We start from the raw sequence: 576,716 nt of genomic DNA, 5'->3' as shown, positions 1-576,716 counted from the left end.
GTGCTCAGCTATGCAGAAAATTAACTCCAGCGGCTACAGCACATCCACACAGGCCAATCTAAACACAACCTCCATCCCTTACTCTCTCTTTCTCTCCTGGTCACAATCAAGAAAACTTTCCCTTTTCACCCTGTCCCCATCGAACATCCATCTACATCTCCAGACCAGCAGCAGTCAATCACCTGAGCACTATTTAATTTGCAGGCATGCATTAACCCCTTTGCACCTCTTTACCTATCTATTCTCTCAAGTCTATTCACCTGGTCTGGTGGCTAAAAGACATATATTTGTATTGTCAGTCAAGGTTGAAAGAAGAATGAATGTAATCTGATTCAACTTGGAAAAATGTCATTTGGGCACAGCCCCTGTATCCACTCCACTGCTAAAAATCATCTCTCAAACATTTTGCCTCAGTGGTGAGAGCAATGCCAGGCAGGTCCTCACTGATAGAGTGGGAATACACACACACACACACACACACTCACGCACGCACACACACGCAGGTTTTCATTCCGTTGTCAGCTGCCTCTGCCACTGTGAGCTCCTTTCCTCCTCCTCCTCCTCCTCCTCCTGAACACACACTCGTGGCAGTGGCAGGTCTAAAAAGACGTGGGAGGACAGGGGATGTAGAAACAGATGGGTGCTGGCACCAGCTAAAAACCCAGAGTCTGACACTAATGGGCCTGAAGAGAGACAGAGAGGGACGGCCCCATCTGGGCCCGATACCGTTCAACCAGCCAGCAGCAAAAACACAGATTTAGAAACAGACAATAAAATGTCCTGTCGCTGAAACAAAGTCAGGCTGCTGAAACCACTTCACACCTCCAAGCTGATTTACAGAAAAGTCTTGGCCTCAGATTTGATTCATAGTGTGTGAGTTTATAAATCTGGAGCTTGTTGAGAGAAAGTTTCCATCTCTGATGTAGCCAGGCACATTCCGTTTGGGTGGCTGCATTAAAGGACCCTTTAATAAATTCCTGTATACATTACATCTGACAAATTTCCGAAGAGGGATGTTTTTGTTGCATGTGCTTTCCAGGCAGCCACTGGTTGCAATTCTTTCAGTACAGTGTTAAAATTTACTTATTCAATAATTGTATTGAAATTAATACGTTTTAACCTTTTTAAAGCAACAGACGTTATGAGGTTTAAGAACAAAGCTCAAAAAACAGAAAAGTTGAGTCATGGCCTTGGACAAGTTACACACACACACACACACACACACACACACACGATACTGCAGTCTTACCTGCAGTATCCATTAATTATCATGAGAAAACACATGGCGCCAATACCTACTAAGAACCCAATAAAGGGCCCAAGGTGTTGACCAGGCCTCCAAATTCCCTAGATCCCAATCTGATCAAGCATCTGTAAGATGTGCTGGAGCAGGTCTGATCCATGGAAGCCCCATGTTTTCAATGCATAAAAATATGTTTTCCAGCAAATAGCAACAATAACATTACATTTGCATTTCTTGTTGGCTTCCACTGTGATCACTATAAAAGAAAGACAACAAAAGGCTGTGATGCTGAAAAAGTATCGGCACATTAAATTCAAGCAAAAAACTTTTTGACACAAAAACTAGAAAATATACTTGGCAAATATTAAATTAGTTGTCATCACATATCTAAACAAATATGAGGAGCAACCTTGCAATTGCTTCATTAGCTCAAAGCATGCAATCCAGCCCAGTGAAGAGACCTAATTAACCAACACACAATTAAAAGCACTGTTGAAGCACATTATTGCATAGATTGCTTTGCCAAAAGCTTTTTTCCTCACAAGTTGCATGTGTGTGCAAGTGCAAGAGAAAGATAGAGAGAGAAACAGAGAGGGGCTGTGTATACCCTGATATGAAATGTAATTAAAATGTCATTTCGGTTGTGTCTCAGTGGGTAGAGCGGGTCGACTAGTGATCGGAAGGTCACTGATTTGAATCCCGGCTCCCCCTAGCTGCATGTCGAAGTGTCCTTGAGCAAGATACTGAACCCCAAATTGCTCCTGATGAGCAGTTGGCACCTTGCATGGCGGCCTCCGCCATCAGTGTATGAATGTTTGTGTGAATGGGTGAATGTGGAATGTATTGTAAAGCGCTTTGAGCTGTCGTTAGACTGTAAAAGCGCTATAAAAATGCAAGTCCATTTACCATTTACCATATAAAGGCATAGATCTCTTGATAACTTTTCCTCATTAACAGACAAAGAAAAGTGCTGCTCTCCAGAGTTTACTATGATTAAACAGGATAATGTGAACGCCACGCTCTCAGGGGTTTGATCATAATAAGTCTGACTGTGGTTCATAATTAAGACACTTCTGATTTTTGTAATATCCATCATCACCGCGACCCCACACTGTGGGAGAGAGTTTGTTAGCTGAGAGTAAATTGGGCCAATCGTTTGTATCTTCACAACCTTACACAACATGAATCATGTGATCAATGATTTAGAAATCATTAATCTCCTTTCAAATTCTGCTCCATCACGAAGCAGAGCAGATGAGGTAAGTGATGAGAGAGTCGGTCAGACACTTGCATTTCCACTATGTCAGATGATTTCATCATGGTAAAGATATCATCACTCTATCAAAAATATTAAGAGCGTTATTCTTAACAGTTTCATGTATAAGGTCTTAGTTAAACCTCTGTTTGACTTTTAACAATATAAAAGGTGAAGATTTATTTCCAAACAATCAGAAACTCCATTTTTAGGCCAGTCGCCACCAGCTCAGCTCAGTTCAAGCGTAGTTCATTTAAATAATACAGCAGGGTACTACAAAACAGTTACACTGTGGTTGAGCTCATTGTTTTCACACAAGACATTAAGAAATGGCACAGGAGGAAAATCACAAGCGTTAACAATAAAACTAATGATGGTTGAATTCTATTCCGTTGCTTCAGTGTCAGGGTTCTGGTCTTGTTCACGCTGGTTCACTGTCACACCATCATTACTTCCTGAGACACTCCAATAGATCGAAGTCATTGTTAATGTTATTAGTAAGACCTATGCTGTTCCTACTATGACCTAACTACTAGGTCTAACCCTACTAACCCTAGGTCAGAATGTCTGCTGGGTAAAAGGATATAACGCTAGCAGGTTATGTTCCTGCTAACCACAGTTACATTCAAAGTTGACATTTGTACCGAATGTGGAAACAAGTATTTCAAGCCAAACCATGATGTTTTCCTGACATTAATCACGTGGTGTTTTTGCCTAAACCTAAACAGAGCATAAGCAAAGTATTGTGTCGAAAAACAGATGGAAAATCCAACCTAAATAAATGCAAAGTTGCAACATAAAGAACATTTAGTCTGAAATAATCAGCCCTTTTGGAGAAACTGAATTAGCTAACATTCATTCTAGTGGCTGGTTTGCACTTAGACATACAGTATATCGAAACTGTTTGACTTGACCCTTATGGCCATGTGGAGTATGTTAAATGAGTCATTAGAATAGAAGTTTTATGCTGTCCTGTCTCAGAAGATATCATTTTTCATATAGTAATCATTTTATGTTTTTCATATCATTTTAACAATATGTAGAGTATGAGCAACAGTCAGTCATATGACAAGTAAAACAAGTCAAGTCTGATGATGTAATGTGGAGGTGATGTCTTCAGCTATAAATCAGACTTAATCAAAAATATGAACAGACTGGTCCTATAAACAAACCTTAATCAAAATAATGCCCTTCTCTGATTATCGGCCATAATTACACCAATACATACTTGCACACGTAGCCCTGCAAACTGCTTGCTGTAGAATCAATAAAGGTCTTCGGCCTTTGAAACGTACAGTGTATTTATAATCTCAGTGAAATCTGCTCTGCACAGGTTTTGAAGGTTTAGAGAGAGAAAGCATAGTTTTTTTATACAATTTGGGAGGCAGCTCAGCAGGGCCACCAGAGACACTATAACTGTATCATCATAAGTGTGCAATCGTCAGTGGTGGCCTTTTGAAATCAGGTTATAGTCAGGTTAGAGTACAGAGATGTGACTCAGCAGTACAGGACACATGTCATCCAGTGTGACTCACTGCAAGATGACAACAGCCAATCGAGTAACGCACAGCTATCTCGGCCAAACCTAATCAGCTAAAAATAAATCCCAGTACGTTCACTTGTCATGCTGCATGCTGAAAACACACATGGGACAACTTTATGTCACTACGACAAAGTAACAAGCAGATATACAACAAGTCATCATACCTCAACAACAAAACCAGGCTTTCCAAACAAGAATGATTAACATAAGCATTTTCTGCCACATATAGTTCATGCACACACTGAGTGAAATGATGGCACTTGTATGGCCATATGTCAGCCAAGAGCCAACCGAATAAATCAGAACTGGCCCAAGTATGGGCAACAACCCACATGTCAAATCTTAAGGCCCCCACACACCGCCCAGACGTCCAACTGCCTTATCCGACCACTCTCCGACCACTCCGTTGCCTCTTGTCTGACCTGTTCGGCAGAAAAGTTGCATTGAACACACCGCTTCGACGTGCTGCCTACTCCACAGTAGCGTGTATGTTCTGCGCTTGCGCGAGATGCAATAAGCGGGTGGCGCTTGTGTTGTGAGTTGTAAACGAGAACCTTATGCACGCAACTCTCTTTACTTTCGATCAAAACGAAACTTAACTATTTCCGATAAAAACAGCTGCATACTAAACATGCAGCGAGGCATTACCAGACGAACAAGAATTAATTCGTCCTGAACGGACAGAACAACTAGTCTGTGCCAGTACTGCAAAACATGAAAACGGGGAATGACGGAACGGAGTGCATAGAAAAACAAAGCGCACACAGTATTCCGTCCCTCCCACACACCGCGCTGATTCGCTAGCACAACGCCAATCAGAACGGCTATTCAGCTGGCAAACAACCAATCAGAGAATCCAATGGCTCAGACGTCCGACGGCCCTCCTCCTCAGACTTCGCATGCTCAGTCGGATCCGACAACGTCCGCGCGGCTCCGAAAGCTTCCGACGCAGCTGAACACACCAAACATATTTGCTCCCGACCTCGTCCGAGCCTCTCCAAACGCTTCAGACGTCCAACGGTTGGGCCGGTGTGTTCCTGCCTTTAAGGTTAATTTACATACGTTGTATTGCAGATGGTGACATCTATCACCACACATTTAATATTTTCATTTGATTGATCAAATAGTTTCCATTTTAATCTATCACTGGAAAAAAGTCAGAGGTGGGCTACAGTTGTTCCGATCTGCAGTGAATCCATGGAAACTGTGATGTTTCCTACAAAGCAAGAAAATGATTTTATATTGAAAAATAAAAGGTCATTTAAACTGCTCAAAACATCAAATGTCTTTAAAATAATTTGTCTGACAGCAGAATCTTCAATAAAAACAACAACCTATTAAAAATTAAGTATAAATACAGAACATAAAAAAGACAAATTCAGTTCAAAGCTGCTTTTTAAGCCCTGTGGGAGTCCGGAATGTCTCTTTCAGACATTTCAATTTAATTCATGACATCTCCTGAAATGCTTTTTCCAGCATTAGATTACTGGAGGGAGAAAAATGGGCATTCTCACGCCTGCAAAGCACTGTGATGTTGTGGAAAATCAATGTGTGAATATGTCACTTTGATTTCCAGTTATGAGAATATTAGATCGTGCACTGTGAACATTTGAAATAATTGGCCCAAAGATCTCCTGACAGTGTTTTTAATGAGACCTGTGCAAGTCTTCCTTTAAAGGCAAATAAGAGCCACACTGCTTCACTTTACAGCTAACTAGGCGATGCAGAATCCTGTGTGCGAGTCCAGAACAAATCGGTTTTATTTGAAACGTTGCCTGAAATTGGCCACGGATACGCCTGCCTGCTTGCCTCAAACTGCCTTAATGTTTAATTATTTTATTCTCGGCCTTCTGACTTGCAACATATTTGAAAAGCCAGCAGAAGGATTTGTATGAGCATACAGTCAGTCAAATCAAGTGGGTTTACACTGAAATAAGGCTGAGCAGTATGGTGAATGTGTCCTTGCAGTTCAAAGTTTCCTCATCTAAAGTAACTGTCATTAACGCAGACATATGACAAAAAACTTTAAATAATAAACTAAAGAAGCACCGACAGCAGAAAAGCCAATAAAACAAACTTTAACCTCATAGCCAATGAAGCTGTGAGGTCCAAATCAATAAACATCAAGGGCATTCATTGGTAACATGGTTCTATATTATTTATTTTACAAATGGGGTCATGTTGTTGCCTGACTTGAGCCCAACAGGTTTTGTACACAACTATGACCTTCTGACCCACCACTGCCTTACATCACCAGTCTGCCAGTTGCTCTCAAAGCTGCAGGACATCACCCACCTCATTTCCCTCAGATGCAGCAGGTGAAAGTCTGTGCATTTTATTCTATACTGATCTGAAAAGCACAAATTCCTTTTGATTGATCTAATGATTCGCACAATGCTTGCGATAGATTATTTTCTTGATTACTGATCGGTTGTTACTATCAATAAAACACTTGTACGACTTGTACTTGTACTGTATGTATTTTTAATATCTAGCACAAATAACCTGTGTGTGTGCCCAGCCGACTTATCGTTACTTTGTGATTTAAGGATCCATCCATGAAGGTGTTAACTTGTAGGTGTATGTTCATGTATATGCAGGTATAGATACTCTGTGTGTATGTGTATAAGCATATCACCATACTAATGTCACTTTCCACATTTAACTTTTTTTTGTTTTGTTTTTACGCCTTTTTTCTTCACTTTAAAGCTAAAAAAGAAACGTATGAATGTTATAAATATGGACATCATATGCCATTTACAGTAAATATTAGCAAGTATTAAGTATAATACAGTCTAATTAAAAGAATATTTCTCTATTTTTGTTCAATTCTTTACCAATACCAAGTATATTTTAAAACCTTTTTTCATGTTTTGTCAATATGTATGTCTATTTAAATCTTTTTATATTTTATTTATTAACATAGTCTGATGTCATTACCACTTCTATCATTATTTTTATTACTTTCTATTTGATTTTTGATTCTGTGCTGAATTCTCACTTTTAAGTGAGATTTGAAATTTCAATGTGAAATTGCCTGACTAATCAAAATGTGCTGCACTCTGTAATGTAGGAACAACATGAAATGACTGTAGGCTGTGAGTTTAACTGCTTGAAGATTTGAATTGGATCTGATTAAAACGGCTGATTGAAAAACCAGTGAACGTTTGAGTCAGAGACCAAGCAAGAGTGCCTGCAAGCAGTCAGTCGCTATCAGCCATTACATAACTTTAGAAAGAACCCTTCCTGTTTTAACAACTATGATTAATGTGACACCATTTGGGAAATGCTCTTTCCATTGCCTTCTTTCACAGGGAGATCAGAGTGCGAGAACAACCAGAACAGTACTCCTGAAGGACACTTCAGCTGCTTTACCTTTAGACACCTTCTGTACTGACATAGAGGCTTGGAATAAGGTTTGCTAATTCTGTGGCCTGGACCCCCGAAAGGAAAGAAAAATTCAGATTAATGGGTTACAAGGAAATAAATATTTCTCCAACACTTAATTATATTTTTCTGCCTTTTCCAGGCCAAATAAAACTGTACCCTGGTCTCTGAAGTGTGTGTGCGTGTGTGTGTGTGTGTGTGTGCGTGCGTGTGTGCGTGTGTGTGTGTGTTGTTAACAGGCACCAACACCTGAACAGGACACATCATCTGACACTATCAATCAGAAAGAAAGGAACCATCAGACACTCTGTTTGTGTCCTCTGCATCATTATGTTGAAACAACTCCCATGAATGCTGCAGATCATTTATCCCACCAGGAAACTGTTGGTCAGCTACACTAACGTCTGTCACGCTGTGTGATAAATGTCTTGATGTGCTGCTGTTGTTGCAGATTCTGTGTGTGCATGTTTGTGTGTGTGTTTTGAAATCTGTGTGTATGTTGGTTAACACGTCCGTTCTGTCTATTTGAAAGGCGGGTAATTAAGATTACATATTACATAAGAGAGTAGAGTTACGACAAAAACACACACACACTTCAGAGGGCTGTCTGATAACCCACTGGGAATGTCAAGATGTTTCCTGCCTTTCAGCAGTTTGATGTGGAGAGGAAATAAAATGTCTCATTTTACATTCAAGCCAATATAAAAATGAGATAAGCTGCATCTTGACTGGCAGCATATTCACCTACACCTCTTGTCCTCACCGTCTTTAATATTCAAAAATGCTGGGATTGTGAAGTCTGTGGTTGTGTAAAGTCCAAGATGAAATAAACTGTCATCGTTTTTTAAAAAGGCACAAAAATGTACATTTAACAGCATTTCAAAAGTAAAAATTTGAAATAATAATATAGCAATTAATCAGTAAGATTATAGAAGCTGGATCAGTGTGTGGATCGGTGATATTTGATATCAGGTAAATGAATTGTGTCAGTATTGGCACCTTATACAATATTGGATGGGATTGCCCTAGTTCTATATCAAATATGATTTCAGGAGCACACAAGAGACAAAGAGAAGCAAACTTCACCCCCAGAGTCTTTTTATATTTTCTCTGCTGGGCTGTTGTATCTTGTATACCAGCATTACAGAAGAGTAAACAAGGTAAAGCCCTTTCATCCTCTTCAGTCAAAAATATATTCTGAAGATATTTCCCTTAAGAAATGTTTTTCCTTTGGTTGTTTCAGCACACTGACGTTGTCTTTTGTGCTGTTTGATATACATGCTGAGTGATATCAGTTAATATTTTTTCTGATGTGTAAATTTGAGGTACACGCTTTGTTGAATTGAAGGATAAAAAGTATGACTGCCGTAGTTCTGAGTTGCAGATCAAAAATGCTGCCATGCGGTTCGGAGTGATTCTGAGCCTCTGTAGCTGAGTGTCACACTTTTTTCTGCAGGCAGATGGGAACAGGTACAGAATAATGGAACAGCGGAGACGAAGCCTGTGGTGTACAACAAACCAAATTATCATTGTCACATTCATACAGAGCTGATTCATACGGAATACCTTTTGTATTTCGTATGAATCAGTCTGTTTTTCATTCTTGTATCAAGCTGCTGAACCAGGTGTGAATGCTAACATGGGTATGTTTTTGATAGAAATGTAACAAAGCAAATGTATTCATGTTCTCAATTGTATTGAAACACAAACATTTCTGTAAATGCATTTGATGACAAATTTCAGTTGATATTTTTAGGAGTAAATAACTACAGAACGAAAATGAAAACATTCAGGCTGATTGTGAGTGAAATGCAACACATGGATGACTGGTTATTATTACACTCTGGATCATTTTTCAAATGCTGCTCTCCAACTATCAATACTTGAAAGTTTTCAGTGACTGCGACAAGCATATTTCAGTCGTTTCTCAGAAAGTTTTGACATTTGATGTCACCCCGCAAGGGTGATTTGATTTGCTGTTTGAGACTGTAATAATTTGGGCCTATGCCATGCATCCTCTTACACATTAAATAAAACATCACTGATCAGCATAAAGAAGAGGCTGATCAGCCAGATGGCTACTCATAGTAAACACGTAGTGAGTTATTATAAAGGGCATTAGGATTTTTTTGCACTTTGGCCCATACACTCTGTAAAGTAGCTGTAGCTATTATATGGAAAATGCAAGTGGACTTTCTAATGCTTACTGTGCAATCATTAAATCGCTGCAACAGCCGTTTTCTGAAGCCGCATGTCTACAGAGAACCGTCCATGTCTATGCTTGCATTATGCTTGTCATGCTTGCATTATTTTGAAACAGCACTAGGGACCATAAAATGTACTGTACATGCCAGCGCTGAGCAATATATTGATATTGTATAATTATGATGATATGTTACTATTTATCGTCGATTTTGGATATTATTATATTACAATGAGGTATAAGTGTATAAGATGTTTCCTGGTTTTAAAGGTTGCATTACAAAAAAGTGATGTCATTTTGTGAACTTACTAGACCTTACTCCTTTAACCACTTCACCCTCTTGGTCATCATATCCACATTACTGACGAAGATTTATACTTAGTTTCATTGTGATTAATATTTTGTGAAAGTACCACAAGTCATCCCTACAATATTGTCCTGATATGGATATGGTGTTACCTACACATAGACTTATCTTGGGTAGATCGCCCAGGTATATCAACGGCCACCCAAGTATATTTGGCATTCATTTTTATATGTCTGAGAGAATACCTTGGCGATCTGCACTCGCGCTACACCTTGTGTGTACTGACAATCACACGTGCCCTGCAGATAAACAGATAGACACTCTCCGGTGTTACATCTCTCCTATAAATGCACTTTATGATGCAACGTCTCATCCTTTCTGTCGGCTTAATCATGCCTTTTTTCAATGAAGCTTATATGTTTTCCTGGTTGTTGCGATGCCAGTGCCATGCTGGTTTGGATAGTTTTGATGGCTTCATAATTATGAACAAGCTTCCCCCTCACATGGCTCACCTGCCGGGTGAAAATGGGATCAAAAGGTGAAAAATTCCAAAATTGGAGGTGTATTTTTTCATCGACTTTATAGAAGAATTGCTGATGAAGAAAGTCAACCGAGCAGATACACCATAAGGGAGAGAAACAGAAAGGCGGGCAAGACAGGTTGTGTTTTAAGGTGGACTATTAAACCAACACTGTATGGGAACTTTGAAAGCAATTCTAAAAAAAAGTTTTTTGAGTCTCGGCTGTCAAAGACTAATACCAATAGCAATTTCTCTCATCCTTCGTATCTGGTAGTAAATAATGATGCTGATCTGTTTGACAAACACTGCAGGGCACTTCAGTAAAAGAAACTAACATTAGCAATTATAATGGCTGTAATTACAATAAAAAAAAGAAAGACAGGTCAGTGTTTTATCACTTTGCCAGGTGAACAATTTAAGAGTCCACCTCTCATTGTTGCTAAGTGATTGACACATTGATTTTTTCAGTTAAAATGGAGGAATGTTTCCTGACATCCGAGCTTGGCCCTTCTCCTGCCACGCAGGAAAATGTGGAGTGTGATCAAGAGGGGAAAGGCAGAACTAGTCCAGCAGACTGAGAGAAAAAAGTGTGAAACAACAACAGAAAAAACCTCCTAAACTGCTTTCCTACAACACACCTGTGGCCAGATTTTACAATGGGAACATCTCTGTCTGGTAATTATCAAGACAGAGAGAAAACAATTGAGACACTGAATGAGAAATCCAAGTTTTCAGAGAAGTATCTTATCATACTCGAGTCAAGTACTGACACTCTTGCAATGATGGACTGTCACTTCAAATCCAAATGAAAACATTTACAAGAGTGAGAGTGAAATCTCAAGGAACACGATTCTATTTACTCATGCATAAATCATGTAAATTTCAGTGCTTGCAGCCTTTTATTGATTCACAGAACAAATTATCCTCCAAGATTTAGTGGAAAATGGTTATTTTATATTTTTTGTCCATCATAGACGTATGTTATCAAGCTGAAATGAGAAATGATTAACTGATCAACAGAATATTAACATTTATTGACAGCAATTTTAAGTCCTTTTATTAAACAATAACACTAAACAATCTCTGCTTACAACTTCTCAAATGTGAGGATTTGGACAGTTTGGACATAAAAAGGAAATTTGAATACATCACTTGGGTAGTGGGAATGTATTCAATCAAATAAATAATGATATTATTCATACTTTAAAAAAAATCAGTTGTTGAAGCCCTACATAAAACATATGTAACCAACATTGCCTGACAATGTCCCACAGATCTGATCTGATAAAAGTGGACCATTGATCTTTCACTGTGTTTGGTAACATTGATTATTTAAAGCTAATTAGGCTTTGACCATACTCCAATGACTGACACTCCATATTTTGTTCCTCCCCTACACAAAATTAGAAAGCTTCAGACGGAGCAATTTATGGACTGTGAGAGAGTATAATGCATGTGAGTTTATGTATGCGGATGTGCCCTTTCGGTGCTGTGTGCGCATGTGAGTGTTTTTTCTGTATTGACAAGCGGCTCCTGCTGCGGTGAGGTGAGGATGATTTTATGGCCCACATTGCCGCAGCCTAATCCATTTCTCACCGTGCTGGTGGATCCTAATGGCCCGACACAGACTAGTTGGTGCAGAGGGGATGTTCTGCCCTGGCACAGATATCGACTTTATCGACAAACAGTGGCCTGAGAGCCTGGCCTACTTCTCCTGGGTGCATTTAGAGAGACGCCACACAACTCAGAGGGCAAGCCGATAAAAAAGTATCAAAGCATGTGGCTGATTCTGCTAACTGAGCGGGCTTGTGACTTATCCATACACAAATGCGTGCATCTGCACATGGATTTGTAATTTGCATGACGAGGTCGAGTGTACACAGACATCTTTTCTGCCTGTGTATTCAGTAGAGAATATTTTTCTCTGCACATGTAAGCAAGAGGAAGACAGAAAGTATTTTATTTTCTATTCTAGTCTACTCAACATTATATTCAAGGTCACTGATTTTTTGTTTTCCGTCTTTCACAGAAAATAAGTTCTTTAAATGAGCTGAGCACCCAGACGTTAAACTATTTCAGCTGTTTTCAGATCATTCTAAAACAAAGGAATGTAATATTTAGATTGAGATACTTTAAAAAGCTCCACTTCCTGTTTGCCACTATATATTACCCCTATATTCATGACAATGCTTTAATTTTGCAATAGAGACTCACCGAGTCACTGCTTGGAACCCCCGATGAAAGTCAGTGGGAAAGTTCATCAGTAAAAAGAGGACAGATGCAACAAAATTGCAGCTACTACAGCTGTCAAGTTCCTGTGTTCAGCTCCTTGTGAGGACACTGTACAAGATACAGTGGACGACTATTATGCAAAAGACATATCATTCAATGCCAACACAGTTCACATATCTACTATTTACACGACTGTTACCAGGAGGAACACTCATATGATGGACTTTTCTCCAAACCTTACATTTTGTGTGTGTTTCCTATGAGCTGAACTGAATTGAATGCCAAATTCTACATTTAAATTGTCTGATTAGGGAACGATTGTGGGTGTAAAAGAAAAAAAGAAAAAAAGTTAATAGGATGCGGCTTCAGTCCATCACGTGAAAGTTGCCCATCCAAGACTACAACCTTCACTACTTCATTTTCTATGTCACAACTCACCACTTTACACACGTGTACTGAATGTTGTAAATGGACATTACACCGGGCCAGTAGAATATTAAGAATGTAGTTCTCAGAAGACTCGACTGATTTTCAATAAGAAAATACCATGATTTGTATCTAAACTCATAATACCTCAAACTTGTTAAAAAAAACATTTGTTGGTCACGTGGTTGCAGCAGACAGAAAGTGTCAAAACATAACCTACACTGATGTTGATATGGCAAACTTGTTGGCTCACTGTCCTTTTGAAACATTTTCAACTTTTTTTGGAGACGTATTCCTGGCAACCTGATGAATCTAATTAGGGAAGTCCATTATTCACTCTACTTTTAAGTCTAGGGGAATATCGGTGCTTTAGCTGCTAAATGCTCCACCATTTTCACCAGCTACTGTTGCTGCTGGGCAGGTAGCATACAGTGGGTTTAAAACGTTTCTGCTATAAAACATCAGTCTGCTGAGTCAGATAATTAGGTTGATGAGGGAATATTTTCACCCACGAGGCCAAACAATGAGGTGGAAATTAGTAGAAAGTAGGGCTGGGCGATATGGCCTCAAAATTGAATCTCCGATTTGTTCACACCAACTTGATTTACAATTTTAATCGATCTTTTTTTCTTTCTCAAAAACAAACTTCAAATGACAAAGAAATTATTAAAACGCATTGCATTTATTCTAATGCTTTTATTTTAAATACATTTGCCCTTGCCATTGTAAACAGTGCACCTTCGATCTCACTTGAAAAAAATAACTAAAAGTGCATTCTTTTGAAAAGAATGTGTCCCTTTTTGATAAAATGTTTTTGTAAACATAAATAAACATAAAATGTCAGATTGCTTGCCATTATAAAAACAGATCAGTTTCCCCATTGGTATCGATGTGCCTTTTGTTTACAAAAAGTATTTTGTATCCCTGAAGATATGTACATTAAATTAAACATCTGCATGCACTGCATCGTAAACATCACATGCTGGTAGATGTAAAGGACATGAGGTGTGTGCTTGCTGTTTTTTTTTACACGATTTTGGCCAGGAAGATGAGCCTGTCTCCTACCTCTGGCTTGAGGCATGCCCTGTGGCTTCGAGTGGCACAAACCTAGGGTCGACCATTTTCAGCATGTGGATGAATACCCGGCTTTTCCACTGTATATACGGGCACCATGTCTTTAGTAATATGCAACGTGTCTGCATCCGTAAAAGCTGTCCAACGGGACTCTTTCTTCTCATACGGAACACGATCATAAAATGATTCCGCTAATGTTGGCTGCTTTATAGCTGGTGTTTGTCGGCTGTTGCGCTCCTGTGCATCTCGTAGTGAACAACAAGTGTCCCACTGTGATACTGTGTCGATCCGCTGCCTTTAGATGCAACAGCCTTTGAACAAACTTTGCAGCGGACCGTGGTTTGTTCGAGGTCTGACGCTACAGAGCCAAGTTACTAACGAGACAGTGCCTTTTTAGGAACAAACTCTTGGCTTGCTGCCATGTTGTTGTGTTTGTTTCTCTGTGGAAAGTCAATGCGGGGGGGAGGGCGGAGCCCACTATGAATTACGCAAGCCCATGGGGAACAGCGGTGGAGTAAGTTAAAGAGAAAACCACAAACTCAAATGAATCAATTTTAACGATTTATCGCCCAGCCCTATTAGAAAGCTTTGTGGAGCTGGAGCTTCAGAGTTGGCTTTTAATTATCTGTCAACTTCTTTCCTTTAACTTATCATTCTGACATAATTAGTGATTTCTAATTAAAATGACACCATCCACGTATAGATTGGTCCCAACATAATTCAAGCCTTCGCTATGCTATTTGGTCTGCCACCGTGCTCAATTTTTTCCCAAATAAAAGCCTGGAAGGGTTTTCAATGGAACTGGTCACTTTCCCAAGGTAACAGTGGAACAACTGCAATAACTGTGCTAACTCTATACTGCACAAGAAAAAGAACCTCCCTGATGGAGGAGATGGAGAAGGTGAAGAGTGGGAGAGACAGAAAGCGAAGTCTTTGCGACAGCAGCTCCAACAGTCATTCCACAGAGAAATGCTAGGGGGGAGAAGAATCACCTGAAAAACTTTCAGAAGTGGATGTTTCTTGCACTACCATAATATTTATTACTCATGTGAAATAGCTGCATATGCATTATTTGTAGAAATACATGTGTAAATGGCCCATTAAATTTTACCGTTACTTTTTGAATTTGGTGCAATTCCTGAACAAGAGGCACAGTGAGGAGTCATCACAAACCTTACACCAACAATAATACGACCATTTGATTTGAAACAAGTGACAGATTGACAGGACTTCAATTTATCAAATTGTTTTACTGGTCTTACTTTTATGTCTTGTGCAGAATTTCATCAGCATTAAAGATGTACCATTTCCCTAGAAGTGGCAGCTATCCAGGAATTCTTTTCATTAGATCTTAAAAATGTGTGTGAGCCAATACATGTGTTTGTAGCAGGAAGGGTTTAAAACTCATCTTCTTAATCCCTCTCTCCATATGCTTACATACAGCAGTAATACCAAAACTATCAGCCTAAAGAAAAGGAACTATAAAATATAGTGCCACGATGCCAACGTCAGACTTGTAATTCTTAAAAGAGGAAAGAAATCATTGTAAGAGGAAATCTCTATTATCAACCGCTGATATCACTCTGCATCACCATGAACTGTTCCAGACAAAGCTCCTTCTAGCCAGTTTTTCAAGAGTTAAGCTGATTAGCTGCCGACTGTTACTGATGTATGTCTGTGTGTATTGTCTGTGTGTGTGTTTGTGTGTGAGTGGATGTTAAAGGTGATTAGTATCCCCTCATGAAGTTCTGAAAAGCCATTATCATCAACACTGAAGACTCTACCTCAAACCACACAGTCAAAATTTGGTGCACTTTGTTATAATGAGATATAATTACAGATTTCAAATCAAAAAGAGAAAAGAGATGAAGAAACTAATCTGGAGGAGGAACAGCGCCCTTTAAAAGTAAGGATTTATCAGGATCCAGCAGCTTGAGGAACTGCGACGTACTGTGTTATAAAATGTAGACGAAGTAGACAGAGCAAATTAGATGTGAGGTAGGTGCGTGACTGACAGAAAAGGTAGGAATAGAGAAAAATAGCAGCAGCCAGTTCCCTGGTTTGTTCCTAATCCTGTTTAATTAACCCAAAATCCTCCAACATTTCATCACAGCCGACAGATGTGTGGGCTGTCATTTCCAGAAACACTCCATTCCTCTCTTCTTCTTCCCAACAACAACATGTACATCTCTTCACCGCTGACAGTCATACATCCCTATTCTCTATGTCTGCCTTTCAGAGACAGCATGCCAGGACAGCACCAGTGTGTGTGTGTGTGTGTGTGTGTGTGTGTGTGTGTGTAGTGTGTGTGTGAGAGAGAGAGAGAGAGAGAGAGAGAGAGAGAGAGAGAGAGAGAGAGAGAGAGAGAGAGAGCAGGTCAGAGACAGGCAGGTCTTGATCAGACCTGACCAGGTCCTTCATACTGCAGCACTTAACTTTGAGTGGCTCTTAAACCACAAGCTGAAAGCACACACACACACACACACACACACTGAAATCACATGAGCTAGCCTTACTCAGCTGGACTGTATATAGAGCCCTTGTGCAACATTGTCATCATTAAAGCATGCATTTCATCCTACTTGTTCCAGTTTAACAACTTCACTTTTTACTGAAAGTGATGTATGGGAACGAGTGTTTGCCTTTGCTGCAACAACTGTTGAGGTATTAATGCAACAATATAAGATCAATGCCGTCGGTGACTATTATATAACAAGTATGTCTGTTCTACCTAATACTATACTGTATGTATCCCATAGAATGGGTAGATCTATGTAAAAAACCCACTCATCTGTTTGTGGTCTAATTTTGAAGTGAAACTCTTGCCAAAAAGCAACCACGGCTTTATTTGTGATTGAATATGAGTCAAACCTTCGTGTTAAAGCATAATTACGATGAAAGAGGCACTTTTAAGATTTACCGTAGTTTCGTTTTCAGGCAAGCAACTCATGTTAGCAGCTGTATCTCCAGCGCGCCGCCATCATGGCAGACATAAAGTGTCGATCCCCAAGTGCGACCTAACAGGAAGGCTTGAGGAGCGGCCCACCATTACTCTCCTGCCTGTTAGTTCGCACTCTGGGATCGACACCTTTTGTCTTCCATGACAGCGGCGATGATAGAGGCCCTTGTGATACTACGAGCAAAATTTCATGTTGTGTCGAGCTTTTTTAGTGTTATATAATATATAATGTTATATAATAGCGATTTTGACGCTAGTGAAAAGTGCCCCAGCACTCCATTGAAAATTAGCTTGCCCGAAAACGAAACTACGGTAAATCTTAAAAGTGCCACTTTCGTCGTAATTATGCTTTTACACAAAGGTCAGAATATCCATGTCTGCCCTGAAAAACAAAAAACCTAACGATCTCTTAATTTTGGGAGCGAGAGATGACCATATCTGAAAAAAATAAATGTTGCTGTATTAATGGAGATTGAGTTAATTAAATCAAGTGATCAGTAGGGCTGTTTTCTTATAAGCTCACACACAATCTTCTACTTTAGCAAGTGGAGTCATCCCCTGCTGGTCATTGGAAAGAATGCAGGTTCAAGGCACAGTAGTCAGCAAGGGCATCAGTTTGTATTGAAAAGTGGTGGGGACATATGGGTGCAGCTGAAAAAAACAAACATTTTAAAAACAGTCTTCAACATACCATTTTAGGCAGTGTAATTAAGGATTATACAAGGTCAGTGTAGATAATTACGGTGGGGAAAGAAATTACATAATGGCAAGTTAAAATTCATCAATTCAAAGTTATTATGTTTTTAAAACGTCTCCAACGTAAATGACACCTATGGTAGTCAGCTATTGTCCTCAGGTGAGGTATTCAGCAGCACTCAAGCTCTTACCTTAAAATTCCTCACTTTCTTCCATGACAGAGATACACCCACAACTTCCAGTCTCATGACTCACATGAGCACTGAGTGAAAGCTAAAATGGCAATGCTGTACATGATAGCACAAAAAAAGACTGACACTGTGAGTCACAATTGGGAGTGGGTGACGATGGTGCAGAGTGCCAACAAGGAGCTTTTATGATATAATAAACCTGACGACTGCATCACTTTGCATTCATTATACGCCTCACAGGTACATACTAGCATCTGTGCAGTACTGCAGATCTGTGCAGAGTTTATGATTTCACAGGAATGTCTGCATTCAAAATGCCATAACACTTAACAGCCTCCATATCTTTTGTCAAAACTTTTCCTTCAAATTGGAACATAAAACTGCTTTAATTCATTGTTTTTTTCTTCTGCATTCAGACTGTGAGAAACTAATGCAGGAGTGACTGTCTAAATTGCCTCTCACGGGTCAACAGTCTGCTTTTTGTACTCCTGCCTCTCTTTGCCAGTCCACTGTAAGCATTGATTTGTTGACTTGCAGGTCAGAAGATGTCTAGACGCGCCAGTAAAGTGGGCTACATTTGGCGGAAATGTTAAATTTTAGATGTCCAGTTTAACTGTTGAAACTTTTTTTCTAGAGCATTTGAATGACTATATTTCAACAAGTAGCTGCAACCGAAAATGCTGTTGAAACAAAGATAATATCTTACCTTGGTGCCTATTATTATAACAAGTGTTATAACAATAAAGTCTACAAGTGAAAAGAACCTAGTCTGGAAGTGTTTTTCCAGTAACATAACGCAGTGCTGTCATGATAAGTGTGTACTGTTACCTACATATGGGATATTCACAGTTGAGAAATTTTGAATCAAGGCATGTTGGTGCAAGATGTGAATGAGAGAAGAGACGTGAGATAGTCTGCTAATGTTGGCAGTAGAGCTCTGAAGTAAAATAAAAAATACATGAAGTCTACGTAACCTTACAATTTAGAGAGCAATGATGCGAATAAAATTTGGGAGCGCAAAACTTTCTTCCAATCTATCTCTCAATCTTTTATTTCATTCATCCTGTCTTTTTCCTTCTACTCCTCTCTGTCTATCTCTCTCCCTCCGAAGCCCTTATCTGTTAAGCAGTTGACAGTTGTTCCCTTGTGCCTGTCTTACAATGTTAGGTGTGTGCGTGTGTTGTGTGTATGGGAAGGGTGTGTGTGTGTGTGTGTGTGTGAGACTGTGTGTGTGTGTGCGTGAGACTGTGTGTGTGTGTGTGAGTGTGTGAGAGAGTGAGAGAGAGAGAGAGAGAGAGAGAGAGAGAGAGTGAGAAAGAAAGGGGGGGGAGAGAGAGAGAGAGGGAGAGAGAGAAAGAAAGAGAGAGAGAGAGAGTCCGTAATCAGGGTCAGACAACAGGTATAAGTCAAAGAAAGCCACCCAGAGCTACTAGAGAGAAACTAAACGCTTCCTCATCTCTCCCAGAGGTGTTCTCTACAAATGCCTCGCAGCAGCTGTTGCGAGCCTTGTGTGTGTGTGTGTGTGTGAGTGTGTGTTTGCTGACTGCCAGCAACATCCCATGGATATACACAAACAGAGAAGTTCGCAGCCGTCTCCTCTCCCTCAGGTCCTCTGTGACGGAGGCAGCCAGCCAAAAAGAAAGCCCACAACGACAGTGCAAAAGGTTACCTGCATCCATCCAAGCTACACATTAATCCACAGCCTGTAGTACAGCAGTATAAACACCAATCAGCCACAACATGAAAAAATCATCTCGTTACAATGCAAAGTTCTGCAGGGAAACCTTCAGTTCCCTTGACACAAACCCCCAACCAAAAGACCGACTCTGACCTATGGTAAAAGGCACAAAAAGACTTTGAGAAAACAACCCTGCGTAAAGAGCAGGAGGGATGCATACTGTTGCCGTACTGCACACACACTGAAGGAGTAAAGTATATAAACAAAGCATCACACCATTTGACATTTATCAACTAATGGCGCAACAGCACACACTGGATGAACCATATAGACAGAGGAAGCAGTCAAGATACAAAAACACCAATCTGGAGAACCTATGAGATTAAAAGACCAATGCCTTTCTAGAGAGTTGACACACAGTGACACCGGGCACAAAGCAGCTGCAATGCCTCTGTCAGGCTAGAGTACACTAGCAAATGCCTTCAATCACCAAAATAAAGACTGTGCTGACCACAAGTCAGTAGGTTAGAAACAACTCTGCAGTTATTAACTTTACAAAGCATCACTCTCAGCATCGGTTTAAACCCAACTGATTTGTTGATGTTGGACAATGTTCAACCTTTTTTTTTTAATAAATAATGCAGGAGAGACATTGATTTACGTCTTTATTAATTTTCTTTAAATTGTCACTGAACTCTTTTTCACCTGCACGATTGTGTCACTGATGACTTTTTCCACTTTACTTTTAATGTTGACATTCCCTGTAATGCACTTTGTAGCTTGACTTTTTAAAGGAGGTCCACAATTATTACATAATTTATAACCACTATCATCATTACCATTATTAATAGTAGTAGCAGTAATAGTAGATGTACAGAGACAGCAACACAACTTCTATCTGTATCTTTATTTCTGTCAGAACATGTCTCTAAGTCCCTCCTCTGTAGCAAAGATTATGCAGACCAATTAGTAAGTACGAGTATTGATAAGCAGCATCAAATTGATAATGTCATAGATAAAATCCCAGTAGTACCAATTCTATGTTTGACTCTCATCTAATCATGCACATTAGTGATTGGGAATAGAAAATCAGATTTGGCTGTTCGATATGAAGATACAGCTATTTTTTTTTTTTTTTTTTTTTTTTTTTTTCGTAAAGCCCCCAAAGAAAAATCAGTGACAATTTTAACCACATCAACAGAGTAATGGGAGCATATTTTTAAGTGTTTAAAAATCCAGACAGCTGCACATGATGCCAGATTTGAATTGTGACCTATTTAAAATTGCAGAGATACAGTGTGATGTCAGCCTACAATATGCATTTTTCAGAGTGAAACATGTGGTACATATGTATTTCTGTTTGAACTCAGCTGTTATAGCGCATTTTTACCATTAAAACCTTTAAATAATGTTAATGAATAAAGAAACTAACAGCTAAATCAGCCTACATGAGTGTCAATTTTCTTTATCATCTATGAAAAGTTCAAATTTCTACACTGTCAGAGAAAGTCACAGCCATAGTTCAGATATTTCTATAATAATTTTACACCATCATTTGCTGACAGAGCCCAGGATGAGGAGAGGCGGACTCTGAGTCAACGTCATTGATGGTTGGTGCTTGGTGCTCAAATGCAGGCAAAGTTGATGGACAGTATTTACCTGACACAATTATCATCACCATCTCGCTGCCACTGTTCACTCAGATGCAAATCTAAAAAAATGCACAACAGAATATTTTCCTGGGTGTATTTATGTTCATGACTTTATATGTTCTATGTTTGTGTAGCATGAAGTAGTTAGAAACTTTGATTCCCTCATGTAACTCTGTGTTGCATAATGAAAAGTACATTTTCTTAAACCTGAAACTCCCAGCTCACCAAGGAGAGTCTCTCCTGCCGAGCTGCTGTCAGCTAAAGAGTCAGTCACAGTGGACAGCAGTAGAGAAGGTTGTATAACACTGTCTGGTTTGCAAGTGGTTTAGCCGACTTCACAGACAGTCATCACTGGAGAAGAGAGTGTCAGAGTTCCCAACAGGCTAGAGTCGCGTCCCCCCCGCTTCACCCTTTCTCACAGTTAGCTTTGTGGATTGTGGCCTGCCATGCTGTTGCTCCAACATTGCTGTGTGTAGCGACGCAGATAAAAAAACCAGTGAAAGTAGACTTGGCGTCCTCTCAAGTCATGACGTGAAATTTTGATGTGTGAGGGGAAGGAACTTGAGGATACTGTTTTTTGGCTAATCTTAATGTGATTGAATGAGCTTTGTCTTAGTATTTATGTTAGCGGAAATCTGCGTGGGAGCCCACATGTATGGTCATGCCTGCAGTTTATACGGGGCCAGGAAAGAAAGGGTGTAATTGGCAGCCAATGGTGTAATTGCTCCACTGGGGGAGCTGATGATCGGAGGTCCACTGCGCTATTATCAGAGCTTCGGCTAGAGCAATTGCTCACATGAAACCTCCACTCCTGCTCATACAGAGAACGAGAGCTGACAGAGGGCCCTGGCCTCTCACAGTGTGATGGGCTCTCCAGACAAGCAGGCATTAATGGCAGACACCGGAGGTCAAAGCAGAATATCAAGCGCTGATGTATTAAATACGCAGGCGAAGGAGACATCAAGCTGCTTTCAGAATGTTCCGGCTGAGCGCGTGAGCTGCAAATGACAAAAAACATCCCGCAGAGACGACACAAGCAGAATGACCAGTTATGGAGATTTTTGTGGGCTTTCTGCAGAGGTGTGGTGTTTTACATCACTGTGTATGCATATGGTGAGAATGTCGTATGTCAAATGTTGTAAGTGTAGTGACTTTTATGTGTGTGTCTATGCATGTGTGTGTGTGTGTGGGGGGGGGGGGGGGGGGGGGCTGATGGCCTTGGGCTTGCAGAGTGAAGGTAATAAAGCATGAGAGTACTCAGGCGCGTCTGACAGAGGCACCACAGAGACGGTTACATCTCCCCAACACCTGACCTGTCCTGGACCTGAACTTGACTCACGCACACGTATGTGCACGGGCACACACACACTCTTACAGTACAAAATCTGTGCACAGTTACAGGACTAAAGGTAGAGTCCCACTTGCTGACTAAACTTAAAAGCAGACTCTCACTCACTCACACACACACACACACACACACACTCTCTCTCAGTTGGGGTTAATGGGGTGATGAGCTGAGGGCGAGGCCTGCATTATAACCTGGGCTCCCAGCCATGTTAGCCTGGCACACACGCACCCACACACACACACCTTCTTTTAATTCTGTATGAAAGGACAAAAGGCAGAGACAGTCGGTGCTTCCTCCAAAATAGAAGCTCTGCCAGCCAAGGATTGTGTACAAGAACAAAGTGTGATATTTATACATTTGCTCAACCTGGTGGGAACAATGAGAGCTGCATCTTAATATTCACTGTTTTGCAAAACAATAGGTGGATCTTGAGGTTGTTCCCTTTTTTTTGTTATATATGCAGTAAAATAGGTCTTCCTCTCGTTTTAGAATATGAGAAATTTGGGAGACAAGGCAAAGGGAACTAAACTGTTGGTGGTCTGCCAAAACACTGCAGTTAAAAAAATAGCCAGCTGGCCAACACAGGCATATTTGCAAAAATGTGGATTAATGTGCATTTGCCCTGAAAAGCCTGGAAATTAAATTCATTTGCAAATTCTTTCCCATATTTTATAAGTCGTTAAAATAGAAAACTGATTAATTCTCATAAATCATATCCAATTCTGAAAATTAGCTGTTACACACACTAATCTAACTGAACCATTCATTCTGCCTGATGACATCAGTTCAGCATCAGTTTTGTTTGTTTCTTTCATTTGATGAAATGAGCAGTGCAGCAGCATTCTCATGGACTAAAAAAGGAAATAACGATTAATGTTACTTAGATTCAAGGCTCCAAGACTTCAACTAATCTTAGAGGATCTTGCTTCTCTTTTTGCAGTCGTCACATTGATTGACCATTGGTGTGTTAGAAAACAACTGTCTGCAAAATTACCGGATTTTCAAAAGTTTTAAGCAATATCACATTTTGAGATATCAGCAGTCTTACTGTGCTTCAGTAAAATATCAGCTGATAAACAGACACTTCAGCTGTCTCAATCCTACATGCTCATTATCTGCTGCACTTTAGAATACATTTTTTGTGCCAAACATGTTTTTCATAAAAGCATGTTTAAGACGATCAACAGGTAACTATGGTCAGGGCTTGGACAAATAATATAGCAGAACATGTGTCAGTTGATAAAATGACATGTACTCAAAGGTTGATTGAATTTTGTGAAAAGCTGGGGGCCTCTCCCGAAAACATGGTGACTTGAGGAATGATCTGATACAAGGAGACCAACTGGATGGTTTATGAAGAGTATTAAGTCTGTGAAATACCTTTATGGCACTTTCTGCCCACTTTATTATATATATGTGTTTATTGTTGAAGTATGTGTAGTTTAGCTTTTTGCATAATTTTGGGATTTAACTTTTCTTCTTTTCTGGTACGATCATAACAAACTGTTAGCGGTTATACAAAGGAAAACTTTATGGAATTAATTAATAATTTCCCCCTGTTCTTCCTTTCCCTTAATTCTCTCCTCTTCAGAAATCGCATGGATCACATCATTAGCAGAGGACATACAGAGGACTGAACAGGACACTGGTGATAATTGTGTATTGAATTCTGACAAAAACACACTAGCTGTGTACGAATGAAGCGGTCCAGCTCAATCTCCTGCTGTCTCCCCTCTCTCCCAGCCTTTTCTCCCCTCCTCTTCATCTCTCTGGTTTTTCCACTTGTCTGCTCAATCCATTATCACAGACACATCAAACAATCCGGAGACGGAATAATCATCCCCCCTAAATGTGAAGTCAGTTATCCCAGGCTGGTTTTAAGTCTTTAAACATGCCACCTTGTCAGGATTGGTAATATGTGCCCATGACCATAGCAGCTTAGTTTGACCCTGGGAATATCAGAGGAGGATTAATGCTCTTCATATTCCTGCAGCCACCGTGAACCAATCGGGACAGAGCTTTGATGTTTGATAGTCTGATAGGGGAGATGTAAGAGATATTAGATGAGGCTTCACCCCAGATGGTGTTACAGCATAAGGGCGAATTATGTGCAGCCACCTGTATTGCCCTTCAGTCTTCAATCTTCCTAAGACCTGCAGTCATCCTCTTCTCTTCTCAGGGTAATTACCTCTGTATAAAAGAGATTAGCCTTGACTACCATGCTTTAAAAGGGAGGAAAATATCTGGATTTTGGATGAAAAACTGAATTAAAAGTTGACCACACTTTTAACTCACTTTAATTTATTCAAAAATCCAATTAAATAAAAGGTGGGTTGCAGGAATGGTATCAATCTGTGAAAAATCTGTGTGTTTGTGGTAATAAATAATAATAATAATAATAATAATAATAATAATAAACAAGGAGGCTCAGGTGTCTATTCAGAAATTCTGTTTCTATTAACCTTCATTTTAAATGTGTCCTCTTTATCAATATGCCAGATATTCCACCTGAGGCAAGCAAAGAAAATGTTCTGAAACATTCAGGTGTTTTAATGAATTTCTGGCATTTCCATTTTTATGCTCATAAACGAGCATGTTCTCCTACGTCTAGGTTGGGTTTCTCTATAGCACTGCAATGCTTCATTTATAATGGTCTGTTGTGACATGTTTTACCTTTATCAAAAAATTGCATCTCCAACAATTTGGATATTGTACTTGGCCATATTGCAGTTTTGATTATATTTTGATTTATTGTTCAGTAACACAAGGCTTTGTGTTGGAGCAGGGAAACATCTAAAACAACAATGGTGTACTGTATTGTGTTTCATGGTTGTGCAATTTTATGGACCTTTGTGGTTTTTCAGGCACACTAGCAAGCATTTTATAGTCACAGGGCTACCCATGGCCATGGACAACAGGACTGCCAAATGCTTGACCGCAGCTGGCGTCTGCGTTGCAGCATTTGTACACACGACAGCACTGGCTACTTTTAAGTGGAGCTGGGGAGCTTTCCAGCTGTGTTCGTGGTGACCAAAACTGGATATTTTTCACAGGGCATCAGGCTTTCCAGTTTGTGACGACAGAAGTGGGTGTTTTGAAATATACTTTGGGACATTTCCAGCGATGTTTATAATAGAAACCAATAATGCAGTAAAAATTTTGTATACACACTTTTTGTTGTGACGATCTGTAAAATGTTGTTATAGAAAGACATGACATTAATGACATTTAAAAATGCACTGAAACAGTAAACTTCACTGGTTGTTGAATAATTATAAACAAAACAACACATCCTTTTTTACCCATTATTATCTCTAAAAAACATAAATATAGGCCAATACTGATATATCGGTGATACGCCAATATCTTAATGGCAACTGATCAGGCTCTACTATATAAATATTTGGCGTTGAACCAGTCTACATACAACAAGACTGAGGTCTGCATCCTCACTGCTACAACATCCAAACGCGTTTGAAATAGCTTCTCTCAGCAGAAAAGATTTTTACTGCATCGCGTTGTCAAGTGCAGATTTATGGTTTAGATCGAGACCCATCGCACTCAGACAAAATGAGTTGCTGTTACTGGTGGACACATTTGAGATGGTTCATGTCACAAACAATCGATCCAACCACATAGCCCTCATACCTTCAGGAACAGATTTTGTTCAGGCTGCATCTGGAACACTTAGCCGTAACTCAGCTCCAGCTGTGCTGATATCCACAATACAGCTGCAGTTGGTGCAAAAACATCTTTACCAGCCATCAACCCACACACTAATGGATCTCAACTAGGGTATATTACAATACATGAGCTCTTAACACATCACAAGTCTGCAAATTCAGTTCAGTGTGTACAGAGTTGTTTGATATGCACACACTGCATGCTTTATGTCAGTGTGCATCAGAGTGTGTATGTGCATCTTTCATTGATGTACGTCTGTGTGCGAGACAGTGGAACATGCAGTATCCCTCTGTTTGTATTCTGTAGGTTTACATGTTTAGATCACTGGCAGTGACTGACAGAGAGAGAGACAGACAGACAGAAAATGAGCAAACAGAACTGAAGCCAGAGAGGGAAAAAGAGAGCAGTTTGTTAAATGGCTGCAGAATATGGATTGAGAATGAGAAGTGGAAACAATGAAAGAAAGTGCAGTCAGCGTAGAAAAGAACCTGCCTTTCTTTCTCTTCTTTCCTTCAAACATTGTGTACAACTCTAGAGTTAATAGATTTCTGCCCTCTGAAGCTTTAAGGTTTGACAATGTAATAAAAGAAAAAAAAAAACATTTCAGGAGTAGTGTCACAATGTCTGACACACTTGGTATCACCACTGTAAAATCCCATCATTTGAACAGTTCTTGAAATAAAAGGGATTTTTCAGAGTATAGCTATTATGCTCATAAATCTACTGCTCTTTAAAAGAAACCAGTTACAGGTGTGTAACAAACGCAGGGCTGTAGCGAACAAACCCTCAGCTGTTGCAATTTCAAACAAAACACTGCACCATACCATGTTACCTGAAATTTAAACTTCAAGATGTTTGATTAGATTTCTAGTAAGCATTATGTTTAGATTTAGCTCAATGCAGTGCAGCTCAAACATGATTTTTAAACTTTTTGACAGTGGTTATTAAAAAATACTCCCTTACTAAAGAATTTCCTAAATTAGGAATCATTAATTAGAAGGGCATAGACCATGTCCTGAATTCAAAATAACTGCTAAAAATGGCTTCACCAATGCATGATATACATGGTCGTGGTCTGGTAGAATTCAATGCCAGTTAATATTACTCAAGAGAATACTAAAGATTATTATTATTATTATTATTTCTTTATTTAAACAGGGACAGCGCACAATAAAACATTAACCCTGTATAAACAAGGAGAGATGTATTGCACCGGGTTCTAGCAAGTTGCTATTTTCCACCCGTAGTCCCTGGGCAGGTAGATAAGATAATGATTAGAAAATGTAGTTGATTTATTTAGTAAACATTTGTGAAACCATGATTAAATGCTGTATGTGTGAAAATTACACTGAGGGGGTTAATATGAGTGTGAATCTAGGAGTAGATATTACCCTTGGAAGTGAATGTGAAATGTATTTCAGTACTTTTAGGATATAACAAAATAATTTCCCAGTCTGGGATCATTAAAGTAATTCTATCTATCTATCTATCTATCTATATGTTGTTCCCGGGATCAAATATGTGAACACACAAGATTGTAATAATCTAAGGTGGCTAATCACACAGACAGTTACATGATAAAGGATTATTATATTTCTCTATGAATCATCATATTCCTGTTTTTTGAATGTAAAGTTTGTTATAAATTAGTGAGAAATTTGGGCGATTTGTGATTTTTTGTTTATTAAATGGATAATGTTGTTTATCTACCATATGTACTTGGATTTGATAAGATCAGCTGTTTTATTTGTTGAGTTTATGCAGCTGTTGTATGAATGACTGTATATGGAGTTGACCGAAAGAAGAATAGACAATGCTGATGCTGATGCTGTTGCTCATGAAGATCTAAATAAAAATAAAGTAAAGAAACGTTAGGTCTAGAGAACAAGATAAACACTGAAATATTCTGATTGAAAGGCTCCTGAAACCGTAACTGCTGGAGAAGGTGACACCGATGTAAGCCTCTTGGAGAAGCTTACACTGTTAGCTTTAAAATTTCCTGACCGTGTATTTATGAGTACAGACATATATCCTTGAATGCATTGTCATGATAAATGCCCCTGACTCATATCTGTCATGAGGGCCCAGACTTTAACTTCTATAGCCTCACACCCTCAAAAAAGCCAAACCACTGCTTTACAACTCTACTAGAAGGCCAACCATGTGAGGCTCTTTTTATAACTGCTGCATTGAGTGATACACAATTCAAGGCTTTGGAGTGAAAACTGAACCAATAAAACCGACATCTATCGACTGTACACACAACAAGGTGCGCTCTCTCCTCTTAAATTATTCAAACTCAGGAAACCTTGTCGGGCTCTGCTGCCGATCACGTACTTGTGGCATATAAAACTACATGTTAAATGTCCATTAAGTGCTTCGCTTGTGCTTGGAATCAACACCTTGTCAAACAATTACATGCATCGCTTAAAATGTGCAACCCACCGCGACAGAGCTTTAGCTGACTCTTACCATTTTCTTCACAACTCTTCTCACATTCTCAGCTCCTTTTTTCCTATTACTCCTCAGGTTGATGCATGTCTTTCAGGGTGTAGAAAGAGTGGCAGACAGCAGATGGTATGGTGGAAGGAGGCGTGTGTGTGTGTGTGTGTGTGTGTGTGTGTGTGTGTGTGTCTGTAGGAGATAGGTAAGGCAGCTCCACAGTATCAGATGACCGACAGGGCTCCTCTCCCGTTGTCCCAAACATAAAAGAGACATCTGGGCTGGCTAACAGATTGCCGTCATCGGCCCTCGTTGTGTGTGTTGTGACGGACATAATATAATCTGACAGACAGACAAAAGAGGATTTAGTTTACCGTTGGCGGGTGCTACCTCAATATGTTAGTGATTAAAACTAGGCAATTATATGGACCTTTACTACACGATTTGATTTACACAAGCCACTAACTCTACCCTGATGAGTCCCAGCTCCTCCTGCTGATCATCCACACAGCGGAGGACTTCACAACCTCCCAGGAAGTCCTTTTCTCGTGAGGAGATTATTTAAATCGCCCCCTCTTGTGCTTACGTAACTCTATTAAATCCCTCTTCTCTCTCCTCCTCCAGGAGAGCAATCATTGAATGGCTGCTTGCATCACCCAGTGAAGGGGAATTTGCTTGAATATGTGTGTAATTCTGAGTGTGTACGTCTTTACTACAGTAGCAGGACTTACAAACCGCAAAGGAAACCACAGAGCTGCAATCACAGCGAAAACTTTCCAGCAGGTCCTACAATAACAAAGCCTGTTGACATAATAAATAACCATGATATAAAAATGCTGGATGGAAGCAGATTTCGTCACGCCATTCACCCATTAGGATGATTTTGTTTCATTTTTTTCAAATAATCTACAATAACAAAATTAGGATCACTGCTAGACTCATTTTAAAAGGTCGCGACAAATTTAAATAGTGATCATAAAAGCGACTGCATCAGAAAAATGATCCCATTAATATCAAATCTCAAATTAAGGGAATATGAGAATATCACAGTGCAATGGCTGTATATTAAACCTGTAATGAGTCTGTCATTCACTCTGTCATTTAGTCACTAAACTGATAATGAGATGAGACGTGTCAGAATCTGTTTGAATCAGCTCAGGAGGTGACAATGATTGATCATCACATATCTAAGGGGGAAAAAAAAGCAGAGGATACAGCTGAATCACTCACAATCAGGTGCCAGAACATTCATTTCAAAAACAAAAGTAAAAACTGATACCAAATAATTTTCTTCCTTCGACTTGCTTTAGCAGACTTTTGTATTTTTGCGTAATAACTGAAGAATTATTTTAGAATACACCTGACCTACAATTATGAGAAATAAATGATACACAGTCTACATTCACAGTATATTCTAGCACACCTGCAGAGTTCACTTGCCAAAATATCGAAATCCAAAAAATGGATTGATCATCATAAAGAAGAATGCAAGAACAAGCACAAGTACAAGAACAATAAGTAGGAGGAGAAGAGAAAGGGGAAAAGAAAGTCATTGAGCTGACTTTACTGACTAACAGAACTGAGAGCGTCCGAGCAAACAGAAAAGACTCTCCATTTTCATCACTCTTCTCTATTTCCATTACACTTAGATTTGTAGCAAGGTCACTTTGAGGCAATACTATGTTTATAAAAGTATATAGCCTTCAGTGCTGTTATCATGTGTTTCTCTATGTAAAATTATTCAGCAAAAGAAAGCCAATGTCAAGTGCAGTTTGACTGATAAATTGTTGCTTGAACTGGGGACTTCTCAACAATTCTTACAATCAGAAGTTCAAGGGGCAGCCACTTTCTGAAGTGTGAGAAACTCAACAGCACTGAGGTGAAGAAAATGAATATAACTGTGTATCACTGTAAATACCAGTTTTCTTTAGGTGCTACTGCCAGCTTAACACCAGTCATTTATCCTCTGCAATTTCAGAATGCAGGTGTTTAAATGTGCAGTAAGTGAGGTGCGTCAGGTTTTCTTCCTCTTCAATGAGTACATCCTAATGAAAGCAGCAGCAAAGAAGCAGTTGAGGTTAGGGTCGATTCCATCATCCATGGCTGATGGATGACAGCCATCAACTACTAATCCCTGTCCATCGTAACATTGTGATTTAAAAAGGCTCCCCATCAGAGAGCACCGCTAAGTGGTGTGTCCCCTCAGAGCTGCCATAGGGCAACAGTTGTTGTTGTTTGTGATATGTGGGGAGAATAAATAAGCAGTATGTATGTATGTTGCTGCTCAGTGTACTAACATTACATGTCTTGTTTATTAATTTCTTATTAAACCGGCTCAGTTAGGAGAGCCTACAAATTTAACCTAAGACACTAAATTTGTGGCAGCAGTGTTTCTTTCCTGCAGGTCGCTGTTTCTCTCAGTCACACTGAGAGCTTAGCTTCCGTGGTTAGTTGGCCAACGTTGTTTTATGCATATGAGGCGGAACAAAGATAAGTTACAGACATGTGGTGGGGACACAAGGACGATTTTAAACCTGGCATAGGGATGTGTGTTGGTGGTAACAGGAATTAGTTTAATCTGCAGGGTGAGACAGTTGGAGGTTCATGTCAGAGCTACGTTTGGAAACAACGGTGGCTACATTGACGAGCTAAAACGCAACTGTCACCTTATGACAACACTGAGCTGACACGCTGCCTCAAATTCATAAACAACGATGTCATCATCCATCACGATGTTTCACAGTAAACGTCATCATATGCCAATTTGGCAGGTATCGCCCAATGCTAGTGAAGACAACAGGGTTGCAGTGGACTATTTAATTGTCTTCATCTGTTTGATCACTTGATAATAAAGAAGTCACTTCCTTTAACATCTGGGACTCCAGAAGGCTCTCTGTATCTCTCAAACAAGTCCTCCCTTTCACCACTGAGCCAGTGTTGTTTTCGTCAACGATGGCGAAATTATTTCGTCGGCGCCCCTTTTTTTCATGACGATAACGAGACGGTGACGAGATAAACATGGCTCTTTGATGACTAAAACATGAAGAGACGTGTGTGAGTTTTCGTTGACGAGACGTGAATGGACGTAAATGTTAGTGTGTGGTCTGTCAGGCGTTGAAAATGCATGACATCTCTGCTGTCTTCGTTGTCTGCTTGTTGTTGTAGCGGCAAGCTAGGAACAGTCGCTACTTTCAAATTAAAAGCCCCCCGCCAAGAACCCAGTTCTAAACTCCAATGGGGTGCAATGTGAAGCTCTTTTTCGAAGACAAATTCGTTTTCACTGTTCATTGCCCAACTTCGAGCTTCATGTCACGTGACACGTTGCCTACCCCCAGACATATGGATGTATTTTAAATTTAATCCATGAGTCTTGGAGAGTGCTGTTGGACAGAAACCTTTTATCTCCATATTTCAACTTTTCAACGTTTTTTTCATGAATTGATGCCCTACTTCATCATACAAGAGTGTCACACATAAGTTGGGAAGTTCAAAACATTGCAACACATTGTGAGCTTGTAGATCTTATGTACTTATTGACCTAAATTAATTTTTTAAAAGACTATACTTCTTCTTTTGTTTTTTTAACTAAAACTGACTAAAACTAGACTAAAACCTGTTTGAGTTTTCGTTGACTAAAACTGGACTAAAACTATTACATATAGAAATGACTAAAATTTGACTAAAACTAAAAAGCATTTTAGTCCAAAAGACTAAGACTAAGACTAAGACTAAATCTAAAATGGCTGCCAAAAACAACACTGCACTGAGCACCATAACAATCACCACTGAGTTTGTGTGTTTGTGTATGTGGTAGTTACATACAATTCCCGGATCATAATTATACTTGCCAAGGAACAACAAACAAAACCAAAGTAACAATGGACCTTCTGAATCTTCATTGATATCTAAAGCAGACCTCCTGTAGTCTCATGACTTCCACAGTGTGGGAGAAAAATATCCGCCAAAGTTAGCGGCCTACACTGTAATTCTTTTCTTTTATAGAGAAAAAGAGAGAGAGAGAGAGTGACTGGAGGGCAACACTGAGATGCTTCCATCAATCATCACCCTCTGACATAACTCCATTTAAAGACTATACAATGCCTCAGTCTCAACAATGCCATTTTTTGATTGTCTTAATATAAAAGAAATGTTAATTGTTCATTCTGTATTGCAAATACATATTCAAACATTTGTCTCATGTCAAGTTTATTACCATCTCGAAGGTTTATAAGATACCTGCATGTATAACATGGGAAATGTTCCAGCTAACCACTACACAATATAAAAAAAATTCTACAAGGACTGTGGACTCAGGGCTATTGTTAGACTGTAATAGTTTAGCTAGGAACACTAATAACTTAAAACTGAGTATATATCCATGGGCAAGTCAGTATTCCTAATACTGCACATTTAAACAACTGTATTTTCACACAAGGTGTGAAATGGTGTGTTTCACCACAAGCCTCAAATAATAAAATCTAATCTCTGTAAAACTCAGAGCAGCCCAGGGACTAATAGAATAAGTCATTTCCTGCCTGTAGACAGAAGTGACCAGAAATGGAGGGATTCAGCTCATTGACCGGATATTAATGGCTGCTTCCGGTGATTTAGTGCTGTAGGGACCAGGTGATGGATTGGGGACACCTTCACTGTGAACTGAGGCATTTGGCGGCTCCATTGTAAAGCAATTAGACCGTTACATAGAGTCACTTTGGCGACAAACCTGTCTAAGAGACCCCCGGTGGGTCGACCAGAGGAGAATAAAAAAGCTGCCTTAAGATAGATGTAATGATGAGATATTTGACACCAAAGAAGGAAAAATAGGAGAGATAATCCTGATTGAGTGCTAGGAATGGCTCACATGGATAGAACTGTATGATTGTTTGTATGTGCACATGAGTGAGCTTGCAAGAATATAAGTAGCATGTATAAAGATGGGGGCATGGCTGATCAAAAATTGAGTGAGAGGTACAAGCTTCATCATCTTCTGTCTGGACAACTGAAGGTCAGTGGGTGGGTCCTTAGATGATAGGTATTCTAGAGGCATAAAGGAGGCTGATAGAGAACTGCTTAATAAAATATCAACAAGTTTAAAAGGTTTCAGCTTCAAAAATACTGCAAAGGACACCATCTACTTCCCTGACTACATATAAACCACCATAACAGGCTGGCCACACTGGATGCTTGTGTTCACATTGGCATTGTTGCTACAACAGCATGGCTTCTACCTGTTCTTTCTGTTTACATGGAGTTTGACTTAAATAATCATCAACAAATTATGATGATGCGAAACTCCTTTACCCCTGTTGAAAGAGCGAGAAAGCAGGAGGGAGAAGAGAAGGAGGGAGGGAGATCAAGAAAGAAAAAAAAGATCAAACAAAGGAAAAGGTAAGGAAAAACGGCTGTTGTGTGTATTCTCTACATGTCTGTGACATATTCTATGGATACAGACATTAAAACTGTAGTGAAAGGCTGGTATGATGTCGATACGACTGTCAACAGGTCTTTTTCAGATCTATTTTGCAGAGAACCGTGCACATGTCGCTGTAAAGCCGAGACTCCCAATCTCTAGATGAAGCACTGCTGCAGCCTCGCTTGACAGGCACATGACAAGCACAACTCAGCAGCCGATGTGGCTGCTCTTACCCATTAACATGGATTCCAAAATGAATTGCAAGAGGTAACACCAGGCACCCGTGCTGCTCTCGCATCGAAAGTGGCCAGCCTGTAAGAATTCCTGTCAGTGTGTTTCTGTCATCTCTTACTCTGTCTTCACATCAACCCTCCAAAGCCAATAAACACTTCAATATGACACAACACAAAGACAGTCATAATCGGTCCCCGCCCATTTAATTAAGCAATTTATAAATTGTTATTATAGAGAGGAAAATACAACACAACGCAAGGTGCTACACCTACAGGTGCTAGGTTATGAGGTACTGTGTTTGGGTTGGACAATATTGTTGAAATCAATTATAACATAAATAATATTTCTTAAATGTCATTATTCATCACAATATGGGCCAATACCTTTAAAATTTATATTTTGGGCAATATCACGATACATGATATATATCTCGATATTTTGAAATCTCCTAAAAAGCACTTGGTAAATGTTCGGGCAGGGGAACAAAATCAAATATCAATATATCCTGGACCAGGACATGGACCCTTTAAAACCAGAAAAAACACTTACTGAATGCCATATCACTATATAACAATATCCAAAATCTTAGACAACACACTCTCATATCACGATATTGATATGATATCAATATATTGCCAACCCCCACTATCTACCGTTAAGCATTATACATTAAAGACAAAACATTATTAAACCATCTATCCTCTCCCCGCTTCCACTCCCTCCATTTCGTTTTCCCTCTGCCAACTCTTTACACAGCGGCCAAAGCATCTAACAGGCACTCAATCACTTCTACCCTCCCTCCTGATTAAAAGCTTGAGAGACTTGCATTCCTCCACTCCTCACTAATTACCTCAACTAAACAAAACACTTCACTTTTATTATTTTTGGTGAGAGAAAAAAAAATTATGGTTTCTAATGTAGAAAGAAGGGCAGACAGAATACATATTTATGTCCAGGTTTTGGTTAAAAAAAAAGTGACCTATGGGTCAGGGAGTTAAACTCTGTATTAGTATTCAAACATGTATCTCTGTGGGTTGAATACTGAAGGAAAGCTTGTAGCTGAGTAGTGTGAATGTAGTAGTTCTGAGATGGTTCAACTTGCTATTTTGAACTAAAGGGAGAAAAACAGGGTAAAGGGAAATTTTAAGTTTTCTTTCTGAAAACTTTTGAGAGCTGCTGAAGTTCAGTGTCACACACCACAAGATTGGTTCAGTGCCGCTGATGGAAATTTTATTCTGTCCTTGAGGCAAAAAATGTAAGCTGGCGAAAACTTTAAAAGAATAAGTGCTGAACCTTCAAACTTCTGCCATGACTTGCTTCATACTAATATAGCCACACACAGTCACAACTGGAAGCCAGCCAGTATAAGCCTGTGGCCAAATAAGTGTTGGCCAGTGGAGTAGAAAGGTGCTAAGTGTCTTGCTCCAAGGGCACTGCAAGGGTAGCTTTTCAAGTAGCACCAGTTCACTTAGTTTAATCAGAGTTCTTCAGCTGGTCCAACAATTCCATCTGCTCTGCACCCTTATAGGCTGTTGTTGTTCAAATAAGATAATCAGCTTTTTAACAGTCCCTTCTAACAATTCACTAAGATGCAGGGTTTGATTTTGTTATGGGGCAAATCAGCACTAGTCCATAACAGAGGTTAACAGAGAGGAGATGTTTGGTGGGATTTAATAATCAAACCAAAATTCAACTATTGTAAGACCTTTAAAAAAAAAACTTAATGTTACAGTCACTTACTTCAGCCATATAAACCATACAGAACAAGCAAATATTCAAATATGCTGAAAAATATCATGCAATATATTCAAAATATATTCTTTACAGGGAAGAACATATATATTTGAGGTGCATGCCAATATATCTTTTTTTTCTGCTTAAAGAATATATTACAAAATATAAGTGATAATCATTTTGTACATCAGCAATATGTACAGCTTTTGCACACCTGAGAATTGACAGGTTCGTAGGCGAAGACGGGCCGACAAAATCATGATAACAGGTTATCCAACTTGATGAAGGTCTGAGTACTGAAACGTTGTCGTCATTAAAACTTATGTGCAAGTGACAGTGACATTACTATTACGAGATTATATTCATGGGGGCAGCTTTGGCTCAGGAGTAGAGCCAGCGTCTTCTTATTGTTAGTTCGATTCCCTGTCAAAGTGTCCTTGGGCATGATACTGAACCCCAAACTGCTCCTGATGTGCTGATCGGCACCTTGCATGGCAGCCACCGCTATCAGTGAATGAATATATGTATGAATTACTGTAAGTCGCTTTGGACAAAAGTGTCTGCTAAATGCCCTAAAATATATATAAAGACTTTGTCATGATAACGTATATTCAACAGGGCTCCAGATTATTTTTTCACAGTGGTTGCACTGATGTGCCCTACTTCTTCTTTTAGAGGCACTAGCCCATAATTTAGGTGCACATAATAAATTTTTTTAATGTTTGTAAACTAGGGATGTCACGATTACTCGATTTCACAATTAATTGCGGTATTAAGCGCTACGATTAATTGATCGTAACGTTTCCTGAATACCGTCAGAAAATATTATGCCGGAACCATAGTTAAGGGCAACTCAAACGGAACAAAAACAAAGTTACGCAACACCGAAGTGTTGCCGCCAGTTGCCGCGCCCACGTGTGTTGCTTTGTTTTGGTCCCTGCAAGTTGCAGAAGAGAAGCGTACCTGTGGGGAAAATGGCAGAAGAGTTATTCCCCCCGACCAAACGTGTTAAATCAGCCGTGTGGGAATATTTTGGATACAGGAAGAACGATCAGGGTGTCGTTTAAGAGGATGGCTTGCCAGCATGTAAATCATTGCAGTCACAGGAGGAAACACATCTAATATGTTTCACCACCTGCGGGACAACCACCCGACTTTGTATGCCAAAATAAAGGTAAATACACAGTAACATTAAAATACGTCAATGTTTTCCTAACGTTGCATTGAATAAGTAGGAAATTAAATGTTAACGTGTCGTTTGCAATTAATTGTGTACGAGTGCAACACGGGTTCGCCTTTCAGTGCAGCGATCGCTCTTTTTTTTTTTTCCGGCGGACAGTCTCACTGTCAGTGTGCAGTGACGTGTAGAAGAAAACGCCATGTAGTCAAGGTCCTCACTCAGTCAGTGAACATTTAGCTTACCTCCTTTTGCTTTCTCCCATCTGTGCATAAACGTTGGGCTTGTGCTTCCAGCTCGATTCAGTGATTGTACACTTGTGCTTCCAGTCCGTTTCATGTTTTACTAATTTGTTTATGTCATTGTAATTTAAACATAAAATAAATTAACATAAATAATAGATACGTTTCATATGTGGCCACATAAAATTCGACAAATGATTAAAACAATTAAAAATAAACGTAAACATCTGGTATAGATGACAATTGATGACTTTAATAATTTAAACAATTCTCCTGGGGGATTAATGATTGGTCCTATATAAATAGATACTTAAATATACAAATACAAATATTGGTTACTTGACTTTGTTGCTATATATTTGGTGATCCTGCTCTAATAGCATTTATATTCAGAGAAAGTATATATTAAAAGAGCTAGAAAAAAAAGTTCATGAAAAATAAATGATATGGGATCGAATTAACAGTTGAAGCTACTCCAACTGACTATTTACCTCACAAAAACTAAATTAACTTAACAGATGAATACAATGCAAAGTCCTTAAATTATCCAGCAAAATATATTGACTAGTTCACATGGAAACTGAAAACCTGTTGTTGCTGTAGTAGTTATTCTAAAAAATGACAAATTGTTTGTGAGATTAACAAAAAAAAGGTTAGTTACATAACTCCACAAATCGTTTCAACAAGAAACACTTGAGAGCCAAAGGTCCCTTCAATCCATCATGAATGCAGACTGTTCCCGCTGCTTATACACTTCAATAAAATGTACTTCGCTTAGCCAATTACAGCAATTTCATATTAATCATAACAAAGCAAGCAAACCATGACATGTATACATATAAATGATTTCTATGAGTGTGCATATTCACCAATAAACCAATGGGCTTTCAGAGATAAATAAAGAAATAAATAAATAAGTGGAATAAATAAAGCCATGGCACAAAGAGGCAAAAAAAACAAGTTATCAACTTTTTCAGTCCGTTTAGAAAGCTTTTTTTCCCCAGAGTTCGTTAAGTAACATTCTTCACATTTGGGGACATTACAGCAGGAAAGTGGACAAGAGACAGCAAATCCGCCACTTCTCAAGGACTAAGTGTTGTGCTTGTGTGCTCGAGGGCATGTCAGCCGTGGTTTACAGAGTTGGGAATAAGAGGAAGAGAAATAATTCACCTTAGTTGTAAATTCACCGGCATGACATTTGTGCTGCTTGCTTTACGCAGAGTTGTCGAACCTCCAGGGTGGCTTTAGGCAACGATCAGCCCCAGGTTTACACAGAGCTGCACTCCGAACCTCTTTGGTGACTTGGAAGACGAATCTGCTGCTCAGTATTATTATACAAACACAAGTATGTAAACACAAGCCCAGAGGCCAGGCCTAAAGGCAATGAACCTCATTTATTCAAGGGTGCTCTCCACAATGCTTAATCAGCTAACCAGTAAGTGTGTCTTCACACCACCAAGACACTCCACATGCTGAGGCAACCACACAGCAAGTGGTCTGAGAAGTAGCCACTGCTGAGCTGACAGAAGCAGAGCCAGTTCAACAATATACCATTTACATTTTTTATTTTATTTATGTGTCATTTTTCACTGGACTACCATACTGGCCCAAATATAAGACAACAATGAATTTAAAACTTTTTAATGAGCAATTGATTATATTGATATTTTAAATATGCATGCAAATCCATCTTCTTTGAAAACGTTACATTCAGTGTGCCATGCTGCACTGTGATTTGTCATCCTTTTAGGTGTTCGCACACATCAGTTCAGCTTGTATGAGAAAGATAATTTGTCTTCCTTTTACAAGTGCAGAATGGAACACTGATACATTTTTCTTTATGAGGCCATTTTGCACAAACTGCCTCCTGATTTGTGTTCCCTGCTGACTCCTAAACCTGTGAGCATCTGCATGTGGACAAATGATGTACTTCATTCCTGGAACCCATACTGTCTTTGGTGAAAGTGCTTTGCAACTTGTGCGTGAGACACAGTGACACCTATATTTGATTATTTGATAAGAGTGGAGGATTATAAAAATAGAAGGACTTTTTGTCTACTGAATGCATCTGTCCTGTTACTGAACACTGGTAAAATCACTGTCTGATGTAATTTGCTGTTTGTTCTTTTTTTAAGCGAAACTTTGTTAAATGCTGATGTTTTGGCCTGGAGGCCCATGTAAATGAGATTTTGAATGTCAATGGGAATATACATGGTAAAAATAAGGTTAAACAAAGTAAAATAAAAATATGTGCTTTTGCAAAAAGACTCTTTGGACCAGTTTCAAACTAGTCCAACTGGGAAAATTTCCAAAAGATAATAAAAGAGAGTCCTCATCCTTTAAGTCTTTTCTCTTGTCAAAGTGAAACATGAAATACTTCCATTAAGGCAAGATTTAAAACCCACTTTTATTTATGCGCTTATCTGGCACATACAGTACTCAGGCTCTCTCCTGTCAGGCTCTGGAATGATTTTCTCTGACTGTTTGCATTTTTCAGCATCATGACATTCTGTGAGATGAGGAATTCTTGGCAGCTTGACAGATGACTCAGTCCCCACTCCGTCTGGAGACGCTCTTTTTCACTCATCTGGAATATATTTCCTCGGTGGTAGCCATGTTACATGAACCGTCACAGGCTCCCACAGGTTAAACTGAACTACCTCTAACGCTTTCTCGAAACAATATGACCCAGGCTTTTTCAAACTGAATATTCTCTGAACTCAAAGTAACTCAAAGTTGGCATCACACAGGGGTAGAATATACATTGTTACTCATTAAAGGGATAGTCCAGGCTTTTGAAGCAGGGTCAGATGAGGTAAACAGCTGATCTGCAGTACACAGCATGCATAAGAATACAGAAAGTGTATCATTCCGAAAATAGAGTGCCAGGAAAAGGCTTTCTGACGGTCAAATAAAGTGCTGAAACTATTCAAACACAGCGCTGATATTGACTGTTTTATGTGGGCCTTCTTTTAGGAGGCTGAAATGTTGGTGCAAACCTCATCTACAGCAGTACATTTCTTTGCTTCCATGCCAGGACTGCCCTCTGCTTCTCCAAACTGGGGGCATGCTGACCATCATCTACTGGAGATAATATAACCCCACTCCAAAAAAATCTATCCCTTTAACTTATTAGAACCATAAACCGTGAATCTGAAGTGGTGTCCTCTTCATCCAACCTCAAACAACCTCTGGTTCTGTGAATAACAACTCTCCCTGAAGCAATGGCAGAAGTCTCAAGACCTTGTCATAGTGCCACAAGACCTTTAGAGAGGAGTTGGAGTGGGTTATTATACTGAATTTAACACCAAAGATGGCTGTTACCAAGAGCAGCTCATCCTTTGCGGCCCTACCATCAAAATCAAATGAACTCTTTATCTGATCATCTATTGGTTTACAGCTGAGAATGATTGAGCTGTGTGTTCTGTTTCAAAAGGAATCACATCATATTAAGTAAGGGTCCCATTGCATAGAGAACTATACTTCAAATTGTTTTTTTCTCACGACTGATAACAATAAGACAACTGATTTTTTATCTTTCTATTTTTTTTTTTTTTTTTTCAAAAGAAATTCCTAACCTGTGTTTTATGCACACCTGAAGGAGAGAAAATCTAATGTAGTTACCAAAGATGGATGATTTAATATCCCATAGTGCTAATAAGATTTATTGTGTTAAAACTTTTTCCCTCCTCTCTGAAACGGAAAGTGTACTACTGCTCCAACCCTACTGCAAACTCTCAACAGCAAACTCTCCGGTGCTGGTCTGAGTGTTGACATCATTGAGCAAGAAGAACTTGTGTCACAGGCACAGAATCAGCTCCAAGCTATGAATCAATTAATAGCGTCCTCAGGTTTAACAAGATTTCTATCTGCCTCCTACCATCGAATCAACACACCAACCATTAGCAGTCTGCAGTGCTGCTCCAGGCCTCTCAGCTCCCATTTCTCTGACTTGTGGCCAAGTCTTTGCATGTCAATGTGCCTGGCAGTGGCCCAAGTGTCGACCCAGTGAATTTAGACCGCCTTAGTCTTTTTCTTTTTTATGATCTCTCTCTGATGCCTTTGCAGGCCAGTCATAGCATAAACTAAACCAAGGTATTTCTTGGAATTACTGTAGACAGGGCTCAAAACAAAATAAGACAGTAAAACATGTCAACCCACAAGGTCGGCCCCAGATATCTTGTTTTATGCCCTTCTCTTTTTTCTCTAGGTGTCTGCCTTTGTTTCTCCTCACAACCTCCTCAGACCTGAGACCAATCAGAGTGAAAAGTCAGAGAGGCAGCCTGTCTGTGGCTGACAGTGCTACAAGACTGCTTGTCTTAAAGTTGTTGTGGCTCTGGCTCCAAAACAAAACGATTTATGTCTCTAATCCTACACTGTCCCTTCTCCAGACTGTCCAACACACCACAGAGAAGATGATAAAGAAAAGTCTAAATGCTGACTGGGGAACTAACCTTGGCAGTGACTCCAGGGACTGGGGCCAAGGCAGGCTCTTAGGATGAGGAGAGAGTCAGAGACAGAAAGAAATACAGCTGTAAGCCCTTGACGCGTCCCTTGGGCCAAACAACAATCTACTGCTTTCAGAGACCATCCCTGAACTCATCAGGCAACACAGGTTTGCTAAAGTGGAGCGGATTAAGCCTAAGTAGAGGTATACAGCCAGGAGAAAACAGTGTGAATGAGTAATGTGCTGGAAACAAAATAAGCTGCAAAGACTTATTTAAAGTCAACCTTGTTGTTTGTGTGGAATTACTGATTTGTTATTTGTAAAAGTAACATTGTGGCTGAGCAAGCAATACTGGAACTGACAAAAATGATCGGTGGGTTTTATAGTTTGCTCTTTCAAAGCTGCATTAATCTTTTCGTAATAAAGTCCAAAAATAGCTGAAGACACACAGCTCTGATAAATTATGAACATATGAAGATTTTATAGCTGGCTTATTTGCTAAAAAAAAAAAAATTGCCTATTTACACATCCAGCTGTGACGGATAAAGATTATAAATTATTTGGAGTCACGTTGCTGTCCATGATTCCATCCAGATGTTCCATTTTCTTCCAAATCTAGTCTCTAACTTTGTCTGTCATTTGGCACTCTGCAGGTACAGTACAATGGGTTTTATCAGAGCCTGTTTGCTGAAAACAGCTGCCTGCTGCTGCTGGAAACTCAGTGAGACTGATCCAATCAAAGCAGCAGAGTCGGGTGATCTCTATTTGGGTTCATCACTACGACCACATTCACGTTACACACAGTCATTCACTCAACGTTTATGTAAAATACTGATGATTGGAGCCTCAGATTTAGATACACTGTGGAGCAGAGTTCAGCTTGGGGTGAGGAGGCTGGATCAGATGTGATTGCTGTCACATGTGGATTCATCAAGAGCGTCCAGACAGCAGCTTATTCAAAGGTGACATTTCATCCATCAAATGTTCCAGAGGCTGAAATGCACTGAGCTGTTTTCAGACTTGGCTGGTAGCTTATGATAGGGGTCGGCCGACAGTGGGTTTTTAAAGGCCAATGTAATAAGGAAGGTTTGGAGCAGGAAAAAGCCAAAAGCTGGTTAATCAGCTGAGATCACTTGATCAGACTGCTGAACTGGCAAAACAGAGTAAGAACTACCTAAGTAAATAAAAAAACAAATCACCAAACATCAAACTCAATGTAATTCAATCAAACGATGCTTGCTAGTTAAAACAGACACCGTTACTACCATGTAGCTAATACCTAATAGCTAGCGAAAGCTGTGTTTGTCTCCAACACAGTCTTCAAACTGTTGGACACTGTTCGCATAGTCTCTGTCTCCAGTCTGCACATGTTTCCAGACTTTTTACTGTGACAACCAAGCTCCCTCGTAATATTAGTAACATTAAACTCGCTTCAAACGCCATTGCAAAGCGGACCGAAGCAGAGCTAACTTCACCATATTGGTAGGCAAATGTAAATACTATCAAAACCTGGCAACACTTACCTGTGGCTCGGGTGCAGTTGCTGGGTCCCATATGGTTAGGACTGATCCTTTTACGAGGGTCAGTGTCGAGGCAAAGCCAGCTTTGTACTGACCCTCGTTACTGAAGCAGTCCGACGTGAAGTGGTTAGCACACGCATACAAACTAACAGGAAGCGTAGCCAGCACGTTGTCGTTAAAAATGAAAAACAACCACTGTCTCTTCTGTTGTTCTGTTGCTGGGACAGAATATAGGCACTTATGTTGATTTATACAACCAACAACAGAGCAATTTGCGTGTCTAACTCTGAGCGACGACATTGCGAAAAACTGCTATCTTACCGCTGGACACACCCAACTTCACCTCGGGGATGGATGCCCTCTCTCTTGGATATCTCCTAACATCGCGCCGAGGAGGCCGGCCTATGAAAATCTCGCCTTTCGTTACGTAACAATAGGAGCTGAATCTGAACAGCCTGTAGGAGCGCTGTTTTACCAGTGGGTGGGCTGCAGAGACCATGCAGGACTTGTTTGCTTTCCTCATTCTGGGAGTTGGTAGGCTCAGGGAGGACTAGTTTATATATGTAGAGACCAGAGAAAACGTGTTTTTCATAATATGGGATCTTTAAGGGATCATTGCAAAAAGACTTTCGTTAAATTTAGTATTTTATACCCCAATATCCACATTGGCCTAAAAAATACAATATCGTTTGGGCTCTAGTACTTCCCTGTGTGACTGCTGGAGAGTGCACAGCCATTGGCCACAATTAGAGCTAAATTCTGCCTAAACTGATAGTTTGTGAAACTTTGCATCTGCTAACACAGATCATGCGATGATAATAATAATATATGATATGGCTGTGGTTGTGAATAAAGACATGTTGAAATATGGTAGGAGGATTTTACTAATAATGAATAAAGTAACTGAAGAAATTAAACACACTTACAATTTACATGGTCATCATTTAACCATTAAAGAAGTATATGTTTTTTCACTGTGTTGTTATTTGTTGTCTAAGGACTGGGTAATAGTGGGTCAGACATTGATTAAATTCAGAATTTAGGCCATTCAAACAAGGAGTGAGTGCTTTTAGAATCTACCAGCAGCTCAATAGTCTATCTAAAATTCCCTTAAGGGAAAAGGGTTGCATAACGCCGTGGAAATCGAATATCTGTAAACCTCTTCCTTAAATGTAGCAAAACTTCTCACACTATAGACATTATGACATATTCTGTTTTTTCTGAGGGTATATGATGCTAAGATTGATTACTGAACACTCAAGAAAAAGATACAGTGATGTCATATGGTATCTTCACCACAATATCAAACACAATCTTTAAGGTTTGTACAATGTTTGGTTGCTCAACAAGAGCCTGTAATGATGAAGTCACTAGTTAGAGGAGTTTAAAAGGTTAAAATGATTACAGTTCTAAAAGCCTGTAGTAACATTTAGACTAAACTGAGAAGGCATAAAAATAACTGAACTCAAGCATTAATGACCTCCAGGGGGATTTTATCTGAGACAAGTCTTCTCTCGAGTTGGCTGGGTGCCTGCCCTGTCAGCCTAATAACAGCCAAGCAGCAAAGGCAGCAGTACAACTAGTAGTCATAGTACCATACCATAGTCATTATGGATGGCTTCGTAGTACAATGAGTAGCAGAACTGTCATGACAAAAGGATTCGCTGACAATGACAAAAATAGAGAAATACTAACAACAGATTCACATGCTTGGATTCATTGCCTCTTAATCTCAAAACAGACACAACTACTCCCACAAGAAATGGCCTGTGCTCTCTAAGAAGGAACCTCGATAGCAAAACTCTCAAACAGTTCATTAACAGTAACAACGATCAATAGTGTTCCCTCTGCAGATGAGAGACATCTTAAAATGTGGAGAGAATTGATTGGAAAAACATGGATAGTTAATGCTGTCATTAGTATTCTATCCACCACAGTGTAGGAACACAAGCCGTTGTCTCTGCATCTTAAAGTGGTCTCATTTTGGCCATGATTACCTTTAACCCAAATCAACTCCTTTTTCCAGCATTTGGGACTGAAAGCCCCCATATCCTGGCCTGGCAAATTCCTCTCCTCTCCAAAGAGTGGGAAGATGTTGTTTTTCTTGCAATAAACAGATCACCAGAGATCTTCTTTGTAATTTACAACGACTAAAGCACATCTGGTCTGTTCCTCTTCCTCCAAAGAAGATGAACCCCTGTTCCTCAGGTCAAACAAGGTCAAGCCTGATAGAGTTTTCTTTGGTCACACCAAAAGGAAGAAGGACTGGTTTCTAACATAGATGTGGTGATTTAAGATGTTTTTCAAATCTACGTTTCTCTTCCTCTGGAACATTCTCCAGTGGGGGAAGGCTTAATGGGGAACCTTATCTGTGTGTTCTTCTCCTCACATGTCCAACTGTTATTTACGATCGTTGTTGTTCCTGGGTCTGACATACCATTCGCCCTTTTGCAGTCTTCTGTTCTCACCCTAATTCAAATAAGTCTTAAATAACAAATAAACTACATCTCAATTTCTTAATTTAACGGATCCCGAAATAGAGTTAAGAAGGTCATTCAACAAGATCTTTCTTATGTTATTGTGAAGCCCAAATGAAGTTTATTACTCAATAAGTTTGAGGTCAACAGAAACCCCCTCCCCTTTGTCGATGGAGGAGAGATTTGAAGATCACCATTCCTTGTGTAATACTTGTATTATTTACCAGTTAAATGTCTGATATGTTTTGTTAAAGATAGAACTACAAGGAATATGTATAAGTCCTTGGTTCTACTGTGTATTGTATACTTTATTGTCATATGTTGTATACTTAAGTGCTTCATGTTTTAATCAGGTTATAATTCTTTTGAATGACAAATGATCATTATCATGTTGCATCTTTTCACAAGGCAAACATTCGACTTTTAAGATGGTGAAGTTTTGGGAAGGTTAACACATGATTTCAAAACATTAAATACAATAGTATAGTTAGATTAAGTTTTTGGGAGCCTCAACTCAGATCACAGGAGGTGTGACACTGTCAGCCAGCCCCTGCTACAGGTCATAAAAAGAGACGCTCTCTCTCTCTTCCTACTTCTTCCTCTCTTCTTCTCCGGACACGCTCTCCCCCTGTCCTCTTCTCCCCCTGCTTCTTCTCCCTCTTCTTCTTTCTTCTCTTCTTTGTTTTTTCATTTTTATTTTATTTTTATTTTTAAAGTAATCTTTACTTTTATTTTTGCAACAAGCTAAGACACGCGAATTGAATCCCTACTTTAAGTATTCACTTTTATTCAAGTTTTAATAGGACAAATTCTTTTCTTTTTGATTTTATACTGTTAAAGTATCACCGCCTGATCCAGAAGAAGTTGAATTAGTTTCAGAATCAGAACTTGACTACCACTATTTGAAACCACCAACAAAAGTCTTTTTCAAGACTGTAATCATCTGATGAAGAACGCTGCAGTCCATCGTCTGCCTCAGAAGCCGTGCAAGGAGTCTCCGTAAATAGAGCCTTTGTGTGCTCCCAGCCGAGATCAACTCTGCCCCCAGCGCTCCCAAGGCGGAAACCCGCTGGGCCTTCGGACCAAGAGTCCCTCAACAGAGTACCGGCCTTCCCTCTGGCTACTGGACCGACGCGCCGTGCCGTGGTCCAACCCAGAACTCTCAAAGAGACCAAGCTTCAGTGCCTCCTGACGCCCAGACAAAACAGGCTGAACGTCTTCATACAGCTGGATCCACACACGTGAGAATGAGTGGTGTCTAAAGTTCTGACTTCTGTCTAAAGTTCTGACTTCTGTCAAAGTTCTAAATTCTATCTTATGAACTTAAAAGAATTAAGATTAGGGTCTCGTTAGTATTAAAAGATTACTCCCGTAATATTTAATATATAAAAACCCGACCCTTTAACTTTACCATCTACCGACGGTCACACGACTTTATTACTTTCCTAATTGCAGTCTTTACATTTTCTGTTATCTGTTGTTCGTCTAAAATTGTCATGTCTTTTATTTTACCCAAATTATTTAGTCAATAAACATATAATCGTTTGTCTTTGTCTGGAACTTAATTTTAATATGGAGAACCGATGGATACGTGCAAAGAATTCACTACTTCAGAATATTGAGACTGAATATTGATTGATATTGAATAAATTGATTTTGAATGGACTCTAACTGTCCAAGCCAACTGGTACAGTTAGGTGTTTGGAATAATGTCCTCCGGATTATTCCAATAACTAAACACGGAGGTGGTGCCCCCTTTAACGAGTGTAATATTAATTGCTAGTGATTAATAATCATATATATATCAAAGTAGTGTGTGAGCAGTGTCTTCTACATCATATATTTATGGTGCTGCCCATGTCAGGACCGCATACCATAGTATCCTACATTATTATTATGGTGCCGCCGTGTGAGGCCACCTCAAAACCACGGTTCTCTGCATTAAATTAACTACAGACAAACATCGGTTGTAATAATCAAAACCCAAGCTGTTTTAATATCGTCTGACTGTCCACCGAGTCATTAGTGTGATACTTAGCTTTATATTATATTCCTAACTGCACACACCTTGAATTGTGCATGAACCTAAAATTTCGCTGAGCTTTAAAAGTTGCTTAAGATAAAATCAATGTGTATGAATGTTGCATTGTAACCAGATCTGTGAGCGATAAGAAAGCCTTCCAACATCGCTTATGTTGGAATGAGTGTGCCCAGGTCCTGCGTGTCACCAGGCCTGTGAGTTAAAGGCTGTTTAGAGCCACCGCGCGTTATTGTTGGGTCCTGATGCTGCGTTGTACCAGATCGGTGATCAAATTGCATGCATAAGTGTCACTGTACACTTTTTAATAATCGATTTGGATAAAGTCATTTCTGCTGCGCGACGACAGGGATTTGATTTTATTCCTAAGTTAAATTGCAATCGGCTGCGAGACTCCAGCGATATGTTTAATTTGCTTAGACCCTCGCGTGTCCTAAATTAGCGTAGCTAACTAAGGAGGGCCACAGCTGTTTTAACAGTGAGAGGTTGTTCGTTAAGGTATCACTCTGTGTAGTGTAATACCAAGATCGGTTGCCGTGGCAACAATCCTGTCAAGAAGACAGTGTATTTTGATTGTGTAAAGGCGACGAAATCCCTTTCTCAAGTCCATATTGCGAAAATACCAGTAAAGAAAAGCAATGCTCGTAGCTGGTTAAAAGAAAAAGTTTAGACCGTGAAAAAGGGGCGAAGAAATCCTCCTACCGGTTTAAATTGTGAAATCCAGAGTAAATGGATGAAATGCTTGCTGCGAATTAAAAGAAAAAGTTTAGACCGTGAAAAAGGAGCGAAGAAATCCTCCTACCGGTTTAAATTGTGAAATCCAAAGTAAATGGATGAAATGCTTGCTGCGAATTAAAAGAAAAAGTTTAGACTGTGTAAAAGAGACGACGAGATCGCTCTGTCAGTTTAAATTATGAAAATACCAGTGAATGAATGAAATACTGGTTGCCGTTTGAAGGTTTTCTGAAGTGCTGGAAAACTGTTCGTGTAAAAGAGATGAAGAGATCGCTCTATCAGTTTAAATTGTGAAAATACCAGTAAAATGAATGAAATACTGGTTGTCGTTTGAAAGGTTTTCTAAAGTACTGGAAAACTGTCTGTGAAAAAGAGATCACTTCTGGCCTCCATCGCCCAGAAGTTGCTGTTGAGTGAAAAGTGAACTCAACTGCTGTGAATTCCACAGCTTAGAAGTTACCCCCTCAGTGGTCAAACCACCACTGAGCCAAATCCAGCTAAACAAGTGGGGGTATATCAGTGGGTGGAGCTAAAAAAGTCCTGCCTCTTGACTTCTTGATCTGCTGCTCAAACTGCAGTAAGACATCCCAAATTTGTGATAAGCACCCATCTGTGCTTGACTCTATTAAATTAAATTTGTTAAATTACTCCTAAGTGGCTGATTGTGTTAACAACAAATACCTTTAAAATAACCTGCTTTGAGGATTGACTTGGTAAATGGAATTGTGATCTTTTCAGCTTTAAACACGCTGAAATTCCAAACAGTGAGTTGATCAATTGTTAAAAATAAAACTTGTAATACTGCAAAACTTAACATAGTAATTTGATGTGTCTCATTACACAGGTAAATCAAATAATTAAATTGTAGAATCACACATTTGATAATTTAATCCAAATTTAATTAGAAATAAAATTTTCTTTCAATATTATTTGAAATTTTGATTTTGATATATGCTACGCGTTGCAAGTCAAACAATTAAACTGTTAACTAGTATCAAAGTAGCTTTAAAATTAGATTAAATACTTAGCTTTTGTGTTAAAACACTAGCTCTCAGACCCTTTAAAACTTAGATGACTGTGGGTTAAATCAAACCTCAAGTGAATTAACCAAACAAACTCCCCTTTTAATTCAAATAAAAAAAAATCATATTAGATAAATAAAATAAGCAAAGTACTGATGAAATAATTTAAAAGTACACGCTAAAGACAGGTCTAACTACCGATTTAACTGTCAAACAGGGAAGACAAAAATCCCTTAAGAGTCCTACAAGAGGCCTCATAAAGCCTACTTTGGACCAAGAATGAAACAAAAATAAAGGAAGAATACGGTGTAAACTTGATAAATGCACAAATGTATTATCTGAAATAATCTGAAGGTCGTGACTCCAATGAGTCTTACAGCTAGTCATGATAGTCACTAACACTATAAGACTAGTACTTCTTACTGACCCTCAGAAGAAGTTAGGGTTATCAATATTGTTTCCTCCTCCCTTTTCCTTTGCTATATGATTAGACCTTAGCATATGATAGAGACAGACACCAACTCTGATCTTGAAGTGTGCCACGAAGATGCCTCGACGACGGACAGTGTGACTTCATCGATCCAAAGTTCCTGCTACCACGGACATTGGATCGAAGTGGGGGAATATGTAGGAACACAAGCCGTTGTCTCTGCATCTTAAAGTGGTCTCATTTTGGCCATGATTACCTTTAACCCAAATCAACTCCTTTTTCCAGCATTTGGGACTGAAAGCCCCCATATCCTGGCCTGGCAAATTCCTCTCCTCTCCAAAGAGTGGGAAGATGTTGTTTTTCTTGCAATAAACAGATCACCAGAGATCTTCTTTGTAATTTACAACGACTAAAGCACATCTGGTCTGTTCCTCTTCCTCCAAAGAAGATGAACCCCTGTTCCTCAGGTCAAACAAGGTCAAGCCTGATAGAGTTTTCTTTGGTCACACCAAAAGGAAGAAGGACTGGTTTCTAACATAGATGTGGTGATTTAAGATGTTTTTCAAATCTACGTTTCTCTTCCTCTGGAACATTCTCCAGTGGGGGAAGGCTTAATGGGGAACCTTATCTGTGTGTTCTTCTCCTCACATGTCCAACTGTTATTTACGATCGTTGTTGTTCCTGGGTCTGACATACCATTCGCCCTTTTGCAGTCTTCTGTTCTCACCCTAATTCAAATAAGTCTTAAATAACAAATAAACTACATCTCAATTTCTTAAATTTAACGGATCCCGAAATAGAGTTAAGAAGGTCATTCAACAAGATCTTTCTTATGTTATTGTGAAGCCCAAATGAAGTTTATTACTCAATAAGTTTGAGGTCAACAGAAACCCCCTCCCCTTTGTCGATGGAGGAGAGATTTGAAGATCACCATTCCTTGTGTAATACTTGTATTATTTACCAGTTAAATGTCTGATATGTTTTGTTAAAGATAGAACTACAAGGAATATGTATAAGTCCTTGGTTCTACTGTGTATTGTATACTTTATTGTCATATGTTGTATACTTAAGTGCTTCATGTTTTAATCAGGTTATAATTCTTTTGAATGACAAATGATCATTATCATGTTGCATCTTTTCACAAAGGCAAACATTCGACTTTTAAGATGGTGAAGTTTTGGGAAGGTTAACACATGATTTCAAAACATTAAATACAATAGTATAGTTAGATTAAGTTTTTGGGAGCCTCAACTCAGATCACAGGAGGTGTGACACTGTCAGCCAGCCCCTGCTACAGGTCATAAAAAGAGACGCTCTCTCTCTCTTCCTACTTCTTCCTCTCTTCTTCTCCGGACACGCTCTCCCCCTGTCCTCTTCTCCCCCTGCTTCTTCTCCCTCTTCTTCTTTCTTCTCTTCTTTGTTTTTTCATTTTTATTTTATTTTTATTTTTAAAGTAATCTTTACTTTTATTTTTGCAACAAGCTAAGACACGCGAATTGAATCCCTACTTTAAGTATTCACTTTTATTCAAGTTTTAATAGGACAAATTCTTTCTTTTTGATTTTATACTGTTAAAGTATCACCGCCTGATCCAGAAGAAGTTGAATTAGTTTCAGAATCAGAACTTGACTACCACTATTTGAAACCACCAACAAAAGTCTTTTTCAAGACTGTAATCATCTGATGAAGAACGCTGCAGTCCATCGTCTGCCTCAGAAGCCGTGCAAGGAGTCTCCGTAAATAGAGCCTTTGTGTGCTCCCAGCCGAGATCAACTCTGCCCCCAGCGCTCCCAAGGCGGAAACCCGCTGGGCCTTCGGACCAAGAGTCCCTCAACAGAGTACCGGCCTTCCCTCTGGCTACTGGACCGACGCGCCGTGCCGTGGTCCAACCCAGAACTCTCAAAGAGACCAAGCTTCAGTGCCTCCTGACGCCCAGACAAAACAGGCTGAACGTCTTCATACAGCTGGATCCACACACGTGAGAATGAGTGGTGTCTAAAGTTCTGACTTCTGTCTAAAGTTCTGACTTCTGTCAAAGTTCTAAATTCTATCTTATGAACTTAAAAGAATTAAGATTAGGGTCTCGTTAGTATTAAAAGATTACTCCCGTAATATTTAATATATAAAAACCCGACCCTTTAACTTTACCATCTACCGACGGTCACACGACTTTATTACTTTCCTAATTGCAGTCTTTACATTTTCTGTTATCTGTTGTTCGTCTAAAATTGTCATGTCTTTTATTTTACCCAAATTATTTAGTCAATAAACATATAATCGTTTGTCTTTGTCTGGAACTTAATTTTAATATGGAGAACCGATGGATACGTGCAAAGAATTCACTACTTCAGAATATTGAGACTGAATATTGATTGATATTGAATAAATTGATTTTGAATGGACTCTAACTGTCCAAGCCAACTGGTACAGTTAGGTGTTTGGAATAATGTCCTCCGGATTATTCCAATAACTAAACACGGAGGTGGTGCCCCCTTTAACGAGTGTAATATTAATTGCTAGTGATTAATAATCATATATATATCAAAGTAGTGTGTGAGCAGTGTCTTCTACATCATATATTTATGGTGCTGCCCATGTCAGGACCGCATACCATAGTATCCTACAACAGTTTGAGATCATGTTCAGTATGAGCTGAAGAAACATCCTGCTGCAGCCTTTTGTAACAACAATGCCTTTATTAACACAACAATTAGGCCAATGGTTTCATTATTCTAACATGCAGGGCTGCAACAATTAATCCATTCATCAATTAGCTGTCGACCATTTTCTTAATCTGATACTATTCTAATAGCCTAGTTGATTAATCTCTATTTTCAAGTTTCTTAAATGTGAGTATTTGCTGGTTTCCTCACACTACAACAGTAAACTGAATATCTCTAGGTTGTGACCAAACAAGAGGGTGTCATCTTAAGTCTTAGGATAGAGTGATTGACTTTTTTCACTATTTTCTGCCATTCTAAAGAGTAAACAGCTAATCAATTAATCGAAAAAATTAATCTGGAGTTATGTCACTTCCTCTAAGACACTTTTGATATAATTGTCTTTGAACCCACAAAATACAACAGAATAAAGTGAGAAAATAACTATAAAATTATGGTAATGCATTTATCTAAAAGATTAAGTCAACTTTGGGTCCATAACCATAAAGGTAAACCAGAGGATCTCTGTTACAGGATAGGAAATCATATGTATCTTACCTACCTATAAATGTACCAGGGACTTCAAATGTAGTCCAAAACATACAGGCAAAATCAAGAAGAACATTTTCTCATATTTTGGCATTATTTAAAAGCCTGTAGGTGCAGCATTTTGGATTAACTGAACGTTGGGGGCTCGCCTTATGGCTGAGCCCTGCATAAAGTGAATTACTAAAGTCCACAGGAGAGGAGATAAAAAGCTCGGATGACTTTTTCTAGATCAGTGAAGGTTAGAAAGGACTTAATTCAAGCTTTAATCCATGGCTGTCATGTTGGAGGGAACAAACTGGTGACCTTTCAAACTACAGACATACAATCACTATTTTAAAAAAGCAGCTTATAGATATCTGCTCCTTTCTTTAAGGTTATTTATCTTACAGGCAGTATTGCCTGGCAATATTCCCTTGTTTTTTTACTGATAACACTTCTTTCTGTTCAAGTGTTAGATAGTCCTGCCTGTAGATGGACATCAAAGAAGTAAACACTCTTTTTCCTTTTTTTGTCAAAGTGAAAGTCTCATTGAGATTAAAATCAGATGTTCAAGAGAGACCTGGCAAGAAGGTATCCTGAGAATACTGCTAGAAGAATAAATACGCTAATATAATAATATCCAATCAAGATGTTTTAATACATGAGTTTCTAAAACAGCTTAAATAAATCTAAATTAATAAATAAAGAGCAAAACCATCAACCATGTTTTTTTTCAGATGCTTTAAAACTGATTTGAACCATGTTAAAGAGCTATGAATCACTGTTATCAGTAAACAGCGTGGGTAAATAGGTGTGAATGAGTGCAATCACAAAATCAATCAGAAAAGCGAGGCGTTAAAAAGAGACAGAAACTGTTCAGCAAAAGTGAGGGAAACACTACGTGAATTTTCAGCACCATGGACAGCTCACTGGGCTCATAAAACCAAGGACCTCACATCTCATCCTCCTAAATCAATCCTCCTTGAACACAAATCAGACATGCTCTTTTATCACCTCATTTGCTAATACGCTTACTTTACCCTTGGTGGCATTAACAATGATGCACAGGGCTAAAGTAGGCCCAGTCTGTATTGTCAGTTTATAGCTTCAGAGCACAGGGGCCCACCTCCAGCTTCTTCCACACAGACACACACACACCAGGCTATGGTTACCAGCTGCTGTGAGGGTGTCTTGTTACACACATGCTTCCTAGAAGTAGTAGACACTGTTTCAGTGTACATTACACTGCTGCTACAACACGTTGCTTGAACATTCCTATCAATAAATGGGGCTTGTTCGCTTCAAGAGGTCAAATGTTGGACACAGAGGCCAAAGACATAATTCACATGAGGCAGGAGCTTATCATACACGGGGGATGCAGGTTTAGAGGACGAGGCCAAGCCAGAGCTATTAGTTCCCATGACTGTGACATCCAAGTCCACTGAACTCCTAATTCATAGCCTCAAAGTGTGCATGTGCACTCTGTAAAAGTGCAGGTGTGTAGGTTTGGCGTAGTAGATAAAAAAAGACAAACGTACCTTCACTGCTTCAGCATGAGTGACTTTGTCGAACACTTTGTCGTTCACTTTCATGATCTGGTCACCGATCCGGAGACCCTGTTTCTCGGCCAGACTCCCCGGCTCCACCAGGGACACGTAGATGCCGACCCCGTGCTCCGAGCCTCCGCGGATGCTGAAGCCCAGGCCCTCGTTGCTCTTGTGTCTCTTCATGGTGACCTGCCGCATCTCGCCTGGAGGCTCGTGGACGAAGTTCGCCCCGAGCAGCGGCACGAGGGAAGCTGTCCCGTCGCTGCTGGTGCTGAAGCTGTCCGGCGAGCCCCGCAAAGCCACCTGGAAGTCGGGCGGGTTGTCGGACGAGAAGTGCCCGGCGGGGGTCGGGCTGGCGCTGGGGGGTTCTGCGTTGCCGTTACTTGCAACTAAATCCGACTTTAAGTAGAGGCCCTCCGAGGTGTACTGCTCGAAGAGCAGCTGGTCAGAGCGCGGGATCACCAGTCTCAGCATGGGCAGAAGTTGGCGCTTGCTGGGCGCGTTGAGGATGACGTTGAGGGTCTGCACCAGGTCGTACACGTTGCGTTTGGAGTGGTACACGTTGAGGCAGTGGATGAACTGCTCCCTCTCGAAGTCGTTGAGCAGGAGGTTGAGCGCGTTGTGCAGCTTCCTCACGTTAGCCGACAGCGTCCGCGCGCTGGAGGCCACCGAGTTGGCCGATGAGCTGAGCGACATGCGCTCCAGGTCGGTGCTGCTCATCCTGGCGGTGTGACCGGGACACGGCGCCACACTGGTGCGGGTTAGAGAGCTGGCATGACAGGCTGGTGGCACGGGAAGAGACCGGCGCGCGGCATCATGACCGCTGGAGGACGTGCACCACGGTTATATCCATGCTGTCTATCTGACAGATGATCCACTTATTGCTCACAGTTTGCCGGATAGAACGATGAAAGGGGCAACTTCAACAGGCAATTAAGCCCAACTAATTCAATTTCACAGCTGACACAAATTAATTAGCACTTACCATAATTTCAATATCAGTAATTGGATTCTGCAAACTTCATGTGCGAAACGGTGCGTCAGGACTGGACGTGCGACAGCCTCGCGGAGAGCTCGTCCCGCTCCGCCAGAGAGCTTATTAGTAATGAGCCACGTAAGGACCTCAGCCTGCGTGTCATTAGCTGCGGTCTTATTTTCCAGGAGGTCAGGTGGCTGCCGAGCCTCCGCTTCTCTGGTGTCCGCCTCACCGCCAAAAGAGCTCCACAGGGTGGAATGAAGCAACACAGGAACTTGAAGCGACTTAGTCCAGTGTTGAGCACGCACCTCAGAAATAAACGCTATTTCCTCGACGACGAAAAAGACAATAAAAAGTTGTTTTCGTGCTCCCGCTCGGCGTCCCGCTGAGTTCACTCTATCCCGCTCCGGGGCTCGGTTTTACTTCCAAACGACGTCAAGTTCAAAGAATAAATATCCAGCAGTGTAACACGGACCGAGCGACCTGCAGTCCTGCCGTGTGTTTGTTCGTGTTTTCCTCCTCAGTCCGGTTTCAGTGTTGAGGTGACCCGCTGCTCGGTGTCTCCGCTTTCCAGACGTTACTACAGCGACAGAGTGGAGGCTGGCGGCTCACTCGCCTCCTCCCGTCCTCCGTCAGGATATGACGTAGCGGCGGGCAGCCAATACGCTGCTTCTGACCAACTGCACGCGCTCTTTTCCCCCAGAGCCCGTGGTTTCCCCGAGCTCAGGACACTTCCGCCACCAGGACTTCAATTAGAGTAGCTGTCACCTGCTGCTGCCCATACATGTTCCGTAAAAGCAAATGATGACAAATGTTTTATCTTTTGCTTGCCATAAAAAGACCTCGTTCAATCATGTTTTATGATTTTCCACTACTGCCACTCAGTGTTAACAAATGTTTTGAAAATGTTTTGTTTTGTGACACAGAAAATATCTCCAGGGGGTTTTCTCCAATTTGGCTGCTAAAGTGCACACTTTTATTCTTTGGAATAGAGGAGTGCACTCTATCAGAGAAAATGTAACCAGAATCGCCGGCCATTGACCTCTGTGGCAGCAGACATTTTTGATTTATCATAGCATGAAAAGCACAGCTGTTAAAAATTACGTCAACAGTGGCTCAGGTGTCCCTGTAGGTCATGACCTCAATACCAGAACCCTGAGGCTGAAAAGAAAAAGAAAGGAATTTACCCATCATCATTTTTACACCCTATGACTTTATTTCTGTGACATGTCAAAACAACTTCGACAAATAAAAAGCGTGTTTTCCCCCGTAAGACCAAAATGTTTAGATTTAATACAATAAACCCTTTTCACAGTTGACATTTGACTTGTCAAAGCTCAGAAAAGCACAGGTGTGCCTAACGAAATTCACAGCGTCTCTATTCTATTAAGTTTCCCAGTAAGTCATGTCAGTGAGTGAGCACACAATACTAGAGCCTTGAACGAGATCCCCTTGATAGAATGCAGCCATCATTAATGTTATAAATCCATCATGTGCTTTTTCCTGCTTTGACAAGTCATAATGTCTGCCATGAAATGGTTTACCACCTTCATAGATGTATACATAGACCCTTGTATATCTATGAAGATGCTAAACATCCATCAGATATGTCACTAAGTTAAAGAAAATCAACCAGTTGTTTATCAGATTTGTTTTACTTCATTATGCATACATGTTAATTACAAATAAAGGACCAGTACTTCTAGTTCTGACAACTATGCCTACTGCAATAAAAAACAAACTTAAATTGGAAAATGTGTTTCTCAACAGGCAGCAGCTCATTGGATGTATTTCTGCCTTTTAAAGTTACCTGAAAAGTGAATATATACAGGCAACAGAACCTCCAGTGTGTCAAATAAAACAGATAATTCTCCTCAGACCAACTTTAAAAGCTTATCCGTTTGTGATGAGAAGTTTGGTAAATGTGTTGAAAAGTGAATGTACGTCATTTTGAAAATGAAACAGAAGATTAAAATTTGGATCAGAGATTGTGATTGTGACTCACTGGGACGACTTCTCAACAGTCAACCACACAAGTGGCAATGCTGAGTTACGGTACTATATGTTACAAACCATTTTATTATGATAAAAGGACATTCCAGTTAACCTCTTAAAGTAGAAAAAATAATGTATGCATTGTACATTTGTGCAAACCATGGATTTGTTGCAACATTAAGTTTCTTTGGAATTACATTTTCAGTTGCTGTCACAACGCCGTGCTTATGGTCTGGTTAGGTTTTGAAACTGGTAGGAATAGGAAAAGATCATGTTCTTCCTCAATATGTGGTCCCTGCAAACATGGCGGGGAAATATCCTGATGTCTCTTTAAAAATACTTTGGTTTGTTGCAGCCTGATGCTGAATGTCTTGGTTTTGTGGATTGAAACAGGAAACAGTTGGTCAAAGTGGGCCTCGAAAAGTGGTCTCACTTTTGGCAGCCATCTTGCCTCCATCATCCTATTCTTCTCCTGACAAGAAATTCAGCTCATATACATGAATCTGAAGGTAACATGACACAATAATACGATTATAACGACAAAAAATTATTCATGGCTGTTCCTGCGATCTTAAATCCCACAAAAGTAGAAGTGTGGCATTAAACACCATATTCAAATAAGTAGATCTGTGCCTGATGTTATATATTACTCTGATAATTCTCTTCTTTCTATACCAGATATCAATCTCTGTCTGCTGGAATCCCTGATCCATGAGTCGCTGAGCTGTAACTAAAAGGAGCAAAGTGGAGTTGAACTCAGTTGTCGAACACATGTGCAAAATGGTAACAGTACCAACTGCAAATGAAGCCCTGTGTTGACCAATGGCACTGTGCAGTTTTGGCCGAGTTTCCTTGCAGAGCCTTCTTTAAAATCTGCAGCTGCTGAGAGCTCAATATTACTTCTGCTTTATTAACCACTAACTGAAGCGTTCGAAACGCTGACCTGGGCAAACTGAGGTCTGTCCCTGCTCTGGGAAAAGGAATCATTGTGCCATTTCAATTTGAAATTGTGACCAAGTGTGTGCTGGCTGATAGAATTACTAACATTAAAAGTAATTAGCGAGGTTGAAAATGGGCCGATTGACTTGGAAAATTAAAATGGTTGTTGAAAATGACTCAATAAGACGAAAAATGCACTGAATATTAGAGGAGCAAATGAGGTTGAAGCAGAGCTGACTGAAATCACAGATAAAGTCAGCACTATGCTCCCTGAGAGTGACACAGCAGAACTGACAGCAAAGCGGCGACCCCGGCTACCAAGATAAAAGCAAGAGCATCTGATAGTGTATGCATGGTTTCACAGGACGAGGTTTATCAGTTAATTATTTCCTTCAGCAAGTCTTTATTTTTCCATCTTCATCCTCTAAACCAGTCCTGCGATTTCAGTTTATGGGGAAAAGTTTGCAGCAGCAGCTACTCATTGGATGGATCACCTTGGCTGTAAAATATCATTAAAATTTTGGAGAAATGCACAGAAGTTATCATAGCCAAATTGCTTGTCTTGTCCAACCAATAGTTCAATCTAATATTCATTTTAAGATGATATGAATCGAAGAAAAGCAGCAAATGCTCAAATTTGAGAGGCTAGGACTGATAAGCAATTCTGGATTTGTTGATTGATGTTTTTGGGACACTTGACTATTAACAAATGGTAATGAGACCAACTAATATACACGCCGTGATTTCTTTCAGGTTCCAATAGGACCCCGAAATCCCCCAAAAGTTCTCCCCACCAACAGTCAGTGTGTTAATCTCTACTGTGAACTGTGCTTCCGACTTTGTGTCAACAGTTTGTGTTTGTCCCTTTCCAGCTTCAACATAACCGTATTTCAGTGCACAAAGCCAGGTCTATAAAGTAATGGACTTGACTGGCCTGCCCAGAATATTGACCAATATACAAGGTTGGCAAGAAAATGACAAAGAGTTTTTCTTTACTGAATAAGGATTAAGATGAAGAAGATCAATTAGCAACAACAATAGCAAAGAGTGCTCTGAGTGGTGGTTGTGGGAGCAGCTGCAATTTATGGGCACTGAATGCCCCATGATTACCATAATTGTGTCCAGGGGAGTCCAAAGAGCAAATCCTAACAAATACAGTTTAATGACATCAAATTTGCCGTCTCACAAAACACAGCTTTGTTCAACTTGATAACTATATAATAATCAATATTGTGAAACCACGCGCAAAGCATGAAAACCTGGGTTCATGTAATCTATAAGAAGGTGGAAAAAAAAATAGTTTTCAGTCTCAGTGTTAGAAAAATAAATGCCTTGTCTGATACCGCAAACCAGAACAAATCTGTGACAGGGGTTGGCGGTGGAGGACCAGCGGGGTCAGCCAGGCTGAAATTACCTGCCTTGCTGAAAAGTGTTTTTGGCCAATAATACTGTCTTGTTGAAATGACATGAGGTGGCCAATAATGACATGTTTTGAATTACAATTTTCTAGTGTGACAAACAGTAAAAGGTGAATATGACGCTGGTTTTCACAGCGCAATTAAGATGACACTGAACATTTGGAAAACTTTAGGGTGTGTGACAAAAATTACATCAGTTTGTCTGCATCCACTTGAGTCGTGATTGGTTCCAATGGCTCTTTTATGGCTGTTAGTATCCACGGTCTATGGGTGGTGCGATTAAAAGCCCATCAGAGTTAATGACACGTTATGGCATTTAACACTGTATTTAAAGGACTGGTGTGTAGGATTTAGTGGCGTCTCGCAGTGAGACGAAGTGCAAAGTGCAACCACCTGAATGCCCGTCTCTTTCCAAGCCTGACAGATAAACTACATTTACTTTCAGGAAACTTAAAAACATGAAAGGCCCTCTCCAGAGTCAGGGTTTGGTTTGTCTATTCTGGGCTACCGTAGAAATATGGCGGTACAACATGGCATACTGGTTGAGATACAATTGTCTGATGATTAAGGTGTTGCTAGTGACCTTCACTATAAAAAGGCATGTGTGAAAGGAAAGGAGGAAATGCAGAAGAAGAAGAAGAAGAAGAAGAAGAAGAAGAAGAGGAAGTTATCTTTATTGAGTACTGAGGTTGTGTTCAGCTCCACCAGTGAATGAAAATGTTGATAAAGCAAACATTTTTTTTTTCCCAGTGTGACTGAGTTGGGTCAAAAAGAGACTGTGTGTATGAGTGTGCATTTGTGTGAGTGTGTGCGTGTGTGTGTGAGTGTTTGTGTGTTTGAAGTTGATCAATGACAGTAATTAGAGGGGTTCACCAGTGGGAAACATTGAGAAGCCAAACAGGATTATCGTGGACAGAGACGCTGCACAACAAGCGTGTTGTCAGGGCAGCGCAGAAGAGAAAGTCACTGTGTGAAAAAGAAAGTGAGGAGAAAAAAGGGAGGCAATGAACACATTGACTTCTTCAAGAACACCCGCAGAGCAAATGATTTTGGCTATTATCATGGTTTTCAATTTGAACTGAAAAAGGCTCTTAGCTGAACAGCCAGAGCCACAATCCCGATGCCAGGATCTCTCATGGTGGTGGAACAATTGATGTGTTAATGAAGAGATGACCGCTGTGAGAAGAACTACTGCAGCATGATAACAGCTCTGTGTGCAACTGTGTGTATGTAGGACAGACTGAAATGCAGCTGTGCAGTAAGCCTATGACTCCTCTTGTTAGCTGAGTACGACCAGGGCACTTTACCCCAGGAGAAGATTTCCCAAATAAAAAGGCTACCTACTCACAATGAAATTACCACATTTCATGGTTAATGGTAATCAGTTTGAGGGCTTAACAAGGCTTAAATACTTCACTTAATGGGATTAACTGCGTATGACTAAAAGCTTAACAGAATCATCTGTTTTCATCAAATGGAAGATAAATGTAATTGGAGCAAGTGGCTATTTAACATAAGAAAAACTGTGCTCTAAGTTGCATTGATCTAGATTTTTACATGAACAATAATTCAAATGACTGTGTAATATGGATCCACGATGAATTATTAACCAACTCCGCCGTTCCTCCTTTTTAGCATCTTTCAGCTCATGGTTTTGGTTTTACTTTGCTTATTGGGTTCAGTCTCACCCAGTGACATACAGTATATAAAGATGGAAGACATGTGTACAGTTCATCCTACTTTAAAAAAGTGTAGCAAGAATATGCCAGATACAGACGCTGCCATTTTGAGCTGCTGACATCGTAATGGAGTCAATGTCAGTGCAGTAGGGATCAGGTGGTGGAGCTGAAGTATGCTGCCCATACACACAGCCGTTCATACACAAGTGGGGCTAAGCTGTCACTCATGGCACTATGTTGTGGCGCTATAATTTATAGCATCAAATACCTAAAGAAAAACAAATTTATCAGAAAAATCTAAATTCAAACATACACCAGCGACACTGTATTGACAGAAATCAGCAAAGCGGCAATCAAAATGTTTTTAGCTTCACTTTTGTGGAGCTGTCATGTCGTCCGTCCTTGGTCTACAGTCAGTGGTCTCACCACTGTCATCAAGCTCATTTCAGGATTTGGTATAGACATTTCTCATAAGAAAACAGCACTCTTTTGCGACAGGAGGTGGGTGTGAGCCACAGTTTTGCAACCAAAAATACACCCTTACCTGTATGTCTAACTTGTGTTGCTAGGTCGCAGCTCAGGTCCAAGTTCAATTCCTGCCAGGGGCTGACATAACAAACACCCGTAGCATTACAAATGATTATTTTTGAATTTTTGAATCCTCCAAATGCAACAGCTGGAAACAAACCACCTATATATTTCTTCACAATCAGCACACTTCTCAGCTTGTTTAATCTCACCTAAATGTGTGAGAGGATCTGAGGTCAGCCGAGGAGTTTATGCGAGCAGACAGCCTGCAAGGAAGTGGAACTGAGTGTCTGAAAACATTAACACTCAGACTGCACTCGCACCTTAATGAGTCATGCAACATTAAGCTTTACCATGATTAACTTTAAAATACAACCCTGACCGTTCAGCTGGAAGCAAGGCTCTTTTATGTGGTCTTAAGTAAGCGCTCCAGTGTGACATTTAACTGATGAGGACATGAGCAGAACTCCTATCACAAAGATGTTTAAATTTGCATGAAATGATGCATCGTCTGATGTTTTGAAGGATACTGTGTTGAAAACTGGTTCAAATCCTCTAAAAGCTGTTGGAAAGATAGCTCAGTCCTTACACCGCTTCCCAGTAGTTTCTGTGTAAAAAAACAACTAATGATGAAACTTTTGATATTGGTGCGGATCAAATTTATAGTACAGGCCTTCATAAACCACTTCTTAAAAAGTCTACAAGAACTACACTAGTATTAAGTAAGAAAGATAATGGTACTGACTGTGGTGACCAAGTAAGATTGTACCACTCACAGTGGAGCTTTGAGCTCAATGGGTAACACTACATTAAACAAGTCTGGAAATTTCATGATAAAAAGGCAGTAATAAGCAATTAACATATGTGAAATTTATTTTAAATTATGCCCTGTTACCACAATAATTACCTCAAAGTGGATTACCCCAGTATGATTACATTTCCAGTAAACATCCAGTCAGTTTCTGCTGAACTTCTGCAGATCATTTCTTTTTAATTGTCAACTTATTTCCAACTTCCCTTCAGCAGGCCACTAAATTGAATTGTTGCAGCTTGATTTACAACTAATGTTACGGTAATTTTAAAGACATTTTAAATACTCTCCACATACTTACTGCAATATTTCAGGACCTGTAAAACACGGTGTGACATGCTCACAGTGACAATGCTAACATGCTAATATTTAGCAGGTTAATTGTTCACAAGGTTCACCATCTTAGTTTCACATGTTAGCATGTTCACATCTCCGGTGTTTTCTGTCTGCAGAGGTCCACCACCAACTCTTTGGTCCTGTCAGTGTTAGCTGCAGGTGGATCCCCCCATACTGATGGGGGAGTCGGCCGTGTTCGTGCACTCAGCCTCCTTCCCCTCACTGATACAGCCCACAAGTGAAGAGTCATCCGAGAACCACTGCAGGTAGCAGGACCTGAAGTTCTGCCTGAATCTGAAGTGTAGAGAGTGAACAGATGGAGGACTGGTGCCTGTGATGCCCCCATGGTGTGCATCACAGAGTGAGACATGTAGCTTTGCAAACTGAAGGGGGTCCAGTGACGCTTTAAACAGGTGCCATAGAGAGCCAGCCTCTCCAGGTAGTTGATCAGCTGGCAACACCACCTGTTTGTGGCTGTTGGATATGCCAGGGCATGCCTTGTTTGGTACAGGAACCAGACAGCCCTCGGCATACAGCAGGTCCAGTGTCCTAAATTCCCTGCTTGAATGTTGGTAGAGCTGTAATGACATGGTTGAAATCCCCAGATACAGCAGTGAGGCGTTTGGGTGCTGCGTCTGCAGTCTTAAACACTGCATAAAATCGAGAAAGGCAGTTCTTTGTTGCGGGGCTGCTGTATTGATTGCATTGGACTGTTACTTTCATTATGTCTACCTCATTTAACAGTAGAGAAAAGTGTGGCATCGATATGAAGGCGCCCACCCCCGACTGCTAATTCCATATGCCAGTTTTGTCTTTTGGGGTCTTCTCCCTCTCTTCATTCCTTTGTCTTTTCTGTGACTGTACATGTATTCTTTTTTTTTTTCACCCAGCCTTTTAAAAGGTCCGCTTGATTAGTCGATCAGGAACTTTCTACAAGAACTTTTTTTCCCCCACTGTACTGCCTACCATTTATAAAAGAGTGGAGTACAATCTTGCTGTGCCATTGATAAGCTGACGTGAATGGGACATATTGCAAACAAAAATCCATTTGAAACTCAGAGATGAAGAAAGAGAGAGGTTGTGTCTCTCTGACCTGAATCAATAATGACTGATTTAAAAAGCACCGTAGCTCCAACAAAACCTGGTTTAAATTTCGATGATCAGATCCGACAGTTACAAAGTGCAGCACAAACTGCTTATGAGTCGAACCGATTTCTGACGTGAGTAACCCCCCCCCCCCCGTGGAGGAGCTTTCATGGAGTTTAAGAAAGAGCCTTGACGGGCTGAGTGGAGGGCAGCCAGAGACCATGACCGTGCGTTAAAAATCGGGTTCTCTATGCAGCCTTTTATTTTTCAACATAGTGGGTCACGGAAACTGATCTGTACCACACCTACAAAGGAAGTATTTCAACACTCAGAAAATCGCAGCCCACAGAGGAGAAGTAAGGAGAACAGGTTTATCAATCTGCTATTTAAACTGCTATTTCTAATCCTTTTTACATGTCAGTCCTCTCCTCCTGATCTCTCCCGCTTCACATCGCCACATTCATTCCACATCTAAAAATAGCCCCACTGTGTTTGTTCGTGATCGATTATTCGATCTGACGCGGGGTCGCAGTTAGCCGAGCCGCTGCACTAATGGCAGCTGTGGATGGACGTGTGACACAGTTCCAGATGATTTGCACAAACAGACAGAAGCACACACACGCAGAGGACAGAGGCAGTGTACAGGCCTATCATTAAGCTTCCTGAAAGTGACTAGTTGAATAATCTGCAGGGATAAGCCCGACATCAATCATGAATCGCAGCAGCGTTGAGTAAAGTCTGCGCGCTCAGATCACTGCATGTAGTCCAGATAGAGCCAATCTGCCTGATCTGGCTTTGTAAACAGAAACCAGGCACACAGACCTCCGCAGAACCAAAAAACCAAGACCAAGGATACCTGCAGTCTTCATTTCAAAGCCAGAGTCGCGGGATCAGTTGTTATCAGAGACGCTGGTTTAAGCTTGACATGTTGTTGTTCTCTCTTATCAGTAGGTAATATAAATAGGCAACAGAACAGATCAGAGAGAAAAGGTGCATCTTGGTGGTGGTGAGGGTAATTGAGTGAGTTCAGTACACAGAAAAAGTCCTGGACTGGTGTACCTCAGGGGAAAGATTCCCCTCAGTGATCTACAAGGTATTTTTCATGCACATTTTGTACACATTCAGAAACTAAGGGCTGGTGGTTTAATGAGCAGCTTGCTTACATCTCAGCCATCCTATCCCCATAACAGTTTTAGAGAAAAACATTTTCTGAACAAATATTTGCACTTTTGGAAGTTGCTTTTTCTCCTCCTTTGGTGGAAGTTGTTACTGCTCCCAGCATTTGTGCACGCGAACATGAAAATGAAAGTTATATTGTATATTTCAACAATAAGTGAGCACATTTCCCAAAGGCATCCCTTTAAACGTTTAAATGTCAGTGCCTTGAAGTACTAAACACAATGTGATGAACAGTAAAAGAAGCTGTCACATTAATGCGTTGAGCTCATGTACTTATATACTGCTTAGCTGGATGAAAAGTGTGTGGGTGGAGAAGAAATGATAATCTGACCTTTTCTATACATTTGCAGAGCCACGCGTGAGTTTGCCATGAAAGCAATTCACGGGGGAGCTGTCGGTGATACAAAGCCAGCTCAACACATCTTGGAGAGAGTTAAAAGTGATCTAGATGAAATCCCTCTTTAACAGTAACCATTGCATTTCTTGTGATGTACATAAAAAACAAGAAGGACAGCCCAACAGGAAGCAACAGGAAAAGGAGCCCAGCAACTACGAGAAAGGGAAAGTGGCAGCAGAATGGAAGTGGAACTTAACTGTCACTGACGTCGGATTCTAGGGAATGAGACAAAAGCAGATCAGTGAGGCGGTGACAGAGCAGCCGGCAGCTCAGCCTCACAGCATACTTATATTACTTACACACCCACCTACAAAGTTCAGTGTACAGTATGTACAGAGAGTGCATTTTCTATCGAGGCCATGTTTGTACCTCGAGCGCTGTAATTGTGTGTGAGGTTCAATCCGTTCCCGAGTTCCCTCCTTCGTGCGCCCGAAGTGTTTATTTATAGACGGCCAGCGCAACACGATGCCTGTATCCTTTTCCATATAGAATTCTTGTCTAATTGAGGCCTGAACTCATCATCTACCACATTCGGTTCCCCGCGTTGCTATTTTCCAAGCTACTGTAAATGTCTGTAAATACGCCCCACAAGGCTTTCATCATATGGAGGCGGGCATGGCTTCATCAAAGGTAGCTTGGAATAAAGATAGAGGCACCCCATTGTGCCTCCTCGCTGTATATAGTCTAATCTTTTTTCAATGATCTTTCGTTTCGTGATTATTTCATTCGACGGGACAGGCAGGGAGTGACAGAAAACGGGGGAGAGAGGGAGAGAGAGAGAGAGAGAGAGAGAGAGAGAGAGGGGATGACGTGCAGCAAAGGGCCACATGTAAGAGTGGAATCCTGAGCCACTGCAGCCAGGACACGGCCTCTGTACACCGAGCACCAGCTGAGCTACTGGGGCGCCCCATGTGCTCCAATCTAATCGAAACACGGGAATGATTTGTATCTCGTGTACACAAAACAGCATTACAAGTGCTCAGTGTAGTAAAATGGGGCCTCAATATATCTGTATTTCTCTCTTCATGGCCACCCAGGTACGGAAGCCCTGAGACGCAGGTGGGAGCAATCGTTCAGGTGATCCATTGTCTACGTCTGATCTTGTTTTTTTTTTTCTCTCTCTCTTCATGATCCAAGAACAGGTAAGGGTATTCTTTAAGATTCTCTAAGATCCTTACATTTTAGTTAATCTGTGAAACAGGCAGAACAATGCCACTTACGTTTTTCTAAGTTGCTGTTTATAATACAGCAAATAAGACAGAGGAAAGACAGTTCACGTAAGTCGACTCTGTGCATTGAGACTGATAACGTTTTGTTGTTTTTCATCGTGCTTGAAGAGTGCAATATTTACAAAGGCAGCTCATAGTTGTGGACTAAAGAAACGATGTTGTTGATGTAAAAATGATGTAAAGTTTACGTGTAAGACTGACAAAATTGGGAGCGAGCTCTGAAGTCTTAACCGCGTTAAAGTGAAATCAAGATCAACGAGAGAGGCAATTCGCACTTTATCAAACCAGCCCTGATTACAGCTGATATAAATGTATTAATATTCGCTGGATAAGTGAGGAGTCCTCAAATGCATCTTTAATGAACTTTCACCATACTTACCTTCAGAGGAGATTATGTTGAACCTCAGGAAAGAACCATTATTTTTTTGAAAATACACTGGAAAGGCTTTGTAACCTTTTTGCAAAATAGATCTTCTTATAAGTGTTCAGGGTCAGACTTGTGAGGAGCTGTGCTGCAGAGCTCCGCACGGCTCCTGGGGCTCTATACATAAAAAAAATCCAAAAAGCCTAATGAAAACTCGACCTTTGTACACAAGACTACAGTGACAATCCTCTGCTAGGTCTCATGCAAGTTCCTGAGGTAATCTTTGTGTAACAGATATTCATGTCGCTAACAAAGATGCTTTTCGGCAAAAAGTGACTGGGCCTTCTCTTATCTCTGCCTCCTCCCTCCCTCCTTTCCCCGTGCCTTTCTTATAATTTCTCATCTGAGAGACTAACAGAGCTGCGGCTGACATTTTGCTGATAGATAACAGCTCACAGCGCAGCCCGGTGCCAAGGTCTCCGGCTGCTCGGATGAATTCAGCTGTCCGTGATCAGAGGAGTCGCGCTGCTCTGCGAGTCTGCACCACCCATGGATCATCCCGCGCAGAGGAGAGACCTGAAGAGAGGGCGACGGAGGGGGGAGACGATCAACTTCAGCTTTTCAGGCAGCCCACAGAGTGAAGAGAGTCGTGTCTCACCTGCCTATAAAAGAAACCCCGCTGTAGGTTTCTGTCTTTTAATCATCTGAAGATCTGAATCTGAACTTATTTTGGTAGCTTACTGGGTTTGTGTTTTTTGTGTCATTCCCAACCTCTTTTTTGGTTTATGATCCTTTATAGTCAGACAATACCTTCTCCTGATAATCTAGAAGCGCTTGAAGATTTTTCACCTCTCAACTCAAAAGCTGCTTCAGTTTTGATAGTTTTAGAAATGAACTTAAAGGTGCTCTATGGAGTTTTCTTGTTCTTACATACAGTGTTTCTCATCGAAACACTTGACGTGTTGACCTCTAACAAACACACTGAACGCATTTTTTAATCTTATTTAAAAGAAGCTTACATTCATGTTTGTTCTCGTTTTGCTTGCTTTTCCTCTATTGCCCTTGTAGCTGCATTGCTGAGCTTCTTGGTGCATAACTGGCACAGACTGTCAGGGGAATGGCATGAAACTGGCAGCAGGAATGTGAAGTGCATCATGGACAGGATACAAGCAAGCACGTAGTGCTCAGTAACACTTCAAAATTCCAAAGGGTACCTTTAACACCAGGCTAAAGAAGTGTGTGACTGCACTCTCTGGTTGAAAACAGCCTTTTCTGAGATCATGTAAATGCAGCCCCAGAAGATATTTTGGGAAATGCCATTTTGAATTGTGCCGTGATGTACCAAGGTAACATCAGGGAGGCCAATTGAAGACTATTATTGCCTATTGAAAAAAAGCAAGAAAAAGAAAGTGGAGACCTAAAAAAAAAAGAAATGGGTTGGTTCAGATATTAATTATTAAAATAAAAATTCAACTGGAAAAAAAAATCACCTACCTGTGAAGAGTTAAGAGGAAACGTTTTCGACGTTCAACTTATTCTTAAGTTAAAACTGATTGCACAGTGTAATGGCTGCAGAAAAGGGACATCATCCACCTGTAGATTTGTTCGCAGGTCCCGGGCTGGACATTGAGCAACCAACGCAGGAAGGGGCATTGTTTTCCCTGGTCACTATCCCTAGGTGAGAGTAAATAACTGAAATAACTGTGGAAACACAACACTGCAAAAGAAAAAGAACCTCCCTGATGGAGGAGGCAGAGAATGTAAAAAGGGAGAGTGTTAGAAACTGAGGTGAAAACAAGAGTGAACTGACTCAATGGAGAGCGCTGATGTTGTGTCAAAGTCTGTTCCCCCCATGACAGAGGTTCCCCCTTACCGGTGGGACTTGGGAAGGTTCAAAACATGCATTCTTTCAACTAGATCAGGAAGTAATAAAACCTGCCCGCTTATCACTACAACCCGGTGTCATGCTGTGCCTCTTTGTACGAAGCTGAGATCTGGATTTCTAGGTCAAAGCGGGCTCTCACGGCTGTTTGTTGCTCTGGACAGTAGCCAGGCTGTTGTAGCCACGCTGCTAACACTGTCTTTGCGGAAGCGGCACAACAGTAATACAACAGGGAAGCACTTGTTGGCTTGCGTTTTGTTTTTTTTCTTTTGGTTAGTTGATTTCATGTTTTACATTGAAAGCATATCCTCATGTGTCATGTTTTTTCATGTCTCTGTCTGTTTTCCCGCCCTTTTTTCCTGCTCACCTGTGTTCCCAGTGTACCGTTTCCCTCGTGTGTTCTTGTGTTCTTGTGTTCCTGTGTTCCTCTGCTCGTCCCCCAGCCTGATTTTCCTTCTTCACTTATCTCACATCAGCTCTTTGTTACGTCTTCCTCTGTGTCTGTATTCTGGTTCTAGGAAGGGGGGGAAAGTTGAAATGTGTATATTTAAGCTTTTACTGATCAAAATTTAAATAACATAAACTTTCATTACCTCTATAAATCATTTTATACATTTTTCATCTAGGCTCATCTTTAACATTCAATTTTATTCTAATTTAACCGAAGTTAATCTTTTTTTGATTGCCTAATGTTTTGAAAGTCATTATAAAGCATGCCTTCGCCAATTAAAGCACTTTGAATTGCCTCTGTTCGAATGTGCCGTTCAGATAAAGCTGCCTTCCTGCGATAAAAACTGAGCGCAGTCTCATTTCTTGTTTTTCTCTCCGCAACAATTAGACAAACTACTCACAAAACAGAGCGATGCATTAGTCAATGTGAAGAATAAACAGCCAACAGAACACCAGCTTTTATAGACCCGCGACAATAAGACTAACAATCCGAACAAAGCCTCCGGCACTCGTCAAGAGCGTGTGTGTAGTTGCAGAATGTAAATGCCTCTTCATAGCATTACCCCCAAGGAGTTTTTGCCTTAGTTAAGATCATAAGAGTATGAAGCGTGAGAGGGTGAAGGATTGCAGCAACAGTCCCACAGGATCTTACATCCTCTAGGACAACAGGACATGCCCCAGTCCTGAGGTTACTTACAGCCTCAGTTAATGACCTACGTAATAACACAGAATGCAGATGGTAATGTCAAAAGATTGTGCCTTGATCATCGCAAATAGGTCAGTAAATGTGACTGCTTTACACTTTTTGGGAGGTCCTTTGACCTAAAAAGCCCCCGGCTTTAAATCCAACCTTAGTTCAGACACATCCCCTACAGACAGGAGGATATATGAATATACTGCAGACGATATACGATATGCAAAGTGTCAAATTGTTAACTCCGCACTCACCATGACAGTTTCAATGCATTGCACAGAAAGCGAAGCATTCACGAGAGTTTTTGGAACCAATTTGTGGGCAAAAGGCTTACTGGCAGCTGGTGAGTTCTGGGTGCAAATCCCTCTGAATTCCTCCTCAGGCTACAATTAGTTCACGAAAACGTATTCTTCATATTCTTTCGGGAGAGAGAGAGAGAGAGAGAGAGAGAGAGAGAGAGAGAGAGAGAGAGAGAGAGAGAGAGAGAGATGCAGCTTCAAGCCTCGGCCTCGACTCTCAGAGCCAAAGCACAGACTACTACAGTACGCACCGGCTCCCTCAGGTCATACATACAACATCAACCTGAGAAACAACCAGATTGAATTATGCAAAGAAGATTTAAAGAATGTTGGATTATTTTTGAAACTGAACCATCTGGCTGTAGCAGTGAATCCCACACTGGAAACAGCTAAGGACTTTAATGGGATCAATGCATAACGATTTCTGTGTGGGCATGCATGCGGGTTATATCAACAACTACCTCGGCTGGTTGGCGTTCATTTTGATCAAAGCCATGTATTTCACTGAAGACATCATTTCTCATGCTAACAATATTACATATCAACAGTTATTGGAAGACCTTATTGGACAGGTTTTAAAAAGGAAAAAAAAAAAACGGAAATATATTTTTATGTAATTCACCCATTCTTCTTCCTTGTCAAAGTCTGACACCCACCTAAACCACAGTGCCACGACTGAACCACTAATGGTTTGTTTGGAGATTCGAGTGCCTCAAGCAGAGGTGACGAGTGGCTCAGTTCAATTCTTTCTGATTTTAAACTTTCAGACATCTGAGGGAACATATTTGATTTTGTGAGGCTCCCTCTTTTTACAGGCTTTATAGGACATTTTCACATATGCTTAAGAGCTCCTCATTACAGTACCTGTCAAAAGACTTGGGAGAATGAAGAAAAACGTTGGAGTGACCCCTTTAATCCCTCCTGCTAAGCTGCGATTGGTTCGATTGGTTCTCCAAATGGGGAAACAGCCGTTAATGGACACAACATCAGACCTATGTGAATTGTTCAACAGGCTTTTGACCATCAAAGACACAACATGTAACATTTCTGCATTAAATATCTAAAAACAACGATGCCTTTGTCACGTACGTTGTTGAGTCGTGTACCTACATTACCTCCAACACTTCTAACAATACTCAACCACAGATAAATCTGTCATTTGACTCAAGGTAACACTGCGTTTCAGTCTGTCGGGCGCCTGTCGCTATAACTTCTGGGGAAACGCGAGACGTCAGAGAGTGAGGAAGGAAGCCGGAGAATCTGACTAAACATAATGTGAATACAATAACCTTGTCTGTAAACGTTTGTGCCATCGGAGTCATGTCGAACAGATCTGCATCAGCAGCGGCGGTTGTTCCGAAGTTAAGACATCGTCTATCGTGATCTCACGCTATCAAACTACGTCTTTTGTTTTCATTGCTTTGATTGAAGGACCCCTAGTGGCAGGAAATCACATGCTGTGTGTTTAAGAGGAAAAAAATGGACAGTAAATATAACTGTGAGATGAAATGGAAAGAATAAAATGGAAGTCCTGGCTACAGCTCTGTGAAAATCAGATTTAATGGATCAGGTCATAAATTATTTATTCATAACTAAATGGAGTAAAATAAAGCCTTTCAGAGTATTATTTCTATAAAGTGGTCTGGTTGTCTTGTTTGATAGTTAATCTTTATAAAGTTTAAAATACATTTCACTCTGTCTGCATTACAGTGTCCCTGCACAAAGCCTTCTGACATTTAATATGTGATTCGAAACATTCACCCAGGTCACATTTCGCACGGCATCGGATGCCGACATGTAAAGATGAAAAGACAAACCAGAGACGACTTGTGCAATATCAACGATCATACCTCTGCCTCCCTTTTACTTAATAATTTTAAAAAATGCCCAACACGCTGCAGCAACCGTCCTGAGAGAGAGAGAGTGCAATACGTGTCAGCAGGCTGGAAATCACCAATATTTGTATTTCTTCAGACTGCACAGTGGACTGCAACAGAGTGCAACACTGGCAATCAGCTCACCACCAACCTCAGCTCTCATTCTCATGTTTTTCTGTGGACTTCTGTGTCAGTTTTCATTTATATTCGAGGACAGCCGCAGCGACTTCATTGCAAACCCAGACCGAGTGACACACACGGGGAGTGTGTGCCAAGCTGCTGGCCATTGGAGCAGAAGTCGATGCTGAAGAGAAACGACAAATGTCAACAGTTTCCTGTGGAAATACAATTGTCATATTACACAAGTATGGCTGCATGTTGGACACCACTGCAGACCTAATGTGTGTCAGCCAGACGGGCAAATAGAGTAAGTTGGAGCCAGAGATGAGGACTCAAGTTGATTCGAGTCCCAGTTTTGATGATTTGTGTTAACTAAGGACTTGACCTGACATTACCAAGAGAAAATGACTTCGGACTCGTTTGTGAGATGGACCAAATGATCTGCGACACATTTCTGCATGGTGCAAGTGGCTGATACACCACGAAGGAAGTGCTGCAGGAAGAAAAAGAAAAAAGAAATGGAAATAAAATGTAAAAAGTTGGGGTTTTGTTGTCATTCTAAGAGAGGACTGCACTGTGTTGCACCATCTGCATATGCATGGAGTCTTCTCTTTCAAATATCCATCACCGTCTGCCTGTACCTGCTCCAGACCCCAAAAGACTCTGTGTGACTTGAATATTTAAAGAAGAAAAACATTTCCTGGTAGCGCTGCTTGGTGCGTTCGTCGAACCGTAAGCTGTGGCATTCATTAGGTTCATTAAGAGGTGCTTCTAGTGTGGACGGTGACGGATGGTTTATGCTGCCCCCTGCTGTTGGAGTACTAACTACATAGTATTTAGATTTAGCATTCAAAGGCAACGGGATCCAATGTTTTAGAATGTGGTTGACAGTTGTCATCTGTCAAACGTCATCTGCTACTGGAACTGCTTTCCACCAGATGTTGAAGACGAACTGCTGAGATAGGCTCCCATTAAAATAAAGTGAGGTCCATCACTGTTGGTGGATGTAAGACCCGGCTCACGGTTGGCGCTCCAGTTCATCCTAACAGGGTGGGGATGGGGTTTGGGGCAGGGCTGCGGAGGGAGTAAATCATGTCTTTGTGGGCCTGGGTCAGCACACATGGAAATGTTATGGTCATATTTGGAACGGGAGAAGGGCAAGTACAAACTGAAAAATTATGTTATCATTTTAAATATCATTGTACGTTGATGGCAGACCCATAAAAAACTAATCTAAGAGTTCCCACGACAGTACGCCACACCTGAGTTTATGTGACCCTGATGACTCAGTGACAGTTTGAAGGCCTCAGTGTTGACCCGGGCTTCAACCCTCATCCAACAATTATCGTAGCTTTCAAAAACAGACAATTGGCCAATTGTGGGGTAGTGTGAAAGCAGGCAAGTTTTAAACCTCTTCTGAAAGCTCCTTTTCATTTCCCACACAACTGCTGTCGTCAGTCTGCCTTTGTGCAGAGAAGTGCAACACAGCGAACGCCTGTAGAATCCGTCAGAGATCGTGCTCCTACCTGCATTGTGTCAAGACTACAAAGACGTACACAGAGTTCTCCTTCAGAGTTCTTGGAGAGAGACCTGGAAGGCAGAGGGGACGCAGCTAAAATAAAAAAGGAGGCTGTGACACGGTTTTCGTTTGAAAGCAAAAGGACGCTTTGGGTTTTCTCCAGGCTTTTCTAAAAGCACAATAAAAGAAAGGTTACATTCAGAACAAGACAAATTCCAGCACCTTCGTTGAAAAGCTTTATTGAAAAACTTTGTTGGCAGGGAAGAAAGTATAGATTTGGTGAACATTGCAATAAGCCACAACTTCAGTTACAAAGTGCTCCATCAGTCGTCTGTACAGTGGACGTGGGTTTGATAAATGACACATGAAACAATCTTTTGCGAACAAAGCGCCATAAAAAGGAGAAACAAAAAGGAGGAAGTGTCAGCTCTGAGAAAACTGAACTCACTCGTTTATATAAAAAGGTTGAAAATGAATAATCATTTAAATAAACACCTCGCACGTCAGCACGTCTTCAAATATGCAGATGAGTTATCGACTTGCCGCTCGATTCGCCAAGCTGTGTTTTTTGTAGTGTTTTTTTTTTTCAATTAATCGATTGACCAAGCAAAAAAACAATATTGATCCATGTCTTTGGCCCCTGACACAGGGTCACAGTCACCGGAGCAGGAACCTCTGCTGATGGGAAACACTGACGTGCTGTCACCCGCATCCATGTAAGATTGTAGAGTTGTCATTTTGCTATGGCTTGGATTCGATAATAAATAATCACATTAATGACCACCGTTACAAGTGGAAGATTCAGCCGGTCAGCTAATGAAAGACAGAGGACAGAACGCTTTGTCAAAACCAGTACTGTACATCAAAACCCCACAACCTCTGCCTGTTTCAAAAAAAGCTTCAATTTTTCCAGACAGGATATTGTAATAAAAAGTGAGGAATCAATTTTCCTACTTTTTACAATTTTCACATTAAAAAAAGGGAACCGGCTGCCCAATTTCCGTTTCAATCTGCCGTGAAAAAGAATTAGAAAGTGCAAAGGCAAAGCGCAGTGAATTTAAATAGCTTGTGTGGGAGCTCACACAGCTAAATGAGTCATTTCTGGTCTTTTATCTTTTCTGTTTCCATCAGTTTCTTAACACAAAACAGTGATCAAGACTAGCTGATATAAAGCCTGAGTTCTGGTAAAGATAAGAGAGGCAATTACACAGAGAGAGCAGAGTATTTATCAGTGTGAGGAACCTGACATTCACTGGATTTTTGTCCATAGCAGACACAGATGTAGTCTGATTTTTTTGTGTTCCGACTTGAAAGATTTCATATTTTTCCTCTCCTCTTTGGTTTATGATCCTGTTTCAGTAACAATAAATAAAATACATTAGAATACAGGTCGAGCTACAAATAAAACTGCTCTTATGTCATAAAATGCGGCTTTTGAGGACACTAAACCTGTAACTTCTGTGTTGTTAGACACCAACATCACCAATTATATCAGTTTTTTCTTGTCAATAAGTCATATTACAGTATTGTGTGTATCCACAGACTGATATATGTGTCATAGAGCTCAAGTACTGTCCTAAAACACTGGAAAACAATCTGTTTAATCCTAAAAACAAATAGTACAACATAGTTACACAACTGCCGTTTCCTTCTGTTTAAGTAATATATGTTGAAAAACTACAGTGCCGAGTGGTTTAAGGAAATTAGTTACTTTGCGTTTTTGTAAATATAATTATATATCTGTGAGCCATTTTGGAAGATGTACATCTTCAGTGAGAACCAGTGGCTTCAAACAGGCAAGAAAGTCCCAGTAATGAGCGAGACTAATGCAAAATAAAGAATAATGCCAGCCTCATCCTTTAAAGGTTGCTGTTTTTTTTTTTTTTTAAATAAAGCAGGTCTAAGTGATATATAAATACTGAGAAAGTGTAAAAGCGCTCAGTCCAAAGGGAAATAAACACAGCCCATTTTCAGAAGCTGGGCCTTCAAAAAGGCCGTCAGGACTTCTGTAAGGTTGTGATGTCACAACGATACAGTCAACGCCCTGAGCCACGCCCCCTGCACTGCCATGGTTGCAAAAACACCGTCAGCACTGATATAGACACAAGGTGGGCGGTGCCTGCTCAGGCCTGTGAGAGCTGACCAGTCAGAGCAGACAGAGCTCTTATTCCTTTGGGAGAGGGTCTTCAAGAGACAGGCACTACATGCAGTGTTTAGAGGGCGAATGGAGCTGATTCATCACAGGACAGCATGAGAAATTATATACATATATATATAATTTTTTAACATTAAAGGATGTAAACATTTTCTAGCATGAACCTGAAAATTATCATCACATGGGATCTTTAGAGGGTTGGAGGTTTCAGATTTGTTTATGTATAATTAGACTGAGGTAACGGTCTTAGCATAGTAACTGTTTCTTCACAGGTTGGGTCTACTCTAATCGTGGTCACATCTACACTCAAGGTTAATTGAGAAACTTATCAAATGTACGTCTTGTTCCACCTTCCCATGACAGGACTGTAATGAATCTCTCATTTAATCATGTATTCCTGCGCACCAGGAATTAAAATGGGTTTAATAAACCATGAAACAGCGAAAGAACCAATTTCGAGTGGTAGTACAGATGTTCAGCTCATATCAATTTTAGCCGTTTTTCCCCCCCGATGTATTTTTAATTAGGACATTTAATTTGTTTCTCTTGCAATCTGGAGCAAAGAATTATCAGACATCAGTCTCCATGAATGCCTGACTGCCATTTATGCCAGCTGCTTTAAAGATTGAACTCCAACTAAACGGTTTAGATAAAAATTAAACAGGAATCAAAATGCTTTGTCTTGTCAGTTTTATCCTTGCTTACGGTCCGATTAGGTTTAGGCACAACCACTTGGTAAGGGTTAAGAAAAAGATCGTGTTTTAGCTTAAAACGCCTGGTTTTGTTGCCACAAACACAGCTAGAAAATGTTCCTGTCAAAAATATCCAGTGTTTCCTAGGGGTGGTTAATCGGCCCAATTTCCCGATTCGATTCCGATTATTGAAGTCTCGATTCGATTACAAATCGATTTTCGATTATTAACGATTATCGATTCGATTTTCAATTATTAACGGGTTAGCCAGGGCGTGTTTCTCTGTTCCCCACTCGTCTGCCATTGTTTTGAGAAAGTCACACATATTTGCGCTTGTGTGGCTATCATCCATAGCTCTCGTCTGAAGTACGTAGGACATTAGCTTCCATCAACTGCTGACATAATGAGCTGTAACGGTCACATATGAGACTGTAGCTCTGGATGTCCAGGCATCGCAGGTTATTGCTACCCTGTGAGCAGAGTTGAGGGACACTTGCACGGAAAGCTTTGTCTCCTTGTAAAGATTTGGAATCGATTTAAGTGTGAAAAAGCTCCGGGATGGAATAACATATCTTGGCTCCAGACTGTGGACCATGTAGCGGAAGCCAACAAGAGGAGGACTCCAGTTTGTATTACAATTTAAAAAAAAATAAAAAAAAATAAAAAAAATAAAATCGATTTTTGGAAATTTAATAATCGAATCATAATCGTCAATATTATAATCACGATTAATCAATAATCGATTTTTCTCACCACCCCTAGTGTTTCCATGCTCATAAATGTTGAAACGCAGTTTAGAGGACTTAATATTTCAATCGATCAAATCTTTAATTTACTGCCATTACATTTTGTTCGTTGTCCTCAAGAGGATGGATCCTAATGACTTTTGTTCTCAAACAGGTTCAGATTATGATGGACTGCCACCAAATTTGCCATGAAAAACACAGACAAAAAGACAGTGAACCTGACCTGCCTGAAACAGAAAATCTTTGACATGATGCCGCAGAACTTTAAGACCAGAAAGGGCTCAATAATAATCATCAGGAACACAGGTTGGATTCAGTAGACAAGTTAGAAACCGCACAGAATATTTACACCCATATTTTTTTTTTTTTTACAAGCCATACATCTATCTTCCCCTCATAGCACTTCACAAATAAACACCACTGATACAGCAGCAATTAAAAAACAGAACCACACATCTAGAGCACAATATATATATCAATAGGCACAGCAGAGCATTGGCAAATGTAGTGCACATTCAATGACGTGGGTCAGTATATGGCTCTCTGTTGGACAGAAGTTCATTAACAATGACCGTTAAGACTTCAACATGGCGGTCGGTTTTAAAACGATCCAAAATTCGGATCCTTCTGGACTGAAGAGTTGAACGTGATAGTGGAATAACAGCGCTTGGGTTCAGTCATCTTCACAGCAGCACCTCCAGTACAATGGAAATGTCCTTCAAATTCGCTTGTCAACGCTACTGTATGGAAAACAAGCGCTCCCACACTGCTCTACATCACATTTGACAGGGGAGTCAGGCTTTGCTAAACAGCAATGAATCAAACGCCTTCAAGTATGAAGAATACAACTCAACAAAACTTCATTCTTTGAGCAAGTCGCCTGTGGAAAACAGGACAAATGTGTACTGTCCCTGGCAAAGGAAATGATAATGTACCCAGTTGGTTTCTTTTGAACGGACTTCACAGCAACTGCAGATTTAAAGACTGCATGGCAGCCTTAATCAGTCCCCCTCTGTAGTGTAAAACAAGTGTGACTAGAATATCAGGATGAAAAGCCGGGGGGAATTAGAGTGCACGTGGATGCACTTGCTGACAAGCGCTGTGACAAAATGTTACATAAAAAAAATAAATCACAGAACAAATGCTTACATTCATCAATAAAACAAGATGTCTTTGTGTGTTTAGCCCAGACTGATTCATTCAGTCGACCTTTCACACACATTCATAGAGATGACTCAAACCCATCACTACTCACCACGTCACTAAATGAAAAAGCTCAGTAAACAACAACCAGATTTCCCATTAAAAACACAGGAGGTGTGAATGTGCAGTAAGCTTTAACACATTTAACCTTTCATTTCTTGAGTGTCGAAGATAATTAATGCTACATATATACATGTAAGCAACCGCAAAGTGCCTTCTGGGGCTTAAAAATTTCTGTAACTGTCCCTTTTTGTTGACGATAACCGTTACAGCCAACCGAAAACAACCATCATAAGAACATGTAAATATATTTGTCTGGAAAACATGTACACAAACAAAAAACAGGCTTCTCCAAGACGGTTTTAAATAATTGCATTTGTGTAGCTCTTGGGTTATTCCCTATACTTTAATGTAATATCAGGGGCAGGAGAACTGGACAATAAATCATATCACAATCCATTTAATCACAATTCGAGATCTAAATCGCGACCTTTTTTCGCAATTGCGGCCTATTAAATTTCCCCACTTGCAACATTAAAACACAATGTCGCATCAAAGATAGTTCTTTTTTGGCACAAGCTCCTCGTCCGCCATGCTGCTATAACTCACAATGCTTTATTTACAGTGTCTCACCAAAAGAAGTGCCAAGTGAAGTAAATTGCCCGATCAGCATAGCCTCCTCGTTCACACACCGCAGACCCCTTTACTCAGTGAGGGTAATATGAAGTTATAAAACGGAGGTAAGAGAAAATTAAATACCATGATCTCGACGATTCGCCTGAAATAGTTAACTGTGGGCGCCTTCGAGATTGATCACGATCTGCAGTCATCAGATCACCCACCCCTACATAATGGAAATATGATAAGGAGAAGAAAGGTCACTGAATGTTGTCAAAGCAATACATTTACAATATAATATGGGATTCCTCAACCAGAGCAGATTACTTCTAATCTACTGAAAATGCCCTACAGATTTCCATTATTGCTTACTGCACCTTCACACTTCTGTAGATTCACCGAATGAATCGGTCTGTGCAGAGCTCGGTGGAGACCTCACATGGAAAAGACAAACTCAGGGAAGACTTGATTGTTGTTACCACACATACACACACGTTACCAGTCATCCAATTACAGTAATAAATCCTCCACACTTCTTCTGTCTTGTCTCCTTTCAGTGCCAGCTCGTCACGACTGATTTGAAAAAAGTGTTGTTGGTTTTTTTTTCACGTTAGAGACCAGCTCTAACACAAACATTTTCCTTAGGAAAAATAAAGAAAAAAGGGAAAAACCAAACCAAACAAAATAAACTCCTCCACATGGAAACGTATCAAAGAACAGGCGGACGGCACTGATGTGCTTCGCTGCTTCACACTGCAGTCCAGCATGGACGGTTGTTTGAGGGACGCGCCTGACCGAGCAGCAATAACAGTCTTGGACTCGTACAGGACTCTGTGGACCTAATCGTTGCAGAACCTCTCCTGTGTGGTGACATCACTTGGGTGGAGAGGGCCATATGGGGAGGGGGTGGGCCTCTGTGTTGAAGATGTACTTGTCTAGACTGAGCAGCTCCATGTCGTCAGAGAAGAGCAGATACAAGTACTTCAGCGTCTCACCCAGGAAGAAGCTCTCCATCTTGTCCCGGGGCCCGGGGTTAACGGGGTCACGGACGTTGTTAATGGACGTGTAGCCACCGTCAGACACCTGCAGGAGTGGAGGCGTATGATCAAGATACCAAACTCTAGAAAAGTAGTCTGGTAAAATGCAGTGACACTAATGAGTCTGTTAGATGGGTCTGTAGCTGACCCTGAGCCAAGATTAGTCCCGCAGCTTTATAGTCTAATAAGACTTAATCACATATTTTAATTAAATTGCTTTGATAATGAAAAGGTGTGATAAAAAAAAAGTCTAAAATGAACTAACCTTAGTGTAGTTATTGAAGCTCTGCAGTATGTCCCATCCCCAGTCTCTGTACTTGGTGTCCTTGGTGAATCGGTACATGTAGAACAGACTCTCCACTGTTTCTGGTCTCAGTAGGTTGTGTCTGTCGGCAGGCTGGGGGATTCAGGAGGACGTGTCAATCAATATTAAAAATCATCAAAAAGGGAACAGAATTAAGATTTCTCTGGAAGCTTTTATCAACCAGTCAGTCTCCCAGAAAATGAAAATCTTTTTATCAAAAGGGCAGAAACGGCGAGCTTCGCTAAAGTTAAGATTAAGTACAAGTTAAGAGCAGACGGAATCAGAAATCAAAAGTATGACTGCACAACAGACAGTGGCACACATACGACTCTACTTCCTTCATAGAAAGATAAAAAGGAAAGACATAAATCAAGAGCATTTTGGTGGGATGTGACTCCAAAGTATAGTTTGGGTTTTAAAGTTAGCAAAGTTCCTTCCTAAACTTTACTGTACTTTTTATTAATTCTCTTATTTTGTTTTACGTTACCTTGACAATCAACCCCGAACTCACATTAATCCGTGTATTAAAAACCAAACATCTGAGGATGTTGGTGCTGAATAAATGTATGAATAAAATAAATGTTTCCCCATTGCCAACAGCCGTAAATTCTAAATTAGTCAAAAGAAACACGTTATTAAAGGCTTTTTAATCTGCGTTAAACACCTTCGTTTTTAATCCTGGAATAAGAATGGGCTCCTAAAAATGTTTGAGATGCTTCACACTCACATTCGAGGTTAATGAAGGCAGCAGTGGAAACAAAAAAATGGTTGAAATATATTGGATGCTTGATAAACCTAAGGGAGTTAATGAAAAATTAAATGAGCGCTGAGAAAGGTTAGGAAGGTCATGGTCGCACGTTGCTGTTGCACATTTATTAAAACCGTATTCGGCATGCTCAAGAATCAGTAATGGGCTCTCAGTCTCTTTGGCTACTTTAGTTTGAAAGTGAATTATAATTTATATCCGGCACTAAAAAGAAAGCATCGATACAAGACACTAAAAAGACGACAGTGCTTTCTAAAACAAATAGATATATTGACACACAGCATAGGCATAACACCAGGGCTAGCATTCGTTCCTGCATAGTACCTAAAGTGAAAAATGCAGGTAAACATTCTTTCTTCTATACTGGGATCATGGTATGGAATGGCTTACCTACTGCTACTCAACTAGCATCATCTAGCGGAATTTTTAAAAGACAGGTTCAGCAGATTTTATGGAATAAGATATTTTAGATAGTTTTTAACTCTATTTTGCGTTTCTTATTTCTTTGTTTTCTGTGTTGTCTGCCTCTTGTTTTAGTTGTTTTATGTGTAACACCAAGGACCATGCTGGAAATAAGTTGTATACTTTTGCATGTCATCCTTTTGGATTACCGTTTTTTTTGTTTTTCGATCCATAAATCAATCAATCAATCAATCAATCAATCAATCAATCAATCAATCAATCAATCAATCAATCAATCAATCAATCAATCAATCAATCAATCAACCTGCTCCAAAAAAATCCTTAAGGATTACATAAAGCAAAAAAGGGAAAAATGACGACAATGAAATGTCGATGACAAAAACGCGATCTCATACCAGCCATCTGCCGTCAGCCTCACCTTGACAATAACGTCTCGGCCGTCACTGGCCTGCAGGCTGAAGTGTACGATCTCCGGGCTCAACCCAGTCTCCATCTGTTTGTACATCTGGTGACACGTCTCCATCAGCTCCACAGCCAGGTCCATGTGGTCGCGCGGGAGGCCGTTGTGGACCCCCAATGCCAATGTTCCCGGCAGGAAGCACACGAGGTGGTCCTGCAGAGTGACGAGACAAAGAGAGGCGCAATCAGGGGGACGGCGTGATGAAAGATAATGATGAGGACCGGAATTGACTGGACAGGCTGACGGAGATAAAGACTGACTTTACAGTCACTCATCCAACAAAAGCACAAAGGCCAATTGATTTCACAAGGCCTGCGGTTGTGGCTTCATTGAGTTTTGGCAGTGTGTGTAATACCTTATGACAATCAAAGGCTCTTGTGCTGTGCGTGGTACTTCCACTCACACAGTGGCCCACGGAATACAATATGTATTTTACAACAATCCATAGGTCCGAGGATAATTAAGGGGCCTGTGATTACGACACTGCCTGTATTTTGCACATCGATTTATGGTGAGAATCTGTACCATTTTGGGATTGAAGCGGTTATGAGACAACTCTCCAACAAAGGTCAGTCTGCCGGGCCCCGTCTGTCTCACAAGGTGTTTCCTTACTCCCTCTATAGCCTGAAGGTAGTCCTCCAACAGTCTGGACAAAACAGAAACGGCAGGTGTTACGGATATAAATATCGGTCAGAATTATTCTACAAATAAATCCAAGGTACTCAGAACTTTCAAACTTTAATCTATACACCCAAAATATCTCTGCATTAATGTTTTGTACTTCAGTGATTTGTCTTCTCATCCCAATGACGTTAGAAAGTTGGGTGAAGTTTTGCAGTCAACAAAACATTCCTGGAGTTTCACAGCAGAGGAACATTGCAACAATCGCCGAAACAACCGAAGTAGATAGAAATTTTTAGAACGGAGAAAAACCCTGAAAATAAACTGGCTCCACACAGCTCCTCAAGTGTAACCCAAGTCTCTGAAAGCACCGAGACACCGAATTGATTGAAAAGCCGTTATTTTTTCACCCTCAACACTCAGTTGAGCGGAAGCAAACACTTTCAGGCGGGATCTGTGCTAACGCTTTAAGCTTGGGAGCTACAGTGAAGATTTCGGCTCAAAAAAAGGGAGTCATTTGCTTTTATATCAATCGGGGATCTCACAGCTTTCAGAGACTTGGATAATGCCGGACAGGCTGGAGCTGTTTTATATTCATTTTCAATTTTCAAGATTCAAATCAAGTTGCAGTTTACCTCAGTTGTTTAGGAGAATGCCGCAGAGCTGTTTTGCTGTGAAGCCCCACAAATGTTTCGCAGGCCATGAGCATCAGCATGGGGGGTGAACAGGTACTGACTGAATTTCCATTGAAGGGTGAACTATTCCTTTAAGTGATGGACATCAAGTTTGCTTTACTATGACTCTGTTACTCCAACTTGAATCCAATGTTTTCACTCACAATCACTGAACACAGACTTAAAAATGTAAAGTTATAATTACTCGTCTTCTGTTTTGCCTCCCTGGATCCACTGCTTGAGCAGGTATTCATAGTAGCTGTCTGCCCTGGCACCAAGTGTGAAGGTTCCTTTGTGTGTGAACTGTCCACTGTTGGTGTTGATGAACATGGGCACCAGGCCGTCTTGTTTGCCTGGCAGCTTGTGGACGAGCTTCATTATCTCATTCACAACCTCCTGAAAAGATTGAAAAAAAAAAAAAAAGAGCAACCATTAATGTCTAGACATGAGATAATGAACCCCAAAAACCTCCGCTGATGTGTGGGCTAATATGTTTGAAAAATACCTTCTTATACCATTTATCATTGGGAAATTATTAGCAATTTCACACTTTGATGAATCTGGGCTCATCAAAAGCTATGACTCACAGGGCTGGCTCTGGCTACGATAGAAATTCGAGTCAGTCTGGGCAGAAAATCTGCGGGCGAGAGCTCCGGTTTCTGGAATCATTCGCTCATAAAGTGACAACATGACGGATTCAAAGCAAATCCGCGCTCAAGCTTGTCACTTCAATCACACAAGTGTTTGCGAGCGGCACTTAATGTCTGATATTAACTGAACTGAAACCATCTGAACCCGGGAAATATAATATAAACTGCCTCCAGTGCTCTTTCACTCCACCTCAGAGAACTGGAAGTAATGCCAAATCAAAATTATTTGCGACACACTATAGCACATTTTATTTTTCAAGGAGGCCCTCCTGGTGCCCTGACCTGGTACTGTGGCTCCTGGGTGAGGCGGCTCAGCTCTCTGAACTCCAGCTGAATGCTCGTGACCTCGGCCAGGGTGCTGTCTGCTGTCCATCGAGGCGGGTGGGCCGTTCCCTTCCCGATGTTGACATCCGAGAACGGGATCTTCGAGGGGGTTTTGAAGGCAGGCATCAACCTGGACCCGAGATCTTTCTTGAAGCAGAGGGAAGAAACTGAATTACAGGCGGTCATGGCTTCCTCTGTCTGCTCTATTCAGACTGTCTGCTGTGCAACAGTAAGAAAGCCTCTTATGGACTGACTCACAGCTTTCTCTAAGAAGAGTTGGTCTCCTGTTAGATGGTAAGTGCTCAGCAGGCCTCCGAGGACACGGATGGTTGTCTCAAAAAGATTCACGTCCACGTTCTTGCTGAAGGTGAGCTGTTTCTCTACCCAGTTCCTTGCATCTGCAAACTCTGTGTGGAGTGAGGCAGAGCGCAAGAGTGGGAGGGGAAAGACAGAAAAAAGGATTACATTTGAATACATTTTTCTGACATCGTGGATAAAGGATGTTTATGTTTTGCCTTAGGTGGCATGATAAAGTGGTCTTGTAACCATCTCCCGAGACAGCCTCTGACCAAGGCTTTGTCACAATCCAAAACGAATATAATACAATGAATACAATGTGATTTGACAACTGCGCACATCACACCTTGCACACTTAAGTTCTTGGCCTGTAAAGCTTTACACGCCGTTTAATCGTATTACACAATTAAATAAGTGCAAAAGCATTGGGGGACAGGGAAGCAGTGGTAGTTTGTGAGGATGGGGAGGACCAGGGGGCAGGGTGGAGGCGGAGGGTTGATTTATTTAGTATTTAGTATACGCGCACATTCATCATTCCTTCATCAAACTTCATGAATGTTTTCTGTGACAAAGTAGTATGTGTTCCTCTCGTTTCATCACAGAAAAATGAGAGGTGTGGAAATCACTGGAACTCGAGACTGCCATGACATACAGGTGCTTTACAAGTGTATGTAAACTATTGACCGCTGCTGTAATTGTGTACAACTGGTGTATTCCCCTTCTTTTGTTTCTAGACCAAATGCAAAGCTAAACTTGGAGTGACAATTATAGATACACTTGTACATAGCGTGCAAAATGGAAAGATGCGAGTGGATGCAAACGGATGCAAATTATGGTAAAGAAGCATCTGTGCAAGGAGAAAAGGCTTTAACTTAAATTCTGTGCCAAAACTCTTTGTCATAAATGTATGTTGGAGTTGTATTTGGCAGCAGTATTGAAAACATTTCAAAGGACACCCAGCCCTTAGAGAGAGAGAGGGGGTATAAGTGACATCCGATACCTTCTTTGAGGCCCATAATCCACATGGTGTCCAGAGCATCAATGAGAGTCAATCCCAGTCCGAACCATTCTCCAAAAGACTTAGAGATGGGCTTGAGCTCGTCGTGACCCCAGGCGTAGTCCTTGTATCCTTTCCACGCATGTCTGAAGGCATCACGTACCGCCTCCAGTCTGTCCACAGCTCCAGCTGAAACTACAAACAAAAGGCCCAGGAAAGGAATGAATAAGAAATGAAAAGTGTCATCTCAAAAGTTGGTGCCTCCTCCAAGGATGTGCTCTCAGCAGGGCAGGAATATTCAGTGCCATGTGTCTATACTGCTGCCGCTTTGAGCTTTATCCTGTTAAAGTTAGAAATTTTCAAAATTTAAGTAAAAAAAAAAAAGGGTTGGGCTTTAAACAGCATAGACCAGTAGAAATGGACAATGAGTTAAATAATCTGCTTGAAGGGAAAGGTTTTTCAGTGGAAGTTTTTAACTTTTTTATATCCGTGAAAGAGCAGAAAAGAGACTGAAAACAATCAGGAGGGACTGAAACTTAAGGTTTCTTTATTTTACATCATCCTTAAATTAAAATCTTTGGGTTTTGTTTGTCACTGTGATGACATGTTAAGACATGACCCTTGACTGCGGGAACTTGTCATGGACATTCTTTGTTTCAGTTTATGATATTTTACAGAACATTCAAAGATGTATGATGGATTTCAGTACTGACCTTCCAGTGGGATAGTGTTAGCGGGATTGGCTGGGGCTTGGGCAGCCGCAGCATCCTTCTCATTGGCTGAGGGTGGAGGCTCTGTGGCCTGGTCGGCTTCGATCATCGCTCCTCTCCAGCTGCATGAGTAAAAACATGTCTTATGCCTCAATTATTGATACAAGTACTACAACAAAGTCTATATGGTCCAGCTGGAAACTATTTTTTTTTTCTGACTGTCTGAGTCATATCATTTTTAACATGTCACCCACTTTTCTCCACAGTTAGAAAACTCCAACTTCCATACGGTTTTCTTATCCGTAAAAAAAAATAGCAAACAACAAACAGTTCACCTGACAAGCTTCTTTTCTTTGTCCTCCTCCTCTCCTTCTCCATCTTGAACCACCTCTTGGTGGTTTTCCCCACCGACTGTGTCAGAAATATTTCCTTCTTTCTGCAGGCTCGGCGGACCCCTCTTGTTTGGGAATGTCTTTTTCTGAGGATAAACAAATGGAGAGAGCTAGAAATAGGAGGGGTAACTTGAACACTTCATGGTAAAGGGATATCAGGCATCCAAATATATAGTCCACAAAGTGTTTTGGTGTTAAGAGTGGCAAACCTGGAATTGCACAAAAACAGATCACTCCATCAACAATAATATGGAGTCATCCACGTGAACCTATTTCATTATTATTTAAGTGCCAAATCATAAACATTTCTTTATGTAACTATAGTTGTGTTGATGTAGGTGTAACGTTCTTGAGTGTTATTGGAATGTGTAATAAAATTAATGTCGCATTTCTCCAAATCTACAATTCAATCCGACCTTGAAATTTAAAGGAGAACTTCGGTCGATTTAAACATGCACTAGTCAATCTGTCGAGCGTGCACTTACTCCCTCACTGGCGGAGACGGAAACGTAATCCAGCATTTTCGTGTTTCTGTTCATAATGTACATGTCCATGTTACAGCCTGTCATGAGCCATGAACCTTACAATAGCCTGTTAAGCCTGTTAAGTGCACACTCGATGGATATGCTAGTTTGGTCTAGCTACCGGAACACACGGATGTCAACAAACAGGTAAGTAGCTGCTTGCACAAACACACTGTTTTAACTACTTTTTTATTCATTTGAGTCATACACGCTACAGTGCTGTGTTGTAAGATGTCTGCTGATGTTGCATAACATTCGGTGTGAGATGTGGAGCATGTTAAGACGCTTAAAACACAGTGTAAAGTTCTGACCCCATGCTGTTAGCTGTCAATGCTAAGTCTCAGTTCACGGAGCTCTGCAATGGTTGGACCAAATGTGTTCGCGTCTTCGGTACTGGCAAGTCAAGGGTAGCTTGAGCAATGAAGCTGCATGTTTAAATCGACTGAAGTTCTCCTTTAAGGTCACAATGTTTTCACGATGTAAATGTTTCTAATCATTACAGGCATCACAGGAGTATCACATATGAATCCGATCAAAGATCAAAGGATGCCCTGACAACTGTTATACAATTTTAAATTCTTCTTTGAAAAGTAGAAAATAGAAAAGGGGTATTTTGCAACATCTAGACTTGATCCTGGCGGGTTTCAGGTTAGTTCAAAGTGTATTCTCCAAAACGACTTTCAACAGAAAATAAGCAACAAAAGAAGAAGAAGAAAAGAAGTTCAGTGTGTTGTAAAGGAGTAAACCCCCTTCTTAAACAAATCAATAAAGGAGATCTGAATAAGATAGTAGACCTAACAGCTCTGATGCTGTCAGAGCTAACTCCAGTACCAGTCAGTTGAACGGTTTTGTTCACTCAGAATACAAGTGTCTGAAAGCGTAGCTGCAGGCTACAGTTGAGCTAGCTGTGTTCTAGGCAGCAGGCAGAGGAACTTTTCAATAAGGAATTGTAATTGCAACACTCCCAGTTAACATCAGAATCTGAATCAGAATCTTTTTGTCCTTTTTTTGTTTTTTCACTTATTGATTGATGTTGACAGATGACCCTGAAATTAAAAAGATTGGACACAAGTCTAACCTTAGTGGGAGGTTTAGCCAGCATGGGGATGTTTGGTCCTCTGGGCTCTGCCACTGCACCTGGACCCGCACCAGGACCTGCGCCGGGACCTGCACCGGGACCTGCACCGGGACCTGCACCGGGACCTGCACCGGGACCGGCACCAGCACCTTGACCCACATCTGGCCCAAGATTAGGCCCTGCCACAGGACCAGGAGCTTTGTCTCCAGGTTGACCCAACGGGGACTTCACTTCAGGAAAAATGGTCTTCAACTCTCTGTCGTTGAGCTCCAGCCAGTCCTCTCTGTCAGACAACCCTGTACACACACACACACACACACACACACACACACACACACACACACACACACACACACACACACACACACACACACACACACACACACACACAAAGTCCATGTTATGCAAGCTAACTATGTTGTACACTCATCACTATAAAGAAGCCTGACTAAATACACTACCTAACTTTAAAAACAGAATCTTCGTGGAGATGTCCACAGGAAGTCTTCCTCCCACCTTTCTGACTCTGGGCAGGCATACAGTATATCAGCCTTTACCGAAACTCAGTCCACACTAAAATCCAAAGAGTTTTCAGATTTATCTACTCTGGAGGGAGATTTTCCGGGGAACTCAGGGTGTGAAAACGCGCTAGCTCTGTGTGGATGGAAAGCCAAAAGAGATAGAAAATAGAAGCATTTTCAGATTTATCCAGTGTGGAAGTGATCTGAAAATCAAATGCACTACATGCAGAGGTAAACAAGAGTTCAACTGAGCAGGTGTGCGCAACACATGAGCAGAAAACTAAACAAAGACAGAAGCCATCACAGCGTCTCATGAGGTGTTTTAGTCATTCACTGCAATTTATCATCACTGCCAAACACAACACACGGGCTATCCAACTCATCAGTTCAACACACCACGCTGCAATACCATTAAAATTAATGACAGACTCTGTCTCTATCTCTGCCTGTGTGTGTGTGTGTGTGTGTGTGTGAGAGAGTGTGTGTGTGTGAGAGTGAGAGAGAGAGTTTTGGGCACTGTTTACCTCTCCACTGCTCTGACAGGCTGGGATACGAGAGCAGTCCAAATATGAGCAGCAGCGCCAGCAGGAAGAGGATGAGGCTTCGCTGGAGCCGAGACAGCTGCTTCCATTTCTGTGGGCGGATGAACAAAAAGCAGAGCTTACTACACTGAAACACGTCAAACAGCTCCGAATTCAAATCACACGTGTGTCAGCAGATTCAAACGTCATCCCCGTCCTAAAATATTACACAAACTGTTCATTCAAAAATAGCAGGGTGAAAAAAGGAAAAGCTTTCCCCCGTCTTACTTACTCTGTCTAAACTCAACATTCTCTCCACCTGATGCGTTAAGCCCAGCGGCCGCTCACGGGCAAACAATCGAAAAGCTCAACCAGCAGTGCAGAGGGAGGGACAGATCCGGGTCTCTCAGGAGAGAAGGCTAGCAGGCGGCGGTGGCACTCTGTTACCTGCTCTAATTAACACCTGTGCAACACCGTGAAACTGTTGAGCCATCGTCTGCGAGCTGAGACGGAACACACAGCAGACTTTATCTCGGGGGATTGTACTGTTGTGCTGTACTTCCATCAACATAACAGCAGCAACATGTTCTGTTCGGCCCAACATCTTTACACCTTTTGTAAAGATTTCTTTATGTTCCTTACACTGGGTTCGGAAATACCAGAAGAACCCCGACTCAATGTGATGTGTTTTTTTGACAGGGTGTGATCGGAATAGCAGTGAGATGATTAAAGGTGATTCATTCATTTTTGTTGGTCTGTCCCTGAAAAGAACCATCAACATCCATTTCATCTAGGAAGCTTTCACAGTTGTCATCTTACTTTGATCTTACAGTAAAATGGAATGGACAACAAAACAGACTGAAGAGCACAGCCACAGATATCAATGGACCACAAATCTTCTGGATCTGAATTTAAAATTCACTTAAAATGAAAAGGGATTTGGAACAAATTGACCTAAAATCTTTGATATTTATCTGACTTGCATTGTTTTCTTGATATGACACTATATAACATTTCACATTTTTATATCGTGCTATCACATAAGTGTACTCTTTTGGCAGGCTTCATTTAGTCATTATTTCCACATAACTGATGAATGCTGTCAAAATCCCATGTGTTATATTTTGCACTACTAGGTGCTTTTGAGGGGATTGCAAATAATTGACATTTTTATCATGAATAACAATATGGCCTAAAATTTGGGCCATTCATTAGCTTTTTTTCCTCCCGAAGAGCTTTTGACTGTATCTCACAGCCTTTTTCAGCCAGTGGATTGTGTTGATGTACCTGAAGGTGCACCACAGCCAGCAGGTACACTTTCAGCTGCCAAATAGAGATTCTAAATTAACAAGAGGCAAAGTCTAGAGGCTAAAACTTTGGGAGGCACCATCCAAAATCCCTCGAAAAGGCCATGTCGGCAAGAGGAAGCTTTGGCCACCTCCACCACTCTACTGCATCCATTTGACAGATGTTATTCACTCAAGGTTGAGGACAAAGGGTTTGGACACACCATATTTGATGGGGTGGAGCTTAAGCAGAGGTGCTGAAGCAGTTAAAGAAAACACTGGCCAAGGCCTGCGATGAGGTAGATGCTTCCCCACTGCAGGCTATGATTTGCACCTCTGAGCTTTCAGCAGCTTTTAATCAGAAAAACAGAGCAGAACACAAACCAAGACAGATCATGAAGATTTAGCCGACCTGTCCAGTCAAGTGAAGAAAACACCAGTCAAAGACCGTAAAGGGCACGAGGCGTCCCCTGATTAGGCTTCAATTAATGTCCCTGAGCTCAACTTCAGCAGCCCAGGACAGATTATGAGACTTTAACAGAGATGTTGAAGCAATTACAGCAAACACCAGCAAAGACCTTTGATAAGGTAAATGCTTCCCCTCAGGCAGGCTATGATTTACATCTCTGAGCTTGACTTTCAGATCAGACCACCAAGCTAATGATGGAAAATGAGGCTTTAGCAGCTGAGATAAATCCAGCCCCTCAACGAAATCCACCGCCTCCGCAGAAGGCGGGCAGAGCTGTGGAGACAAGATGGGAGGGAGACTTTGAAAAGCAGATGAGAGGGGGATGGCGAAAAACCCCCTATGAGAAGAATCCTCCAGTCATCCTCCAAGCAGACACCCCGCCCAGCTTCCTGCATCTGTTACTGCTCTTCGAGAGCTTGGGTTGGATTGGACATTCCTCTACAACTCGAGCAATAATACACTGCCGCAACAATACACTGCCACGCTATTTACAATTACAATGTTCATATTGTACAATATTATGTACCTACGAGTCTATTCCATTTCTTACCTTTTTTTTTTATATTGTTTATTCCTTACCATTATCATTGTTTATTGTAATATTACTGTTCATTGGCTGCTACGACACTGAAATATCCTTGTTTGCGGGACAAACGTATTTAACAATGTTTTTCCATCTCTTGGTTTGGTTGTATATTTTAAATATTGTTAGAAATACTTCTAAGATATAGCAAGAATTTAAGTTTAAAACATTCCCTGTATATAAAAACAAAAAAACATAAAAAAAAAAAAAAAAAAAAATCTACATCTTTCTTGTAGAAAGGTGCAGAATTGAAGTACACCTTTTCCTTTCAAACATTATGACTGTGAATTTAATGTCTGGTCCAAAATGATTGTTTTGTTTATCTCTGTGGAAGAATTCAGTTGGATCCAGCTACGAAAAAAAGAAAGGTTTGTCAACCCAGTAAAACACGTAGAGAATCCTTTTCTCTGTGCAGGGAGCAAACGCTGAGCGAACAAGCTACTCAGAGGAAGATGATTTGCAGAGAATGGTTTTCTCAGAAGCAATAAAGCGTCACTAAATTTGAAGACCCGCAGGTACGGGGGGTGCTGAGCCAGATCGACACTGCTGCTATAAAAGTGGTTTTATAGTATAAATGTCTGTTGATATACCGCTGGAATAAAGTGTTACAGAACAGTCAATGAGAGCGCGGGCTTGCCTTTTCAATTCAGTGAACGGAATGAATTACTTCTTTGAGAGCTGACTCTGCCATTTTGCCTTTTTTGAAAAAGGAAGTGCCAGATGTAATCAGGTCGAAATGATGATTGAATAAGCATACTTTCTTACGATCAGGATCTGAAGTTGTTAAGGAAACCGACTCAAAATGATCTATTTAACACTACATAGTGATTTATACAAATATTCAATTAAAAATGGATGAATAAATGTGTTCAAAACTTGTAGGGGGAATAATAAGAGTGGGCACATATTTGACAAGCAAGTCTAAATCGAATAGTTCAAAGCTTCATCCGGAACATTGACATTCAAATGATAAATCGATCGAACGCTGCGCAACTTTTCTTCTCATTCTTTTCACGTCTGTTCATTCTGTCTGAACCAGTATTTCTGCACAGTTACAGATAATGATAAGGCTACATCAATATTATTAGAACTGCATTATTTGTAGAATTAGATTCCAGTAGGGGCTGCGTATGATTGTTTCCAATTAATGTGATTCAAGTCCAAATCATTTCCCAAAATGCACTCAATGTTTGTGCCTTAAAAAATACAGTACGGACTGCTTCAATCCATATTTGCTGCCATTAAGCCTTTCCTGAATAACATTTTCACTACAGGTTAAAAAAAAGAAAACGCTTGCTCTCTCACTCTCACGACATACAAAAGGAGGCTCGCGCCTATATTGAAGCTGGAGCAAGTGATTCTGAAGAAAGATAGCCCATTGTTGAGTCTTGATCTCAGGTCATCAAATACCTTGGAACGAGCCACGACCTGGGAATGAGACCATCTTTCTCTAGAATCACTCCTTAACAGGACAGTCTAACAGCGATCTAACAGCACCATAAATATCATTTATACAACCCCAATAAACACAAACAAATCTATTTCGACTCTAAGGCTATTATAGTAAAAAGATTAAGTGGTAACAAAAAAAAAAAAGCTCATATTATGTACAGTGCATACATTTGCTTGGCGCTCGGTTTAATCCCATCAATCACTGTAAAGTGTTCACATCAGAAAACATGACGCCAGACGTACATCCTAAACCCTCAAGAGGCTTTGAATGGAAAGAAATGACTTTCTACACAAATGAAGAAGATTTCTTGGGAAAGGCATACGTTGAAGTACATTTCATAAAACTAAATGTAACACACACCGGCAGTGTATGAGACACATCATACCGCCCGCACCATTGTTTTCTGTGTGAGCCCACATACAGCACCTGCAGCGTCTTGATGTGTGTAATTGTGGGTTGGTACACCGCTGACCTATCCTCTGCAATGACGCATTTAAGCTCTCCAGAAAAAAAAAACAAAAACATTTCATCACATTTGAAGAACTACACAGCCCGACTTTCCGTTCCCTGACTATTACCTCTGCTCGTAGGGTGCTCCCAGTGTGTGCTGATGCGGATGGAACGTAGGACGGAAAATGCCGCGGCTGGTTATGTTGCACTTAACGGTGTGAACACACAGAACAAACAAATCTCTCACATCTACGTGAACAAAAATTATCTCGCACAAGGCACAATGAACGTTCTCTCTTTCGAGCCAGGCTGCAAGACCTGTTGTACAAGGCAGTAAGAGGAAACCTGTGAACAAAGCAGCTAACCGCCCTGAGCAAGAGACAGAAAACAAAAGTATCTGATGTGAAATGACACCAAAATGTACTGTAAAAGCTTTATATCAAAAGAAACAAAAGGAGATGTGTGTGTGTGTGTGTGTGGGGGGATCATGGTGAGAGGGCACAGGGGGAGTGAGAAGAGTGAGATATTTGAAAGTAAAGAAAACAAGATTAAAGAATAATGTGCAAGGAGACAGAAGAGGAGACGGTGAGACGAGCAGAGTTTGTTTTATCTCACTGCGGTGATCAGACACATAATGTGCTCGGGGGATGCTTTTATCCGAGGAGAGTTTGAAAGTTCAGGCTGCTCCACAACAAAGGATGCGAGAGGAACGCAGGCTGATACCCAAGGAATCGATTTGTCACAACAAAAGATGCATTTCATAAGGACAGATGTTCCATCAGAGTGGAGTGATCGGAAACACGACCGAGCAGTTAGACTCTTACAGCGGAGGCCTTTTTTGCATTTTCCACAGTCACTCAGAACTGAACAACACAACACAACACCTAGGGCAGGGCGATGCGACAATATGAATGGTCGACATCCAGAAATCGTTCCATACCGTACTTAATACCAAGTGCAACCCCTTTTTTATATTTCCGGTTTCATTAAATCAGACCATTATGGATAATGCTGCAAATCAATGAGCAGGACTGATTTATGGCCAGTGTCATTAACAGGACTGCCACATAAATAACCCCTAAACTGGCTTTTGAGAAAATGTACTGCATCACAATATAACGTCAGTTGACAGATGAATGGAGAAAGCAACACAAAGTTTCAGTCAGCCTCCACAACAGCCTCTTTCATCCTTTCTTTTCTATTCATTATTTAATTGTTCTATTATCATAGTGGTGGGGAGCTCTGTCAATGTGGCTTTAAAATCTTCAATAGGTGCTCAGCTAGCCTGCGATACGATGACTGTGAACGCCATAGCAAATTATTCAGACTTATTATACCATGAAGTGACCTAATCTCGGAGCATCAGTGTTTGTTGTGTTCTTCCACCCATTTATTCAGGTTTGTCCTTTAATTTGTCACCCATCTTCTATAGGGGTGTGCCAAAATATCGATACTACGATATATCGCGATATTTCGTCTTGAGGTACATTATCGATACACTGGTGCCAAATACCAATATTTAAAAATGTAAAAAAAAATAATAAATACATTTTTTTTTTTTTTTTTTTTGGCCCACCACCCCTTTTCGGAGGACAGCTTTATCTTTATTCAAACATAGGTATACAACCAAATAAAATTTTAAAAAATGGTTTAAGTAGCTCTGAAACCCACACATATAGATATTTAATGATAGTTGTAGTCAGTGTGTGTGTTAAGAACAGTCACTGTGCAATATACTCTTTGTTTACTTGGCTGTCATTCATGTGAAATTGATTGACAATATTTTGTAATTCCTGTGAAATGGATTCAGTGCAGTCAATAAATTCTGAGTTTCTTCAGTGACACAGATATCGTGATGTATCGTGGATGAAATTCCTTGCAATATATCGATTATCGCAGAATCGCTGTATCGTGATATTATCGTTATCGTGGGCAAAATATCGTGATAGTATCGTATCGCGAGGTACCTGGTGATACCCAGCCCTACTCTTCTAATTGGGTCCTGACATAAAAGTACATGCACCGTGAACCTAGAGCGACAGATCACAACCTTGTCTGGTGTGAATTTGCAAAAAAAAAAAACTCGAGCCGGACTCAAGCTCTTCATCTTGCATCACACCCAGTTTCAGAGTAGTAGAAATCCAGCCTGTCTGGATTATACTGCAGACTGCACTACAGGAGCACTCACCCGCCAGCAGGACTGTCTCCGGTGTTTGCCGTTGTTGTAGGCATGACTGTGCGGATCACTGAGTGTCAGAGAGATGAAGTCCTTTCTTGAAGGCGGATACATCTTCTGATCGGGGCGGACAGTCGTAGGTCATAGAAGCTGCACTCAGAGGGTGAAAAAGAAAAAAATAATAAAAAATCACAGTCAGTTGGAATGTGACTATTTCCTAAAATAAGAGCATGCGAAAGGAAAAATGTGAAAGTAGGGCGCATCCCATCGCTGTGCTGAAACGTAACTGATGACTATCTGTATGATCTCTATCATCATGTTAGGTATTTACATTGTAAAACACACACACACACACACCCACACACACACACGAGTAAAAAGTCGTAGTTTATGAAATGTCTTTTTGAACCAGATTATGCTAATTTTACCAGCATTTAACTAAAACAGATTTACATGCTTAACTTTTTTACAAAAAGGGAGAGTACACATTTAAATAAACCTGCATCAAGGACCAAACAAAGAATGAAATAGAATTGATTGATTGATTTCCACCAAAGCAGCCACAACTCTTGAATCCTTTGATTGATTTGCATATACCAAGACATTAGGTGCAGCATCCAGCAAGCCATGATCACTGAGATAACTTGTGTGTCAGTCAGTTTTCCTTACTGCATATTCTCATTTTTACCCTCACATGTGTATGTATGCTGGTTTCTCCCTTCACAGGCCTGTGCTGCTGTGCTTTTACTTTGCAGACTAAAGAGTTGTATAATTTGAGGTTTGATGTGAGCTGTAAGGGCCACTAGCAGCAGCAGCAACATTGATCAACAACCTAACCTTATTTAACTTCCTTCTAAGATGATGCTTCATCTTAAATATAGAAAATGCATTCTTTGCAAATGGTGCATCCCAATAAACATACTTGAACATCAAAACATCATCCTCTTCAGTACCACGGACAGCTGACGACAAAGAAGCTCTTGTACGTGAACATGCACTTGCTCTTGAGAAACGGATGTAAAAACCCAGGAGAGCTCTCAGAACACACCGAGAAATCTGATCAAATACAGTGATGTTCCCTGAGATGGTCACGTAGTCTTTGTGAGATAGCTTTCTCACAGACTACGAGTAAAATGAACGTCAAGGCTTCAAAAGCTAGTGGAGTACAATTCTGACAATGACATGCTGCTCTGGAAGTCTTGCAGCTCATTTTTTTTTTTTTTTACCAAAGTCTTCTTAAATAGATGAGAGCAGAGTTCGCTATTTTTAAAAATGCAGGTGATTTCAGTTACCGTGCACAAAACGTACTAAATGTATTCAATTTGTGTCGTGGTCAAATAACGTTCCAGAACCAAGCTCTTAAAAGCTAAGTGGGCTAATGTATTACTTAGCTACCTCCGTGCCACCCAAACGTTACTGACATGCACTTAAAAAAAACTAAATCATTCAAATATTGGTCCCACGTCCATGTGCCTCCCCCTCACCTTAGTGACTGGTTGGCTGCCTCACAGCGACGTTATTCTCCTGAAAGCTGAACAGCTGTTAGCCAGTTAGCAACGAGGGGCTAGCTAGCTTCCTATCTACTTCCTGAATGGGAAGTGACACGTCTGCGCTGTCACAAGGGCCAACATGTGACACAGAGGATCGCCCGTATGTTACATAAGACGACCTGCTGCTGCATGAAGTGTCAAACTAATTAAACTGGGGGAAACATGGCTAAAGTTAGCGAACGAACAACCACAGTAGAGATGCGGAGAAGTAAGAGCTGACGGGAGTTTACGCTGTGCGTCGTGTGACGTGTGCACGTGATCTGACGTATTGAGAGTTAACCCATTAATGTTCCCAGCTATAATGATAGATAGATAGATAGATAGATAGATAGATAGATAGATAGATAACTTTATTAATCCCCTAGGGGAAATTAGGTCATCATAGCAGGGGGTACGTTCAAGTACTTGTTACTACATGTTACACTGGATATTACACTTCTACACTGCCTCACTATAAAGTGGGCACTTGCCTGTAGATAGTTTTGCATGTTGTGCAGATTAAAGCTGTAATTAACTGCAATTGACTGAAGGTGTATCCGTTGAACAGCCCTTTTCTTCATGTCACTCATTTAAATGTTTGATGTTGGCTAATATTAGCAAATGTGACCAAATAACATCATCTTTGGAAGTACCTTCCAAATAATCTACAGTTACATGTGAGTTCCTTAGAAAATTATGGGCATGTATGGGACCAAATAACAAGGAAAACAAAACAAAACCAAAAAACGAAGACACAGCGATTTTAAAGTCAACAAATGTGATAATTCAAGTTGATTTTAAGACTAAATTATGAAGAATCCTGAGTAACATGTATTTGCCTGTTGTGTTTGTCTCTCGGCAGGCGGCTAAGGCACAGCTGATAGGGCACCAGATACCTCTGATAACCTGTTTTTGGTCTTAGCCTGGCTGGCTGTGCTCTGTTGTAGGTGATTCACATTCTGAATGCCAGCTGATTGATGGGCAGCAGCAGGGTGCACTTGGAACAGCAAAAGAAAGGCAGCCACCCAGCAGCATAGGAAGAGTCAGTCGAATCCTGTAAAAGACCAATGCAATCTAATGTCTGTCTACCATGTCAGTCCAAACTGAAAATGTGGTGAACTGGATGGATGGAAATGACATTAATACAGACATTCGTGGTCTCCAGAGGATGATGGGACAGAATCCTGCTGACTGGAGATCGCCAGATTGTCCTCAAGTGCCACCATGAGAATTGAATCCATCAATTTTTGTGATTAATAATAATTTCAAATCACTTTGCAACACATTGGTTCCCTCAGTAAGAGTAACTTGATCTTGAATTTGATGATCTTATGACTTTTCATCTAGCGCCACAATTTAAAACACTAATGACAAAACACACAGAGTCATCACATATCAGTTATGTATTTATTTTGATTCAGCTGACACAATTCTTTGAATGAGCTGATGGAGGGATCACACAAGACGGATGTCCAGCATGTCGTTTCTTATTTCTAAAAATGATAATTTGTACAAAACAAATAAAGTAATAATGATCTGTCTCAGCCAGCTAAGCCAATCATATGGAATTATGATATGACAAATCTAAATACATAAAGAAAACTGACTATTAAACACCAGGCCAGAATTACAAACCCAAGGCAAAGATGCTTAAACCTTAATCCAATTTGTCTGGTTGAGATGACATTAAGTACATTTCTTCCCCATTACATAGCTGTAGCACTACTCCACCTCATGTACAACTTGCAGGGCCTAAGATAAAAAATTTGGTACAAAGCATGAAAATGAAGTTTAGGTGTTTTCCAGCTGCAGAGCTGCTGTTTTGGCTGAGCTCATAGGCTCTGCTCTCACCACAAACTCCCTGAGATCTCACTCAAATGAACCCCTACTCCAGGCAGACTGTACAGCACGCTACTCATCAGTCACTGCTGACTGCCTCTGGGTTCACAAACACCAAATCCTGATTCTGCCGAGAAGCTACAAGGTTTGCTTCTTTTCTCTGGAGCCAAGCACTTATCAAATTGAATGAAGCAGAAATTCCATTTGACAGCAATTACTCAATGTTAAGTGGATGGTAATAGGCACTTATTTTTCATCAGGGGGCCAAAGACACTCTGCAGGTCCTGGGTACTGCACTTTGTCTAAAGCCAAACTTAAGCAAAAGCCTTTACAGTACAGTGAAATAAATTAATCAGTGAGGAAACAGGGGGATCTGTAAACTTCAGTCTTTGGTTTACAAGAAAATAACAGTATCGCTTTTTGAATATAAATTTAACATTACTATTGTTAGAACAGTAAATAATTAACCTAATGGACAGCGTTTCTGAGTGTCTTGCCTCTCTTCCCCTCTGCTGTGTACCAACACTGTGCAACACTGGGAAACATCATCTTAGAAATGGAGTCTGCTGAAGTCAAACACATGAACAGCACCCACCACATCACAGAGTCTTTGTGGCAAAAAAAAGTCCAAAGTCAAAGCCAACATTACTCCAAAACTTGTGAAATATGTTGTGCTATTGTGGTTTTAGCTGGCTAATGTTAGCTCATATTAGCTTTCTTGCTGATACAGACACATTTCTAGATACAGTAGCGAGCAGAGTGGATTATGTCAGCTAATTCATTCGGACTCCTAGGACTGACCTGGTAATAAATTGGCTAGTTTGTCATTTGCTAATTACTTTATCTGTTAATGTTAATTGCTAACCAAGGCCAGACCAATGCAACATAGCTCATTATTGCTAACGAATGGTGATCATGACTGAAACTTTTTGTTCGGTAACTGTTCACGAGTTCAGCACTTTAAAGGATAAGGTTGGCATTTCCTTATCGCCATAAAATTGTCAACAAACTCATTGGTCTCTTCTGAAAATGCAAACCAAACAACACAGGAGTAATCGGTGCATTTGTTGGGGACTATTTGCAACAGCAGATGAATGCAAATGTGTTGCTCTAGCAAGTATTTCCAGCAGGATGCTGTATGTGGGATTGAGTCCAAATAAACTACAGTCTACTATGTGTTCATAGTAATTAAGCAGCAGGTCACCCAGTGTAACTATGTGTGTGGGTCACTGATGTATTTTTAAAAGTGTTTGGACATGATGGGGCTCAATGGCACAGAGGAAGAAGACATGACAGGCTCTGGATGGACACACATTACTAATTAGTAAGACCAATTCAGTGTTGGTATTGGTTATTTCATGGATTGATCCTTTAACATTTCTACTCTTAACATTCCCTAAGCCTTGTTTTAATATTTAAACTATAAAACTGACTAACATGCTGCAGTAACAGCAGCTTCAGTGCCCATGTGTATATTAATGTATCATACCTGAGAAAAAAAAACATACAATTATAAGAAACTGAAATCTATAGACAAAGTGTTGTATTGCAGTTGACAACAGACAGCATCAAGTATGCAGAAAACAAAGAGACTGTCCTCTTTTGTTTTTGAGATTAAATAAAGGTTGGTCTTTCAACTTGATTAGCACCTGGAGAAAAGTGACTCATGAGTTCACTCACAGTATCAAAGTAGTGGAATCTCCGTGTGAGTTTACTGGCCTGGTCACATACAGCCTATGGGACAACAGTAGCAGTGTCTCCAGCACAGAACACATTGTTAAGAGGTCATTTAAGACAGTCTGACCTTTTATATACAAAATGGGCAGACTATGACGGAGCCCCGAAGTACATAACAAAAATCAAACAGAAAATAACCCCATTGTATAATAAAGGATACAAAACATACATTTTTAAATTATTCAATACAAGATAAACGTCTCTGTAAACAAAATTGACTTCTCTGTGAAAAAAAGCCTGGGGACGTTTGTGTCCTCTCGAATTCATGAAAATAGAGTCACTTAATTTGAGAGATAAAATCCGCCAAAACAAAAAGGAAAAGGACGTGACATCTTCAGAAACTGAAAGAGCTGTTTCAGCTGCCTCATTAGGGTCCATGATTTTAACAGAGGTTTTTGTCCTTGAGTCTTCTGAGATGACACATCTTCCAGGTCTCCTCTAGCTGAAACACACAGGTCCGACACTGAAGCCAAACTGGTGGGTGAAGTTTTCACCTCCCATCACTGCGACGTCTCTCAGAGGAAGCAGCTGGAGGTCCTCAAACTCAAACACGGACTCCCGAGGTCCAGGAATGGTCTCCTCTCCAGGCTTAAACATAGGGAACAGAATACATATATTTTACATCTAATCATCACGAATAATCACTTTTATCACTATTCACTATTAAGTGATAGTAATACTTCAGCTGATTCTGTTTTATGTTTTGATGGTTACTGTATATATCGTTCCTTTCTCCTTCTTTTTCCATGATGCCAGATCTCTTCTTAGATACATCCAAGACAAAGGAAGTTTGGAAAACTTTTTACATACCACACAATCTTTAAGTGCTCCGAGGTAACTTTGCTTCCTAGAGTCAGTGAGGAATTTGACATCTCTGTCTGTCTGGCCCAGTACGTGTCCTGGATGGCAGGCGTAAGTCATCTTCTGGATGGCAGTGCTACTGTGCAACCTCAGAAAACGCATCTGCACCACATTAGCACCTGGATAGTAAAACTGATGAGAAACGAACAGAACATAATGCAATATTAGTGTCAACTGGTGAAGCTTTGAGCCGCTTTTAGCTTGTTGTTTTGGTATTGCGGCACATTTACGGCCTTGATATGTTAGAATCTGTGTTTTTCAGGTTGTTCTTCTGCCAATAACCCTTCCACCAATGCAGTTTTGATGGATATAGAAATCTGTAATTTGAGGTAACATCCCAGTTAGAGTAAATGCTTTGTTATGGTTGCTCCCCTCAGAGGAGTTCACTCACCTGAAACCCCTGCTCCAGCCTGCTGAGCCAATGAAAAGATTGTTCTTCAGAAAATTCATCCATCCAGGCTTTTGTGGCCAACTGCAGGCAGAAAAACAGAGGGCACACATTTGCAAATCTAAATGCAAGTCCTGCTTTATTATAAGAGACTTGTGAAGGTCAGGGATGTTCTGACAGCAGCTGAAAAACACTGGATTAGCATGCAGCTCAAGCATGAACTGGAAATAAATTGGCTACCTTAGCCTGAGATGCATCCACTTCACACTACCCGAGACCACTTTACATTATTCTTTGGCTGAGTGAACACATTTGTTATGTAGTATTGGCTGTATTAGGGTGGAGAAGGTGAGAGGTGAGAGGGGTTTGTTTCTATACTGGCTTCACTACAGAATAATGAGAATAATACTGTCTGTGATTGTTGTGTTGTTATTTGGATCAATGTTGTGTCTCACTGAGTCACACACACACCTGCTCTGCAACATGAAGGCATTTTATCCAAATGCCTTAATTTTAGGGGTGTAAAGATTCACCGATACAAATCGGTAACCGTTTTTAACGTTAAAGATGCGACTACATCGATATGCGGATCCCTGTATCAATATAAATTTCACATTAACGGTCGATAAAGTTATGTATCGGTTGACGGAAGCTTTGCTGCTGATTCTGCAGAGCGTCTCTCAACTCTTGTAAAAGGTTAAAGGTCAACGAGAGATTCTCGCGAGAGTAACGTTAGCTTATCTGAGGGAAAAAACACCAGAACAACCACAACAACATGTTCGACAACTCAGACACTGTTTACAATGCACCAGCCAATCAAAAATCTAAAGTTTGGAAAAGATTTGGATTTTTTAAGAAGGAGGGACATTTGGACAAAAGTCTGGTCATATGTAAGGTCTGTAGAGGAGCTATTAAGTACAGTGGTAGCACGACAAATCTGAAAACCCACTTGGTCAGATGGCATGAAGAAAGTTACGAGGGCGACGAGGAGTCTGTGGATGCTAATGTTAGTAACGTTACAGCCAGCACAAGCAAGAACACGCAAGACAACAACCTGGCTATTAAAGACTTTTACCAGCCCCAACTACGCCCCAACTCGGCGAGGTCCAGGGTAATCACGGCATCTATAGTGCGTTACATTGTGAAGGACTTATAACCTTACAGTGTGGTTGAGAGTGATGGCTTTCAGACATGGTAAGGTAAGCGATGCCACTTTTATAGAATTGCTTATTTTAATTGATAATGGAAAATGAATGTCTACATTAAACAAATGTTAAGAACTGTATCAGATTGCATCGTATCATATTGAATCGCATCGAATCGTTCCATATTTAAAATATATCGTCCCTAAATCTTATTGTAGCCCATGTACCTACATGCGTATCGAATCGTCTCATGAGGGAGAGATGCACACCCCTACTTAATTTGATGAATCCCTCTCTTTAAAGCTCTCTCTTTAAATGAGTGATATCCTTTTAATCATTATTTTTGAGTAGAGCTCGACAGATACCTGACTTTGGGGGCCAATGCTAATGTAAAATTCTCAATGTATTTTTAAAAGGTTAGGTGAACAGCAAAGGTCAAGATTTTGATCTCTTTGTTTTCGTGAACTATATATGCTGACCATTATACCTTTATTCTACTTTATTATAGCATTACATGGCTTATTTCAAAGGATGGTCTCTTGGGATCAATATCTCTCTTACCAGAGAGTCTACTAAAAAGTGCAGTTATATTAGACTATATAACTGATTCTGAACAGTCATAAGATAATAACTAAAAGCTTAATTAGGCACATTTAGCAATCATAAGCAACCAGTCATATCAGACCAAGACAGCCTGTAGCAGCAAAACTCATGAAGCTAAAACTTGAACAAGGGTGTGTTTTGGATGCTCATGAATTTTACTTTTTTTTTTAAGGGGAAGAATGCGTTACTCTGTTTCTACATTTTCTTACACTACACAACTCACAGAGCCTAAATCCACTTAGGGTGAAGGCAATCATTGGACTGAATCACATTATAAATAGAAAAAGAGCGGGAAAATACCGCTACACTTTTATCAGTATAAAATTATTGTTAAACTTGTATGGCAGATATTTGGTTGATATTAAGTTTGAAATTGATATGTTGTATTTTATGACACAATGCTGTTACATGTTTCTTATGACCCATTTGCAAATAACTCACTTGGAGGTACTGTTAGGGAACGTCTTTTTTCGGATTTGGTAAATAGTAAACAGACTTGCATTTATATTTTATATAGCACTTCAACAGTTTACTGACCACTCATATGGCTTTACAGAGGCTGCCATGCTGATCTGCTCATCAGGAGCAATATAGGGTTCAGCATCTTGCCTAAGGATACTTTCACTTGCAACTGGTTGATCTGGGGATCAAACCACCGATTAGTGGACCAACTGCTGATCCGCAGCCTCCCTGGTGATTTGTAATCACCATTACTGAAATTGTGTTTTATCTTATCTAGGAATGTTAGCAGCAAAGCAATAAAGTCAATGAATTAGCCTTTAAGGTGACTGTTTCAGTTCAATCTCAGGTCATAACTGCAGAAGTCTCAGTCATCACTACAAAAGTGTGAGCTTACTGACAATTCATCAAAGTAAGATTCAGGTCATACCACTACATGAAGTTAGTGGGCACTCCAATGAACCTGAGTTGCAATTTCCTCTGGCCTTTCCCTAGTGATATCTTTATACCTGAGAGTCTTGAGGATGAAGGCAGGTCTGTTTTGATGTAGAAGAGAAGCTGCAGTAGGCCAACAGAGCGTCACCTGGGCTGCCCTGGTTGGGGTCAATGTAATACATTCCTGCAGAGAAAGGTTAGTCAGAGCTCAATGACATCCGCTGGGATGAAAGTGTTTGAAGCACTTAGAACCCACTTGAAAATATATTGTATGGGTATTTCTACTTTTGCTTTTGTTAAAGACAGATAGACTGGACACGTAGTACTAGCTTTTTAGAAAAAGTTTACAAGAAAACCTCTATATCAAATGCACTTCACAGAAAAAAATGAAGGCTCAGGAAATAAAGGCTCAGTTACAGGCATAGGAAAATCAAGGCAGCACTGTCAGTGGGTAATAAATGCCTCAAAATAAAACTACATCAATACTGATAGAAAATAGAGAAGGCTAGACTTCATGAGTAGACTCAGGGTTCGTGCAAATTTTTCAAGGTCAAATTCAAGCACTTTTCAAGCACTTTTAAGGGTCATTTACAAAATTTTCCAGCACCTTATCGCTGAGGTAAAATACATATCTACAGGAATATATATACTCATGATTATGATTTTCACTTTTTATCACAATTATGTATATAGTATTATGCTGTAAACTTCTAAAATGATGTTTCATAATAGCAAAAACTTTAGAAATTAAAGGAGAACACAACGTTTATCCAAAAAAGGGAAGCCACTTTGCGTTCTTCAGGTACACTTGTACTGAGACAAAGAGAGACCTGAGATTGCCCTGTAATTTTCTTTTGTGACATAAATTTTTATAAGCTGTTTGCTTATTCATCAAAGTTTATTAATATTGAACGTGTCATCAGTCCAAATTGCATCAAATTCACCTTCTCCTCAGCCATCCTTCTCTATTGCTACCAGGCTGCATGTGTGATGATACACACACACACTGGTTTTATTTCTCCTTGTAATAAGCAAACTATCCAATCTGATCCCAACGTTGCCAAAACACAGAGTTATAATGTCAAGCACTTTCAAGCACTTAAACTAAAATCCAAGCACTTTTCAGACCTTGAAAACACAACATTGAAATTCAAGTACTTTCAAGGATTTCAAGCACCCGTAAGAACCCTGTAGACTTCATGAGTACTTCCTAGTACCAGCTGATATTGACAGACTTAAAAGGAAAAAAACATGTTTAAGGGGTTTTAATGGCAAACTTACAAATTTGCCAAATAAATTGATTAAAGCGATATTCCTGTGTAAATTTAATCCATGGTCTAACACACCGTGAAACTGTGTTCGACTCCCTCTCGAGAGATCAAGTTAGCAGACCGCTAATTTACAGAGTTTTATCAACCTCAGAAACGACCGCACGACAACAATACACTGCAGTAAATGGATCCAAATATAAACCGCCACCAAAAAGTCACAAATAGTGCTCAGAACAGCACCAAACTTCAGCAACAGTACAAATAGTGTCTCAGCACATAGTCCGGGGCATCTAACCTCCGCTAGCTTAGCTAAGGAAGCTATTGGGAGGCTAAAAACAGAGTTAAACTCTCCTCCATCAGCTTCCGGGTCGGGGAAGTCCTGACGCGATGATTACCGAGTGCGATTAGAAATGCTCAGTTCCGTTCTTTCCCCTGTCTGCTCCCGATAATAACTGTTATAAACTGGCAGGTAAGACACATATGAACTTTGATTGCTTTTCCATGGAGTCATAATCATACATTTTCATCCATGAACCACAAAACTCTACTGCACTCGGTAATCGACTCGTCGGGACTTCCCGTCAACAGGAGGCTGCTGCAGAAGAGTGGTAAATTTTGTCAGCTTTTCAGTAGAAATCCAGCTAAGCTAGCGGAGGTTAGATGCCCCGGACTATGTGCTGAGACCCTATTTGTACTGTTGCTGAAGTTTGGTGCTGTTCTGAGCATTATTTGTGGCTTTTTGGTGGTGGTTTATATTTGGATCCGTTTACTGCAGTGTACTGTTGTCCTGCGGTCGTTTCTGAGGTTGATAAAACTCTGTTAAATCAGCGGTCTGCTAACTGGATCTCTCGAGAGGGAGTCTAACACAGTTTCACAGTGTTTTAGACCATGGATTAAACATACACCGGAATATTCCTTTAAGTTGGAGTTTAGAAAAGCTCAGTGGTTCCCAAAATTAAAACTGCCATTTCATTGTTTTTGGAACTGACCACTGCTGTATTCAGGGTGACAGAGCCAGAGCTCCAGACAGGTGGTGGCAGGATGCTCCTTGCTGCCGTCAGGAGGATCCACCAGCAGCTGAAGGTCCTGCTGCAGAGAATCTAGCAGAGTCTGCATCAGATGATAGTTGGGCTTGTCAGACACATACATCAGGTCCTGTGCGTGGAAACACAATTAAAGAAAACATAAACAGTCAGTTGCTTTTAGATTATTTGATACTTAGAGGAAAACTATGTGTGTGCTTCATTTCATGCCTGTTTATAAAGACATATTTTGAAATGCTCTTGTGATAACTGCTTTTGTGATTGCAATTGTGTTCAACAAAAGACTTTAAGTGGACAATGAATGTACATGAATGACTTGCCTTCAGTTGAGTCAACGTCATGTTCAGTGACTTTCCTGGGGGTCCAGGAACCCCAGGTGGACCCTAAAATAGGAAGAAGATGCACAAATTGGGTATACGCTACTAATAGCTCGAGATTTTGTAAAATTGTCTCACTGAGTGATAGAATTTTGTAGTAAAAGAAAATGTGTGACTTGACAAAAAACACACTATACTCTGACAAATATACAAATCTTCGATTCATAGAACAACCAAATGATGAGGAAATGAAATAAAAAAGATTTATATCTTACACAGTTTACATTTTGTCTCAAATCTAGTACGGTGGTGTTTAACTGGTAGAACAATAAGTCAAGAGACAGCAGAAGAACTCTAAAATGTGGGCCCATTTTCCATTACTGTTAGGGGAATGTTAGCTCAAAGCCAGTCAATTTATAAACTAAGCAGACTGTCAGGCAAATGGTAAGTATGCACACTATGCTAGTCTTATATTTTGCCACAAACATCTTTGTATGAATCTATTTTGGATGTACGGTATCAAGTGTATCATAATGGTTCAGTTTGTAGTATTTAGTGGCCATATAGCTGTCTGGCTGCAGGTTGCAGAAAACACCCCTTGCCTCAGCCTCACCTTCCCCTGTGGTAGCTGCTGTAAAGCCAGTGTCTGTTCTGGGTTATGTAGAAACATAGTGGACTGTGAGAGAGGACCTCTCTACCTCTAGAGATATAAAAGGCTCATTCCAAGGTAAATGAAAACACAAATGAATGAAAATATAATTATCAATATTCTTTTCCATCTGTGCCCCTGAAACTCCAACACACTTGACCTTTAAATGCTTTATATCAATACCATAAGCAGATTTTTTAACCACTCAAATTTTAATAAAGAGTTTATTTCATCCTCTGTTCTTCAACTCTGTTAAATACTTACTGGGAGTCCTCTTCTTCCAGGCAGACCAGGCAAACCTTGGTAGCCTTTCAAACCCTGCAGGGAGAATAAAATATGATGAGTACAACACACAATTAAATTTTTTTCTGCACAGCAATACCACACCATTGACTACAAACTGCACAATGCCATTACATTCTATCGCCAACTCTAAAGTGTGACAGCTTCATGATTATATGTGCCATCAACATAAACCAGAGCGATGCTGACGAAAGAATCCTCCGGGGCGTTCGCTTGAGATAACAGTGAGTAAGAGGTGAGTTTGATCTGTCGGGACAAGAGAGCTTGAGTTGATGATATCATACCTTTAATCCAAACAAACCCTGTATCACAGGAGAGAACAGGAGAAGGAAAGAGCATTAGTATGATTCTCCAGTGTGAAGTGGATTTATCAACAAAGAGCTTCAGAGTGCTTTTATCTGCTGCATTAAGGACCCATAAGCCTCGGCTTTGCAGATTTTCTAACCTAAGTCAATGGATTTTTTCCCTTAAGACACAGTGGGTTGAACACAATCATTGTGTGTTGCTGAAGTGTGAATGATTCAACAGACTGGCAGCTGAAGAAAAGATTAGTTGGCTGACAGATAATAGTCTGCACTTTACAGGAATGACTGGAGTTATTATAAAACAATAACATTTCCATCACACGTTCCACCTCAGGGCTGTCTCCATTTTTCAGACACAATCTGGAGGAAAGTATCGTATCAAAAGTAAAGTAAAAAATGCATAGCCTGAATAAACTTTGCATATCAAAAGAGAATTTCAAACGCAGTTAATGTTCTTCCAAACGTAAGCAACAACATTAACAACATAAAAGTCAAACTGAAAAACAAATACCAGTCATAAACCTAGTTAAAGATGGATATAACAGCTAGTAGTACTAGGACAATAAACAACAACTGTTAAATAAGCTACTGTATTCTAACATGAAACTTACAGGCAATCCTGGCATTCCTGGTGTACCCCTCGGACCTGGTAGACCAATATTCCCCTAACAAAGGGAGACATACACATTTGTCACATTTGGACATCATAAAAACATATTCAAATGTACTAGAAACTCAAGAATGACAATAAGACAACAAACTACGATCGTAATTTTGTGCACCTGCTCTCCTTTTAGGCCAAGTGGACCTGGCAACCCAACAGGACCACGGATACCCTGAAAAAAAAGGAAAGACTTACAGTAATGTTTCCAGTCACATACTCACAAAGAGAACACAATAAAAATCTATAGGACCCACATAAATCCCACTGACAAAAGCTTGAATTATGGTAAAACACGTCCCCTCAGTTTCAAGCAATCAACAAATAAAATAACAGATCATGATTAATGCAAAAAGACATCCCTCTATTCAAGACGACATCACCTTTTCACAAGAAAATCAAATGTATGAAAACATTTAGTGTTATATTAAACACAAACTAACAAAATTAGAATATTTGCAGCATACTGGACGGAAAATAAAAAGGACTACCTGAGCAAGCACTCCTCTGTCAGAGAAACTTGCATTTTTAAATATGGCTGTCCATATCCTCAACTGACCCCTTTCAAAACTGTTATCTAAATCCTCTTTTGGAACCCGTCTCTGTGGGAGAAGGCATTTTGGTGGTGGTGCACAAAGTTATTTCCTCTGGTCTTTGCCTGTTATCAATTTAGAAGCTTCAAAAGCCTTTGGTTTAGCAGCTGAACGTGTACCCACTTTCTGTTGTGCACCTTCAGGTGTAGCAGCATTCTGTGGAGCTTCCCTTGGTTGCCTTTTGACTATATGCCATGTTGGCATTGTCTGTGTTTGCATCTAGTTTTGGTCTCCTTTCTCTTTCTACTGGCATTTTTCTTTTCATCCATATTTTGTTAAAAAGTTCTGATATTATCTTCACTAGTAGTAGTCTCTTCACTCTGATTACATACCATATCAATGTTCAAAGGGTGACAAGAATAGTGTATATCTGTCCTCATTTTATTTATTAAAAAGAAAAGGTCTGATAGAAACTGACCCTAAACTACACAGAAGTGAAGAAGTTCATGGCATGCTTCAAAAGCATGGTTTTTACTTGTTACAAGGATATATTAATTTAGCAGTCAAATTTAAACACAAGGATGAACACTGACATGCCATGTATGCCCCTTCTGAAACTGTTAAGGAAGAGGAAATGCAAGGTCATGACTAAAAAAAACCACTTAAAATTAAACTCAATGGAGCTCCGGAAAAAAAAAGAATTCTGAGGGAAATCTCAATAAATAGTGACGCTAAGAAGTCCGATTTGAGAAATGTCCAGATCGCCAATGTCTCAAGCACAAGAATTCACTTTGCAGATTTTATTATTCATTTGCACAATTTCAAATAGTTAGATGTCTTTTACAATGGGACACTCATTTTACAACTTCTAAAATATATACGATAGGAAAAAGTCCTTTACATTGCCAGGATTAGAGAATCACAATCTATAAGCAGCCTTTATCAAACTTCAAAAGTCAAAAGACTTATCACAATTCAGCACTGCTATCTACAGATGATGACTAAAATGGAGATTTAAACACTGTATGGAGAGCAGAAAAGATGATAGATGCTCTGTGGCTGACAAATCTGCTCCTTACAAAGCTACAGAGGTTTTTGTTATTTGTTTTAGCTGTACACCAAATTCTGGTACTGTAACATCACCACATAAAAGCATGCCTTTCTTGGCAACATCGTGATTTAATAACATCTCAATCAGTTTAATAATACCAATGATTCTAGAGTATATATATGTTGGCAGTAAGCAGCTTAAAGGTTGATATAAGGATTGAAATGTGCTTAATATCTCATAGCAGTTATCGCTGTTTGCGTAGGTGACAGATAACATAAGCATACAGTATGTAGCTAGCTGTTTTACTGAAACTTTAATTAACAAAAATAGGTGAGAATCTGATTGGGCATTTCTTTAAGAACTGATTGATAAACAATATATTTGGTAATATTCTTAACTTCTTTACTATGAACATTTGTACAGTTATGGAATGCTGACAGCTCCTACCTTCATGCCATCAGCTCCAGGTGGTCCAGCCAGTCCCATGTCTCCTTTCCCACCCTGAGGTCATAAACAATGTGAACAAAGAGCCTACGCACAACAGGACAATATAAACACTATCTTTCATTTCTCATTCTTAACCTTATTGATCCCTATTAGGGAGGCACATGTATACGCCAAGTTAGTTGTGTGCATATCATGAAGGTGGGGAAGAGAAATAAACACATAACAATATGTATATTAGAGATTAGGGCTGTCACTTTTGAATCAAATTTTGAAAATTCATTCGAAAGTGGACGGGAAAAGTTCATATTCGAATGTCATGACTTGTTTGAAATCAAAATGTACGGACTATTAGCGTAACAACTGTTTGAAGTAGATTGCCTTGTGATCCAGCAGAGGGTGCTCTAAAACTCCACTATTAGCTTGACCTACTGCACGCCCTATTGACTATTGAATTCAGCGAATAATTTTATGTTGTTTGCTACAAAAATAAACAACCCTATACATATATATATATATATTCCTCCCATTAATCTCTTATAAACCACCCTAATTGTAGTTTAATTAAGAACGGAATACAACAAGATCCAATTGGGTTAGGCATCACTCACTCTGTGTCAGTTTTATAAAATCTTGTTTACCTCTTTCCCCTTTTCACCTTCATCCCCTGGCTCTCCACGTAAGCCTGGGATTCCCTTGGTGACAAAAATGAAAATATATCAAGTGGATATTGATTTACTGACTGATTAAACACACTTCAACTGTGAAATCAATACTTTGTTGATCTCTTCTCTCTAAATCATTGAATGGCACAGATTGCTAAAAAGATTATTTTAGAGTTAATATGCAGATATGTTCAGCTATGGCATAAAAAATGGATATATGGATGTTAAGTGGCAAAATACATTGACTTACGATGAGCCCTGGCCACCCGGGGAGGCCAAGTTGTCCTGTGTCTCCCTTTTCGCCCTGAACGACAAAACACAATCTACTGTTTGCTCGTACATCATAATTAAACCTGATTCACCGAGCCTGTGGCATTGTTTCCATATATCCCACCTTTGGTCCTCTGTGCCCTCTGGTGCCTCTGGACCCGGCCTTCCCCCGTTTCCCCTGTGGACAAGTTTGCTATGTTTTTCAATGAGGCAACAGAAAGCAAAAGGAGGACACACACGAAACAACCTAATGTTTTATGTATGAATCTTTACAGTGGCTGTCAAAATGGCTATTTTTTATGTTTTCAACATAAAACAAACCCACTTTCATCACTCAGTCTTAAAGAAGTGATAGCATTAGTATTACAAACAGGGAAAACAACTACTGACTGTCTTAGATTCATCACAATTGTGGATTTTTCTTTGCTAAATTTTTACATAATTTAGAAATGCATTTCACTTGAAAAACTTTCACAAGATCGAAATAGAAACATCATACCCTCCTTCCAACGTGACCCGTCTTGCCTGGTGATCCATTCTTGCCATTCTCTCCCTTTAAGTGTAGAACACAAACTGATTAGTGAGAAAGCTAATTGGGATAATTTTGCACAACTCCCAAATGGAAAGAGAGACATTTAGCAGCTCCAGCTATACTGTTGTTCTATTTCAATTTCTACAAAGATCAAACTTTATTAAAATTTAAAATGCTACAGAAGGCGGGGACAGGTGTTAAGGTTCGAGTTTCAAGATTGCAAAGCTGAACTGAGTTTGAATCCTTTTATAGTGCATCACAGAAAGACAAAAACAAAAACGTTTTAAGTGTTAAAGATGACAGCAGTCTCACAGCAGTCTGAACAGACAGTGGCTGAGGCTGCTGTTGTCTTTTAGTATCCTATGAAGGACGTATCATTTAAGGAAAAGTTTGATATTTCCAACTTTAGCTGTTTTGGAAAGCTAGAATGTTTGCAAGGTGTTTGTTACATGCTCCCCCCCCTGCTGGAGGTGAGATGTATGACCAGAGTCTAATGCCCTTTGTTTTGTGCTTCCTCCCACGTGGCCCTAATTTGATTCAGAGGAGGACCTATAAAGAGGGAGAGGAAGGCGGCGGACTCCCTCTCTCACTTCTCCTGCTGCTAGCCTGAGCTGCAACTTGAGTTTCGGCTGTCTGATCTAAAATGTGTCCGTTTTGTGTCCTCAGCTTACTGATGTTTTGGTGAGCCTGGCAGCCCTGTTTTCACGGCTTTGTTTCTTTAGTGGTAGTTTGGGTGACCCTAGGTTAGAGGGGAGTGCCCAGGTCCTACGACCCTTTGTGGGTTGGTCTGGGTGGCTCCCCTTCCTTTTGGTTTTTTTCTTTTAGCCGGCTCACCAACCTCGGGTTACTAAAAGTGTTTGTGCTCAATAAATGGACTGATTATCGTAACTGTATTGTCTACTCGGTTATGTTGGGCCCTCTGGGGGACGAGCTACATTAGGGGGTCGTAACAGTGTTTAACAATATATTTTAAAAAGACAATGAATCGCATTGGAACACGAGAATTCTACCTTCTCCCCTTTTGTGCCTGGTTTCCCCTCAGGTCCTGGTCTTCCTTGTACTCCCTGCAAAGTAACAATAGTTTTGTTTTTTTTTTTTACCGTTTTGCTCTTTTGATCACTGGCTTTCAGAGTGACAAAATACATACATACACATACATACACACACATGCAAACAAACACTGATTTAATGTTTACTTTTCTCTCAATAATTATTCACTATCAAACAAACAGTAGAATTAGACCAATGGTTCAAGGTTAATTATGTTTTCCTTATCCATAGTGCTCCTGTGTTGTACACTTACAGGAGCGCCTGTGGGGCCAGGAGAACCCTGGGGTCCCATCTCTCCAGGAGGCCCCTGAAAAAGAGAGGGACGAGGCACAAATACGGTGAGAGTTGTTGAAGGGAAAATAATCATTTTCAGCAGTGGTAATTAACATCAGAGAATGTGTTGATGCATATAGTTGACTCTATAGTGGTTTCTTTATTTTACCTCTAACCCTGGCAGAGCTGGAGGACCTTGGATTCCTTGCAGACCATCCTCGCCCTGTACAGGTAATGCATATTATTCAGGTATTAAGGTAAGTTTTTTTTCATCAATGAGGCGTAACACTATGCAGACATCCACGGTTCATGTGAGGTGGATTTGTCCATGTTATGTGCGTGATACCAATAACGTGAAAACTTCACTAACCTGTTCCCCTTGTGGACCTGGAGTTCCTGGCTCTCCCTTCAGTCCCTGTGGCCCTGGTTCCCCTTTAGGCCCCTCGTCTCCCTGAGGTCCAACTTGTCCTACTGGACCCTGCCATGCAAGCATCCGCAAAAGGAACACAATTACCTTAACAAGTTGTGCTTTTCTAATGGGGCTTAAAATCAGATTTTACTGTTAACTGGCAATAGTCTAGCACAAGTTTGTGCTTTGATTTATTATTATTAGGTATGTTGGCTGCACAATATAATGGCTATAGAATAATGACACCATCTGCATTTAGATTACTTTTCACTATTCAATTCTGTCTTCCACTGTCGCGTTAAACAAAATGAAGGCATGTTTGCAGTACAACCATATCTGCTTTCACATTATAAACTCCATTATACACTTTTGCTTAAGACTTCACAGCTTTCCTGTGTTGTTGCTGGGCTCAGATGAAAAACAGAAAAACTATTTGGTTGTCTTTGTGACAGAGGCAACACTTGATAATGTCATGGGAGGGAAATGTCTGTTACCCCTTTGAGTAAGTGAAATCAAAATTAGCTTCCAGAGTGAAATGCTTGGGGAACTGATTGAACTGCAACTAAACTTTTTTCAGTTTAAAGTACAAAATTAGTGCATACATTAATAATGTACCACTTTAAAACTTGTGCCATTTATCTAAAGACGATATCTGGAAATGACTTGCAGTTCAGCCGTTGGATATCCGTTTACAGGTTATTAAACATAAAGTACAGCTGAGGCTGTTTGCAATGTCATTGGTTTGGCATGTACTTTTTACAGTATTTTGTTATTGGACAAAAATGGACCCGCTGGTGGTGTTAGATGAAAAGTATATTCCACAGCAGAATGGAGAGCAAGCAGATACAGGAAGAATATCTGATAGATGAAAAGACCAGCCAATGCGGACTGAACTCAGTGTGTCCTTTTTATTCATTTAGCAACAGTGCACCACAGTCACCATTAAAACATATATACCACTGTAATTTGTTAGATTTCTCTCGAAGTAAGTAATAAGTAGAAAGTGTTTTTCCCACATGAACACTTAATTTGATTAGATTTTGTTTGCTGTAATAGAACAAAGGGGAATGCATGTGTTCTAAAATGTTGCTTACAATAGCAATACTTCCAATGGAGGAAAATCTGCACAAGCAAACAAACTAAATACAGTGAACACATTTCTGTTACTGAGGACACTCACAGGTGGTCCCAGGTTCCCTGTGTCTCCTCTGACACCACGTGCACCAGTTATTCCCTATGTACAAGGGAGAAAAATGGATGGCTTTCATGATATTCTATAGGGTTACTGTGCACCCTTGGCAAAATATCAAATGACATCACAATTTACCTGAGGGCCTCCTGACCCTGGAGGTCCAGTAATACCTTCAGGCCCAGACTCCCCCTGAAGAGATGGATGAACAGATTTTAAAGCCACTCCCTTTACCTTTTTTCTCATTTAAGTGATTTGATTCAAGCACAGCACTGCGGCTGATGAACTTAAAAAACTAAAGGTGTAGTAGAAGGGGAGTATGATGGCTAGAATGGGCAGGGATCCTGTAAACCAGGTGATTGTTAACTGATGATTAGTACTGATTAGTCCCTCTTACTCTCTGTCATCAGCGTTGGGACTGTTTGATCATGAGTTATCAGAAGCCCACACTCATCATGACCTTGGGCAGAGACTTACTTTTCTGGGGGAGAATGATTTACATGAAAAATGAACACATTAACATCAAAGTAATTCTATGATGCTTTCTATGATGCTTTCTTTTTTCACTTTACACAAGATCTAAATATGCACCGATGCCAAATCGGCTGTTGATTTTGCTGTTGGCAGCGGTCTGAATTCATTATGAAATGTACCTGTAATCATGCTTCCTGAATTTTCTTTTAGGAAATATTATTACCTTTTGTCCCTGAGGTCCATCTAGTCCCAGGGGGCCCCGAGGGCCTGCGGATCCCTAAATAAGCACAAAAAAGGAAAACTGTATATCTTGGCATCTGCTTTAACATGTTCAGGGGCAGGAAAAGTGTTTAAAACTAAGTGTGTCTGTCAGATGGATCAATAAATGTCAATCCAAGCTGTGATCAGTCCAAATAAAGGTTACTTAAAGGCCACTCAGAGCAGCATCAATAATTCCTGGCAACAAACTCACCTGTAACCCCGGCAGACCTGCAGGTCCCACCTCACCCATTAACCCCGGTTCACCCTGTATGAGAGGATGATGACATGACATCAGAAACAGTTTTGACTCATCAATGACTGGGGTCACATTATAGAAAACGGCTCAGTAAGTTTAGGAAAGCTAGGCAATGTATGTAATTAGAAATAAAAAGTCAAACAGGAAAAATTGGTGAATTTGCTTGGGGCTATTTTAGTTGCAGATTAATACACATTTGGTGCTTAAATACTGTAAGTATTTGCAGCAGCTGGGCAGTGTATGCAAGATTGAGTCAAAATAACCAACAGAGTGTGTGTTAGTAGTACTGAAGAAGCATGACACCCAGTCCAACAGAGTGAGTCCTCAAATCCAGATATTTTTGGGGTTTAGAGTGTGCTGTGTGAATGCGACAAAATACCAAACACGCAAAAACTGTGCTCACCATCAATCCAATGTGGCCCTTATCCCCCTTTGGGCCCCTCGCACCATTTTTCCCGAGATCTCCCCAAGGACCTTCACGACCAGACAAACCCAAAGGTCCCACCACCCCCTGCATACAAAAACCACAATCTGATCAGAAAACTACACACATTGAACCAACAGAATCATCCTCCTTATCAGAAAGCTTGTCCATAATATACTGACCTTCTCCCCTTTGGGTCCAGGATCTCCAGTTTCACCAGGATGCCCAACATCACCCTGCAGAGGAAGAGTGAACATGAGTCTGGAGTTGAGCAAATGTCTTGTGCACATGGGATCAACAGTTTGTGGTGAATATACTTATTTATTTGTCAGTGAGAGTTAGATGACAAGATTGAAAATGAAGCTGCATTTGATCTATTCTATTTCTGTTCCGTGTCTCTTTTTGGTAGACTGCTTCATATTACTTTTGTTCTGCTTGTTTTTTAAATCAAAGGTTTAACCCTGAGGTCTGCACGGATGAGAAACTATCACCACATTTGATAGTCTTCAAGACAGCTATTTACATTCATTGACAAACTGAAAAATTGCATTCAAAAATGCCAATAAGAACTTTAAAAAGCAATTACCCACTCTATTAGCACTCTGCTGGACTCCATAAATGATTTTTTTCAATGATGCTTGAAGTTCGATTTTCAGGTTGTGGAACAAACATTTGAGCGAGCTGCAAGTAGACACTGAGCTAAAGGTGTCTCAGAAATAACAGGCCGTGTCAGCTCATTGCTCAGCCTGTTATATAATCAACATTTAAAAACCCTCACAGCAATCTGAGTTAACACACATACCACATCATGAGGAACATTTTCTTTAACAGTTTATGTAACATCAACGGTAGTTTAATGCTTTTCAAACACCTTTTAATCGTATTTTATAGAGCACCTGAAATGCTTTCCCGCTGACGATGATCTGCAGTACTAACACAAAATAAGATAAACATAAGAAGCACATCTGTTTATGAGAACACTGTGTGTAAACAGTGTGGAGGTAACAGGGATATGATGAAATCCTTAAATTATTTATGCAATCGGAAAATCACCTCTGGTGGAGCTCCTCTGTCATTTATGAGATTGCAGCTTGACAGGTGTGAGAAAGTCTGCAATCGTTTAAAGTGAATATCTTCTTAACTGCACCTACCTCTTTACCCGCTGGTCCAGGTGGTCCCTGTGAGCCTTTTGGGCCCTCAAGTCCTCTCTCTCCTAGAGGCCCTGAAGGACCAGTGTTCCCACAAGACCCTATATCCCCCTGTCAAACATGAAAACAAGAGAAGACAGGAAATCATATACAGTTATTGATCGTAGGCTTTTTTTATTGCAATACACAGCTGGCTGTCAAATATTTTTATTCACTCACATCTGAGGCTGCAGACTGCTCCTCAACATTAAACAAAACCCTTGGACTTATGTTGCACAAAACAAACAGATTTTAAATGTTTTCTTAAGTTATTAGTTGTTGTACCAACAAACCCTGATGTAAAGACTCAGAAATGATGCTGCTGTTATTACTGACCTGGTCTCCTTTGCGTCCAGTTGGGCCTTCAGTTCCTGTTTGTCCAGGGGGGCCCTGATGAGTCAAAGGACAAGACCATCATCAGTCGATAACAAATGTCCTATGCTGTTGTGGAACACACTGCTGAAGTTTGATCCAAATATAATCATGCTCCAAACTTGTCAGTTTCCTTTGTATCTATGTTAAGGTACTATAGACCTTAACATGATATTAATTGCTCCCTTTTCTGTGTTTCAATAACTATTCTTTAAATGTGCACTGAGGAGTATCAGCACAGTCTCCTACACAATATTTGTTTCAGAATGCTCTTTCTCAAAAAGATGTAACTAGTCATTCCCGACTCATGCCTGAGTGGCACTTCGCTGCTTCCCACACTTTCAAATCACATACAGGCCACATTATAGCCTACACTCCCCACAGGTAAATGTTCCAAACCTCAGGCTAAAAATGGACATGAACAAAATAAAACCAAAATTTATATCTAGTTTATATATGTTTTTAGTCTTAAAGGAGAACTTCGGTCGATTTAAACATGCAGCTTCATTGCTCAAGCTACCCTTGACATGCCAGTACTGAAGACACGAACACATTTAGTCCAGCCATTACAGAGCTCCGTGAACGAGGCTTAGCATTGAACGCTAACAGCATGGGGTCAGAACTTTACACTGTGTTTTAAGCGTCTTAACATGCTCCACATCTCACACCAAAAGTTATGCAACATCAGCAGACACCTTACAACACAGCACTGTAGCGTGTATGACTCAAACTGAATAAATAAGTAGTTAAAACAGTGTGTTTGTGCAAGCAGCTACTTACCTGTTTGTTGACATCCGCGTCTTCTGGTAGCTAGACCAAACTAGCATATCCATCGAGTGTGCACTTAACAGGCTTAACAGGCTATTGTAAGGCTCATGGCTCATGACATGCTGTAACATGGACATGTACATTATGAACATAAACACGAAAATGCTGGATTACGTTTCCGTCTCCACCAGTGAGGGAGTAAGTGCACGCTCGACGTATTGACTAGTTTGGTCTAGCTACCGGAAGACACGGATGTCAACAAACAGGTAAGTAGCTCCTTGCACAAACACACTGTTTTAACTACTTTTTTATTCAGTTTGAGTCATACACGCTACAGTGCTGCGTGCTAAGGTGTCTGCTGATGTTGCATAACTTTTGGTGTGAGATGTGGAGCATGTTAAGACGCTTAAAACACAGTGTAAAGTTCTGACCCCATGCTGTTAGCGTTCAATGCTAAGTCTCCGTTCACGGATCTCTGTAATGGTTGGACCAAATTTGTTCGCGTCTTCGGTACTGGCAAGTCAAGGGTAGCTTGAGCAATGAAGCTGCATGTTTAAATCGACCGAAGTTCTCCTTTAAGATGATTAGAGATTTTAAAGTGTTTTCTATATTTTGTAAGGCACTTGCAACTTTACAGGGCTCAACAATAAGGATTTCCCCTCGCAAGTGAAATGTCACATCGGGTAGGTAAATCTAGCAGTTTGCTCTGCTCGATCAGCCAGGCTCTAATGAAATTAAATACAATGCTTGTTCCGGAGTTGATGATGGAAGTAGCTAAGAAGTAAGCCATCTTGCTTCCTTCTTATCTCTATTTAAAATACCAATTGTGCACTCACAAAAATGGTGGTCATAAACATGAGGTGACATAACAGCTAACTACAGTCCGTGTTGTTAATTGATTAACCACTAATTAAATAATTTGTATTGGGGCAAGTAAAAAAAAAAAAAAATGACTTAAGGCAAGTAGATTTTTGACACACTTGCCTGACCAGGCACATGAGAAGAAAACATTATGTTAAACCCCACTTTATTTTCATTCTATTAGTAGATGACTATTAATTTCACATGTTCAAAAATAAAGGTAGTGATAGAAAAGGTAGAACAGGCGAGGAAAAAAATGCCTTTGAAATTGGATATATTAAAAAATATCAAATATACATATATATATCAGGGTTCGTACACATTTTTCAAGGTCAAATTCAAGCACTTTTCAAGCACTTTAAAGGGTCATTTTTAAGATTTTAAAATACGTATCTAAAGGAATATATATACTTGTGATTTTTTTCTTCACTTTTTATCACAATTATGTACATTGTATTATGCTGTAAACATCTAAAATCATATTCTATAATAGTAAAAACTTCAGAAATTAATTATCCAGTCTGATCCCAATTTTGTAAAAGACACAGAGTTATAATGTCAAGCACTTTCAAGCACTTAAACTAAAATCCAAGCACTTTTCAGACCTTGAAAACACAACATTGAAATTCAAGCACTTTCAAGGATTTCAAGCACCCGTACGAACCCTGATATATATATATTAAAAAATTGCCTTCTTTGCTTCACTATAATACCAAACAAACCTGTTGTCCACCTTGTCCTGTCGGGCCAGTATCACCAGGCAAGCCAGGTAAACCCTGGAGGTTACAATGCAGTCAGTTTAGTAGCTCAACATAACAGAGGATTACAGAACCGTAACTAATATACATGATAAAACATTTAACATGATTCTTAAGTACACTTTAGTTTACCTTGTGTCCTCTTTCTCCTGCTGTTCCTAATAATCCAGCAGCACCCTGTGCGCCCTAAGGACATCAAACAACATACAGTGAAACGTTGCTTTCATGTGCCTGGTTTTTATGTTATATAATATATTTTATGTTATGTGACATTGGGTCAACTATTTGTTCAGCTACGTCTATTCAAATGAACACACAGATGGATTTTCATAATTTAAGACTCAGAGAAGTCTGGAAAAGTAAAAGCAGCTGTTGATGGCAGGTACCCACTCACTGGGATTCCTGATGGCCCATGTGGACCCTGAGATCCTGGGGGCCCTGGACTTCCCCTTGGTCCAGGTTTTCCAATTGTTCCATCGACACCTTGGACACCTGGAGGGCCCTAAAAGTCACACAAGACAGATGTGCAGACTGAAGCTAAGAATAGGGATTAACCTTAAAAGGCTGTCGTGTCAGTGTCTAAACAATATAATCTAAACCGATATAATCTTAATGTTCTGAGGGAGATTATATTAAGGTTACATAAAAATTATATTGGCAAGACATTCTGCACAGCAGTCCGTTGCTGGCTTGATGTCTTTGCTTTGTACAGTTTTTTGATAACATTCAGTCAAGTTGGACTCATTTCAGTTGAATCATTCCATTTAAATTTGAAGAGGCAATTGAAAGATAGATTGGAGCTGCAAATTAGCACACAAAGACAAAAACACACACATACATAACACACATGCACACAGAGGTAAATTTGTTTTTGTGAATCAGCGGCCTGCATCAAGTTGTGGGCTCCAGTCTGAAAATGACAGCTGACATTTTCCTAATTAACTGATGATTCATAATAATAACACATTATCAGCAGGTGCAATGGGGACATCAGTGATAAAATAACCAATTAATTACATCACCTTTTATTCATTCAATTTAGGAGCAGTGTGTTTCGATTATTTCGTGTATGAAATGAATTCTCCCTCAGTTAAATGGATGGACTTGTTGAGAACTAATCATATTGTACTGATACTGTATTGCGGCCTTCTCTCACTGTGTGTGCAGTGATGTTGATTAAAATGACCTTCAAGCATATAAAAAGTATGACTGGTTGAAAGAATTTACAGAACCTTGGATTTAATATTGTAAAATGTAGTCCTACGTATAAACTCCAAATGCTAATGATCAATATCACTGCAACCTAAAACTTACTGGTGGGCCCAGAATCCCTTTGGGTCCATCATCTCCAGGCCGACCCTGTGAGAATAAACAAAAGTTGCATTTATATATATATACTATCTTTTTTTAGTTGATAGTACAATTTCTGTCATGCCATGCAGTCCAAATTGCAGAAAAAGTAAATTCCCACAGAGCAGTTTCCAAAGCCCTGAACTTTCACCTCCTTCCTTCCAACTGTTAAGGCTATACAAAATGTTATGAGCATGAATCTTTTTTTAATTTTTTTTTTATTTAGGGAACAAACTCTCCAATTAAAGGTTTTTCTCACCTGAGGTCCTCGGGGTCCCTTCTCTCCCGAGGGGCCCGGCAGACCCTGATAAACAGACAAGTCAGAACATGCTAATCAAACTCATAGCTCACACCTCTGTCTGGGCGCTATGTGACAAAATAAGATTAACAATTTAAACTTTCAAACATTTTCACCCCTTAACTGAAGCAGAAAATGTAAGCTACATGTAGGGAAAATAAACAAAACAATGACATATAATTTCAAGTGATCCATATAAAAATGGCAGACGGTATAATTGTGATGTTACTTAACTGGAAGTGCTTATTTTTCAGTGTGAACAGGTTTGTTTTCTGCTCAATGTATTGTGCATCTTTGTAAAGTGTACTTTTACATTTGAGGCTATTCAGATACATTTTAATACTCTGTTCTTACTTTACATTTAACTGTATACCTTGTAACAAATACCTGCTAAATTCAGTTATGTCCGTTTGCTGCAATTTCACAATGTAATAATTGAAGAGGGACAGGGTAGAGTGCGCATCCCTGTCTGTGCAGTGTGACACCTTTTAAAGTTATTAGCATTAGAGCAACATTATGTAACTTCTTTTTTTTTAATCTTGAAGTTAAGTTAAAGTTATTCAAAATCATTTTGATGGTTCAGTGTCTTGTAATATTGTGAATGGTGTTTTCTGTCCGTCTGTTACATTTGCTTTGATTACCTCTGAGAAAAATGTATGGACGTGATATTTTCAGCAAAATGTAGAACCTCACTGACAGGATTATTATTATTATTATTCTACTATGATGAGTGGGGCTGTTAATGCATTTAATGACATGCAGAAAAAAGTTCAGTTGACCTCTGTATTTAGTGTTTAGTTCTGCAGCAGATGAATGCACACTCTCAGCGCGGTCTAACTTTTACTCTGTGACAGATTGATGGATTTCACCACAGCAGTGGGCAACCATGTGAGTGAATAAAGAGTGTGTCCAATGACACTGCAGGGACGACTGTGGACAGGGAGTCAACTGCAGAAGAAAGTCCCACTTCCATTACTGAAAGTGACTATTGCCATGCAACAGGGACTTTCTTCTTAAAAAAAGTTTGACCTTTCAGTTCATATTGAAAAGTTCGTTTCTGGATTGGTTGCTTTTTGTGATTGAATTTTGTCTTTATTTTCATGTTTTTTCCCACACTTGCATGGTTTCTTTGCTGTTGAAGTAAAATACCAGTGATGGGCTCCCTGCAGGGACGACTGTGGACAGGGAGTCAACTGCAGAAGAAAGTCCCACTTCCATTACTGAAAGTGACTATTGCCATGCAACAGGGACTTTCTTCTTAAAAAAAGTTTGACCTTTCAGTTCATATTGAAAAGTTCGTTTCTGGATTGGTTGCTTTTTGTGATTGAATTTTGTCTTTATTTCCATGTTTTTTCCCACACTTGCATGGTTTCTTTGCTGTTGAAGTAAAATACCAGTGATGGGCTCCCTGCAGGGAGTGAATCACTCTGGCAAAAGAGGGAGGACAGAGGACAGGGTTAATGACTGATATTGACTGATGTCTGTGTTCTTCATTCTACCAAATTTCACCATTTAGATGTCAGGCCAATATTTTAATTGTCTGACATTTCCGATGCTTCTCCACTCAGAAATGTTCCTTTTTTCTTAATTTTTACATTTAACGTAAAGAGCAGCTTTGCTGTTCTAAACATTACTGTTGGTGCCTCAGAAACAACATCTAGTACTATTCAAAAGGTAAATCAATTCTAATTTATAAGAGTACTAGTGCTGATTAAATCCTAATGATACGAATCACTAGCTAATGTAGAAAAAAACTGCTTTGTCTTTGAAGATGTCATCTGGCACTGTGGACTGCAGAGGACAGGCCCGAGGGCAATGATTGGAGCAATTTATTTGTCCTCTATCAGGTGGACTTGCCATCTCTGCCATTAGATTTCCCACCAGTGGCCCCAACAAAATCAATCACTGTGACCTGATCTCCTCCATAAACAGGCAGTCCCTGCACTCAAGCTGCACACTTCACTGGTTTACTTCTATTTTCCAAATCCTCCTTGGTGTGACCCACACACTGTTGCTGTCTTAATCAAATCCTCTGAACAATACTCACTCCTGCTCTCATATATCCTGTAATAGTTCCCAGGGGTCCAAAGAAAGGAAAAAGCAAAATAAACTACACACACTTACTGCAGGTCCTGGCTTCCCAACAGGCCCGGGTAAACCTCGTAAACCTGGCTCACCCTGGTACAGGAGAGAAAGATGAGTTTATTATTGTTGCTGTTCATTACAACTTTTTTTTTTGCTTACAAAGAGATTTTAACAGTACAGTACATTTCCAGTCTGGTCTACATCGTCAAAAATGTCAGTGAAAATGTCTGAATATCCATTTTCTTCTTCTGATTAACAGATCATGCCTTGACTGTTTTCACGTACAACATATTCGAGGCTCCCTGGGCGTCCCTTTCTTCAATCAATAAATATCAGCTTTATAAGGCTTTAAAATTCAAGACGGGAGGAGATTTAAGATTACTTTACCCTTTGTCCTGTGAACCCTGGAAGCCCGCGCATGCCCACGTTCCCCTGCATACCCTGATCATAGAAGGAAAAACAGATCAAAGATTAAGATTAATCACTATGTATTGTCACAAAGTAGTAAGTAGTGTACTAAGTAACTAGTGTGTGTATTAGAAGATTAGAAAATCTGAATTGTATAGGAGTAGTTTGATTTCCGAGCAACATTTTCACAGCATGATTACATGCATAGCCACAGCAATTAATTAATTCATCTCTTCAAATTATGTGAATATGTGGCATTTGTATTATTATTGTAATTATCAACATCAGTGAAAAATTTGCTGTTGTCACAAAGCGTTGCATAGTGTTGTGTGTGGGGAGAGGACTGGGCGGAGCTGGGGGGAAAAGCTGCTGCTTAGCTGGAGTAGAGAGCCGGGTACAGAGCTGGACCTACTGTAGGAATAAATACCAGAAGTCATATTGTATTCTGCTCTGATCTGTAGCTGTTTACTAGCAGTTGGAAAGCTTGGAGACAACTTTTGAGATTAAAATGTATCCTCACTCACAATGATTTCAGTGAGAGGTTGACCTGAATCAAAACACATATACACACACATCCTTGATGTGTGTGCTGTTGCTCTTTAGTTAACAGCTAATGTACATGACAGTTATCTGGCTGCAAAAAAATCCATACACAGGTAACACTAATCGACACAAATTACTGGCTGTCAAACTCACACAAGTAACCAAAAGGGAAAATGTGCTTTTCTTTCTGTGTAATCACACCATAATACTGGGCAGGATCCCTCTTTGCCTCCAGACCAGCCTGGATAATTCACGACATGGATTCAACAGGGATTATAGGAAATACTTCACTCTGAACTCAATAAATAATCCCACAGGAAAAACAACAAATTGTGTAATTACATACAAAAAAAAAACATAATTTACAAGCTAAATACTTGCTTTTCTGAACGCTCACTTCTATCTAAACCTATTCTGACATGTTAATTCTGAAAAACAAACCTCTTATTCCAAAGATATTAAATTGATGTCTAACCAAACAGACAGACAACAAGTGAGATATTTTGCTAAAACAGCCCTACTGCATCAGTTTCTTGTTAAAAGCTTCTGGATTAGTTACATTAACATCATCACAATCTAAATATATGTCAACTGTACATGAAACAGATAAGAAGCTGTGCAATCTTAACGGTGTCCTAATGTGTAATGATGCAGTATACTGTTCACTTTATATACTGCATACATGATGTGTATATGCTGTGAAAAAGGTAGTACAGGTGCCCTGCTAAAGATCACTTACATACATGCCAACTGGGCCCTGAGGTCCCTCCATGCCTTGCTTCCCCGTGAATCCCTGAGAAAACACATACACAAACACATCTACGCGACACATAATGACAGAATACACACATACAACCGATATCTGTGTGCTGATGTAATGGAGGTCATTACAGCTCTGTGCCTGTGGACTCACCTGGTCTCCTGGGGGTCCTGGTATTCCTGACGGTCCTGGTGTCCCTGGTGGCCCCTGTTGGATTAAAATACCAAAGGTCATAAATACCAATTAATATCAGTCATTGACCTTTGTACTACTGCATTAACATTACATCATTTAGATCCTCATGACCCTATTGGCAAAATAGACAATGAAAACAAGGAAGTTGCTGATCAAGGATACTTGAAAAAAAAAAAAAATCTGCTATTTTTATTTGAAATTCTCAATGGATGTTAAATCTATAACTCTACAACTTTAGCTCAATTGAGTTTGTCAGCTTTGGACAAAACCCACTTTGAAACAAAACAGATTTGCAACCAAACTAGCAGCTTTTTCTCAAGCTATCTGTTTCAAAGGATAAGTTCATCTCAAACAAACTTCCTGCCTGGCTGCCTTGTCTCTTATAGTTTCTGTCTTCCAGATGAAAGAACTACAGAACGAAAACAAAAGCATACCGGAGAACCTGGAGGGCCATCTGCTCCTCTGTCTCCAGTAATTCCTTGAAAACCCTGGAAAAGTAGCAAAAGTAAGATAAGAAACAAGAAAATGCCACAAGAAGTCAAACAGGACAGGATGAGAGAGTTGCTGACCAAAAATATAAAAATGCAAATGTGATAAAAAAAAAAACTTCCCTTCATTCCTATTTTTTATCAGATCTTTTATAGACATTCAATAATTGGTTTAAATGTGTTGATTCAGTATTTTACTGAGAGTAGCTTAATCTGCCATTTCATTGTTGCTTGGCTATTTCATCTATGTTTTTTATTGGTGATTAAGAGTTTTAAGACTCTTTAACATAATACATGTGTCTTTGTTAACTTGAGCAGTTAATATTGTGCTGGCTGTTAATGTGTTCAAATTAAAAATATAAAACGTGTTACTCAGCAGCATGTGAAGTTATAAACACTTTTCTCAAGGTGTTAATAATTTTGATGACATAGCAGATAAAGTGTTGGCACAATATCTGGTCTGGGGCTGGATGTTTGGACCACTTTTATTAAAGGTACATTGTAATACAACAGCATACAATGTAATTTTAGTCAATAGCATTTTTTCCAACTTTGTAGCAACAGTTTGCAGAAGGTCCTTCCTGTTTAAACATTAATACTGCCATGCAAAAAGCCAGGTCCATAAAAATATGGTCTTCCCAGCTTGGTGAACTGGCCTGCATTGAGCTCTGACCTCAACCCCATCCAACAAATTTGTGATGAACTGGAACACAAATTGTGAGACATCAGGTTTTGACCTCAGTAATGCTCTGTAGTCTGAATTAGAGTGCAGACATTGCAGCCAGGTGCCAAAATCTGGCAATAAGTCTTTCCAAAAAGGGAACGAAGGCTGTATAGCAGCAGATTAATGCCCATGGTTTTAGAATGGCACTGTCAACAACCACATAGTTCTAAAATGTTAAAGGTACATTTCCCCCGAAATCAACATATTTTCTCCTTTTTTGGAGATATCAGGCAGAGACTTGCCCGCCCTTGACTGCAATGCGCTTGTGGCACTAAAATATGACAAAAAATCCACAGACCTTGTAGGTTTTATTTAAGAACAATATTTTTTTTCATCCAACTGCACCCTATCATCAAACAGAAGGAAGTGTGCATGCTGTGGGATGTAAAAACCAATCGTGTCCTCCTCGGCTGAGGTGTAATATTAACAAGCTTAGTCAGTTAGCCTCTTGCCCGCCCTTGACTGCAATGCGCTTGTGGCACTAAAATATGACAAAAAATCCACAGACCTTGTAGGTTTTATTTAAGAACAATATTTTTTTTCATCCAACTGCACCCTATCATCAAACAGAAGGAAGTGTGCATGCTGTGGGATGTAAAAACCAATCGTGTCCTCCTCGGCTGAGGTGTAATATTAACAAGCTTAGTCAGTTAGCCTCTTGTCCGGGACTAGATGTTTACTTCCTTCTGCACGGTCATACGGAAAGAAAAAAGTTCCTCCACAGAACAGCTCACAACAAGGTCTGTGGATTATCTTGAGTAACCGGGTCATGATTGGTGGAAAGAGTATTTGATGAGGCAGACATCTCTACAGCCAGTATCAACAAAACTATGCAAATCACACCAAAACAATCAATATGGATAACAGTAAGAGGAAAAATATATGATTTTGACTTTGGGGTAAACTTTCTCTTTGTGTCCATGAATAGTTAAAGTGCCTCTGTCTAAAATGTGTAAGTGTGTGATACCTACACACATGTGCTTACATAAACTCTGATCAGCCCCAACCACTTTCAGTGAGAACACCTGATATTTTTAACTGGCTGGTAGCAGGTTCTGTTCAATGCTGTTACAGTAAAACTGTTGGCAGTGACTGTATTGTTTACTTGCTCATGAATCAATACCACACATTTAATCCAGGGCTCTTGTAAAACTGTAATAATGTGTTTCTACTATGCTGAACCCTGCAGCTGTGGCAAAGAGCCAAAAAAGCCTAGCTGGAGTGATGATGTCACACGCTGAGCATTGAGGTCGTTCTGAGGCTAACGGTCTTACCGTCAGCCCTTTACTGCCAGCACAGCCAGCTGCACCTGAGGGACCCTGAAACACAGAGAGAGACAGAAAAAACAGACAATGCAATTTCTCTTAACAGCAGAGGTCATTTAGAGTGCAAATAGTAAATATCATCATGTTAATGACTTTCATTTTAAACTTATAAGATGAATCTTCAATTTATCAAGTAATCTAATCTTAGAGTTGTAGTTTGACATTTTGGGAAATATGCTATTTTGTTTTCTTTCCAGCATTCAGAAGACAACGTTGCCCACTAAATATTAAACCGTAGCCACAACAACAAATGTTGTCATAATAAATACAATATTATTATAATCATTGCAATATGATAACATTATATAACATATAATATACGAGTTAAGGCAATGACAGCCACTTAGCTCAGCCACTATTCTTATAATGCTAATCTCCAGTCCGAGGTGATACCACCACACCACTGGCTGTACTATGCTGTTGTTCTGCTGCTGTCTTCTCAATGACACTTTGCTGTATTCATACCGTCAGGTACAAAGAGCTGTGCAGCAGTAAAGTAACAAGAAGGAGTAAATGAGCACTGTGGCAAATATACTGGATGCAAGAGGGAAACAGACTCTGTCAGAAGCTTAAAATCTGTAGGGGATTCATGTGCCGGACTATTTCTTGATGTGGTGACCTGGGGGTGAATACAAGACTCCAGCGGAAACATGGATTTAACACACCTAAGTATATCAATCAGTGAGCCTAAGATGCCGGAAGGAGGATTCGTTACCTCTGGCCAGAGCCAGGCAAGCTGCTTCCCGCTGTGCCCGGTTATTATGTTAAGATAACTGTCCTCTGGCTATAGCTTAACATTTACCTGACAGAGAGTGGTTTTAATCACCTCAACTAAGACAGCCATCAAGGATATTTCCCAGAATGTGAAATCACTTTTTATGACTTTTGTTTTCTATTTGTTTCAACACAATTTCTTAAAATCAAGACACCGTCTAGATACAAGTGAAGCTGTAGTGTCGACTGAAAACCAAGTAACCCCAATTTCCAAATCACATATACATTATCAATTAATTGTTGATTATCTATATAATTAAATGATTAACTACAGGAAATTGCCCAATTACTAATGCCTTGAGGCACAGGAGATATCTTCAAAACAAGTGTTTTTTCCAACCAAAGCAATATGAAACAAAGAATAGTAGCATGTTGTCACTTTATGAAAAGACAGAACCAGCAAATATCAGCATTTTTCCTTGTAAATGTCTTATATTATCAACAGATTATCTGTATCACTACAATTAATTTCCTGTTTAATCAGAAAATACATTAATTGACTAATTTTTTAGATGAAGATGGCAACTTTGTACAATGTATCCATTGATTAGAATCAAACAAATCCTATAATCATTTTTGTCTGTTTAAATATTGTATTATAAAACAGTGATGAATACATGAAACAGGGATCCAGCATGAAGTCTGTTCCACTTACAGCTCTGAACAGTGCTACTATACTGCACAAAGACTGCCTCCTGCTGTCTGAACCACCAATCTGTACATATTGTATGAGTAACCTTATATTCTTGTATTCAGAGAAGCATTTTAAAGGGAAGCAAGTGAGGTGTCTCACCCCCAGTTTTACTCAAAATTGGGGCTAAAAACAAGATGGTAATGACGTGTGTGAAATAAGTTCTTAAAGTTACAAAAGAAAATTCACAGACTCATTAAGACAGGGTGCAGATGACACAAAGACAAAAACAGAGCATGTACAGGTGATGGAATTAAAATATGATAGAGAATGGGAACCTGTGTACCAGGCTTTCCTTCTGCTCCCTCTGGTCCAGGAGGCCCCAGCAAACCCTGTGAGGGATCAACCAAAAACACACAAATGCAAACTGTTCATCCTGCAAAACTCTTCCTTAGTGTAAAAATGTGAACATTACTTTTGTGTTTTCTCTCAGCCAGTCAATATGACTCATGAGTATATATAGCATTTAAAATATATGAAATTTGTAGCTAGTACTATCCAAAAGAATCTAGTACAATAAAATATAACATAGTGTAAGTATTCAAATGTTAAAATAAGTCAAACATTCAAATTGCATACCAATTTAGCTACTTAACGTTTGAAGACCTGCATTTTGAAGCAGAGCTAAAAAGAATTCATGCTTGACTACATTTTGAATCATGTCTAACAGGCTTTAATTTTACCGATGGGCCCGGCTGGCCAGTGTGTCCCCTCTCTCCAGTCCGACCCTGGAGCAAAGTCAAGAAGAAGATGACATCAGTACCAAGAAGCTAATAGCTGACTACAAAGCAATGACCACAACATTTAACCCGGAGTCAAACTATTTGTCAGGAAAATGAAAATTGATAGATGATAACCAATACAAATTATCACGCTAATTCTGTAACATTTTCAATTTTGTTTAAATTCATCTGTTTTTAGTACGAATACCTTGTTCCCTCTGGGTCCTGGTTTGCCGTTTCGTCCATCTGGTCCCCTGTTCCCCTTCAAGGAAGTTCAAATGTTAGTGTCTGGGGCTGAGCATTGATATTCAATGCAGAAATTACGTGTGACTAAATTGTGTGATGAATCTACATATTTCACTGTGACTGCATGTCAAAAGTATTATTTATCTGTACCAAACATTTGTCATCATCATTATAGTCACCATTGCCAAAAACATATTTCACCCACATTATGCTGCCTTACCAGTAGGTGTCTCTGTAAGACTCAGTAAAAAGAGTACATAGTGCAGTGGGGCTGCAATAAGGATTTAAGTAGGAAAGTAGAAAACAGTGGAGACTCTGGGTGCTTTCCATTACGCTTCCCTTCCCTCCTCCTTGCGCCCCCGCTTCTCTCAGCAAGGATGTGTGAGAGAGATATAATGTAGTTAGCTGAGGACAATTCAGTCGACGTCAGGTTGAGAACAAATGTTCAAAAGAGCGTTGTGTTTGCTCTCCTGTCAGATCAGATGACCAACCAAAAAATACATATGAACAAAGGGGCTTTTTAATGTTTTTCATACTCTAAGCTCCTCCAACAGCCGCCTTGTCTCCAGAGGTATGTTTAAGAGATGGAAAGATGCACAATTATTGCAGAGGGGTAACCATTTCCTGGTCATGGAAGGAGAGGGGACGCCAAGAATCGTTATTTAGTGTAATGGAAAGTACCCCTGGACAGTCCGGTATGATGAGCCATGTATGCTATCCAATTTAGCTGCTCTTGATGGTTTAGTAAAATTAGTCTCGAGTTGATTTGTCTCCTGTACTTTTAATAACACAATTTTATTTTCATTTTATACCCCTGTTCACTTCATATGAAATAAATATGACAGGGATTAATTTAATCATTTAATGTCCCTCGTAGTTGACCTTGAGTCTGAAAGACAGACCAAAGATATATTCTTTAACAACTGATCAAAGCTTTAGTAGAGGGCTGAAAGTTACTGCAGCCTGTGATGATTTACTCCAATTAAAACATGGGGCTTTATTACATTTTGCTTTTCTGATTTAAAACTTAAAATGCTCTAGTGGAATGACTGAGGGCACACAGTTAGGCGTTTGTTAAATTCATGTTATTGCAGTCTTTCACAATATCTGATTGTTAAACGTACATGCACGAGGCCACTGGAAGCTCTAATGTTTCACAGTTAAATGTGATCATGTGGATCAACATATGAAGTCATCTGACATTACTCTGCGTTAAGGCACACAAATCATCACTGACCTTCAACCCACGGCCACCCTTTTTTCCCTGAGGGCCAGTTTCTCCATTTGTGCCCTGAACGAAGAAACATAAAATCAGTCAAGCTAATCTCCTTTTTCACCTTCACCAGGCAGCTTCAGTCGCCCGGTTAAAAGAGTATGTGATACAATAATATGCTGCAAATACTATACTACAGTGTAGGTTAGTTATCTTGAAAGGAAGTTTGTTTTGCTTGTTGCCTATGTAAATTAACTTGTCAAAAAATTCTAACAAGATGCATATTATCTTGAAACAAGTCATAGCCACACTGTTTAAATATTGGGTTAAAATTAGTATATTCAAAATATAAACTGTTGCTCCTATCAGAACAATAAAAAATAATATATTCTTGGAAGAGATTACTATTTATGACAATTTTTTAAACTTTTATTTTTAAGATCGACCCTCTTGCTGTTTACTGTAAAACAAATAATTGACCAAGAGTGTCCAAGTTCATAGTTCATTCAAGTTCATAACTTGGAAACAGGTTTATTTGTTTCCACTGTACACAGCTACCATAGTAGAACAGTGTTACAAAAAGACAATAGTTTAATGTACACTTTACCTCTGGGCCTGTGGGGCCCGGCTGGCCCTTAGTGCCTGGGAAACCTGGGAAGCCGAGGGGGCCTCTTTCTCCCTGAGGACCCCTAATACCTGCTGCCCCTTCAATACCCTGAAAGAAAAAATAGAAGAAAACATTTACTCTGTAAAAAAAGGCACAGAGACCTTTCTGAAACGTAGAGTACATGAGATGTTAATGGGATATTTTTGCATTTTGGAGTTTATGCCTATTTGCTCTTTGAGTCCTACTGTCACTGTAAGGCAAAAACCACACTACCTCATTCAAGAACCACTTCTGATGATCAGCTCATTTTCCTTTCTCTTAAAAAGTCAGAATTATTGTCCCATACACAATCTTACACAGTTAAAGGTAGAGTGAAATTGAATGAATGAATGAATGGTTTTAAATTTATTAATATAAAATACTTAAATTATGTGCAATCAACTGACAAAATATTACCATACATGCTTCCACTAAACACTTTCTCACATCAAAATTTTAAACAAACTCTGTAACCGATTCACTGCATCTAACTAGGATTGCAAAATAAGGGGGACAAACTCTATGATGGCTCTAAGCCACCACTTTGTTCAGGGTCACTGACAGGAGAATTAACCTAACATGTAAAGTTTTTGGTCAAAGATACAGTGCATGTTGTATGAGTAGTCTCCATTTGTGGTATGAGTTATAAACAGCTTTCTCCACAGGGCAAAACACTAATTTGACCTTAAATCATGACACCTTGATCTGAATGAACGTTGAGCTGAGGATTTTGAACAAATGAGTTTGAATATGATATTGATATAACGACACTACATCCAAACTAAATACACAATTATCCCGTTCTCTGGTCCTGGCTACTAATTTAATGATTTTTTTTGGTCATATTTCAGCAGCATTTCAGCAGCTGTCTCAAAGTCTGTATGCAGGTCTTTGTCCAGTCTTATTCCTTTGCACCAGTTTAACATAAACTTCTGTTGGTTATATTATCACCATTTAAGATCTATTTAATGAGAGGTCAAGAATAAGAACAACAAAAAACTTGAGCGAGACCTACTGCGTGATTTACACTTCAGTTTTACATTAAACGACAAAATAACACATTAGTCAGTGAGATTTAGATACGGTATTAGGCACACCTTGTTAGCTTTGGAAAGAACCCAGCTAGCTGTTTCTTTGTCCTATGCTAAACAGCTGTTGGCTTTACCTTCTCACAGTAATTCCCATACAAACATAGACTAGTGTTAACTTCTCGACCAACTTAGCAAGCAAATTAGTTTATCAAAATGTTTAATTATTTCTTTAAAAATAGCTCTATGACATATAACATTCTGATTGTATAGTGTTATGAAACAGAAACAAGCTGTTTCTTACTCTGTCGCCTTTAGGTCCTGGATCTCCCTTGTCTCCATATGATCCCCTGTTACCCTGTGAAGAATCAAATAGTCAATTGGAGGCTCAGCCAATAATGCTGCACTGTAAACATGTTTGTAAATGCATCATGAGCACATACCGTTCCCCCGGGAAAACCCATAGGACCCCGTTCCCCTGCTCCGCCCTATAAATAATTTCAAGAAGGATGATGTTGAATGAAGGACCAATAAGCACTTAGGCAAATTATCATTAATTATAGACAAGGGAAATCTCATGCCGTATTAGAATAATTTAAAAGATAAATAGAAGATTTAAAGGTTAGAAAACATGTTATTTGTAGGACTTCTAAGGTAATAAAGCCTACATTTGTGAAACAAGTCACACAGAGAAGCGTACAAAGCGTACACAAGAATGACTGATATCACAGCATTATGTCCTCATCCACAGACACACTACGACCAGTAGATGGCACTGTGAGTCTGCAGTATGCCTACAGAGTGCTTGTCAGGATCAATCATCCAATATTTACTGTCTGTCTGTATGAACACAAAGGTATATACTGCAAAAGTCATAGTATCATTCACAAACCATGCAGAAAACTGCTCTTACACTCGTCTGTATATACAATGTGTTAGCCTACATGTTTTAATGTGTATCCAATGATGTAATACCCCTGAGATAATGTTTAAGTGCAACTCACCATGGGCCCCTCAAAGCCGGGATCCCCCCGGGCACCCATTGGCCCCACAGGCCCCTGACATTAAAGCAGAAGAAACAACACATAAAGAAAACAACGATAAGACATTGTGATATCTGTTCTCTTAGACATACACTATCAGCTGCCTCTATATTAATATAATATAATATAATATAATATAATATAATATAATATAACCCCATTAACCTTATTGACAGAAGGAACAACTGATAAAGTGTTTCTGTTTCAGAGGCAGAAAGAAATTTCTCCATCTTTATTGTTATCAATTTTTTACAACTTTGGGGAATTAGCAATGAATGAGCCACAATGAAAATTAGATATTAGTATGAGTAAAACAACTTATTCATGGTGAGAGGTAAAGTTTGTCTTCACAGCATAAAAGAAACAAGGCTCTCTTAATGATATTGACCTTGTAGCTAGAGTGGCTTAGCGGGTTACTTCACCTGTGAAAAATCGAACTTTTTTGTGGTTGTTAGAAAATCTTTTGCTAATCCCGGCAGTTACTCCCATAAATGCACATTTTGTTTGCAAATTGTCTCCATATGACATTCATTTCTCCCTCAGTAATGCATGGGGCTGTGCCTCAAATGTAAAGCACCAATATTCTGATTTTCATTACAGCTACTTACATCTTGTATAAACTGGCAAAAAATGGCAAAGAAGGACACTTGGAGCACAAGTTTGGATTCCTAAATCTGACTAATCCCGTGAGTAAAATCTGTTTGACACTGACATTTTATTGTATGACTCGTTGGCTGTACTCTATCATTCTAAACCATTCCTGTAAATCTTCAAAATATCAGTATTATTGCAATTAAATCTAAAATGATGCGATCTCCAGTGCACGTTTTTGAGGTTCAGAAAACAAAAGAAAAAAGTGGAAGAAGATGAACTTGCTGAGAATTAACTTACAGGATCCCCTTTAGGTCCAGGAACACCCATCAGTCCTGGATGTCCCTGTGAAGATGTACAAGTTGACTTTAACCTTCTGCTCTTTGCTGGCTGCTAAGTATATGAGGGAACACTCCAACAAGCCAAAGCCTCCATTAACAGTCTTGTCTTGAACTCTACTCACTTGAGGTCCTCTGAGTCCTGGAGGTCCCATCTGTCCGTCTAAACCTGGAGGCCCCTGTTCGAAAAAAGAAGGAACCAAACACAGTGTCTAAACATTTCCAGCAAGTTGAAAAACCACAGCATACATAACCTAATAAAATATATACCTGTGGGCCTATGGGACCGACACTGCCAGCAGGTCCCATGTCTCCCTGAAAGAAACAATAAACAATCAATAAACAGAGGAAGTAACCTGCTAAATGAGTCTGACCTCTTTGAAAGTTTCCAACCATGAAGAATACATTCAGTTTAAGAGATTACAGGTGCTTCATTCTTTATTTTACACAATATATTTACTACTCTACTGACAATTTCTATCCAGGGTTTCTGCAGGTTTGAACAAGTCAAATTTAAGACATTTTAAGACCTTTTTAAGACCATTTTGAACTAAATTTAAGACCTACACGAAGTATTAAAAAGTAAGGAAAAGTGCAGTCCCAGAATTAATAAAAAAAATAACCAATTTATTACATCCAAATCTGTTGCCAAACTGTTAAGCAACGGTGTTCAAAATCCAAAGCACCTCCGCTTTCAACGTCAGAGTTGAGCCGAAGATGGTTTGAATGTCGCTTGAATGTGAGACGGCAGAGGCAGCACAGAGTTCGGGTCGAGAAGAACTGGATGAACTTAGACCGGGAACTGGTGACAAAGGCGCACAGAAGCGTGTAGTAGTGTGACTTTTAAAAGCTAACTGGTGTTTTTCCAATTTTGTGTGTGACATGTGCTTTCACACGAAGTGTGGCCAAGTTGAGGGTCCTCCCGCAGAGCGTACACTGCGCTTCAGATTCATTATTAGGTATGACTTTTAACCAACTGAATGTTGGTTGTTCAAGCCAACACTTGTTAATTTTACACTTTCCCATAGTAGTAGCAGATTCCGCTATAGAAGTCTTTCTGGAACTGGTGAAGTGTGCAGTGATAAATTCTGACCAGGCTGTTGGCAAAATGCCAGTAAACTGACTATCTTTGGGGTTTTGAACTGTTGCTTTGACGAAATAAGCCATTTAAGGATGTTTGTCACTATTTTTCATTTAACAGTGTAATAAATAATCAATTAACTGAACAATTAAAGAAATGCCTAGTTGCAGCCCTTGAGCAAACCACCTTAAACTTCCATATTACTGAATTATAATAAATACTTGTAGTGGCAATCTTACCCTTGAGCCATTAGCTCCCTGAGCACCAACTTGTCCAGTAAAACCTGGTGCACCCTGTGACACACACATAAAAAGAAGTATGATACATGTATTTATTACACAGACAACAATTTTGTCATGTTTTGTCTGCTTACCATCGGCCCTGATAGACCTGAAGGGCCATCCAGTCCACTGTCCCCCTGAAAACAAGGTTCATTACAGCATTAATGATACACTGTCCTCCACATTGTCCATTAGTTCAGAGTCCCTCACAGTGAATACAAGTATATGATAACTTGAAAGAGAATATTCACCAAAATGAAAAAAAAACAACATTTATCACTCACTCCTAATTTAGACATCATGAGGGCGCTTGATAAAGACATGGTGTCAAACATTTATTTTGCTTCCTATGTTCTTCTTTAAACTGGACCTCAAAACAAAATGAAGACGCTTCAACAAAAAATGCAAACATGATGTGCAATTTTTGAAGCTAAAACACAAGAAAAAGGTCACAATAGTAGGATAGTTAGAAACGTGGCCAATATATCAATACAGGAGCAGATTTTTTTGTGGCGTGGTTTTCGTAAAAAACAGTACTTGTTTAACTTGCTATGGGATGATTATTTCATGAGTGATTTTTTTTTTTTGGTCTTTTTTAGATCACTTTTTGCCTTTTTGTGGGCAGTGACAGTGAATAGGGACATAGGAAACGGTGGAGAGAGAGAGGGGAATGACATGCAACAAAGGTCACTCGCCGAAAACCATCCTAACACCTTTTGCAACAAGCTTGCATTGTGAACATTCAGACATATGGCACTTCTCATGACTGAATTAAAAGGTTTGGTTAAAAATAATCAAATAACAATATAATGAAGTAGTAAAGCAGTACAAAACAGTAACATGATAAAAAGACAGAACTCCTCAACAAGCTTGAGAGCAATGGCACATCACTTACATCAGCCCCACAGGGCCCCTCTGGCCCAGGGCCACCTCGGATCCCCTGAGGCCCCTGCAAACAAGATTTAGGTATTCAATGTCAACTCAATAACAATACATCACTAAAATACACAGAAAACATTGTATTCAAAGGAAGGATTAATCAAACAGATTACTTCCTACTGGTCAGAGTGCCTGTGCTAATACCATGAGACAGAGATTCTGATTTCGAGCCAAGTGGAATCAAAGTAAACCCGAGAATAGAGCAAAGAGAAAGTGGGAGTCAGTGCCTCGCTACTTGGAACTCAAAGTTCAAAGAGGGACTGGATTAGGGATTAAAAAGGATTCAGAAGTGCATGTCTTTCTTTTACAAAAGCTGATTGTTTTTTTCCTCTCATTTTACACCAGTTGGATGTGTAAAAAACGTGTTACATGAGGACAGCTGTTAATTACTGTTATAAACTGATACCATTGTGTGCTGGCATCTTGTCCAACCACACATGTACATGTATGTGAAATGTTGTATATGATAATCTATCAACAGTTTAATGTCCCAGATAAGGGATAAATGCTTCTGTTTTATGAACCTCCTACTTTCTTTCCAAAGGCTATGAATGAAATTTAAATCATTACGGGAATTCTTGTTTTGTTGCATGTATAAACAGAAACCAAACAGGGAGGGTACAAGACACTTACTGGTGGTCCCACAGGTCCAGGTGGTCCTGGTACACCAGTTGAGCCCTAAACAAGGAAAAATCATAGTTCATATAGATCATTACTCTTTCATGAATTTTTCAAAAGAAGATGCCATAAGAGCTAAGGACAGTGTGGTCTGTCTGTTTTAAAGCAGTCCATGTTGTACATCATGTTGTGTAAGACTGTGTGTCAAGCATGCAAAAGAATTAGTAATTTAACTGCATGAATAAGTACCTTCTCACCAGGTTCGCCAATTTCCCCTCTTGGACCGTTGAGGCCAATGAGACCCTGGTGATGCAGAGAGGAAAGAAACATTTTCTACAGTGTAAAAGTAAATTCTTTTTCGTATTAGTCTGAATACATGAGTGTCAGATATGGACCTTAAATACCGTAACAGTTAATAACATTTCATAAACGGAAATAAAAAAAGTTAGCAACTAGCTAACTAGTACATTTAGTTGCATTTTAACAGGCAGACTTTTCCCTCCACAACTTGGTGGTGAACAAAAACAGAGTACACAGCGGAGGGAATGTAGAGGAGGGACTTTGCGTTAAAGTCATCAGGTGGCCAGAAACAGAACTCCAATTGCTTAAGTGGCTCTTTATCTGCTGTGTAATGTGTAAATAAGCAACTGTTTGATCACAAGCCTACCACATCAACAACCATATCAAAAACAGGTTACTGCATGATATACCATGAGATATATAACCTTTCTTTTAAAGGTAAATCTGCTCTGCCATGACAAACGAGATCGTAATGTGATGGAAATCAAACGTCAATAAAATTTTGGTGCTGACCAAAGTACTTTTCCTTTTTCTTTAATCAGATCCTGATTAACATCAAACAATCTGACAATTACACTATTTTATTTAGGCAGTGTACTGCTAGCTGCTTTTCTTTTGACCATATTTGACATTTGAGTATGGAAACCAAGTGTCATTTTGGAATCTGTACTAATACTCAAGAGTTGTAATCGCACCAAAAATACTTAAATAGGACAGTTGGTTGAAACTGCTTTGAATAACTGATTATGTGAAACTTATTTTCAAAAACAATGAATAAATGGTAGTCTAAGAAATTAATTGTTAAAATACCCCAGAAAGATGGTGTTCATGAGCTGTGGTTCGAACTACATGTAGTTACCATGCCTTCTTTGTCATGATTTAGTGTCTTCTTTTTCTCATGTTTTCTGCCCTCATGTTTCACGTCTTGCTTTTAAGTTCCTCTTGTGTGTTTTTCCCTCCTCACTCCACCGTTTCTTGATCCCCTTGTTAGCGTGTCTGTGTATATAGTCTTTGTTCTCCCTCAAGTCTTTGTTAGTTCATTCTGTCTTCCTCCATGTTACTCCGTCATCCTCCGTGTCCGTCTGCCTTCCCCCGTGATGCCACCGTGCTTCTCCAGTTTTTCCTTCAGTGTCTCCCTTTTAGTGTGTTTCTGGTTTGGTTTCTGTCCTTTGTACTTTGCTTCGGTTGCACTTTGTTTCAACCTTTTTGTTGCTGCCTGTGTTTTGTCCCCAGTACTCGTTTTGGTTTGTCTGTATTCCTCATTTTATGGATCATTCAGCTTTATTTAATTAAAGCCCGCCTCTTGTCTTCCCCAGTCCTGCCTCACATGTGTTGTTTGCATTTGGGTCCTCACCTCATTTGACAAAGCGTAACATTCTTGGTTCCAATTTCACAAACAGTAAAATGTAAATTGGACTGACTGATTTTCCAGACAAAAGCAGCTGTGCAGTTTCATTCCTTACCTCATCACCTTTTTCCCCTTTGGACCCTCGTTGTCCCCTGTATCCCCAAAGGCCCTGAAGTCAATCATGGACAAGATGGAAACATTTCATGATAAAAAGCTGTGTAAAATCATTTACCTTATACAAAAATAGTATGTGTAATATCTGTGTGTCTTTTGTGCCCACCTGTGATCCAGGGGCACCAGGTGATCCGGGCTGACCATCTTCTCCATTTTCCCCATCTCTCCCTGGTGGCCCTTCTCGTCCTGGAGGGCCCCTGTGACCCCGCTCACCCTATCAGACAACATGAATCATCACCGCTATAGATTCTGACTGCTTCTTTATTAATCTTTCAGTGAAAATGTATGACATCTTCACAAGATACTTACAAACGAAAAAGAAAACAAAAACTGAATCAAAAGTCAAACTTGCAAAAACCACATTATAAATCACAGGTTTATAATGTGAATACACTGACCCTCTCCACTACTCAACAGAGTCATTCATCACACTGAAGGCATCGACTGAATAACAACGCACTGTCTATGTGATTATGGACTGCAATAAATCTTACTGAAGACCGGTGGAAAACATGTTTATATATATTATCAGTGAATGACTAAAACACCTGTGTAGGCAGAGGGACCATGTTATGTTATGTAAGCTGGAGAGAAGGACAGATACAGATTTACACATGCAGAGAGTGGCACAACGATTGAGTTATGATTTTTAACCTTTATGCAATTAGGATGGTTTCGCTTGGAGCAAATAACTCTTTTACAGGAAAACCCTGCATCATGCTCACATATTTACACACAAACAATGATCACTTTTTATTATAATTGTTGGATTCATCATAAAAGGGCTCAAGGCTTTAGAGTACTAGTTGTATCCCACCAGCAGTCCTAAAATATTCAGATGGAGGGAATAGAAATAAATAGTTTGGACCTTTTTGTACATTGGTTGATCAAAATGCAATTGCAATTGATTGACTAGTTCTTCACTAATCACACCTGGAATCTGCCCGTACAAATACAATATAATCTTTTGGCCACTGAGCAGCTTCACTGGAGCACCTGGGGCTTCAGGGTCTAACTCCAGAGCACCTCTGTGTAAGTAATAAGGGACAAGCAATTGCCTTCACTATCTCACTTCCCTCTACCAGACTCATCCTGCTGGTATGGCCATCAAATTGGTGATTTCATAATTCAGTGGAGCATTGTCTTGACCAGTGGATTTCAACCCTCTCAATATGTGACCCCTTACAACAAAGCATCGACGATTTGCAGCCACTCATGACAGGTCATATAAATCTTCCAGTGTAGAACAGCTTGCCAAAGAATCACTTTTATCCCTGAGGTAGCAATGCTTGAGGGCATCCAGAGCCTCAGATTGGACACCACTTAGTCTGATTCTGGCAAATTATAACATGCATACATTCATATGGCATGCATACATCAGTGCCAAGAGACAATAAGGTGGCATCACTGGCAAGACCGCCTCCATCTGACTCTTCACGGACAAAAATGTGCTTTCATTCAAGAAGACTACACAATGACTACACAAGACTACACAAACGTACACAAACAGAACAGTAGATCTATATTCACTGCTGCACAGGATCTAAACACAGCAGACACCAAAGACTGTTGCACGGGCGCATGTTTCTAACTATCCCAAACCATAGTGTTTTGTTGTAAGCACTGACTCACTTTCCAGCTGAGACCTCACAGGGCAAACGACAACAGGCTCACAATTTCCATATGGTTACAGCGGATTTTCAGGACGCATGTTTATGTATTCTGAGATGGTTTCTGAAATGAATGTAACATGGTATTATTTACCTTTACAAGCTATTCACCCAAACAAATTCAGTCAAGAGGTTTTTATACAACTCTGCACTAAATGACATGGGAGAGAACGTGAAATTAAATAATGCCAGATATTTTGAGAAAAATGGCTCAACTGCAGCTCAGTATAATCAAATTCAGAATAAAATATGGAACTTTTTAAACGAGCAATAAAAATACTTTTATTGCTTATTCTCTCAATATGAGAATGATTACATCATAGGGAGTTTCTTGTGCAGAGGGTTTCCAAACACCCACTCCCTTTAACCACACTGACTCTGCTCCACCAACAATGTTATGCTTGATTTAACTTGACATTAAACTTTAAGACTCTGCTGGATCAAGTGGTGTGTCTATTTTTACAAACTTGTACAGTATGGAGAGCATTGTTCAATAAATGTGTAACTTTGATCAACATCCCAAAGTTTCCAATGAAGACATATATTTATTCCATATATTCCTTTCATTAAGGAGAAACGAACAAAACATTTTGAAAATATATCTTCAATGCTTTCATTTAATGTGTTGCTTTTATTCTGACTTAATGTACTTAACTTTATGCACCGTTTAGTTGTGTTACAATTTAAACAAACTCAAAAAGGGGAGAGTGTCTATGTAGCTTTATTCTGGCAGGAAAGTGCTGGCATGTTGCTTGGGAGTGCTGGGACGAAGCCCAGTGAAAACGATTATTTATTTCCATGACAATAATAGCATCACTTTTTGCTGTTAACTATTTGAATGTATTTGTTTGACATTGCTTTTTCACCAAGAACACAAACCTGAAAATGTTTGCCTTCAGACTTTGTATGGGTGGGCCTAATAATAGTGATGTCCCTGCTGCCACTGCCATATCCAACAGCTGTAGAGGATCTGTAGAGGACCTGGGTGTATGTTACCTATCATTGCCCAGTTAGGGCTGCACCTAATTTGCTTCATCGATTAATCTATTGATCATTTTTCAGATTAATCAATACATCTATCGATTATTTTTTTGATTAATCAAACTATTGTTTTTTTAATTACACAATCAAAATCACAACAAATTGACCCAAAATAACATTTTAAAACTTCCCAGTCTTCTGTGTAATCCTAATGTATATTATGTTTGGGTGGAGACAAAAAGAAACTAGTGTAGCAGTGACTACTAACCAGCATGCCTAACCTACTGTTGCAGAGGCATGACCAGTGATCATAAGCAGAGCAGGATGGGTCAGTAGAAGGACATGTTATTTAGTATTGATAAATACCACAGATAGAACACAACAGACATTTCTCTGTGTCGCATTAGGTCTCACTTTCACGTCTGTTTGGTCTTGTCCCCAGGTTTAAAACACAGCAATGATCTGCCTCATCCTGATTGTTTACTGATATCTTTAATCAGATGATAAAGACAACCAGTCACTAGTAAAACCAGCATGCCTGTAGCATAAAAACTTAGTAGCTTCGTCTTTCAGCAAATGGATCAATGCTTGTTCCCAAAACACCACACGAGGACAATGGAGTGACAGTCCCACACTGCCGCACTAACCTGCGTCGTTTTGACACACAGCCAGATCCAATTTGAAACCAGCTGCCAGGGATGCTTCCTCTTCAAGTACTCAAGCATGACGGTAGTACTGCTAACATCAGACACGTCAACACATATTACATAAATCGATATATTTATGTAATCCATGATATTGACACGTCGCACCAGCCCTAATCCCACTACCAGGCCTTTTTTTAGGCTAACCAAGGGGCAATTTGATCTACTGCTCCAGAAGGTTGGGGGTACTATCTCCAGAGAGCAACAGTGCATCTGTCCATGGTGACTTGCGTGACTTACTATTCAGCCATGATTGTTTGCCTGAAAAGGAGGGACAGTGAAAACACCAAACCTGGAGATTGCCCACCAAGGCTTCTTGGTGTAGCTGCACAAATAAGTCAGAACACTCAAAAAACATGAGTACAATGTTTTGTGAGTGATGGTTTTGGTGCTTACCATCTCCCCTGGCATGCCCGGTCGTCCCCGCTCCCCAGGTTCACCAGGTGGTCCCTGAGATAGGAGATCAAGGAAATATTTAACACCTTCACCACTTCAAAATGATTAAACTTAGAGAGATTGCTCTGTATGTTACATATTCTGGATCATCATACTTTAATTGTGAAGGGAGCCATTTCTAACCTGCATGCCGGGCCTGCCCATCTCTCCAGGCGGTCCTGCAGAGCCTTCTTTACTCTGCAAGCTCACAAAGAAGAAACCAGCCACAGGTCAACAGGAACTTATAAAACAACTAAATCACAACAAAGAAAGGATATTAATTGTCACAGCATACTTACAGGCCAACCGGCACGAAGTAACTGGTAGAAATTGGTTTGCTACAGGAAGAACAGAAACACACAAGTTAAAGATTCAAAACTATATAAATGGAAATACAAGGAGGAGATGAGTGATTCCAATCCTCATTGATGAACATGTAACTTAAAGTGAAATCCATCTGCTCCCAAACTCCACGGTCTCTGTAGTAAAAATCTATCTTTGCCTTATCACTGACCCTAATTCAGAATGAACGGTAGTAACTGAATGACCTCTACAGGTTGCCGATAGAGTTCAAAGTGCATACAGTAACAAATCGCCTTCACAAACTACTAACAGACTTCCATTTCTGCAGTCTTTTTTCAATTCCGAACTTGCAGTTCTCCATCATGCTGACATACTGATTGGTGTATTCTACAACATACAGCTGTGGCCACTGCAGAGAGACTAAACAGATGAGGATACAACATCAGCTTGCACGCACCATAACTACAGGGTCAAAGGTTTTACAGATAGTCTGTGGAGCTTATGGGTCTTTTACGACTTGTGGTAACTTATAATGAATTACTTAAGGGCTTAAGGAGAGACGAGGGATGAAAAATCATCTTGTCAACTGGAAAGATAATTAAAGGAATGCTAGGAAAAGTTCTTACCAAGATTATGATGAAAATAAACATAACCATTTCATCTTTATTTATTCAGAATTGAGATCAGTACAGAATGCTGCTGTGGGCAGGTGGGAACAGTTAGCTTTATTTAGCAGAGGGATAAACATCTTCTAAGAACTCGAAAAATGTCACTTCAGAATGTTGTATCTTGTCAATTGTGCATCTCACAGCCCACTTGTCTTTGGTCAGTATTCCAATGGTTATACTAACAGCTTCCTCAATATTAAAATCTGTTTATGTGTTAAGTGTGCAAGAGACACAATGTGAATGCAACAGTTTGGAGGTTGACTACACAAAGGGAAAGTCAGGTTTCTAAAGACCTGTTGTATTTTCTCTCATGTAAAAAAACTAAACAAAACAAAAGTGAGGGATTTCTATTACTCACTGAGAATGGTGAACTATTTTCAAGAAATTTACATAAAGGACTTACTGGAAGGGTCTTCATTGGAGTTTAACATAAAGCACAACCTATATATTTACAACAAGTCTAGCTTAATGTTTGTGAATTATCCAATGATAACTCAGCACATAAATTAAGCTTTACTTCAAACACAGAAATGAAAAGAAAATAAGTAGTAAGTAAGCAGTAAAAGCAACAGCTAAGTCGGAGTAACCAAAAAGAAGAGTATGAAAGACCTAAGTTGACATGCCTAAAAATATGTGAGTCCAAAGCCCACGGCATGAGCAGAGTTGCTAAAAGCACTTTAAATGTTATCATGCTAGACGGCTCACCAAAACTGCTCTACTGCTAATGTCCAGCGTGGATATTACCATTTTTTTTTACCATGTTTATCATCCTTTTTTAGCATGTTAGCTTGACAAAATTTGCTTTCATGTATTTATTTATTATTGGACTACTTTCATTTTTGTCCTTGCACTAGATGAAAACCTGGGATGACCACAGAGATTACAATTCATCCTAAGGGATTCATTCTGCAAATGCATGATTCCACTGCAGTTTGTCAGATACCAACCAACTGACAGGCCAGGCAACCTCCTCACAGGCTGGGATGGCAACCGCTAGAGCCATACCAACAGTGTGTTTCATTTAATAATCCAATCTGGCTTCTTATTCTTTCTTTTTCTTTTCAAATGAGCAACTTTTATGACCAGTATTTATGGGTATACATGTTCATATAATATCTGTACTGTTAAAATGTAATCAAGGATAGAGAAAATAAGATAAGGGAGATAAGAGAGAATCTGTTGCAGAACTTGCTGTAAACATTTCATTTAATAACCATTTGAGTTTGAGTAAAGTGTGTTTATCATCTCACCTGAAAGGCAGCCCATTCCTCTGCTGTGTTCTTCCACAGGTAGAAGGTAGGTAAACCTGCCGGCCCAGGAGGTCCTCGCTCCCCCTTTTTTCCTGAACTCCCTTCAGGGCCTGTCTTACCCTGAGAGAGAATAAAAGGAAGTGGTACATTATTGCAAGACCAATCAATTTATGTGAAATAATTGGTATCGTTGCCCAAATTGTTTGTCTAAAATTACATCATAGAAATTATTTGATTCAGCACTCGACACATGGACTTAATGGAGACAGGGACAGGAGTTTATAGCAGTAGGTATAAAAATGTTGACGGTGAAACTGAGCTTTATAATAAGATATAGCCTTGAATACCATCTCAGAGGTACACAGAACACTCAGACCCTGAAGTCGATCAATGTAACACATCATCTAAGGCTATTATGTCATAAACAAGCTTCTCTTACCTGATCACCTTTAAATCCAGTCAGGCCAGGCTCACCAGGACAGCCCTGTGAACACAGTAACAACCCTCAATAAAACAGCTCAAAAGACAAAAACACACAAAGAAAAAAGCACCCTTTATGATATAGAACTGTATATAGCAGTTACTTTAAAAAACACATGAGTAAACTATTGCTCAAATAATAAAACTGGTGTGTCAGTATTGATTATCTCAGTCATTTTAAACCTATGACTTAACTACTTCTCTTAAGGAGCAAAAAACTGACATGAGAAACAAGCAAAGTACTTGATCCCTGTAAAACCTCCTAGTTTGCTGCCTACTTAACTGCCACTTGAAAAGCAAAGGTGTCAATTTAGGGTCTTGTTCCTTACACTCTGGATGCCAATAAAACTTTGCAAATAAATGCAAATAAAATTGTATGGCTTAAAGCTTTGGGATGTATAGGAATTGTATTGTTAAGCTTATTGTGTTCTTTCAAGTGAAATTTTGGCAGATTTTACAATGGCATTTTGTTGCGTCCAATTCTTTATGGGATTTTATGTGATTCTAAGCTGTTTGTTTCAGCTAAAAGTTCATGTAGTTGTGCTGATGTTAGAGCACAACACAATTTCTTAGGTAAATGAGTAATACTACAAGACAAGATGCTCCGATAAACAAATATAGCAGACAAGGCACAGGCAAAGAAAACCCCCACACATCTGCTGATTCCATTATTTTCAACAGCAGGTCACCTGAAACTGTAATACTGCACTTGAGCAATGGTTGGTAGGAAAGCAAGGAAGCCGGCACTGAAGTTGTCATCCATTCATAAAGATTCTTTGTTGTCAGTTTAACTAATGGTCATGTACAGTTGATGAAGCAGATGCACTGATGCTTTTGCTACACAAAATGAAATAAACCTATAACAAAGATCTAGAACATAAACTCCTTGCTTGAGGCTTCTTGTAAAATAATACAAACATGTCAGGAAACAATATTTTTGGAGAGAAATACCATAGTAAAATTTGTACAAATGTACAAGTTATTTTAACACCTTAAACACGTTCTTTTTACTGGAAATTAAAAAAAGCTTTTTTTTCTGGGCCTATACTGGTTGTGATTATTAGTATCAAGGACACTGATAACTGAAATTTGGAACAGATATACATTTGCAGTAAAGATAAAAATCTTAAATCTTTAGAAAAATCAGTGACAGAATGTATTTATGAAGTTACATTTACTCTAGTACTTTACGAGAAATACAGTTTGTGGAATTTTCCTTTTTTTTGTATTTCCATTTCCTACTATTTTATACTTCTACTCATCTACATTAAAAAAAACAACATTTATTTGATAGGACAGACTAGAAAGTGAAACAAAATGGGGGAGAGAGTGGGTGGAGGCACGCAGCAAAGGGTCACAGGCCATCACCTGGGCCGCTGCTGAGGAGTGTGCCACAGGGAATGGGCCATCTGCTATACCAGGTGAACTATCAGGGTGTCTGTCCATTTGTTTTATAACTTAAATTATTAGTTACTTTGCAGATTCAGATTATTCAGTTTTGATAGGTTATTACTTGAGACATGTAACCAATCAGATAATGTTGTGGAGGGGACATGAGTGAGAACACAGACTGGAGACTACAGAGAGAGTATGCTGCCAAAAAAATGCCTTTTTAAATCAAATAACTTAATTAGCAAATACCAACACTGATAATGGGAAAAACTCTGATTATCAGCCCCCTTCATTTTCCTATATTGGACAAAATACTTAGATGCTAATGCTACAGGCGAACAAATACTACAAAAGGCTAAGCAAGCAAGACCTGAAATGCGGCACATGAGAGGAGAGGACAGTATTCCATGCCAACAGGACGTTTTCCTTTATGTTCCCTACAGCCGTCTACAATTACGGTAATCGTGCTGAGTGATCCTGTGGATTTTATGGCCGCATGACTCCAGAGATTGGCCCAGACATGACCATATGGACAGTCTGGTTCTGGTTCAGTCTGCCCTGCAGTCCTTGTGACAACCCACCTCTTTCACCAGGTAAACCTTACGATTGGATAGTACGAAATGGCTTTACTCCTTGGCACCAGTCAGATAACTTGGCAGCCACAGGTCAAGATTGTCACGTTGAGTAATGCTATGACAAACTGTTGAGCCTCCTGAGCCACATAGTTCCCTTAGAGCTCAGATTGCAGCATCAAAGACATGTAGATCAACATGTGTTTGAGCAGTGTAACCTTCCCTGATCATATTCAGATGGCAGCTGATTGAAAACAGCTCTAGTAAGTTGGAAAGCATTAGCAGATGTCACACACTTTCTACATTCATAAGGCTTGTCCTAACAATTTTAAATCTGCCCACAACAGATAGGTCTGATATGATACAGTAAAAATACTGTTAAATCAGTGGGAAACAAGCCTTGGCTTTAATTATCAATTAAAACACACACACACACACACACACACACACACACACACACGCACACACAAAGGCAATAATATAAACTAGATAGATATAGTACATAGTAAATAGTTTCTCCTAGAGAAACATACCGGGCAGACAATAATAAAGAGTACTTTGCTTTCTTTGCTGCTGAAAAAAATGCATTGATTACACTTGGATACATCCAAGTGTAATCAATGCATTGAGTATTTTATTTTTAAAGCATTGAGTATTTTTAAAGCAACAAGAAGACCATAAGCCCACTCACTTCCTGCCCTGGGGGACCCATTCGGCCAGGTGGTCCTCTCTGGAGCCGGTATGTTTTGCCATCTGAGCCCAGGACCAGGTGTCTGTCTCTGGACACAATGGTCACAACGCCAGGGCGCTCCTTCTCTGGTAGTTTACCATTGTGCTTGGCTCTATGATCAGTGGTTGCAGGTGGTGTTCCCTTTGCAGATGGACCAGAGATGATGACAACAGGTGTGGGTGAGACAGACCTGGACCATTCATCAGTTTCCTCCCATAATTTGTTGGCGTCTATGTCTATTCTGGGATCTGTAGGGATCTTTGGAATTACAGGAAGTACCACTACTGGCTTCTTGGTGGCACTTTCGATGTCCAGGTCAAGGATGTCATCAGATGGTTTTCTGGGGAACAGCGATGAAGTCCTCCCACCAGAGTCAGTATTTTTGTCTGTGGTAATGTTCTCCTCCAATAGTTTAGATGACAGTTCAGGCTTCCCCTTCTGGTTTCCCTTAAATCCATTTCTGGAGGGTTTCCACTGAGGGTTGACTTGTCTGCCATTTTGGAAGATTGGATCCAACAAGTCAGTGTCCTCGTCCACCACAAAGACATCCCCACGACCTACTGAACCTTTGGACCGACTGGATCCTGAAGGCAGTGTCCCGTCACCTCGAGAACTCCCTTGTCGCAGAAACATATTCTGTTGAGAGACAAAACAAGAGTTTGGGCTCATTCAAGAACAGCCTGTAATATATTTCAGATATTTCACATTTTTGGGAGGTTCCAATATCAAAACCACAACTGGAACTGCCTATGATACTACGGAAAATGCTGAAATCTAATGGTGAGTACACACGACTAATTCACATGTGAATATAAAAACCTTTTATCACAAAGAATAAAAAGTCATTATGCTAACAAGAAAATGTTATGTTATGACGCTAGGAAAACATCTAAACTTGGTCCATACAACCCTAAAAAGATATACACTGCTGTTGAAAACAGTCATTAACTTTTTCCAGACATCTTACATGATTTCGTCTGCCTTCAAGTTGATTACTTTCTCATCTTTTTCAGGATAGTTAGCCTTGACCCATCTACCATCCAAAACTCCTATCATTGCTGATTTTTGTCTAACTTATTTACAAAGCACTTGAATGTGCTCTAATATTACCTGATACCTGTTGGAGCCAAACCACTGTAAATATGTTTACAGTCAACAGCTACATTTTCTTCATTGCTGGAGCCTCTATAAGGTCTTTGATCTTCATTATTGTAGGTAGGTATAAAGTATCATATCCATATTTGTAACTGTGTTAGAGTCAGAGTCTCTGTCAGATAAATACAAATGACTTATTATGAAAACTATTTTATAATTGTTCTGACTGTAAATCAGTTTGGTAATGAAAATTAGCTGTCAAAATGTGAACTTCATGACCCATCAAGTCTCAGTCACCTACACAAACATAACAGAAATTTAAAGTTATGTGGTATCCAGTGGCGACAGCACAAACACTACAAAATGTGACAGCACAAACACTAACAGAATCAACATGTAAAACACCAAGCCTCGACATTTTTCCTTTGCTTGTCATACTGCATTACACACATACACACGCACACACACTCACACATGCGCGCGCATGCGCGCGCGCACACACACACACACACACAACCAACAAAACACATGAAAATGTTGGGCCTCAGGGAACTGTGCCACAGGGGGAGAGGCCTTTCAGGAAAATGGACAAAAGGGCTGTAAATTTTGTTTGATGACCCTAATGGGTTGAAATGGAGGGTACTAAAATGGAGCTGAGAGGCATATGGAGAGCAGGAAGACTGGAAGAAGCGAGTGAAGCAGGAGTGTACACACTCCCAATTGTTTTTTCAGAGTAGGGCAGAGTTGTACCTTTTGGATATATACAGGTGAAATTTTGGTTACATGTATGCTATGCAGCGTCAGAATAGCTAAAGTCATAACATAACAATTAGACAGTAATTGTTAACCTATTACCATACCTACTGCTTTCGAGAATACTTTGCCAAACTACCTTTAGATCAAGGAAATGAGAGGCCACATGCTAGTTAGCAAATCTTAGCATGATAACATTCTGAACTAAGATAGTTAACATGGCAAGCATTATGCCACTAGCATGTTTGCATCATCTTTCATGGCACACAAGACCCTCTCACAGCTGAAGAAGCAGGAAAGCACTGCTAGAGTCATGTTCTTTGACTTATCCATGGAGGTGCTATCAACACCATAAAGCACTGCCTTGTGGAGAAAAGTTTCTGTACCTCAACACTGTGTCCTAGACTACAGACTGCCTGTCCAGACGCGGCATCTCAGAGTAGATTGCAGTGTCTCTGAGGCTGTGATAAGCAACTCCATTGCATCTTAAGGAACTGTACTGGTGCCACTCCTCATCACTCTCTACACCTCAGACCTCAGCATTAACCATGGCTCTAGGAACCTTCTAGGAGTTTTCTGATGACTCCTTTATTGTATAATAAAGAAAAGTGTAAAGACCAAAGATTACCGATAGAGAGCTTTGTCATTGGTGCAACAACAATCACCTGAAGCTCAATAGCAGAAGGCAGATGCAATAGTTCATGCATTAACCTTCAAATGTTTATCATACCACTAATCATTAAGAGCTAAACAAAAGTTGCCATTGGAAGAGAGCCGGAGGTAGTTTAGGGTATGAAACATGAATACTAAAGTGATACTGCAAACATTTTATGATTTACAATTCTTTATTATTACTTGCTTTTGCTACAACAGCACTAAAATGAGCATGCTGTGATTGCATTATCAGAAATAATGACATGCCCAGACGTTGTCCATAAATTATCATTGGAACTTGAAATTCATCTGTCAAAACTGAAACATTAGAACAATAGTCAGTCTTGTCTGTATCTTTGGTGAAACACTACCCTTGGTGGAAGGTAGGCCTAGTATGACGAGGGCCAATGAAGGGCTCACATAGGCAAGAGACCAAACATGGTGCCCCTAGTGAGAACAAAGGCCCTTTCTATCTCTCTTATCCCAGGCCGCAAGCAGGCAGGCAGGCAGCCCTGGTTGATAAGCTGACACTAGATCTCCTCTGGTCAACACTGTTCCCTCAGCTTATCTACCTACCAGTCCGTCTGTGAGATTTCCCTATGTACACCAGCCCAGAGCATACTTAGTTGGAATACTATGATGCGTTGGCCAGTCAGTCAGGAGCCAAGAGCTTTCAGACACTCCTCAGCTAAGAAAGACATTAAATATACCAGTATTATATAATACTTTAGAGAAATCCTCTTCTGGTTCATTCTGGTACTTGTTTCAGGGTATACACATTTAAAAGTGAGCTGACAGCACTGGCCAGTTTAAGAAACTAACTATAGTTCAATGTCTTCTGTGGGTCTGGAGGAGCTTTTCAAACTGTGCAAAAAAGGGTAACTGGACTGCACGCATTTTAAGTTGACAAAATGCTTTACAATTTGCCTTTCATTTAACCCCATCATGCACCGATGGTGGCAGAGCGGCCATCTGGGGTGCTGGCTTGCCCATTGCAAGGAATTTTCAGTTCAGTGCTGAAGTGGACAGGAGAAGCCAGGGATCAAACTATCAACCCTGCGACCGATAATAACCCTGATGATGTCAATAGGGTTATTTTAGTTTGGCTTGAGACTTCAAAATGAAATGCAGGTTTTCTGTCAAATATCCGGAGCACAGTGTTTTAAAGATGAAGGCATTTAAAAGGTATGGAAGGTCTAAAGAAAGTCACTAATCAGATCAACAGGCCACATGACCGTGTAGGAAAGCGCTACCAGATGATACACTCAACCGCCTGCCAAGTCAGTCGAGAGAAGAAAATCCTTCAGTGCTGTTCTTCACGCTTCCTTCAATGAAATATACTCTCCAGTTCTGATATAACAGATACTATGATATGGGGCTGCAGCTATAAAATATTTTTAGATTTGAGTATTCTACCGATTATCCCATCGATTAATCTAATAAAAAACTGACAGGTCTGTTAAAAAGACCAAGCTACTGGCTTTTATTCCTGAAAAAAAACCATACAGGCATACAGGTATTTATTCCAACTATTCCTAACACTGCGAGTAAAGGTGTGCGTTTGTTTATGTGTGCACCTGTGCGTGAGGGAGAGAGACAGGCTATCACTCTCTTGCAATTGAAAACAAATTACTTTCCACATCTTAACATGATATCCAGTCATACCGACATCAGGCTACAGCCTCTACAAATACCATACGCACTAATTAGTGATGGAGAGCTACGTTAAATTAGCTAACATCAATGTTTGCGTAAGATTGTGTCGGTGACGCTTGGTGAGCTGGTGTTAACAACTGGATGCTTTCGGTTCAGATGTTGAATGATTGTTGATGCACTGTTGTGGTACGCCAGTTCTGCTTTGCAGTAGACACGTTACACGTTGTTATCTTCTTTTTAAGTGGGAAATGATCTCAAACTTTGGATATTCTCTGACTTTTACGGACGGCTCCTCGGCTCTCCGCCATCGCGCCAACTCAATTCTGAATGTGGTGGTGTGTGTCCGCAATAACTGTCCGTGTGGAAAAATGATCCTGACATTACGCAGGTGATAGGAATTAAATGAAGCCTCGAGGCAGAGGTTTTGCTTCGACCATTTTTTGTAATCGAATTATTCGAGTTACTGGAGTAATCGTTGCAGCTCTACTATGAAACCACTTGAACAAACTTACAGCATGTTTGTCAACCTCTTGAGGAGCTTCCATTTGATAATAACTGCAGTGATTAATCAGCTTATTTCAAAAGCACGTCAACATGGTGTCTTGAGTGATATTCATTTGATTTCGAGGGTCAAGAATGTGACCTCATATCGATCGATATCCGACTTACAACAGCGATTGTGACACCCCTAGAATAGACATTACTCTTTTTCAGAGTCAAGTTATCGACCTGCATCAAGCAAAGGAAATAACTACGCAAATTCCTGAAACAACTAAAATTGTGTTAAGAACTGTCCAATGCATTGTTAAACCTTGAAGGACAGTGATGAAACATAAACTTTGAGGAAGAAATGTATGATCCTGATTGGGGATCGGTATAATCTACCGCAGAAGATAGAGCTATGTTTAATTGTGAAAGTAAGAGCATTTCCACATGAAGAATGCAAAGACAACTCAAGGGATTGGGACTTTACAACTGCGCAGCCTTAACAAAACCACTTATCAGAGATGCTAATTAGAAAAAAAAGGCTTCAATTTGCTAGGGAGCATAAAGTTTGGACGCTGGACCAATGGAAAAAGGTCATGTGGTCTGATGAGTCCAAATGTAGTCTGTTCCAGAGTGATGGACGCATCAGGGTAAGAGGAGAGGCAGAAAAAGTGATCCAACATCATGCCTAGTGTCTGCCTTACAAGCCTTTGGGGGCAGTGTTATGATCTGGGTTTGCTTAAGTTGGTCAGATCAAAGTGACCTGAATAAACGGAATGATTAGGTTTGTTCATCAATGGATTTTTTTTTTATTCTCTGATGGCATGGGCATATTTCAAAAAGACAATGCCACCATTCATCTGGCTCAATCTATTAAAGAGTGATTCAGGGAGCATGAGGCATCCTTTTCAAACATGGATTGCCCACCACAGAGTCCAGACCTTAATCCCACTGAGAATCTTTGGGATGTGCTGGAGAAGACTTTATACAGCGGCCTGACTCCCCATCCTCAATACAAGATCTTGGCAAAAAAACAATACAAATCTCGATGGAAATAAATGTTGTGAGGTTGCATAAGCTCAAATCAAAATGATGCCACAGCGAATGTGTGCCGCAATCAAAGCTAAAGGCAGTCTAACCAAATATTACTGTGACTTTGTTTTGGGCCGGGCAGTGTATCTGATAAATCATTCAGTATCCTTATCATGATGTTAGTGTATGACTACATGATACCTGTGACATCCTGTAAATGGGGTCTGAAAGATTTTAAATGGGGGGGAAATGGGGGCCACTCCATGAGCTGTCATCAGCATGAAAAACTGTGTCAAGAATCAATATTTTTGTAACAGTGGCATCAAACTGAACAATTGAAAGCTCCATAAGGTTAAAATAAATGAAAAAATACATTCAACAACTTTCAAGATACTCTGGATCCCTGTAGACTCTGGATAGCATGTATGTGAGTAGTTATCCTGTCAAACAATTGTCTATTAATTTGAGAAATAATTTCTTTCAACCTTTGTATTATGTGCCAAGACAACAGTTACACTCTGTACACTCGGCTCTGTAGTAGCAGGCCGAAACATGCAAGGACGCTGTGCATATTTAATGTGTTTGTTCAGACCTTTGTATCCTAACAACACACAGTCTGAACAGAAGCACAGCATAAGTGTGGCCCACCCAAATCTATAGGTGAACAAATGACAGTCATGGTATCAAGTGGCTCAGTCTGTGCCAGTACAAAGTGCCTCAAGCTGTTAAACAGATAATTTTACAGGCTCAATAATGCCTCTCTTTTGCTTTGCTTTATTTCTTAAACTGAAAGTTGTCATTGTCGCACTTGTCAGTTTTCAAGCCATCTGGCTACTGAGACCCAATTTATAATGTAATGTATTATGTACATTGTCCTCCTAATTCATACGGCCAACATAGTGCAGACATATAAATTTGCAAACATTTTTCTTGGGTTGCTATTCATGGTTCCTTGGTTCCAAAGAAAATCTTATTGCTACATCATAATGATGATGACAACAATGTGCTTTAAACAGTGTGTGGCAGCAGTTTGTCATCTCTTTTTCATCATGACAATGCCCCTGTGCACAAAGTCATGTCCACAAAAAAGCAGCATTCCCAGTTTGACCCTCACCTCAACCCCATCCATCATCTTTGGGATATAGTGGAACACGAGTTAGGTCTTATCACCCACCATCAGTGCCGGACCTCACTAATGCCCTAAAAGGAGCAAATCTCTGCAGTCAGATTCCATAATCAGGTGGGAAATCTTCCAGGAAAGACTTGGTGCATGTTTGGCAATCACATGTCCTATAGGTATTATATTAGGTAGACCATGTAGTTTAGTACAGTTCTTATACGCGTTGTATGGAAATAGGTGCAATTAATCTGGTCAAAATATATAACAATTTGGCATGAGGTTGCAATAGATGAAAAGAACAGAAGAAACAATTGCCATTACTGCTAAACTGGTTAGTGAGTTAGTCGATTTGGACAGTTTGGTACTTGAAGTTCTTTATTGAGCCAATATGCCAAATATTTGCATTTAAAATTTCAAGATTATTTTCTGACCTTTTAAATATGTATAATTCATAACATTTTATAACATTTATAATAGGAAATAAAAAAAAGTCATAATTAATCATAATTACTATTTACCAGAAGTGGGGGACTCGAGTCACATGACTTGACTCGAGTCGGACTCAATCGCAAATTTGAGGACTTGAGACTTACTTGATCAACACCGATGAAAAACTCGACTTGACTTTGACTTGGCAATAACAACTTGAGACTTGACTTAGACTTGACTTAGACTTGACAAAGATGACTCGAAAGTCTTGGCTTTTCTTTCTTTCTTTTTTTTGGCGCATATTGAGACGTTAGTTTTGTTTTTGATACTTTGCCCTCTGCCACTGTATGACGCGCTGCGTGCCCGAGTGGCACTGTGGCCGACAGGATCAGGGAGGAGAGGCAGCATGAAGGGAGCTCCGAAAATCATCACATTTGGATTCAAAGATTTTTTCATGCCTGGGTGATTTTGGCCGCTGTCTTGGTTTAAGCGTGTGTGTGTTTCAGATATAGCGTCTTCAGTGCGCACAGACATTATTTTAAATGTAGGCGCGCATTTACGTGCTCACAGACACCGTACCGGCACACATTCAGTTTGACACACTTGTTTTTTTTGTGCACGTCCGCGACGGACCTGCTTCTCCCTCCGCCTCCAAGGTGTATAATGTCTTTTATAGAAGAGAAACACACAACACACATTTCAGGACAGAACAGACATGTCCTGTGATTTTCATCCTCCTTTTATAGAGGGGGAGGGGAACAATACCTGAGAGTAATATTCTCAGCTGTCAGGATGTGCAGTATGCTGCAGTCCCAGGGTTGATATTAATCTAATCTTATTCTTGTATTTATGGGTTTGAAAAACAATTCTAAAATTGATCAACTATGCACATACATCATATTATTGACTAACCACCCTCTTCTGTTTACTGTGTCTACAGATATGAAGAACACATTCATACGAACTTCTTGTGACTTGTTTGACCTTAGCAATGACTCGACTTGACTTGCTTGATTTTCATCAATAGTAACTTTGGGCTTGCTTGAGACTTGAAGGTTAAGACTTGTGACTTGCTTATGACTTGCATGTATGTGACTTACTCCCACCTCTGCTATTTACTGATTATAAATAATTAGTAAATAGTAATTATGATTATTCTGGAAGCCTACCCCTCCATTGGGCCCACGACCTGGTGTCAAAAATATAACATAATCCAGCAAGCAAAACAATTTTTCATTTAATAATTTTTCTTATACACTAATTTAAACTTTAACTTCATATGCAAGTGAAATAATAACAATTCCATTTGAAACAATGCAAGTTGACTTTTATTCTAAAGTAGACTCATCACAGGAAATGCTATGTCTTCAGTTGGCACCACAAAAAGGTGTCTACAGGGCAAAACAGTGGTCAAAGTTATCAGGTCACCTGTTATCAATTGAAATCCAACATATTGCCAAACAAAGCGCATTTGATTTTTGATTTAATAACAGATACTCCGCCACTGTTTTGTCAGTCAGCTCTGTTACTGGCCCCGCTGCTGTCCAGAGAAGATACCTCTGGTCCTTGAGTCAGTCGTTGGACTGTTCACTTATTTATCAACCAACTACCATGGTGAGCCTAGTGCAAGGTTTAATCTAAAAAAGATTATTAAAAAGATTTGCACTGTAAAAAACTAGTGTGCATACAGATGTTTACCTCTGTTTGTGTTTTCCTCGTTAAATATGAAGAACATATGAGCAGAAGGGCTGCCAGCTGTCTGGTAAGAAATAAAGTACAAATGTATTTCATTTGCTATTTCAGTTCCATGTTTCAACAAGTTTTGTAAGAGTATGAAAAAAAGATTTGCACTAACTGTTAAAAGCTAATCATATACAAATGTATACAAACTGCTGTTTGCAATTTTGGATTATTATGTCAACAATGGAAATGAAAAAAAAAACATTTTCAGAAGTATTGCAACTTGTTGTAGTACCTGACGGCTGTATTGGCCCTCCTATTAGATGACAATACCAGCAATTGCCGCAAGCCAATTTGAGTTCTAGACCCCTGCACTAGATGTATCAAAGTCATACAATTGTTTCTATCTTTTCCTTTTTCAGTGAGCTTTTCCAACCTTCAAGGCCCTGGTCCAATTCACAGGGACTGGAAACTCTCTAATCCATCATACTGTCAGATGACCTTGGTTAATTACTGTCTTCGTCATTATGATTGCAAATGGAGCTGAAAGTAATTTAAAAGTCTGCTGGTATAGTGCGCTTGGGACAATATTTGAATAACATTCATTAACTCCCTTTTTAAAAATATCTATGTGAAGAGCTGGTCAGTTTAGACTGCAATTCATGCAAAGATATTTTAATATACCTGCATAATGAGGTTACCCTTCATCAGATGTAAATGATAATTTGCAGTACAATCACATCAGTTCCATTAAAAAAAATAGTAATGAGAAATGCCTACCAGTGCTGACAGAACATGAAAGTCATGACATGACTTTTCTGCAACACATAACAGACATTTGTGGGAAAACAGTTCATCAGAATAAGGGTAGATGTTGATGGGGCACACCTGGACTCAATTAATGCTTACAGCAAACTGTACTGTCTTGCCATCATCACAAGTCTCCTCAGGAGTCTGTCTGCATGTGTAGCTGACAGATCCTCTGTTATGAGCAATAAGAAATATAAGGAGGCCTCACAGCCTGACACAAGTGCTGCAGGCTAGAGCGCTATCATCATCACACACAAGCACACACACACACACACAGACAATGAATACTTGGTTCTACAAAGGGCTAATCAAATAGCAAGGTCCATAAATCTAACCAAGACACAGGTATGCAGACACTCTCAGACTGGCTGGGTCTTGCAAGTAGAAGTAAGCAAGTTGGCCTGAAAAAAATGCTTGATGACAGTGGTCTGAGGTTTTGGGATGGAAACACTGCACCTGGAAGAGTATAATAAAAAAAAAACCCTGAACAATGTGAGGTAATACATTTGCAAATGAAAATAGAACAAATGTTTCCAGGGAATCTGAAACAAACTCATAGAAAATAGCAACAGTAGCACTGTCTTAGGTGATGTGGATAAGACACAATCTCAATGCCCTAAATCACTACTTGAATGCATGTTAGTACCTGCATGTACTTGTAAATGACTGTCCGTATGTGTTAATCAGAACTGTCATGTGCACACAGCTGAGCGTGTGACTTTCTATTGTGACTAAGTGTGGGTTCAGCAGCTCAGCAGGTCGAGTGCAGCATTAAGACCGTCATCATCGGGGATTTTATTCCTAACAGGACCACCCATGTTAGGGATCAAAGTGTCCACCAAAACGCTAGTGGTGGTCCTGGGACATAAGATCATTAAGCATGTTGGAAGGACAAAGACTTTGACTTTTTTAAACAATGAATTTGCTTGACAACCTATTGCTTCCAATGAGACAAGTGCCCATAATGCCACTTCAGGCTTCTCATGTTCGCACTGGATATCCACAGAAACCAAAAAAGTAATTTGGAGAGCCTCCATTCATAAAGTTTTATCGTTCTATTTTCTCCGCTAAGTGTGCTCTGATCCTGCAGAGAGACTATGTGAGTAAGTAGGAACAAAAGAATCCCACTAAAGAAAGCATGCATTTATTCAAACAACATCTGGGCTATATACTACTATAAAGATTCCACAGTGAGCAGGATTATCTGGATGATTAGTTTTAACTTTTATGTGCAAGAACTTTGTTGATGTTATGTACTGTAATTAGTGATAAAAAATTGCCAAATTTGCTAAAATCAACTGTGGTGATTAAAAAACCCTTCTATGCCATTTAAAGTCTTCAATGTGATTTGTTATGCATACAAAACAGACACTGACTATGACTTTGCATTTTCACAAACCATTAGGAATTTACCAATATATATTTTTAAGGGCAAATACCAATAGCACCATTAGTAATCAAGGAGACCGAGAACTGATATTTGGAACTGATACTGGTTGCAGTAAAAAATATAAAATGCATTTCTGAAAATTTTAGAATAACCAGTGATTGAAAACTAACAACATTTTCTCAAGCCCTGTACAAGTACAATTTAGAGGTACTTTACTTCTGTTTTTCCATCTTATAATTCAACTCCACTACATTTTTTTGACAGCTTTAGTAACTAGTTGCTTTGCCTATTCAGATTATTCAGTGTTGATTGGCTATTACTTGTGACGGTGTTACCAATCAGACAGTGTTATGGGTGGGACATTGAGTAAGACTACATACTGGTGACTACAGATGGAGAAAGGATGCTGCCTAAGAACCAAAGTACCGCATTTTCAAATGTGTATATTTTATCGACAAATGGATATAAACAACACTGATACAGATCATGGGGGGAAAAGCTGAATATTGGCCCTTGTAAATGGCAAGGCCCATGATTGGTCAAACCTACAAATGATAACTTGAGAAATAGCCTACTACAGATCTTATGTAGGTCTATTGCTGGGTTTCTTTTAACTACATTAAACATAGATGCACACATTATTTCGTTAATCTCAAGTGTCGTCATCATTATCCTGTGAAAATCACATATCGTCAAAATGTCTTCAGAGCTACATTTTTCAATAGACATTGTAACAATGCATTTTCTAATTTAAATCGCTTGGCTTTTACATTTCCAAGAGCTTCAAATCGGAAGTGTGTTAATCTTAAAAAAATCTGTCCTGGAAGAAGAAAAACATCCTCATTCCAGTAAAATCAATAAAAGTATTGCTACATTGTGTGCAGAGCATTCAAATGGTCTGCAGCACATTACAGAACCTGCTTTACATCAGTGCAGACTAAAATAAAAGAGAGAAATTACATATGCAACATCTGTACCAGATTACACCAGGCAGTACCTTTCCTCTCCGTGGCCTTTGACCTTGCACATGCAATCCATCTGAATCCAGACACAGGCATCCCAGCAGCAAATACCATCCAACATTATAGAGCATGACTGCAGGAAAACACTGCAGGTCTGTCTGCACTTCAACTCCGTTCAAATTGTGCCCACAGGCCGACCTCTGTACAGGAGGCTGATCCAGCTCCCAGCAGCCACACCCACACACCTACTGGGTACACACCCTTCCACTAGTGCCGACTACAAATCTTGGATAAACAATACCTCTAATCTGGAATTCGTAGGACACTGTAGCCCAGCCCATTAGCCCTTAGGGTGGCCTCTGTACACGCAGAGACAGAGGCAAAGTGAGACAAGAGAAAATGTACATGGGAAAAGAGAGCAACAACAACCCAATGTTTTTTTTTTTAAATAAATGAAACGTTTTATCACTTTAACCCACATAAAGTCAGAGCTAGCATCGGATGTTGTAGCACATTAAAGCCTCAACGTCCAAACTGTTTGGCAGCATTCAGCTGACCAAACTAGATTGAGTGAGAGAGACTGAACATCTGATCGCGGCGAGCTATTTGCACAACATGCTAACCGCAACATCGGGGCGACTAAAACTCTGCAAGAGAATAAGTGTTTATTCTATCTGAAGGAGGCAGGATGAAGGAAAACAGCGATGATGTGAGGGAAGCCCCACTGCTTTCACACATGGATGGATTCTAGTCAGAACGAGGCAGCACACAACAAGACCTAAAAGAGAAAAGAGTCTCTAGAGGGAAAAGCCGCAGTACCCAGATTAAGCGAAACGACCACAGTAGAGAGGACGTTTAATGCGAGATATTCACAAAGGATTGTCTGAGGTTCATTTGATTTACATGACCGGGTCGACGCTCAGAGGAGACTTCTGCATGAATAGCGAGAGCAGCGGGGCGGATCTCTGTCGCGGGAAGCATTACTTAATGTCGATTAGGAACAAACGGAGAGGTGGTTTTGCAAAAACAGCAATAAAGAGACATGAGAGCAGAGGGAGGTTGATTCGAGGTGAACAGGACCTCTTTGGGTACTTTACAACTGCAGGGCAGATGTGCAGGAGAAAATCAATGATCTCTTTTTAATTCTAAACAACTTCCCAGCACATCCTCGCCACATAATGGTTTCCAGAGATCGTAGCTGTCTGTACTGAAAGCGTAAGCCTTGTTGCATTTTAAAAGCGGGCTCTGTGGTGCAGGGGTGTCGGGACTCTTGCACAGGGTGAGCACTGGAGTATACAGTAGTATAAAGTAGAGTGAACAGAAGTTGCTGATGGAGCACTTTTGTGACAACGTCCCACCACCTAGCATTTAAACACAGTTGATTTATCTTCACAGCATGGATACCCCCATACTAAATTACAGTTTTGGAAATATAAATTATTAGCTTGAGCATGTTGAGGCTTTTCACGTTGGGAAAATTGCTCATGCCTTTTCGTGACAAAAAAGACAGAAACAACTAGGACAAGAACTCTGTTTCCATCTTCTTCTTTCTAAATCCTTGTTCCCCTCCCTCTCTTTTATCTGAGCAACAACCCACTTCCTCTTCTACATGAATTGAGGTCCTCGTAGCTTGTCTGTAATTACTTTATTTTATAATGAAAACAGTTACAAACCAAACCACGGCAATGAAAATGAAATGAAAAGTTCCTGTTCAATCTATAGCAGTGTGCACATAAAAGAAAAGCTTGACAGTGTAGAGTGATGTCCTGTTGATTTGAAGCAAATCATTACTTTTTTTTTTTCTAACAGCAAATTCAAAGCATGTTTCCTTGTTTTTTAATTTGGTTAATATTTGCTCAAAATGTTGTGTGCCATTTATAAAGTCTTTGATGCACCATCAAACTTTTAGCTCCAGAATCCATTTCACCAGATTGTTTGTGGGGATATTTTTTAATACTAGTCTTTTCTTCATTATCCTCTCATGAGAAACAAGACCTATGTATCCCACTGTCTCCCATCTGTTTCCGCTCTGACTTTTTGGTGTTGCAGCACGTTATCCTCCTGCAATACCAACAGTTTTGTTGAAGAGCTCCAAGCGTGAACTGACCTCAAAGTGTTTCATGAGACATTTAATGATTGTTTTCATCTTGAAGAAATAGCTCACTTTAATACTAACAGAGCTGAAAAAACATTAGTGGGGCTACAATTTCAGGGTATATACGGCTCTTTTTCGTGGAATATACATATTTTATTGCTATGAAATACATAATAATGTAATTTATTTACACATCGTTCTTTCAAGATTGTGGTCTATTTGGAAATGTTTACGTGCTTTAATGTTGAAAAACACATGGGTTGTGTCTCCTCCTGACAGGCCCAGTCTGCTCTGATTCGTCAGATCCCACAGCCACCATCCAGAGCATTTGAGTAAGGAGAGTCATGACAACAGATGTTCAAGATGTCAATCATCACATGATTGACAGAGACTGCAGATAGTTCCATTAAGTTCTAAGCAGGCAGTCCTAATTTCTGATGATCGGTAGTTCCTAATTTACATTTATTGATTTACAGTACCAGTCTACTAGTATTTGCAGCTAAATTCCAGGAACTATTGAGAAGCTCCACAATCTGCCATTGCTTAAAAAAAAGATCCATTGGACTAAATGGAGATGACTCTCTCTAATGAAGGACTATGGCACGGCCATGGTGGAGACTCTACATTAAGGAAGTCTTGACGGCTCATTTAAAGGCACAGGTTATGAATATGGGCTGTGTTCATGTCTTTTTAATGTTTGATACTTTTCTAGTATTTATATATCACCTGTCCTGCTTTATGATCAAATAAGACCTGTTATCTCAGTTTTCTACAATAGTGGACCTTTAAAGCAGAGGGTTTCAAACGGTTCCAGAGAGTAAAAGGAGGTGTAAAGGAACAGACATCCATATATGTATTTTCATAAATAGGTAAAAAAAAGTCTTGCCTTATAACTCCAGGATTATCACAATAATAATGATCTTTTATTATGAAAGTGACCCGATGTGTAAGACTTCAAAACCCTTAGTTAAAGGGATATTCCTGTGTAAATTTGGGCGACCATGGCTCAGGTGGTAGAGCGGGTCGGCCTATGTTCGGAGGGGCGGCGGTTCGATCCCCGCTCGGCCAACTGCAACATGGTCGTTGTGTCCTTGGGCAAGACACTTCACCCACCTTGCCTCGTGTGAATGTGTATGACTGCTGTATGTTTGAGGTGGTGGTCGGAGGGGCCGTAGGCGCTGAATGGCAGCCACGCTTCCGCCAGGGCAGCTGTGGCTACTATTGTAGTTTACCACCACCAGTATGACTGTGTGTGAATGAGCGACTTTGGGTCATTGAAAAGCGCTATATAAATAAAATGAAATAATAAATAATAAAAATAAAATAAATTTAATCCATGGTGTAACACACCGTGGGTTAGACTCCCTCTCGAGAGATAAAGTTTGCAGACCGCTAGCTAACGTAGTTTAAGCATCCTCAGAAACAACCGCACGACAACATTACATTGCGGTAAATGGGTCTAAATATAAAACCCCCATCAAAAAGCCACAAATAATGCTCAGAACAGCACCAAACTTCAGCAACATTAGAAACAGGGTCCCAGCACATATTTCGAGGCAACAAACATTTGATATCATCGCCGGATTTGTCGGAATAGATAAACAAATCTCACCACCTGAGAAGCCTTCCTCGTTGTGGGGATATGAGAGTGAATTGGGAGTGTGACTGCATTTCTCCCACAGTACCTCACTATCTTTCAGCACTATAATAAAAGGAATGTTACATCATATCACAATATCATCAACCCTCCTTGAGTGGTTTACTTTCCACTGTCTCTGATATGATCATAAAGCATAAAACTCACAAATCACAGTACTGCAGGAGAGCTCTGAGAGAACTGTAACTATCCCTTTTCCAGAGCCATTAGTTGGAGGCAACGGAAACAGGATTTACATTTTAAACACTGGCAGAACACTGAAGGAAATCTGTATTGAGAACCAACAACCTGATGTGGCTCACTCATCCATGCTGGGCATTACTGGAGCTCCTTGGCTGCCTACATCAGATATTTCTAAATAAAATCTTGAGACTACAAGTTGAGGAGATCTGTCAGCACATCCACCAGCTTACATCCCTCATTGTTGCTAAGAAACCTGTCAAATACATCTTTGCTGAGCAACCTTGTTCTCTAAAAGAGCAACATTAAGAGAGAAAGAGCAGTTTAACTGAACAGTATTGAGATTATTTTTGAAGGACTGTGATGTTTGCTGGCATTACAATATGTTCTTTTTGACCAACTATGTGAGCATCTTGACAAGAATGTAATATACAGAATGACTGATTCTAGCTTTGACTGTTATGGAGTGATATCAGCTTTTTCGTCCACCCACCAGTGCACAATTTGTACTGATTCAGCTATCCTGACAAGCAGATGATACAGTATCCAGAGTACAGCGATGACAGCTATAATGAGTCTTGTAGCAGCAGCTCATGTCACCCTACATTTTTGGACGACAGGGATGGGATAATCTGTCTGATTCTCTTTACAACTCGGCTGGTTGACTTCGACCTGGCCCCTGGCGTCTTACCCCGCTTCAGTCAGCTGCTGCCTCTGGCCTATAATACCGCTTTTCCATCAAAATTAGCAGGTCTACACATGCTATTTTAAACGCGGCTCAACCCGCAAAAGAAGCATCTGTAAAATGACGGACAAATTCTTCTGAACTTCACAACTCACAACTATTTTGAGCCATTAGTTCCAATAAAATTGGAAAGAGGAGCCACAGCATTAAATTATTTAATTTCCATTCAAGTTAGCCGGGTGCTTAACCGAAACCCGACTCGGTCGGTGATCCAGGTATTTTCATAGCCGGGAAGTCAAGCTTCATTTGCTTCAAAGCACCGCTAAGCATCTTTCACAGGAATGAAAGGGGCTCCATCTCCAACACTGTGTCCAGTAATAAAATGTAATTAATAGACCACATCCCAAATACCTTCCTTATTTACATGCCACCATTGGAGGTTGATCACACATCGTTACTACGCACTTGGAATTTAGGGTGTTCAACCTGGGTCTTATGTTTAGATAAGAGCTGAGACGAGCTGAGTTTATAGATTCCCGTTGCACAAAAAAACCTGATCTTGGCGGGTTTTAGTGGTGATTTTTGACCTGTGGAAAAGGGGTATAAGTGTCAAAAAGGGAAAGTAAAGAAGTAAGAAAAAAAGAGAGTCAGAGATGGAGGAAAAAGGGAGTAAGAGGAAAGAGACAACTGCTACAAGCATATCCAAACGACTATTATGATAATAATGGTTAATGATCGCAATGAGCTAACAATCTAAAGAGGCACATTTTTTCTCATGAATTGCTGGCAGCTTATGAAAAATATAATTCTTTATTTATGTTTTGTTGTTCGTGGATCGAAACAGAACTAGAAAACATCAAACTTGCCTGCAAATAAAGCTGAATGATGTGTAAATAACCCAACTGTTAATAAAGGTGGGAGATGAACATCCGGACTGTCGTCTGTTTAGTGTAAGGAAACACCTTCCTCGTAAAAATGACACTAGACTTCAAATCAAAAAGGTTATTTGTAAGCAGCTGTAAAAACAGTTACAATATCTAACATTTATTAACACCTAAACTTTGCTTGGACATGAAAATTCCACAAAAGGTGACATCATTTAACAAGCAACTCCTGCCAGACTTTATATTAAATATTACACAGATCCTAGAAGACTGACAGAGTCATGGAAAAGTGTCAAATGACGGATAATTTTTTTCCACATTTTTGTTTCTGTTTCGGCTTGCCAGTAAAAAGCCATTGTTTGACAAGTTTTATGAAATAGGCCTCCTCAGAGACCTGAGTGAAAACATTTCACTTTACGATATTACGAGTAGAGACACATGTCTTGTTGTTTTCTCTTTCGCTCTCTCTCTATCTGACAGATGCAGCTTTGGGGATCAAGTGTAAGCAGTGTTATAACTACTTAAAACTGAAAGCAGTCAGCGAAACTGGATTTACTCTTGTGATGACATTCACGATGGAGAATCAAACACAAGCTCTCTCATGCTCCATCACGATTTCTCTTCCTGACACACGCATACTGTATATTAAGTAAATCAACATACGCACCTACACACACACACCATTTAACAAACGAAAAACCTTCTGATCAAGAGTGAACGTGCTGAATAGTCTGCATGTTGATTATGAGGGTTCAAAGTCATCAACATATGTTCGAGTTCATAGCACTGGCTGAGTAATTACATGTTTAGCTAAGGTCCCTGACCTCCAGGTGTGTTTAACATCTTATTGCACATTGGAGGTGCTGTAGATTAACTGGGCGAGTGCCATGTCTCTAAAGAGAGCACCTGTCAAGGGAGCCGCCAGCCCCAGACAGGGCATGCATCAAAGTCAGGAAACCCCAACAACGTGGCCCCAAAGTCAGAAATGTTCCGCTTCACAGACGACAGCAGCAGACCTTAGCGAAAGAGAAATAGACCTTGTTAATGTAGTGGTGTTGTTTTATTCTTTGAATGGGCAGATTATGAGGAGAGCCAGAAACTGGACGACTGTACCTCCACATGGTCTGATCTGTATGGAGTTAATGAGAAACAGGCTGCAAGGAAACAACGAACGTGTCCGAAATCACTACCGCATTCACAATGTGATTTTCTCCACAATATTTCAGAAAATGCCCATCAAAAATAGACCAAAACCTGCAGATATTCAATTGACTGCGATATAAAACATTTTCATCTGAGAGGGTAAAAAACAGTGAATGTTTTACATTTTGGGAATGCATGTATTCACTGTCTTGCAGTTAACAGTGACAAAAATATGACTACTGTAGCATGTTTGTTCAGGGAAATATGTAACTCGACACATATATTACATCTAATTTTTTTTACTCAGTACAAAAAACAAATTGTTAAAATGACAAGGGGGTATGTGCCTGACTTTAAACTTATAGTTGTAGTTGTTGTTTTTAGAGCAACCCTGTCACCGGAATTAAAAGTTGGTATTTTCGGATTCTCCCACTGCGGATATAATCAACTTTGTATGTCATACATATCATATTTAAATTTCCAGATACGTTTCATACCACATTCAAGTTAAAAGTATATAAACGTACCCATGTCAGGATTTAGAATGGATGGGGTTGGCCAAACAGCTAGGTGAGACTGAAGTGAGAGATGACTGCCAAGTCACAGACCACTGTTCAACACAGTGTCTCAACATTTGTAAGCTTGAAATCACTGGATACCTTTGACAAAACACTGGGAAATCTTCCAGTTGTGTTTGAGGCAACAACGCCAAGTAAGGCAAAACACAATATTTCTCTACCCTAACCTAAAGGTTTCTGTGCCTAAACTTAATCATACAATAAGCACAATGTGGTACATAAAGAAACCTTTCAACAAGGAAATGTAAATTTCCAACATTTAGAACAGTGGTTCTTTGCTCAGGTCATCATACCTCTCTCATCCCATTTCCTGTCATCTCTCTAAGTTTTGCTTTCTAATCAAGCAATGAAAAAGTAAAAAAAAAAAAAAAAGGATCGTTGGAGAGTGAGACCATCAGTTGAACAGACAAAGACAAAACAAACAGATACATGCAGACATGGACATGTAAAGAGAGGGACACAGACATGGAATCAGAGACACATTTAGACACAATAAAAAACAGAAAAACTGAAACAGATGAAGGATTCGTGATGAGAAAGAGATGCAGCCCACTTAAGATATTTAAGTAACTATTAAGAAAGATTTGGTGCAGCTTGTTCCTGCAAACATTCTCTCCAACACAAAACAGCAGGAGACGTCTTTGTCATCAGCATCATCACAAAGGCATCCCAATGCCATCCTGATGGAGAAATTGTGTGCCTGATGGGGCTGGCACGGCATGATATGGTCTGCTGTGTTTTACTCCTCGTTCTTTCTGGCTGTACACTACTGTACACTTTAAAGAGAACCAGATCCTCACTGATTTTTTACATGAAAATGTAAATTCAAACCAGCTTTGCTTTTCCTTCATTGCCAAGTGCACGGCCCTTGCTTTGTTTCCATTTCAAATGCAGACTCCAGAAACACGGTTTATTCTGCAACTGCCAGAGTAAACACCTGTATGTATTTCAGGGGCTGTAATTTCTTCAGCTGGATTGATTGAATTGCAGTGTGTATAGTCATAACAAAACAGATTCTTGAATGAACAAACTAGTTCATGTGGATTCAGATGTACTGATCCGTAAAAAATATTCACATCATCAACAAAAGTTCTAACTGATGAATTAAATTGTATCACTGCTTTCTTGAGTGTGACAAATTTCTTTTCAAACAGCCATTTGGTCAGAATACTGTTTAACATTGAGGGATCAATCTCAAAGGGAAAGCTGTGGCCAAGTAAGTTTGGAGAAGGCAGATTGATTTGATAGTACAGGCAGAAAGTTGGGAAAAAAATGTGCTGACTTCAATCAACCATGAAGACATTGTATAATTACTAAATGTATGCTTGTATGGATTGACCTACTGTTGAAAAAGATGGGTCTTTACTCTGAATGTAAACATTCAACCCTTGATTGGTTTTATCCATTGACAATTCCAATAAAGTTTTTTTTTTTTCAAACAAGAAGGCCTTATCCTCACAAACATTGACAGAGAATAAAAAAGTGGCGTTAGCCAGAAGAAAGGCAGAAGATGAGTACTGTCTGTTGTGCAGTGTCGGCCACTTAAAGTTCTATCATGGCACAGTCGCAGACAAAACAAAAGTGAGCCACAGTGTGTGAAATACTTCCTCAGCCCTACTTGGAGCTCTCTTTTCAACACCACAAGTGCACCTTCACCACACTTTTAACTTTTGTGCACTCTGGACTTTACATCCACAGAGTGTCTGGTCAGCTTTCCTTGGACTTGTTGATTGCATTCATTACTGCAATATCTGGTAATTGCTGAAGCTGTTCTAGTTCAAGTGCTCATTTTATCAGATCTTTGAACACAGAACACAAAGCACTGACAGTCCCCACACTTAGCTGCCTCTGGGTAGATCAATTGGCATGCTGCTTCCATTGCTGTTGCTGGTTTCACAAGTAAAGTAATGTAGTAGTGCAACAGTTGTGTCTGAAAAGATATTCCTGACTGTTAAATTGAATACAGATTAAGTGCTGCAACAATCAATTATCTTAATTATTAGTCAATCTGAAGATGATGTTATCTATTAGTTGATGTATCATTTTGTCTATTATATGTCAAAAAGTGGGGAAAAAAGTAAATCGCAAGTTTTGCCCCACCCTGCAAAAAGTTCAAAAGTGAACAAACAAAAAATACAGTGATGATCACCACAGACTACAGGAGGTTTTGTGTGGGGACAAAAACAGCCTGCTCATTATACACCCAGTAAATAACAAAACCAAAATATTACAGAGTTGTTGTGTTGCAAAAGTTTAAATCCATTCTTGGATTTTTAGATCAGATTTTTTACCCATTCATTTCATGTTTAAAATACAATAACAATAAATTATATGATTGTTTTCAAATAAAAACCATAAGACATAAGGCCCAACTATAATTCATCAAAACAGACATTTAGCTTCAGCACCAAGATGAACCCTTTAAAAGCCACACAACAAAGACCAGTGAGCAGACACAGACAGGTCAAGCACTCAGGCGTCTTAGAGAACACACACACATACGCAGAATCACATAAACACAAAGGGTCATGCAAAGTGGACTAGTCAGTCAAGGACGAGGTGGGACGGCTGGTCGGTGCCTCTGACGCCTGAGGCTCTGCACCGCAGTGCTAATTAATGACAGACGCTGGACTGGTGGTTTTACAGACAAAGCCAGAAAAAAATTAATCCAGTGAAACAAGACCAATGGTTGGTATATACGACTGTAGCTGCCTGCCTGTCCACAGCTGTTTAGTGTGTAATCACCATGACAACTTGTCAGTGGCTCACACTCTCTCTAGGATGCAGCTGTTTTTAGGTGTTTGTTTTCAATACTTAATGAGAATCGCAATGGTTCTCAGCAGTCTATATCCTACTTACATTTCTGCCAAAGCTCAAAAATGACTTGTCCTTAGGATTCCCCAGCAGGTCCTCCAGGTCATTTGAGGACAGAAGTACATTCTGTGTGGAAACAGAGGGGACAACTTCTAAATTTAAAAACCACACTGCACAGTTCAGGGCAAAACCGATGAACAACCAAACACTCAAGGTTATTAAATTCACCAGACTGGATCAAAACCACAGGAGTCAGTGTAGTTTTTGCTCTAAATCCTCGGATGATCTTTTATCATGCTTCCTAGTATATAACAGGTTCTGCTGTTAAAGTATTAACTGCAGGAGTCAGAGTGTCTGCCCTTCAAAAGACATGTGGCCTCACATTAAACACTTCAGTGACATGTCAAAGCCTTGCTGTTTACATTAGTCAAGGGAACAGTATGAAGAAATTAGATGAATTTTCCTGATTGCATGTGTGTGCGTAAAACACACATTATACAACCAGAACTTTTTGTTTTCAAACTATCTTTTCTCACCTCCAAGGCATTGCTGACGCGTGGGGAGCGGGGAGGCTTAGGGGCGGCCTCACCACAGTGGGGAGGGTGATGGCTGCAGTGCTGCTGGGCAGCATCTGGGTCACCCATCAGGAAGGTCAGCTGTCGAAGATGACCCTGCAGGGACGGAAACATTATATACAATGAGAGCGGTCAAATTATGTATAATCTAGCAATCATTTGCGGTATATGGAAAGATAATGTTGCAGAGATGTTTAATGTTTTCTGCAGAAAAACTAAATCTGGTTCTTTTCAAGTGGCAACCCCTGGAAAAATTTCCATGACTTTTAGGTAACTAAATACTGTGAGCAACACAACATAAACTCAACTCAACTAAAAGTCCAACAAAGCAAGAACATATGGCATTCAATTTGACATTAATGAGGGAATTTGTTATTGAATACTAAAACTTCAATAATTAACTGCAGAACTCACATAGTTGAAAACTGTTCATGTAATTAAAGTTTTTTTTAAGTTTCACTTTCATAGCAAGCTTATGATTATCACTTGCACTTCTACTGGGAACCCCCACTAAGCACATTCAATGTTAATATCTTATGTTCAACAATGCAGAAACAGTGGAAACATTGTGAAGCACAATTTAGAACAAAATCAAACCAATAATAATGCAGAAACACACACAAAATGAGACCAATTTCCATTAATATGTAGCATGTATCAAGTCAAACGTCTTCCAGCCATCCTGCAGTCGAGTGGAAGACTAAAGAGATACAAATGCTACATAGGCAAGACACATAAAAGCAAAGTACAGTATTGTAAGTTTTAGCGCTGCCTAACACAGAAAAATGCTCAGACAAGACTGTCACCACCTCTGAGTGAGGAAGTACACTGTCCTTGGGGCTGAGTAAAAACCTGTCATCAGGAAAAACAAGGCGATGGAGAATCCATTTTATCTGGTGCTAAGAACAAATCCAGATGCTGCTTCTATAACTGTCCTCCTCACCCCCATTGTGATAGAGCTTGCTCTGATCCGCAGGCTACATGAGCACTCATTATAACTGGGACAGCATGTCCTTAATTCAAAACCAGGTGCATTATGGGTCTTCAAAATCAGCCTTTAATGGAAGAGTTTCACATTTTGCCCTTCAGAAAAAAGACTATACAGCACCATAGAAGGAAACTTACTTTTCAAATTAATCTGCACTTAAATGTACCCTGTAGAGTTTCAAATCACTAGTAGTGCAATGTTTTTACAAGTGGGTCCCCAGCTTGTCTGTACTGGTCACGCGTATGACAACAGACACACATGACTGTGTCAAGATACACAGTCATGCTGCTGTTGTCATGCATGCTGATGTTGGCAGTAACATCTGACAGGTGAGCAATATATCAATCAGGTAGTAGGACTGCTAACTAGTAAAACGGTATGGACATGAATCACTTTCATGACCCCAAGAATGCACATGTAGTTTGATTTTGGTTAGAAACTGCATCCACATTTAGCAATAATATAATGATGATGAGAATTAATGCAAATTTTGTGTTTTTTTTGTGACTGATTACACAACTCAGGTAGGGTTAAAGAGCTTACAAATAGATTTCCATACTAAACAGAAATGATTGAAAACAGGTCCCTGGAATGGGCTAAGATGATCTAAAACTGAACTGTACATATTTGAAAATTGTGACTAAAAAGGAAAAGTTTAAAAGATTTGTATTAAGGGGCTTAAATTATCTCCTTGTGGGTTTCTCCTACATTCTGAATACATCCAGGTTTAGTAAATAATAACGTCAACTGGAAGTGAGATGTCTTCATGTTGCGTTGGTTTATAGAATAGTGAACTCATGCTTTGTACAAACACTTATCAGTGTTTCCTCTGTAATTTTATGTAACACTGGTGCTTGGGAGGTAATTGAGGTTGAGGTTAGAGCAGGTTGCAGGGATTTCAATGCACACTTTATAAAAACAAACAGAGGGTTTCTAAGCATTACGGGCAACGCGTCTTTCGGTCTGTGATGAAAGGGAATGTGGTCGGATGGAACCACGGGGCTAGAATATCTACTTGTGTGTTCTTTCCTGTGTGTTTGTGTGTGTGTGTGTGTGGTGTGTGTGTGTGTGTCTGTCTGTCTATCTGACCATCTATGCGCCACGAGGATAAGCAATCATGTCTTTTCTGTCTTTTTGGACTGAACTGGACTATACACATGTGGCTTTCAACCAAGAAAGAGTTGTTTTAAATATATCAGCTGGTAATATAATTTGTTGGTACACACATACGCAACAAAGAACAACATGAACAGATTCTAAAAGTAGCAATTTTAAAATCCAACGAGGGCCATTCAGAAATTGTAAAGTCAGCTCAGAGTCTGACCTGAGGTTAGTAGAAAAGAGGTAGATGAATTCAGCTTCTGGGCATCTTGAAAAAGAAGGAAATGGGAAAACTCACTCAATGGGGATAGGGTGTGGGTTTGATGATTATATATTATATATGGTCTAAAAGGCAGGGTGGCTTTTATGTGTCTTAATATCCAATCATTCTTTTAATGATCAGAGGGAGAATAACATGATGAAAGGGAAAAAGAAGGTTGCAGAGTCTCTTACCTCAAACGGAGTCTCAAAACCCTCAATGATTCCTCCGACCATGAGCAGTCCATCAGTTCTGATCCCAATGCCGTGGTACACCCACTCCACGCTCTCCAGCAAAGAGCAGTCAACATACAGTGCCAGCCGCTTGGCGGAGACACTGATGGCCACATGGTGCCATTTTCCATCAGACAAGCTGCTGACTGGGAACCTGACAGAGAGACACATGGGTCACAATGTAATCATGTATCTTTGAGTGATTTTATACAAAGGAATTTCATCTTCAATGTTACGAGTTGGCTGCACCAATTTAGCTTTAGCTTTATAGTATTGTAACACTACAGTTTATAAAGAAACTATCAAAAATAAATGCAGCAAACCAGAGATAATGTCTTTTGTGCCTATATTACCCACAGTGCAACAGTTTGGTCCGAGATTTAGCCTCGAGTCGCTAGCCTCAAGAAAAGATGAGGAGCAACCCCACACCCTGAGACCTGTTTCATTTTCAAATGTGTGTTTTTTAGATCCAAACAACACCAAATCAAGTGACATCACTTCAGTTCAGTTGTGTCTTAATAAGTTATATCTTAAAATATTTCAGACTTCATGCAGCTCCCAATAAAGCAGTTAAAGGCTTTATATGCCTACATATGCAGTACTGCTACCCAACATCTGCAAATAGAAAGATTTTGCATGGGTCAAATCAGTGGAGTTTGTCCTTTGATATAACATTTTACACAGTGGACTAAATGATTGATGATTGATGATTAGCTCAGGGATCATTTTTCCACACGGACTGTTATTGCAAAAACACCACAGAATCGAGTTGGTGAGATGGCAGAGAGCCAAGAAACCACCCGAGAATGGACCGAGAATGTCCAAAGTTTGGGATCATTTCACACTTAAAAAAGAAGATAACAAAGTGCAACGTGTCTACTGCAAAGCAGAACTCGTGTACCACAACAGCACGTCAACTATGATTCAAAATCTGAACCAAAAGCATCCAGCTGTTAACACCAGCTCACCAAGCGTCGCTGACACAAGCTAACGTAAACACTGATGTTAGCGAATTTATCTTCATCGCTAGTTAGAACATATGGTATTTGTAGAGGCTGTAGCCTGATGTCGGTACAACTAGATATCATGTTAAGATGTGGACACTAATTTCTTTTAAAAACCAAGAGAGTAATAGCCTACACCAAATAACTCCTTTCCACACACACATACGCTCATCTCGTCTCTCTCATTCTCCCTCACGCACACGTGCACACACAAACAAATACACACCCTTACTCCAGTTGTTAGGTTTCCACCACACCATATAGGCCTACTCCAGACATCATTAATAATAATAATAATAAATCATTTTAACAAAGAGACTGCCAGACACAATTTAAAAAAATACACATGCTGCAAACAAATACACTGCCGCAGCACTTTCTTTCGTCTTCCAGTCTGATTTGCATAAGATTTATGCCAAGAAGCAGGAATGGGCATGAATGGTTCTCAATTACCTGAGATGGATGTTGTAATCACCTTTTGACATGTAGATTTTTTGGATGATGAGTAATGCGTAAAAGATTTTATTTTTACCTTGTTTTTGCTTTAAAGCAGCATGTCTGTCAAGAAAGTTTATTGGTAGCCTCTAGGGCTTGTACTTAGTCATCCCATTGGTAGATTTTGAGAAAAGTTTAGCCGGTAAAACATGAATAAAAGCTCCTTAAAATAACTTATCCTACTCCAAATTTTGATTTTGAAGTATGCAAAAAAAAAAATGAAGAAGTGGGCTCACTCGTAGTGCCGTTGCTGTGTTCCTATAAAGATGACAGCACTAGCACTGATCCGCAGCTGCAGCATTACGTGGCCGTCAGGGCTGAGCATGGTGAAGACACTGCGTTCGTCTCTCTGTGGACTCCGCAGCTGTACCAGCAAACTGAACTCATCTGCAAACCTAAACAAAAACAGAGACACACAAATAGACATTAGGCATTTTGTGGGCAGGAAATGAGCATGTGCAGCTGACTGACTGTACAGCACTTTTTCAAATGACCAGTGACAAAAGTAAAGTGTACCAACAACTTTAACTTTAAATATAGTGATGATGGAGTATAATAAAGAGGTTAAAAGATATAGATGAAACTGTACCCATCAGTGAGGAGCTGTTGAAGAGGGAGAGCCAAGGTGGAATACTGTCCCACCTGTAGGACCGGACACCTGCTGTCATCCATAGTCATAGAGGCGTTACTGTTGTTCGAAAGCTGAAATGAGATATCCTCTAGAATGTTCACCTCATCTGTATTGAGAGAGTTAGTAAGAGAAAAAAAATTTAAAAATCATCGCCATTATTGTTGTTTTACTAAAATGTAGTATATTTCATTATGAAGACCACTTTTCCCCAAAATGTTAAGAGTGATTTTGGTACACCTTAATATGAGGAAAGCAGATTTGAGGAGGGCCCAGTGATTCAATGGAAATTTCATTTCAAACAGAGACAGAGAGACAGTGAGAACTTCATCTTTCATCTATCTAATTAATGTTAGCAGCAGCCTCACACGAGGGTTAGAGAGTTATAATCATGGTTTCATAAAGCCCTAGGATAGGACTTAATAAAGGGAAATTTCAATACCACAGCATGTAATCATTTTAGATAACAGTGTGTTTCCAGCTTTGCTGAAGCAGTTTTGGGAATAACTATGGGAGGAGCTGAAGCCCCAATTGTTTGCCACACCGTATTGCTGTATTTAATGTCCACATATTTGTATTTGGAAACATTGACCAGTAGATCCATACTATGTGAACAAACCAAGATGATGATTCAGCCAACAAGATAGCTCCTCCTTGGTTGATGTGTTGAAAACAATGCCACATGAATCATAATTAGCAGTATGGCTGATGAGGCGCTTGTAAAAAAAAAAGTATTTTTGATGCAACAAAAACTACTCAATATCAGTTAGGGATATTGTGATACACATCGATGTGCATGGAAACCTATACAATTAAAGTCAAATGAAATGTGTTGCAATATTTTTGGGGACTAAAAAATATTCACAAAGCACAAAATAAAATTGTTGTTCAATTATGTCACAGAATAAACAATCAAGTGAAACACTAATATATCCCAATATTCCTAACTCATTTTGAGTAATGTATGTTTTAGTGGTGCAAATTGAGCAATTCAGAGGCTCCTTCAAGTCTGGTTTTAGTCTACAGGGCATTTCAAAACTGAGAGAAAATCTCACAATCTAGAGCCTGGATTTTGATTCCGATTAAATAGACTGCGTCATTATTTATTGCCCGGACTGCCCACCCTGAGTATAGGGTGTAATGTTTGGGTGTCTACAAACATTTGGCCACTCAGTGTGGGTTCAGCATTGTTTCAGGATTAGGGGACCAAGGCAGTAAACATCTGCAGCACTGCTGGCACTTAGGAAAAACCTTAACATGCTGTGAACAGACCACTGACGAAACTATTGTAAAGCGGAAACCACTTATGGGGCCACTACTTTCCAAATCGGCAGAGGGGATAGGGTGTGTAGTGCCCTACAGTGAAAAACATTGTTGTACCACTCAGTCAATGGCTTTACTGCATCATCAGAGTAAGTATTAGGAGACTCCTTTACTTTTACTCCATGTGTGCAGGTAAAGTGCCATTCGTCATCTCCTGTCCACAGGTGGGCTTTGTTGACTAATCCTGCGCTTTAACAACTCCTTTTGAGGATAACAAATAAAGCTTTTTAATGTATTTGGAGAAATTGAGTCACCACTCAAAGATTGGTATTGTTGTGCACCCTGTAACCTGGGAACAAACTGAGATCATTCCTAACTTAAATGTCAAAGTCAGCAAGTAAGAGGCAGGACTGACATTGATTAAATCAACAAAGAAGGTGCATTTAAACAACATGCAAGAGAAAAAAATAATAACAAAAGCATCCAATTCAAAGTAATGTACATGAGCAAGCTGCTAATAATTCCTAATCTAATAGTTCATAATAACTGCTATGAACACCTCTCAGATGGCCTCAGGACTTTTTCCAAAGATATGGGATTGCCAAAGCAGATTAAACCCTACCTATCTCAAGCACTTAAAATAAATGAATCTTCGTTTATCAGCCCTTCAGAGATGATTTTGCTCTTTACACTCATCCTGACAGCAGTGCCAGACAAATCACTGGTCTACAGGGAGATGTGTGGTCACAGTCAGCTGCCCCGGGAGGGAGCATATCTGGTGTCGCACTAAAAATTCCAACATACCAACCTTCCAGGAGTCCTCAAAGATATATAGAGGAGAACCACTTAGTGAGAAGAAATGATTTGAATAATGGTTTGCTTTGCACTTTTAACCTTGAGTTAACAGTCTTGAGGGATGTGAGGTCAAATAGTTCACTAAGTAGCTAAACAAGATGGTAGTATTTAAGTTTTAAAAAAAGGATCAGACAGGATAGTAGGGGTGCAACGGATCAAAAAACTCACGATCGAATAATTTTTCGGATCAGCAAAAAAAAAAAGTTACATAAATAATATGTTTAATTAAAAAAATAAAATGAAAATCGAGGTTTGTATCAAACGGTGGGTCAAAAATCGTGATACAAACCGAATTGTGAGTTTGGTGTATCGTTACAGCCCTACTTCATATGTATGACAGACATGACAAACATTATTGTAATATGCAGTGAGCTTCCATAAGACACCTGAAGGAGCATAATGGATATTTTGGCTGAAAATAATCCACATCAGCTGTTATTTAGACCCACAATTACACAAGTGTCAAACAATCTACAAATTGTAGTGAACCATAATAATCACATCAACATCACTCACACTATCCGCAAACCTCATTGTCATTCTGAGAAGTGTGGGACTGCTGATGCTACAATATCTAAATAAGCTGTAATTATAGCTCCAGAACTGGAAAATGTTCTCACACACTTACTGCTGCTGATGCTTTGATGGTCTTTATTAAGCCTCACTTGTGCGGGAGTATTCATGAAAGAACATTTCATGTGTGAACACTGTGCCCTCAAGGAAAACTTAGGAACATACTCATGCGCTTTTCCCCCAACACTATAATCAAAGGATAGAGCGATTACAATGGGGGAGGGGGTAAAGAGAAGCTGGCAGTCATGCCTGTTCTGTTTCCGGCAAAAGTAAAACAGATGTTGAGTCTTGGATCAGAGGAAATGTGTTACTTCTTGGATAATTTTGTCATTGGTCATATTTACCCAGAGTAAACTTTTTTTGTCTTCGTGTGCAGTCTGAAGATATTTCCATTGTAACTTTAACACTAAACATAAGTGAACAGGTTGTCCTTAAAGTGGACATTCAGTAAACTATGCTATAGTTTCTTCTGCTTGTTTGATAGAATGAAATCACTGAAAAATTTGGCCATCTAACTTGGAGTACAAAGTTAAGATTCTACAGCCATTCACAATGCCAATAATGAAAATGACATGAATGTGTGTACCAAATTTTTATCCACCAAATGACTGTTTTGATATTTCAGTTGGGACCCCCAAAATAAACAAACAAAAACAGAGGAAGCAAACAAACCCACAAATGCCATATACTGTAATGTATATACTGTTGCTTGGACTGTCATCTACAAACTAAATTGATCACAAGACATGATACAACCCAGTAATAATTTGTATTAGTCAGTCTAGGATTAAACCTGCAGCAACTATTTTTTAGGCCACTTTGGAGTAAAAACAGGTTGTCAAAACAATATTTATCTACACCACCAATTGATACTGAACTTCCAGCTACAGTTGCTTATTAACACATCAAGCAGGTATAGAGCAAAATTCTCATTCATTTTATTAATCAAACCACCTTATAATTGTTAAGTCCAGTATCCACTCTCTTTTAGCTCCTTTTTTAGTCTTTACAAACTCTCAAGGGAAATAATATCTACTGTGTTTTTTTTTTCTTTGAAAGTGTGTAGAGGCTGACAGGAAATGGAGCACAACATGCCACAAAGGCATGCACCAAGCCAGCAACAGTTGTTGTGTGTAATGTGCGTGCTGTAACCACTAAGCTACCAAGGTGCTCTATACAGTGGATATTAGATATTTTCTCTCTGAAAACAGCTGCCTACCTGCCTGGATTGGCTGTGAATTTCAACATACATCTCATAAGTTACTAAGGGCACATGCAAGATCGTGCATGAGCCTCCTGCATGTTAACATCCTCCAAGCTCATTCTCATCAGGTGAAAAGAAACAACTATGTGTCACAGAGGTAGAATAAAGAAGTTTACTCTGGGTGTCATCACCAGTACTCCCTCTATTGAACACATCACTCTTGCTCTGCAGCAAACCCACTTTCAAGATCCTTCAGAACCTGGCAACATCGTATCTTTGCCACATTTACACACGTTCCCGCACCCTCCGATCCTCTTCTGTCATCCAGCTCTTTGCCCCATCTGCCAATTTAACTACCATGGGATCAAGAGCTTTCAGCCAATCTGCATCCCGCCCTTTGGAACTCTCTCCCACCAGACCTTTGCACTTCTGACACTGCTTCTAACTTTAATCCTGCCTGAAAACGCACTTATTCCGAGTGGCATACTCTGTCTCACACAAACTACATAATCACATGATTCTTGTCAAAATTTGCAAAATTGCAAAACTTCCACATCAATATTACCTGATTTATATTGTTTGATTTACTGTTGTTGTGTTATATTTGTCATGTAAAGTGTCCTTGTGTGCTTTGAAAGGCGCCTTTAAATAAAATGCATTATTATTATCATTATTTTTACTTTTATCAATCATCAGTACGTCCAATTAGGATTGTACCTGCAGAGTAAACAGTGATACAAATGTTTCTCCTTTCAGAAGACACCACTGCAGTTGCGATAAAGGTGCCAACAACCACCATGTGTCACATGTGAGAAGTCCAGACTACAGTGAACACATAAGGGCCCTCAGTTTCTCTCTACTCTCTCTGGAACCGGGCCTTATCTACGGAGCCCCTCTAGGGTCACATGATAGAAAAACTGGATGTGGAAATCTTTGCGAGCAGATTTGTTAACCATGATCTCGGATTCACAATCCTTGCACACGTTTTCTATAAATCCATGCTCAAAGATTCACAGTGTTTGCATACGAATTTTGCCCTCTTCTCAATGATCAGCTGGAGGCACCATGGATACAAGCAACCCAGCACAGCTGATGATGACAGTCCTATCTTTCTACATGGGGTTTGCCTTTGATAGTGATCAATAGACAATAAAGATGATGACAACAACTCTGTTTGACTGTATATGAACAAAATGCTGTTTAACTGCAGTAGGAGCGCTGTGTTGCATCTATGTGTCATGTGGTGCAAAGATCTCAGTCCTCTGAATGGACCCGACAGGTCCTAAAAAATATCAATTCCAATTAATATGGGGATGGATGAAATAATTCATCTTTCTTATGATGTTAACTGTTTCAAGATTTAATGAATGTCCTTTATTGATCAAAATAGAATAAGAAAGATATAATACACAAGAAAGGCTTAAACCAAGAACTGTTTGTTTTCCAGCCCCGACAGGGTACATTTTCACACTTAGAGCAAGAGCCTTGCATACTCAGAATATAAGGGATCTTATCTGTATTTACGATGTAGCCTGAATCTGCCCCCTACAGTATTCACATTATGTTATGTTTACCGTTGCTATGGCAAGAAGTGGCAACAGCCGTTAACTAGGGGTGGGGGAAAAAATCGATTCACATAAGAATCGTGATTCTAATCATCCACAATTCTGAATCGATTCATAAACTTAAAAAAATCGATTTTTTTATTAACATTCCCCCGTCTCTCTGTGCACCCCCACGGGCTTCCGTACACAGCGTTGCAGCAAGCTTGGGGAAAGCAAGACAACAAATTTGTCTTCAAAATAAGAGCTTTACATTGCACCCCATTGGAGTTTAAAACTGGGTTTTTTTGCGGGGGGCTTTTAATTTTAAAGTAGCAACCGTTCCTAGCTTACCGCTACAACAACAAGCTAACAGCGAAGACAGCTTCAGAGACCGAGGAGACGCTAGCATCTCCTGGATCTCAGCAGCTGTCCAGTTGCTCATCTTGACGTCCGCTAGAGTTCTCAACGGGTCGGCCCAGCCCGAGCCTGTGGGTCTGGTAGGGTTTATTGGGCCGGGCCTCGGGCTTCCTATTTTATAAAACACATTTCATAAAACACATTTCTTGCAGGTTGTAAATTATAAAGGCCTATTGTTTGTTGTGAATCGCTGTTCACGTGTGGTGTAGAGTAAGTCTGGCTGCCTGCTTCATGGGGAGGGGCAGACGCAGACCTGACGCTGCTGCGTAAAGTTACGATAACAAGTGTATGAGGAAAACAATGCAGGCGCACAGGGGGTCGGGTTCGGGCTTAAAAACCCGCGGGCCGGGTCGGGTCAGGTCGTAATTTTCAGGCCCGTTGATAACTCGCGGATGAAGTGATGGACTGACTGCTGTGATGAGCTGTTTCCTGGTTTTAAAACTCCCCGGCTGTGGGGCACAAAACACTGCAGGTCATCCACACCTCCGCCCATCTCACACAATTTCCGGCATAACGATTTAGATCAGAATGGAGTTGGATAAAAGTGTACCCTCTGAGGTGGCAAATTGGCGGACCAGGACAGACCCCCAATTTACTGGCTTCTGTCTAAATCTGCGGGCTGAGCCACAAAAAGGATGGTCAAATTGGTGGCTTGCTGCCCAGTATATAAGTGACTATTAACTATGCAAATAAGGGCAGCCATGCATTGTAGGCACAATGTCAAACAGAAGTGCGCAAAAAGACGGTGCACGGAGACAGCAACTTTTCAAAACCCATATTCATCTAGTCAAAACACACTCTTTAAGGGCTTGCTTTTTTCATTCTGCAGCAGATTGCGCTATTAAAGTTGTGCTGTTGCGCATTTCATGAGAGAAGTTCTCATTTGTGTGACAATAATGTGACCATAGATAGATGTTACCTTTTGTCTTAAGTTTGCCTTTGTGTAATTACAACATTGGAATCAGTTTATTTAAAAATCACATTATCTTACACAAACTGTATTGTTTTGATGCCATAATTTGCCTCAACACATTATGCATTGTATCAATTTTTTAATCAAGAATCAATTGAATCGAGAATCGGTTGAATCGAGAATTGGTTAAATCGAGAATCGATTGAATCAAGAATCGATTTTGAATCGAATTGTGACCCTAATAATCGGAATCGAATCGTGAGACACCCAAAGATTCACATCCCTACCGTTAAAACGTAATATCTAGTTAGCCCAATCATCTGAAGAACAATAACCCAAAAAATTACATTTTGGCAGATTTGAACAAAATCAACAACAGCTCCAAACAACAACAGTCCTTACAACCTTAACTAATGTGTTGTCACGGGTTAGATTGTTGAAATTAGAAACATCTTAAATCCCTGAGAAGCTACATTAGCATACATGACGGTTGCGTTCACAATAGGGTTGCCACCCGTCCCGTTTTTCCCAGAATTGTTCTCTTTTTTCATCAGCTGTCCCGGGAAAACATAAATCTCTCCCGGGACACAATTTGTCCCGTTTTTGTTCTGTAGTCTAGAAAGGTTCCCATCAAAGACACATGGATTAAAGTTCTCCGTCGCTACGACGGATTTCCGTCATTTAAACTTCACAGAGACGACTTTTGAGATCGATGTAGATCGGAGGAGAACAAGTGTTGGCTGATCTTTATTGACAGATTGTCACACTCTACAGCCAATGGTATCGTTAACGGCGTGTACTGTCTGACCAATGACAGTGTAGTGACCCACACAGGGCGGGACCTAAACACGGAGCGGCACTAACGTTTAGCTGCTTAGCTAGCAAGGACTCGTCGCCCTGTTACTTTATCAATTAGTTTCTAAGTTTAGTCAACACGTGAGAACTCGTCTGACACGGAGAGTCTCCTGTTGTGTGCTACATGTGTGAAATAACAACTATAGTCTGGACTTTGTCTGCAGTGTATCTGTGTAAATGGCCTCAGCGTCCCTCCCCTCTGGCACCGTCAGTTACCATGGTTACAGGAACGCCCTGAAACATCATAATGATGATCAATAATAACTTTTTCAGACAGAAGTTTTTGGTTAGTTTGACTGTACAAAATCATGAATGTAGCCTGCTTGTAGCTCAATGCTGAAATCTTGTATCATAACATATAGAACAAATGTAAAGCCTCAGAGCTTCTTTGATTACTAACAGCATGTTAGTGATGACAGAAAGGTGATAACTCGCCATCAGACTGACATGGCTGCAAAAGTTGCTGTTTGTATGATGTATTTTTCTGTTAAACGATAAGAGGCTCACTTTAAACAATATTATTAACAATAATAATAATTAATGATAATGATGATGAGAAGAAGAAGTAGAAAAATAGTGTACTGAAAAGTTCTGTAGATGGTTGATTATTTGAAAGAGTAAAACTTGAGAGAAGCTTGGCAAAAAAAAGGCACAGTTTGATTTCATAGATTGAAAATTACATTGAAAAGACAAAAAACATTCATAGTAAGTCAGATCAGATTGCAAAACATACATTTTTCCAGTTGTGTTAATACAACAAATTGGTTGTTATTGTCTTTATGAATAAATGTATTAACAAATGATTAAATTACTGTGTGTCTGTCTGTCCCCCCCCCCGCTGCAACATTTGGTCAAGTGTCCCTTTTTTCCACAAATCCAAGGTGGCAACCCTAGTTCACAAGTATGCAGTTCCATGTAGTTCCCTCAAATACTGTAAATAGGATGTATATCAGAGGGGATTTAGAAGTGGGAATATGCAATGCCAACTGAAAAATAAGTTGTTATATCCATATACCTGCACCACTGGTTAATGTTAACCACATTGTGTTACCACCGGTACGTCACCGCAGTAACGTGTCATATGAAAGAAGAAACATCTCAGGATCTCAGGGTTCTCCCCAGAAATTTTTAGTGTACCGGCTGTCCGGGGGGGGGGGGGAGGACACGGACAGATGGTCATCAACTCCGTCAGCCGGGGGACGGACGGACGCTCATCGCCGTCAGCCGGGAGCTCCTAGCCGTCAACCGGAGGACAGGCGGACAAACGCTCGTCACCGTCACGCGCGGGGTATAGCGGCGCTGACCTAGCGGTATAGCGGGGAGAACCCTGCTTAGGCGGGAGGCAAAAATGCTTGGGCGCCGCGCCTTAGCCATATAATGGCAGGGAAAACCCTGCATCTGTAGGGATTGCAAAAGAAGCTGGACATTATAAAAAAAAACTGTAATGAAACAGGTTAGGTTTAAATTTGGGACTCCTATTGAACACTGATTGCCTGGGTAATAATACAACAGCAATATGTATCAGTGACAGACATGTTGCCAATAGCAAATATAAAATAGTTTTATAAAATATAATCCAGCTTAAAACCACATAGCGAATACGCCCTGGCTTATAAACAGCCATAATTTCTTTGGATAAGTTACACGTGAACAGCCAATCATTTATGAGGTGTTTAGATCGGGTTGCACCATCACCATGTCACTCACAAAAACAGGAGAGCGTGTCATAGGAGTTACTATGAACTGCAGTTCTCACAAGACCAGCCATGCTCCACCTGTTAAACTATTAACTCACACCATAGTAATGTCTTCTTTTCTTGCGTTCTGATACAGCAAGGTCTTCTGCTGCTGCCCTCGGTGTGACTCATACATCGGAGCCACTCTTCACTGCCGGAGTGTCTCTGTGCTCATGTCTACTCAGGTGGACACCTGGCCTGTTTTCTCTGCCTATGAGCCCAGAGTCTTTGCTGCTGCGACGGCCAGGGTGGTAGGCATGACCACCAGGGCAACTGCGACTAACAATCTGCATTTCTGTAGAAATTGTTCTCTCCTTTTCTTTTTTTTTCTTTTTTTTTTTACATACCTTTACACTGGATTCAGTGACTGAATGCATTCACATATGGCAGTACTTTTGCAGCAATGTAAAAGCCTGTGATAATAACAATATCAACATATGTTACATGGGCAACTGTTTCTACGTGGTAAAAGAACAAGCACCAGCCATAGACATTAACAAGGAGAGATGAGCACAAGGGAAAGGACACTGAAAATGACAAACATTAAGAACAGCTGTGCATGATCACTAGGAAGCATTTTGTCTTTTGTGTTATCCTGACATGTAAATCCTATCCATAATACTCCTCAGTCCCTTTTTTTATTAGCAAGACTGTCCATCTGTGTAACAAATGAAGGCCATTTAATCATGATCCACCATTGTACAGTAACATATGCAGCCAAATCGTAAAATGCCACAAAAATAGTAGTTCCTATACTTCGATGGCAACTACAAGTATTATTTGCCAGAACTACTTTGATTTACATAAATGTAAAACACTTTCACATGGTTCAATGTGTGATTACAATAGATGTCTAACAAGGGATTAAAGTCAGTTTTAGATAACAGTGATTAAACAACTTTCTCATCTTTGATGATCATCTAGAACTGTACATGTCTGCACTTCAAACACAATGCAGAGTTAACAATCTGGGAAAAAACTCTCCGACAGGATTAGGTAACTCAAACATATGATCTTTTCAAAACTGGTTTTGATTATGACACACATATGGTTCTCATGCATTCTGCATTGCACTATGAAGCTACATGAATTCCATCAATCACCATGATTTCTACATGTTAGAGAGCCAGCAACACTTGGTCACTGACTCTGAATGTACATAAGCAAACAAGCACAGATGTCTTTGTTCTTGTCTAACTCTAAGATTCCACTCTATGCACATCCATTGTGTTCTGGCTACAGTACAGTTTTGCTCTGTCATCCGTCGTCCGGCAACAGACTGCCGGAGCTGCAACAGGCAGATACACAATGCAGCGGAGCCAGTGGAAGTAAACATACAGACTACAGTGAAATCTGTACGGGCAGCAGAGACATATCCGGTGGAATCTAGCCGTAAATACAAAGATTTTCGATATACAAAGATAGGAAGTGGGCAGACCAAATTAGTGGATCATTTATCCTTGCTCTGCATTTTCACTCCTCCTTTCTTTTAACAGACCAAATGATGAATTGATTAATCTAGAAAGTATCCAACATAATACTGGACAATGAAACTCATGGTTCACAGGAATAACAGGAAAATTCAACAGGAATTGTCATGAATTATTTGTCTGTTTACTTGTTCTGCTTGACATGCAAGGCCAAACTTCAGCCAGGCTCTGCAAGCAATGCAGTTATGATTACTAGGTTCGGGTAAAAAAAAAAAAAATCAATTCTTAGAGGTACTGCTAATCATTTAACAATCAGATCTTAGCCCTCAGACTTTCCCCTCCAGGCAGGTCTGCATAGCTGTGAGGCGTTCAGGTACTCTGCCTGAACAGCTTTGTCCTGGAGTTCTACATACACACTGATGGTAGACTAACCAAAATAAGACCAATAACCACAGAGCAAAAATAATCTAAAAAAACAAACAAAAAACCCCTACATTATCCACAGTATAGCTGCTGGCTATACACGGCATCTATATAATCACATCTCAGTAACTGCAGCATATAAATCATCTATAGACTGTTCCCAAGTATTAGCCTCAAGAAAAGAATACGGCCTTACAATGCAGTCATATATTTTTAATAAAAACTGCTTTGACAGCGATGAAAAATGATTCACTTAAACATTCAAAGGATAGAACATTCTAAAAACACAATTTTAAAAAGTGTTGACTGAATGACTGAAACAAAGAAAACTTTGAGTATGTGCTGTATTTAAATATTCTCATCCCAGAGGGATGATGCTTCAGTGTGAACATTGCACATTGGATTTTCTCTGGAAATGACTTTTGAGTTGAGGAGCAGAGTGAGGCTAAAAAGGGAGAGCTGTACTCTCAACTAGAGGCCACATTCAGGACCCCCAAAGTATTGAGCTTGGACACACTTCTCTTGATTGTACTAATTTCTTTTGGCTCAGACATCAGTGAAGCATGAAAGGAGCTTACAGACTTTATGTCAGACTGTTACAGTAGGTACCGAGCTCAAGTCCACCATGAGCCAACAATAGAGAATGGTATGAGGCCAGAATAAAGCCAGTCTATACTTCCTCTATTTTAGTGACTCTCTTGAGATTCAGCAATTAATCATTGGGCTTGGCTGACACTCAGCTCTAACTCAGTCCACCCAAGGCAATTTGAAAACAGGTAAAACTAGCCTGCAAGATTAAGGAGAAGCCAGGTTCTGTATTCAGCAATTAGTTGTAACTGGCCAAAAGACAATGTAAACAGGTCATTGTTTAGACTGCTAAATTATATGTTAGTTTGTGATCCATTATGTATCATCTTTATATGTCATTTGGGCTGTGGCCAACTATATAGTTTTGTATCTAATGATATAAGATGAAGAATATACCCATCTGCTCATTTACATAACCTTTTTACAGTTAGGTATAGAGCAGGCAGTGATTAATAATCCTTTACATTTTTCATCATATTTAACCAGGAAAAAGACTCCCGCACACTGTCCACTTCAATTGCGATTAAGTTTATTGATAACAACAGGTCAGGTTATCTTAGAAGACAATGGGGACAGCTGTCTCAAGTAGAGTTGTGAACTCACGTGGCCCAATCAGGACACACCGCAGATAGACGTCCCTCAAAAAGCAATCAAACATATCTGGACTAACAGATCTAGGGCACTGAACGAAAATAGTTAGTTTTTTTTTAAACCACCATAACATATAACAGTCAATGCGCGTATATAAACAATAAATGTAGGTAGTAGGTAAACAATAAAAGTAGGTTAGAGCTTGAAAGAAATGTACTGTGGGAACTGACTAGAAAAAGAGGTATATCTCCAAGATTACGGGACATGCCAGCTCATGATATCACATTACACAGTAAGTCATCCAGACCACTAGAAAGCTGGAAACCTGCTAACAAATTAGCCCCAACAGATCAGTAATATTTAAAATACATAAATAAATGTAAGTAACTGCGTAGTAGTAGTTGAGTTGTACCCTTTTTCAGATGTTGTGTACCTCACTATAAAATTAAACTTGTTTGCAAGAAGGCATGTCAGTATGTGGAGAACCAGTGTGTTTTGGTGGCTGGTTACCGCAGCAATAACCGCAGGGACATGATAAGACATCCTCCCTCCAATCTAAATCAAACTCTTCCCGCCCACCACTGCCTCCTGGTCTGGCCAGCCACCAGCACCCGTAATCAGGGGAAGCAGGGATGGCTGCCACGCTGTCCTGTGGTGGGATCACATTACTCTAATAGTCTGAGACGGACCAGCAGATAGCTCAATTATTGTGCTGCTACAATTACTGGGCTCTGTTGTGGTAGAGGGGGCAGCCTAAATAGGCAGAAGATTAAAGACTTCCACCTGCCCTGCTGGAAAAGGAGGGGGGAATCACCAGCCCAGATAAGTAGGAAATGAGAGATGGAAAGTTGGAGTGAACACAGGAAACATAAGAAACCGTGTTCCTAAACATTTCAATCAGTCAGTCATCAACAAAGCTTTGAGTGATGTGCACACCTAGTGCCACACTAAGCTTTAAGTGAACAGCAGATTTGAAATGTTCACAGATGCAGCACGCTAATGTAATTACCTTCTGTCAGTACTTTCTCAGACCGCTGACTTTAAGAGGCTATCAGAGACCAAGAGATCCGATGTTGGGATATAATTTCAAGAGGTGTCCATTACAGAGGATATAGTGAGCTTATGTTAAATCTGTGTTTGTGTGAGGACAGGCTTGTTAACTGGGCCTATAGCCCAAAGCAGGAACAGAGGGAATTAAGTGGACTGAATGGATATAACAGCTATGCTGTTAGCCTGTATGTAACAGGGCCCATCGACTGGTGCAGGACACAGGACACAGTAGATACGGGCCCTTGTCTCTTAAACCTACAACATTTCCTCATCTGGAAAAGCAGGAAATATGTGGTCACTGAAGGGGGAATTACAGTGACTATGTGTAAGAGGAATGATGTTAGAAAGGCAAATCGCTATAGGAGCAAAAGAAACCTGGACAGAGATTGAAACCAGAGTTGTAGCAGTAGGAAGCTGAAGACAATATGTACAATATAATGTGAACTTCAGGAAACAGAATATCTTATCCTGCCTGTTTTTGGTCCAGTCTACTCCTATTGGTAATTGTACGTTTTGTAGACTAAATAAATCCTACAGCACATTTGTCCCTTATAGTGGCATATGTTACTCAAAAAGTTTTCCTGAGGATCTGAAAAGCAGTTGAAAGTGTCCAGATATTTTAATCTATTCTTGAGACCCACCTCTTTAGCCCGGCTTTTGAGTAGAATGATACATGGTTTTATTTTATTTTAAAAATATATTTTGTGGCATTCACATATTAAAGAAGAAAAGGAGGAAGGGGAAGACATACAGCGACAGGCTGCAGCCCCTGTTAAGAGATGCCAGTGGCTACTTTGCCACCTTGGAAAAATACCATTAATTACTGTGAGATTTAAGTTGCGTCCCAACACATGAAGTGATGTGTGGTGTGTTGTGGAAAACTGCTGATGGCTGATGGCTTACTCAGTGTCTTCTTCATCGAAACTGTCTGGTTTTGTTTTTCCCTGTTCCCTGTTTTCCCTGTTTTCTAAAACACCATATCCTGGAGGACTGTTTGCTTTTGCGTTCAGCAACCAAGGGTTTTCCAAATCAACCTAGAATGGTATAGTAGGGATACATATTTCTAGTAAGTTTACTTCATAAAACAACACCAAAACCCCATAACAAGGGAAAAAAACATTGTTTTGTATTTGAAGAGGCCTATAATAAGATCTAAGAAAACAAGAAAGAAAAGAACTTCATATCAAGAATAATACACTTTATTTTCTATGACTATGCTGAGCCCCCTCGAACTTTTTCTCATTTCCTCTCTTGGGATGAATAATGTTTAAGTATGACCCAGGGGTCCAGCTAATCAAAATATTTTTTGTTAATCTCTGAATTGCATTTTACAACACAATGGATCCATGATGAAAAACGACCATGCTTACTGACTTGCTAAAGCTTTCAACTCAACAACAGCTTCCCCGGGACAATACCAGAGTTTCCTCAGGACAATGTTCCTTGAGGGGAAGAAACATAGAGCGGCACCAGTCAACACTTGTCCTGGTCTGCTTCTAAACTGCTTGTTGAAAAATTCATCAGAGCACTCTAAAGGAAGTGGAGGGGCAATGAACAGGCCCTCAGGTCAAATTCCCTGCTGTTTTTGAAGGAGTGAATAGCACTAATGATATGGTTATGGCCCTGCAGAACTTGGAAGGTATTTCTGCACATCAATATTATGCAGACTGTGGATGTCACCAATGTCATATATTCATTATATTTTTTTTTCTTTCTTTAATGCACTGACAGGTGTTGAACTTGAGATATTAGACAGCCAAATAAGAACAATCATGCGGACAGTGTCACATTAACTTCTCGTGTTTAGTGGATGACATGAGGGCAGTGTGGGGAATGCAGGCCATCCATCAGGTTTGTTCAATTGTTTGACACAGTCCTCCCAAAGCACAATGACCCTCAGGTCTCTGAGGTTAAGGTCAGTGTTGGTGTGACTAAATGCAGACCAAAGTGGATTTAAGTTTGACTGGAAAAAATTAAGCTTTTTAAACGAGGTCTGATTCAATGTTTATTAATAGTGTATAATGTATAGTAAGTTATGAGGAGCATTTTTGCAGTGTGCAGTTTGTTTCATGCCTTATATGTGGCTTCTTGTTGTGACTAGGGATACCCCAATATTTGTCAATATTCAGTATTGTGTCAGTCCAATATTGGCCAAAATAACTGGATCAGATATCTGGGAGGGAAAAATGTATAATCTGATCCGATGCATTAGCCTAAACTCTACCAACTATGCATGACATGCCTTATAGAGAGCCGCATGTGTCACGTGAACTTGAGTGAGACTCTCATTGCGTCACCTGCATGGATTACTTTAAGCTAACGAAAGAGAAAAGCAAAACAGCTGAGTGCAATTTATGCAAGTGTTTCGAGGGGTGGCAGCACCGTTGGAAACTTCAACACCACGAGTTTGATAAAACAATTGCAGAAACACCATGGGGAGGAGAATGCCAAATTTTTCAGGGGTGTCAATAAGAAAAGTGCACCACAACCACCAATGCTGTTTTCCCACTAACATGTTTGGGAAAGCCAAGCATCTTGTTTGCTTACAGCTGTTTCAGGATTCATGTTTAGTTACTGCTGGGTAACACTGTTTCCTGTGAGGCTGCTTCATAATAAAAGCTTTTAAATGACTAAATAAGAGGGCACTTTTAGTGAAATTAGCAGAGCCACTTTGGATAACTAATAATCAAAAACTGATTCATGACGTTGTCTATGTATTTCTTCCTTTAGAGAAGTAGACTTGAATTGTTCTACAGTTTAAGCATTTTTTTTTTATGACTTAGTTAAACAAAGTGCTTCCATTCAGATGTTTTATCTATAGCTTTGGGGGTTTTTTTTGACAGGGGGGAAAGGATGTATCGGATTGATATCGGTATCGGCAGATACTAAAGATTTTCTCATCATATTACATTATTATGAGGTTATTATTGCACATTATTACAGTTTATTACAGTAACTAAATCGCTTTTACACCCCAAACTAGCAACTTTTAACCTAGATATATGTTTTACCATCACTTGCTTGCTCACTACTGTGTACTGTTGAAACAATTAATTCATAAATTAGTTAGTTTACAAAATGAAACATGCATAGCATGAGGCTCTGATAAGGGATTTGGTTATGTTACTTTAAGCTTTTTAAAAAATAATAGTATTATATAACATTCATTGCATTATTTTATGGTATCTTATTTTATTCTTATTTTTTTATAAATAGTTTACGAATTATATGAAATGGATGGATCAATAATGATCTGTCAAGCTGCAGTTCTAGTCAAACTGCATAACTACTGAATCAGACCTACATGTTAAGAGCCAAAGTCCCTGTCGATTAAGAGTTTTCAACAAAACCAAATAAGCTGCATGTTTTCACAGATGTGAGCCTGGCAGTTTGCTTTGCATGAGAGACTTTTCATTTCTCACTGACAAAGGCACAATGCACATCCAGCTCTTGGGACAAGATCCATCCCTGGACCCAACCTTTGGAGGCTGTAGAACAGATGAAAGAGGTGAAAAGGCCTTAGCATACAAACTCCAAGTACATCTGGAGAAGTCATCTTTGCAAACACCAGTCCCCAAAGCTGGACTCTGACCAGGCACATTAAAAGCACCTGTAGTAATCCACTGGCCTGGGTCCTACAAGCATTGTTAGAAGTTCTTTTAACCAGGTTAAGCCAGTTATTAAGTGAGATTTAAAGGCCTAAGCTTCAGAACCACTAAAATGTAGAAATATGAGGCAATTATTCATGATTACATGCTCATTAACACTATCTAAATGCTTGTTCCTTCCTTGCCATGTCCTGACCGCTTTATTGCAATTCCTAGAACCAGGCAGCCAGATGAGGAATGTATCGGTTCAACATGCAAACAGATGGAAGGATACGGCCTTTGTGCTACATGTGTGTTACATGCCAGTTAGAAAAATAAAGCTGCACCGGGTGGGGAGAGCAGAGCAGTCTGAAAATTAGTATTTTACATGAGATGAGAAAAGCAGAAAGGGGCTTTTTGATGGCCGAGGGAGTTGGTGAGTCAGGTAATGAGCCTGCTGGAACACTGACAGCTAAATACTTCTCAACTGGGGTGGAAATATGGGAAGTAAAACAAGGTGTGTTGGACAGAAGACAAACCACCAGTACCCACTATGAGATAATCAGGGGATGAGGAAAAAAAAATCTAACTAAAAGAGGCCACTTAATTTCCAGAGAAAACATTCATATCAACGTCAAACACTCTCTCAACATAATTTTTTATGTTTTTATGAAGTTTACTGATTTGTTTTCAACCTCAGTAGGATAACAGATCAGAGTTTCCAAATTACACAACTGATAATGTATCTACTCTATACTTCATGTTACATTTCTATGTAGGTAACCTGATTTAAGGCCTTCTACGCAAGCTGGAGCATGAAAGTTTTCAGACTGACAAACTGAATATGATCAGTGTATGGGTCCCACCTCTGTCCACCTGTCACCTCTGTACAAACAGTAAGACATCTGTGTTGCAAAGCATTTGTCTTCATGTTGCAACACTCCAGTATTACGTCAAACATTGACCTTATCTGGGTCAAATTAAGCTATAATACTGCTGTCAGGTGAAAACCTATCAACAACATGTGCAGTTGTTATTAAAGGTTATAAGAGGTGCTTTTGAACAACAACAGTCATGTTAAAAAAGGTTAAATCAGCCTAAACTCTTAAGGACTTTCTCACTATAATACTGATGATTTAATCCACACTAGTGACATTAATCAATCCACTTTTCTGGTCCACACACACTAATTTTTTATATTTCCAGTGAATTATCTCAACATCTGCAGGATGGATTGGTACCAAATTGTGTACAGATATTCGTGGTTAACAGATAATTAATCTTACCGGTATGCAATGTCCTTCTAACAATGTCTTTGATTTATGACCAAATGCCTTAAAAACTCATGACATTAACATTAGCCTGTGTATTTAATGCTAATTCACAATTAGTGGAACACTAACACACTGAAATAAGATTGAAAAAACATCAACGCACCTGTTAAACATGAGAATGTCACATTCATTGTCTGACGATGGAAGCATTTAGCTTAGAGCACCAGTGTACAGGCTCACAAAGGTGCTGCTTGTAATTCAATCTCATCGGGGTTTACTTGGTGAATTCATGTTGAATAAATACGAGAAAGAGTAAATGATTCCAGACATATGGGCCAGACATAAGCCTACTGACATCTCATGACTTCATAAGCCTTCAGTGCCCTCATAACCACTGCCCTGTCTTGTTGAGGTCATCGTTGTTTAGCTGACCACAGTGGAAGGGTTAAGAAAACACCATAGTTATATAGACAAAGTCATTAAAGTGTGTGTGAAAAACTCTTGTAAAAAAACTTTACAAGACTCATTCATCTCTTTTAAATAGCTCTTTGCTGTATGGATCCTGACCCCTCAGTTGAGTTGGTTACTCCAGGTCTCCAGTAAAACAAAGACTGGCTGAGAGGTCGTATCAGTGTGGGTGAGAGCCTTAATGGTGATGATAAATCATAACATCACACTGACTACATTTACATGCACAACATTTTCTAGTTTTTTTCCCATATTCTGATGACATTCTACTACTATTGCCCCTTTGTGTCAAAATAAGTTTTTGGGAATAAGAATTCTCAGCGAGAGCATTCTAATTCCACTGTGCAAACCACAGCCTTTCTCTTTTGTTCCTTCAACTACCTTCTTCAAAAGGTTGGAGTTGCGCATTTCCAAAAACCTGTTGATACAATGCTTAAGAGAAGGTTTGTTTTACCTTCCCACCACAATTATGTTCATTCATTCATCTGTCCCTTAGCAAACTGTTCGCTCAGAAAATGCTACATTTGGAATAAGGCCTAACTCAGAATATCCAAATGGAACATACTGTACTGTTTACATGACTTGTATCAAATTCAGAATACTGTTATATTCTTCTATTGTCATGAAAACCAAAAAACTGTAAATGTTCAACCTGCAATGTAGGCAGAGGGTCAGATCTATGTTTGTTCTGCAACACTCTAACCTAGCTGTGAAAGCTACTCTTTTTGGTCAGTTTCATGTTATTCTTCATTGCTGTCAATGTTGTTAAACTGTCCACGTGCTGAAAATGCTTATTTGCTTGTTTTTCAGGGTGATAGATTGAACTCTTTAAAGGGCTGTCATTCTGACAGAGACTCGTGAATGGTGGAAAATTAGCTTTCACGTACAGCATGTCCTCAGACTGACCTGCATTGACTAATGGAAACCGTATCTACAAAAAGTCTTAGCCCTGCAACACTGTAGTGACAGCCACACTCAGACATCCTGACCGGCATATGCCTGTTTGTTAGGGCGCCAGCAGCACAGATGCCGGTTGTTTTCTCCTCATGTCTGTCAGCAGCACCGACCACAGCAGATTACATCACTCTCACCTAATCAGCAAAGATGAGAACAGAGCTGGGTCACGAGAACCAGGTTATCCTCAATTCACTTAAGAAGGAAAAACACAGAGACAAGAACGTGATGATGAAGATGGATCGGAATTTATCTTACATCGAGGCAGTTATCAAAGTAGGCATCTGTCCAAGAAGCACCCATTATTTTAGTTAAAAAACTGGAAAGATAGTTGGCCGAAATAATTCAATGAGCAATGACACAATAGAAATGTGTCAACGTGAAAGACGAATTTCTATAGTGCAGCTTCCACTGAGGTAGTTAACACCAATATCTCTGGTGGTGTTAGGGGCCGATCACACAGAGACTTGTCGCTACAGGTACAGCAGCTTCAAAAACACCTTGGAAAAGTTCATTGGGCAAAACAGTATGCATTTTACAGAGTACCTGCAGGCTTCATCAAGTTAAACTTTGGACTTTTTAAACCTCTTTAATGCCACTTTTGAACGGAGGTTAAAGTGAAACTCTCAACAAAATGTAACCAAGGGTCTTTTTGTGAATGTACCCGAGTCAAATAATTGTTTAAAAGCATAATTATGACGAAAGCGCCACTTTTAAGATTGACCTTATTTTCATTATTTATTTTTTTTTTCAAAATCACTTTCAATGGAGTGCTGGGGGAAAACACTATGTCAGCATCAAAATCAAAGCTTTCAAATAGTTTGCAAAAACTTTTTTTAAAACAATAAGAAGGCTAAACACAACATGAAACACATGAACTCAAGCATTGAGAACATTGTTTGTATACACAGTTTTACTGAAAAGAACATTTTTGAACAACTCACGTTAACAGTTGTGTTTTCTGAGAAGTGTCGCTCTTCGAATGCGACGTAACATTGAGGAGAGTTAAGGTGGAGCGCTCTTAAAGCTTAGTTCCATATAAATGCTCGGATAATTTGTTGTTTTGTCGAAGCAGAAAAATGAGCCTCATATAAGAAACAATACTAAAATCAAAAGCCGGTACTCTGTGTACACAAACAATGTTCTTAATGCTCGAGTTCATGTTTAGAGACCCTGGTGATAATACGAGCAAAGTTTCATGTTGTGTCGAGTCTTAGTGTTTTAAAAATAGTGATTTTAAGACAATTTAAATGAATTTAAGACTTTTAAAGGCCTTTAATTTAGATCGATAAATGTAATACTTTTTAAGGATCTGCGGGGACCCTGATTTGAGTAGCAAAATACATGCGCAACCAAGCAAATAATTGTGATTAATGGAAAAAAACAGTGCACCATGCCTTGTGCTGAAAATTAAGAAAACATCAACTTTTTATGTGTCACTCTGTTAAGTGCAAGTCAGCCACATTGCACCAAAGGAAAACAATGGTTCTGCTAGCGCCACATCTCTAGCAACGCATCTCAGTATGATTGGTCACTTACACAATCATATGTTGGAAGTTTCTGGGAATGTTTAGTGTTGGGCACACAGTTGACATACTAGAATCCGATTGAACTGTTACTTTATCATGTTGTTGACTGGCTATAATAGCTAATTGCCAATAATGAATTATTTTGGTGTATGTAATCTGTTTTTATGCATTTCACTCACCTAAGTCTGAATAGCTCATTAAATATTTTACAACATATTGTAGAGAACTGGCGAGCCACAGTCCTTCACAATGTGAGTGAAAATGAGCACTGTGCATCAAAGTACAACTGCATTTGACCTTTCTTAACTTCTCCATGTTGGTTTAATTCAAAACTGACAGGCATCCTGTCCTTTCTTCAGTCTGCTAATATGTGTGTGACAAGGGTTAATATGTATGTAAATTAAGCTTGTAAAAAGTGTGACAGGAATGCAGCCGACAGAGCCTTTATCTGTAACATGTCAGTCTTCAGATGTACACTCTCATGTCTCTAGAGAATGCACTGCAGACAGAGAGGCTGAAAGAAGTACAATCAGTTGCATTGTGTGCATCCAAAATGTCTTTCCATTGTTCATTGTTCAACAGCCTATTTTGTCATCATGTGCATGTCTACATTTACTGTACATTTAAAGACAGTGTCATTATATGAGGTCATTGCAGAGATGAAAGACAAAAAATCTGATTTCTAGTTACACAAATAGGATAATAGCTACAACTAATATTAGATGCTAATAGAAGTGACCATGATGACATGGAGGTTGTTTCTTTGAATCTGTTGTCTGGCAACTACTGCAGTACGTGGTTGTTACTGTGATGTGGCATTGTGAATGAAAGATTCAAACCTCGCTCCTGCAAAAAAAACATTTTTTTAAATAAATGATCAAATCTGGCACAACACTCATTTTGTTTCCAATGTAACCCAACTTGTTTTAAGTATGTTTGATTTTTTTTTTTTAAGTTTTTCAATTGCTCTTACATATTTCATCACTTTTAAGACAAATTTCTTAACTAGTTTGAATCAATAACGTAGATTGTGTTGCTGTGTAGTTCAACTGTTTTTATGACTGTGACACTGGTCAAGCTGTGGCACTGATAATTACCTTCATACCATGCTGGCCACATGTTTAGCATACTCTTTCAGCACAAAGATTGTTCATGTGCCTTTTTGACGGGAACTGTTTTGATCAGAGTGGCACAGTAAGATAAGAAATAACAAATCCTCTAGGGCTGATTAATCTTGAGAGGTCTGGACTAAAACGCAAGTAGCAAAGGTGACACACTAAGGTGAGCCCAGACTTCAAAACAAATCAATCACATTAAAGTAAACAAATGCTATACAGGTCGAATTGGTCCTGACAAATAGTGGCTGATAAGAATTCAAAATCGACAACATGGTTTACCCACAGAAATGTCTAGAAAAAGAAAACTAGTGTGAAGTCTTTCCCTCTGGCGGTGCCATGTAAGATCTACTTGAGTGCTGTTAGTCAGAACAAAAGCCAAGTTCAACCAAACCACTAAAGATAAGAATCTGCACATGTTTATCGTCATCGAGGACGTTTACGAACATGTCGAGGGCCATTAATTTCAACCAATCTCACTGTTCATTTAACCTACCAACCCATTTATTTCATCAAGCAGGTTTAACAGTTCATTTCTTTAGGAGGCCATGTTGGATGAGGTAGGCTTCCTAACAGTAAATGTAAAAAAAATATCATTATTCAACTTCCATGACCAAAAGGTTGTGCCATTTAGTTTATTACATTTATCAGGGACTAGGCCTGTCACAATAACACATTTTTCTGGACGATAAATTGTCCCAGAAATTATTGCAATTAATGATAATATTGTCGTTTTGAGACCATTTTTCAACTAATACAATGATCCTGGCATAATAATGCAAATACACCCTTTCAAAGATCAATAAACTTTTATTTCTAAAGAATATTTAACATTGGAATTGGAATGTGAAGAAGATATTTTAAATATCCAAAACAAATAAACAAAACAACCACAAACAATGAATAAAAAGGATTCTCAGTCTCTGTTAGCAAAATTGCACTTGAATTACACACAACCAAAAACAATATCCCTAACCATTTAGTATGTCGTCTTTCACGCTGTACAGTTGTAGAATTGCAGTTTGTGACATGTATGTTCTCCCAGGCAGTTTGTACTGCCTGTCAAATGTTTGCAGCATTTGTCGAAACTGCATCCGATGATTATGCTTTAGTTGCAGATTGTTGTTGTATTGCCACTTTTAGTTGCTACTGTTTTACAACAAATGCGATATACCGGCTCGTCCAGGTTAAGTTGTCAAGACTTTTGTCACTTCAATTATTTTATTATCATTTGTGGGTCTAAATAATTTCTTCAAGTGTTTCTGTACCTGTTCATTTTTATTTTGAAAAGGTCCATTTTATTTTGAAAAGCTGTTTGTAAGTCCGTGTTACGACTGGTTTTGGTTGATCATGGCAGCAGCTTACATCAAGACCGTAGATCGGAGCACACAGACCATTGGTTTATGACCTGTGGTCATTAAAATAAAAAGAAGACAAAGGACAATGGCTCACCAAGGTCATTCGGTTTGAATCCAAAGTGCTCCCACACTGCAGCTGTCACGTTCGGCTTTGAAACCAATTCTCTCTATGTTTTTATTCCGTCAAATCTCAACTACGATACCTCTGGCTTGCTACTCCTCACGGGGCTCTCATGCTCTCCCCAAACAGAGACAAAGAGTGACTGACAAGAGAGTTCACGTGAGAGACACGAGGAATACAAACAAGCATGCTAATGGAAATGATCAAGGCCCAAAAATTCATCGAGCTCATTTTTATTTATCATACAATTAATTTATTTATTGATTATCGTGACAGGCCTAGCAAGGACCTTGTACAAAGGCTTTCATTCACAAAGGAGATGAAATGAAGGTGAGTTGAAGAAATCCCAAGTTCAGCATGTTTTTTCCTTACTTACTGTGACATTTTTATACTTTTCTGGTAAACATTAAAGTACAACACTGAAGGCTAAAACCACAGATACTATATTTTGTTGAGTCATTATGGTTGGGAACCAAAACTCGGTTCCAAATTAGAACCGGGTACTTAATGCCAAGTACTGGGTACCAATGTATAAAAAAACAAGAAGAAAAATGTTTGTTCCGCTTATCGGTTCCTAAACAGATCATCAAAATGAATTAGTGCAAACAAAGGCTACATATCTGCAAGGCCATGGCATGTCTGGCTACGTTCCAGGACCTTTTTCATCTGCCAGGAGTCAGGACCTGTTACATCACACATCAACACAACAGCGAGCTGGAGAGCTAGCTTGCATGGCTAGGGCAAGGTGGCCTGCCAGGCTTAAATTTCCCACCGCCAGGCTAAGCATTGTTTATTTATGTAAATGGCGACATCTTATATAGATAGATAGATCGATAGATAGATCGATAGATAGATAGAATTACTTTAATGATCCCAGACTGGGAAATTATGGTCAACACATGAACACATGGCGGGTCTGAGGTCAGGTGTCTTTTCATCACCTTATGCCCCACAATCCACTGCTACTGTCACTACACACTAACTAAGCTACTTGTGATTGAATATAACGGGATGTCACAAAGAAAAAGTCAACAACGCTGGACTTTTTCTTCCAAAGTCTGTCAAACAAAGGCAGAGACGTTGAACCCACTGGTTCACCTGTTGACCAGGTGCGCAGCAGCGCGACATTGGCTGAGCCACGGGTCGCTGAGGCAGCTAGCATGGATGTAGCATGGATGTAAGCTCGCCATCCGCTGCAGTGGTAGAGCAGCCTTCTCCGTGCCGTGATGGGAAACATAGAACCAGCAGATTTAATCAAAATTAGTTTGTACAGTGGATGGCTGTACCTGACCAATTATGGTAAGTTTTGTCGATTGTCGATCTGTCGACACCCAATACCGATCCGATACCGTTGTTGAATTAATAATAAACTGTATACCGTCCACCTTATACCATGCGATGTGGTATAAGGTGATGAAGACTGGGGTGAAGTGACACAGAGGTCCAGGTGCTCCTGTGCTGAACACCTGAAGACCCAGCCAGCAACGGCGGAGTAGTGACCATCAAACATCGCTGCGAGCCGGGGAGACCACAGCAGCAGAGGAGAGCAACAAAGCAGCCCGGCGGTGAATAACCCTGAGGTTGTGGTGGAGGGATGACCAACGGAGCGGAGTACGTCGGGTTGAAAGTTAGCGTTGCTAGGCTAACAGCTGATCGGTGAGGCTAACAACTGATGGCGGGGCTAACAGCTAATCAGCGGAGAAATGTGACGTGAGTAAGTGCAACGTCCTGCAAACAGGAATACAAAATAAAACATAGCAGCTGAACCTGAGAATAAACTAATAAAAAGTTGGTCAAACAACAACTAGTGCTCTTCCAGCATGCGACACACTGACGCTGACGAATAACGTAGGATGTGCTGGGACGGCGAAAACAAAAACTGGATCGGCCGTGGATCTGTTCATTTTTCCGATCCCCGATCCAGCTGTTTTGTCAATATCAGGGCCGATATCCGATCTTAATATCAGATCGGTGCACCCCTGCACCACTCTAAACTCTACTATGTCATGAATCTGTTATCTATAGGACACTGCCATCAGTCAGTTGCTGGCATATGTCAGGCCCCTGTCACAACAACAACATGCTTCGCCGCCGGTGGGCCGCCCTTCCAACCTACCACCGGGCTTAGCAAGTTTTCTAGGGGAAACCCTGTAGTGTGTCACAGCAGCAGTCACAGTGCGAAAATTATTCCACTCTGATCAAAACTATCTTAGATGTAACTTCATTTCACACATAAAAAATTAAAATGCAAGTTCAATATATTTTCTCCATTTAACCAGTTGTTCACCTTTGAAGGTGACTAAAGAGGTGCATGACTGGCATGTTATACATTATTGGGAAAGCCAGAGTACTGCACTGTTTATTTTACCATGCAGTGCACCCTGTTGATGTCACACACAGGTCAATGAAAAAGCAGATGGTCAACAGAACAGTTTGTGTGTTTCTCGGCATGTGAGAGCCCAGGTTTGCAATTAGTCTTTGACAATTAACTGAACTTTTTTTAAAAATGTGCTTAATTTTTATGTGGCAGGTAAAAGTTCCTGTACTATGAGGTAAAACACTAGAGTTTGTGGCAAAGACGGGTATTAAATGTGTGTGTGTGCACTGTGTGTCTCTCGCACTGGTATGAAACAACATTGCATCACCTGGCATATATTTTGTGGAACACAAGCGTATTAAGGCAGTTACACATGTCACAGCTGCAGCAGTTAAAACTGGCCTCCTGGCTCCACCAGGAAACTTTTTTTTAATGATGAATTACAATAATATGATAGTTTAAATGTGTCCCACTGGGCAAATGGCTGCCAAATAAAGTCAAGCTCTGCTATTAGACACCAATGTGCACCAGATTTAGGTCTGCACGCATGCCAAGATTGAAGACACTCAGCCAGACTCATGCCAATTTCTGTTACTGAGTCCTCTGCTCATAACCATTGTATGAAGGCAGCAACAAATGTTTTCTACTCAAACCAAAGAAGGAATACATGACAAAGTAACATCCCAAATGTGTGATAAACCAAAATGAGAACACAACTAGAAAAACACAATGCCCTTAAACAAAACTGTATCTTTACCATTAACATAAAATATTAAAAACTGTGTGAAATGTATTAGCACCATTATTGAAAATACCATGCTACTGTGGTAAATCGAGCCTTACATTAATGGGATCCATATCTTTAAACTAACAATATACCAAATAACATTATGTAGGCATTATACTGAACACAAATTTCCCAAGGGCTTCCTATGTATAAATAAGGAACCCTGTCTATCGCTACATGTATATAAATCACTATCTGCCCTCCATCTTTGGGTCATTGAAAAGCGCTATATAAATAAAATGAAATAATAATAATACAATAATAATCTGTAGTTTGCACTACAGCAACAGAATGATATGACGTCATATGCAAACAAGCTATAAAAACGAAACATTACTACTTGCAGGTTAAGCAGGAACTATCCCAAGACAGCAGACGCAGACAAACAGCACAAGGCAGGTGTTTATCGTCTGCAAGCTACAAAAAATGTACAAGTGCTACACATAGAAATGACAAAACTGTGTGTGTCAACACTTTAGTTGAAGCTGAACCACAAACAACATAGCTTAGGACAGAATACCAGATCATTAAATTGCACTTTTCCACATAAATCTTTGTCTGTGTGTCTGCAGGCTCTTTGTGGTGACTGAATGATGGGCGACATACTGAGAAACAACACTACAAAGTGGTCACTGAGGTAACGTTGTAAATGTAAAAAAAAAAAACAATCATAAAAAGCCCTTTCTTGAATTCATCTTTAACACCAAACATCTGAGGAGCTTCGTCTAAACACTATCAACCCACTCGATCTACCATCTGGTTCCAGTTGGCTTGAGAAGAGATTACAGACGAGGAAGGAGGTTCTGGTCCAACATGTGGTTTGCACCTAGCCCTCTCCACCCGCTTTTGTTCACACAAAGCTAACCACAAGCTGTAACCCACTCCACACCCAGAACCAGACCGATGACCCTTTGTATATTCGAGGGAATTTTACACCACGCACGCCACAGCATGTGGGCCTCTGCCTGGTTAAAGCTGGCTAATGGGCTCCAGATCAGGGCTCACCAAGCACTCAGGACCAAGATCACGTTTCATTGGATGCAGACGCCTGCTTATAGATCTGGCATTATATTGGCAATGACATCATGAGCTCAGTCTGATGGAAGAGCATTAGTGTGTCAGTGACATGGTCGGCCAGTGCTATGCTTTGATCTGGCTTGACTCGAATGCTTTGTGATGTGACGTAAGTGTTGCAAAGAGCACCGGAATGAACTGAATGAAGACAGTTCTCTATGCAGAGAGAGTAAGAGAAAAACAGTCGTGTGGCTGCCAGACTTTTTGAAAACTCTAACATAGTGTTACATCCTAATCTGATTATCACATTTGTAGATAAGGAAACACCTTCTTGATAAAGAGATTAAAATTCAGCTTGAGGTCCAATTACTGAATGCATCCAGGATGCAAAAAAGAAAAAGACATGACTGAACATCTAATCTTTAAACTTCAAAAGCTGCAATTTCTATTCCATTCAATTCAAAAGTGTTGGATTACAAAAACAAAAACTGCTCATTAGAGTGAAGCTAACATTAATAAGGTGTATGTTATCACTATCCGTTATCAGTGGTGTGCATGAACGCGTTCAATGAACGATCGTTCATGAACTCGTTCATATTTTGGGCAAACGTGAACTGAACGTACTGTATTTCTGCCTGATGAACGTTATTGTGAACAAGTTCATTCTGGCGTTTGTGAACGGCGCATTCTTACAGTTTAACTTCGTTCAAGACAGTGCCAGATTTCCATCGAGCCTTCCAGGTGAAAACCGGCTAAAACACACAGTAAACAGGCCTTAATATGTAGCGGAAAAACACCCAGTCTGGCTTTTGTGTATAAAAAAGGATGCTGGACAAGAGGTTTGTGCAACTCGCTTTACTTTCGATCAAAACGATGCATACCAAACATGCAGTTAGGCATTACCAAACGAACACAGATTAAATCGTCCTGAACAGACATAACACTGGCAACACCAGCCACCACAGAGTCGCACCACAGCATACGTCATCAACATGTGAAGCATGGAGGCAAAAACAAATATAGGCAGCAGCACTACCTCAGACTCTGCCGCCACCATTAATACGGCATCTTTGTTTGATTACTTAAAACAATTTAATGAGACGGTCAGTAATGATCCAGGTGGGAAAAATCTGACCCTTTTGTGTAAACTTTGCCCACTGGGCAAGAAGCAACTCCATGCATCAACAACGTCAACAGCAAGCCTGAAACGGCACATTGAACTAAAGCACAAGGCCAGCCTTTCAAGGTATGTGCGAGTAAATAAAAAATCAAAACACAAGGCAGCCAAAACAGATCCTCTACCACCCAAATCGCATTAACGGCGTACAGTAGCGGCTCCGCTGTCTTTATCTCCCAGCCGCAGCTAGACAACCTGGTTTTGCAGTATATTGTCGGAGACCTGCAGTTTCAGTGTTAAAACTGATAAATAGCTGTCTGTGGTTCTATATGGGCTGTGGCAATAATTTAGAAAAATAATAGCTCGCAGCAACATATATATAAAAAAAAGAACTATGAACTAGTTCATTTTTGGAACTGTGAACTTAGTTCAAAATGTTTAATTATAAACTATGAACTGAACTAACTCGTTTTAAAATGTGTGAACTGAACTTTGAACTAGTTCATGTAGAAAGTGAACTTTCCCAACACTGTCCGTTATGATTATTCTCACGATTAATCGATACACTGTTTAATCCATACAGTGTCAGAAATTGTGATTAGTCTACACAATTTCTCAGAACCAAAATGACATCTTAAAATTGCTTTTAGTGTCAAACCAACAAAACCAAAACACTCTTCATTTATAATGAAATAATTTTCTTTTGATCAAGTAATTGATTAATCAACTAACTGTTGATTAGCAGCTATAGCAATGTTGACCCTAGAGGAAAAGTCTAAGCATCACTAGAAAATGTTAGGATTCATCCTCTTGAGACCATGAATGCAAGTGATGACTGGTGGAGTTAAGTTCAGGTTTAGGGCTACAACTAACAATTCATTGTGTTATTGATTAGTCTTCCATTTATATTTTGCATTACTTGATTGTATCCAGTCCTCCCATAAAAATTCTTAATCAGTGACTGAGTCATCGAACAAGAGCTTTCCTTTGACAAAAAAATGCCATTTTAAAAACAAAACTGCTGCTGATAATTTTCTGTCAATCACCTTTTCAACTAAGTTGTATAACAGTTTAGTCGAGATCCCAAATGAATTCACTCAGAAATAATCATCTTGTGTTCCACTCAAAGGTCATGGCAATCCATCTGATAGTTTCAGAGGTATACAGACTGTTTAGAATCCACTGATGGGAAGGCATACATTTTATTAAGTGGGACAATCTAAAGCACATTTGTGTCATCCACTGTTTATTTGATTGACTGCAAAAAATAAAGGTTTAAAGCTACCTATATGTGAAATGATGCCTTCCCAAATTCCCAAGTGCATGAGAAACATGAAAAGAATCCACTGAGCCACTCAGACAGAAGGTCAAGAGGTTTGTCAGCAATTTCCACTTCTGAGGAGAGTTCCTTAGTGCTGAGGCAGCAGATTGGTTAGTGTATGGGTGATACTGAGAGGGATGGAGACAATCAGACACAGGCAAACCACTTTCAAACATCACAAGACTCTTCTCAACAGCTGTTCTGCATACTGTGCTCTAGCGATACTCATCTCATTGGGTCACAGGTTACAGCAAGCTATCACTGACATATGGGGGTCACATATCACAGCTAGATATGTCTGACTTGAAGGATGGATGGATAAAAGGATGGATTGAAAATGACAGAAACACCTGAAGCTAAAGTTAAAATAGCACAGAGCTACAGACAGGCAAATGCACCCAAAATCATTCATTGCAGATGGATTGTAAAGGAGTTTTCTTTTCAGTTCCAGGCGGAATGGTGCATACTGCACTCAATATTCAGGAGCGAATTCACAAAAATACTGTGCAGCTTTTGCAGCCACTAAAACTTCCCAAATAAAAATCCAAAAGGTGTAAATTGTCAAAGCACCCACAAAAGGGTGAAAAGCCTCCCTAACTGTTTGAATGTCAGTTCAGAGTGTGGTTATATATGGTCACTTGGGAAAATGATGAAAAACAAGGGCAAATTGCACTTGGCTGCAAAGCTTTGTGTGTTTATGCTGTAATATCATTAGAAGTAGAAGGGAAAGACAAAGAAGAAGATGATGACTGTGATGAAGATACCCCCCTATTGTTCCCCAGAGGGTTTACACGGGTGCAATATCTTTTGTGAATCAGACCTTCTTGAGACAGTGCAGATGATGTGCAATTCATTCTTTATGAATTTGCTTCTCAGACTTCAAAGTCAAATAAGAGCTGGTTTGACAGAAAATAATGACAGCAGAAAGGAAAAATTACCTGCAGAGGAATTTTAGGTCAAATGTCACAGTGTAAATTAATGCACTTCATCAAACCTGAGTGAAAAGGAATGCTTCATGTACTGTATTGTGATTCATTGCAGTCACAGATGGTCCAAATATGAAGGTGAGAGACTGTTGGGCAACAAAGGAGGATAGTAGTTGGATCTCCTTGTCGCACATATTTATATATATATATATATATATGTGTGTGTGTGTGTGTGTATGAATGCATATAGTTATCTTAAACCTGTTCCATACAACTATTGAAAAGATGCTTTCAGCTATTGTTTTTCAAACTATTACTGTGATAGACCTGGATAATACATATAATTTAGGTATTTTCCAGTTTACTTCCTAAGTTTGGCACTGACAGAAAACTACATTTACAGAATGCATTACAGTCCCATGATGTTAATCTTGGAGCCAAAACTGGTTGGTCTTACCAACTTGAGAACTATTTCCTAAACTTTAAATATGAAGTAGACAGCTAATCGCACGGCTCTATGAACCAATTGGAGGGGTCAAAAATCTCAAGAATACATTCTACAGACCTTTGTATCACGCAATTTGATTGTTTCGATGTCATGTCAGGATTAAAGCTGCAATAATTCAGAATACATACAAATACATGAATTTTGAAATGTGAAATTATGACTATTTCAAACTGAATGTTTTTCTAAATACATTATTTACTATAGGGTTTCCAGTACATGACTTGAAAATAATAATTGAAAATAGGATCTTGCATCATCACTAGGCCAAAACAACAAACACAACAACAACAAATTAAAGAGATAAGTTAAATAACTAAACTAATCTATACTGAATACCTCAACCTCCTTCTCTGCCTCTCCTCTTTTCTCTCCTCCACTCACCTCCTGCACTACTTCTACCTGTGCTCTTATCTAATATAATATTGGGAAGTGTTAAATTTGTTCACATCACCAATACCACACAGGTAATGTTAGGAATATTTAACTATTACACTTATCATGGTACACATCATTATCATTTCTATTGACTTGAGGGAATAACATCACGACAATAAGTCAAGAACATTGAGCCTCTCCTTTATGTAAGGTTACCTGACTCTCTTCCTCTGGAACCTTTCTCTTCTTTTGAAAATAGTTTAATATACTCATCTGAAAATGTAACCAGAAAAGAGTCATGGCAGAAAATTACCTGGGCATTACCTAAGCTAACGTTATGTCGTGCTGTTCAAAACGTGTATCTGAAACGTAACAGGTTTCCTCTATCAATAGAAAATTACGTTTTACGGCTAAAAATGTATCTACAACAAAATAATATCTCTCTCTACTGTATAAACAAAGACTCGACATGCTTTATTAGGCCTAAAGTAATCTTTCATTAACAAGTGTCAACGGTACAAAAATAAAATAAAAATAAGAATCTGAAATAATGATAGAAATAATGCGTATCCTGTTTTAACCAATCAATAACACATTTATCAGGATTTTTTTCTGTAGCCTAATCCATCTATACATTAGGGTCGTTTTCACTGGTTTGAACAAAACTGTATATATATAGAAATATATAACCTAGCTCAGGTACCTTTCTTTCACCCTTTTCTCTCCCTCCACGTCGGACTTTTGTCTCTACTCTCTTCGTCTTTCGCGCGCCGCAGCTAGACAGGCAGGTGGTGACTCCGGTGTTGGTTTTTCAAAATAAGGGTAGGCTATTTGCAGCGTAGCGTCACATTTCACGAAAAACACCATGTTTTGTGCCAAAATCACATTTCATACAATAATACAATAATATAAACATAAAACAACATAAAAACAAGGTTAAAAAAAACAACAACATTATTCTGACGGTGTGGCGGCTTTTATTTTGCCGTGACGGTGCGCCACAATCAATTACATGTAGAGGAAACCTTGTAATTACTCGACTTATCAAACAGAAGATCGAAAGAAAATACATTTCCAACTATTCTCATAATCAGTTAATCGTTTCAGTAATCTTCAGGCAAACATGTCAAAAAGCTGCTAGTTCCTGCTTCTGTTATGTAAGGATTTGCTGCTTTTCCTTGACACTTTCTTGGTAACGGGATTATTTGGGTTTTGGGCAGTTGGTTGGGCAAAAGTAGCAGTTTGAGGATGTCACTTTGGGCTCTGGGAAATTGCGATGAGTTTTTGTCACAATCCTCTGACATTTTACAAGCCACGTTTTAAAGGCAATCTGGAATAGTAGCTACACCATGAAATTGCAACATCAAATGATGCACAGTGGCCCAAAGATGCTTTTTACCATACATTGTTAAAGAAACTATTGTAAAACCTTTCAATACCAGAATTTGATCCATTCAGTATGATAACATTTGGAAAGTCATAAAGAACAGCTCCATTAAATATTTTTAGCCCCATTCATATGAGATAAGGGCTAAACTGGAAGTAAGCAAGCTCAGCTGATGAAAGTCTTTGGTGTGTCAGCTCTATGGGCCCCGCAATGCTGAAGTTATGAGGAACATCTATATAGTTTTCATTCAAAGGTGCAGGGGACTGCCTCTGATGCTCTATCCAGTTTTTATTACATCCACAGCATTTTATAGACTAAATGAAACAACAAATTCATTAAACGTGAAAAAAATGGCAGATTAGTCGATAATTTAAGTGATAATTGCAGCCCTCGTCAGGACATTTGCTACAATGAGAACGTTTACATGACCACAATAATCAGATAACTGGGATAATGTTTATCTTTTAGTCAAATTGGTGCCAATAAACGTTGTTGTTGTGGTTGTTGTGTTTGTATTTACCTTTTGATGATTTTATACAAAACACAAAAAATCCAACAACTGTATATAGATTAACCCTGAATATTCCCCAAACCTGAGCAATGCAGCACCACATTGCTTTCCACAATATAAAGTTGGCCTGGGATAAACACAATCACAATCACTTGTGGCGCTGTCTCACGCACCAGTGTTAATTCGTTGTTTCTGCAGAAATCACAATTCCCAAATGAGCTCAGCCATGCCGAACTAGGCCAGATTTAACTAAGGAAACCTAACAACAACGACAACAACTGTAAACGGAATCGGATTATGACAGCGGTATTACATAACCATTGGTTCATTCAGTGATAACCAGTAAAAGTTAACACAAGGCTTTAAAGCTCTACTGTCTAAACGCTACTCAGACACAATGAAAACATTGAACAAGCTGAGTTCAGTCAATGTGTTGAAGGATTCGTCTGTCACCTCACCAGTCTAATCCAAACTCTCTCCTGATCCTCTGCTCTCTGACGTCTTTGTTTGGGTCTGCTGTGTGGTTCGATCTCGGGCCGATTTCAACAAGTTATGGTTGGTTTAAACAACTCCAGTACAGCTCAGAAACGTAAAGACAGCATGTGTACAGACAGCATGTGCACTGTTGTCACTGCCTCAACAGTCCTGATAAATCAAAGGAGATCCAGACGCTGACAACACTGGTGAGACAACAGTGCTGGTTATGGACAAACATGTTGTGATTAAAAAAGTCTGCCTGGCAAAATAAAAGCATTCCATGTGATTAAATAATGGAAGATGACTTTTGGCTTCAGTTCTCACACTTGTTAATGCAAATTTTACATTTTGTAAACATGGTGTATCCAGCAAGACCAAACATCTCTTTTGGGGCATGTGAGTGAAATCTTATCGATCAAAGTGTGTGTGGTCCTCTGTAGACGTCAGAACCTTTGGCCTAGATTTTAATTTACTACTAGAGATTACAAAGATCTTGGCTCAAACTTAATGGATTTGGCAGCCCTGACAATGGCAGTCCTTAAGTAATATATTCTGAGGAAAGACAGCAACAATAATATACATTATGGCTTTCAATCACTGCAAATTCAGTGAGTCATATAACAGCGTGAACAGTACATTAATGTTAAAACCTGAGATTTTAGTTTTAAGGGCTTCAAATTTATAAGGAGACTTCTTGATGCTGAATTAACATCAGCAGGCTGTAAATTTGAGTGACAAATGTGCTCTAAAAACAGTTCTTAATTAGTATGTTTTTCTCTTTGAGAAGCTGTTAAAGTAATTGAAGAAAATACCATCAAAAGCAATTGGCCTGTAGGGAAAACAGTCTTATTGTGTCAGTGTGGTTTGAATTTAGTCTTCACAGTTTGCCAAACAAACTTATCCACTCAGTCTACAAGTGTGTTGTGTTCACGTTCATAGCAGGCGGCGTGATGAGGGGAAAATATTAAGAGGTCCAAAGCTGGATTGAGGCTGCTGAAGGACGGCTGATGAGAGGTGGAGTTTGGAGTTCGTTCTGGACACTAATGGCACTGAACAAACGATGTAATGAGCCCCAGCTGATCAAATCTGACTTTAATATATTGTGACCTAGGGCCAGGCAAATGGCCTTAAAATAATGTTGTGATATTTTTGGGCTATATCATGATACACAATATTTATTTTAATATTTTGTAATCTCCTCAAAAGAACTTCATAAATGCTGGGACTGGGGGACAAAATGATGTATCAGTTTACCACATTCCCCGATATCTATACTGCGACAATATTACCGGGCCAACTCCTGGTACTTCCAAAAGACATTACCACAATAGGATTTTTACAAGACAAACTAAATCTAACAAAAATAATAACATTGATAACAACATATCACGATAACGATACAATATGGTTATGTTGTGTAGACTGACTAAATTACATTGCAGTACATTTTCCTGGATATTTCTTTGTTTAAGCTTGCAAGAGATATTAGTACTCTTTATTATAAACCACAGAATCTGGTTTACATAGCAACAGACCCCAAAAAACCGAATAAAGTGTTGGCCATGGACTTATAGATGTTGGCTAACACAGCTAACAACTTCAGACGTTGGCGAGCTAATGGGGATTACAAAAGCTAGAACTTATTTGGTGTGCCAGTCATTTTACTTCAAAGCAAAGTCGGTGGGCCAGTTTAAGTCTGTTGGTGTTAAAATGTTTGTGATAAATGTTCACTCAAATGAATTCAATAACAAACTTCAACTTACAAAGCTTTAGAGTGAATTGACATTAGCAAGACAGAAAACGCTTTCTAATGTGACGCACTTTTAAAAAAAAAAAACTCAGTCCTGAAAGGCAGCAGCACATTTATTCTGAACTGATGATTGACCTCAGGTTTCACAGGTGTTACACCAGTCTTACCTGTGTACAGCATCCCGGAGCCGGACTCGCCTCCAAAATCCGCTGTAGCATCGTCAGGTGAGGTGGAGCTCGTCGTTACGAGCCCGAGGAGGCAAAGTGTCCATTTTAACAACCGGCGGAACATCTTCCCGGGTTAATCACTTTTCTAATTAATGTTGAAAGACAAACAATACAGCCACCGTGTGTCCCCAATGAAACCAGAAGTCTAGTGTGGTTCTCATTAGTTCAAAGTCAAAGTGAGGATCATAGTTGAACGGCACTTCTTCTTGAACTTTGACTGAGATAAAGTCTAACTGCTCATCCTCTTCACCTCTCCTCCCCCTCCTCCTCCACAGACTGCCGCAGCCTCTCTCCTCCTGGGGCTGCATCACATCACTGAGGCGCCAGCCCAGCCAACAGAGACCCCGCCCCTTTCTTCTAATGTGGACCAATTAAAACCCTTCACGACCTCCGCCCATTTTGTTTGAACGTCTGTCTGCAGCTTACAAGCAAATTCTTGAGTTTCATTAGAAAGACTGATCCGTTTTCTTGATCTCTAGAGGATATTCGGACCTTTCATCACTCCAGTCTGATTGTTCTGCAGCATGAGAAAACATGCCGGAGCTTAATGACCAGTGTGGAGTCACACAATCTTAATTGTTCTGCTGATTGGTTCCACATGAACCAAAATTCCTCATGAAGCCTCAAATTCACAACACAAGTTAAATATTAACATCAACCTTAGTGCATACTGGTCATGTTTGCACAGATTACATGACTACAGTCTCAGATTACGGTTTTAATACACTTAGATGAAGTGTCAACAAGCTGTGAACACAACACTGATCACATGATATGGTGGTCTTGTTAGCAATCAGCTGCCTATGTATGCATTCATCAGACACAGAGCAATATGTCGAAGTAGTTGTTTCATATAAGTCATTTATTTAGAGTTGTGTTTGTGTGTCCAAGAGGCTAAATGTAAGTCCAATATTCACCCTCTGACTCTTTAGCTGATAAATACTCCACTATGTTCATCAGTTCATCATTCATTTTCGTGTAATGTACAGCTGGCTTTGGAGCTTTTTCTCTTAAAACTACTCCATTCATTCATTCATTCATTCATTCACTCAGACAGCGAAATAATTCCTACAAAAAAGCTTTGTAAATCTAGGGGGAGCTGGGAGTCGGATAATGATTCTGTGGATTTTTCATCATGGGTGGGCCCTATTTTCATGAAGGTAAGCATATAACCCATTTGTTTTTAATATACAAAATACTGATTATAGCCTCTTTAATTGTCAGACAGGACGTCGGGGACAGAGGATCACCCAGGAGACAGTCGTTTGTTTCCAGCGTGAAAGCGGAAGTCAATGGTGAGTTATTTTAACTTACTAACATAGTTACATCATCCACGCTACGTAACTAAAGTTATGTATGTCACATATGAGTCACATTAGTTATGTGCTTGTTTTTAAGCCAAACCAGAATGTTTTCCTCAACCTGACGTAGTTATTTTGTTGCCTTAATCTAACGTGAGTGTACAAACACTCACCGTCACTAGTAAGCTGCAACGGTCATGTTGTTGAATTCAATCAGGAGAGACTTGTATTTTTTGAGTGAACATGAAGATTTATTGCCATGTGTTGTACAAAAAGAATGAGAAAGTTTGGCGGTTAGACTCCATCGTGATGAGGTAATATTTTGGGGAGGGGATGAAGCTGTGCGTAGAATCGGAAACCCCCGATGGAGTCTAGACACTGGTGATGGTGATGGAGGAAGAAAGATCCTGGAGATCTGACGACATGGGAGTTGATTCTGGTGAGTAGAACTGGATGTGAAGAGCAGGAGGAGGATGAGTTGGAGGAGGATCGCACATATGCCTGAAATGTCAGCTGACAGCAGAGAGTAGAATGGTGGATAGTGTTCATGGCAGAATCTGGTGAGTGAAATGGAGAGGGAGTTTGCCCATGGTCGGATGAATAGTGGGAGCAGGGAGAGAAGTAAATGAAAATAAAATCTTCCTGACTGAACTTCATTTGTGTCGTTTTGGGAGTCACTGGCAATCTATCTATTCAGCTGTTAAGGTATGAGGATGTGTTGTTATCAGTTACTTAAAGGTTTGCTCTGTTCCTACTAGCATTAATTGAATGATTACAGACCAAATTTCATGAAGATTCAAGTCTAATGAGTCTCTTATTGAATCTTTTACCACCTTTTTGTTTGGTAAAGGGCAATGTAAAAAAAACACATGTGTAGTCATATGACTTAAGATTTACTGAGATTTTCTAAGATGTATTACTCATATTCCCAAACTTCAAATGAGTCATCATCACAACTTTACAGTCATTACCGCCGGCACAGCGGTAGTTGCAAAAAAAATATGGGTTGTGCCTGCTCAGGCCTGTGAGAGCTGACAAATCAGAGCGGACTGTGTTTTTTTGGGAGGAGGGCCTTAAAGAAACAGGGACTAAAAGGGATCGATCAGACAGAGGGTGGATAAGAGTGCTGCAGCAATAGCTGCATAAGAGAAATAATGTCCTTTCTGAACATTAAATAATGTAAACATTTCTAGTAGACAAAATATACATAACATGGCATAATATGGGAAGTTATTTATAACCATTGTTACTTAAAACTAGCAGACAGCAACCCCTAACAGAGGGAACATGAAGTACTTGTTTTGATACCGGATTCAGATTTTAAAAAACTACTATCAGAAGCCAAACCTGATTACAAGACATTTCAACGCATTCCTCAGGGATCTACATCGTTCAATTTCATAATCATACCTCTTTATTCAAGGACTTATATTCATACAAAATCTATAGGTACAGTCGAAATGACTGTGGGAGAGACAGTCAAGTAACAGATCAGGCAGCAAAGGATTCAGCCACTCTACAACCTCTTTATCTGAGAAAGAGCCTTGTTTCCACTTTGGTGGTTCTGTGATAAAATGTTATTCAAGCTCCTTTATTTTCTTCTTTTCTTTACCTGAAACAGATACATTGTGTGTTTAGATAATCAGAAAATACAACCAGGAAACAAATTGTACAAATCATGGACTGAATGAAGTCAAACAATGCCTCTTTTTATGCACATGCACATTTTCATTTTAGAACATGCAAACAGGACATGTCCAGAGGGGGCAGCCATTGTAAAACTGTGAGCGGAAAACTTGGTATCCTGTTCATGTTGGAGGTCTGAAAATATAGGATATTTTTCAAATCTACCATAGAGATGCACATAACGCTCTGCTCCAATATGGGACCTTACAGAAAAGTTTCAAGACCAGAAGACAACAAGCAATCTAACATGTTACCTTCACAAAGAACAGAGCCATGCCTGCGGTTAGACCTTAATGTCTAATTTCTCATTTTAGATGATCCATTGAATAGATTGCACAAATGTGAGACAACAGGAAGTAAAATTAAAACACAAGGAAATCATCAGACTTGGATCAAATACATACATTTGCAAATAATTTACATGTTCATAGACTTGCTTGGAGTCAAGCCAGAGCATGTGAAGAACACCAAGGAATCTATAAGTCTGTTATTTTGATTTAATTTGTATTTTGATTCAGTATGCACCAAGCGATAGATATATCCATACGATCCCTTTACGTGTGCAACATTTGTTTTATTCATCTGGGTCCATCAGCCCAATGTCCAAAAACCTCTTTTAGAAAAACCTTTAAAAGAAAAAATCCCGGATCTGCAGCAAAATATATTAATTTGTTCTTTTGCCAAGTACCGAATTTGATTTAAATCTGAAGGCTTTCTGGCAATCAACTGTATCACGTGTTTTCATAAAGGGTTGGTTTGTTGATATTTTTCTAATTTTCAACAATTCCCCTGAAAAAAACAAAACCAACATTGAATCGATCCTTCAAACAAGTGTTGTCTTTGTATCCAAATCCTGATATAAAGTAGCTTATTCCTCTGTGCAATAGAGCTCGATTGTTCCAAAATCTGTTATAAACACATCAATGAGCCACACTGTTGACCTGTGTGACATGTTCTTTCATGTGAACACACACACACACAGTGCAGCTTATTTTGACTCAACGCCACATACACCCTCCTGTTTGCCAACAAAGAATAATTGGAAGTTTAAACTCCATTGCTGAAAATATGTCCTAGTAATTTAGCCGTATTTTCTCCAGTAAATTACACTGTTTGACAAACATTTGCTAAAAACTGCAGTGCCCATCTGTTTTAGAATATTTTTGTGTATGTTTTAAAAATTAAAACATATATTTGTTACCATATTTGTAAACACAGTATTCACTGATCTTTGAGCAGAGTGCCACAGACAGACTAGAGAAATTATCCTTCCTCAACATAATCTAGTTTATTGTACACATGTAGTTTTTCTTCAGTCACCAAAACTATATATTTGTGACCTATTTTGAATGATTTACATTTCCGGTAGCAACTGGTACTGCCACTATAGGGAACTTAGAAAATATTAAAAGACAGACCAAGACATTGTTGATTTTGGTCCTTTTGGGGATTTGTTGAAAGAAACAAAGCTAAAGAATTTTACCAGCATGATCTTTTAAGAGGATATGTCATGCCCAGTGGGAAGACGGAAAGAGTGATTTGTAGCCAGTGTATTGCATTAGCCTGGTGGGCTAAATGGATAAACTTATAGTAAAATATAGTCTCAGGTCTGGGGTCTCAATCTGGTAGCAGATGTTCATCCAGGGAAGCTATTAAGCACGAGGGTACAGGCTTGTTACCTGTATTTAAAGTTTGTGTATAGCTCTAGAAATGTCAGAAAAATGTTAGTTCAGCCTTCTGTTATTGTCAGAATACTTCACACTAAAACCACTTTATTAATCCTATTAATCTTGTTTTCCAAGCAAGTTTATAAACCACTACAAATTCTTTGAAATAACAACTTGACCCAAGTGTGGAAAGAACCGTTTTATATTTTGGGTATTTCTATCTGGTTAGGCATCATGCAGACAACTTGCCAACCTCAAAAATGCCCTGTGATTCACATATATAGGCTTTAATATAATGTATGCCTCAGTGTGTGTTGTCAGGTAACTGTACATCATATAATACAATTTACAACTCTTCATACATAAATGTTTGGTAAAATTTGGTCGCAGTCACACTAAAGCCTGAACCTGGAGATTCCAGAGGGTAAAGCTACAGGGCAGATGAAGTGTCGTCTTGTTGCATAGCCCTACTTTAAGTCAACAGTCAGCAGCAACAACACAACTCTTTATTGTACCTGCAAATACACAGACAGGTAACCTCGCCTACAAACCCTCACACAATACTGCTCTTAGAGGAACGAGATAAGAAGACGGAAAACCCATGAAAGCTGGGCATATATGGCAGAGATGAGATATATACTGTATGCTTGAGGAGTGTTCAGAACATGAGAATTTTTTGTTGATTACAAATAAAAAACAAAATGGCACTTTTCTCCATTCCGAGACGTTTCTACCAACTGACTGGCAGTATATTTGAAAGAGAAAGGCAAATGCTTACCACACACCCTGAAGCAAAAGTACAGACGCTATTTTTTGACAACTTCAAGACCCTGGCATGCACTACATTGCTGACTTTGGATCTGTAATTCTGACATACCTACCACAAGATCAGTACAAAAAAGTGTTCTCTTTTTTTGCATTCGGTCCATTATAACAGATTCAAACTTTGTTCTCTACACTTCTTCTCAGCTGTGTACATACTTACATCCTATACTGTATTTTCAAGTCCATCTGACCAGGCTGCATCTTAATACATCTTGGAAAACGAGGCACTTAGTATTCAGCCACATAACGTCAAAAAAAGAGATATCTAGTTCCTCACGTGCACTCAAAACATTTACATCTGGTACAATTTACAAAAACGTGATCTGAAAAGTCAACTCTAGACCCATTCTAACCCATCCAGTTGTTTAATTTTTGTCACATTAGTCACTGTGTCCATTAGGTGTCATGGCAGAAGTTTAAGACCTAAGAAGCAATTTGTTTTCTTAAGATCTGTTCCGGTCAGAATTCGGCGGTAACCCCGAATTTAATGAAGAAAAACTCAAAAGAGGAAAATAATTTGGTGGTAGCATCAATATGATCAAGTTGAAACTCTTCTCTTACCCACATGGCAAACATAAAGAAAATGAAACATACAAAAATAAAAACAGTGTTGTCAGCAGCCATATAAATACCAGGAATGAGGCATTCAGATCTGTCTGAAACAGTTAATAGATTTTGGCTTTTGTCTTCTGCTCCAACACTGATTTTACTGGCCAAGGCAAAATACTTAAGGGTCTTCACATGTGCTATAATTTCAGTGCAAGTAAAGGGGCTAGAAAAAGTAATCGGTGTCTTTTGTCCTTTTAGAGTTTGTCATATAAAAAAGGGGAGTAACAAGACAAAGCTGGAATGATTTCTGAACCCCTTTTACAGCACTTTCCACTGGCTTTTTCCTCAGTAGCTTCCATTCTGCATTATTTCTCTGGCTTCCTATCAGCTTGTTGGACCCGACATGAGTGTTGTACAACACTGATAAGCTGCCTCATCCTCAGCCAACAGTTTCCTGCCCTGTTAGCACCAGTCCTCTTCCTCCCTCTCCCTGAGACTTCCTGTTCCTCGGCTCCCGGGCCCAGATGCAGAGTTGACCCCGAGTGTGAAGTGGTACCCATTAGGCACCACACCTGCCCGGCCCTGCGTGGTGGGCGTTGTGACGGGCGTGGCAGCAGTTCCGTGAGAAGCTGAGGCTGTGGTGGAGGCAGTGGCTCTGGCAGAACGCCCCCCACCGTGGCTGCTCACAGTGTCCTGGAAGTACTCTGTTTCTTCAAAGAGGGCCTGTTGAGGAGCGGCCTGCTGCTGCCGGTGTAAATTAGGGTCTGAACCGATGCGGGTGATCGGCATCGGGGACTCGTCCAGGCCCCCGTATAAGCGATCATGCTCTGAAAGGCCACGGCTAAAACGAGTCTGGGGCCCTGCCGTAGCAGTGCTGGCACTGGACGGGAGAGGCGAGGAGTTGGCGGTCTTGTAGGTCACAGCAGGACGAGGTGTCAGGGGCGTCTGCGGGAGCTGCCTGCGACCACGACCGGGAGTACTTGAACCAGAGGGGAGGGTCACAGGACCAGCTTTACCTACACTGCTACCATGCTGAGGAAACAGATTATAAAAGATATAAGGCAGATCAATTGGAAGAAATGTAATTCATAAAGAACAGAAAAATGTGACAAAACTCAAACAGGGCTGTGCGATAAGGTCTTATATTCCGATACAGGCCATTTCACACCCAGATAGCGTTACATTTCACGGTGTAGCACATTTTCGGCAACTTCAATTTTAAAGTAGTTGTAGTAGTAGTTGCAGTAATAGTATAGTAGGAGACGCTTTTTTCTTATAACATTTTGAATAATATACTGCAAAGTGCAATTTTCTTGTCCATTCCAGATTTTTCATACACAGACCATGCAACAGAAGTAGCCCCTCTTTTAGATATAAGATTGTTTTGTTTTGGCTGGTCAGGATCCATCTCTTGTTTGGAAGTACCCTGTTCTGTGTCACGTTCTCTAACCTCCTTGTGTCATCTAACTGATGAAAAATAAAGCCTTAAAAAGTGTGGTTTGCGTCATAGTGCACAGCCCTAATCTTGAATGTTCCTTATTTGTGGAAAAAAAGTTAAGTTAAAATGCTTTAACAAAATTATCCAAAATCACATCCATTATTTTATTTTTTAGAGCACTTTCTTCAGATTATTCTTCAGTGCAAAGGTATTTCTTCACATACAGGTATGTTGCTACGTTGAGGAGAATGACATTTTTTGTTGGTGCTGAACTCTAACACACTGAAGCTTAAAGAGCAACTTAACACCACCTCAAAGTCTTGTTTCTGCTGACCTCCACCTTGCTGCAGTTGCGCAGAAGTCTGTTCACACGCATCATCCATCATCATCAATGATATTTCAAACGTCAAACAGGCTGGTGTTAAGTTAGTATTTTAAGTTCCAAACTGTGGCTTTAATTTAAAAATCTGGTGTCATAATTGCTGTTGGTTTTATGCTGCTATTAAAAACAATATAGCTATACTGTACCTGCAAAAATACATACGAAAGCAAGTGGAAAAACACTTTATGTAGAGAAACAGAAAACACAATCAAATTGTTTCGTACATCCTGACACTGATAAGGACCGTCAAAAACTGACTACTACATTGGCTTCCTGTCTTCTGTTTGGAATCATTGTTGTGCTCCATTGTCTGAAAATAAGGGGGCACACAACGACCTACAATTAAGCTGAAAGTCAGAACTTAAATCTCATTGCCACTGTTTTCATTTCAAATCAAAGGTCCACATATGTATGGACTACAGGGTGTGGTAGACACATTACCTGTTAACCACTAACCTACATGGCAGAGAAACTCACCTGTCTGAGCAGACCAGCATCCTGACCCTCTCCGGGAGACGTGGATCGACTGGGACCGGCTGACTTGGCGTAACACTGCTCCCTGCTGCCGTAGCGCTCACAGGAGTAGTAGCGCTGCTTCTCTCCTGCTGAGGAGTGGTGCCTCCTCTCATGAGGCCGGCTGCGGTCCCGCTCCCTCGCCCGTTCTCTGGACAAACCTTCAGCTGATGGGTCAGTGAATGAATCTGATGGCGCCATCAAATTGAATGAGAAAGAGAAGTACACGGTTCAGCTATCACGTGTATCCTGTCTCTCATATTAATGTAAGAGAAAAGTTCAAATTTCTCAGTGCGGAAACCTGTAACCCTAACATGTTGCCTGACCTCACAGGGATGAACGAAGATTTGGGATGATTAAAATAATGAGGACTAAAAACTCCTATGATCAAAGTGAATCATTATATCTTTATAGTGTAAAGTTTTGTTCCACGACATTTCTATTACACTTCTATAATTAAAGGCCAATGGCCGATCTATATCTGTCTGTTTGTCTGTGTGTGTGTGTGTGTGTGTGTGTTTCTCTTCAGTCTTGGGGTGTGTGGCATAAAGCAAAGCACTGTTGTGAAATTACTTTCTTTAGCGCTGGAATAATTCCAGTTTTCAGATTAAAACTGCGATGACAGGAACACAGAAGCCTATTCATCATCCTGATGTTTCAGCATCTTGAGAATGACATGCTTTGAGGAGTGAAACTCTCCTTCACTCACATGTAGAGAGGGCTGCTGGATGTTCTTCTATCTGACCAAGAGGTACCCATAAATCCCTGGACTGGACCTGTCCACTGTGGCCTTTTATCTCAGCAATAAAGTCCAGCTGCTGTTCTCCAGCGTTAACACAAAAACACCCCGCCACCAGCTCTCAGGCTCTAATTGCTCTAGCAGACCATCCCTTAAGGCAAACAAACACTGTCACTATGACCCTCTATACTGAGCAAGTTTTATGTTGCGTTAATAAGCCTCAAAATGTTGCTAATTTTCCACACATGAACTGGACTAAAATAGGTAATCCATCAGACGTCTTGCTTTGCCTTTTGTAAAAATGTATGTTACTCCCAAATAACAATTTTAAAATCAATTTTGGTGGTGCATTTATAACTACTGTGACATCTAAGAGTCAGTGTAAGAGACATTTTATCCAAAGTAAAACAATAATGGGTGAAATGAATGATGTGAATCCAGTCATTTCTTGAAATAAACAGTTTGTTATTGCTGCTCAGCTAACTTTTAAAGAGAGACTAAACATCTTTGAACGATACAACATGGATACTGGGTTCAGATGTTTTTAATCAGAACTGGTTTCGTGCATATTTATTTGATAACTCACAGGCAATCTGAACCAACTGTCTCAAAACAACCTCCTTAGGGATAAATAGGGAGAAACACAAGGGTATGCACAAGGTCCTTTAGTATTTACGTATGCACTTGTTTCTTCTCATCCCAAGCTACACCAAGACAACCATCTGTCTTTAATGTTCTTCAGACATCTCTGCATAATCTCAAGCTTGTACTAAATGTTGATAAGACAAAATGGCATTTATTCTCAAGAACCCTAATACCAGTTAGCATCTCCCTGTCATACATACACCACATGGTGGTGAAACTGAAATAGTTTAATCTTAAGAACACCTGTCAATGTGCCCAGATGGCATCCTTGCCTTTAAACAATATGTGGAGCAACTGGCACAGAAAGATATAAAGATATAAAAATGTGTTTTTCATATGAAAATTGAAGCATATGTGTGACTTGAGGACAGGAAATTGATTGTACAGTCAACCATCCTCTCTGTCGCTTGACTATGGAGATATTCTTCATTTCATGCCACTTGTTCACCTTAAAGCAGCTTGAGGCAGGCACGTTTCTGTTAATAAAGGTTTCCACAAAAGTTGCCTCAGTAATTTAATTCTTTTTTTACATTTAACACCACTGCTCACAAGACCAAACTTTAGGTCTAGTTTCACCTCAGCTAAATACTGAATGGGAAGACTACCTTTCACTACTTTGCATCACATGAATGGATGATAAATGTATTACTGAAGATTTTCAGACTTGGTCTCATACCACTGGTTGATCTAAAAGTTTTAACTTTGAATCTGTTTAGTGAGGTTTGTGATGTCTATCTGTATGTGATGGTGTTATGTCTGGCAGTTATATAGCTCAGTTGACATTTTATAAATGAAACTGTTCAGCTCAGAGGGAACAAAGGGGGGGGAGAGAAAAAAAATCCCCAGCAAAGCAGATTTTCCTCTGAGAGCTCACAACTCTCGCTGCTAATCAGATGGAAAGCTTGACATGTAAAATCCCTGGTTGAAGCGCAGCAGAAACCCCTTCACCTTCATAACCCGATCATGGAACTTTAATCCTATAAAGAATTTCTGCCGCTACGTTAAGACATCCAAGTGATCTCTAGGAAAGCCCAGCCCGCTATCTCTGTCTCTGCATTAGAGTGGTGCCAAGTTTGCATATTTTCCTTGCTGTATTATACCAATCAATAATGCTGTGTTAAATGAATTAATCCCTCAACAACGTAATATATCCTCCCTTTGAGGACTTTTCTCAAATCTTTGTTAATTAATTCTAAGTTCTATGTGATGACATATTTATGGTCAACTTCCACATCTTATTAGTGTTGCAGGGTGAGTCCTGGAGGATTTAACAAAGCAAGTGAAGTGACACCATGTAACTCTTGCTGAAGAGTGGCCACTGTGGAAACAGATGGTAATTACAAGATAAGGCACCTAGAATTTCCCTTCACTTTGTAGGAGTCTATTGGGCAGCAATTCAGATATTTATCAGCAAGAGGAAGATTGTATCTTTCTTCTTCATTATTTATAGTCTACCTACATGTAGTTGTAGTTGTGTAACATTACATGGAGTAATCTGACTGCCTTGTTATACACACAATAAGAGGGTTGTAGGGGCTTCAATATCATATTACCTGTTTGTATCTCAGAGTTTTCTTAGAATATTTTATGAGGTCTGTTCTGCTTCTCTCTCTGGCCAATAAGATTACCAATCATTTCTAGCTTTACAGGTGCATACAACCATGTTCTGTTTCAGACTGTGTAGATCAGGGGTACTCAAATACAAATCTTAATAATGTCCTTTTCATTCTAAACAACAAAATACGAACAAAAATAAAATGTAATTTCCATTTTAACATAAATCAAAATACATAGTTGAATATTTCCTCTTTTTGTTTGCCTTCAGACATTGTGTCCATCACTTCATCATGCATTATTTCATTTCATTGTGACATAGATGTGACAAGAATCCTGCTTGCAGCTTGATATGACGATTTCAGTGCATTTATTTGTGTTGTGCTTATCTCTGAATTTTGAGGAAATGTCTCTTCAAAAGTCCTATGCTTCGTCTCATAATGCAGTTTCAAACTGGAAATCTTCATCACAGCTTCTCCTGGCATATTGTAACGCCCCTTGTGGACTGTGGCGCAATGACTCTTGGGTATTCTGTTGATGTTGGTGTAATTATGATTCGTGAAAGTGTTTGTGAATAAGATGATATGTAAGATGGTTGTGGGTTAATTCACGTCATTTGTTCTTTGATTAAATGATGTTGAGTTTTAACAAGGATGATACAAATTTTGGCACCGTGAGTGAAAGGGTGTTTGCCGGGAGGAACTCCCCGTCCGTTACGCTACAGGTGATAAAGTATGATGAGACTTGCTAAAACATGTTAAGCATCATAAGTGTGTGTCACTGCTGCACTGTCAGATCCGTGAGTTCTGTCCTGGTTTGAGGGAGAATGAATAGAAGTTTTAAGTTCTTACTTTTATAAGTTGCCGATTCTCACTGTCCACTTTATTATAGCAGTTTACTTGGAACACGCCATTTCAATCTCTTGCCACCGGCAAAATGTGAATACGCGAACTGCTCCGAAAACGAAAGTGAAAGTTAAAAGTTGCGATCGCAGCGGTGAGTGACCCAGTTGTCTTTGTATCGTCGGCATGGATACAAGTCCCGGTGTACACGTGCTGACCCAAACAAAACACATGGTGAAGGAATAACAGTACGGGGGCCACAAACAGGAGGCCGGCGGGCCGGATGCGGCCCGGGGGCCGCCTATTGAGGACATGTTCTCTGTCATGTTCAGTTACCTACAGTATGATGAATGAAGCCGTTCCAGAATCGACTGCATCAATTCAGTCTGTACCTATCTCAGTATACTGATATACTCACCAACCGTACTGGACGGTTGCACCGATGCAGCTCTATCCAGTGACTTCTGCTTCTTGTCTTTGTCCTTGTCCCTGCGTCGATGGCAGCGGTGGTGGTGATGATGGTGGTGGGCTCTGTCTTGACCCTGGACTTGCCCATGCCCTGTTGATGACTGCGCCAAGCTGGGCCGTTCCAGGTCATACTCATTCAGCCCAAGCTCCTGGCGGTACTGCTGCGTTAGCGAAGATGCTGAGCGTCTTATAGGACTGAGGTCCACAATCGGCTGAGAGGGAAAGAGATTAGGGGGTGGCGTGAGGAATAAGTAGTAGAGAGGGGCAACTGCACTGGTTCTACCCAAAACTGGATACTGGATCACGACACACAAATGACACAACCAGTGGATGGGAACCTTTTGTCTTAAGATCAAAGCTCAACCCGTTCTTCTTCAGGCACAGACGGAAACAGAAGTTTGAAAGATTGAGAAGAATGAAGACAAATCTGTGACAGAAATTGAATACTTACCGTTACAAAACTTACATAATTTGTAAGCTAGCAGGCATTTCTGCTGGTAAACAAAGAAGAGGTGGGGTGTTGACTTTGGCCTTTTTTGGCATTTTCACTTTTTTAACATGCCACTTCTAACTTTGGAAACAAGTGTAATCTTTCTTTAAATAACTAACACTTGGTAATACATGTTTGTTAAAGAAAATAATTCAGTGAAAACAGATCTTTGAAGAATCAAACAACGCACTCCATTGGCTTTAAAGATGGGTCTCAAAAGTTTTACCACATATCATTGCACATATCTTTAGGCTTGCTTTTTACAGAGGGATTGTGAACATTTCAGCTGCTCAGCCATCATAAAAATAATAATGGGAATTTTATGTATAGTAATACAAACTCACTGGATAGATTGAGGTTATGTAAATGAGACTACCAGTTTAATTTAGAAGAATTACAGTTTCAAACCACCAGAGACAGCACAGAGCCTACTGCTGGTCAGGAGCAGTCCAATTGGCCATGTTTGATTTTGGATGGTTTGTATATACTTAAAAGGAGGTACTGCCTTTTCTGTTAGACTCAGTCATGTATTTTCGCGTACAATCCACTTGCCATTGTTTTTCTGATATTCTTTATGTCATTATCCCGCCTGTTTTTTCAGCGAAAGGAGACGTAAATGGCTGTTTGTACTCGAAACATTCCTGCTGTAATCACCATTTTTTTTTTTTTACTTGGGGGCAGCAGAATTACAGTTATGATTGCAACATTGACATATCATCACCTTTTAGTTGATATGGTGAGCTTGTTGGCGAACAGTTGCTTATTTACACATCTAAATCAGAGCAACATTATCATTAATTTGGGAGCTTCTGGCCACAAGTTCATTATAATACAATATAATATTCACTCTCTTTTAACTTTATTTTGGTTTCTACAAACTCCTCAGGGAAATGTCTGCCTCTTTAGCTGCTCCACTATGCTCATCAGCTAGTTGGTAACTGCTGTCGGTGTCTAAGCAGATATTTTGCAGTGGGTTAATTATTATTTATACTATGCTTTTTCACAAAAAAAAGAGTTGCCTGCTGCATCCTAAAACCAGATTGTGAGGCTTGTGAGAATGTTATCAAAAGAACTACAGAGTGAGGTGAAATTCTCAGTCAATATGACTGAACCATTTGACACTGTCAGATTGTTTCTTACATACATTGCTATAGGCTTTTTGCTAGGGTTTTAAGTACACAGTGGGGAATTCCTTAAAAACTAAATTATCTTAATTGATTAATACTCACTAATGCTTTGAAGACACTGACACTCACCCCACCTAATTCTTTTCTTGCTGACCAGTACAGCTATCAGGTTACAAGCTGATGTGATAGGGAACTGGAACAGCAGCTAAGTTACCACCCCACCTGCTGGTTACTGTATAGCAGTGTGTAGTTTGTAAAGATTTCATTTTGCAAATGTACCAATATGTATCTAGATTATACAGCATCTAGTGCTAAAAATGTATTAAGTCATTTCATTGAACATAACATTAAATACCCACTAAATGACAAATGATCTGTTGATGAACTACTGTCATTAATTAATGTTTCACAGACAGATTCTGGGTGGTTGTGCTGTTCCTCCTGTTCCTACCCCACAGCCTGGCCTGTAGCTACAGTCAGTGACAAAAATATCACAACACTGCAGAAAATATTCATATTACAAAGTCATTTTGTCCAGTTTGCAGTCGTAAAATCTTACTTTTCAGATAAATACTGTCATATGCTTTTAATTAGAAAGAAGATTCCACTGATATTTTCAGACTACTTAACGTGATTTAAAGGGTCAGTAAAAGAGAGTAAAATATTAGAGATGAATCAGACTTGCTCAGTTTGCTTTTGATTTGATTTTTTTGTGTATGAATAGTAAGATTTCAAGACTAAAAGTAACATCAAATGACAGATACGGTCGGATGGGTTTTCGTAGTGTAGTTGAAAGAAAAGAGTTATTTCTAAGCAATAAAGCAGCAGTACCATCCCTGCCTTGTTTCACAATCACACACAACAAAAACTACACACTACTACGTTACTACATAACGACACTCACGTACACAACCACATTTTACCAAAGTGTAGTACTGTACAGCTGTAGTAAATGGCTGAAAAGCAGGACAGAGTGCTTGACATACCCCAGATAAACTGGACTACTACACTGGAGTCCAGGGATGGGTGTGTTTGGTGGATAATGTAAATTTATGTGCTACATGTAATGTGACTATCTGGGATTTCATGGAATGACCAGTGTATACTGTATATGTAGGAGGGTCACTTTGTCCATGATGGTGGAAGGGTGTGACCTCTGCACTGAGATGAGAGGAATACATGGAGGCAAACACAGACATGAGAGAAGAAGAGGAAGAAGAAGAAAATAAGGGAGAGGACGAGAGGAGGAGAAAAGCAGAAAAGAAAGAGAGAGGTGGCACAACAGGTGGTACATACTGCCAGGTGGGTCCCAGGGGCGTGGCGAGGGTGGCTCCGCTATCAGACAGCACACACAAGAGGGAGGTGGGCAAAACATTAGCAGTGGGCATTGAAATCGGGAGAAAGGGAAAACAGAAGAGGAGAGGAGAGACCAAGAAGGATGAGGCTGGTGACATTCTTTATTTTCTTATTGTCAAATACATCATACGAAAAGACCGAAAACGTGCTACTCACAAGAGTTTTCTGTATTCCATGATAATAGTCTGATATATCGTATTCCTCCCTGACATAAAGCACCGCTGTCAGCTATTTTGGCATTAGCTAGTTTGCTCAGTTACCTGTGCACTTAGTGATCATATTAGCTGACTTGCTCTTACGCTGTGGAGAGAGCGCAGGACAACAGCAGGGCTAGGAGAGGTAGACTTCATTGATGCTAGACACTCACATGCAGTCAAAGTGGATGGACAGTGTTTTCCTGATGTTGAATCTTTAGTATGAAGATGCCACCCATATTATCATCACTGTCTTTCTGTTTACGTTAACACCAATGCAAATCAAAAAAACTTGTTTTTGTATATATGTATGAAAAAAGCTACCTGTTTTCTGTGTTTGATTAGCATTAAAGACTGTCAAAACTGTCATTTTGTTATGTAACTCTGTGTTGCATAATGACAAATCACCTTGAAAACTGGCAAACGCCAGGTAGAAAGGTACAAAGTGGTATTAAGAAACAGGACGGGCCGGAGATGTACTCAAATTTTCAATGTTTTGGTCTTTTCATTGGATTTGTTGACATTAACAATAATATAGAATAAGACCAACCATATCCATTAAAGAGAAAGATAGAGTGACATATCAAAATGCAACAAAAACAAGGAAAGCACATGTTAAGTTTTGTGGGTTGACAGAGAAAGACTGACAAAGACACAGAGACAGGCAAACGGTGAGGGTAAACACACGAGATCAGACAGGTGAAACAACTCAAGAAACAGAGAAATGACTGACAGAAAAATCATCTTGACATGACGTCCATATGTAGAGGACAAGAGCAGCAACTGTAATTTATAATATGACAATAAAAAAGTAGATAATTTAAACATGGATGAAAAGAAGTGACATTCATGAAGATAAAAGGATTACTACAAACACGCTCAACTGTTAAATTAGATCCCATGGCAAGTGAGTGTGAATATTGAAAGAAATAAAAGATAAATGATAACATCAAGTTGTATAATAATTGTGTCTGTGAGGTAAATCAAATAGAATTATCAGAGTAGAAATGTTCTAGAATACAGACACATTATATTACAATAAAATACAGCATCTAGTTTCTATTCTAATGAAAAACACAATATGACTTAAAGAATAATACCAAATAAACTGTCTTAGCAGATTTAAAGGGAAACTGCTAGTCTTGCTTTATCCAAAGTTTAGCCTCTATAGTCACTAATTAGCACGTTATATGTAATTTTTTAAATCTCTACACGAAAAAAATTGAAAATGTATAAACATTTCTGATTCCATGAGAACGTACGTGCTCTGTAAGCTCCCGACTACTATCACTAACCTCCTTCCACTTGGGTTTGCACCAGCCTTTTTCAGCCCTTTTTCAAGGTCTCCAATCCGTGCCACCTGTTATTTAGCTGTTTTACCTATTTAATTTATTTTTTTTTTTTTTTCACTGCGGAAGCCATTGTTTGATTATTTAATCAACAGGTATCCACAGAGTCTAAGTGTTCCTAACCTGATATTGTCACAAGAATCAAACAAAAAACTTTGAGTGTGCCAAAGATTACTTCTGTTTCGGTATTAAAACAGCAGGCATGGCACCATTAGCACTGAAGAGCTTACGTAGTACTCAGCATTGAGTCGGGGCAGAGAAGCTGCTCTGCAGTGGCCCTCCAGGCTTGGATATGCTTCTGTGTCTGAAATGTTCTCCACCTGCTTCAGTTCAACCAATTCCTGAAAGGAAAATAAGAGGAAGTAGTATGTATGAAGGCATCACAGATGACATAGAGATTCTGCAGTTTTCATGGTGTTAGTGTACCTGAGGTCGGGTGGAATATGGCACATCTTCTGACTGGCCTCTATGTAGTTTCCTTCGGCCTTTGGGCCTCTGTGCTGCCTGAGAAAAGTCTCCGGACTGGGAATGTTTGATGGCAGTCCTCTGGTTTAGTCTGTATACACACACACACACACACACACAAGAGCTCTGACTATAACACTGCTACTTAATCAATTTTAGGATTTTTTTCCCTATTGAACCATGTGACTGTTTTTCAGAGTTGAAATGATTACCATTATTAATTGTTCAGTCCTTTGAAAACAAATACAATCTTTGTAATGAACAAATAGTCCTTTAAGTAATTTTTCAAGCAAACATACCAAACATTTCATTTTATAGTTCCAAGCTCCCAAATTTGACTTTTTCCAGCTGTTCTTGGTATAGCAAAGTGTATATTGTTTGGACAGGTGTAAAACTGAAGAAAATAGATTTAAAGTATCAAGTATGTGTTGGGTACTGTAAATACTGTGCTACTAGATGACAAAAACACCACAAAGTACCTTTAACTAGAAATGGATTTGAAAAGTCTTAACTATGTTCCTTCCCACCAACAATGATAAAGCCACTGTAAGTGTTGCTTTAGCAAACTTCTTGTCCGTTTTGCAGTCAGCCTTCCCCTCCCTCCTCTCTACATCACCACATGAATGCACAGTGGTAATTGCCAGACATAGCAGCAAACATAACTGCTCTCTGCGTATTCACAAGCAGACAGGACTGCCTCTTTAAGGAGTTCTCTGTCCTGATTGGATAAAGTGAGCAGGGCTACCAGAAAATGTGTTTTCTCTTTAACTGCATGTACAAGGGGAAGGAGACACTTACTTTAATTTGCAAAAATATTTGCTTATAATATTCACTAATTTTCGCTTTCTTTTTCAGATACAACACATCAGAGCTGTTCTTGTAAAGCACTTTCTGCTTAGATAAATGTGATCCTTTAATCCAGATTGTAAATTGTTGTTTTCACATCATTGCTCTTCTACCACTCTTTTGTTGATGACACCCAAATATTCTCATTATACTCCACACTAAGTTGGAGGCATATATAACTGCTTACATAGCAGTTGTCTCACAGGGGATGTCAAGGCACCGACTAAGTCTATCCTGGACAGGCCTGAGTTTGCGTTCCTTCAGGGGAAAGGATCCATGACTATGATAATACTGTAGTGACACCAACCCAATGAGTCAATGACAGACAGATAATGCACAGACAAAGAACTGTTGCTTTCAGCAATTCTGGCAGTAGCAGCCTGCTCCTGCAAGATTCTTCCTGGACAACATTAGGAGGATTCACCCCGTCCTCACAGGGGAGGCTGTCCAGGTTCTCATCCAGGTGCTTGTCGTCTACCTCTTGGACTACTGTAGCTCATACCTCTGTCATTAGACCAGTTCAACTAGTCCAGAATGCTGCTGCTGACCTCTTATAAACAGGCCAATATTTTCCTACAACACTCATCCTCTCTGAAATAGAGAAACAAAGAAACTGCTCCTTCCCAGTAAATACCTACATTCCTTCCCCCTCACTTTGAGGACCCTGTGGCTATCCTCAACAATGTTAAATTGAACTCACCACTGAAGAAATGACAGCAGATGTCATATTAATAATTTTTTTTTTACACCCAGACATCCCAACCTGGAATGTGTACTTAAACTGTAGCTGTAGAACTGAACCCACCTGTAGTTGTTTGTTTGTAAAGGAAGCACTGACAGTGTTCATGTCATCAATAGCACATTTAGCTCTTGTTCCTATCAACATTTGAATCCACTTATTATAATTCCTGACAGATCATGTGGTAAATGTCAAGTATGTAAGCAATTTATAAATGTAAAAGAAAAAATCCAATATAATGTAAACAATGTCTGAGACAGAAGAGCCCAACTGGACTGAGTGGAAGAAACTTTTCTTCAGTATTAATCAAGAAGATCGCTCCCTCATTTCTAGGGCTATTGGTCTTAAGAAACATACAATTTTAAGAAGTTAGCTAGAAGTAGATTTAAAAAAATGTTGCTAAGGATGCAAAGAGGTTATCAGTGAAACAAAAGCACCCATGCTGTGGACATATTATGTTTCTACTGTGTATGGCAGTCACTCACATTGTGTCCCTATTAACCGAGGTGGCAATGGTGGTGGCAGCGGTGGCGATGGCGGTGGAGGGCAGTGTTGCTGGCTTTGCCACTGGCTCAGGCTGCGATGGGAGGGGCTGTTTTAGGCTGGGGAATGGTGGCTCGACTTCCAGTATGTGAGTAAGAGGCAGCACAGGGCGGAACAATGCCCCTAGTTTACTCTGCAGGACAGACCAATGGGATATATCATAAACAAAGTGTATATACACTGAAAGACCAGATATGTTAATTAATAAAAATGAATGTAAAAAAAGAAATATTAGTCTAATATTCAGCCTGCACAAAATAGTTTGCTTAGAACAGTTAAATAAGTCATCCAGAGTAGCGCACATTTCTACAGCTGTATCAGTGATTTCACTCCATTGGCAGATTAGCTTTTTCCTGTATTGTGAGATTCATTAATTATGCTTGAATTTTACAAAAGGAATAAAACATGATTTAACGATGCTATAAACAAGATTATTTGTCTTTTGAGGAGGTAATGCCTTGAGACAACTTTTTTCAGTCGTCTTAAGAAATTTCCAATTGAGCTGTATTAAAATACACATATTTTTGTTTTAAGCATCATTAATCCAAATGTCTTCAATCAAACTGTATCTTAGAAGTAGTAAAAAAAATTATTTAATAGACAAAATAAGCCACAATGCATCTTAATCCAAATATATCATTATTGTACTCACTAAGATAAGACATTTCTTTCTGCCTAAACCCCCTCTTAGTTCATTACAAGGGGAATTCTTTTTATTTAGAACATGCTTTTACCGGAGGTCCCCCTGTAGATTGCTGCTGCTGGAGTCTCTTGGCACGATTCTGCTTATAGTAGTCAAAGATCATGAGAGCTGCATAGACTTTCCCCACAGTGAGCTCGTTGTCTGGAGGAGAGAACAGAGTCAGAGAAAGTTGCTCTATGTGGGCAGTAGATGGCGCCATATGAGCAACTTTGAATAAAAAACTTTCAATAATTTGTGCATTATTTATCATTTCTTGTCTTTATGTGTGTCTGTATGTTAAAAGAATATAGTATAATGCATATCAATGAAACACAAAAAACCAGACACTTAACTAGAGTCTTCTCTAGAATCTATAAAAAATAGTGAAATGTGTTTATTTGTATTAGAAACACAGTTCCATTTTCTCATCAAGCAGACAGAATTGTTGTCTTTTTCTTTGAGAACTACAACCTTAAAGTCTCAATTACAGTCAATAATGAGATAAACATCCATCTTGCCAAATTTTCATCTATTACTGCATCCTAAAATACTAAAACTACATTTTCTTTTAAAGCCAGATTTTGTTCTCTAATCATTTCAGCTATTTTCCAAGACAAATGTGGGAAGACATACCCATAAATGACTGTCAGTATCTTAAAATAAAAAATGCATCTAGAAAATAGTTGAAACGTGGGTGAAAATGATCTCTGCACATTCTACATTTAGGAATCAAGTGATGAGTTCAGAGTGAGATTTTTTGAAGTGTGCAGTCCTATAAAAAAGAACAACATTTTTATAAGATGAAGTAGAAAAAGCAGGAAGAAGTCAAGTGTGATGAAAACAACTGGGTTTCAGTAGAACCCACACAGAACTGTGGCTCACATTTATGAGGCGTCACCAGCAGGTCGACAGTCTTCTGCGACAGGTTGGGCCAGACTCGGTTTAGCTCCCTCTTTAGGTCCAAGTCGCTCAAGTGCTGCGCCAGGACCCCTGTGGACATGCCCACAAACACGTCACATCAAATCTGCACCACAGCCATCACCGCTATTCACATTAACATCAGAGCCGTCGGTCCGGTTGCTAGGGTTTCTTGATTTTGTGGTTTCAGTCTCTCACCAGATGCCAGCTTGATCTCCAGGGCTGTGCGAATCAGGGCCATCAGCGTGGAGGTGAAGTGCACAGTGTTGTCTTCCGCAATGGGCATGTTCATCTTTACTAATCGCTGAGAGGCATGGAAGCAGAGAGGAGGGGCCATGAACCAGGAGAAAATGATCAACATCTCACTGAAAAGAGGCTGGATTAGGGATATGACTACAAGCCAAATTAAAGGGTTTCAATATTAGGCTCTGTACAAGTCATACGTAGTTCTACATCAGGTGAACCAACCTTGTAGATTATCCACCACGAGCTTTCCAAAACCCAAAGATATTTAACACCGCAAAAAGTTCTGTGCCTGCCAAGATTTAAAGTCCAAATTTTAGAAACATGGGATTAATTATCTTGTCTTTCTTTACTTAAACTTCTGTACTAGTTTCTAGCTTTGAATTCAGGGTATATTTTTTAATTGATCATGAACAGGTCTTTTATGCCCCAATTAGTAAGGAAATCTTAAAATTAAGTAATTTAGAGGTAAAACAAGGTGCACCATTCTCTTTTACTAAAATAAGTAACAGCATAATCTCATTAATGTTTCCACTTCATCCTTCATTTTCAATTTTTTTATTGCTTGGCCTTAATTTTTTCAGTCTGCTAAAATTAAGAATTAAAAGAAGTTGAAATTAGAATGAATTGTTAATATTCATGATATTTTGCTTATTAATGTGCTATAGAAAGTTTGATCTCAAGTAAAGAACAGCATTTTCCCCTCATTTCAAACCTTTGAATAATTCTCAGCACCACTTTTATCTGGACAGAAGCAATGCATTTCAAAATGTATTTACATCTTTCTCTGTGGACAGATTACTTAAAGGAGAACTTCGGTCGATTTAAACATGCAGCTTCATTGCTCAAGCTACCCTTGACTTGCCAGTACCGAAGACGCGAACAAATTTGGTCAAGCCATTACAGAGCTCCGTGAACGGAGATGTAGCATTGAACGCTAACAGCATGGGGTCAGAACTTTACACTGTGTTTTAAGCGTCTTAACATGCTCCACATCTCACACCAAAAGTTATGCAACATCAGCAGACACCTTAGCACACAGCACTGTAGCGTGTATGACTCAAAATGAATAAAAAAGTAGATAAAATAGTGTGTTTGTGCAAGCAGCTACTTACCTGTTTGTTGACATCCGTGTGTTCCGGTAGCTAGACCAAACTAGCATATCCATCGAGTGTGCACTTAACAGGCTTAACAGGCTATTGTAAGGCTCATGGCTCATGACAGGCTGTAACATGGACATGTACATTATGAACAGAAACACAAAAAATGCTGGATTACGTTTCCGTCTCCGCCAGTGAGGGAGTAAGTGCACGCTCGACGGATTGACTAGTTTGGTCTAGCTACCGGAAGACGCCGATGTCAACAAACAGGTAAGTAGCTCCTTGCACAAACACACTGTTTTAACTACTTTTTTATTCAGTTTGAGTCATACACGCTACAGTGCTGTGTGCTAAGGTGTCTGCTGATGTTGCATAACTTTTGATGTGAGATGTGGAGCATGTTAAGACGCTTAAAACACAATGTAAAGTTCTGACCCCATGCTGTTAGCTGTCAATGCTAAGTCTCAGTTCACGGAGCTCTGTAATGGCTGGACCAAATTTGTTCGCGTCTTCGGTACTGGCAAGTCAAGGGTAGCTTGAGCAATGAAGCTGCATGTTTAAATCGACCGAAGTTCTCCTTTAACTAGTATGAAGAGATTTTCGCCTCAAAATCAGTGTTTATGTCTTTATTTTAGCTTTTTCAATTGTGATTTACAATGATTTGCATCTGAGAAAAGCATCCAATTCTCACATTTGAGAAGCTGGAACAAGCCAGCGTTTGGCATTTCTGTTTATTAAATGTCAATTAATGTCAAACTACTACTCAATTAGCCAAAAAATAATTTCAAACCAAACATAGGCCTCAGTGTGTGAGCCCAACCCACACACCTTTTTTTAAACTAACAGCACTGAACAGATGAATGCAGAGAACACCGCTGTTTCTGGCTGCTGCTGCTGTTGCTATGAGACTATTGAAAATCCACAGGAAGCGTAGCACGCTTCTGCTTAAAGCTGAAATATGATTAACTTGTGATGCTGAGGACGTGAGCTCTGTGAACATGCAAAGCTCTCGCTGCTGATGGAAACATGCAGCAGCACGTCTGCGTTCAAGGAGTAATGACTTAGAGGCCTGAGGAGCAGAGAGAAGTGGCTGACAACCCAATCTGGCAGCACAAATAAAACATTCCAAAGACCTTTTTCCCAACAACCATTTCCAGTCGCTTTGCTTCAGTAGTTTTCTGGAAAGAGTTAGGGGTTTGACAAGTCTCTGACTTGAAAAAACAAAGAATAAGCCACTGCAATAGACTAAAGATAATCAGCTTTTAGAACATAAAGGTTTATTCATTAATGGGTCAAATGAATACCAGAGAACAATTTTGATGAAGATCAATAAAATGGTAAATGATAAATGGACTTGGATTTATATACATACATACATACATACATACATATATATATATATATGTGTGTGTATGTATGTATGTATGTATGTATGTATGTATGTATGTGTGTATGTATGTATGTATGTATATGTATGTATGTATGTATATTTATGTATGTATGTATATAAATCCAAGTCCATTTATCATTTACCATTTTATTGATCTTCATCAAAATTGTTCTACATATATATATATATATATATATATATATATATATATATATATATATATATATATATTAATATATACATAGTTAATCTTAAAAATATCAGACATTTACAGGTTCTGGCTTCTCCACTGTGAGGATTTGCTGCTCTCTTTCTGTTATACACCATTATACACTGAATATCTTTGGGTTTTGGACAAAATAATAATTCCCTATTTCATAGACTAAATTATACATCAACACTACACTGCAGTGTACTGTAGAACTAAATCTAATAACTATAAGGAATAATCACGAAGCTCCACACAGGCTCAATTATTATCAGTATTTCTCCAATAACTTATGGAACTAAAACTTTGTCAGGCATCAATTGAAATAAGTCCAAACTAATCTGTATAAATCCACATCATGCACGGCTGCTGGATCAATGGATCATTCTGGAATGAAGGATTCACACACACACATGCATGTTTGCATTAGTACACAACATGCACAGTGAGGCTGCAGGGGTGGTAGAGGCATCGACTGGATATAAAACTTCTAATCAAAAGAAAAAAATCAAGAACTGAGAGATGAATGCAAAAAAACACTTGCAACATTGGAAACATTTGTGAGAAGCATGGGAGCATTACAATACAGACGCAGAGATGATATGCAAGGACAGAAGAAGAAGGATGAGATGAACCAAGTGCCTCAACTGGAAAGTGTTGCATCTTTTTTCCCAGAAACAGAGAGCAGAAGAATGCCTGCTACAGACATGAGCATCAGACAAAAAAAGAAACACATATGTGGAAGAGACATGCTTGCAGACAAAGACTTAATATGCACGCAAGGAGATACACCAGGATGAAATCCCAGGAGAGGGTGAAAGAAAGATCATCGAAAAGAGAGCATAAAGCCTGAAGACACAACATAAAACTGGAAACAGGAGGGTAACAGGGACAGCTGTCACTGTGAGGGGAAGATGTGTTCATTCGGAAGGAAGGTTAACTAGCAGCACCATCAGCGGCAAAGTAGTGGGAGGGGAAAATAGAAAAATAGAGGTGAGGGGAAAAAAAGCTAGCCTTGCTCTCAAGTGCACTGCCCCTCTCTCTGTGTCTTTGTTCATGTCTTTCTCTGTTGATTCAGAAAAACACGAGTTCTATTTGCAGGAGCGACCACGTCAGACCCAGACATTTTCAAACTGGGGCAAGGGCAGGGCTTCTTTAAATGTGATTCACTTAGACAGCTGTGCATGCACTGCAACCACTCACATTAAGTCTGCATGCTAAAAGGTGGCCAGTAGCTGCCATAGGGACTACCTGAGGATTGTTGAGCTGTGTAACTGACTCCCATTTCACTAGTACACAAGTCTCACATATAATCATGGAATAAATGTGCCAGGTAACAAAGCCACTTTAATTTGGACAGTTTCAAGTCCATATTATAAATCTGTCCAATGTTCACTCTAATCGCAAAGGAGGAAGTCAGGTGAAGAAGTAAAAAGAGCAATAGGGAGGTGAACGAGGGGATGGTTGGGGGAAGCAAACAGGTCTTTTGTGGAGAACGTCATTTGTGTCTCATTTCAAGGGTCAGTGGTGATGTTTGTGACAAAGGTAACTTAAATAAGTAATATACTGTAAATCAGGTTTTTATTTTGATTCCAAAACCCAGTGTTTCCTAAACCTAACTAAGTAGTTGTAGAGCATAAACCCAACCAAACAGCGACACAACAGAGGTCCGCTGCAGCAGTCATGTTGTTTCAGGAACAGTGATATATGCCCTTTTGGTCATTGGCAATTGACCTGCTTGGTTGTTAAGGTATGAGGAAGCATTGAAGCTAACAGTGGCAGTTACAATATTGTATCAAACGTAATGGACAAAGTAAAATCTTGAACTGATGAAGGTGCTATGAAAAATTAAGGGATCGCGAAAGTTAATAGTATTCATCCTTAGGGGAACATGAATGTCTGAACCAAATGTCATGGCAATCCATTAAATAGCTGTTGAGACATTGAAATCTGAACCAAATATGTCAAACTGATGGTGGCATCAGAGGAAAAATACGGGGATTACTATCATCGGAGGTATTCATCCTCTGGATGCCATGAATGTTGGTACCTGGCAGTAAATTGAAATGCTATCTTTTACCAGTCATCCAGCAGGCCTGGAATATTAAAATAATTATTCCGGGTTATTTGCTGGATGTTTGTAAAGTCCACTGTATGAGTTGGTGGCAGGCCAGAGCAGTGTCTGGTACAGTCTGCACGAACACTGGTTTGGCCCTGGGCAAATACTTTATCATTTCATGTCAACTGTAAACATCTGTAAGATGATGGATGCAACTTGGTGCTGGATAGTAGGTAAAAAAAATAAAGAGATTTACATCTTTGGTTTGCATTGGGAACACTTGGTGTAACATTAACTTTTACCAAAGTTGTAAATGGGGTTTTACCAATCTTTAGCAGCAAGATATTCAACTTTCTTCACCAACTAGTCAGTCTGGAGTTTGGTGCTTGGCAGGTAGCCCACAGTGGGTTTATCAGAGCTTGTTACTGAAAACAGGTTAGTGAGAGAACTGAAGCTTCCGTAAAGTCAAAACTAGGAGCTAAAAGAGTCTAAAAAGCTCAGTAGAGAGTTACTTTTCTGTTAGACCCTTTACATTATAAATGCCGATTTGATTTGTTTCAATATTAATAAAAAGAACATCACTGCAGCTACCAAACAAATGTGGAATATGAACCAAAAACATGACCTCCTTGGGTGAAATAATAAATAAGCTGTAATTTCTTTTCTATAAATTTCAAACAGCAGCTGGTGCTTTTATTTTGATATTTGTATTTTCTCCCTAAGATGATTTAGAGGAGCTTAGTCAAACAATGTTTTCCTCAGCTCTCTGATCTATTTTTATCTGTCAGTGTTAGATGGCCTTCCAGTAAACAATCTGAGTGTACAACAAACCTTCCCAGTGCAGGACAAGAACACAGAGCTTCACAGACAAACAGAAAGAACAACACAACAGCAGGCCAGAAGATACCGACTGTGACACACTGACAGAGGCCAGAGAATGTTTGACAGGTGGGAGAAGGGAACCAGCAGTGACTGCAAAAGGGAATAGGACGGAGGAGGAGGGAGTAATTCTACCTTATAGGCGACTCGGGGGGGACATTTCTTTCCCAAACCTAGTGGAGGGGACATGTCGCGAAGCATCTCGTACATATCACGGTAAGTCATGCGGCCGCTTCCCAGGGGAAAGATGGTAGGAGGCCATGAAGGAGGAATGAAGATTTCCCAGGTGAGGTGGTGTTGGGATGAAAAGGGGTAGGGGGAGTTACACCATACAGAAAGTGGTAGAATCCAAAAAGAGAGAATGGGAGGGGAAAAGAGAGGAAAACACAGAAATCCTTGTTAATAAGATTTCCAGGATATCATGAATCTGGAATGCCATCCTCGCTGGATTTAAAGATTCAGGAATGGATCCCAGAGGAGGAAAGAGGGGAAGATGCTCCCGAGGATTCCCTGTGCAGAGATGCTGGATGGAGGGATCCTGGTGGAAGATGGAAGTGCAGCATTTTATGTTAAAGGATTATTCCCCTGAAAATGTTGCTTTTGACTTTTAAGAATTCACCACAGGTAGGCTTGAAAGGTGGCTCCAATGGCAACCCAGTCTCACAGCACAAAAAAGTATTTAAACACTGAATAGAAACTTCTAAGACCACTCATGTGAAATTCTCCAACTCTTGCCAATGCCAATGCCCTCTAGAAGTGGATTATTCAGCAGGAGAGGTTTGAGAATTGTTCTATGAATGTCTCGATGCTTTTGTCCTTCTGCTTTGCTATGACATTGTCCTTCCTAAAGCAGCAGCTACAAACTTCTCAGAGCCACCTTGCAAGGGAGGTTATTACTTCAGGGTCAAAAGGCCGATTTTTAGTGGAATATCCCTTTAAGATACCCTCTGTTTCAGCATGCTAAAAGGCATTAGCAGTAACCAAAGTGGAAACAAAGCACACAATGCTCACTCTGCACTACCCACTCTTCTTTCACTCCTGCGTTTAGAAGCAGGGAAAATATCTTAGACATCTCATGTGATGCCTTTTGTTTGAGTCTGACTTGTGGCATTGTTTCCCGCACTCGCCATGGTTACCTGCCAGCTGGTTAGTGGAGGATCGATGTGTGTTTGTATGCATGTGTGGTCGGGTCATTCTCTGCCACCGCAGGGAATATAAACAGACATGTACAGTTCGAAAACCACCACAGTCCCTTTGAAAACAAAAGGGCTGTGTGGGAGTGCAAACCTTATAAGCCACCCTGCTAGGGCACTTCTTCCCCAGGCCCAGGGGAGGCGAGATAAAACGTAACAATTTGTACATATCCTGATAGCATATCCTCCCGCTGAAAAAGATAACACATGTTCGAGAGGTTAGGTCACAGCTTATAACATTACATCTATCTGCAGTAATCTGGTATCAGTGAGCGGGCATTAACAGTTAGATAAATATTCAACAAGTCGCAGCATAAAGTGCACAATATACTTTTTTTTTTACTTCTCTGACTAAGTCTGTGAAGTTAAGTTGGTGTTTATTGAGACTATTATATCTAAATATTTCATCTCTTTTTTTTGTACTTAGATAGAGACAGAGAGTTTGAACATGGACTCTGGCCCATGAGTATTTACTCTGCATTTTCTGCTTTCTTTTTGCTCATCACATCAATCACAACTATTACAGCTACTTTGCATCAGATATCTCAGGTATATATCGTGTTCATTCATAATAATACATATTACATGGACTGTACTGTATCATAATATGTATACACATTTTTATTACTGAGTATCTTGTGAAATTATCCTACTCAATCATCAATCTTGATCATATATGTGTATTTGAATGGTGAATAGAGTGACCTGCTGTAATAAGTGATATTACAGCAAGTTTGACTATTTGTCAAGTTTGGTGCTGTTCTGAGCATTATTTGTGGCTATGAGTGGCTTTTTGATGGCAGTTTCTTGGTGGAGGCATAGACTGCAGTGTATTGTTATCGTGCGGTCTTTTCTGAGGTTGCTAAAACTACATAAGCTAGTGGTCGGAAAACTTGAACTCTCAAGGGGGGGGGGGGGGTTTACTCGGTGTAACGGTGTGTTAGACCATGGATTAAATTTACGCTGGAATATCCCTTTAATCACCCCAAATCCTATACAGTGGACCTTCAATTTAAATCAAAATAGTCTGCTCCTAAATGAAAACTATGAGCTTTGGATATACTCCTTGCTGCAACAAGACATAAAGATGAGTTAACGCAGTGAAAATATAACGGAGGTTGCTGAAGGTACTTCTCCGAGAGCAGCTAATACATATTCAGAGGAATAAATAATATTTCCTCCCCCGCAATGACTGTCAGGAGATGGCAATTTCATATTTCCCATCTCACACCTCTCTCCAAGTCCTGACTCACTGACAAGGCTCAGATGAAGCCTTCTTTAAAACTTAATGAGCCTTACGTAATCTGAAACAGATTACGCCTCAAACTGTCTCACTCAGAACTTGCATTGTGCCGTAGTGAAATTTAACAGTGCTGTTGTGAGGGGCAAAAAGGGCGCTGACTTAAACCTGTATTCTCCTATTGGATGAATGGAAATAGTTTGTCTTCGCACCAAAGTGACAGACTGACGAGCTTTGGAGCCTGCCAGCTTACAGCAGCAAAGAGGGCTAAGTGGACACCAAGCGTAACGCTGGATTTACATGTATCATTCCAGCCGACAGGGGGCTCGTCACCAGCCTCAGCCAGCTATGGGCTCAAGCTTGTCATTCACTGCCACTGTTAAGATGGGATTTTTCCAGTTCCACATTGTAGTCCTGCTGGAACTCCTGATTCCTAGCCTACCTTTCTTTACAAAACAAACACGCCCTCCTTTAAAACTTTAGCTGTACAGGTCAGAGATCAGATGAAGCACTTACCAGGCAGCGGGGTCATACTCTGCCCACACCCTGATGAATTCATCAAGGTGATGAGGCCCCAGGATGGAGGCGTCCCTTGTCAGATACTCAAAGTTGTCCATGATGACAGCGACAAATAGGTTCAACATCTAGTAAAGGGAAACATGAGTGTTTAAAAGAAAAATCAACATAGATTCATACATTTATCAGTTACTATTTGATTGTGTAAAAAATGTACATTCATAAAAATATGTCACTTGACTGATAACTGTTGGAAAGGAGTTTTCTTACATAACCAGGAGCCAATTAGCATTTTCTTCCCATTGTTCTCTTTGTTCTCTCTAACTGTCAGCATTTTCTGAGCTGTGTTCGATACAAGAAGGCCTTGTTTACTTTAAACTACAAACAAGGTCTTCTCACAGCAGGAAACATGAATACTACTTTTTGATTCATGTGCGCAGAAAATCTGGGTGAAAATAAGTTTAAACCAATCTGCTCTTTTCTAAAGGCTGGGTATTTTTCTATCACTAAAACAAAAATGATAAGCATTAGTTAAAATGAACTAAGTTTGATGCAGTTCGACAAGTTCGAACTAGTAGTACTGACCAGAAAGGAGCAGAGGAAGATGAAGGACACAAAGTAAAAGTAGGCAAAGTCACTTCCACACTCCTTCCCAGCATTTCCTGAGAGCTTCTCACACGGCCGGTTACTGAGACACGCTAACATGATCTCATGCCAAGCCTCGCCTGTCGCACTCCTGAAAGCACACACAGTGAAGGTACACACATGTACACAAAGTGAATGGAAACGCTTCTCATCAGTGGAAGAAGCAGCAGTAGGTATTTTTAGAACACAGAAGCAGGATTACCTGAAGAGAAGTGTCAAGGCCTGGAAGAAGGTCTGGAAGTTGTTGTGGTGATTTATTGCAGACTCCTCCATCAGCTCGATGTTTCCAAACACCTGAGGCAGCAGGAGAGCAGCTGGTTGAATGTTTGTTTGTGATTGCATTCTGTTTGTGTTACAGGTAACAGTGTCCAGACTTTTTTTATTTTTTAATAGGACAATGTTTACACATTCTAAACTTAGCACTGTGCAGCCAGCTTTGCTAACAGTCTGCTGGCTACACAAAAATTGAGCCAGCTAGTGAGCAAAGCTTGTAAGCCAAGTCAAGTAGCAAGTCATAATAAGCGGTAGGTAGGCTAACTCTGTCTAAAGGTAAAATGTACCTCCTACCTACAAATCTAAAGCTCTGGTTGCCTGGCAACCACAGGTTGACGATAAGACTCCAAGGTGTCAGAGCTCCTGGCCAAGAATAAATCCCACGCATAACCTACTGTAAAACCACAAATCAGAAGTTTCAGCTTTTTCTTCACATGTCAAACATGACAATGAGCTCAGGTGCTGGTTACCCTAAGACAACGCCAGGCTAGCTGTTTCCCACTGCTTCCAGTCTTAATGCTAAGCTAAGCTAATTGGTTCCTTGTTGAGGCTTTTAGGTACAGGCATGGTAATCTGAGCACTGTTCATCACAGTTTACATTATGGCTACAGAAAAGCTGTTTCTCATTGTCTGTTGAAACACTTACGTATATCAGTTAAATTACCTCTTATAAATCAGGGCTAAGCCTACATAAAAGCATTTGGGGGATAAACTAAATGATACTTTAACTTCACATTACCACACTACCCCATTATTGTCTGGTTTCGGGACATTTTATAATGCATTTCCCTTCTATAAAATGAATTGTGTTTGTAATTCTGCCTGATTTGACCACGGATCAGGTCACCAGACTCCATCTGCTACTACTTTACTTTACTTTAAGGTTTAGTGAGACAGAGCAGGTCGCACCACCCGCAGAGAGCTGCAGCACTGGTGTGCAAGGATTTTGACTTCACAAGACATCCTCCCATTCTCGGGGGCATCTATCACTGAATCATTAAATCCTGACTTCGTCTGAGTCCAGCTGGTAGTGTCACGACTCACCTGCATTCCAATGATGGCATAGATGAAAAACAGCATGGCAATGAGCAGGCACACATATGGCAGGGCCTGAAAACAAACATAAACACAGGTTAAAGTCACTCAGAGCACAAACAGAGCACAGTGCAACAGATTCACACACAAATATTCCTCAATGCCATACATCCTTGTAAACACACAGCCTCTCTTTTGACCTCTCCCTTATTCTCTGCAAACACACTAACAAATCTGATCCTCTACAGAGGACTATTACCCGTTTAAGATTTTACAGTCTTATTTAAAGACTCGAGCAGTCAACCTGACCTGCAGGGTCAATTCTTCTAAGCAGCTATTTATATCGCTGCAAGGAGGAGGCGAACATTTGTTGTAATTAAATAGCCACCTTTTAACACTCTGCAGATACTGTCCATTTTCATTGGGCTTAAAAGCTCTCACCACTGACATTAAACCAGCTATAAATTCCCCTGGCTGCAGCCCTGCGCTCCACATTTAACTCAACTTGTCCCATGGGAATTATATAGAAAACCGACAATGTGTGAGAATTCAAACCACTGTCTGCTGAGTGCTTCGGCCTAAAGAATAAATCTGCATCCTCAATCCTTTATTTTTATTCACGTTTGTCTCGATTTCTTTTGTCCTTTTTTTGAAAAACATTTTTTATGTTTTGAAACGTGCTCCATAAATCAAGTTTGCTTTAACAATTCTTATGCACATGTCCTAAGAGAACATGCTACTAGTCTGTGTGTTTAGTTCACTGTGTGTGTCAACTCACCTTGAAGGACTGAACAAAGGTCCACAGCAGGATGCGGATGGTGTAGCCCTGCCGCAGCAACTTAATGAGACGAGCCGCTCTGAACAGCCTCAGGAAACTCAGGTTGATCACCTTGTCCTGAGAGAGAAAGCAGAGACTCTGTAAGGGATTGTAACATAGCCAGGATTTAAAGAGTCACTATGTGAATTTTCTTTAACAGAGTAATTATCTTTAACAGAGTTGATTTCATTATTTTATATACATTATTTATTAGGTTTGTGCATAATATTCTTTATTATGTTATGTGTATATGTGTATTTGTTGTTTTTTGTACTTTGTGTGCTCCTATTGCTGTGAAACAAATTGCCCCATTGGGGACAAATAAAGGTATTGATTGATTGACTGATTGATTGATCTTCACAGAAAAGGACAAATTCTTCATTCTGCAAATAAAAAAGTTAAAGTCATTAGCAATACAATATTAGTAGTACACCTGGGGCTTTTGCTGCTATAGCCTAACTTGATCTGGTATGAGAATTAACTTATGGTGGTTAATGCTAGCTATCTTTGTGTAGATATTGCTGTGGAAGTCACCTGAGAAAGTTAATCGACTCTTTATAACTTTTCTTTGCCTGTGCTCCTGTTGATTACACCTGATGCCACTGCTCAGCTAAAATTACACAGCCTCCTGTTAAATGAATATCATATCATGTTCTGCATCACAAATCAAAGTGGAGGGGACAGAGATATGCATTTAGAAGATGATGAAATTTACAGGCAAAAGTTGACCACAAAACAAGAGACTCTGATTTTTCCATCTGACTGTCCTTTGTTCCCTAAATCCGAGCAGCAAGGATAACAAGGGCTATATAACTTCTATGAAAACCTCAGGTTTAAAGCAGACACCCAAAGTCAATAATATAAACACTTTGGGTGTCTGCTTTAATCATCAAAAAACATGTTTTTCTCATACTGTTGCAGCACCTCTATTCACCTTCTGTCTGAACGCACCATTGAAGTACCTCTCTCTTAAGGACTCCCTCTTAAAAAGCCCAGTCTGACTCTGTTCTGATAGGTCAGCTTCTTACAAGCCTGAGCTTTACCACCCACCGTGTTTCTGCATCAGCTATGCCAGTGTTTTTGCAACCACGGCCAAGCAGGGAGTGTGGCTGAGAAGAAGACTGTATAGTCGTGACATCAAGTCCTGATGGCTCATTTGATGGCAGAATGTATTAATGCAGGCTGTGAGCATTTGTCTGTAGATTGAGCATTTTTTTATACTTTCGCAGTATTTAAATAGCACCTAGAACCTGTTTTATATCAAAAAGGATGGATGGGAATCTTATTTTCTACAATATATGACCTTCAAATTTAAAGGATTACGTTTTTGCCCTTGTTCTGCAAAAAAATTTCAGTCCGACAAAATTATTATTCTTCATGTCTTACAAATATAACTGGTACAAAACATGCCAGTGTGGTGGGATCATTGTTATGGTGAACATTTTTTTGCAGTGTACATTATCGCGTCAGATCTTTTCCAACTGAAAGTGCTGTATCGTTGTTAAAACACATGTTCGATATGCCTTTTTATTTTCCATCATGTCACAAGTATTCAGTACTGTAGGTAGCAAACAACACACACTGACTGGGGAACTGACAAAATCAGCAGCCAACAAGAAAAGCCACTTACCGTCTAGAGGTGTCAGATGTGACAGAGGGGGCAGAGTGAGGGCACAGGCGCCAGGAGAGACACAGCAGAAGATGGAAACAGCAAATAAGAAAAAAAAGACAGAGAAGGAAAGCAAGAGAGAAGAGACAGAACAGAAGACTAATGATCACATGAAAAGAAAGTCACAGACAGAGAAGAGACCGACTTTGCCACAAAGAAAGCAGCATTACTCTGCCTCAGCCCTCCATCTCCACTATCAGACAGTGTTATCCATTTTTCATCAGTTCTAATTCAACAAAGTGTAGCTGCAGCACTGATCCTCCTGCTGGCCTGCAGCTACCTTTGTTTTATGGATTGATTTTCATGATTTCATTTATTTCCTTTCGATTCGAGGACTGAGACAGTGAGAGCAGAGCAAAGCATGATTTCTACATTCATAGTTTTTTTAAGCTGAAGCACTTTGTTCAGATTGGTAATGTTTAAGAGACCCATCTTTAATCAACCAAATCAAATAAAAATGATGTCTGAAACAATAAATCATTTAATTGTTTAGTCACTAAACTGGTATTGCAACTATTCCTATAATCAGTTGTGATGACTTGCTGTATTTTATTAATCATATTTATGATTTGAACATTTTAGAGTTTTAAACTGCTGTTCAAAACAACATCAGCTTTGGCTCTGACAATTGTGATGGGCATTTTTACTTTTTACTAACGTTTAATAGACTAAAAGAATTCATGAATTGCTAAAAAAAAAAAAAATGTAAGGAAAATCCTTATTGTCAACCGTAAGTACAGTAAATTATAACTAACTTTTGCATATGGACTACTTATAAACTTCTACTTTCCCTTGGGTTCCCACACTTTCTTTTATATAAAATTCCAGGATTCAAGGACTTTCAAGGCCATAATAGTGAAGTTTAAGACACAGGCCAAGGTTAATTACAGTCACATCACTGAGATTTTTTTTTATAAATGAGCTCTAGTATTCTTTACAGACTGGACTATCGACATCTAAACAGACAGAGAGGGGCTTGAATCTGTGATAACTTGTCAACTGTGTGTAGTGTTACAGTGAAGGCAGAAAAAATTACAGGAGACACATGCAGACAGTAGAAGACATATCAAAATAACATCTGTTTCTATTCTTGCACAAAATATATACATTCAAGCACTTCAATGACCCATGTCTACTTATGTCTATTCTCAAAAACTTTCAAAGCCCAAATTCACAAACTGTTTTTCCATCATCACAGTTCCCCTGACTGGACTAAACTTCCTGTGTCACAGCATGCTGCTTCTCCACAGTGCAACCTCAGCAGCTGCAAGCATACAGTGAACCCTGATAGTAACGTACATAGTGACATACAAGAGACAGTTGTAATGGCACTCAGAGGGGCCCATGATTGCTGCAGCTCTAACCTTAAGCTCTGTGACCAAGATGTCTGTGATGCTTCCGAGCACAGTCACAAAGTCAAACACATTCCAGGCTGCCTTCAGGTAGTTCTGAAAGACAAACGATGCATAGAGAGGTCAGGCAATTCATTTAAACTGTAAAATGTTCAGCTTCTTTGGTGCAATTGCTTACAATGTTTACAATGAAACATAATGGGATAATGTTCAAACTCAGTTTTTTATGTAGATTACTTTCTCGGTTAATTAATATATATATATATATATATATATATATATATATATATATATACATATATAGATGTATATATAGATATAAATTGACAACGGAATGAAGGAATGAACGAGCATTTGTTGCAGATGTAGTTCAATCCCTGTATTTCAGATTTAGGTTCAGTTTAAAAAATCCTTGCTGACATATTTCTGTAACTTTCAATAGATCAAACACAAAGAAACTAAGAAAGAAAGAAAGAAAAAAACATACAAGAAAGAAATACAAGCACAACAAAACACAAAATGTAGACATCCCACAAATCTATATGTAAAAAAACCACAAATGCTGACACAGCCTCCTGTATAAACTAAGTGCTTAGCTGCTGCCTGCAGCCTACATCCTCTCCGACTGGTCAATCATCCAGTTCCGGAGGCCAGAAGGTGCTGCCAGGCCGTGCAGCTGCAGTCTGAAGAGATGCAGCAGCCGAGTGTTTATACCAGCAGATGCGAGCCCATCCATCTGGTCCTAACAGCTAAACAGGTGGAGGCAAGTGGTGTGTGAGAAAAGCTATTTAATAAATGGGCCTCGTAAATGGAACGGAGCCAGAGATGAAATGCCTCGCTGCAGGCTAGACGGCCCCATGTTGGGGAAAATTTATTCTTCCTAAGCACTCTTCCGTGCATCCCTTCTTTTGTCAGTAGTTCACCCTCCTCATTCCTGGATTTGGGACTTTACACCTTTTACTTTTACTGCTTAATGACATGTCATACATCGTCTACTAAAACATTTATGCTCTTTTGTGTACCATAACATCACAATCCTTTAAAACATCCTTCCACTAAGGGCACACCCAGATTATAATCTACACCATGCCCAAGCACGTTGGACCCACAAAGTCCAGTTTGTTTGACTAGTGTGAGCATTCCGTACTGTGCTCAAGAACGGTACACGTCCTTGGTGCTGGCACAGTTGGAAGGTGTGCTTTGGCATAGTATGGTTGGTCATGCACGAGCAGAAGCACGGGTGCACAACGTAGACATGTATAATCATGTGTATTATGCTGCATGATCAAAAAATCCAGCAATGTGAGAGGGCCATCTACAACCAAAATGAAACAAAGTAAGCCACAAATAAGTGAGTAAAGTTAGTTATGTTCCCTGTGTTGTGCCTTTCCATTGTTTTTTTGACCGCGTTTTGATGTGATGGCGTATGTAAAAGAGGTTACTCTGCTCAGACCCGATTGCAGCCGGAGCAATGTGAGTGCAGGACAGCGGCGGACCGGGGAAGAGCGACTATCGTGGTTAAGCATGGTACGGAGCAACTGGGCCAAGTGTGAGTGCACCCTAAGTGTGAATTTGTGGCAGATTCTTCTTTAGAAATGACCTCTAAATGCTGACATTAATGACCACAGATCTCACAATTGTAAATTGTTGTTTTAACATTTATAAGGACAGCACTGTCAACAATTACTGAGCAATATTAGCAACGTTGAATGCAGAAGTCACCCTCAGTCTGATATTTTCTGGCTGATTTGCATATCCAAAGGGAGATTTTTCCCTCATGTGTGTAAACAGAAAAACAATATAACAATGAATAATTGTCTAGCGTTTGCAGAGTACAGCGCAGCATATGATCCCGACAGCTCACCAGTGGACCGAAAGCAATAATCTTGAGGATGCACTCCAGTGTGAAGAGGGCCGTGAAAACGATGTTTAAGTATTTCAGCATGGACTCGTACAGATATGGAGCTCCGTAGAACTGAGGACAGAATGAAAAATATACAATGAATATATTTGGTGAAAAAACTGAGAGAGGAACCACAGTAAATACATGAAAGCTGCATCATAGATTTATGATACTGAAATCTACAAGTGTAAATGCAAACGAGAACCACTGCAATTATATTTGATTGCTCTGACGCACTCGAGGAAGATGTTTAAAAGATGTACATGTATTTGTCAATCCCAGCTGCAAATATACATTTTAATCATCTCAAGTACCAATAGGCACGAACTGTGTCTTGCCTTTGTGATAATGACAGGTGACTGTGAAATTATCTGTGCCTGTGTGGGGTTTTTTTTTTGGTCATTGTTCACGCAACCACCAGGAGTGCTTTAATAACTTCACAGTCCTGAAAGTCTGTCAGAGGCTAACCCAACATTTCAGTCATATTTCGAGAAAGTTGAATGTATGATACAAAAAAAAAACATCATTGCAATTTCTTTGCAATAGAACTACAGTATACAATACCGGGGTTAAAACTTAACGCACTGATAGAGGAGCACACACGTTGGCAAGCAAGAAAGAAACTGGCGAAGTCCTTGCTTAAATATGGCTTATATTGCCTTTAATTGAAATCTACTGTTTTCCATCTGAGTAAATTATGTTTCTTTTCGGTACTTAATGATTGTCTGACCTCAACCCCGGTTTTCTTCTGATAGCCATCCATCACAATCCTGGTATAAAGGCTAGTTAGTTGGGAGCTAGCTATCTATCCATGCTGTAATGGCACTCCTGATCCTGAACGTCATGAGTAATAAGAGGTAACAACCTATTGTTTCCTCACAATAAGGGGTTGATTATCTTTGGATGGCTATCAGTAATGGCTTCTGAATGTATTGGATTCTTTATAGGCCGCTGTGTTTCCATTAGTAACGCAAATGTGTGTGTGCAAGTGTATGTGAAAATGTGTAACCTGGATTTATGTTTTCACTCAATATGAGTCACCAAAGCCACCTCACACATTTAAAATCACACTAACGCAGTATATCTGAACAACCTTTGAAACATTTTTTTCACATAAGTTGTTAGATATTATGGTCAGAATCTGACAACGGTACATTAGAAATATTGTTAGATTATGTAAATGAAACCAGAGCCAGCGGGCGAACAGAGCTCTTTTCTGGCACCGGTCTGCATTATTCAAACTGGCTGCTTCATTCCCTCAGAGATTTTCTCTTCTGACTACGGGAACTGCCAAGACACGAGCACTTAACTCTGATAGCAGCAAGCACTGTTTGTTAGAAGTGTCGCAGGGGTGTGTTGGTGGTGGTGTTTGATTTTTACTTGTTGACCATGTCTGAAGGCCAGACAACTGTTGTTGCTGTATTATCTTCTCCGCCTTATGAACTAGGATGAAATGGTTCAGATTTATGGAATCAGCTTCTGTAGTCCAATTTAATATTAAAATAGTGTGCCGTATCATACTGGGAACTGCACTAGTATCACTGAGCCAATAGACTTCTTCTTTCTGGCTGAGAGGTATCTGAGAGGGATAGGCGTTTTGCATCATAAGCAGGAAGAATCACTGACCTTCATCATCAGCACGACTGTGTTGAGGGCGATTAAAGTCATGATGGCGTACTCAAACAGAGGCGACACCACAAATTTCCACATCTTGTACTGGAAGGACTCTTTGTTCTCTGGCATGTATCTCGTCAGTGGCTTGGCGTTGATGGCAAAGTCAATACAAGCCCTCTGTTTGATGAAGAGACAACATAAAAACAGACTATGAAGCCTGCATAATACAAGAACTTCACACCTTTCATCACAGAAGAGAAAAGTGCTGGGAAATCAAATTCGAAAACATGAAAGACAGCTGGCACGCCACCACAGGATTTTCTAAGCCACTCGTGATATTGTAAGATGAGACCACAAACTAAAGCTCTCTAATAAGTAGCCAATACTTTATAGAAGAAAAAAAACAGTGTGATTTTAACAAAGTCCCTGTGAAGTGGAGATGAAGAGAGCGGAGAAGATTCATTCCACTGTTTCCGTTGTTAGTGCTTTGTTCTGTTTGTAAGTCATGTTAGTTCTAATTTGCCTGGAAGTGATGTTTAGAAGTGCGATCAGCATTTGCTCTGATTTCTAATGAAGAAAACATTTGTGATGCAAGAGACATTTTGGGAAACTAGTGCCTTTGCAGAAATAATCAGCGTGTTCTTGTTTGCATGTAGCGGAGGGGGTTGTTGTTCTCCAGGAGAAAAATAAAGGAAGTGCATCACTCTTCACCACTCTCACACCTCATTTTTCTCCAGGCTACACTCGGACATGGCTTTGTCGCCCTGCTCCTGAAAGGTGATGATGATCAAAGCCACGAATATGTTGACGAAGAAGAAGGGGAACACCACAAAGTAGACCACATAGAAGATGGACGTCTCCATGCGGAAGCCTGGGGTTGGGCCCTTGTCCTCATAGGTAGCGTCCACAGAGTGCTTCAGAACCCTGAAAAGAAGGCAAAGAAGAACTCAGGTGAGATATGAACAACCACTGAGAGTGATGCTTATAATATCTGTAGAGATTCAGTGGAGGTCATCAACCTTTGTCTGGCCTTGACAGACTAATTCAACAAATGTCCACACATTTTCCTCAAATGGTTGCCGCTAATTTTTAAAGCCCTTACTTCCCAAATTTCCCAAGTCAATCTCCATTAACCTAACATTTGGAGGAGATATGCAACAATCATTTTAACGATCAAATCTAAAATAATCTGTCAATTATTTTCTGGATTAATCGATTAATTGATGATCCACAAAACAACAGACAACAAGGACATGCGGATCTCAATATCCTACATCAGATGGTTACATCTTTAAATATTGATTTGTCTAACAAACAATCCAAAACCTTGAAATATTCAATTAACCATGATCTCACATCTGAGACCCCTCACTGAGGAGATCAATTGATTATTAAAATAGTAATGTTCTTTCGGTCAACTAAATGATTAATCATTGCAGATATATAATATATTAGAGTGATGCAAGCTCTTCTAATCATCCTCCCTTCCAACCTTTCCCCCACTTTACAATGTAATTAATCCTGGAAGTGGAAACAACAAGTCTTGATGTAATTACAGTGAAAGCAATCTGTCTTAAAATACCTATCCTGCAAATACTCAATCAAACCAACAGCAGAGCTTTCTGACAATCTTCACACAGGATTTCTTAATGAATGAATGACTGTTTTTTCTCCCCATTTTCAACTGCAAGTCAACTTTGTCCTTGACCATGATTTTACCCTTATCTTAACAATATGTTTATTATAATAACAAGGATGACAAAGGTCATTTAAACCCTAAACCGTTTTCCTAAGTTAAACAAGGTACTTATTTTAACCCATCATCTCTCCCTAACCCTAGCCAAATTCTTACTATAGCATTGTCATCAACTGATTTTTTTTTTTTAGTATTTGTTTGGCCTTTTATGGCTTTATTGATAATACAGCTGAAGATATGACAGGTAACAGGGAGAATGAGAGGGGGAGTGACACGCAGCAAAGGGACCCAGGCCGGGTGTCGAACCTGGGTCCGCTGCAGAGCCTCAGCACATGGGATGCGCGCTCTACCCGCTGAGCTATTTTAACAGTAATTTGTAGTAGTTTCAGGAGCACAGAAAAATGATGTCTTCCTGCTGATAGGGGCATCAGATCAGAATATGCTTCTACAGTTTGTGTTGTTCCAGAGGGCATGAACAAACTACATATTTTGTCCTTAATTGTGGAGGACTTGTTAGATGATTACGATAATGGCAAGGATTACTGGCACAAAAATAAGGCTCAAATGAAAATGCAAATATAAAAATAACTACGAAAATAATATTTTAAATTAAACAAACAGTAAAATGAACTGCCGTGGTTGCTTTTATTTGTTCACACACAATGCTGTCGGACCCTCTTATAAATGTCATTCAGATCACCATTCAAGTCTTAAAACTAGGAAACTAAGTATTCTGAATGCTTGAAAGATGGACAGTTTGAAAAAAGAAAGGATTTTAATCGATCAGACAGAACATTGAACATTCCACACAGTATTCTTACTTGTCAAAACCTGGAGCTGACATTTACTAAAATGCAACGCATCCACTGACTGGCTGTGCTATGTCAGTAGCTGCTACTGTAGCCTCGAGGCACTTCCAGGTAATCCAATCCAATTGAATTTTGGACGTCAGCCTTGGTATGCTCATTGCCAGGCACACGCTTGAGAAGGAATCTGTAATCACCCATTCTCAGTGGGAGTGTTGGGGTCTGTTTTCAGTCTCATCATCCCCTCAAACAGCTCATTTTACTCTTGTTGCATGCATATCTAAGTATATATACAGTTTTTGGTTTTAAGTTTTGATTAAACTACTATATTTTATTAGAGTCACTAACAGGTAAACAAAATCATAAATACAGGAAATACTGTGTATTAAATGGACAACTCATTTGTGAGTTGCATTTTGTTGTGATGTTTATGCTGTCACACCTTTTTAGGAGTGGGAGTTCAGACTACCTTGACAGGCACAGACACTTTAACAGCTTACTTCTCATCTACAGGTAAGTGCACTGAATGAAATGAGCTAACAACCATCAACAGTCCTTCATGGAGACAACAATGATGGTGATGATGATGATGATGGTGATGATGATGGTGATGATGATGATGATGATGATAAATGCTACTTTAGCTCAGGCACAGAATGGCAGACGGAGGCCGTCTATGCAATGAGCCCTGATTGCATCTTTGTAGAAGGCATAGTAATTAAGCCTGGGAGAAATCAGTTTGGTTTAATCTGCGCTGTACTAGCTGCCTCCAGGTGTGCGGAGTGAATTTCGAGACACTGAAGGGAATTCTTACATGCAAAAGAACAAATAATTTAACATTACTTTAAATACTCAATATACTACATATCAAATTCATTCCATATCATCATAGGATTTTTCAGTTTCATATTCAGCTTGTAAACCACTGTCTTAACAGCTGACTTTAAATTACATTTTATGTATGATAGGTGTTAAACAAATGAAGTGACATGGAGGATGTTTCTGACTTACAACGGCCAGCCCTCTCCGGTGGAGACGGTGAAGAGTGTGAGGAAGGCCCAGAGAACATTGTCGTAATGAAACTCGTACTTCTTCCACTCTCTGGGCTGAGATTTCACTCCATCCTTGTCATAGTCCAGAAAATGACCCCTGAGACAGAGACATAAAGAGTAGAAGACTAAGGTGAAAAAAGCTGATATCATAAGGAGATAATAATCAGACAAAGCTAGGGGATATAATGCAACAAGGATTTTTTAATCAAATTGCAATTTATTTTGAAAATTTAGATTCATTCAGAAGACAGTCACGGTAAGTTTGGATGGCGTACCTGCAGTCTTTCTCCAGACCCTTGGACTCATCGGTGCAGTAGAAGAATTTGCCCTTAAAGAGCTGCACAGCGATAACAGCGAAGATGAACATGAAGAGGATGTAGACGATGAGGATGTTAAGAACGTTCTTCAGAGAGTTTACAACACAGTCGAACACCGCCTGAAATATTTGCACAGACACACACAGATCAGCAAACATAACTTATTTATGTATACATATCTACACATCTACATTTTTAGGAGGCTACAATGATGTACATCAAATCCATTCCCAGGAAACTTAACCATGACAGGTCCATTATTATTTGTTTTATTTTTCATGGATCAATTGTAAATCATCATATATTTTAAATTATAACTGTCACTTTTTATCAAATGTCAAACTTTTGATTGTATATGTATATGAACTGCAATAACCTGTTTGATATCTTGCTGTCTCTAAGTGCAACAAATCCTTTTTAAGTCAGACTGCCTAGCTGTGACTATAGAAGTAGCTTGACACCACACAGTTCAATATAAAGACAAAAAGAAGGGAAAGACATTCAGAACACTGAAGGAAGGAGACCGCTTATCACACAAGCTTATGTGACAGTTACAGCTCACTGTATCTCATCAGTCATGTACTGCGCTGTTTTGGTTACATTCGAAGTAACTGCTTGAAATAAGTGTTTGAAAGTTATTTGAACCCTACTTTTTGAAAAAGTGTCACACCTATAGCATGATGTTGTCAAAGCTCCACAAAACCTCTCACTGTGGAGACTGGAATGGGTCATTGAATGACCAAAGTGTCTGACTCTGAGACAAGTAATCTCCCACCAACATTCATTATTAGTCTCTTTTTACAACGATAATGATCTTTCCCTAACTTACCCAAGTAGTTCAAGTTACATAAACTTCACCAAACCTTTACCATAGAGGTGGCAGATCAGAAAACACACATCTGCTCTTGGAACATAAAAAACTGAGTACATGAACACACCTGTGCATGAAGTCAGCCTTTCCGTCTCCCTGCCTGTCATTCTCTCCATCCAGCTGTTTTCTCCTGTCAGCCTATGCTGTGATCTCCCTATGAGATGAAGCGCTTTGTCTATCTATCCTGACATGTATGCAATCCACCCAATGAATATGCTTCTGCATGAATGATCGCCATCTAGACTTCTCTATCCAGAGCGAGGATGGAACATATTTCTCCCCTCCTCTACCAGCCTGTCTGTCCAAGTTTTGAAAAGGAGTTTTGGATGAGCGTCCGTCTGCCAGCTCTGATTTGTCTCAATCATCACACTTCCATTACTCCAATCACATCTTTCATCTTTTGTCAGATCCATTACTTTTGCATGATCGGCTGCCTTCATGCACCAGAGGGAAGCTGTCATTTCTGCGTCAAAGGACACAGTTGAGGGTCACGATTCATAAATACAGATTTTTTAATCTATGTACTTTATACATTGGTTACATTTTTTTTTTAATAAAGCAGCTACTTAAAATTTCAAAATCTCCAAATTTGGAGACCCTCAAATTATTCTGGAAATATTTTTCGTTATATTTGTAGAAAATGCTCAAGTTCCAACAGTAATCAGTAAATCAAATGTTCTGAAAAATTAAAATTAAAATCCGGTATATGTGTCTGGCACAGGCATCAAACAAGTATTTTTGTTTGTCTACCTATGTACCTGCACGCACTCTGCCAATGTACCCATTGGGCATGTCTTGCTTTCCACAAGTCTAGACAGATGTATTGCTAAAGCTTTTTGCAAACAAGTTGGGAGAGAAAGACAGAAAGTGCAGCCAAAATACAATGTGTAGTATTTTGGCTGCACGTGTAATTCACGTGTTTCGCAGGAATGGCCTTAGATGGGGATATTTTGGATATGTTCGAAATGTTGCTTAATCATGCAGATTTCTCCAATCTTACCAACCTCAGCATAAACCAAAAATAATTTCTCTATAATGATTTATAATAATCTCAAATAATATTTTGATCTCTGTCCATGTAGATAACTGTACTAGATGCTAGACTATTTAGAAGAAAAATGTACTTTGATTTTAATCTATTTTGATCTTAAGTAATTTGAAACATGGACATAAATTGATCGTCCCTCTTTTAAAGCACATGTGAAAAGGCTAAGACATAATAAATGGAAACACCCGGCAGAAATTGACTTTACCTCTAACTTCACTTAAACACATTTACCAAACACTGCAACAAAGATGAGTCATATTTAATTATATACCAATTTGTCAACATTAAAGGAGGAACAGCAGTCGGCACAGTGTGATGTGACAACTGAGGTCTCAATAGGCCAAATGTTGAGAAAAGTCCATGTGCAGCTATCAGTCCAGTTAAATGCAGGTTCACAAAAAAACCCTCCAAAATACTTAATATATGTTGTGAAATTGTTTAATGTTGTTAAAAGCAAATTGTAATGGAGTTTGATACTGTGTCCTGTGTTAACAGGAAGTGACCCCTTTAAAAGAGCTTTTATTTTGAAGTGACAGGAAGTAATTATTATTATTTTTTTAATGTAATGTAGGTCTAAGAAGAGAATATGTCCGCATTTCCTTTTGTCAACTGCAGTATGTTTATCAGTTCAGTTTCAATGTCCTCTGTCAGGGTGGTTTATGAAGCTTCCACGACATAACAATATACCAAGGAAAATCCTGAAAGTCACAAAAACAGCTGCCAAACAAAGACAAACAGCAGTGACCAAAAGGAACAGCGTTCACAAGCTCAAACAGCCGTCTGTATAAATAGAGTTCACTGCTAAATGGCCGAAAGCCACCTTTATAACAGTGTTCAAAATAGAGTTAACAAAGACTCACACCACCATTTTTGGGCATCAAACACTTAAGGCTTAAAAGATGGCTCTTAGAAGTTACTACTTTACAGAGCTGTTGCTCTTTGAAGTAACTGCTTGGACTAGTTAAAATGAATTCAAACTGTGACCCAGTTTAAAAAAGGGATATCTGAATGTTAGGAATAGAAAGAAACTTGTCAAATCAACTCTGCAGTATCATAATGCTCTGGCTTTATGATGGTGTTTGTCGTCCATGACCATTATTAGCAAACTATTAGTAAACTGCTAGCTTGTTGCTAGAATGTATTCTGGCAGATGTTTTTACTCACTAAACATACAGGATGTTGTTTTCAGACATTCTAAAGTTCCATTCCATTCCATTGAAATTCATTGCAACTGCCCTGAATCAATGCTAACTACAACAGTTGTTCCCAACAAAGGAGCAGCTACAAACTTTTCAGAGTCACCTTCCAAACCTACACGGTGTAAGTGTTTGATGCTCCAAAACACAGTCTCTCAAAAATGTTATCAAACACTGAAGTAATGTATGTTCTGGGAAATACAGTCTCCTTGCACAGAACTATTTCAGTAAAGGAAGCAATTTCAACCATATCCATCCACAACCCAGAACACCCCAAAAGTCAAACAGCGCAAGTCTTTTGTCTAGAGTTCAAGATAAAAGAAGATGTATAATTCAAAACAAGACAGTTTTGAATCAAATACATCAATTCATTTTTGACATAATGTAAGTGAATTTGACTTGTGAAAGTGAGTCCGACTAACGCCAGCTGTGGCCCCAGCTTCCCCTCAGAATGGACTGGGGTTGGTGACAAATTGGAATACAAACCTTCAACTTGGGCAGCCGTTTAATGGTCTTGAGTGGCCGCAGGACTCGCAAGACCCTCAGGGACTTGATGGTGTTGATGTCCTTGCCTTTGGTCCCTCTGTGCAGATATAAAATATAGTTAGTCTGGATGATGTCGTGTAACTGATAGTCATAGTAAACCCTTTTATTCCATCGTCCAGTCAGAGGAGCTGGTACCTGTTTTATTCTGTTAGTAGAGTACATGCATGTGAATCACGTTATTCTACAGAAGCATGCAACTGTGGAGGAAGATTAATTTGTTTACAGTAACTTAAGTACTGTAAATAAATACACATATCAGATGTTTTTGCTGATTTACGTGACCATTTTCATTTTGCAAGATTGCCTACTTTTCCTCCACTCCCAAATATTATACTTTTTACTGCACTCACATATCTGAAGACTGTGGTCACATTACATTGTATCCTTTTCTTTCTTTCTTTCCTTTTTATGGCTCCTTTCATGACTTTCATTTCTCTTTTCTCTCACCCTTTCCTTCCTTCTCTTTTTCTCTTTTACCTTCCCTCCCAAATCACATTTCTTCATTTCATCCCTTTTCCTTTCCTTCATTCCTGTCCTCTCTTTCTTTCTGTCCTTCTCTTCAACGTATCTAACAACTACATACATTTAGGATATAAGTTGTTTACACACTTGTAAAACTAAACTAAACCCTTCTCACATTTTCCTCCTCATACTGTTTTTTTTAAATGAACAACTTTTCTTGCAGTTTCTATTTTTCAATTTGGTGTCATTTCTGTTATTTAAATAACAATCTAATAGACTACTTGCCTTGTTAGTGTGAACCTCAACATGTAGCTTGCAGGCTCTAAATATGCAGCCACACAAAGCTTACATGCTAACATGTTTCTGTAGAAGGCATGCAAACATGTGTTATTGTTTGAGTAAATGCACAAAGAATGAGCCCCCTGGTGAAGGAAGCAGCTTCTTTGCAGGAACCACTGCTGTCAATCATTGCAGACACTGCAGGTTTTGTTAACTGGTTGCAGAGTGGGAGGTGGGTGTAGGGGTTTAAAAACTAGCTGTTATGCTAATAACATGCAGCTGAGCCATCATTCACTCAGAGACTAACATTGGCCAAGGGCAGTGTTTAATTAATCAGTCACACACACACACAATGTGGCTGTCACTCTTGATGAAACCGTTTCTTCTTGACTTAAAAAAATTCCAAATAGAAAGCAAGTGAAGTGCTGAAGTGTGTGCAGAGTGACAATTGTATGCGTGAAAGATGTGGACAGCAATCACAAGCATTCAAGACAGCGGCAGTAGCTCAGTACATAGGGACCAGACTGGAGGGTGGCTGGTTCTAGTCCTGCATAGACTAGTCGGTATGGCGGTAGACTGGGAGCTGGAAAGTTCGAGTTCGCTTCCGGAGCATTGCCAAGATACCTTTTGGCAAAGCACCTATCAACCCCTAACTACTTGGGGCACTGTACTACAGCAGACCCATCCCTCTGACATCTCTCCAGTTGCTGGTATATAGATTATCTGTGTGTAAAATTAATAACATAGTAACGGACAGTGACAAATGTAGTTTAATTAGTATTAGTATTCATATTAAATAAAACTGTTTTGAAGCCCTGATAGTAGCCCCTTTAGGCCCTGCTTCCTACTCCACCATGAGGCAGGTTTACCAACCAACCAATGTTGTCATCCCCGGGGGACAAAAAAACTACCACTGTAAAAAACTAACAATTGTAAAATTTAAAATGTACCCACAGGGCATGAAATAAAGATTCTAAGAACACATGCAGCTTTTATCCAATGCGTACTTGTCACAGCACTTTCGTTGTCTTTTTGTTACAGTTCCCTGGTGGGGGACACAAGCCCAAATGCATGACACAAGTCACAAGCCCAAAAGTGGATGGATTAAACTGTTTTTATCTGCTCTAATGAAATCTGAAAACATTAGCATGCTAATTACCATCAGTAGTTGAGTACATTTCTGTGAATCTACGCAAAACAAAATAATTTTTCCAGTAAGACTTCTACGGTTTCTTCCAGAAAATACCCTGAAGCTTAAACTCCACCCAGCTGTGACGCTCTATTTTCTATCAAACGCATTCTGGTCATTTCCCAGCTCTGTCTTGAACATCAAAAACAAATGAGTCAGAGTAACTGACCAACTTGCCCATTTCTCTGTGATTGACACCAAATTAGAAAGATATTTCTTGGAAAATAAGGTATATATGAGCTCCTTTCTATGAAGGGGACCTGTGAAATAGGGCATTAAGATATTATCAGTCACCTATTAACACCTTGTTCCTTTGTATTAAATGTCCCCAATCACACAGAGACACAGTCACACAGGCTCAGATCAGTCTGTCAGTGTTGTTGAGACTCATTTTAAAAAACATCTTGTTGGCCAGCATAGAGTCTTTTAGGGAGTGAGGAACCCTTGGAAGCTGTTTTACTTTACTGGGAGAAAAAATGATTACAGTATTAAAATTTATGTAATGTAAAGTCTAGAAAATGTGGTACGGACAGAGCTCAAACGGGAGAGAAGCATGGTTCCATACATTTTAGGCTCGAGGGCCTTTTCCTTTCTCAATGGGAAACTCTGAGTCTACCAAAATGGCATGCAGCTCTCATGCTTGGATGACTTGTTTACCCTGGCATGCAATCTGTAAAGTCAATGCCAGTCCTCGCTATTCAAGGACCTCAACACATTGAGACGGCAAGAACAGTCTCCCAATAGCTTTCAGAAGCGCCGTAGGCTAGGAAGATGTAATCTGTGTGTGAGAAAGTGTGTGTGTGTGTGTAGAAGGTTGTGTATTCACATCAGTGCAGTGCAGATCAACGGTGATTGCTTAACGTGCTCAGCAGCCAGACATGTGAGGTCATCCTCAGTCATGACTCTAGTCCTTTCAGCCCTCCTGAGAGCAGGGAGCATTTCCTGTCTGTTTGTTTATTTGTTTGTTTGTTTGTTTGTAGGGATTCGTAATCTGACATGCAATCAGAAGCCCTTTACTGCCTCACCAGAACAGGATGCACAAGGCTCCTTGTATTCAGTAGGTTTCATGTTAATTACATAGCGAATTTTAAATAATATATGCGCAAATATATTGGATCTCAGTGAAAACCAACAATTTAGGCTCATGGCTTTAATTTCATAGTACATTGTACTTTGAGTTTATTTTGATTATTAAAACAATGTACAAATCTGGGTTAAAAGATTATTTTGTTTGTCTTTTCAAAAGCATCTGGTGCATAATCAGCAGCTCATTTGCATTTTTCTCCATTTAGTGGGGTGTTGCAAGAGGACCTTATTTACTTTAAAGAATGTCAGCATTTTCTTCCAGCTGTTAAGAAAAAATAAACGATAACTTCAAGAGAATTAAAAAAATAACATTTTCAATCTTGATGTTTAATCAGAGAGAAGTCCTTTTCATAACAAAATCTCGAATTTAGCAAAAGCCTAAAAAGTGAGCCTTATGTAAAGTATGTTCTGATGGTACAAAACGGGTGTCTGGTATCAATTTCCTTACATACACTGACTGCATGGGCTTTAATCCTGCTTCTTAATCAATAGTGAGTCAAGGTGGATTCAGGTGAGAAGCTATAATCTCTTATTGATCTTCGTCTAAATCCACTGCACAAAAAAGGAGAGATAGGTCAAGGGCAGCCTGCAGCCTTTAATCTCTTAGAGATTTGACCAATTAAACCCTCTTTAGTCCAGATTAAATTTGATTTACATGAAGGTGAAACCATAGATAAAGGCTTTTGAGCTTTGATACAACCAGGTTTACAAGTGTAAAGATATTGAGTGCAGACTCATGGTGGTGCATTACAGCAGCTATATGTTCATCTTCTGAAAGCTATGAAGTGGAGTTCGCAATATTGTCGTTATGTCTGGATGTCCCAATATTGGAACAAGAGGTTTTTCTAAAAGGGAAAAGAGAAAGGAGGGAGGGAAATCATGGTCATATCCCAAGCATGTTGGGATGGAGGGCGACAAGGTTTATTAAGTAAGGTTGACAAGGGGAGCGTTCTGTGTTTCATATGTGGGGAAAGGGACAGGCGGATCAATAAGCAAAAGTTAGATAGGGATAGTTCCCACCTGGCCACGCTTTGTTGCGATCTGATGAGAAAAAGCAATGATAAGCATACGCACACACGTACACACACACACAGCACACAAACACCACCCATATAAAAACAGCACACAAGCATATAAAGAAAGACAGAGCAAAATAAACATTTCAAGCTGATACCACACAGGCATGAAGATACAGTGACATTATTTACTGACAACATCAAAACACACTGAAAAGAAAACAAAGATGATAGACAAATAGAAGCACTTAAACGAATTACCCTGTGAAAGACAAGGCTGATTGAAAGATGAGAAAGAAGTGAATGTATCAATTTTATAGCAAGAGGGTGGTCATGATGCCATGGACAGTTTGAAAGAAGCAAAGATGAGAGAAACAATGAACTGTATGACTACGTTCACAGTGCTGCTATGAAAATAAATCTAAATTTACCTCATCTGTAGGATAACTTGCCATTTAAAGCTTGGAGATTGCTAGCTTAGAGGTTGTCGTTTCCCCTAAGGATTGGGATTTTGAAAACTGAAAACGTAAACATGCAGATAATGAAAGGAGGGGGGTATGCCAGCTGAAATAGGCAACCAATTGCCGGTTACACCCAGTAAGTTGGACTACATCCAAATCAGACCCAGTTTGTAAGAAAGCAGAGTAAACCTGTAAGCCTTGCAATGTGAATGTAGTGTCTTACACATGTACAGGCCATGACTGTGATCATAGGGAAAATGCTGTAAAGGAGGTGAACATGAGAGGGAGGGATGAAGGGGAGCTGGTTGAATCTGATAACCTTGGATGAGTGAATGTCACTCTTCTTCTTATATCAGGACCGGGCACAGCATACTGGACTAAGGCTGCTGAACAGAGTGATGCATTATCCCCTTAAAGTACGTGTTTAAAAATGAGCAGTGCATTAACAGTTAGAACTGGATTTTACATCTTCCTGTATCATTATTATAGTTTGAGCCTTTGTGTCTAGAAATGAAAAAGCCTTATATCTACCATCCCCTCTGTTTAATAGTTTTTAATTAGCATATTTTTTTTCTATGTGCCTTTTTATGGACAGCAACACTCAAATCGTCTGTGTTCATGAATATCTGGAACACCTCTCACTCTACTGAAAGCTTGAACCTTTGAAACAGTACAGTATGTTTTATATTCACAGTGCTGCCCCGCTGTGCATTTTGCATATTGCAATTCCAACTAACACAAATAAAGCACGTTTGATAAAACTGGTAATTGCACTTATCTAACCTGATACAGATGTAACACAAACACAGTTACATAACACAAACAGACTAAATGCCAGCATCTGTTATTGTGATGGTGGCAGGGTTGATAAGAAAAGCAAAATAAGGAAATATGACATTTGTTCAAAACATTTAGCTGAGAGCTGAGGAGGGCTGCCGCTTCAATAAACTCTGTAAATGACACTGGCTGTGATAGATAGAAGACACAAACATGAAGACAAGCACATGGATAGATAGACAGGCAGAGAGAGCTGACATTACCCCATAAGGCTCCTGAAAGCAATCCAAGCAAGAAAACAAAGGAGGAAGGAAAAAAAGTGAAAAAGACCGAGACAGTCAGCAACAGATAAAAGACAGAGAGAAGCATCAATCTACAGCTGGCAAAAGAGAAGAAATCAGCACGACAGAGAGAGCTGCACAAGGAAAAATACAACTGACAAACTGTGGATAAACTTTGAGGACAGAGTCGATATGTGAAACAGTGGCGGACAAGAAAATAATTGACAAGTTGAAACAGAATGTGTAATCAACTTCTCACTCCAGAGACTCAGAATGCAGGTCTGTAACCGTCAAGGGGCTCATTAACTCCTTTAATACTCTGGCTATGGATAACATTTACTTCTGATTGGAAGGAGGGTCTGATCAGATCTGGCACTGGATCTTTTGTGTCTAAATGCACGAGGTACAACTGCAAAACTACTACCTCCTCTGTCACTAGTTAACTCTCAGTGATAAAATGAACCTAACCACTGCTTGAATTGGGCCAGTTCTCACCTAATAGTAGTACTGGGATGTTAGATTTCTGTCACACTGATTACCTGTTACTTACTCATTACACAGCACGGGGATTTTGAAATGTAGGTTCTAAATCAATATGTAATTAATGTGGTTTCTTGCAATGGTTAAGGAACCACAAATGTGCAGCTGTGTAAGGTATTACCACGGACTGCATATAAAGACAGATGATTGACAGCTCCCCAAAAATGAAGCCAAAACATCTTGATTACCCCAGCGACTAGCTGCAGTAAAGCTCATATACTGTACCTCTCCCCCTGCATGTGGGCCAAAGTAGAAACTCGACTGAAATAAATATTTCACAAAGATGATTTCCATAGCTGTTACATACTGAAATATGTTCAAGTGCACATTTTTTGATTACATTAGTTTTAATTTGTTATGTGATGCCACGGGATGTCAAGAATGAGTGGTGATCCACTGCCCAATCACTATTGAACAGACTCCCAATGGTGTTCACAGCAAAAGATGGCAGTGTTTGTATTTGTGATATTTTTGTATTTGGTTTTCACTTTTGTCCAGTGAGTGAAGTTTAGACATCTGCCTTTATATCAATGGTACATTATGTGATGTTCAGTCTTTTTTTCCTCTTTTTCCGAACACCATAACTGGGCATAGTTTCAGCATGGTAATACTTTCCCAGTTGTCCCAGTATACGAAATAATGACCTTGGCAGAGGTAATTCACCTCCAAGTTGCCCCTTACTTTCAAATACCAAGATAGACATAGATTACAGAAAAGGCAGATCCTGTACAAACACAGCTTTTTAACAAAACCAATTACAACTTCAAGACTTAAAGAACAACCAAATAGCAATCTGTTAAACTGCAGTCATAAAAAATATTTCCACCGTGTTTAGAGCTGCAGGAGTTGCAATTATGTACAAGCTTGGAAACTAGCATCATCTCTTTTCCTCTGCTCTTTCCGTCCCTTCCTTAACATTAATCGGCAAAGCTGGGCATGGGCCATTAGCCGACTAGCAGGGAGGGGCTGTGGAGACTTTATGTAACAATGACAGATGAGTTTGACATAGTCATGTCAGCGAACTAACCCCAGGGAGCACAAAAGTCTCAGAGTTCCCAAGGAATAATTGGATGAACAAATTAGATTTGTTTGTTAAAGAAAAACATAGGAGCAGGAGCATGTACCCACACTCCAGTGATGGAGCAAACTGTAGCAAAAGACAACAGTTGTTTCAGCATGTTGTTGTGGTTGTGTCCATCCTTGATATACATCATATTCATAGACCATGCAGCTGTGATAGAAAGTAAGTGCAACACTGCAGAAATAAAAGAAAAGATGACTTACGAGCAGGCAAAGGCCACCAGAGCTCCACTGACCACGATGAAGTCCAGAATGTTCCACAGGTCACGAAAGTAAGAGCCAGGGTGGAGGAGCAGCCCCAAGTCAATCATCTTGAGTCACAGAAAGTCACAGAACAGGGATATCTTTACAATCATACAAGCTAACACAGACACTTTATTTGTTTCAAGGCCTCTTTAAGAAACTATTCCTTCTTTTAAGCTATAAAAATCCTCTCATCAAAAGCATTCACCATCTAATGAATTTGGAAATAGTGCAGAATGTTGTCAAGGATAAGAAATATTAAACCACAAACCCAATTAGCAATTCCAGTGACATGACAACATTGTCTGCTGTGCGCTACTGTGGCCATCCCAGGAAAGAGGGATTTGGTGATTTGCAGGTCAAAAAATGGCTAGATATACCAAGCTCAGTTTGATTGAAAAGGACATATCTTAAAATGAAGCATGTCCCAGTAAGATGAACAACATGGTTGAATAATGTAATAATAATAATGTTAAAACAACTCCTATATGCAACCTTAACATCTAAAAAAGCTTCAGTGTTCAAACACATTTAGTCCAAACTAGGATCTTGTGTGTACTATACTATACCTCCACTTGAAAAGCCTTCTCACCTTAATCACCATCTCAAATGTGAAGACTCCAGTGAAGACATAATCCAGATACTTCAGAACCTAAAAAACAGGGTGTAAGAAAATAGCCTGTGAGATGACTTATCTACAGATCAAGTGACAGGTGTTTTCAATCTAGGACACACTGGGAGTGTGTGTGTGTGTGTGTGTGTGTGTGTGTGAGTGAATGGACCAGATAGGCACAACATGTTCCTCTGCCCCGTCAAAGGTTTCAAGCTCCGTCAGCTTTGCACTCCCCTGCATTAACACGCATTGCCTGAGCACCCACACAAGCAGGCAAACACAAATAAACAGCGCACAAACGCACCTGCACAACTTCACCTCAGATTCCCTCTGCGCCCCTGATGAGAATATGAATTAGATGTGCTTGTCTGTCAAGATGCAAAAACTCAAGTCATGTTTCTGTTTGCTTGTACTTACACCCAACACAGTCTATAAAGCATTTAAAGAGTACAGAAACATGTTACTAAACTGGATTTGTGCCACTTTTGCAGTGTTATTAAACACTTCCTCAAGTGAGAGCTACAGTATTTGACAAAGATTACTCAAAGAGGCTTATTTCTGTCTTTCCTACAGTTTATTACTTGGTATGGCAAACTGTCCAGCCCTGCCTTCAAAATGAAAGGTGTTCCTCATGCGCTTGTGTGAGAATCTACATGTTCTTCTAATACAGATCTGTTAGACTGTCCACCTGACAACCAGTGTGTTTGTTCCTTCCAGATGTTTATTAATGAAGTCTTGATGTCAGTCTGACTCACGTTGTTGCGTGGTGCGTTAGCCTGCACTGGGTCCTCAGCTGCCAGAGCGATGCTGCTCATGGTAATGACCATCAAGATGCACATTTCAAAGTAGCGTAGGTTCACCACGTAGTGACACAGCCTCCGTAGCCTGCAACACCATACACACATTTACCACAGTAGAGGTACAACATTACTGTGGGTCATCTGAGTTGTCAGTGTCTGTTTATAGAATCATTATGTAACAGATTAGAAAACGAGCTGCCTCTGCATGAAAACTGAACTGAGACTACTAAAACTAAAACTAAACTAACTAAGCTAACACAATAACCAGGTATAAAATCATGAGTAATGTGAATGTAATCAGTATGGTCAGAATCAGACAGAGTATGCCAGTTTGAAAGGTGTGTTTTTTTAGACAAGGTTTGAAAGTCGTTAGAGAGAGTCCTTATTGCAAATGACTTGTGGGAGAGAATTCCAAAGGTGTGGGACTAGGCAGCTGAAAGCTCTAAACCCCTGCATCACCGCACATATGTACTTCTGCTTACTCAAAAATTATCCTGAGCTATTCCCTTAGGGCACCAACCGATTATATTCCATCATAGTTCTATGGCCTTCAGATTTGATGTGCTCATACATTTCCGAACTGCTTTACACTGAGCTGCAAACAGCCCAATGTGTGCTGGATGACACAGTGTAATGAAGCCAACAGAGCTACATCATCAGCATAAAGAAAAAACCTGTGAACACTCTGGGGATGGAGACATAAGCAATACATTTATTGTATAATGTATGGCTTTTAGTTTAACAATTACCTCAACAAGGTAGATGAATTAAATAACAATAGCAAAAAACAAGACTAATCTTTTTTTAATTTTCCATGTGTTGTTAGTTTTTTCTGTACACTATACTAAACTAATAATGAGTAGAATTTAAGAGCTTTTTTGTTATTCTCACATCACTCTTCTCAGTCCCCTTTCAGTTATGACTTACGGGTTTGTTTGCCCAAAGATGAACATAGAGCTGTAGGGAAGGATCTGCCGAGGCCCATTAGCTTCCTCTTCTTCCTCCAGATCTTTCTTTTCCTCACCGAGCTGGAAGTTGTCGCAGTCGATGTTGTTAACTGGTGTGGAAAAATAAACACACAATTCTGGCTCAAAGAAGCACAAACATAAGTAAATATGTTTATCTTTGTATTTACTCATTGCATGATCCTTTAAGTGACTTACTATACATATCTCATAAGATCTGTATTGTATTTGCAATGACAAGACCAAGCATGACAGACATGAACTTTCTTCACTGATCATATAGAAAACCAATAAACATGCATACTTAATCTGAAAAGAAGTCACTTTTACATAGTCACAAAAAGCTGTGGCAATCCATGAGTGTGAAGCATTCTGTATTATTATTTTGATGACTATAAGTCATGTTAGTGTCATGCCTCGATGGATGGCATTGACAGTCGATCACCATGGTTCACACTGAAATAATTAAACAACTACTGTATGCATTGCCTTGATATCTGGTAGAGATATCCACATGCACATGCATACTGACTTTAATTTATCCCCTTTTGAACTAACACCACCTCAAGGTTGACTGTTATATTTTTTTTTGTGAAATACTGTATCTCAAGAACAATTGGATCAATTACAATGAAATTTGGTTAACACATTCATGTTCAAATGTAAACACTTTGGTAATCATTTTACGTTTCACCTTCAAGAATCATCAGTTTGAATTTTTAATTTGTCTGGTATTTCAAGGCTCAAGCGTTCAAGCGTCCAATCCCACTGGTGTAAACATCAACACTTCCCTTGGGCTCTGAGCTCCCTGCCCAGGCCGTGAGCTGCACAGCTAGGGTTGGCAGCAGTTTGTGGTTACTCTGGTGATATTTTAACCCCCATTTATTGTGAGCATGAATTCCCAAGTTGCCAAATCTTACATATTGCTCCTTTAAAGAGACAGGCACTAAAACAGAGCATTTAGAGAGAGAGAGTAAATAAAATGTGTTTTTTGAACCTTAAAAGGCAGTAAACATTTTTCAATATAAGTATGGTACCTTTATCTGAAGACATTGCTGTGAAATACAACCTGCTAACCTAACCTAACCTGTTGGCTTGGCTGTAGACTCTTCATCATGTTAAACGGTCCACAGGGTTATTTTTGTTTTACTGTTTTTATTTTCTTATTTTGGCACATTTATATATGATTCCTGTTGTACCTGATAAAATTCACAAATAATCTTCTTGACAGAAATCTGAGGTAATGGTTATTTTCTAAATGAGCTTTAATTACCTTTAATGACACAGCTGTAAAGTTGAGACTAGTGGAAATGTTATGATAATATGTTTTAATTTTATAACCAATACAAATAAATAGCTACATTTTTAACGTCCTACAATCTTTGAGATCCTTCCCTACTGTGACAGTGATATGCAGTACTCACTGGGTATGATGGTGGTTTCTCCAGGTGGGGCAGTGATGGTGACAGGGATGTGGATGGCGTTGCTGTTGAGGCCAGCCTGGCTGGCCCTGGTCGAGTTCTTCTGGTTGTCAGCATCCTCTTGCTTTTCTCCAAGACTCAGGGTACTCCGCATTGCCTGCAGAGGACTGGAAGCGTCATCCTCAGCATCTGGATGCCTCTCCCTGAGGAAAGAAGTGTATCTTATCACAGGCATAATTATACTCTGCTCACAGGATCCTTCAATCTTTTTCTGCCAAATGAGATCCATTTGAGAAAGCTTCTCTGTCCTCTTGGGAAACAGACCCCAACTTATATGGCAACAAAATAAAGTAGACGTTTACTGTTACCCAAACACAGTTACATTTTTATATAATGGCAAACTGATGCAAAAGCAGATTGATACCAAAACTTTACTGTAAAAAAATAAACACAAACTTTAAAATCTGCTAAAGTAGTACTTCAATTTGTAGTCTGGTAGTGTAATGCAAATGCAATGAAACACACAACACATGGTAACTTAGCAATTTCAAAACAGTGCATCAGTTCTTCTATTGGATTGGCATGCCTATTTCACACAACTGTAGTCACACAAAGATGACTTATGACCTGCATATCTGCAAGACCCGGCTTGCACCAAAACAAGTCATGCATCCTTCAGCTGGTCCATTGTTTGAGTTTTATTAGTTGTGAATGAGAAGCAGAGTGAATATTTGCAGGTTTTTAATAAGATAACATTATACATCCACCCTGCAATGAGTGTTTTTTTGGCAACTTTCGGACAGCTAAAGAAGTTGTGAAAACAATTGGTTTTGGTTAAAGGACTTTAACAGCCACTGGAAGCAATTTGGGGTTCAGTATCTCTGCACAAGGATACAATAATGCACAACCCACCAACCTCCTGAGGCACAGCTGCCCCAAAAATGATGACATTGACTTACAATTACTTTATTGTAATGTAAGTTGTTTTCCCTCCTTGTTATCAGACAGTTGTTAATTGACATCCAGCAGTTATGGAAACACAATGTTTCGTTTCCCTGTACAACTGATATAAAGAAGTCCAATATTCAACTCTTGTATCTGCATTTTTGAGTTTTGCCAACCTCTGAATGTGAACCTAACCAGTAAAGTTGTGGGCTAAACTATTTATTAAAAAAACTTGCAGCTTCATAAAACAAAGGAGAGCTTCAGATTAAGGAGATAACTCTCTGTGGCTTCATCACTACAAGTGACCCTTTTCACACTATCACATTTTCATTTGATTTATTATTATCATAATTATAAATCATATTTCAATTATAAATATTACATACATTTTTCTCATAGCAGCTTTAAAGAGAGAGCTGGCAATTACACCACAATGACAGAAGTGAAACTATAACCAGGTATTAAGTGGCTACATGATAGTACCAATGACACAGTCCAGTATGATTAAGGCACAGCACACAGTCTAATACTTCAGAATGTGGCTGCCAAAAGCACAGCTCTGTATGTTACATATTTAACTCCATATGTAAGATTAAGATGATAGCAATTCAGTGCTTAGCTGTTTTCTCATTCTGATGACCTATCACTAATTCATAGCTACACCAGTTCCTGAGCAAGACTGGAAAGTACATAATTAATACCACCATTAACTTTGAATGTACTATGAATTTTACAACCTGGGTCATGTTTCCATAGTTTCTACCCATGTTTGCACCAATTTTGATAACATTCAACTCAACAATTTTGTGGCTGAGATCTAGGCAACTAATAACAATGTCTTACCTGTAACACAGATATAATGCTGTTGTTTAAAATGTCAAGAGTAGAAAAGAAGACACAGCTTGTATAAAAAACAGGTCTTTCCTTTGAAAAGGCATTATTGTGCATCTAAATTAACTTTTTAATGTTTAAAATGTAGGCACAGTCTCGCTATGGCTATGTAGAATCAATAATGAAAAAAAAACAGGTAATATCATCATGTTATATATAATATAATGTTTGCAGTCTTACCAGTGACCTTTGGTTCCATTCTTGCTTCTCTTGCAGTCATCTCCATCGAGCGTAGGCTGAGCTCTGACCATACGGGAGCTGCGTCCCTTCCTCTCTCCATTACTGTCCCCTCCTCCCCCTTTCCCCTTGCGCTCTCCCTGTGCGCCATTTGCTATCATTCCATTTCCTTCTTTTGGTGGACGATGGGAGTGATGGTGGCGATGCCCCCTTTCTTCTCCTCCCCCTTGCACATGATTGGCCTCCTCATCAGGGGAGCCAGCCTGGTGGTGGTGCCTGTGTCCCAGTCCTCTGTCACGGCTGTGGCTCCTCTCCCCTCTCCTCTCTTTTGTCTCAGTGTTTGTCTCTCTGCTCCTACTGTGATGGGTGTGGTGCCTCCCTCCCCGGCCATCGCCTCCATCCCTGCTCTCCCCGTTCTTGTCATGGTGCCGGTGATGTTTCTTGGGGTTGGCGTGGTGGTTGTCTCCCAACCCATCCTCCCATTCTCCTTCAGGAGGCCTGCTGGGTTTGTCGCTGTCCCTGGCCTCCACCACAAGTGGACGGTCCAAGTGAGTCATCATGTCAGGATGCAGGTGGAGAGCAGAGGACATTTGGCGGCGCTCTTCAGGGTCAAGTTCGTTGAACAAGGCCTCACTGCTTGCCCTTATGTTATGTCTCCTCAGCTGGTTGGTCCTTTGCTCCCACACGGACATGGACTTTGCTGACCGCTGCTGTTCCTTACTGTACAAAGGAATCAAGCCGAAAGAAAAAGATCATGTGACTATTAGGAAACTATGAAAAATGTCATGTTCCTTTATGTATGGGGTTTGGCTGAAAATCACCATCCACAGTGTCATCCATAGCTTTTCATTGATTCCATCTTTTTTTTTAATTTAATTCTAGTCATAGAGCTCATAAAAAGGTACAATAAGTGATAAAGAACCAGACACAAGGTGGTCTATGGATGCATCAGCACAAATGTTCACCATGGTAAAGCTTTCACTTACCATGCTTGAGTGTTAAATGGAGAAGTGGCTAAAATGTCCACTGCACATTAGATGATATTTAATTTCCCAGCACCTAAAGGTGGTAAAGTTTGTCTAATGCTGAGGATTCTGTTGCTATTATATGGTCAGATAGTGGGAAGCCAAAGCCTTATTTTGAGTTTTCTAACCTGAAGTCTTATGACATGGCTTTAATAGAGGCAAAAAAAATCATTCAGTTACACCTCTAAGGTAAACATTTCACCAATCAATACCATGTATAAAGAGATATTAGGGTTAACGTGATTAACATAATTTAAAAAAATTTAATCTGCGCCTACCAGATGCATGGTATTTATTTTTTCAAGAAACTGTGGATGAAGAAAGGGCAGAGGATAAACAGTCTTCTGCAGTGTTTCTTTCCATATTTGATTCAGAATAAAATGTTGGCATTTTATGTTTCTGCAATCTACTGTACAGCTTGGCCAGAAGTCTGTAGTCAGGAATCACTGGTCAAGAAATTATTCCAACATTTGTGATTGAAGCCAGTGGATATTTTAACAAGATCAGGACAATTTCCAGCCGTGGCTGTGGCGACAGAACCTGGTAGGACAAAACACATTTCTTTTTCTTAGCCTAACAACTTGTTTTGTGCCTAAACCAACCCAGACCATAAGCACAGCGTTGACACAACATACAATTTTAAATTGAACCTAAAGTAATATGGGAACATGAAGAAATGTTAATTTTCAGCATATCCATGGTTTATGGAGACGTACATCAACAACTTTTGTCAAGTCAACGAATACTATAGATTACTGTAAATGTCATCACTATTTCACGAACTGCTGTGAATGCGCATTGGAAAATACATTCTGAAGTTGAAGTTAATATGAGCCTTCAACAAATAAAATACAAATGATGTAAATATGATCTTAATATTATTGAAAGATGTGTTGTTTTGAAACTGAAGACCAGTCCTAAATATTAATAAACAACAAGCAATCCACTGTGCACAAAGATCATATAATAGGGCGGTGGAAAGCAGAGTAAGGCACAGATAAATTCACTCAGTCACCATATGGATTCAGCTCTGTCTAAAGAACACATAGCAGGCAGTTCTGTTTATTTTGATGTGTGTTTAACTACCAATATAAAACTATTTTGTGTCTTTGCAACTTATTTAAAAATTATTATTTTAGCCTAATAGTGGCAGTCAAAAGTTAGAATTATCTGACATGTCACGTGGCAAACCTCACTGATCAGTCATGCAGGTAAACTTAAACAGAAATCATTTTTCAAACCCTGTTTGACTCAGGTCATGTGTGAATGGAGCAGGCAGGAAAAATGTGCTCTTTGTGATGGCCATTCCTGACATGTATCTTCTTTAAGGACAACAACAAGCTGCTTCCTGAGGTGAGAAGTATAATGGTAGGGGTTCACACTAACGAGTGAAATGAGTTTTTTCAACATGGGGTGCTCTACGAGTGAAAATAATCAAACACACAAACGAAAATCCTTTGATGTGTCCATATTTCCATCTAGCATGTTTGAAGGCATTGCATATGGTTTCTGTTTTTGCACAGTATGATTTATTTACATGGGCCTTTATGGGTTAGTTAAGTTTGTTCCATCGGGTCACCTGTACCTCAAGATTCGTCGGGCGGGGGAGGAGTAGACAGAATAACTCCTAAAAGACAGACAGAACACACAGACAGACAGAGGACACAGAGGACACAGGATAGGTTTCCACAGACAGGTGAGCAACAGACATACAAGTAGTGTTTATATGTTAACAGAAAGGAAAATGAGAGATGTAACACGGAGGAGAGTTATTTTGAGATATATTAACTATGCACAAACATACACTGAGAAAGACAAGAAGAGGGCAGAAAAATTACAGCCAGTTTTAGTTTTGTTATCTCAAAGAGGGGAGATGTTAAATAAGCGTCTCTGCTCTTTAAACGATGGAGACAACAAATTGTTGGGCAGGGGAGCAAACTTACAGCTGGCCATTGCGTTTAATTTGGGCTCATATTGTCTTTTAAAGTGATGTCCTGGGGTCTACGATAACAAACAGAATGGAAATGTCAAACCGCCTGTGGTGATAGCAACGATCAGAGAAATTAAACATTTATATACAAATTATTCACATCAGAGCGCACAAAGCACAAGATGAATTACTCTAGGCACCAACACTGAGGAGCTGCAGCCATAAACCAAGTACACAATGGGTTGTTAAGGCCAAAGGGGGTCATAACTGTGTTTATGTATCAGCAATTTACACTCAAAATTACACTTGCACGGCCTCATTGCTTCAAATGTGTTCTGGGTTTGTGCTATTTACATCTGATTGCATTTTTCTGCTCTGCAAGGCACTTTGTGATTACTTGTTTTGTTTTTTCCTTAAGAACCATAAATACATTTCACTTTACCGGCAATGAAGACATTAGAAACTGCAATTTAGTTTTTATGGAAGTCCAGAGGAAAGAAGAGAGGAAAAAAGAGAGGAGGGGAGATGAGAGAGGACTAGAGAGGAAACAAGGAGACTAAAGGAGACCAGAAGAGGAGAGTAGAGGAGAGGAGAGGTCCGCATGTACGGAAGATGAAAGGAGGACAAGAGAAAAGGGGGAGAAGAAACAAGAAAGGAAAGGACTAAAGGAAAGAGGAGAGGCGAAAAGGAAAGGAAAATTGAGAGAAGAATAGATAATAACCAGAAAGGAGATGAGACGAGCACAGGAACACAAGAGGAAGAGAAGGAGAGGAGAGGAGAGGAGAGGAGAGGAGAGGAGAGGAGACAAGGAGGAGAATATTGTAACAGAGAGTGATAACTCACGGTGACTGAATGCTGTTGATGGACGACCTGCGAGAGAGTGCATCTCGATTTTGCTTTACAAAACTGTACATGCAGAACAAAAACAAAAGAAAAAATGAGACACAAAACTGGAGGGGACAGGTGGACAGACAGTCCACCTGTCCCCTCCTCTGTCTTACAGTAAAAAACTAATCTGTGCAACCACTCCAATAACACAACGGCAACAAAAATGTGAGTTTCATTCCAAAACAGGAAAAGGTACTTCAAATCTAATTAACTTTTAATAAAGATTTTAAATAGCTATAGATTGTAAAATGATTCCTGATTGGGATTTTGAAAACGTTTTTTTACTGTATAAGGCTATAATAATTTTGTAATGAAACCCTGTGATGCTCTTGAAGAGCACATGTAATGCACAAAAAACAGTTCATTTAAAATAAAAGCATTTTTGACCACACTGTCCAATGTACAACTTAAAATTCTGACGACAGTGAAAGTACCGCAACGGATCACATAATAACAGTAATGACAGAGGAAAGATTAGAAAGTTAGCAAACCAGTGATTTACACAGGGGTCTCCTTTATAAAGCTCACATATGCATAAAATGGGGCCTGAAAGAGGCATACGCCACTTCCCATGCAAATGTTATTTATAGAACCATGTTATCATAAACATTAAAACCAGCAGTCATTTCTACTTGCACATGTAGTGAAGTATAACTACTCCTTGAACACCTTTTAAATGTGGAAGATATCAGCCAACTCAAATCTGAAATCATACTTCCTAAGTGCTGTCTCACCATCAGATTCCCCTGGAGCGCAGCAGAGGGGGCCGGACTGTTGATGATGAAATTATCATCATCAGTTCATCATCAGAAATCCAAGATCACAGATATAATCAAAAAATGAAAACCGTACACATTAGCAAATACGATTTTAATTTGCCTAGTTGTGTGGTTATGTGTAAAATCACTGCAGTGAACACCATCGACTGTGCTGTCAGGTGAAACAGTCAGCCTGATCGCTGTATACATGTAAATGCTGTGGTGCCACTCAGTGCGTAGTGCTGCATGGACTGTCACTGTCCTCACACTACTGAGGACAATGTGAATGAACTTATACAATTTGATCTATAAACTCCACCTCACTAACAATCACTTGTTCTCTGTACCAGAAAAATGCATTTTCTTCATCTTTCTCTCATTGTGGCCATGATGCAGTACATAGAGGGATCCATGTCCGCTCATTTCCAGGTTGTTGCAGGAGTTTATAAAATGAAATTGTGCATTGTTGGGCATATAGCTGGTTTTATAAATTTGAATATTTTCGCTTGCAAGCCATTTCCAGCTTTTGGGCGCATGTTCATTTTTGGTATGTTATATAATGTTATATAAATGAGACCCCTGATGATTTCCTCCTGTCTAATTGACCTATTTCATAGACGAGATGTAAATTAAGGGGCGAGTGTTAATCAAAGATAATCACTTTGTCGATTAAGTAGAGGGCAGTCGAACAAAGAGCTTCACAAAATGATTCAACACAACATTAAATCCAGACAATTTGCATTATTGTTTTGTTTCTCACATTAACAGAACAGATGGGTATCAAAGAAAGACACATTTTAACCTCCAACGTTACATATTGCAGCTATTAATCAGTGATGAGGATGAAAACGCTCCAGTTTTCACACCAGCTCTCTCCTGACAGGCTCTCATAATTTCAGTGCTCGTCCAGGCTCTAAAAATAGGCTGAATTTGGAGGCGCAATTAGTTTCTACGTTGACACTAGACCCCATACCTGTCAATCACAGGCTGGCAGTGGAGAGGGGGTGTGTCAAAAGTTTTAGCGTGACAGGAACTATCTGCGTATATAAAGACATCCCTGTCATTATCATATTAGAGGAGATGGGAACTTCTGACAGTGGAGATTAAAGTTGTATTCTACCTCGTTCAGAGGACTCATGTTGCCTCTCCTGTTTCCATGTTCATCTGTTTTCTCTTTCTTTCAAAATAAGTCTGGAGAATTTAAAAAAATTTCTATAATGACATTCTTAATTAAAAACGGTGCCTAAGTAGAAGCATAGATTAATCTTTTAATGAGTTTGGTATAAAGCCTTACAGTTAATTCCATAATCAAAATGACATATCTTTCCTCTCACCTGTAGTGCCATTTATTCATCTAGATTGTATTGGTGTGAGGAGTCAAGTTTTGGAGTTGTCAGCTGTAGAGATGTCTGCCTGCGCTAAAAAATGCCTTTGAGAAACTCTCTTTCCAGAAATCAGGACCCGGTTTCTCTAGATAATCCACAGATCTTGTTGTAAAACTTTTCATTAAGGAACTTTTTCTTTCCATATCAACAAGCAGAAGAAAGCTTGGATCGACAAATGGACGAAAGGCGAACTAACAAAGCTTACTAAGCGAGCTAACATTAGAGCTCAGCTTCTGTTTGGATGTGTGGCACCCATTTTAAAAATAAAATGCCATTCTGGCAGCATGTACTGAGTTTTAAGAGGTTGAACACTGAACATCACATTTCAAACATGAACCAAATCTAAAATTGTGTAATTCAGGTGTTACAAAACATGTGCATTTTTAACGTTACACACATTCAATTTTGCCATTATTGAGTTCAAAACGTGTAGATTCTGGTTGTAACACGGAAATGGGCTCGTGTCTGTGACACAAAAACAGGAAAGAATGAAAGAAAGAAAGTTCAAACCGCTGTTGAAAACCAACATGTATTGCTGATTAAGCTTCCTTAAACTACTTCTACTACTAAAGAAGGGGGCAACGGTGTGTAATAGACCAGACAACACCACAGAAGCACTCTCATAGTGGGAGTAGATGAGAAGTCCAGAACATATATCAGACACAGTATGTACACACAGACATTTCAGACTGACACAACAGAACACATTCACACACTGAATGACACCCGGACATTTATCTCCAGTGAGGTTGAACAAGGCTGCTGTTCAGGGAAATGGGCGCTCACAAACTTACGCAGCAATGGAGATGTTGGCTGCTGACATTGGACTGACTTCCTTCACCTCCAGAGCCTTCTGCAGGGCAAGCTTCTTATTGGCTGCCTCCTCCTGCTCCTCTTCATCCTTAAGCCAGTAAAAACATAGACATAAAACTGAGCTAAATAAAAAATAAAGGCAGGGCTTTTCAGGCGCTGATGTGATGTACAACATTGCCTTCTGTTACTAATGTGTTTTCAAATACAACCTTCTGAGCCAGCCTACCTTAGTCAGCTCTTGTGCATTTGCGAGGTTATCAACAGCGATAGCCAAGAAGACATTCAGGAGGGTGTCTGAATAACAACAGGACTCAGGAGAAAATATAGATGTGCAGTATATATCCTGTGATGAAACATGCAATACTTTTTTTTCTCAACCAAACTAAGAGTAGGGCCTCAAAATAATGATTTGGACGAACTGTCAGTATGCTTGTCAGGTGTAGTTCAAGGTTTGTATTGATCAAGTGTGTCAGAGAAATAATTGGCCAAAGAAATTGACTTCTTAGGACTTTGAGTAAGGCAGAGTTTTATGAACCATCTCCGCCATTCTTTAGAAAAGCTCCAGAGGAGTCCTAACCAGTAAGGAGATGCCATTCAGGCAGTAAAATGCAGAAGCATTATTTGTGAGGAGTTTGTCGATAACACAACCTTTGACGGTTATCTCAATTTAAAAAAGGGTACAAGCTCTCAGCACAAAACTGAAGTCCAATCTTAAAGCAGCTAGGAAAACACAGCTTGGCATCTGTGCATTATTTTGGTCTGTCAAAACCAACAGTGTCTGCAGTAATAAATCCAACTTTGATTGCTCATACACCTCAGTACATTATTTCCCCTTCCACTTAGCGTAAAAATACAGAATATGGATAAACATGCCAACCTTTGGTTTATCCATTATATTTGTTTTAAATGAGAGATTATTGCTGATGATCTTGTTTATGCTGACTCATTTTAGAATTCAATATAGTTTATTATATTATACTATTGCTATAATTCTACTACTGCTACCTGATGGGCAAAATATCAACCTTGCATTTAGATGCTGTATCTCAGAATCTCAAAAGAAGCTGGCAATGGGCATGTTATACTCCCAAGAAGAAAAATGCTTCTTAGTTTGAACGATTCCTTGACCTTTCCTCGTATGCCTTATGCAAGGTTTTCAGCTCCTCAGCTAAGGAACAAAACTGTCAGTTTGTTCTTTGTTCTTTTTTAAATGAGGTGGAATCATCACTGTGGTATCTTGTTGGGCTGAATTAATGGTTAAAGGTAGAAGTTTCAAAATGAAGTGCATTCAAGAATGGAAATGTGCTTGATTTTTATTGTGTGTGTTGATAGACACTATTATCCCTCAATACAAAGCAATAAAGGCAGTGAGGAGCTGATCACACCTGGACAAAACAATGTTCTACCTGAAACCTTATTCTACATTTCGATCTTGCTCCTCTTAACTAAGATGTCAAAGAGGATACAGTTTCCAAAGAGCGTGAGGACAATGAAGTAGACAGAGGAGAACATGCCGCGGCGAACACCTCCTTGAGACTCAATCCCGTGGTACATGACAGCGTTCCAATCCTCGCCAGTCAGAATCTGAGAAAGACAAAAGAGTCAGAGTGACGCCGCAGACATGGGGCTGGTTGCAAAGCACTGTGCAAATCTCACCAAGTGTAGAGTTAAATTACTTTACAGAGGGAAGGGTTATGAGCACAGGGTAATTGAAGGATTATCAGCAAGCTCATTAAGGGACAGAAGGTAGAAAAAACAGACATTCCTGTTAATTAAAATGATTGATAACAATCTTTCTTGCTCCAAAAAGTCAATATTCTCTCATTCATTCGGACGAGTGAAGTGCACTGTGTTAGTGTGCTGGTATGTGCCTTACCTGGAACACAGTGAGGATGGCTGCTGGGAATGTATCAAAGTTTGTTGTTGGTGTCTCATTTTCAAAGTTAAACCTGGAAGAATCAGAATCCGAATATCATCATTATGAAAAGTTCAAATAATAAAAACACAGTACCATTCAGATCTAAGTGACATCTGGCTGTAGTTCAGGAGAAAATACAGTGAACCTTACCCTTAAGTATTTTTTAAATTATGATTAAAATCTATAAATATCAGGAAACCACTTGGATAAATAATGTCAGGGACCTACTGCTGGGCTGTTTATTTTTCTTCTTTTTTTACCGAAACAACCACTTCTTTTTAAGAAAATTAGTACATTTCTCAGAGGTGAAATATAACACATTAAATGCTAGATATTGCACTACAGAACCAGCATCTCAGGCGAATACAAATGCACGCCTTGTTTACTCAATAAACATGGGTAAAAAAGTGGCCTCAGAAAACATGCTGCTGCTGAAACTCAAGATTAGTTACTGCTTAGTCTACATCTCAGAAACATTCTTTAAGTATACTGTTTAGATGAAATACGAGAACGTTTCTTACAAGCAGCCATGTTGAAAACAGACATGGCTAAGACAGGGACGGACTCACATGCACTACAGTACACACTCATGATAAAGTCATGATAAACTGCGAGAAGGGAACTAAAGAAGGTGTTAAATCAGCAGCAGCAGAGAAGAGGTGACCCAAAATCAAATGTTTTCTTATTTTTAGGTTGTGGTTTGCTGGTTAATTCTTGTAAAGCTGCACTGATGACCGTGGTGTTTATTCAAAAGTGATAATGAGTTAAACCCAAACATTGCAAAGTGACTTTCATAGAAAAGGAATTAATAACTGGTTTGGACATAGGACCTCAGTGGCTATGTTGTTTTGCTAGTGTATGTTGACCTTTAAATGTAATTTATTTTGTTGCCTAAAGCGGTTCTTTCTTATAATAGGTCTATCACAGATAGAACGCCCTTCTCGACTAAAATGTAACACTGTAACGTTTTCTCTGAGTACGCTTTTATTGACCTACTCTTTACTCTTACCTGAGAACATTTTTACACAAATCATTATATTTTACGGGAGCTCAGTTTCAGTGGTTTACTACCGGCCCTTTCTTAGTCATCGTGTTTCCAATCTCAGCAATAAACCCTTTGAATGCAATGTTATCAAAACCGATGATGGCATGAGTTATTATGTGATCTGAATCTAAACCAAATAGTAAGCTTTACCCTAACACCAAGCCTGACTAAAACTCACACAACTGCAAAAGTAAAGGAGTACATTTTTCAGATTCCTTCACAGCTTCAGATAGAGACTAGCTTATATATTCAAAGATGAAGGGGGTTGTTTTGTATTGATAATGGATGAGACAGACGGAGAGAGAGAGAGAGAAACATGCAGCAGCAGGACACACTAGTCACCAGGGAGCCACGGCTCCAACTTTCAAGTCCAAAACACACTGCCTCTGCAGCTCAGGGCTGAATCGTGTGACAGGAGTCATATACACTAAAAGGAGGCTTCACAACGCAGCACACAAACAAATCCACAGGGAATATTAACCGTCTTATATCGAGCAAATAAAGTTAATCTGGTGTGATGCCTAGATTTACTAATTTTCTCTTCTTTCAACTCGATCCCTCACCTGAAAAACTGACTCACCAGGAAAGATCCTTTACAGAAAATAGCCTTACAATACTGAGAGTGTTGGTTCTGGATCTGGATGTTTAAGTTTGTCCTTGTCTGAAGTGACAGCTGCAACACCAAAGAAAAAGACAAGCTATCAGCTGACAAGTGACGATATCAAGGTAGCCTGGATATGCCAGGCAGAGAAGAGAAGATTTTCTGGGGTGTCAATACACTCGCACCTCACGACTAAAGCTGTGTGGAAGAACACAGTACAGTATAGACAACCATCTTGAAACACACCCTATGGTGCCAGTACATTTTGGACCTGACACAATAACATAAAAAATATCCACAGTAAAGTTGACATTGCACAATAAAAGAACAATGATTCTCTCTTCCCCAGATAGATAGACAAATACTGATGCAGTGGTTTGGCATCTGACCTGAGCAGCTAACCCAATGTGTCAATATTTAACAATCTGGGGTTGAGACACAACTATCAACTATCTTTCTCCGGGCAGCTTCATTAGTTGCATTAATAAGTTGAATCAAATGATTGTTGTTTTTTTGGTTTCAAACAGGATACGGACACTGATCTCTGATGAAAGTCCTGAGTTTGTCTGACGAATCTATCAACAACAACCTAAATAGCGCTTTTCGGGTCTTCCAAGCTCTTACAGCCCTTTACAACACAATATGTTTATGCTCAGCCATTCTCACATCCACTCACCCAATGAAACAACCACTGGGCATTTTGGACTTCAGTATCTTGCCAAAGGTCACCCTGACATGCAGCCTAAGACAAGGAATGAACTAATGACTACCCATCAGATGATGACTAGCGCTTCCTCCTCAATCTCATCTGCCAAAAGTGACTAAGCTGCAAATGTCCATGTCCACATATATATTTTTTCTGAGCACCAGCATCTTTTTTCAATTGTTCCCAAGGAGGAGTGAGCGTCTGAGGCGGCCAGCATCTCTTTACCAACTGCTCCGCCTTTTTGTGTGGCCTCTTCTGAGCACACAGCTAGTGCTTTTCTGCCCCTTCTAGCCATTTGATAAATCACTAGAAAACCCATATCACTCAATAATATCAACCAACAAGCATCTGTCTGATTCTGATATGTACCATACATGCATGAGGAAGGTGGGGAGGGAGGGGGTGGGGGAACAGAGAGAGAGAGGAGAGAGAGGAGAGGGGGAGGGGAAACTAATTCAATAAGTCCCTTCTCCAATGCTATGTGATCATACTCTCTCTCCTTCTACCTTCTTCGCTGTGTCATTACTGCATTCTCCATGGCCTAACCCTCTCTACACCCATTACTCATCCCTCCATCCCTTTCTCAATGTTGCTTCTTCTATCACCATTCTTTAGTTTCTTTCCTGCCTGCTCTCCACCATCTCCTCCTCTCTCCCATTCTTCTCCCTCCATCCTATCCTCCTTTCTTGAGGATTAATGGACCCAGTGCAGGGAGCGGCAGTGGAGTTTCGTGTGCACAGACCTCTGTTTACTCTGATAATAGGGATTGGGCGCGTGCTGTTTGGCTTCCAAGCGACATCCACAGGGACTTCATTAAATCAATCCTGAAAACAAGAGTCACGTGAGGCCCAACTCCCCACAAGCTCGTGCCCTAACACTCCCTATATCTAATCCTTCAGACAATGGCAGCAGGTTTGCATTGTGCAAGTAAATGCAACACACATCTGTAAGAACAGGCAGGGATGTACACGTGGATTGGAGATAACAGCTGCATGATACTGAATAAAAAAAACTGAGCAGAGCCCTGGGACTGTGACATGAACCAGAACACACAAGGCATCCTGCAGTCTTATGAGGAGGCAGGTAATGAAGAAGGCTTTTTACTATATGAGGAAGGGGCCAAATACAAAAAGGGCAGCCCACTGAGAATACCAGAACTGCAATTCCACATCTCTCTTGGACCTCATTATTAAAATAGCAGAAACCATGGCACCTTTTCCAAATATCGTGCTAAGATTTTTGAACATTCATGTCAACATTTTGCAATAAATTGTGGTGGTAATTAAAAATGTAAAGTGAAAGAAGATCAAGTTTCATATAGTGTGCAAATGAATGTAGTATTTCAGGCGTGTCTGTTGAAATTGACAGTGTCAGTTTACAAAGTTACCACGGGCCTTCCAATCATGCCATGTAGTGCTGTCTATAAGCTCCATAAACAAAATGGTTGTTTTAATTAGCTGTGGTATTTGTTTGCTTATAATGATAATAATTTAATTAATGACTTCACAATTGTCAGAGCTTTATAAAACCTGCCTGAGAAGACTAATTCTGGAAAAGGAGAGGCCCCTCACTCTCTAACTTGTAATTATAATTTGCTTCTTGACATTTTTTAAGTTTGGCAAATTATGATGGAATAAATGTGACAATTTGAAGCAACTGCAAAAGTCATGAACATTACTTGCAGACTGAGTATACTGAGTATAGACCGAAGGGTCATACTCATATTTGGTATGAAATAAAATAGTACTTATATTTTCAAAAAACACTACTTTTCTCATATGGTGCATTGCTGTAGCATCCCTTTTCACGTTGTGTATTGCCACTGAACAAGCTGTTGCATTTGATGAGTTAGGAATGATGACTAGTTGGCATCCAGAGCAAAAGAAATGTCATATGAGGAGATTGAAGAATTAGTGAGCCTGCACAATGAGAAAGGCCTCAGCTGGAAATATGAAATGCCTTCACTCCTTCTTCCAAAATCAGAGTTTGTCAACAAATGCAGTCTTTACCTTTAAAACCAAAAGCTACAAAGCAGCAAGCAGGAAAGAAAAAAAAAAATGTTATTCTATTACAGTAAATCCTGCACGTTTCCTTTGAGTTTATCACATATTTTTTTCCCCATGTGATGTCCTCTGAGTCTCAGCAGGGAGATGGTCCTCTGCCTCAAGCTGTTTATCTTTCAATTCACACAATTTTACCAGGAGATTACTTTTGCAGGAACACAATCTCTGAGCCAAAAATAAAGCATCTCTTCTTCTTAACGAACCATTTAATCTATTTAAGGTTGAAAGCCTATTTTTCATTAAACAATTGAAATCATCTGCCTGAGGGATGGTTGTGTTTCTTTCTACATTTTGTGAAACAATGCATGGCATCATCTACAAGCATAAGATAAGCCTATTCTTAACATACACATGGTTCTTGGCTCAAGAAAATTGAAAATCTGAAATTATTTGACATCTAGGATTAATTTTTTAGATTTTTAGCCCTAAAACAAGCATGAATGGTCGTATGGACATTATTTGCAGAGAACAGTGTGCTGTGCTGGCTGGAAGCACCGTGTGGACGTCAGACTCATCTCACGCTTGTCCATCACCAGACACTATTGCGATGCTAATGATGGCGCCGACTTTTGTAAGGCTCGGCGCCATGGCAACAGCCTGCTGCTTCAAAGACATCCTGTTGTGGCGTGGTGGTGTTTGTGAAGGCTGTCAGTCCAAGGAGGTGAAACTTCATGTCAAAGAGGCATTTCACTTGAGAGTGTAGGCTACCTGACAGAGCAGTGACAGCATGTAACTACACACACCGGTGACTGTACACTGACACCATCTGAGGTCAGATCTCTGCAGTCTGTTGGGATACCAGCTGAAAGACAATCAGACAGGTTGTAAACAAACCAACAGATTGTGAAGCCCACTGAGGCAATGTGAATGTGATTTTGGACTATATAAATTAAATTCATTTAATTTGATTTGATTTACAGGCACAAGTGCTTCTCTAAGATCCTTTAACTTATATCCTTCAGGTGACACTAACTTAGAATACAGGAAAAGCTTGGAGTTTGATAGAAGATAGAGAGGGGATGACATGACGGCAAAGGGCCACAGGATGGAATCAAACCCTGATGCTGCTGAGGACTCAGTTTTCATACATGGGGTGTGTGCTCTGCCAGGTAAGCCACCGAACTTTATCTAAAAAATCCATATGAAACACAAATTCTAAACCAAAGTTGAGTACTTTATATATATCTTAAATCATGCCGTGTGTTTGTGTTTTATGAGTGTAGCCAGACGGGGCTAGATGCCAGGCCTTTGATTAACTGCAGCCAGCACAGAATCATGAGGTGTTCCTGTCATTAGAAGACATGGAGCTCCTGCTGAGAGTGATATCAAAGGGCTGCAGACAGTGCTGCTGCTCTGCCAGCTACCTGCTGCGTCAACACGTCTGTCAGCACCGCCACGCCGGGGATCACACACAAGGAGGAGGGTCAGATGGAGAGATGGATAGAGGAGACGAGGGAAGGATGTGTGTGCACGTGTGTGTGGTGAAAAAGGGAGAAAAGAGCAGCTGAGGCGCTGAACAGATAGACAGATTACTCACTGTCCTCCAAAGAGCTGCATGCCCAGCAGAGCGAAGACCACGATGAATAGGAAGAGGAGGAAGAGCAAGCTGATGATGGACTTCATGGAATTGAGAAGAGAGACCACAAGGTTCCTCAACGAGTTCCAATATCTGAGAAAAGACGGCAAACACAAAGGGAGGCAGAGAAATAACTTTTGTTTTTCATTAAATGTTACTCAACATCTATGACAAACAGGCAGTGAAAAAACAAACAGATTCAGACAAACAATGCTTGAAAATAGACAAAGACAGAAACACCCCAAACAGAGGAGGAACAAGAGGAACAAATGGCAATATGAGCTGTAGGTGGCATAAAACAAATCAATGCGTAAGTGTCTACAGCTGCCAGTTGCAGTGAATCACAGGATTACAGCTAATCTAATGAAATAATAGCACTGCCATCAAACTCTAAAAGGATTGTCAGTTCAGGGAGAAAAGAATTAAGAGAAAGTGCAGTTCCTTACATCTCCAAATTGTGGTATTTTAAAATAATTCACTCAGATTTTGAGTTTCTGATGAAATGTGTTTGTTAGTCCATTTCTACGGGACAGTGTCTTTTTGTTCATATGATACCTGTCTGAAAATTTTAGACACGGAAATCAGCAACATATGAGTAAATTAATTACTGGTGGAACATACAGTAAGAACCATGCTGTTGGGACATTCTAAGCCTCAGATCTGTCAAAACATGGAAGCTGCCCTCCACTGACTGTAAAAACAGGCTGAGATGTACCTATGTCTACTATGCTCTACAGGAGCTTTCTAGAAAATAACCGTAATGATATAATCATGTCAGGTCTGTGTGACTGCAAGTAAACATGCATTTTAATTACCTCTAGAGCCTTTACTCTATGTATTTCTGTACAATGGTGCGGTTGAATAGTATCTCTGGCCTACATTAGTATCTCTCACCTACATTTCAAATTGATTATAAACTGAGGGTAATTAAATCAGGGAAGTCCTGTGACGCCTGCACCCCAAGACCCGGACTCTCTGGAGGTATGCAGAAAGTCCATCTAAAAGACCTTATGGACTGAACTAATTAAAGGTTCGGACAGCCCTCAGCCATTGCAAGCTTACAAGGAAATGTCCAGACTTCACTGCTCTTGCATGCTTCCAGAGAGTCTTCTTGGGGTGCACACTTCATTGAACTCTACTGGTTTAATTACCCACAATTCATTGTAATAGGGTGGACATTTGGATTCAGCCTAAAAGTCACAAAAGTTTTGGCGCTACAGAAGTGTAATGTTTCCATGCAGTCAGTGTGTTAGCTGCTAGGATGAACATCTTAAAAGTTGACAGCTGTGGAGGTGCAACAAATAAAACAGAGCTTTTTTATTGTGATGGAAGTCTACTGTACTAAGTTTCCATAGTTTCATGTGTGTGTTTAGGACTGAACTCACTTGGTGACTTTGAATATCCTGAGGAGTCGCAGGGCTCTCAGCACACTGATACCAAATGATGATCCTGGTTTAACCATGTCCCAGATCACCTCAATAATACTTCCCACAATCACCTAGAGAGGAAGGATAGAAGTTATCACCTAAATAACAAACAAGACTGGTTGACCATTCAAACAAAACTAGCACTGCTGGTTAGAGTTAACGTGTGAGTCACAGCTGACAATAACTTACCCCAAAGTCAAAGCAGTTAAAGGAGGAGTGGAAATAATTCCTCACTCCGAGGCCGTACATCTTCAAGGTCATCTCAGTCAGAAACAAACCCAGGAACACAAACTCTGCTGTGACTGTTTTCCAAATGAGCAGGGTAATAAAACCAAGAGAAACAAATGTTACAGGCCATCAACAACAATAATCATGTGGGAGAGTAAGTGTGTATTTGTATGTGTGACTTACAGAGAGCTGTAGTAAGCCAAGGGGGTTGGTCATAGTGGACGATGGCTACACACAGAGTATTGAGGCCAACCAGACACAGAACGATCCAGTAGAAGCTCTGAGCTTTCACCATGCGGCGGATGAAGAAGCGGATTCTCTTCTCCTTTCGCCGGAAGTAGGAGGAGCTGTCCATCTTACCACTGCTTTTCACACTGGCTCGACCGAACGGAGAGCCCGGAGGAGCTAAAAGTGATGATGAAGAGAGGTGAGATAGGAAATGACTGTGCAGCAGTTAAATGTTTGTCATTGTTTCACAGTATTTCACAGTGAATCACTGTTGGTGTTTGCCACGTATTCTTCCTGCTACTTTGATTAGCTGCATCTCCATCATCACCCAATTCATCAAGATCATGATTATAATATACATTATGATGGTTATACATATGTATCGGTGAACAGGTGGTGGTACTTGCTTTGGAGTGAAATTACACTTGCTTTCATTGCAACAACAGGTACAAAAATGGATGTTAGTTGGTTTACACATATTAGAGCTGTCACGATTAGTAAAGTAATCGATTAGCTGATCGAACGAAAATTAGTTGCCAACTATTCTGACATTAATTTAAGTAATTTCAATAAAAATGTCAAACATTTGAAAGTAGAGGCTTCCTAAATTTAAGGATTTGCTGTTTTTCTTTGACATTAATGATAGTAAATGAGTCTTTGAGTTCTAAACTGTTGATTGGTCGATATAACTATAAGGCCATATCGCCTAACCCTACCTTCTAACGATGATGTATCCATGCTGCTCTAGACTCTCTCTCTTTCCCAAGCTTTGCCAGGATTGCACTTGTGCCTCTGGTTGCCAAAAACGAGTTTGGGCTACAGTTGTGCTACTTACCAAGTACCGGGAACTTAAATCTCAAGAACCTCAAGGTTTGTATGAGAGAAATGTAACAGTTTGGTGGGATACATAGGGATCCATTCTGCTTCACATTTGCTAACAAGCACTGAAGGTCTGATAAAAGTAACAATACCCACCCAAGGGACAGCATTAACAGCATAACATCACTTCAGCAGTCCTTGAATTCTCCTTGCAGCTGCTCATTAAAAACTATTCACCTAATACACCACAGAACTGCAGGCATCATGTGTGAAACAAGTGAGATGAGAGACGAAAATTTGACTTTACAGTGCATCTATTCCCTTAGCACTTAATTTTACGGAAACAGTTGAGATGAGATAGAATAAAAGTAGTGAAGGCAACAAAATGGTTTCAATTACCATGCTTATGCACATTACCAACTCACAGACAAGCAATTCCATGTTGTCTTTGTGTGGGACCATGAAGCCCATTAATATTAAAAAGTCTATTTTAATGTGCTGCGGGTGATTTCCTTGCTTTTTAAATGTAACAGTCTAATTAGAAAAGTTAATTATACTTCTTTTCCCTGAGGTTGTTTTGCTTCTACAGCCAGGAGAAAGAGCTTTAGGTGTCGAGATCCACACACTGCTGAATCTGCGTCTGTGATGTACATCGTCACGCTTGTTTGTGTCTCACATGATGTTTTATTGTGTTGAGGTGACATGACATACTAATCTGATAAATGGAGACCAGAAAGTCGGACAACAGGGTTATATTCATTGAAGAAGATGGGCTTTTATGTTGGCTTTTATTGTAAAGGTCGACTTTGTGAACAGGCGGCCTGTAAAGGTCAAAGGTGATATGCTGGTCACCATGCATAAAACGATGGAAGACTTACCAACAGAGGAGATGTCTGCGAAAGGATCCTCCCCCTCCTCTGCACTGATCAGGTCATTTTTACCTTTCTTGACTTTGCCTCGTTTCAGGACTGTGAAGAGAAGCACAGACAGGAAGGGAAAATAATCATATCTGAGTCTAAAATATAATATAGCAATTGCTGTTCTATATTGCAAAATGTGTAAAAGAGAAGAAGTCAATTACAGCAAGAAAGACATTTCAAATTGTACTGTATTTCAATTGAACATATCTCATACATCACATAATTGAGCTTGTGTGTGTGCATGTGCATCGAGGGGTGAGCTAATTGGAAACTATGAATAGCAGGCATCAATCATGTTTTTCATTCGGTGATTTTCTGCCTTCTTACTTGAAGCCAACCTTGGAATGAAAAACTGCCAGCACCATATGAATGCGATTGTCACATGACCAGCTCAGTGTCACTGGGGCGGTAGGCTCATTCCCGAGATCTACAACCCTATATACCTGCTCTAAAAGGCTGCTGGGTGGCAGAGCAGGCAGCGAAACAAATGAGGTTCTGACATCTAAACAATCTCTTCTCAAATCCCTTTTTTCTGTAATTGAATGGTCAGGAAGCTCTTTTTTACTGCAGTAACTGCAGCATGATAATATAAACGTTTTTCCAACTGAAAGGAAATTTCCACATGTGAGGGTGTGTCTTGAAACAAAACACAATAAAGCAGACAGATGCCCTCAAATTGAAATGTTGTCCGAGGATTGTACCCAGGTTATTAAAAATCACTCAAATGTTTTTCACTGATAAAAAAACAAACTTGCTAAACAAAAAATTGACTTGATAAGAAAGATATTTTAACAGAGAACCCTGAGAAAAATCAACTTCAATACTTGGAGTGAAGCTACAGATGCAGAAATGTTCTAATAGGTTTTCTTCTAAAACACATTACAAGTATGTTGAAAAAACATAGAGACTACCTTAAGTTAACTCATCTTTTATGTTTAGATGAAATATCCAGCCTAAAGAGTAAGCTCTTATCTCCACAGACAAGGTAAGCATGGAATAATTGTTTCCAAACCTCTACTGACTTAGTCAGTTATGATTGGCACTTTCTCCTCTACTCATACCTGTCATTCATGCGATGAAGGACAACTCCATGTTTTCTGCTCTAACAACATCAGAGTATTATTATTTTTTTTTTTTCATGGCTGTAGACTCTGACGTCTTAATCCTCTGATACGTAACTAATTGAGGAAATGAGGCAGCTGTCACTTTGCTGGAGTCATCAGCATCGGTGTGTTTCCAATGTATGTCCATTTAATAGGAAATGCATTTTCGAGTGTGTGGGTGTATGTGTGACGGAGAGTGTGACTCATTGAATTTACTTTAACAAATCCTATCAGACTAAAGCTATAAATCCCACTAATTAACCCTTGCCTTCACACCAGGCCTAATGGACTGACATCATGGCTGAAAGAGAGACAGAGAGGGAGACAGAGGGAGAGACAGAGAGAGAGAGAGAACTGATCCATTTGAAATATAGCAAAAAGACTACAGAGTGGATATCACGATCCACTCAAATGACTTTATCATAAGTGCTGATTGTATGCTTGCTCTTCTGTATGATTAGCTGGAAGAGCTACCAGCAACACATTTTGAGGGGTTAATGTTAAGCTGAAAAGCCACCTCACTTATACTACACTTTATATGTTATACTGTAAGGTGAAGATCAAATTTAAGTTGTATATGTTTTTATATACAGAGAAGCCAAGCACATGTAGTTGCACATGAGAGCTGGTAATCTTTATTTGGGTCTTAGAGGTTAAAAGATTCCAAAATAAGGGTGACAATTTTCCATGAAATGGGTCAACAAAACCCTGAAATATTTTGATGTAAAGATAAACAAAAAATGTTATGGTACAACAGTTCTGATATTTTTAAGTTTTGCTATCTTTTTCTCAAAAGCAAAAAGAAGGCAAGTTTTTGATTAGATTAGTTTTAACCTGTCCCTTGTTATGTAGCATGTTTGCTCTCCTAACTCATCGGCAGTTCATCCTACCTTGTGTCTCTAGCATTTCCGCCTTTTATGAGTGTTCATTCTCAGGGATTTTGGATCCTTAATTAGTAGCCCTTTTTAGATAGAAAAGGCAACCCTTTTGCTCCATGGTAAGGGCGGCAATGTGCCGCTTTGTCTTTCTAAATCGGAGGCGTAATATTCCTCCTTTTCCAAAAGCCGCCACTGGGGTAGGCGTAAACATGTGATGTGACGTGAAGCACGAAGTTGGGCTGTGAACAGTGACAACGAATTTGTCTTCAAAATAAGAGCTTTACATCGCACCCCTTTGGAGTTTAGAACTTGGTTCTTAGCGGGGGCTTTTAATTTGAAAGTAGCGACTGTTAGTAGCTTGCTGCTACAACAAGCGGACACAACCAAACGGCTACAGAGACGAGGAGACGCTAGCATCTCAAGGATCTCAGCGGCTGTCCAGTTGCTCATCTTGATGTGGTGATGGACTGACTGCTGTGATCAGCTGTTTCCTGGTTTTAAAACTCCCCGGCTGTGGGTCATACAACAGTGCAGGTTGCAGTGCATGCAGTTGCCGGCACATTGACACCTTGTTTTTAGATAGCAATGGAGGCGAAAATAAGTGTACCCTCCGAGGCGGCAAATTGGCAGCCCAAAACAGACCCCTAATTTGCCGCCCTCTGTCTAAAACCGCGGACCGACCCGCAAAAAAGACGGCCAAATTGGCAGCTTACTGCCTTGTATAACAACAGCTAGTTTCCCTGGACTTTCAATTTTTGCCTACTGACAGTTTAATGCATTTGCCTGTTTCAGCTGCCTTTTCTGGTCTTGACCACCCATCTTGTAAGACTTTTGTAAATTTTATTAAGCAATAAAACAGCCTGTCCAAAGGTTAAGCCGCCTCAAAAACTCACATAGCATGCTATATCTGGTTTGTTTAATCTGTATGTTTTAGAGTTTTCCCTGATTTAAATAAATCATTTGAATCAGGTTTGTCAGAGCAGGAAAACATCTACACTCTAGCTAGCTAGGCTTCGACATGAGGATATACTGCGCTAACAACTGTTCCAGATTCATTTTAAAACAGTTCAAATAAAATACTGTTTTTTTTTTTTTTTTTAGCAAATCATTTATAGTAACAAACTATCAGGCTAATATTTTGAATTCTAAAGAGTTGAGAAACACAAAAAACAAAACCTTTAAATATAGAGCTCAATTTTCTAACTACAGTATGTAATGTCTGTCTACAAAAACTGGGCCTTTTAGGGTCACCTTCATCAATCTGGATGATAATCATGTCAGTACAGAATGTCAGGTTCAATTAAACCTACACTCCAATCCTCAGGTTGAAGAGATCACATTCATGACAGGTGATTTTGGAATGATTTATGCCCGGACCAGTGATGCTGTAAAAAATCAGTTATTAGATGGCAATGATGAATTTTAATCCCTGTGCCTGGTTTACCATTGTCCTCCTGTGGTGATGGAACATTGTAAATCAGACAACACATACTCAGCAATGTTTTCACCTGGAAGGTTTTGTTTCCTCTTGTACCACGCACCATCCATCGGGGACTTCTCCTCTGCAATTTCATCCTCCTCCTCCAGCAACACCTCCTCTGCAGCGGGAGATAGAAAGGAGAGAGGGACTTTCTATCAATTTGTTTTTCTAACACAACAAACACACACATGCCAGCTCTCACGCTGTTTCTTAGATGAGTCTAACCTGCTTTGCAGATCCATTCCAAATATCCGGTGAGCTCTCTCTCAATCTGCTGCTGCCTGCGAAGCTTCAGGAACTCCTGCCTCTTCTCCACACGCTCTCTCTCTTTGGCAAATTCTCTGTTCAAACATATACAGAGAGAGATTTTAATAACAAATAAATTAACATAACTTGTTAAGTGGCAACATGGATTGAGAGCTAAATTCTTGTTGTTGTTTTTCTCTTCTGTGTCAGACATCTGCTTATAGGGAACCTGCACATGAACATTCATAGAAACCAACAGGATTATGTGAAGTACAATTATTTGCTAGATGGGATGAAATGGAAGTTCTCACATCTATTTAACTTTCATGATTAACTGTGGAGTGACAGCAGGACAGCTGTTGTGGACAAAAGAGAGTTAAAGAAGCTGTGGATGAAGCTGGAGCTGTGTTAAAGGGGACCACTGAAACAGTGGACTATGATGTCTGTAAGTGATGTATGAGGTGTAGGACTGATGACAGCATATTTTATGTAATTTTAATCGACGTAGCAATATATTATACTGTTTAGTATATATAGGACTCTGAAACAGTCAATTTTAAAACAGATAAAATAAACACATAATAATAATAATAATTACATTGTACTTAAGGAATTGTTTAACAATTCTTGGAAATCCGCTTTTAGGCTGCTTTTAAGAGTTAAATGAGAAGATTGATACCACTGTCATATACATATGTCTGTAAGGTTAAAACATGTCTACCAGAAGCTCTAAATCTCACTCATTAATATGTTTTATTTTGGGCTCTTTAGTGTGGAATACAATATTGTAAAAGTGACAGTTTCTGGTTTTATTAGGAATGTACTTGACTATGTCTTTGCTGGAAGCAGAGACTTCCCAGAGTCTCCACTAGTTGCCTGGCAACCTCACAGTGACAAAAAGAGAAGAAGAGATTGCGTAAATGATAGTAGCAATGTTGCAGTATTGTTCAGTGATTTGAAACATAGCCTTCGAACACTGTATGTGCAATTTTGGGCTGTCCAAGATGAAAGGTCACAGTTGTGAGAGATATGTAGCGGCCTTCAGTCCAGAATTTTGGTCCTATATCACAGTGTGAGTTTCAGTATTTCGGACCAAATTAACAAAGTTTGTTTTGGTTTTGCTGTATTTTGAAATCATCACATGCTAGCTGATGTTGTTCCCACTTTCGGTGTTTCATTATCACACAATCTGACATCAAAACTGATGTTTGAACAGTCTGACACATTGAGACAGAGATGAAACTGCAGGAATGCGTTATTGCACAGGGTTCAGAGGCCTTATTACAGATATGTTAAAGGGCAGCTTCTGTACCACTTAAGTTGAGAAAACTTAGTCTGCTTGCCTATATGGTCACACTAATTATCGTAATATCATGCTACCCTTGAAGAACCACATATGAAAGTGACCCACCAGTGATAATATAAGATAATATATTTCTTTCATTGTTCAGACAAAATATGATTTGTGTGTCATGAGTAAAAGAAAAATCCTATAATCTTGATTACATTTGTTGTTGCAATCACAGACACAATGAATAAGACGGACAGACATCAGACATTTTTTCTACAAAAAAAAAATACCAGTGTTTTCATAAGGAGAAGCTCTTTTTTCCATGTTCCCATTTACCCAAAACCTGTTTACAGTGCATTTTACTGTAAAAGGCCCTCTTGCAACAAGCTCAGCTCAGAAAATATTTCCAGTTACAGGAAGTGAAAAGATAAGTGGCATTAAAATTCAAATAAGTTGCTGATTATAAACCATTTAAGAATGTGAAAAACAGAACAAATGTTCAACTCCAGATTGTTTGGGATGCAGATAGTGTTTTATAGTCCAATTTCTATGCACATTTTCCATTATTGATTTTTTTTTTCCAGTCCAACTGTTAATTAAACTTTCTTAATGTACAAACTGAACTCAAACAGATTACAGGATTTCCTTTTTTTTTTAAAAAATACAATAAATACCCCTCCATAATAACCATTCCTTAAATGCAATGTGACCCCAGCTTAGAGTGGAACTGGAGTTTGTGTATCTACATCGTGAAATGACTTACCCTGATAGGACACCCAGAACCAGGTTGAGCATGAAGAAGGAGCCGATGATGATGAGAGGGATGAAGTAGAGCCAGTTCCAGGTATTTCCTGCTACATCATTGGTCTGGACACACAAACAACACAGTAGAAGGTAAGAAGATAGTTTCTGCTTCTCTAAGAACTTAAAAGCTGTCACTGATATACACATTACACCTACCTGTATGTAGATTTTTTCTAATCGTCTACATATCATCAGCAATGTGTAAGCATAGTTTGGCCCTTCTCACTCAATGTTCAGTTTCTAGCCTCTGCTTTGGTGACTAAAATAAAAACACAAACTAATACCAAAAAAATAAACTCCTGGATTGTCGGGTAGTTTTTTTCTGGAATCACCATTTTAAATAACTTATGTAATGTTTCATTGCAATATAATTTGTATGCATAAATTGCAGTACGAGTCAAAGAGTCATTTTAGTAAGAAATGGTCAATGTCCCAAACAGTTGAGTTGTTGACAGTGTATGAATGTGTGTCTTATCCACAGCTGTGAATAAGAATGTATTTTCATTTTTTTTTTTAACTTGGCACACTGAACAAAAACTTTTGCCAACTTGGCTCATTAGAAAAATACTGACAACTTTTCAATTTGAAAAAAACAATTAAAAAAGTCTCTTTGTCATCTCTGTGAGATTCCTACCAAACAAACCCAGCAACATATGTCCCACTAACAAAGAGCCAAGTCTCCTATCACCGCAAAACAACTGTTTAATTTAACCCCAGTTATGGCTCAGAAACATTCACTTCGAATTTTCCACCGACAAATAGGTGTAGCAATTCAGTCTTCCAGTATGAGCCGTCATGGCTGGGGTTCGGTTAAATTACTTTCACTTACACAACAGTGTGAACACACACACATGTAGACCTCCTCATGACTGACCCATGTTATTTGATTTGTGCTGATTGACTGACTATGAGCGACTACACTCTACAAAATGTATTCACACAAACAAAGTATGTGGACACCCATCATATAAACCATGGGGGGTTCACATGTGTCTTCAGCTTGTAACTGCAATATGCAGCTTCCATTCTTCAGGACAGACTTTTCAACAATATGTTGGGACCCAGCTGCAGGAATCTGCTCAAATTCAGCCTCAGACAAGGTGGCATCAGCAAGTTTGGAAAAGTGTAAAATCACCATGTGGCTGCCCAATGATTGCTGACTATCATTTTAAACCGTCAAGTTAGGTGTTGCCAGAACTGTCCATATTTGGACGAGAGGTGGTAACCGGGGAAGATATTTCCACAGGACACACTGCCTTAGTGAAAAGGTAGCCATGCCCTAAAGTATGCACTCCTTTTCTTTCTATTTTTACCCTAAATGGGACCATAATTAACAAAATAGACATCATGCTGTGTTGAAGAAGACGTGAAACTAGCAATTTAGACATTAAACTCATTCAGAAACGGTTTACTGAGGTAATCAATCAAGTAAGAAGTAGGGTCATTTTTTTCATAAACTTACATACAATCAGACTTCTGTATAAAAAACCAGTGGAGATGCCCCCTGCTGGTCATTAGAAAGAATGCAGATTTAACACACTTCTGCTTTGGTTTCACTTTGTAGTAAAGGAAGTTCCGCTAATAGTTTTTACAGTCAGTGGGTCAGACAGTGATGTTTGGTGATATGGTATTAGTGTCCACATACATTTGGTTTTCTGGTGTATTTAACCCATTTTTATTTATTTATGGAAATTATAATCAAAATGGAAATATGAAAACCCTTAAGGGTTAAAACATGCTTATTGTTAATATTGTTAATCATATCAGGTACGAAAGTTTGTTTTTTAAACCAAATGTTCCTGTACATCTGAAAAGTGGACAAAATCAAAAGCTTTGGAAAAGGCTTTAATTAAAAGAGACATGTTAATTACAGTTAATAAAAGTTGCAATAAACAATAATAATAACAAACAAATTACTAAGGTAATGTAAAATGGAGCTATGGTTGTCGCCAGTGTTCCACGGTCACAGCACGTTAGTGTAACTAAAGATCTCCATGTGACAGGTTCAACACAGTAGCTGCGTATTTCCTTTTCCTCTGACATTGGCTTCAGAGAAATCAATGTATCAGTCAAAATAGGTTAACTCTGCATAGGAAGCCAACCATCTATCCTAGTCTCATCCCTTAATTGTCTTTTGCTTGCTGGTAATTATATAATTACGCGTTACCTGTCAGGTGATATGGGTAGCTCACAGTGACATACCGACAGAGAATTATCACCCAACATCTGCAGTTCCCCTCAGCTGCGCAGAGCATATCCATGTTCACAGTTGGGCTTTACGGCCCACAACTTTACTGGTTACTGTGTTTCAGTCTCATAGCTCTCATTACAACATGCCAATGAAGCGTTTACAGTTTGTCCCTCTTGACCAAGGGGCCTTCTACAGACCAAGCAGGGCAACTGCTCTGGCTCGTTTCCCCAACAGGGTTGTGGGAGTCAGCACCCTCTATGTTTGAGATCACTCCCACATAGCGGCCTGTTAGCAGGTACAAGCCTGCAGACTGATGGGCTGTGTGAAGCACGGTGACATTTTGCAGACGCCAGTGTCGGAGCGCTGCCACACGCTGGCTGTAATTGTGATGGGAGGTTCAGGGCGGCTGAATCAGCAGGCTGGAGATCTATATTATGCACCCCAGTATGTGAGATGAACACACACACACAGTAGCACACCCTCTGTCTCAGCTGTCAGAGAAGCAGCAGCCCACACACCAGGATAGATGGCAGGCAGAAGCTTTACTGTGTTGCTTTGCATCATTTATTTTTCTACATGTCCATCATCTCATCACTGTTTCATCATCTCATCACTCAATCTTCAAATCTTTCACTGGGTCACTCTCTTAAACTCTCTTGTATGAACATTACATGAACAGCTGCTCATTGAGTTCAATTCCATTAAGAACATTTTACATGTTAATGTTAAGAACATCAACATTTTGGGGAACTTGCTTATGTGCATTCTTTTCAAGAGCAAGATGGAAAGATCTATATCAATCTCATGCCCCTGCATCAAGTATGCCCAATGTTAAAAAATAATTAATTAAAACTCACTAATGCACAATTTGTGTCTTGTTTATTTAACCTGTTTACAGGTTAAGTTACATGCCAGAACTATTTGTTGGCTAGCTTGGTTAAGCTTACAGCTGCGTTCTATCACTCTCATCAGCGCAATTTCTAGCCGTTTTCAGTGAAAAAGCTCTGATTAAAACATGGAATACTACCAATCCACTACCAGACGAGAGGCAGACAAAATTAGAAAACAGTTAGCCAATTATTAACACCAAAAACAGTGGATATCAGACTTTTATTCACCAGGAGGATTGAAACGTAACAATTTCAATGTTACTCCATGTCTGTTTAAACAGGCAACAAAGACACTTGTTAGACAAATTTTATAAGTGAACGTATTATTAAAAAACTCAGTAAATGCAGGTTGAAAGTTCTCCTAATTTTGTGTCTGTGCTCAGAATTAGGTAACATGCAGCTCTCTTGCAGTAATAACAGAAATCTTACTTCTTCTCCCTCTGGGGAACCCGTGATGCCTGGTGTGGAAAAGAAAATGAAGTGGAAATGCACTCTGTTGCATCAGCTTTCAGTGCCAGCTGGTGAGAAGGGAAGACTTTTCACTCCTGTTGACACGGCCTTAATTCTTCAGCTGACTGCTCAGTCAGACGAGCTGAGTTCAGTTGAGCTTATGCAAATGCTTTTCAGATTCTGAAACACAGCAAGGTCTCTGCGGTGAAGGAGTAGCTGGTTTCTCCGATTTAAGAGGTTGAACAAGCTAATCGCAGCCAAGCGAGCAAACACAATCTGATTTTGTATTACTCGTGAGCATATTTAAGAGGCCTAACTGTCTTTTCAGAAAGAAAAAACTAAGAAAAACTAAACTGAAGAAAACCTTTTAAAAACATTACCACTACTGCAGCTTTTTAAAAAATGTTTGTTGGATTTTTTTTTTTTTTTTTTCACAGAGCTTGTTGCAAAGAAGTCCTTGCTTACTGTTACTGCAGTACAGATGCTGAAAAGGACAAAGCATAAACTGAGAACAAAAACGACAGTGTATGGTAGTGTAACTATCATGAATGCTGTTGACATTTCATCAAAACTCTGAGCACAAATCGCATCATTTATAACACTTTGTTCACCTAGAAAACACTGGACTTCAAAATATGCCACTCTAGCATTTGGTTTCACTCACTTCTCACCTGTTCAAACGCAATTGCCAAAACACCTCAATCACCTGTCAGAGCATAAAAGAGGCCTCAGGGGACCTCTACTGAGTTGGGGTAAAACATTCATTACAATAAACGTGTCAATGTAATATTCATATGATATATTCACAGTAATGTATTTGTAATTTGTAAAGTATATACCATTTTGACTTTTGATAAACTGATGTACAGTTTCAGGAAATGTGATTGAATATAATCTAATAATAAAAAATGTTATGTGTGAATCAGGACACTATAGACACCATGGCTATTAACATCCTGAACATGTCTGTCTGACCCCTTCTGGACAATCATACTAATAAGTTGTGGTGTGCAGTGTAATCAAGCAATTAGAGAAGAGAAGAGAAGAGAAGAGAAGAGAAGAGAAGAGAAGAGAAGAGAAGAGAAGAGAAGAGAAGAGAAGAGAAGAGAAGAAAAAAAAAAAAAGACCTGTATGAAGACCCCTGGGCAGCTTGGAAGGACATCCATCACTTCAATTTATCATATGTCACTTCTGAATGGAGGTGTGATCCAGTATTCTATATTACAAACAGCCTCTAGCCCCGCCTGGCAAACACATCTGTGGTTCCATCTACATTTAATTCATATATTAAGGCTAAGATGTGCGTGTGTGTGTGTGTGTGTGTGTGTGTGTGTGTGCGTCTGTGCAGACACCCTTGCAGATTTTAAACACTTTTTATTGTCTCATTTTCTTATACATTCGTATCTTACAATCTGCTACTCTATAAAATGTTGATAAAATGTTTTTGGGCACTACTGATACAACAATTGTCTGTTTTTATTTTTACATTCCAATATATGTCTCTTGCTGCATTTACAAAACGTTCAAATCTTAAAGTTTTCAAAATTACGATACCCACAGCAATTTTTTGGTCATGAAAATTTCTCAATATATGGACATATCATATACAAGATGTATGTGTCATTTAAATGCAAGGGCTGATTAGTTAACCCACCTTTAAGTGCACTGGGTACAGAGTCATGCAATGAGATCAACCCACATTGCATGCACAGCAGAACAGCAAATACAGTGCATATGGCAATCAAGGCCACTGGCTATACTAATTTAGTTCATTACAAAACTGCTGATGCATTACATTGCCTTTAGCAAGGTACTTCTAATAACCCCATATGTTTTAAAATATAATGTGATGACTACAATGTAGATATGAGTATAACGAGCAAAATATCTATTTTTATAATAACAAGAAATGGTTAAAGGCAATCCTGCAGAAATATCACTAATTAAAGATAATCGTGGTATTTTATAAAAATACATACCACCGCAAACGCCACATATTTAAATTTGTAATTCTAGCAATAGTTCATGAAAAGGTTTATGTCTGCCTTTAGTATGATGATTATAAGATCTTTATAGAGCTCTTATATCCTGTCTGGGAAGATCACAAATCTGAATTGTAGGGAGTTTCAAGTGAGTTGTGACCGGTGCTAATGTACTTCCCGCTGAAAGCAGACAAGTCTTTGACCAAAAAACATAAACATCAAAATAACAAATAACAACAAAATAATTCAGAAGTCAGACTCTGGGGAAACACCATCACTGCATAGAGGATTTTCATTTAATTCAGCTGTTGCTGTTACTAATTTCACTTGTTACACGTGGTAATCGATAGTAATATCGGTCTGTATGTGATTATAATACAATTCCAGCAGTATGGCCAATTATAGTGAAATTGGTTACAATGGGGATGGGTTTTATATGAAATTTGTGGTGGAAAAGATAACAAAGGAAATCAGATCAAATTAGTGGAAAATCTATTCCAATGGAGATGGGAGTGGTCCATACTGTTGAAATCTGCTTTAGATCTGCTGCTTTAGATAATCTGCTGAAAACCTTCAGTTTAGAACCCGAAATCAGAACTTCTCTGCTGAGGTAAAAGTTGCCTCTTTCATTTTGTTGGTGCCTGAAAACAAACTTTAGGTGATGACTTATATCCACTGAGCTTGATGTTTTTTATATGAGTTCACTTGATCTTGTTATTCCACCTCTGTTACTCCCATGAGTCATAGCTGGGTGACTACTCTGAATGATCAGTGAGGAAAAAGCAAAAGCTGCCACATAATTTGGAGTCATGCATCATGCAGTTGCGCTGTGACAGTGTACTCCCACTCTCAGTTAACAGTGCTGCTGCCGCCACACAGACACACACACACACATGTTCTGTATACACACACTTTCTCTGATGCCAAGGAAAACCTGCTGAGATGAAGACAGCCACTTTGAATCAATTCTGCAGCTCCTTACCGTCCTGAATCATTCACAATAAGCAGCGGTGAATGTGCTCAACAGCTCTGGTGGCACAGAGAGCAAAAGGTCCTTAAAGAGCTACTTGAAGAAGGAGAACGAATCATAACAACGCTTTGAGGATCTTATCATCTCTCTCAGACTATTTTTCTCCTCTCCTGACGGTGAACTAATCTGCTCCTGGCTCATTTTAGTTATATTTAATCAGGCAGTTTGACTTCAAAAAGCTGACCAGTGTTGAAACAAAGTTTTTTCACATCAAAGTTCCAAAACAGCCTCATAGCAAATGTTATGGTGTTTTACTTTACACTTACTTCATAAGTAACAGCTTTACATCCTTAGTAGCACTTTGACAGAAAAAGCCAGTCCTCACTACAACCACTAAAAGTCTAATCACTTACTGCTGCTTTATTACTGTACATGTGTTTGTATCAGATTTGTAATACATAATACTTCCATATCTAAGTGTTATTAACGAAAATTAAAAACGACAAATTAAAACTTCCTTAACTTTTAGTCTTTTATATAGATACTGGATCAAATTATATGTAAATGGGGCCCACTGATGGTAAGTCTTGTTTAGCTGAAGGTTTGGTTCCATGACACATTTACTGTATGATTTAGTCTCATTGATTTTCCTGCAGGCAGGTGTATTTAGAAAACAAGCTTTCATAAACCTGCTGAAGGATACTCTACTTTCCCAGCAATAAATGGCAAACAGGTAAAGTTAGCGACTAGCTAACATTCAGCAGAATATCAGATGATATATATCCATCTACTATTCTACATAAACATGACTTCAGATAATGTCACTCGGTCAGCTAGATGTGTAAATCGGGAACAGTTTGCTCATGGATTCTACATAACATCTGTATATAGCATTAAAGCATGACAGCAATGGAGCCGTTAGCATTTTTGTTTTGTTCTCCATGCCCCCTTGTGGTAAAACAACCCTTTGATATAAAAAACAAGACATAAAACTGTTTTATATATGTTTTCTTCAATCTCTAAATCCCAGTCTCTAAACACCTCATGCTACCTCACAAATATCTACAGTAAACATCGAGGGATGTCATTATAGGTGGACACAAGCATATGCTTGTCCACACTGAACTGGAGGTGACAACTTCAGAACATCTTCCATGCCCGCTGGCCTCCTGTTTGTGGCCCCCGAACTGTTATTCCTTCACCATGTGTTTTGGTTGGGTCAGCACGTGTACACCGGGACTTGTCTCCATGCCAACGACACATAGACAGCTGGGTCACTCACCGCTGCGACCGCAACTTTTAAATTTCACTTTCGTTTTCGAAGCAGTTCACGTATTCACATTTTGCCGCTGGTAAGAGATTGAAAATGGCGTGTTTCCAAGTAAACTATTATAACAAAGTGGACAGTGAAATCGGCAACTCAGAGAAATAGGAACTTTAAATTTGCGTTCTTTCTCCTTCCAATCACGACTAGGCCCACATATCTGACAGTGTAGCAGTAACATATACTTGGCCTAATGTACTTAAACAAGTTCTGCCTAGTCTTCGTATGTATTTTCAAACACAGAAAAGGTGTAACGGACGGCGAGTTATTCCCGGCAAACACCCTTTCACTCAAGGTGCCAACATTTTTATCATCCTTGTTAAAACTCAACACCATTTCATCACAGAACAAATGACGTGATTTAACCCACAACCATCTTACATATCATCTTATTTACAAACGCATTCACGAACCATAATTACACCAACAGAATTCCCAAGAGTCATTGCGCCACAGTCCACAAGGGGCGTAACAATATGCCAGGAGAAGCTGTGATGAAGATTTACAATTTGAAACGGCATTATGAGACGAAGCATAGGTATTTTGAAGAGACATTTCCTCAAAATGCAGCGATAAGCACAACACAAATAAATGCACTGAAATCGTCATATCAAGCAGCAAGCAGGATTCTCTGAAGTGATGGACACAATGTTTGAAGTCAAACAAAAAGAGGAAATATTCAACTATGTATTTTAATTTATGTTAAAATGGAAATTACATTTTGTTTTAGTTCGTATTTTGTTGTTTCGAATGAAAAGGACACTTTTTTTTGAATATTACAGTATTATTACATGTGGCCTGACCGACCTCAATACATGGACCTTTGAGTTATTGAAAAAAATCTTTGTGGCCCTTTAAGATTTGTATTTGAGTACCCCTGTTCTATGATATCAAATGGCAAGATATTACAGAACCTTTAGACAGTATCTAACCACCCCCCTGTGCTGCTCTATTTTAACAAAGATTTGACAAGCAACAGAACTGCCATGACAGCACAAGAAGTCACCTGACAAAGTCAAGGTGCACCTATCTCTGTCACTCACACAGCTCTAATGAAGGTGCCTGTGACCCCAAGCACCTCACACACACTTTAAAATACGCAATAGATCACAGACAGAAAAGGGATGCCACAATGCAAGATCTTAATCAACGTAGTGTATGGTGTAGACGACAGATAGTCACTGTTTTATGTTACTTGTTTTGCTTAAATGTAATTCATTACAAAAATGTTGTAATATTTCACAGCATGAGCAAGGTTTTTAAATTCTGAGTGGTGCAAAGAAAAATGTGACATTACCTTTTTGGAAATTAGAGCTAAAAAATATTAAGTGACGTGTAAATTACTTGCATGACACAGCAGAGGTAATTAGGGCTGCTTCTAATTTGACAAAGGAAATGTGATAAAACCACGGGGCATGAAACGAAGATTGCCACATTATCAACACTAAGAAACCACCCACACATCTCACTGCTGCTACAACAGTGTCACTTCCCTGCTGACTGGCTGAGAGCTGAAGCAGCATTCAGAGAGAATCAATGCATGCCTTTTGCTGTCTTTTGTAGATCACTGTCATCTGGAGACAGATGGGATAGTGGGATTATGTCAAGATGGTACCTGAATCATGTTAAAACTGGAAAAGTCTGATTCGATGTTTGTCAGAGTCTCTCAAGAGACACTGCATGGTGATTTTTGCCTTTCAATTCAAAAAAGTTTAGTGTCCTCACAAGAGAAACAACAGCATTTGTCATGAGTCAGAAGCTTAAAAAGTCATAGATTGTTATTGTCATGTTCAGGCTGGACAATTGGGTAAAAAAAAGTACATCTTTGACAAGGTAACCCACTGTTAATTTCATGTTTCTTACCACAATGATCATGATTGACTCCATAACTTTTTTCGAAACCCCAATATTTTACCTGGCCTGGTATAGTAAGAGGTTACAAGAACTTGTAGGGTACAGAGAGAATCTGAACAATGTCAGACTTCACATGTCAGATCCAATCTAGTTGCTGCTGGATGTAGATAACATGGCAACTATATCTAAAATGGGATCTGGAGGTGAAAATGAAGGTTACCATGTTTTGCCCTGGAGAGAGATAAACAGTATGGCATGATCTGCTAAGCCCTGAAGCAATTTAGATCACTTACTGTGTTCAAATGTTGAAAAACAAAACCATAAAAGTATATTCAGATCCAGTTTTCGCTTGAAACACTTTTAGTCTAATAGGACACATGAATTGGATGTAATGAGAGAGGAAAAATGAAGGAAATCCACCACATGACGGAATAATTTAGAAGGATAATGCTTATTATTTGACCGTGCACCAGTAGTTTGAACTTGTAGATGTGTATTCCACTACAATCTGGCCTTGCTCCATTGTTTCCTCTCTGTAACATCCACCATGTGGTTTAGTTGCTAAAGAAGACAGTGGAGGATACTTTGCTCATGTCAAAAGCGCAGTTCTGCAGCAGCTGGCAACATTATGATCATTAGCATAAGCTGAAATCTCTCTCCATTTGCAAGCCTTCCCTTTTTCCTCGGCTCTGTTCATGATTAAAACATCAAGATGGAGTGTTGACTCAGTTTTGTGACATCCTTACACTCTCTCACTGAGTGTAAGGATGTAACATGTTACAAACCTTTTTCCAAAAAGGTTGTTTTGCTGTGTAAAACACACATAAAAGAGGATGTGATCATTTGCTGATCTATTTTGACATATACTGAATTGACACTAGTGTGAATACAATCTATATAATGTTTTACCTCATCAACTTAACTGAGTTTTGCAAATTCATATTTATTGTGAATTTCATGCCAGCAACACATTCCAAACAAGCTGGGGAAGGGGCATCAACAGACTGTAATTGGTAAACACGGTAACAGGAGACAGTATCATGATTAGGTAGAAAAGGGGCATCATCAAAAGGCTCAGTCATTCACAATCAAGGATGGGACGAGGTTCACAACCTTGTAACACATTATTATGCAAATGCTTGCACTCTGCTGTTATCTATGTTTTGCGTAGCATTCCAACTTTTTTGGAATCAGGGTTGTACCGTTGTGTGAGAAACAAAAAAGTGTAATCCGACTGCTTGGTTGAAAAGTCTTTGTACCTAATTGACAGAAAAGGTTGCTGCCTTCCAAGTTTACCTACTGTAAATTATGGTGTGATATAAGAGTTTTGTGATCTGCCACCTCTGGAGTTAAAGTTTGGTTTGGGCAACTAAAACTAATTTGTAAGTTTACAGAAATATTGTGGTCACAGTACAAACAAACTCATGTTGACTCATGTTAAAGACACAAGATACACATTTCAGACTCCTGTTACACACCAATGACCATCAAATGCCAGCTCCTTCTAACAGGGTACTACTTCTGTGAGCAAAGTCTCTCAACAACACGTAACTCCGGACAAACTAACAGATTCAAATGCCATTAGCCTAAACGAGGGGACAAACCAAAAACAGCGCTGTATTTAATAAAGGGCAGAGTTGGCGTTGCACGTGGCCAAAGGCAGAGTCGGAATTAACTTTTTTTTGCATTTTTTTTAAATAAACTTCTGTGTCATTATACCAATACAACAGCATCATTGAAATTAATCTGAGTGTTACTCTTGGCCAGTACACGGCAATAGGCCTAAGTGACTTTTTCCTGTGCCTTTACACTGAGTTTGCCTCATGCACATAAAGGAGTTTGGCAAGGCTCTGAGCATGTTCTCCAAATATTAAATCAAAATTAAAAGTCTTCTTGTCTAATATGCCTTTAAACTGGATTCACAGGTTTTTCCATCTCCCTATCCACCTTCAAGAACATGCCCAAACTATCAGAGGGCGTTTGCCAGTCTGAATGCGCCCTCATTGTCACCATTCCCTCCAGCTTAAGCATAGCATGGCACACAGCACTTATTCATTTCACTACATCAGCTGCTGTGAAACCACAGGATTCTGGGTTGTGGCCTCCCTGGGGGAGGTGAACTTGTGAAGTAGGTGGGGGGGATGGACAGCAGACAGGAGGCAATGAGGAAAGAAGAAGAAGATGGCGCAGGATGGTAATGACTGGGAGGATGGGGAGAGGTACTCTGCATTTTCTTTTGCACCATTAGAGAGGAAGGTCTGAGCGATCCCCCTCGGGGCAGAGGTAACATAGTCATCAATCTACAAGGTTAATGCTGGGTTACAGGAAAGTATACAATCCACAGAATAGCTCAGGCCTGGATGCTATTTGGGTTTCATGTTATAGACCTCACCATCCCCCTGCTTCTTTACCAATAGTGCGGCTACATTTGTAGACCAAGGGTATTAATGCATACATGACATACATGCATGCTCCACTGCTTTTTCACAAATACACTCATGTTTTGTTTCCACTACATAATGTTATCTTGACTTCTCCTTGTGTCTCCTCAGTTTGTCATATTCTTTGGGGAAAACTTTGTGATACATTTCCGCCCTGCTCAGATGGTGAATTACAGGTCATTACAGGAAGTGTCTAAGACTGCTGTCAATAAATATGAGTTAAAAAAATGTGTCATCGTTTCAATAGGAATACTTTAAAAAAAAAAAAAAAAAAACAATTACCACCACTTTTTGCAACTTCTTGTTTTTGGAATCAAGAACACGACATCTCAGCATCTGAATGCCTAAAGGATACACTATACGCAAACTAAGGCTGAAAAGATCAAAATAAAGAGCAAATAAGACAAAAAGTTGTTTTACTGTTGGAGGTCATACTTTCTCTCTAGTCAGCCTGTACTTTGTGGGTGTTTTGAGTTAGCTAGATACTACAGCACAAAAGCCTCACGAGTTCTTGAAAGGTCAGGTTGTGAAACGTCTCAAGCCAGAGGTTGTTATGTAAGTAATGTGTCTCAGTATAAAAGTAACTGACAAGGAGGAAGCATGGTCTGTTACAACCACATCTTTCTTAATGGTATCTGCTAACAGCCATGAAACATAGCAACAGCAAAACAGCCACTAAAGTAGTGCCAAGGGTGGATGGAACTGACCCAGCTGTATAGCATACTGTGTGTCAGCTGGACAGGTACGCCACTGGCCTCTGATAGGTTAGGTCAGTACATAACAAAAAACCTCCAAATTCTACGACAAAGTGTCACATATGAACATCATGTCAGTCAGGCTGAATTATCAGGCTGTGCTTAACCCATGTCTAGGTCTGTCTCACCATTGAGGAGGAGTGTTGTTAGGAAGTAGTGACTAAAGACAGTACCACTGCTTTAGCAAACTCCAGTTAGATAAACCTTGCACAAAGATTTAGAACAGTGGTTAAGCTGGGGTTTTTTTGGCTGTCCGGTTGAGTAAGGGATAATGCAAGCGTTGGGCAGCTCTGGCCTTGACATCAGACAATAGTATCTTGAAGGGTATTGTCCTGCTGGCAAAGTAAACAAAGAGACAATAATGATCTATTTCCATGTGTTAATTGTGTCATCTGTTAGTTAGACAGCCAACATTATGCTAGCCACATTCAAAGTCAATAGCCCCGCTTATGGTTGACAAAGAGTAAATAGATTTTGAAGAAATGTTTAACAACAACACTAGCTAGCTAGCCAGTGATGTCATTGTCCCTAAATCAATATCAATATTTACATAAACAAATGATAGATGATTTGCCGCAGCCTGATGTAGCAAGGTAAATAGGTCAGAGTGACAGTGTAAGCTACTTCTTGCAACTTGTGTTTTACAGGTATTTTTCATATCCTTAATATCCATACCTGTGCTTACACTTAAACACAAGCCCATGGCTTACGTTCCACCGTTACCGTGAGTGAATCACCAAAAGCTTCGACAGATGGATGTCTAGGTGTGAGGCAAGTGTCATTTAGCTGTTACACTCTTAATTAATCTCTTTGAAGACTGAAAACACTCTTGATTGAGTTCAACGATGTCAGTGTGTGGCTGAAGAACAACCTTAAGACCAATTTAAAAAAGTCTCAAAATGAGCCTCATCTGCCCCAACTGGAAGTGTGAATGGTGTCCACAAGGCCATGCTTAATCTCTCCCACGTTAAAAAAAGAAGGCAAAGAGAGATGACCGAATGGTGAATTTTACCAGTACAGGTGGGCAGGAAGAAATATAGCAATAAAAACCACACAAAAACACTGGATCAAAAATAACTGCCAGATCAAAAGGAATGACTCTGAGCAGGACGGAAAGAAAAAGATTGAAATACAAAGAAAAACTAGAGACTGAGAGAAAAGGCATTGCCGGATCACATCATATTTGTTTGCAGCAGTTGGGATAATGAGCTAGAAAAAACTGCAGGTGATGTTTGGAGTGAAAGGAGAAGAAAGAAGCAGCAGGAAGAAGAAAAATGAGGAAAGATAGCTCTGTAAGTGGCTCACAATCTAGTGTCAGTTAGCTGCTATCTCTTGGGAAAAGAAGAGATGAAACATCGGGAAAAGGAATGACGGCAGGAGAGGGAATTAAAAGAAGACAAACATAGAGGGGGGAGAGTAAACTGGATAAATGAAACAAGGAAATAGTGGAGGAGCTATAGTAGAAGAACATCAGCATATAATGCAACAACATTTTTCAAGTAAATTGTAATGAATCAAGACCACCTGATCATATTTCACACAGAGTGTAGAGCATTTCACTATGACTGCAGAAGATTCCAAATGGAAGCAAGCAGGTAGCTAGGTGGTGGTGCCAAGTGTGATCAATACCATGCAGTGACCTGTTTTGAAAAAAATAATTAAAAAAAAAAGATTTGGGGACCTCACAACTCAAGTAGTCTTTTTTAGAGCAAGATGTCCTTGTTGTGTTTTGTAAAGGTCCGTAACCTCACATGTATGTCTGATGACAGGAGGGTCTTCTACATCACTGATGGTGGTGAAAATTAGTGTCAGGAGCCATGACGCAATGAGGTAAGTTTTTCTGGGGTTTAATATTGTTGACATTTTAATTTTATATGGTGCTTTGATTTAAAATACTAAGTTCTTCTAAATTCTCCTCTTCTAACTGAAACTCTGAAAATCTCAAGGTGTCCTTGCACCAGAGACAATTTTTCCAAGCTTTCAGCACTCTCTAAACTTTGTGTGGACATTCTTTAAATGAAAACTGCAGCAGATTTCCTAATTTGGCGGGTACTTATTGTCCAATATGTGAGGCTTATGTTTTATTTTGCATGCATCTTTTGGTAAAATAAGACAGATGAAGCTCTGAGTCAGACAGCTATTGTGGGACTGGCCAAGACACGCTGCCATGTTTTAGTTATGCTTGGGTGGATGTCCCTCATCCTTTAGGGATTCCTGTTTTTCTTTTTGTGTTTTGGGATTATGTGTTTTTAAAAGGCACTATCATGTTTTTGATAACAAGAGGTGCTGGTATTAAAATAACAAAACTGTTTGGGTGAGAGAAAAAGAGAAAAAAATACTTAAAACTTGTATGCCTGGAGGGGATTGTCTCAGTGACCCAGCTGTGTAAGACACAAGCCACGTGGCCATAACATCTCTGCTTTGTATCCAGCTACGTATTGTTACATGAAGTTCAGTTGCCCTCTTTTTTCAAAGCTTTCCTCACTGTACATACTCCCGATTGGGAATTTACGCTGTCAAGTGAATGCAAATTTCCATCTTTATGCAGATTATAGCCAGATTTGTGTTCCTGTCCTTTTCTTCCATTTTTTTTTACACCATGAGATTCTTAAAATAGAAAAACTTCAAACCTGGATTTTTCCTTTTCTATAACGGAAATAAGCTTTCTGTGAATCAATTTAGTATTTGTTGCTTGAATGTGTATTTTTATTTTATATTTGTATCTTTCCCTCCTTTAATGGTCTTATTTCTTTTTTTTTTGTAAGGTGTGCTGACACACTAATATGCTAAGTGTTGTTTCAAATAAACTTACTTACTCATATTCTTCGCATACATCTGTACATGGGGACTAACACTAGACAGGTACACCATGTCCTCTGGGCCACTGCTGCTATTTCACCATCCATGCAGAACCCAAACTGGCACATTGACACGCTGAAGTGGGCCTAAGTTTTCCTGTTCACCATTTCTGCTTCAGCACTCTGGCATTTATGCACACACATACACAAAAGCAGGTAAGTTGTTAAAGATGAGACAGTCTTAGGTTTGCAGGTTTATGAGTGGAGGGTGTCATGTTTAAATCTATGAACGGGTATGGAAAAGCAGAGAGTATAAAATGAATGAATAACGCTTTCCACTTCATGACCAACTACCTTCAAGGTGCCCTTCAGCAATAAACCAATCTTCCAAATGCTCCAGGGAAGCTGCTCAGTGGTCACAGTTTTCTGGTTGGCAGCTCCCAGGTGTTTATGTGTGTCTCTATATGAATGTTAAACACATGAGTGGTGAAAAAAGAATGTGTATGCTCAACAAAATGCTTGTCTGAATGAATTATTCATGGTTTTATAAGAGTTTAACACACCCTTAGTGGTTCCTCGAGGCTGAAATGTTCATTATACACAAAGATTTGAAAGTGATGAATGGTATAAACAACACTATATGATAGTCCAACTATAAGCTCCAGTGGTTTGGTGAACACTGTTTAGCGTGTCTTGAGGATGAAGCTATAGGAAAGTCCATGGGGTCATTAAAATTAACATGATTTATCTCCATTAGAGTATGGAAATGTTTAACAAATGAATGACTAATCATTAGAAAAAACAGATAGTTTGGCATTTTGAGATCGGCAGGAGAAGAAAAACTCCAAAGCGTCATCATCTGAGGAACATGAATGTTCTCAGATAACTCCATAGTGCTCTGACCTCAAGATGATTTTAAATCTGGTGTGTAAGTGATGTTTTTTTTTTTCCCTGAGGATGGCAAAGGTCTCCAAAATCATTACTGTAGCGTTCATCCTCCAAAAAGCAGGAAAATCAGTATCTAATTTCATGAAAATCCCAGTCAGTATTTTTCCAAGACACCTTGTCCCAAACCAAAGTGTCTAGTATCTGAACTGGACCAACACTTTGGCCTGCAACAAGGCGTCTTGAAAAATGCTTACTGGATTTCCATGACATTTGTTGTTGATGTTGTTTCATGTTTCTCTGAGGATGAACCCTATAGCAATGATTGTGGAAGACATACTGACCTCTGACACCACCTTTTTTCTATCAGACACCTCATGAGAATTCATATGGTTATTCATTGCCCTCAAAAGATGATTCCGTATGATTATGGTGCGTACTTTGATCTTTGTATTGTACCACTGCCAGTTCAAATCTTCCACTGAATTTTCCATTCAAAGACTCAAAGTGTCACCATAATTACAGAGAAACATCTTCTGGGGATAGTGAATGACAATACGCATACTCATGAGGGGTCCAATAATAAAAAATTGAAAAAGGAGGAATATGAAGGTTATCTGATTCTCTGATTCTGATTCATGGTGCTCTGACCAATATAATTTTATATTTGAGGTGTATATGTGAAGGTTATTGTATGGTTCATCCTCAGCAAAGCATGAATATCATCAACTAATAATGGAATCCAGTCGTTATTTTCTAATACAACTTGTCTTTGACCTACGTACTTGCCCACAGGAAAATTTGACCTGGAGGTGGTACTAGTCAATGTTGCGAAGGGTCACAATAATCATAAAGAAATCATCTCCTAAGGACCATGAATAATCACCTCAGTCTGGATGGTAATTGTTATGATACTCTGAACCATGCTCTGTTAAACCAACAAACACACCCGTTAATCCTTTATCTTTGCCACAAGGGAGTGAAAAATTGCAGAGAAAAGATGTTGATTGAGATGTTGATTAAGAACATACAGCAAATGGCAGAAAGAAACTACATAAATCCATCAGAAATCAAGTCTTTAGTACAGATTGACTCACATTGTAGAGGATGTCCACCCAGCCCTCCATGGTGATGCACTGGAACACAGTAAGCACTGCAAACAGGATGTTGTCAAAGTTGGTGATACCAAAGTTGGGTCCCGTCCAGTACTCTCTGCACACTGTCCCATTCGGACACGTCCTGGCTGGCGGCTCCATACCACAAGGCCAGTCGTCTGTTGTCTCATCTGATGAAAGACAGATAAATAGAGAAAGGTAAAGAGTTTCATATGATTTGTTTTATGATTTCAAATGAACTTGTAAATTTGATAATTTCCTAAGTATCTGTCAGATGGATGGATGGATCTGAAAGTGACTGAATGATGGAATGACAACAGGACCCCCAAATGCTAACAGGTTTTATGTATGTCAGGACTCTTGAGGTGACAAAAGAGTAGCCAAAATGTCCCTTTCCCCTGCTACTTACTCCAGCTGCCTCATGTTACTCTGGTGTGTCCCATGATCTCCTAACAATTACTCATCAGTCTTTTCAAAAGGGAAACATGCTAGGACATTCCCCTCAAGTGCCCCGCCTTCAACTGGTTCCACTCAGTGCAGACTGTTGACCTCCTAACCTTATCATGGAGAGTGAGGCTGCAGCTTTATTCTTTCAGTCATTACACAATGCTTGAGACCACAGGTGAAGGTCAGTGCAAAGATCAATGGCTGAATTTAGAGCTTTGCTCTGTGGCGTGGCTCACTTTTGCCACCATGCTCCAACAAAGCGCCACTGATATGCTAGCGAGCAGCCAGTATCACTGCCCTTCTTCTCCACTCATAACATCTGGAAGTTAACCATTTTCAGCTACCCCATTTTTTCCCCTAACAGAAACATAGAAAATATAGATGTTTTTGGGGTTCTTAATTGATGTACTTTGTTCTTCTTTGATTTACTAGTGTTTGAAGTCTAAAGTACTTTTTTACACATTTTCTTGAAATCCCACAATGCCTCTTTATCAATGGAAGTACTAGAGGATACAATCAACACACTAATAAATGCAGAAAGTGTCAAACAGGATATGATTTATGTGCCACAACAAACTCTAGAATGTGATTAGGATGTGCTCTGCTGTGAGTTTGTGTTTGTGAGATGTGTTTCAGGTTTAGTCAGCTTATTGTGGATGCTGCCTAATGTATAGAGATGTGTTCCATCTATGTGCTCAAGTTTTCAGGGATTATGAAGCAGCAATGAGCTGTAGAGAAAGTACCCAAGTACATGGAGGGTGTTGAGAGTTTGTTTAAAGGATGCGCTGCTGGCACACATGTCAGCAGATGGGGATCAGAATAAAGAATAAAAGTGCTGAGTATAACAGATGCCTTGTGCTCCCTGCGTTTCATGAGGGATAGTACCACGATCACAAGTTTTAACGATGATTTGCAGAGCCAGATTGCACAGCCAACATCCCTCTGGTGTCACTCCAGTAAAATATGTCCTTTCCTTCCTACTGACAGGTGCTTTGTCAGCCAGACTCAGTGTCCATGGAGCATATAGGATAGTCTCAGGTGTCAGCTTTTTTCTACTGGGTTCTGTTCCTAATTAGAATTCAAAATGGAAATGATGGTGTTACTGCTCCTGTTTTTACTTCTTATTGTGCCTACCTACTTGTATTTATGTAAAATATAATCTATGATCTGATGAATCTGATATGATCCAAAAAAATGTTTTTCTTATCTGAAAGTCAGGATCAAGGACATTTTTCATAATTATGTTGGCTTTTCAATGTCATCCTGTTAGGGGGCCTACATATTTCATGTGCATCTGAACAGAATCCTTTAAACTAGATATTAAATATTTTAGTGAACCATGAGTATCAGTACAGAATTTCAATGCAATGAGCACTGCAAGTGGGAATTGGAAAGTTGAAAGTAGTTAATACTCAGTGTTAATCTAAATCTTCAGAAGACTATACAAGATCTTCAACTATTTTTTTGACTTTGTTGAGTTGTTATAATCTAATTAAAGTCACAAGGAAAATTATCCATTTCAATCCCTCTGTGTTTGTCCTATGTGAAACTAAACTAATGGCTTAACATAATTCATTCAGAAACACTCTCGTCATTGGTTGAATCATTTATTGCGACAAATGATATACAGTTAGGCTTGGTGCTAGAGGCTCCGCTCAAGAGGCTCCCCGGATTTTGACAAGCAGCGTGCTAAGTCACTCCAGGGAGAGCGATGCATACCCCCTGGAGTAAAGTCGAGGCAACTGGATGAATTAAGCCATTTTAGACTCAGGCTAAGCAAGTGGAGGCTGGGGTGGAGGTGGCGAGCTGCCGGCAGCAGCGATGTGCGTGCGGCAGTGTTTAAGGAGAGATCAGTGAATGACGGCTTGGGTTTAAATGGACCGCCTGATTTGGAAGAGTGGATGTGGTTGGTCAGTGACTGATGCTGATCTGATCAGCTGGCTGTCAGCTGACTGCAGCTGGGACTTATGACTTCTGTGTCCTGCATGAATTTGCGCTATGCTTCATTATGTTTATCTGTAACTGTAACCTGCAAACAACAAAAAAGCGAAGGTCTTGAATAAGCTTGTGCTCAGGTGAACGGACACCCAATAACCACACACATGTTAAAACACAAACCTGCAAACAACCCCAGACAAACAAGGTCCCTATGCTTCATCCAGCATTGTCCCAAATGACTCGTGCACACACACAAAAGAAAAACAACATACAGTAACCTTCACGGAGAAAGTTGTTACCAGTGTTGCTTAGCTTCATCAGACCCTGCTGTGCCTCTGTGACTAAAATAACTCACACATACTGTACATTAGCAGCCTGTCACAACTGCTCACACCACTACAAGAACCCTGACTGGGTTGGAACATGCTGGCACACAAAAACCCACATGCATACACACACACACACACACACACACCCCAATAGACAGACACACATATTTTACAGCTGGCCCAGCCAATAACCCTCAAGTCACGCCTTCACACTCTCTCTGACACCAGCAGTGGGGAAATAAAGCCCTCTCATAATTTTTTATCACTGCATTACACAATGGGTAATTTCAGCCAAGCCAGTCTGACTGTTTTCTATAATTACTATAATGCTGTAGTATAATAATAACACTGTAATTGTGACCTGGCTGTGATTTATTTGAAATGTGTTTTGCTGCTGCGCTAACTCACACACAGGGGAGGAGGTCTATCTTTCAAATGTTCTCCCCGCTTCTTATTTTCACACAACAGGGATTTTGGTGATTCAAAACGGACTTACAACGCACCACGCATCTCTTCTAAAATGCACCATGCTTCGTTCATTAAACAATTTCAGCTATCAGCCATAATGCCACCCTTATGTGGTGCATAATGCATAGTGTACTGGAGATGAGTTGTGTGAAATGTTTGATGTGTGATGGAATTGCACTGAATCTCACTGTGTGTGCAATCAGTGCAAAGTTATAAATTGGTGGCTTTGCATACCTTTTGAAACAAAAATCAATCAATAAAAAAAAAATAGACCACAGACTCTTGAGACTCTCTTTTCTGATATCACTTATGAAGATGGCTGAAAGAAACTTTGAGCAGGCCTACACTGCTCTTTAAACTGTCATGGCTCTGTAGTTTCATAATTCACTAGGAAGCACCAACTTGATGCTCAGTGTGTTTGATAACACATTTTTAGAAAAGCCGCATTTCAAGATTTGATTTTTGTGCAAAAAATGGAAAACTGTGACTGCCTGATGTTGTATACTTGCTTTAATGTAAAATGTACACATTTTCCTTCTCTTTCCTATGCTGCAGCACTTCTATTCACCCTCTACCTGAATGTTCCATTATAGCTCCTGCCTCTTAAAGGCCCCAAAGCTCAGTCTGGTCTGATTGGTCACCCACTGTGTTCTACATAAGCTCTGCCCATGTTTTTGCAACCACAGCTGCTGACAGCCATTAGAAGGCATAGTTGCTGTTCTGTGTGCATTTCTCCATTGATTGAGCATTTTGATACTTTTACTGTATTTATACCGCACCTAGACCTGCTTCATAATCAGAAAACAAGACCGAAAATTTCAGTTTCTACAACATGGAAACTTTAAAGTGATAAAATTAAGGAAAATAAATACACACAGCAAAGAGTACCCTGTCCAGTTTAATTGCTTAAATATTCTCACTAGCACACACTTCTGTTTCCAGAGAAAAGTGGAACTAGTGAATTGCAATCTCATTGATGCCTGAGGTAGCATTCGATCGGGAGGCTGAGTACGCATCCCTATTGAGTTACAGCAGAAGCTATCAATCAAACCTCAAGACTGTGAAAATACCATTCATCAAAGTCAAAATGTGAAAAATGACTGTCAAAGATTCTGCTATGCACTTTCTTGTTACGTTAATATAGGCACACTGGTTGCCAGCGATGTGGATGTGTCAATACTCATGGAGCCACAAGTACATGCACAACTTATGAATCATTTATGTGAGCCTGCATACATATGCAATGCAATATATGTTGTCATCTATAGCAAAGACAGCAGCACAGCGGAAAGAAAAAACTTTTCCTGGCATAAACTCAGCTGACAATCAATGTTGTTGCACAAGCACACGCCACAGCCAAGCTGTCGCTCTCACCGGTGCCTATCTTGAAGCAGGTGTGGTGGAATTTGCCCATGTAGAACTCCACCCCGATGATGGCAAACATGACAATGGCGAAGAAAAGCAGCAGGCCGATTTGAAGCAGAGGTACCATGGCTTTCATTATGGACTTCAACACCACCTGGAGACCTGAGAGACAGAGAAAGATGGGGAAGAGTAGACAGCTCAGAGGTTTGGCAGCAACACAACAAACAACAACTCCAACATCAAAAATCTAAAATCAATATATTTCATGATAGAGAAAAGATCAACATATCAAAGCAAAGAACAATAAGAGAGAGAACTGTCTGCAGTAGAATTCCACCTATTGTTTTTATCATAATCATTATTATATCTTCATATGCTGTAATAATCACTTACTGGGGATTCCTGAGACGAGTTTCAGGGGTCTCAGCACTCTCACCGCTCGCAGTGTTCGCAGGTCAAAGTCCGAACCCACTTTGGCCAGAATTCTGTATATACACAGACAAACATCCAATCAGCATGGTGGCACAATATTTCACTGTAACAATCTTATCAATCACTTAAGATTGAACTATAAAGCAAATATTGCATTGTCCATTTTTTGATTTTATTCCCCAAAAAAATCTAAAAACAAAAAAAAAACCCTGTAAATCTTAATGAGTAATGACTAATTACTTCAGCACTACAGCTTTCATTCTAATTATTGCTTAATCTCTTCATATCTTGAAAATTTTGTGATTAATCCTCAAGTCTATAAAATGTCAGAACGCTATGAAAAATGTCCATCACAAAGTCCTCCAAACTGCTTCTGTAGGCTGCCAAAAGATATTTACACTGATTATTTTACACTGACCAACATCAATGCAGATTTTATTTCTATCAATCAACTAATCAATTACTTGAGTAATAACTGCATGAAAATATGCAGTCTCCCGAGGTGACTCACACTTCTATCCAAACCCAATTCAACTTAGAAACATAGTAAACAGTGAAAAGAGCTTTAGTTTATGCATGCATACATTACAAACACACACACTCATACAAACGCGCAGCCTATAGGTTGACCATGTATGTGTCTGATTACGACATGTACCGTTCATATCAGCTTTTACCTACAAGTGGAGGAACGACATACTGTGGTGAGTCCAAGTGTGTGTGCATGTTTGTGTGTGTGTGCACTGGCCATTGAGTCACAGCTGGCAGCCCTCATTACAGGCTGTACACAGAGGGGGAGACTTAAGTGCTCCACTGAAACACACAGAAAAAAAAACCACACGCTCCAGGCTAAGGAGAGAGAGAGAGAGAGAGAGAGAGAGAGAGAGAGAGAGAGAGAGAGAGAGAGAGAGAGAGAGGGAGAGAGGGAGAGAGAGGGAGAGGTCAAGAAGAAAGAGTGGAGGAGGAATATAAAAATAAGAATTACAGAAAAGAGGTAGACTGTGAAACATGACCAGGAATGATATTCATGTGATCGGGAAACTAAGATACATTCTTACACACAGACCTGCTTCATAGGTGTATGTAAGATATCAGCTTTTAAGGAAGCTAAAATAATATATTACCAGCATTTTCCAGCATTTTGAGATGTCTTTATATTGATGTTACAAGAATAAATACAAAAATACATTTCTATATAATGTCCAGTTTTGAACACCCTTGATGGCAGTCTACAGCAAGGAAATTCACATTATTTGCAAATTTAACCAAACAATTAACTGATTTATCTGAATTCTTGACATATTCTTCCACTCCAGCCATGTGTCCATAACGGTTCTGAAACGAACCCTACGCCTTTCCCTTTTCTATTGGAAACCATATTTGTGATTTGTAATAAAAACACATTTGAGTGTAATCGATATTATATACAACACGGGTGTGATGTTTATACCTCAAAGTTAAGTACTGCCAAGAGCCCCATAGCAGGTAGAAAAACCTCAAGGGTACAATACCTTTTATGTAGAGGGTACACTCATGACTGACAGAAAGAGATTCAGTGCACGCAGGCTCGCAGGCACACACACACACACGCAGAGGAAAAAGTAGAAAACAAGAAAGGTCGCTTATCGCTCCCTGGTTCCAAGTTGGCATGGTAACTGATAAAGCACATCTGAGCATTATGGGAATCATCATTACGGTGAAATCAGTCAGCTGGGATGAAAGTGCCTCTTTTGTAATATGGAATAAATTGTTCTATACATATGCCATGCACAGGCATTGCAGTTGATTAAATTCTCAGACAGTGATTGAATTCTAAACGCTGCTCTTTATAATGCTCTCATTATTTTCTGCATGCAAAGTATGGATTTTATTTATTGTACTGTTTCATAGTCTCCAGCTCCATAGGAAATGTGGATGGAAATCCATAGGAAATATGGAGTTAAAATTAGTCAGCTAAAGGGGGGAACCACAAGTGAGACATCAGAGCTGATTTAAAGATGACACACTGATGAGGACTACAAAACATTCACATCTATCCATTGTACAAGGGCTTTTCCACATTCCGCTTAGACATACAACCTTCTTCTGCCCAGATCTGAAGGGCATAACTTTTGCCTTTTCAGCTGTCAGCATCTTATACCCCTTGTAAGTTAAGCATGCAGGTTATCCTTATCCCCATTGATTTTTTTGTTTTGGTTGGAATGGCAATAAACAAACATGACACACAGTGTATGTCTGACTCAGATGAGCTGCTATGACCGGGGCCTCATTCGTCTTCATTCAACTGTACCTAGATTTATATTTGGATTTAGCCTTAAAGGGATATTCCGGCGTAAATTTAATCCATGGTCTAACACACCGTGACATCGAGTAAGACCCCCCCTCGAGAGATCAAGTTTTTCCGACCGCTAGCTTATGTGGTTTTAGCAACATCAGAAAAGACCGCACGATAACAATATATTACTAAGCCCTTACAAGTCGATTATCGAGTGCAGTTAGAAATGCCCAATTCCGTTCTTGTCCCTGTCAGCTCTCGATAATAACTGTTATAAACTGGTAGACAAGACACATATGAACTTTGATTGCATTTCCATGGAGTAATAATCATATATTTTCGTCCTTGAGCTGCGGAACTCTACTGTAGGGGTGGAAATCTCTTGGCACCTCACGATTCAATTCGATTCCGATTCAGAGGTCAACGATTCGATTCTAAATCGATTCTCGATGCATCTCGATGCAGCAAGTTTTTATGTACATTTCCATGCACGATTTAAAAAAAAAATAATAATAAAATCTGCTAATCGCTTCCTACTTTTTTCTCACTGTGTGACTACTTGGTACTTTCAAAGCAAAGTATTTGTAATGATCCATACTTAATTTACTTCCAATATATTTAATTAATAAAACAAATGAAAGAAATGTGGCAAGTCAACTGGAAGGTTACATTTGCTAGCAAACATCCAGCTTTGCAAAGAACCAAAAGGAAAAGAAAAGTGTTCCTGTAGCAGCACACATGTAGTACATCATTACAGCTGCAGCTGGTCGACGGTCGATACAGGTGTTTGTATCACAGGTTGATCTGGACGTCTCACACTTTGCCACAGCTGACTGACCTCACGCTGAGTTCGGGCTGGATTTCAACATACTGCGCGGGCTGTTTGACAGTGTACAGTTTTCACATCGACTTGGATTCAGCTTAATAACGATGTATGCGGCTGGGAACGATGGCTTTAAGTAACCATTTGAACGCACGGCGGAATGACAGAAATACCCAATAGCTAGTTACAGGTGTCGCAAGTTAACCTGGACGCTGCGCACTCAACGCCACAGCTAACAGCTAACAGCGGTCTCCACGCTGCTCTCGAGCCGCTCGGCGTGAACAAATGCCTCAGACGTTCCACCCATGAGTTGTTTGTGAATACAGACATTCACGACACATCCCATGTTTTTTGATGTGTGCACGCCGTCAACTGTCCGGGCGCTGCACTTCCGCACTTCTGAGTTCCGCCTCTTGCGTTCCGTCAACATTACTTTGTCAATTAACATGTAGAAAATCGATTTTTGACATTTGTGAATCGATTCAGAATCATCCATGTCTGAATCGCGATTCATCTAAGAATCGATTATTTTTCCCACCCCTACTCTACTGCACTCGGTTATTGACTCGTCAGGGCTTTCCCACAACGAAGAAGCTGCTACAGGAGAGTGGTGAGTTGTGTTGTCTTTTCCATAGAAATCAAACAAAGCTAGCAGATGTAGCAGCGGTTTCTTGGTTGGAGGCATAGACTGCAGTGTATTGTTATCGTGCTGTCTTTTCTGAGGTTGCTAAAACTACATAAGCTAGCAGTCGGAAAACTTGATCTCTTGAGGGGGGGTCTTACTCTGTGTCATGGTGTGTTAGACCATGGATTAAATTTATGCCGGAATATCCCTTTAAGATCATGCATAAAAAACCTTGCTTAAACATGTTCTATGAATTTCATTTGTAACTTGCACACGTTTGAGCCATAAACCTCCAGAACAAATGACGGTTTTAGTCAAGAATAGACTGGACCGAAACTTTTTGTGAAGACAAAATCACACGCTACGCAAGAGGCCACTGAAGCCTGGCAACATATATCATTCGATGGAAGAAATGGTGGGTCGACAAAGAAAATATAACATGCACCTTTGGTTTCACCACCACACTTTGTTCACTCGTTCTGTGCAATGTGCAGCACAAGTTTATGGATCTCAAACTACAATACCCCCAAATAACTAGCAGTTAATCACTTATGTCAAATTTACACATTTCTTAGATGTAAGATCACTTCCACATTGTAGTAAGGTTTTATAAATAACTACCTATAAGTGGTTGTTTGCTGAAGTCATACCTAAGATCAACATTCTGTTTTACAGATGAGGCCCCAGAATTGAAAATACCACAGAGGTCCCTCCCCAAAACAGACAAAGCAAGCCCTGTAAGCTCTCTGTTTGTTCTGTTTACAGTTCTAGTTAAAAATCTATGCTCAACACAAATCTTCTTTTTATTTGCCACCTGGTATATGCACTAGAGAAGATTTCAGGCTGAAAAACCTTTCAGATGTACTGTCAACACTAATTAAACTTCGTCGTTCAGTGACTGACACGACCACTGCTGCTATACCGACACTACAGTATAAGAACTGTGTGACTTCTGTAATTACACAATACAAGCAATAATGCAACATTCTCACAATCTCACCACCTGGCAGCCATGTAATTATAGGTGTAAATCTTAGGGGAAGACAGGGGGGACACAACTCCCATTGACAATCTTGATATTCTCTGTACTGAATTACAGCTCACTCTTTTGTGAGCTAGTGATTAGCTGATGTTTTCCCAGTGGGTCACAGTAACATTAATTGTTGTTTTCAGTAGCAAATGTAGCAATAAAGCCGTCCTTAGCTGGCAGAGTTTTCATTAGCAGAGTTCCAGCACTGCTTTTGATGTGCCCCTCAGGAATTGCTCTTTGAGAGATTTCATGTAGTTGACTCATTCAAAGCAGAGTTCTTCATACATGCTTGTAACCTACTAAAACACAGAGAAACTGGCAACTAGCTATGCCACTGAAGTCCTACTAAATGGCAATGTGTTGGTTTTATAACTGCTTTATATAAACCTAAATCTTGCAGAATTAGCATGAGCATTAGTCTTTTTTCATGTGCCTACAATTAAAATACACTGAAGGATAATCCTACTGCTCATGTTTGGATCTCTACACTTTGTACATTGCACTATTAAAGTGAGACATTTGAGTCAGATTAAAAATTGTTAGTATTCTGGGTGTGACATTAATGAACAACAGAGAGGCAAGTGGGCATAGTCTAATTACAGTCCATCAAGCCAAAGTTACCTGAAGAAACACAATGAAATAAGAATCATCCCTGTGTGCTGTTATTATATCCCCCACAATCAATAACTCACTTTTTTCTTATAAGTGCACACATGTATGTGTGTCTGCATGCTTATGTCTATGGGTAAGCACATTTGCCTGTGGAGAGAATGATTTGATGACTGTGTAGACAGACAGCCAGGCAGGGAGCAGACTGAAGAAGAAGCTATGAGTTTTAATATCCCTTTATCATCACCACAATATATCCATGTGGGCGCCAGACACTGGCACAGGAAATATGGAGGGTGATGCTATCGTCTGTCACTTGCGAACACACACACACACATTCAGGGCCAAATGGCACTTTCCCTCCGTATTGTCACCAACAGGTACAACCTTTAAAGTGGGATCGAACAGGTAGAGTTTTGCTCATCTTCAGCAAAAACAAACAAACAAAAAAACAGATATCGTGTTTACAAAGAAACCCACGCTTGATTTCCACATAGGAGTACCAATTCACACATACACAATAAAGTCCCGATTTCCTGTGTGGTCTATCAAAAATATACCAACATTCAGTGATTCACCCTTTATTGCTGCAGTATAAATAGAACCTCGACTCATCTAATTTTGAAAAAACAATGGCAAAACAAGACAGAATGATAAGAGTGATTCATGCTGCCCATCAAAATCGGTGCGAAGGAACACATCCTTGATTCTCTTTTATTAAGTTGCCTATTAATGTAAATAATATACACCTTCTTCTTCATGGTTCATAGACGGGCTTTCTTATACATTAACAGAAGTGTGAGGTGTCCAATCAGTGACATGCTCACCAGGGGAAAGGTGAAAACCATATTTGATCAGAGCTCCACTCATTCAAAATGAGACTTCACGCTCCTATGTTTGAAATTCAAGCACTGAATCAATATTTTTTTTTTTACTGATCAGCAATTTAATTTTTCATCTCCTCTAATGTTATTATATCCCCCACAATCAATAACCCACTTCTTCTTATAAGTGCACACATGTATGTGTGTCTGCACACCTATGAACATGAGACCTCACACTCCTATGTTAGAAATTCAAGCTCTGAATCAATATATTCTTTTTTTTTTACTGATCAGCAATTTAACTTTTCATCTCTTCTAACTCATTGTTTTGGTTTACAATTATTAGTGTTTGGTTTGGTCTCCACTGTCCAGTTCCGAACACGAGACAGACAGATTTAGCAACTGGTTGGTTAATTTGTGAAAGAGTAAGATATTAATTATGAAGAGATGGTGGAGACCAATTCAGAGCAAAGAGGAGAGAGAATATGGGAATTATGAATAGGCAACTGTTTGCTAACAGATGAGCCATAACAACTTATGAAGGCAAAGTTAGCTGTTTGTTTGGCAGCTTGTTTTGGAGCTTTAAAAATGATTAAGTCAGCTTTGAAAGAACAGTTTGAAATTGTGGATAATGATTATTCGCTTTCTTGTCAAGAGGTTGAGAAGAAGAATCATACAACTCTAATGCCTGTATGCTAATATGTGCAAAGCTACTGTCAGCAGCCAACTAGCTTGGTGTGGCATAAAGCTTTGGAGCAGGAAAAAAACATCCACCCTGGCTCTGTCGAAAGCTTTAGAAAAAAACAAAAACAAAGATAGCTACAATTACCTCTAAAACTACCCAAATTGTTGGGGATTAACAAATTACATGTAACTGGTAACTTGACAAGGGTGGACCACGCCAAGTGCTGGGATCGGCTCCATTCCCCCCGCAGTCTTACAAAGGATAAGTGGTTACAGATGATGGATCAAATGGATGTAACGATGTTATACAGTATATAATTAAATTACAAAATGAATGTTATTGTAAGCCCCCTTAATTAGTGAGAAAAAACATGCAATTAAATTACAGTTACTGTACAAAATGTTAGAGATTACAAAGGAGCTGCATGTGATTATATTCTTTAATGAGAATCCAAAAGCATTTAACCCTAACCCTAACCCTTCTCTTGCTATCTTTTCTCCATATTCTATACCCAGCATGGGTCAGCAAAGCTGTTGGGATAAAGTGCAACACCATCAAGGGCTGTGAAGTCTGGCCCCATTCATTGAGCAGTATGCACTCAAATGTTGGGACTGGTTATCTTGAGTATGAGTTTGCATTACCATTTGTCTACCAATCATTTCCAAATTGCTCTGTTATTGACCTAACCCCCAATTTCCACTCGATACATCTCCGCTGCGTTACGTCTCCGCCACGCCAGCCGAGCTGATAGGTTTCACTACCAGGTCCGCTGCGCTGCATATCTGCTCTGTCCCAGCTCCGGCAGTCCGGAGCCCTCCGGAGCAGATACGCATGACTTCTATATCTGGCGGATGCCAGAGCACGACGCAGCAATTCAGCTGAATTTAGAACGGAGCAGACAGGAAGTCAAGCGCCGAAATAACAAACAACATCCGGTTACTTTTCAAAATAAAACACTCCGTTTTGACACCAGCACACAAATCTCAAAAAAGAGACAAACACAAGCTCTTCTGCTAATCCTTCGATCAGGAACACTTCATATTGTTGTTTTTAATAACACAGACCTATAACTGTGGGCGCGATTGATCATGCGATTATCATGGGAACTCCTCGGCCTCACAACATCAACTATCTAACGTACTGCGCCGTGGCGGACTCAAAACGCAACTGGTGGGGATTGTCGGACGGCGGAGCAAAACCGGATTGGAGCCATAACACAGCAGACACGTATCCAGTGGAAATTGGAGGTGAGTCTCCCATGCCTGTGAACCACTGACCAGTCAGCTGGTCATGATGTCGGACAAGAACGCCTTTCAGTGCTGAAAATTCAATAATATTTTGTTTTTGAATTAGAAAACAGCTCAAACATAACTGTACAATGGAAAGCTTGTTAACCAGTGGTGAAAATGCTGTCAAACCTGAGGACTGGTCTACAGGTAAGTTAATCTAACTGCAATCAGTGTAGAAGTACCTCCTTCTCCACAACGTTTATCTGTGTTCAAGACTACTACTATCTGTATTTTTCTTGGTACCCATTCAGTAGGCCCGATGTTGTGAAAGTTGTGATAGTTACATAACCTACTAGATTTTTAACCACTTAATTTGTAATCTGTAACCATTTACATAAAAAAAATAACCTCCAATGCTAGTATGCTATATATTGTTTGTGTAAAAGTTTAAAATTGATAAAAATGTTTCATTACACCTTTATAGAATGTGAAAGAAGAAAGATGGATGAGGAAAAGGAAGGAAAATGGAGAAATGCAGTCTTCTCATGAGGCCGTGTGATGTCGTTTAATTACTGTGACCCTGCCCAGCTGGAGGCCGGGGGCTGTGATTGAGTTTTTCACACATGCCGTTAAGAGAAGACAGGGGCTCCCAGAGGACAGACAAGAGAACATGGTGCAAACCTGAAAACCTGACTGAATAGCTGCCTGCCTGTGTCTCTCAACACTACCAGCTGGTCACGAACTGTCTGTCTGCTTCAGTGACCGTCTCGCTATATGCTTGTCTGCCTCACATTTGAACAGAGCCAACCAGTGAATATTTAAATTCAATGCTTGTCGGATTGGAGCTTTTGTCTTAAGTGAGTCTACCTGCCTGTCTGCCAATTCAGCTCAGAATGAGGCGTGAGAATGATCCCTGAACCAAACAGTTGGTGCCAGTTTTTCTGCATTGTTCTGAACAGACTCAATCATCTCTGCTGTATCACTAGCATGTGCTACATAAATATATGGCTTTGAAAGCTTTCATCACTTCATATTTTTCCATATGAAACACACCTGAGGCATTACTCATTGTTAGGGGAAAAACTGAACTGGTAATGCATACTGGTGGGAGGGAGAGCCACTAGAGGAGGATTTTTAACTAAGAAAAGAAACAATTTTAGATGTCAGCACCCACCCGTAAAGTTTTAGAACACATTTTCACTGGTGTAGGCTGTAAGCAGTACATTAGGGCAACACACTTTGAATAGTGTACTGTTTGCAGCCCACTGTTATGGAAAAAACAGAAAATATCAGTCTACCTAAAGACGGTTTTTGCTTGTCTCTCTTTCTTTTTGTCTGTGCAAATATCTGTTTGTGTTAATTGGATTACCATTGACATGATGTTGAATGTCATTGATCAATACTGTGTCAGACACAAAATATGTAATTCCTGCCAAGCATTTTCCAAATGTTGTGTTGGGACAGCTATTGTGAGGTGGCAGAGCTCTGCTAAGTGACTCAGAGCCAGCCAGCTATGGAGGAACTAGTCAAGTGCAGAGCCAGTCCTCTCTGGAGGAATAAATATCTGGTCACATCAGATTCTACTCTGATCTGAAGCTGTTTACCAATGGGAAGAGGGCTCAGAGACTGAGATTATCACTCCTACTTATCAACCTGACTGCAGCAGACCTGGTGACCTCCACTATCAGGTGTTTATGTGCCCTAATGTTGACTGATCGATGGGAATGGATGGGAAATGTTCTTGACCTTATGAACACAATGCTACAAAGAGGACAGGGGAGAAAGAAGAGACAGAACACAAGTCTCTGGTGAGTGCTGAATTCAGTTAATGGTTGACCTAAATTTAAACACACAGACACCAACTTCCAGCTAATGTACAGTAATCTGGGGCTTTTGGGATCGCATTAACACTCTTGGGGTAATGCAAATGACCAATACAACCACTGTGGCTGATGAAAATCTATCTATCGTAACTCGAGCACCAATAGTCATGGATGACATCAAGTTAAGGCACATTTGCCGAATTAGAGACAGGCGACCAAATGAAATGTGCCGTTACCGTGAAACAAATCAAAGAACAAAAGGTCTAGTCATTTTAGATATTTAATGCAGAAATGTAACTTGTTACCCTCGAATTTGTAGGTGTCTCACAAAATCATATTTCTTTGACACGTCTCATTTTACATTCACATGAGATATATGACCTGACTTTAATGTTGCAGAGTGCAGGGAATGGCGGTGGCCTTGCTGGTGGGTGAGAAGCTGCCAAGCCAGAGGACACTGCTTGAACATGGGTGTAACCACTGGATATTTTTTAAGACGCGATACAATTTCCAGCCGTGCTTGTGGCGACAGAACTAGGCAAGCCAAAACAAGATGAACCCTTGAGAACTATAAATTGCAATGTAAAGAAGCATGGCGTTTCAACATATCCATGGTTTAAAGTAATATACTGTATATTGCCCAGATTTATTGTCATGTCTTGGTTGTAGTGATCTGCTGCAGTATACCTCAGACTCAATAATGGCGCTTTCTTTTGGCTGCTCTGTCTGTTCTTCAAAACTACAGACCAGATCCCTCTAGGGGGGTGATTCCTAATGATTTTGATAGAAGCTAGATATTATTATCACGCACCACACATCAGGCATCCTCTTACTTGGACCATTTGATTACAGCTGGAGAGATTTCAAAGAAATTTGTTGTAAATTACAGGTGGGTGATCTGCAATAGTTGTCAATAGATCAATTTGTTATACAGTCCATACCATGGCAAACAGTATATAATGTCTCTGGTTGTTTTAGGCTATGGCTGATTAAGTGGGCAAAGCAATGAGCAGGACCATTTTATAGTAATGTTCAAATTGCAGGATTTATACCACAATGTGGTATGTGAAGTGAGCTGATGTGACTGATATTTAATTCACATATATACACCAAAAAAAGGCATGCACATCTTGTCATTTTCAATACAAGCTGAGTCTGAAATGACACTACTCAAAATTTGGGTGCATATATGTATATGCATGGATATGCAATATAAGTCAGGTGAAATGTGTCAACACAAAATAAAAATTCAGATATCTCACAGGATAGCAATCAAGTGAAACACTAAAATATGTCAATATCCAGAAAATGTAGCATATCACAATATATATGGACATAGTGATATAAAATGACAAAGAGTAGACGATTCGATCAGGGTTAGACCTGGAATCTAGTCAATCTACTCCATCACCTTCTTCTCAGTCTGTTTTATTCTCAGAACTTGGACGTCGTAGCAAAAATTGCATCCTTAGAAAAAAAACAGTCAAAATTATGTCTGACACTGCTATTTCATTTACATACGAAAGCATGGATGCAGGCAGACACACACACATACGACATACTGTGGAAAATAGACCTAATCATTAGACTCAGGCCATTTCTTGCCAATTAGACCTCATTTCTACCATCTGATCTAATAGAAAACGAGCCAACTAATCATGAGACCGGCTTCAGTATGGCATATCCTGTTTGTGAGAAGAGTATTTGTAGGTGTGTGTGTATGTGTGGTGGGTTGCATCGCCTTGATGTTATGCGATGTGAGTGGACAGCTGTGACAGTCAGGGGAGCAAGCATTTCCCACAATGCACATGAGGACAGAAGGGGGTACTCATGAACTCATCGTGGCTGCCAGAGCCACTTGCCGTCAAATATGGCTGCTGTTGTAGAGCTGTGCTTCTAAGTTAACACTGAATGCATGCGTACAAGTGCACACACACACATACACACATGCAGGCTTCCACCTTGTTAGTCTCATAAACAAGTCAAAGGCAGGGGACTGAAAGAAGAATCTAGCTCACATCCTCAGGCATGGGCTGGGATTTTACGGATTACACTCGATCAGGTCTGACTACTTCTTATTTCATTTACATCCAACATAACTAAAAAAACATGCAAAACAATCCAGACATTGTTACTGGCTTTGTTTGTGTAATCGGAAAAGTTATCCGAAAATATAATAAACTCTTACTCTTCACTTAGATTACTTAACCTATTAAGAACTAGCCTCTACGACACTCTGCTCGATAATTAACAGTTTTTCTCTACAACTACAAGGTCTATTTGAATAATCAAGGTATCATAATAAAGGGAACACTTTAAATGTGTTCAGATGTGTCAGTATCAGTATATATGTCACTGTGTCCGAATAAATTAAGATTTTTCAAATAATAACAACCATCTATCAACCATAGCAAAACATCTGAACATTACTTCTGCCACCTTTAATGCTGATAAAGTGAATCAGAACAAAACTAGAGAGATTTTAGAACAGAGCACTTGGGCAGAATTAGGTAGAGCCCATCATATTTTTCAATCCCCAAACCAGGACCCTTAAAATAACCACAGATTCATGCACCCTCACATGTATGAGCTTATTCATGCACCATAACAAAAAGGTGTTTAGGACACCTAGCTTGAAAAGATTAGATTACAACCTTGTATTTGGTATACTTCTCATTTCTGATCACCAATCTTTCAATGTTCTTTTCTAGCTAGTGGACATAATGGTTCGCATTGCCTACTTAGGGCTTACATTAAAACAAACCAAGACACAGCAACACTTTTACATTATAGGGCATATTTTTTTGTCACTCACAGAAAAATATATTATCAATATAAGTCCAACATGCGTTTAGCAGCTTAGCACAAACACATGGAGCAGGGGAAACTGCTAGCCTGGCAACATCAAAGGTGCATTCCAACTAAAAAGCTGTCAACATTTAAACAAAGCATCTTTTGTAAGCATCAACTGCAGTGATTATTCATAGATTATACATTATATTATTTATAGTATAAAGTTTAAGTTTAAGTTTATTTTATTTGCAGGGACAGTGCACATTAATCAACACCACCGTAAATGTGCCATTGTTAGCCAGAGGGCTCATTTTCAACTGTTATAATAGAAAACAAGAAAGAATAAAACATGAGCAGCCAAAAAAGCTTGGACAAATATGGCAGTGCCATGAAAATTATGTGTAGGCTACTGGCAGCAAGCTAGCTAACATGTACCATGTCAAAAAAGGGACGTTGAATTGTTTTCTCCTTAGTTTAGAGAATTCTTAAAGCAGCATAATAGATCATTCAGAGAACAGCTTCCAAGTTTGAACATATACACACATATATATATTCATACAAATATATGTTTATATATATATGTTTGTATATATGTATATATTTATATATATATGTTTGTATATATGTATATATTTATAGATATATGTTTGTATATATGTATATGTTTAGATATATGTTTAGATACACATACACATCAAGTACATACACACATACACACACAGATACATATACATTTACATATACACACACACAAGCACATAACTGTAGATTTTACAAACTGAGCAAGTTCGACCAGTTTGTGCATTGCTCAGGTGGAGGTATGAAATGTGTTGTTGAGCCATAGCTGGCTCAGTAAACGTAAATAACACAGCAAGAATAGGTGTTCCCCCTCTATACTCCCTCTCTTCCTGTTCTCTTCTTCTCCTCCTATATCTGAATGTAAATTAACTCAGGTAATGAGTCCCAAGTTGTCAAAACATAACACACAGTTTGCACCTCAGTGCCACAGCCAGATTAGTTGAGGCTGAAGCGAAATCATAACAGAGACCCATGGTCAGTACGTTTTTTCGCACATACCTTAGTTGACTGAAGTGAGTAATGACAGAAAAGAAAGATATAACAGAAAAAATAGTGAGAGGCAGGAAGGGAAGAGAGAGAGGCTGTCACAGTGGTGATGGTGGCGTTGGCCATGTGCCTTTTTTAAATTTGTGCCAATGCCCCTTCGAGAGGCTGTGCCTCCCCCCATGAATAAAACAGCTAACAGAAAACACATCTGGAAAGCTTTCTTAACCTAAACACCATTTTCTGCACTTTGTTCCATTCAAAGCAAACATACTCTGTATTTCCAATCTATGCAGGCTGCATACAAATTCTTCTTAATTTTACTTAACATAATGAATAGTACACAACTCTACAATAAAAATATGATTTTGCATGCCCTACATAGTTTGGATTATCCATCTGCCCCAAAGAGCGTATTTTTCTCTGGTATTTCTCTCATGATAGACTGATTATAAAATGGACCCGGCCCGACTTGGGTTATTTAACTAGTAAACCTAGGAAGACCTCATTTAGAGGAACTCTGATAGTGACAGATCTCACCAGAACTGGATTGGACAGCTATGGAAGTTTTTCCAAAATCATCAAATTGATTTTAGGAAAAGCGAACTTGGATGTTGAATTTGTTAGTTCAACACAGAACACTATATTGACTTCTTGTACATTAACCACACAAAGAGAATACTATGACATTTGTATGTAGTACGTTAAATATAGACATAGAGTACAAGCTCTGTTGTCAGGAGTCTTTTCAAAAACACCTGCAGTCCCGGTGTTTCAAGTCAAGGGCACATCATCAGATAAAACATCATCACACATGGATCCAAACAGGAAGCAGACGCACAACATAAAGGTAGCGGGGAGCTTGAGTAGCTGTCAAATCTGTCAAACACAGACTGTCAACAGAGAGTATCTAGCAGTTTTTGCTATTGTTATTATTATCATTATTGAAATAAGTAGTAGTAGTAGTAGTAGTGGTATTGAAAAGGAGTGCTGCCTGTACACACAGTAATCAAGTCACTGAGTTACATGGAGGGTCATATTTTCACTGTATGAGCAGTATTGTTAGAGGAAATTTCGCCCCAAGGAGACATCCTGACAAGATGTGCTGTGATTTATGTGTGGGAATGCAATCAACCCCAGCCTCCTCAGCTGGATCCTTTCTGGAAAGCTGCATGGACGTGGCATTACGGCACACATCCATTGCATGGGTAGACTGCCATTGTAGACATCATGGAGTACATCTCTGAGATTGGAGCCTGGGGGTTTGATGAATCAGGACCTTCATATAACACAATATTTCCTGTCTGGCTCTCATACTGTCTGTACAGTACAACAAAGTAAGAAAACCTTCGGATATATGATGTTTTTCAAAACCTGGGTGCTTACTGAAAAAGCTAATAAAGAACAACAGAGAGGGGAGAATAGCTCTCTCTCTCTCACACACACACACACACACACACTAATAAAAAGTGAGATTAATATAAAGCCAGACAGTAAAGCTTCTGATGCAGACAGAATTTGTTTATCTCAGCCAGAGAAAAGTTTAAAAGTGATAAAACATAAGGTAAAGTATAGATGAAATAAAGTATGTGTTTTTAACCCTTTTAGATCACATCCCCAGTCATTAGCTAGCGACAGCATTATATGCCATCAGCAACTGCATGGCATGCAATGGGCTCTCTCTTTCATTGGAAATGTTAATTATGTTCCATTCCATTACATAAAGATATTGGCCTCAAAGCACAAGTGTTTATCCTTAACATATATGCACTTTTTCAATGTTACACCGACAATATTAATTGTAAAACACTACTTAGCATAAAAAAGTACACATACCAATCTATGTACATTTTCTAATAATTCCTTCGCAAGCCAATATGTGCTGTAGTAGTTGATTCTTATTGTAAGCGGGTGCAGATATGATTAATAAAACACGCAGAAGCACAGAAATTACCAAAACATTTAAAGTATACACAGCTATGTTTTGGTATGATCCTAGCCATTACCCTATAATTGAAAAAATACCGAATACAGAATGAATTAATTACATTTTGTCAAGAAAGGCTCATGAGAGATAGAGATGCCGTCTGCTATCATATAAATAAGACTTTATATTCTGCTGTGATACAGATTAAATCTTTATTTGTTTTCCAAGTGTTAGTGTCAGATTGAAACCATTTGAATACTCCTCCATTCACCCTCCACTTTCTACTTTCTACAAAACCTACTGTGGCCACCAAACACGTGAAAAACATGAAAGGCCCACTGCAGAGTCAGTGTTTGGTTTGTCTGTTCCAGGCTAATGTAGAGGTAGACTTTGTGGAAGATGACCTGCTCCTTCTATAGTTGTAAAATGCTCATTTTAAGGTCATGAAAACACAGTGGTTATTTTCAGGGAATTAAACACAAATGAAAACATAAATATGAAGATTATATCAATTTCTCCCAACATGATCCCCCTTAATCCTACATACTGGCTCTTTAATTTGATTTTAATCACTTGCTGACCCCCGAGGCGTTCTTGACACTCGTCCTCATCTGTCTCATCAAATTATCACTGACTACGAAATTCAAACTCAATGCTGGCTCCTCAGAATGTAACAGCATCAGCTAAAATGTTTACAGTACAAATGTTGAAAAATACAATTTCTCATTTTCACCACTTTCTTATGTCTTTGTAACAGATTTTGTGGTGGTGGTGGTGAAAAGAAACTCCAGACCCGTTGACATGTTCACAGTCAGGCTGTCGTTCACAGAAGTGTAATCAGTGGGGAGATCTGTCTGTCTTGGAAGAAAACCTCCCTAATGTGCAGCCAACACTGAATGGATTGGATTACTGTCAGAATGTCAAAAACAGATTCCCGGACGGTCTTCACAAATTTACACTGAACCACTGCATTTTGACACAAGCGCACCAGTAGTGTAGTTTATTCCTAAAAATGATGATCATATTATCTAAAACATCGTGTTTAACCATAAATATTAGAGTTGCCTAAAAGATCAATCAAGACAACGATTTTGAGGTAACAGGAGAGGAGAATTCAAGGTAATTTAAAAAAAGAACAGAAATAAAAATATTTATCTTCTTTAGTCTCGCAGCTGGCAAGGTGTGAAAAAATCTATCCACAGACAAATAAATAGTGGCTGCCACTGAGCGTCACAATGACAACAACTAAACCGCACAGCATTAATTTTTTTAACAGCTGGATGTGAATGCATCACAAAATAAATGATAGTTGTGATTGATTTAAAGTAAGTATTCCCTGCATAAAATGTATATCAATCAAGTATATCACAATTCAACAATAGTCACTCCCCCTTAATAACCCTTTACAAATATGGTCTCTTCTTATATAACAACACACAAGTGTATGTAGTGTCCAAATAAATCTAAATTCAGTCTTTCTAATTCAGAATAAGGCTTGTCTAGTAGAACTTCACGAGTAGTTGTACACTTATGAACCCCTACTGGTTCTTCCAGGTCAGGTTTGTAATCTAACAGAATAGCTACTATGCAAAGCACTGCCTAGCTGCTGTTTGCTGCATCTGGAGTTAAGCGACAAGAACAGATCTAATATAAATGAGTTTGAGTAGGGGCTGCAGCAGGATGGGCCTTGAACTCTGCACTTAAACAGGAGGTATGACTCATGTTTTAATATAATGTACTACCTCTTAAAACTCAACAGAGTCTTGCTCATAATGTTTATTACATTCAATAAGTACCCTGTCTTATAGCTTCTATGTAAAAATAATATTTTTGCAAAGTACAACACACCTGTAATGCACTGTAATTTTTTTTATATTTATTATTACTAACTTTACCGAGGTGAGTTACATATTGGTGTTGAAAAGATGCAGCTCTTACAGTATACACTGCTGTAGGATGATTTTTCAAAGGACATTCTGAATAAAAGGGGAATTTATCCAAACTATTAAAAAGTAGCTGCGTGCAGTAATTTAGAAAATTACAGATGCTATACAGCGAGATGCATCAGGATGCATCAAGAATTATTTTGTAATTGAATCACTGACAGCTGAATTGTAATCAAATCAAATTAAATCGAATCATGAGGCCAGTGAAGATTCACATCTCTAGTGAGGAATGGAATAGACAGGAGTGACCTTATGTCGAAGGTCAGTGAGGGACAGTTTTCATATGGGATCTCAATTCAAAACATCAACAGCTCAGAAGTTCAGTTACTGATCTGCTTTGTTTACACAGTCATCAGAAGGCATCAGAAATTCATATTTCCTGGTAACCAGTCATTGGAAAAACTCAGTCTCTATGGGATCTGACTGAGCAAAGAGAATGAAGTGAAGAGAAGCTAAATGAAATCTTCTGTGCTGCAGGCGCCCAGGGTTTTCACGGGTGACTGAGGATCTAATCTATGCTAATCAATTTACTCTCTGTTGACAAATTAAATGTTTAAGCAATCTTAACAATCAGCACATCATGGCAAAGCAAAGCAGATACAGAAGTAATACAATGTGTCTGTGAGTAAAAAATATTAATAATAGTGATATTATTATCATTTTAATACTTTGCAAGACTATTATACTGTTATAAAAGAATACTGTGTTACACAAACAACCAATAGTGACTGTAAAACGGTGCATCCCAAACTCTTTAGTCATTCCCCTCCTTTAACAAACTGCCAGGACTTCTTCACAGCAGACATTTTGACTTGTGATTGAGATCATCTGTGCACATGAATGCAGACTCCACTTTACTGACATTAACTAAATCACTCATCTATTCGTATCAGTGTTAACACCTGATCTGCTAGCTAAATCACTTACTCACAGTATCGTCGCCAAGAACAAATAGTGAGTCGTCCATTGATACAGGAAATGAGCAGGAGACATAGAGACAGCTAAACACCTGCTGTTCTTTTTCTATCCATCTTTATGCTATGGGCTGAAGATTTCATGTCCAACGCCCTTCAGGATATTTTAACAGACATCTACTATCCACTGTCTGAAAGAAAAAGACTAAATTAAACTGAGAGCTGTAATATTGTACAACTTTACCACTGGTGTCATGAAATTAGTGAAAGACCAGAAAATAATCTCAACATCAAAACATGCATTTGTGCAAGTCTGTCTATCCATCTCCATGGCAACATTGTAACAGTCAGAACTGGAGTAGGAAACGGCAGAAAAAAAGTCAACAAAATGGATCGGTTTGTTGTTCATTTTGATTTATTTGCTTCAGTGTCTGTCCGAGGAGGACAGCAACAGGGCCAGGCTGGGAGCAAGCGAGGAGCTTGAGATAAACATGCGGGAATGAGTTATCAGCAAACAACGCCACGTGAGAGTGTCCCGTAACATGTTTAGGGTGATGGAGTAATATATGTACGCCACCGTAAGTGACAGCAGAGATGAGGAGTTTGCCGCGATTGCTGGTTGGCTGAATCATTTCCTCCGCCGCAACAACTTCACTTGCAGAAGACAACTATTGCCCACAAGGATGCCAGAGAATTCACAGAGAAGCTGGCGAAGTTTGTGACATTTTCATCCCGGATTTTTGAGAGGAAGGAATTAAACGCCTGTGCCAAATTGCCGCCTTGTCCCAAATAAACGCCTGGTCTGTTCAGTGATTGCAACATATAAACGCCCCAGCTATTATTTGTTTTCCCTTCAGTGTTTATCTGTGCATTATTGATTTAGTTCGGGAAATTCCAAGACCGCGATAAAACATTAACGTCAGATGAGTTCACTCATCTGGGACTAGAAAATCCTTTCTGTTGCTAGGTCGTTACTAAGGGTTGGATTATTTGCTGTAGTGGTAAACTACGTTCCATTACACATATGAGTCTACTGACGTGACTGATTTTGTTTCGGTTATTAGTCAGACCCCATGTGTTTCCATGGAAACCGACGCACACTCACAAAAAACTTTAAAATTTGAGAGCAAATTGTCCATCAGCATGGATATATTTTGATTATACATTTTATTTTTGTTGGTATTAGTCGATAATCACAATATTACCCGAGAGTGCTGCAACGGTCCACTGCTTGGGAATCTCGGCGCTTCACCGCATCACTGTCATGCTTAAATGACGTTAAAGCACACCCTCTCGGGTAATATTGCTTAATTAACACACACCTGGATGGGATTGGTGATTATTTTCTTTATCCACTGCTGGATGGGAGAGGTGAGGATAAGAACATGTAAGTGTAGTTTCTCCTCATGGTCTAAATGACAGACATGCATAGATCAAGCCCCAGAATAAGGACCACTGCTTTAAAGGGATAGTTGAGGTTTTTTGAAGTGGGGTCATATAAAGTACATATCTATAGTCGGTCTGTTCCCTACCGTAATTGCCGATCAGCGCAGCCTCAGTTTGGAGAGGCAGAGAGCCGCTCCAGCCCAGACGCTCAGCTTTGTATTGCAGTGAACGGAGTCCAAATGCAAAGTGAATTTTAAGCACCTAAAACAAGGCCCACCTAAAAAATCTATATCAGTTCAAGTGTACGTTATATAGAGAAAATTCACACAGCTTTACATCACCGCCAGACCGCCCTTTCTCTTGGCACTACATTTTCTCAGCCGTAGAGCCTTCGTATCCCTACGCATTAGCGCAACTGGGCCTCGAACTGTATTTCGCCACTCACAGATCACCCGTTTGGGCCAGAGTTTCAGCGGTAGGGATACGGATATGCTATCTCTTTAAAGGTGCAGTCTGTAGATTTTAGGGGGGCCCATTAGCAGAAATGGAATATAATATTATCTTTTCATTTCTGTATAATCACCTGAAAAAAATAAGAATCATTGAGTTTTTGTTAACTTTGAATTGCAGAGGGAGCAGGTCCTCTTCCACAGAGTCTGTCTTGTTGCACTACCATGTTTGTACTCTACAGCAGTCCAGAACATACATACACAGACAACATTCACCAAACACTGGTGAGAAGAAGTCATTTTTTCCACTATCATATACTCGTTTGTCCAACAGAAGCCATGTAACTTAATTTATTAAAAATTATCTTAAGTCAGGCCTTTTTGTTCTCAAATGCCAAAGAAAATTGTAAAGGCAAATTGTATAGAAAAATTTCACACGAACATTTTTGCAGTACAGAGCCATCCATTTATGATTCACATGTGAACAGATTTTGCAAAAATGTATATTGAGGCTCCAATCCACCCCATACTGTGAAAGACCAAGCAAACAAATACAAACCCTAAAGTGTTTCCTATACATAGACTTTACTTGGGCAGGCAGCCCAGGTTTATCAAGTAAAAGTATATGTGGCAACCCTTTCTGACTTTTTTACTTTTTGATAGGCTACATATTTGTAAAAACACCCGACACCCCAACCTCACAACTTAAAAAATTGATGAAGACCATGAGATGCAGAGGAAAGCTCTGGAAAAAGCAAGTGGATTTTCGGTTGAGTTAGCATAGATGCATACCTACACTCATTTAGGATATTTCATACTACATGAAAATATTGACCTGTAATATTGGCTTCTGTATTCTAGCATTCATGCTGAATGCACACGTACGTGAACACACACATGCACAAAATAAGCTCATGGATGCAGGCACTAGCCAATCAATGCGGAAAATGAACCTGTGCATCCAGTTCTGTTCTGAACACCATCACCCATACATCACCTTGTCTATATGAGGCCATTACGAGAGCTATTAACTATGCAGTAATCAGCTATCAACTCATTAGCAACAAGATAAATCAACACAGTGGCTGTTGCATAATGGAGCCATTATCAGGAATTCCAGTCAGTGACGGAGGCAGAGGAAGGCGTAACAGTGCTAAAAATGACACTTACACCTCCTCCTTTTTTAACAGTTGCTGCAAACAATAGTAACAGCCCTTTTATGTGTAGAATGAAATTCATATTTTAAAATCATCTGAAGCAGAAATCTAACAATCTGAGAACTGAACCAAAGCCATGACAACTGACCAAAGGTGCCATACATGAGACATCACATGCATTGGAAATACTACATGGGATGAAACATTGTCACATGATGCATGCATTAACATTGATTCACATTTTCATACTTTTAGAGGAAAAAATAATCAGTTTAAATAGATGAATAAGAGCTGCGGGAAAAAAACATGTTTTCGACATTAAACCTTTACTGACCTCACTCTGATTACTTTGACTAGCACGTTCTTGACTCCTGCCTCTCAGCTTCCTATAAAACAAAGTGGTCCAAAATGTTGTTTGCACGATATTAACCTTATTCTATAAATTATTCAAATTGCATTTTAAAGAGAGAAGTAGCTCATGGTGGAATCAGGAGTGTTGTGGATTTAGGTTAAAATAAATGAGGTGGAAAATGAGCAGGTCGTGTTTGGGAGAGTCCTGGGAATTTCACACCTGTGTCACCTCTGCGCTAACCTCACAGGTCCACCCAGGTGCTGCCAAGCCAGGGGCCCAGGTGTCAGCAAAAGGAGCCAAACACACACACCCACAGACCTTGACTGCTGCATATCATAATGTTTTCTGTACAAACTGACTGGAGTCCCTTAATGATTAATTACATTCAATATCTCTCAATTATTTAAGCACTAGTAGCAGTACTCTAGCAATACATCATCCATCTTCAGATCACCACGAGCACTTTGTGTTATAAAACCAGCGAAGGAGGTGCCAGAGAGGATAAGATGCATACATGAGCATGAGCACATAAGAACATTATCTACACGTGCACAAAAACAACTTGTCAGTGACTGCATCTCGTCTCCTTTTGCCAACCCTCCCTCCCCTCTTACACCCTCGATGTCTCGCTATTATGTTGGGGAACTGGAGCTGAAGAGAAAGCGGGACGCCTTGACACAGAGCTGCTAATGCAGAGCAGCTACACTGACACGTTGTGTGCACAGTCGGAAAACACATCTACAGGACGGTGAGGGAGAGACAGGACTGACATTGCCTTCAACACAGACCATGTGTAGAGAGTTTATTAAAATGAACTCTACAGAATATCTGATGAAATATTTAAGGCATTAATTACAAATTAAGTATACTTAATGATTAAGATTATTATTAATTATGCTCCATACATGAAGTTACTATTTAAATGAAATCAATCTTACGTCTTTATGCAGCTGTTTGCTAGTATGTTAGACATACAGTATTGCTTATGCCAGGTGTCATGGTCACAGGTTATCAATTATCATCTTGATTGGTTGCCAAATTTCAAAGCCAATATAAGAAAAAGGGCTGAGATTAAAAAACAATAATAGTAGTATATAGCTGATAAACAGCAACACTTGTTTGAAAGAGTGATGGGCTCCTCTGTAGTTATATCTACCAGCTGCGACAGCATCAGCTGTTAATGTTTTCACCTTGTGAGTCTGTGTGTTTGTCATCATGGCATAATGTGTTGCTGGTGGCACCCACTGTAGGGGAACTACATAAAAGCAATTTTGATAATTCTGCCAGGTGTTCATTTGTCCGTCTGTCCATAAGATGTCCTATAGGTCGTTTCTGTCTGTGTCTATTTGTCAACCCAAATGAATTGGAACCTGTTCTTAAGTATTTCTATTTTATGCAACTTACACTATAATACAATATACTTCAAATACACTATAACTTTGAGGCAAATATTGTATGTTTTAGTCCACTACATTTATTTGCCAACAAGATTAATAATACAAAATATAATGAATAAACATATTGATGTATTATTAAGGAATAAATCACATGACAGTTACGTCACTGAAATTAGCTCCACATTAAGCATCGTTAGTAATGCTTTGCAGCATTAGAGATGCTTAAACATTAATGCATGGCTAATTGTAACATTTATTTTGACGTCCAGCATGTCATTTTTGCCACTCGAGGTCACTCAATCAAAAAAATTTAATCAAAAGATGTAGCTTAATGACATTGTGAAGTAGTGTGGGCTCATGGGGGTTGGGCCCACGGTACTGATGAAAATCAGCCTGACGTGACTCAGAAATGTTAACAGATGAGGTAATGTTTTAAAGTTTTGTAAAGTTTGCCAACTTCCTCACTCTCTGACATCCTCATCTTCACATCAGAGTTTGAATTCAGAACTTTCACTTTTCAGTATTTTTACTGAAGTATAGGAGGTGACTACTTTTTCCACCACTGGTGCGCAGTTGGTTGGCCTACTGAGAAGCATGCCAGAACGGGCTGGTACTCGACCACACAGTACAGTGAGTAAGGACAAGAATAGCAACAGTGGTTCATAGGGTTTCATGTAAGGCCTCTATCCTTACTTGTTTTTAGCAATCTAGGCATCAGGTTGCCTGTTTGGCTTATACCAGAAGTGGTTTCAACCACATATTTTAGTCTTCTGTCTCATCAGCATCTGACAGAAGAGATATGCTTCTTTTTTAATCACTACAGCGGTCTACACATGTTGCATAATGGCCCAAAATGTTGTTAGACTTCAAGTCTATTTTCTTCACTTTTATGCATGTAACTACAGTGATTGAGCCAAAACGCGGGTGACCTACCCTAGAACTGTCCCTGAACACATTCTGTGTAGACACATGCTGTTGCTGCTCTGCTCACATGCTTCAAAAATAGTGTCCAGGCTTTACTCTGATCTGTTTTGCTCACTTGGCTGGTCGCAAAATGCTTGTCCACTTTTTGTATGTTGCAAGGATGGAGTCATGTAAACAGGCAGTTCTGATGTATATGTTGTTACAGTTGACTGATCCAACAAGGTAAAGGTGTGAATGGTGAATGGAATGGCTGTACAGCTACTGTATGTTCATAGAGCCTGAAGCTACAATCCACTCACATATGCTTTAATGACATGAGACACCAGATACATCGTGTTTGAAGTGCAATATTTCAAGTTCCAGGGCCACTCAGCCCACTACTTAGTTTTGACTTCTGTTCCACTTAAGAACATCAAAATTTCTTACGACTTTCACAAGTTGAAGAGCAGAGAAACATTTAACTGATCATAAAATCAGGACATGTGCATCTTTAAATCAAACACACTTTGATGGTGTAGTGACAGTGCCATACAAAGCTTTGTGGCACTACTACTATAAACTTCTACAGTATACATAACTTCCAACATCAAGCTGAGCAGTTTCTCGTACTAACTACAACTATAGCTAGCAATTATCTTGAGAGATTGAATCTGCTTATTATCTTTCATGATAAATCATTTTAACATACAATTTGTAACTCCTGTTTCTAACAAAAGAAAAAAAAGACAATTACCATGGGTCATGTGGAGGGAGCGCGGGGAAGAGCTGCCGCTCAGCAGCTCAGAGCTGGCTAGAGAGTTGAGTGAAGAGGCAGACTCTCTGGAGACTACACACCCAGAGTCACATCAGGTTCTGCTCTGATCCAGAGTTTTTTACCAACAGGTGGATAGCTCAGAGATACATTTTTTGGATTACGAAGTGAAAATCTTCACTCCTGTTTGTCAACCTGACCGCAGCAGCGATCCACAGATGTAACCAATATTGCCTTGTGTTTCGACTGAAGCTGGAAGGTAAATGTCCTTCCCTTAGTCAACATAACTTTACAGAGTGGAGAGGGAAAAGAAGAAAGAGAAGCAGAGACCTTGTTGAGTGCTGAATTGGTGTGTGCCGTTGCTCGCCAACATTATTTTACAGCTAGTGCACAGTGTAGTAATCTGGCTGTTTGGGGCAGATTAACACTGTGTGAAAGCGAAAATTGCGAAAATCGCTTTGCAAATGGTGATTACAGTACCACCTCTGATGGGACGTGAATCAGACACAAATGTTCACAGACAAGGTTATTCCTATTTATTATATTTCAAAGTCTGTAAAATGTCAAAAATTAAACGCATCAAAATTTCCCAAAGAGCCAAAAGTGATGTATCTAAATTGCTTTTCTAATCACTATATTTAAGAAACTGAAACCAACCAGTGATTAATATTTTTGCTTGAAATGGACTGAAGCAATTAATCTCCAATTCCATTTTTTTTTATTGACTTAATGGCTAATAGTAGCTCTAATAATGTTTTGTTTTCATTTAAATTGAAACTTTATTTGTTCCTCTCTGAAATGAGGAAGATGAGCAAATATTCATTCAGTTATAAGTCAATACTCCTGCAAATACTGCTGCAGCCTGGAGTCAAATGTTATCAAAGGCAATGGCAAAATATTTGAGAGCAACAGTAGGACATGATGAGACAAATAATCCAAAGAAGAGGGGAGGAAAAAACAATATTTTTTAACAGAGACTAAACAGTGATGGGACGTGTTCACAGGAATGAATCAAATCTGTCAGCTGGACCCGTTTACCACCTGGCACTGTGCCTAGAGAGCCAACGTGAGAGAGTGTGTATTTCAATCTGTTGCAAGATTGTGATGTTTGAAAACATAAAATACTGCAGGAAATGTATACAAGAAGCTTTTGAATGAGATTTCATTATTGGGATAAAGAACATGTTGTTTTATAAAATGAATATCACTTTGGCTACATTTAGTAAAAAAAAAAAAAAAAAACCCTGTATACTCTTCAAGGAATATTGACTGTGAATTATGAACTTCACTTAATATCTTAGAATTGAGCTCTCAGTATTGGTGGTCATTCATCTCTGCATTGTTTGAGCATATTTTTTTACAGACGCCAGTGCTCTTTTTCTTATCTCTATATAAGCATTGTTGCTCGACACCTGGATTTTCTGTGGAGCTCTAAACCAAACAGGAGGCTGTGATGTGGTAACAGAACGCCTTTTTGTGGAAAAACATTCACCAGCTTCATGGTCACATTGTGTCATGATTTACAGCATGCTGCTGTAAATCAGCTTAAGTGTCTTTTTTCTAAATGAAACATAAGGGTTACAGGAAGGCATGTTGACCTTAAAAAAACACCATCCACCAATGATGAGTGCTCAGCTCATAGAAAGCACTGTCAGTAGCCTATGTCTGCGCACTGGATTTTATTACAAAACAACCCAGAGGAAACGAAAATTGGAAAAGAGATCTCAGTAGTGTCTCATTCATTTCTCCTAGACAACTATGAGATCTATGTGAGACCAAAGTGAGGCTGTGGCTGATTTCTCCAGTTTCTCAATTGTTTCTCCTGAGAACCAGGTGCAGAAAATCTCAACTTGGGCTCCCTGTAAGTTTCAAAGGAGATCTCATCAAGCTCTCAATGAAGTTTCAGAATGTCTCCCCAGTGCTGGAAAGGAGCAAGGTTTAAGCGGTAAAGTCTCAAGTCTCACCTATTGCTCCTGAGTAATTTTAGGAGAAACAAATGAGAAATGTTTGCGACCAAAAGAGACTACAACGAGACTGAAATGAGAACTCTCATTGAGCTCCTTTACGGCTCCATAGCCGTAAAGGAGCAAGCTTTGAGCAGTAAAATTTTCCTCTGGGAATACCAAAACACACACGTCTCTCAGAATCTTTTTTGTTATGATGATTAAAAGGCACTGAAATAGGAGTCTTAAGTCTGATGTACAAATTAGCTAGTAGTAGAGGACTGTAGGATTGTATTCTAGTTTTGGTTCACAGAACAGAGGTAGTATCTCGGTGGTAAAATCATCTGGGGATATTGGGGATCGCAATAAAATTCCTGTCAATAACAATGATCAACACTGAATATTCTTACGTGATATGAATAGATGTAACCGCCTGTTAGACGGCTGAAATAAATGCCACAACAGCCAGTTAGTCTGTAGTCTTTGGCATACACGTCAAAGTAAATGCCAGTTTCCTTGTTTGAGCTACTGAAGAAAGTGGACGTCAATTTGAATGCAAACTGGAAAGAAAAAATGAGGGGCATGAAACGCGTCAGTCATGTCCGATCAATATGCAAAAAATTCTCTCAATCATATATCTTACAAGTATCCCCCTGCCCTAATCTACTGTGACACTCATATCTCCTCTTCTACAAACACATCTGGCCTTTAGTAGACAAAGTGGGTGATGTATCTGTGTAAAAGCCACATCTGTGCGGACTGAAGTGTGCATGTGTAAGCACATGTAATTTATCATGGTGTGTTGTTTCCTCAGGCTCTGTCAGGGTTTGTGTGTGCATGCGTGTGTGCGAGAGAGAGAGTGTTTTCACAGTAGTTTGGTGGTATATTAACATGTAAGTATATGCTAGTGCCAATCATGTCCACTGGTAGCTGCCTGAGGTTCAGTACCAGCTGGCAGAGTGACAGCATAACATGCTCCAAAGTCATTTCACAGCTCCCTGACTAGGAAGGAGAGCAGGTGTGTGTTTGGCTCATACCTCCAGCTAAAGAGACGCCTGTTTGGACATGAGGTCCTATATAACATCTTTAAAATGGCAGAGAGGGAGATATAGAGAGAGACACAGAGAAAAAGACAGTTACTAAGAAAATCCATACTGAAACCCTGCAGACTTCAATTTTGCAAAAACATCAACATCAATTCCCCCCCCCCCCCCCCGGGGATTAATAAAGTATTCTGAATCTGAATCTGAATCTGAATCCATGAGTCCACAGAAACACAACCTATATTTGGCCAATTTCAACAATTGATTAGTGTCCAAAAAGAGCAATGAAATTCTATAAACACGTGAAAGGAAAGGTTTGCCCAAAAATGATGATCAAGTCATTATCTACTCACCCCTATGCTGATGGAAAGTCAGCTGATGTTTTGTAGTCCACAAAACAATTTTTGGAGCTTCACAGCAAAACAGTGTTGCAGCATCCTTCTAAACAACTGAAGTCGATTAGTTATTTTGAAAAGATGTTATTTCAACCCTTTTTTAAAGCCAAATCTTCACTGTAGCTGCCGAGCTAAAAGGTACCTGGCTTGAATTGGGTGCACAAGCTACACCATTCTTCAAGGATGTAAATTACAGGGGCGCCGATTAGCTCAGTTGGTAGAGCGGGCGTCCCATATGCTGAGGCTCTGCAGCGGACCTGGGTTTGACTCCCGGCCTTGGTCCCTTTGCTGCGTGTCACTCCCCCTCTCTCTCTCCCTGTTTCCCGTCACCCTCTTCAGCTGTACTATCAATAAAAGCCATAAAAAAGGCCAAAAAAGAAAAAGGATGTAAATTACAACTTTTCTAATCAATTTGTGATCTTGGGGCTTCTGGAGGAGCTGGACAATAATTTAGTCTGACACCTTACTCTCCATCCACATGTGGGCAAGTAAAATATTGACTTTACACTTTTGGGTGAACTCTTCCTTTAAAGCTAATAAACCCAGCCCATACCAATAAACTATAAATAATAGTTGAAACCATGATATGATGGCGAGATGTCCACTCAGACAGCTGGTTCCAAGGCACAGCCCTCACACAATCTGGAGTGAGGGAACTAAAGCCAAGGAAAAAGGAGAAGTACCTCACTAAGTGGACATCTACTAAAGAATGTAGTTAGTACTGTCTGTTTAGGTGAGTAAGTGACCAGATCAGGACTGACTGAAAAGGAGGAGAGGATTGCGACTGCTTCCGGTTTCAGTTGCACCTGCTGTTCTCCCGGAATGTAACGTCAAGCAGTATTTACAGTGCTTAGAGAAGGAAAGAAAAGTTTCTCAGCAACAGCATAAAGAGTTAAATTTACTGTTGAAAATTGAATCAACACTCACTCAAAATCACTAGAGAATATTTTTCCTACCTTGTGCAACCTCTGCACTGCCATTACTGCACTTATTTTAGTCATGCTAATAAAGCATAATATCCGAATAATTAAAGAGTGTGTGTCCGTATGCGTGTGAATGTGCATGAGTGAAAGAGCACATGAGCCCAATGGATCTGGCTGTCACTTATGAGAAAGTGGACATACATGCTTGAAAGTCACGGGGGCAAGTGAGGCGCGACGAGGCGAGAGACTCGCTGGCGACAGATTGCACCTCGTCACCATGGAAACAGGAAGGCGACATGACAATGGCTCTGTTGGGCTAGTAGAAGATGCACAGCAGCAGTGGGGACTGAGAGTCAGAGTTGGAAAGTGATGTGGGTGGGAAAGAGAGAAAAGAGGCGGGGGAGGAAAGTGGGGAGGGGAGGAATGAATCACATATTTGTGTTTGTTTTGTTAATTCAACTCTGTCGTGATGCCCACACATATGGATGCATTTAATGGCTAAAATATAAGACATGTAAAAATAAACAATACGGCGGGGTTCTGTAAACATTCAGGCAGGCTATCCAGATGTTGGTTGGAAATTAAGTAGAAGCTAAACTATTAGCTAAAATATCTATAATGGTAAGAGTAATAATCACAATAACAGGCAAAAAACATAGAGCATCAATGCTGCTGTGGTTCCTGGTAACCATGTGTGTCGTCGACAGCGAAGGAGCAGAAAAAGATAATCCTTAAGTGAGAGAAAAAAACGGCACAAAGGGACAGAAGAAAAGACATGGAAGAAACAAAGGCCAAGAGTTGCTGGTGAAAAATGTCAGATGGGGTTGTGGCAATATAAAATACATAGAGAGAGGGATTTGGATTTCATATTATGGGATGTAGAAGGACTCCCAGTAGCTTAAATCAGAGTGGCTCTATCCTGAGTTGACATCAAAAACACATCAGAGATTTTTTTTCATGCTTTTAAAAGGAATGCAGGAACATTTGGGAAATATGGTTATTTTCTTTTTTTTCCCAGGGTTCAGAAGATCAATATGAATCCCTGACATAAGCCATAAAGGAGATGGTGGGAAGTGACACAGTGCATTGTGCGGGTTTGAGGACATCTGTGGTGGCGTTAACATTTAAATGTCATTTGCTGAGATTGGAGGACTTGTTGGCAGTACATGACCTCAGGGTGATCGTCACAGGAACAAAATGAGAGAGAGACACGGAGAGAAACAGATAAAAAGATAAAGAGATTGCAGGAAACGTTTAAAGGCAAACAACACAGTGTAAGAGATATCACTGTCAGAGCTTGGATTTGTCTTGTAGAAACTAACACACTGATGCCCAAAGTAACAGCAAAAAGTGTTTCATTATAAGCACAGACTGTACAGTAAATAAGCAAGAAAGAAGAAAGTGCCTGCAGCCATGCTGTCAGAGCTACGAAACCATACCATGGCACAGTGGTGCTTTGTGCTAAATGCTAACATCAGCAAGCTAACTCACTCTCAATGTAAACATGCTGATATCTGCTAATTAGCAATAAACACAAAGTTCAGCTGAGGCTAATGGGAGTATCATTAGTAAGGCTGAGTGAGTACTCTACTGAAATGAGTGCTTGCTAGTACGAGTTTGAGTATCAACAGAGTAAAATGTCAATATCTGCACTCGTGATGAAGGAAAATCCTCTTGAGGAGCTGACTGAAGTTTATAAAAAACGTGCTCTGTAAATTGTTCCCTTGCACTTGTGAAAAACGTGGATCTTAAGCTCAATGCTGATACTGTTCTATACATAGTTTTCTAAAAAATGATAAATATAGCAACTTCAGATCAATCCATATCAATTTCAGGCTTAAATTAACAACTGGTTCAAACCCCGCTGATTCAGGATACAGATACAAATATAGGATAATTTAGTTGGTTTAACAGATACACATTATGAGGTGCCTGCTCATCTCTGGTCATTAGAGTTGTCTAGACCAAAATGGTTGACCTGCGGAGGAACACGTTCATCAGTACAAAATCAACAGTTAAAAATTAGGAGTATGTAAGAACATAGCAGACAACTCTAAGGTCTGCTTACTTAACCTGCCTTAGCTTGTTCCCAAATCAACCCCAGCTTGAAGAGGAGCTGTACATTTAACAACCTCACTGATATGTTCAGTTGTGAATTGTAGCATCCTGTTGAAGTTTTAAGTAAACACAATTCATTGGTGTTTTGTAAATCTGCCTCTGATTTGTCTGTGTTAGTTTAGGTAATTCCTACAACCAAGTTTAAGCCAACCATGACTTGGACCAGTTGATTGTAACCACTTTGAAGCATTGAGTTTGGCATAATGGCCATCGTCATCATGTATCGAGCCAGAAGTGACCATATTTGGACAAGAGTGTGGAGCTGGGAAGCATACACATTTCTTTCCTGATTCGATGTGAGTGAAAACCACGTCCTCCACCCTGCTTCATTGTCTATTTTACTCTAAATTGACCATGATTTATAAATGAACATCACGCTGTTTTGAATGACACTTGAAACAGGCAGTTGCTACCATAAACTCATTCAGTCACTGGGGGAAGGAGTGTGTGTGTATAAGGGGGGGTTGTCACCAGGGTGTGGAGTTCAGAAGGGTGACAGACGCAGGGAAAAAGCTTCCCCTGAACCCGCTGGTCCTGGTGCGGAGTGACCTGTAGCGCGTTCTGGAGGGGAGGAGGGCCGGACCATATTTTATACAGTCAATGGCGATTTTCACCTTCGCAATACAAATAGCTGAACAAACGAACCAAAATGTTGTAATCACCTTCTCTAACTTTTTTTTTGTCAGAGTCAATCCCATTCAATACGGTTGCATGAACAGAGGGGAGCTGTTCCTGCTGGTCATGAAGAGTATAGAAAAAAAAACCAGACAGAAACTGATGAAAAGAGGGAGAGGGTATGTTGTATATATTCCAGCCCGTGTGTAAAATGGAAGACAATAACTTCTATGTAACAGAGCAATAAGGACTGATTCCCCACAGGAGCCATTCTGACAACATGTGCTGCTGTGATTTATGCCGGAGAATGTAATCAAGTCTTCGGCAGAAACATTTCCGCAAAGCTACATGGGCATCATATCACAGCATTTATATATGATTTATATAGCACACTCACTACATAATCTGCAGCAAACAAAGAAGAATACAGACATCAGAATAAAACATGTTTCTGCTTTTATGAACAATCCATTAAGACAAAGAGAAACATTATTGCATTATTACACTGTAAATCTGCTTTGTTGAGAAGAGATTTCATTTCCTGCATTATTAAACTTCATTCTGGTATCTCCAAAAAAGGACTGCTTTTAGTATAGGTTGCAAGTGCAGATGTCAAGAGGAAGTGCAATCAACTGTTGCCAACAAAGTTCAAAATATGAAAAGTGAAACTGATGAATGCCATGATTAAATCGCTTGCTGTCAGTTACCAGCTGTGATCTGGCAGCGCATCATACAACCCTGACACCTTTTTACTCACTTAATTTCTTTGAAGCATGATAGCTAATTAGCTGTTAACAATATTATGAATTTGTTTTGCCAATGGTGAAATTGCTAGATGTCGCTGAGTGTTGTAAATTGCACCTTAAATTGAAAATTGAACATTAATTTTAAATTCATCTGAAAGAGTTTTAATAAGAATTTTTGCTGTAGCCTTGTACGTGGAGCTATTTAACAGATTTCAACAGATTTGTGCTTAGCTCTGATAGTACTTTAGGTGCTGTGAAAGTAATTTTAAACTACCTCAAGCATAGCACTCTAGAGCAGACCTGGGTGGGAGGCTCTACATTGACAACTGTACAACTATGATTGGATGTTACTAACCAGCTGGTAACCATAAAGCTGATGAATGAGGTACTGATGGTGAATCTGCTGATACTAATCAGCTAATACAAGTGCTCTGTTTTTTCCAATATGATCAAACATTTAGAATGAAAAATCCTACTATAGCTGCCAGATAGATGCAGTGGAGTAAAACACTTAACCACACTTATATCGTGTATTATTATATTATTATAGGGGAGCAAAAAGTAAATACTCAAGTAACATAATAGCACTTATAAACTACAGTACAGTTTGTGTTTAAATGAGCCTTCCACAACTGCTCTAAAGTTACAGCTACAGACTGATTCAGAATTAGCAAAAGAAAGTTTGATGTAGTGTAGATGAACATCTTTATATGGACCTCTCTACTAGGGTGTAATTGCATGGATGTGTCCATCCATAAGACTGAAGCTCAGAGTCTGTGCTTAATCTGACATCTTTTTTTACATGATGTCCTTGTCTATATCTGGCAACCCAGTCAGACCCATCTCCAGATCATTAGTGACCATTCTCCTATTTACTGCTGATCACTGCCATAAGGCTCTATTTGATTCATTCTTTCAGTCTCTCTCTCTCTCTTTCTTTCTCTCTCTTTCTCTCTCTCTCTCTCTCTCCCTCTCCCTCTCCCATCTGTCTGTTTACAGCCTTTTCTAATGTAGCTTGGGTACACAGCAGTAAATCAGTACCGATGACTAAAAGCCCCCTTACAATCTCAAATGTTACTTCTAAATATCAACATTAAGAGGAATATATTGTGGTGAAGGAGTGGGAAGCGAAAGGAAACGGGAGGCAGTGGAGAAAGATATTGATTAAAAGGAACACAGTGTGGTCAGTAGCACGCTGTGTGAGCTCCTTTGTCTTCCAGGAAGGACTGCTTTGAAAAACCCATTGCTCGGGAGGTAAATAAAACATACTCACATGATGTGGTAAATGCATCTCAATCATCACACAAATTGGAAGGCTTTGGTTTGTAGAAGTCCTTCTGAATCTTTCTTTCCCTCTATTTAAAAGCTGCAATTTTTTTTTTTTTTACGTCTCATATTTCAAAAGATCTAAGGACAAGTGCACCAAGAGAAAGAGGGTCTTTTCAATCCACTTACAGCCACACTGTAGGAAGTTATGGGAGTTTCTCCAAACGAGAATGTTTGTAAACACTGTCAGGGTCTCAAGATTGCATAAACCTACATGACTGATTGTGATGTCGAACTGGCTGCTTGTATTTCACCCCATCTGGATTGTGTCCAGAGTTTAAAATCAATGACATCAAAAGCTCAACCCAAAATGGAGGAGTCAGCCTTATTGTTGGTTTGTCCCAGGTGGCCAACCAAGGCACAGTTATTGGTACTATGTGTTTTTTAACCACTTTTATTTGATATCTGCTTTTGTAACTTATATGTTACATCATCCTAATGCAATGTCTATAGGACAAGTTTGTAGGTTCAGAGGAAGAGACACTCGTAAAAAAGGCCAGTGGGCTGCACAATGTGGAAGCCAACCGTGAAGAGAAAAACATGACAGGTTGTCACATGTCCACTTGGTATATTGTAACTTAGATGTCAGGTCTAAATTATATTTAGTATAGTGACAAACTGACAGACTGTACACAGCCCTGTGCGATACATTCCAGAAAGTCCACTTGAGCGACAGAAAAATCTGAGAATTGTCAGATAGCAAAACACTGCATTTTGTTTATAATTATCAGAGGCAGGACTTAACAACTCTATAAGGTTATCATGGCAGCAACAAACATCATTTGTCATGAATGTCTTGTTGCATGTATTTGATTGGCCAATGAATTTACATGTTTTTTTAATTTGGTTATGTCCGTCAGGTTTGGTTAGGATTTAGGTCTCAAATGTGACACAAAATGTAGTGCCTTCCAAAAAGATGACTGAAATGTGGAATCATCGCCTGACTCTTGTCTCTTTTATGGTATTTGAAGGGTAAGGTCAAAGCTTTCTTTCTTTCTATCTTTAACAAAGAGATCAGAGGATTCTTTTTGAACCCGTAGTAATGCTCAGCTGTCAAGTTAACCCTCTATTTTGGGATATTTTGTCAGATTGTTAAACTACGCTTTAGGCTGGCTTGTTCCTCTCTTTATGTTGTTATCACTCGAGGAATCAAGGGAGAGACACCTCAGAACGCCTTCCTTCAGGACAAACAATTATCAATGAGCTCAACAAACAAGGAAATTAATACCAAATTGTCTAAACATTGATATGTATGCAAGTATTGATAGTTATCATTGACTTATTGATGAATAACATAGTCTGCCCACCTCATATGTACATTTGTATTTATATTGTCTAGCATGTTTTCACCTTAAACTAATATTGTGTCGCACTTATTTCAAATGCGTCTGTAGATTAGGGTGGACTGCATTAATATTGATGCAGACAGTTGTGGTGCTGGTTCATTGGTGGTAAGGATGGAACACCTTGACTGTACTTCTTGAATGACAAATATCCAGCTCTTCTTCATTGGGGGAGGGTGAGCCACTTCCTTTCCCATTCACACTCCAGTTTTAGCAGGGCTCTCCAGAGATTGGCAGGGCGTCACACAATACACAGCTCACCTGCTTCTCTCAGGACTTTCGGTCTCAGTGCACAACAGAAAAAACCCTCGATTAGTTTCTCTCTCTTACTCAACACTATCTTTGGAACAGAGGCAGCGCAGGTCAGGGATGGTGGGGATTGGGAGGGAAAGGTGTTGGGATGGAGATAATAACAGATATCTTGCCTGTTTGCAGGAGGCCATGGCACATGTGCACGATCACGTGTTATTGGTGGTTCATTTTAGATTTTGGTGTCTTGCTATCCTCTGGCCAGATTTACTCATAGGCACCAGAGGATGATTTCTGACCATCTGACCTTTAATCTTGTGCCAACGTAAGTTAAACAAATACCTTTGACCAATGATAACATCTATGATGAGGTATTGTCACAGTCAAAGGTTATTATTCATCTGCGGGGGTATCTTAACTAACCCCATCAGAGATGCCAGGGACAGATGACAGTGGAGGAGGAGAGATGAGAGTGGTATGTGGCCGATAGTCTTGTCAAGACCATGATGGGCAATGAACTATAACCCTCGTCTATGACAACGCCTGCTTCCTTAGTGGAGGTAAGGAGTAGATTGCCATGAGACTTGCTGAGCGCATTCAATGAAACAAACCCTTTCAATATTAACATCTCCATGGCATTTCCTTCAACACTAAGTGAACATTTTAAGCCCCAATTTTGGTAAGGCTTTTAGAATAATGAAATCCTCTTTGTGCTTGAGAATTTTAATTGACTCAGATTCTCAGATGTACATGGGATCCATACAGCCAGCCTTGGTGGTGGGCAAAGAGTTTAAGTGGTTTCATCTTTATGAGGCCCAGAACTGTGAAGGACAAATGACGTCCGGGACATGATTGATCTTTAGCATCACCACCCTAAGATTCTTAACAGGCTTGTTCAGTCACCCACACTGCTGAGTAGACATTTAGCCTGAAGGCCTGCCTGATCATATGGACCAATAAAGAGAACGAGGTATTCAGCCAGCAGAGTTATCATGAGTTATCACTGTTTCTCTGCTACCACCGGCCTTAACATAGTCCCTTCATCAATCTAGAATCAATATTGACTTATTGTAAATTGGTCAATCGTCAGATAACCGCCCATGTTATAAATAGGGCTCAGTTGCAGAGCCAAAAGGTTGTGTTTCAGTAAAAAGATACAAGCTTTCCTTGTTTGCTCAATTTGCTGAGACATGGGATAATTATGGTGTTACAGAACATCAAATTAGCAGCAGGAAAACATTAGCACCCCAACTGCAATAATAGCTGTGCAAAGCTGAAAACGCCTCCTGATTTAATGAGTCTAAGAAGACTTACTTGGGTAAGATAATTTACACCTATAACATCTCTGCTCATTAATGGTAATATAGCTCAGAGATTGGATTTTAATAATTTGCACAAATAAAAGTGATGAGGAAACATTAATAATACAACTGGGCTTCTTTTAATATGCAAAAAAGTTATGTCTTATCCTTGGCTTGAAAGGTTAACAAACACACTGTACATTTTATATTGCTCAAATGACCAAAGAAGCCACACAGACACACACACACACACACACACACACACGCACGCACGCACACACAGTCATGTGGATCTTGGAGTAATGATTACAAGGATTCTTCAGAGGATGCACAAGCTGGTCATCATATCAATAAACTCCACTGTCAGGATCAATAGCTTAAGAGCATAACAAGGCAACCCAGAAAGAAGGAGCAGAGGACAGACCTGCAGTGGCAAACACTCTCTACACAAACTGTGCGTACACTCCTCCAAGTTTAAAGATGCACCTATACAACCAGTTTGCAGATAATAATGAAGAGATCAACTGTCTGACCAACTGAGCAAACTGTGTAGCTTTTTGGTGATGCACACCTCTAGGGTTGTTGTTTGTTAGTTAGGGCTGGCTTGTCATCACCGTGAGATTTGGCAATGTTGTGGTGCACAGGCACCAAGACTAAAACTATATGGATTAACCGCTGTTACTGCTTCAACACTTACATTTCTCTAAAACAATAAATTGTTGTTTTCTACTGAAGCAAGAAACAGCTTTGTTTGTGTACAAATTAAACAAGTGAGATGAGCTGTGTTGATTAGTCACATTTTAGAGGTGTGTTTTTGAACGCGTTCAGTGAGATTGCCAAAAGTATCAACACTTGGATACTTATTTGATAGTCCAGTCCAAATATATATAAATATATATAAAAACATATATAAAACATAAACTGAACTACAATCAGATGTTAACCTAAGGCTTGTTAAAGTACTGTTGCATTGAATCATATAAGGTATTGTTTCTACACTGGTACTATCTCGATGTTTAACATTATTGCATCATGACCACAGGCTAAAAATGCCCTCTGTACTAACTTCAGCAACAGCAGATTGATATAAATCCTTTCATTTTATTCTTGGACAATAAGCAAATAAGTCTATTTGCCAAGATGATTAACTACTCCTTGGAAGGTACTAGCAGAAGCATGAGCATATACAGCAGTCATTCCCAGAGACTGGGTCACGACCCGCATATAGGTCAAAGAAGATTTTATTCCAGTGCCCCAACAGTCTTGCTGAATTTTGTCTGCGGTCTTTAATAAGATGTATATATGAAATACACCTCTGAGCACAATTTCTGCCACTCTGCAGCTAGCCACAAGAAATGGACAGTTATGACTACCTGCAGGGTGCTTCTCAAAATGGATGCTTGGCTAATAAAAAAGAACAGACCAACTAAAGACTAAACTACAGCTAGCATTATCCAAACAAGTGAAAAGAAAGTAAGATGTATCGCAGTTTTATAAATATAAGTAAAAGGTGTTTATCAGAAAGCAGGAAAAAAAGAAGGAAAATAAACATGAAGAAATGATGAGCACTAAGGCACAAATGTGATATCATCAGCAAAGAGTGAAGTACATAATGTTCTGTGTACAGTTTATTGTGGACACTAGTACTTTGGCACTTAATCTCTTATCTCCCTCATTTTCCCTCTTCTCTGTTGTGCCCTGCACCTCTCTGTGTGTGACTCCGTCAGTTATTCCACAGTGAGAGCTTACACGGGGGCCGGGGAGGGTGAACAAACAGAGCGCCTCTCCATCGAGGCGAGACGGAGAGGAGACGAGGTGGAGAGGAGGAGGAGGAGAGGAGGAGGCGGTGACAAGTGCTACGGCAGCGGCAGCATCTCTCTGGTAGATCTAATGAGACAGAGGGGAAGAAAAACTGGAGGAGGAATGCTGTTTCTCTCACCGCACAGTGCGAACAGAACTCCCCACGCCCTCTGCTCGTCCCAAAGCTGGAGGCAGCAGGCAGTGAGGAGGAGATGCTCTCTGTGCCAGAATTTGCTCCATTACGCAGATGTTTGGAAACAGGAGGGGACACAGCAAAAGCCTCTTTACAGCCCTTTTAGGGGCCGGTGATATGGCTCAGAAAACAAGGGGAGCCAATCCATCCATTACCCGGGCAATGTGAGCAAGTGGGGCTCATTTTGTGGTGCAGATGCTGCCCTGATAGGTGAACTTGGAGGGGTGAGGAGACGTATGGCGGCTTCCTGACTAGAGTTGGACTTTTCGGTATTCATGCTGTTTAGCTTTCTTGCATTTGGATTCAAGAGGCCTGCAATAAACAATTTTAATTGCAGCTGTGATAACACTGGAGAAATATACATACATTCAACTCTAATCTGTAAGTCTATTCCAATGCTCTGCCTGCATTGTATGGTCAGCTGATTTTGGATCAGGATTCTTTAAAGTGCGGCTTCTAGAAATACATAAATAGATTGCCATTTAGGTAACCTATATGCACAAGAGCCCTATTCAAACGGCATTAGTATAACCAGGGGACCTCATGTGCACAAGAAATTTCAACTCCATGTTTGTGTTTTATGTAGTGCATTCACACGGCAAAGTGAAGTCTGTATTTTATAGTGGTGTCAACAATAATCGATTCGGCGATGCATCGAAATGCGGGGCATGCACGATTCAGCATCGATGCGGCAACATGCCATAATCGATTATGTCACTGTTTATTTTCTGGACTTGAGTGGACAATAAAGTTGTGAAGTTTCAATTACTTTCGGGGGCATTTCCGGAGCAACGTTGCAATGACATGCGCAGCCTGTAGCTACATGCTAAGCACTACGGCAGCACTAGCTAGCAACAGTAGCCTCTTTCACACTGCCGTTTGCATGCGGGGATCCTGCGCCAATTCTCCGCACCCGCCTCTGTGTGAAAGTTTCAGATGCGGAGAGGGGGGGAAATTTCGCTCCGGCGCTGATCCGCCTCTGGAGGTAGTATCAGGGCCGCATTATTGGTGAGCCATCCCAGTGTGAACGGATAATCCGGAGGCGCGGAGCGGGGGCGTGTCGGTCGTGCAGTCTGACAACTGCACAGGTCCTTCACTCAACTAAATACAGAGAAATGTCCCAAAAAGCAACATTACAGGACCGAACAACAGTAACGTAGTAACTGTAACTGTCTTTGGCAACTTATATGAGGAAAACAAATACCACAGCTGTACGTGGAGAAGCGTCTGTCCTCCAGTCTGTCCTCTGCCTGTCCTCCCGACTCTTCCTCACATTTTTGCTCAAAAAACAGCGTCTGTCACCGGCAAAAAACGTTAACTCACCGAGTGTTTGTGACGAAAATAAATCACCGCGACTGTCAGCCCTCCGGACCGAGACTTCAGGGAACTTTCTCCCAGAAACAGCCTCCGTCCCCGCAAGTGACAGAGTCAGACAGTGTCCTGTTTACTGATGGTGATTATGTGTAATTATGTAATCTAACGCGAAAAACTTAACTTCGTCACTTTCCAGGATGTTTGGTGGGTCAGGATCTCAATCACTACACATTATGACAGCATCCATATGATTATAAACTGTCCGCGGGTTTGGATTAACAGAGGGGAACACCTAGGGAAACAGGAGAGTGATAATACACACATAGCAGCCAATAAAATCTGTTGTTCAATATCTGACTGCTTGTATTGCCTCATGACTGATGAAAAGTTTGCCTTGTTGTGTGCAGTAGAATTTTGATGCATCGCAATGCATCGTCGAATCGAATTGAATCGAATCGTTACCTGGTGAATCGTAATCGAATCGAATTGTGAGGGCAGTGCCAATGCACACCCCTAGTATTTTAGTCTGTATTTTTGTAAATCATCTCCTGTCTGTTCTTCAGCGGCCACATTACTTAAAATAGTTTAGTTGATTTGCCCAATTTCTGCATTTGTTTCACACACACAAAAACATTTGCAGCTTTTTTAGGTCAACTAAAAGCTGCTCTGTGGCTGTACTTTTGTGGCTCTTAACCTTCTCTATCATCACTCATTTAAATGTTGTTATAGTGGATCTCACTAGCATAGCACAGCTGATGACTGCTGTTCAGCATATTATGAGCTGCGATTAAATTCCTTACATGTTCAGTTGTCTGACAACAGAAAACAGACAACCCTAAATCACAGACAGGCCGATCTGCACAGGACTAATATTATCACATGACCTCTGTGTTTGGCAAAATATAGTAGGTGATAAGCAGTGGAATTTACTTTACAAAGCACTGATATGTCAGATTCACATGGGATTAAGATCACAGGTGACTTCACTAGTTATTGCAAATTACTTTAGGTCCCTAGGTAATACTATTTCAGTGCAAATAGTGCTTGTTTTTATCAATTGTGTTTTGTTTATTATATAACATGGCTCAGGTGGTCCCTTCATGTTTCCCTGATTTCTTTCTGCAGGTTTTACAATACCCTTTAAATCATTTTGAGCTGCGTCTGTGAAAAGTACAATACAAATACAAGTTACTTACTATTGCAATGCACAACTCATTGGTCTACTATAGTAAACTGTAGTCAATATTGTGTTGATTACAATGGATTCTAAATACTACAGCCAGAGACTAAGAGAGAAAGAAAAACTGTACTTCCTGTCAACAGGACCTTACAATGATCACTTGGTTTTTATGGTCCTAACTGGTGCAATATTTTGAATGTGCTCGGACATTTACACTGTTTGGAAGCAGATCCATATCACTACTTTTCACCTCCTCATTCCTTTTTGTTTTATATGGTAGAGCTGTCTACATAAATGTATGCATGTGTGTATATGTTTGTGAGTCTTTCTTTCTGTGGAACACATTGTATCTGCAACAAAAATCATTTGTGGATTGAAAATCAACACTCTCCTATATTAGCAATTAGATCAAAATTGCTGAACTACCTCCTACTCAGTTCTAAAGAGCCTGTGGGACTAGGAGAGGAAGTACAGTAAGTGTTGGTGGTAACTTTTAAATACCATTCTGTATACAAACAGAAATCTTAATAGGGATATATACCGATTCATATGATGGTAAATGTCGTCACATGCCCCAATCCCATGAGAGCTGTGATGGTGTAAAAAAAATACTGGATAAGAAAGATGTGTGATCGCTGTTTGTAAGTGGTTGTAGTACAAGATCAGAAGAAGAGAGGCAGAGTTTTTACCAAAAGCTCTCAACATTTTTATATAATCTCAGATGTAAACAATAGGTGAAGCAGGATCACTTGTCAGAATGGAAAAGTGCTGTATAAATTCACTTAGCAATGCTGACATTTAAAGCTAAATTATTTTATTAATGGTTGTAAATAAAAGCATTTTTTCATATTGTGGCTCTTCCTGAACCTGAGGATGCCTGCTTACAAAGCAGCATAGCTTATCTAGTGACTGATGCTGCACTTAAGAAATAGTTAAGTTGTGTAGGCTTGTGTCACAGGTGATAGTCATGTAAACATCCTGCAGGCTGATGTGTCATTCTTGCTACTTTGAAAAGCAACACGTTCAACTTGATAAACGCTGACACTCTCGCCACTGAATGCAGGCTCTGTTATTTACTTTGAGCTGTGTGAGCCTTACTAACCTAGCCTCCAGGTTGAAAGCTGACCCTCAGCCTGCTGGAGGGGCATTCCCAATGAGAACTTGGCATGGCTCGGAATCTTTCAACCATTTATGCAAATTGATTTTCATAAATCTAAGTCCTGCCCTGCTTTTGTACTGTTAGAATAAGATTTACCACATTCAACACGGCAGTTGTGCTGCTTGTTACATTTTACAACACCGAATGAGTCCTGTTATCTTTTTAACCTTATTATCTTAAAAATGTAAATACACACAACAAATAAGCAAATTGAAGAAAAAACTACAGTGGTGTGTGACATGTCTCCTTTTTTCATCCTATTGTTGAACTGATTTGAAATTGCACTTTCAAATCATGGCTAGAGATTGACTACTACTAAAATTTCAGGGAGAGATTAGATGTTTTGTGCAGCCAGGGTCCAGATCACTTTAAGGTTGATAAGATTACAAATTTTACGCTATTTCAGTCATAATTCTAATGTATTTCACGTTATAAATCATTTTATCATATTTTCATACATGGGATACAGCACCACTTGCTTCGTAATGCATTTCTAGAAAAAAAGAAAATGAACATAGACTGTTAAAATATTTTTTTTAAAAGCTGGAAAGGAGGCTACAGTGCACACGGATAATGAGCTTCAGTAATCCAGCATCTACATATTCAACAGAATACAGAGTTACCACTGACCAGCCTGGTGTGTGAAGAGGTGTATATAGTTATTCTGTAGTAACCTGGTGTTTTGGGGGGTTTTTTTGCTTGTCATTTTTTGCTGTTGATGACAAAAATCATCATATTGACAGACGTAGCTCTGAGACATCCACTCTTAGAGCAAAGTCACAATTTCAAACAAATTACCAACAACTTGCTTTGCACTGAGCCTCCCATCTGTTTGTGCCTCTCCTCCCACCTGTGCACATTGCACTCTGCGCAGAGCACCACAATACAACACAAACAGGTCTGACAGTGAACGATCTGAGTGCTACCTTAGCTGGTTGTTGTGCCACCAATAAAATAGTTCCAGAAGAGCCTGTAGCCACTGTAATGGTTCTTTGAGGCTCTACTTAGACACAGCTGCATTTTTTAGCTAAATGACAACTTCAGAATGCTGATGTTAACCAGGTTCTGAAAATTTTGTTGCCCCGTTCATCTTTGTCAAACATATAATATATAACTTGTGATGTTTGTGGGCTCTCTATTTTATCAAAACATAAGACATTTGCTGGGTCTTCTGCATAAGGGTCTGGCGCTGTAGCAGAGATAGGACAGACCTTCTGGAGAAACGAACACACAGTTACAATGGACTTTGCTCTGGTCCAGTATAATTTTGGGACAAGAGGGGAGCTCAGAGAATACTTTGGAATTTATCTTCACTACTCATCTGACTGCAGAAGCAGCAATTCGCGGAGGTGACTTCCTTTGCCAGGTGTTTATGTACTATAATGTTGACTGCTGACTAGAGGGGAATGTAGTGTACTCGATGGAGACATTACAGAGAGGAAAGCCAAGGCAAGGAGAGAAATATGGAGTCTCAGGTGAGTTCAAAGGGTTAATTTAAACTGACAGACCCATATCCTTGGGTTGTGCAGTTGCTGGTTAATAATGTCATCTTACAACTAGTGTAAGTAATTTGGCTGTTTGGGATGGGTAACTACTACATAAGTAACAAGAATAAACCCAGATGATCATGTGGTTTAACTACCTTCTTTGGTGGTAAACATACCATTAAATAACCACCACTGCTGATGAAAATCTAACTGACATGACTCAGGCACGCCCCAAATTTTGTCTTTTTAGCTAACTTCCCTACACTGGAAGTAGCAAGGGCAACCAAACAAAAAGCACTGTTACCTTGGATAAACTTGTTGACTTCTCTGTGATTAAACATTGTTGAAAACATTTGCGATAATATAAGAACACAACTACATGAAGACAGTATATGACAAAGTCATTTTGTTGTAAAAGTTTAAATTTTTTCAGAAATTCTTTATTCTTTAAGTTTGTACGATTCCTCCTCTGGTGATCACAAATGCATTTCTTGGCAGCCCATCAAAGAGTTGCAGAGGTACAGTCTGGATCAAAGCGGTGGACCAGTGAACAGACTGACACTGCCATACCTAGGGGTGTCACTAGGGGTGGGACGATACGGGTAACTAACGATTCGATACTGTGACGATATTTGGCCCACGATAATGATAATATCACAATACATGATATCTGCAATATTCGATATATTGCAAGAAATTTCATCAACGATATATCACGATATGTGACTGAAAAAGAAAAACGTCTTATGCATCTATTGCATTTATTTTATTTTATTTTCTATAAATTTAATATGCCTTGATGTGTCCAGGTTGACCCAAAGCACTTTTATGTTCCCACTTCCCAGGTACTGGATGGGTGAACATAACTCTGCACATAATTGGTTGCATACTGAAATGTGCCCAATATTTAATTGAATTTTTATGTTATTCTTCTCTTGTTTAGCTATTGTTAAACTAAAACGGGCCCAAGTTTACATAAAACAAGTTGCTACTGACCTTTTTTTTCCTTTGATTCTAAGGTCACGGTTCGTTTCGCTTCTCGATTTTTACATTTATTTTTTTTAAAGCACAGATTGCTATGCCATTTTTGGACTAGACTTTTATGCAATATAATATCTGACCTCTGTTTGCAATGTACCACACTACATTGTCAACATTTATTAACAACATAATGTAACATTAACTTATATCTTCAGTCAATTGGCTTTTTTGTCCCTGGTATTATTTCCCAACCAGCTTAACACGTGAAAGGGGTTCACGCCGAAGGTAAACACTAGGGCTGCCCAATAAATTGAGTTTTCATCGTCATCACGATATGAACATGTGCGATAAACACATCGCAAAAGACTGCCTGACACGCAATGAACAAGAAAAATCATTTTGTTTACATGCGCCATGCATGCACCGTGAACATGCCAACATTTAGCCTATCAGACGGAGCCCTGGATACAAGGGCCAATCAGACGAAGCCCCAGCTAGCCGTTAGCTACCCTGACAAAATGAATCGGCATCAGTTTGGTGGTGATTGCCGGGTGATGATGGCTGAGGGAGGAGAGAAAAGCCATGAAAATGTGGTCGATGAAGACCTTGTAGTGAAAAGTAGCAGCACTGAGTGTGTGCTGATTGTGTGAGTATGAATGTATATATGTATCCAGGAAATAGTAGGACGAACAGGTGTGCACCCTTGATCACGCTACTAAACAGTTAAGGGAATGAATTACGGGATGTTTTTAACTCCGACATGAACGGGTCACAGAGCTGTGCCAGGCGGGCGTGTGTGTGTCGAAGAGCTGTGTGTCGGGCGGGTGTGTGTGCTGCTTGCAGTCAGTGACACCACGGAGCAATATGCATTGTGTATGTGTGTGTGTGTCCTGCAGCCAGCGACACCACAGAGAAATATGCTGTGTGTGTGCATATGCGCTGCCCACAATTAGTCACACTGCTACATGGACTTATTTTGGATTCAGGAGAGACGACGTGTTACAAACACAGGTACCGCCTGCAATACAACCATAAAGACCTACACGAACAATTCAAACCTAACGTTAGCCATCATTAACTGTATAGTTAATAATATACAAACTTCAATATTTGTTTATTTATTGCAAGTTGTATCGTCATCGCAATATTGAACAGTGTTATCGCACATCGCAGATTTTCCGCATATCGTGCAGGCCTAGTAAACACAAACTTCGGCCCTGGAGGAAATCATCTCCCCTGTGCTTGCCGACCACGGTCCGGGAGCCGAACAGGAATGGTGTAACACCATGCTATCGTTTGGCTGGCTGTAGCTAATAGCTACTGGCTTAGCTAGTAGCTAAGTTAGAGGAGGTTGACTGGCAGCACTTCAACACGTGTGTTTTTTCCGCTTGGCAAGCCGACCGGATGTGACAAGGGGGAGTGGCAGCATCGACGATTCCATTTTTTAATTCGAAGTTTGAGATTGTGACTTAATTTCGGTGTCATGATTACGATTTTAAATAGAAATCGTGACACCCTTAGCCATACCTAAAGCCATTATCTGATTTCAGCCTCTAAAAGATGAGGATTTACAATTGTAATCTTTTTTATATGATTTTACATTGAATATCTTTGGAAAAAGTAGGTCTTAGTTATGTAGGGCACTGGACATGTATAAGCAATTTTCACAACTTTTATCCATTAAACAAGATACAGTTTCCAAAAAAAAAAAAAACACAACACAAATACTAATATTAGTTTTAGCCTTCGAAACATCCTGAATATCCTTTTCTCATTTGGCTGACTTTCTATAAATGTCACTCTCTTTTCTGTCATACAAAACATAGTTGCACTACCTGAAAACATTACTGATGTTTGCCAGGAAACAACACATTGTTTGTAATTAGCTGTGGACTGAATCATGTGTGAAGAGGAAAACCTGTCAGTCTGCCACATCAGCTGTGGTGTAGTGCACTTCCTCTGCCTACAGGAAATGACAAGCATCACTTTCAACCATGCTTGACTGGATCCTTGGCAGTCAAGCCAACAGAGACGCAAAGTTGCGCGCGCACACGCACACTCACGCAAACACACACACACACACACACACTCTCACACAGCTTGCTCTTTGTGAGAACCACCTTTGAAAATGCTGAGTTTAAAACCTTGGGCTCATCCTCACTTTTTGACTGGCCTTTAAAAGGACTGTTTGAAGGTTGAGACTTGGGTTTAAAGGCAGGAACACACCAGCCCAACCGTTGGACGTCTGAAGCGTTTGGAGAGGCTCGGACGAGGTCGGGAACACATATGTTTGGTGTGTTCAGCTGCGTCGGAAGCTTTCGGAGCCGCGCGGACGTTGTCGGATCCGACTGAGCATGCGAAGTCTGAGGAGGAGGGCCGTCGGACGTCTGAGCCATTGGATCCTCTGATTGGTTGTGTGCCAGCTGAATGGCCGTTCTGATTGCCGTTGTTCTAGCGAATCAGCGCGGTGTGTGGGAGGGACGGAATACTGTGTGCGCTTTGTTTTTCTATGCACTCCGTTCCGTCATTCCCCGTTGTCATGTTTTGCAGTAGTGGCACCAGACTAGTTGTTATGTCCGTTCAGGACGAACTAATTCTTGTTCGTCTGGTGATGCCTCGCTGCATGTTTAGTATGCAGCTGTTTTTTATCGGAAATAGTTAAGTTTCGTTTTGATCGAAAGTAAAGAGAGTTGCGTGCATAAGGTTCTCGTTTACAACTCACAACACAAGCGCCACCCGCTTATTGCATCTCGCGCAAGCGCAGAACGTACACGCTACTGTGGCGTAGGCAGCACGTCGAAGCGGTGTGTTCAATGCAACTTTTTTGCCGAACGGGTCAGACAAGAGGCAACGGAGTGGTCGGAGAGTGGTCGGATAAGGCAGTTGGACGTCTGGGCGGTGTGTGGGGGCCTTAAGATAAGGGTTGGAATAAGGCAATCTTTAGTTTTGATGGCTGAGGACAGACTAAGGGGCTAGAAAATGCATTGTGTCAATAAGTCTTCTCACAAAAATAGCTGTACAAATGTGTGTCAGTGTGTGTGTGTGCGTGTGTGTGTGTGTGTGTGTGTGTGCGTGTGTGTGTGTGTGTGTTTTCATGCATCTAGACACTTGCAAGTATGTGTCCTTCACTTACACATGAGTGTGCACATCAGTTAGTGCGAGAGATGTGACCAATGTTTGCTATAGTATTTATCTGTGTGCTTGCCAGCTTCCCTCTCAGTCAAATGAAGTCATGTTACTCCTCGGAAGCTTCTATATCATGATCCATGCCTTCTTACAAGGGGCTGTGTATCACAACTGGTGCAGATGACGCAACATGTGACCGTCTTGCCAAGAAGCTGCCAAATACATCTTGGTTGAGCCACTGCATGTGAAGCCATCTAGCTAGCAGCCATTTTAGTGAACAGACATAAATAGGCACGATGGCAAAGGGACAGATGCAGGCTGGATTTGTTACATCCACATTATTGTAGTGAGTCACCTTGACTCACTGTATGTTTTTTCTCATAAATATTGATGAACTGGGGCTTGCCTGCTGGTTGGCGTGAGCTGTGATTAGTCTGTTTGTCAAGTCAGCTGTCATGTACAAACATGCTAATAATAATGTGACAAATGTCATATGCATCAAAATATAGGTTAGAATGGACAAGAAGCCTCGGCGCCCCACATCATGGCCTGTGACCATGAACCTCACTACTCATGTCCAGCAGGTGTCCTTGGTTGCTAGTCAATTGGGATCTTTCTCTCCCTTCATGTCCTGTCATCTTTCTATTGTCAGCTATTCAAAAAAAGGCATTCAGGGCTAATTTCTTATCCAGAGAATGTGATTAAAGCTATAATATATAACATTACTGTAATAAAATGTATAAAAATCACTAGACCTTGGTTATACATTTTGTTGTATGGTGTATTTTTACCTTTGTTGACTTTTCACATATACTGGCAATACACAACTTTTGCTTAAACATTCTGACATAAATTCTGATTGCACAGTGTAATGACTGTAGAAAAATGAGGCTATCCATGTGGATTACCATACGCCTTACTTTCACTGTCAGTCAGTCTTCCACTAGGCTGGACTATGCCTGGAAAACCAAAGGTTGAATTGCAGCACATAAGAAGCGTGTGACAATGCAGCATTGTTTTTCCTTGTTGCTAACCCCAGGAAGCGGTACAACAAATAACTGTGGAGACTGTACACTGCAAAAGAAAAAAGAACCCCACTGATTGAGGTGGCAAAGAAGGTGAAGGGGGCGAGTGATAGAAAGGTAAAACAAGAATTAACAGATGGGCATAGTCTCGACGGAGAGCGGTGGCATTGTGAAAGTGAATTTCTGAGGGTTTTAACAAAACATGTTATTGTTAAGTCACCATGAGCTCTTGGATATTTTTCAATACTTCATCACATTTTATAGAATCAAGGATTAATGGAATAATGGAATAATGCAATAAATGTTTAATCAATGTAAAATAATTGTTGGTTGCGGCTATACTTAAGTTATATATTCCTGACCACATCCTTGTGTGAGTGTGAGTTTGTGCAGAAGAGGAGAAACCGACTAGGTTCCCATCCGTTACTAAGGTGTCTTCAGTGGCTGCCAGCTCTGGTCTGTCTGTTGGTAGCCAGTCTGCTAGGACATGAATAACATGGCATCAGCATCCGCAGAATTCAACTTGCCTTACAAAGCACACAGTGTTCACTCACTGAGGGAATTGCTAACAGGCTAAAAGACAACAAGTAGAATAGTCTATAGCAAGAACGCAACCACCACACATGTATACAAAAATCCACACAACCTGCAAGCTGTCAGGTTTCTGACCACATCTATCAGTACAGTAGATATTGATAAAAGGATCAATAACATCAATGAAAGGTCCATGATCATCCCCAAACACCCCTGAGAAACCAACTGGATTTCCCTCCGGATTAATGAAATTTAAATGTACTACAAGGGGTTTTTAACTGGTTATAAAACCGTCTTAATTCAATACTGATGCCTCTATATAACCTACATAGGCAAAGGAGACCCATCAGAGAAAAGGATGGGTAGATAAGCTAGATAAGCTGGATACCCTGCGAAACAATAAGTAATAAGCTTAAAGCTGCTAAAATAAGATCCATTTTATAATAACCAAGAATTATCTTTATGTTCTGGATCTAACATATTACTTTTATGGTAACTCTCTTTTTGTTTTAGCAAAGACCAATATACAAAACATTTGGGTAATGAGATTGCTCAATAGCAGATATGAACATTCATGTTTTGCCCTCTATTATCATGCTGTCTGTAACTGGTGAAATGCAACAATTGGATCCGGATCCAAATCCAGATGTTAACTTGACTGACTGCAACATTAAATGCAGCCATGCATTAAAGGTCCCATATTATTAAAAACACATTTTCTCTGGTGTCTACATATATAAACTGGTCCTCCCTGAGCCTGACAACTCCCAGAATGAGGAAAGCAAACAAGCCCTGCATGGTCTCGGCAGCCCACCCACTGGTAAAACAGCGCTCCTACGTTCTGTTCAGATTCAGCTCCTGTCGTTACGCAACGAAAGGAGAGATTTTCATAGGCCAGCCTCCTCTGCACAATGATAGGAGATATCCGAGAGGGGGGCGTCCATCCCCGAGGTGAAGTTGTGTCCAGCGGTAAGCTAGCAGTGTTTCGCAATGTCGTCGCTCAGAGCCAGACACGCAAATTGCTCTGTTGTTGGTTGTATAAATCAACATAAGTGCCTATATTCTGTCCCAGCTACAGAACAACAGAAGAGACAGTGGTTGCGTTTAATTTTTAACGACAACGTGCTGGCTACGCTTCCTGTTAGTTTGTATGTGTGTGCCAACCACTTCACATTGGACTGCTTCAGTAACGAGGGTCAGTACAAAGCTAGCTTTGCCTCGACACTGACCCTCGTAAAAGGATCAGTCCTAACCATACGGGACCCAGCAACTGCACCCGGTCCACAGGTAAGTGTTGCCACGTTTTGATAGTATTTACATTTGCCTACGAGTATTGTGAAGTCAGCTTGAAATTGGCTAACTAGTTAGCTCCGCTTCAGTCTGCTATGCAATGGCGTTTGAAGCGAATATACAGTTAATAATATTAAGAGGGAGATTGGTTGTCACAGTAAAAAGTCTGGAAACATGTGCAGACTGGAGACAGAGACTATGCAAACAGTGTCCAAAAGTTTGGAGAATGTGTTGGAGACAAACACAGCTTTCGCTAGCTGTTAGCCATCAGCTACATGGTAGTAAATGTAACGACACATACGAACAAACTAAGTAACATATTCAGACACACTAACCATTCTGAAATGTCCTGCTGCAGCCGCAGAGTCTGTATTTCTTCAGGAGCCTCTCCTTCTGGGTCCAATTCTGGGTCAAACTGGTATGGTTGAACGACAGCATCTCGGTGAGCCATAGCATACATCCACCGTAAACATTAGCGCACGCTACCGCTAGCGTAAGCGGCATCTTCTCCCTGAGAGGGGCGTGTAGCAGGCAAGGCAGATGTTGAAAGACGCAGCTCATTAGCATTTAAAGGTGCAGGCACAGAAACAGCCTGCTCTCAGTAGAGCTCACTTGAGTGACTTTTAGACAGCTGAAATTCAGGACCACGGATGGGTTTGGAGCAATACATTTCAAATACAGTGTTGTTGGACCTCTGACAGCTGTGTGAAATTGATGAAAAACTGTATAATATGGGACCTTTAAATAATGTTCAGAGTATGGATACAACAACTACAAAATGCACCACTGAAGGAAAACAAGGGTATGGTAGCCATCCTCGTGGCTCAGTGAGTGTGTACTTTTTCCTAATATAATGGGATCAAGGCACTTGTGCTTATAACCTCCTGCAAACACATTGACAATGACAATGCTAACATGCTGATGTTAAGCAGGTAAGCACAAACCCACTTTGATGTCAACAGTTGGTTTGTGGACTACTGTTATGAAGCCTCAAGTGTAGCATTACTGATGTCATTATCTTGGTTTTTGTTTTTGTAGTCACCATATTTGGACAAGAGCGTGGAGTTGGGGAGGATTTCCTGATTGGATTTGATTAAGAACCCAAGGACATGCTGTGGTAGCGATGTGTTAAATCACAAGGTAGAGACACCCTGAAGCATAGCCTGTTTCATCATCCATTTACTCTAAATGGAACCATAATTTACAAAATGAACATCATACTATATTGAAGAAGTCTTGAAATGAACCACTGGGACCATGAACTCGATGAGGAAACTGTTTACTTAAGTTATAAATCAAGTAAGAAGTATGGCTATTTTCTCATAAACGTTTAGAATCTGACTTCTTTGTTGAAGAGCGGAGTGGCCCCCTTGCTGGCCATTAGAAAGAACACAGACACCGTGGTCGATACCACAGGGACAAATTGACAACACTGAGGGCATAAAATTTCAGATTTTTAACAAAAGATAAAAATAACAATATACTCATATATTGTATGCACAATAGCATCTAAGTAAATTTACTTCTGGAGGAGGTGGGACTATATAGGGCACTAGTGCATTTGTCAATTTGCTGTCTGAGAGGAGAGCAAAAAACACAGCACTAGTCCATATTTTATACAGCCTATGAGCAGGAAATAATTTCTCCCATGAAAACTCCAAGTGATAATAACTATTACAAGTCATCCTGAGAATAAATGCAGTTGTTGAGACATTTCACTAAAAATCATGTCAACTTCATAGTGATGCTTAAGGAAGGTGAAAATCCATTTGGTAGATATTGAGTTATTTCATTTGTAAGTAAACTTTAAGCTGCTGCTGGCACTAGCACAACAGTTAGAAGCAATCATTAGGATTCATTGTCAATGAATCAGTCTATCCAAAAGATGTTGAAATATTTGATCAAAACAACAGTGGTGGATCCACAGGCTGACCAATAGATGTGATACAGACTTATGTTGCCACCCCTAGGGTCATGCATGCTGTAAGCATTGCTATAAAAATATGCATACATAGATTCGATATGGGATTCAAAAGAAACAAAGCTTTTATAAGTGGATTCAATACTGAGATCAAATATGTTAAAATGCTGTTTAACCCTGACCATGACCTCAGTCCTCAGGTGCAATGATATGAACCACACATACAGAGACACACAGACAGAAAGACACACCAAGCCTACATCAAGCACACCTGTTACTTCAGCAGGGCCATGACTGCCAGACCTACATGATCAGACAGTCGCATTCTGGCAGACGTTCAAAGGTAACGTTTATTCATGCTGTCTGGTGCGAGCATAAGCTAAAGTGACCCAACCCCTCTGTAGTCTCTGTAACTATACTTTGAAGCCTCCCATTGTGTTGAGGCCCGTTGCCCGAGAGGCACATGAAAGGAAATCACAACTTTGAAGTCGACGCATGCAGCTTCTCTCACTTATGGCTGGGATTCACAAATCAAACATACAGATACATAAATCACAACAACTACCCTGGCTTACATGTCCCTGGAGATGATAGTGGGATCATTGTTCACAGTGACTTTAGCCGGGAGCTTGAGATTGCTGTTGCTATAGAGTTTGCACGAGCGGTAAAAGGCCGTTTGAGGCTTTGGTCAATAACAGCAATAGCCATTAAAGACCAAGAGGCTGGAGAGGTTACTTGGAAAAGCACTGCAACATTCAGATCCTACAGACACACATTAACAACTAAAAATATACATATTTAATGTGTATATAGTAAGTTACTAGAAACATATTAAGTCTCAAAGGAAAAATATCAATGTTGTACCAAGCTAAATCTTAATGCATGTTTTCTTCAATTACCCAGTTGTCTTTGACTTCTTCGAGATATCTGATCTGAATGAAAAAAACTCTCTATACGTTCTCATTTGTAAGAGCTGTATTTAAGTGCATAAATGGCCCTGCTCCAAAGGGAATCTAAATTGATCCAAAAGTATGAGGAAAGGAGATGACTGGTTTCCATATAATCTGGTGTCCTCTTAGAAAATGAGGTAAAACAGAGCATTTCAAACAAGAAGGCAATCTAGGCTCTCCAAATATTAGAAATGTAACAATCATTTATCATTGAGCTTTTAGTGTAATAGCAACATCACAAGAAAAGACCACTGAAGGTCACACACACATACACACCCAGACAAACATATCTTTACATAACATACGTCAATGCATACAGTCACATACAATGGACAAAACCCATAGATGCATATACATGCAGTATGCACACAGTGTGTTTTTTCTATTCTGCCGTTTCGCCACCTAAATCTGCAATATCCATTTATTTGTTTAGTTGTTTTACCCTGAATTTAAAAGCCTAAGAAGGGATAGAAATTAGTGCCACCTAGACACCTTACATACATGACAACTGCTTATGTAACAGTGATATCTGTCCCTGTTAAATTACTGAACAAATAAAGCAAATAGGTACAAGTGTACTTCAAAGGTTGTCATGTCTATTAAAGGAGTACTATGGAGATTTAGTACTTCATTTCCATATCAGAGTTTAAGGAAAATTCTTGCATACCAAAAAGTCTTGGTAATAAATTTTACTCATTCTGCCAAAAGGCTTTCATACTTGTTATCAAGACACCAAATGTTGATTAATTATTATTAACCGGTTGACTTATTTTCTTTTTTAAATCATACATTTTTTTAGTTTTCAGTCGCAGATTGATTACATTAGGGCAACAAAACCACCTACAGCACAGTAGTACCAGGCAATAACATCCCAGTAGAGCAGTACTAGGCAAAACGAACGTCAAGATCAAAACATCAATGGATTCTTGGTTTTCTTTGCATTTCCCATCAATCCTAACCCACCTGTTTCCAACTCCACACCCTAAGAATGACACCTGCTTCCTGTTTTTTAATCCCTAAGCAAACCCTGAGATACCCAGGTGATTTCACTTAAGTATTTTTTTTTCAGACTTCACAAAGCTTCTCCAAAGCCACAGAAGGTATCTCAAATCTGCTAATTAGAGTTCATTACACTCTATGGTTATGGTTAAAATGATCATACATCAATTCCTTTACTTTCACAATAATGGCTAAATTTCAAAATGTAAGAGACCACATTTCTACACTCTGTACAAACTATTTACCTAAACTGATTATACTGGTTTCTGCTCTTTAAAAAAGGAAGAAAGGCCTGCTGGTTACAGACTGCAGAACAAATGTTCTAATTTCAGAAACCAAACACTAAGAGTCCAAGTGTGAGTGTCATTTAATCCCTTTCTTCTTGAATTTTTTCATAGCTTTTTTTTCAGCCGTTGAGTCATGATTCCCCAGATTCTGGGAGCACAATGCTTCACACTGGCAAATGTTAGAAACTTTTCAAAAAGAAAACGGTTTTCTAAGTGGAGCAGGCTTCTCACCCTTTCTCTTCATGTCACAGACGCTGTCGTACTCAGCATGTGGTTGGCCACATCTGGCTCCTCATCTGGGCTTAGTGTTTCTGGGCTGGCCGGCTCAGTGTTCTATTGATTAGGCCTTTGGCAATTCGGGTAGATTTATTCTCTTATTAAGGTCTCCTACTGCCTGATGAGGACAGATTAAAAGGTCTGCCACTGCCTCCAGCTCCCCTATCATTTAGATCCTTTCATTACGATTGCATGGCTGTATCAATATAATTATCCTAAGAATTAAGTACTAGAATTGTACGAAAGACATAACTTACACTGAGTCTTAGCAAATTGGAAAAACAGTAAGACACATTATTAACTTATATCGTATAAAATGATTAATAGCAGAACTAAATATATTTTAATCTCAAACAAAGCAGGATTATTTATTCCCTCCCTTGCATCACAGCCCAAATTACATCTTCTAAATTAGATATCTGACCAGTCAGATCGATAAAAACCCTCACCAGTCACTTTTGATTGATTACCCAGCACTTAATTTTTTTATTAATCATTCATGCATCGATCAATAGCACCCAGTGGTGGCCGTCTCCAACGTTCATCAGTAGGTTTGTCGCTGACTCATTTTTTTTCTCTTGCTGCTCAAAATAAGTGATCATTTAATTTTTATGTCACAATTACGATAGATTCTTGCCAGTAGGCAGTTGTTTCCTCTCTGGACTATACAGGACAACGCCGAAACAGATTTTAACACCCAGGTGTGCAGTAAAGTATGTTTAATCCTCTTAGCTACACTTAGGGAGGCTGAAGAAAAGAGCACATGGTTAAAAGTCTTACTGCTTTTGTCATTCGCCATCGGGACAATTTCTCCAAGGATCAGATTTTACTTATACAGCGAGCCAGTGAGCCAAACCACATCCGAAGGTGATCTGATTGATTTCCAATCCGTGTGGGCTCAGTCCAGACACCTTCACCCCCCCCCCCCCCCGCCCGATCCCACAGGAGCATGTCGAGCACAAAGCAAACAGAGCGTCACACACAGAAACCCCTGATCACGCTGAGGCACATTATCTACTGTGGTTGCTTGGCAACCAAACGGAGACACACACATACACAACATAATGGTTCATTTGTATCCAGCTGTGTCAGCAATGGGTAGCCAACACTAAAGAGCTGTTTCTCTATCTTTAGTTTCTGAATAGAAAAAAAACTAGAGAAGCTGATTTGAGATATATGATACCCTGGAAACAATAAAATATTTTCATAGCTCCTTTAAACTCATTATCTGATTAGATAATCTTATTTTCTGAAATTGGCATAATCACAACTTTTTTGTCTTTTTTAAAAACATGAGTAGGGCTCTTCTGTAACTATATAAAGCAACTAGAATGCGAAGCCAAAATGCTAAGCATCACTGCTGTAAAGCGATTGATGCACATGGTATATCGCATGGCACTGAAAGCAGCTGGTGTATTTCTACATTAAGATAGTGGAATTCAAGTGTTTGGCACCCAGCATCGTGCCTCCGTATGATCTCAGCCTTACATTTAAAAAAACGCCCCCTTTCATCTTTGTACACACATGAATTTTTCCACTGTGTAGGTATTGCAGGAGAACGTTAAATCCAATCACAGCTCAACACAGTCTTCCCACTTACATGCTGTGTGAAAGAATAAGAAAAGGCTTTTCAACTGTTAATGTGCCTGCTAAGGCTTGAAACAGAACAAGAAATGTTTTGAGTATAAACGCTATCTTTCTGAGTGTTGATTTACAATGCATGTGTAATTTCAAATTGTAGTGTTTATTTACAAAGCAATTTGTCATTTTCTATCCTCTTCCATCTTCATTTGAGTTTTGATTTGTCTGTTTTTCTCATCGCCTCAAATGCCTGCAGCTACTGCCTCTCTGCAATTTCTGTTCTGTTCCTCTTTCAATATCCACCTTGATTCAGTTTTTTTATTGACTTTCATGAGCCAGCTATTATTTACAGCACAAACCAAATCTGAACCTCAAACAGCACAAAGGCAGGACAACATCTCTCCGCTCGTCAATTTAACAAGACAAAGAAGCATTTATGAGCATCAAGTGAACTGGGATGAACAGGTGCATCTCTAACATGTGAATGTTATGCCATGTGGTGAAGAATGAAACAAAATATTCGATGAATGGATAATAAGCCCACTTCTAAAATTGTTGTAAGGCTGCTCTTATTTAAGTAAAAAAACAAATGCGTCACCAAGCAGTGGGAATTGGTAGTGAGTTGATCAACATGATCTGTACAGACACCAGATGAGATGGTGGCTCTTGCAGAGGTCCCTCTTCAGACTGTTATCCTGCATCAAAAGTGTGAAGAGACTCCAAGGGCACAGGATCGGTTCCTGTCCGTAAATAGTGGGGCCAATTTACACAACAAGTTGTGAATCTACTATGCACTTCAGTTGTCCCACATTTCTATGGACAGTGGTGCAAAAAGAAAAAAAAAGTGCGTTCAGCAACAAAATTATAGTTAAAGGGCTCTTTTGCACTCATATAAGGGGATCAACATTTCTCAATTATTTGATAATCTCCAACCTGTCAGTTTGTGTGTAAATGATGATGGTCACCAGCTTAAAGCACACCAGCTTAAAGCATTCTGTCTTTGAGAGAATGAGGAAATAAAAAAAATTATAAAAGACTCTTGCTGAAGCCAGGAGTAGGAGACACACAAACTCTGAACCTTTGCATGAATAACGAATGAAACGCATGATGAAAGCTCTTAAAGCACCATTATGTAGAAATTGTGATTTGGCACCCACAACATACCACTGTTATAAAGAATGCGAGGTCTGTAACAATGTGTCAGACGTAGGGGTGTCAGGATTCTCCAAATCCTCAATTCAATTACATTTTCTGAGGTCACAGTTCGATTTGATTCTCGATTTTTACATTTATTTCTTTTAAAGCACAGGTTGCTATGCCATTTTTAGACTAGACTTTTATGCAATATAATATCTGACCTTTGTTCGCAATGTACCACACTACATTGTCAAATTTAAAACATTTATTAAAAACTTCAGTGAAAGAGGAGGGGGTTCAAGTTCTGTCTATGGGTCTCCTGCATCTGCAGTTGCCCCTTTCAGGAATAGGGCAGTGCGTGAGGTGTGTGTGCGTAAGATGCGTAAGGTGTGAGTGGGCGAGCGAGAGTGAGGGAGCGTGCGTCTGTGCGGACAGTGAATAAATGGGAGAGGAAGGAGAAGCAAAAGGAGTAGCAGTAGTAGCGACAGCAATAAAGTGTACAATATAGGCTGCAGTTTGGCTGTGAATAAAGGCGACGGCTAGATACAGCAAAGCTCCCTGGTATTATTTCCCGACCAGCTTAACAGGTGAAAGGGGTTCGTGAAAGGTGAACACAAACTTCGGCCCTGGAGGAAATCATCTCCCCACGGTCCGGGAGCTGAACAGGAATGGTGTAACAGCATGCTATCGTTTGGATGGCTGTAACTAATAGCTACTGGCTTAGCTAGTAGCTAAGTTAGAGGAGGTTGACTTGCAACACTTCAACACGTGTTTTTTTGCCGCTTGGCAAGCCGACCGGACGTGAGATGGGGCGTGGCAGCATCAACGATTCCATTTTTTAATTTGAAGTTCGAGATTGTGACTTAAAGACGTAATGTAGGTGCTACCTGTGGGGGAATCTTATGATTCTCCCTGGTCACTCTGTCTCTATACAATAGGAGGTCATACGTAGCTTGTATAGACGTTAAAGTCTGATAAGGATAGTGATAGGATAGCTCTACGAGCAATTTTCTCATAGTCTCTGCATCCTGGATATTCATAGCTACTGTAGATATGTCTACAGAGAAGATGTCTGACGAACCAAGCCTAGGCTAGGCTAAGTATTTGTGTAAACCTTGTAAGGAGGATTTCAATCTATCTATGTTTACAGACTAAGTGTCTCTGTCCTATTTTAACTCTTAGTCCTCTGGCTAGAGGAGAGAGAGACTGCATCACCCACCTAACTATGTTGTTAAACATTTAACCATGTATGGAAGCACTGCTTCCTGAAGCTGTAAAATATAATTTGGACATTGTGGAAGACTCAGGAGGATTATCATGGCAACACTCTGTGCAGACTGATGTGATGTTGTGTTACTTTCTTCACTAACTACAGACAAAACTCATTACATCATAAAAATGTTATGTATTGAAGTAAATATGTATTACAAGATGTTGGACCATCAAAATGATTTTGAAACTGTTATTTTAAAAAGGTAAAAATGTTGCATAATGTCTTTAAAAAAGCTCACTGGAAATTATATCTTACCAAAATCTTAAACACATTTTTCTATATACATAATTTATATATTGATTGCCATCAATAGTTAAAAGCAGAGAAGGAGCACAACACCATAACATCTTCTAGACAAAGCTTGAAAGCTTGAAATCCCAGTAGTAATTACTCAGAACTATTGGCTTGACCATGGCTCTGTCATTGACTCCTTTCAGATAACAAGAAACACAGGCCATTACTTGTCTCCAAAGCCCAAGAGTCTGACAGCTCCCCTGCCAGGCAGCCACTCTTATCCAAGCCCCACTAAAAGCTGCTCAAAGCTGAGAAGAAATACACAACTTTCACCTATAAATGCACCAGTCAAACAACTCCGAAGTCTACTTCTACAACATGTACTTATTTCTGAATTTAATGTACTTTCCATTTGCTATGCAGACACTCAGGTGGTATGTCTATTGAATAGGGCTGGGTAATCTAGTGTGATTGGTGCGAGAAAAGTTTTCAAATGTCTTAATCTCAAAATTACATATGAATTATCAACCAAATGTCTGTATTACGCTATACAGTCAAAAGCATCTGTCCAAGCTGGTCAAGTTATAGCACATCAAAATGGACAAATTTCTTTACAGACTTTGTGCATAGGCCACAATAATGTTGAGGAAGGGGCCTTCTCCAAACTGTTGACACCAAGTTGGAAGCGACACAGTATGTGGAGAGGTGTTCACCAATAGTGTTAAAATCAAGGTCAGAACTTTTGAGGTCAAAGCAACAAATGTGACTCCCTTCACATCTTTTAGAGGCTCGTTTTACTTGTTGAATAACTTATAGATGCTTGTAGGCAGATGCTCTAACTGGATGAAGGTGATTCCAATACACTCTCTCTCAAGGCACTCACAGATACGCACAAAAGAAACCACTCTCTCACTTATTACTTCCATCTTCAACTGACACCCAGCGGGCGAGGGACTCACCCAGTGAGGACGACCACGAAGTCCATTACATTCCAGCCGTTGCGGAGGTAGGAGCCTTTGTGAAAAGCAAAGCCCAGGGCGATGATCTTAATGGCAGCCTCGAAGCAGAATATTCCAATAAAGTAGGGCTCTGTGTCGTCCTACAGAAAAGACAGAGAGAATCAGAGAGGGAAGGAGAATGACAGGGGCAGATCTTTTTGTTAGAGAGTGGTTAATGAAGCGTTACGTAAAAGAGGGGGGTAAGTAAAGGAGAGAATGAAAGACGGCTCCTTTCACATCTTGAAGCAGTATGAACAGAAATGCAGGAAGTGGAGCCCTCTTCTTTAAATGAAAAGAGAGTAAACACGGTGAAAACAAATATGCACACACAGAGCATGATCTTAATGGCATTTGGAAAATCAACTGAGCCTCAGGTCTGCTCATTTAATGAATTCAAACATGTAAAATTAACAATTTAATTTCAACTGATAGCAGAACATTAAATGCTGAAAATAAAGAAAATGTATCTGGGGCGTGATCAGTGGTGTGCGGACCAGGGGCTCTCTATTTTAGGGGTTTGGGGGTTAGACAAACTCGAAGGATATTTACTCATGCAGTACCTGGATCAAAGAAATGGCCACTCGGGCAAAAAATAAGCACATTTGGGCTGGCTTTAGGGGTATTTAGGCCCACCTCAAAGGTATGTGCACCTCTCTTGGGCACATGCCTTTCATAAGGGCAATATGAAGCATGAAATTGGAAGAGGCCTGGAGCAAACAGTAGAGCTCGTGGGTATCTTTTGGGCCAACCCTAGGGGCATGTGAACTGACTAGAAGGCTTAATGAGTAAAAGGAGAATTTGGGCCTTCTAGGTTGTTATCTAGAGAACTTGTGCTGTTTACTTGCCCATCTGGTGTGATATTTGGGCAAAAATCAGAAAGGGTCAAACACAGGGGCATTTGAGCTAACCATAGGGAGATCTTGATGTACCAATAGGGCACTTGAGACAACCAAAATAGGTACTCAGGGTAACCAAAGGGATATTTGGGCCAATCAGAGTCAAGTGCACCTCTGGTGTGTTATTGTGAGAAAAATGCAGCATGGAATTGGTGGGCACTTAGAGCGACCACAGGAAAACTTAGGGCAATCTTAGGGCAAAATACTTGGGGAAGAAATGATAGTGGGTGGCCAAACCAGAAGGGTAAATGGACCGAACAAATGTCTACTGGGGTCAAGAGTTTGACCAACCAGAAAGGTTCAAGTGCCTCTGATGTGACATTAAGAGAGAATTGAAGAATGGAATAATGGTATTGGGGGACAACTGGCCAGCTCAAATGCCCCTCTAGTGTGACATCAGGGGAAATCAAAAGCACAACATCATCCCAACACGACAAAAGACATTGCCGTTTGAAAGGGCACTTCGGCACTCAGTGCGTATGCACAACACACATGAGAGGACATGATTGATTTGGACACTGCATCATTCCCTAAAAGTGTCAAACTATAAACAGCGTCAGTTTGATCATTTGCCCTATGTGGCTAGGTTAACTATGGGTCTTGCTTTAACTACGCAAGCTGGATCAAGCATGTATGACATGACAGTTTTTCCTTTGCCTCCATTAATATCTGCAAGAGCCTGGAGCAATCTGCAGGGCATGAGCAGAGGATATCTCACGCCTACACTAACCTCTCCCTTTCCATTTTTCTCTCTTGCTCCCAGCATACTACAACCTGACAGTCAGTGTCCCCAACCCCCAGCTTCACCCATCCTCCAACATAAATAATCACATAAAAGCAGTGTGACAGGCCTGAGCACTATAAGAAATGTGACCTTTTCTATAGCACAGGCTGACTACAGTGAACACCCAGTGATAATGGATATGTTGGATGAGAGCGTGAAGCGTGAAGGCTGAGGTTAGTTAAATAATGACAGTTTGTTGTTGTTGTTCTTGTTGTTGAAAAGCAGATAAGCTGTTCCTGGCCAATAAGAGAAGATGTAGGAGTCTGCAACATTTCAACAATGACAGGCTTTATAAAGACAAGATTCATAGGAAAAACAGTTGAATGTCTTACGTAATGACCGGGTCAGAGGGATGCCTGGATGAATGTCTCTACTAGTTGCATGTTACTATCTAACAAACATTTAAAATACTCCTAAATTATAAATAACCTTGCAAAAGATGGTTGGGGAAATCCCCAAGGATCATGGCGCTAAAGACTTACAATGGATATAAAATACTCTTCCTGAATTGCTTCAATCATCGCCTCCACTTACAGCACGCCTCCTACTCTGTTGACAGAGCTTCATAAATAATAGCTGATCCCTTGTTGTAATTAAAAGGTTTCTTGTTGTATTACATCCTCGAGGTGGAGGAGGCAGCTAGAGGATGCTTGTTTTCTCCTTTGTGTAACCACTAATCACTTCTTAGGTGCTGAATGCTACCTTTTTGTTTGCCTAGTTGTAACATCTTCAATGCTGAATTTGCATCACAGCCACTGAGATGAATCAAATCACAAGCAGGTGGTTGAATTTGAAAGGAATTCATTGACTTTTTCGCATCAAGCTGTTGATCTTTGTAACACTCTCTGCTCTCTATTTAAAGACAAACTCCCTTGAGCTACAACACCCTCAAGAACACAGCAAAGTGCTGAACCATGAAGATATGTGCTACTCAGTTTTGTTTTGCGTTTTTTCTCTGGTACACATGGCAGGATGTGCTACTTGACCTCCCTGTGCAGCAATCTCTGGTTTCTCTCAGAGACTGGTTAGCTGTGCAACGTGACTGTCAGAGTTCAAAACTGAGTGCATGTGAGCAGCTGTGGGAACTGGGAGCCAGAGAAAGGGATCAAAGCTAGCTCACTGAGAGGCTCTGCTGACTTACAAGATACAAGCTTTGGGTGGGGTGTGGGGGGGAGACACAAGGTGTCCCACAGTCTGATGAGTGGAAGGTCCTGCAGCAATTAAGCTGTTGCAAGTTAATCCCTTGTTACTCTGAGACCCTGGCGCTCCTGACAAAGGTTAGGAAATCAAAGCTGGGACAGGATTACATTGTGTATCTGTGAAAAGTTATTTCCATATCTATAGTGCCTTATTAGCAGGAGATATATCAAAAGATTTTAATGTATTTGGGTGGGGGTTTCATCTGTTTCATATGCGATACTAACTATTAGGGCTGTAACGATACACCAAACTCACAATTTGGTTTGTATCACTTTTTTTGACCCACGGTTCGATACAAACCTCGATTATTATAATTTTTTTTAATCAAACATTTTATCTATGTAACATTTCAATAATTTCTCTATATGATACTCGTCTGATAGTATCAGAGGTGCAGTATTGGCAAACTGAACCAGTGTGAATGGATGAGCCGGCTGCGCGTATGGGGGGCGTGTCTATCAGATGATCTGTTAGCTGCACATGTCCCTCACTCAACTAAATAAAGAGAAATGTCCCACAAAGCAACGTTACAGAAGGTAACATAGTAACTGTAACTCTCTGCAGCTGTACGTGGAGAAGCATCTGTCCTCCCAGCTGTCCTACCAACTCTTCATCACATTTCTGCCCGAAAAACAGCGTCTGCCACCAGGTGGCAGAGTCAGACAGGGACCTGCTCACTGATGGCGATCATGTTATTATGTAATTTAGAGCGAAAAACATAACTTTGTCACTTTCCACGATGTTTAGTGGGTCAAGATCTCAATCACAACACATTATAACAGCATCCATATGATTATAACTTATCCGCCGGTTAAGATTGACGGGGGGACACCAGGGAAACACCTTGAAAACACACACATCTACCGGCACGTTTCTTAAGGAACCACAGTGCCGGCTTTCTGTGTAAATTACACAGCAGTTCGTCTTTACTCCAGCGGTGCTTCGCTCTTTGTGAACGAGAATTCAATTGCGGAGAATTGGTGAGAATTGGTCGTGGGCGTCTCTGGGCGTCTCTGTCTGAAAGGGGCTACTTTATAGCTCATAGGGCTGGATCTGGACTGGCAGTTGTGTCGTGATTCTGCCTTCTCACGCCACGAGACAGGTTTGTGGATCTAAGTGTCGCGATTTCAGTTTCCATACGTGTATCGTTACAGCCCTACTAACTATGTAAAATGGGTGAAATCTCATTTGATGCTTTGGGGATCAGTGATTGAAAACTGCTATAATACTTCTGGGGGCAAGCAAAAAGGCGAACATAAGAAAGTGGCTAAGATCAGCGTCAGCTACTATTCATGAATAGATAGCAATTACATACACAAGTGCACTGGGCACATTAAACCGAACCAGCTAACTTGATAGAATGAGTGAGAATATAATGTCATCTAAACTATTTAATTGTCTCTACAACTTTGCTGTTGATACACTTGTGTTATGAAATGGTTCTTTGTTTTAACATGATGGATGTGAAATGGATACTTTTCCATTATAAAAATAAAAATGCAAAAAAAAAAAGTTTTGGTCTTAAAAGGAAAGTGATGTCAAACACAGGTATGTTGAAGCACTTACCAGACGTTCTGACATGGGTGTCTTGTCGCCAGAGGGTAGATGCTGCTCCAGGGCCAAGACGATGCAGTTGGCAATAATTGTAGCCAGGATCATGTACTCAAATGGAGTGTGAGGGTTAAGGAACAGTTGAAAGTGAAGTGGCATTCATGTCATGTCATTTCATTTCATTGCAGAATCAATAACCGCATTTTCTTATGGAATGTTTAAAGACCTACATTTTATTCAGGATAATTAAGTTTACCATGAGTTACCAACTGAGGACTAATTAAATAATTTTAGACATCATTAAACTGTAAAGAAAAGCAATCCTGCATTATTCTGTATGAAAAATGCAATTAAATGTGGAAGCATTCTGTCCACTTAAGCATAAAACTCCCATCATGCTCTGGATGAAGGCTTTCTAGAGAGAAAGCATCCTATACATGCGCCCATGATCCTTCCAGATGGTTGATTATTTCCAACCATTTTCATTGCTTGGTTCATTCTGCAAACCATTTTCACTGGGTCATTGCCCGTAGGTCAGGGGCTATTGAGAGACTAAAAATTGCAAAGGAATAGGAATAATATGACCATTCGAGCCAAGATGCAGAATTATAACCCATAAGACACCCAACTACCCTGACGATGCAACAACAATACAATTTTCCTGGTGGTGAATGTTTAAAGGGAAATTAATATTATGGCTACTTTAACTGTTTCAGCTGTGATTTTCTATTTCCTGCGTTTTTTTCTTTTTTCTTTCATTGTGCAGTGAGACTCTATTGTATTTACTTATAGAGGGCACCGACAAATTAATAAGCATCATTATTCCACCAAAGCTAATGTTGTTCTCACTGTCATCTAGAGAGCACAAAGCTGCAGAAGCTGTCTTCTTGCGTTTGTCACACATGCTCTGTCTTTCCAGCTATAGGCATTTCACTGCAACAAGATATTAATTTCATCTCTTTTTCCCCTTTAAATATGGAAGTTTAAGTTTTTTTTCCACTTTCAGCTTTCAAGCCTTTGCTATTTCATTATAAAAACATATTGTTGCACTGCAACAGCAATGATCGACTTTTGAGATAACCCTGTGGCTTCTAAAAGAACTGTAAAAGCAGAGGACCTCTGTTATTAAATGTCACTGCCTTCATTTTGACACTTTCCCGTCTTTAAATGGTGAAAACGCTTCAGAAACACACAGAATAATGTCATCCTGGCACAATCTTTCACTTATTTCACGAGAGAAAATATTAAGATTTGAAGGGTGACCATGACTCGACTCACAGGAGTGGGATTGTTTGCAGCGTTGAAAGAGTGGCATGGAGCGGTGAGCGTGGGCGCCTTCAGCACCATGGAGAGGGCTCCTAAATGAAGACGAAGAGGCGGTGCTGCAACCCTTAACCAGCAGTCCCTTTTTACTAAAATACACTGCACTTCATCTTAAGGATGACATGGCTGGAGAACATGGAGAACGGAGTACACTGAGCGTCAGCGCAGCCTGAGCATCGCCCTTTTACGCACGCAGCTTTTTATCGACTTTTGGTTGCGTCAATCAATACCGATGTTTGATCATTAGTAACTGCAGCTGGGATCGCTGTGTGCGTGCCCGGTAGACAGGTCACAGCAGACATTTTGACAAAAGAACTTATCAGTGGATGTGGACGCCTACAGACTCTATATTGATCTAGGAATAAAAAGGCAACACAATGGGCGGGTGCGAAGTCTTTTCACTGCCGGCACCTATTGAGAAAACATCTTTGTGTTGTTGGACAGAGATAAGAAGCGGAGCGACAGGTGCTTTCAGCGTTGCGCGGGTCGGACAATGTTTTAGCTACTCCACAGGCGAAAATGACCGTCAATCAACAGCACCAGCGGGTGCTCACGACCTGATATAAACCAAACAGCACCTAAACTTAACAGGCCTGCGGGCGGAGGTGTGTTTCTGCTTTTCAGCCATCTGTGTGGTTGCCAAGCAGGGACAGAGAGCGGATTACAGATGCACCTGCTCTGTGCGTGGTGCTACTGCTCAGGAAGGATATGGCCACTCTGTTATTCGCTTTGCATACTTCCTGATGAGATTGTCCTCGCGGAAGATGAAGAAGGAGCGGTTTACGGTGAGGCAGTTTTGTTTGACAGGGTTCGGGTTATAAATGGCCATTGTCCGGGCTCTCTGGGCCATCGACTGCTTGTACACCCTCTGGCCGCCCGGAGCGCCACCACCACCCCGGGCTCCCCCTCTCCCAGCGCCCGGTCCGCCTCTCCCTCCGCCGCCTGCGCCTCCTCCATACCGGGTGGGTAGATCTTCTGCGAAGCGTGCCATTCTGGAAACGCACAGATCCAAAAGGGAAAATCCAAACTGGTTTCAGTGGGAATGGAGGGGAGACGCATCACAACAAACAGACTTCATCCAAAGCACAGCAGGGTGTACAGAAAGCGCTGCGTTTTGGAAAATGTAAAAACAAGGTGGCCTCATTGAAAACCATTTTCTCTTGTTCCTTTCCGTTCATTCATTTTCAGTGAAATGTAAAAGTTTAAAGCAATAAACCACTTCAGCTGTAAAATTATTCACTTTGCGGAGGCTGTTGCATCCATTTCAGCCGGGCTGTGAGTGGGGAAAAAAAATCACGCTGAAATAAAAGCTCATCAGCTCGTCTCCGTCCAAAATCCTGACAGCATCGTGTCAGCATCCAAACACCAGTTGAAACGTTCCGGGTGTCAGCCAAGATAAGCAGGAGCGCCAGAAAACACGGAAATCCCTTTGCTTTCTTTTCCCAATAATAAGACAAGCCCATCCAACACGAGCACTTGCCCTGTGTTTCTGTTTGATCGCTCGTTCTATGGGGGCTGAAGGCTATAAAGCAAGTCCTCAGAGGAATAAGGAAGAGCGCATGTGACCAAATCGAGCCTATCGGAGGCTGGAGCGTTCAGACACGCTCACCGTCTGTTGGCTGGTTATAAAAGACTGTAAAACTAATGAAGTTCAGAAAAGCCCTACGGGTCAAAACATGAATGTTGATCAATATTTCTTTTAGCATCAACAAAGCAGAAGCATGGTGTCTATACAGAAAACAGCAGCTTATAAAACATGAAGTCTTGCGTTGTCCATTTTATCTCGCTTCTGATTCCATGTGGAGAAATGCTTACAACTTGTCTTTCACTGGTTTTCAAGCCTTTAACATTTCTTTGTAAAATCACATTGTTGCAAAAGCACTGAGCGAATTTTTTTTAAATAATCCACAGGGCTTTGACAGGACTGTATGAGCAGAGAAACTGTCTATTATGTACAAGTAACTCTCAGATTTGTTTGTTTGCTCATAAAATGTGAATTCCATATGACCTGAGATTATTTAACTTGTTTTCAGAACAAACCATTCAATACTTTTTCTTGGATTAAATGTCACTGTCTTCATGGGCTGCGATTGTCAATTTAACCTTGTTTCACTCTGACTCCTTTTCTATCTTGAAACAAATTAAAACACTTCACAAACATCCTGAATAATGCCAACCTGGCAGAATTTGTCACTCTTTTCAGGAGATATAACACTGAGATAGCTGTGAAATTTAAAAAAAACCTGTGGGTAAAAACATGAGTATTAATCAATACTTCTTTTACATCAACAAGGGGAAAACATTAACTTAAGGTTTTGCATGGTCCAAGTGACAACATCGACACAGTTTTTATATCACGTTATGGAAAAAAGTTTGCATACCTACCTTGTTGCTGAAATCATACACTCCTTTGGTGGCAAAAATGCATAAATGTAGTGGAAATTGATGATCGTATAAATCTAAAACAGTGGTCTCCACATTGTCTTAGTTTCCTTTAATCTTTAGCTTGCTCGTTGTCCCACAGTGGCCACTTTTATGTGTAAACTTTTTTTTCTTCTGACACCCCAATATGAAGATAACTTAGAACCCTTTATAGCTGGAGATGCATATTTATGGTAATGACCATAAAGCATTTGTCATAAGGATATGTTTTTTGTTTTGTGTTTTATGTTTTACAGGCATTGCATAAATAACTATATATTCCTTTTGTTTGCCAAAACATCATTTACAGACAAAAAAGTGTACGTAGTTATACTACATGGCAATGTTACTTTTGTTTGGGGTCAGTTATACCTCCGTGAAGTCTAACTCTTGGTGAAGTTTCTCATAAAACAGCTGAGTAATTCATAATATTCAGAAAGGCATAAAGGTGATTAAAAAAATGTGTGTATTGAGTCGTTAGAGATGGCCCAGCCTCTCCAGGACCCCACAGGTTAGTCTTATATTATCTACAGCAAGTGATTTTAAAAAGGAGCTCTGCACAAAATAGTGCATGTTTGAGAAACTCATAATTAGCACAGAGGCTCCTTAGAGCAGTTTTATCTCCTCTCCAATTTGCTGCACATATATTGAGAATATAACACACAGCAAATGCTTTATGATCTTTCTAGGCTAAAACTGGTCGGCCAATTGTACTGGAGCTGATTGCTCTAAACAGGCCAGATGTAGATGTATTTAGTTTGTTAATATCCCCAGATAGCAAACTCTGTTTCTCTAGGAAAGTTTATCATCTGTCTCCTTAAATGCATTAACAGCTAAGAATAAGTCAGCAAATGTATTTTTTTGTCTATAACTCTCTCAGTGAAAGTGCCAGTCATACAATATTAATGCACATGTGGTAACTGTGACTACAGGAGCAAGGTGGGAAGAGTTGTCACTGTGGCCAATAAACTCATCAGGAGGGCACAATTGGGGGCTTTTTGGGTACAGAGGATGAGGAGGAAGTCTCTGTGCATCTTAGAGGAACCTTCATATCATCTGCACTCCAATTTTAGAAAGACTCAATCCTGGCAACAAAAGAAAACAGTCTTATTCCACAGGCAACCAGCTCAGTTCTGGCAGGCTCAATTTTAATGTTTTGTTTGTGTCCTTGTGTTTTTGTCAACTGTGTAATATATTACATGGACCATCCATACAGTCAGTGCCGTTGTTATGTATTGTGTGTATATGTTTTCATGAACTGCTTTGAGGACGTAATTGTCGGAAGTTAGTGATTTGTCATAGGAAGGAAATAAATAAGCCATGTTTATAGTGGCTACAGGGATTCACAGACCGCTATAAATCTGAGTAATAACCTGTTCAGGCCAACGTTGATTACCACTGGGAACGTTTTGTGTTTGGCGTTTACTGGAGATGATGGTTATGCTTTTCAAATTAGATCTAGAACATGAATTAAAATGCAACATGAAAACGTTTTCCCTTGTTACTCAGATTTGATGCTTGTATTTGTTTCATTCAACAGTTTTCCTTTTTTTGTCTTTTCCTTAAAGCTGCTGTATGCATTATTTTTCTTATTAAAATAAGTATCAACTAGCTCTATCTTCCTACACAAATCATTGTTTTAGTGTTTGGTCAGTAACCCACATCTCTCTTCCTCTTGCTCATGCAGTAAAAGGAACATCCCTGCCCACTTTATCCAATCAGGACATTGATTTGATCCTCCAATTTAGCCACAAGGGGAAAATAGGTAAAGCTACGAATTCTAGTGCTCATGGTTACACCTTAAACTACCATAAAAATGACAAGCAATGAAAAATGCTAAGAGGCAAAGAGATGCCCCTTTTGTGGCTTCAGACATTTGTACATTTATTTGGATGCATTTGTTTAGATGTTCTGTTTGTTCTGCACAGCAGACTAGACAGGTTTTCAATTTCCTCACGTCCTGAGGTCTGTTATAAATTGATTCAGTCATGTGTCATTTAGCTCATTATTATTTTAGCGTCTAAAGATATAATCTTGCTCCCTGTTTACATCATCGGCAGCCAGCCATAAACTAAAATGCGCTAGATACAGCTGAGGAGCCATCTAGTGGTTTAGTTGATGTACTGCAGATTAAATGATGTTTAAATGATGTAAACATGAGTTGCGACTGCACTGATAATGATCCCCTTTGAAATCAAATCTGAAATGGAAACTGAAGAATTGGCGCAGACTACGGGGATACTTTTGTTACAAATTTACCAAAATACTAATATTCTAATGTCAGAGGCTTCATTACTAACTGGACAAGTTAGACAAGCAGTGCCACACAGTATCCCAGCACAGGCAAACTGTACAATTTGAGATAGGCTACTTTGGTGTTTCCATTTATCTACTCCACAAAGATGTCAAGGTTAATAGTGCCATTTTTGGACCACCACATCTATTAGATAACTTACGTTACTTGGTTACTTTGAATGTTTAATTCAATAGAGAATATCATCAACAAATAGGAAATCCACTACCCAGCAGTTTAGTGATGTTAAGTCTTTAACTTGTTAAGGGGTCTTCAGAGGTTTGTGTGTCTTACCTGCTGGACCAAGGCGTGCTTTTGAGGAGCTCGTGTTTCTTGACGATTTCACGCACCCCGCCTCTCGTTCCCGGGCTGCTCAGACCGTCCAGGTGTAAAACTGCGTCATACTTCTGCACGGTGTCGTTGTCCGCGGCTCTCCACGAAGGTTCTACCTGGTCACCAGGTCCGGTGTTGGTCTTCTCATCAGGCCCCGGCTCCCCCTCTACCTGCTTATCGGTGGGACCGCGACTCTTGTCAGATGACGAAACCCAGGTGTCCTCATACTCTGGCCCCAGGGTGAGCATCCTCCAGGAGCCCAATGTGGCTGTGCGCAGCGCTTTTAGATGAGACATTTGAATACAGCAAACATAACTTGAAGAATGCCAGAATCTGTTTTTTGTTTGTTTGTTTACTTTTGCTGAGAAGTTAGTGTATAGTCAAACAACACAAATGTTATGGTTATGTAAACTGGGCACTACTCTTGACACACTAACATTAAGTAAATGTCTTAAAGTTAGCTAGCTAATTGTTCAGCGCAGCTAGAGGAGCACTAGTTTCAACCTGAAAAACAGAAAATGTCTATACGGACTTCTCAACCGACTCCTTAGCCATAATCCACCTCTTGTCCATCTATTTGTGCGCCCAGAAAGTTAGAAGCCGCCATTTAGACCAAATTTGTCAAACAAATACAAGTTAAATGAATAGCTTCGTTTGGCTAGTGAGGTTAGCTCCTACCATTTCAGCGGGACTCTGCTCCCCAAAGACAGACAGCTAGCTACCTGCAGCTAGCATCAAATGAAAAACATTGGCAAGTTAGGCTATTTATAACATGTTGACCAAATAGCTTGATGGACTAAGGGCTAAATGACTCCTGTCATACTATTTGTGTTGGAAAGACTGCTGTAAATTCTTAATTTACCAAAAGATAAACATTTTGCTAAATAGTGTCCACATCTATATTGAAGCTAACTGCTGCTAGCAATTATTTAAATAAGTCCTTAGCACTGAAATTTGACTTTAAAGTTAGTCCTCCAGTTTAAATAAAGCATATGTCGTTGTTTGAAAGTTCTTAAAATAAGAAATAAACCTCGTGTGTGGCTTATCCAAGCACAGCTTGCTTTATGTGGTTGCATCTTCTTTGCCCTTAGGCTGCAATAGGTTTTTTATTACATTTCAACATGACACAGTAGGAAAAGCACAGGTGGAATTGATACATTAAATGATGGCTGCATACCATTCAGCTTCCACAGTTTCAGGTACTTACTGCTGTGCATGGTGGCACTTGCACTTTTACTGAATAGAACAGAGCTGTTGATAATGTAAATAGTGACACCTGTGCTTTTTCAACTATGACAATTGAAAATGTGTGCTCTGAAAAAGGCTAACCACTCAAGATTGACATAGTTTTTTAAAGGTAGCCTTAATCCTTCTTGATAATAATTTTTTTAGTGACATTTTTTTCAGCTAACTAATAGGCCCCCCCTTTTTTATGCTTTTCCATCCTTAATCATCTTATGACCTTTGAGACTTTTCCGGAAGGGAGGCCCTGACCCTCGGCAACTTAAGATACCACTAAACATGTGCCTTTACTCAGGATTTACACCCTTAATGGTTACAATAAAGAAATGTAAACAAATGCAAACATAGGTGATAAGAACCAGAATTAACGTACCATACACCACAGTGGATCGTTTCTCTGCCCATCTTGAGCTGACAGGAACTGTTTTCTTCATATTTGCTCTCCGGGGTTACTGGGGTAGATCCAACTGAAAGGTGGGATAAAGCAAGCATTTGTCCATCACACAGTTTATGTATGTGTGCCTGCAGAAGGCTGTCCTGTAAGGCACCAGGGCAGGGGCACCAAACCCGAAAAAAGTTTCTCCCACCTTGGAATGCGGAAAGGCCGCTTCCTGCCCTGCTAGTTAAGAACCTCGTTATCAGACCAGCCATCTTCACTGCTCAAGGAGAAATTTCTCGGAATCAATTATCGACTCTGTTTTTGCTGTCCGCCCTTGTAACCAGGAAGGGAGCAATCATCGGCCAGTTTATGAGACCTAAAAGGCCTGCAGATGCACAGTCAAAACAATTCCTGCTGTTCATACTATCAGGGGACATTTTTCATCCGAATCTATCTGATGTTTGTTCCTCCAACAATTTTGTTTGTACAAATTTATACCTTTGAGGTTACTTGCAGAGGTGGGAAGGAACACATGGAAATACAATTACTCAAGTAGTGTAGAAGTACTGTACTTCTAATGAATATTTCTATTTTCGAAAACTTACCTACAGAGGGTATTGTAGGGTAGGCTAATATTAGACCTTTTACTTCTGTTATACTTTTTTTTTTTAACTCATCTGTGCTTACCCATTACTCTACAGGTTGAGATTTTCAGCCTGTTATACACAGTATAATCGTTGTTGGGTAAAAACCCAATGCTAGCTTTTTAAGCTTCATAAAATGGCATGTTAGAGCTGCTGCCAGCATTTTTCCTTTTTGATCATCCACTACAAGAGGGATTCAGCACCCTTTTTCAAGTTATATATGCGAGTCGAGCGCATTGTGTCTTATTTGAATGAATTAGGTTAATAATACCAACACCTTAGTTCAAAATTACAAAGTACAAATAAAGGGACAGTAATAGGTTCAGTAGGAGGTGTAAAGAATTGAGTCTGGACTTTGACACGGGATAGTTCAACTCATTTTGAAACAAAGAAATTAAAAGATGGATGAATTAAATTAGATAAGATGTTGATGCAAGTATGGCATCAAGCTAAGGATATTTTAATTACTTTCAAAGCCTTAATATTCCTAAAATTGAAATCACAACATTTAAAAGGGCCTGCAGACACCTGGAAAAGATCTAAATAATTAGTGTGCTATATAAATAAACTTGTCTTTCCATACTTGAGTAGCTTTTAGTCCTTACACCTGTGTAGTTTAGAATTGATACAGAATTACAACTTGTAATCAAGTAAGTCTAACTATTATGGTTTTGCTACTTCTTCCACCACTGTTTAGTTGTAGCCTCTATCACTGTGAAATGTTCAGCAGCTCTTAAAAATCACGGCACAAACGAGAGGCTTTGAAAGTCTAAACTCATTAAAGCAAACGGAGTGTGGGAAGTGTCAGCAGCTCAGATGCCACAGCTGCGCAAATATTTCAGCGCTGGGCCCAGGGCCCGTCTGTCAAAGCTGAGCTGCTGCTCAGTTTGTATAGGGTCAGACTTACTGCAGGCTTCAGTTGGAAGATCTTTCAGTAATGCGTTTGTGGTTGACAAGATAAGGAGCTATAAAGCAATCTCCCTCTGGACTTGAAGAAAATCAGCAAAGTGACAGAGCTGGAGAAAGCGGAAATGTAATATTTAAATTCCACAACATGTTTATGCAACATTGAAGCAAACAGGCTTGCCTTCCAAGAGAAACTGCAACAAGTAAAGCATATCAGAATAAATGCATTAGTAGTAAATTTATTGAAAAAGATACAACCAATTAGATGGATGGTTCACGATCCAGAAATATGTAACAGAACAGAATGGAAGTGCATTTTTATAACCTTTTTTTTTTTTTTCATTTATACCTTTCAAGACTTTGCACAACAGTCACTGCTTTACTAACAACATTTAAAAAGACGGGTTGGCTTCTGTCGGCAAATTCATGAAACAAAATTAAAAACAGCCTAACTACAGTAACTACGATTAGAAAACTGGAGTTAAAATTAAACATAAAAAACTTAAAACATTCTCTTATTTTACAAACTATGTTCACTTCGGTAATAAAAATGAAAACAAAAGTAAAAACCTTTGTCAGCACCATTTTCTTGTTTGTTTTCTAACTCAATTTCAGTTAAATCAATTCTTCAACAACTGTGGCAAAATACCTGACTCATGACAATCCCCTTATACACGCTTAGTAAAAAGACCAGCCAATTTATTCAGACTCGAAACACCTCATTTTTGAGGAATGGTACAGCATCTTTGTGTCATACAATCTATACTCACTGGTATAGCAGATTAAACAAACAGTCCAATTTTTGCTCAGGTTCTTTGTCTTTCACATCATTTCAGTTAATTAATCAATTTATGAACTATGGTGGCAAATGTTGGACGTGTCTGTTCAAACACTGCAACAAAGATGGCGTGACTCGAAGAAGTGGCATAAACATAATTCAGTATTTATCAGCTAGTTTTGCTGGAATGGTTGATGATTAATGACCACAAAGGTCAACACATTACACCCAGCTGTATGCTGAGGTTGTCTTTGCAAAAGATACCCTCATCCCCGATCTTAAAATTCCTTGATCATGACTCTTTAAGAAAAGCCATAACAATATCAATCAATCGTTTAAAAAAAAAAAAAAATAGACAAAATGCGCAGTTTTCCTTCCCACTAAATTTATGTATGAAGTGTAAAGACTGTTCGTATTGTCCCTGTGATGTGTGTGCTGACGCTGCCCCTGCTGTTCAAGTTACACACGGTGGAATAAAGGAGCAGCGAGATATCCATGATTTGATTGTGCATCTGGTTCTGTGTGTTTTATGGGTTCTCACAAAGGTCAGTGGTCCGTGGTTGTAATCAGAAGTGGATATATAGTACAAGTTTACTGATAAAAGTTCAAAGTTCAAGGAGGACAGAGATGAGCAATCCCTGTGTGTCCGTCAGTCATGTGTACATGTAGCAAAGCTTTGTGTGGGGAGGGCTTTTAGGAGGGACTGGAGGGACTGTTGGAAGAGCTGGTGTCAGGTGACGCGCTGGGCTGTTGCTGTTCCTCGGGTGTGCTGTCCGCCTGCAGCGACGCCATGGCTGCTGACGAGTACTTGCACTTTGAGGAGCCGCATTCGCAGCTAAACAGCTTGCTTTTGACTTCCCAGAAGTGGTCGCCATAGTCGAATCTAAAAGAAGAGGATGAGAAAGCAAAGGATTTTAGAAGAGCATTGTTATTTAATCATGATTTACCTACTCTTCTACTCTTCCTTTTTGAATTTTATGTTTTTTCACCTATAGTTTCATAGAATCTATAAAACCTCGAAATTTACACCTTCAACAAAATAACAGTTAGGTCTTTAATTGTGTTAGTTCTCAAACATAACCTTAAACTGTATCAATTTCAGGAGAAAGAAAGAATACAATGATATCAAACGTGTGTTTTGAATTGCTGAAAACCATTTATTTTTATCTTGACCTAAGTTTTAATAGTTATTCTTTATTGAAATCCATCATCAACCGAGTTTACCTCATCATTCATTTCAAATAAGCCGACATCAGCCAGAAGGTCAAAATATTCTATCAGCCAACATATCATCAACACATTTTTGAAACTCAGACACCAATATTTATATCAAACATGATGATCAAGAAATGTCTTAAAGTGGTTAAGAAAAAAAATAGTCTTACCCAAGCTCCTCTCCAGCCATTATGCTTTCACTGGCAAAGAAGGCAATGTGTGGGAAACGAAGGTCCTGGTGCGTTGTGAACACTCGACAGGCAAACAAGTTGGGGTCGCACATGTGATTGAGGAAGCGGCTGATGTTGCCATAGAAACGGGCATCAATGCAGTATAGATCTTGTGGCTGGGAAGGAAGATAAATAAAAACTAAATAATACAGCTGGGGGGAGAATTCTGTCAGGAACGAAATCTCAAAAGAATTCGAAGCTAAGAGTTGATTTGAAAAAATACAGAATATTAAAATAGTCACTTGGAATCAAAGTGAAGGTTTTAATTATATTTTCAATCCGTGCCTGCATTTATTTGAGAAGATTTGGTGTGATGTACTTTACCTTATCATCCAGGCTGAACAGGTAGGCATCATTCTGCCTCATTTCTGCCTCCGCTTCGGAGATGATCTCCCCTACGTACCTGTTCAAAGGCAGGCAAGTCGTCAGTAGCTGCTGACATTGCTGAAACATTTTAATGCTAATGCCTTCTGCAACATGCCAAGATTTAATGAACGTTGAATTACAAGGGTTTTTTTTCCCCAGAGGACTGCAGTTGTGAGATACTGTGCTTCAAAGAATTAAAGTCCCTGCTGGTAAACCTGGCAAGAAATTATTTCACCCAAAAGGTTATTTAATTTAAAAAATAACCCCACACATTATTCAAAACTGAAAGATCACGAGTAAGTGGATGTCTCAGCACTCAAACATTTTTACTGTCAAATTCAGTTTATCAAGCCATCAATTTTCTTATCAAGCTTAATAATCGTTTTTGATGTACATACGTCCCCCAATTTTTTTCCTTAACAAACAAGAAACGGTAAGAATTATTAGACAGCTTAACTGAAATGTCTTTATTTCTCTGAAATAACTCTGGATTTGCTCCAAAACATGACTGACATCATATTAACCGACTAGCTTCACAAAAGAAGTCAAGAAAACAAAACGGGGCACAAATCAACAAGGTAAACATACTTCTATCTCATGGCTTCTCAAAGATGAATATGTTAGAATCTAAAGTTTGCCTCCAGAATAATTGTAGCCTTTTTAACTGTTTTTAAGTATGTAAATTTAAAAAAAGGAGTCTCTAAATCAAAAAAAATTAAAGATGCAAGAAGTGTTGGATCAGGGGAGTTTTTGTTTTAATTTATTAAACAACTATTAATGCTGACAAAAATCTATATATGCAAGTCAGGCAAAAGTTTTCACGTAAAGTGTTGAATAAAGGTTTTATTCATGTTCATGTTAGAGACATGTGCCCAAAGAAAGATTTCTCTGGGTTTGAACATTGTTGGACACATTTTGGATAATGTCAGTACAGAAGTCAACAAAATATATAACAAAGTTCTAGCTGTCTTTTAGACATTTTAATCCAGGAATGTTACATAATATATCCTAAAATGTATATTTGAATGATGCATTAAAAAAAACATCAGTTTGTGAGTGATCATGTTGTGGATGTCTGTGTGCATTATTTTGTCTGGCAATTGTATTTTCCATTGATGTTTCTTAACGTTTTGCAGTACTTTTCACATGTTTTCTTGTATTTGATATGCACCAACACTGACAGCATATTAATGGAATGCGCTGACATTTTAAACTGATTTTGAATACTTTTAAATGCAGATTAGAGTATGCTGTACATATCGTGTGACACCATGGGGCATTTACTTGAATGTACTTTCACTGCAACAGGTTTTTGAAATAGCACACAGAACCCTAAATGTTTTTCTCGTTTCAAAAAGCTGTCGAAAAATATAGTCACAGTACGTTATCAGTATATTGACATTAGCAAAACACCTCTGTGACATCGACAGCGCTTCTGAACACAAGTAGAGCGGATAACTATGTCTCTTTACTGCGCTACTAAGCTGCTACCATCTGGCAGAAGGTACAGACACTGCATATGTGAGAGTAGCAGGTTTATTACATTAGGGGAAAAGTGACAACATGCCTGTTCAGATTACTCAATAAATTAAGAAATAAATACAGATATGCAAGGATGCAAAGCTATGGCCATCTTGTATTGAGGTCTTTTGAGGACATGATCTGATATCCACCAATCAAATGTAAGGTGAGCAGCAAATTTTATATAGTGTTTTGTAGGTAATTGGGACTTACTCGCATACAAAGGTCCCCTGTGGTATGTCTTGGAGTGTGCGGACACCCCAGCCCTTCTTACTGGTCCTGAAGAGCTGAAGCTTGGTCCTGGAAGATCCACAACAAAGGAGATATTTACAATAACGCACATTTACACAGGATGTGAGGCTGCAGGTCAAATTTAAACTGCCTTTTATCACCTCATAGACTTATTTATGCTCGATAGTTAAGACACTTTTGAATAGAGCTTCTTTGCACAGTTCTACCAGTGTAGCTGTTGTTAAATAATACTTTTTCTAAAGCTGTGGCTGGCATCTGAATTTGCTGGCCGTGGTTAGTAATAAGAAACGTTGAGGTGAAGTTTGAATACCTGAGTCCATTTTGCACTACCCGGTTCTTGCAGGTCCTCCAACAGGAGCATGCATGGTTACACTCAAAGATGAGAGGAGGTTCTTCACGGCAGAATTCAGGGAGAAGACGACCGCTCTAAACATGACAAAAAATACATAAATACAAATAAATATGTATATCATTGTTATGATTTACTTATATTATACGCTACATTGTATATAGACACCCTGCACACATACTTGTGTGTATTGTGTTGTTTTTAATGGTTTGGGGATCCTTACTTCCACTAAATTCTTACTTTGTTCAGGTGTCTACCTACTTTGGGACACATCTTATTAAAAGGAGGCGGTGTGGTCTGACTGTGCAGGCATCTATTCTTACCTTGTCGTACCAGCATCGCAGACTGAGCTGTCCACACATGCAGATACTTGTCGAACAGTCTTCCTTACAAACACAGTACTGTTGGCCGTGGATAAAGAGAGAGAATACATGTATGAATAATACTGGTCACTTCACATTGCCAAGCGCGGAGAGGGAAATCTCTTGGTGTCCTTTAAACGCACCTGAGGAAATGGTTTATAACTTACCTGCAAGTGTGTTATGTTCCTGTCGATGTTCATGGGGGAGGTGACACAGTTTTCGGGGATGTATTTGTAGCCGTCAGGATAAGGTTCACTGTCGACAGAGTTGACACAGGGAATAGGAACTCGCTCCTGCCCCAGAGCTATGTCGCTGTAAACGGAGCAGTAACTGGTTAGGGGCTGTCAACGTTTTCAAAATCAAGACAACCTTATGCAGAGACCCTAGCAGAAAAAAAATCAACAGTTCTGGGGTCGTAACTGCAGTGTTTTGCCAGCTGATAAGCTTTTAACCCACAGATGGACAGCATTTTGATCTTTCCACCTAAATCTTTTACCACAGTATTTTTTCAAGAGGTAAAGCATGGAATAATTCAAACCTGTGAAGGACATTTTGCTCAGCACTGAGCCTGCTGTTCTTTGCGTCCCTCTCCCTTCTGTTGGCCTGCAGGGCCGCCCAGGCCTTCGAGTTATGGCTGCAGCAGTCTGGAGGAGTTTCTCCCTCGCGGTTCTTCAGAAAGACATCTGCTCCTCGAGTGAGGAAAAGCCTGAGGAGACCACATTTTAATGAGCAACAACAAGGCATTTCTTAACAAATTTTCAAAGTTGCTCTTTAGTCCTCTTGTTTTTGGCTCAAGGTTTTTTTTTCCCCCTGCTTAGGAGGCAGAAACTTACGTGACACAGTCCAGACGATTTTCTCTAGCAGCAATGTGCAAAGGAGAGTCACCGTGGATATTGACGGCCTGCAGATCACAGTGGGCGTTCAGGAGCAGCTCTGAGATGTCCACACTGCCCGAGAATGCTGCCCAGTGAAGGCAGATGTTCTCTTCCTAAGACATGAAACGTCATAAGGCAACAATTATATAATATTTGATGTTTCTTTTCATTATGTCAATCAGAGGACAGATTCCTTTACCAACCTTGTCCCTGATGCTGATGTCGGCTCCTTTGGACAGAAGCAGCTTCACCTGGTCCACATGCTTGTACTCTGTCGCCCAGATCATGGCTGTCCAGCCTCCATCATCCTGAGGTAAAACAAGACTTTTATCTTAGCAAGCTGACCACTGAACAACTGAAACATCATAAACATAACATCATGTCGATAACTTCCACAAATACATTGACAGAAAACAATGTTTTTATTCCAGTCCTAGAGGGAAGCTACATTCAAATATGAAGCAGCAGTGATACCCACTTAGAACAAAGGTTCACTGGAGGATAGACTGTTCCATTACATCAGAGCTGTATTAATGGCTAACTTCTTGCAGCAAGGTCAGTCATTTCAAACAAAGACATATCAGACGCAGTGCAGTTCTTTCTATATCTAATTTACTGGCATCAGAGTGCATTTGGAGGACATATCCAAATGATTAGAACACTTGTACAACTTTAAAAAGTTCAGGAAGAGCCACTCTTTAATCATTCATTCAATCATTAGTCCATTTCTTTTTGCCTGTTCTGTCTGTTCTCGGAGCCTATTATTTAACAGTATGTAGTAAACAAACCATGTGAATAAAACAGTGTTAACTGACTGTGAACCTGCCTGCTGATGGAGATTTTACTTCTGTAAATGGCATCTTTGAGGTGATTTGAACATTTGTTGAGGACGCTAATTGACACAGACCTAAGATCATCTATCCGGTATATTCATCATAAACCTGGCATATGAAGCCATTTATTGAAGCCATTTTAGTGCAATAGTTTAGCTGAAGTATGCTCATTTGTTTCCTTGTCAAGAGGTTTGTGATAATAATGACAATACCACAATGTCTGTAAGCTAAGTATGAAGCTATCATATCAGCAGCCTGTTAGCTTAGCTTAGCTTAGCATAAAGACTGAAAGCAGGGGGAAACAGCTAGCCGGGCTCTAAGCTAATTGGCATGTTGTATTCCATTTGTTCAAACCGCGTACAAATCAACATTTAAAGATGTGGCTACCTTTCATTCTTACGAAGATGACAATACTCCATCACTGCACCTGGCCAAGAAACATTTCTAGCCCACACCTCCCTGGAAAACCACAACTTGTTTTTACATTTCCTTGTGTACAGATTAAACAAATGAGATATAACATGTTCATTTTTAAGCTTTAGAGGTGCTGGAAGTGCCTTCTGGCTAGTTATGTTCCTAACAACTAATTTGAGTCAAATTATCAAAACCGAGCACAATTTAATCTTTAAGGTTAAACATTTTCTGAAAAAATGTTGCTTTTAGTCCACACTAATTTAGGAAACACTAATTACAACAGCATTTTCATCAAGTGAACGCAATCGTGCATAAACACATCGAAGACACAAGAGTATCAATCTTCTCATCTTCATGCTTAAAAAAAGCACATGAGCAAAGAAACTAATGGAAGAGCCCTATAATAAACTCTTCACAGCTGAGAGATCACTGATTAAAGCACTGGAAGGACGATTTGAAACTCCACTGACCTGGCAGTTAATGTTGATCAATCCTGTGGACAGAAGATGTTCCACAATGTTGTAATGGCCAGACTTTGCCGCTAGGTGGAGACACGTGAACCCTTCAACATCCTGGATGCAGCAGACAATCCAATTATTGACAGATTCAAATATTCAAAGTAAATGTCAAATAAAGATCCACAGTTTAACATCTTGAATAAAATCAGTTACTTTCGATTTTCTTTCTTTAACATGACATCTGCGAAAAAAAAACCTTGTGGTTTAACCAATCGCTGTGGCTGGCTGATGAAAATCTTTGATAACCTGAAGATACCAGTTGCAGGTTTACCTTGTGTGTGGCGCTGGCTCCAGCTCTCAACAGGTACAAGACGGTTTCCATGTGGTTGTTCTCACAGGCCTCCATCAGTGGCGTTCGCTGATCTTCATCACACATGTCCAAGTTTGCACCAGCCTGAGGAGGCAAACATCAGAGAGCCACTGTTACTCAAGAGATTGCCAAAATCCTTTAGTGTCAAATTCTAAGAGTAACTGTTTGATTTTTTCCATTTAAAATATAAAATGTATTACCCACAGGAGTGACTACAGGGCATGCCGAAAGATGCTCTTACTTGTACAAGCATGTGGCAGATGTCTTTGTATCCTCCCTCAGCTGCAGCGTGGAGCGGAGTGCGTTTGTTCTGAGACTCCATCTTAAAGTTTGGGTCGATGCCGTCCACTGAAAAGAAATGGAGAAGGAACCGTTTATTTAAAAACATCTGGATTGAAACAAAAGTTGGCTGCACTCAGAGTACAACAAGATGAAAAAATGTAACAGAGCAGTTTTATGATGAACAGGACAGATAAGGCACCACAGGAGTTAACATACCTAACATCAGGAAGACCTTTTTGAGTTCTCCCGATTTGGCTGAGAGGTAAAGTTGTTTGGGATGAAATCGCAGCTTCTTGGGCCTAATCGAAACATACAAGAACAAAACTTTGAGTGCATGTTTTGAGTTGTAACCAAGTCTTTTGGTCGTTCATCTAACTTAAGATGGCTCTGTGGTAGTAGAACTAACTTCTCTGTGTCCAGAGCTACTAGGATGCTCTCTAGAGTCTCTCTAGGATGTCCTTGATGAACTGAAGGTGGCTCTGTTGTTCCCGTCCCGGCCTGCAGTATTGCGTTCCTGGACGATCCAGGAAGAGCAGACGTGTCATAACCATGTGACGAACGAATGGGAAGCGAGCTGTCGGCCCTGCCGCTGACTTCACCTCCGACGGCCAGTCGAGAAGAGCTAAAAACAAAAAGAGGAAAAAATATTTTCAATTCATTCTTGCATATTTACCAATATGCTACTAACGTAACAATATACACCCTTCAATACACCACAGCTGGTAGTTTACCTGCCAGTTGTGGTGTCAGCTCGGCCCTCTGGGACCCCAGGCGTCGCAGGTCCTTGTGCAAGCACAGTGGGCACGGTGGAGGTGGTGTCGGCCTTTGCGATAGTGACCTCCTTGGCCTTGGTGGCCTCCTCTCCACAGTGGGGGCAGAAGCTTTGACCTTTCAGCACCGAGGCACAAGCACGATGGAAACGGTGAGAGATGCTGATGTCTGGTTGGCACTCCATGAAGGTCCCCTGCATGACGAAAAACAACAAGTCTCGTGAGCAAAAAATGATGGTCTTGTCTGACCAAATCCTCACATGAGAGAAGCTAGAACCACAGAATGTGTGGAATTTTTTCTAGATACATTTCTGTATTTTTCTGCACGATATGCAGTAAATGAGCCACAGTAAAAAGAAAAAAAACACAGCCGGTTAAACATAGTTGTCTGTTGAATGAGCACCACGAGGTAGGTGCTGGTTTTAGTAGTGACGTATGAAGAATGGACAGTTAATCTTACCACCCATGCTTTACCCACATCGTCTTTTTCAAGTCAAGTGAACAAAAGCAGTTTTCTTCCCAAGAGTCATGAACATCAACAACACAGGGTAAACCCGTATCCACATTCCAGTGAGACATGATCAAACTGCAGCTGAAAGCCTGAAATTGAGTGAGCGGCTGTACTCACGGCCCTGCAGAAGAAGCCACAGCCGGGGCAGCACTGGTGCTTCACCATGCCGTTACGGTGGTCCTCGCACAGAACCAGCAGCTGTACAGAGTTGGAGGGACGCATCATTTCATGTTTCAGGACGGCGATCTGGCAGCGGGTCAGCTGTCCATCAACGCTCTCTGTGGCCATGCACTTCCTGTCCGCCAGGATAAGAATCTCTCGACTTTTGGGCGTCTCCATGCGGCAGCTGCAGAGTGGAAGCTCATGAGCCTCCTCGATGGCTGACATCGAAGTGTCTGCAGAGAGACAACGTCCAAATTATTTACCTCTGTATCAGTTTAAATTTGCTTCAGTTAAATTATCAGAAGGACTCAATGCCGCAAATGATGGGCTGGCAGTGATGTCACTCTCTCACTAGATAACACCCCCTCAAAGCCACTGACCTGTACACACAGGCTTCTTTGACACTATTTTGACATTTATATATTTTTAATCTTACTTTTATTTCAAATATAAATGTGTTTTCCAACAAAACTGTATTTTGTTTCCAACAAAGACAAGACAAACTTATTTTGTTTGTCGAAACATAAGCAGTGACTATTCATAGTACTCAGTGCTTTAAATATATTTTGGTTGGTAGCATGATACCATTTGGATCGGCGTAACAAATAAATAGTCTGCTGTTCTGAGCAAGACACGCTGTGTCATCAGGAGATGAGAGCAAAGTTTGTTAGAATAAACAATGATCTGTGTGATGTACGAAGACAGTCAGTAGTCTGTAGACACTGAGCTCTGGCCAGAGTATCCTAAAATTCAGATGTGCTGTATATATGTAGTAACTTTACACTGTTGAGAGAATATGGGCTTTCTTTTTTCTGGAACAAAAATCAAGAGAGGTGAATACCACAGGAGTGAGAGAGGAGGGTATAACAAGGGCTTCGTATCATATACAATATGATAATATCTGTGGACAGGTGTGTAAAAAAAAATATCACATTTAATTTAGACAACCATATGTTTGACCGGTTAACTGCTCAGCTTTCGTCTTTTTGCCTAAACTCTCTTAATCTGTGCAGGTGATTTCATGACAGCTCCTTAAAGCCACCCTGGGTGAAATACAATAGAAATCATTTTGACTGGATCCAGTATAAATCTGCATTGGATGTGCAGTGATGTGATCAGTGATATTTCAGTGAAGTCAGATGTCTACACAGAGCCCCACAAATAACTATAAAGCACGACTCACACAGCCACAGTGTGTGATTTAGATGAGTCTGGTATGGTAAAGTCAAGAAAAGCACAACTTGGTGACAACGGTGGACAGAACACATGGGATTGATAATTATGAACAAGTGTGCCGAGTTCCCTCATTTCCTGGAAGCTCACCTTTGTTCTGTGAGGAAACTGCAGGTTCCTGGGGCTTGCTGAGGTTGACAGACTCGGGTGAGGGAATCTGTGTATACTCCTTCCCATCGCCTGGCTGGGCATGAGATGAAGCCTGAGGCTGATCCACCGCTTCTGGTTCTGAGTAAAATGACAGTGATTCATCAGAAAATGCTTCACTGTTTACCATGACATTTAAGCAAAAGGAAAGAACCCACAAAGCTTATAGCTGCAGTGCCATAAAAATGTAAATTATGGCTAATTTTAGTGTTTGAGTTGACCGACAGACTTCACCGTGATCTCTCAAGCGGTTTGATAAATGTGTTGTTTGGGAAAATTGTGCAGCAGCTGAGTTTGGATAAGTGATTTCTTCATACAATGAAGTTCTGAATAAAGTAGCAGGTGGCAGCAACAGTAGAGAAAATTGCTGTCTTGCTTAATTAAACTGTTAAGTTAGTTTAGTTAAGACATCCTGTGAGTTTTTATACAATTTATTGTAAGCAAAAAAATCTTTAACGTGATAGACATTCTGCAGGAATTTTTTCATGTCCATAAGGACTTTTATTAATGCAGGAAAAGTTCCCATACAATATTTTTGGACATCGAAGTAGAAAGAAAATAACGTTTAATGTATATGAATTTCATTAAGTGCATAAAATATCGATATGGTGTGCAAAATAATGTAATACCATTGTGTAATCCAAACTTCACTGTGCTAAACTTTGAGAGATGATGCAGTTTAGAGCTCATTTTCAGCTTTGTGTTATGACAATTACAATTTTATCCAGGGAAATTAGTTTTTGTGCAATTTTTAGCCAATAGGAGTTGATGTCAGGTCCCAGTTGAGTCTCAAAAGATTTTAGGGTAGAGGAATTAACATGACATAGTTTGGAATGCGAGTTAAACTGATGAACGAGAGTCTTCAAGTGCCAAAAGGAAAAAAAACGTTCTGTCAAAGACAAGTATAAGTTTAAAGTTTGCTAACAACATTGGCAGGTTTCCTGCTGACATGGAGCACAGGTGAACAGGTTTATGACTGTCAGGTGTGTCTGTGACAGGATCACCTTTGGCCTTTATCCTCCTCTTTCGTTTCCTGGACGGCCTCAGCCAGGCGCTGTCTGGTTTTGTTTTCTTTTTCAACCTCCTCTTCAGACTGGACTCTGTGCTCTGAGGCAGACAAACATAGGGGATGATTTCAAAAACTGACAGAAAGTCATTTACAATGAGAGGTGAAAAAAATAAAATGCAGCTGCACTCCGTAGCAGTTAGATTGAGTAACGATTGACGGTCTTACCAAGTCGGACTCTGTGCCCTCCTCCTCCCCCTCTTCTTCTCCGGACTCTTCAGACTCCTGCTCGTCCCCAGCCTCCACCACAAACACAAAACAGGGTTCATTAGCAGCCTTTAACATGACATGACATTTCAAAACACGCTTTGCTCTAATATCTGAGGGTCACGCAGTGATACTTGAGGGAAATTCAACTATTGTCTCCAATATAATGTCTCAAGAACATTTAACTTTCATCAGCTGGCGATCAGCCCACCTGGGAATTTAAATAAAACATTTGACTCATCCCCACAGCGTGATCGAACAGTTGCCGCCTGACTTTTATCAAAAGTTTGAATAAATCTGTCTGCGTTCTGCAACAGTTCCACGGGCCTTTATGTTCTGCACTTTTTCTTAAAAATTAGAAAGTTTCACATGTGTAATGTCAGGATAATAAAAGATACCACTGCTTTATGTTCCAACCTGAGAGATGGGTTCAGATGTTGCTTCCTGGGCAGCACTGACAGGCTCTTCTGCTGGCGGCTGTCGCTCCTCTTCCTCAGACTCCACCTCCTCGGACTCTTCCTCTTCAGATGCATTTTCAACCTTCTCCCCATTTATGTTTGCGACCTCTTTAGTCTGCATGACAAGAAGGACTGGAGGTAATCATAACAATCTCAAACATGCTGTAAAATAAACCAAATGTGTCCGGAGCAAGTATCAACACCATCTGACTACATTCATGAAGAGTTCACAAAGCGTGCAAGAGTGGAATGTGTTTAAAAATGTATTCAACATTACCTCAGGGACTTAATACTGAATATAAAAACGTGGGAGAAAAACTGAGAAAGTCTCTTTTCTGAGGTGCACCGACCTGCGGACTCTTGGCAGACTGTTGGAGATCCTTAAACATTTCCAGGACAGTTCTCTGCTTAAGCACTTTGGTTTTCTTCTTGGGAACCAGACTGTACGTCCCCATCCTCCTCTTCTTCTTCCGGGATGAAAACCCTCCTGAGTAAGAGCCTAGAGCAGGAGAGAGCAACACACACATTTGCAGAAAAAACTCAAAGAGATGATGCTTTGTTCTAATCCAATGATTACTTTTCACTGAAAACCCAAAACCAAAGGCTTTTTTCTACAATTTTGTGTTGTGGTAATGGAATCTCTCTGGACCTAAATGGAGTTTGGCTGGAGCTGGAGGAGCCGGAGGAGCCACATGTGCGGCAGGAGCTTCAGAGGCCACATATGCTGCAGGAGCTTCAGGAGCCACAGGTGCTGCAGGTCCTGTCGGAGGAGATGGAGGAGCCGCAGGTGGAGGAGGAGTTGGAGAAGATGCTGAGGCTGTTTGTGCTGAAGCCGGCATATCCGATGGAGTCTGAGGTAGATGGTTCTGAGCGGAGGACTGCTGCGACGATGTCTGAGCTTCAGGTACAACGTGAGTCTCCATTTTCTCCATTTTGGCACTCTTTGCTTCTCTTAATTCCCTGTTAAGAAGCTGCAAGTGAAAAAAAAAGGAGGATTTACCAATTTACACCACGAGACATGAACAGATTTTAATCTGTTTGATTTTCACCCAGATTTTTTTGTCCACGTGTTGGCATAATCTGCTTTAAGTAGATACTGACCCCTGTGCTTTACAGTAAACAAGGTCCTCTTGTGAAAAGTACAGAAAAAATTACGTTAAATATTAGTGTTTCCCTAGGTTTGTGTAAGGCTAAGGTGCACACATCTGGCAGGGGGGGCTTGGGGTATCACAAGAAAATTTAGGATAATTAATTTTTGGACCATTATTCACTGCATAAGGTAACTTCATGTGATTTGGTAAAGATCCACTATGTGGACAAAGGTATGTGGACATCTTGTGTACTTATGATCAGGGGACTGATTCTGATGGTTTGGCCACTTAGTTCTGGTTGTTGGAAATCTTAATGCTACAGGATACAATGATATTTTAGACATCACTGTTCTTCTTCTTCTTAAAACTCATGGAACAATCTTGAGAAGGCCTTTTCTTGGTTTTGCACGTGCCCCTCATGAGCAAACCATGATCCATGATGAAATGTTTTTTTCCCCATTTTGCTATAAAATAACTTAACTGGCCAGTACAGAATCTTGACCTTCTCCCCATTCAACACGTTTGGGGTGAACTGGAACACTGACTGTGGCCCAGGTCTTGTCGCCCATCATCAGTGTTGGATCTCACTAATGCTCTAATGGGAGAAAATCTCTGCAGCCATGCAGATGGGAAGTCTTCCCAGAAGGGTTCAGGCTGTTACAGCAGCGAGATTAACACCCATGGTTTGGAATGACAAGTTTGATAATCACATATGAGTGTTAATTTTTAGAATGTCCAAATACATTTGTCATTTAGCGTATCTTTAAAACTTGAATTTCCCCTCTGAGGATCAGAGGCCTCCTATCCTAATCCTGGAATCAGCATTGGTGTGTCTATATCTATGCACCAATGTGATGCCACATCATTTATTATTAGAAATGAGACCCTGCTACTTCCTAGCAGCACCCGTACAACATCTTAACTGATGTTTTACTGCACAAGTAGTAGGTGAATTGTTATTTTTTTAGTGAGGCCACATGAGATTTACAACAGATGCAACAGGTCTGCAAGTTTCCTGGGCCTCTAGTGCTGTAAAGGATAGACAAGTTATATCCCTTAAAATAGTAATGCTCTGTCAAAATGTAATATTTTTCATAAATGTATCAGTTATAACTGACTATTAGTGATCTCTGGGGGATGGAGAGGGATGCCAGGTGAATAAGCGGGATGCATTTTGGTAATTTTGCAAAGAAGGCGGAAGGCATCCCTCCTCATTCCCCCACAAATCACCTACTGCAAGTAGCCAATTTCCATAAACCCAAGGTGGTTTGTGTAACTTTAATCAAGTCCGTACACACTGGTGTCTGATCAGTACTTATTATCCACTGATACACAAAGTTCAGGTATCACAATCAGTACTGGGGGGAAAAAATGGTACTGTACATATCTACTTATTTAATGATTCACTTATATCACCTTCACAAAAAGAGACAATAATGGGTCAGAAAACACCAGTGAGCTGCTGATAATCCACTGGGTTCTGGTGGTTTACCTTCTGTGCCGGGCTGACAGCAGGTCTGGACATGGTCTTGCGCGCTCTGTGTATCGTGACCGGTGCTGAAGCTGGTGCAGGAGGCGATGCTGTGCCATTTTTAGTGTCTGGTGTTGTCCCTGTGCTGGGGTCAGTCCTTAGTGCACCTAAACTCTGTGCACACCCAGACGCAGAGGAATGGAGGGGTGTGTTCATGTGTCCCCCTGTCGGTGAGCCCGAAGGCAACCAGTTAGTCCTGTGAGGGGAAACTCCCAAACCCGGCGACGTCGCAGAGCCGCCTTCCTTCTGCTGCTTAGTGAGAATAAATCCATTGCTTCCAGTAACTGAAGCGTGCGGCGGCTCCGTGTCTGACGAGCCATTTTCATTTACCAGCAGTAAAGTCTTGTTGTTGCCTGTTGCAGAGCCGTGTGTTGGGCTCTTGTGCCTCGTATCGTCACGTTCAGTGCCGTTTAGCATTGCCTCTGCTGCCGGTGAGGAGGCCAGTCTGGCTGCTACGTCTTTGTCACCATCTAGACAAAGAACAATGAAATATTATAACTTAAAGTGCAAACAAGTCATTTCCATATGTTAAGCGCTTTCAAGTATAATTTGACCAGTACCTGGCATCTCCTCGCCGTTGCTTGCTGAATTGAGTTCCTCTTTCTTTGTGGAGGCACCCTTATCCACACTGCCTATGGCTAGACCAGCGGGCTGCAGAGACAAGATCACATATATCAGTGGAAATCGAATTTTAGAGCTCTAACAATTATTTGATCTTCATTGAGCCTATGACAAGTTCCCAAAGCCCAGAGTGGCCTCTTTAAAGTGCTTGGTTTGTAAAAGCAAAACCAAAAGATACTCCCTTTATGACATCTGCACAGAAATGATTTTTCAATGACACGACTGAAAGAATGTTTATTGTCAACAGCTTTCAGAATCGATTCATTGTTTAGGTCATTCATCAATTAATAATCCCAAACACTAACAATTTGCTGCTTTTGTCTTTTTACCGTCATTGTAAACTTAACATTTGAGGATTTTAGACCATTGACCTACCAAAACAAGACTTGTTCCCTCCTCTAGCTAAAAAACATAGTTGACAGATTCATTTTCAATTAAACTAATTGTTGCAGCTCTAAAAAACAATGCATTAAACTGAGGAAAATAGAACTGCTGTTGATTTCTTTTGTATCGAACTTCCAACCAATCATTTCACAAACATATAATGCAAAAAACAAAGTGCGTATCTGTTTAAGTCACTGAGTGCTGTGCAGAAACCTTTCTTTGAAACATTACTGAAAAGCACAAAGGCTATAGAGTAAGCCGAGAGAATGAGGGCAACCCCCGTGCACTATCATTGTCTGTCTTTCTCTCTTTTTATGCTATAGCCAACCAGCAGAGCAGTGCATGCACTACCAGAGCTTCAAAAGAAATGACAACCACCCACAGACCGTCTTTACATCCCATAGGAGGAAGCAGTTGAAGAGGCAACACCAGGAAACCTAATCCTGTTTCTTCCTCCTGAGCAGACTGCCAACCTCGTGCTCGCTCCTGGAAAATGAGCCCAAAAGAAACAAGAGAGGCCCGAGAGACAAACGTAGCGACCCCCTTTCACACTTTTGAGATCATACGTTTAAGGAAAGTGGTCATAGGTCAGTTTGACCTTGAAGAGCAGAATACCTCGGACTGAACGGGAAGGTTTGCGCTCTCCCCCGGCCTTATGTGGAGGCTCACACCAAACAGAAAAACGGTGGGTGTACGGACAGATAAGTCATATCTAGTGAGTGGTAAAAGCAGGTATTGATGGGACAATCGAAAGACCAGCAAACGGCAAAGAACACTGAAACCTGATTCAATTACTTTAATTCTCCTCTTGAATCCTCAATTTGAAACAGACCGCCTGTGTCCTGCAACCTGCATTCAACTTAAGACCACAACTAAAAGAGCCATGAGGACAGATTTCCCAAATCACTCTCCAAAAAACGTGCTCCTGAGTCCCTAAGCCGAACAGGACCGTGCACCTTGTCAAACAGCAACAAGGTCAGGCCAAGAGCTGGGAGCACAATGACCGAGGGTGTTTCCCAAAGAACATCTAGTCCTCTGCGCTGTATGATCTCAAGGAATCTAATAAGCATGAGCAAGGGTGAGGAGAAGAAGACTCCTTTAGTTCCCCCTTTTTATTCATGGTTTGAGGAAAGCCAGTAACAAAAAGAACACCAGCCCCATCCCTCCCCCTAGTGGTGGAAAGTGGAACATGCAGACTGGAGACTGAAAGGAGAGGGGGGGAAGGGAGGCAGAGAAGGCTGTCTGCAGATCTCCGCCATTTCGCAACCAGATTGTTTACTGACACAACGTGGCCATTGCAGCGAATTTCCACTAGATGGGGAGCATAGGGGTCTGGAGGCTCATGGAAATGGATATGGGAGCTGCTGAGAGAAGCTCCAAAATGTTAAGCCAAGGCTCTGAGGCCTGATCGGGAACCTTAAGAAGCAGATTAAAAAATGGAAAGAAATTAGAATAGACTAAAGCTTCAGCCATGGTGGTAAAAATATGACTCCAGGTTCACAGTTTACATTGCAGATCGGACCTGTTTTTGAAATTGCAAATAAGCTTAGTTGCTGTTAGAAATGAGCCCTTCATACATTATGTCCGGTAAAAAGCTTCTGATGCATCAATCATTCACAGTCCTTACAGGGTAATGTGAGTGTGGTATGTGACAAGGCTTGGATGTTCGCAGTGGTGTGACCGATCTAAGAAAGATCTGCAGGAGACCTACGGTAAAAACAAGTAAGAACTACCATCACAAAAAGCAGAAGTACATGACACAATCAGCTGTTAACACTGCCAATGAGAAGATGCCAATACCCAGAGATCAAGTGAAGAGAACAATGAATGAGTTCTGGTAGTGAGTCCCACATTTGTGTTATACGATCCCTTAAACTGCAGCAGCTATAGGCTATGAATGGTTTCACTAAATGATTTTTAAAAAGGCCCAAAGAGGTGAATCTAAACAGTATTTTACAAGAACAGTCAGAAAAATACTTGATTTTCGTGCAGCAGAATTCATTGCTTAGTTTTCCTATCCAGTTAGTAATCTTTCAAAAGAAAAATATACAATTTTTGGTGTTGCATATTCTTAAAAGAGAAGAATTGCAGACAGTGCAATCGCAACAACGCGTCTGTATCTGACATGTGATGACTTGCCTCTTTGCCCTCGTTTCCTGTCACCTGCTGACTGCTTGCTATCTATATGAAGACCTAATAAAATACATGATGCTGCTTTGCATAAAATCTAAAAATAAACTACAGGAAAATGCCAATCATTTATCTCTCCAGTGACTGATTGTGCAAATTGATCAACACATTGCGAGGCCTGACCCTCAGCTACCATTGCAGACTGAAATGCAACCTTTTAGATTGATAAACAGTCACTGCACCCTTATGTTCAAGTATATTCCTGACCACATAACCTAAACTACACATAACTCCAGTCCCCAGGGACCCCATTATATCCTGACCAGGAGGAAACACAGGAGGGATAAAAGCAAAGGTGTGTCAAAAGGAAGTTGAATCTGAGATTTGAAACGACTCGTAGGGTAGTTTTCAGATCTTCAGGAAGTCAGAACTTCAATCTTCATGTCACATCATGTTTCCCCTGCTGTGGTTGCTAAATACAGCATTTACTCTAATCCATGAGGAGCTCTCTCCAACAACAGGATCCAACACGACACACTCAAATCTATCTTTGATAAAGCAGCACTGATTCTGAGGAAAAAAACAAAAAACAAACGTTGCGCCACGAGATTAGATCCTCGATTTCCAGAATTAAGAGCCATCAGTTGCTGATAAAGCAGCAGCAACTGTCTCGAGAAGCGCATCTTGCAAAATGAGAAACTAGCAGGAACCCAAAACAATTGATTTTAACTTCACGGCTTAAATGAACGGAGAAGCAAGACTATGCATCTCCTCAGACCGTTCAAAGCCAACCAAGGGTGAAGAGTATAAAGCTATGTCTTTTCCCTTGTGTGCCTCCAGGAAGCATCATACCTGCTTTCTTCTCATGGCCTCCATTGAGGAGAAGAAGGCGTCAGAGAGGGAGTGTGTGAGGGAGAGTGTGTGAGAGAGGGAGAGAGAGGGAAGAGGGAGGACAGAGAGAGGGAGAGAGAGAGAGAGACGAGAACGTGTCGAACAGACTGTTCCTCTTTTCCTTTTCTTTCCCCGCATGCACATTCACCTCGTCAGTCATGTGACCTGGTGGCTCCCTCTGTCGGTCCTCCTCTTCAGAGGGTCTCCACAGAGCATGCTCAGACGGTTCAAACGGTAGCACCCCTCCATTTCTATAAACTGGAAGACCTCGTTGCCACTGAGGGTATCCAGTGGAGCAGACTCCTTACCTTACTGTGTACCAACAAGACTGGAGAAGTGCATTTAAAAATCCTGTTTAACACATGCCCTACTAAGGTTTTCATCCACCCTTTATGCTAATATTTTTGTCTTTAGTTATTTGGCCAGAAACACTCACTCACTTTTATTTCTGCTACTTCTTTGTACGATTGTTACGACTGTTAATTTGCTGATGTTGCTCAGGGGGAAAGGGGCTTCATAGCCGGTTTGTGAGACAGTTTAAGAGAAGGGGGAAACTGGTACAGGTAGGAAAAAAAATAGGGAAAAAGTCAAGTAAACTGGACACCAATGCAGAGCCTGGGGAGCCTAATGTTTTCAATCGTGGACATCAGGCCACATCCCAACTCCTCAACACGACAGTCTTTTGTCTCCACTGTGCCTCGGGCCAGTGAAGACGGCAAAACACAACGCTGCCAGGCCATGTAACAGATATTACATCACAGAAACTAAGTAACAGACTGAGGTGCCATTGAGGATGCATTAAACCACAAAAGGAGCAGAGCAGATAAACACAAGTATTCTGCTGTGCTCAGTACGAACTGAGTGAATCTAAATGTACAAGACCAACTTAGCATAATGTATCTTAACAAAGGCTTTCTATTGTTGTCAGGTCTCTGTTCTGCATGTGGTCTCTTGGTATTTGGTCTACTAGAAGATGATTTTCACATGAATTCTCTCACAACTTGAGCCAACATCTCAGACACATTGGAATGTAGATGTAGAGATATTGGCAGCTCCTCTTATTTCAAAATGAACAATGACAAACAACCTAGTGCTGACATACAGGCTCAGGTTTAGCAACTTTCAGGACTCATTGCTCAGTAAGGAGAAATAAGTTCTTGTCTTCGGCCATGACAGAGCTGCGAGAAAGTAAGGATGCAGAAAAAGTCAGACAGATCCTGTGAACTAGAGAGGTGAGAAGCCAACATTGTAAGTTAGGACACAATAACAGTAGAGTTGAACACACCTGTTAGCTGCTACGCAACGCCCACGCGATACGAAACGAGGTCATCCATGAGGAGGGAACAATTTAACTAACAACAACAAAGAGTCAGCCTGTATGCAAGAAAAACCTGAATCCCGCACCACTATAGTTTGAAACTCATTTTAGCCTCTATCTGGACTCAAATAAATTGTGACAAAGTTGGTTTGCAACATGAATGGACAGATTTAAAATCACACTAGACAGACTAGATTTCTTACTTCATGGTTAAAGGGTCACAATGCCATAGCAAAGCAGATGACATAGTATTCAAGCCTTGTCTGTAACCATGCTAACTTGTGAAGTGTTATTTGTTAGCAAGGCCAAATATGCTCGTCATGGCTCTATGGATGTTAATCGAGCTAGTCTTGACAGAGATTTATCAAACCTTTTGGGTGGATTACCATTTTGCTAAAGATAATTATTACCCACCAGATGATTCTCTCTCCTGTGGTCTCCCGACTGATCTGGGTGTTTCACTACTGTTTCACTAGTTACATTTAACATTTTTGGTTTAGACTGAATTATCTTGGCAACTACTGGATGTACTGCCATGAAATTCAGTGTAATCTGAAAATAAAGTTGTATCATATCGTGTATTCAATGTCCCCAGAGGATGAATACCTAATAACATTGTTGATCCCTTAACTTTTCAACTAGTGCCATTATCAGGTCAAAATCTCAATGAGGAGACAACATACGATGTTGTCACGGATCATGATGTTTCCGAAAATATGACAATGGTAAACTTCCATTATCAGGATAAATTAGGATAATCGCGAATATCTTCAGGATTGGCTTTAAAAAGCTGTTAAGCACAATAACATACATTCCTACATTGGTTTCCTTGATTTACCTATTTTTGAAGTGCCACTAGGAGGAGTGTGCTAAACTGAACCAAGCGCTGACTAAAAACAAAACACATGTTGTAATGCAACCATAGATATCCATCTCTCCACAGTGCTGTGTCCATGCAACTTACAATCTTTGGCTGACTAATCAGCAGGAGGCGTTCAAAAATATTACATGTTAATATCCGAAAAGATGCAGTTATATTTATCGACGGTCACGTAAAGTATTTTTTCCTATATAATATTACACTGTGAACAACAATTCCATTTTGACACTGTCAGAAGGAGAACTACTGAGCTAGTTATCTAGCTATCAACAACTTTACTACTTCTTTGAGTCTTAATGGTGTTTGTCAAACAAGCGTATAGATGCGTTACTGCCACGTACAAACTACAGTTGTTTCTTTTAGTCCTGTTATCTCAAATAATGTATTAATTAATTTTAGTTTATTATTCACTTCGGGACAGTTTGAATTGGGTTTTTTTGGGACGGTTCCAGGACGGTGGTGAAAAAAGTTAGTATGAAGCCCTGCTACTAACGCTATTTTTATTGTTTAGGCCACTTAGCTAATGCTTCTTAAGCCTTAAAAGTGCTGTTGTGTCAATTATCTTGATACATGTTACTTACACGTCCGCCAAACAAGTGTGAATGAAATAATAATTCTATCCTCCCCATGAAATTCGCAGATAGATTCCAAACTAAAGAACAAGGAGATTAAGTGCCCTCCTGCAGAAACTGCCAAAGTAATAACATTCAAATCAGTCTCTGCTGTAATTTTTGTTAAGTGCTTTTAGTCAAACGTTAACATGCTAACACACAATATTAAGATATTAAATATGGTAAACATCACAGATGGGACAAAATATTGATGTGGCATTATATCATGATACTTCCTCTTGAGATACCATCTGATATTTTTATTAAAACAAACTGCACATTGCATGGCAGCACACATCTACATCTACAAGTGTGGGTGATGACGGGCCATAAAACTACGACTGCACTTTCTGCACATCGTTTCATTTGATTGGGAATCTGACACCACAATGCAGCAATAGAAACACAATTCCCAGACTATGCCTTTGGTGTATTTTCTATTCTTCAATTAGACAGTTATCGAAATGTATCGTTAGATTATTATCTTGCAATGTATTGATTATGGAAGAATTCCTGTTTTGTAACACTATCATTATCATGGGCATATCATGAATTGTATTGTAGCGTGAGTTACTGTGTGATTCTCAACTCATGTAAGCATTTCCCTCTAAACACCAGTATATTAGCCTCGTCAGTATGCATATGCATGACATGATGATGTTATGAGCCCACTGGCAATAAGCAGTGCTGTGCAGTCCTCGTTTTACATTTCTTGGTATTTATTTACTTTAAATATTCTCAGATAAATGAGCAGAAATGTACCTTTTTCCCTTGACTTCACTAATTCAGCCGCACATTGTGTTCTTGTTAGATGCTGTTGTAATATTGAGGGACAGTCAAAAGAAACCCTGAATGGTGAGCGTGTGTGTGTGTGTGTGTGTGTGTGTGTGTGTGCATGTGTGTGTGTGTTGCTACTGTATGTAAATCTACTGGTGGGATAAGCCCTGAAGGCAACAATATGCATGTAAAAAAAGATTTGGAATTAACTTGCTGGGCATCAATCAACTGCTTGAAAGGTAGACAGTAATACAGCCCTTAGCTACTAGCAGGTTGGACCACCTAGTGTTTTCATAACTGCCTTAATTCTTGCAAAAATATTTTTCAGAGATTTTGGTGCATGTTGACATGATAACATCAAGCAATTGCTGCAGATGTGTTGGATGCACTTCCATAATGCAAATATCCTGTTCCACCACACCACCACCTCCTCAAAGGTACTCTACTGGATTAAGATCTAGTGACTGTGGAGGCCTTTTAAGTACAGTCAAATGATTTGAGCTTTGAGACAGGGTACGTTATCCTGTTGGAGGTAGCCAGTTAACTGTAGCCCATTTCCTGTTCCTAGCAGACAAAAGTTGAACTCTGTGTTGTCTTTTTGCTTCAGCCCATTTGCTTCGTAGTTCTGCTTTCTGCGTTCAGAGTTGCTTTTCTACATACCTCAGTTGTAACGCGTGGTTACTTTGCCGTTCTATCAGCTCTAACCAGTCCTACCATTCTCCCCTCTGACCTCTGCCATCAACAAGGCACTTTTTCCCAGAGAACTGCTACTCACTGGATTTTTTTTATTAATCTTATTTTATTTTTAGTAAACCCTTGAGATGGTTGTGCGTGAAAAGTGTCTTCACCATGTAAACATGCCTAACTGCACTGAGTTGACACAACAAGATGGCTGATTAAATATTTGCTTTATTGAGCAGTATAGCAGGTTTATCTAGTAAAGTGGCCAGGAAGTGTATGAAGACTTTTTCACAGTTTTTCATGGATGGAGTAGTGGTAGCTAGATAGCCATGTAGAGAGCTGATGTTGTATCTATTCCGACAGTTATACTGCTTCCAGTGCTCTCATCAGTCAAATGCTTTCTCCAAGCAGCTAAAGCTGAGATTATTGGGCATTTCTTAAGGAAAATCAAGAAAGTGAAATCCCCGTGTCATGTTCTTGTCAACTTTTACAGAGGAGCAACAGAAAGCATCCTGACTGGAAACATCACAGGCTTGGTTCATGCACGGCCCAGGACAGGAAGGCTCTGCAGCAGGTATCACTGGTAATTAGCTGCAATTAGGTGAAGTGAGATGTCTGCACAGCCACAGTGTGTTCACCCTGCTGCTGTCTGGCAAAAGATACAGAAGTATAAGCTTTTTTTCTTCAGACTATTATGAGTCCATCCGTATAATTTATCTTTTCACCGGTAGCATAAAGGGACTACCAACTACATGTTTGTGCTGTAAAATGATAATAAATGACTGGTGTATCTTCTCCTAAAATGTTTTGTTTGTAACGCGTCATGTGACGTCACTATGATACCGATTGAATTCTATGGAGATGCCTGAGAGAGCGTGACATTTCCTGAGAGGCATCTGTCACAAGGCCAATAACGGCCATTTCACCTCAACACTGTACTTCAGCAACAGGAACCCAAAGCTCAGCTTGGGCTCACATGAACTGAATGCTGAATGAAAGCCACTCACTGTACTCCGAGGGACAAGTAAATTAGAAACACCTGTTTGATATAAGGCACAGCTATGCATGCCATTTAATCAGCGCTAGCTTACGTCAAACTGAAGGCTAAACCTTTTGTTTTTAAAATATGATAACGGACATCACAAATTGGGATGGGAATCACAAATTGTGTCACCTGGAGGTTGAACATTAAACCGAGTACTGAACATTTATTGTGAAAGGACTTGCTGTTAATGTCCTACTAATCGGCCTCTGGGTAGGCAACAGCTATCTGTCTGGACAATGTAAATGATGTCTGTTCAAACTAGGACTGTCACACAGGAAGTTACTCTTTTTTCTCTTTCTTTGTAATTTCAAGCAGTAAATATCTAGCACTCGTTTCAACTTCTGATTTTGGTACAAGGTAAAAACTCAAGGTGGTGGATTTCAGGTGCATGGTTTTCTAAGTACACATAACGGTTAAATGTAATCTTTAAATGCTTTGAGTACAATGAAAACTCATTCACATCCACTGTTTTTTGGAGGAGGGAGAGATTCAACATCACCAATATTTCAACACACTAAACCGAAACTATCTGTATGGCTTGACAGCTTTGGAGATAAATGGGAGGAGGAATGTTTGTTTTTTTTAATTAAGAGGATGAACTGACCCTCAGAGGCCGTTGTTTCTATCAGGAAAATGGATCAACAAATAACGCAAGACGAAGTCGTGAGTGCAAACGGAAGTGGCTGCATAGCTCAGTGCCCCACACCTTTCTCTGCTTCACTTCATGATACTCTCAGCACTGCTGAGCAGATATCATCTCAGCGCTGTGCGAGCGACCTCTGCCGAACAACACCGCATCCTATCGCTCACATGAAGAAAAAAAAAGACACAAAGACTGAATGTCTGATACATTTGTACACTTTTGTGTCACTGAAGACAGGCGATCGATCCTTTTAGTCCAACTTTACTGATGAAACATCAATAAAGCAACAATGCCACTTCTTAAAGCGGGCACTTCACCGGTTTGTACCGATTTAAAGCCGTGACAATAACTGCAGATGGCTAACAAAGCCAAGCCTGCACCAGGAATATTATTATCGATGAAAGTTTAATGTGAAAAAATAATCATGGAAAGAGCATCAAAGCCGGCTGAAGAGCTGGCGCCATATGTTTACAGTGGGAGGTTGTAAGAAGCACTGCCAATGTTGCCTTCATTTGACTGCATCAATTATCATGTAGCTAACAGACTTCCCAGCGTATGGAAACACAACATTATCAGACAGGTACTCAGTCCTACTGTTCTAAATGACATAAAGACGACTTGCCGCTCTCATTTAGAGAATTTGTTCATCACAAAAATCAGTTTTTGTGTGGAACTGAGAAAGTGTGCACAGTCTGCTAACTAGCGCGGCTGCTAGCAGCTAGCTAACCATCAGTGTACAGATTAGCCATCATGAAGCCGGTGACAGATAAAAGCGCTAAAACCATAAATAATATCGCCTGAAAACGCATGCATATCTTTCTGCAGTTTATTTTGAACCGCTAAAGCTGGACAGAAGCAGGACAGTGACGGGAGCCTGGACAATGTATGAGCGCACACCGGAGCATAGATCACAACGCGCCCGCACGAATCATTCATGTTCCGGGGCGCAGCATCTTCCTGCACATTCAATTGCCCTCCGGTCCAGCACAAAAGCAAGAGACTCTAGGCTGGCAGCGGGCAATTTACGACTAAACCACACATCGACACCGTCAATTCGCCGGTTTACAGGGCCGTTTCTGGCCGCCGGGGCGAAACACCTTCTCCAAGACCATGAAAACAGTGCGAAAGTAAAACAAGCTCGGTGTAGATAAGGCTTACACACTCACCTCGGGTCCAACCGAAGCCATGGTGCCTGGACGTAAACTCCGCCCACCCGCGATTACGTCACATTTATTGATTCGCAGACGGCGTAATACCACACCTGGGAGTATGATTATCAATAATATTGTCCGTTATATTAAAAATAGTTTTGATGATAATAGCCCTCTTATGTCAGGGTGATGTGTTACGACAGGGACGAATCAGTGAGAAGCAACAGAACAGGGGACAGTGAGAAGCCTGATTGCACCATTCAACACACAATGGTGCCATAGTCATTCTTTACAGATTTGAATGTCAGCCCTTTATCCAAATCCAAACACAACTATCGCTACCACTTAATTCAAAACAAGAGGTTGGACTCCATCGACACCAAAAATGTTATTATGATCACAACACTCCATGGCCGAGAGTATTTTGACACCTGAAAATCATGTCCATTTTGGAACCTGGCTGCAGAAATTTGCTCCCATTCAAGCACAAGAGCATTAGCGTGGTCTATCACCGACGTTGGGTACTAAGGCCTGGCTCACAGTCAGCGATGGAGGGTTGAGGCAAGTGCTCTGTGCAAGACAGTCAAGTTCTTCCCCACCAAACGGGGAAAACCAGTTCGTTACAGTCCTGCATGGCTTTGATCACATGGAGCATTGTTATGCTAAAACAGGGGAGGTTCTTCGCCCAAATGTTACCACAAAAGTGGTACACAGTATTGTTTAAAATTACATGGTACGTTGTAGCAGTAAAAAATGCTTTTACTGGAACTATCTAGAGAAAGAAATACAGTTATCCCAACACATTTAGTAATTTAGCCTTGTAAGACATTCTGGACAAGTGGATCAAGAACCTAGCCAACCGGTGAAGGTTGCCTTATCCAAAAGGTTAACACTAGCACCACCCTTGTTTGTTTTAGACCTTGTCAAAGCTACAAGACCAGCCATCAGAGACAACTTGGCAGAAACTGAGGCAGAGCAATTCAGCATGAAAGTGTCAGCTATGCATCCCATGACAGAAGCTCTCTTTCCTTCACAATCCATGAAGAATTTGGAGTAGAGTAGACCAGGATATCACCATCTTACTGGCAAGGGACATGCATATTTCTGCTATCAGCAGATTGCCATGCAAAAGTGACCACTTTATTCAGTGACACTACTACATCTAAAACAGAAACCCAGCTACAAAAAACGGTTATGTGGACTGCCTACAAAGACAAAGGGATTAAATATGCACTATAGATACTCAAGGAGGGATGCTCACTCAGATGTATCAACATACAACATTGTCAAGTACATTAAAAAAAATAAAAAAAATGTAGTTCCTTTTGTAACAATGCACACCACATCCCAAACTCCAAGAGCTCTGTCAAAGTTTCACCACATTCACATTTACATTTAGGGCATTTAGCAGACACTTTTGTCCAAAGCAACTTACCATAAGTACATTTGTCACAAGGGAGAAACCACAACATATCACCGTGGATAGAGTAAAAATGAAAATAAAAAAACAATTGTCAATCCTTCATCTGAGGATAGTAGTTGCTATTTATCAAAGATAACTAAAACTATAACTAAAACTGGACCATTGTGTCTTATGATGTTACCTCATGCTTCAGAATTATACCAACTACTCAAGTGTTGGAGTCTGTGAGGATAGCTTGCTACAGGACATCTTTCTTAATCAGAACCAACCTCAAACCTGGACTTGACCTCTGCCTTAATACTGCCTCTTTCACATACATTCGGCCTCTCCAGAAGATGCCCCGTGAGTTAACTGGTGTCTTACGCTCTACTGTATATGGAAGAACTGGAGAGCTGAATTCAGTGCTTCTTCTATAAGCATCTAGCCATAGGGTCAGATATGTGGACGACACCTTCCTTACAATAAAATCCTAGGAGGGAGCGCAAAACACCTCGAGGAAGTCCAGTAAGCTCGAGGCACCTCAAACTGGAACTCTGCTCCAAACAACAAGAAGACAAGGATCTCAAAACAGACAGAGAAGAAAGGAAGAACAGGTGCAACAACATATCCCATGTTTGACTCCAATTATAGTATGATTCATATGGGTTAGTTATTGTGTATATAGCTGCAGCAGGGAGCATGTGTTCATTTTCAATGTAATAAGTGGCAGAAGGTAACTGAGTACATTTACTCTGGTTCCATAGCCACAATTTTGAAGTCAGCTTACTCGCTCATACTTTCATTAATTTCATTCAATTTCAGTAAGGCTAACTATTTCACTTTCACCACATTTACCTGACAGCTTAAGCGGAGTCCATTTTTGTTAGCCCATTAAAAAAATCATGTTTCGTAGATTAAACCATCCGACAGAGTATAAATTATTTAAAGGTCCAATTTGTAAGACTTCTCAACTCGTCAAATACTTACACTTTGTGACGGCGGCCTACCCCACCTATAAAGCGTCGAGTTAGGAGTGAAATTCAAAAATAAACTTTCTTACGAACTGGTCCTTTAAGTTGAACCAGACCAGTTGCCACTAAACATATAGGTGCATTAGTAATAACAATCCAACAGCATTATAATATGAATACTTGTACACCTTGAAAAGTAACCTTCCGCTGAATTAATACTTTTGATACTTGTGGTACATAGATACATGGTGGTAAAGCTGTTTTTCTCACTGTTAGAAGTGACATTAGAGCAACAACATGTTGAGCCTGTGAATCAAAAATCAACCATCTATCTCCAGAATCATCAAAGAGTTACACAGTGTTGCTTTGAATATCTTATACCTAAAAGAAAAAAAAAGTGCTGAATTCCATTTTTTTTTTGAAAATACTAACCTACTGTAGCAAAGCAAACACTGGAGAAAGAATCAAATGCTGTTATTGATGATGATCAAGGACACTTTTACTGGACTATGCAGAACAACTGCCTCACAGAATATGCCTGGCAGATGCAGTAATGTTTTGTCCATATAAATCAACTAAAATATGATTAATCTGCATCATACAGTGTCATCATTTTGGTCGTGTAAAAAGCTAAACTCATTGTAGATTGGTGTTTAAAGGTGAATAGATTGTATTTTTAAAGTCTCTATGGTTCCAGAATAAATGTAAACAGGTGAGATGCCTCCTGAAATAGTGCACTGATTGTAAAAATGTTGCAATGCAAACTCCCTAAACAGCATTTGGTAAAACTCTCATCCCAAAATCCATTTAGCCGCTTTGGACTTTTGATTTCAATCACACGATCGTCCCATTGCAATGTAACTAAATGAACACATTTCCACTCCTCTGATCACTTCAGACATCTGGTCCATGTCGGCATTAAAGTTTAGATTCAAATGGATTGATTGAAATGGAAAGGAACTACATTTCAGTATATTATTATCATTCATTTTCACTCAGACCACAGAGGATAGCTGCTTTAAACATAATTATGAGAGATTGGTAGAGACTGAAAATAACTACTGGAGCAGATTAAAAGGAAATTCCCTCAAAGACAGAGTTTTAAAACAAGATGGGGTATCCATGGATGTGCAACATAAAATGCACATACAGGACAAGTATATTTATTTTAATGTGTGGGCCTTTTTGGTCAAAGACATTTTGCTTACAGTAATAAAAGCACAAGTGTATATAACAAACTGAATTAATGAATTCCATTTAGCTGCTTCAGTTTCAGGGTATTGTTCATGCTGGCTCACTGTCAGGACTTCTAACAGGGACACCTTAATTAGAACAGAGCCATCTTTAGTGTTATTAGTAACACCTGTGCTGTTCCTGCTATGATGACAAGCCAAAACGCCTGCTGTGTAGTGTGGATGCATTAGCGACACTTTTTTTCTCTCACTTATACACATATATTTACTCATTTACTCATTCTTATAATCAGAGATTGATCCACCACTGCCACATCTGTAAAACTATGCTGAACTGTGGGTTATGAATCCAGCAATGACATGATTCAAGTACAGTGGCGTGCACAGTCTTTTTGAAGGGCAGGGGCTAAAAGAAGGGCACTTTAGCGCGCGTTTTGTCTCCCAAGAGGGCACTTTAGGGTGTGTTTTGGCTCCCAAGAGGGCACTTTAGCGTACGTTTTGGCTCCCAAGAGGGCACTTTAGCACGCTTTTTTGCGACCCAAGAGGGCAGTCATTGGGTTATTATGTTTTAACCAGCCATTGGGGCAGTTTAGTGTGTTTTGCCAACCAAGAAGGCACTTTAGCGTGCGTTTTGGCTGCCAAGAGGGCACTTTAGCACACGTTTTGGCTCCCAAGAGGGCACTCTAGCACGCGGTTTGGCTCCCAAGAGGGTACTTTAGCTCACGTTTTGGCTCCCAAGAGGGCACTTTAGCGCACGTTTTGGCTCTCAGGAGGGCACTTTAGAGCGCGTTTTTCAACAATTGGGTCACGAGAGGGGGCGACCGCCCCCCCCCCTGCCCCCAGTTATTCCAGTAATAATGACACTATTGTCAGAACTCTAATTGTATTACGCTATAACACTGACACGAACTCCCTTGTGAAATTGAGCATAGTGATAAAGGTCTGAGATGTACATTGTAACCCAACATTGGAACGATGGTTAAGCTTGAGGTGCAGCTAACCACTAGTCAGACACAAACCAAACTAGTCTTGATGGTTACATATCTGTTGTAACTTTTTTTAAAGAAAAGAAAAGAAAAAAGTCTGAACTAGCGGCAAGTTTTTCCTCAGTTGACTCGAGGGTCTGAGGACAGAGGATGTTGGTCACTTTGCAGATAGTTAACCCCACTGAGGCAATGTGATTGTGATTTTGGGCGATATTTATATATATAAAACAATCATTTAATTTGATTTGCTGAAGTAAGAGTGGTTTAATCTTCACCCACTTACTATTAAATTTGGTTGGAATGGGCTTTAACGTTTATGCTACACGACCAGGCGTCCTCCTTGAATAACTCTTCCTCTGATCCTTATTTGCTTTGTCATTCTCATCTGTGTTCATGTCAGATGCTTGTTTTCCCTGATTTCCTCTCTTTGTTCACTTCTTCATGACTGGAATGAAACTAACATGTTTAAACATTTATGGACAAACATTTATATGGGCAGCACATAGAAACGGTGTAAATTGAGCGTTTGATCATACAGAAGCAACTACCGGTTAATGTTTAAATAATGTGCTCTGTGATAAATCATTTTACACGGTCAAAGCGGACAGAAAGGGGGAAGAAGAACTTTGACTAATGACCATGTAAGAGGAAATGTTATCAGTGAGAAACTTTTGTAGACCTAATGCGTTTAAAACAGAAAATGAAAAAAATGTAAGCAGTGCACGTGCATTGTTCCTACAATAGTCCCTGCTGTAGGCCAAATTTTACAAAAGTAACATTTTGAATGCCTGGATTATACTTTTAATGTACCTTTCTTATAGTTTAAGTGAATGATAATGCCAAGCTGGCTACTTTTCCATCTACCACTGCTATGACCGGACGAGTCCAGACCTCGGATGGTGTCTGTATACTGTAACTAACAGGATCCAGATTTGCTGAGAGGATGTTTTGAGTTAGGCTACACTGTGGTCCTGTTCTCTGGAACAAATTACCTGATGATGTGAGGTCTTTCACAACTAGCAGCACAGACAGGGACAGGAAGAGACTAAACAAACTGGTTAGGAGGGCCAGCTCTGTCCTGGACGGTCCGCTGGATTCCATAGAGGTGGTGGGTGAGGGGAGGATGTTTGTCTTTTTAAATCTTGTTTTTATCAATTTATTTTATATTTGACTTTATGTATGTTTTTCTGATTCTTTTTTTCCTGTACTTGTTGCATCTCGAGCTGTTAAAATGAGTGAATTTCCACGATGTGGGATAAATAAAGCCAATTTTGTCTTAATCTTGACGGTATACATTTTCAAATGCTATTAAACACAAGACACCTTTCTAGAGGATATTTGAAAGACTTGCACCAACTTAGACAATTGGATCCGGGTTATAAACTGTACCATGTTGTGAATGGGGTCCCTTTAAGTGGGCAGTAAAAATACACTACTCAAAAAATGTGTTAGAGAAATTCAGATATAATATACACATCTTTTTGGGGGACCAAAAATATTCACAAAGTACAAAACTAAAATTCAGATATGAAGCATTTAAATATCCCTAACTCATTTTGAGTAGTGTAGTTTGCACTGTGAAGCTGTTTACAGTCCAGTAGGTGGCATGGATGTCAACCCGCCATAGAACTAAACAGAGCAGGAAGAAGAAGAAGAAGAAGAAGAAGAAGAAGAAGAAGAAGAAGAAGAAGAAGAAGAAGAAGAAGAAGAAGAAGAAGAAGAAGAAGAAGAAGAGCGCTTAACGGTCAAAAGGGGGCGCTAGTGCAGCAAGTTAGATGTGAAGCACGTATCTTCAGAAGAGAAGAAGCGTCCTGAGCCGTCGGTAGGTCCGTCAGATAACCGGTGGCACCTTTAGTTCAGTTGTCCGGGAAACCCGCCATGTTCGAGCACCGCATTTAAAACACTTACCGGAGTATCTTGGGTTATATGTCTGAGCCCTGACGCGTTTATCGCAGGGAGACAGATGACAAGCTAAGAGAGTTTAGAAAACAAGTAGCTAGTTAGCTTGAGCGGTGTATTTGCCGAGGTGGAGTCTCTATAACGCTGTTTCGGTGGACGTTAGCTAAACTCCAACATGACCCAACAAGCTGCTGCTCTGCAGACGTACAACAATGAACTTGTCAAATGTAAGTCATACTTTTTTTCTTGGAAAGTCGCTAAAAGTGCTATATAAGTAGTCAGTAAAGACAGGTTAAACTGAATTGGATAACATGTTCTTCTTTTTTCAGGTTTTTGAATATAAAGTTATCCTTGGTTCAAAACGTAGCTACTCAATCTGTAAACAAATTGAGTCTATCAGGAGGTCAGGCCCCTGTCATAATGCTGTTCTCTGCTCTTATCTGTTTGTAACGTTACTGTTCTTGACCTTCCAGCTACTTTAACCAGCAAATAGGATGCTACTGTACAATCTGATTAACCTATACAGATTATGCTCTCGCCTGGAAATCAGACTGTAACCCTTCGCAGACCCTAACTGCAGGTCAGCGGGTGGCCTTTTTAATGCCTGTTGCAGGGCTTTATTCTCTTAAACGAATGTGTTGCCATGACTTTTGCTTGGTTAACACTGAACTGGCTTAAGATATTTCAAAAGCTGTACTTCCAGTCCTGTCAGTCCAGTCCAGTCCAAGAGTTCGATTTCACAAGTAATGTCACAATAGCTGCAATGATTACTTGATTATCTGTCAACTATTACATTTTTTTGCCAATTATTTTGAGTAATTGGCTTGAGTGCTTTTTAAAGATATAATGTGCTAATTTTCAGATTCCAGCCTCTTAAATGTGAATATTTTGTGCTTTCTTACCTCCTTTATCATAGTAAACCTAATATATTTGTTCTGTGGGCCAGACATTTGAGGATGTCATTTTGGCCTTTGAGAAATACAGATGAACATTTTTTTTTTTATTTTTTATTTTTTTACATTTTACAGATCAGACAATGAATTAGTTAATTAATAAAATAATTGACAAAGTAAGTTAAATACTTGAGTCTGAGAGAAGATTAAAGTGTGAATTCTGGCTTCTGTTCTGTTTCTGTTCTAGTGAGCCTGTTATAGCACGATCCCTTGTCACAGGCCTGAGCTGATCCACATTTTTGTCTCCATCAGGTATAGAGGACCTGCACTCCAAGAGGGAGGAGTTGAACCGTCAGATCAAGCAGGAGGAAGAGGAGAAGGATCGGCTGCAGCACGACATTAGAGTCCTCTCAGAGAAGCTGAGCCGAGTCAACGAGAGCCTGACGCAAAGGCTCGCTGCCCGCGCCACTTTTGACCGCACCATCGCAGAGACAGAAGCTGCCTACACCAAGGTGTGTGTCCTGTCTGTCTAAATTGTTATTGTTCAGCAACATTGACATACGCGGCACCATTTTATTATGCACAGGATGTGTGGAGTCAGTAAGGGCTGGAGTAAGTTCTACCCAAGAATATTTCACATTTCACACACTATACACATGCCTGCATGCTTACACTCACACTGGCTTCATATTGAATTACTGATATGGTTGCTTACCAGTAGTTAATGATGCTTTTAGTGGAACCAGATAAACAGTGGTTTTGAATGGACAACAGAGAATTCAGTAGATTTATGACAGTACAAATACCAGTGGTTAACTTAAATGGTTATTACTCGAGTGTGAAATAAATCCAAGTCCAGTAGTTTAGCAAAAACACATGATGAGCAATTCCCAAGAAAAGCTGCAATCAGCAATACCAGTGGCCAAACAATCAAACGGCACATACAGAAGGGTCACTGCACTAGGGTAAAAATTATTTGGCAACCATGGGAACATGTATGCATGTCGGCACTGGTGTTTGCCCTGATTAAGGGGTCTAACACTGTTAAAACTGCTGTGCTTGCACCGTAGTCCTTGATTTATTTATATGACAGCAAACCCACCATTTTAAGCCCTGTGTTATTACTTTACAAGATGCCTTTTCATCCCGTCTCCTCCTGTTGGTCATTATTCATAACCAATATGACAGCGAATGTTAAAAATTTTATTTTGTGGCCGGCGAGTGAAGCAAATTTACCAGTTTACTTGCAGTAATCATTAGTACTACATCAGGCAGTACTGCCCTGATGAAGTACTAATAATTAGTTTCGTACTATCTATCAGAATATTACTGAAATTGCAGCATGTAAGAAAACCTGGTTTGGTACAGACCCAACAAATGCCATATAATCATCATTTCAGTAGTCTTTTCAGCAGAAATTCAAATTTTAATCACAATCGCGAATGGAAACGCAATATCATTTTTATTTATTTATTTGTACACAATATCCTTATTTCTTGTTGAGCTCTTTGTTGCGCCAAATAAGTAAATATGCACATCAGAAGCATGTGGTTCCTGATGATGCAGGATGCCACAAACTGTACAATCACTTACCCATCAGTCTTTATAACATCATGTTGACCTCTTTTTTTATGAACAAACGAAGAGAGGTAGTCAGTCAGTGTGAACAGGAACCTGACCAGAACTAAGATGTAACGATAGATCATTTTTCTCCCCTGTATGTCTCGACCAGATGAACAGAGCTATAGGTGTGAATACACCTTAAAGTATCTAATGAACAGACTCTGCTGCCTTATGCAGTACATCGATCTTTTTCTCATCATGTTCTCCTTGTGCAGCACTTGAATGTCGCACAGGCACGTCCCACTTACTGATGCTGACCTCCCTCAGCACTTTCATTAATCACTGCAAACAAACACTCCAAAGCTGCCCTTATTATAAAACAACAAGACAGTCAGCAGTGCCCGGCCCCTTTTTAAATTACTTCTACAGTATACACACACCGCACAGTGTCAGCTGTATGTTGTCTTGAGTAATGTTTGTACTTCATCTACTTTCAAGAAGCCACAGTATATATAATGTAATTTATTTGTTTTCCGCCTATAGATCTTGGAGAGCTCCCAGTCTCTTCTGAGCGTCCTGAAGCAGGAGGCAGGAAACCTCAGCAAAGCCACAGAGCCCCGGAGGAAGGAGCACTAATGGCAGCAAAAGGTCACTGAACTCTCATTTTGACCACAGTGCTGCACTTGACTCTGCACTTAACAAATTTAGACTCCATGCTGGACTATTTGTAATATATTTGATTTACTGTAAGTTCCTTATTCTAATAAATGTGTTTATAACCCCCACGACTCCTCATTTTCTGACAAAGCAGCCTCAGATGTCAAGAAAACCCAAAATGCTGCTCTTCAGGATGGAAATGACACACAGTATTTACATTTGTTCAAGTCTTCTATTTATTGAGCTTTCATTTGTACAAGTATGACATCACTTTGTCTTTTTATTTTTATTTTTTATTTGCCCAAATCATTGACAATAACTTTACAGTAAGCACATCTGCTGTGATGTCGATTTACAGACGAGGGGGGAAAGTAAAAGGGGGAACAAGATGGAGCTTCTACCACAGAGTTGCTACAGTGTGACCAACACAGACTGCTCATTTTGCAACAGGAGTAGACGAGATGGAAAAACACTGCGGCGAGAGAGAGAGAGAGAGACCGCATGTACACTTCAGAAGTCAAGTTGTGTGCCTCTATGTCCATGTAATATCCAACAGAAAGGTTCTGGCTGGTGTCGTTGAGGACGATCAGTGGAGATTTTCCCATAATCCACTCTGCCTTTTTTTGGTCCTTCAGTTCACAGAAAGACAGAGGGCTAAAGGTTCCCAGAGAGAGTAAACGTCCTCTTTGGGGTTTTGGCTGTCAAAAGCAGCTACCACAGATGGAACCACAGGCGTGTCATGTGACTGTTAGCTACGACTCCACAGCAGGTCCAAGTGAGGCAGTCTTTGAAACTTAAAGGACCACACCCATGTGTTCTGGGCTTTTTAAGCTCCTTAAATACAAATCATGTGCGTCATTTTTGTTTTTTGTTTGTTTTTCCTACTGTTCAAAGCAGCAGCTGGTTTCCATTCTTTTCCTCATAGTATGAAAATAAACTAGTAGATCCATGTAACTTGCTTAACCTCTATAAAAAAACAAACGTCAGTCTGCATACACTTTTGTCCATCATTGTTACTCTACGTTATGATAAACTATTGTGTATTTAAATGCAAATTCTTAAAGAGAGTCATTATCTAGTCATCTCCACATGGATGGAGTGCTGGTATGCACTGCACATTGTGTGGATGGATACTGAACTTCGGTACTTTTTGGCACAGATTGAAATGTGTCTGTAGTACACATGCTCAGATTCACCATCTTTTTAAACTTACGTCGGATAAAAAGAAAGAAATTGGCAGTTTGAAAGTGGAAACAATTCTGGATTCTGGGGTTTTTTCCAGAGAAAGGTATGACAGAAGTATAATATTGGTATAGAAATGTTATTTCAAAGGATACCAAGCCTTACGACATTGTGATGCAACGACTGTGGGACCTGATGTTGCACCTGCCCGGGGTCTGCAGTTGAAAATTAGCCAGAATAGCTCAACTGTCACATCTACAAAAATGTTATTAATGTGCAATGTCCCCGTTGCCCTAACCGTACAAACTAAACGATATTTAAATATATATAAAAAGATGCTCATTTTGTTTTATACAAGTCAAGCAAGTTTCAAAGTAAATGGGATTTCCATGCCATAAGAAATTGAGTGGAAACCAGCGATAATCTGGAATGGTGAAAAAAACTCTTAACTTCTAAACCACAGCTTGCAGAGTGGTCAACGATAATGCAAGGTGTACGTGATTTGTACTCAAAGGGCTAAAGGTTGTATAATCCATGGTATGGGCCTTTAAAGCTTCTGCACAACACATTAGGTCGACTGAGCGATAACATCAGAGTGAGCTGAAGGATTTGACGGGTGTTTTGAGGGCCACTTCAGCACAAAGATGAAGCCCTGGACCTGTGCGGGAAAATTACACTTGGGCTACAGTTAGTGGTCACAGCATCAAGGCCGACAATCATAAGACTTTTTTTGATGCAAGGCTGTGGCAAATAGTTAAAAAAAAAAAAAAAAAGAAAGAAAGTGGACATGGCATTCATCGGCAGTGCATTCATCACTTACAGTTGAAGAGTTCTATTCCAAAACGTTATTCATTCATTTTGATCATAAAAAAAGTCAACACCTGACAGTCTAAAAAAAAATGTTAGTACGCCAAACAAGGGCTCGAAATTCTTCCTCCTGTTAACCGTGTGACATACAATCAATGGTTGTCTAAAAGCAGGTGTCCATAAAGGCTACTGTTCGGAAACAAAACTCTCCAACTAGACTTCTTGTTCTTTTTTTTTTCTTTTTTTTTTTTTTAAGTGCACATTTCCTCCGTCGCGTACTCTGCTCCTTCTCATGAGGTGCAAAACAAAAGCTAACAGCATGACAGTGCAAAACACATTTAACATCCAAGACCGCAGACAAAACAGATCGGACAAAGACATCCCCCCCTCACAGCGAAAAATCCAAATAACCGCGTTTCACCTGATCGGAGAAATAAGAAGAAAAAGAAACGTGACAGGAGTAAGAAACACGCGTTCGTACTTGAGAATATGAAAATATGGTGGAAACTGTACAACAATACTGGCCGAAGGGTCGATCCTGCGCGTGTAAAAGAAGGAGTGTGAGGCCGTTACAGCAACACTTTAATCGGTTGGCATTATGAGTTTTTAAAAAAAAAATCATCTGGAAACTTGGTGCAATCTTATATAAAACAATCTTAATTAAAAAAACAAAACAAAAAAAACATTACATATACCTTCAAACACACGCACACACACAATCTTTGCATTCGCTCTCACAAACACGCCATATTACGAGTGATCATAATCATTGTTGCCTTCATTGCTCCGATGGACCGGCTTCTTTCTCTGTGGAATGTCAAAGTACATGAGGTCCGACTGGAAAACAAACAAAACAAAAAAAAAAACAGAGAAAACCTCGCCGGTTTCCTTCCACACCAGCACAATTTGTCTTTACAAAAAAATTGTCTTTTGTACATGAGCAGGTCTCAGACATGCAAACTTCAACTTTAAGCAGGAATAAATACACGAGGAAAAGCCAGAAAGAATTGGTCGGGAGGTCTTAACAGCTTCTGATAAAACGTGACGCAGGTAACCTTGATAAGAGGATATACAGAAACATTCTACAGTATGATGATTTGTGTTTGTCACCGGCGACACGGACGTACAGACATTGTTGGCCAAGGTCACTTTTATCAAGCGTTCACTCAGAAATCAGAGTTGCCGCTGATTGACGGAACATCTTCCCTGGGGTGCATAATTGAACCCTCCCTCGTCACAAAGAAGGGAGTTTTTTTTTTGTTGTTGTTGAAGTTTGCTTGCCGTTAAAAGACTCTTCTACCAAAACGTCCAGCAGCTTCGATACAGCATAGTTTGCCAGAGAAAAACAAAACTAAAAAGGCATACAGAAGCTTTACAGTAAAAGAGAACCAACCGAGCTGTTGGCTGAAATCAAAACATGCAGGTACAAAAACAAAAAGGACAAAAAAAAAATAAACTACAATTGTGGCACCCTTTCACCATTTTTTTTTTTTGAGTCTGCCGGCGATCTACACGAGTGGACCTCCACGTCCAATCGACATGTTTTCATGCTAACACTGAACTCCCCGTCACCTACGCATGGGCACTGGTGGCTTCCTGTTCTTTGAAGGAGCTTTTGAGCTCCTTCGCTTGTCAGTATCTCCCAAAGACTTGAAGTGAATGATGAAGCAGGACAAATGCAGGGGGGGGACGTGAAAGCCGATGAACTTCTTCCGGAGTCTGGAGAAGAAGACGGGCAGCTCTCTAGATCGTGACAGTGGATTTGATTCTATTTTGTCGGCGAGGAACGATGAAGGAGGGAGGCTGACAGGTCAACTGTCCAGGATGGTGGGGGGGGGGGAAACACAGTCCAGCTGCTCTTGGATTTCAGGTCAGAGAGAAGGTGGGAATGGAATACTGGCCGTCTGACAAAAAGCTGCCCTGCTCTGATATGCAGTTGGTAACGTGGCGTGCGGTGGTACCGTGGCAGGAAATCATCACCCCCCCCCCCGAAAAGAAATTAAAAAAAAACAAAAAAAACCCCAAACAAAACATTGTTTCCTGTCTGATCAAGAAGATGTGCTTAGAGGCGGCTGGAGTGTAGAGCTGGAGGCAGTTCAGGCCCAGGTGTGGCAGACCTGGCTGGGCTCTGGCTGCAGTCTGGTCCCACGGGTGAGATGCTACTGTACAGCTGATTGGTCCGAGTGATCAGAAGTAAAGAGCGGGTTCGCTGCTGTAGTCGGACAGGGAGGAGCTGTCTGCCGGGGTGAGCTGTGGAGAGAGGACAACTGTGCTCAGCACCTTCAAAGCTCACGTCATAAAGCAGACATCTCGTTATTGTTCTGTTCTTTGCCCTGATTTTGTTTCGTTTTGGCAATATCATCCTGCACCTGTACACCGGCGATTTCAGTGTTCTGCCAGTGAACATGTACGATGTCCTAAATGTACTGTATACTTTACAACTGATTCCACCCACACTACACTGTTTCTTCGTCTTGTCAATATTCGTTCTGACTTTCTTAAAAGGCCTGTGGAGTTTTTGATCACCAGGCATTATGAATGCAATGCCTAAAATGTTGAAGTTGACGTTTATTTTCTCATCATGAAACATAGACTACAGAATGATGACCTTTAGCTTGAATTGAAGATGAAACTGCACTGTTAATAGGCAGCATCCAAAATTCCAGGCTGCCACAAGCTTGTGGCCGATGGACCAAAATTGGCCCACCACGCATTAAAAAAAAAAACGTAAACATTTAATATGAAAAAATTGAATATAAACCACATGGAATCATGCACAATGACGCAAACATGGAAGGGAACGTGACCCTAGCCAGAGGAAGTCGGTCAACTGAGTAAACTTTGGATCCTACTACTATTTTGCGTCTTAACATTACAATACAACAGGTTGTAGCTTTTGGCCTGTCGCCCACCATTAATTTCAGTTTTGGCACTCCAAGGGAAAATTTTGGTTACTCCTGTTCCATCCATAATGGAAGGAAAAAGGGATTGTTCCACCACCAAAAAACACAGCACAAGAGTGGAACCTGCTGCCTCTCTCAATTAATCTGCAATCCCTTCAATAACAGGTTGTTTATCAAGCTTCTCAGGTATATTTCATTCTGAAATGAATATGTTTGGGTTTTGGGACTACTGGTTGGCATTTAGACACATTGCCTTTGGCCCTCAAAATCTGTGATCCAAATGATTTTTCTTTTTTTTGCAAAAATGCAAACTCTGCAGAAAGTTAACTGGAAATCTAAACTGGGACCGTCATGAGAGGAGACATTTCCTGGCACTCGACTCTCAAACTGAAAGCTGTAAAAGCTGAATTGTTTGATGAATGGCGCTCCGTCTCACCATTACTTCCTCTGTCATCTGGGTCTGTTGAGAAGTGGTGTCCTCCTGGTAAACGCTGTCATCATGTTTGTGCTCCTGCCAGGCGCTGAAGTCCACCGAGTGCTTGGGAACATAGTTGGAAAGGTCTGCAGACGATAAAAAGACATCACGTGTTACCAAAATGTCAATAAGTGTTTTTTCTTCCATATGTTGTTGCCACTGTAACACTGTTTTAAATGTAGTTCACAATTTGTCCAGTAGGGGTCACTGTCATCACACTTAATGTTGTCAGTCCCCGTTACATTTGCACAGGGCACATGAGCGTGGTAATATCAGCCTCGGAGTGGAAAACAGCAGTTTTATGTGCATTTTCTGGCTGAGCGCAGAGCCTCGACGCAGCGGGCTGGTGAACACATTAAGACATTTAAAACGCCGCAACAATGACCACAAAATCAACTCGAAAGCCTTCCGTGACGCAGTCTCAGCTTAAGCTGGATGTGAACAGCTTTATGAGGCAGGTGTAATACGGGATGTGCCGCTTCATGTAAACTGATTAAAAATATTACAGTCAGATAGTCCTCCTCTCCTCTTACACTGCCTCGCTAATCTTTCCATTTGGTCGTCAGTGGGCCAGCGTGAGGGGTGATGAACCGCAGAGTGAAAAGATCTGATCTCCACTTCACACCTCACAACAAGAATTGGGTGAAATAAGGTCCAAAATACCTCTGATGTGGTTTAATACTTGTTTCAATTCATGTCTTGTACACACAATATCCTACATAAGACCCTTGTCCATAAAGTGCACTTTTGTGACATTAAGTAAGAGCTACTGATCCCGCTCTCTATTAGCATTTTGCTTCCTTTTTATTTATTCCCAGCACCGCAAAAGCTGTCGCCCTATTAATGTTGCTAATGCTTTTAGTTTTACTTCCTCATTAACACTTATTTTGTTTTTCTTGATCTCATGTGTCCCAGACATGCCTTCCACTAACTCTGCTTTTACATAACTGCTACATAAACACATTTAATTGCATGATTTGTGTTTATTCATAAAGGGGCAAGCTTGGGGTGTTCAAAATTGAGTATGTTCATCCTCTGAGGAGCAGGAGTGTGCTCACTAAATGCAGTTATAATCCTGCAAGAATTCTGTGTTGCTAGTATTACAAGTGGAATTTCTTTCCGTGGTTGCCTCACTGCAAAGTTCAAAGGGTTGCCTGCCACAACACTGGATGACGCATCCTCTGGCGACCATGAACATCTACAGTGACATTTAAGATGCAGCTGCCATTTGATTTCAAGAGAACTTGTTGTCGACCAAAGTGTTTGGACAAGAATACATTTTGACCTACGGGTTGCTTCGGAGCAAAGTTTAGAGGGTCACCACATGAAATGATTTATCCTCCGGGGACCATGAATATATACAATGACATCAAAAATACGCTGGATAATTTCAAGATTCATTGTTGTGTACCAAGTGTTGGACAGGTATAATTTTTGAGCTAATGGATGCTTCAGAGGGCTGCCAAAATCATTACTATGGATCATCCTTTGGGGGTCATGAATATCTCCAGTTAATTTCATAGCAGTCTGGTCAATATCTGTTGATATTGAGACCAACTTGACAGAGATTCTAATGCCGCTCGTGATTTCAAACTGGACACCACTTTTTCTTCGCTCCGTCATATTTCATGTTGTCTCACCGTTGCTGTTGGTCGTGTGCGTGGGCGAGGTGGTGAAACTGGGTCGGGGAATGTGGATGCGTCCCACCATGCTTGGCTGGTCATCCGCCACCTTCTCATCTTCTTTCTCATCCTCGTCCTCGTCCCCGCTGTCCCACGTGCTGCTCTCTGACGGATACTCGTACGTACTCGCCAGACTCGACTCGTTGAAAGAGATCTTGAGCTGCAAAAGACACAGAGGCAGAATCATTAGAACGAGCAGTCATCTATCCTCTTTGACATGTTACCGCACTGCTTTGATTCGGAGATATTGTTTATTTACAAAGAGTCTGACTGACTGCTGATTTCCCTTGCCTCCATATTTAATTTTCACTTTAAATTGTTTGTGTAAGGAAAACATAGGCAGGTGTTCAGGATTTGGAGAGATTATTTGATGTTCTTTCAAATCTAGTTGGCCAGAAAATAAAGAGAAGGAGAACAGAAGGTATGGTAGTTTCCTGATGGGAACTATCATTTTCACAGAAAGACTAATTTTCCGCTTTGGTCAGTTGAGACAGGGTTGGTTCGAGCATTTCTGGGGCCCCAGGCGAGTGTCCACAGCAACAGTTAACTCAAAATAATGCCCTAAGATTCCCCAAACTGCAGCAGAGGCTCCAAGATTAAATTCCAAAATCTTGATTTGATAAACTAATCTCAACTCAAGGTCCATTTACTAGCATTTTGAAGTGCTACATACTGTACTATGAGGGTTGGGTCAGATAACTTATACTGTATTACAAAAGAAAGTGTAAAATAAAATCTGAACACTTCTGGATGACTTAAAACATAATTATAATATAACACCTTATATTCAAAATGGACAAAACCAAAAGTAATCTACGTTTTACGCTGTTTCCCTCTTTAAATATGTAGAGAAACACTCTCAATGCAAATACAATGCATTTTGCATAGTGAGCATTTACAGTTGGTGCAATCAAATGACCCTTACATGAACTGCATCGGCACAAACTGCAGGTGTCATCTGTGTGTAATCTTAAAATGTGGGATGCCGTGTCTATTGTGCAAGTGTTTCCTCAGATTTGAAGTTGAGGTCTCGACAGATGGCAGCAACTTTATTTTTGGCTGCTAAAAAATTTGCACTCCCAAGTCGAAGGGACGGTGATATTGCCAGGAGCGGGAGGCTATTTCGGAGGGTCCAATGCTAAATTAGCCCTTTGCTTTGACTCAACACCGTTCTGTTTTTTTTCCCCCACCAGGTCTGCCACAAAGTGGGGCAGTTTTCTTAGAAAGCCCATATGTCAGGTGCACCTTTCATATCTGAATAATGTTGGTTATCAAAAAAAAAGTTTGATAATTTTAAAATTGCTGTATTTTAATCAACAATGTAATCCAGTAATCACGGACAAAGAAACTAATCTAATTTCACACGTTTTACATTACGTGGAATCCGTTTACTACGCAACCCTGAACCGTGACTGCAGTTCTGTACCTAGGTCACATGATGACAACTGAGCAAACTCCATCCACTGATAAAGGCAGTAAGATGCAGTTGAAAACTCCAGAAAAATCTGGTTAAGATCTGAGATTTTTCCAATATCAGGGTCAACCCAAATGAGTTCTTTCGTCAGATCCCAAAATGCCCTCTCATCTACATGTTTTGATATTTGACGGGCCTGTAATAAAAAAAAGTAAATCCATCTTTAAATGCTTAAATCACAAAAAGGTATTAAAACACAAGAGTTCACATTATCCATTTGTGTTGAGGGAGCCCCTTGTAAACTGAGGGCCCCCTCGGCAGCCCCTTGTATGGCTTCTGCAGACAAACTCTTTGTTTACACGCCAGATGTGTTTACCAGGAAAACAAACCTCCCGCTGTTAACTGTTTGCTCGCTGGATTGTGTGGCAGAGGGGCCAAACTTTACAGGTATTAGCCGAGATTTCAAAGTATCGGGTATCCTGTCGTTCAGAGCGCGGATTCCAACACGTCGCCGTCCTTCAAGACGGCTGCATTTTACGAGCACAGCAAACATTAACAGGTTATTACTTCCTCATTGCTCTGTAATTTAATCTATACTGCGGATTTTCACGTCTCGGCTCTCTGCTCGCACTGCAGTGATGCCCGTTTAGCTCCAAACGAACCAACAACCTCATTACTAATTCAGCGGGGCTTTTAATGGGGATCCTTGGAGAGTCAGCTGCAGTTTGTTTGGGCCCGTCTGTGGCTTCATGCACTGTCCTCGAAGTGGGACAGGTGGCCGCCTCGCAGGAGCTCGGGGGCCTGTGATTGATTGTCTCAGAGTGTTCCCTGTAAGACATGTCTGTTTGGCAACGCCTCAATGGTCTGCAAACATGGATCCGTGGGGTGAGACGGGCCTTGCCCTTTGCCGCACCATGTAATCCAACATGAATGGCAACTCCAGAGACAGGAGACTTCAGCTGTTGTGGCTGTCAGCGAGCTCGCTGACCGGCATTTATCCTCACAGGAGACGTCTCGTCCTCTTTGGAACGAGAAAGCGACAGGCTCTCTGAGAAACTCCAGTCCGATTTCATTTGTTTTGTTTTGCCAGGCAGCTAATGAAAAAAAACTTTTTTCTATCTGCAAGCCTTTATTTCACATGATTTCACTTTGTGGTTCAGTCTACACTCGCAAACTTGAGGGAAACAGTTTTAGAATGACAGAAAGACCGCAAACGGTTTATAATAAGTCACCAGCCGCGTATACTGGCCACATGTAAGCGTTTCAGAAAGGCTTTATTTTCCGCCGGAGTTGCCATGGAGATGACGGCCGACACATTCAAATATAACAGTAGGTTTGTCCGTCAGCTGACTGCTCTTAACCTACAGTACCTGGCTCCATCTACTCTGCAGGCCGTGATCTAAATCTGTCCTAATCTCCATCACAAGGCCACGGGCCGGCAACAGCGCCTCCGACTCAACGCGCTTTAACCTCAATTATGAAATGACGTGCGTGTTCAACATCCTTTATGACTTCCTCTGTTGATCTATATCTGTAATTATGCTGAGGTCTGTGATGGCGGAGAGGGAGTTTTTTTGCAACACCTGTGAGTCAAAAAAAAACTCAATACTTAACCTGGGATTAAAACAAATTTGCACACTTGACATCTTATTCATTAAGGACACATAAATCCATGGTCATTTCGCTCGGCACAGTGTATTTCTATTCAATCAAAACAGGAAAACAGATATGGTAGCATTTTGAACATATTTAACTTTTGAAGCACCTCAACATGCTTTCTCATGATGGCTGAGGACAATGGTTTATGGATTTAGAACGCGGACTATAGATATAAAACGAGTGCCTGCAGATTTAGGATGGGAGTTTATAGATTAAAGGCTACAGATTCAACAGACAGTGGTATATGGAGTCAAGTCAGGGGTCACCTGATCAAAGGCGATGATTTAGATCATATCACGCGATTCTAAATAAAAAATGTATGGATAAAGGATAAGAATTTCACGATTGAGGAGTTAGAGACAAAAAAATACATGTCTACAGGTTCCAGGATATTTGGAAAGAATGGATCCATAGATTCCAGCTGAGAGTCAACATTGAACAAGCGTCGAAAAATGAAGAACAGAGGTGGCAAAAAGAGTCAAAAGTCTATAGATAAAACTATGAACTCAAGACCAGAGATAAGGTCTACACAAGGTCTACAGAATCAGGACAAAAGATGAGAGTCTATAGATTCAAGAGTAAAGTCTATGGATTTATGAGGATATTCTATGAATGTTGAGTGAGGGTCTATAGATATAATGCAAGAGTCCATGGAGGAAATACGGTCTGTAGGTTACAGACAATATTAAGGTTGAGGACCTATAAATAATAGTCTGTAAATCAAGGACGAGGGCCTCTAGATTCAGGACTGGGGTCCTATTGTTCAGGATCAGGACTTTACATTAAGGATAAGGGTCGCCAATCAACTAAGTAAGGATCTACAGATTGAGAACAGAGACCTATAGATAAATTCAGAACTAAGGTCTATAAATTAGGAATGTGGGTCAAGAAATTAGGAACAATGGTCTATAGATTTACAATCCAAGGCTGACATAACGGCCGAACGAGGGTCTAGGCGTTCCGCAAGCACAGGTCTACAGATTAGAGTAACAGTACAGAGTCTATATGGAGGGAGAGTCTTGAGGTTGAGGAGTGCGGATCAACACAAGTTGGATTGTGGAGAATGTACAGATTCAAGATGTAGGTCTGTAGATTTAGGACGACAGCCTATAGATTCAGGAATAGGGGGTCTTGCGGTTCAGGACTATACGTTAAGGACAAGTGTCCACAGGCGACTGACCTAGGGTCTGTAGATTGAAAACTCAGTCTACAGGTGTGGGATAAGGATCTATGGGGAACTAATCATTTACAAACGTCTCTCTTGTGCCAGAGAGTATACTTCTCGACATACATCCCAATATATAATCCAGTGCATTCAAAAGGTAAGTCAACATTTAAAATACTTGTTATCTCCCTTTTAATATTCTCCCAACATTTCTGCAGTTTTGGACGATCCCCCAAAAAATGTTTCATCCCCAACCCTGACCCCACCTGAGGGGTCCTAAAATATCCAACCCTAACCTCGTATCTGGAAACTTTCAACATGTTTTTATTTGTGATCTTATGACTACTTAAGTGACTTTCCTTTTATACTTTATCCTCAATCATCACATAACTTCCAACAAGTCAATGTTTTACTTTTCAACAAAGCATGAGTGCCTCCCTCCTTCTTCTTCTCCTGACAGCCAGACTAGTTTCTACATTAGCTCTCAGCCACTATAGCAGCAAAAAAACACCAAACAAATCAAATCTTGTGTATAGACTCAGGCTTTGACACTATGCTACAGTCTCTAAAGGGTCCTCAGTCGCAGGCATCGCCTATTTTTAGCCCCAGAACCTCCTTTCTTAGTTCCTGTGTTAAATCTTACACCACAAAAAGCGTATCCTTGCTAAACTGGCATCCTGTCTTAGAGGAAGTCTCTGGCTGCCAAAAGCGACTCCATCAATAAATCAGGCTAGCTGCTGGGCTCGCTTCCTCTTTCACCGTCTTTCACTTTTCTTTTTTGTCTGGTCTGCCGCCACTCTTCTCACATGAGAATCACGTTAGACGAGACTCTTGACGGCGTCCTCTCTCTGACTTTGCATTTCAGCAGCAGCATTAAATCAACTTTTAGACTTTTTAGAGGAAGAAAGAAACATTGGGGTAACTGAAGTGCTGTCTCGCAGCCTGCTGCTGCGCATGAGCTTTTTTTTTTTTTTTTTTCATGTGGGTCTTTTTCATCTCGATGATAAAAGCCTGCATCATGGAGGCAGAAGTGATTCGTCTTCTGTCCTCAGGCTGTGGGGCAGGCCAACAGGGGCCCGGACTCGGCCCTGCTGTCCTTCTTTTCGCCACAGGACGCTCAGGCAGGAAGCTGCGGCACTGACAGGCCACCAACAACTGACTAATTACTCTGTTTGTGTTTTATATTTATATATATCAAAGACTGACTATGGACCGCAGTATGCGCGAGCATATTTGTGCAAGCCGATGTTTTGTTTCAGCTTGCGTTGAAACAAAATGACACTCTTCTTGTCTCTGACGCGAGGCTTGATTTGAAAAGAGCACCGAAAATCCTTCAGCTTTGGAAAACACTTTAGACACTTCATTGCTTTAGCAGGTTATTATCAGGTTGCCATTATCATTAAAACTATTAAAAGCCTGACTGATTCTTTTGGGGCCCAGCGATAGTGATACTAGGAGGATTTAAATATTCTGATTTTGATGTATCCACTGATAAATGTACACGCACATTTTCTGCAATGATGCCCAAAATGTGGTTGCCAAACACTTGTGACAAGGATATGTAATGGATGCAGGATGTTTCACAGCTAAACAAGAAAACACTACTGCCTAACATGACATAAGTGCACTGACGCAGTAAACTTCACTGGGAATTGTTCATTATAAATGAGCATGTATCCTTTTCTGCATCATCATCATCTCCAATAGGTTTTCATATATGTGCGTAAAGGAATATATACATCAGCCAGCTGCATACCAACAAAATAACTAAAATACGAGTGACACGTTTTTAAATTGTTAATGTTATCACATGATTGATATTAAGTGGGGGGAAAAAAAATAGACTCACAGAGAGAATTTATGTCACTTGTAATTAAAGTTCACAGTTCAAATGAGTGCAGAGTCACATTGGCACTTGACAGATTTCCCCGCATGAGATTTAATTAAAAGTTCAAAGATGTCAAACCAAAGCTCTCTAGGCAGGTTTTTTACAACCACGCACGGGAAAAAAATCTAGGGAAAACTCGACGATGTCAGTGACGCTCCTCCACACTGCAGCACCTATAAACCAAAAACCGTCTGCTCCAACCACAGGCCCGGGACACGATGCTGCTGTAACTGTCAACGTGGAATCTGCTACCAGCTATAGTCGAACATGCAGATGTTAGGAGACCAGTGCGGACCGCCACAGCTCAAGTTTTGACTTTACTGCAACAACTGTGCTATTATGTTAATGGGGAGTTTAATGCAGCACTGAATGTAGAAATAAAGTTGCAGTGCGCCCGCTATGGATGTAATGTATAAAATCAGTGCAAAACAGCAGGCATGTACTCTAAATAATGTTTTAAGGAGCTCTTGAAATAATCACATCACTCTTCGCTTTAGTTCTTGCACCTCTTGTAGATCGGCTGATGACATTCCCTGGCCGATGTGTCCAAATGGGTCATCCAGTGTCGTCAAGTCTTACAGTAGGACATGCAGAAGGAGATTTTTTTTTGTGTGATTTGAATACGTTTTCATATGCATCACATCACTCATGTCTATATGATTATGTATGATTTGTGCACGCGGTCGAATAAATAAATCAAATCTTGTCTCTGCAAAAAGATACGAGTTTTGGAGAGAAATAGCCGTAACACGTTATCATGTAAATATCATTAATATTATTATAGAGTTACTTATTGAACTCAAAGGCAACAACAACAACAACAACAACAACAAAAAACATTTCTCCCGAGATTTCAAAACGCGGAGCAGTGTGGACTGGGAAAAAAATTACTTTGCTTCCCACGAAAAAGAGAGAAAAGAGAAAGAAACACATTCTCGCTACACTATCCAACCGTTGAGGAATCTAGTAGAAACGTTTCAGCTCTGTTGTAGTTTTTTTTGCTTGCGCTGTAAAAAAAAAAAAAAAAAAAAAAGGGAGTTTTGAAGCTGAATACAAAATGAAAACAACTTGTTTGGACTGCGGCTGTCTGGAGCTGCAGCAGCAGCCGCTTCGACACAAGCAGACTTAGATATCAGACAGCGAGCGGAATAAACAATATTTCTGCGGAGATGCATTCTACAAGTTCCTTTCGGCGTCAGAGTTTCTTCAGATCTGTGTTTTGGTTGTATGTATGTTGTGGGGGAGGGCGCGGAGGGACGTGGGGCAGGACTGACAAGAGACGAAGTGAGGGAGAGAGGAAGAAGGGAGTCAGCAGATGAGATTATGTCTTCATGAATGTGCTCCGGCCAATAGGCGAGATGGGAGCCGTGCCAGGAAATTTTTCCAGGCCACCCAGCATGGCGTGTCCTCATTTGGTGAAAAGTGGTTCCTACTGAATGGAGACACACACACACACACAGGCACATGCACGCAGGGCGAAGCACCCTGGCAGCGCTGATTGGGTCGAACTCAAAAGCTGCCGAGTTACGGCGGCGCTGCGACACAATAGCACAGCTCTGAACAACGGAGGGTGTAACAGCATGCGAGCGGCTGTGGCTGCGTGATGTCTGTTTGACTGGGTGTGCATCAATTCAAAATCTGTTTCTATATTTACCTCGGTAGGGGAGATGGTGACACAGGGCGTGGTGCGGATTGGGACGGCCGTGCACCTGCTCAGACTGTAAAGCATCTGATGCCTCGAATGTTAGCTCAGTTTTATCGAAAAACTCCACCAAAACCATGCACCCGTTGAACGTTTAAGTCCTCGGGAAGGACTCACCTGGCTGCCGGAGACTGACCAGGTGCCAGATTAGAGCTAATCTCCGGCTAGGTAGATAATATTAGAACAGCACCACAATGAACCGGCTGAGGAGCTGAGCTGCAGATGCATTAGCTCTTAAAGACGAGGGATAATAAAGCCCGCATGTACTCAAACATCGCATGCGGCGTACCTCTCCACTGTGCAGGTGACTGGTGTGAACTAGAGCACGTCATTTAGGGAAACAAAGTGGCGGGTGTATCGGCGCTGACGCAGACGAGAGAAGGCATTTCAAAAGTCTGCTCTTTCTTTAATCCATTTTTTATCACGTCCCACATTCAGACATGAAAAGAAACCCTCCCGCCGAACAACCTCTCTCAGCCGCACCGGCGAAATAAGCTTAAAAAGAATAACACGACATTTTCAGTTACTTGTGATGTGTTGAACGTTAGCTTAGCATAAACGCTGCGAGCAGGGGGGGGAAAAAAACTTCTGGCGCAGCTTCCTCAGAGACAGCACTCCTGACAACTCCAAGCTGTTTGCTGTTGTTATGGAGGGCCGGTGTCGCCGTGTGCGAGGCTGACGACAGCCAAGGAGATATAAAACAACACCACTGCGCTGGTAGTCGTGACATTATGAGAATAAGGACATTTAATCATACAAAACTACAAAAGAGTATGTACAATCAAAACCGACCCTGGGGGTATGTGTAACTGTTCAGCTGTTACTTAAGAATTCAGTTGTGACTTATCTCTTCGGTGCAGCCGCTTTAAACCTGCATAAATCACACAACTTGGTAATAATTTACATTACGCCTCGGCAATGTTTGTAACTTTAATTTACACACAGCTGGTGCAACAGGCTCCGGGCGACACCTGACTAACAAACACACAGCAATGCCACATCTTCATTAATAAAATGACTCTGAGCCATCAAAAAACAAACAACCCAAATATATTTCCTGAGATTGATGACATACATACAGCCTCAACATGCTTCACCAAACACAGTTAGGGCTCCCCGTATGCACAGCCCAGTCGCTGGGATAAAAGTTTGGAAGGTAACATTTCTGCAAAAACCAAACACACGCACATTCACATTTGTACGTGTCAAAGGCGGCATATTACATTGACATTATTCCAATTACATGTCATATCCCAATCACATCTAGACTACCATCAAGACTGGAAGCACGCATCACTAAAAATTCCTCTCATACTGTCCAGCAGAGGAATGAATGACGGCGCAGCGTGGTGATCACACCTGTAAGCACATTTTTACAGTAATTACGAGCGATGTGCTGCTTGCCAAGAGCAGCCAGCGGGCCAATAAGTCACACCTTGGCAGCAAAATTACTGTCAGCGAGCTCGGTTACATTAGGAGTCCGCAAACAAAGTTATGTGTCGGATGCACACATTGAGTCCCGCAGTGCAGAGCTGGAACGATCAGTCAAATAATAAGTTTGTCAACTGAACAAAAAGCTATTTATCACCAACTAATTTGAAGAACAAATTATTGCTTCAGTCCCTTTTCAAGCAGAAAACGTCAAACATTTGACGGTTCCAGCTTCTTAACTGTGAGGAATTACTCCCTTTCCCTGTTTTTTTTTTTTTTTTTTACACCAAAACAGACAAAACACTTCATCGATTAATCGTGAAAATAATCGGCAAGCTCACTGATAATGAAAATAATCCTCAGTGGCAGTCCAATATATCAGAACTTCAGGATATCAGTGACCCGAAGTGATTCAGTAAAAAGGTCAGGGCACGCCCGAGCTAAAACCACAGCACACCCACTGAACACCCCTGTGTCTGTTATCCCCGCGGTGGATTCACGTCATGGTGCTCTTGTGTAGGTGTTGTCAAGATTTCTCATCGAGCATGAGGATAAATCAGTTCAGTGTCTACGCTGAAGTGCTTCAAGTGCCGCAGCCTCGGATGGTCAAATGACTGATATAATTGCGGAGACTCATTCCCGCCTGTAGGTGGTTGGTGTTGGCAGTCTCTGGCAGGCGCAGTGCAAAATGTGAAACTCTGTGTTTACACTGCTGTGTCTCAAGACTGTGTGAGTCACCGCTGTGATAGTATGCCCTTTGTAGCCGTGTGCGAGTACGAACGCGCGCGTGTGTGTTCAAGGGGTTGGATTATCTGGCGGATAAGGAGCTGATGCACGAATAGATCTGCTTCCGAAACATGGAAACATTCCAGATGTATTTCGTCCCATATAAGAACGTTTTTTTGCTGATAAGAATGATTGGGCACAGCTGCATGGGCTGTAAATGTAAAGTGATACCGGCAGGGCGGAGATCGAAACCTAGTGTATCAGCAATCCCGCAATGACACACATCGTCATTGTGAGGGGATTTAGGGCATTCAGTATATAAAAAGGGACGATTCTGGACTAAACAAATGTAGATGGTTGGGAGTGTCTGAAAGGTCACAGCCAGGACAAAGGACAAGGCAGGATCCCACGCACCGGATCAGGATCGATGATATTCTCTGAGGACGATCTATGCTGAATAACAACCTAATTGTTAATAAAATGTTTTTTTCCATTTTCGTCTTCCTCTCTTCCATACGCTTCAGATGTGAAATCATGAATACTGTTTAAGTTGACTCTTATAAATCTCAATTCTGTGATTGATCATGAATGGCAGCGTCTCCAGTTTCAAAAGCCAGAGGTCAGAAGAAAAGCTTATGGGTGTGTCTTGTATTGATCCTTTGTTCAACTGCTGGTGAATGGGCAGTCAATTGGATGCCGAGGCAGTGATAAGGATATTGTTTCAGTGATCTCTGGGACAGAGATGAATCAGTGAGCGACACAGTCCCAAGGCACCGCACATTAAAGCTGTCACCAAATAGTGTGGAGTGCACAAAGGCTGCAACTAACAGTACGTCAACAAATGATCTGCCAGTTATTTTTATCACTAATCGTTTATTTTACCCCAATTTTTAAAAAATTGTGAAAAATGTGACTTCTTCATATTGCTTCCTTTGTCCAGCCAACAGTTCAAACCCCAGAAACTCTTCATTTACTATCGTAAGTGTGAAAAGAAAAAGCAGCACATCCTTTACAATTAAGAAGCATGAACCAGGAAACGTTTGCCATTTTTGCCTCAAAAAATCAATAATGGTCACATTAACAGGAGTAGGAATAGAATGGTGATGATAATGAACTGTACAACCTGATATGTCATGCATCTGTAGTTGTAGTTGTAATGGTTACATTCTCGCTCCTTTCAACAAACCTCGTTACAGCCTCATATAAACACTGCTGTGGATAGTGCACACTTGCATGCCTGATTTAGGTAAGCTAAGAAACAAGCAATAAACGTATTGATCGACAAACCTAAATGAAACTTTTCTAAATTGAAGTCATGCACTGAAAGTGGGGTGGTATCAGGTGTATGATAGGAAGAACAGTTTAGGTTTTCTTTCTGTTCATTCAGCACAGAGAGTCTTCCGTGGTGTGTTTAGCCTAGCTTAGCACAAAGCTGACAAGCAAAATCAAGCTGCTTGGCTTTTGAAAGATGAGTTTGGTGTCAGTAGGCAATCAGTTAATTTGTTAAGCAAAGGTCCAGAACATTATAATAACATCAAAACCTATTCAGTGCTATATAAAATATCTTATCTGTGAGTTTAGATTGGATTTGAGTGGGTACGTTTGCTCAAAAGATACCCTTTGCTTTGACTCGTATTGGCTCTTCACCTCGCCACATTCAATAATCAACCTGGTCTCAGATATGAGGCCTACTGCATGTGGGACGGCCTATTGGAGACCTTTGGGTGATGGAGAGGGACGGCAGGTTAACAAGAGAGACGCATTTTGGTCATTTTTCTACCAAGGCGGATGGAGTCCTGCACCATCTCCACTTATAACACCTGCAGTTGGAAGTCATTTAGAGTGTGATCCAACAGAAAGCACTCTTTTACATCTGCGTAACAGCCATGTATCATGGTCACAATTCTTTAACAACCACGTTTCAGGGGGGTCCTCAAAAATGCTCTGCTCTGAAATATTTTCTTTAGTGTTAATTAACGAATGCTAGCATGCTTACAATATTAAGATATGAAAGATTACCTGATAAATATCAGCGTGTTGGCATTATCGGTGTGAGCATTAGCATTCAGATTAGGCACTGCTGTCTCAAACAGCAATAATGTAAACAGGCTCTAATAAAAAAAACATCCCAGACAGTAAGATGGTAGGACTAAGAGATGGTCCATGTCGAGGTTCAAATACAAACACAAGGGAACAGGAGGAGACTTTTTCAGCCCTGCACTGAAATAACTGAGCTTGGCTTCTCACTGGGCCTTGTGAAAACACACCGGTCGCCTCTCAAACATCAGAGCGCTGCGCTGGTTGGGTCTCCACCCACAGAAACACTGACTTTGGGCCTGCTGATTACAGAACGCGCTCACCAGCGAACCCATCTGAACATCTTTATTGGACGATGTTTCAGCTTTACGAGGGACTTTGTCGGCCTCAAAACGCTCCTCGCAGCAACTCCACATCCACCAATTACTGAACCTACAACATCCATGCCGAACTAACAACGTGTGTGTGTGTGTGAGAGACAGAGAGAGAGTGTGTCCTGATCCTGAAATCCTAATGACAGGATAGCATGGCCGCGGCCCGTGTTGCCCCGGCGACAGGCGCCATGGATATGTGACAGAGGGAAACGAGAGAGCAGAGGTGGAGACAGGCAGTCAGAGAGAGAGAGAGAGAGAGAGAGACAGACATGGCAGCAAGACGGACAGCTTTTGATCACGTAAACAGGAAAACAAATCATTAACGGCATCAGTGATTCACGCGATGACGGGCGAAAACATTGAGGTCGGCTGTACGCCGCCTCCGTGCAGAAACTATTTGAATGAAATTTACATTGCGCACAAAAAGCCCCACATTCCCCAACTGTGTTTTGCATTTGTTACAGTGGAGAGGGAACCGGACCTGTTCGTCAAGGCAGCCGAGAGGGTTTATCATAATGCTTTTACCTTTTAATTATCAATACACGACAACAAATGCATCGAAGAGAGATGCGTGTCAAGGCGGGTGGTTCGGAAAAAAAACCCCACAGGTTTCAAAAGTCGGCGGTTTCCACCTGCATCCTCCACTCACCCACTCTGTTTCTTTTTATAAACTTACAAAAAGCCCCGTCTGTTAACGTCCTCTGCTTTTAGCCTCCTCATCTTCTTACTCATGCACTCTAAAGACCCACACACACACACACACACACACACACACACTGAATTAAACATGACTATGATAGTGGGGCTTTGCTGGCTGAATTCTAATTACACCGACTTTGCAGGGTTGCACATGTGCCTGAGGCCTGTGTGGGAAACCTGCAAGTGTACCTCTCCTACGAGGGTGTTTATGCCAAAATTAGGCATGGCGGTGCTTGAGCGAGTGTGTGTGAGTGCGCGTGTGTTTGCAAGTGCGTGTCTACGTCCCGCAGCCACAAAGCCCTCGGAACAAAATGACAAGCTTGTTAAAGAGGAAACCATATTTGCACCGCCAGTGATCTCAATAATAAAAAAGGGAACCAGCACCTCTCTTACGTGGCCGACAGCGAGGGACAGCGTCAGCTTGGGTTTTTTTTTTTATTTGATGTTGCTGCCTGGTGGAATTGTGAGTCAAGGACACCTTCGTCTAAATGCCAAGTCTAGCGAAGACTCCCGTCCTTCGCTTAAAAGTTTCTTCCTCGTCAGACGACAGCTACACATCGAAGCTGTGGTCTACCCTGACAACAAAAAGCTTTTATGCAGTAATAAGATATTTCAGAGGCAGGAAAAGGGCACCGAGTGATGCAGCAGCTCAGTGCATCACCGCAGGAAGTGAGGTTAGAGACGCATAAGGTTGTTTCCAAGCCTCTGAAGCCAACACTCTATTGTATAAAGTCCATGCAGCTTTGGTGACAGTCGTGCTTTCACTTCAGCTGGGATCACATGTTCCTCTGAAGGCAGAGCAAACTGCCTTACCACCTTATATACCGTTTATAACTCCTTTCCTAATCTACATGGGACAAAGCCCGTTTCCTGGAAGGTTTAACTACTCAGATTATAAAACCTTCTACTGGCAATTATAAATAAATAAAGATAAATCATCATAAGGAAACAAATCAAGAAGGAAATAAACTTTAACTTTAAACCTAACTTTAGATCCACTGCAGAGTAGTTTGATTAGAAATTTACAATGTTTCAACGCTTTAAAAACTGGATCCAAAGCTGCACATTCAGATTCTTACATTACCCACGGATAAAATCACAATGACAATGTTTAACGAGAATGAGGTTGAGTCTTACTGCTCTCTTTGGCTTCGTTTTCGGCAAAAAAAGCTCTGATGCGCTCACTGTTAACTTCCTGCTGCTCAGCACGCAATGTCCGACAGACAAAAAAAGTTGGAGGAGACCAAAACAGGAGTTTGCCGGAGAGTGAATAATACGCTCACATTGGTCTGCACCTCAGAACACTACTCCAAATTAATGCTAATGTTGTCTGAGTTAATAAGAAACTGTTTGACAACATATTAGCCGTAACAAAATTATATGCCGATAATAACTCCAATTATAGACATCATAAAACTTTGCCAGGTGCAATGTTTCATAATGTTAAAGAGCAATTGAGTGACTTGTACAACTCTTCTGGTTCGTCCGCCATGTTTGTTTCCACTGAAGTCACGTTTGACCACGCGAGATTTAGAATATTGTGCGTGAAGAACCTGATACTCTGCTGAAGAATCGGTTAGTGTGTGGTGTGCACTACGGAGAACACTACACACTATAAGATCAGCAGAGAGAGATCTCGTGCGATCTGTCTTTTGTTATCATCAAGTGTGTGGTCTCCTAATCTGTGAAGATTTGAAAAATCCTGTAGCGTGTACCCGCCATTAGTGGCTGACACACACACACACACTATTGAGCTCTTTGCAAATTTCCAGTCCAAACTCTCCACATCATCCAGAGTTGTTTTCTGTTTGCACATGTCTTGATTGGAGGGCATCGCCCAGGTCAGTTTAAATGTCGCTGGTTGGGACTTGACCGAAAAAGAACGGGTTTTTATTATAGTGCAAAAAGTGAGTGTACATATAATTTTCTAACTCAAAAAGACGGATTTAGTGTTAAGCTGCTGACACAGCAAAACATTCTCACAAGTCTACTCGTCTTCCAAAAAGCGACTATTTCGGAAATACTACTCAATTTCAGCTCACTCTGAAGCATTTGCCCCGTCACTTCACCTCAGCCTCAGTGAAGAGAAGGAGCACTCAGGATAGTGGGCGGCCGACTGGTATTTTGAATTTAGCTTTTTCCAAAGCAAGGGGGTAGTGCGGCGTGTTTTCAGGAAGTGTAAGGGAGGAGGGATGGGGAATGTCTGCCGGGTGGTAAATAATTAAACACAATGGACTTTCACACCTGTAGCACAGGCGCACAATGTAAATGTAGGAGTGTGCCCTTTCATTGGCCTTCCTGTGTTACTGAGAGCTTTAAACCGTTTGGCTATTTTTAACCTGCTGTATGCATGACATTTGACTACAAAAAGCAAAAGCAAAAGCAAAAAAAAAAAAAAAACAAAACGTAATGTTGTCTAAACACAGATGTAGATAATCCACAGAGGTGGAGTGATGTATACCAAGCTGCAAAAACACGGTTTATCATGGGGGAGCAGTACATTTATTGGTGCATGGCATCAAGTACTGCTTATGCATAGTGCTATAGTGAGTACTGTTGTTTTTACCATCCATTTCAAATTTAGGTTGCTTCCACACCTGCAGTTCTGTTCACTTAGCCTACAAGGGGGGGAAAAGAATATCGAAATGATCAATTGCTGCCTTTTGGTCCTGGAGTGTCTCATATTCACGCTGAATTATAAATAACAAAACGGTAACGTTGAAGTCATATGAGTTGTCAGCTAACTCAATCACTGGACAGATTGGTTGGACACTGCATCATTAATGCCCTCTGTGCACCCACAACCGTTGGCCTCCAGTGACTTTTATTGAGCTGTATTTATCTTCTCTGGTGGCGCCAAGATCTCAAAAATAAGCACCAAGTGATCATGTGCAATATTAGTCCAGACTGCAGCTCCAGTCACTTTCTGATGCATTAGGGAAACTGCCCGCACCCACAGGCTGATGCGCCATGTGTTACCATGGTTACCAAAAGATCTTGCAGAAGTGTTTATACAGACGGCTCAGGTCAGCGAATGCCAACTATTTTTATCCACCACTCCCCTACAGCTCCATCGGATGGGTTCAGGTACCTACTGATAGATGAAACGCCTTTCATTAAACCGTTCGATAGAACGTGACTGCGTGAAAACACTGACTGTGATGCCTCTGTGGCTGCACACCATTCTTTATCCACTCTTATTTTCTCATGAGTGTGTGATCAGTACTCTGTATGTGCATCTCCCAACAGAGCTCGCTACTTAGGCAATTCCATCATCAGCACCAAAGACAACTTTCAGATATTAGATTTAGATTAGCTGGCCTGACGTAGCACTTTCCTGCCCCAGGGCAAGCGAGAGATTCTGATCACTGAGCCCTGCTGAGTTTGAATTCACATTACAACCACTTGGAGTGGAAGACGCCGGTTGTATAAACCACTTATCCATCACTTTCAGCTATTTTCTTATTATAGCTGCGAACAATCTGCACCAGAGTTTGACTCGCAGCTTTCGCGGCAGCCTAAACGAAGTTTGATCCGTACCACACAGGACAGTAGTGAAAACACCATTAAATCAATTAGTTCAAACACAGCCATGTGATAATTTAAGGCTTATATGACACCAACAGATTGGTATCCAACCAAATCTCAAGTCCCACCAGATGAACAGTCTTACAGCTGGGTAATTATCACTCTCAGTAACGAACACGCGACCCTCTTCTCCAGATCTCATCATTAGCTTTGCAGAACGGTCGTAATCCACATCAATATGCTGCAGCAGTTGAAAAATTAGTCATCTGAGCGGCTCCTCTGTGCACAAACACAAACACTGAAAATCCCAGGCGGGTAAGCGCATAAAATCTCTTCCTCCCTCTCTCCCTCTCTGGATGTTGTGCTGACAAACACACGGGCCCGTCTCCCTTTTCCCATAATAACCGGTCGTAGGGAGCAGAGAGACTTCAAAAACAAACCACCCCGCCCCCTCCAGTGTCTTACTGCCAGCTGTACCTCTCCTTGACAAAGAGTGGTGCGTCTACCACGAGGAAATATAAAAACAATCTGTCAATTTTGCCCGGGTTTAGCCAAGGGACCCCAGCCTCGATCACACGACAGATGAAAACTGAGTCAATCCTGGCCTGTTTATTTCGCTGGAAAGCCCGAGTCGGTTTTATGCAAATGCAAGAGTGATGTGGTAGAAGAAGCTGCACTTGACCTACATAGCTCTTCCACAATTCCTTCCCCAATAGAGAGGAGGAGATCATAGGAAGCTGGAAGCAAGGGGACAAGCCCTATTAACTATCAGCGCACGGGAATAAAGCAGTGCACTGTGGGTAGAGGGGGGGAAGAAAAAAAAAACAGCGGTGCTTGCCGAGCGATAAAGACGAGAGAACAGCGGAGATTGGGCTGGAAGCGATCCAGCATTCAGCACTCACGTTCAAAAATCTGAACATGCAAGCGAGAGAGCGCGGACGCAGTGAAATATTTGCGGAAAATCTAGAGGAAGAGTTGATGATCTGCTTCGGTCAAGTTCTCGAGTCCTGACGTGCATATGGAACATTCTTATTCAGCCAAGTTCCTCGTAAAAAAAAAAAAGAAAAAAAAAAATGGTTTGGGTTTGTTGGAAAAAGAGCGCTCAAAAAAAGCCCGATCCCAGACCAGAACGCTGAGCCGGGGCCATTCTCGGAGGCCGCCCTCACACAGAAGCGGCGCTGAACAAAAATTCCACACAAATTACACAGGCCGGGCCAAGCCTTGATGCTTTTGTAATTGCTTGTGCAGCCCTGCCCAGAAGAGAAAAGGAGAAAAAATCTGGGCCTTGATGATGACGAAGAGGAGCAGACAGACAACAAAAGGAGAAAGTGTTTTTGGTTTGGGAGCGACAGGGACAAAGGACAGGATGTGCTCATGTCTAATGGCCACGGTCACTGGTAGTGCACATGTGCGCACAATAAAAACACATGCATCACAACCAGTTCGGTTAGACAAACACAAGACGGCGGCCTGAACACCTGGCATTATAAAGTCGTGATCTGCAGGCAAGGGTCAGCCAGAGCCATAGAACTTTGTTTTGAATTCTAGTCAAGATCCCAAAAATATGACGCTGAATTAAAAAGGAAATGTGGAGAAAAATACTGCACAAGACTCAAATCTCTATCAGTGCTGATGCCGGGTCCCAGTATCAGAACAATACGTTTCTGACACCTTACTTTGTGGCATGTAAAAGAGGCATTTTTCTTTCTTTATTTAAAGGATATGTTCACACAAAAATGAAAATTCAGTCGTTATCTACTTACCGTCATGATGATGGAGAGTCATGTGAAGTTTCCTAGTCCACGCGATCCCAAACTGATAACTGATAAGCTTAGCAGCTATAGTGAATATTTCAGCTTCGTGTAAGCTCTAAATAATGCCTTTTCAATTTTGGGGTGTCTGGAGAGTTGAATTATGCCGGACATGCTGTATGGAGCCATTTCATTCAGTTGTTTACGGAGAATCCTGCAATGTTGTTTTGCTGTGAAGCTCCACAAATGTCTAGTAGACTACGAAAACTTCACCTGACTTCCATCGGCACTTGGGTGACGGGATAATGGGTGAAATTATCCTTTAACAAGAGAAGTCAAATGTCGATTAAACACAAGAACTTTGCCGACAAACAGTCCAAACAGGCGAAAAAAAATGATCAAACTCCCAATGCCCAGCCTCGCACAGAACAGATGTGATACAGTTTCAACCAAGTCCCTGCAGAGCCTGTGCCATTTCCTGGTCACTGTTTCCACTTGATAACATCGTGAGCAGCCTGATCTTCTTGCCATGCTGGTAAAAAGGTCGGTGGATTTACTTGGAGAGCGAAGGATTACAGTCGACCAGGTCGAGGAAACGGGACCGCGAGCCAGCGTCTGAGATGCTGACACACCGGCCTGGATTGAAAAGCTGCCAAAGGGCTAAAAACGTCGAGCATTAGAGGCAATGTGCCGCCTCGTAGATCACGAATGGGCAGGACTGTGATGCAACTGAATGCATCCTAAAACTGCGGTAATGCTTTTTCCACTTTGGCAGGTGGAGCACAGTGGACTAAGAGGAAGGTGGAGGGATGACTGGACCCCAAACCCAGGATGCTCCACACCCTGAGCTACTGAGCCACCGTGATGCTCCCTAATGTGTTATGTTAGGGGGAAAAAAAAATTCAAGCCACAGGCAGAAATCCTTGGCCGTCAAGAGCAACATAAACACCACCATGCTGAAAATTATTCTCCACACTCTGATCAAAAGCAGGATCTCAAAGCAGCCTGCAGTCACTCGCCAAATTAATTAGAAACCTTGTCTGATATTTAATTAATCCCTAATACAGATGAAACAGGAGCAATTTGCAGCGAGACCTTGGCCAAGCGAGCGCTAGTTATCTGATTATGATTATAGGATAAGTGTGATGCTCAAAACACAAACTTTGCTCTCATCTAATTATGATTAAGTACCCGGCCTGGGGATATCTCAGCTTTGAAGAAACCCACGGATGAATTCAAGCGTAAAAAAAAAAAAAAAGAACCAATGCGTGTGCTCCTCAGAGTTCCGGGACAGGTCGGAGCTGGCCCGAAATCCCTGAGCCAAATCCTGAGAACTGAATACAGCCTTGATGAGATTGTTCAGTCAATAGGCTTGGAGGACCACCTAACCCAGTAATGCGCTCTGTGACAAATAACATGCCTTTGTGGGACGGCAATCCGCAGGAAGAAAGCCCCGCGTGTCGCTCCGAGCGCCTGTGTAAACACCACGCTTTTAATCCGTCGGGCCTGAGAGCAGGTCGAGTGATGGGCGGTGGAGATTTACTGGAGCAGACACTTGCTCGCACGGCAACACGTGAAAATGACGGTGGGCGTGAAGCATGAGGCGGAAATGCTGCTCGAATCCCTGTAAAGCGGAGGTGACCGGTGCTCGGTGGCTTGGTTTAACATGTGTAAAGTGACAGAGGCACCGAGATCGAAGGGAGACAAAAACAGAGCCTTTCCCGTGTGACGAGTGGACACTAAATATAGAGCAGAGGAAACTTTAATGATCCCCTGGGAAGATTTGGCACATGTTGTGCATACGATTGGAAGCACAACAATATTCGCACTTGCTGCGTGCTGCAGCGTTGACATGTTTACTTTCACTGAGGAACGATAATCTAGCAATTAGGGCGGCAAACAACGATTATTTTCATTACTGATGAATCTGCCTCAGCGTTTCTAACGAACCGACTCATCAGCTCAAAAATTGATCACCAGGAACAACGCTGATTCTTTTCAAATGGCTTGTTGCGTCTGCTAGACAGTCTAAAACCCAAAGATGTTCAGTTAGCAGATGTGTAAAACAAAGAAACGCAACGTACATTCACATTTGAGAGGCTGACACCAGCTGTTTTCTGGGAATTTTGCTTGATAAATCATGAAATCTTTTCAGCACTGTGTCCCCTACACGCTCAGAGAACAATTGCTAAACCTGTCAACAGAGCAACAAAGTTTTGACTCAGCATTTGCTCTCACCTTCTTGCCCGTGGAGCCCGTCTTGGAGAGGCAGGACTTTGCGAGGGAAAGGTACCCACCGACGACCTCAATCTCCTCCACAGCGGGGTACCGCTTCTTCAGCAGGGAGCCCAGCTGAGCGTAAGGGGCCTGTGGGGGTGTGGACCCCGGTGGAGCAACACTTGAGGCTTCCTGCTGGGGTTCAGGTGAGCTTGGCTGCGCCTCGGCCTCCGACCTACGTTTAGGCACCACAGTGAAGGTGTTCCCCTTCCTCCTCTGCACCATGGGGCTGGGAGCAGGCACGCGCTGCGGGGGCTCCACTTCAATGTCGTCTATGTTTGTTACTGGCAGATGGTCCACGGGAGGTTGTTCTGGAGCCGGGGAGGGGTCGGAAGGGACAGGAGAGTCTGAGGAAACCGGGGAGAAGGAAGGCGAAGATGGGACAGCTGGAGAAGAGGGGGGTGATGCCAGGGCAGGTGGAGAGGAGGGAGCTGGGGTTAGAACAGGGGATGGGGACAAAGGTTCTGGAGGAGGATCTGGACTTGTGGCAACAGGAGATGGTTCAGGCTTGGATGGCCGTGCCGATGTCTTGATCTCCCTGTCCTCCTGTAGTTTTTCCTCAGTCCTCTTCGAGGGTGTCAGAGTGGGTGTAGGGGTGAGGGAGGTTGGCACTCCAGGCGTGGGCACCACTGCCGCTCTATGGGAGGGGGAAGACTTGATGGGGCTGGACGGTGTTGGGCTGCCTGTTGCAGATGAGGCAGCAGCATGGCGCTTGGGGATCACTGTGAAGGAGTTTCGGGACTGCAGGCGCAGGTTTGCGAGGGCCCGTGCCTGGGTGTCCTCATCAGGAATTCGGGCGAGGTCTGGCTTAGGGGAGGGACGGATCTCAAAGTCAGGTGAGGAGCGCGACACCTTGGAAGAGATGGAGCTCGAGGGGGGCTCGGCACGGGCACGAAGGGTCTCCGGAGAGCATGGCACCTTGGATTTGGGTGGCACCTCTGCGCCCTCCCAGTCTCTCTCCCTGGTGGGCTTGATTTGTCCCCTGTCTGGCTCATCTCTCGGGGTGGCAGCTGTGCCACGGCCTCCGCTGTCCTCAAACCTATGACGGAAGGAAGACACAGACTGAGGGACCCCAGCAGAGCGCTGGGGGCTGCCCAGCTCAGAGACAACAGGCTGGGGCTTTGGTCTGGAAGACGAGGGACTCTGGAAGACAGGAGACGGCGGCTGGCTGCTGACCGGGCTGTAGACCGGACTGCTGGCCAACGGGCCTGGCCTGGGCTTTGGCACCAGATCTGGCTGTGGCTTGGGCCAGAGTCTTGGCCTGCTGCTGGCACCACAATCCAGGTCCAGCAGGTTCTCTGTACTGTGGGACTTCTTCTGCAGCTTCCCATAGTTGCTGTCAAACTTCTGCAGCATCCGGCTGACCCTGCCTTGACCCTCACCTGTCTCATATGATGAGACGTCATGATCGGGGCGGCCCAGGGTGCTCAGGTTCTCCTCACTCTTGCTTAACGTGGTGTCATAAATGACCACCTCCTTGGCTCTTATCTCGGTAACAGCACTCCCTCTCCGGTCCAGGAGGTCGTTCAGAGAGCTATAACTACTGACACCGTTTTGCTGCCATTTCGACCCGCTTTTTAACCCTCCAGCTTCCGGAAAGTAATCCGGGTCCGATTCAATTATGATAATATTCTCTGCGCGGATAGTCCGTATGCCTGGTACGCTGCCATACAGCTCCAGGATGTGCTGGACCGGGCGAGCGGTGTTTTCTCGGTCCTGTCGCCTCCTCCTCTCCTTCTCCAGCTTGATGAACGGGTTCTCCTCCAGCGGGCCCAGGCTTTCCTGCAGCACCAGGCTCTCGGGTCTCTCGTCCTCCCTAGAAACCGTCCTCTCCGCGGCCATCGGCCGTGGCTCTTTGTTGTTGGAGAAGTGTTGGCTGGCCGTGGTGATGGTGTAGTTCCGCCCGGACCCGCCGCTCGCTCCGCTGTCACTCTTGGCTCCGCTGCTGCTGCCGTTCACATTTCCCGTCAGCTCGCCGTTAGCCCGCTGCGGGCCCGCACCGCCGGGACTCGTCTCCGCGGCACCGGCTCCTCCGGACCCGCCGCCCTTCGCTTTCCTCCTCTCCAGGATCTCTCGCTTCCAGGCCGGCATCCTCGGGCTCTCTTGCCCGGCCTCTTGGCGGAGGACGCGTACCTCTCCTCCGCCAGACATCGCGGAGGGTTGTTCAGGGGGGATGAAGAGGAGAGAGGCAGGCTGCGAGGCGGGTTTTGCCGCGGTCCGGTGCGGCTGTAAAACCTGTATCCGGCTCTGACTGTACCTGCAGCACGGATCACCGCACACTCACACACATCCTCACCGTCTCTTTTTTTTCCTCTCTCCTCTCCCTCTGCTTTCTCACTCTCTGGCACCCTCTTTCCACACAGCCCCTGAACGCGGCCCCGCCCCTCCGCAGCAGCACGAGCGGCTTCGGCTGTCTCATCCGCGTCTTGATTGGTCATTGTGTCTTGTGGACGCGCCCCCTCCTTTTCTGTAGCTCGCCGCACATTGACGCAGACCACTCCCGTTTCTATTGTTGACTGGCCAAGGAGTGCCTGTCGATCAAAATGTTGCGTTCAGGTTCCACTTGCCCCTCCCTCTTTGTTTTTAGTGACGATAGGATATACCTTTTATTGGGTGATTACACATAGATAAACGTAGTTATTTATTGTAATACTGCGTGTGCTCTGCCTCATTTAGTGTTTCTAAAATGTACTAATTACTTAATTACAACTCTAATCACGCTGTGACACTTGTTTTGAATGAACTAAATTATTGCTATTCCTTAAGAACTTAATGTATCTTTACTGCACCTCTGCAGCTCACTAAAGACTCTTTACTGAAGCACTAGTTTTGTTTAATGTATAGTTTTCCTTTCCAGAGAACCATTTAGTCTGTGCAGGGATACTGTAGCCCTGAGGTGTTTGTGTTCGGGTGTGATAAGTAGTGAATATCCAGTGGCTGCTGAAGCCTGACGACTGTTCATTCAGCACTTGCCGGTGATGCCACCTGTCGATAATCCGGCTGCGGTAAACAGATGAGCTGAGAAGGAGCCTACCGCACATGAATCAGCACTAAGTGGGGCTATTATTGGGAACTACCAGAGATTACTGTACCTCATCAAATATTTATCACCGAACCATAATTAAGAACAGCTAGGCTAAAGAGCACAGGGGAAGAAGGGCACGGCCAGATACATCAACATGCACCTTTTGTCTGCTCTTCAAAGTTGGCCATTGAAAGAAATGAAAGCACTGCTGGAGTCACCACCGCTGAGGACCAAAAGCTCTCATTCTCAGCAATATTCCCCTGAATTTAAGTGGTGACATGATTGTTTGTTGGTGTTTAAATCTGTAATACTGTGTAGACAAAACTTAAAATCCTACTGATTTAGGACTTAATCAATCACATAACATGTCTACATACAACAATAACGCTGGTTATCTTTGAAATAAGCTGTATACAAGAACAGGATATGCAGTACGAAGCATCACACGAAGGTCCTTAAACTGTTTTTAATTTTACTTATAGGAAGAAAGTGTGATTTGAGCACTGGTTGATGGTTTGCGTGCTGGCTACAACGTGCAAAAAACATAAATATTGGTCTGGTCCTTTATGTTGTGGCTCACCACGCCCATAGAAAAGGCCGCCGGCGCCCCCTTGTGGTTAGGGACACCAAGATCCAGCAACAGACCAGATATTTCTTCATCTCTACACACATTGACACAATTAAATATTCATTAAACGACTCTGATTAAATGTTGATGTTTTATTTACATGTATATACAGACAACAATGGTGCCATAGAAAGAACATAAATAAGGTTTGGTGAATTTCTTTCCAAAAATCAACATATACATATTACATAAAATGTCACATCAGGAATTACCTTAAAACGAGGCCTTAAATACATGCAGTACATACACATGGTATGATTCAACACAGATTTAGTACATTACGTATTGTACAACGAAACAGCAATATTCAGGGAAGACGTGTGCACACAATTGACTGCTTGTAGAGGTCGCATTCTGTTCTTCTACATTGGGGTGAGACTGTGAGCTGGCGACAAGTTTCAGAACCAGGTTCTTGTAGTTCAGGCTATTCTCACTGACGGAGCTGACTTTCCGGCTAACTTGAAACCTAACCAAATTGTAGTGTCCTCATATGGGAAACAAAGCAAAAAAGCTGCAGCAACTCTTTGAGCTGCGTTCCTCGTGACAGTTGCCCAATCATGTGCCCAGGGCACGACAGCCTTTTGGTTTCACCAGTTTATTAAACTTACGGTTTGTGTGCACATGTGCATTGAAACATTACTCTGGTATGCATTTCCCTCATGACTCACTGTCAACCATCGATTGCACAATGTGAAGGCACACCAAGTTCAATATATACATTAACTGCTCTGACCCTTTTACTCTTTGTATTCCTGATAGTATTAAAAAACTTGCTGAAGGGTCGCTGTAGCAACAGATACCAATAAGTTTACACTTCATGGCCAAAAGTATGTGGTCACTCAGTTAATCTCCTATATGACTGTTTCCTACTTCAAAAACACTGGTGTTGCTATGAGAGACTCCACTCTTCTAGTTTCAGACTTCCCACCAGACTTTGCTTTGGAACTTTGTTGTCGGACTAACTTCTTATTTCCCTTTATTGGAAATAAGGAGTAAAAATGACCCCAGGCCAAATTAATAAAAATGCTCATCAACAGGGGTGTCCAAATACTTTGAGGATGTACTTGTATTTTAGTGTTTGGCCCACACAGAGTGAACCTAATTTGTAGAAATTTGATGTGGAGCTCAAGTATGTGTGTGTGTGAAGGACTGTGTAAAAGGAGGCATGACAACAGGAGGGGCCTATCAAGAAAAGGTGAATAACTTACAAATAAATGCACATACTGTGGACCAAACTTTGTAGAGAGACATACATACAATTTAACCACATCAGTAAGGTTGTGTGCATTTGAATGCATTGGCGCATAAATGCCTGCTCGTATCTCGTTGCAGCTATTGCAAATTCATGCTTGTTGTTGAAACACTGCATTAGAACTCAAGAGAGCAGTGGCAATTTGTGTTTCTGAAGCTATTAGAAACACAAATGATACAACCCTGGATTGTGGTGAGATCTGAACATGTGCACTAAAAGCTCTCAATTGCTGGCAGTGCCAAAAGTGGCAATAAGCCAAAAGAAAAATTACACCATGGTTATGCTTTAAATCTCTAGTGGCAGATGAAGATTGCTCTGTTCCTATGTTGCCTCTGATGTGAAAGCACAACCACTGACTGCTTCTCCTTAGTTGACCCGGCATGCCCGTATCATCAGCAGCTGCAGTAGAATGAACAGCGGCGAGACAATGAGGCCAAACCACAGGTCTCTGGCTTGCTCCTGCTCTGCCAGCTTCTGGCACAGCAACACCTCGCACACCAGCTTCAGGCTGAGCACAGTCAGCACCCAGAGGAGCCGCAGCACTGCAAGGCGCTTCTCATTCTCCTGGTAAAGACGGATGGACACGATGGCTGTGAAGTAGGTGCTGAGGCCATCAGCAGCAAACAGGGGGACAAACACCAGCCACCAGCTCAGCGTGGGGGTGAACATGTCAGCTCGCAGAGCAACCAGCATGCTGAAGACCAGCAAAGCTAGTAGATGGAGGAAGAGTTCGAAGGTGGCAAAGCCCAGCCACTGGACCAGTTCCCTCAGGGAGAACAGCATAGCTGAGGACAGCAGGGTCTTCAACCAGGGACGGACTGACTGAGGACGGCCGAGTCACGCACTGGGCAGCCCTGGTAAGGGGTCAAAGTACTCCAGAGTGATGTCGGCAGTGAGAAGTCACTGACTGTGCCTGGGCAGGAATGGCAAGGTACTGCAGAGATGACCCACTTCACTCTTGGCTACATCTTCAAAAACACTCTGAGAAGGATGGTCGGGGAGGTGACTGCAGGAAGTGCTCCCAGTCTCAGCCTCTCTGGAAAGCCTTCCTTACATATGACAAAGAAAACAGAATATTAGAAAAGAAGATAATATGTTTATCATCTGACAGAGCTAATGAGGAAAACACACACACACACACAAACACAGAGAGAGAGAGACACTTTCTAGAACTTCAATAAGACAGGGCCCAAACTACGTCTCACTAAAGGAGGAAACAGCTGAACAGTGAAGGCAGGCAGTGATTCAAGTAATCTATCTTCATCGTTTTATCACTCTGTCGCTTCAATATTTAGCCTAATTAGCCCCAGTAAGATACCAAATGAAACTGGTAGACTGACAAACAGTACAATATTAGCGTTATGGGTTAAAACGAGCAATAATTGCACCGATGATACAGACTCTAACGTTAGCCGAGATCCTTTCACTACATTGCAAGCTAACCAAAGGGATGATACAGCACAACTAACTACCACGACGCGCATACAGGCATATACAAAATGTATTTCACAGCGACCAGACTTTACTGTACCTTAATAACTGTAAGGCATTTTCTTCTCCATCTAGCTGGAAGAGACACTGTTAGTACACAGAGCTAAAAACCCATTAGCATCGTAGCTTCGGCTTTTTTTCCTCTCGCTCTCTGTGAAATATCGCGAGAAAACGGATTGTACGGTGGCCGGCAGGCTTGTGTAATCGGCAAATTCTAATCCCTTTGTTTTGCATTATTTCCACATCGAATCAGAATTGTGTCATCTGTGTTTGAAAAGGGTAAAAGTAATATTTCTGTTTTTTCGTGGTTTCTTTATATAGCTCCGACTTAATGTAAACAAGACTCCAGTCAGTAGGTGGCGGAAGTGCGCCGCCATGTCGCCCGCGCTAACCGTCGGTCAAACACAAAGAAGAAACAACTGTCTTGCGTGAGAGACTGGACGTGTGGTGAAGTCGGTAACTCCAAGAGTCACAGGTAAGCACACTAGCCTTATTCATTATGTATGCAGTTTATTTCATGTCCAGCCTGTAGGCTGACATATGTATGGCATTAGTTGCAGGCTCGAACTGTCTACATTCATTACATAGCATGAGGGTTCTTTTCCCAGCCAAGGTGACAAAAAGACATGCTGTACTCCACAGTAATAGCCTGGTCTGCACACGGACTGTGTTAAATAACAGAAAACGCTCATATGCCTGTAAAAAGCGACGGCATTGGTTAGTAGTAGTGTGTTTCAAGCTATGCCAAGTTAAATCTCACAACTCCGTATATCAGAAATGGCTTGCCATCTTAAAGTTGCAGGTTGGCTTTGAAGTTACTGCTGTTACTTCGTCGCTCACATCCGAGGTCAGACTCCTTTTGGAATGATATATATTGCAGCCAGGGTGAGATCAGATCATGTGTCTTGTACGTCTTTTTGTTTTAAATGTCGCTGGTGTCTGCGTGTTTTGATTATGACCTGCCGATGGAAATGACTCAGCTGCAATGACTCTGACTTTTGGTAAAGTACAGCCAAAGACAGTATTTATTCAGGATATTGTTCACGGTGATGTGACAGAATTATTAGGCCTTCAGTCATCCATGAAATAATCAAGCTGATCAAAAGAATGTGTTCCCTTGAAAGCTGGAGCAGTAGTATTTGAAAATGTGCAGCCTGCTTTCTCTGCAGTGAGGCTCCTGTTTGGAGAAGCAGCATCACGCATGCCTGCTCAGTTTGAACGGTGACTGAGCTGAGATGAAGCAGAGGAATGGGAGAGCTGTATTTTTCCCTGATTCCCTAGTGGTGTCTCTGTCTCAGGGTAAAGATGCAGACACCAGCGGAGTCGATCCTCCACAGCGGCTATTTCCACCCTACGCTTCGATACTGGCAGACCTGCATCGCCGATTTAAGACCTGACAATCTCATCTACCCCATCTTCATCACGTAAATTAACCCTCTCTGTTTCTTACAAATGTGTCCAAAAATGAATTGCATCAAAGGAAAAAAAAGTGTACAGGAGTTTGACTGACATAGATCAGTCGTCATCAGTAATCAGATAACTAGTGACTATGTTTTTGCCATGAGAAGTGGAGTACAGTACAATATTTCAAGCTTAAATCAACGTCTCAATCTTGGTTCGCTGTCTCTCTCTCTCATACAGAGACAGTGCAGATGCAGTGGAGCCCATCGGCAGCCTGCCAGGACAGGCAAGGTAAGAGTCACAGCAATTAGTCTTGTCATATCCATCCCATAACTTCAAGCAGTCGGGTTCAAATGTTTACAACAACACCACACCACCTGTTTTAATGAGCAATTTACAGAACTTGTTTCTACGGAGCCCCTAAAGGGACATGGGGTGAAAAAATAAAATAAAACGTTTCTCGTGCGCACAAGATACTTTCTGGTGCGCACGAGAAACGTTTTATTTTATTTTTTCACCCCATGTCCCTTTGGGGGAAATGGGGGGAAAAAAAAAAAAAAAAAAACTTTTCTCGGTCTCATGAGAAAAGTTTCTTGTGCTCACGAGATACTTTTCTCGTGAGCACGAGAAAAGTTTTGTTTTTTTGTTTTTGTGTTTTTTTGTTTTTATGAAAAAATAAAATAAAACGTTTCTCGTGCGCACAAAATACTTTCTCGTGCGCACCAGAAAGTATCTTGTGCGCACAAGAAAGTATCTCTTGCGCACAAGATACTTTGTCGTGCGCACCAGAAAGTACCTTGTGCGCACGAGAAACGTTTTACTTTATTTTTTCACCCCATGTCCCTTTAGGGGCTCCGTATGTTTCTGCTCACGAGGAGAACAAATGACTCATTGCACTGTGCACTCGATAATTATTCGATTAGTTGATCGAAAGAAAAAGAAACGCAAACTTTTTCGATAATCAATTTATCCTCTAAGTCAGTTTTCAAGTAAAAATGTTAAACTTCTGCTAGTGCCCGCTTTTTAGATGTGAGGATTTACTACATGTCTTTGTTTGTGATTTAAAAAGTCAAGCAATTTGAATACATCACTTTGGGCTCTGGGAGATTGTCATTAATAATTTCACAATTTTGTTACATTCTATAGATTCCCTGATTAATTGATTAAGAATGAGAATAATCAGCAGATTAATCAATTATACAAAATAACTGTTAGTTGCAGTCCTATGGGGATACTAAAGTGTTGATTTGAACAAAAATCACTTAACACACAGAGTGTCGCCCTGCAGCTGTGACCCCACTCAGGGTGTTGTCTTGAGATAAAAGCACTGAGGCAGGGTGGACCCAGAGCCAAACACCGGACCTGGACCCAGATAAGAAGGGAGTCCGTTAGACCTTTTATTCCCCACACAACAAAAGCAAATGCAAGCGTCTGAATTACAAGACAGGGGGACTGAAACACACTCAGTCTGTCAAATTTCTGTTTAAATTGTGATCATATACTTCAAATTACTTTTTTTTTTGATTAAATGGAAAAATAGGATAGGATCAAATTTCATAGCGCTTTCGTGCATTACCTGAAAGCATGAACGTATATTCTCGAGCTCTGTTCATATTTTATGTATTTCCATCCGTTAGGTACGGGGTGAACAAGCTGGAGGGCATGTTGCAGCCACTTGTGAAGAACGGCTTGAAATGTGTGCTGATTTTTGGTGTCCCTGCAAAAGTAGAGAAGGTACGTAAGACTAAAAGTGCGGGAAAAGACACATTTACCACTCCGAAACATTATTAGATTTGCCTTTTATTATTTCATGCATCTATATATCTAACAAGTCTTTCCGTCAGTCAGTTTCTCTGGCAAAAGGGCAAAATGTGCAGCTGTTTAATTCACCAAAAGTATGTGGGCTTTTGGTAATGGAGTGGGGGCCATTAAAGTGGCAGCTCTCTGAGCTTAAAGAAGCAGGTTTCCCAGGTTCACTCAGAACTCAAACACACAGTGATCTTTGTCTCTTCCCGTCAGGACGACAGGGGTTCAGGTGCCGACGCAGGCGACACGCCGGCTGTGCTGGCAGTGAAGAAGATCAGGTCTTTGTTCCCCGAGCTGCTGGTGGCGTGTGACGTCTGCTTGTGTCCCTACACATCACATGGACACTGTGGTCAGTGTTATCATAGACCATTTACTCTCTGTTCATTTCTCTTGGAGCGTCAGTAAAAGGACAGAAAAAAGCTTGCAGCACATGTTGGTGGTTTATATTACTAATATTTCCCTTTGTTATTCTTCTTGCAGGAATCCTGAATGATGACGGTACGCTGAACAATGACGCCAGCTGTCTGCGCTTGGGAGAGGTGGCGCTGGCCTACGCTCAAGCTGGTAAATCTTGTTTTTTTTTTAAAGGTTATTTCTATTTTGGAAAACACCCACGGCTCTTTGTTTTCATAGTGAGACGATCCCAGTGACTGTAACGATCTATTAAAGCTAGGAATGTATCAATCTTTTTTTTATGTGTTACATCTTTCAAAATGTATTATCACATATTGTCAATCACCCAAATCTGTTGGTAGAGAAGCTGACGTGTCTCCATGAAGAAACGTTTTGCCATTTTGTCTATATTAGGGTGTTTAACTTTATGGGGTGTTATATTCTACACTTACAAATTGATTCCTGTACTTTTAGAGCACATGTTTTTAATTTGACACATGTACTCCCAAGCTGTGTGTACAGTAGCTTTTTAAAGCTGGTTTTCAATATCCAATAACAACTGACGATACCCTGGTTGGGTCCCTTGTCACTTGTTGCTCTGCAGGCTGTCACATCATCGCTCCCTCTGATATGATGGATGGAAGAGTCAGGGCCATAAAACAAGCACTGATATCCAATGGTCTGGGAAACAAGGTAAGGGACTGAAAGTTCTTGTAGTTTAAGGAAAAAACTTCATACATTAAAAGCTCGCTTTATTCTACCTTCGGACGTAACTGATGTTGGTGCCACTCAGCCCATTGGCTCCTACTAGATGTAAGGCGTACATTTAAAAAAAACGCTTGTTATATACAGTTTGATTAAAAAAAGACTCATTCATTTCCTTAAACAGTGCTTTTAATGAACGTTACCAACAGCATTAACCAGTGCATTTGTCTGGGACTGATGTCGGCTGTTGATTAAACATCACATTTTGTGCTCCAGGGAGTTTTTCCAGCAGCATGAGGTGTGTGTGGGATTGAGTAACAATGAACTCCTGTGTGTGTGCGTGTGTGTGTGTGTGTGTGTGTGTGTGTGTGTGTGTGTGTGCGTGTGCGTGTGCGTGTGCGTTCACGGCAATGAAGGAACATGTCGCCGTGTGGCTCGCTGATGTGTTTTTAATAATTCTGGGACAACATTGAAGCTTTGTTGCGCCAATTCTAAGATAATACTTTCATTGTTGGTTTTGGTCTTTTCATGGGAGTGGATGACAATAAGAAAAAACCTACTGTTTCGCCAACAATATGAAAGTAATGAGATGTTTTTAAAAAAGTAGTTCCTCAGCATCTTTTCCCCTCACCTCCTGCAGGTTTCAGTGCTGAGCTACAGTGCAAAGTTTGCCTCTTGTTATTACGGTCCTTTCAGGTAAGTAAGCGCGTCGATCACCTGTTCGCAGATCAGTCAAACGGCCGTTTGAAGTGAGAATAAACTGAAGCTCCACGCCGTGTGTGTCTGTGTGTGCAGAGATGCTGCACAGTCCAAACCTGCGTTTGGGGACAGGCGCTGTTATCAGCTGCCTCCCGGAGCCAGAGGACTCGCCATTCGAGCTGTGGTGAGCTGATTTGTGTTTGTGTGTAAGTTTGGGTTATGGGTGGCTTGTTGCAGGAGCTGTAGGAGATCTCACTGTTGTTCTGTGCTGCAGGAGCGAGATGTGAAAGAAGGAGCTGATATGCTGATGGTGAAACCAGGTCTGCCGTATCTGGATATCGTGAGAGAAGTCAAGGACAAGGTCTGTGACTAAATCAGTTAAGGTCAATGAGGAACAAAGCTGCAGCAGTGCATTTTTGGAAAACATGCTCAGTGCAGAAAATCCCACAAGCATATTTCGCTAAAAGTTATTTTGAATTATTGTGTATTTTGTCTTTTGGTGTCTACGTAGTGATGCATCTATCTTTTCCTCACATCTCTCCACAGTTCCCTTCTCACCCCCTGGCGGTGTACAACGTGTCGGGGGAGTTTGCCATGATGTGGCACGGAGCGCAGGCTGGAGCCTTCGACCTGCGGGCCGCTGTGATGGAGGCCATGACCGCCTTCCGTCGAGCAGGTGAGAGGGGAGGAAGAGGAGGAGGTGGTGGAGGAGGAGGGGTTTAATGCTCAGGTCACCCGAACAGAGACCGTGGCCACAACTAAACTTTGTGCCTCTGGTTTGATATCTCTAGATGTAATCTGGCTTTGTGCTTAGAGTTTTTTTCCATTCTCTGTGATGCAGGTGCTGACATCATCATCACCTATTACACACCTCAGCTGCTCGGCTGGCTGAAGGAGTAAAGAAAGAAGATCTGAGGCCAAAGAGTGGACGGACCTAGAGACAGACCAACAGACAGACTCCTTTTAAAAAAAGTACACACCTGCTGTTGACTCAGTCGTGCTAACAAAAAATGCTTATGGAGATGAAATACATGAAAACAACCAATCTGTTGATATTTAGGTCTTTCTCTTGACTTTTTCTGTTCAGTAATTATTTTTATAGAGATTCCTGTTATAAAGTTATATTTCTGTTGAAGCTTTTTAAAGGGCTAACACGGGGCTGAACACCGAGAATGTAAAAAGCTGACAATCTTGTTGGTGTTTTTTCTAGCAGGGAATGTGTCCTGTGTGTCGTTGGGATCAGCATTAAATGAATTCAGTCATCTCTCCTCACTAACCTGATGATGTAATGTATATTTGTGTGAATCATGGCTACGTGGATTTCCGATGTATTGTGTGACTGCTGCCTCAGATTAAGCACTGTCATTCCCCAACACGCGCTTAACGATGAGAGGAAATAAAACCATTCATCCAGAGTGACAATGTTTTGTGTGTGTGTGTGTTATTTTAACTTGATGCATGTTGAGTAATGAGCCTCCACAGACCTCATTACCTACACACAGATTTCATGATGCTGTATTAAAAACCTTTTAGCACCTGTTATGTAACGTTACAGAGAGGAAGTTTAAAACTGGCTGGATCTCGTTTGGTGGGAGTTAAATGGATCTTAATACGCTTCTTGTTTAAGAATGCGAGCAATTTAGTTGAGACCCTGAAGTGAGATGGAAATTGAATCTCTTGTTAGATTCTCGTCTTTTATGAAGTGATGCAGAAAATTCACTTTTACTTCATTGACGATGACTTAAATCATGCTTTGGCCATATTTGTTTAATACTTAGACTACTGATCATATGTAAAAAAAAAAAAAAAGAATAAATAAATACACATTAAAATAAACTGACAGTGCTGCTTTAACACACCAGTATGTTATCATTTGTTGTATTTAGGTACATTTGCTTTGCCACTTCGTATAGACATACTGGAAATGTGAATTACTCTTCTCAGTACAGTATTTACTTATCTTAAGTGAGGCAAAATTAATCTTCCTTGTGCGTTTAGCATGTTTTTAGGATTAAAATGTTACATAAATCAGGAATGTTGAATGTTATATGAATGGACCCTGCCGCAAAATCCTTCACAATATAGATAGGAATAAAACTGGAAAGTGTGGAGTTTCACACAGTCATGGTTAAAAAAAAAAATAGGATAAACAAAAATATCATAAACTTGTAAAGAACGTGCATATCATGGCAGTCTTGAGTTCCAATGATTTCTAAAGCTCTCATTTTTCTGTGATGGAGTGAGAGGTATACTACTTTGTCGTCGTCTCCAAAAAAAAAAAAAAAAAAACATTCACAAAGTTTAGTTCAGTCATGAATTTAGTAAGTCTTCTGAAAATGTTCTACTGACGCAGCTTTTGAGAAAAAAAACTAGAGAGAACTTTAGCGAACACATATTAACAAAGATAAAGATACGTCTTGTACAATTCTATACATTATCAGTAAAATGATTCTGATTTACTATGTTTAAAATTTGAACATGGTGATAATGATGTTTGCATAAATATCATTAATTAACCTACGGATGTTTTCTTTCCACAAGTTTGATAGAATGATTCCTATGGAAGCAACATTGAAGGCAACACAATTTCAAAATTGTGCAGTGCATGAAAAAAAACAAACTGTTTCCAGTGTCTCCCCTTGAGCCCCTTTAGGTGTAATTGTATTAGTCAACATTTGTGTGATGTGATTTAGTAGAATAATCTCCTGCACATTACAGTCCACTAATAGTTAGTGCTCTTCAGTGTGTTTCTGGTGTCAGTAGTCTCGTGCTGAAACCTTAAAACAATAAAATAACTACATCGTTTCCATAGCAACAAGTGTGAGCTTCGTATTTATTTTGCCTGGGTTACTTTATTTATTTTCCTCTCCTGTATGCTGGGATGAACTCTGGATATAGTCTGAGTGAAATGAGTCATTGCTCAACTCAATGAGCTGGATGTGTTTGCAGTGTGGAGCCCTTGACTGCTGACACCTGACGCGCTCTTGAAAAGCTGTAAAACGATGAACCATTAACGTGCGATTCTGATTCAAGGTGCCGCTGCGTGGGCGAGAAGCGAATACATCCGGACAGGGAACATGGAACTCTACAATCGGCAGCATCCAGGAACACGGTGCTTCTGTTTTAATTGGCCGCGTGTCGTTACTGCGGGCTGTCTCCTCTCACATCTCTCTACAAGCGTCCTTTTCGTGGCGGGGATGAGCGCAGAGTTTCAGCTGAGTCACTTCCCCTTTCCATATTTATAATAGGTCAGGATGGTCGCGGTCAGATCGTCTGCAGCACTCTGGCCGTGACTGCATGTAAGCTGTGAAATTTTAAAAACTTCAATCTATTCCACCTGACAGCGGCAAAAAACAAAACAAAACAGATATTGTGTTTGGAGTGTGTTTCAGTAAGACATGTTGGTACTGATCCTGATGATGGTAGCTGTTTTATTGTAAGAGAGAAGCTATAAACTCACAATCTGTGTCATATCTTGCAAGTCTGGCAGCAGGTACACAGCCTGTAAAGGATCGAGAGATTCTGGTGCTGTGTCGGAGGATTGAAATAAGCTATGGCGTGACCGCGCTCCGTGCGTAAAAGCGCACGACACCTCTCAAACTGCGGCCTGCAGGTGAAGCAAAAGCAGCATCACTCACGCCCCATTTACCAAAGACGGCCTTAATCACATTAGAAGCTGCATGGACACGTGTATCTAAACTACATTACTGAATTGAAGGGGTATACAGAGTGAGAAGGACCGACCCAGTTCAGCGACAAATGGACTACAGAAAATCAATGTGACAGACGTAAACTCAGATAAGTCTGCAGCCCGTTACACTTGAAAAAGCTCAGACCAGATTTAATGAACAAGATTTTAAACAGAGTGGAAGGAAGTAAGAGGAAAAAGCAGAGAAAACTGCTGGGGGCTATTTTTGTTCCTCTTTAACTTTATCGACCTCTTAAACTCCAACAGTCTTAAAGGCAGTGCTCAAAAAAATAAAGTAAAACTCCGCAACGTGAGAGCAGCAAAACAGAACACAGACATAGAAATACTCAGCGAGAGATTAACACTGGAAACATCTACGCCGATGTATAAATTATTCTGCCAAAATCAACCGGAACTCCACATTCTTGTTTTTTTTTTAAATAAATCCTAGCTTCACCTGAAGTCAGCGGAGCGCACAGGTGGACCGCTGAGAGAGAACCGTGAACGTCTAAAGAACCTTTGAGAATTAATCTCACACTGAAAAAGAAAAAGTTCGCCTGATTCGATGTTCCATTTAACAAAACACCAAAAAAAATACAATAAGAATTATAAGATCATATCTCATCTTTTATCCTAAAATGTATTTGGGATGATAAAGGTCTTTGAGTGTGTTGTTAAGAGTTGTCTTTGGGACTTCTACACATCTATCCAGTATTAATCTGAATAAGGCGCACTATCAATAACACTGTTTGTTGGGACGAGGATTTAAAGTTCCCCTTGTGATAGAGCCTCACCCGAGGCCAAGCCGGCAGGAGGAGCTGTTCAGCCTATCAAATCAATCAATAAGTCTACAGACACGTGTTCGCCAGAGCAGCTGACACCCACAATCTGGTACAATAACCCAACCTGTTAATGAGTGGCACTTGTTATTTAAAAAAAACAACCAAAACATTAAAACAGGACAAATCTATTGAAGCTGCACGTACCTGGACACCTAAAATAATCCCAAACTGTTCAGCAGTAATTCTTCACTGGAGACTGCAGCGGACCTGCACTGTACTCTGCGCAGTGGCCTGCAGGAGGCGACTCACGGCCATGTTGAGCGGTTTATCCATACACTGCAAGAAATAGGCCTTTCCAAATATTTTAATTAACAGGTAACTCAGTCTGCCGCACTTTGCTTTTCGGTCAAACTGAATACTCAGACTTGATCAGCTCTTCCACACGTTGGCTTCTTGTTTTCTGTGCGTCATGCAGTCTCATCCGTGAGTGGGTTTTTTTTTTAGAGACGCACGTGTCAGTCAGGATTTAACGCGTTCATTTCAAGCAAGTCGAATAAACCAGATCTCTCTGAAAATTCTTATAAATATGATATCCTCCCAAATCATCCCAGTTCACCGGGAATCCACGATTATTTACGTGAGAAATCATCATTTTAAAGTCAATGGTCAACAGATTAATGGAGGTGGACTCTTCTTGCAGTGTGTGACGTGTGGGGGCCGAGCAGAGGGCTGCTCTGATTTAAGTTGCAGTCATCTGGATGGATGGCATCACTCTCCTGGAGACTATCAGCATGAGGAGCACGCTGCGCTGGAAAAGTCGCATGGGGAAGTAAATGAACTTTATTTGACGTGGATTTTACGCGGCGGGGACGCATGGCACAGCCGGGCTGGCACGACAGGATGATACCTTTACCGACTTTGTTTGACTTTTGAGAGCGAAGGAATCAGAGACCGGGGAAGACGGATACTTATGGTTTGGCGTCAGGGTGCCACAGCCGGCCGTGTCTCCTCTCCAAGCGGTGCGCTCTCCGTGCCCATACTTTCCTCTGTGGGACTTTCGAGCGGCTGGGACGCGCTATGGGATGCAGAAGCGCGCTGGGATGCTGCCTGCTCGCCGCGTTGTCCTGCTGCCTCCTCCCCGGCTGCAGAGGTAACATAACCGTGGCGGTGATGCTCCCTGACAACCACCACAAGTACCCGTGGGCTCTGCCGCGCGTCTTCCCCGCCATCCTCATGGCGCACGAGGACCTGCATGGTAAACACGGGCTGCTGCGCGGGCGTTACATGAACATCCTGAACTACAGCACCGAGGACCCCATCGCAGGGTCGTGCGCCGAGAGCAGGGCGCAGGTGGTGGCCGTGGACGCCAAGCTTTACATCCGGCCGGACGCTTTCTTCGGACCCGGGTGCGTGTACCCGCTCGCCTCCGTGGGGCGTTTCGCGTCCCACTGGAAACTCCCGTTGATCACCGCCGGTGGACCCGCGTACGGCTTCGACAAGCGCGACGAATACCGGACCATCGTGCGCAGCGGGCCGTCCACCACCAAGCTGGGGGACTTCGCCAACGTCCTGCACACGCACTTCAACTGGACGTCCCGGGCCGTGGTGATCTTCCACGACCTGCGGCAGGACGACCGGCCGCACTACTTTCTGTCGGAGGGGATCTTCCTGAACCTGAAGGGAGAGATGAACATCACGGTGGAGGCCCAGCCGTACGAGGACGACTACAAGTACTACAAGGATCTGATCACTTTCATGAAGGAGCACGGGAGAAGTAAGTTGACGCAGAGGGGGAGGTGTGATTTTTAAAGTTTTACTCTTTGGCTCATGAAACTCTCCTGCAAAGGCGCAAATTCAGGCCCTGATAAATCTGTCAACACGTTTGATTGTGTTTCTCATCAACATTTAAAAAAAACATCTTTTTTTTTTTTTTTTAATGCAACTGCCTTTGAAGTTCAGTGACATTATCTCGAAACAGAGCAGATCACCAGCTGGCTCCTATAAAGATAATGTCAGTGAGCGGAGGAGGAAATTCCCTCTAACTGGATGATCTGCATGAGAAGCAGTTACGCACAATTGTCTCAGAACCTGCGGGCAGATCTCTATCACCTCTCTCAGTGCGAAAAAACAAAACAAAAAAAGAACCACAAGGGAGGACAGAATTTAATTTAAGAAATAAATGTGAGAGTAATGCGAGGTGTTTTACAGCATGTTGCAATGGGAGATTCCTGTCTTCTTCAATGAGGTCACCGTGAAGCTTCCCTCACAGCAGCAGCAGGCGCAAACAGAGGTGGAGCGGAGAAGGTGCAGGGAGAAGCCTGTTTATTCCGGAGTTATTACAGAGGAATGTTTAGGCTGTGGGCAGTCTGCTGCTGCTGCTGCTGCGGCTGCTGTTGGTGGTGGTGGTTTATTGCCTTGCGGAGGACCACCACCCGCGTTTGTTAAAGAGAGAGAGAGAGAGAAACAGAGAGGTTAAGATCAAATGGGCGCCCTCTCGGCCAACACATGGCTCCTGTGTGTGGTTCCCTCTGTGCGCTCTCGCCGCTGCTGTTCATTCACTAGTAACGAGAGCCCGAAATGAGTTCAGTCTGTGCAAAAGTCACGCTGGGAAGCCTAACTTTGGTCATTTTTTTTTTGGGGGGGGGGGGGGTAAAATGATGCGCAAGTGTCCTGGCTTTTAATACTCCCACTCGGCGGACGCGTCAGGCGGCTGCGAGAACAGTGCGGCGAAGAGTGATGACGGCAGTGGGGAATAACATGTACAGCTACTTAAAAGTAATTGGTTAACAGAACTCATTGTATTAAGTAATTTGTCAGGCTCCAAAACGGTGCTTTGCTTTTGAAAATGAAAACACAACAGCTGTTTGTATGCGCCGAGGCGCGCAGCACACATCAGAGCGGCGGGTGGATCACTCGTCACTCGTGCTCGCCTCAACTTTAATTATCTGGAAACATGGCGAGGCTGTCTCAATGATTACTGCTGTTGTGAAAACTCAATTGTGTGTGTGTGACTGAGAGTTTGGATTGTGGCTCGTGCGTGCTCGCAGCTGCACGCGCGCGCGCGTGTGTGTGTGTGTGTGTGTGTGTGTGAGGAGACACAGAGGCGAACTGAGAATACCAAAGATGAAGTGTGAAGTGAGTGTCTGATATGACATATTCCTTTAGCCCCTTCCGCTTGGCTTCAACAATGGTGAAAAATTAATCCATCAATGTAATTAGTCACAGGAGCAACTTGAGGGTTTCCAGGTATCCTTTTTATATCAGAGTGAAATGTTAATCCTTTAAAGGCCCTGCGTGTAGGATGTGGAGGGCTTCAGGGCAGAAAAAGAATATTTATATGTTTTCATTAGTGTATAATCACCTGAAACTGAGAATCGGTGTGTTTTCATTACCTCAGAATGAGTCTTTTATATCTACAGAGGGAGCTGGCAGGGATATTATGTTACATCTGGACCCAGCCTTGGAGATGGAGCCCCGTTCATTCCTATGATTGCTGCTTGTTGGTGTTTTGCAGTCAAAAAAGCTCGACTTCCCAGCTATGAGGATACACGGATCTTCCTGGTTCTGCGCCCCTTATCTGTTTCCCACGAGAGACTTCCATGTCCCAGCCCCCGCAAAATGACCCTTTTCACTGTCAGAATGTGTGCTATTCAGTCCAATGCATTTATACGCACTATTAAATCATTTTATCCCAGTTCAAGTTAGCCCGGCGGTAAACGGGAAGTCAGCCGGCTCTGTCGTCGTAAGTCTCTAGTGTCCCACGCTCTATGAGCCCCACAGTGTGGAAACTATGCAGAAGACAGTTGATCATGCCCCACTGAGAGGCTTTTATAGAAATGAATGTGACTTTGCCTCCATGACGTGTCCAGGTATAATTATAACGTCCCTGCTGGGAGCTGGTCCTCTTTGTTTCCTTGCATTTTTGAAGTGATGACCGAGGGTGACACGAGGGATGTTCAGTTGGTTGAAGTCTGCAACCTCAACGCTAGATGTAACCAAATTCTCCACACCAGACCTCCGAGATGGCAGTTTGTGAAACACAATTATTTGTTTCCTTTCCTGGAGTCAGATGAGAATATCGACATCAGTCTCATGCCTGTGCGTTAAGTCCGGAGCCGGAATCAGGAGGCGATTAGCTTAGCTTAGCATAAAGACTCAAAGCAGGGGTAAACAGCGAATCCCATCCCAGCGCTGTCTGCATTGCACGCTCTTGAGATTTGTGTCTTGTGTGATATTTCCTTTAGTCTGAGAGACTTTCCTCAGTCTGGCAAACCAAAAAGTTGCTCTTGTATAATGACTTGTGATGGACATATTCGACCATAAAGCCATTAATTACACCTCAGTCCTCTTTCTAAAGAGCACTTACTACAAGTTCTTTTCCATGTTCCTAAATGCTTGGAACATACATTTTTTTTCAGAAATGGAACATTTACATCAATCCAAGGAGTAGAAGGAGTAGTACCGCAATGGAAATAACATGTATTTCTCCCACTTCTGTCTGAAAATCCTGCAGAGTGAAGATAAGAATCAATAACCTAAAAAACAACACAACTATCTCCAGTTCTGTGGATTTTCTCCGCGGTTATAGGTGTGAGGTGTGAAGTGTTCCAGAAATAATAATATGAATGTTTCTGTGTACTAGCGCTTGTATGAGTTGCTCCGGAGGGTAAATCCAAATGACGTGTTTTGCCCTTCAGTTTAGAGAACGCGTTGGCTCCCCTACAGGTTTCGATAGTTCTCTGAAACGCTTTACATCCTGCTTGAAAGTCACTGTGTCAGTATGCCATGCAAGCACAAGATTGTTGTATTTCCAAAGTCATTACATTCCAAAAGCATTCCAACTGTTTTTCCAACTGCCCATTTCATATGTAGAATTGGACTGAATCTGCAAAGTGACCAGAAATTAAAAAAGTAACGAGAAAATAATATTTCCCATTAAATATCTGAGTGAATATGCTCCCCACCTGTGCTCGTTTGCACCATATCCACTAGACAATTATGCCAAATGTTTTTTTTTTCTCAAATTTGACTGTGTGTGTCCCTGTTAATTGATATTCAGAAACGCATCTGATCCTGATATGCGACTGACTAAAGTGCGTGGGTGTGTTTGCTAAATATTTACCTCTCTATACTCCTGGGAATGTTTGGAGGGAATCATTTTTTTTTTGGATGCAGCTCAACATCTCCGAGCAAAGTCGGCTTCCAACCAGCATTATAGTCTCTGGCACTGTGAAACACACAAGTTTTAAACCCTCTTAATCTGTTGTTACAGTAACGGCATCAACAAATAATGGAATAAACACGGTGTAAAGGTAATTAAAGGGCGGTGCGGCAGCCGTGGCAGGAGGTGAAAGGTGCAAGCCGCCAAACATCTCCCCCTCTTCCAAGAAGAGTTATGGCGCTGCCGCAGTGAGCTCGAGGTCAGGGGAGCTAATTGTTTTGTCAGGGCTTGTCCTGGCTCGGCACACAGCTCCGTTTTATCCCAGCAGATAACCTCGGGGCTGTCGGCTCTGTAACGTCGCCCGACTGCGGACCGTGTCAGGCGGCGAGAGGCTGAGCCGAGGTTGGGGGGGAGGAAAATTGGGGCTTTTAACGTGAAGCCACTCATCACTGGAGCTTTGACAGTTGACCAAGTAATTGCGTGCTGCTGCAGAGTTAAACACCGCCACCACCTCCTCCAATTCCCCAAATTCCTCTTTTTAATAGCCTACCTGGAAAAGGCAGATGTGGGACGCAACATGTACAATTACTCAAGGTTTTGGAGACCTCGAGTATTTTCCATTATGAAACTTTCGAGTGTAACCCCGCTGCGCTGTTTTTTTTTACTCCCTCTGACGGCCGTAGTAGCTGCACTCTGGAGATTATGATTTTATATTCGACAAGCTCATTATCCAGATCCTCTGGAGCCCTAAAGATCCCACGGTTCACTGCCTGTAAATGCTTTTTGGCAGTTTGAGTAATTGCAAATTTATAAGGGAATTTGTCAAAACAATATCAACTAGGGCAGATCTCGCATTATTGTGTTCTATTAATGCTTACCACTCCTCTTGTTGAGGCGCTGTGCTGATTGAACAATGCTAATGCTAACAGTCATGCTAGCAGCTCCTCGAGGCTGTACTGTACAGCCGGTTTAGTTGGTGAGGCACCAAAACTACTTGGTTTGATTTTCGGTAAAGATCATGGTTTTGGTTCGAATGACTAGGGTAATTACTTAACCATGAAGGTCAAGTTACGTACATAAGTGTGTGAATCGTGAGCAACGGATAAACAGTGACGTTGCGGGGTCCACAGGGGCTTTTACACACAACCATGTCATTTTAGCACAAACTGGGGTTCTTTTCTTTTTCCCCTCCATAGTTAAATATCCAGTGATTGTCAGAGGAAACTGAAATACAAATCCACTGTGCGTTGAACCATTCCCATTTTTTTGCATACGAAATTAGGTGGAGTGAAACACAGCCACAACCATAGCTTGAGAAAAAAAAAAAAGATAATGAGACCAATAATGACTGGGACTGACCACTTATGGAAATAACTCTGAAATCATCACATATCTTCATGAAATTATTCTTTGAGTGCAGGAGGGAACACTGTCTGTAGATTCAGAGAGAGGACGTATTGGGCTGAAACTACTGTGCACACTAACCAGTTAACACAGCCATGGGTAAACTCAAGGAATATGAGTCTGTTAGATAATAATAATATAAAGGCACCAGATTGTGAACATTTCACATAGTCCCCGTCGAAGTTGATGGAACAAGGCATTTCAGACAAACCTAAACACTGTTGAGGAGCACGTCACCTTTCAGCTGATCTGGAAACATGAAACCCTTTCATTATCACCTTGTTGTTTCCAGGTTGAGGGATTTGCATTTTCATGCCACTCTGACAGAGACCATTCTTCATATTTGGAAAAACGTTCTGCCACGATTTAGTTACAGTTACATGAATGCTGGACTCTTCCCTTGAAATGTGTATTTTTTTACTTAAAGATCCAGTTCACCAGTTTTCATTGAAACCCCAAATAAAAATGTCCCAATAATGACGGTGTGTCCTGTGAATTAAACAGAGATGGGGGGTTGTTTCTGGGTCGTGGTGTTGCTGTTGATTTTTCTTTGAATTATAGTTTTCGGTGCCGTGAGCAGCACTGGTGAGATTCCATTTGCCTGCATGGATGGCTAAAACCCCAGCCAGATGAAAACTAGAACTAAATTCTGAATGGCTCTCTGACCTGTTGGAACAGGTGTTCTGGCACAGTGCGAGATGAAAGCGGTACTCTGAACACCCTGAATGCGTTCCAGCTCCCATCGCACTGCCCGGTGACACGCTCCCCTCCGACGCTTCTCAGTCCATTAATGGCACACAAGAGGCAACATTTCAGCTGTGTGAGTGGAAGGATACATCAGGCCGGGTTGCGTTTTCTTTTTTCTTTTTGAGTGTGCCAGTGGTTTGTGTCTCTCCGTTGAGTGATGAAAAGAGTGTCTCTGCACAATGGAGCTCAGGTAATGCTTCTGTGTAATTACAGAAATCCTGTTTCCTGTGAGTACACCCGCAGGATGCAACAATGAAAGAGGGTGAGATGAACTACAAGTTGGAGCGATGATTCAGTTTTGCAAAGCTATACGTCGTGTATTTTTTCAACAGAGCGGGAGAAACCCCCCCCCGGCAGATTAGAGCCTGAATAAACAAAGAACTGGAGGATAATCTTTAGGATAACCTTCTCCGACAAAGATTCAGACAAACAACGACAGAGAGTCATGTTTGAAAATCCAGTGTAATCCAATCCAGAAGGTGACAGTAACACATTGATTGCAGCGGCTGGCTCGCTCTCTGTTTTTGCACTCGCCTGTGATTATCTCCGGAGCCATCAACAGTGAAACGTCCCAATTAACAAACCGAACCAAAGAGCTCAGTGTAGTTAAGAATCTAAATTGCCTAAATTGCGAAAGCGAACGTCACAAATGCGCAGGACTTCTCAGAGAGTCTCTAATGCAGGCCGGCGCAATCACACAAATAATTGGTCCGCATGAATAAATGAATGTTTTCACGAGAGATTTTAAGAATTTTAAAAAATCGGACGGCAACTTTTCGGATTAAGGGACCTATTATTATTCCTTTACACATTGCTCAAGGTGAGAGAGGTGCCTCGTTATACGGAGAGTTAAGTACTCTGCAGATTCTGATATGTGACACATGGGTATCACACGATATGTTAGTAGGCCGAGGGTGAATTTAAAAAGATATGCAGAGATTCAGAAAATGCTTTCAGTCCCCCAGATATCTACAAAAGGGTTAGAGTTCTTAAATCTTAAAGTCTTAAACTTTCTTTTCCTTAAAATATATGAAAAGAAGTGAGTCTGACTCACCTGCTTCCAATACAAACCAGCTACTCTGATATAATCAAGTGTCCTTTACTTAATACTAGGCACACTCACCACTGAAATACTACTGTTTATCGTCTAATGATCGTTTTCCTTGTTGATTAATTGGTTGTGTATTTTGTCTATTAATCAATTAGTTGTTTGGTTTGTATAATGTCTGAGAATGGTGAAAATTGTCGGTCTCTGTTTCCCAAAACCCCAAAAATGACGTCCTCAAATGTCTTTTTTTTGTTTTTTGTCTATAGCACAAATATATTCTGTTCATTTTCCAAGAGGAGTAAAGCTGAAATCAGAGAACTTTGACTTTTTTCCATAAAAAAGATTTGCTCAAACCAAATTAATGAGTTGTGTTGTGTTACACTGAGAGGAGTTTCTACTCTTCTGTCCACATGTATGTGCAGTCTTGTTTCCTACGACTTCCTTGTGCGTGGGTGCAATCTGAATCTTTGAACTCAATACAGCTCTAATTCGGATTTGACAGTGAGGCTGATATCAGTGAGGTGACATCATAATAAAATGAATGCTTTTACAGAGTTGGGTAATCTGAATCTCGCTTGGAATAGCAGACCCAGCCGCCAACAATGAAAACTGCCACAGAGGTAATTACAGAACATAAATACATTTAAAAATGTTCCAACCATACCTAGAAATAAAAAGATCACGCTACACAAGAGTATCAACAGTTGTTTTCAAAGGACGAGCTCGCATTGTGGATAAACGCTGAAAAAACAAGTCCCACGGTCTGTTGCTCAGCTATCAGGAGGTATTTATCTTGTGAGGTAAAATAATTCTATGTTTTGGCTCATTTTCCTGGTTTTCCTTGGCACAATACCCTCAGCTTAACTTGAGCGTCATTATCTTGACACATGGCAGACTCCATTGTTAGTCACGGAGGAAGAGCTCAGCGAGCTGGCACATCCGTCATCCATACAGTACGTGTGTTACAGTGTGCCACGCGCCCGTAAATAGCAGAAGATGCTTTTTGGAATTTTTAAACTTTGCAGTCGGATCTGGGTCAGCGTCGAAACACACATATCGACTGAGAACTCACGGGACGCACAGTTGTGTGCCAGGTCTCGAACAGTGCAGGAGTTCATGAGAAAGCTGCGACCGTGTTATCTTGCGGTGTTGAGAAACCCTTTTAAAAGACCTGGACGTCCACCAGAAAACAAATCACTTGCTCTTTGGCGCGGGCCGCAGAGTCCTGTCAGCGAGTTTTTCAGCTATCGTGCTAAATCTGCAACAGCACCGAAAACAGTAACCCCTTGATGAAAACGAGACCTGACAATGTAAAATTCCTCAAACAAATTGAAGTCACGAATCCATGAATGTTAGCCTAAAGAAGAAAATGGAGGAGTAGGAGCAGGGCTGATTTACCGTCCTGCGGTCAGTGGATGGAACAACTTGTACCAAACAATTTTAACGTGCTTTTGTGTAAAACTAAAGCCTCGGCAGGTCCACGCACTGTGTGACTGCTGGAACACAGGAGGACATTTCCCCCCCCCCCCCCCCTTCGGCTGTGTAGCGCCTTTATTTTGGGAGCGGTCCAGCAGACAGCAGGACTACTTGGCATGGCGAACCATGTTGGAGGGGATGAGAGTCGGGGTCTAAGTAGCAGCCGCCTTTGGTCTAACACATGAGGAAATGTCTGCTAACTGGGAGGACCGCCTCGCCGCTGGCAGCAGCTGCTGTGACATGCGCTGCGAAATGGAAATAATGCTACTTTTTTATTATTCATGACTCAGCGGCAGGAGGGTGTAGGTGGCAGGGCGAAGGTGGAGCGACACTGTCAGAGCCGTTAGCAGAGGTCTCAAGGTTGATGCCTGCAACAGCGAGCTCTTAGCCCGTCTTTGAGCAGGACAGTGTCAACCTGCTCACTGAGCTTGAAGCTAACGTGTCTGAGGTCAGATACTGCAATTTTAGGTTCTGTGTTATTTAGGTGAATGTCTTGTGAAGCAACGTTAACATTGAGAACTTTGGTTTCTTTCGTCAAATCATGACGTCCCTCTAAAAGAAAAGAAAAACTGCAAAAAGAGTGTCTTTAGTCCATGCCCTCGTGAACAACACGTAGGCAGTTCTTGATCCGAATCCACCACAGGATGTCATCGCTATTTCAAAAAGAAAACAGTCTTACACTGCTGGGACAATGTTTGGTTAATTTTAGGCACAAAAAAACCCCCTAAGATTAGTGTCAGGGAACGAGGGCTTTTTCTCATATCGCCAGATCGCTGTTGTTCCTACGACATTATAATCAGTGTTGTTCCAGGTCCATTATTTGTTTTTAGGAAAAAAGGGACAAAGTTCATAGTTGGTGCAAGCTCTTGTGGCTGAATGGGTTTAAGTACAGGACTCTTACCCAGAAGCGTGGGGATTACATCTATTTGGAACACGTACATTTTCACTGCTCACTTATTATTCAAAATTCAATTATTCACTTGTTATTTCCCTTTTCTGTCACAGAACGGTTAGGTGTGGAGAACCTAAATATTTGGCTAGGTTAAGGGAAACATTATTTGGGTTGACATTAACCAAGTTTTTGAAAGGATTACTTCTGCCATATGCGTATCTTTCCGGTCTGTTTCCCTGAATTGCCCAACGACATGATTGGTCAGCTGCATGGACGGTCCTGGGGCAACATTCTCTGTGACGCTCCAGGAACCACACCAACACTGCAATATCAGCGTGTGTGGGAAATACATGGTTTGCATTCATAGAACTACTTTGTTAAGGTTACTGTTGCCATGGTTACGCAAATAACGACTTGGATACGGTTATGAAGAGAGCAGTGTGTGGTCAAGTTAACAGAACAGCAGCAGAGACTGCCAGTCACAGGAAAAGAACAGCAGTGCCCGATGTTTAAGTCCGACGTTTGGTTGCTCTACAAGGATGTAGTTGGTAGTTTGTAGTTTGGTGCATTTTCGGGACTCCTGCTGTTTCCTTTCTTTGCAAAGCGATCCGGTTTGAAATCCTTTCCTCCCTTTGGTTGTTTCCACTGCGAGAAGTCCTCCAAACCAATCCACACCCTCATTTTTGAAGGATTTCTGTCTCACTCTTGGCTTCATTGCTGCCTCTGATAGATGTTTCATTTTTGCGTAGCCTTCGCTGAAGGAGATTGTTTCTGACCCTGACATCCTTTTGAGTCACGCATCGCAAAAGTTGAGGTACGCGCCCAGCTATTGAAGTTGATTTGCTAATGATTTCAATGTGCGCAACTGCCAAAAATGCGGAAAAAAAAATGTGTCACACAGCTTTGGTTTCAACAGACATTATTAGCGTTGTCAGTTGAAATCGCGGCAGGCTGCTGATCAGAGCAAACAATGGCAAACACATGAAGAAATCCAGTCGCAGTAAAAGTGCAGGTCTATATTACAGCACCGAGCACATATCAATAAAATGTGGATGTTTTAGCTTTGTGTTTTTACGGTGGTTTTGTTGTATCCTCCAGATCTCCCCACGGTTTCTCCCTGCTCACTGTGAGTGTTTCGAAACTCAACACAGCTGAGGTTCACAACATCAACACAGAGCTAGCTGAAAGGAAATTGGGGGATTTGGGCGCGCAACGACAAAGTCGCGGACTGTATCTGCTAGCAAAGAGGCTAATAGATCCCTGCCTGCTGCTCCAGTCGTCCCTGCTACCTCAAACTAGGAGGTTTCCAAGCTGTTAGCCCAACTCCTGCTCTTCGGCCTCAGCTGCAGTCTGTCTTGTTTGTGCTTGTTGCAGATGTATGGACATCTTTACATCTGGCATTTATTCCCACGTGCATGCTACTTGTTTTGAGAATAAATAATCAAGAAAAACTCACTGTTGCAGCAAAAAAAAAGGGGGCCAAAAACAGATGTGGACAACAATTCAGAACAGTGAGTGGAGTCCTGTGGTGCAAATGCGGCAGAGATGCTCATAAATCATTTTTTTGCAAGTCCAAGTCAAGTCTCTGGTCTCTTGTGGTTACAATAAGTGTTCTATCATCCGATCTGCTTAGAACACTGCATAGAATTCAAAGCATGTGCTGTATTATCATCACTCCTTTATCTATTAGCGTAGAGCATTATAAACACTGATTAGTGGTTATGGTATATGATCACTTTAAACAGGCTATTGAAATGCAATATGAAAAAACACACAATGAAAGCTTTTCTTTAAAATTAGTATCCGTGTTTTGTTTTGCATTATGAATACACAGCTACAGTAGCTAAACGCTAAACACTATTGCTGCCAAATGATCTGAAATAAACTGGCGTTATTAAAACACTTCTTCAACGCTTTCGTTCAAGAGGCGAAATCTACCATTTGTGAAAATTGGCACCTCTCTTTGTGTGTGACAAAAATGATTTCAGTCACCTGTTTGCTAACCATCCACGAGGCTAACGCTCACATCACCAAGTGGCTGACCCATCCAGGTGTGTTTTCAGGTACCTCAGAAAGTTTGACGCGGTAGATCCAGCACCCTTTATATTCATGCGGCTATGGCGTGTGTAGTTCCTATAAGCAAAGCATATGACAAACAGGACAGCAGCAGCGCTTGTTGTGCTCGTTGCCATGGGTGCTGTTGTCATTGCCCACCAGATGTGCAAGGTTATGCAAGAGGGGATGTCATTCAGCTTGTCAGACATTTTCTTAATGTTGAAAAGATTGTTAACGAGTCCCAAATCTCGAGTTTGAGTCGAGTCTCATGTCACTGAAATGTGGTCTTTGTCTTGACGTGGAGACACTTTAACTGCAAAAAAACGTCTTCTTATCAAGCATTTTTTTGGGTTAGGGTTAGGGTTTTGAGTTTTTATCGAGTGCCATGACTAGAAAGACGACAAAATCGTGCAGATTGCTGCATGAGAATACAGAACAATCGTGTTTCTATCCGGAGCCTCTCGACCATGTTTAGATAAACATCCTGCTCACCATTTCCCTTTTTCTGTCTGCAGTCGTGTACATCTGCGGCCCGCTGGACACTTTCCTGAACATCATGAAGCTGTTCCAAAGCGAGATCCAGGACCCCGAGAACTACGCCATTTTCTATCTGGACGTGTTTGCAGAGAGCTTGGCCGATCGCAAACCGTGGCACAACGCCGACCCAGACTGGGCCGACCCCATCAAGGTCTTCAAGGTACGGCGAACACAGAACACGAAAAAACGCATGCACACACACATGCAGCATGCAGCGAGTTCCGTGCATCTGTTTGGATGGCCGCTGTTGATAAATCGAGGCCGTGCTCAGACTGTCACAGTTTCAGCCGATTTGTAATTGGAAGCAGGAGAGACCAAAACCACCATCTGGCATGAGGAATGGGCGTTTCTGACAACGCATATTTCATTCACTCTTCAATCTTCAGAATCTTTATCGGACTCTTCTTACTGAGTTACACAGAACAGAGACCTCAAATTTAACCAAATACCGACAGTTGCTTCAAAAATCCTTTCTTTGTGTAATTGTTTCTGATTATTTAGAAACAATTAAAAACCAGGGGAAGCTTTTATGGTAATGATAGTGATGTATTTACGGGAAGCTTATGTGCTTTTTGGCATGCGTAACTTTTGCCAGTGTGTGTGGGCACACTGAGTCTCCCCTCAGCCCCCTTTCCACCACTTTAAAGAGCGAAATTCTTGCGTGACATTAATGAACGAGGGGATGTGTTTTCACAGGAAGCCATTTAGCAATACAAATTAGTGCTTTGAGACATAATGGAGCGGGTACAGACGTGTCGCTCGGCTAATGCATCTCCCTAAATGTCACACAGGCTTCTCCTAATTCTCTTTAATTAAGTCTCCACCGAGTTTTTGAAGCGGAGCCGCCATGTGAATATGAACGCGGCATAATGTTAAATAGATTGTGGCGAGTTCCACCTTAATGGATGAGGAAGGTGCTTAAAACGCAGTTGAATCATCAACTTAAGAAATTAGTGGAAGTGAGTGTCTTCCTTTGCGCTCCATTTAAGGACTTGAAAGACATTTATTGTTGCGCCTGAGGGATAATTCCTCACACGTCTCCACCTTTCATCCGTGCACATCTGGAATACCTTCCCGCTCGAAATATTTGTTTTTCTGAAATGTTCGTTGGCTGACAACAAACTGATCACAACGAAAGCTTTTAATTTGTTCAGTCAAAGCATGTAAAACAAAACAAAAGAAAGACTGCTATTTCTAGTGTTGAGACCATGAAACAGCTTCAGCGTTAAACTCAGCAATCTCAATATCTGTCCGTCTGAATATGAACTGCTCCTGACCCTGGCTGGAAAACAAAACTTTGGCTCCCACTTTGCTGATCACGCAAGGAATTAATTTGTCTGCAAGACATAACAGGGCTTATTAAGACGATATGTTTCCCTCAAGGCAGTAATTGCTGGTGGAAGTTTGTGGTACGGTTCCAGTATAACTGTTGTGACATGAAGAACGATGTATTGCTCCTACAGTTAAAGAGCAAAGCCAGAGGACGTCTGTCTAAAACTTGTTTTTTTATGATGGCAGCCAGTACATGGACGGAATCAAAGGTCACTTGAGGCAAATATTTGGACTGAAACGTGAATGTTTGATTACTCTATCCAAACACTTGATCAAATGTTGGAGGCAGGACGGGGCACTTTTAAAAAAAAAAAAAAAAAAATCATTTGAATCCCTCAAAAACTGAATGTTGATCCTCCTCTGCTTCAGCTTATTCTGTTGAAAAGATATGGTCTGTCAAATACATCGTGTGCACTTGTGAAGGCACATCCCCGGAGCTGGGTCGCTTGTCACACCACATAGGTTTGTTTGTCCATCCATTATCAGTAACTGCCTATCCTGCTCAGGCAGGGTCAGGGGAGGCTGGAGCTGATCCCACCTGACACTGAGCGAGCGGTGGTGTAAAATGTTGAGGAGTTGGTTAACACAAATCAACTTTACCAATAACCAAATATTATTTGTATGTATTTGCAATGTTAGATTTCCTTTTGTCATGGTTTAAGTTTGAGTTATTTCCTCTTTTACTCTGTAGTTCTCCCCTTATGTGTCTTGTTAATCACCACTTCCTGTCTTTGTGTTTCTTCCCGCCTTTTTTGATTGCCCAGTTAGTTTCACCTGCTTCTTATTAGTTTTCCCTCCCTTGTGTATTTCGCTGCGTGTCTTTCCCTCTCTCTTTGTCAGTTGGTCCGTCTTTGTCCTCACTTCAGCCCTGCGTTTTTTGCCTGTTCCTGTTCTGTTTAGTAGGACCCAAAAGGGAAGACCAAAGGCGGGCATATGTCTAGTAGGACTTTATTGTAGTAGCGTGGAACTCAGGAGCAGCAGAGGCCGGCGTGAGGCTTGGCTGCAGACTTAGCCGGGGATCGTGGTGCTGGGAGATGGGGGCTGGGGTGTAGGCCTCGAGGGAGCGTGAGGCGGTTTGGCTTGTGGCTGAGTTGCGAGAGGCTGGGTGGCCCGGCGGTGGAGGCGCTGGAGCTCGAGTTTAGAGCCTGTTTCTGGGAGTGGCGAAGGGAAGTACAAGTTAAACTCAAGGAAAACACAGTAAATCACAAAAGAAATAACACAGAGAAGTTGAGCCATCACTATACCACGACGAGAGGCGAAAAAACAATCTGACTTTCAACCAGCGAGGAGGAGTCCAGGGCTTTTGCGCCGGCCCTGACGAAGAAGAAGATGGGCGGCAGGTGTGTGTGTGTGTGTGTGTGCAGAGGGGGCTCCAGCCAATCGAGGAACGGAGACTCACACACAGGCCAAAACAACACAGAAAATACAGCACAAATTCCATAACCATGACATGTTCCCTGGTACTGTCTTCTCTTTGTGTGTTCCCTGCCTTTGCTGCCTCTGTCGTTGTGTTATCCTGGTCAGTAAATAGTAGGTTATTTTGCTCTCTTGGAATTCTGCTTTTGTTGCCTACTTTTGATTTCTGTTTAGTTTTTTTGGAATGAAATGTTTTGGGAATGACTGCCTCTGGTCTGACCGTTAGCACGCTAAAAACTCAATGGCCGCTAGCTGGTCAGCCTGTTAGCTGCTTAGCCAGTTAGCATTTTTGTGACCCTCAAGCACAAACAACAAACCCAGTGTATAGTTTGGGATTTGCTCTGCTTGAATCCAAAATGGTCACAGGAGGGGAGTTTTAAGTCTTTACTGAAGCGGCGTTATTGACGACTACAACCAAAGCAAAACCGAGATACAGTATTGTCGACCATTACTGTTAGCATAATTTCCTAATAACTTCTCAAAACAAGTGCGTGCAACAAAAATTTCAGAAGGCCAATACTTAAAATTATTTTTTAATGATGTTATCTTATTTCTTTATCTTGGGATAAAAATCACTAATTTTCTCGTGATGGCGGGCTAATTCACCTTGTTATCTTGAGAGATTAGCCTTTTTCTTCTCCCAAGATCAATTACACATGGTTTGGGAGTTTCAAGCAAACAAAATGAACTTTTAATGAACTTTTGTTTGTTGTAACAAACATTTTCCCACGTGATTTCATGTGAGGGTATTTTCATAATCATTCATTTCTATAAGGGATAGGCTTATATACTGTACAGATGTGTCACTGTGAAGTAAGTATAAAAAAGTAAGATTGATGTGCAGTCTGATGCGCTGATGAATCATGGGTAAGTCCTTGATTTGATATCAGTTGCCATGACTTCATCTATGCATGTTGGCATGACACTGATGAGCTCTGACGCACATTAGTAGGTAAAAAGAGGCCACAACCTTTAGTTTTCTCATAAGAACGGGTTAATAAAGTCATTATCTCGAGCTTTGCTATCACAAGAAATAATTAACTTGTGCTCATGAGATAATGGCACTGGAAAAAAAAAACTGCAAGCAAGGCCGTTCTTGGTTTACACACTAAATAACATGCACGCAATTTTATGTGACAGTACAATGAACTCCCAAAAAAAATGTATTTTCACAAAGGCTTTCGCTTGTCCTGCATGAGGTTGGGATTCAGCGTCTTGTTCATTCCATCACAGACAGACACATGGATGTTTCCAGGATCAACCCTAAGTCCTCTTATTTCAAGCTGTAGATTTCTATAATATTTTTCCCTCTCTGTGTCTCCCCCAGTCTGTTTTCGTCATAACGTACCGGCCTCCTGATAATCCCGAGTACAAAGAGTTCCAGAAGAGACTCCATGCCAAAGCTTTGAAGGATTTTGGTGTGCATTTGGAACCATCACTAGTAAGTTATAGCCAATGAAAACCCTCTGCGTTCTCGGCGGCATCACGACCTCTTTAATCTTTTACAAGATATTCTGTGAAGAGAAATCCCCACTGGGCTGTATAATTGTCAGCGCTTAATGATGGATGATGTTGACAATGATGTTTGCAATTAATCCTTTTTCTTTTATTGCTGCTTTCATCTCAGTTAATAAATGTGGGAGTTTTAAAAAAGAAAAAAAAAATCTCCTCTCGACAAAAACTGTACTAACTATCATTCAGCATGTTTGTGGGTGTCGGCCAAAATCACGTCTTTTCATAGAAGTTTGCTGTTGAATGTTGGCTGAAGGACAGCCATTTCCACTATAAGTAATGTTTTTTATTAGATCATTAAGGTCTTTAACCATAACTGTGTGTACACAAATTCCCATTGCTGCTGGTTTTTCCAACTTGTGTCTCATCTGTTGCAGATGGACTACATCGCCGGCAGCTTCTATGATGGCTTTGTGCTGTATGCGAAGGCCTTGGAGGAGACGCTGGCAGACGGCGGAGCACAGAACGACGGCATAAACATCACGATGAGGACGCAGAACCGCAGAATCTGGGGTGAGCGAATGTCTGTGAGGTGTTTGTCAAAACATTGTTATGACATATGTTTGACTGTGCAATATGCTATACGTGCATCGTTTCATGGACACTATACAAATGCTAAATTTTTGGTTCTGATGTGTGTGTGTGTGTGTGTGTGTGTGTGTGCCTCACTTATTGCTTAGCTGCAGCTACATAGGGATACACATGTATGTCACCTCATGCAAAATCTAAACACATTCAGCCCAATTGCTGGAATGAAGGTTGGCAATGAACATTTTGGCAAGCTACGTATATGTTGAACTTTAAGTTTCATATAAACAACTTTACATGTTCAATTATTAATGTACTTATTGTCTAGTTAGGTTTTGGCACAAAAACCTCTTGGTTAGGGTTAGAAATAACATTTTATGTTTTGGCTGTTGCCACAAATACATCTTAAAAAAAATCCCTATACCTTGTTATAAACAAGAATCTAGCGGTTTCACGCTTAAAAATATTGTCATCTTGCACAGCGGTCTCGTGTTTGAAATATCCAGTGGTTTTGTGCTTGAGACATTGTCTTGAGCAGGGGCCCCTCGTTAAATACATCCATTTGTTCCACGATTACAGACGTTGAAATGCCGTCTCGAACAGTAATCTTGCGTCAAAAATATCCAGGGGTTTCGTGCTTAGGAATGTTCAAATGTTACGTTGGTCAGTGGTCTCATTAGAAATGACCAGTTACAAGTATCCAAATACTTTGAGATGTTGAAATGTTATCTCAAACAATGGTCTTCTGCGTGTTAGAATGCCGTCTCGAACAGCGGCCTCTCGTTAAAAATATCCCGCGATTTGACGCCTACAAATGTCGACATCTCGAACCATGGTCTCTTGCCTCCCAGCCATCTCGCCGAGCTGTCATGTCATCACAATCCCTTTCTCTTCCCGACATGAAAGTTCCAGTATACTGCACGTGTAATCTGAACCTGATATGACACATATCGTAGAAATGTTGATATCATACATATAAAATGTACAAATTTATGGTATCCATGGTTTACAGAAACCTTCATGCCAAAATGTCCTTCCGGCAACAGGGCTGCCACTTAAAATGTGGTAATTTAGCTGTAAAGCCATGGCTGCCTCTCAGATAACAGGGAATGGTGCTCTCCAATAAACATGCAGGGAGGCCAGGAGACCGGCCCAGCTGGCTGTTTTTCGAAAAGCACCATTGACCCCAAAATACGATTCAAATATACCCTTTCATCACAATAATTACAGCGTCATTGAATGGTTATCACACAACACTCGAGTTAATAGTCCATTTGATGCTTGATGTGGGTGCTCACACACTTCCTTGTTTACTTTGCTGGCTGCCACATCTGCTCTCACATCACGTTGGAAGAAGCAGAACAATGGGATTTTGTTGCTCCAGCTTAAAAGGGTTGATGAGGGTTGTTTTGCTCAGCACGGTAGGGCAAAAAACCAAGGAAAATAGGCACCGTGTTGAAAATAATAAAGGAACCTTTCACTTCATTATTTTGGATTTTTTTTGTTGTTGTGGTTTTACAGAAGCAAAAGCATTTTCAAATATCCTCCAGTGGCTTGGCAATTAATTATTTTTTTGTTTATCAGGTCGGGTTCCAACTATTTCCAACCTTTAACTACAGTTATAAGTAGTGAGACACAAGAAGAATACACATTGAAAGTCTATAGAAGTGCCTGAAATGATGCTGCTCCTGCCATAATTTTCCCCATCAGATGTTTGAATAAAGGTCCATTACAAAGTTTGGTGTGAACAAATCAGTATGAGCCTCGTTGATACTCTGTGGAGTTGCATTTTCACTGAACTGCACAAAAATTTAAATAATATGGGGACATGCTGCAGAGGCTCCCTAAACAAAACTAAATGTGAAAGCCTGAACATAGAATCAGTACAGGGAAAACAATGTACTGATGGGAAAGAACTGAGAGGCAGAACTCAAGTTTATGATGCAAATAAATAAATTAAAAAGGCAGAAAATCTCAACCGAATTTGAGAAGGAGCAGATGTACTGACCACCACACTGTATATGGCGTTACACAGTCCGGATCAGACCCTTGATGTGGATCTTTTTGATCTTTTTAGGAGTGACAGGACTCGTCACCACGGATGACAAAAATGCGAGGAATATAGACGTGGACCTGTGGGCGATGACCGATCAGGAGACGGGAGAGTACGGGGTAAGTCTTATCGAGTCGGATAAGCAGATGACTGATCTGACGTTCTTACTTAAACTGTTCCTTTAAAGCTCCTGTGTAATTTGAAGAGATGGTATTTTTCTACTTTGGTATGTTTTTGATTGAGGACAGGGGAAGAGGGAACTCATTTAGAAGAGGAGAAGATAATGACCCAAAGCCTGCAAAATAAACAGGGATGTTAGCTTTTACTGGTGGTAGTGATCATTTGTCTGCTCCATTAACCATAATCTCCTTCATATGAAGAGGTGATGCTGTTACTGCTTACTCATGTATCCAAGGTAAAGAGCAGAGGGGTTTTGGCTGAGTGGATGGAACATTTTGGACAATTTGCAGGAAAAGGATGGGATTTTAGTAGAGAAGTATGTAAGATTTTCCCGTGTTTTCTCTGTATTTGGACCGTGCCACAGTGCACTCAGAGGGACATACTGTCATGTAGAGCTGCTGCAGTTTCAAACTGATTTGGCATAGAGACATTTTCGCCATGCATGGACAGGGCTGATATGCAAATGAGGAGTTTTTCATGTTATTTTTATTCTAACAAGTACTTCAGTACTAGTGCTACCTGAGTTTCATAACCAGTGCTACTTTTTTATACCTCTCTTGTCTACAAAACCTTTTTTTGGGCAGCTCGGTGGCTTTAAGTGCCAATCACGAACCGCAGTGTCCCTGGTTCTGGTCCAGTCGGGGAACATTTGTTGCATGTCACTCCCAATCTCTCTCCCTGCTTATTTCTTGTCATCTATCATCTGCTGGCTATCTAAACATGTTAAATGCCGTGTGAGCACAAGCAGTCACACAAGAAATGAGCCTTAATAAAATAGTGAATATTCGGATCGAGTCAGGAACTATCTGATCAGTGAACAAGTGAACTATGAATCAAAGAATACATTATGTGCCAGCTGATCCAGCAACAGCCGACAAAACAATACTGTAATGTTCCACTATGTAAACAATGTGTAATGATTATTACTAATGATATAACGTAATCATTATTTTAGTGCAAGATTTGCTCATGATGGATTGATTATTAGCGGAGAAGACTAGCTGATAAGTAAATGAGGAGTAATTGTAGATTTTTCTGTATTTATCATGTGGTTGTTTGCAACTAATGATACTGACTGAAAACAATACAGCACTAATTCACTTTTGTGTCTCTAATTACTCCAATGCTTTTTTAGCATGATGCGTTTAAAACCTCAGCCATTGCCTGTGTTTGGCCGCTGACGCAATGAAAGCAAATGAACATTACTGTCTAGGACGGATTCTGGGGTCCTGACATCTAATGATAAGATGCATAAAACCTCAAATTTCCCTCTCAGTCGGATGAAAATATTTGTGCGTGTTGAACTCTGCAAACACTGCTGTGAACTGATCCAGTGTGTTTTTTTCCCCTCCGAGGGGAGGAGAAGTAGGTTAGCTTGATGTGACTTCAGTAAGAATTTCATAGTGGTCCTCAGAGGCTGTCAGCGTGACTTCCTGGTCTCATTTATCCTCGGCTTTTAATTGGTCGATTCATATGGCCGATTGACCCGAGTGCATGGCCAGCAGCCTGGTTGAAAACATCACGAGTCGGTTTCAGCTTTCAGAGTCTCAGACTGCTGAATCTAATAAAGAACTTTATATACAACTTTGAATATTATTGATTATATGCACTTCGTTTTTCCATGAAGGATGTACAGTCTTTTTTGTAAATTTGTTTGTAAATTGTAAGTACATTCAAATAGTTTTATACATATGTACGCATTACCATATGATCTTACAATCAACTCAGATAACAAATCTTATTTTTGTGAGAATAAAGTAGGAAGATACAATGTAAGGCCAAAGCTATGGGGACACCCTGGTATACTTCCGGTGTGGTTCTGTATTTCACTGTTTGTGCAACCCCCAGTGAAATCTCAGAAGATTTAATATTGCACTCATTTAACAGGTTACACTTATAATAAACATCAATAATACATGGTAATGGTTCAATTAAACATGGTTTAATAGTTATGTTACTGCTGACGAACAACAAAATGCTTCTTAAACCATTTATTCATTTCATTCTTTGTTGACAGAGAAATAACTCTAGTGTAACGCATCGCATTTTTCCGTGCTTGCCTTTTCAAAACCTGCCGCCTACATTACCCACATTGCACCTCGACTCACAATAGTTCAGTCACAGATTTAGCAATTAGAATTAGTGGATCCCTCTGAACTCTGAAAGAAACCTTTATGCAACTTTTTTGACGTAAGACAATTAGATATTTTGAAAGTGACAGAAGATGAAGTGTCTGAGTAGATTGTTTAGACCGTGCAGTAAACACTGCGCCTGAACTGAAATACTGCGGCTATTTGGGACCGCGCTCCCTTCGCCCCTTAACCCATCGTGCTCTGCATTGTTTTGATGACTCTTTGCAGGGGTGACGGCCTTCACGGTTTTAGCAGAGGGGACACAAAATGCCGGGAGCATGGGTGGGAAAACTCCTCTTGCTAGTTAGAAACACAGGAGTCAAGTTTCACAGCAGGACAACAGATGCTGCTCATGAGGCTGTGTCATCAGAAAAAAAGCTCTCGCACAATCAGGATATTCCGGATGTTGGTCACATTTGTGTGTAGATTTAGGGGACATGATGGACAGTTCTCAAAATATAATTCTTGATTAGCCCGAATGTTTTAATCTCTTTTAAGATATTATATGTGTTGTCTCATGACTTTGATTACATTAACCTATATATTGTTATCCAAGTGTAATGATTTATTTGATATTTTATTTTCAGATAAGTTAAACGTCTTACTAGGAGCTTCACGTAACAGATCATCACATAATCTTGGGCTGAATAAATAATGACTCTTATAATTGTGGTAACAGCAATAAAGTATTTTAATTTATGGTAACAAGATAAAAAGTTGTGATTGCGAAGTAATTGTGGCTTTTGAAAATTGTTCATAAGATAACAGTTGTATCAACATACTTTAAAATCTCAAATCTAAAATGCTTTTTCGAGGTTTGCTGTCCCTGCCAAAGTCACTGCAGCTGGCCAAGAAATAGTTTCAGCACTTAGCCTAACCAGTCCGCCCATAACACCACAACTTGATGTTTTTTCTCGTCTGCACACCTTTGATACACATGTGTGTAAAATGTTTTCAATGTCGTATTTACACTTTTACTATTAAAATCCTTTTTTTTTTTTTTTTTTTACATTTGAATGTTAAAGTGGTATTTTAGCAGTGGTAGGTCTACTTTGAGATAAATGCTGCTAACGTTCTCACAGTGACAATGCTTACATGCTAGTATGTAGCAAGTATAATGTGTATCATCTTCACTGTCATATCTTAGTTTAGCATGTTATTATGCTTATATGTATGTAGCGTACTAATGCTGCTAGCACTGAACAGAAAGCACAGCTGAGGCTGACGTGTAGATCATTACTTTGCAGGTATTTGGTCATAAAGAAAAAGTATTGCAAAAATTGTATCCTGATGATGGTGTTACCTATCGACGAGACAGTGCTAGCATAGCTAAAAACTAATAAGAGGAGCGAGACGGTCGATATCTTTGATAAGTGTGAAACCAACAAATACATGTCATGTCACGTGCTCCTGAGCTGGTAAAACTTAATGGGAGCTGTGGGCTACTGTGGCTCAGGAGGTAGAGCGGGTCGTCCACTAATTAGAGGGTCGGTGGTTCGATCCACTTCTGCATGTCTGGGCAAGGAGCAGAACCCCAAATTGCCTGTGATGGCTGTTCCATCATTATGTGAGTGGATGGTCATAGAAATATCTTGGGGCTGCTTTGGTTGGGAAGCACTTTAGCAGGTCGGCACGTTGAATGGTAGCTGCTGCCAGCAATGAATGTGAATGTGGCAGGTGTTGGGAAAGCACTGTGAAGGATCAGAAAAACTGAAAAGTGTTATAAACATGCCAGTCCACTTACCATTTTTTGTTTGGTAATAATTTAGTTGCTTTTTAAATTGGTTAAAAGGGTTCTAATAGCAAGTGCTCTTTGTTTACCTTAAAAGAGGGATTGTAAACACCAGGAACAGATTTGCCTTCACAGACCAATGAATGTCTTCATAATAAAGTGCATTAAGTCACCAGCTAATGGTATCATGGCGAGCTTGCACCCTGCCGATGGTTCATAGTGGTCCATCATCCATTTAAGCGATCATTCTCCTCTGTGTTTACAGCTTGTTGCGTACTACAACGGAACCACCAAAGAGATCATTTGGTCCCAGACGGAGAAGATTCACTGGCCTAACGGGGGCCCACCGCTTGATAACCCCCCGTGTGTGTTTTCCACGGACGACCCCTCCTGCAATGATGGTATGAAAACAACACATATCCCTCCACGTTTGAGTTTAATCTGCCTACAGATGATTCTACGTTTCTGGGGTCAAGTATGCTGTAGAGCAAGACACATACGGTTGTCTAATGGACACACTGATTTCAGAAAATTGCACATGAAGATTTATGTGCGAATGTGCCTGGCATTGACGTCAAGTGAAATTATACGACACTTAGCGGCAGAGTTTTTCTCTCGACTTAAGTAAGATCGAATCTCCAATCAGATGACTGTTGCAGTTAATGCTTTGTTTATATTACTGATGTTTTCTGCACAGGGCCTGCGATATTTTCATTGATGCTGTGATGATAAATGTGTTATTTTTTCTCCTTAATTTCATTTCAATGTAGTGAAACATTTTCTTGAATGACAAACAGTGTGAAGAGAAGTGCTGGAAATGGTCTCAGATGTATGCACAGAGTGACAGTCTGAGAGGCAAATGTCGCAGATGACAAAGTGAGGAGGAAAGCCACTGCAATTATACATGTATTTTGGGGTGAAGGAGGGATAATGAGCGGAGGAGCAATAAATCTGACGCCATTTCAAATCTGGAGCCATCCGCAAATAATTTGAGTTGGGAGCCTGGGTGTCGCTTCTCCAGTGTCGCTTTCAGCACCAAGAACAATGAGTGCTCAGGAATTCGATGAAACATATTGAGGATTAACAACATGTGGGGCCACACAAAGCACAATGACAACAGTGTCTCAGCTACAAGAAATGGAGAAGGCAACATACTGTATGCTGTTCAACTCTGATGATGGCACTCATCATCTGTCAACTGAATGAAAAGCATGAATGAGAGAGCAATTACTCAAATTGCATAAAGTCAAAAACAAGCAAGTAAAGCACAAGTTATATAATATTCGGACATTTTTACTCATGTCATAGGTAATTAATAAATAAATAAAATAGAATCATGAAATCTCTTACATCGTCCTCGCTTGGTGTCTGCCTTGTTGTTCACATTGCCCTTTTCACGCTGGTCAAAAACCTGGCTGGACAAAAACCTGGCTGGACAAAAAACCTGGCTGGACATTGTCTCAACATCTCCATAAAAATATCCGATGGTTTGCTCGTATGGATGTTGAGACACGGTCTAAAACAGTGGTCTCTCACTCGGCAGCCATCACTAACCAGCCAATGTGGATTTACTTTACAGATACAGTCCGCAAAAATGACAGCTGAGGTGAAAAGAGGTGTTGGGAGGTGTTTTTTAATTTTTTTATGTCAGCAGTGAGGCAATGTCTGCAAAAGAAGGACAATATCAGTTGGTCTACCACTTTGGTCCAGTCTTAAATGCCCGTTGCCATTCATGCTCCCCTCTGGATAGTCTGTAATAACTTAATAACTTGGTGACTTTGATAGCTAAACATTATACCTGCTAAACATCAGCATGTTAGCATTGTCATTGCTCACATTATAGATACAATATGTAAGCTTTTTAGTTGAAAACATAAAAAGTTACCCCAAAATATCAGCAGAATGTGAAGACGTAACAGTTTCGATATTGCGACATCTATGTAGAGATATCTGCTGAAGTTAGCATGCTAACAAGCTAAAAAACGCATATTCCTGTCCAACATTTCTGTGCTAGCAGTTTTAACACCTACACTCCCCTGATGCTCCAAGCTCCCAGTCTATGCCACTAGGTCCATGGCTGACTGAGCTAACTAGCTAACAGCTGCTACCGCTAGCAGTTACTCTGGTGATATGCTGCTCTGTTTGTTTTGAGTATGAATTCAACAGGCTGCCAATTCTTACATATTGCACCTTTAACAATTAGCTCGGCGCTATGTCTAGTTGCCGGCTCATAAAGCTCCTAGCATGGCTGCAGACTCTTGTTTCCCTTTGGGCAGTGCCCGACTAAGTGCTCTGCCCCTGCCTCCAGTCACTTTTTGCTAAGCTAGGCTAAATGTATCCTGACTCCAGCTGTGTTTATACAGCAATGGATCTCAATCTTCATCTCATTTTTGGAATAAAAGCAAACCAGGGCAAATTAGTGTGAAATTATTCGTAGAGGTAGAAAACCCCAAATATGCAAGTTGGTTTGACATCTTCAGCGCACTCTTTCATGAAAGCAATGAAGTGAAACGTCTCCTGCTGTTAATTAGTGAGAGAAATGATTTTTCTTGATGATGAGTATCAGCTTATCTTGTGATTTACAGCAGGTGGTATAATTAGTCTCCATTAGGGTGTTAAATATAAATCAGGAAAGGCGAAGCTGTGTAATTGTGTGAAACCGTTTGTGGTTGACAGATTGCTAAAGCAGCGTGGCTGCATTTCAGGAAGTCACAGCTGTGTTTTTTACAACACAGTGCTTTTTTTTCCCTTTTCAAAGACATGAATGTGGACATCTGTTGAACATATGAGAGACAACTGAGTTTTGAATCCTTCTCCTGTTTCCAGGTCATCTGCCAGTTCTCGGTATTGTAGCGGTGGGATCCGGCTTAGCGCTCATCATTTTCGGTATCTCCAGCTTCCTCATTTACAGGTGAGGTTGATTGCATCCAGCTGCTGCTTCCTGTCTGTGCTGCTTTTAACTCAAACCTTAGAAATCTGGGTTTCTGGTGAATCTGATTTTTTTTTTTTTTACTCCTCTCAAAGAAAGAAAGTAAGAAAAAGAGAGAGAGAAACATGTTTGAAGCAGGATTAATGGGCTGTGCTTCTATAGGTGCCAGTGTGGTATTTACACAATTGTTGCCGTGGCAACAGCTCAGCAGGTGACGGTGTTAAAGCAGCGGTGCAGTGTGTTTGAGCTGCCAAGTGAGCTCATATACCAGCCCCAGCAACCCGTACTGCAATTTTCACTTAATGATCATTAGCGTGTTCATTAAGTTTGTTTTCTTTGTGCTGGATTAAAGCTAAATGCCACCGACTTTAATAATTCACACACTGCTGATGTAAGATGGAAAATATCAGTCAAGGTTATTTTTGTGCTTCTCTCAAATGATTACGTGTTTGTTTGCAGGCTGTCATAAGTCTTTTGACTCTTAAAAACCTATTGGGGAATGCAGAGATGTCCAGCTATGTTTTTTACACTGCAAAATCTGACTGACCGACAAAAAAAAGTCATTTTTACCCGTACCTGACACCTAAAAGTCATAGTTTTCTTCCAGGCTATTGAAAAAATCTGCCTCAAGGAGTCCTGAACAGTCGTACGCGGTCACTCGCATGTCTGTGCTTGGTGTAGTGGACCAAAACCACTGTGAGGCAAATAAGGAGGGACCCAATCTTTAAAAAATTCCAAAACTGAAATTGATAAAGGCTATTTATTAAGGAAAAATCTCTGCCTTTCCCAGAAAAGGGGGCTCTGGACCCCCCTGTCATCCCCTAATTTTGATCTATTGACCTGAGTTTTCTTTCCTTTTCCCCATTTAAGTTTTTTGGCAACGGCAGAGTTTTTCCTTATCAAACTGAGGGTTGCTTAAAAAAGTTATATTTGTTTGACTTGTTTTCGCTGTTGTCGTTGAGAAATCAGCCATTTTATTCCCATTGACATTCTACAATTACAAGCAAAAGAATTAAAAGCAAAAACGTACCTGAATGTGTTTTACCTCCCAGTGGTGGAGAGGGTGATAATTAATGTAGACCGTTTATCCAATTTGTTTTAATTCCATTATCCATTTATCACAAAACCCTACTGAACAACATAAATGAATGTAATGCAAAGTGTTTTGGTGTCTAGTCAGACATTTTGTGATGGGGGGCGATGCGCTGAAGGAATTTGCTGTGGCCTTGGAAACAAATTTGAGTTACAGTCCAAACAGTTTACAATAATCTTGCCGTTTTTCTGTCAGATTTATTTTTTATTAATGTCCAAAAACAAACCATTTATGAGTCAACAACACACACAAATTACTCACTGTAATAAGATGGAGTCGTTTGGCAGTGTAGGAGCAGGTTACAACATCGGTGGCTTTAACATCTTAAATGTCCAGTTGGTGCTCTACATGTGTGATCTGGATTGTTTAGCTAAAAGTTAATGGTACTGACTTCATGTAATTAGATAGTTGTTAGTGTTAATGGCAGCCGCTGTTCAGTTGTGTAACTTTGTGATAAAATAATTGCCTGCCACATGTCTAATGGTTATAGCTTTGTGCTCGGCATTCAGCTGAAAAAACATATTCAAATGAAATTGGTACGGTGTCCCGAGTGGCACAATCTACATGCTCATGGGAATCATTCTGAGTGTTAGACTGAGCCTCTTTTAATTAAACAAGAAGTTAATCATGCATGTCCTTCTGCAATTCAGCCGCTGGAAGGATTGCTAAATTCTGGGTAATGTCATGGGTGAAATCTGCATGTAATGAAAGAAAATGAATGTTTCTATTTTTCCCCTTTTTCCATCACTTCTTCAAAGGTGTCTGTACATAGCCCCGTTAATTGTGTCCACGACTGATAAACACACGTAGAGAGGAGCTGGTTTTACACCTCACCACACAGCTCCGACTAACAAACAAGTCACACGGGTAAATCTGATCACTTCTCTAATACTGACTAACACAAACAAGTGTTAATCACCAGCCAATCAGAATGGATTTTAATCAGAGGGATGGTGGAAGAAAGACGGAGGAGCATCTATCCACTCGAGGTAAATCCACTGAACCTGAATCTGAGTTGATCATGTTCGATTATCAAATAAGCACCAGATAATTAGATGCCTAGTGTGAGCGTACCTCTGACGGCTTTTACATCTTTTTTTCTCTTCTTCCAGCCTACATTTCAGCAAGCCCAGCATGGATTTCCTAACTAATGAGCTAGTTTTCCTGGATTCTTCGCCAGTAAGTCTTTCCCTGGAGTTCTTCTTTCAAATTCTGGGATCCAAGTGTAACATTTGGGGATTTATGGACATAAGTGTCCATAAAGTTTTTCTGTTATGGGAACTAGACAGGGATGTCCTTTTGGTCCTGACCCACAGTTTCGCTCCCTTTGCTCTACTCAACTATATTTAGATTCATAAATGACACTTTTACATATGGAAAGCTATTTTGCGCAGACCTGAACATGTCAGTCTTTTATTGGATTTTGAGTCGACTTCATGCGCTCCCAGGCCATGAAGCTGTAAACGTAAACCTTCTGTGCATTTTCTGCGCATTTCAAAAGCATACAAATCCGAAGATGTCTGATGTTTTTGTGTGTCGGCTCTGTTTGATTGAAAAGACTAACAGATCACTTCCTGTTTTGGCAGACACCAGTGGAGCTATGCTGATGGACGGAGAGACGGACAGCTGTTCACAGCCGTCTTTTTAAGATCATCGAGCTGCTGAGAGGCCTCCATGTTCACTACTTGACCTACAAAAGCACCACTAAAACACTTAGAACACTTTGGAGTTTAGTCACTGTCAGAAGTTATTCTCAGATCAATTCTCAACCTTGGGGTTGCTTGGTATACATACAGGGGGTTGCGATTTACAAGAATGTTATATGAATATTTATTTGAAAAATATTTTTAATCGCACAAAATTTTATAGAAAATATATGATTATTTCTAACCATTTTGTATTTGCTGCTGCTCATGTGTTTTTTATGAATTCATATAAAAAAGATATATATTAATTTTATATGGGGGAAATGGGAATTTTTAGATTTAAAAATAATTCACAGGGCAGAAAAGGTTCAGAAACTCCAAATGAGGAGGCCTTATACTGTCAAACCATTGGTGTATTTTGTATGAGAAATTGGTGGCTGGTTATATTTTTTGTGATAATTTGCTCCTTTGACATGATTGCCTGTAAAAAATGTACACAATAGTAACATTTGGTGAATATGGAATTTAATAAAAGCATCCTGTGAATAGACCGTCTGTTTCTTTGTATTTGTCTTTTATGGTAAAATGTATGCACTGACGGAAAATCATTTGAATATCCTAATGTGTAATTCAGCCTCAAACTCAACCTCAAAGGATCATTTTTCCAACAAACAATAGAAAGATTTTCTTGGAAAATACCTGAAATAAGGTGAAACACTACAATGACAAACTCAGCATATTTTTTTAAAATACATTTAAGAATCAAACCAAATGAATTGCTAAGACAAAAAAGTTTTTTTCAGTGTAAATGTGCAACTTTGTCAATATAAAATAATGCTCACATATCTCTACTGTTCATGTTGAATATTATGCTGCAGCCCTCAGTAGGTTGAACCAGGTGGCTGGCTGCTCTCAGTTGATGTTGGAGTGTGGCGTGCAGCAGCAGTGTGAGGGGATGTTGAGCAGAGCAGCAGTGGCTCTGTTGTTTTAATGGAGGGGTTGGTCCAGCAGAGGTATTCACATATGGGACTTATGAAACAATAGGCCCAGTGTGGAGCCCCACACTTTGCCCCTCTGGCTGCCAGAGGTCTCTAAACGAGGCTCCTTAAATAGAAAAATACCTTTTTTTTCCCCTTGCTGATGGTGGATGGGGGGGCGGAGGGCACCGGTGGTTTAATGGTGTTTCCTGCCCTCAAAATGGTTGCACATATGCAGGACTATTACGAGTATTAGTAGACACAAACAAGCATCAGAATCCCCAAGTATTTGGGCAGTCTGACTACATAGTTTGTACTAGTGAAAAAAAAAAAAGGTAAAAAGAAAATGAAAAAGAGAGAGCCACTCTTGAGGCCAACTGGGATGGTTCAAGGGGAATGGCAAAACATGATGATATGCGAACGCTGCAATAATTTCCTGCCACCATCTGGAAGTGTTTTACACCTTTTAGATTGGGTTGGAATGCATGGGCTCTGCTCGTTTTTCATTTCTACGTGTTTCAAACTGAATGATGAATTTCCTCGCCCGTCCGGAATAACAACAACAAAAAAAAAAACCTCTGGTCTTCTCGACTGTGGACTAATAGTTTTATATTTGAAAATGTTTTTGCTGTAAATCATCATGTGTCGAGAAACAGCAGCTCCTCTGAGACCTGGCCCAGATGTGTTGATTCGCTGGAATGTCTCTTCCCCTCTGTGGTGCTCAGAGTTTGTCAGTCAGACCGATGCTTAAAAATAACACTCAAAACATGTAAGAAAACATGAAGATTAATGATCAGGATATAATAGACTGATATACATATAATTGATTTGTTGTGTTGTTTTATTGGGGCAACTGAAGCTCAGGAGGTAGAGAGAGTCGTCTAGTAATCGGAAGGTTGCTGGTTCGAATCCTGGCTCCCCCTAGCTGCATGTTGAAGTGTCCTTGAACATAATGGAACAAAGTGTAACGTGACCTAATGTTACACACAATGACCAGTATAACTTGAGATATAACACAGGAGAACATAATTTAAAATAGCACAACAGTACATAGCAGAAAAAGAGAACCAATCCCAGCCTAATGAAATAGTATCAATATTGATATATATACATCAATATATATATATATATATATATATATATATATAGATATATCAATATTGATACTATATAGATATATATATACATCACACATATAACATGATGTAACGTAACGTAACAAACATATTATAATGTGACGTAATAGCACACAAATCTAAACTAACCTAAGGTAACATGATGTAATCTACTGTAACATAACTTAATCTAACCTATCTAATGTCATATAACATAATGTTACACGACCTATCATGACCAAATATAATATACTGTAATTATGATTAAGAATGTAAAAATGTAAAAGAAACTAATATAAAAGAAACCGAGCAGTGTGTCTGGAATTTGCTTATGAATAATTGTAAAACATTCGTCATCACTGAACAAGATTGTCAAATGATGTTTTACGATTGCTTCAGCTCAATTTTCAGCTCAAGGTTTTAAAATACAAAACCGTTAATAATTAGAGTTGGACTGAGCTACTTAATCTTTCCCAAAAAGTCTTTCATGCAGAGTTGCAAAACATCAAATCATGTGCGTCTGTGTCCTCTTAAAACAGCCAAGCGATATTATCAGCAGACATTACAGACCATTAAATCAATCAATATGTTAGCAAACATTTCAGTTTAATAAACAGACAAATAACGGTTTGTCACTGTATTGCAGATGTCGCTTTTCTGTTGAATGCTTTCCGCCATAACAGAATGAGTTTACAGTTCTAACACGGCATTTAAGTGTTCTCTGCATGATCAAACACTTCTGTGTAACTCACACAGCGTGTCTTGTACTTACTTGTGTAATCTTGCATTGCAATAATTGAGCTTTGCTAACATTGTACCCATGGGATTTATCTAACGTTTAGCAACACTATTTGATGATAAGGCCTTTTTGTTTTGAAATGAAAACATGATTACAATTCAATGATGGACATGATCAGTGGGTGCCTGGGTACCTGTTCTGACACAGCTGTATTCAGTCACATGCTATGTGAGATTTTGAGCCCTGGACTGGGATGATTGCAGATTATGATTGTGGTTTGCTTGATGCTTGTGTGTACACACAATTCTCTGTTGCGAAAATTGAGATTTAAATAACTTATTTCCAAATTACGTAGAGATGTTTTACTGCTCTGGTTATAGTCAGTATTTCAGTTTTAAGTTTTTTTTTTGTTGTTGAGTTTTTTAGATGTACCAGTGTTAAGGTACTAAGGTTAGAACATCTGAGTCCGCTCTGAGGTAGTTTGTTAAAAATAAAGAGCGTGGGAGTAAGAATCGAAGTGTACACTGATCTTCATCGCGGTCATCCTTGTTTGTCACAGAAGAAAAGACCCATGAGTCATCCATCGTTTTTCTCCATTTAGATGGAAGAAATAAGGCTCTCTGTAGAGTTCGGACCCAAGTACAGTGCATGCAGCGAGATATAAGAACCTCATTTTAAAAGCTTCGTTCATGGGTCAAATAAAGGCAGCTAATTGTTTAATGTCAATTTGACTTGCGAACAATATTTCTCAAAAACTGTTACTGTTTAACTAAATCCAGTATGGGTCTTTACTCTGTACTGTTATTGCAAAATTGCAGCAAAGAAAGAGCCCTTTGTTCAGGATTCAAAGAACGCTTCACCTAAAAAAGAAGTTTTTCCACTTCGTCAGAGTTCAATAAGTAGAGCATATGGACCAGTGAAGTTAAACTCTAATAAAACACACAAGCCCGCATGCAGCAACATACGTACGTCAGTCCATGCGAATGCTGCCCGTGAAGTGTTCTGCAGGCCGATGTGAGACTGCTATCTCAGGAAATGCCACCAGCACAGATGGAGATCAGACCTAACTGCACTAATGGAGCAATGAACTCTTTGTTAGAGATGACTAGTCTGATTAAATCAAGTTTTTTTTTTTAAATGCCACACACTTACGCCTCAAAACAAGACCGTGAGTCAACACACCACCTCGCCTCTGAAGGACTTTTATTATTTATTTTATATGAAAAGTGAAATCAGAAGGACGCCACTGAATGCAGAGAGCTGAGATCCAAACCCACAGTCACAATTTTGCGGTAAAAACATCAGCCCACTCGCACTTCCTCAACAACCCCAGCCCAATCCACTTAGATTGTTCCTCTGCTCTTTGTGCCGCTGTTGATTTCACCACCTGTTTTTTTCTTCTTCCCTTTTTTGCAGGAAGCTGAAGCTGGAGAAGGAGCTGGCTGGAATGCTGTGGAGGATTCGATGGGAGGACCTTCAGTTTGAGAGCCCCAATAAATACCACAAACGAGCCGGCAGTCGGCTCACCCTCTCACAGGTAGACGATCTGCTCAAGCTGTAAGCACGGATATGCGTGTCAGACAAGATCTAATCGAGACGTGCGAACGGGGTGGCTCCTGGAGGTTAAAACTGAAGTAACACCCTCATATTGGAGCTGGCAGCCCTGATTGTTTCCTCATAATTATGATCTTTATATCGCCTTTTCTTCCGTCAGTGATGCTGGCACCGCCTCCAGTGTGATTAACAAGTTGTTCTTCTGGCAGCTGACGTTGCCATGTCTGCCAGCGGGAAAGACTCAACGCTTGGTTCACAGCTTTCATTCACATACAACTGATTACAGTGAGACTCGGGTAATTCTCTGGTAGGATAATACAGTGATAGTGCAAATCATTATTAAATCGTATAGAGTTTAGGTTCTTGTTCCTTACTTGAGTTGATCAATTTGTTACGACTTTATATTTCTATCTCCACTGCGAGGGAAATATTTACTGAAATATTTGTCTGATCGCAACATTTCGAGCCGTGTTTATATTTTAAGTCTAAACGTGATCCCTTCCGCCTCCTAACCAAGTGGGTTTTATGTCTAAACCTAACCAGAGCATTAGCACAACGTCGTCACAACATAGAATTGAAAATTGAATGTAAATAGGAGTAAATTTGCAACATATCTGTGGTTTGCAGAAAAATAAATTGCCAGCGTTTATTACGTTCACAGTGGGTTTTCCAAGTGAAAACTACGTCTCTCTAAGTTATGTGATTTTTAATTTAATGTTTGAGATGTGCGGAAGGATGAAATGTTCCTCTATAGGCTGAGGAAATTCTGCTTCTTCTTAGACTGAATAAACTATTTAAAAACGCTCTTGAATTAGCTGAAAAAATGTATCATCACAAAGCTGAAAACAGGCTGTTTTTCTGAGCTCAGGGAAAATTTGACGGTAAGAGATATTCTTGCAGGACAGCTGGGGATTGAACTACCCAACAGTTTATAAAGTAGTTAAAATCCAACTTTTAAACATGTAGAGCATGATATTGCAACACACACACGTTGATGCAGCAGTAATATAGCATTTAATAGTAAAACACTGACAGGAAACTTGACGGTACGAGATGTCTCGAGATGTCTTCATTGTAAAACTGGACCCCCCCCTGGAATCTAAAATTCCAATTTGGCGTGTGTGAGGTTGGCAGCTTCAGCCTGTTTACACGCAGTGTGCCGGTATTGAAAATGCAGTTTTGGGGTTTTTCCTCTCAGAAAAAGCAAAAGTGCAGCGCAGAGAGAATCCAAACCCTTTGTTAGTTTACACATTCCTGAAAGCTTTCCTGGTGCTTTATTGAAGGTGGCTGGCTCTGCGGTGGCAGACGCATATTAAATGATTGTTAAAATAAGCCCTCGTCTGGCCCCGCTCCCTGCATGTATAATACTTCATCACGCTCTTCAAGTATCGGGTTCTGTCGTCTGACGGCTAATGCATCTCCTTCGGGTTGTGCTTCGTCCCACACGTGCGAGCGTTCATGAAAAGCACATGCACACACCTTTTTCATTACCGCTTTTTGCTCCAATTGCCGGGATAATGTGTGTGTGGAAAACACAGTAATTTTCCAGACCGATGTGCTTTCCAGTGTGCCATGTGTTGCCAATATTTGCATTCTATATAAATGCGGAGTCGACTGTGCTGCCTGGCTGTCTGTATGCAGTGCGCCCACTTGATTTTTTTTATTCACTCTCTGTTGCACTGCAGACATTTGCCCAAGGACTCGAGTCGGTGTTATAAAAACTGAAAACACTTTATTTTCTCAAACGTAAGAAAAAAAGCCAGCTTGGTGCTGCACACCCAGAGAAATGCATTTTTGGATAACAGCGTCACCCTCTCGCAGTCTTAAATGACCAAAATGTAATCCTCTTTGCTCTAATCATACCCCGCTAACTGACTTTTTTTTTCTCTTCTCTCTTGCTCCCTTTCACCTTCTCAGAGAGGCTCCAGCTACGGCTCCTTGATAACTGCCCATGGAAAATATCAGCTATTTGCAAAAACGGGCTATTTTAAGGTAAGGCTTAGTGAGTTCTGACATTTTCAACTCCTGCGCACTCTTTTCCCGCCCACACATGTGCACACTCGCAGAGAAAGCCGGAGAGCTGGAGAGGAGAGAGAAAGAGAGCGCGTGGGCGAATTTAGGTAGTTGGTTCTAATGTGAGCTGCAGAATGCGTCAATTTTCTCCTTCTTCTTCTTCTTCTGTTTTTTTTTTTTTTCCCCTCCCTTTCCTTGTTTCTACGCTCCCGCCTCGCAGTCTGGACATGGCCATCAACTTGTTGCTGCGGTTAATTTATCCGTTTAAGATGGAGGAGGTGTGAGGAAATGTGACAAAAAACAGCCCTGTGAATAATGAGATGGCTGTCTTTGTTTGCAGCTGCATGATGCAGGTTTTTATATAAATGCTGATGTCACGGTACAGCTCGATCGTCTCATGGATCATTGGACTCACTGATGCTCTTCTCAAATTCAATAAATCTGACACCAAAGCTGAACCGGCGAGAGGTGCACGAGCCCTGACAACCTGCAAATACTGAAAAATGACCTCTGATCCGAAGCGTTTCTTGCCGCTTTTAAACATACGTACTGCATATTTCTTTTTGAGTAAAAGTTAAAGCACCCACATGCACTCGCACAAGTACTGCGGCTGTGTTTCATAGTTTCTACGACAGCGTTTTTCCTCTAGTCTGTCACTTCTGTGGCTCTGAGATATTCACCTCGCCTCCTTCGCGCACCGATCCTCGCGTATCAAAGCGACAGATACGATTCTTCTCCCGCAGCAGACTGAAATAGGCCCCAAATGTACCTGTAGGCTATACCGCGAGATTCTCTTCCCTCCTCTGAAGGCTGCTCGATGTCTCCTGATTTTTCTCGCTCTTTGCTTGTTCTTTTTATAGCATCAGAATGCTGCTGCCGTTGTCTTTATTCTGCCTTATTTACATCTCGAGCAAAGTGCACCCGTGTTTATGTCTCCATGTTGTAAACAGCTGTGTTTAAAGTGAACTCTGCATTAGTGTTGACCCTCACACTGGAGTCACTGCTCTGCCTCCTCTCAGGGGAACCTGGTGGCCATCAAGCATGTCAACAAGAAGAGGATAGAGCTGACCAGACAAGTTCTCCTGGAGCTCAAACATGTAAGTGCTCAATTTATATGTAATTTGTCATAACATACAAGATGGTAACCTTTGAACGATAATAAATTAAAAAAAAAAAATGGAAGAAATCTCTTGCGTTTGAGGACTTTAACAGAGTTCAGTATGGAGTCGAGTCTAAATGCGCTAAATCATCTGCAATAGGTCCAGAATGCAGTTGAATGGTTTTTAATTGGATTGAATAGGAGAAAGGAAGAATTACCCCAATTTCAGTATCCCATCATTGGTTTCCTATTACAGTACTTCGGGAACACAGTTCCGAATTCTCCATAGGGAATTAAATGGATTGGCTCCATGCTACAATCCTGAACAATTAAACCCAAACTGTACAATGTCAGCAGAAACAGTTGTCTTCACAGTTCCTATGTCTATCCTGGTACCAGAACTATCATTCCCAATCAGCGCTGTTACCTCTGTCGTTTCTATTCATGTTTCTGAAAACGTCTCTTATTTGACTTTTCACTGGATAGTTGCATTTTTCTTTCTCTCTTTGTTTGTGTAACCACTAAGTAACTCTGTTGAGCTACTTTCTTGATTAGATTCTCTACAAATAAAGTTATTGCATCATTGTTAATGCTGTTGAACTGCCCAAACTTTCCACTCACAGGAGAATCATTAAAACTTCAGAATCTAATGTACAGACTGCCATTACATTAAGCTTATTTAAACTTGCAATGATTAATATTTGTATCATCACCGCGGATAACATTACTACCTGTATGTGTTTTATGGCCCACAGCCTCACTGTAGAGGTCCAGTCTCACCCTCCTCAGTAGTGTTGTTTGCCGCCACAGCAGACCGTGTCTGTCGGTTTCTGGCACCCAAATTTCGGGGCTGTCCGTGGGCCTGGTTTTTTCCAGTGGTACCAGTTGGCCCTCGTCGGCAGCTTTTCAGCAAGTTAGGCATGATGAATGTGTGGCTGAGTCTGTTAGTGTTCAGCTAATGGAGTACGTTCACGAGAGAAGAGAAAAGGAAAAAGGAAGGGAAACCCCCTCGAGCCTGTCGCTGTAACGTCTGTGATTTCACCCATTTAGCGCGGTTTCTCCTGATTTAATGCCTCTTTGTATCTGTGCAATATCTGTGGTGTGAAAATGGCAGTCCTGCACTACTCTAAAGTGAATTTGCCATCTTGCATTCATTATGCCCTATATAATTCACTCATTCATTCATTTCCCACAATGCATCGTGAAAAGTAGGGTACAACCAACTGTCACTATACAAGCATTATGTACCATCGTGCATTGTGCTGGAGAAAATAAATGACCTGAGTGGGATCCAAAAGTGTTTTTTTACTTTTTACTGATGAGCTCACTTTATAATCCTCTAGAACTCCTCCAGGATGTAGTCAGTAGGGAGGAGTGAATGTATGTGATTTAAATACAACCCAAGCCACAATTTTTCACAATCTTGGCCAGACTGCCTTGAAGATTCTATCCTGGTCATATGAACTCTAATGTTTTAGGTCACCACCTCTCCTGTAGTGGCACAAGGCGTATACAAAGGAAACATCAGTAACGTGTGGACGGAATGCAATTAAAGCTGCTAAGTGCACTCCTGCACCCCCAAAGACAAACCTTCCCTTGATGACCTCAGGACCTTTCCTCCACAAAAGTGTCTCTCGTACTAAAAACAGTAAAATGCTTGTTTGTTCGGTTCAGCGCTCCTGTAGCCTCCCTTCTGATCATAGTTTCACTTTTTCCTTCAGACGAGGAATCCAAGATTCTTGCATTTTGCCGTGAAATCCGCCTGTGGCTCCGTCGGCTCCTGCTGTTGTTTCTGAGCGCTTCCATTGGCCTCGGTGTGACGAGAGCCATGCGCAGAGGGGGCGAATTGTAAAAAAAAGAACTATCTTAAGTTGTATTCATTGAATCATTCATTCATTCACTAAAGGAAAAGAATCATGAAAGGGCATTATTTTTCCACTGCAGGAGAAAGACCTTCATGTGAGATTCAATCACTCCACCTGCTTAACAAAACAAGCTGAACTGTCTCACTATGTTAGCACAGAAAACACAGACCTCTCAGACCGAAAGGAGTCTTTTAGAGTTTTTGATTGCTTTTATTTGCAGTAGGTGACTCCTATTAGCATGTTCAACCAGTGGCACAGCAGGAGGTCGCTCGTTAAACGTCCTCAAACTGTCTCGTCTACCTCATCTGCAGCAGCTGTCGACGAAATGGTCCCTTTGGCCGGGAAAGTATTTACGAGCGTGCGATCAGTAAGCCGAAGGAGCAGAAAATCCGCACAATTTATGTGGTTTGGTGATGGAAACACAGTGTGGCATAGGGAAGCCCATAACTCGGAAATTACATGGGCGCTCATGAACAAGATGGATGCTCGTGGGCAAGATCGCTGGCCATCTCTTCACTTTTAACATCAACCAGCACTGTTTACTTTCGAGTTCCTCTCCGTCCCGGCTCTGTGTTTTTTTCGCGTGAGCTGCAGCCTCGTTGGTGGAGAGCAGTTGGGGCTTCTTGGATGCCTCTGTGGCCTCTCGGTCAGTCAGCAGGCACACATGGGAGAGAGGCTGCTGTCTGAGCTGGCAGCTTCTCAGACGCCCTGGGGGCCTGATCGGCTGTCAAACCTCAGCTCATGAAAAAGCCAACCAGATGGGGGAAGAGACGGGGCCTGCCAGTGGAAACTTAACCACTTGTCTTCCAGTGCTCCATCTCCCCCTTCCTCCTCCCCGGTGGCTGTGCTCCCCCCTCCTCCTCCCCAGAGTGCAGTGGGGGGAATTATATAGGCCAAAGGGTAGGCTAACATCCCCGGAGTCATGAAACAGGAGCGACTAACTCGCTGGTTCTGGTGTGAGAGCGGCTGTCACTCACCGGGCTCAAAGATGGGTACTCTGTTGAAATTATGAGCACTGTTTTTGAAGTTTCAGTCGGGCCGCAGAGAGATTTGCTCTCTTCCTCAGCGCTGCTTCTGTCAGCGCTCATTCGGCTCGGAGGACGTCCGCGCTTGTTTCTATAAAAGAAAATGACTGGGCCCTTTTTTCACACTTTCTCATAAAAAGAATCTGCCAGAAAATGTTCCCTCCTAATCGCTCCGCCACAAACATCTCTGTTTTCAAACTTTTAATATTCAAAGTGAGTCACGTTTTGGAAGACGCCGTGAAAGCAGTGTGTGATTATTTTCCTTGTAGAGCGGCTTTACACACTCTGCCTGCTCCGCTCTCACATCCCTGCTCGTACATCCTCTCAACACCTCAACGTTTTTTTTCTTCATCATCCTCAGCACACAGGCTCATTCATAACCTCCAAGGGCAATTTATGCGCACGCACATGTTTCAACCGGGTGCCCTGAGCAGGAATGCGCCTCAACACGTAGAAAAAGACACCGTGCCAACTAGCCGACTGCAAATAGACTATTTTGATGAACTGCTGGCAGCGATATTCTCCAAACCTTGTATATAAATGAACCGTCAGTCCTCCCTCCCCGTCCTCTGTTTTCATGGGGTTAGGGAATGTGATGTTTGGAAAGAGTTGCACTCACAGTTGCAGTGTGCTTGTGTGGTTATTTTCAGATGAGAGACGTTCAGTTCAACCATCTAACCAGGTTCATCGGAGCCTGCATCGACCCTCCCAACATCTGCATCGTAACTGAGTACTGTCCCAGAGGAAGCCTGCAGGTAACGTGTCCTTATACAATTGGAAATTTCGATCCACATGTGAGAAAAAGCCAGGTGTGCATGGACGTATGTAACTCAGATGTAAGAATTTACATTTCTGATGTGCACGGTTTAATTCAGCACAGCTCACATTATTTCATTTTCATGTTAAAAGTTTAATTTACATGTAAAAATTACCAGTTGCATGTAAAATGTGTAAAAAGATTGCATTCACATGAAAAGAACAACAGTGTCAAAGTGATTTCATGTGCCATGAGCTGTTCCCACATGTGCAGATTCTAATCTACATGTGAAAAAAGCCAAACACATGTGAATGTGAGTCATTCACATGAGAAAATGTAAGTTTCACATGTGAAAAAATAGGATCTTTAACTTTTTTGGCAATGAGAAAAGGCATCAAAATTGACTTTATATCAGTGTCAAATTGTGAAAATCCTTCTACTTACTCCTCCTCCAATCAAAACAGTGTATGTACAGAGTCTGGTACCAAATGACTGGGAGAAAGTTTCTTACAAGCAGGATTCAGTGATGTCACAACTAGAAACCAATCGCGGTCCAGGATGAAACTTCCAGTTTGTGACGTACAGACCTCAGGTCACAGACACTAAGAATAAGACAACTATAAGCATATTTATAGATTTTTCAGTGAGGGATAAAAAAAAAAGACGAAAGTTTAACACTTTCCTGCTCAGGGTTAGATTAGAAGATTGATACCATTTTCTCATGATTATGGTGCTGGAGCTACCAGCCAGCTAGCTTAGCTTAGCATAAAGGGCTAGCCTGAAAATCTGAAAGTTCAAAAATCTGCCTCCCAGCAGCTTTAAAGCTCACCAGTCCACAGGTTATATTGTGTTTGATGAATCTGTACAAGATAAAAGTGTGCCCGACCGCAGCTCACCAAGAAATAGTTAGAGCTCATCAACAGTTTCAAGTTTCATTTAAGTCATTTATTGAGTAAATGTTTCAAACACTCTCTTGTTTATTTATTTGTTTTATTTAGGATCCCAAATAATTAATACCACAGTAACAACTATTCAACAATCTTCAATATTAATAAAACACAATAGAATACAAATAATAGTGATTCTCCCAATCATATATCACCTCAATAGTAAATGATTATGCAATTAACAGGGTTAGAAAGACAGGTATATGAATGTGTATATATAACTGCTGTACTTGTATTATGTTTAATGGTAATCTGGGTTAAATGTTGTGGTGGTCGGTTCCCGGTGTGTGCTAGATTGAGCTGATCTTTGTTATTGTAAATTAATACCTTTGGACTGTTGGTGGAGCAAATCAAGCAATTAGAAGACATCAACTTGAGATCAGCAAAATTCTATTTTCACTATTCTCTGACATTTTACAAACTATAATTGAGAAAACTGATGAATAGATCATGAAAAGAACTGTCCGTTGCAACCCCATGCATGTGCCACATTTCCTTTATATTCAAGTAATTACAGTAGTTCACGAAAAACAAACAAACAAGTTTAAAATGTCCTACCTCAAAATTATAAGAAATCCTATAAGAAATAGAATAAAATTAATAAATAAACAATTAAGTTAGCAGGTATTTGACCTCTAACAAACAGAAAAACAAAAGGCCATTGATAACAACGACCTCTTTCGTGGAGGTTTTGACTTCAATAATGACTTCATGAAATGTTCTTTGCTTCTAAACCTAAAGTGAATGTGTCTGGCAACAGTTTTGTAGTTGCTAAATACTTAATACATAAATGAATTAAAGGTACCTCCTAATGAATCACAGAATTAAGCGTTTCTAATGTAAGCCGACTGACAGGCTCTTCATGTTGCAGTATGAGGAGAGTAAACAGTCGTAGCATGGACGGCCTTCTCAAACTGCTATTGCCGGCGGTGTTTGTACTGAACTCTGTCTACTGAGTTAAATCACCTTATTTAGTCTACAGTCAGCTTACTATATGTGGGGATCTCAACCTTGTCACATTTTTGTCTGTTGTCTTTTGCCTTTTATTAATCCTAAAAGAAATACACATTGTTTGAAGCGAGCTTGTTCCCGGCCTGTTCCGTGCTCCCAACATGCCGGCGGCTTCCTAAAATGGACAGTCTGGAAAATGATGGGAAACTCAGTCATGGACTTCATCTGTCACACTTGTAGAGAAGGACATTTGTGTAAAACCCAGATAGCTGCAACTGATATGATGTGACTGGATGTCTAAGCTGGACAGGGTTTCCAGTAACTGGCCGGCAGCAGAGCCGTGGAATTATTATTCGTTAACTTCCTGCAGGGCTCAATTTGTAACCCTAAGAAATGAAAATGAAAAAAGAAAATATTTCATCTGGGTTAAATGTGTTTTAGTCCTAGAATACGGCTGAGAAGCTCTTGGTAGTTTTAAAGGTAAAACCGACTTTTTTTCCCCTTGTGTTAAAAAGTTTTCTGCTCCGTTTTTTTTGTTGTTGTTGTTGTTGTTGTTATTTGCAGGACATTTTGGAGAATGAGAGCATCAACCTGGACTGGATGTTCCGCTACTCGCTGATCAACGACATAGTGAAGGTGAGTGGTGCGCTGACTGAAAGCGCCTGAGTACTAATAACGGAAATCAGAGGCAGGGACGACACATTGATTTGTTTGACGTTTTCATATGAACGTTGTCAAAAGGTCACTATCCAATGTTATATTAGACACTTTGTGTGCCATAGTGAGACAGAAAAAAAAATGTCTCGGTTGCCATGGTTTCACATGGAGGGTTTGTGAAAGAGTGAGTGCGGCAGAGAAAGAGAGCAGGAGGGACCAACATGCACAAAAATGTATTTTTGGCACAGGGCAGTGGATACAACTACAGTAAATATTGCTGTTAAATAGTGTAAAGTAGGACAGAAGCATAGACAGAAACTTTGTGAAAATTTCCTTCCATCTTAATCAAACCTAATCACGGACTAACTTAAGGAGATTATTTTTAATCCATCCTAACAAGAGGCTTTTTGTCAGGAGAGTGGTCTCTTGGATGGATTTGATATTGAGCTGCATGACGAGGAGCTCCGGCTAAATTTCACCACACAGATAGCAACGCTCTGCAGAGGAAAGGCGCTGCGGACGCTTTGAGGGACGTTTGACTCACCGTTTCCACAAAATATCGAACACGAGTACATTCAGTCCCCTACCCAAAGGAATTACCAGTAATTCCTCCGTGACTGTGCCACCCTTCAAAGGGGCCTCTTTTCAGAACCTTCAGTGCACATCAACTTGTCAAAGCGTATTATTTCCATCTGTCTGGATTTCCGTGTTTTCCTGTATGATTAGCTGTGGAGGAAAAACAGCAGAGAGCGAGAGAACACCCCTTAATGCTTGACTTCTTGCCCCTCTCCACCAGGGAATGAACTATCTCCACAACAGCTACATTGGCTGCCACGGAAATCTGAAGTCATCTAATTGCGTGGTGGACAGTCGATTTGTTTTGAAAATCACAGATTATGGCTTGGCCAGCTTCCGCTCGTCCTGCGAAAACGATGACTCGCACGCACTCTATGCAAGTAAGTTGAGTTCATTTATCTGGACACAGCACTGAATCTCTTCAATCACCAAAAGCATCAGCTCCCGTTGTATTTAAGATGCTTTATGAGCATGTCTGGCTGTTCTTGGGTTTCCAGAGAAGCTTTGGACGGCTCCCGAGCTGCTCATATACGACCGCCATCCTCCTCAAGGGACCCAGAAGGGTGATGTGTACAGTTTTGGCATCATATTGCAGGAAATAGCCCTGAGGAACGGACCTTTCTATGTGGAGGGCATGGACCTCAGCCCCAAAGGTAAACACAACTGTCTTTTACTGGCTTCAGCTGGTTGCTGGGATCCTTTAAAACAGCAAGCATGCAGCAAACCAACATGTAAGACGTGAACACAGAGGAAGAGTAAATCAAACAAATGAATCGGTATAAATAAAACCGTGTGAATGTTACATTATAAAGCTTCTTTTTAAGAAAATAGTCTGTTGAATGTTTCTGAAGGCACTTTGTAAAGGACAGAAAAGACGGAAATTCACATAATAGGAACTTCATTCATTGGCTTTTCGCTGACATTTCAAAGCGGACCTTTGTAAGGTCAGACTACTATATGGTGGCCCTGCAGCTATGTACACAAACAAAGAACATATGCTGGCCAGATGTCAAAGGCAGGTGCAGTCACAAAAACCAACACATCACATATCTACATGATCCCTCCAAGGAAACAACCAGGGTCCTCATAAGCAAGTCTCGCCACTCAGCAGCCATCTCGGCAACGCCCCCGGGCAGTTATTTGGGGCTAATAAGCCCAGGCTCCTGATTAAAAAAGATGGGCTTTGTGAGGCAACTTCACTGTGGTGGCTTGGAACATTAAAACTGCATACAAAAAACACCCACAACTAACACAACACATCAGTGTACAACAAAATGCCCACAGCATCAACAGACATGGGTAGGACTAGGTGGGGATTATTTTTATTGATTAATGAGTAATCATGAAAATATTAGGGGGATTAATGATTAATCCCCAAATAACATGGCAAAAGAAATTGTGAAAAATGCTCATTCCAATATCCTAGATTCCAAAGGGACGTCTTTGAATTGCTTCCTCTGTCAAAACAACAGTCCAAAACCCAAAGACTCTTCATTTACATCCAATAATGACAAAGAAAAGTAGCAAATCCTCACTTTTAAGAAGCTGGAAACAGCCAATGGTTGACAGTTTTACTTACTGACTGAAACAATTAATCAATTATGAAAATAATTACCAATTCTTCTTTTTTGAACTTATCATTGCAGCTGTGGCCATAAGTCAGAGAAAGTCAGAGAAAAGCTACAGGTTTCCTTTTTGCAAAACTGACTGCAAAAGGACCATTTAGAGATTCAATGAGTAAAGAAATCAAAGAGCATAGAAAGAGAAACAAAGATGATACCCACGCACATAAAGGCTCTGTCTCCATAAAGAACTCTGTTGCTTTTGAGACAGAAACTCACAACAAAAGGGAAAAATTACTTTTTCAAATTGAAACAATCCTCACTTGTAGATTGAAAGCGCCACTGGTCACTTGAATTATTCTCCTCTACGCGGCAGCAAAGAGATCTCAAGGCAGACGTTGACGTAGGTGAAATTCCACCATCAACCAAAGCTAAAAGGAGGCTTGAGCAGTCTGAGTTCTACGAATCAAATGAGGCACTGTAACTTTGTGAGATATTCACTTGATTTGTCTGCCTCAGAATGTTTGAGCCTCACATTAACTTGACCCTCCATTACTTCACTTGCCTAAGAAAGGCATGTTTATGGACAGTGTTGCTTTCAGACGGGCTTGAAAAAAAAAAAAAGTGAATCTAACAAGAATGCATCAAAAGAAGAAAAATTCTGAACATTGGCCTTGTAAAAAAGTATAAATGTGTGTGTGTGATAGGTAGTTTGAGCCTCTTAAGCATCATCAAAACCAGGAAGACCGACAGTTCTTAACAGCTAAAGGGCTTCATGCCGATATGAGATAATTCTTCCTCCTCTAACACGTTATTGTTATCTTCTCATGTTAACTAAAACTAAAAAATCTGAGCTTGATCACTGCTGACACTCTTCATCTTCCTGCGTCCATGTTGCAGTTTGATTAGCTTTTCTTAGCCAACATCTACTTTTAACCCCCACTGCCGTTTCTCCTTAGTAACAGCAGGAAAAACATTAACCACTGCAGCAATCCAAGATCAGGAGTTCCACTTTTACACACCCAAAGAGGATGTGTAAAACCCTCCTGGGGGCAGATCCTGCAGCTGAGGACTTTCACTAGCTTTATATTCATAGTCACGCTCGATGATGATTGTACAAGGGCCTGATACTTACCCATTAACAGGCTAAATGCAGTGAAGGCCTGCACCTGTTCTCTAGTGTCTGAATATGTTAGCTCCGCAGCTCTAATTGTAATTTTGTGGTTTAAAATAGCATTAGATGTGTCTAATTACCTTCATGAATCTTTCATGATGGTAGCAATAACAGGGGGGGAGGGGATGTTCAGGAATCATTTTGAAGAAGTTGTCTCTTACAAACTTTTAAATGTATATGATTGATGGATAGAAGAGGAGAAATTAGCAACAAGGTGGAATATATGCAAGCACACGCAGCAGGAAGTGAGGAGATCTTACCAGTAAATGTTCTGCAGCCACAGAGTATGCGTGAAGTGTACACATTTGTTTTACACATGGGACAAAAAAAACACACTGCATTTCCCCCCGAAGAACACGCCTCTGTCCTCTCTCCGCCGCAGAGATCGTACAAAAGGTGAGGAACGGTCAGAAGCCGTACTTTCGGCCGACCACAGACAACAAATGCCACTCGGAGGAGCTGACCATCCTCATGGAGGGCTGCTGGGCCGAGGACCCCACAGAGAGGCCCGACTTCGGCCACATCAAGATCTACGTGGCCAAACTCAACAAGTGAGACTCATACTTTGCTTCTTTTCATTGCCTGTCTGATCAAACGTTTCCTAAAAGAGTTAGATCACTCCAACTACGGTAAACAACTTTAGAAATCTCAAAGAAAATTATCTCGCGGAACAAAACTGATCTGCATGGGCTCAACAACACAAGAGCTAAATAAGAAATCATTCTGTTGTAAACTGAGTAAACTGACCATTTAAGTTACAGAGTTAAGTCATACCAGAACAGAGTGCTGGAAACCCTCTTGATTGAATTAACATTTTCTACGCTTCTATCCTTGTTTTCAAAGCAGAGATAATCTGACAAATTGAAATCGACGGAGGCCGTTCTTTCCCAGACTATCACTGTCTTCCCTGCCAAGCTCAACATATAAACACTGTGTCGAGAACCTGATGTCCCTCTGACTGCCATGCAAGTTGATACGTTTAAGAGATTCAAAAAGGCAAACAGGATAAGAAAGAGTCATGTTCTGGAAATCACCAAGGCAATTTTAGATAAAAGGCTGTTTGTAATTCCTGACAAGCTGCTCCCGACAGGAAGTGCTCTTTGCTGCTTTCCCATCTCTGGGTGTGTGTGCGTTTGTGTAAGAAAGGGGAGTGTGTGAGTCCATGTTTCTCGTATTGTTTTCAATGATCCCATGAATCATTCATATGCATATTTTGGTTCTGAGTTTTTGTGTCGACGCAGGAAGGGAGAAACGCATGTTTTCCCTCGAGTAGGGCAGCTCTGTCAGAAAGAGTTACTGTATAAAGCACCCCTGCTGATACAAAGTGACACTAGAGCACACACACACAGACGCACACACAAAGGCCCATGCAAATACACAGCTTAAAGCTAAAACAAAAAATGGGATTTGTACTAAAGCTGGTAGAGGCTGCAATGGAAAATGTACCATACTAGTATAATTCGCATTGATATACTGTAATTTACTTTGTAAAAACACACTAATAAGTTCTTTGAATGAAAAGTGGTAGAAAGCTGCAGAAAAACCCGGAAGAAATACCCAAAAAAGTATTAGAAACAATAAAATGTTTATTTAGTGTGCCTGATGTAAAAAGTACATTGGCTCACAAAATATATTATTCGTCATACATATTATTGTAGATACTGCTGTATCACCCACATACAGAAAAACACAAATCAAAACGTGCGGAATCGTAGCGATTTGCATTAGTTTTTTCACGAAAAGTGCAAAAAACACGACACATTTCCCATTCAAATAGATGGGAGATAATGGTGAAATTCCCTCAAACCCACACCAATTTGGGGCCTTGTTGCCTCGCCATACACAAAGAAAACATGATTCAAAGTTTCAGTGGATCACAAGACTTTACTTTACTTCTGTAAAAGCACAGTTTGATAGTTTGAATGGTTTTAGTGTCATCGCAGTTTACGTTTCGTGAAATTTTTGGTCCGTTTCAGATTTTATAGCGGTACTGCATTGCGTGAGTGGGTGACTATAAAGTCTACAACTTTTCTCTAAATGTGGATTAAAATCCCCCAATCTTCACTCCACACACATCAAATTCATAAAAAGTGTAGGGAAATTTTGTGCTCTACACAGGCATATAAGTATGAAAGCAAACAGACGCACACGTTTGGCTGAACAGGCTTTCAAGCAGCAAGAAAACCACCAACTCTGCCATAAGGGCCAATGTTAATTTGGAGCCAGCATTTCTGGTAGAAAGCAGACGCTCCCCATTTTCTAAATCGCTGTCATTTCCTCATTTTGGACTCTAAAAGCACTAGTGTCCTTTTCTCTTACCATATCAAGATTTTGCCAATAGCAGTTATACAACCACGTGTTTAGGAGCCGTTTCCCATAAAACATTTTCCATTTAAAATAATAGGAAATCCACACACGAGCCAAGACGCACACACACACACACACACACACACACACACACACGTCGTTCTTCAAGTTAGAAAAACTTGGTGTCAGTCTTCTGTCCATGGCTGCCAATTCATATTGAGATATCTTTCAGTCTATCTCTTACTGACAGTCAGATCTCAGACAGATCTCTTTTTATACTTTATATATACTTTATAGACTCACTGACAGACACAGCATGTGGTCTATGAGCCTCAGTCATTGTCCAAGCCTAAAACTCCTTTAAATATTAATGTTCCCCATCATTGTCTGTACCAAGTAGGTACTTGGTAGTAGATAAGTACTACAAAGTACTCCTTAGTGTCAGTCTAATATCCATGGCTGTCAAATCATCACACACAGCTATCTCTGTTGGTAGTTACTGACCTGCCAAGCATCAGGCACATGCTAAATTTCTTGAGAAATGTTCTAGATAAATCATTAACCTTCATAGACATTTCCCTGTTTATGTGTTGCAGGATGGTAATAAATTGTTCACAGCATTAAGCTGTGGGGCAATTTGTAACATATGGCCAGAATCTTCTCGTTTCACACACTGCTGATGTCTGACTCTCTCAGTTCTTGGCCGCCTCATGCCTCTCCTGTCCACGCCTGCTGTGTCTTGTTGTCCCTGAAGTCATAATCCTGGTCAGAGTCACTGTAAATCACCTGTACTGTATGCCCTGTTTTCAAACGGACCTCCGTTGGTCTCAGAGACTGTGCTCAGTCCCAGTCTGGTGTCAAGCCCTGTTCACTGGGAGGCCAGTTGACTGAGCCCCATTGCCCTCAGTGACTCCCCCAGTCATCCCAGGTTGTGGTGTGGGCAGACTCCCGGCAGCTAATCGGGCCACTTAGCTCCACGGTTAACTGACTAAAAGCAGCTGGGCGTTGTGAACACTTATAAATGTACACTGGCCTGCCTGTGTTGCTGGCAGTGGTGATACAGTTGATTGCAAGCTGTACTTTCCCAGTAAACACACCAACCTCTTCGGCTCGTGAGATGCGTCTCTCGTCTCTGAGACCAGAATGGCCTCTTCAGGTCAGCTGACTAGTATTTAATCTATTTCAGTTACCTCACTTACAGTTTATATGTAGATGAAGTAGTCACTAAGGCCATTGCATAAAAAAAATAGAAAACATTTAAATTTAAAGTTGTTGTGTTTGCATTCTTCCATTTGCCTTGTGCTATTGAGTTTTGACAGGAAGGTTTACCTTGTGTCCCTGATTAATAGGAAACCACTGCCGTGCAGTCAATGGCCAAAGCAATCATGTAGACAATCTTTCATTCACTGAAGCAGAGAGTGGCAATCACACTGAACAGGGGGTTAGCAGCGGAAATGGCTTGGCTGGAAGTGTGTTATTGAAAAGGAGAAAATCACTGAGGCTACCTTCACCTTAATGTTGTTCTCATCATCAACACCTTCTTCTGGCACCAGAAAGCTGTAGGGGAAATCACAACCAGAACAATCACAGTTATTTGTCTCCACATAATACCTCCGGTGGGCTGCTGTAGCTCAGCGGGGAGAGCAAGTCGGCTAGTGATCGGAAGGTCGCTTGTTGAAATCCCAGCTCCGAGCTGAGCTGAGCTGCATGTCGAAGTGTCCTTGAGAAGGATACTGAACCCCAAATTGCTCCTGATGTGCAGTTAGCACCTTGCATGGCGGCCTCTGCAATCAGTGAGAGCCCTGCGATGAGCTGGCGACTCATCCAGGGTGTACCCTGCCCTCGCCAAGAGACAGCTGGGATTGGCTCCAGCAAAAACTCCTGCGACCCCATAAAAGGGATATAGCAGTTACAGACAATGGAAGGATGGATGATACCTCTGTTTTCATTGGCTTACATTTATGAGATGGTACTACAGCAACTAAGTTAGCTCCTAAGTATAAATCCAGCTTTAGCCGAGTATGATCACAGGTATGTTCAACATTATTATTTTAAAGTTATCATTTAAAAGAAACTTGCTGTTGATTCTGAGGGCTCTTTGCAGTCAGCTCAAGTCACAAGTTTCATCTCTTGTAGTTCTGTGTAGCTAAAGTGCACTTCCATCACCTTTTGTGAGCATGCGCCTCCCATACTGGTGAGTTCAAGGCCGAGATTCGATGCCCTTATTGTGGAATCCAAAGCTGCATGTCTTTGTGCAGTCCCAAAGTGTATAGTGACTGCTGAGCCCTGAATCTTGAGGACGAACAATATCCACACAGGGACGAGAAGTGTGAAGGGTACTGCAGAGTGTCATTTTTGGCATTAAAAGTTGTCTCATGGATACCAGAACATCTTAACTGCTAATAACTGCTCAGAGGAAAAGAAACATACACACATCCAAAAGCTTTAATCCTTTATGTATACAAGATGTAACATTTCGGCATTAAAATGTCTAAAAACAATTGGACCGTAACCCTAACCCTTATATTGTATATGAGTTGTGTGCTTACATTACCCTAAATGTTTCCGACAATGTTCAAACCTAGAAAAATCTGTAATTTTATTCTGGGCAATGGTGTTTTTCATTTAGTCTGAGGAAATGTCACACGATCCATCGGAGAATGAGAAAGGAAGTTGGCGAATGTGACTAAACATAACATGAATGACACTTCAAAAAATGTAAACGTTTCTTGCAGTCATGTAGATCGATTTTCATCAGCACTGTTGGTTGTTTAACAAAGAAGACAGCCGTCCGATGTCTCCATGCTACCTTTGTCTTTTGTTTTGATCAAGAGGCATCTTGCGGCAGAAATTACATACCCTGCTTTTAAAGGGAACTACAAACGCACGTGTGTTGAGTAGCAAACTAAAAACAGGTGGTTTGGGGATTCTATTAACGGCTCTGTGAGCTTAGTGTGTGTGTCCGCTCAGCCTGACCTCTCCTCTCCGATGAGCCCAGTGATGTATAGCTTTCCATTTGCAGCGGCTTGGAGTAGAGAGCTCTGCATGATTGACGTCCTGAGAAGCACTCAAGGATGCTCTTGACAGCCGCATGCAGAATGTCTCCTCATGTCTACGCAGCCGCTCGGCTCAGGGTCCTGTGTGTAAATGCACTGTTATGCGCGGTTATTTTCATTAGGTAAATGTATGTTGTTGACGTGACGTGATGGATGGGCTGTTATTTTTGGTGTGTGTTTTTGTGTGTATGCGTGTGTGTATGAGCCTGGGCTTGAAGGGCGCGGTAACAAGAGGGGTGTCGAGCAGTAAACGCTTGGATTTGACACAAACAGGGAGCTGACACTTTGGCTCGCCATGAATAGCTGACCTCTCCCCACACACAACAAGTCTCTCGCTGTCTGCCATCACTGCTTATACCGCAACAAGGATTATTTCACTTTCTGTTCAGCAGTGAAACGTTCCTTTCTTACATGTTAGAAACTCTTGTTCATTTATTTTTAGCCGTGTTTTCGCTGAAACGGCTGGCACACCAGTCCACAGATTTGGCGAGAATGCAACTTCCTAAAGCATGTTTAGCCTCTTCGTAAACAAGAAAGCACTCAGAGAGCGCTTCCCACCGCCAAGACTGCACGGCCATCTACATTTGTGATTGAAATAGAAGGGAATGTTTTTAATTTTTAATCAGCGTCTCGATCCAGATCTGCTTCAAAATACACAGTGATAGACAAACATGCTGACTGGCTGATGACAGACGTGGACCTGAAAGGGCATACATCCTGCCTGGCTCAGTGCAAAGGAGACAGACTCATGAGATCTGAGTTATTTAAATTGATCTAAATGTGTGCAGTCGTCCAAATTTCGTAGGAAGTTTCCTAAAGAAAACTTTACAATTTAAACTTCTGGGAAATACGGTCATAATTCATGAGAGTAGCTGAAATCTGCATTCACAACACTGACATTCAGTTTTGAATAATCTATTCAGCGATTCTGGAGTCAGTCTCATTCCTGGGTTGTCAAAAATGTATACTGGCTTAGACCGAGCGACCAGCCCGTCAGTATCTGACGACCTGGAAATGAAACTCAGCAGTCGGCTGTCGTTCTCCAGTATCACTCTGTTTAACAGGGTGGTGTAGCAGCAATCTAACAGCACCATAAATCCCATTTGTGTAACCCCAATAAGCCAAAAAATCTGTTTTGGCTCTAATGCTTTTATATCAAATTAGCGGTTACAAATAAAATAAATCCCATTACTAACTCGCATTTGCTTTGGCGACTGATTTAACCCAGTTAAACTCATTTGAGGATTTTTTTTGTGTGTGTGATGACATCGTGAAATATAACCACAGACATTCACAGCTTCATTTAAAAACGTGTTCATCTCGTTGCATTGAGGTTTGAGTGGTTGATGAGATCCAGAGATCCACTTATCCACCAGCGTCTCTATTCACACCCTCGTAATTATTTATGAATTAAAAGAAACGCTTTCATCTTATGCTTGTCTGCAGACAAAACAACATACTAGTGTTCAGGTGACCTGCTGTTCACTGACTCAAAGATTCTCTTGACTAGGCTAGCAGTTGCTTGGTATTTATAAATTTCATCAACCTTCCGTCAGTCCTTTTCAGTTTCTCTTTTTTTCAGTTTTCAGAAATAATAGAAGTAGCAGGCTTAGCCAGATTAGTTATGTGCCAGTTATGTGCAATATCTTGGTTGACATTTGTCGGAGGATTAATGAAAAGGTTAGCATCCTTTCAGACAGCCAGAGGTTCCGGCTGCAGATGTCGCCCAGTGACGTTGGTATCTTTATTTTTTTTATTTAAATATTGTTTTGGCCTTTTATGGCTTTATTGATAGTACAGCTGAAGATATGACAGGAAACAGGGAGAGAGAGAGGGGGAGTGACACGCAGCAAAGGGACCCAGGCCGGGAGTCGAACCTGGGTCCGCTGCAAAGCCTCGGCACATGGGACGCGCGCTCTACCCACTGAGCTAAACGGCATCCCGGTTTGATTTGGATGAAGTAACTCCAGTATTTGTTTAAATTGATGCTCTTGGTGAATAGGTGTACAAGTCAGGTGATTCCTAACAGTCAAAAATTAGCTCCTGGATCAAACAAAAGTTTGAGCATTGTCAACAAACCTTACGAGATGCGAGAGCAGCAGCGATCCCCGTTTCTCCAAGGCTGACCTTGGTTGCATAGCTTGTAACTGCTCATGCCCTTTATGATTGTAAGCTCAAGCGAAAAGTGCTTTGTAAGTGGATACATGCTATTAATAACAAAAATGTCTCAGTTTTCCCCGCGGTCTGTGGCCTTCTATCAACAGACAAATAAATGGTGGAGGTAACAAACGAGCTATCTGATCCTTTTGAAGGACTTTTTCTCATTTGCGTTAAGAAAATTAGGTTTTAGAGGACGAATAATAAAATCAAAAGCTGAAATGTATTCTCTGGCTTCTCATCTCTTTAGCAACGCGCTCACCACAGAGAAAGTTCTCAGCTGAAACCGTAAACTATTCGTTTGGATGAATGGTGGGAAAATATGGATGTCTGTGATTCTCCGTGCAGTAAACAGTGCGCGGCCTGTGTGATTGCATTCAGTGCGTTGATACTCATCACTGTCTTTCATGTCTCCCTCTGATATTTTGTTCTTTAAACTTAAACAACATGTGGGTGTGTGTAGGATCTGTGACCCGCAAGAAACGTGGCAGGATGCCAGGCATTGATGCTTTTAGCCGCCACGGTGGTGTGGATGACTCACCGTCTTGCTCCGTTGGAGTAAATGCGTGTACATGCTTGTGTGTGTGTGTGTGTGAGCATATGAATGTTGAAATCTCCCGAGACACACATATTATACAACACATGTGTTATATAATTAAATGTGAAATGCTACGATCACAGCGGCAGAGACGTAAATAGAGACCTTTCACAAAATGTTTGGAGTGTCTGTTTTTCCTCCATGTTGGAAGGTAACAACGGCTGCCGTGTGGTCAGTATGACAGACACAGTAAACAAACCAATAGTATACATAATAAACCATTGCAGTAATACACATTTATGACGTTTTTCCTGTTTTACCAGTGCACAGAAAGAGTTGCTGACGGTCACTCTTGGACAGAAAGCTGTAGCACTCAGAGACTCTTAGACCAGCTAAAAAAAATATTGCTGAACTGTCAGTAGTCGAGTTGCTTTGTGGGTAATGCAGGCACCAGACGATAACTTCAGATTTATTTAATTAAATTATTTTTTTTACAGTGCTATTTGATTGCAATACTACATTTCTTAAGAAGGATTTCTGTTTATTCCAGGATTTAATTTTCTTAACATAACCTACTCATCAAAGCAATTATTGCAACAAAACACCCCGATTAACAGACGATCCAAATCACTTCATTTTAAAGGGTCTCTGTGGAACTTCCGTGTTGTGCTGGAGGCCAGCATTTAATGTTAGCAGGCTCCATTTCTCAACTAATGTTAGCCAGTGTGGCTCACTGTTAGTGGAGCGGAGGGAGGCGCTGAGACGAGGCACTCGAGGACGCACATAAAGTCCCATCCTTTGGTGAGGAAAATCCAACCCCAGCCCCTCGCAAAGAAATCCCCAGTCCAGCAGCATTAAACAACTTCAACTAATCCTCTCATTTTTCACATCACGTCACAATCCGCTCACATATGGCCCATAACAAAAATATTAATACATGCAAATGTCTACAGATTGTTACTTCGAGCCCTGTTAAGACATAAGCTTCACTAACTTGGAGGGTGTTTCATCTTCTGACTGCTCGTGTTTCCTGCTGAGTCATACTTGCTTTGAATATTGTTGTATTATTCCTAGATCTCAGCTATTCACTTGACTGCAGCATTATTATTATTATTATAGAAAGGGGTAATGACCAAAACCACAGAAAAGACTCAGGTCTGATAAAGCCAGGATGATGCTGAGCTTTCACTGGCGAGCGTTTTGTGTGGAAATGACCCGATGCCACTCTGCCTGTGTTTTCTATAGGGAGGGCAGCACCAGCATCCTCAACAACCTGCTGTCCAGGATGGAGCAGTACGCCAATAACCTGGAGAACCTGGTGGAGGAGCGAACACAAGCCTACCTGGAGGAGAAAAGAAAGGCGGAAAACCTCCTCTATCAAATTTTACCGCAGTAAGAAAAAAAAAAAAAGAAAATACAGTCGTATTCTCACATTTTGTCCTCCCACCCAACAGCTTGAGACTTCCAATTAGCCAAGCAAATAGACTAAGTGTTAGCAGCGTGGCTCTCTGACAGTCTCTGTTAAATCCCTGTATTAATTAAAGACTCGAAATTCACAATTTATCAACGGATACACATTTCCCCGCGGTGCGATCTCACCGTAGATGAAAGGGAGCCGAGAGAGCTGACAGGCAAACTGCTCATTAAGGCCTGACAGACAGAGAGGCGTGATAGTGAGTTCAGGCGTTTGGATAACACACACAGCAGCAAATACCATCTCTCTCACCCGTTTATCCTCTTTTCCTGCTTAGGAATTCCCCCCCCCCCCCCTTCAAAGCTGTCCTCACAGACAGAAAGGAGCCTGAGAAAGGACAGATATCACTTCTTACTCGCTGACTTCTGCCACAGTTGTTTTTTTGTTTTTTTTTGCCTTTGGTATTATTTGATTATTTGATTAGAGAAGAGGAAAATTAACATGAGCAGAATTAGAACAGATAGACCGACATCCAGTTATAATTAGACCTGCCGGGCGATCTGTGGTTGTGTTTTATGAAGACGTGTCTTTGAGGATTTTTTTGTTAAGCCGGCTTTCGGTTTGGGTCACCAGTCCGCGCCTAAATCCAGCATTGAAATCCGACTTCTATTGATGAAATCCCATTTCAGTGACTGGGACGCAACCGTAATAAACGCTGGCAATATATGTTTCTGCAATCCACGGATATGTTGACATTTTTCATTTCTTCATGTTGCAATTTGCCGTTCCTTTAGGTGTAATTTTCAGTGCCATGTTGTGACAACTATTTGCTTATATACATGATTACGTTTAGGCACAAAAACTAGAACAGTCAAACAACTTTCTAGGAATGTTTTGGCTCACCTGGTTCTGTCGCCGCAATCATTGCTGGTTATTGTTCAGACATCTGGTCACAAAAATCTGTTTCGTCGCTACAAAGACGACTGTAAAATGTCCCAACATCGCCTTTAAAAGATCCAGTGGTTTCATAATTACAAACGGGAAAACACCATTTTGAGTGGTCTCTTGCTTTGCAGCTGTCAGCTGTCAAGACACCACCACCCCCCTCCGACTAACGTGAATGCGAAATGACACGTATTGGAGAAATGTCAGTACGTTATCCGACTCCGTGGTTTGCACGGATGTAAAATGCAAACATGTTATTCTGCTGATGGGCTGGGAGAAGCCCGGGCTTCAGTGTGATGTCAAAAGGACCCTTCCACATGTTTCGATTGGTCGGTGAATCGTTCTACCTCCTGAGTCACAGCCGCCCCCGTCAACCTGACGAAGCGATGTGAACAAAACAACCTCTTCAGCCTGCGTCAGCATGTCTGACCTTATTTTTTAAACATCTTTAGTCATTCAAGTATTCTCCTCTGATCTTCCCTTGCTTTTACATTTTTCTAAAGTTATGATTAAGAGGCGCAAACATTTTGACCTCACACCTCTCTCTCTCCCTTTCTCTCTCTCTCCCTCCCTCATGCAGTTCAGTAGCAGAGCAGCTAAAACGAGGGGAGACGGTGCAGGCAGAAGCGTTCGACAGCGTCACCATTTACTTCAGTGACATTGTGGGCTTCACGTCCATGTCTGCAGAGAGTACACCGCTACAGGTACACAGCAATCAATATGTCACCGCAATCCTCCAGCGAATGACTCCCACTCTGCATCTCAATGCTTCTGTCCTAGAACTTGGTGTTCCCTGGTGAAATGCTTTCGAGATCCCCTTTCCTGACTTTCCCTCACAGCTACCGAGCTCATCGCAGAAGCTTTTAAAAATCCCAGTTCGTGATCGTAGTCACGGCGAATCCTCACTCTCTATTTATGCATAAAAGTGCTCACCAGTATCAGGTCTCTACCTACAGTGTGTCTCATAGTTCCCACAGTGTGTGTTCCCACACACGGGCCGCAACTCAAAATAGTACAGTTGTTAGATGGAAGAGTGTGTTGACGCAGAGTTGAGTCACATTATGCGACCACATATCTCCCTCTCACTTGAATACCAAAGGGAGGTTTCTCAACCAAATACATGATTAGAATGTCTCATCGGGGCTGAGGGGCTGAAGGGTTGATGGGCAATCCGACACCTTCAGATGGAGCGGGATCTCCACGAGGACACTTGACGCTTGCTCTTCTCACCTTCATCCCTTCTTCTCTGGTCGTGGGAAAGAACCAGTTAAGCCTCTCGACAACAAAATAGCACACAAGAAAATCAAATCCAGTACTGCGGCGCGAGTAAACAAGGTAACTGTTTACATGCCGCTCCCCTTGAATGACGCCATTATCCCTCAAGGGCGTATGGTTTCAGAAGTGGGGTGGGCACATCAAGGGTCCTCGACTGAAACCATGGGAATTCTGTTTCCAGCGTTTATATACATTTATATCAGGCTTTTTAATAATACAGCACAACACAAGTTGTTATGATCCTGTTATGATAAAGACAGACAACAAACACATTTTAACCTATGTCAGTAGCCTGCTGTATATGGCTGTGCATACAGTAACAGAAGACAATAGTACCGAGCTTGCCATATGCCCCAACAATAGAGCATAACATTTTTTTCTACCCACTTCAGGTATTTCTCGCATGAGTGCACATAACTGAAGCAATGCTCAAAACCATAATGTTAAAGTAGTTTGTTAAGAGTGAATTATCAATTTGTGTAGGGTTTGTTATACTGTAAGGACTGTAGTAGTGAAATTGAAAACTGAAATATGTGTTCTCACTCATCACCGCTCATTGTGTAACAGAAAGATGGTTGAATCACTGGCTGCTAAAGAGAGGGAAATCACCACTAACATCGCACGTCACAGGCCATGTCACACGAAGGTTCAATAATGACGTTCATACACAATAAAACATAAACCTGATTTATTTCTCACAGTCATCATTTATGTTTTATAAGATCTCTTTAAAATATTTTCATTAATACAAGAAATTATTTATTGAACCCATTTCAGACTCAACGCTCGTGACATTTTTCAGCCGCCCCTCCTAAGCCTACTTACTCTGATTGGTCGATCATGTTGTCTAGTGGTTGGGGCCTGTAGATAACTATTCTTTTCAATGTTGATTATTGTGTCAGTTATTTTCATTTTGTTTTGTTTGTTTGCTATTTTGTTATTCCAATGTCCGAAAAAATTGAAATATATATATGAGTGTTTCCCAAAGATAATGTCCTCGGGGGCTTTGTTTTGTCAAGAACCCAAAAATATTCAGTTTACTGTCATAGAGGAGTAAAGAAGAAGCTTAAGAAGCTGGAATCAGAGAGTCTAGCCTTTTATTTTTTCTTGAAAATGACTCATATTGATTAATCAGTAATTCAATAACAGTTGGCTATTAAGACCACTTTCCTAATTGATGCCCAATTGTAGCATCTTTGAAGCAAAATATTACCTATAAATTACAATATAGATTAGATATTAGTTTAATTTATTTTTCACCCCAAAAAAGCATCCAAAGGAGGCAACAGCCACCCATCAGCGTCTGCAGCCGTCCTCAGTGGATATGTACACCCTCGGTTCCACTGTCAGCCAGTCAGTTAATCAAACACTTCACCGTGTGCTGACCTGTAATGGTCCCGGCCCTCCTCTTGCTCTCTGACAGCCATCCTGAAAAGGTTGTAGTGCATTAGTGAGATGCATCACTCCTCTACGTACCGCACAGTGCTGCTCCTGAAGGATGTCACCGGCATTCTGAGCCAGTTAGAGGAGTTTAGAGGGTTTATTCACCTTTGAAAGATTTCCACTTAAATGTAGATTGTACATTATGTACAATATAGGAATGTCAGGTATTAAAATGAGACGATGGCCAGACATAAAGTATTCCTTTCAGAAGTCCTGTTGTTTGAGTGCCAGTTCTGCATATTTAGTGTAAAGTGTGTTTATGTTTTTTATGAGGAAGTTTTACTTGAGCGTGCTTGTTAGCTCTCTGGGGGACACACAATGTGTTTTGTTGAGTGCTTATATAAATTGTCATTGTATAATAGCAAATAAAAATGACAAATGTTTTGCAATTTATCGCAACAGAAAATACAGCACAGGCCTGTCCTAACATTGGTGATATAAACAGACCTTTAATAGCATCAGAAAACGTGTGTTATATAAAGGTTGTTGTTGTTGTTGATGATGGGCACATCCTTAAAGACGTGTCAATTGGTGACCGAGCAGCCTTTTGGTCCACATTTGAGCTGCAGTCTGTGTCTTTAAAAGTTCAGCATGGACAAACCAGTCTTAAACTTTTTATTTTTTTCACTTTTGTCTGCTCCGGGCTGTACCTATGGCCTGTTTAGGCACAAAACCCACTTAGGGTTAGGACAAGATGATGTTTTGGCTTACTGGTTCTGTCACACACCTGACATCTCGTTGAAAATATACCGCGGTTTGACGCTTACACATGTAGCAACGCTGTCTTGAGCGGCGGTCTCCTGCAGCTGTCTCGCTCGACTGTTATGCCACCACATTCCAGTCCACCTCCTCAACATTACAGTCAGCTCATTTAGATGTAATGTGTGCTCCATGTGACACAGATTGTAGAAATGTTGATAAAATACTTATGACACATTCAATTTGAATCTTTGCTGACTGACGATAAACCTCTAGTCGCTCCAGACTCCAATTTAAAAACTCGGGTATACTGTGGAATAAAGCGGATAGGCCTCATCAGTATTATCTGAACTCCTTTGACAAGAGCTTGAATGTAACGGACGTCCCCTTTTATCTAAAAGTTGCTCACTGCAGGTTCACGTTTCTAATGATTCAGATCCTCATCCGTCGCAGTTCAAACATTCTCATTCACTTAACATTGCTCAGTTCAACAGTGCAGCACAAAATGTCCTGATGGGATGCAGAGCCAGCTGCGTTTTATTTTCTGTTTAAAGATGACGTCTAAATAGAAACGTTGCCTTTGAACGAACAGCCAGCCTCTGACATTACTGCTAAATCATATCTATTATGCCCCACACTTTGTTAAATTCAATGCAGACTGTGTTGGTTATATTCCATCTGTGGGTTTGATTTATGATCCTGTAAAATGTGTTGTCAATGAGCCTCAGCAGGCAATCGTCCAGTGACAGACGAAACAGAGGTAATGTTGGGGGAGTGTGAGGTCTTGTAGACATGCTGGCCTCCCAATCTATCAGCTTTTAACAAAAGAGACGCAGTGTCATGTTTTAGATGTAAATCTCCATTGACAAGTCGCTGACACACATACTAGTTAAACATTTTCAGTACTTATCACTGAAATCACTTATTACTTTAAACCTGTGTCTCTCTCTCTACAGGTTGTCACTTTGCTCAATGATCTCTACACCTGTTTTGATGCCATCATTGATAACTTTGATGTGTACAAGGTAAGTCAGGATGATCAGTGTGGATTATTACTATTATAGATTTTAATTTAAAAATGTGCACGTTTGTTTTTGAATATTAAAGGGACAGTCCGATCTGAAATCAAAATTACATATTCATCTTCTTACCTGTAGCACTTTTGATCCATCTAAATGGTTTCGGTGTGAGTGTCTCGGTTTTGGAGATATCAGCCAAAGAGATGCCTGCCTTCTCTCCATAATGGAACTAGATATATAAATATGCGATTTTGATTTAAGAGTGAACTGTTCCTTTAGCTTGTGTTGCTCTCTTGCTTCATATAACAAAAATGCAACTCAAAGGTTTTAGTATATGCATTTTATAGCATGTTTCCTAGCTTCAAACACCAAACACGCTAAATTCTTTGATACACAATTGAGGAATTCAGGTTCTCTGTGTTTGAATCCTCGGAATACAACATAAAAACTGATATGAATTCGGCCCTTCAGGTGGAGACCATCGGTGACGCCTACATGGTGGTGTCAGGGCTGCCGGTTCGGAACGGAAAACTGCACGCCAGAGAGATCGCCGGGATGTCGCTGGCGTTGTTAGAGCAGGTCAAAACGTTCAAGATCCGACACAGACCCAACGACCAGCTGAGACTCAGGATAGGTATACACACAGGTGAGTCCGAACCCTCAGCGAGATCTGCACCGAGGTTACCTGGAGCCACGCGGTCTCAGGTTCAGCATCTCATAACGGCCACCCTGCAGAGGTGTCCCTCACCAAAGCACTGATTAGTCGACATGATCATATATATTTTTTGCTCAGTGAGTCTCAAGAGTAGCTTCATAATGTAACTTTATTTTTCCTGTGGTCAAAAGCCGCAGTTGCTAGGAGCAGATAACTAAACTTATTTTTCTCAACATTTAAAACAATTTGAATAAATTCTAACTTTCGTACATTGAGTCCAATGACAACGACGAGGACAGCCGCATCGATCTCCTCCTGGCCTGTTCTCACTTTTGAGGCCTTTTTTTCCTGCTGCTGTTTCTTTTTATTGATTCAGGCATTTATCCCACAGTGGTACACAACGATGACTTTCCCATATTTAATTCTGCCTTGTGCCCATCAACAATTGATTGGGTTCTGGAGGGAGAACAGCCGGTAATGAGCACAAAACCAGACCATTTTGAACTGTAGAGCAAATCCCTAACTGCGGCCATTGATTAGGAGGTCTGAAGCAGGCAGCCGGAACATTGTTGTTATGAAATCTCATTCAGATAGCTGTCGGAGTTTGTCTTTTTTTACAAATATTGTTCAGAGCAGCAGCATTTCCAGTGCATGATGTCTTTCTGACCCCTCTATAATGAAAACTGAGTATATAAATATGAAGGTGGACAAAAATATTAGAAACACCTCTCAGTTTAATACCCACAAACAACAGCCTCCACCATGAAGTTAAATCAACGCCTCTGTACAAACACAACCAAAGTAAGCAATACAATAAAACCTTCATGACAGTAGGATTTGTTGCAGGACTCTTGTATTAGCCTGTATTAGTTGAGCTAGTCGTTTTAATTTAATATGGTGGCAACTGAGCACCCATCACGTGTAGGGCACTTGTGATCTGTAACTTCCCACCTCTGGATGCCGACGCACTGACTGGACATAAATACTCCGTATGTTTTATCTCGATCTGTCTGCAGCATTTAGTCTGATGTAATTTATGAGAGGCCCCTGACACAGTATTTAGTCTGTATCGGCTCATGGCTGCACTGTTTATGTTCTTATTCAGACACTTGACACGCAACAGAAACGGACCAGCGTGCGTAGGCTGGTACTTAGCATTGTCCGGGTAATTTAAAGCACATATTTAATTCACTCACACCTCTGTCGTCACATTTAAAAACTGTTTCACTGCCGTGGTTTATGCGATAATGACTGCAGCTCCCAGCATGACACACATGATCGTTTCTTCCGCTGTAAAATGTGTCTATGTTTGACTTGTGTTTTTACAGGTCCAGTGTGTGCCGGCGTGGTCGGGTTGAAAATGCCCAGATACTGTTTGTTTGGAGATACTGTCAACACGGCATCTCGAATGGAGTCCAACGGAGAGGGTGAGTTTCGCTGTCGCTTGTTTTTGTTCTGTGTTTTAAACTCTGGTTCCTGCGTCGATGTTAAATCACACGTCTCAACACACATTTCCACAGCGAGGAACGTGTTTTATACCATCTTATGTACTCTGCTATGTATTATACACAATATACCTGTCATTCAGGTCGGCCACATTGTAATTCTACTTCCTACTAGAAGGATATGTCCTTTGTTGCTCTCACTGAAGCTTTTTCCTTTCACTTAAAGTTTTTATTCTTGTTGGGTAGAGAGTTTTTCTTTTGTGTGTGAACTGACCTTGTACCAAATGACAGTCCACATTAGGGTTCATAATAAGTTCATCTGCAGGTGAAACTTTCTTCATTTAGTGATGGTGTACAGGGTTTATACCTAGGGCAAGTAAATCAGTAGGTTATTCCTGCTTCTTTCTTTCTGACTCCCTTAACGTGTCTGTGGCCCTCAGACCTAAAGCCCACCCTGAAACAGTTAAACATTACACATCTGGACTAAATAATGAATTTGTTGGGACTATTTTTGGCTGCGGATTAACACTAAATAGGTGCTTTAGTAAATATTCCCAGCAGCATGATGGTTTATTTGAGGTCAAAATAAATTACAGGTACAATTTAATTTTACACAAGTTCAATGTAAAGACTCACATTTTTTGCCAACATGTTGAGTCAATGTGAATATGTGAAATAACCTGGTCTGATTAAAGAAATGAATACCGACTGAAACATAAACCTGATGTGTTTATACGGTTATTACACATAATGTTAAGGTGACCTTTCATGTAAACCTTATGTGCTTCTTAAATGATACGTAAAGGAAATGCATTTCATACAGGTTATTATTCCGGCTTCAGTTATAAATGACACTTTTTGTTATTTAATGTATTCACTTTGACTCAACTCAAAAACTTCGCCTTAAATGTGACCCTGTACACTGCACCTAATTGATAGGATTACATGTAATTAACATACTTAAAGTAAATGTTTAAGGCAATGATTTTTGAATGTATTCATGACAGTGAAGAAACTGCAAGAGTGTGGCTCACTGATTTGTGTTTTAAATTGTTTTTAGACAAAAAAAAACAATAAAAATTGGTGCTTAACAGAGGAAGAAGATCTGTCAGGCTTTGACTTCACACGCTGCATTGTACAGATCATTTCAGATTTGGTTTTGCTCCTCTAACTTTTTTTGTTTTAGTGTAATGGCAACAGTGTTTTATTGGGAATGAGAGATTATTACTATGATTAACTGTGTGCGTAGATATTTGTTTATTATACTGTACGTTTTTAATATGGACCACAGGAAGAGTAGTTGCTTCCCAATTAAGTTTAATCCCAATTAAGGGGATACCAATAAACAGTACACATTTAAACAGTTCATTGAATCTCTTACTTGAACCCGATTTCATCTTTATCTTTACTGATTAAAAAAAAAAAAAAGTTAAGTGTTAATGAGTAGCTGCCACTGAAGTTGGACAAAATGTGATTTCTGAGCTGAACATGAGACGTATTGAGCTGCCGAGTCCAATTCTTCCTACACTGACGTTTCTTTCCTTAACTGGCAGTGACAGGAACTAATGTTATGAAACTGTGGTTGGATATTTTGTGAGCGTATCATCAAATGTATTGATTAAGTACTGAGCTGCTTCCTGTATTGTGCCTCTGCTGGTAAATAATTGATTGCACTTACAGCGAAGGGCCCTTAGCCAGCAATAAACTGAGCAGCCTGAAGCTTCACAGGCAGGAATCACGTCTCACATCTCTGCACTGTGTGCATTAATTGGACAAAACAATACAGTTTTTCATCACTGTTAGCATTTCAGCTGCTGGCTCCTGATGGTAGTGAATGCATCGGCTCATCTCACACACAGCCTCCTGCTCTGCTGTACGTCCTGCAGCCTGAGACAAAAGCAGCGTAGTGGAAATTGAAATATTGTTAGGGTTGCCATTCAAGGCGTGAAAATGCTCAGTCTGGTCTTTTGTGCTCTCGGTGTGTTTTGCAGCCTTAAAGATCCACGTATCCTCGGCCACCAAAGAAGTGCTGGATGAGTTTGGCTACTTTGATCTCCAGTTACGAGGAGACGTAGAAATGAAGGTAAGAACACTTACTTTGCTTTGTCAGAATGTATTAAGTTTAGGCACTAAAAATAGAGCATTGCACTAACAATTGTGTTTGTGACTGCTGAGTAAAATTTGCCCACAGTGCAAAAAAAACATGTGTCTGTACAACTCATTTGGATTCAGATTCAGACTTGAAGACAGAAAATTCTGCAGACAGGGTGAACTGTTGACACTGTTTCTGTTGCTGTTCAGGAATGTTCAAGGAACTTTCACTGAGCTATTTTAGTTTAAGACTTAAAACAAGACACAATCATTTCTTAATTGTTTCGTCTATAAAATCAGGACTGTAGCCACGGCTGAGGACGCTTTTGTTTTCCGTTCTCAGTATTTCTCAGTGTTTCTGAGAATCTGGGTATTTTAACAATCTTAGCAGGTAACATCATGTAAATACAGAACTTGGTTTATTTTGAGTATTAAGTACTACAAGTACTTTTTAAGTGGTTATAAACGAGATAATCATTGAGATCAGTAGTATTATAAAATACGTTTTCCTAATGCCTGTCACCAGGTCAGATTCCCCACACAATCATAATATTACAAGGGAATGATGTGTAACTTGAATAACTTTAGCTTTCTCAACAAAAGTGCTAGCCAGATAAGGATCTGGTGCTAATACAATATTTGTCCACAGGGGCCGCCAGAATCAAGACAAAACGAAAGTCCTTCACAGCTGCTTGAAGTTAAATAAGTTTAATAAAAACAAAATGGGGCATTTAATGTTTCCCTTACAAAGTGACATTTGCATCAGCATGGAAACTACTTTAAAGGGAGTTGTGGGGTTGGAATTTGTTAAATTGGGATGTCAGGCTCTGGCCTTTTACCAAATGAAAAGAAAAAAAAGTGCTATGAGGTGATGTCTTCAACTAAGTTGTTTTGTCCCACCAATGGTCAAAACCCAAAGATATTTAATTTACATCCTCACACATGATAAACTTATAAGCAAATGTTGGTTAATAGTTGCCAATTAACTAATTAATTAATCAATTGTTTCAGCATTTTTTAAAATTCTTTTGTGGAAACAAATATATTTTAATGGCATTTTGAAATGACAACGCTTAATATTCCTGTGATTACATACAGTATGATGCTTTGTTTGTGGAGAAAGATGGAGATGTAGGCTGAGCTGCAGTTAGCGTCAGGGTCACCCTTAAGCGAAGGGCAGCCTAGTAGAGGATATCAGCCCCACCCCCCCGCTACATCTCCATTGATGAACCTATTGATTTCTGTGTTTTTCAGGGCAAAGGCAAAATGAGAACGTATTGGCTTCTTGGGGAGAAGACTGATGTGTATGTTATCTGAGAGGCCTGCTGATTATGTGGCAGCAGCAGTGGAGACGACAGCAGGAGCTCCTGTGGCCGAGCCACTACTTTATTTGTTCTAGAATAAGTCTTTATTGGTGATTTCCATGCAGGGGAAAGGAGAACGACACCATACGACAAAAACAGAGGGAATTCCAGGTATATTTATTACCTGTATACTGTAATTGCAAAAAAAAAAAAAGAATAGAAAAAAAAAAGGAAAAATATTGTAAAAGTTGTTTTTGTATGAAAAAACCTTTCTGTCCTGAGAGTGAGTACTTTTCACTGATAAAATTCTTATTTTTTGTGCTTTCTATATTAAGATTTGTATAATGTGTTTGGAAGTCAATGATGTAGTAATATTTCCTTGAAACATCCATTGAAGTTTGGAGGCACAGCGTTACAAATGATGTCACTGCAGGGGTTCATCAGCCGTGTTACACAGTACAAGATAATATGTATATATGTATATCCAAGATACTGTAAGATATTTTGTTCAATAAACTGAGTGAAACACTCTTTTTCCATTTATGGACCGGGCTGCATTTTGGTGCTTTTGCTCTGTGGACTGTGGTTAGCTATTGATGTTGTGTATCCACAAAGGATGTAACAGGAGAACGACACAGAGCAGCCCTAATGAGTCTGTTGTGTATGCATTAACTTTGAATTCATCTTCTCACCGTTCATGTGAACTCTCTGAACATATCTGGGCCACATCCTCTTGACAATACTCACCCAAATGTTTTTAGTTTAACCCAGAAAGAATTTATAAATGACCTTGTGCTCTCCCCCTGAAATATTGGATGTCCCGCTAGAATTGCACATTTAGCAAGGCAGGAAGAGCTCAGAGTGCCGATGCAAAAGTGTAGGAGCCGGTTCAGCTGAGGGGCAGTGTATCCGATACAACCTTTTGGGAACACGCTCTGAAATTAAGCTGCAACTTAGAGATGTTATTGTTCTATTCATATCTTCTATTAAATGTCAGTTCTGCACTTATCTACAACAGCACACCACGCCAGAAAAAGAGATATGTACCTGTCGATCTAGGTGTGCCAGATGTGCTACAGTTTTGCTCTGTGAGCACATCAGAAAACGCAAAATGGATCTGTATCATGTTATAATGTGAGAAGTTTATTGTCATATAAAGATGCTTTCACATCATAACAAGATATCTCCACGTCTTACATCAACATTATAAGAAACCTTTCCTGACAGAACTACCTTCTATTTATCTTGTTACATTCAGGGTTCGTATGGGTGCTTGAAATCCTTGAAAGTGCTTGAATTTCAATGTTGCGTTTTCAAGGTCTGAAAAGTGCTTGGATTTTAGTTTAAGTGCTTGAAAGTGCTTGACATTAAAACTCTGTGTCTTTCACAAAATTGGGATCAGACTGGATAATTAATTTCTGAAGTTTTTGCTATTATGAAACATAATTTTAGATGTTTACAGCATAATACAATGTACATAATTGTGATAAAAAGTGAAGAAAAAAATCACGAGTGTATATATATATTCCTGTCGATACGTATTTTACCCCAGCAATAAGGTGCTGGAAAATCTTGAAAATGACCCTTAAAAGTGCTTGAATTTGACCTTGAAAAATGTGTACGAACCCTGTACATTGTGAAAGGCTTTTATGTTAGAACTTGATGACATAGGTTGTTTGTCCTTATCTTTCAATCCTGTATTGAACTGGCGACTTGTCCAGAGTGTACTAACAACATGTACAACATTTTCTCTTTTAACTGACTTGGCAGCATTAAGCTTCTGTACTTCCGTGACACTTCATTTCACAATACTGCCATGACCATAATGTTATTATTATTTAAAGTATCGCAAGTGTGCCACAGAGAAACAGTGCATTGAGCATCTGGGGCCTAATCAACTGCAAGCCGTTGTGGACATACAAGAGGAGAAGGAGCGGAGAGAAGCGAGTCAGCAGCAGGCAGCTGTGTGTTTTGTTGTAATGACATCACCGCTCATTAGATGCTCATTATCAGTTGTGGAACGGGGGCTTGCATGGGCACTGGCGTGTGAATGTGTTGGTGTGTGCTCGCCGCGTTTCATCTCTGCAGGAGAACATCTTCGCCTCCTGCACGGCTGTAATTACCGCCCACTCGCTCGCAGTGACACATGGCTGCTGCCTGTTAGAGCCACAGCGAGCGGAGTGAAGGTCTCTGCTGAGCCCCGCGCTGACCTGCTCGGTCCTCAGCAGACCAGGCCGCCTGTCATCACGACATGTGTTACTTTCTGCCTTTTCGCACAGCCGAGACCTTCAAGTGCAAAGCCTCAGGGCACGCAGCAGAAGAAGAAGTGTGACCGAGTCAAACACTTCTCCAAATCACTTTAAGTAACTAGAACATTTGAAATGGTGAGGTGATGTGTTGCAGTGGACGCTGATTTGTTGATTTCCATTTTTTTCTTGGCCACTTTTAGCTTTATTAAATAGTAAATAGGGATGTATTCTTTGGTTGTTGTTTTTTTGTTGTTGATTTATTCACTTCCATATATTTTGTATTCATCATCTGTGTGACTACAGTCTGTAACTCCATGTGACTCTTTACTGCGTTTAACTGTTGTTTCAACAGCATTTCAGGGCTGTATTTGTACTTGTATAGTACTGAGCACTATACTGACGTTTCCTCTCTCGTGATTACATTTAAGTAGAATTAAGCATCATTTGTTCTGAAAGATAAAACCATGGATGTCACTTGCCAGTATTTCCACATTTCTTAATGACTCATTAAACCATCTACCAGACAAATATAATGAACAACACAAAACCTTGTTTAATATGAGCCGGTGTTGAACAAACTGAGCGGGGACATACAGTATGTCATTTCTGGGCACCGTTTTTGTTTAGATTAGGAAACAGAGTCGCAACTTGGAAAAATCCAGATGATTAGAAAGGTCTTAAGGATTCTGGAAATACCTCCTGCACAGCTTTAATGATGTTAAGCCTTCAGGATTTCCCAAAGATCATGGGTAAATGCAGATGCTCAGCTTGAGTATGGAATGAGATGGTAATACATGAGTAGCACAAGCTGAGACAAGTTAGGACTTCAGCCTCTCAAGTATGGTCACTTAAAAACAGTTACAAGTTTATCTAAGATATATCTCTGACCAAGTCATTGCTCACTGAAATTCATCCCTTATATACAGTATGGGGGCATCTAGCATCCCCTTAACATCTTGTTTCAGGGCTGAATTCTCCCCAGAAAGACCAAAATAATACACAGACATAAACAACAAAGAGACAACTGAAACTGAGGCAAATGATAATCGCTGTGTCGCATTGCACTTGAAATGTTGAGTACAAATATGCTCCGAGGGTTCGTGTTTCAGAGGCAAATTGGTTTTCCTGTATCATCCCATGAGATAATGAAATGTTTGGAGAGAAAAGCTGCATAAATATAAGCTAAAATTACTTGTCGCCATAGCTACCGCCTACTAATCCCCGCTGAAAGCTCAGTAAGGATCAGCAGCGCCTGGAATTGTCCTTTGATTGACAGAACACATATGCGAATCCGTACGATTCAACATGTGATTCAAAACTCAACATTGTGTTTCACATCTGCATGCCACAGGCCTGTGAGCACACATCTTTGTAAATGGTGCAGAGGCACTCTCTGTGCTATTTTCTGAGCCCTGATAGATTTCCTTGTTATTTTCTTCAAGGACAATGGCGAGATATTTTCCCGGCGTGGGAGGAAAGTGTGGCTTTTTGTTCCTAAGCACTGTTCGATAGCCATAATTACAGGTTTCAAAAGGCAACAGAGAAATGATAGAAAAAGATGAATGGAGCTTGTAAACAAGCCAAGCTTCTGGGCGGGCATAGGCACAAAAGGAACAGTACAAACAACAATACAGCCAAAAGGGCTACATTTTCATTTTGAAAGAAAAATCAAAGCTCCAACATCCTGACCTTGAGTTGCTCAGTTGGTGGAGCACAGCCTGGACAGATATTGGTTAATCCAAGTTTGAGTGTAAAGTCGTTCGCAGGTCCTTAGTTTGTTTCTAGCTAGCTGTTGACTAAATCAGGTCGCATGATTAAATCTTTAGGGGTGTCACAGTTTGTCAGGACCACAAGAATGTGAAAAATCAGTCACTAGGAAGCATACGTTGCCACGGCCGCCTCCATCACCCCAACCTAAATGTCCCGAATGTTTTTGTAGTGTGGATTTAAACATACTCAAGTAACTTTTAACTGGTTATAAAACAGTCTGATTCCTCAAATTCCAATGATTCCTCTACATGACCTACATAAGCCAACAAGACCATCTGCGAGACGGTTGACTGGTTCTTCATGACCTCATCAGTAGGTCGGACTCTGATGTTTATGGCAGAGAGGATCAATCGAGTGGTCTCACACCCTGAGGAACGAAGCTGTTCTGTGGTCTGGTGGTACGGTACTAAAGCAACCTTTCACACTACAGCAATATTATTAATATTAAAGCAGTATAAAAAAACCTTTTGCATCTTTCTTTCACCTGCCTTCAAAACAAATGCACATGCTAGCCAGCAGCATCTTTGTGAACGTTTCTTGTGGCTGCTTTGACTAAACTAAGCTATTTGCTATAAATGGTCAATTTCTTGATTTAAGCGTGTCTCACTGAACTGTAGCAATGTGTAAATCAGTCTCCAGGGAACCTCTGCAGTGTTAGCCAATGACAAAACAAACAATATTTAAGAGATGGTAGAGGTATGGTAAAGATGACTCTAAAAATGAGTGATTATTCAAACTTACCTTCCCATCTGCTGTAAAGCTACGTTACTTTTAAAACTGTGCACTTTAAGGTAAGGAGAGATTTTCCAGTGACATTACTGACAATGACCTTGCTGTTACTGCAAGCTGTAAATACATACACTTAGTGAAATGTATTCCATGGTGCTTAATGTGATCTTGTGTATGACCTTGTTATTTGTAAAAAAATAATAATGTGATCTTGTGTATGACCTTGTTATTTGTAAAAAAAAAAATAATAAAAAAATAAATTAATCTAGGCTATAGTTGCGGTCACCCATCATAGCTTGACAGGTAACGCTGTAACTCCATAAACATCATTATTGAAACGGCATGTCCATCCATATGTCAAACATGCCAACCATATGCCTCTTCTACTCCCTTTAGGTGAGCCGTATGCTCTGTTTTTAAAGCAGTCTGGTTTGGTCAGTTGGTTCAGTCAGCTGCACAACAGTTACGCCAAGAAACCAGTATGTGTAAATATTTAGAGACCAGCAATACTTAAGAGCTACCTTGTGTAATGCAACCTGTTTTATGAATCTCCACTTTGTACACACTTCTAGGTAAAACATGTTGATACACACACACACACAAATATGCAATATGGACTGGAAATTATGTAAATGTTTCTTGAAGTGGCAGCAGCAAACTGCTAGTTTGGCTCAGCAGACAAAGGATACATGGCAAATACGGACATCTAAACATCATCGGCATAAATGTGTAGAGGAGAAAGAAGATGAATTTGTCAGAGGAAGGCCAAAAGAGGATCAAGATAAGCAAGAAGAATAAAGAGCAACGCAGCTACGTCTCCTCATTCATTTACTTGTTGTTTACTGACTGCGGCCTGCACTGTGTGTCACTGTTAATGCTTCAGGTCAGCACTGACCAGAGTCAAACACAGTGCTGACAGATACGGTAAATAATTATTTTTAGGAAGCCAAACATGGAGGCAAATGTTTCTCAGCAAATCGGTACAACAGAAACCTGTTGGTGTGTTTTATTCAGTTCAGAGATAGTTTGTTTGGCAGGTTTGAAGTCCAAACGTCAGTGTACTGTGGTCTGTGTTTTGTCAACATGACATCAGCTGAGTCTCTGCAAAAGATTTTTGTTTTTCTGGCAGTAATATTAAAACTCAAAAAGTCATTCCAATTCTAAAGAAGAAAACTTTATTTACATGTGTAGTGAAGATATTTAGAGCTTAAATATTGCCCTACCACTGACTCCACAGTATCAGCTAATCACCAGAGATGTCACTGCTGCTGAGAATTACGATACGCGTACACATGTTTTAGATGTTCAATATTAACTGATCTTGAGGTGATGCAATGGGATCGTCTAACATTTGGTCTCAGTTATCAGGTGGGACTTCAATCTCATCCAGCCGCTCACTGATGGGTGTGCTGAACAGGGCGGACTTCCTAAAAGGTGCTTTCTGGGTCTTTACTGCGGTCACACCCTGTGATACAGAAGCATGCAAGGATTATGTTACACTCTGATCAATCATCTCTGAATCTCACTATACAAGCTGTGCATGTACATGTTCAGTTTGTATGAAAACATGAAGAGGGAAGCATCTGACACAACACAATAAAGAACACTCTGCACAGTACATAGTGTAATAATGGGGGGGAAAGCGCTTTGAATTCATTGTGTATAAACATGCTCCTCTTGACCTAGGTGGGTACTCTAACTGCAACTCTAAGAGCTACTAAGAGCTGCTGCTGCTGCTGCTGCTGCTGTCATTGCATTTTCCTCTGACATTATATGTTGCCATTCGGAGAGGTATTTCATTTCTGAAGAGGTCACTAAGCACGCGCAGACTACAGAGAGAAAATGTGTCTTACATAGATCATGCTGTAAAACCCTTTTCCATAAATAAATAACTTAAAATGAACATAAACTATTTCACGTGTTTCTGTTTGTTTCAGCCAAACAAACAAAAAAACTGTCCAAAAAGTGATGTGACACACCTGTATCCGCTGGCAATTTTCACTCCAAAACGTGACAGCTTGGTCGGTTTTATAATCATGGACCTGGAAATGAGACCACAACAACACACTGTGAAAAGAAAGGCACTGCGACTGTGATTTTCCTCTTTTTGCTCCTATTGTTGAAGCAGTACTACCCTGCTAATATGTTGGGACTGTAATGTGTATTAAAGGTAAGGATTATTGTCTTTATGAACTAATCTACCTTTTATTGAAAATTAAATGATTCATTTTTTTGAGAAGGAGGAAAAAACTCATATACACATTTGATAAAGTGGAACCAGGGACTGTTTGGCATTTCTACCTGAGAAATAACTACCAAAACTATACTGAATATCAAAATGGTCACTGATTTGTTTTCTAAAACCCAGCTGCATTTGTCTTTGTCGCTCTTAATCTCCAGAAATCCAAGGCCAGGGCTCACTGTGCAAACAGAGTGTCGGCAGTCCTTATGAAAATGCTCGTGGATCATAATTCTCATTCGTGTCTCATCTAAAGTTGATACAACATAAAATGTTATCTTCTGGTTTTATGTTTCACAATATTACCTGTTACTGTCTCAGGTTACTTCAAGGAACATCGCGTTTTACAACTCAGAGAAATTGAGAAACATTGAAGACAAACAACGCTGTTGTCAAGGACAATAATGTACAATAAGGTACTTGTGATAATGTATTGTTTTTGTTTGACTGCAGTCTTCCCAGAAGTCTGCTCCTTTCACAGGCTTTCTTTATGTTTGTGTGAAAAAAACAACAACAATGTATTGATATACTTTAGTTGTAGACGGCTGTACAGAAGTTTGTTTGTGTGTAGGAGTAGGTTCAGTTCTAAATCATTCCTACAGGATCTTGACCTGGACAAAATTACTGAGTTTACAATGAAGAAAATAAAACACATATTGTTTTAGATTCACAGGAGGAGGAGGATTAGATCTCATCACTGTTCATGAACTTGCATACACATACAGAGTATAAACTGTATGCATACACTTACTTGTGTGGTTTTAGGGGTACAAGGCACAAATCCCTTCTCAAAGAAATCCTTCTGAGTTGCGGAGCGGAAGTCAGTTTTGGGAGTCGGCCTTTTCTGTTCAGCTTGAATATTCTCACTGAAAAAAAAACCAAGAAAATATCAGCCTCAGTATTTGGCCTTAGTGGAAAAAGAACACATCTTTGATTTAAGTTAAAGTAGCAATATTTGGGTGTAGGAATACGGTATATATAATATATAATGTATGTGTATACACATTAAAAGATGGTAAAAATACCTGAAGTTAAAATATTTATTTTGCAGGGGCCCATTCAGCATAATTACAGAGTTGTATATCTATACAATACTGGAGTAAATGTGCATAGTAACTTTTATTTGGTCCTTAGTACTTGAGGACTCCCTCTTTGTGCTTCAGCACATTTACATTTATTTTTTCAAAGGCGCATATAGGCGTTAGATAAAATAATACAATTGTTATTATCATTATTATTATCATAGAATCTACCCAACATGCCCACTAAAGTGATATCATCGTTCATGCACTAATGGGATGAATACCAATTAAATTATTTGATTATTCTCCAATCCTTGGATGACCTGGAAATCATCAACATGTTCCATTACTCTTATTTCTGCTTGGAGGATTGGTGATTGAGGAAGGCCGAAACTTTAGCCAGGAAACATGAAACCATCCTCAGGAAGTCTTTTATAAGACAGTCACTGCCTTTTATTGGACATATGTTGCAGCTAATCAAGCTGCTTTCAAACACATCACCATCGCATTCCATTTCATACCAGTGTGAAGGAAATGTAACAGAATTTAGTAGTTATACCAGTACAAGGGTTATAATTTCATGTTTTCTGCCTAGTTAGAATAAATGGATCACTATTACAGTTAATTTATTGCATCACAAAAATGACAAGTAGCCTTACAATGTTTGTTAACACATAGTATAATGGCAGGACACAACATTGTCGCAAAGTATAATCCACAGCATCTGTGTACACTGACACAAATTTTACATTGGTGTTGTGACCATAAGCACTTTTTCATATCCACAACACATTTCTTTAACTGAATCAATCACTACATTTGAAGACCGGAGTAACAGGAGGTGGTCAGTGTGAATAGAGGGTGCACAAAGTCCACGACTGTCACAACAGAATCTAAGGTTTGCTTTAGTCTGGGGTTAGGTTTAGGCAAGAAAAGCACTTTGGTTAAACTTCGGGAAAAGATCTTGATTTCGATTAGATGTTAATCTAATTGTCAAATAGATCCAAAAGACCACATCAATAGATTATATGTCATCACTACTTCATGAACTGCCATGATCGTGGCGTTTGTTGTTTTGTTGTGTCACTTTTCACTTGCAATAAAAACAGCTAATTCAGGCTATTTATATGTTACATTAGTGTAACCTTGTTGGAAAAAATAGGGATGCACTATAAGGCTTGAATTCTGCTGATACCAATAACTGATCATTTCACAGTTTTGTATTCTAAAAATGTGTTCCTAACCTGTAGTTTATCCACACCTTAGGGTAAGAAAGGCTCAAATGTAGTGAGCAACGATGGGCAATTTAATATTGTATATTTGTTTTTCTCTGTCCTGTCTAAACCCTTGTGTAACTGTATTGAAAACAGCAATTGTGTTGCTATTTTAAGCTTTAATTTCATTATCTGCCAACAACCGATAATATAATTTTCAGGCCAATAATTTATCGGTCCATTACATATTGTAAACCCCTAAGAAAAAGGCATAAATACTCCCAGAGGGGAGGTTCTCCCTTTCTTCTCATTGAGCTGACACTGCCAGAATGCAGTGAGGGAAACAGGGATACGGGGCAGTTAACTGGCATGTATCCACGGAAATGGTGTAAGCTGTCTAGCGCTAACAGGTGAAAGAACACTAACAGAGGAGTGACGGTGATACCAATCAAGCACAGTCTGTTCAAGCCCACACGGTCCTGAGAGGTCTAATCAGCGTGGACGTGTGGGTGAAACAATGGTGTGCAGGGCTTTTAACACTGGTGATGTAAGACGTTTGTTAACCTTGCATATCATTTAATGTTACTTGTGGATCAATTTTCATCATGTACATTGGGGTCAAATTTAAAACCTGTATTAATAGAGAGTGATGTTATATATGCCCCATTGAACTCAAAACTCTTTCATTCTTCAAAGCTCTGATCTGGCTTACTCTGTTTATTACCGTATTCAAAATGGAATTGTGTTGACATAACAACAAATCAGCCTAGAAAAATGCTCTGAGCTCTTAGCTATACAGGATCTTGGTATAAATCAACCAGTCAATGTGTACAGTCCAGGAAATCTAGTGTATGGCTAAAGACTGAGAGATGAGGCACTGTCTACTGCTTGGACAAGCCATTTTCATTGAGACATGATGCTCTGTATTCTTTATGAGCAGTTAACTTGTGCGGGATGTTAATAACCACATCTGTGGGGACAGTCTCTATAAACCCCATTAAGGATGACTCGCTTCCATGTAAAATAACATCATAAAATCTGATTTAAAGGGCATTACAGCTGCAATTGAACAGTAAAACAGACCCAGACGTGTAAATATTACATCACTTTCCTCCAATGTGTTTCATTTCTGTTTTCTTTCCTCAAGACACGGTCACGGCAGCGTTCTCCGTTTCCACAAACAAACCACATCCAGTAATATTTTATTTAGCATCAAAAGACTTGTTTCATAGTTGATTTACCTTATCATCTGAGCAATATGTTTTTCCAGAAGCTCGCCTCTGACGCCTGAACCATGGAAATAGAAAAGAATAGACAACCTGAGCATTCATAGAAAATCATCTGAAAAAAGATTTATTAAACAGTAAAACAGAAAATGACTTCAACATAGACATAGAAATCTACATATCTTCTATACTGTATATAGTCTACACACACACACACACACACACACACACACACACACACATATATATATATATATATATACATGAAAAGAAACAGTCTCTTACTGTGGCTGTAGAAAGATAAAGACACATACCCCGCAGTCTCACCCCAGGACTCCTTGGAGGGATGTACACTGCTTTAAACGTGGTGACATTCTCCAGTTTAGAGTCCTCGTCCAATGTGAGGATCCCTTTGTGTCCATGTTTTTGGATTTGCGCCGTTGTTTTCCCTGTGTCGAGAGCTGCAACGGCCCTCTGGGTACAAGGACATACAGGGTTTGATGAAAAAATACAAACAAGGTGAATTTGAAAGCATACAATAAATACTGGCTTGCCCAATGTCAGCTGCGATCTGCTCCATCCACTTGTCTGCAAAAGACAAGCGGATAATCGTTGAATGAACAATAAATACTACGTTTATAAAGCTAAAGCTAATGATGTTTGAATGCAGGCTTCAATTCAAGATTCTGGATCATGTTTAGATTTTATGGAAAACATTTATTTATTTATTTTTACATGCAATCTGTAGTTAATTGTTTTATTGTTTTTTTAAGTGTTGTCTTTGAGAAAACAAAAACCCATATTCTTCTGAATCTGTGTTCTTTGTTTAGGATTAGATGATTTGTCAATTAACCAATTAGTCAAAATAAAATTCCTCTGCAACAATTTTGATAAAGAAACAACCATTCACCTGTTAAAAGGGGCAACATTTATTGATTGATTAAAAATAAAAAAAAATAAAATCATTAACATAATTTGAAAAAAATAGCAGGACTGGCATCATGATGTCTGTGCACTGTGTTGCAGAGATGTCTACAGAGGTTAGCATGCTAACTAGCTACCCCAGTACATCCAGGTCCAAAGCTCCTTTGATAGGTGTAATATTTATTAACTCAACTCAACTCAACTCAGCTCAACTTTATTTATAAAGCGCTTTAAGCAGCCGCAGCTGGGCCAAAGTGCTGTACATAAAACATAGGAAACAACAAATAGAATAAAATATTAACACTCCCCTGGTCCCTCTGCTCCAAGTCTGAACCGCCAACTGCAAGGCTAACTGAGCTAACTAGCTAAGGCAGCTGCAGTCACCAACAATTAGCGGTGACACAGTGATAGTGCTTCATTTGTTTTGCACATGAATTTGACAGGTGATGGTTTATCTTATGCAAAAGCAAGCTGATTACCATTTAGTTTGGTGTCAGTTAAGATTTTAAAAAAAAACAACCTTCTGAATAGGTCACCATGGGCATGTGATTGAGACTTTCATTCAGAATATCTGCGCTGTTTTTCTGGTATTGTGTATAAGCACTTAATGAGAAAATAGATTGAATGCCTTTTATGAGCACATGTCAGCTTTAATAGTGTGACAGTCACCCTTTTTCAATTGAGCTTTCAAGGAAACAAGCAGGCAGAAAAGCCTCACAGCTACAATGACACATAACAAAACCAAAATGGAATGGAATTATGCACACAGTCACTGTATGAAACACGCTTTACCATTTATCTAAAACACAAAATACACCTGTAACTCCTCTCTGGTAGTCTGAACAGTATTTTATCATTTTAACATTATATAAACATTTGGTCTAGTGTGACAGCAAATAGACATACACATGTAAACAAGGATTATAGTGAGACAGTTCAGACATTTTGACTTATCAAAGCAGAACAGCACGGGTGGAATTGACAACAATAATGATGATCGCATTCCATTAACGGGAGCCAGTTCCAATGCTCAGGTATGGAAAGCGCTCACTCACTGACAGTGGATTAGGTTGACACTTGATGGAAAAGAGACACACTTGTGCTTTTCCTGCTCAAAACGTGTGCCATGAAAAGGGTCTGCTGGCATGCCACTGAGTAGTGTGTGACCCCCCCCTAAACTCTACTCTGTGACCACAGAAAAACAGTGTGTGACTAGTTCAGTTTGGGTGTGACAACACACCCTCCACAGAGCATGTTAACTAACTAATGACGTGGTTGACTGGAACACCTGCTTTCACTGTTGAGTCCTCATATCTACGCTGATATGGATATATGCACTAAAATATATAATGTGGTCACAGAAAACAGCACAACTCAGTGATGGGCTAGTTCTGTGTACACCTCTTAAAAGCCGTGGCCTACGTTTTTTAATTTGATATGGCTAATTATTCTAACAGATAATACGTTTGCTCCAAACTTAAATGATATACATAAATGTCATAGCTTTCATCAATTGACGTTCATTCCGGTTATTCGCTGTTTGACAAACACTGGACTGACGTTTGGCTGCTAGCTAACATTAGCGAGGCTGACTGCGCAATGCACACCAGCTGCACTCACCTCTTCTACCCAGTTGTGTAACATACATCTTCCAACTTTATTTTCCACAGTGGCTGACTGTTCAGTCATTGTGACACCAAGATAACTTCACTGGAATGGGCCAAGTTGTCCGGAAACAACCTCCCAAACGTTGCCCCGTCCTCTGAATGAAGTAACAAGGAATACCGCTTAGCAACGGGGTTCAGTTGACGGAAGTGTCGCCATGGCGACAACATGCATTCCCTCCCGGACAAATGTGTAAGATACTGAAGAAAGAAAGAAAGAAAGAAAGAAAGAAAGAAAGAAAGAAAGAAAGAAAGAAAACATTACAATAATGTACATTTCTTATTGCAAGGTTAACACTGGGGAGACCAAAACCTGTCTAGAAAATCAATGAATGAATCAATGAATGAATACATAATGTCATTTTTTTCACATCTTTTTCAGCTAATGTGCTAAAACCAGAGCCATAATTATATGAACAGAAATGTACATATTGTTATGTTACATTAAGACATGCCTGAAATAAGTTCGGTCTGTGGTTCACACAAGCTTAAGACCCTAACCCTAACCCTAACCCCGCGTTTCAATTAGGAAGTGTTTACATGTCGTTGCTAATGAGCTGCTAAATCAGACGACAGAGGTTGTGGGCGACATTAAAGGTCATTCTGCTGAACACAAAAACTCATCTACCCACTAATCCGTCTTTACAGGTGGTTTTAATTTGCAAACTATTCTAATATCTACCTTTACAGCTTGATCAATTTATAGTAAAGTGAAAATGTATTGGTAAATACTTTACCAGTCAACACTTGTCACATTTACCCATTCATACACTGGAGCAATTTAGGGTTCAGTATCTTGCTCAAGACTTCTTCATGCAGCGAGTGGACCTAGGGAATCGAACCAGCAACATTCTGATAACTGGACGATGGTGATGATGAAGTCATGCGACCACAGTGTAGTTCATTACGGCCTAACATTAGCCTTTTACTTCTGGCGATTTCATTTATGCTTAAAAAGTCATAAAAGTGGTGTTCATCTGTGAAGATTATCTCGCTGGACAAAACCCATAGGTATCATAAACTTGTTGTTATGCACATTTTCCATTTGTGCATAAAAAAAGGCTTGATGGAATTGCCAAAGCCATTAAAATGAAAAAACATTTCAATGGAAAAGTTTGCGAATCTCAAGCTTCAGCTTCAGTAAAAAGACTGAAAGTAGCAGTAGACAAAACATGAGCCGACTGGGACAATGACTAAAGTGACAATGCTGATTTTCTGAAAATTCTGGCTATTTGCACTACTCTTTCTGCATGCAACTTGTTGCTCTGTGTAATAAAACTGACTTACCTCTATTCAGATGTGTGTGAATGCATGAAAGGAGTATTTACTGTAACAGAGGAGCACAGGTAGATTAAATGTAGGTAACTCTTAATTATTCCAAAAGGATACAAATTTTATTTGGCTGCCAGTCTAATTAACAAAAATACCTTTTAAAAAATAACTGGACGAGTATTAATTCCAGCAACAATTATAAAAGAGTAGAAAGGTTCCTTCTGATAGCAAAGTGAAGGAATGAATACTCTTCCTCACACTCTCTCAGGTGAGCACAGAAGCGCATCCTCTGGTCTCCAGGAGACAGCTGTGGGTGAAAGCAATGTCCCCAGAGGTGCAATTAAAATGAAGAGAGATGACATTCCTTTCCTTTGATCACCTGGTAAAATGCCTTTACACCATCAACCGAGTGATCCGTCCAGTCATCACCCATTACATCAGTCCTGCTAAGCCAGGGTTGCGGTGGAAACTGGAAAAACATAGGAGGGTACTTTATACCTTGCTTATGACAACTGTAAAACTTTTAAACATAGTCATTTTCAAAGAAGGGCCATCTCTATCATATTCAAACAATGGCAGGGGTTAAGGTCTCCCTCCATGTATGACTACGTGTTGTCACATGGCCAAAGTTCCATAGTTAGAGAACATAAAGACAGCTGATCCAGATCCACTGACTGATGAGAAAACGCTGGTAGATAGTACACGCTTCCCAAGGTCAGGCATGAGCTTCCATCTTCGAGAAAAATACTTTTTGAAAGAATGTTATCATTTACCTACATTTGGATTTTAAATGTATTGAACTTCTTGAATAGTCTTCCTTAAAATTTATATTAAAATAAATTAGAGACAGTCCACATTTACTGTGATAGCAACAACAGTGTTAGCCCTTTTAAAATCATAAAAGCTCGCTGTGTGATTATAACATTTAACTATAATCGAGCAAATATGTTTTCTAATTATTAGTCCACTGTAAAAAAAATTTTATTTTTATGGTAAAAAACAGCAGCTCTGGTAACCAGAACGTCACCATAGTTAATATAAAAAAATATATATCTTAAGACTGTGAATTTAATGGGTAAGGTTGGAGTTTGATTCCATATTTCATGAAAATAACATATGAAGTATATTGTGTTTTACTGTGCAATTAATGGTTTGAGATATAAAGTGCTACTATATTCTGTATAAATTCATTTAAAATGCTGTATAAATCATGGTTTTGGCGTTTTTACAGGTTTTAGTAAAATATGAATATAGATAACTACCTAATTCTGAAAAATAAATCTGTTAATTGTCTTATAGTGGCTTGTTGACGGATCTGCAGTGGATTGTACTGTGATCCGTTTTCTGCACTATCTGTCTGAAGCAGAGTTCACAGAATATGTGCCGCAGCTCACTTGTTTTACCCTGAGGGTGAATCTAATTTGCTGCCAAACCGAGGAGCAACATCTTCATTTAGGAGAACAAACTCAATTTGAGAATTCATTCCTTTGCTTGGTAACTTTGTTGAATCCCTTGTTCGTTGAGGATCACATACCATTTATTCACGTCGATGCAAACCATGCTAAGTTTAACACTTGCTGCCTGTTACCTTGGATATGAGACACAGAACAAACCACTGAGTCTGTTGCTGAGAAACAGCAGAGGAGTTTTCACTGTCAGACGGCCAGAGTGTCTGGAACAGTATACCGCCTCAGCATGAAGCACAGTCAGAAATCTAATTAATGTTTTATGGACGCTAGACTGTCAAACTGTGCCTCGTCATGCCACGCAAACTAATAGGTGTCCACCCATTATTTTACTGTGATCTGTGATTATGTTGGCTGTAAAAAGTGCATGTACTGTACTACGTGCCGCAACAAAAGCGCAATGTGATGCTGATGTTTCGTCACTGAAGGGGTGAGGTAATCACAAAGAGTGCAAACCTTTCTTGAGGAAAAGAAACTTGCAGTGTTTCCTGTGTTTCAGTTGTCATCAATTTAACGAGCGAATTTTGCCATGGACAATAGGCAAAACAAAAAGGGAGAAAGCAAAGTCCAAACGGCAGGTTATTATACTGTCTGTCATACAAGAACTGTGCTTTAATCGACACAAGTCTACGTTCACACTTGCTCCGTGAGGCTGTAAGGTAGGACAGTGTAGAATACGTTACTTAAGAAAATAATCGACAGATTAATCAACCATTGAAAATAATCATTGGTTGCAGCCATACAGCAGCGCATTGAGGTAAAAGCTAAGAAGCATGCACAATGACAACATTATCATACTGATGTTTGGCAAATGTAATGTGCAACATTTTAGTTCAGGGTGTTAACATTCATTAATTAACACTTGCACAAAGTACAGCCAGGGCTATGGAATGTCCCACTTTGCATTGCATTTGGACATAAACCAGAAAAAACATTTTGACCTGATAATGGTGTTAGATGAAAGGTCCCCAAAGTTATTACAATCATCCTGAGGGGAACATGAATGTAACACATTTCATGCCAATCCATCCGACAGTTGTAGAGAGCTTTTGCTAAACAACCACAACTTCACTCTATGGGAAAAGTCAGTCTGGATCAAAGTTGGAGACCGAAAAAAAAACAGACAAGACCAGAGATCATGGTTACCAGATCCAGTACAGAAATGGCTTGCTCAATTAGTTTAACAGTGATGGATAATAATATTGTTGATTATGGCTGGTTCATTGAAAACGGTGACATCATCCTTTACCAAAAATGATCGACCTTCAAACCAGTCAGAAGACACAGACTAAAAAAAGTCCAACATTTTGCAGATAAAAGACGAAAAAGATAAAAGAAAATAGGTTTTTAGGCCAATTTCGTATCAACATATACTGTGTGTAAGTTCTTCTCTTTTTCTGGACCAAAAATAAATTAATAATCTATTCCCAAAGTGCATGAGGAGCTTGGCAAGTAAAGCAACTTTTTAAAGCTCAATCTCCTGAAACGTGGCGCAACATTTCCCCACACAGCATTAGCACTGTGGCTTACGTGTGGTCACTGAGGCGAGTGCGAGCTGGATGGGGATCAGATTTTCCAAATCTCATCCATGTATTTCATTATTCCATCCCTCCATTGAAAAACATCATGCTGAGAGAACTTCTTAACAGGGCTTCCACTCTCTCTCTCCCTATCTCTCTCTCTCTCTCTCTCCTAACAAAGACGCAGAGAGCCGATGTTGTTATTTTTGTACCACATTGTGATTACATGTTGACTAACCATCTCCATGACTACCAGCATCTCTGCAGATGTATTGATGAGAAATTAATGTGTTGGACTGTTTCTCTCTCTTTCTTCAGTTGGAAACCCTGGACTGGTGTCTCGCAGTTCACTTTGGAGATGTTACTTTCACTGGGAGTTTCATGATTTGTGTTTTAGCCAAATCACTCTGAGACGCAGCACCAGATCCAAGATCAGCTTTCATCGCATTACTTTCATCTTCCCCTGCAGTCACATCCTGACCTTCACACCAACTCTGACACCCTCCGCTATAATGAGTTGGAGCTCATGGCGAAAGCAGTATTTGGCTTTCATCTTTCTTTAAGGTGTGTCTGTAATTATGTTGTGTGCTTTCATTCTCGTCTTCAGGCTACAGATAGACAAGACAAGGACATATGTCCTTAGTGAATTCCTGGAATTCCAGTTTCAGTACAAGCATGTGGAGTCCCTCTGACTGATCGTAGATCGATAGAAAAGGAAACAGTGGGGCTGTAAAGCCTCTCCCTTCATGCGTAAGGAGTAGAAATCCTTTAATTTAAAATGTTTCTGTTAACAATTAATCAAATGACTCTATGCAGTGAAAAGGTTAGCCTGATAATCAGAGTAACTTGCCATTGTGTCATTTTCTTGTTTTGCCCAAATCAATCAGAAGTGAGTGACATATCTGTCCCACAAACATTATTTCCAGTCAGCATGGACGCTGCAGGAGCAGTTGCTAGGAGCATTTACATGCACAGTATGTATTTTTTGCCACCAGGCCTTTCTTGAACAAAACAATGACAAGAAAAATTGTTGTGATGTCATGCGGGATCATGGGAGTGGTCGTCAAACAACCATCAATTGCAGATGAAAATGTTGCTGATGTGACTATGAAACCAGGTTCACAGATGAGGTGATGTTTTAAAGTTTTATGTTATGTTTAGTCACACTTACCGACTTCCCTTCTCACTCTCTGATCATTTAGTGGTTACCTGGGATTTAAAGCAACAGGCAAGCCAATAAAAGGCACCATTACCTTGCATACAATGACAGATTTCTTTGGGTTTGAGCATTGTGGGAAACATTTGGGAAAATGTGAATTCATAACTCTACAAATTATATAGGACAAAGGCATCAACGTTTTTATACATTTTAATGTTATTTCTAATGTTAATAATTTGATCATGAAGCCTAAAGGGATATGTCAATGTGTGCAGCTGCATGCCTCTCGTCCAGCATTGTTGTAAGGGGAGCATTTTTCTTTGACGATCTTTCATTCCTTCTGCTATGTAGCTGGCTCACTATTATTCAGAGGGTTGGAACCAGCCAATGAAAACCTGTCCTTCAGAATGTCACCGCAGTGAAACCATCTGTAAATAACATTTCATTTCTCTTGTTGACCTGCTTTGTTCTCGCTAACATCGCTCCCCCTTTTCATTTACTTTCTAGCTCACTCGACCATCTCTCTCTTTCTCTTGACTGTAGATCCAGTGAGGAGGGACAAAGGAAGGAATGGTGCATTTACCAACAGCAACCAAATCCTGCATGGTATGCCCTTATTTTCTGTCAGCACCAAACAGGAACAAGTGACTGTTTTTCTTTAATTTGGATAAATGTACAGGAGTGGTGTGTCTCAGTGGTCATTTCACATTCCGCATAACCGCAGTGTCCATAGGTTCTACTCCAACCAGGGACCTTTGTTGCAGACCATACCACTCTTGTCATCTTCTTTCCTGTCGCTATCTACACATTAACTGGCAAATAAAGGCAAATAAACAGAAATGTTCAGAAAAAGACTAAAGTACAATTTTTCTCTCTAAAATGTAATCTAGTGTAAAAAATTTAAAGTTTTTAGGTGTAATTGATAACATTCAGACACACAAGTGTTCCATTCACGTCACAACACCGCTGTTCAAATATTTAGCCCCCTCAAGAGGCTGCCAGTTTGTTGCATTAGCTAATGGTGCTAATGCTAGCTAGCAAATATTAACTTTGCCAAGGTTATCTAATGTTAACATGGCTGACGCTAGCTCAAGTCAAGGTTACTAACGCTAGCTAGCTACAGTTAGCATCGCTAACACTGCCTAGCTAACATCAGGCAGTACGGTATGCTGGGCACATAGAACTCCATTTTCCCATTTTTTCTAGACACTGGCAACAACCAAGTCTGTTGATGCAGATGCAACACTGATGCTACGTGATACCAGCAGCTTTATGCTGCTGGCTGACAAACCCAACACAATTTTTCAAATAATTATTTCTAAATTATAATAATGTTTTTAAGGAAAATAGATTAATTAGGAATTATTATTATTCTCTTTCTACAAGCCCTGCAGAAGCATTATTTTTTTTAAAAAATGATGTGCCTGCTCCAAAATGTTATCTACATACAATATTACACGTACAACAGTAAATAGTTACAGAGTTATTTTCCACGTACGTCTTGCTGGAAAACTCGCAAGTTGCTTCAGCCAATTTCAACCAGAACTTCCTGCTCTTGTAAATGGAAGCCCTCTGTGCATGTTGCGGTACAGACATCCTTAACCTGCCTGTGAGTGAACGAAAACTGAGATTTCAATCGGTCAGACCTCAGAAGCGGCTGGCAGGACACACCGTGTTGGAAATGCAACAACATAATTCAATTTGGGCCTGTTAATACATTCACTGCTGTTAGATCTGTCTCCTGTATTTACCTAGCTGGAATAACACTTTGAGCTTGCACTGTGTGGCCCACCACTTGGTATCGTAATAAAGAGAAGCGCGGCTGTGCTGAAGGCGCTGGTGTTATGTACGTCTTCCCTCAGCACACGGTCGGGTCTTCTTACGCCCCCTTCAAACTCCCAAGCCGAGGCCTCCTGTTTTGGTTGGCGCCCATCAGTGTAGTCAGCTGGTCAGCACACCTTGCCCTCTTGCACTAACACCTTAAGTTGGCGGCTGCTCACTTACACCCAAGGGGCAAATGTGGAAAATGTTCCCTGCCTCTGTCTCTCTGTTTTCCAGGAATGCGAGGAAAATTATTGGATTATCTTATTAAAATGTATTGAACAAAGTGTCAGAGTACAGTACATTCAGTGGTTCACATACATTTTATCTTTCATTAGCTTGGTCTTGGAAATGTTGGATGAAAATGCATTTTTTAAATGGAAACATGGCATGCTGTCAGATGCAATCCAGTAACCACACAGATCTACCAATGACAAAACTGACTGATCTCAAAAAAACTTTTTATTTTCCTACTTATTTTCTTGTTCTTTGTGCATTCATGATCTGGATCCACGCTCTTTTTGGCCCGAGTCACATTACCCATGGCAAATTTGTGTCTCTTTGCATCTTTAAAAGTGTAAAGTAAAGTATGGCCACCTGTTGAAGGTAGCCCCAAAAATACAGGGGGCAAAATAACGGCTAACTGCTGCTAACAATGTTCTATGCTGTAACTATCTTCAGTGACTAGCTGCCATTAGCAAGTTAGCTCAGTTAGCTGCGCAGCTAAATGGCCCTATTAGCTGATAGGAGTCTGTCTGGACCAAGACCTCACCTCTGAGACGTAGAGGTAAGTTTGAAGACAGGGGATACAGTACAAAGGTGATTAACAGCAGCTCTGACCAGGACCATGACTCTGCTACGACAGGACATGACAGGCAGCGGCAGAGAAGTGAGAGATTCGGGCATCAGCAGTGGCCAAAAACGGTGTGTAGAGCTGGAATATTTAATCTTACCTCCATCTTACGTGAATTGATGTATTTCGACCAAAACAGAGGTGATTGTGGAACTGCAAACCAAGACGGTTTGGGTGAATTTGGTAAGTTAACGAGGTCGTTTAGCTCGTCTTAGTTTGGTAAAGGAGAGAAACTTGAATTAAAATGGTGTATGGCTGTATTTACAGTTTAAATAAGGACAATATGTGCAAGAATATTTACTTTCTAAATTTTGTGAGTTTCTTTTGTGTAGTTAAAAGACTCAAAGCTATGACCTTGTGAAAAATAGCGAATTATCACATCTATACTAACAGCTCAAACTACAAGGGCTATCACAGGCTCGACACACAGGATGAGTGTGCAGCACTGCTGCCTGGCGCTACCCTTCGCTTTTCATTTTGGTGTCAATTTTAATAGGTTAAACCGTTCACACAGGACAGCTAGTCTATCACCTGAAGACGAGTGATATTACAAGACAGAATGGGCTGGGGCTAGCCGGTTAGTATGCCAACTTCATCTCGGCAACATACATTCGTCTCTGGCATGATATCAGCACTGTTTCTTCAGATTCTGTTTCTAAAGTTGGTAAATCTTTTGAGGATTTATAACATAAAATTCCAGCCATTTCTTACACATTGCCCATTTAATAACAATGTCTCTAAAATTATTATTGACCAGACCCTTAGAGGAAGGTGTACAAAGTTTAGTTTCTTGAATTTCAAATAATTACTGTTTCTTCTTGCTGTAAATGGAAATACTGTAAGGAAATAAATGAGAAACTATTCTGGCTATATTTTAGCTGAGAGATTATATGATCTTTTTCATTAGTCCTGTTACTGTCAGGTTTACTATATGGAGTTGAAGTGTTGGCACACGGCGATCTCTTTAGGGATAAAACAGCCATTATTTCCTACATTCCTAAAGGTACCTCTATTTTACAGATCCATATGGTTTTCATCCAAAATCAGCTCCAAGCTCTTTCCCACCATTAACACCTACCGCATTAGGGCAGCTCCACCCGTCACCGGTCCCATCAATGATACATACGACTAGCTGACATCTAGGAATGAAAGATAAGATTTAAACAAAACCGTCTGTCTCCAGGAAACCACACAAGGCCTTTCAGACGGTAATAAAAACAGGGTGTAGATGATTCTCAAACGCCAGACTTTTTAAAAACCACAGACATGGTTTTCAATAAGGAAATGGTCCACAGCACTTCCCCTCTGAACTGCCCAGCTGCACAAGACTAAAATAACCTTCACAATTTAATGACATCAAATTATACGTCTAGCCATCAAAGTGCTGCAAATCATAAATCTCAAATCCATCCTCTGTCAAACTACTGGGTTCAATAGTGTTTATTGTAGTGCGTCTTGAGTGCTCATAAGATTGTTATTTGCAGCTTCTGCGCAAAAAGATCTTTGTTGGAGACGTCACTGCTTTTTTCAAACTTTTCTGGAATGCACGGTTACGTGAGAATCATCCGAATTACATTTCAAAACTTTTTAAAACTGTTAATTTGTCCACACGTCGTTTGATCTGACTCAGATGCCACCTGCGCATAGATTTACTAATTTCATATGGGTCTTATGCGAGCCCGGGTGTGCAAAGCCTCTGCAGCACCCATCTGGCAACACTAATTAGGTAAGATTGTAATTATGCTGCAGTCCGACAAGAGATCAAATCAGCTTCCACCTCAGGGCTTCGGGAGCAGATCTATGGTATCTCCTCCTCAAAGAAATATTTCCAAACTTCACTTTATCTTTGACACGTCAGCAAGGAGCTGCTGCCACGAACACACAAACACTTCAAGAATCATTTGTCAGCTTTTTAACACTAATCCAAGGTTAAGTCGCTTATTGAACATCTTTGCGACAATGCCATGAGTGGACAGCTTTCATCATCAAGCATCTGGTACAACAAAGTGCGTCACAGGTGTGTAATCCTTCCTTGTTGTTTTAAAGGGCAGTTATTACGGATCAATGCTCTTCTTTGTGTCAACTGTTCAAAGAATTCCCACTGTCATCATCAGGAATCTAATATCAGCCACCATGTTGGAGATGACTTTTAATTAACTTTCCAGCAAAACAACACTCTTGAGCTCTGCAAGAGTTCTACCCAACTGGCTTTTAATGCTTTTGACTAATTTCCGGAACACAACAGGAGAACAGATGACGAAAATACGATTCAACGTGGCCAACCTAGCTTGAAATGATATAAAAGCAGACGATGCGATCTCCGAGTCAGAACAACGAAGCAAGAGCTCTGGAAAGAAACTCATCCACGAAGCCAACGCTGTGCACCTCCTGGAAGATCTTCACCATGAGACAGTCACTCATGCCCGTCATCTTCGCCGCAGCACTTTTCTTTGAGTGCTACACACTGTCAACAGGGTTACCCATGGGCAAGACTGAAGACAGCTCCTTGGAGCAGGATACTTTCACCTCTCTGCTGAGCGACGAGGTGACGGAAAACGGCCTCGGCGAGGTGGATCTGGCTACCGCGGGCAAAACCAGGGCGCCGAGGGTAATCGTCGTCGCTGATCCAAGCCTGTGGAGGGACCTGCGCTCGCTCCACAGTGGACTGTCCCTCTACAAAAGGAGAGCTGACGAGAACAGCCAGGTCAACGATCACAGAGGCCAGGACCTGAACATCCCCATCCTGAGGAGAGACACGATGAGGTGCATGGTGGGACGGGTTTACCGGCCATGCTGGGAAGTCTAGGACAGTTTGCGCCGATCGTCAAGTCTTCGAAACAGAGGACCACATCCTTTCCTGCCTCACACTGAGCTGTAACATAATCCAAAACTCTGTGTATCTATATTTAAGCTTTTGCAGAGAAATAAAGTCATTCATTCTGCCTTATGTCTTGTGCATGTGTGGTATCTCTTTCATTCGACTTAACTGTGGATACTAATGCTGAGATGCTGAGGGTTAGAGCTATACTTTCAGATCCGTGCATAAGTGATGGCATAGCAGAAATTGGAGTATGGAAAAATATTGTTCATCGAGAAATTGACGTTAGTTTTCCATGCATGGATAAAAAAACAAAAACAAGATGGCAATTTAATCATTGAGATAAGTGTTGGCAACATATGTTTCTTCAAACCACAGTAATTTCACAGTTGAGATGTTGCCACTAGTAATTATTACAGCAAAGAAAGTTGGAAGTCAGGTAAAGTTCTAAAAAGATCAACAAAGTCCAAGTAACTTTTAGAAATAATAAAATATAAATACTGAGAGACCACTACCACCACAGTCTTCAGAGAATGGAACCAGAGAACATTATTTGTTAGGCTTCTCCTCCCTTCCCGAGTGTTTGTTTTCTCTCACTTTTAGACACCTGTCAGTTTACCTCTTACGGTTCATAATTGACCAATAACACGAGTTTTCCTATCTCTGACGTAGGGTCTAGGTAGAACAACAAAGGGGCCTTCACCTTTAGCCTAGCCTCTATTAGGAGTTTTAGGGGATTTTTGCTTATGACTCATCTTTACTTTGGCATAAACAAGGTGTTTTATCAATACTTTAGGAGTTCAATGACTCGTACGTGTACGTGCCTAACTAGTAGTGGATGCATAAAACATCTGGATAGTCTATCCTTGTTTAGTCTGTTACTCAAGGACTCGAGGACTGTCGCCAGGCCTTGCTCAATATCTGAGGGCATTTGAGGACATTTAATAAGGATGTTTGTGCATGCAATACAATATGTGTGTGTGATTTTATCCCTAACAATCATAAAATGATTGTGCATGTCATATAATGTGACCTGTGATTAATTAGGCTATAATATAGATTGGACACTACACTAGCTCACTAACATTACATTGTCAGTGCTGATTTGTGCATGACACACCTACATCTTTACGTGTTTCAATGCTCCTTTGACCGCTGCCCCCTGTACTCTGCTGTGAGGGGCAAGAGGTTCATTTGAAATTGAGGGGTAGGTGTAAAACTTGGAAATGGGACTGGGCCAAAGAAAACTAAACCTAAAAAAAATTGCAAGCATATGATTGTGGTCAGATATACCTGTTACTGTTAAACTGCAATTGTCATGTTATTTTGGGAACAGTTATATGTGTTGTTTTGGTAATCAGTGACAATCGACCTGTTCACTCATTGAGGAGTGAGGATGTGTTGCAAATTTCAGAATACACGAAAGCAGGCTTCATTCAAAATGCTCATACCACACATTACATAACACTTTAAATGGCTGTAATAGTTGCAGTAACAAGTTGATTCAGGCCTTAGTTTGGCTTCTTCGGGAGTTGTCGTAGTTTCGGTTCAACAAAAACATCTGCGATGCGGCAGAGTCGCTTTGACTTATTCACTTCCAGCAGATCGCCCTTTCTTCTAAAATTACAGACAGACGTTCCCATAATAGTTTGTTGCATCAGATCCTGCATACTGGTAAATGACTCCTGCCTTACGTGTGTTGGTGGCCTCGTGCCTGCTCAACAAAGCCAGGCTCTTGGGAGACTATTTCCAATTGTACAAGAGCTCATCTTAGGAGAGAATTGAGGTGTGCATCGTAATAATGCCAGAGCATTAGGCTAAGCGATTTCCTAAACTCTGCAGATGTGCCCTGCACATCTGCCTTCAACTAGCCAGGGCATGATTTAATAGGAAATGGCCTTTCAATCAATCAGGATAGGAATCAAGCTTCCTGAGGTTCAATAAACATCAATTACTGATGGTTTGGCTCATTATAGCTGCTGTGGCTGCTGCCTCGCCAACTGCAGCTAATAATGACCCACAGATTCAAACACAGATCTCTTTGTGTGCATTTGTTTTTAGCAAGGAAGGTTCAAGAAACAGTTCATGTTGTAGTTTACCTTTCAGGAATTGTCACCTCAATCAGCCCTTTGTTGTCCTGATTCTCCTTTTCTGTTATTATTTCTGACAGGTCCAGTTGTGGTTCTGACCATTGATGCTCATAATTCATTATTTCTTTATGAGGTCTTTGTGACACCAATGATGTAACTCTAAGGTGCGGTAAGCTGCTGCTGGTACAGAATGACGAGCTGTTTGTGTGGGAGATCGTATGTGTCCACACATGTAAATTGATTCAAGCATGTGAATGCGATGGTCAAGCATGTATGTGTGGTCCACTTTTGACCTTGCTGCACCTTCTCCGCCAGGATTCACTTTTTTAAAAGCAAATGAAAAGTTTCTGGTGCGTGATGGTTGTGAGTCTGTCAAAGTGCTTCAGCCAATAACTGCAGAACATTCCTCACAAAATACAGAGTGAGAGCAGTGAGTCAGCAGAAAGGAGGATGTTTCTGGGAATGTCTGCACCTTTGTGGTATTTGGGAATAAGCTTCTGGTTGGAAAAACAATTAGACTGAAGACATGGGCACATATCCAGAGTGTGAAAAATGTAATGCCTACTCTGACAAAAAGTTTGGAAAACTGGTACTTTGTAAACTATATTCGACTCGCTTGACAGCATAAGAACAGTTTTGTAAGTAAATCCTTTAATTTTGATGAACGATAAATAGACGGATGGTTTTCCTCAACAGAAGACTTGGGGACACAGATGATGCGGGTTTGCTGGTCGATGTGTCAAGCCCACCATTTTCGTCCAGAAGGAAATATCTTCACAGATATTTATTAAGATTAAGATGTTCCTTTATTGATCCTCCTTGGGAGAAATTTGCAGGTAACACAGCAGTAGTTACCATGCTATGCAAAGAGATCAACATGCTGTTAGGTTAATAGTATGCTTCTGTAGGCATTAATTCTTCTTTGATTTGGCTGGCTGGTAGTGGGCGGGGCTTATCAATAAACCTAGTGGCCCAGGTGTACTAATGAGGTTTGGTAACTGCTTCCAGTGTCAATTTTGGCGCTGAAGCATTGTGAACCACCCGTGTGGGACCTGACATCTACGTCACTGTTTTGCCGTGAAGGCGGACACCCAATTCCTCCGGTTTCATTTTTGTTTTTGACTTCCAACCACCAATAAAACTTGAGCGAGACTCTGTGTTGACAACACTGGGGCTGGACGCTCGTAGTGAGCTGACGGTCGGAGCTCATCTGTGTTTGCGGACCGGGGGTAACACACCATATTCTGTCAGCCAGCCTATTGTTTATGTATGCGCTTGTGTTAGGAAATGCGCTAGACCCCACTCATTCTCTGACATTGTTAACACTGACTTCAGCCTCATAGTTTTTTTGACCCACAGCCTCACAGAGCTGCGAGCATGACTGTTGACACCGTTGTTTTATTGCAGACAAATAGTTTAAGCATGTGGACTTTACTAAGACTGATGAATTTTAAAGGGTAATTATTGAGTCACAATCTGGGGAAGATTTACTAATGTTGTGTGAGCGGAATTATGCTACATTAACTATTTCCAAATAATAGCAGCCCACCCCAGTGTTTATTTTCCTGTTTCATGCTCAACAAACACTCTGCCATAATGCTTCCAGTCTTTGGCTTTAAATACAAAAGCCTTGCCCTTTAGAATTATGACAAATTACAAGGAGAGCCTTTTGGCATTTACCTTCCTCTTAATTGTACACAATTCAGATAAAGGTTTTATGGGAAGGGGTCTTGTTTTACTGATAACCGTGGGGAGCAACATCTGGAAGCTGCTAAACATCAGGCTGTGAAACTTTTTTTTTAATCGGTTGTTGGTTACATGTGGTTTTTGATTTAACTCACCATGACTTTTATCACCGTGAATCTCAAATGCTTCCCTGAGATGTTTCTCAACAGCTCTTATGTTTCAGTACATAATAATTCACTGTTTCCAAAGGTTTTATCCGTGAAAAAATGTATAACACAGTCTCCTGGTATATATTTTTTTTATGAAGTGTGGTACAATGGTGGCTGTAGAGAATGTGAATTGCGTTTATGATTTCAGTGGGGTTTCTTTTCTTCTTTTTTTTTCATTGTCCTCTTTCTGAGCCAATAGAGGAAGGCATTGTGACTGCATCTGTTGTCCTGTGGGTGAACAAATGCATTTGCAAAAACATTTCTCTACAGAATTGTTTGTGGACAAAGAGTTGTTGTTAATAACCTTGAAGGTACAAACAATGTGTAAGGTCAAACTGAGGTTTGCCAAACATGGGTTGTTGGCTGTTTAACTCATCATCCATAAGCCGAAATTACTTTAATGGCTCTATTTACACGGAAATAAACTGTTTAAGCGCAGAATTAATATAATGACATATAGCTAAAAGCAACTGCACAGTTGTACAGAGAGCTGTCTAATGTTAAGTATTTGTAAATGAAGAGCTTCAACTGCAGTAATCAGCATGGTGAGGAAATACTGTCCATATTTAGTACAGATCGGTGTTGGGGCTGACACGCTAAAAGGTAGCGCATTACAGTAATGTATTACTTTAAGCAGTAATGTATCACGCTTCTAATAGGATTCAGGTAAATTTATTACATTTACTGTATCCAGTAAGTGCTTTATAATGTTTTTAAAAATGTATCCATACCACGGCACTTCCGCCAGTGTGCCACCAGAGATAATGTCCTCGGAAGAAGAATGTGTTGCAGCTGAAGTGGTTGCAAGGTCAGTCTTTACGTTTTCGTTCTAGGTTTACCACTATTACTTTGAGTTTAGCAGAGAAGTAGACAAAAACTTTAGGGAATAGTCAAGTGCAATTTTTTTATTTGGAAGTTTGGGTAGCTCTCCACAGGCACAAGTCCCCTGAAGTAACCCTTCAGTGCCGGTTTTTACTGTAATAAAAGGCCTAGTTTTGATTAAAAAAAGAGAACATTCATTAGGCTATTCAATATCGCCCACCACTGAACTTTTACCCTCTTCCATTTTAGTTGTACTTCTGCTCATATTTTTGGTTAAAGCAACCCAAAAGTAATGTAATCTGTAACTCCACACAGATAGTCATGTTGTCGAATGAAAATTACTAGTCATTTGTAAAACAGTACTTTTTGAACGCAACTTGCCCAACAATGATAAAGACTCATTTTACTGTATTCCTTCCTGATTGCCAAAACAACATATAAGCTCATCAACATACATCACTGTTCCCAAAACAACATGATGTACCAGCAACAGGCGTATCGGACCGTTGTGCGGTTGCTATTTGCTTAGGTCTAAGCACCAGTGATGTGCACAAGGTGGGGGGGGGGGTCCCCTCGTGGCCCAATTGTTGAAAAACGCGCGCTAAAGTTCCCTCCTGAGAGCCAAAACGCACACTAAAGTGCCCTCCTGAGAGCCAAAACGCGCGCTAAAGTGCCCTCCTGAGAGCCAAAACGCGCGCTAAAGTGCCCTCCTGAGAGCCAAAAAGGCATGCTAAAGTGCCCTCTTGGTTGGCAAAACACACTAAACTGCCCCCTTGGCTGGTTAAAACATGATAAACTGCCCTCTTGGGAGCCAAAACACGTGCTAAAGTGCCCTCTTGGGAGCCAAAACGCGCGCTAAAGTGTCCTCTTGGGAGCCAAAATGCGCGCTTAAGTGCTCTTCGTTTCGCCCCTGCCCTTCAAAAAGTCTGCGCACGCCACTGCTAAGCACCCAAAATATTTGATAAGTTCATGGTTTAGCGTAAAATAAGCATGTTACTAATGTAACTTAAGTTACATTATACATGTGACATAAGTTAACCACGTTACTGACTTAAAATAACTGACCTATGATCTTTGGCTTCACAGGGGACACAAACAGGTCTTCTGGGTCAAAGGCCTGTGTTTGTTTGAGCCATCCCTCCACCACGTTCTCATCTGTTTGTGTACTTTGTCATCATTTTTTACTAAGTCCCCTGATTTCCTCCTGTGCAACCGCATGATTACCACAGCCATTTGACATCGGCTCCTCACAATAACCAAACATGGGTTGTGACAATCTATTTGCACTGTACATCTTTACAGTAGTTTTTCTGAAGAGGACGGGCTGTCAAGTCTGTTAACAACGGATTTGACGGATACAAATGTGAATTCAAATGTGACATTAAGCTTCTAAGTATTACATAATTGAAGCAAAAGCCTTTATTAAGGCCATTAATTATTGGTATTTTACCATTAAGATTTTGTATTACACCTCATAGTAAATGTGTGGCCAGGCTCTGCTGCAGTTAATGGACGGATCAAAAGGCACTTTGTATCCTCTGCAGGGAGGCATTGTAAAGCTTGCTTGCCTTGCCTGTCGTTTCTTCCGGAAGAATAGCACTATTAATAGCTGGAGGAACAGCAGGAGAAAGGTTGGCTACCCATTGAAACCGTCTTGGACTTCATTATCAAAGGGTGGAAAGCCCAGCTTGGCTGTCTGCTTCATGCTACACACTACTCAGTTGCCTTTCCCGCGGAACAGTTCCATTTAAGATTATAAGGCTCTTAAGAAGCCTCCGGACAGTTGAACTCAGTCAATGCGGATTTAGTCAGTGTGATACTTCTTGAATGGGGCATCAAACAGAGGAATAATAATTTACAGCCTTTTTGGAGGATAATGAATGCAAAATTTTGAATCAGTGAGTGCAGATGCAGTATGTCAATGTAGAGCCTATTTCAAACACAGTACACAGCTGGATAGAAAAAGTATCCTTATGTGCACACCTAACATGTCATTATTGTCATTTCACATGCTCTGGAATGTGAGAACATTTTTATTAATTGCAAGCGTGGTTACAGCAAGCTAACATATATGCATATTGTACTGCAAAGGACAAATTAGCGTGTAATCAACAGCTCTTTGATATGGCATCAATAATCATTCAAACAAACATTCTCCACTGCTCACCAAAACAAGAGGCAAAATAGAAAATTGATGAGGTCCACTGTATATCTGGCTGGTTTGTACTGACGCTGATCATACAAACACAAGTCCTGCCATCTGAGCAGAGGCAACAGTGTCTTGTAGGCGCAGGTTGGACAATGTTGTTCTTATTTTAATACAAACTGTATATTCTAATCATCATGTAAAAAATGTGTCATCAAGTTAAGATCATTGCATCATTCTGGTACTGTATTTTAATATTCTATTTTATATTGTATTCAGTCTATTTACCGTACAAATGGAAATAAAGTGTTTGTGTAGTTGTGTGCCATTATCCCAAATGTTTCCAGCAATGTTCAAACACAGATAAATCTGTAATTTATTCGAGGTAACGGTGTGTTTCATTTGGTTGCCTGTCAGAGAGTGAGGGAGGACGTCGGCTACTGTGATTGAATGTAACCTGACTAAAACTTTAATTTGTTACCTGTCCGTGAGTGAAATCAACTTCCATGATCACACGCTACACGCCTCTCTTGTTTTATTTTGATTGAGAGGCTCCTAGTGGCAGAAATTTTATACTGCATGTTGAAAATCCTTACTTTGTATTGTTTCTGTAACACTTTTATGTTTACTTTACTATTATTGAAATGTTTATTGTTTTAAAAAGTAACAGGGCTCCCGAAGTTTTGCAAAATCTTTAAAACAATTCGATGCGTATCTTCTTTACACAAGTTAATTTATAATATACAAATTATTTTGGGGTCCTGTAGAATTAAAAAAAAAATCATTTTAAAAAATGATATGTCGAAGTGTCCAAGATAGTGAACTCCAAATTGCTCTTGATGAGCTGTTGGCACCTTGCTTGGCAGCCTCTGCCATTAATGTATGAATGTGTGAGTGAATGTGTGAATGCGACAAGTATTGTAAAGCGCTTTGAGTCGTCAGCTGACTGGAAAAGTGCTATAGAAATGCAAGTCCATTTACCAGTGATGAATAAGAACATTTTAAGTATTGCAGCACCAATAATAGAAACAGATCAGAAAAAAACTACCATAGACGTCCCCAGCTCTTAATCAGTTCCTGATGTGACTCTCTGATGTACAAAGAATTAGTGGTTGGGATGCAGGGATGGTATTAACATAATGTTTTGGACAGAGGGACTATTCAAGCTGTGTCAGCAGAGGCCTCCAATTGTCTGAAATGTCCGAGGCAGCTGGCGCAGTGAAAGAAGGTGAACACATGAAGGCTAATTATAGCGGGAAAGGAGTCATCTGCGTGTGTTTTCTGCACTTTTTTGTTTGTTCAACAGCGCCCGTTTTGCGCAGTTTACAACAAATGGCTTTCACCCTCAATGGGGTGCCTTGGAAAAAAAAACACATCTGGAACCCATTTTTGGCAAAGTGATTATTCTGTCTAGGCAGTCAAGATGAAAATCAGTGCATTGTTTGACCAAATTGCAACTCCAGCATTTTATATTTACTTATGCCCCTGAGATATTTAGTCCGGCTTATTTGTGGAAATGCATTATACTGGACATGGATTTG

At 40.4% G+C, this 576,716-nt stretch overlaps 12 protein-coding genes across 19 annotated transcripts in view; 4 read left to right on the top strand and 8 right to left on the bottom strand.

Annotated features, from left to right (window-relative positions):
* Positions 1–56,654, bottom strand: part of whrna (whirlin a) — a 167,542-nt gene extending 110,888 nt beyond the window's left edge. For 3 of the 4 annotated variants that reach the window (XR_003986236.1, XM_030436157.1, XM_030436156.1), the window contains exon 1: positions 55,036–55,764. Coding sequence is in view for 3 of the 4 variants with exons in the window: in XM_030436157.1 (XP_030292017.1) it covers positions 55,036–55,764 (729 nt within the window). In the remaining variant the exon portion in view is untranslated. Of the gene's footprint in view, positions 1–55,035 lie in introns of all 4 variants that reach the window. The other variant, XM_030436155.1, reaches the window with a different exon arrangement.
* A 22,073-nt stretch (positions 56,655–78,727) lies between these two features.
* On the bottom strand, positions 78,728–98,751 carry man1b1a (mannosidase, alpha, class 1B, member 1a). Its single transcript, XM_030436824.1, has 14 exons — positions 98,437–98,751; positions 96,965–97,102; positions 90,539–90,647; positions 89,494–89,789; positions 87,835–87,977; positions 87,503–87,621; positions 86,793–86,984; positions 85,754–85,902; positions 85,454–85,642; positions 84,727–84,917; positions 83,752–83,872; positions 83,185–83,379; positions 81,539–81,670; positions 78,728–81,319 (listed from the first exon to the last, which is right to left on the bottom strand). The coding sequence occupies exons 2-14, from the start codon at positions 97,064–97,066 to the stop codon at positions 81,110–81,112; spliced, it is 2,148 nt and encodes a 715-aa protein (XP_030292684.1). The 5' UTR covers positions 97,067–97,102; positions 98,437–98,751; the 3' UTR covers positions 78,728–81,109.
* Positions 98,752–99,874: 1,123 nt separating this feature from the next.
* LOC115593330 (collagen alpha-1(I) chain) lies at positions 99,875–215,905 on the bottom strand. 2 transcript variants are annotated; one of them, XM_030436848.1, is made up of 68 exons: positions 215,560–215,905; positions 179,016–179,163; positions 178,663–178,821; positions 176,889–177,081; positions 174,308–174,442; positions 173,817–173,897; positions 151,630–152,304; positions 148,934–148,978; positions 148,495–148,614; positions 146,573–146,611; positions 146,418–146,471; positions 146,235–146,288; positions 142,590–142,697; positions 142,425–142,478; positions 140,911–140,964; positions 140,677–140,721; positions 140,000–140,053; positions 139,197–139,241; positions 139,063–139,116; positions 138,013–138,057; positions 137,868–137,921; positions 137,705–137,749; positions 136,775–136,828; positions 136,214–136,258; positions 136,075–136,128; positions 134,704–134,811; positions 134,121–134,174; positions 132,846–132,899; positions 132,599–132,643; positions 132,194–132,247; positions 130,400–130,444; positions 128,348–128,401; positions 127,872–127,925; positions 127,698–127,751; positions 126,395–126,448; positions 126,047–126,100; positions 123,884–123,928; positions 123,589–123,633; positions 122,669–122,776; positions 122,407–122,460; positions 122,239–122,292; positions 119,852–119,905; positions 119,480–119,587; positions 118,511–118,564; positions 118,308–118,415; positions 117,860–117,913; positions 117,611–117,664; positions 117,052–117,105; positions 116,905–116,958; positions 115,686–115,793; positions 115,485–115,538; positions 115,296–115,349; positions 115,003–115,056; positions 113,960–114,013; positions 113,585–113,638; positions 113,441–113,494; positions 113,167–113,220; positions 112,529–112,582; positions 110,619–110,672; positions 110,448–110,501; positions 109,816–109,833; positions 109,493–109,546; positions 108,583–108,645; positions 108,209–108,374; positions 106,023–106,132; positions 103,310–103,390; positions 102,868–103,050; positions 99,875–102,645 (listed from the first exon to the last, which is right to left on the bottom strand). In XM_030436848.1, the coding sequence occupies exons 1-68, from the start codon at positions 215,681–215,683 to the stop codon at positions 102,496–102,498; spliced, it is 5,487 nt and encodes a 1,828-aa protein (XP_030292708.1). In that variant the 5' UTR covers positions 215,684–215,905; the 3' UTR covers positions 99,875–102,495. The 2 variants fall into 2 exon arrangements, with proteins under 2 accessions (XP_030292708.1, XP_030292709.1); XM_030436849.1 differs by lacking the exons at positions 173,817–173,897; positions 174,308–174,442; positions 176,889–177,081; ... (1 more) ...; positions 179,016–179,163; positions 215,560–215,905 and adding an exon at positions 163,771–163,870.
* A 2,406-nt stretch (positions 215,906–218,311) lies between these two features.
* Positions 218,312–395,802, bottom strand: cacna1bb (calcium channel, voltage-dependent, N type, alpha 1B subunit, b). Its single transcript, XM_030436578.1, has 54 exons — positions 395,742–395,802; positions 394,088–394,406; positions 389,790–390,071; positions 387,772–387,877; positions 383,287–383,426; positions 322,559–322,650; positions 322,175–322,327; positions 317,601–317,788; positions 299,923–300,026; positions 297,848–297,963; positions 297,651–297,740; positions 294,120–294,209; positions 292,378–292,599; positions 292,156–292,268; positions 291,925–292,037; positions 290,501–290,632; positions 284,507–284,579; positions 284,097–284,214; positions 282,857–282,924; positions 282,612–282,718; positions 279,630–279,692; positions 278,442–278,483; positions 275,835–276,551; positions 273,822–274,021; positions 272,360–272,489; positions 271,388–271,517; positions 270,612–270,671; positions 269,981–270,087; positions 268,139–268,150; positions 266,642–266,662; positions 262,546–262,642; positions 258,903–259,063; positions 258,587–258,724; positions 255,796–255,997; positions 255,086–255,250; positions 253,421–253,531; positions 251,569–251,652; positions 250,166–250,168; positions 248,497–248,613; positions 247,728–247,793; positions 246,613–246,704; positions 246,351–246,501; positions 245,766–245,893; positions 244,104–244,200; positions 237,136–237,241; positions 236,902–237,009; positions 236,072–236,181; positions 235,280–235,470; positions 233,171–233,300; positions 232,975–233,085; positions 231,142–231,180; positions 228,179–228,440; positions 223,945–224,168; positions 218,312–222,679 (listed from the first exon to the last, which is right to left on the bottom strand). The coding sequence occupies exons 1-54, from the start codon at positions 395,800–395,802 to the stop codon at positions 222,110–222,112; spliced, it is 7,632 nt and encodes a 2,543-aa protein (XP_030292438.1). The 3' UTR covers positions 218,312–222,109.
* Positions 395,803–397,510: 1,708 nt separating this feature from the next.
* On the bottom strand, positions 397,511–423,973 carry ehmt1b (euchromatic histone-lysine N-methyltransferase 1b). 2 transcript variants are annotated; one of them, XM_030436580.1, is made up of 26 exons: positions 416,766–416,937; positions 413,339–413,429; positions 412,740–413,248; positions 410,806–411,127; positions 410,507–410,655; positions 410,116–410,271; positions 409,660–409,731; positions 409,430–409,532; positions 408,369–408,506; positions 407,001–407,278; positions 406,334–406,566; positions 406,009–406,224; positions 405,819–405,901; positions 405,562–405,668; positions 405,282–405,404; positions 404,963–405,064; positions 403,449–403,553; positions 403,204–403,358; positions 402,909–403,076; positions 402,538–402,682; positions 402,332–402,409; positions 401,970–402,085; positions 401,621–401,707; positions 399,845–399,923; positions 399,461–399,636; positions 397,511–398,958 (listed from the first exon to the last, which is right to left on the bottom strand). In XM_030436580.1, exons 1-26 carry the CDS (start codon positions 416,787–416,789, stop codon positions 398,769–398,771), a joined length of 4,005 nt encoding a protein of 1,334 aa, XP_030292440.1. In that variant the 5' UTR covers positions 416,790–416,937; the 3' UTR covers positions 397,511–398,768. The 2 variants fall into 2 exon arrangements, with proteins under 2 accessions (XP_030292440.1, XP_030292441.1); XM_030436581.1 differs by lacking the exon at positions 416,766–416,937 and adding an exon at positions 423,926–423,973 and having other exon boundaries at positions 398,769–398,958.
* Positions 423,974–430,194: 6,221 nt separating this feature from the next.
* On the top strand, positions 430,195–433,600 carry ssna1 (Sjogren syndrome nuclear autoantigen 1). Its single transcript, XM_030434953.1, has 3 exons — positions 430,195–430,588; positions 431,567–431,766; positions 433,361–433,600. Exons 1-3 carry the CDS (start codon positions 430,537–430,539, stop codon positions 433,451–433,453), a joined length of 345 nt encoding a protein of 114 aa, XP_030290813.1. The 5' UTR covers positions 430,195–430,536; the 3' UTR covers positions 433,454–433,600.
* Positions 433,601–433,692: 92 nt separating this feature from the next.
* tprn (taperin) lies at positions 433,693–463,537 on the bottom strand. Its single transcript, XM_030436418.1, has 4 exons — positions 461,136–463,537; positions 440,482–440,683; positions 438,803–438,927; positions 433,693–437,713 (listed from the first exon to the last, which is right to left on the bottom strand). The coding sequence occupies exons 1-4, from the start codon at positions 463,323–463,325 to the stop codon at positions 437,651–437,653; spliced, it is 2,580 nt and encodes an 859-aa protein (XP_030292278.1). The 5' UTR covers positions 463,326–463,537; the 3' UTR covers positions 433,693–437,650.
* Positions 463,538–464,899: 1,362 nt separating this feature from the next.
* Positions 464,900–467,833, bottom strand: tmem203 (transmembrane protein 203). 2 transcript variants are annotated; one of them, XM_030436389.1, is made up of 2 exons: positions 467,611–467,833; positions 464,900–467,128 (listed from the first exon to the last, which is right to left on the bottom strand). In XM_030436389.1, the coding sequence occupies exon 2, from the start codon at positions 466,860–466,862 to the stop codon at positions 466,446–466,448; it is 417 nt and encodes a 138-aa protein (XP_030292249.1). In that variant the 5' UTR covers positions 466,863–467,128; positions 467,611–467,833; the 3' UTR covers positions 464,900–466,445. The 2 variants fall into 2 exon arrangements, with proteins under 2 accessions (XP_030292249.1, XP_030292250.1); XM_030436390.1 differs by having other exon boundaries at positions 464,900–467,124.
* A 68-nt stretch (positions 467,834–467,901) lies between these two features.
* On the top strand, positions 467,902–473,997 carry alad (aminolevulinate dehydratase). The gene is made up of 12 exons (XM_030436388.1): positions 467,902–468,045; positions 468,869–468,994; positions 469,212–469,262; positions 470,609–470,705; positions 470,991–471,126; positions 471,258–471,341; positions 471,775–471,863; positions 472,516–472,571; positions 472,671–472,758; positions 472,849–472,935; positions 473,121–473,250; positions 473,416–473,997. The coding sequence occupies exons 2-12, from the start codon at positions 468,876–468,878 to the stop codon at positions 473,472–473,474; spliced, it is 996 nt and encodes a 331-aa protein (XP_030292248.1). The 5' UTR covers positions 467,902–468,045; positions 468,869–468,875; the 3' UTR covers positions 473,475–473,997.
* A 3,792-nt stretch (positions 473,998–477,789) lies between these two features.
* Positions 477,790–544,819, top strand: npr2 (natriuretic peptide receptor 2). Of its 2 annotated transcripts, none has more exons than XM_030436092.1 (22): positions 477,790–478,818; positions 490,343–490,524; positions 494,440–494,553; positions 495,002–495,137; positions 497,230–497,324; positions 501,515–501,650; positions 504,076–504,160; positions 511,165–511,285; positions 513,220–513,294; positions 514,335–514,412; positions 517,955–518,059; positions 520,524–520,595; positions 521,413–521,572; positions 521,681–521,845; positions 524,311–524,479; positions 533,232–533,378; positions 534,926–535,049; positions 538,719–538,787; positions 539,253–539,427; positions 540,765–540,863; positions 542,873–542,964; positions 544,227–544,819. In XM_030436092.1, exons 1-22 carry the CDS (start codon positions 478,122–478,124, stop codon positions 544,287–544,289), a joined length of 3,159 nt encoding a protein of 1,052 aa, XP_030291952.1. In that variant the 5' UTR covers positions 477,790–478,121; the 3' UTR covers positions 544,290–544,819. The 2 variants fall into 2 exon arrangements, with proteins under 2 accessions (XP_030291952.1, XP_030291953.1); XM_030436093.1 differs by having other exon boundaries at positions 477,792–478,818; positions 521,690–521,845.
* A 5,357-nt stretch (positions 544,820–550,176) lies between these two features.
* Positions 550,177–557,460, bottom strand: spag8 (sperm associated antigen 8). Its single transcript, XM_030435096.1, has 6 exons — positions 557,270–557,460; positions 555,040–555,199; positions 554,741–554,786; positions 552,015–552,129; positions 551,004–551,066; positions 550,177–550,489 (listed from the first exon to the last, which is right to left on the bottom strand). Exons 1-6 carry the CDS (start codon positions 557,336–557,338, stop codon positions 550,382–550,384), a joined length of 561 nt encoding a protein of 186 aa, XP_030290956.1. The 5' UTR covers positions 557,339–557,460; the 3' UTR covers positions 550,177–550,381.
* A 10,284-nt stretch (positions 557,461–567,744) lies between these two features.
* On the top strand, positions 567,745–568,351 carry pmchl (pro-melanin-concentrating hormone, like). The gene has a single exon (XM_030436196.1). It carries the CDS (start codon positions 567,809–567,811, stop codon positions 568,208–568,210), a length of 402 nt encoding a protein of 133 aa, XP_030292056.1. The 5' UTR covers positions 567,745–567,808; the 3' UTR covers positions 568,211–568,351.
* Positions 568,352–576,716: the final 8,365 nt, after the last annotated feature.

Source organism: Sparus aurata, chromosome 12 (genome assembly GCF_900880675.1).
Source record: "Sparus aurata chromosome 12, fSpaAur1.1, whole genome shotgun sequence".
In the NCBI taxonomy this organism is placed as follows: domain Eukaryota; kingdom Metazoa; phylum Chordata; class Actinopteri; order Spariformes; family Sparidae; genus Sparus; species Sparus aurata.
Note: the sequence above shows the minus strand (reverse complement) of the source record. Positions and strands in the feature narration are given on the sequence as shown.

Coding starts and splice junctions, on each gene's coding strand:
- npr2 (XM_030436092.1), top strand. CDS start 478,122: ATGGGATGCAGAAGCGCGCTGGGATGCTGCCTGCTCGCCGCGTTGTCC. Junction 495,138..497,229: donor GCAGAACCGCAGAATCTGGG/GTGAGCGAATGT, acceptor TGATCTTTTTAG/GAGTGACAGGACTCGTCACC. Junction 513,295..514,334: donor CAAAAACGGGCTATTTTAAG/GTAAGGCTTAGT, acceptor GCCTCCTCTCAG/GGGAACCTGGTGGCCATCAA.
- tprn (XM_030436418.1), bottom strand. CDS start 463,325: ATGTCTGGCGGAGGAGAGGTACGCGTCCTCCGCCAAGAGGCCGGGCAA. Junction 438,928..440,481: donor GCACACGACCAACAGCAACG/GTGAGACAACAT, acceptor TATCGTCTGCAG/ACCTTTCCAACTATGTTCCC. Junction 437,714..438,802: donor AGATGACAGAGGAAGTAATG/GTGAGACGGAGC, acceptor CTCTCTCCACAG/CTCACCCCGGCAGACAGCTC.
- spag8 (XM_030435096.1), bottom strand. CDS start 557,338: ATGACTGAACAGTCAGCCACTGTGGAAAATAAAGTTGGAAGATGTATG. Junction 555,200..557,269: donor TACACAACTGGGTAGAAGAG/GTGAGTGCAGCT, acceptor CCTTGTACCCAG/AGGGCCGTTGCAGCTCTCGA. Junction 552,130..554,740: donor CATATTGCTCAGATGATAAG/GTAAATCAACTA, acceptor TTTTTTTTTCAG/TGAGAATATTCAAGCTGAAC.
- pmchl (XM_030436196.1), top strand. CDS start 567,809: ATGAGACAGTCACTCATGCCCGTCATCTTCGCCGCAGCACTTTTCTTT.
- tmem203 (XM_030436389.1), bottom strand. CDS start 466,862: ATGCTGTTCTCCCTGAGGGAACTGGTCCAGTGGCTGGGCTTTGCCACC.
- ehmt1b (XM_030436580.1), bottom strand. CDS start 416,789: ATGGAGGCCATGAGAAGAAAGCAG. Junction 409,732..410,115: donor CATCTGAACCCATCTCTCAG/GTTGGAACATAA, acceptor TTTGTGGTGGAG/GCTGGGGACGAGCAGGAGTC. Junction 406,225..406,333: donor GCTGACACCACAACTGGCAG/GTAAACTACCAG, acceptor TTTTGTTTTTAG/CTCTTCTCGACTGGCCGTCG.
- LOC115593330 (XM_030436848.1), bottom strand. CDS start 215,683: ATGTTCCGCCGGTTGTTAAAATGGACACTTTGCCTCCTCGGGCTCGTA. Junction 113,495..113,584: donor GAGGGCACAGAGGACCAAAG/GTGGGATATATG, acceptor TTTGTCGTTCAG/GGCGAAAAGGGAGACACAGG. Junction 103,391..106,022: donor TTCATCCTCAAGACTCTCAG/GTATAAAGATAT, acceptor TTCTGCCTGCAG/TTGGCCACAAAAGCCTGGAT.
- cacna1bb (XM_030436578.1), bottom strand. CDS start 395,802: ATGAAGAAAACAGTTCCTGTCAGCTCAAGATGGGCAGAGAAACGATCC. Junction 300,027..317,600: donor GGGTGGACATCCTCTACAAT/GTGAGTCAATCT, acceptor TTGTGTGTCCAG/ACCAATGATGTAGCAGGAAA. Junction 255,251..255,795: donor GTAGCCTGGAGAAAAATGAG/GTGTGAGAGTGG, acceptor TTCATCAAACAG/AGGGCTTGTATTGACTTTGC.
- alad (XM_030436388.1), top strand. CDS start 468,876: ATGCAGACACCAGCGGAGTCGATCCTCCACAGCGGCTATTTCCACCCT. Junction 469,263..470,608: donor AGCCTGCCAGGACAGGCAAG/GTAAGAGTCACA, acceptor TCCATCCGTTAG/GTACGGGGTGAACAAGCTGG. Junction 472,572..472,670: donor TGTTATTACGGTCCTTTCAG/GTAAGTAAGCGC, acceptor CTGTGTGTGCAG/AGATGCTGCACAGTCCAAAC.
- man1b1a (XM_030436824.1), bottom strand. CDS start 97,066: ATGTATCCGCCTTCAAGAAAGGACTTCATCTCTCTGACACTCAGTGAT. Junction 90,648..96,964: donor GGAGACAGTCCTGCTGGCGG/GTGAGTGCTCCT, acceptor ATCCGCCCACAG/AAATGGAAGCAGCTGTCTCG. Junction 87,978..89,493: donor TGGCTAAACCTCCCACTAAG/GTTAGACTTGTG, acceptor GTTTATCCTCAG/AAAAAGACATTCCCAAACAA.
- ssna1 (XM_030434953.1), top strand. CDS start 430,537: ATGACCCAACAAGCTGCTGCTCTGCAGACGTACAACAATGAACTTGTC. Junction 430,589..431,566: donor CAACAATGAACTTGTCAAAT/GTAAGTCATACT, acceptor TGTCTCCATCAG/GTATAGAGGACCTGCACTCC. Junction 431,767..433,360: donor CAGAAGCTGCCTACACCAAG/GTGTGTGTCCTG, acceptor TTCCGCCTATAG/ATCTTGGAGAGCTCCCAGTC.